The sequence below is a fragment of the Scedosporium apiospermum genome (assembly GCF_000732125.1).
Source record: "Scedosporium apiospermum strain IHEM 14462 chromosome Unknown SEQ_SAPIO_0132, whole genome shotgun sequence".
In the NCBI taxonomy this organism is placed as follows: domain Eukaryota; kingdom Fungi; phylum Ascomycota; class Sordariomycetes; order Microascales; family Microascaceae; genus Scedosporium; species Scedosporium apiospermum.
Window position 1 is genome coordinate 132 of NW_015971833.1, and position 423,863 is coordinate 423,994.

General features: G+C 51.3%; 75 protein-coding genes and 31 pseudogenes across 75 annotated transcripts; 61 read left to right on the top strand and 45 right to left on the bottom strand.

The window, feature by feature from the left end:
- Window positions 1–1,170: 1,170 nt before the first annotated feature.
- On the top strand, window positions 1,171–3,344 carry SAPIO_CDS8759 (uncharacterized protein; the record flags this gene model as incomplete). Its single annotated transcript, XM_016790328.1, has 9 exons — window positions 1,171–1,219; window positions 1,290–1,656; window positions 1,744–2,183; window positions 2,264–2,443; window positions 2,515–2,796; window positions 2,852–2,864; window positions 2,987–3,015; window positions 3,085–3,134; window positions 3,192–3,344. 9 exons carry the CDS (start codon window positions 1,171–1,173, stop codon window positions 3,342–3,344), a joined length of 1,563 nt encoding a protein of 520 aa, XP_016639631.1.
- Window positions 3,345–10,571: 7,227 nt separating this feature from the next.
- SAPIO_CDS8760 (uncharacterized protein) lies at window positions 10,572–14,645 on the top strand (the record flags this gene model as incomplete). The annotated part of the gene is made up of 7 exons (XM_016790329.1): window positions 10,572–11,004; window positions 11,159–11,305; window positions 11,371–11,813; window positions 11,913–12,458; window positions 13,606–14,106; window positions 14,179–14,437; window positions 14,506–14,645. 7 exons carry the CDS (start codon window positions 10,572–10,574, stop codon window positions 14,643–14,645), a joined length of 2,469 nt encoding a protein of 822 aa, XP_016639632.1.
- A 993-nt stretch (window positions 14,646–15,638) lies between these two features.
- Window positions 15,639–17,034, top strand: SAPIO_CDS8761 (Uncharacterized protein; the record flags this gene model as incomplete). The annotated part of the gene is made up of 3 exons (XM_016790330.1): window positions 15,639–15,830; window positions 15,891–15,962; window positions 16,024–17,034. 3 exons carry the CDS (start codon window positions 15,639–15,641, stop codon window positions 17,032–17,034), a joined length of 1,275 nt encoding a protein of 424 aa, XP_016639633.1.
- Window positions 17,035–17,851: 817 nt separating this feature from the next.
- SAPIO_CDS8762 (uncharacterized protein) lies at window positions 17,852–19,801 on the top strand (the record flags this gene model as incomplete). The annotated part of the gene is made up of 2 exons (XM_016790331.1): window positions 17,852–18,826; window positions 18,884–19,801. 2 exons carry the CDS (start codon window positions 17,852–17,854, stop codon window positions 19,799–19,801), a joined length of 1,893 nt encoding a protein of 630 aa, XP_016639634.1.
- A 2,138-nt stretch (window positions 19,802–21,939) lies between these two features.
- Window positions 21,940–22,308, top strand: SAPIO_CDS8763 (annotated as a pseudogene; the record flags this gene model as incomplete).
- Window positions 22,309–23,590: 1,282 nt separating this feature from the next.
- Window positions 23,591–25,173, bottom strand: SAPIO_CDS8764 (FAD binding domain-containing protein; the record flags this gene model as incomplete). Its single annotated transcript, XM_016790332.1, has 2 exons — window positions 23,591–24,591; window positions 24,696–25,173. 2 exons carry the CDS (start codon window positions 25,171–25,173, stop codon window positions 23,591–23,593), a joined length of 1,479 nt encoding a protein of 492 aa, XP_016639635.1.
- A 2,137-nt stretch (window positions 25,174–27,310) lies between these two features.
- On the bottom strand, window positions 27,311–27,829 carry SAPIO_CDS8765 (annotated as a pseudogene; the record flags this gene model as incomplete).
- Window positions 27,830–31,798: 3,969 nt separating this feature from the next.
- SAPIO_CDS8766 (uncharacterized protein) lies at window positions 31,799–34,558 on the top strand (the record flags this gene model as incomplete). Its single annotated transcript, XM_016790333.1, has 4 exons — window positions 31,799–32,036; window positions 32,088–32,531; window positions 33,530–33,648; window positions 33,872–34,558. 4 exons carry the CDS (start codon window positions 31,799–31,801, stop codon window positions 34,556–34,558), a joined length of 1,488 nt encoding a protein of 495 aa, XP_016639636.1.
- Window positions 34,559–34,612: 54 nt separating this feature from the next.
- On the bottom strand, window positions 34,613–35,812 carry SAPIO_CDS8767 (annotated as a pseudogene; the record flags this gene model as incomplete).
- Window positions 35,813–37,920: 2,108 nt separating this feature from the next.
- On the top strand, window positions 37,921–38,496 carry SAPIO_CDS8768 (annotated as a pseudogene; the record flags this gene model as incomplete).
- A 754-nt stretch (window positions 38,497–39,250) lies between these two features.
- Window positions 39,251–41,516, bottom strand: SAPIO_CDS8769 (Uncharacterized protein; the record flags this gene model as incomplete). Its single annotated transcript, XM_016790334.1, has 4 exons — window positions 39,251–40,360; window positions 40,417–40,813; window positions 40,902–41,262; window positions 41,510–41,516. 4 exons carry the CDS (start codon window positions 41,514–41,516, stop codon window positions 39,251–39,253), a joined length of 1,875 nt encoding a protein of 624 aa, XP_016639637.1.
- Window positions 41,517–47,582: 6,066 nt separating this feature from the next.
- SAPIO_CDS8770 (Major facilitator superfamily transporter) lies at window positions 47,583–49,745 on the bottom strand (the record flags this gene model as incomplete). The annotated part of the gene is made up of 5 exons (XM_016790335.1): window positions 47,583–48,184; window positions 48,252–48,698; window positions 48,762–48,839; window positions 48,894–49,134; window positions 49,194–49,745. The coding sequence occupies 5 exons, from the start codon at window positions 49,743–49,745 to the stop codon at window positions 47,583–47,585; spliced, it is 1,920 nt and encodes a 639-aa protein (XP_016639638.1).
- Window positions 49,746–50,438: 693 nt separating this feature from the next.
- Window positions 50,439–50,951, top strand: SAPIO_CDS8771 (annotated as a pseudogene; the record flags this gene model as incomplete).
- Window positions 50,952–55,419: 4,468 nt separating this feature from the next.
- SAPIO_CDS8772 (Uncharacterized protein) lies at window positions 55,420–56,739 on the top strand (the record flags this gene model as incomplete). The annotated part of the gene is made up of 2 exons (XM_016790336.1): window positions 55,420–56,191; window positions 56,318–56,739. The coding sequence occupies 2 exons, from the start codon at window positions 55,420–55,422 to the stop codon at window positions 56,737–56,739; spliced, it is 1,194 nt and encodes a 397-aa protein (XP_016639639.1).
- Window positions 56,740–57,075: 336 nt separating this feature from the next.
- On the bottom strand, window positions 57,076–59,882 carry SAPIO_CDS8773 (uncharacterized protein; the record flags this gene model as incomplete). Its single annotated transcript, XM_016790337.1, has 4 exons — window positions 57,076–57,796; window positions 57,856–58,141; window positions 58,823–59,168; window positions 59,241–59,882. The coding sequence occupies 4 exons, from the start codon at window positions 59,880–59,882 to the stop codon at window positions 57,076–57,078; spliced, it is 1,995 nt and encodes a 664-aa protein (XP_016639640.1).
- A 2,348-nt stretch (window positions 59,883–62,230) lies between these two features.
- On the bottom strand, window positions 62,231–64,159 carry SAPIO_CDS8774 (uncharacterized protein; the record flags this gene model as incomplete). The annotated part of the gene is made up of 2 exons (XM_016790338.1): window positions 62,231–63,602; window positions 63,684–64,159. 2 exons carry the CDS (start codon window positions 64,157–64,159, stop codon window positions 62,231–62,233), a joined length of 1,848 nt encoding a protein of 615 aa, XP_016639641.1.
- A 2,414-nt stretch (window positions 64,160–66,573) lies between these two features.
- SAPIO_CDS8775 (uncharacterized protein) lies at window positions 66,574–67,885 on the top strand (the record flags this gene model as incomplete). Its single annotated transcript, XM_016790339.1, has 3 exons — window positions 66,574–66,582; window positions 66,675–66,802; window positions 66,994–67,885. 3 exons carry the CDS (start codon window positions 66,574–66,576, stop codon window positions 67,883–67,885), a joined length of 1,029 nt encoding a protein of 342 aa, XP_016639642.1.
- Window positions 67,886–68,444: 559 nt separating this feature from the next.
- SAPIO_CDS8776 lies at window positions 68,445–69,203 on the bottom strand (annotated as a pseudogene; the record flags this gene model as incomplete).
- Window positions 69,204–69,873: 670 nt separating this feature from the next.
- On the top strand, window positions 69,874–70,431 carry SAPIO_CDS8777 (annotated as a pseudogene; the record flags this gene model as incomplete).
- A 1,789-nt stretch (window positions 70,432–72,220) lies between these two features.
- SAPIO_CDS8778 lies at window positions 72,221–72,688 on the top strand (annotated as a pseudogene; the record flags this gene model as incomplete).
- A 600-nt stretch (window positions 72,689–73,288) lies between these two features.
- On the bottom strand, window positions 73,289–75,261 carry SAPIO_CDS8779 (uncharacterized protein; the record flags this gene model as incomplete). Its single annotated transcript, XM_016790340.1, has 6 exons — window positions 73,289–73,414; window positions 73,486–73,755; window positions 73,830–74,098; window positions 74,206–74,587; window positions 74,651–74,725; window positions 75,085–75,261. 6 exons carry the CDS (start codon window positions 75,259–75,261, stop codon window positions 73,289–73,291), a joined length of 1,299 nt encoding a protein of 432 aa, XP_016639643.1.
- A 1,792-nt stretch (window positions 75,262–77,053) lies between these two features.
- Window positions 77,054–79,321, bottom strand: SAPIO_CDS8780 (annotated as a pseudogene; the record flags this gene model as incomplete).
- A 2,040-nt stretch (window positions 79,322–81,361) lies between these two features.
- On the top strand, window positions 81,362–82,423 carry SAPIO_CDS8781 (uncharacterized protein; the record flags this gene model as incomplete). Its single annotated transcript, XM_016790341.1, has 6 exons — window positions 81,362–81,783; window positions 81,841–81,870; window positions 81,962–82,043; window positions 82,132–82,245; window positions 82,301–82,348; window positions 82,412–82,423. 6 exons carry the CDS (start codon window positions 81,362–81,364, stop codon window positions 82,421–82,423), a joined length of 708 nt encoding a protein of 235 aa, XP_016639644.1.
- Window positions 82,424–84,009: 1,586 nt separating this feature from the next.
- SAPIO_CDS8782 lies at window positions 84,010–84,867 on the top strand (annotated as a pseudogene; the record flags this gene model as incomplete).
- A 793-nt stretch (window positions 84,868–85,660) lies between these two features.
- On the bottom strand, window positions 85,661–87,422 carry SAPIO_CDS8783 (uncharacterized protein; the record flags this gene model as incomplete). Its single annotated transcript, XM_016790342.1, has 3 exons — window positions 85,661–86,961; window positions 87,012–87,135; window positions 87,201–87,422. The coding sequence occupies 3 exons, from the start codon at window positions 87,420–87,422 to the stop codon at window positions 85,661–85,663; spliced, it is 1,647 nt and encodes a 548-aa protein (XP_016639645.1).
- A 670-nt stretch (window positions 87,423–88,092) lies between these two features.
- SAPIO_CDS8784 lies at window positions 88,093–89,085 on the top strand (annotated as a pseudogene; the record flags this gene model as incomplete).
- A 929-nt stretch (window positions 89,086–90,014) lies between these two features.
- SAPIO_CDS8785 (uncharacterized protein) lies at window positions 90,015–91,867 on the top strand (the record flags this gene model as incomplete). Its single annotated transcript, XM_016790343.1, has 6 exons — window positions 90,015–90,228; window positions 90,290–90,644; window positions 90,705–90,975; window positions 91,538–91,615; window positions 91,674–91,762; window positions 91,834–91,867. 6 exons carry the CDS (start codon window positions 90,015–90,017, stop codon window positions 91,865–91,867), a joined length of 1,041 nt encoding a protein of 346 aa, XP_016639646.1.
- A 5,116-nt stretch (window positions 91,868–96,983) lies between these two features.
- SAPIO_CDS8786 (Vanillyl-alcohol oxidase) lies at window positions 96,984–99,074 on the top strand (the record flags this gene model as incomplete). Its single annotated transcript, XM_016790344.1, has 4 exons — window positions 96,984–97,651; window positions 97,908–98,080; window positions 98,511–98,757; window positions 98,831–99,074. The coding sequence occupies 4 exons, from the start codon at window positions 96,984–96,986 to the stop codon at window positions 99,072–99,074; spliced, it is 1,332 nt and encodes a 443-aa protein (XP_016639647.1).
- Window positions 99,075–100,905: 1,831 nt separating this feature from the next.
- SAPIO_CDS8787 (uncharacterized protein) lies at window positions 100,906–101,811 on the bottom strand (the record flags this gene model as incomplete). The annotated part of the gene is made up of 4 exons (XM_016790345.1): window positions 100,906–101,025; window positions 101,106–101,349; window positions 101,439–101,508; window positions 101,568–101,811. 4 exons carry the CDS (start codon window positions 101,809–101,811, stop codon window positions 100,906–100,908), a joined length of 678 nt encoding a protein of 225 aa, XP_016639648.1.
- A 1,279-nt stretch (window positions 101,812–103,090) lies between these two features.
- Window positions 103,091–105,158, bottom strand: SAPIO_CDS8788 (uncharacterized protein; the record flags this gene model as incomplete). Its single annotated transcript, XM_016790346.1, has 8 exons — window positions 103,091–103,234; window positions 103,311–103,655; window positions 103,716–103,955; window positions 104,018–104,333; window positions 104,398–104,524; window positions 104,598–104,787; window positions 104,849–104,955; window positions 105,035–105,158. 8 exons carry the CDS (start codon window positions 105,156–105,158, stop codon window positions 103,091–103,093), a joined length of 1,593 nt encoding a protein of 530 aa, XP_016639649.1.
- A 1,420-nt stretch (window positions 105,159–106,578) lies between these two features.
- On the top strand, window positions 106,579–108,863 carry SAPIO_CDS8789 (uncharacterized protein; the record flags this gene model as incomplete). Its single annotated transcript, XM_016790347.1, has 2 exons — window positions 106,579–106,826; window positions 107,192–108,863. 2 exons carry the CDS (start codon window positions 106,579–106,581, stop codon window positions 108,861–108,863), a joined length of 1,920 nt encoding a protein of 639 aa, XP_016639650.1.
- Window positions 108,864–109,351: 488 nt separating this feature from the next.
- Window positions 109,352–110,483, bottom strand: SAPIO_CDS8790 (Uncharacterized protein; the record flags this gene model as incomplete). Its single annotated transcript, XM_016790348.1, has 2 exons — window positions 109,352–110,170; window positions 110,241–110,483. The coding sequence occupies 2 exons, from the start codon at window positions 110,481–110,483 to the stop codon at window positions 109,352–109,354; spliced, it is 1,062 nt and encodes a 353-aa protein (XP_016639651.1).
- Window positions 110,484–111,666: 1,183 nt separating this feature from the next.
- Window positions 111,667–112,831, top strand: SAPIO_CDS8791 (Oxidoreductase-like protein; the record flags this gene model as incomplete). Its single annotated transcript, XM_016790349.1, has 3 exons — window positions 111,667–111,715; window positions 111,769–112,251; window positions 112,317–112,831. 3 exons carry the CDS (start codon window positions 111,667–111,669, stop codon window positions 112,829–112,831), a joined length of 1,047 nt encoding a protein of 348 aa, XP_016639652.1.
- Window positions 112,832–113,747: 916 nt separating this feature from the next.
- Window positions 113,748–116,507, top strand: SAPIO_CDS8792 (Beta-mannosidase-like protein; the record flags this gene model as incomplete). The annotated part of the gene is made up of 3 exons (XM_016790350.1): window positions 113,748–114,254; window positions 114,328–115,151; window positions 115,217–116,507. The coding sequence occupies 3 exons, from the start codon at window positions 113,748–113,750 to the stop codon at window positions 116,505–116,507; spliced, it is 2,622 nt and encodes an 873-aa protein (XP_016639653.1).
- A 707-nt stretch (window positions 116,508–117,214) lies between these two features.
- SAPIO_CDS8793 lies at window positions 117,215–118,339 on the bottom strand (annotated as a pseudogene; the record flags this gene model as incomplete).
- A 3,827-nt stretch (window positions 118,340–122,166) lies between these two features.
- SAPIO_CDS8794 (Uncharacterized protein) lies at window positions 122,167–123,151 on the top strand (the record flags this gene model as incomplete). The annotated part of the gene is made up of 2 exons (XM_016790351.1): window positions 122,167–122,428; window positions 122,505–123,151. The coding sequence occupies 2 exons, from the start codon at window positions 122,167–122,169 to the stop codon at window positions 123,149–123,151; spliced, it is 909 nt and encodes a 302-aa protein (XP_016639654.1).
- Window positions 123,152–124,102: 951 nt separating this feature from the next.
- Window positions 124,103–124,903, bottom strand: SAPIO_CDS8795 (annotated as a pseudogene; the record flags this gene model as incomplete).
- A 730-nt stretch (window positions 124,904–125,633) lies between these two features.
- SAPIO_CDS8796 (uncharacterized protein) lies at window positions 125,634–127,287 on the top strand (the record flags this gene model as incomplete). The annotated part of the gene is made up of 3 exons (XM_016790352.1): window positions 125,634–125,730; window positions 125,785–126,939; window positions 127,253–127,287. 3 exons carry the CDS (start codon window positions 125,634–125,636, stop codon window positions 127,285–127,287), a joined length of 1,287 nt encoding a protein of 428 aa, XP_016639655.1.
- Window positions 127,288–130,792: 3,505 nt separating this feature from the next.
- On the bottom strand, window positions 130,793–132,228 carry SAPIO_CDS8797 (uncharacterized protein; the record flags this gene model as incomplete). Its single annotated transcript, XM_016790353.1, has 7 exons — window positions 130,793–130,884; window positions 130,941–131,105; window positions 131,179–131,276; window positions 131,331–131,464; window positions 131,523–132,018; window positions 132,072–132,129; window positions 132,186–132,228. 7 exons carry the CDS (start codon window positions 132,226–132,228, stop codon window positions 130,793–130,795), a joined length of 1,086 nt encoding a protein of 361 aa, XP_016639656.1.
- Window positions 132,229–134,326: 2,098 nt separating this feature from the next.
- On the top strand, window positions 134,327–135,019 carry SAPIO_CDS8798 (annotated as a pseudogene; the record flags this gene model as incomplete).
- A 530-nt stretch (window positions 135,020–135,549) lies between these two features.
- Window positions 135,550–137,484, top strand: SAPIO_CDS8799 (uncharacterized protein; the record flags this gene model as incomplete). Its single annotated transcript, XM_016790354.1, has 6 exons — window positions 135,550–135,596; window positions 135,653–135,742; window positions 135,919–136,134; window positions 136,248–136,717; window positions 136,806–137,059; window positions 137,164–137,484. 6 exons carry the CDS (start codon window positions 135,550–135,552, stop codon window positions 137,482–137,484), a joined length of 1,398 nt encoding a protein of 465 aa, XP_016639657.1.
- A 790-nt stretch (window positions 137,485–138,274) lies between these two features.
- Window positions 138,275–139,414, bottom strand: SAPIO_CDS8800 (annotated as a pseudogene; the record flags this gene model as incomplete).
- Window positions 139,415–142,374: 2,960 nt separating this feature from the next.
- On the top strand, window positions 142,375–148,448 carry SAPIO_CDS8801 (NFX1-type zinc finger-containing protein 1; the record flags this gene model as incomplete). Its single annotated transcript, XM_016790355.1, has 6 exons — window positions 142,375–144,416; window positions 144,502–146,286; window positions 146,624–146,794; window positions 146,870–147,071; window positions 147,125–148,252; window positions 148,326–148,448. 6 exons carry the CDS (start codon window positions 142,375–142,377, stop codon window positions 148,446–148,448), a joined length of 5,451 nt encoding a protein of 1,816 aa, XP_016639658.1.
- A 581-nt stretch (window positions 148,449–149,029) lies between these two features.
- On the top strand, window positions 149,030–154,069 carry SAPIO_CDS8802 (uncharacterized protein; the record flags this gene model as incomplete). The annotated part of the gene is made up of 7 exons (XM_016790356.1): window positions 149,030–149,128; window positions 149,351–150,378; window positions 151,300–151,391; window positions 152,288–152,375; window positions 152,689–152,744; window positions 152,811–152,834; window positions 153,525–154,069. 7 exons carry the CDS (start codon window positions 149,030–149,032, stop codon window positions 154,067–154,069), a joined length of 1,932 nt encoding a protein of 643 aa, XP_016639659.1.
- A 2,048-nt stretch (window positions 154,070–156,117) lies between these two features.
- SAPIO_CDS8803 (uncharacterized protein) lies at window positions 156,118–156,631 on the top strand (the record flags this gene model as incomplete). Its single annotated transcript, XM_016790357.1, has 2 exons — window positions 156,118–156,134; window positions 156,238–156,631. 2 exons carry the CDS (start codon window positions 156,118–156,120, stop codon window positions 156,629–156,631), a joined length of 411 nt encoding a protein of 136 aa, XP_016639660.1.
- Window positions 156,632–158,826: 2,195 nt separating this feature from the next.
- SAPIO_CDS8804 (uncharacterized protein) lies at window positions 158,827–160,783 on the top strand (the record flags this gene model as incomplete). Its single annotated transcript, XM_016790358.1, has 12 exons — window positions 158,827–158,952; window positions 159,047–159,094; window positions 159,210–159,300; window positions 159,398–159,420; window positions 159,476–159,494; window positions 159,564–159,683; window positions 159,754–159,776; window positions 159,872–159,909; window positions 159,965–160,102; window positions 160,183–160,445; window positions 160,508–160,679; window positions 160,756–160,783. The coding sequence occupies 12 exons, from the start codon at window positions 158,827–158,829 to the stop codon at window positions 160,781–160,783; spliced, it is 1,089 nt and encodes a 362-aa protein (XP_016639661.1).
- A 3,029-nt stretch (window positions 160,784–163,812) lies between these two features.
- On the top strand, window positions 163,813–166,632 carry SAPIO_CDS8805 (uncharacterized protein; the record flags this gene model as incomplete). The annotated part of the gene is made up of 7 exons (XM_016790359.1): window positions 163,813–163,856; window positions 163,921–163,990; window positions 164,056–164,083; window positions 164,157–164,169; window positions 164,255–164,344; window positions 164,433–164,775; window positions 165,556–166,632. The coding sequence occupies 7 exons, from the start codon at window positions 163,813–163,815 to the stop codon at window positions 166,630–166,632; spliced, it is 1,665 nt and encodes a 554-aa protein (XP_016639662.1).
- A 5,350-nt stretch (window positions 166,633–171,982) lies between these two features.
- Window positions 171,983–175,051, top strand: SAPIO_CDS8806 (uncharacterized protein; the record flags this gene model as incomplete). Its single annotated transcript, XM_016790360.1, has 6 exons — window positions 171,983–172,264; window positions 172,326–172,603; window positions 172,685–172,842; window positions 172,896–174,035; window positions 174,105–174,759; window positions 174,826–175,051. 6 exons carry the CDS (start codon window positions 171,983–171,985, stop codon window positions 175,049–175,051), a joined length of 2,739 nt encoding a protein of 912 aa, XP_016639663.1.
- A 3,141-nt stretch (window positions 175,052–178,192) lies between these two features.
- SAPIO_CDS8807 (Sialidase) lies at window positions 178,193–179,247 on the top strand (the record flags this gene model as incomplete). Its single annotated transcript, XM_016790361.1, has 2 exons — window positions 178,193–178,480; window positions 178,558–179,247. The coding sequence occupies 2 exons, from the start codon at window positions 178,193–178,195 to the stop codon at window positions 179,245–179,247; spliced, it is 978 nt and encodes a 325-aa protein (XP_016639664.1).
- Window positions 179,248–180,171: 924 nt separating this feature from the next.
- On the top strand, window positions 180,172–182,263 carry SAPIO_CDS8808 (uncharacterized protein; the record flags this gene model as incomplete). The annotated part of the gene is made up of 5 exons (XM_016790362.1): window positions 180,172–180,219; window positions 180,298–180,358; window positions 180,563–180,689; window positions 180,777–181,641; window positions 181,718–182,263. The coding sequence occupies 5 exons, from the start codon at window positions 180,172–180,174 to the stop codon at window positions 182,261–182,263; spliced, it is 1,647 nt and encodes a 548-aa protein (XP_016639665.1).
- A 4,457-nt stretch (window positions 182,264–186,720) lies between these two features.
- On the bottom strand, window positions 186,721–187,302 carry SAPIO_CDS8809 (annotated as a pseudogene; the record flags this gene model as incomplete).
- Window positions 187,303–188,943: 1,641 nt separating this feature from the next.
- Window positions 188,944–193,495, top strand: SAPIO_CDS8810 (uncharacterized protein; the record flags this gene model as incomplete). The annotated part of the gene is made up of 11 exons (XM_016790363.1): window positions 188,944–189,807; window positions 189,875–189,883; window positions 189,947–189,984; window positions 190,310–190,399; window positions 190,524–191,589; window positions 191,654–192,118; window positions 192,184–192,315; window positions 192,389–192,506; window positions 192,566–192,826; window positions 193,306–193,334; window positions 193,442–193,495. 11 exons carry the CDS (start codon window positions 188,944–188,946, stop codon window positions 193,493–193,495), a joined length of 3,126 nt encoding a protein of 1,041 aa, XP_016639666.1.
- A 744-nt stretch (window positions 193,496–194,239) lies between these two features.
- On the bottom strand, window positions 194,240–195,197 carry SAPIO_CDS8811 (Uncharacterized protein; the record flags this gene model as incomplete). The annotated part of the gene is made up of 2 exons (XM_016790364.1): window positions 194,240–194,722; window positions 194,775–195,197. The coding sequence occupies 2 exons, from the start codon at window positions 195,195–195,197 to the stop codon at window positions 194,240–194,242; spliced, it is 906 nt and encodes a 301-aa protein (XP_016639667.1).
- An 882-nt stretch (window positions 195,198–196,079) lies between these two features.
- On the bottom strand, window positions 196,080–196,655 carry SAPIO_CDS8812 (annotated as a pseudogene; the record flags this gene model as incomplete).
- Window positions 196,656–197,944: 1,289 nt separating this feature from the next.
- On the bottom strand, window positions 197,945–198,511 carry SAPIO_CDS8813 (annotated as a pseudogene; the record flags this gene model as incomplete).
- A 4,873-nt stretch (window positions 198,512–203,384) lies between these two features.
- On the bottom strand, window positions 203,385–204,185 carry SAPIO_CDS8814 (uncharacterized protein; the record flags this gene model as incomplete). Its single annotated transcript, XM_016790365.1, has 2 exons — window positions 203,385–203,418; window positions 203,599–204,185. The coding sequence occupies 2 exons, from the start codon at window positions 204,183–204,185 to the stop codon at window positions 203,385–203,387; spliced, it is 621 nt and encodes a 206-aa protein (XP_016639668.1).
- A 1,710-nt stretch (window positions 204,186–205,895) lies between these two features.
- On the bottom strand, window positions 205,896–206,266 carry SAPIO_CDS8815 (uncharacterized protein; the record flags this gene model as incomplete). Its single annotated transcript, XM_016790366.1, has 2 exons — window positions 205,896–205,994; window positions 206,054–206,266. The coding sequence occupies 2 exons, from the start codon at window positions 206,264–206,266 to the stop codon at window positions 205,896–205,898; spliced, it is 312 nt and encodes a 103-aa protein (XP_016639669.1).
- Window positions 206,267–209,379: 3,113 nt separating this feature from the next.
- On the bottom strand, window positions 209,380–213,915 carry SAPIO_CDS8816 (uncharacterized protein; the record flags this gene model as incomplete). The annotated part of the gene is made up of 6 exons (XM_016790367.1): window positions 209,380–210,232; window positions 210,301–210,559; window positions 210,619–210,741; window positions 210,804–211,191; window positions 212,152–212,338; window positions 212,897–213,915. The coding sequence occupies 6 exons, from the start codon at window positions 213,913–213,915 to the stop codon at window positions 209,380–209,382; spliced, it is 2,829 nt and encodes a 942-aa protein (XP_016639670.1).
- Window positions 213,916–216,533: 2,618 nt separating this feature from the next.
- Window positions 216,534–218,549, bottom strand: SAPIO_CDS8817 (Uncharacterized protein; the record flags this gene model as incomplete). The annotated part of the gene is made up of 2 exons (XM_016790368.1): window positions 216,534–217,831; window positions 217,889–218,549. 2 exons carry the CDS (start codon window positions 218,547–218,549, stop codon window positions 216,534–216,536), a joined length of 1,959 nt encoding a protein of 652 aa, XP_016639671.1.
- A 1,533-nt stretch (window positions 218,550–220,082) lies between these two features.
- Window positions 220,083–221,177, top strand: SAPIO_CDS8818 (annotated as a pseudogene; the record flags this gene model as incomplete).
- A 1,488-nt stretch (window positions 221,178–222,665) lies between these two features.
- SAPIO_CDS8819 (Peptide-transporting ATPase) lies at window positions 222,666–228,336 on the bottom strand (the record flags this gene model as incomplete). Its single annotated transcript, XM_016790369.1, has 13 exons — window positions 222,666–223,339; window positions 223,455–223,494; window positions 223,557–223,747; window positions 223,866–223,930; window positions 223,996–224,525; window positions 224,619–224,788; window positions 224,853–225,597; window positions 225,694–225,840; window positions 225,904–226,136; window positions 226,458–226,795; window positions 226,888–227,177; window positions 227,269–227,939; window positions 228,300–228,336. The coding sequence occupies 13 exons, from the start codon at window positions 228,334–228,336 to the stop codon at window positions 222,666–222,668; spliced, it is 4,131 nt and encodes a 1,376-aa protein (XP_016639672.1).
- A 1,319-nt stretch (window positions 228,337–229,655) lies between these two features.
- Window positions 229,656–232,565, bottom strand: SAPIO_CDS8820 (uncharacterized protein; the record flags this gene model as incomplete). Its single annotated transcript, XM_016790370.1, has 7 exons — window positions 229,656–230,064; window positions 230,151–230,365; window positions 230,422–230,473; window positions 230,580–231,388; window positions 232,045–232,123; window positions 232,290–232,493; window positions 232,552–232,565. 7 exons carry the CDS (start codon window positions 232,563–232,565, stop codon window positions 229,656–229,658), a joined length of 1,782 nt encoding a protein of 593 aa, XP_016639673.1.
- A 1,311-nt stretch (window positions 232,566–233,876) lies between these two features.
- On the top strand, window positions 233,877–235,290 carry SAPIO_CDS8821 (uncharacterized protein; the record flags this gene model as incomplete). Its single annotated transcript, XM_016790371.1, has 5 exons — window positions 233,877–233,951; window positions 234,040–234,294; window positions 234,352–234,477; window positions 234,560–234,810; window positions 234,894–235,290. 5 exons carry the CDS (start codon window positions 233,877–233,879, stop codon window positions 235,288–235,290), a joined length of 1,104 nt encoding a protein of 367 aa, XP_016639674.1.
- A 1,366-nt stretch (window positions 235,291–236,656) lies between these two features.
- Window positions 236,657–237,817, bottom strand: SAPIO_CDS8822 (Acid phosphatase; the record flags this gene model as incomplete). The annotated part of the gene is made up of 5 exons (XM_016790372.1): window positions 236,657–236,958; window positions 237,062–237,192; window positions 237,257–237,450; window positions 237,510–237,580; window positions 237,652–237,817. 5 exons carry the CDS (start codon window positions 237,815–237,817, stop codon window positions 236,657–236,659), a joined length of 864 nt encoding a protein of 287 aa, XP_016639675.1.
- Window positions 237,818–243,166: 5,349 nt separating this feature from the next.
- On the top strand, window positions 243,167–243,490 carry SAPIO_CDS8823 (annotated as a pseudogene; the record flags this gene model as incomplete).
- Window positions 243,491–245,846: 2,356 nt separating this feature from the next.
- On the top strand, window positions 245,847–246,470 carry SAPIO_CDS8824 (annotated as a pseudogene; the record flags this gene model as incomplete).
- A 2,840-nt stretch (window positions 246,471–249,310) lies between these two features.
- SAPIO_CDS8825 lies at window positions 249,311–251,311 on the top strand (annotated as a pseudogene; the record flags this gene model as incomplete).
- Window positions 251,312–252,334: 1,023 nt separating this feature from the next.
- On the top strand, window positions 252,335–255,778 carry SAPIO_CDS8826 (annotated as a pseudogene; the record flags this gene model as incomplete).
- An 867-nt stretch (window positions 255,779–256,645) lies between these two features.
- On the top strand, window positions 256,646–257,149 carry SAPIO_CDS8827 (annotated as a pseudogene; the record flags this gene model as incomplete).
- A 117-nt stretch (window positions 257,150–257,266) lies between these two features.
- Window positions 257,267–258,715, bottom strand: SAPIO_CDS8828 (uncharacterized protein; the record flags this gene model as incomplete). The annotated part of the gene is made up of 2 exons (XM_016790373.1): window positions 257,267–258,031; window positions 258,278–258,715. 2 exons carry the CDS (start codon window positions 258,713–258,715, stop codon window positions 257,267–257,269), a joined length of 1,203 nt encoding a protein of 400 aa, XP_016639676.1.
- A 1,722-nt stretch (window positions 258,716–260,437) lies between these two features.
- On the top strand, window positions 260,438–262,577 carry SAPIO_CDS8829 (uncharacterized protein; the record flags this gene model as incomplete). Its single annotated transcript, XM_016790374.1, has 5 exons — window positions 260,438–260,480; window positions 260,672–260,689; window positions 260,747–261,095; window positions 261,160–261,577; window positions 261,639–262,577. The coding sequence occupies 5 exons, from the start codon at window positions 260,438–260,440 to the stop codon at window positions 262,575–262,577; spliced, it is 1,767 nt and encodes a 588-aa protein (XP_016639677.1).
- A 1,233-nt stretch (window positions 262,578–263,810) lies between these two features.
- On the bottom strand, window positions 263,811–265,568 carry SAPIO_CDS8830 (uncharacterized protein; the record flags this gene model as incomplete). The annotated part of the gene is made up of 7 exons (XM_016790375.1): window positions 263,811–263,953; window positions 264,023–264,244; window positions 264,296–264,405; window positions 264,487–264,565; window positions 264,639–264,703; window positions 264,778–265,061; window positions 265,158–265,568. The coding sequence occupies 7 exons, from the start codon at window positions 265,566–265,568 to the stop codon at window positions 263,811–263,813; spliced, it is 1,314 nt and encodes a 437-aa protein (XP_016639678.1).
- Window positions 265,569–267,196: 1,628 nt separating this feature from the next.
- On the top strand, window positions 267,197–269,215 carry SAPIO_CDS8831 (Siderophore iron transporter; the record flags this gene model as incomplete). Its single annotated transcript, XM_016790376.1, has 4 exons — window positions 267,197–267,415; window positions 267,516–268,692; window positions 268,783–269,046; window positions 269,127–269,215. 4 exons carry the CDS (start codon window positions 267,197–267,199, stop codon window positions 269,213–269,215), a joined length of 1,749 nt encoding a protein of 582 aa, XP_016639679.1.
- Window positions 269,216–271,055: 1,840 nt separating this feature from the next.
- Window positions 271,056–272,656, top strand: SAPIO_CDS8832 (uncharacterized protein; the record flags this gene model as incomplete). Its single annotated transcript, XM_016790377.1, has 7 exons — window positions 271,056–271,205; window positions 271,333–271,369; window positions 271,440–271,507; window positions 271,578–271,948; window positions 272,028–272,095; window positions 272,171–272,199; window positions 272,294–272,656. 7 exons carry the CDS (start codon window positions 271,056–271,058, stop codon window positions 272,654–272,656), a joined length of 1,086 nt encoding a protein of 361 aa, XP_016639680.1.
- Window positions 272,657–273,767: 1,111 nt separating this feature from the next.
- SAPIO_CDS8833 (uncharacterized protein) lies at window positions 273,768–276,280 on the bottom strand (the record flags this gene model as incomplete). Its single annotated transcript, XM_016790378.1, has 5 exons — window positions 273,768–273,981; window positions 274,476–274,686; window positions 274,749–275,690; window positions 275,760–275,926; window positions 275,997–276,280. 5 exons carry the CDS (start codon window positions 276,278–276,280, stop codon window positions 273,768–273,770), a joined length of 1,818 nt encoding a protein of 605 aa, XP_016639681.1.
- A 1,020-nt stretch (window positions 276,281–277,300) lies between these two features.
- SAPIO_CDS8834 (Upf0075 domain protein) lies at window positions 277,301–278,697 on the top strand (the record flags this gene model as incomplete). Its single annotated transcript, XM_016790379.1, has 2 exons — window positions 277,301–277,393; window positions 277,459–278,697. 2 exons carry the CDS (start codon window positions 277,301–277,303, stop codon window positions 278,695–278,697), a joined length of 1,332 nt encoding a protein of 443 aa, XP_016639682.1.
- Window positions 278,698–279,567: 870 nt separating this feature from the next.
- Window positions 279,568–282,735, top strand: SAPIO_CDS8835 (annotated as a pseudogene; the record flags this gene model as incomplete).
- Window positions 282,736–286,737: 4,002 nt separating this feature from the next.
- Window positions 286,738–288,485, top strand: SAPIO_CDS8836 (Major facilitator superfamily transporter; the record flags this gene model as incomplete). Its single annotated transcript, XM_016790380.1, has 5 exons — window positions 286,738–286,926; window positions 286,987–287,089; window positions 287,151–287,248; window positions 287,330–287,872; window positions 287,949–288,485. The coding sequence occupies 5 exons, from the start codon at window positions 286,738–286,740 to the stop codon at window positions 288,483–288,485; spliced, it is 1,470 nt and encodes a 489-aa protein (XP_016639683.1).
- Window positions 288,486–291,694: 3,209 nt separating this feature from the next.
- SAPIO_CDS8837 (uncharacterized protein) lies at window positions 291,695–293,733 on the bottom strand (the record flags this gene model as incomplete). Its single annotated transcript, XM_016790381.1, has 2 exons — window positions 291,695–291,749; window positions 291,806–293,733. The coding sequence occupies 2 exons, from the start codon at window positions 293,731–293,733 to the stop codon at window positions 291,695–291,697; spliced, it is 1,983 nt and encodes a 660-aa protein (XP_016639684.1).
- A 485-nt stretch (window positions 293,734–294,218) lies between these two features.
- Window positions 294,219–298,190, top strand: SAPIO_CDS8838 (uncharacterized protein; the record flags this gene model as incomplete). Its single annotated transcript, XM_016790382.1, has 6 exons — window positions 294,219–294,693; window positions 294,761–295,341; window positions 295,407–296,670; window positions 296,724–297,090; window positions 297,152–298,049; window positions 298,107–298,190. The coding sequence occupies 6 exons, from the start codon at window positions 294,219–294,221 to the stop codon at window positions 298,188–298,190; spliced, it is 3,669 nt and encodes a 1,222-aa protein (XP_016639685.1).
- Window positions 298,191–300,374: 2,184 nt separating this feature from the next.
- On the top strand, window positions 300,375–302,482 carry SAPIO_CDS8839 (uncharacterized protein; the record flags this gene model as incomplete). Its single annotated transcript, XM_016790383.1, has 4 exons — window positions 300,375–301,153; window positions 301,216–301,285; window positions 301,394–301,615; window positions 301,670–302,482. 4 exons carry the CDS (start codon window positions 300,375–300,377, stop codon window positions 302,480–302,482), a joined length of 1,884 nt encoding a protein of 627 aa, XP_016639686.1.
- A 2,037-nt stretch (window positions 302,483–304,519) lies between these two features.
- On the top strand, window positions 304,520–306,403 carry SAPIO_CDS8840 (Cytochrome P450; the record flags this gene model as incomplete). The annotated part of the gene is made up of 4 exons (XM_016790384.1): window positions 304,520–304,988; window positions 305,058–305,789; window positions 305,849–305,930; window positions 305,995–306,403. 4 exons carry the CDS (start codon window positions 304,520–304,522, stop codon window positions 306,401–306,403), a joined length of 1,692 nt encoding a protein of 563 aa, XP_016639687.1.
- A 771-nt stretch (window positions 306,404–307,174) lies between these two features.
- Window positions 307,175–309,721, bottom strand: SAPIO_CDS8841 (annotated as a pseudogene; the record flags this gene model as incomplete).
- Window positions 309,722–313,227: 3,506 nt separating this feature from the next.
- SAPIO_CDS8842 (Histidine kinase) lies at window positions 313,228–314,515 on the top strand (the record flags this gene model as incomplete). The annotated part of the gene is made up of 7 exons (XM_016790385.1): window positions 313,228–313,601; window positions 313,716–313,746; window positions 313,804–313,847; window positions 313,908–313,966; window positions 314,037–314,081; window positions 314,166–314,231; window positions 314,316–314,515. The coding sequence occupies 7 exons, from the start codon at window positions 313,228–313,230 to the stop codon at window positions 314,513–314,515; spliced, it is 819 nt and encodes a 272-aa protein (XP_016639688.1).
- A 182-nt stretch (window positions 314,516–314,697) lies between these two features.
- Window positions 314,698–315,308, bottom strand: SAPIO_CDS8843 (uncharacterized protein; the record flags this gene model as incomplete). Its single annotated transcript, XM_016790386.1, has 2 exons — window positions 314,698–314,836; window positions 315,010–315,308. 2 exons carry the CDS (start codon window positions 315,306–315,308, stop codon window positions 314,698–314,700), a joined length of 438 nt encoding a protein of 145 aa, XP_016639689.1.
- Window positions 315,309–319,151: 3,843 nt separating this feature from the next.
- SAPIO_CDS8844 (uncharacterized protein) lies at window positions 319,152–319,810 on the top strand (the record flags this gene model as incomplete). Its single annotated transcript, XM_016790387.1, has 3 exons — window positions 319,152–319,485; window positions 319,624–319,687; window positions 319,768–319,810. 3 exons carry the CDS (start codon window positions 319,152–319,154, stop codon window positions 319,808–319,810), a joined length of 441 nt encoding a protein of 146 aa, XP_016639690.1.
- Window positions 319,811–320,476: 666 nt separating this feature from the next.
- SAPIO_CDS8845 lies at window positions 320,477–325,450 on the bottom strand (annotated as a pseudogene; the record flags this gene model as incomplete).
- A 2,090-nt stretch (window positions 325,451–327,540) lies between these two features.
- On the top strand, window positions 327,541–332,232 carry SAPIO_CDS8846 (Glucan 1,3-alpha-glucosidase; the record flags this gene model as incomplete). Its single annotated transcript, XM_016790388.1, has 6 exons — window positions 327,541–327,634; window positions 327,741–330,574; window positions 331,049–331,239; window positions 331,323–331,342; window positions 331,413–331,865; window positions 331,940–332,232. The coding sequence occupies 6 exons, from the start codon at window positions 327,541–327,543 to the stop codon at window positions 332,230–332,232; spliced, it is 3,885 nt and encodes a 1,294-aa protein (XP_016639691.1).
- Window positions 332,233–334,377: 2,145 nt separating this feature from the next.
- On the top strand, window positions 334,378–337,774 carry SAPIO_CDS8847 (uncharacterized protein; the record flags this gene model as incomplete). Its single annotated transcript, XM_016790389.1, has 2 exons — window positions 334,378–335,772; window positions 335,897–337,774. The coding sequence occupies 2 exons, from the start codon at window positions 334,378–334,380 to the stop codon at window positions 337,772–337,774; spliced, it is 3,273 nt and encodes a 1,090-aa protein (XP_016639692.1).
- A 493-nt stretch (window positions 337,775–338,267) lies between these two features.
- Window positions 338,268–339,385, bottom strand: SAPIO_CDS8848 (Farnesyl pyrophosphate synthase; the record flags this gene model as incomplete). The annotated part of the gene is made up of 2 exons (XM_016790390.1): window positions 338,268–339,191; window positions 339,266–339,385. 2 exons carry the CDS (start codon window positions 339,383–339,385, stop codon window positions 338,268–338,270), a joined length of 1,044 nt encoding a protein of 347 aa, XP_016639693.1.
- A 3,265-nt stretch (window positions 339,386–342,650) lies between these two features.
- Window positions 342,651–344,601, bottom strand: SAPIO_CDS8849 (uncharacterized protein; the record flags this gene model as incomplete). The annotated part of the gene is made up of 4 exons (XM_016790391.1): window positions 342,651–342,664; window positions 342,757–343,924; window positions 344,009–344,386; window positions 344,455–344,601. 4 exons carry the CDS (start codon window positions 344,599–344,601, stop codon window positions 342,651–342,653), a joined length of 1,707 nt encoding a protein of 568 aa, XP_016639694.1.
- A 2,752-nt stretch (window positions 344,602–347,353) lies between these two features.
- On the bottom strand, window positions 347,354–348,196 carry SAPIO_CDS8850 (uncharacterized protein; the record flags this gene model as incomplete). Its single annotated transcript, XM_016790392.1, has 2 exons — window positions 347,354–347,962; window positions 348,026–348,196. The coding sequence occupies 2 exons, from the start codon at window positions 348,194–348,196 to the stop codon at window positions 347,354–347,356; spliced, it is 780 nt and encodes a 259-aa protein (XP_016639695.1).
- A 1,252-nt stretch (window positions 348,197–349,448) lies between these two features.
- SAPIO_CDS8851 (Uncharacterized protein) lies at window positions 349,449–351,678 on the top strand (the record flags this gene model as incomplete). Its single annotated transcript, XM_016790393.1, has 4 exons — window positions 349,449–349,546; window positions 349,620–350,186; window positions 350,262–350,394; window positions 350,449–351,678. The coding sequence occupies 4 exons, from the start codon at window positions 349,449–349,451 to the stop codon at window positions 351,676–351,678; spliced, it is 2,028 nt and encodes a 675-aa protein (XP_016639696.1).
- A 1,095-nt stretch (window positions 351,679–352,773) lies between these two features.
- On the top strand, window positions 352,774–354,337 carry SAPIO_CDS8852 (uncharacterized protein; the record flags this gene model as incomplete). Its single annotated transcript, XM_016790394.1, has 3 exons — window positions 352,774–352,787; window positions 352,858–352,927; window positions 353,459–354,337. 3 exons carry the CDS (start codon window positions 352,774–352,776, stop codon window positions 354,335–354,337), a joined length of 963 nt encoding a protein of 320 aa, XP_016639697.1.
- Window positions 354,338–357,271: 2,934 nt separating this feature from the next.
- Window positions 357,272–358,999, bottom strand: SAPIO_CDS8853 (annotated as a pseudogene; the record flags this gene model as incomplete).
- A 7,934-nt stretch (window positions 359,000–366,933) lies between these two features.
- On the top strand, window positions 366,934–367,470 carry SAPIO_CDS8854 (annotated as a pseudogene; the record flags this gene model as incomplete).
- Window positions 367,471–370,873: 3,403 nt separating this feature from the next.
- Window positions 370,874–374,165, bottom strand: SAPIO_CDS8855 (uncharacterized protein; the record flags this gene model as incomplete). Its single annotated transcript, XM_016790395.1, has 2 exons — window positions 370,874–371,135; window positions 371,266–374,165. The coding sequence occupies 2 exons, from the start codon at window positions 374,163–374,165 to the stop codon at window positions 370,874–370,876; spliced, it is 3,162 nt and encodes a 1,053-aa protein (XP_016639698.1).
- A 1,105-nt stretch (window positions 374,166–375,270) lies between these two features.
- SAPIO_CDS8856 (DNA replication licensing factor mcm5) lies at window positions 375,271–377,646 on the top strand (the record flags this gene model as incomplete). Its single annotated transcript, XM_016790396.1, has 4 exons — window positions 375,271–375,410; window positions 375,469–375,595; window positions 375,663–377,071; window positions 377,154–377,646. 4 exons carry the CDS (start codon window positions 375,271–375,273, stop codon window positions 377,644–377,646), a joined length of 2,169 nt encoding a protein of 722 aa, XP_016639699.1.
- Window positions 377,647–380,265: 2,619 nt separating this feature from the next.
- SAPIO_CDS8857 (Nucleolar protein 16) lies at window positions 380,266–381,108 on the top strand (the record flags this gene model as incomplete). The annotated part of the gene is made up of 2 exons (XM_016790397.1): window positions 380,266–380,381; window positions 380,478–381,108. The coding sequence occupies 2 exons, from the start codon at window positions 380,266–380,268 to the stop codon at window positions 381,106–381,108; spliced, it is 747 nt and encodes a 248-aa protein (XP_016639700.1).
- A 561-nt stretch (window positions 381,109–381,669) lies between these two features.
- SAPIO_CDS8858 (uncharacterized protein) lies at window positions 381,670–382,694 on the bottom strand (the record flags this gene model as incomplete). Its single annotated transcript, XM_016790398.1, has 3 exons — window positions 381,670–382,162; window positions 382,233–382,453; window positions 382,530–382,694. The coding sequence occupies 3 exons, from the start codon at window positions 382,692–382,694 to the stop codon at window positions 381,670–381,672; spliced, it is 879 nt and encodes a 292-aa protein (XP_016639701.1).
- Window positions 382,695–386,039: 3,345 nt separating this feature from the next.
- Window positions 386,040–387,839, bottom strand: SAPIO_CDS8859 (Uncharacterized protein; the record flags this gene model as incomplete). The annotated part of the gene is made up of 3 exons (XM_016790399.1): window positions 386,040–386,109; window positions 386,196–386,436; window positions 386,516–387,839. 3 exons carry the CDS (start codon window positions 387,837–387,839, stop codon window positions 386,040–386,042), a joined length of 1,635 nt encoding a protein of 544 aa, XP_016639702.1.
- Window positions 387,840–389,157: 1,318 nt separating this feature from the next.
- Window positions 389,158–391,819, top strand: SAPIO_CDS8860 (uncharacterized protein; the record flags this gene model as incomplete). The annotated part of the gene is made up of 15 exons (XM_016790400.1): window positions 389,158–389,309; window positions 389,371–389,460; window positions 389,532–389,554; window positions 389,612–389,735; window positions 389,800–389,952; window positions 390,013–390,374; window positions 390,435–390,451; window positions 390,517–390,590; window positions 390,796–390,818; window positions 390,894–391,002; window positions 391,061–391,079; window positions 391,151–391,228; window positions 391,286–391,313; window positions 391,371–391,719; window positions 391,780–391,819. 15 exons carry the CDS (start codon window positions 389,158–389,160, stop codon window positions 391,817–391,819), a joined length of 1,641 nt encoding a protein of 546 aa, XP_016639703.1.
- A 459-nt stretch (window positions 391,820–392,278) lies between these two features.
- SAPIO_CDS8861 lies at window positions 392,279–394,210 on the bottom strand (annotated as a pseudogene; the record flags this gene model as incomplete).
- Window positions 394,211–400,879: 6,669 nt separating this feature from the next.
- On the top strand, window positions 400,880–401,866 carry SAPIO_CDS8862 (annotated as a pseudogene; the record flags this gene model as incomplete).
- A 779-nt stretch (window positions 401,867–402,645) lies between these two features.
- SAPIO_CDS8863 (Uncharacterized protein) lies at window positions 402,646–404,126 on the bottom strand (the record flags this gene model as incomplete). The annotated part of the gene is made up of 3 exons (XM_016790401.1): window positions 402,646–402,998; window positions 403,083–404,009; window positions 404,090–404,126. 3 exons carry the CDS (start codon window positions 404,124–404,126, stop codon window positions 402,646–402,648), a joined length of 1,317 nt encoding a protein of 438 aa, XP_016639704.1.
- Window positions 404,127–405,660: 1,534 nt separating this feature from the next.
- SAPIO_CDS8864 (Phospholipid-hydroperoxide glutathione peroxidase) lies at window positions 405,661–406,387 on the top strand (the record flags this gene model as incomplete). Its single annotated transcript, XM_016790402.1, has 2 exons — window positions 405,661–405,703; window positions 405,921–406,387. The coding sequence occupies 2 exons, from the start codon at window positions 405,661–405,663 to the stop codon at window positions 406,385–406,387; spliced, it is 510 nt and encodes a 169-aa protein (XP_016639705.1).
- Between the last annotated feature and the right edge of the window lie 17,476 nt (window positions 406,388–423,863).

A 423,863-nucleotide genomic window follows, 5' to 3' on the forward strand; every position in this document is an offset into this window, starting at 1 on the left:
AACATCAAAATGTATCTATCCATTGAGGGGGCTATTGAAAACTCGCCAAGTATATTATCTCGGACAGAGGATTTATTGACCCAGAAACTTTCATTCAAGTAGATGGGCCTTAGTGGCACAGTGCCGTTGGCAAAGGGACAAGTCATGAGTCCTTGACTCCCAGAGGGTTCATCATCTCTTGCAGTGGCCTCCCTATTAGTCGAGAGCGAGGCCTTTTCATCAGCTGTCTCGTATGGCCCTCAATGGCTTCCATGCGATTGCGAGATGCCCGGTATATTCTATCCAGACATCGGGTCGAGAATCCCAGGGCAACCAAACCAATAAATAACGGCACTACCAGTCCTACTCCCAAACCTTCAACGTCATGCTCAGTGTCGCATCGATGAAACCATCAGCGACTCACAACCATTTCTAGGATTGTCTATACTAGGGTCGGAGAAGCAGACACCTGACGCCACTCACATTCACAATCAATGAAGTTCTCACCCCGCAACAACCCCGCATCTCCGTAATACCGACGGCGCGGGCTTGCATTGCTCCCTCTTGATATCCCACATGTGCAGTCTGTTGAAGGCGATGTGCCTATCCCAGACAGTGGACACTGACGAACGACCTGGAATTGTTTCCTCATAAAGAGAGGGTTTTCATTTATCAAAGATGTGTGACACCACTGACCCAGAAAAGCAGGAACTATCAATGCCCCCGGGTCATCTGGCTATGCAAATTCGGGGCACGGCGTAACATAAACGAAGTACGATTGCCCGAGCTCGGTGGAGAAGACGGGCCATCCTACGGCCCTACCACGGCCTGTCCCGGCATACAACACGACATGCTGGGGTTTGTGACATGCTCTTCTCGAGAACCCAGCCAATTAACACGCAGGCTTATACATTCAATTTGATATGCCGGCTCATGTCCTGGAATCTAACTGGAGCGCGAATAGCGTTGACATTTTTTATCCGGTTGGCAGGGCGGGGATCCTTGCCGATGAAGACACCAGGATTGTAGGCTCAGGTCAAGTAATCAATGTGCAACGTTACTGTTGATGGTGGTCGATCATTTGATCGCCTCCGAGTACATTAAATGTGTGACTATGCTCTGTTCGTGAGTTCTATGCCTCTCTCGCGAATCAATGACCCCTTGAATGCCAGTCAGTTCCTTCTCGGAGACATGCTCCAGTTTAACAACGTCTACGTCATCTGTTCGATCGCCGCCATCGGTAAGTTGTCCCAGCCGGTCGACAGCAGCATACTCCGATTAACTATCGTGGTAATTAACGAGGCGTGTAGGCGGCGGTTTGTTTGGCTTCGACATCAGCTCCATGAGCGGTGTCCTAGGCACTCAAGCTTACAAGAGATATTTTGGGAACCCCAAGTCTTACACCCAGGGTGGCATTACCTGTGCCATGCCCGCTGGATCTCTCGTCGGCGCCTTGGCTAGCTCTTTCATTGCGGACAAGTTCTCGCGAAAGATAGCACTGCAAATTTCATGTGTGCTATGGATTATCGGGTCCATCATTCAGTGCGCGGCCCAAAACGTCGGCATGCTCTGTGCTGGGAGGGTAATTGCGGGTCTCTGCGTCGGGATTGCCTCTTCGATTGTGCCAGTTTACCAGTCTGAGATTGCGCCTAAAGAGATCCGCGGGCGCGTTGTGAGGTAAGGGCACCGCTAAACAAGTGCATCTCCGGCGCTCAAATTTCCCGACCTATTTTTATCCTATTTTTATTAACCGCATATGGCTAGCTTGCAACAATGGGCTATCACTTGGGGAATCTTGATACAATATTTTATCCAATATGGAGCAGCCCAGGGAATCGGCGGCGGTCCTGACGACCCTCAGCAGCCCACAGCAGCCTTTCGAATTCCCTGGGGTGTCCAAATGGTCCCAGCTCTGGTTCTCCTCATCGCCTTGTTCTTCTGTCCCTACAGTCCGCGGTGGCTTGCCTCAAAAGATCGGTGGGAAGAGGCCCTTACTGTACTAGGCCAGCTCCACGGTGGGGGAAGCACAAGTCATCCCAAAGTTCTCGCTCAATATCAGGAGATCCAAGAGGCACTTCGATTTGAGCGTGAGGATGCTGCTTCTAGCTGGAAGGCTCTGACCAATCGACGAATGCTTAAACGCGTTGTGCTAGGCATGTCCATTCAGGCCTGGAGTCAACTTTGTGGAATGAATATCATGATGTGTAAGTACCCCCCAAAGTGCTGCCAAGGTTTGGAGCTAAAACTATAGAAAGAAAATTATTAAACACTAAAACAACTCCAGATTATATCGTTTACATTATGGAAGGAGCCCAAATCGCCTCTCCTCTGTTGACAGCTTCGATTCAGTATATTATCAATGTTCTTCTCACTCTTCCTGCAATACTGTTCCTCGACAGGTGGGGCCGTCGACCACCGCTTATCATCGGCGCGTTTCTGATGATGTCGTGGCTATTCATCTCTGGTGAGTTGGTTTCCCAGAGCTCTCTTCGTTTGTCAATATTCAGCTGCAATCACTGACGAGCTCCCACGTAGGTGCTTTACAACAGCATTATGGTCAGCCAAACACCGAGGAGACTCAAACGGACCAAAACAAGGACATTAGTTGGATAGTTAATGGGAAGCCGGCAGTCTCCAAGGCGGTTGTCGCATGCTCGTACTTGTTCGTCGCCACCTTTGCCACGACATGGGGGCCAACGTCCTGGACATACCCCGCCGAGATTTTCCCAAGCAAGATCAGAGCCAAGGCTGTTTCGCTCTCGACCGCAACAAACTGGTTCTGCAACATGGTACTAGCCTTCGCTGTTCCACCTCTCCGTAAGTTCAATCTCGCACTGGAGGCAATAATCTCATCGCTGACGGTTGCCATTAGTTTGGAATATCAAGTGAGTTTTGGGATCTAGCTCTCTGATTCAGTCTTGAGTAGACTGGCGCGACGAGACTCTGCATCTTTCTCGGGGTCATCGGACTAGATGATTTTCTGCTAACCCACGTTTCCCTCATCCAGCTATAAGATGTACTATATCTTCGCGACTTGTAAGGCGAATGGATACAACCCCTTTTCAACCAAAAGCCCAGAATTGAGGCTAACAGCGTCGCTCCTAGTTAACGGGCTCGCTTTCTTCCATATGTTCTTTGCTGCATATGAGACGAAGGTAAGCTACGCTGCATCTAGGAATTGTTATGTATATGTTTTGGTTAACGTAATCTAGGGATACACCCTTGAAGAGATGGACGACGTTTTTGACTCGGGCGTTGCGGCTTGGAACACCCGCAAGAAGGCTAGTCGTCTCGAGGAGCTTACAAAGGAGATTGAGCAAGGCAATATCAAAGTTGAAGCAAATGTAGGCCCGGCCACGACTTAAGGCGTCCACAGACGGAGAGTGGACGCACGGATGGCAGGGAATCCACGGATAGATATGCCCTCATCTTATTTAACTGTACAACTGCATAACGACCGTGGGGGCCCAGCCCGAGCTGCACTGCAGGGGACGTAGAAACACATTTTAGCGTAGGCAGAGTTATCACCGCCTGAGACGAATCAACGCGGGCTTAATTCCCGGTCATGAGCATGGTCAGGAACTAAGGCAGGTTTGCCCTTAGTTGTGTGTGGATTTAGTCTTGACTCTCCGACATCACCAAATCGTTTTCTACAGGATCAAAATATTGATGCTTGTTCATTTTAGGGCGGATGGTACGTTGTTGTTACGCAGTGGGCGATTAAATGCCCAACTTCGTCATCACCAACGCCGCGATGAAGGTATCTCTGATGTCGCAAAGTTCTTCATGGACCCTCTCATCAGGGGCCTTCAGAGTCTTGATGAGGCTCCATGTTGGGTCATCTCTGTTGTAAGAAAGGGGAAGAACAAAAGACTGTCCCTCTCCAACCACCACCAGCATTACTGGTACCACCGACAACGCCTGCGTATGCGCACGTAGCAGCAAGCCCAACCACCCCAGTAAGCGTGATCTCTATGTCGGGTCTCCGGCAAGGGTGGTCCGGGAAGTGTTTACCACCCTAACAAAGGGAAAGCAGAGGCTCAACAGAGACGCCAGGACAGGAACTTTGAGGCTCGTATGCCTCGCTTGGGCCGTGGCGATGTTGGAATGAGGCAGTGACGGTAAACTAATCTGGGCAGGCCAAGCTGGATCTACACTGGCGATACTGATCCTCAGCACCCTGTCATTCGGGACAACCCATAGGTCCAAGACGCCGCACAGGTGAGTCGGGGGAGTATGACACCAGCATCGAGGATGTACCCAGGTGCCTCGTGGATTGTGGCAGGCTTCATCGCTTGCACCACCATCTCGCCGGAAGCCGAGTCTTGTTTAACCTTCGGCTGTGCTCCGTAGGCCCAATTCCTGCGATTTAGAGTATTGCCATCCATTGCGAATTGCTGAAACCAAGGGCAGTGCTGCGAAGGAAGGCCCGTAAATCTTTGAGCCACTTAGATAATTTGGCCTATTCTCCTAATTTCTTTTCCTCCTTCCCCCAATTTTCAGTTGTTTTCATCTTAATACAATTGCATGAGCCGACCTCGCGACTCATTTCAATCGACTGCGCCCTGATTTCCAAGTATTACTCTTGGGCGATTTGGCTTTAACGGGATGAGAATGGCAGGACTGCTGGGCTTCATCAGTTCGCCTCAACCGGTGTTGCGCCAGCCGGCCAATCTGGATTGAGGCCCGACATGCTGGCACTGAGGTTTGTGCCGGAGAGCATTGAGGCCCAACTCCCTCAATGCATAGCAAAGCAGCTCCATCAACCGATGCAATTGGCCGGCCTATTCACATGGTCGTAATTTCTTGCCAAAGGGTTTCGATCCAGCAGCCACAGTGACCGCGGAGTGCCTGGTCCTGCTCCCCAATAGTTATTATTATTTCCACCCGAATACCTCTTTTCTTTCTTCTTCTTCTTCTTTTTCTTCTTCTTCTCTTTCTTCTTCTTCTTCTTTACTTTCTTTTTTAATTTTTAATTTATTTTTATTTTTATTTTTATTTTTATTTTTATTTTTATTTTTATTTTTATTTTTTATTTTTTAGCCTGTTAACGCTCGACTAGCATCATGGCGTCTACTCTTCCGCAGCATCTGCAGATTATCAACCTGTCCAACCACCACGCCGAAAATGTCTCGCTCGAGCGGTTCCCAATCCTCCCGACTGAGCTTAGGCTAGGCATTTGGAAGTCATCTCTACAGCAACATCGCTTGCTAGAGGTTGCTGTCGTGCCTAACCTGACGATGCAGAGGCCTCACCGCGTTCTAAGGAGGTTCAGCCATACTCGAGAATAAACGAGCTCAATAAGTTGGTTAGTAGCAAAAACTACACCGTCACAGTCCACGGCCTCCAGCTTCATAGCAAGCTTTTACGCGTAAATGGCGAGTCATGAAATGGCGGCACACTTGTCCACCGCCCCCATCCCCGTTTTCCTCCCCGAGTATGGGAAGCTATCTGTTCTCTCCCCTCCCTCCCTTCCCACTGGGTTTTCTTGGGAGACGGCGATTGACTCATTCAACAATGTATCTTGATTGCAGAGGTAGACAGATTCGATTCGGTGTCACGGAGCTATGCAAATATTTGAGACCAACTTCATATGACAGAGCCGGTTCAAGATTCGTGGAAATCGGAGTTGGAGTTACTACTGCCCTACTATTACCAACAGAATGCAATGATGTGTTTTGGCTTTTCATCCACTGTTACTCTCCGATCGAGCAACAAATTCCGAGAGAACTTCACGGCAAGATAGAGATATAAGTGCTTAGAAAGCCCTCCTTCAGTAGGTGGAATACATCAATGAGAACCTAAAGACGTAAATAATACGATTTTCTAATCGAGTTCAAATATAAATCCAGAATATTTTCTACATCAAGGGTATAGACGGAAGTCCCTATGTCATTTGGTAGAATGCATATGAGAGACAAACCGTCCATCCTTCCAGTACGGCGATGGTGCCCTCGGTGTTTATCAACCTACGGGGGTTAGTAGGGTCGAAGTAAATCGGGGTCGTTTGCCTCACTATCTACCAGTAGTAGTTACTGTCTTAGATTGAGCATCCTAACAGGAAATAACCGCGGCGTTACAGCCACTAGGGCTACGGAATAAGTGTGCTCCGCTTTCCCATTGCAGGAGCGGTGGGTGGGCGTAGAATTAGATATCATTCGCCTTGGCAGTTGACGCTCATCGAGCTGGTTGAGCGAGGTCCCGTCCCGAGCGCCTTGGGGAGCAACGGTAGCACTGGCGGGGAATATTCATAGTAAGGCGTAAATAAGGAAGATGGGCTTTATATACCAAGTTCTATACTTGCTTCGAAAGACTGCATAGTGGGCAATGATGCAGGAGATTTGGAGGAGGTGCTAGAATTGGATCCTAGCTCTAGACCTTCATTTCTGCGACGTGCTACATCAAGCTCCCTCGGCACAGCCAACCCTGAGCAGAAGCGTCAATTTGGGAGCTGAGGGCTGAGCTAAAAGGATGCATTCTCGAAGCCGAATAGAGTGAGGCTATCTAAGTTGCCCGCCCTGAAAACGTTGCAATGGCAAACTGCAGGCGTCGTGGAATGCCATGCAAGTAGTAATAAACCCAACCTCCGCAGCAGATAAGATCTTCTACGTCCGCTTTAGCAACAGAAGGTTGAACGAACCGAGTAGTGTCTCATGGTAGGATCCTCACCAGTTTGAGAAGGCAGGACAGTTGTCTGGCGTCACAGGACCCGCGTCGACCGTCGATCCAGAACGGCATGGAAATGCCATATACCATGGAAATGCACACCTCTATGTGCTTCATTGATTGCGTTGCATGCATCCTCGTTAGAATGTCTTGTGTAGCAGTAGACGGCTGTATCAGACGCAGACTGGGCAGTACGACTTAACTCTAATAGTATAATCATCCCCACACGGCGATGTCCCTGGTTTGGACCCTGCTGCGAGAGGAACAACCCGTCGTTTACCACTGTTAGATGTACGGTTTCTCATCAAAGCGGGGCATCGGTCGTTCGATGCAAGCAACCAACAGAAACGCCAGGAACCGGCAGAATTGACTCGGGTAGTACCTCGGGATAATCCCAGGGCCGACACCCAATGTAGGAAAAGGGCAAAATCAGCCTAGCACCCATAAGGAGCAGTTTTATGGCCTGTTCGTTGTAGCATCGAGTTTATCAAATGGATTCCAACAATTGCTAAGTATGGGATGTGGAGACTTGGGAACAATAGATGATGCTTGGGCGAGGCCGGACCCAACCAACGAGGTGCTTCACGGTAAAATTGTACCCCTCAATAAACAGAAGGAGGCGTGACAAGGGGTGTGGGAAAGTCTGTGCATGACTGGTGCATTAAATATCAGATTGGATGGCATCCATGAGTGGGCATAGGCGGAAATACTTTAAAGTACGACGCTAAATAAGGTGTGGCATCCCATCTCGTGACAATTCACGGGCTGCACTTGGCGGGCACCTCCTCTGGGCGTTGGCCGCTGCAAGGTCTGTGTAGGTCTGTGCCGTTAAACCCTGAAAAAAAAAAAAAAAAAAAAAAAAAAAAAAAAAAGGCATTATGGCCAGCCGAGGTGTGATTCGATTGATGTTGGTTGTCTTTGCCTTCACCCCGCAGTTCGTACTGCTTGTAGGAATGGAGTGGCGCGTACGGAAAAGCACCAAACCACGCCGTAAATGTGGCTGCTCATTTTTTCCAGAGCCGAGACTCCTGACAATGTACATCGGAGATGGGTCCTGGGATCGATCTGATCCGTTTTTGGCAATGGTCTCCATGCTATAAATTTCTCGTTTTCATTTTTACCAGACGGCCGGATATGCTAGTCTCATGCCGACTCTCTCTGTTGCCCCATTCTCGGTCTACGGAGAAGCGTATTGTGACGTATTAATGGGCCTTGCCGTCTCGTTGACCGGGCCGGATTGGGGTAAGTGCTGGGGTTGTGCCTCTCCACGATCATGACCTCTTCGAGCCGGACGTCTCGTCCTAGAATTCTCTAGAATCTGGCACGCTCTCACTACAACGTACCTGATCCAACCTCATGACCCCATTCTACCATTGATGAATCGTCGACGTTCAGTGCGAAGTAAGAAACCACCCTTGCTTTGATTTTTACTTGTTCCGTAGGAGAGACATCAATGGAGAGGCCCATGGAACTCACCCACATCTAAAAGCCTAGAACTCCTCTCATCACCACACCGATGAGTAGCTATTGGTATTCTTGTTGCTTTCCTCACCTACAAATAACCAGAAGTTGAAGCAGGAGCTGGGTGAGTACTACGTATTACTTCCTGCTTCATGCCAGAAGAGGGAGGGGTGGCAATAATAAGCACAGGAACGGTCAAGCCGGCGTGGTACAACATTGGCTAATTCGAACGAGATTCCGGATCAATTCACCCTTAATAAGCCAATCTGTTGGTGGGCCGAAGCCTTTGAGACTTCCTGCAGCTTAGTTAAGGGGCTACTTTAACGGCGAAGCGACCCGTGTTGGCGGGGGAGCCAATCTCGGAGGAGCCAGGGTACCTCCAAAAAAACCTTGCGCTGTCTCTCCACGATGTAACGCGCTCCACGGCTTTCGGGGCCGAGCCAAGCTTAGGTAACTCGCTGTGTGTGTCCCAAAACTGCAACGCGTCCAACTGTTGTCGGAGAAGAGCTCCGTCTTCCCTTGCCCTCGCGGAAGCCTTGCAAACCAATCTCCATCAGAGCGTCGTTCGAAACATGGTTTCCGCAATTGGACGAGGGTCGGGAGAGAAGGTCAGCTGCCTTTCTTTTCTTTTTTTTTTTTTTTCCTTCTAGTCTCGCCTTGCCTCGTCGGTTCCGCCCATCCAACATTCCCTTGCTTAGTACAAGTACAAACAGCGGACACAACCGTGTTTCCAAGCCCAAAGATGCAAATTACAAAGGTAATTATGAGTAGATTGCTTGTTAAGGAGGGAGGCAAGAAAATATAGCACGCAGACTCAGCAGATCATAAAAATTACATCAGGTATTTTCGGACCCAATTAGAATTTTCATGCTTGGTAACCCTTCCAATTATCAGTTGTTCCGGGTGGAGGTAAAATAAAAATGTCTTCCGTGCAGGGGGTTTATTCCGATGACCAAGATGACGAGCACTTCATCTTGCTGACTACGAAACATTAAGTGAACAATTAATGGAATGAGCGCTGCGACCAAAGACCGCTTGGAAGATGGGTCCGACGCGCCGAGAAACAGGGAAACAGGCAAGGCCAATGGGAGCTGGATCACTTCCAGTTCCAGATGTGCTGCGAGCTGAGAGAGGGCAGACACTGGGTGTCGTCCAACTCTGAGGGTGCGGTCCGTTTTCCATTTCCCCCCTCCCTCCCTCTGTTGACTAACGGCGAAATATTGACACGGCTTCATGTCGGGCGAACTTGGGGACGGAATACGCGTGCGCTTTCGTCCTATTTGCCGCTCTCGTACCCCTGCAATCCTGCTTTTTGCCGACCCGGTTCTTGACGACTAGTTCGCCCGCACCAGCTTCACCCGGATCCCTCCTCTCCCCACAACGACTAACCCGTCGAACGGATAATAAGGCATTGGTGCGATGGGAGAGAGGGGCAGCGAGAACCAGTACGAGAAAGACTAACACTGTACTGCAAAGTGTACTTCGTACTGGGCGACATAACTAATCTACTCAGTAACCCTCTCATCCAAGTACGAAGCACGCCCAATTACGCAAGTAAACTAACATAGGAGATCAAACCACGCGGCGCGAGGCAGGCGGGAAGCATGAATGGGGCAGAGACCAGGGGATGGGGAAAAAGAGAGGCGGGGAAGGAGCCAGGGGGTGGGGGGGTGTGATCTTGTCATTTTGATGTGCATGGATGACAAACAATTGGTGGTCCGGGGGGCAGATTGCAGGCATGGAGGTGGTGTGTGCCAACGCGATTGATGGATTGATACAACTTCATTGCTGTAAGCTGCGAAGTGCGACCGGACCAGTGCCAGTGTCACCTCGAATTTTCCCCCCTGCCGCCCTCAGGTTCGTTCGGCCCATCCTTCCGTCTTCCCAGTTTGGATACCCCAATTTTCCCCACTATGGCTAGCAATGGCAGCTCATCAATGCTTAACTGTATTTCGTACCTGTCGACCCTGTCACGGAGTTGTATTTTGCGCTCCGGATCGCCCCATGTGGTACTAGGCCGTTCCGCCACATCAAATGTACCCCCAAACCCACACGACAGGGTCGATGGATGGATGGTCGAGGGTTAATGTGCGGTGCTCCTTGGGACGGGACCAGACCCAGGGTCTCATAGATCTACAACTATATATCCAGCCGCTCCCTTGGGTATATAATTCTCAATATCTTTTTTTGCTTTTATCCTCCAGCCTTCGGCCTCAGCACCGCACTGCACCCATTGCATCGAGTAACCGAGCTTACCAGGACAGCTTGGTCTGTTGGAAATTTGGGGTATATATTTCTATACCTCCCGTCCCAGAGGTCTCTGCATCCATTCTGTGCTCTTGTTCTTTTTCACCTTGTGGCCTGAGATACCTCAATTCTTTTTCTTTCATCATACCCCAAGGCATTCGGCCCTCCCCCAGGTCAACCCCCTTCTCGAGTCTCACCACCGGGAGCCATAGCCGAAGATGGTCGCCATCGCAAACGCCGGCGGTGACGCCGCCAATGCCGCTCGCGGCGACGCCCCTCAATTCGAGAGGGTGAAGTGGACCAAGGAGCCGCATCTCCGGAAGCTCTATCTCATGAGCGTCTTCCTCCTCATCGCTTCGGCCACGACGGGTTACGACGGCATGTTGATGAACGCTGCTCAGCAGATGGACAAGTTTAAGGAATACTTCGAGGAACACCACAGCGTCTTCACCCGGGATGACAAGGGCGAATGGCAGAAGGACGAGAACCTTCTCGGCATCATGGTCAACATGTTCAACATTGGGTCCATCATCTCCTTCTTCATCACCCCCTACATGGCCGATCTTCTGGGCCGTAAGCCTACTATCATGATTGGCTGCACAATCATGATTGTTGGTGCTTTTGTCTCCGCCTTCACCAACGGATACGGAAGTAAGTTGCCTCCTACGCGGACGGTCCTTCCCTGTTCCCCAGGATCGTAAACCAGGCCTCAGGATGTCCAAGCTCGACAGCAGAGACCCTGTGCGATAATAATTACAGGCACGCACGGTGACAAGAGAAACTAACGTTATTGCTTTACCTACAGTGTGGTTGGCTGGTCGTTTCTTGCTCGGCTTCGGAAATTCCCCCGCTCAGATGTGTTCGCCGCTGCTGCTCACCGAGATCTGCCATCCCCAGCACCGTGGCCCTCTCACTGCCGTATACAATTGTCTTTGGAACTTGGGCTCGCTGAGTGAGTAGACTCCGGATCAACGCAGTCATCCCAAGTATGATGCTAATCTTTTCCTTTGATGACAGTCGTCTCCGTCATCGGCTGGGGCACTGCCCAAATTTCCAACGACTGGAGCTGGAGGTCTATTACTCTTATCCAGGCCTTCCCTTCCATTTTCCAACTCTGTGGCGTCTGGTGGATTCCCGAATCCCCTCGTTTCCTCATCAGCAAGGATAAGCCTGATCAGGCCTTCAACGTCCTCGTGAGACACCATGCTGGTGGTGATGCTAGCAATTCTACTGTCCAGTTTGAGTTCCGTGAAATCAAGGAGACTATCCTTATGGAGACCCAGGCCAACCGCAACTCCAGCTATCTTGATTTCTTGCGCACCAAGGGTAACCGATGGCGACTTGCTATTGTTATCTCCCTGGGTATCATCTCGCAGTATTCCGGAAATGCTCTTTTCTCCAACTACATCGATGACATCTACTCTAATGCCGGTATTAAGCAACAGAACCAGAAGCTTGCTGTAAGTAGTTGAAACGTCTCCATTCTCTTCTTGCCTAAATACCAGACCAATCAATTGGGAGAGCCATTCAATTGCTAACATGCATACCCTCCTTCACAGCTCACCGCAGGCAAGACCATCCTGGATCTGATCGTCTCCATTGGCGCTGCTTTGACCGTTGATAAGCTCGGCCGTCGGCCCCTGTTCCTGTCTGCCATCACCGGTATGGTAGTTTCGTTTGTATGCTGGACAATTACTGGTGCTGTCTACGAGAACTCGGACGAAACCAACACTAGCTCCGGCTATGCCCAGATCGTCTTCATCTGGTTCTTCGGTATCTTCTATGATATCGGCTTTTCTGGCCTCTTGGTCGCTTACGCTTTGGAGATTCTTCCCTTCCGTCTCCGTGCTAAGGGCATGATGATTCTGAATATCACTATTCAGGCTATCCTTGCTCTTGGTAACCAGACCAACTTGTTGGCCTGGAACAACCTTCCCAACCACTGGAACTTCATGTTGTTCTACACTCTCTGGGACTTCCTTGAGCTTGTGTTCGTCTGGTTCTTCTATGTTGAGACCAAGGGCCCTACTCTGGAGGAGATTGCTCGCATTTTTGATGGTGATGACGCTGTTGCCCACATCGACCTCGAGCAAGTGGAGAAGGAGGTTCGTCTCGCTGAACACGAGGAGGATATTAACGCCAAGAATATGGAATCTGGGAAGTCTGCTGCCTAAGCGCCCACGCTCTACATTTTCCTTCTTATCCTTATAATCCTGCGCCTGCTCGCTGTTATCCATATCCTGTTCTTTTAATCGCAAACAGAAGAAAGTGGAGTTTTGAGCCGTTCTCAACTTCGTGGTAGAATAGCACCCACTCCTCCTTTTGCCTGCACACCTTTTTCTTTAGCATTTGGCTGTTAGCGGTCCGTGTAGACGGCCGCTCCAGTCAACTAATTTTCGTTTGTTTCCCACTCTTCTCCAAGATCATCAAGTAGCCGATGTGAAAAGAAATTAATTATCTCGTGCGCAGGGTTCAGTCCAGAGCCCCACTACCCTCGGCGCTTTAGGCAGTAGTGGGTATATTCAACAGTGATGTCGGAGAATGGCCCAGGCCTCCTTTATCTCAGGCCTTGTATTAAAGTTATCCAGAAGTAAAGACAAAGAAAGTATGTGTCTTGAATACCAACATAAAAAAAAAAAAAAAAAAAAAAAAAAAAAAAAACATATTTAGTTCTCAGAAATCGGTGTAACCTTTATGGAAAGCACTATGGTGATGAAGTTCGGGGCCGTGAGGCGTGACTGCGCAGACCGTCGATAGATCGATGTTCTCAAGAACTAGAGGAGGCATTTACGGGTGCCCAGAAACTCATGTTTACTCAGCTCTGACTTGATGCATGGTGAGGCACGGAGCTTTTCCTACTGGAGATGCCTGCCTGATGGTCATTCAGTGTCGCCCTCCAGGTGCCGAGTCCCCATCGCCATCCCTAAAGAGGGGTGGCGTAGAATCACGCAATTAGTAAATTGACTGATATATAAATAGCCTTCTAAACTTATGTAACGAGACTCTATCTACCGGTATGTGCCTGCCCTGCGAGCGGCACTACGGCCTGTTGAGGTATATTTCATGGCATTGTCCGGCTCCTTTTCTCTCTTCCCCCAACACCACCGAGCAAAAGACAACAGAAGGGTTCGAATTGCCGCAGGATTGAATTTGAGCCCAACATTACTGATGATGTGCGGCCTTCGTCATGGATCTATCACCCCACTCCACTGCCATGCTCCCGTGATTGAGGACCGATTCTCTGGTTTCTAGGTCAAAGCTTTATCGACACCGCAGGCGGAGTTCGGCAGCGCCATCGTCCGTATCGCCACGGCTGGCGTACTGCCATTCCATCGGGAGGTCTGCAATGGGGATCGACCCTTAATTGGCGGTTACAGCGAGATTGGCCACATAGCCACGGTTGGGCCGGATACCGCAGTGTATGTCGACTGTGTGGTCCGCTCCCGCGACGACCCGGACTCTCTTTTCTTGATGGCGATCCACGAAGGTTTCAGAGGCGGCAGCAGAAAGCTGATGCGGGATGTGTGGCGGGACTCTGGGACCTTTGCGCAATTCGCCAAGGTGCCGCTGGAGAACTGCACTCCGCTCGATGAGACTCGGTTATGCAAAGACTTGAGATACTCGCTGCACGATCTTGTGTACATGACGCATCTGCTCGCCCCATACGCTGGTCTAAGGGACATTGGGCTCGAGCCCGGTGAGACGATCTTTGTGCGCCCGGCGACAGGAGCTTACAGTGGGGCCGGTGTGCAGGTCGCCCTCGCGATGGGGCGCGAGAGTGATTGCCATGGGACGAAATGAAGAGAGGCTAGCCGATTTAAGCAGCATCTTAGAAACGGGAACCAAGGAGCCGATATCGAGATTGTAGTCATGAGTTGGGATGAAGGCAAAGATGCAGCTGCGTTGAAAGTCTTCGGCCTCGTGGATGCTGTGCTGGATTTTAATACGCTAAAGACTGCCGCCACGTCGACCCATATTCGGGGTGCTATACCAGCCCTCCTCCGTAATGGGAGGGTCAGTCTGATGGGTGCTACACCCAACATTTGGGTTAGAGAAGTCCTGAGCAATAGCATCACGCTGCAAGGTAGGTGGCCCGGAACTGTACGACGCATGATACTCCAACCTATGGTATCCTAACTAGACGTCGGATAGGTAAACTAATGGGCGAGAAGGAAGACATTATCCACTTTGTCAAAATGTTGGACCGAGGACTATTCCCCAGAGGCAAACACTTCGTCGATGTAAAGAAGTTCGAGCTAGAGCAATGGTCGCATGGCCTTGAAGTGGCTTAGGAACACACAGGTATCGGCAAGTGTGTGGTCCTTGTCCCATAAGTGATAGCGAAGCTCCATCAACATGCTGCATATTTTGATCAATCGCTTAAGCTGCCTTTTTCTCTTATAATAACCACCGGCCCGAATCCGAACCCATCGCCTTTTTGCCACCAAGTCCGAATTCATTGACCTTTTTTTTTTTTTTTTTTTTTTTTTTTTTTTTCCCTTCGAAAATGGTCTGACAATTTGAACGCTTCCGAGGCATTTTCCTTCCTTCACTCCTTTATTTGTCGAAGGCACTGATGCTTCCGTACTCTGGAGATACACATCAGGGGTACCTACCTGGGACTGCTTTTTTCCCGATGTGGGTTGGCATGGACCATCACGCCCGCCCCTCCCGAAAGGTGCCGACACGAGAAGAGCTCATCTCTGAGGTCTCAGGGATTAAAAACTCCAACGTTTATTCCTCAACATGCTAGGAGCCGGATTCCAAAAACATTGGCCATCGTAGAGTCCTTAATCTCCTCCTCTTCAGACCAATTGGAATATAAAACTTCCAAGTTCGACGATGACATGTTGGGAGGAGAAATGGCGATGCCTCTCCCTGTACATTTTACAGCTGAACCCCTGATTTGTGCTAGGTCCTTGGCGCGCATGTAACCCCGCATCTGCCCAACATCTTCCAACCCGATCATCTCGCAGGAGAGGAGATCGTGAACCAAACCTTAAAGCAGATGGTCAAATACACCGATCTCTTCCATCCTTGATAATAATATTGCTTCGGAGCGAATATTGAAGGCAGCCCAGCCCAAAATGACGTCTTTCGTAGAGTCACTTACCGCCCTAGATGGGACTGAATCCCCTGGCAAGTACACTTTTCATTGGCTTGACTTTGCCTTCCGTATGGAATGTTAATTAGCAAACACAGGGTTTTTGAACGCACTCATCGTTCAGTTATGGCCAAACATTTGTGTCGCCGGCAGCCGAATAATCAAAGACGCTGCCGAGCCAATGCTCGCCAGCATGCTGCCTCCTCCGCTCAACTCCCTCCGATTCACGAAGATCGATTTCGGCAAAGTGCCGATCCATTTCGTCAACATCGATGTTCACAAGACAGATGCCGGAGGCATCAAGTTAGTCATGGACCTTGACTGGGATGGGGTGTGTGATATTGAGCTGAATGCTGAGAAGCTTCCGAAAATTGTAAGTTTCCGTGGTTCACCTATGGCTGCGCGAACCTGAGCTAAACAGCTTTTTGTCTAGGGAGTGCAACATGTCAAACTGAATGGCAAACTCTCCATCCTCCTTTGCCCTTTGACCAATGTCATTCCTCTGGTAAGAGATTCTTTCCTTCACTCTCTCGCTGTGAGTTGAGACTGACTCGTTCCATCATCAGATCGGGGCCGCCCAAGTCGCTTTCATCAGCCCGCCACGACTTCATCTAGATTTTACTGACGCAGGTGGCATTGGGAACATCGGGCTCGTGGATCGTGCTGTGCGCAAAATAGCGCTCAGCATAATCTCCTCCATGGCCGTGCTGCCGAAACGGTTCCTTGTCAAGCTCGATTCCAATAACGACTACTTCAAAACATACCAACACCCGCTTGGTGTCCTGCGCCTGACCATCGAGAGTGGCCAAAATTTCGGCGAAGAGAAAAAGACGCGGAATATACTCAAGAAACTGGTGCACGACGTTCCTGACTGCTTCGTCAAAGTTATCGTCTCGCCACAGGACCAGTGGCAAACGTCAACGATTAAAAACGACCGCCACCCTGAGTGGAACGAGACTCACGATTTCCTGGTCAGCGATATCGAACAGGTCATTGAACTCGATGTCAAGGATGACGACACCGTCTCGGATGACAACCTTGGAGTTGGATCTACGACCGTAAAACAGCTCCTCCTTGACGGTGGCAAGCAGGAGATAAATCTGAACCACGAAGACCAGCCTACAGATGCCAAGGTTACGCTTAGTGGACAGTTTTTCCGCTTCGTACCTGATGCAACTAGCTTTTCTGAACAGGGATCCGGCATATGCGGACTCTTGACAGTCCTGGTGGCCTCAGCATTTGGTATCAAAGGGAGAAGGCAAGAACTGAAGCCGAGCGTGAAAGTTTCTTGGGGGGAACAGGTTTTCCGCACCGCGATTAAGAGCGATGCCCCTGGCTCCGACATTGAAAATCCTTCCTTTGACCAGGCTTTCAATGTTGAGATCAAGGCAGGAATGGTTCCCGGCCCTCCGGTGAGAATCGCCCTGATGGACAAGGAGGAAGAAATAGGTGCGGTTGAAGTGGGCCTTGGTGATGTGCTTGCGGCGTCAGATTTGGCCCTCCAGCAAGATTTTGATATTGCCCAGGGGACAACAGTGAGAGCTGGAATTTGGCTGAGAGGAATTAGACAGGCCTAAGGTTCATAGAGAAAGGTCTGGGGTGGCACACATATTTGATGTCCCCAAATCGATTGTAATTGCCTCGCCGAGTCCATCTCTCACAGAATCATTAGTGTGCTAGCTTACCCTCTAATCAACTTAATTTTCTTTCTAAATTCGTCAAGTGCTAAGCCCAAGGGAAGGAGCGCCCTCTGCACCTTGCTCGAGCAATTTTAGCTGAGCAGCTCAAGCACCAACACTGCGACCAATCGCCTGGCGGGTCAATTGGGGCGCTCGGAAAGTTGGGCTACGTGTCCAGGGCGATCTTTTCTCTCTCTCTCCTTTTTTTCCCCCTTCTCCCTTTTACCCTTGCTTCTAGCATCTGCCGAGAAGACAAAAGCTACTCTTCGAAGAAGAATGATTAGAATGGCAGAGCCTGGCCCGGTCTAGAGAATGTTTCTCACCTTGATGGCGACGAAAGCCCGGGTTTAATGGTATGTAACCGTGCTCTTGACATACACTGCACGACATCCTACGCTTGAGCGCCACAAAGAGAATGGTCCACTCATCAGACCCAACACCTAATTAACTTCTCGGTTATTTACTGAGGAATGGGTAGACTGCAGTGATGGAGTGGCAGCTGGCAGAATGCTTGACCGAAACTTGGGAGGAGGCATGGGAAGTTCCCCTTGGAGTGGTCCTAGCGTCACCAGTATCACATCACGCAACGCTCCGAAATCGGGCCATTTATCTGTCCATCCTCACCGCGTTTCACTGCACTGGACCCAGCGCAGACTGTTTGTTCTCAACTCTTTCACCGCCGACCGCGATCCTTCCATCTCAAACCCTTGAAGCCATGACCGGACACGACCTTTCCGTTCTCGTTCACGCCCAATCCTTGTGTCTTGAGACAGACACCTTTGGCAAAGTGAAATACAAGCGGCTACCGCTGCTGCTTCCCGAGGTCAAGGAAGGACGGCCCGTCACTTCAACTAGTCCGCTTTTCAGTCTACCGCTTGAGATCTTAGCCAGCATTATAGATTTCATTGCGGATGACAAGCCTACCCTCGCAAAACTAGCACAGGTGAGCAGGGACTGTAGGCAACTGGCTGGCTCATGCCAGTACGCCGATCTATGCCTAGACTACAGCCAAACTTCATGGCATCTTTTGCACAGTCTCGAGAGGGAGGCTCGCATTAGGCAAAGTCCGGGCATCATTCTGAACAATGTTGTGAGCCCAACATTCATCGGACCATGTATTCGCACACTCACGGTCCACTCCCACCCGAGTAAAGTCGCCGAGTTCCACCAAGACTTCTTCGACGTCCTCCGAGCTCGTGTCCCAAGCTGCCACATCACCCCTGAGCAGATTATTGAACTGGGAGAAAAGGCACTCGAAAAGTATCTCACCAAATACCGAGCTCCTCTACTAGCGGCTATAGAATACGCAATGCCCAACCTTGAGGCGGTATCATGGTACGATGGGGTGTGCCTAGAAGAGGACTTCTTCAGGATCGTCACAAATTTGTCGATACGTCACCTTAAGCTTTCCACGGCCCATATAGGAGGTGCCTACCTTCTCAGGCCGCCACTAACACCGGTCTCGGTCCCTTTGAAGTCGCTTTACTTCGACGCCGAGCTCTGCCAAAGGGGGCTCCACAAGGCTAAGCAGGCTGAAAGCGTGTCGCCTCTTCTGGCTAGTCTTCTGAAGAGGTGCAGAGCGACACTGGAGCGCCTGACCATTGGCCCTATGCTTGCCGAAAGGCTGCTTTCATTCGGTTGCGAACCAATGATGTTCGCGAATCTCGAGTACCTCGATCTCTCGGCGACTGTATGTGCATTCGATGAGATGGGATGGCGTTCTTTTTTCGCTGCCCCATTAAAACAGATCGCCTTGCCGATTGGAACAGAGGATTATTTTAAGAATGCTATCTCGACATGTCAAACCCTTCCCAACCTCGAGACGCTCGTCGTACCTCAATTTTACCGCCACCCAGACCTCGCGACTTCGCTAGAAGTCGTCAACTTCATCTCTCGGAATTCGCACGCCAAAAAGCTCTCGGTCGGCCAGGCCTCTCCAGAACTCATGAGTTCCCTTGTGGTCCCACTCCTAACGAGTGGCAGATGGTCAAACCTCACCTCCCTCTCATTGTCATGGGCTGGACCAGGGACGGACGAAGCCACAAGGCCCAACATTGCCTCTATACCTGTAGAATCGCTGGCGGTAATCGGGTCCCTTGGGGCCCTGGAGCAGCTGAGCCTAAGCGCGGGCGAGTCCCGAGGATGGCGCCACCAGTGGTTGATTGACCATGACGCGATGCGTTGGGCTCTAAGGGGATTACCAATGTTGAAAAGACTCGCCTTTTCACGGGACACGTATGTGGCTCCCGGTCTCGAAATATCTACTCATCTTGAAGCGTACTATGAGCGCTACCTTCATATAGAATTAACGCCCGCCCAACGTGAACTTGCTCTCGATCGCCTGGAGCTGGGCGGGATTAACTCTTCTTTGCTTACAACTATTCGTCATCGTCGCCGCGGTGGCCCTCCCGAGCCTGATCACCCAGAGCTCTGGGAGCGTTACCACCGCAACCGCATGCTTCACGAGGCCGAGGAGTATGCAACGGTGCTACCGAGCCTGGAGTGGGTGTACTGTGGTCAGTGGCCTATTTCTATTAAGGAGGAGCAGAAGCCGCCGAACGGTGCAGTTCGGGTTGCTCTGCCTCTCCATTACAAGAGAGATTCTTGCTGGACAGTTCTTAAACGCATGTTTGGGATGGAACCTGGGGATGACAGTGATGAATGATTTGCAGAATTTTCCGAATGCGACCACATATTGAGATGCAGCGTAAATGCACGCGATTAGGCAATGAAGATAATGGATGGGCAGATGGTGGAAAATACCGTTAAAAATGTTACAGACTCCTGATACGAGAAGAGCGAATGGTGATGCCTTCCATCTTTGCATGCGCATCCTGCATCAGACTGTTATTAGCTGTAGTCATAGTTGAAACAAAAATCCCCGACGATAATAGAACCAACAGTCTCATGTATCCGAGCAGATGGCATGGACATGCTGACGATTACTAACGCTCTCTTGCTGATTTGCTCTCTAGAGATACGCATTACGAACCTCCATCGCCGCTGCATGATGCAACTCTTCATCCTCGCCGCCAAGTGGAGTTATTTAGTAACCAGAGCAACTCGACACCCGAGAAGGTGTGCTCCAGGTCTGCAGTAAACCGACCGACTCTGCAGAGGATGAGGGAGTCAAAAACTGTCAAAATAGGTGACTAAGGGATGCAATCGAAGGAATTCGGTACGTGCATGACATGCTGAGATCCTAAAAGCCGACAGCTTCTTCAGTCTGTCACTGAGTAGGACTCTTTGCCAGGTAGGGCGGTGGGACGCCTTTCAGCGGTCCCTCCACTGCAGTGGAGTCAGGACTGACATCTGAACTAGATTTGCACCTCCTGATACCAACAGCCAGCATGTCTGGGGGACTGCATCGTGGAAGACACGAGAGGGGAAGCTTACTTTCGGGATGTAACGACTTCGGATCACATTCAAGGTGACACGAATACACTGGGTGGTGAACTGAAGCAGGAGGTTGCAGAGGATTCTGGCGTGTTGAGTATTTCCTTTCCAACAAGCTCGCCATCGGACAAGTTCCCCCTTACACACCAAAGCGGCCTCCCGGCTTGCATGTATCGATACATATGATACCCAGCTCGGAGCATAATCTCAGCGGAGCGGTGATCAGCTACATTAGAACTCTTGGGATATACACCCATCGCTCCTCAAATGGGCAATAATAACAATGCAGCGGGTTTAATTAAGAGAGAATACGAGAGAGGCCGATTGACTAATACCGTTAATGGCTGTCATATGTTCACTTCCCCGGATTTGGCCTCACCCTCACCTTTGCCGTTTACGGACAGCTGGCTTTATGAGCAGGGGTATCCTATTCTACCGCTGGCGTGAGGCGACCAGAGGTTTCAGTTTCAAAGACAGCACCCAAACGGCAGAGTGAGTGAAGAATCGATTTAGTGTCTCGCCAACCCCTATGAAATAATCGAACCCTTGTCTCCGTAGATGACGAAACTTCGTGGAAGCTCCAAAGCTAGCCTCCAGCCGTGGGCCTAAGGACGCCCCGGCAAAATGAACTCCTGTAGAGAGGCTCGTACGACTCGCATCGGGCCAACTCTAACTTTGATATAAATTTCTCGCGCACCACCCGTCCAATATATTGTGCATCCATCGCGCAACTTCCACCCCATCAATTCAAAGAAAAACTACACCTTCTTTCTGAGGCCTTGTACTTCGAAATCGTAAGCCCGGGAGAACGTTCAGCCCTTTGCAATCTCGAGCCGCCTCCATCAGTGGAAGCCTGCAGAAACGAGCGGGGAATCACCTGGTGGGCTGCAACGTAATCAATCTGGGTAGTTGACTCTCCGAGGGAAGGGATAGACATATAAAGAACGGTTAAATTCTAGAGCGTTGGTAGGCCACATCGGTTATGGTGTGTATATGATTCTTTTTATTTGTCTAATTACTTATCATCGGATACTTGAGAATCTGTTTATTTACCGGGGAAACCCGTCGATTCGTGCTTTTTTTAGGTTGAAAATATAGATTCCGTATTACCCGAACTACGCTTCTGCTCCTCAGGGGCCTGGTCGGCAGCTATGTGCGTTTCTGGCGTTCATCATACGGATGAGGGAGACCTAGGGTCATACGTATTGGCCGCCTTATAGCTCTCGTCGTTGGGAGGGGCAGTGAATCACCATGGCGAGTGGACGAGGACCGTCTATATAAAGCCATGACATTCCCCGAGCTTCAACTGTCCCCAAGGCCCTCCAACTCTCCAAGCTCCAAGTGCATCATTGTCATACAACCCTCCTCCTCAAACATCTCCTAGAGAATTCTTCCACAATTCCCACAATGAAGCTCCTCCTCGCCCTCTCTCTCCTCACCCTCGCCTCAGCCTCTGTCCTGGGTCTTGACACGGACAAAGAAACTCGCGACCTTCTCGTCCGCGAGAGGATGGCCGTCAACCCGGAGGCCCAAGTCGCCCCCCTCCAAGACCGAGACCTCGAGAAGCGAGCCTGCAAGAATAACGGCTGCAAGTGCCAAAAGGTACCCCAGGGGCAGTACTGCGGCCTTTGTTGGAGGGGAAATGATTTTGTCGTCACGAAGCTAGGAAGTGGAGGGGGCTGGAACCACGTGTACGAGTGTAACAAGAATGGAGGCTGCTGCGATTATGGATATGCCAAGGACTGCGATCTGCAGAAGGATTCAATTCGGTGCTAAGCTGGTCATGGTCAAAGGGTAGTTTGAATGTTGAATATTATTGGCCGACTGTGAGGCGAGGACAGAAAGAGTCAGTAGATCCACAATATGCATCCGAGTTCTGGTGGCAGTAACAAAAAGAGGTGTTGGTGCCCAGATTCACATTCTGTAGACTGTCACGGTGTTATGGTTCTTTTCAAGTTCAGCCGTTGACAGAGTAATGGTATTAGGATGTCTTCCACTTGACACGTACATAATTGTATGCTAATGCTACGACGAAGACGTCGCGGTCTCCCAAAAGGATGACTAAGGTTTCTAGCTTCACCACTCTCGGCACGTATTGATTGGGAATAGAAGAGGGCGGCGATCTCGAGAACATACAGGGCCACTTGAGACAGGCGGGCCTCTTCGAATAGTCAACCTAGCTTATCGAAGCTAGTGACTCTACTAGTTTTATGGCCCAATCGAATTGACGTACCTGAACGGATCGGATGATGCCGTGGTGTATTCCGGTTTCTGCAGGAGAGCTAGGTGTAACCTTTGAAAAGCCTAGCTAGAGGTGGTGTGCGGATTTAGTAGAGACTCTAGCACTCGGCTTGAGTGACGTTCAGTACTAATATCCTCGCATTGGTTGCACTTTAGGAGCACAGGACAATCTTCTCAAATACTCCTCTCAAAAGTAATAGGTCATGTAAATGCGGCAGGGATAGTGGTGACACTGGTGAAGTTGCTTCCGGGCCGGGCCAGCTTCGACGAGATTTTCTCTGGATTATATCATTATAGTCGCACCATCAATCAACGTGAGGCTAATTCCGCCCACATGCGGAATTATCGGGAGAGATCTGATGTGGGGATGATTCTATAACGGTATCCACCACAAAATGCCAACAAATGAAAGTAGAGACAAGTAGCGGAACGGCTGGAAGAGGAGACAGTGAGTACGAGACTATGTTGATCAGAATCTCGCGTGGTTCCAGAAAGTCCAACCACCCATCTTTTAAACGCCGAGACAGATGGGACTGGTCGGTTTGGGCCATCACCACTATATGAAGTAAGGCGCCATTATATCAGGTAAGGGAATACATCAGTCGATAAAGAATTATCGTCTATTTCTCCAGACATGCCGACTGATGAAGAAAAATAATGGTGGGCGCACTTATATATACGGAAGACTCAGCAGGTCTACTTGAAGCTGGTCCATTCTTGAGTGAATACCTCTGGAGAGGGTTTCTAGCGCTAGTGAAGGGATTTGTATTAAAGTGGGGTGTAGTAATTAATAGAGCATTAAAGTATTAATTTCAAATCAAGGCTTAAAACCTCCAGTTCTCTTCTTCCACATTCCTTCCGCATCAACGCTCTGGGCAACGGATTGAGCAAGTTCCCGCTGAGTCGCCCTCAACCGACCAAAGATGTCTTGTCGGTAATACCCGTCATTCATAAACAAAGGAAGGTATGCGTTGGGAAGCTTTCCGCTCGCCTGGAACCCTTGAACAAGTGTATTGATGCCCTCATACGTTCGCATCATTGCTTTGTCAATCTTGTCCCTGTTCAGCTTGAACCAGTGGCTGTAGTTCAGCTCAATAATGATGCGATCAACGTCATCGTCCAGATCCAGCAAATCGCCACCCTTGGCCCGCGCGATACGAGCCATCTTCTTGGGGAAAGGTTGGTAGGCAATGTTGGCAATCACACCCGGAACCGATTGCACGCTCCCACTAATACCACGCCAGTGGCGGTGAATGGTTTCCATGACCTCGGTTCCATGTGTTGAATTCGGGAGAGGCATCGTCTCAGTGCCGATATTGTAGATGCTCCCCTTCACAACGGCGGCGTTGTTGCCTGTCAGAAGAGCGCTGTACGCCTGGGTCTTGCACGTGTTCAGGAATGGGCCAACGGAGGTGAAGTTGGCGAAGACGTCGGAGGGAACGGTCGGTCCGTCGTAGAATGCAAACATGACCCAGATATCGAGCAGTCCGACAGCTCTCACAGAAGTTAGGATCAAGCCGGCCTTCTCGTCATCGCAATACTCGGTGAAATCACGAACAGCCTTCAGCAAAGCGGATGCCGTCTTCTCATTGTCTAGGAAGACCATCGTTCCTCCCCAAATGTCGCCTTGAGGGTAGGCTTGTAGGAGGAACGAAGTGACAATTCCGTAATTATTGCCACCCCCGCGGAGGACGGAAAATAGATCTGAATTTTGGGTGCGGGATGCCGTGACGATTGTGCCGTTGGCAAGGACAACTTCATACTCCAAGATGGAATTGGCAGCCCACCCGTATTGGGCGCTCAGAAAGCTTAAGCCACCTGCCCGTAGTTAGTATGCCTCCTATTCTGAATGACGAGAAATGCCCGAGCTGTATGGGTTGAGGTTTGGGGGCTACATCGCAGTAGCCATTGGTTCACGTTACCTCCAAGAAGGAACCCTCCAACACCGACATTCCCCACGCGGCCTCCTACCACCACGAGCCCAGTCCCGTCGAGGGCGCCGAGGACATCCTCCCAGCGATTTCCGGGGCCAACCCGAACAGTCCTCGCTTTACGATCCAGCGTTACCTCATTGAGCTGTTCAGTCGAAATAAGGGGCCCGCCGTCGACACTAGAGAAGTAATCGTTGGGGTTGTGACCGCCGGACTTAATGGCGAATACCTCGTCGTTGGTTTTTAGAATATTGACGATCTGAGCCACTTCATCCGCATTGGTTGGATATAGGACGCAGGATGGCTTCAGCGCGCTGCACGCAGTGGACCAGTACTCGCTCTGTTCGACCGTGTAGGCTAGCTCGAAACGCCTATGAATCTCGATCTCTGTTGTAGAGTCGATGATCTCACACGTATCCGCAGCTGCGAACGCCGCTAAAAGCAACGAGAAAAGGGAAATCAGCATCATCCTTGCGAGAACCTGATGAATACCAACGGGAGGCGGGAGGTGTGACCCTGAGTAGGGAAGTTCTCCTACATTATGGAGGAAGCCAGTCCATTTATGTCTCGTCGCAGGAGCGGCGCCACACCCGCATCCGGAGACGATATAGATTAATATTTTTCTTCTTCATTTGACACGTAACACCGCCCACTTCAGGTGGGTGTTTTGCTTACCCTTTCTTTTCAGGTGGACGTGTTTTTTATGATCCTTTTTTTCTTTTTTTTTTTTCTTCGTTCTTTTTTTCATCCAACTTGGAGCTGAGAGCGAGAAGGTGGGGTATAGCTAGTGTTCGTATCTGCTCGTTCCTGCGTCCTGCTCATTTCCCTTCCTGCCGATCGTGAGACCGGGGCAGTGGAATCATCATCGCTTATCGCGAGCTAAGCCTAATTTGGCTCGACTATTGGACGGGACCGCAGATCGCTCCCTTTCCTGGAACGTCTTTCTCGGCAGAACCTCCCATCACTCCCGGCCCCGGCAGTCATCGGACCGCGTCAATTTTTTGGTAGGAAAACAGACAGCCGCGCCAAGACCTCCAGGGTCTGGGCCCAGGGTCGCAGCTCTTTTCATGAAATTGAAACCACCGAGGCATTAATTGCGGTGTGACGCAGGAGTGGCGCCACTGCGATCACTCAAGCACCATCTTCTCTAAATGATACCAGCAATAGATGCTGGATGGGATAGGAAAAAGCGGAGGTAGATCAAAGATGGGATTAACCGTGACCACGGGACTGACAAGCTATCTTTAACATAAAGAAGGTTCCACTACCGGATTCAGTCCTGCTTGACGTGTTTGTTGTGACCGGACATTCGAGAAATTCCGCTCAGTGCTTGCAGGGTAAGGATACTGCGCCGTCCTTCAAAGTCGACCACATTTGACAAGCGAACTTCCGTGAACTCCTCGCTACGAAGTGGGTGAGGGAGGTTGCCATTCTCCATGCGCACTCTTTTTGAAATCGGAAAATAGGGCCCAATCCTCTGTGAGAGATAATTTCGCCGCCGCGGCTATGATTCTTGCCGAGTTATTCGAAAATGGATCAATCCACACGTTTGCAAAGTCGAAGCGATTATTATTATGTCTTATAAGCTATTTATGTTCTTGAAAATTATTTCAATAGTGAAATCGTTAATCCTTCCTACCTGTTGGTTGCAAGTACTCATAAAACGCGAACTCCCCCAACTACGGGCTTTCATCTTAGATGATTCCCAATCAGTTATAGTACATCTCCCGTTACCATCATCTTTGTTTTCACTTACGACTCTAACAATAACGACTAAGTGCTGACCGATAGGAAGCCCAAGAGCAGGGTTTATAGCTGCCGGGATAGTTCCGTAGGGAGTCATAACACAAACGGTAATAGTACTGTTGATCGACACATTGATGGCGGCAGATAATAATCTGTCTTAATTTTGGTGCGATGCGGGAAGGCATCTAGTTCTAGAACATCCATAGATCTCTTAAACAAGTTAATATTAGAAATTTTTGCTAATTCTTCATCCTCCGATTCTATGCCCTGAATCTGAAAGTATTTCGGGCATCTCGCGTCTCGGTCGGCTCGGTGTTGATACAGCATTCCCCAACGGAGCGAGAGGAAAGAAATAGCTCTGGTCCAGTCCCACTCGATGTACCTAGGATACTACCGTCGGCTGTTTTCTCGAACAAGGAGAATGCCTTTGAATATAGCTGATGATCTGGGATAAAGTTAAAGAGATGATATGGAGCATGCGAGCAGCAATGGAAAAGCAGACGGGCGCAAAATCTAATCCGGCACTGGAAGAGTGTAAGACGCCAAGAGCTCATTGCAGATCGATTGATGAAATAGACTTTTCGACCCTTTCTCGAACTCGGCAAGGGACGGCACGAACTACAATGAATAAGATTCAGCGAAGAAATCTCGGAGCTTAGGAGCGTGGGAAAGGTGAGTCGAGACGCTGTACGTTCTTGTGGTTTCTCTAGCGCGAACGGAAAAAAAAAAAAAAAAAAAAAAAAAAAAAAAATGAGAGAGAGAGAGAATGAATCATTTAGCTGCGATAACGGCTCTTTCTAAGTATTGTGGCTTGAACCTAGGTATGCGAGGAATTGTTGACAGTATGGCCGTGTCCCATTCTAATCGCGAGGTACGGGAGTAAGAGTTTCACGAGCCCTATCCACGGCTCGCTCATGAGCCAAGTGGGCGTCGAAGCCCCCGATTTGGTCCTCCCGGCGGGCCTCGAAACCCATTTCAAGGGCTGCCTTAGCCGCTTTCATATCCTCGTGATCGTCTGGAAAGATAAGATTCCCATCTAAATCCGTCTCAGTACGGCATTCCTCGAAGTCATCCGCTATAAGCTGGTAGAAATCATCAGGTTCTGGCTGCTGAACCCCCGGCTTCATCAACTCCACATGAAGCTTAGGACCGTGATTAAAGAAGCCTCGTGTGTGGAGCCGCGGCCCAACCCACTCGACGTTCGGATTGAAGCTGGATAGATTTCCTCCTCTGCAGTCGTTGAAAGAAGGGTTATACGTGGCTGGTTGCTTCTCCACGTAGCGTAGGAATTCATTAAAGTTGCAAAGTCCATCGGGAAGGCGGCCAATCATGCCAGGCGCAATTCGAGTCTTCCCAGGACCGTATAGAACGAATTGCATCTTGTAGATGTAGTAACAATGCACCATATCGTAGCCGATTACGGACTGCATGGGGGAGGAGTTAATAGAAAGATGCCCGGAATACCGTTTCTAAGGCAGAGATTGCAGATGCGATAGCTTCGAAGTATAATTTCGGGTTTGCGCAAAAACGAATTGTGTAAAGGGGAGAAGCGTTTCAGCTGATGGTGAGGTGTGTTCTTCACGTTCTCACGAGGTGGTAGTGCTGCTCTGGATGTTTGGGGTATCGTTACTGGTGAAAGAATAGAGAGGAAAAGCCTCATCGGGGAGAGGTGAGCGACGGTATTTATAATTTGGTTTCCGCAGCTGCTGAATATTCACCTGGCCAGCTATAGCGACAGCCTCGTCGTGGCGATTCACGTATCTGCCCAATTGCTGCTAGAACTGGGCAATTGGTATCCAAGTCCAGAATCAGCGTACCTTTTGCTCATGATATTGACGCTTACCTCGTCAATGGAGCAGACCAACTATGGTTCGGTCCTTAATCCTTCTCTTGATTCTTACAAAACTTACCAATTTCAAAAGCTGGGTGTTTTTGATAACAAGGAGTGTATTGAGATTTCTCGAGAGCTGAACTAAACGTCAAAATATCCAACTGGCATAAGATTTTGTATCAAGGGTTCGTCAGTTGCTTGTGTCATCCGTGACCCCACGCTCTGGCTATGAAGTGTTCCAAAATATTCAACAAGGCGAACAATACCTTTCGCGTTTTATTCTTGCTTCGAGTAAAATAACTCATTTCTCTTGAGACTTTTCCTGCCTAGGTTAATTAGAATCCCACTCATTGTGGTTTTCTGGTTGTTCATAAAGCGTTTAGTAGAAGCACGATTCTTGTAACCGCCTGGTTTAACTACATACTCCACCTTGGTTCCAATTTCGATCATCGATCATTGAAAAGAGAGATGCAAAGTCAACGCGGGGCCAGCCAAAAGTAAAGACAAGCGACTGTCGTGGACTCGTGGGCAAGCCTGAGAGAGTTCGACGCGGATGATTTAGACGACGTGGGATCCTGAGTACCCCGATTTAATGTTTTGGTAAATGTGTATTTACCAATCTCTTCCTACGGCGGCACTCCCCATGGTGTAGTGCTATAGAAAAAGGCCGGCTGGCTTTACATAGCCTTGATTACGCGTAGGGGCCTCGTTGCCAGGAATTACAGGCGAGGGAAGAGAGTCTTGAGCGGCAGTGCATTTCCCATCTAAGCGACACCCTCAAGATATTACGCTGGCCAAGCTCCGATAGGGGAGTTACAGAGACGAACTGTATCTGCTACTGGTCTGAAGAAACATATCCAAGGCCACCCTCGAACCATCAGATCTCGGCACCTTCACTTATACATGTGGAAGGTGAACACCGTTGCAGCGCAACACTCGCAGTCGGCAGCGGGATCCACAAATAACTATGAAGCGAAACTGCCTGATCCGAGTGGAGGTCTATGATGCCCCAATCACCCCTCCCATTTACATCTACGAACTGCGCGAGGAAGCTCGAAGTTACTCGCTTACGGCCTCGGAGCACTCGGCATTCTGCGAAAGAGAAATTCAACCACGATCAGTGGGACTTTGGTAAAGGAGATGGAGTCTAGAGCAGTCGTTCTCAACAACTATTAATCCTCACGGCATTTCCTCAATGTACCAACATTTTAACTTAACGGATATCATAAAGCTACCCCGCCGCTACAAGTTTACTTCCCGCCCACCTATCCTTGATCAGACAGCGGGTTAACAATTCTGCCGGGGCCATCCTGTCCCGTAATGCTGCACGAGTCCAGAATGACGAGAGTTGGGGAGCTTCCTTTTTTTTTTTTTTTTTTTTTTTTTTTTTTTCTTTTTTTTTTTTTTTTCGTGAACCCCTTCCAAAAACTACACACGGTCGCCATCCATGATCACTATCGAGATATCCTATCCTTCGGGCTCCTCATCGGAATTTCACAGAGGAAGACTTGTAGTTGCTGTGAGTGAGTGAAACTCCAAGCCACCATCCACAAGCACGTGATATTTACACAAAGGCTAATGAGTCAGCATGGAGAAATTGTGCGAGCAAAATCAACAAAGTGATTGAGCAAATCTTAGAATTTGGTGAAACGAAGGAACTGTTTGGGTAGTTATATGCCCTAACGGCATACATTACAGTTACAGAAATGAACGTGAACCCATTCAGGCTCTTTTTGAGGCCAGAAGCAGAGTGGTTTTCGGTCGGGATGGCATCCTCATTTCCCGATCTGGGCCTAGATGATGGCGATCTCTTGATGCCTCGGCCCTGCAGCGATGGTCTCAAGCCAGGGTGTAAAGTTTTCTATTCTCCTACGACGGATAGCTCGCAAAGATCACAGCTATCGGTTGCGGATGATGCTTTTCTCGCGACCGAAAAAGGAAAAGATCTGAAGGATCAAGTTCTTGTTTTCCAATACAGGGGCAAGTTCCACGCCATTGACCATGTAAGTGTATCCCTGTGTGTCAGCTGCCAAACTTCACCGGATATGTTCTGTCTATGACAGCGAATACTAATCGTCTATTGCCTAGCGCTGTCCACATTCATCGTACCCCCTCTCTCGAGGCACTCCTTTTGACATTGAAGATTTCGGAATCGCTCTAAGTGCAGGGCTAACATGTCCTAAACACGGCTGGTCTTTTGACATATTTTCAGGCATGTCTGATCGGGGACATTACAAGCTCGGTGTGTGGGAAGTACAGCTACGTGATATCCAGGACGCTGCTCCGGGGAGCACAGATAAGGAGGTGTGGGTAAGAAGAAAGCAAAGGATGGGATAGAGTTCTTTCGGAGCCAAGGACTATTGATGAGAATCACCAAACAATCCCGAGATCAGAGTGATGCTTTGAGAAGTGATATCGACGCGGCGTACGTGGTGATTCTCTGATATGTTCAGCAGCATGGGCTCCGCCCGCCGGGATGTTCTGCGAACGGCTGCAAGCGATTCTCGCTGTCGTTACCGCATCGAGCCAACCCATTTCTTAAATCATTTAATGGTACCCCATATATGACCGCTTCCTCTCAAGATTCTGTAATCTTTGCACTCATGTGTAGGGGGAAGCACCCAGCGGGCTCTTCAAGCATACGCCGGGGCAACGTGTGCTGAGCTAACTCGGAAATCTGTCGACGAGACTCCTGTAATATGACCCTCGTTTCGGTCGCTAGGACTGCCCACTCCAGTCTTCTTCTATAGAAAGTAGATCCCGACTCCATCTGGGTCGTGGGTGTTGTCGTGTTTCCGGAGCTGGTTGTCGCGTCACTGTTAAGTGTATTGCCGGCATCATCTAGCCAAGGATCCATTGCTGAAAGAGAATATCGACGAGCAGATGAAGTGTAATCAACCTTAGATCACTAGGTGCAGTAAGGAACACACGGCTGGGTGAGTGCCCACTTGGGGGCAATCATTATGGTTGATCTTTTGCTCGCTAGGACGATTGCCTGGTGGTTCGGTTCTACAGCTTTCCGGCCTATGAGAATGAGGAATTAGTTAAACTGTGACATAATTAACTGTCACTAGCAAGCAGTATTATTTGCTGATGTCGAAAGGAACACAACAGGCTCGGCTTTTGCTCTTGTTAAGTGTCGAATCAGTTTAAGATCCATAATGCAGACCAGAGTGGCGCAGTGGATGCATACAGCTTCGGCTGTGTCTTGGTGGTGAGAGGCGTGGCCAACTCGTCAGATTGTTAGAGCCGCGCCACTGCCCCGCCAACTTCCCAAAAAGGAAAAACGCAGCGCTCGATGGAAATCTCCCGTTGTGAAGGCCCCCCCCCCCCCCCCCCCTGACGACATCTATTAAAACAAGGGTCTCTTCCGCGCCGGCGAGACATTTTTGGGCATTACGTTCGTAACTACAGATACCCTCATCGGGCACCTTCTCCCATTTCCGGAATTCAAGGATTCAAAATATCAGATCTCTTGTGCATTCCCCAAGTTCAACGACATCACCAGCAACATATTATGGGCTCCTCAAACTCCAAACTCATCCTTCCTCAAATATCAGAGCACACTGCAAAAAATGGCATGCCTCCCGTGATCCGCGTCACCCAGAAAAAATCATGGAAAGAAATCATATGTTTCCTCAGCGAGCCCGGCGCTGATCCTTTATACTGCATCAACCTCCCCGATGGTTTGTGGGGAAACATGACCCTTCATGACGGACCCGACCCTACGTCTCCCCCTCTCGCCCACGCAGTAGGTGAGGGAAGGGGAAGAGTCGACTCTGGAATTACTCTGCCTGTGTTACCAGGAGCTGAAGGTGATCCTACGGCCAACAAAGAGATCCTGCGCTGGAGGGTCGGAAAGAAGGAGACCTTCTGGTTTGCCATGGATGTGGGTCAGGGCGCTGACCGGCGACTGGAGCGTTTCGAATGGCGACGTTCTCACGGAGATGAAGTCAAGAGTATCGGCGAGTCTAGCTGGGGCTGGAAACTTGTTCGGTTGGGAGCCACAAGGGCAGGTGCCGGGAGTCATGATGATAGCGATCACGGCGATGTCAATCACACGACAGGCAGAGCCAGCGATGGCAAGGAGGTGGTTGCTGTGTGGGCGGACAGTAAAAGCTGGAAGACACTCACCAAGGTGGGCGAGCTTCACCTCTGCGGGAGCGGTTCGACGGGTGAGTTGGGAACGTCCTGGGCGCTGATGGTTGTCATGAGTTGCATGTGCATCTGGCAGAAGATGGTGCAGTTAGGTAATGCGACATGATTAGTTTTGATGCTAGGGGGGGCAGTTGGGAATGAGATCACATACAAAGAAAATACTCCCGAATGGACCAACTTTGTTATATCTCTCAACCTTGCATTCATGCTTTCTTATTACTTCAGGCCTTCAGCGCCGATCGGGGCGGCCCACGCAGCTATTAGGCAAATATCTCGGGCGGCCTGGGCAGCAGGATTATTCGAGGTCTCTGCCACCCGAATCTCTGATTACCTTCCCATGGCTTCTTCCAACTATAACCTGCTGAAGCTGATCTCTACGTGGCCAAGGTTATATTATATGTCTGGCGGGATAAGGAATACTTCTTAATTCTGCGATCTCCCTCCAGAGCACTTTGAAACAAGGAACTAGGCTTTAACGTTGTTGGTAAGCAAGACACCGCTGGGAAGAGTCAGGCAGACGGTACTTCCAATGGGATTTCCAATAGATCCACCTATTTGCAGGACCCACGGCTGCCAATCCATACCGCAAAGGGGAACATTCGGTTTTATTATGTAGTAGGAAGAAGGTCCGCCTACTGCCTGGATGGAGATACTTTAACTCCGGGCCGCTGACAAGGACTGTATTGTTCGGTTAAAGCAAATCTTCATATTATAATTTTTGCTTCCGAGGATTATTTCTGAATGCAAAATAATGGGTGATATGAACTGAGCCGATTTCTATTGACATTGAAGAGCCCTTGCGTAAGTTGTTGGCTTATTAATTTGGTGATAACAAGTGCCAGCTCCAATTTCGTTGAGACAATGAATGATGCGACAACTTAAGAGACTTAGACCTTAGATAACGGCTTTGAGACTTCGTAAGCATCAACACATAATCGCGGAAGTATTCCTTTCAGTCAGGTGATTTGGCACAATTATAAATCTCCTTGCTCCCCTCCCAAACCCCAACTCCGCACTTGAGTTGAGGAGGAATACACTTTGCAGAGGTTGCCCTCCCTCAATACGATGCTGACGATTGGCATATTCCCAGCCTCTGGTGGGCTTGGCACCAGTACCTACACTCATCTCCTCAAGAATGTTCCCGGGAATAAAGTTATCTTGATCAGCCGTTTTCCTGACAAGGTTCCGAACACGTACGTCCAAGACGGAGTACGTCTTCGTCAGGCAGCGTACGAATCCGATCCTGAAGATATAGAGAAGACCTTCGCCGATATCGATGTGCTGTTTCTCATTTCTTACCCAAGCCACGTCCATGAGTACCGTTCGAAGGCAAGTTGATGTGACTTTCTCTCCTGTTCTCTCCCGCATTCTTAGATGTCACGATGAATTGGTTTGGTCCTCAAAAGAATCTAAGATCGTGTGATAATTACAGGTCCAATTGCCGGTAATAAACGCTGCAGTTCGCGCTGGGGTAAAACACATATTCTACAGCTCCCTTGGCTTCGCCGGAAACCTCACGGATCACTCTTGTGCCGTTGTGATGCAGGCTCATCTTGATTCTGAGCGGCATCTGGCGAGTCTCGCCGCCTCCCACCTCGGTTTCACCTACACCAGCATCCGGGAGGGGTTGTACTCGGAGTCCTTTCCCATATACACCGCATTCTTCGATCTTCAGAACCCGTCGGATGAGATACGCATTCCACATGACGGCTCAGGGCCGGGAATCTCTTGGGTGAAGCGTGACGAGCTGGGCGAGGCCACAGCTAAACTGATCGAGAAATATGCGTCGCAGCCGGAAGCATTTCAATATGTGAACAACAAAGTGCTATTGACCGGAAACAGGGCTTGGTCATTAACCGACACCGTCAAGTGTCTTGGCCAGGCTATCGGCAAGGATGTCAGGATCATCAAAGTGGATGTGGACGAATACGCTAGCCAACCCCAGGTCGTTGGGCGCTTTGGGTCAGTGGAGATGGGAAAATCGTGGGCGACGGCATGGGAAGCAATCCGAGATGGAGAGACAGAAGTTGTGACCCCCACACTATTGGAAATACTGGGCAGGGTGCCTGAGGAATTCGACAAAACGATCAGGGACTTGGTTACGAAGGCTCATGAATGAACTGGGCGATGGCAGTTTGCTCTAGACGAATGATTCTATTTATATTCAGAGAAGCTACGCCCACTCGATACGGAATAGAAGGTACCCACTTTCGTCCTCACGACCTATACCCTTCCGTTTCTCTAGCTCCTCTGTACGTAGAATCTTTAATCTCCGGCCTTCGCTGGTCTGGGGCGAGTCGGTGGACTCGAATGCTGTCTTGACGGTGGCACTGATTCCGTTGAAACGTCCGTTCTGACGGATAGATGCAAGGAGCCAAAATATCCCGTCTGGCGCCAGGAGGCGAAAAGCGCAATCTCGCAGTAGTGTCGCATGCTCGGGCCCATAAACAACATCGGCAGCAACCAACATGTTGGCAGGTCTATTAAGCGGCGGATCCAGCACGGGAGACGACCAGTCGAGGAGAGCCGTTTCTACCGGAAGACCGTTTTCCTCAATATTAGACCGCAGGTTTTCGAGGACTTGGGGGTTATAATCTGTTGATATCACCGTGGGGTCTACGAAGCCAAGTCGAGGGAGGGCAGAACTCAAAACCAGACTAACAAGTCCTGTTCCTGCACCCAGCTCGATAATGCGAGGGGAAGGACCTAGTCTGTCCCTGTCGAGGCCCAAGGTTAGGGACGACGAACAAATGAGATCAGAGAAGATTATTGACGCTCCCCAGATTTGCAAACCGACATCATCATGGTCGCTGGCGTTCGTACCAGCTAGTCTGTCGCGAAGCCGTATATTGAGGGGCCCCGAAGCCGTCCGCTTCGGAAGCACGATATCAAAGTTAAACTCATGGATGAAACTGTCGTCCGAATCCTCTTCCAGCGGGTCTTCAGACATGCTCATGGAAAAGAGCGACTCTAGTATGCAAGCGGCCTGGTCGACGACAAATTGGCTTGTAATCTCCTCCCCATCGCGCAGCAGTGTATCGGCACGGCCGATGAAGCCCGTTAACCACCTCTCGGCGAAACCACGTTCGAACGCATCAGCTCTTAGTTTCTTAAGCGTTTCTTCTCTACTGGCAGAAGGTTTCTTTTTATTGTCGACTTCAGAGGCGTAACCCGAATCGACGGCTGGTGCTGGGCTTCGTGAGACAAGGCGCGACGAGGAATTCCGATCCAGTGAGACAGGCACGGGCAGGGGGCAGTAGATGGCAGATAGATTCTCCAACGCTGAAAGAATCTGGTTTTTGGTAAGCGATTCCGTAGCTCGGAGGGAAGGTAAACTGCTTGATGGCAGTTGTGGGTGTTTCTCAGCTTTCATCTTTTCTTGGTTCTATCCGAAGCTGGACGTCTGGTGGTGGTGATATAGGGAGTGGCGTTACGTTGGTCGAGAACACTAGAGAACAGGGTGAGGGACCAAAGTGGGAGAGGACGAGAACATAGAACGACACCAGAGCGAAGAGCAAGAAAGAGGGGATGAAAACCACCATCGCCTAGTATTATTAGAGCACTTCAATTGGACCTTGTAAGGTTCATCCGGAAGAAGAAGTTGAAAATCATCATCGCCAAGTAATATTAAAGCTCTTGGATTGGACCCCTGCGGTATCATTTATACCCTAAGGTGAGCTAGGGCGCAGACCCGCCCGCTTAATACCCACTTAGTTTGGGTTTGATGCCATCGTGAAAAATTTGCTACATCTCGGAAAATTTTTTCAAGCTGAAGGAGAAACAGAGTGCCTTTGTGCTTGACTAGTACACCTAGGAAAGATGGACGAAGAACCAATAATAAGGCCCAGGATAAAAATAGAAAATAAAATAAAATAAAATAAAAGGGTCTACTGGAACGCTCTCCGTTGAGTCACGTCTCCGATAAGATGCTCCCCATGACCCCCTCTGGCGCAGTTGGTGGATTCTTCAATCCCCGAATCTGATCCACAAAAGTAGATTTTGTCCCTTCGCAGATTAGGTCCAATCACTGAAAACCTTATCCCCACGCCGGATGGCGACAAGGGCCTTGCGGATATGACGTATCGAGGTATACTCCGTCTGGCAGGTCAATGTTGGTCACATCTTTTGAGGCTCTGGGCTGTGTCGTTGGAGCAACGTGTTGGACTGATTGGCAATGATGTCAAAAAGGGCAAAACTAGCCTTCTAGAAACTTTCCCGGATGGACCAATTACAAAATGCCTGGAGTAATACGGATGGATTCCACTTTGTAAGCTATGGAGTACACCATATAATCTAAATACAAGGCCTTGCCGACTTCCCTTTCAGTTCATTTTAGCATCCGGTTCCCCTTGCTAATTCCTTGATCCAGCCTTTCGCGGTCCACCTGCCAAAATCAAATGCTGCGAAAGTTGAAAAGGTAAAACTAGTGAAAAGGCGCTTCAGGGCCGCCAGGGGCAATGCGCCGCGTACACAACTCTATGAACATCGGGTCCCCACTCTGTGCTGATCTAATAGTAGATTCTGATCTTGGTGGACTCAGTTCTCTAGCAAAGTCAGCACAGTGAATTTCCGATGGCCGGAATGGTAACGATCAACGAGAACTCTGAAATATTGGCAAAGAAACAATCCTACGGGCCGCCGCAATGGCTGCACACGATATGATTTGGGAATGGGAACTACAGAACCGGCTGTGATAACCAAGGCTATCATTCAATACTTCTAAGAACCTGCCTCTCGTCGAGTTTACGGTCGAAGCCTCGGCCATGCGAAAATAATGATCCTTAGGCAACATTCACACTTCACTTTATGTCCTTGAGTGTGAGCCATGATACTATCAAAATTTGAACTCGATGGTAGACCCACGAAGGCTGGATGAGATGAGCGGAACTGCCGACTCGGCATCTGGTATTCGCAGGTTCGGAATTTCAATTCCCCTGTTCTAGCGGGGGCTAAACACACTTTGACCCCTCCCCGCCTCTGCGGCATAACGCAGAGGGGCACCTAGGAGTACTTCCACCCCGCAGGCAGACGGGAAAGACCGGTACCAGTTCTTGTCTCGAATTATTTTCTCGCGTCATCGCTTAAGATATAGCTAAAACAAAGGCGTCATCGGCGAGAACCCGGATTTGTCGGGATTGCCTCTTTCACCACTGCCCCCAGCACACGGCAGTCAGATCCCGGGTGCTGGTATTGACTGCGTTCCTGGGCATCATTGGCTCCTTCAGCGGGGCTGGTGGGCACTGAGCGTCGCGGCTGGGGATCAGACGATGATTTCTTTCGGCATGCGCATCCTCCCCTTATGATGATTATGACCGGTCCGATAACTCCCCGTCTAGTCCTGGCAATGAATCCTGTCTTTTCTCCTGCGGGAGGAATAAATATAAGCTGGACGGCCATTTCTATTCCGATTTACCTGTGTGGAAAATCCAAAAGGTCTTAACTTCTTACCCAATCAAGTACCGCACAATATCACACACCAAGATGGCTCCTTCACTACATCCACTCATTGACAACGGCATTACCAAGGGGAAGGAGGATTTCCAGGGCGGGAAACTACGATGCCACTGCAGCACCAATCCTGTTGAGGTTTCGCTCAAGGGTAACGTCCTGCATAACCACGCCTGTGGATGCTCCAAATGCTGGAAGCCTAAGGGAAGCCTCTTCTCCATCATTGCCGTCACCCCTACCGACAATCTCCAGGTGACAGCAAACGGGGACAAGCTATACGTCGTCGACTCCAATGCTGCCATCCAGAGGAACGCCTGTAATGAATGCGGCGTACATCTCTTCGGCCGCATCCACAATGACCACCCGTTCAAGGGCCTAGACTTCGTTCACGTCGAACTATCCGACGATGAAGGGTGGCAGGAGCCTCAGTTCGCCGCTTTTGTCTCTTCAATCATCGAACAAGGTTTCCATCCCAAGGGTATCGACGACGTGCGTGCCAAGCTCGAATCTGTTGGCCTCAACACCTATGACAGCTTGTCCCCGCCGCTTATGGACGCCATCGCGACTTGGAATGCACAGAGGGCGGGACTCTTGCCCGCAGAGCTTTAAATTCCGCCCCGTTATGGACTCGCTGGAGTTGGGCGTTGGAAATGGTGTGGAATCGGTGAAACAGTAGCATGGCATGAGGAGGGATCCGAGGGAAAGGAGACCGAGGGGGACGGAGTTAGGATCGACGCCATCATGCGGAAGTCTATTCTTGGGGGAGTCTGTCTTAGCCGGGTGTATACTATAGAGGAAAAAAGAGTACTTTCAACTCGAAACTATCTTTGCATCGCCACTCTATGCTACCTGAAATAAAGCGGACTCATGAGGGCTCCATCGCGGAGTCCAGCTGTGGCCTTCCGACGTCTAGTTGTTGCCGAGGTATCAACCGCAAGATGGGAATTCTCTTAACGTATACTTTGCTAATGGCAACTCTCTGGAACTGGATGTGGTGGATATTGGCGGCGCTGCTTCGTTTGATTATGTTGTTATCCTTCTCCACGATCCTCTACATCGCCGAGCGGGGCCGGCTGAAGCTGTTTTAGCGGGAAGATGTATTATCGACCTGGTTGGAATTTGTTCATAGGGATCTGTGAAGTATAAGTTGGAGGGTCCCACTGATCCAATATATTGGAGAATTTCATGATATCGTTGACGAGCTATTCAGAGGTAGAAAGATTCAGGTGTGAGAGTCATTGCCGAGAGGCTTTGAGTTATAATAGGAGCGACTCGAGGAGGGTTACTGGATCACCGCCGGGTAGAGAGCCCGGTCCCGTCGTAGCCTCTGACAGTTCCTATAAATCCCTTCTAAATGTGGCCATCAAACTCTGCACAGCCTCCCATTCTGAGTCTGCACCCCGGCAATCCCATCTCGAACCTCCCAGTCTTCACTCCCCACTGCTGTTGTCGCGTAGAACACACCTCTAGGATCCCACTTCTTCTTAATTCCTAACAACCGCTGATAGATCTCTTCCCCGTAAAAGTCTGCCTGCCATTCTGGTTCCATAACATTCGCCTCGTTGAGGTACGAGCCCCCACCTTCCGTGTGAGGCGCGATTTCCCTCCACGGCCCTAAAATATCGTATGTTAGTCTCCGCGACGCAGTGCTCATTTCTTCAGAAGTCGCATCGGGGGAAACGGTCGCGGATGATATGAAGAAAGCGATAACGTTGCGCCAAGCCGGAGATACAGCGTTGTCCGCGTTGGCGCGGTTCTGCGGTGCTTGATGGTATCCTCCCCACCGTTGACCTGACTCGGATAAGGTGCGGAGTGAGGTGATGAGCTTGCTAAACTTTTCTTCAGACTCCCATACTGAGCGAGGAAAGAGCCTGTTCCCCGGCAGAGAGACAACTCCACCTGCCGAGTTGAGCCCGGCATTCTGTTGCCATGTGGACGAATAGGCTGAGTAGAAGTTTTCGTGAAATTGTGTATCGGGGGTAAATTCAACACCAAGAGCCTTCATTTCGTCAAACCAGGGTTTCACCAGGGCGTTAAAGGATTCAATTGTGTAGTTTGGAGCAAAGAAGGGCTTCATGTCGAATGTGTACGTGCCATTGGTGTTATAAACCCAGAAGAAGGAATAAGTGTGGGCGTCGGTGAAGGGGATGAACATGGCGAGATACTTCCGGACTGCAGCCCAGAAGCGTTCGTTGCTGAGCTTTTCCGACGTTGAAAATGTGAAGGTGGATGTCACGGCTGGCATCTTTGGGTGCACACGAACGATGAGAGACGTGACAATGCCGTAGGTCCCCCCTCCTCCCCCGCGAAGGGCCCAGTAAAGATCAGTATTGTTCGTAGGGCTGGCTGTAACATATTCGCCTGACGCTGTCACTACTTCAAGAGCCATGACGTGGTCGGCAGCCATGCCGTAGTAACCAGACATGGGAGTATGGCCACCTCCAGCAACGTATCCGCCAGCAAAGCCGACGCTCTAGAGGAAGTCAGGGGCGAGACAATACGTGAACAAGAAGGGGCAACAGCCCGTACCTGGCAGATACCTCCTAGCACGGTCCCTCCTACTCTATCAGCTGCCTCATACAACTCCCTAACCGTGACTCCTGCTCCAACCTTGAAAGCCGGACCTTGGTAGCCTGGACCGTCGTAGTCAGGCAGATACTCCAGGTCCTTCAGGTTGTGCGTCCAGATAGATAATGCTCCCGCTCCAGATGACTTGCCGAGATAGCAATGGCCAGTGTTCTTAATCACAAGTCGGAGATTGGCATTCCGTGCAAAGTTGACGGCTAGCTGAATCTGCGACACATCGCTAACGTTTACAGCATACTCAGGAAAGCCGCCAAGAGTACAGGTGCTCGTCTGTCCATCGTTGGGCATGCAAGTTCTGCCTTGGAAAATAGGAAAGAAAATGGAAGTAGGGTGATTTTCGCTAGGTTAATTGTCAGTATTAGCTCGTGTTCGTCTGGCAGGAGCTTTAACGGAAACTAGGCCTGCTGCTATATGGAAGGAGTTCATACTGGAAGTAACCATTCGTCCAGTTAGCTTTGATGGCAGCACACTCATCCTCACTATATAAATCCCAATCCCTGAAACAAGGGGCTCCAATGGGGACCGTAGGGATCAAGGCACCTCGAAGAGCCTGGTTGAATGCATCCCAGACCTCGCGCCCTGGCCATGAATCTTCCCCGGGGAAGCACCTGCATGACCCGCTTGCGGGAAGCGACTTTTCAGAGCCATCATCGAATCCGAAAAGAGCTGCATGTTCCCAGACGCCCTCCGATTTTGAAAGGCCTTCTAGAATCTCAGATGTCAACTGCTGCGTCTCCCACTCAAACAAAGGGGTGCTTGCACTAGACAGCGGTGCTTGCAACGCCGCGACTAGGTTAAAAGAACCCGTGAAAAGAATAATAAGGAAGGCACGAGACGAAGCTCGCCAAAGACCTGTGTAATGTGCCATCTTGTCCAAACCACGCAAGGGGTGACTGACTGCCCAAAAAAAGAAAAAGAAAAGAAGGAACCCCAGTCTTTGCACAGACTCCAGTCCCAAGTAGCCAGTGATAAAGCATGCTTATGACTGGGGGACGGCTCGAGAGCGGTTGCTCTAGTGTACATTCGCGATGCTTACCGGGCATTTTGATGGATAAAGGCGGAAATTTCGGGAACGCAGCGGTAAATGTACGATTGGCGGTTAGGTCATTTCCAGCGAGAGGGGTGATTGAAGAAGTGGTCAGAGAATGTTCTGGAGAGAAATTGAGAATAGGACGGCGATTATTAGGGGAGTGCGGAATGCAAAAGTGCTAAGAATTTCTCTAAAGATATTTATACTTATTTATAGCCAGAGCAAGTAAGTAGACTTCTCTATTTATATTTCATAAGTGGAAGCTAAGCATTGCTACTCGAGGCATGCCTTAAGCCAGCTTGAAGTAACTCTCTAAGTATGCCCTAAGCAGCTCTGAGCTATACCTGAGCCACATGTGGAGAGGGCTTGATAAGGTCAGCTAGCCAAATAAGGAAGTGCCGAGGGGAATCGATGCGACAAACAACCGATTAACCTCAAGTTAACGCCCTAAAATATAATGAGGGTCGACTAGTATCTTGGCTGAAGAATCCCAATCTCGTTGGCGAAAACGACCAGCTCCTCTTAGGGGTCTGGCTATGACATCCTTCCATATCGCTCTCCCGGAATATGATATTCCGATACAGTTCATGAAGAAGATATATGGCACCTACAGGCTACGGGAACTTCTTTAAGATCATTTCGAGCCAAGTCATGAACGTTTGCCCATCCTGCGCGGAACCGACCCTCACGGACGACGACTTCGTCGTCCAAGAAAATCCAAATCTGAGAGATTTTAATTAGATCCTATTAGCTGGGAGTAGTTCGAGTCAGTTGCCGGGCCGAATCTTGTGGACTCTAGAGAGCAAATGGGTCTAGTTGACGATAAGCCTTTCGACATGTCCGACCAGATTCAGGAGGGCAGTGCAGACGATGGGTTGTAAGTAGGAGGAGAAATTTGTATTTGAGTAGTAATGGGGAACCTTGGATTCCCATTTCCAAGACTTTTGAAGGAGATCACGAACAATACACGAGGGAGATATCACCTCCGCCTCCGAGGTTCGCTGTTCGAAGCGGCATTGCCTCTGGTAAATTCAGGACAACAAGCCCACCATCCTTTCTAGAGGCCGGCCTTTATATTTTCCGGCTGGTATATGGGATATTCTCTGCACACCGTGGTTGGGTGAAATGAGATCTATCAAGTGGTGTTGCCATGACTCTCGAAGCAGATCAGAACATACTGCGAAGGATCGATCTCCCGACAACGTACTTAACATAGCAATCTGTGTTCTCTTCTGTTTGACTCTTAGTCATCTCTCAAGAGTCCTCACATTTCAATATTTCATTCCGATTCGCCATCAACTATCGGTTTTGCGTGCTATTTTGTCCTCCTATTACTAATATATGAGGGGTCCGATGGAAAGCACTCGAATCAGAGATGTGTTCACACAATTCTCGCCCTTTTCTTTCTCCAAACAACTTACCAAACCCGAAAACAGGTACGATGACCGATGCGGGAGGCCAACAAGAGACTTGGCGATATCAGAAGGAGCTACCGGCTGATAGGACTGGCCTCGCAGAAGCATGGAAACTACTCGAGTCATATAGTGGAATTCCTTATGGCAAGATCGACGAGCACGTAGCCACAATCGTGAGCCTCACCTCGCGTTAAAGCCTCGATATAGGCAGCTAGAGGCACCTATTAACAAGGAGAGCAGCGAGACAAAGCGTTCAAAGTCTTCAATTACCCCTGCATCGGCCGCTGGCGTTTTCTGGATCTTTACATTTCATCTTCACCTGAGTATCCCGCCGTCATTGCTCGTCTGAAAAGCGGGGATACACTTCTCGATTTGGGCTGTTGCTTCGGCCAAATCTTACGCAAGCTTGCATTTGACGGCGCTCCAGCTGCCAACCTCACTGGTTCCGATCTGCGACTCGAGTTTATCGAACTAGGCTATGAACTGTTCCGCGACAAAGATACATTTAATGCACAGTTCATAACAGGTGATGTGTTAGACCCTTCTGATACGGGAATAGCACTTCTAGATGGGAAATTTGATATTGTGCACGCGGCGAGCTTCTTTCACTTATTCGGGTGGGATGACCAGGTGAAAATAGGAGAGCGGATCGTGCGATTTTTCAAGCCTGGGTCCAGGGCGCTGGTGTTGGGACGGCAAGTAGGATCCTTGAATCCCCCAACTCTTGAGGCACATCATCTCGAGCAAGGAGGGAAACCGTACCACCACAATCTCGAGACTTTGCAAAGTCTATGGGATACGATTGGCATTCGAACAGGAACAAAATGGACGGTTTCCGGCGAGCTATTCGATTTGAAAATTGATGATGTCCCAAGGGTCATCATTAGATTTGCTGTATCTAATGTGGTCTAAGATCTAGGCCGGAAACTTCAATTCCTCTCCTGTGTTTCCTCCGATAGTTCTAGTAAATTAAGAGTCTTGTTCCTCGAGCGCCACGCCCTAGCTTAGAGGCGAAGTAATAACGAGGATCACCTTCTACATTTGGTGCAATCAGCAGGCTGTTAAAGGGTTGTATTCAATTCAACGATCGGATTCTTATACCGACGCACTTTAGATCGGATATCTAACATGAAATGCCGACTAGAGTACCCCATGTGGCGTCAAGGTGTTCCCGCGCAGCAGCACACCTTCGATTGATTAAGCTTTCTTCGGCTTTTGATTCCGTCTCACCATACGAAATTGCGCCGCCTGTGCGAGAAAGGAATTCTATTTGGTCCATTTCTCGAAATTTCCCCGGCTCGGAATGGCGCTCCCGTTCGAGGACGCCCAGGTAGTGGCAGAGTGGAACCCAAAGCTTCCAAGACGCAATATTGGCCTAGCACTGCATCTTCGAAACAAACCTAACAACCTTCGATACTCTGGCTACCATAATATCTACAGGATAAGCTACTAACACGGCCCTTGTAAAATAACACCCGTAGCGCGAGAAGGCACGTGGTGGGAGGAACGATACCAACTCCACAGCCTTCGAAACGGCTTCTTATACACTTCAATCAGCTAGCCACGGTTGAAGTGCCAATTCCAAACTAAGATCGTAGGCAATATCGACACAACCGTGGCTTCTATGGTTTCCTCGATGTCGTGGTCATCAACGCCAGGATGACGGACCCCAAAGATGATAGTGGGTAGTGTCCGAATGAGAGTGAGATCTCGCCGTGTCTGGTTGGGACTTGGGAAGCAAGGAATAATAAGAATATAGAAGTGTTTAGATGTCATGAGATCTAATTCACCCAGCTCCCATATACTGCGAGCAATGGTAGTATCCTTGACATGGCCGGTGAATTGTTCGTCCTTAACGCATGGTTAGCAGGCTCGCTATGGCCGTCTCCCTTCTGGCGGTTTCCGCGCTATCCGAACCATCCGCTCCTTCCAGCATAATTTCCACGTTTTCAGGTTCCCACCCATTCCCATAGTCCAACCATTCCTTGCTGATGGCAAAGAGAAACGACTCCCGGGCGAATCTCATGTCCCCCACGTTGGCGAGGCTTGTAGACTGCTCTGGGAGTAGTTTTGCTGATCATGAGAACCAGAATTTGGAGCACAATGAGGATCTCTTGGGTCGGTGGGGGCCTAAAGAGAAGTGTAGGTTTCGGGGCGGAATGTTATGGGGACTAGGATTCGCTGCGTGGCAAGCTCGCTGCCGACTATCCGGTCATCCGATAGCCGAAAGTTTATTGTGGCAGCCACCCCAGTCACCATCCCGATTTCCTGGCGGTGAGTTTTCTCGGACCATGGCATTAGCATCGATTTGGCTGGCGTTTTGACCCTGGAAACACCAACACCAAAGAATATGTAATAGCTTATCTTTGGCACACTTACCGCCGGACCCCCAGAAGAGCGCGTGTCGTTATCGTGGCAAGCTCGGAAATTTAAACTTAAAGCTAATGTAGCCCAACGTGTCATGAAGCATTCGATTCTGCATGACGCGTGCATACTAGAATTACGTAGGTGGATATATATTACGACGCGCCACTGAGCTGAAACACATCGTCGGGTCATCGTCACGTCTGCCAAGAAGGGGTATGCCCTGGATTTGGGAAAAAGAACGTCTTGACCGGAAGAGACTGTTTTCTTTGAACCCAATCTTCCCCCATCCGTTAGCCTCTTGGCAAATATGCGGTGAAAAAGTCAACCATGTGGTCGCCGAAGCGAATCTCCTTGTGACCTTGGTTCCAAGATGCCGATACAGGCACGAGTCGATGTGTATTCACCAGACTACTACAACGAAGACAAGGGACCTCTTATAATTTATGTTACCGTACCTATGACCGGGGTTGCCATTCTCTTCATCGTTGCCCGGATGTACAGCAGGAGCTTGTCCTTGAGGAGACTACTTATCGATGACTACCTCGTTATCATTTCAGGGGTGAGACGACCGCTGCTTTATCTCATTAGAGCCTATTAAGACTTCTACTGACGTGGCCTACATATGCCGTGTGAAAAGATGTTCAGCGTTGCCTACATCGCTCTGACAGCGGTCGCTATTAGCTACGGCGGCGGCAAACATTCCATTTCACTGGAGCCTTATGAGATCAGCCAGGCCATTCTATTCGTCCTTATTGCCTTCATCCCGGGGCTGCTGTCCTTTACAATACCGAAATTCGCTGTAGTCATACTTCTTTCGAAGATTTTGAACCCCGGGCCGATGCATCGAACTATAATGTGGATTGTGTCCATCGCCTACGGACTCCTCGTTGTTGTGACACTGATTATAAACTTCGCTCAGTGCTCTCCTGCGGCGACGCAATGGGGGAAAGCGCAGGGGACCTGCTGGGACCGCAGGATTATCGTGGATTGTATGCTGGCTGTAGGAAGTGAGTTTTTCCCCCTTCCTCTCTTGTACGCTTCTTTATTATTTTCCCCCTCCTGTACCCAGGATCTTTTACGCGCGAGGATTAACCTTAGAAAGTCACCTCTGCTGCCTTCGACATTTACCTCGCCTCGTATCCCACGTTGGTGCTTTCATTCTTGCAAATGAATTGGAGGAAGAAATTGGCATTGTCGTCCTCTCTTGGTTTCGGATATTGGCAAGTATCCCAGAGGGATAAGGCTCGAGCAATAAGAACTAACTGGTCGGATCATAGTGGTGCAGCAGTTACGATTTATAAATGCACTCTTCTGCCTGATCTTGCAAACCTGGGCGACTTTCCCTGTATGGCACATCTGAAACCTCCGAAATAAAGGCCAGAAGACTGATCTTGCTTTCTTTTTGAGCTAGATTCGGTTGACGAAATTGTAACATGGACAAAGTAGGTACCTCGTGAGTTAGGTCGCCGGCAAGACCAACCATGATCTAGCATAGGATAGCTCTCCTGACTTACTATCCTTCTAGCATCGAGGCCAACTGCGTAGTGATCGGCGCTTGCATTCCGACCCTCTATCCTTGCGTCAGGAAAGTATTCGGTGACAATATCCTAGGAGACAGCTTGCGACTGAGACGGATCACGCCGGATAGAAACAATTCTGGAAGTCAGAACAATCGAAACGAGAACCCTACGTCGGCTACATTGGGAACCATGGGATCATCTGTGACGCGCGTTCAGCCATCTTCATCGTCACAAGGTCCCACGGCCTCAGGCCCAGGTGAGAAGGTTCACGACGGATTAAGACCGCCTCAAATACCAGAGACATGACAACAGGTAGAGGGCAAAGCAAAGATATGCAATTTTCACTATTATTCGTTGGAAGCGCGATTCCGGTCCGACATGGGCTAGAGTATGAGCAGATAGAGGTTTTTGATGTTGCGCCATCTGCTTCAACGTGTTTGACACATAATTCGCTTTATACTCGTGATGGCCTTCCCTTAGCACTCGAATACATACATAAATCTAATTCATATTTGATATCACCCCAATGGGCGGACTAGGCGCCGGGATCAAAGTCATGGCTGCGATTGGGAGAGCAAGTCCTCGGATGCTACTTGCTCCATGTCCCATGTATCTATCCATTTGGCTATCTCAGCTACTTATCCATCTATTGATGAGTCTATCTATCTATCAATCTGTCTATCCGGGTCTATATTGAATAACGGGAGGCCAGCCCATCATTCCTCGGTTATGTACACTCTATCGGTCTATTTTAGAATCTCAGCCACCGCGTGGGCATCAAGCCTTCTGCGCGATTTTCTTCTCCTCCTCCATCTTTTTCTGCTTCTCCAATCTGGCAGCTCTCCATCCCTGCCCCAAGAACCAGTTCACCACGGCAAGTGGTGCCACAGCTACTGTAATAAACGCTAGGCCCAAGAACGCCGCTGGCGGACCAACATCACGTATCATGGTCTCGACGAAAGCAACGCCAATAGCGCCCAATCCGCAACGAACTAGGTTATTGAGAGCCGTGCTGCTCGCGCCCTTACCCGGACACAGGTCGGACACGAGCGTCTGGTTGACTGCGAAGACAGCATTGCTAGTCGCCGCGATTAGGAACTGCAAAGCCAACGGAACGATGATCCAGCCCGGCTTGGATGTCAGGGTAGGATCAGCGAGCGAGAAGCCATAGAGGGCTGTTGAGGCTGTGAAAAGGCCTGTGACCCATCCAAGGCTGCGAAGACGAGCATGCTCGAGTGGGAAGTCCGCCGGGAGGTTCTTGTTTGGGAGCTTGTGAGTCATTTGCAAATTGTGTGTGATCTTGTACGCCACCTCGGCGGCTTTATAGTCATTCGTCATGAGTTTCCCAACGATGACAGAGCCAACAATCGTGCCGAAGCCTAGGTAGTCCAGACCAGTATTAGCTGATGTTAGGCTGGAGCTCTGGAAGATGGAAAGCCTACGTACCATTTGGCAGGAACGCTAGACCAAGGAGAAGTTCATTCAGACCAAACCGTGACTTGAAGAGGCCGGTGGTGCTGGCGGTGACCATACTCCAAATGGCGTACACGACGCCACCGAACAGTAGATTTAAGAGAATGTCCTTCTCGCCCAATAGCTTCAGCGGCTCAATAAAGGTCATGGGAGTTACCTTTTTCCTCTGGACCGTACCATCCAGTTCCTGCATGGAATCAGGCTCCTTGAGGAATCGGGCGACGAGCGGTTGATAGATACCAGTGAGCCTCACGGAGCCGTTGCCCGCAATACTACGCAGTGTCTCGGGTAGGAAAACAACAATCATGATAATTACAAGGGACGAAAGAATGACGAGGAAGATGAAGATAGATCGAAAGCCGAAGAAGTTGGCTATCAGGCCACCCAGGACAGGACCCACGGCGATACTAAAGTTGCGAACTGGAGGCGATAATCTACCAGTTAACAATAACCACTTCAGGTTCATGAAGGTCTTGTACTTACTAGCTTGGTAGAAGCCGATGTAAGCACCCCTTTCGGCTGGAGGAGAAATGTCCTGAATAACGCCGTTACCTTCTCCATCTGTCAGATACCGTAACCCTACGAACTAACTAGCAGAAGTGACGGAGTAGTTACCTATGCTGACAGTAGAAGCACTGCCCGCCGCTTGCAGGCCTCTGAAGACGAGGAGGATAGCGAAGTTTGGTGAAAAGCTAAGGGCGATGTTTGAAATAATATAGACCGTGAAGGACGCAATGTAAATCGGACGTCGCCCGACCGTATCCGACAACGAGCCCCAAAACAATGGCGATAGGCCCTGAACGATCAGGTAAGACGTGATAGTTAACGAAACGGCATCGAGGCTGACGTTGAGATCCTGTCCTGTCGTTAGCGATTGCAATAGTCTCACGCGAGAAATGGGTTTTCTTGACTTACCTTCGAAATGGCGTCTAGCGACGGGAAGTAAATGTTCGACGAAAGGCCAGAGAAGAGACCAGCCACACCAATAATGCCGACCAGTAGCCTTTTACGGCCCTTGGAGAAGACATGATACGGCTGGTCCGGCTCAGGGGCAGGGAGTCTCAGCTTTTCCTCAACACCCTCTCGTGGCACCGCGTTAGAATCGGAAAACGGGTTTTCGCTCGCCGTTGTCTCAACCCTGTAATCATCATCGAATGGATCCTCGGACATTTGTAGCTGATTTCCCTCCAGGTTACCGCTCTGCGGTATGGGGTGTAGTGACGGACTCTGAGTTTGCCCTCTTGGTCGAAAGAGTTCGGCGTTGGGGAAGTAGTTCCCCCCAGACTTGCGCGTCGGGACAGGCATGTCACTGCAATACGGCCTCGGACCGTGTTGAAGATCGATCGACAGACGGGGAGCAGTCTTTGAATCCGAACCGTTTCCGCCGCCAATCAGGCCAATGGTTGTTAGGCCACTTGCATGCGAAGTAACGGCCTCAAGAGAGCTGCGGCGGCTTTGATGTTCCATGTTGACCACTAGAGTCTGCCCGATATGAGGAACCTGCCCGAGGCAGATTCGAAGGAGCCGTGATATGAGGCCCTATGGTATCTATAAGGAAAACGACGTGTCGGCAAGCTTAAGCTCGCCGAGCATCCTCTCTGGCGTTGAGCTATCGTCCAAAGGAAGCTACTCACAATAACCTGTTTCTTTTTTTTATCACTCGGGCAATGCTAATGTATCACCCACCGATATGCTACATGTATTATGGCGCGAAACAAGATCCAAAACTCGGGGCAGCGTAGCGCTGGATATAAAAATAGATCCGCCCGAACTTTTGGCTGGCCAGAGCCCTGACACTCGAAACTTGTGGCGTCCAACTCAACATTTGAATGGCAAAAAGTTTACGATCGATCCACTCTTTACTTTTTGACTGGCCACGACACACGCTACCGGTTGACGCGCCCTATGCTCGCGGACAATGGGAGCCGCTACGAGAGCCGCACAGGGCGACTCAATGCTCATAGATAACATGCTCCGAGGCCCCTCCGAGATCGACCACAATCTACTGAGAGTTTCTGAATCACTCTCTTATTCTGCCCTCTAGTCAAACCCACTGTTCTAACAGAAAAGGCAGTAGCCACTTAAGATCCATTTGTGCCAAATAACCTTTGAAATTTGAGAACGAAAAATACATCCCAGACATTTTTATCGCAGCACAAAATGGCCGGACTCTCAAGGCTTCGGCGGAGAGAGCCTCCGCCCCCGATCGATGTTCGCGACGAAAAGAATGAAGCCGGTGTCAACGATGATGACAAGGGACGACAGCCATCGCCCACGCGGAGAGCCCCAAAATCACCCACGAAGGCGGCTCAGTCCAGCACCGGGCAGACACGTACGCTATTACCACCGACCATATCGACGACTCGGATAAGTACACCGAAGACAGGTGCTCTACTTCCGACGACGATAACGACGGCTCAGAGAAGTACAGCGGAGATGGGTGATCTTCTCGCGACCACAACAATTCGGTTCGCCACCACTGAGGGAAGTGCAGCACCGGCTGCGATAACCACAAACTCCAGTCAGATGAGCGATGCGGTAATCTCGGGACCAGGCGCTGCTTTCATTGGTAGTGTGGGATTGGCAGGTGTGTCTTCCCTCTTCCCCGAGAACGGTCCTGGTGAGAGAAAGGTTGCTGTTGACATGCGCTGGCAGCTGGATTATCGGCTCTAGGCATGACTGTGTTCATCATTTTCAGCAGAAAGAGGGAGAGGAAGAGGAAGAGGAATCAAGAGGGACGTAGCCAGTAGCCGTCAGTGGGAACTTCGGGCGATTGAAGTTAATTAACAGGGGTTATTCTTGTTGGAAAAGAGGACAGGATTTGATTCATAGCACAAGTTCCATCGCAAACAGAGAACATGATACGAAGTAAAGAGCCCCTGAAGTTTTAAGGAATCATATGAAGGCAAAGTTGAGACTGCACTGTCGTTGGTAAAGGGAAAAAAAAAAGGTTATCTTTAAACTGCATGCTTAACGTCTTGATCGGCAGTCGCAAACTTAACTTTGGAAAGGGAACCATGCGACAGCGGCGACGCGTCGTTGAAGACGGGCACCAGAATGAACCTTGTTTGGGCGGCTCGCAGCTTAAAAACCATCAAGTCTTCCTTGGTCTAGTGGTCAGGATACCTGCTTGTCATTGAGCAGCTCGCAGGTGGCCGGGGTTCGATTCCCCGAGGGAGAGCTTAATTTTTTTTTTCTTCCTCCCTCCTTGCCAGTGTTGTCAACTTTTATCTTAATCAATGTTCCTTTTCATTATGTCACTCACATTGACCTTTAATTTATCTTTCTCTTTACTTCGTAGTTTATTCTAGCCAAAGATGGCTCGGAAATGACGACCTGCTTATGAATAAGGCCATGTGTTCCATGTTGACAATAGTCGAGGGCCGACCCTATCCGAGGTCGAAAACACTGTTGCACGCTCAATGACGCCTCGGCATTTTCAGGGTATCCAAATGGTGCTCCTGCTTCATAGTCCACTATTAACCTCTTCCAACAAATAATTGTCGCCGAGCAGCCAACGACACCCCTTGACAGGTAGGCGAGCGACGGGTTCTTGCGTCACGAATCAGTTTCTTCCAGTCGCCCGGAAGGTGTACAGCCCCTTGATTCTCACGATTATTTTAGGGCAGTGGGGCATCCCCCTTTTCTACGAACAGTTTTGATCGGAACTCGGCAACCTGTCACAATTATGGGAGCCACACGACATTCTATTCTTCTTCTCGATGGCTGGTAGTATTACCGGGGGGTCCCCGATACATGTGGAATTAGTTTCAAGGAGCACGGCACGGGAGAGGGAGCTTGCGTCACCAAAACAAAACCCTTGGATGATTGTCCCTAATACTTGGGGTCCCAAGTTGGTCTGTGGTCACGGTCAATCCATCCTCGTTGCCACAATATCGGACTGGAAGCCCTCAACAGACTGGAATTCGGCACCCCTTGACCAAGTCATGGCTGGCGGCCGGGGAGAGCTTCCTCCGATCGACATCGCCCTGACCCCTGGCCCTGACCGAACCCAGCAGGCTGCGATACTTTTGTGGACCCACGCATGGCAGTTGCAGGACACGAACTGGAATATCGCGGATGGCGCGTTCCCTCCTAAGATGTACGCGATCCGGTTACAAAATAGCACCTTTCCAGTCACCGAGGGAAAAAATCATCGAGTTTGCGTTACTGGCATTCGTTTCAACTGCCCCTTGGCCGCTCGCCATACCCGCGGCTCGAAGAACGGATCCGGAAGCGACCAGTGGGTATACACGAGTGCTGGAAAAGAAAGGATATCGACAGGCAGGAAGTCGACGGGGATGCATGTGATGACACAGAGACGGGGGTTTCGGGGCGTCGGGAGATGGCGCCACTCAAGGCTTAGCTGGCGAAGAAGAGATGCTACTGACCTAGAGCGTTCTTTTAGCCTGTCGCGTTTTACGCCTTTAGTGAAAGACGATGCCGTACCTCCGAAATCATACTCTGGCACTGTCGGATTCTTTGTCGATCTGAACGATGGAAGGACGGTCCAGCCGGAGCGGAACATTCCCCTGCATCCGTGCCAGGTCAATCAAGGAGTAGCTAGGTTTAAATCGAGCACGAGGGTTTTTTCTTCTCTCCCTTTTCTAGGTTACGGGAGATGGACCAACCGACTCGCCCGATCTCAAAGGAGAACCGCCTACGCCGCAATATTATATCGAAGTATTGGCGGGCAACAGCAATCTACGTCCATGGGAGGCGTCTCAGGACTCTCCTGGTCACCTATTGGATCGCGGTAGAGACGACCTAGGTATAAAGTTTGTGTCGCCAACGGCCGGGACTGGAACGCATGAAGGCCTTTCGTCGCAGGCATGGGAGTCCCACGAGTGTTCGATGGTCTTTCCTGCGGCAGTGCTGCCTGCAAAAGAACTAGGGGAGGAGAGTAGGTCAAGTCTCGACCAAGCCGCTCCTGATGCTGTTCCAGCAGGTGGCGAGACCATGGACACCCTTGGAGACTCAGGAACACACTATCGGAGGATGCAATCGCAAACCATGTTAGGGTGGTGTAACCGCACCAGCGCTGCTCTCTCCCTATCCTATCTGCCCAATTGGGATTAAGTGCGTTTGCAATTCCGTAGCTTGTGCGTGTCGTGTCAGTGTCCGTCACCGATGTCGTTGCGAAATCTAATTGAGAGCGGATTGCTTGCATCATCGTACCGCTATCGTGCCGATCTTGGATTTGCGGGTCGTTCGGGTTGGATCCGAGCATGTCCCGCAAATCAACATGTGGAACCGGGGCACTTCCGCCTTGAGCTTCACAAAGAAGAGCAACGGTACCGTTAAGGAATATGATTGCACATCGGCTTTCCATCAGCACTCACTCCCGGGCTGGAAAGACTCGTGTGCGATAGATATACAGGCAGGTTTCCATGCGAGAAAGAACAGATTTTGTAATAACCGGGCCAGAAATCAGGTGAGCGTAACAGCTTAGTCGAATAACTCCTACGGTACCCCTGCTTAACCCTGTCCTCTTATTTGTACAAGAATGGGTAAGGGTGCCAAGACTGTAGAAAATCGAATGCTGGACGTATTTCGAAGCATCTTCCACTGAGGTGTAGCGTTGATGAGCCATTAGACAGCAGCTCCAACTGCGAGGAAGCCTCTTATTCCAGCTGTAATACACCACATGAAATAATCAGACTTGGCTAAACACTGGCACGGAACTTGCGCATTGGCGGCGTATAAACCCCCCAGGGACTGATTGTGGTGTTGAAGCGTAGCTCCGTTTAGAACCTGGGAAATCAGGAAGACCTGAGAGAGTCAAGGCTCCCAGAGGAGATAAGGAATTGGGAATAGGGGCGGAACCCAATGCCTGAGTGCCTCTCGAGACGGGGCGTACTAACCCTGCGTGGCGCTTCGTACCACTACCGGTGCCGCACCAGCTTCCTTATTCTTGGCCTCGAAGGGGATATGCCCAGGGAGATTTCCGAAACAGTTTTTCGCCAGCAGGGAACAGGTTTCGATATTACGATACATCTAATCTACCCGTGAGTTGCGCCTGAGAATACTGGCAGTGTCTTGACGAACAAGTCGGTGCTGACAGTTGTCCGATGATGTAATCCTGACCATATCTCTGGGAAGAAGTACGACAGTATTTATTCCCCTCACTGGAGCCAATTCCACTTTAAACTTGAATGAACTCATTCATCCCGAGATCAGGTAACTAAACGACCTTCATTCTTCAACCGCTTGTACTTGCCGTGGGTTGGATGGGATGATGCGGCTTTTATTTAGTTAGGCTTATCCCCTAGCAGCCCGGTAAGACGGAACAGCTTTTAACTCAAACATCGACACCACCCCTGCTCATTCTCAATTGCCGTTCTCTCGTGATGGAGCTAGGCGAGGTGTGGAGGGGCTTAGCGGGGCAAGTGGTGGGGTGGCATCAAATTTTACCCCGCGCCTGAATTAGTTCCAGAGCAGAATCTGCAAAGAAGAGAGGCTGGGCGACGGTGAAAGAGTGTGAGGGAGAGAGGGGGAGCCTGGCGGGTCTGGAGTAGAGTCTACATAAGAAGCGGTTCTGATTTTGTATTATCTCGCGGAAGTCGAGTCTCGGAGAACATATTCCTGGAGCACGGCGGTGTACTGGTACAATCTACGGGCCTCCGTTACCCCAAACAGATCAATCGAAGCTCGCAAACCCGCTCTTTGACGACGAGCTTCCAAGCTCGCCCACAGAACCAATTGGGGGGAAATGAAGCATGGGACGGTTGTTAGTGCGGGGTCTCAGCCTATGATATGGATCATACTCTCGATCCATGTCCCGCGCAACCCGTACCTCCGTGAGGCGAGATGAGCACGGGTGGGCACGTCCGCGTGTTATTGTGAGCGTGCGTGCCCCGATTAACCATAAATTGGTACGTGTTGAGCGGGCAGCGCTATGCTGCAAGTGGCCAGCTGTTTGGCACATTTGATGAAAGGTACCCGAGGCATCTCGAGCCTTCGTTTTGCTCCTTTAATCTGATTCTTCCATTGCTCTCCTCTTCCTCAATTTTCTGTTTCCTTACCATCTTAAGAGATACAGGGCTCTCTATTTCCTCCCGTGAGCCACCATTGCCCAGACTTCGTTCGCCCTCTACGCTTGATCCTCCAATTGACATCTTCTTGTCCTTTACCGTCCACCATGAGTCCCGCCAGACTTCCTTTCCACGCCGACCAGATCGGGTCGCTGATCCGCCCCGCATCACTCGCAGCTGCGCAGGAGCAGGCAGATGCCGGCCGAATTACCCAAGAGCAGCTTTGGGAGGAGCAGAGCAAGGCAGTGGCTGATATTGTCAAGAAGCAGCAGGAGCACGGAGTCCGCGCTATCTGCTCCGGCGAGTTCGATCGCAAGTGGTACTTTGGAGGCTTCTTCGAGAAGCTCGAAGGTTTCCGCCAAGTCATCCCCGTCCCCTGGGAGCTTGCTAGGTTATCCGCGCCCCCGATTGCTGCGTTGAAGAAGGCCGGCAAGCAGTACCCCATGGCGGCCATTTGCGAGGGGAAGATCAAGTACAACCAAAGTCCATACCTCGAGAACTGGAAGCTCCTTCGGTCCAATCTGCCGCTGGAGCAGTGGTCCGAGGCCAAGTTCACCATGCCCCCTCCTTGCTATTTCCACCTGCGATTGGGTCCCGGAAAGTGCTACAGCAGTGATGCGTATGCCAATGACAAGGAGTTCTTTGCCGACCTCGCCAAGGCCTACCAGCAAGAGTTCAAGACCCTCCACTCCGAGGGTCTCCGCAACATCCAGATCGATGACCCCACCCTCGCTTATTTCTGTTCCGACTCTATGCTCCAGGCGTTGAAGGACGATGGAGAGGATCCCGAGGCTCTTTTCGACACTTACCTCCAGGCGCACAATGATTGCATCGCCAACCGGCCAGAGGATCTCCACGTTGGCCTCCATATCTGCAGAGGTTAGTGTTCTAACGAATTTAAGAAACGAAATGAGGAAAGAAAAAAAAGGTTTCTCAGAGACTTGACGAAGGAGGTGTGTCTTCGAAACAATTGCAGTGCTAACAATTGCGACTCTTGTCCTGCAGGAAATTTCGCCAAGTCCATGCACTTCAGCGAGGGCTCCTACGAGAAAATCTCCGAAAAGATGTTCTCCACCCTCAACTACGATACCTTCTTCCTCGAGTACGATAACCCCCGCTCCGGCGGTTTCGAGCCCCTCCGATTTCTCCCCAAGGGCAAGAACGTCGTCCTCGGAGTCGTCACCACCAAGGATCCCGAGCTCGAGGACGCCGAGGTGATCAAGTCCCGCGTGAAGCAGGCCGCCGACATCATCGCCCAGGGCCAAGGCGTAACCATCGAGGAGGCCCTGCAGAGCATCGGCATCAGCCCCCAGTGCGGCTTCGCGAGCGTTGCCGTCGGTGCTGAAGGGATGACTGAGGAGAAGATGTTTGCTAAGCTTAAACTTGTGAAGGATGTTGCTAGGGAATTGTGGCCTGATCGGGCGTAGATGCATTTACATTGCTCCGCATGTTTCTCTTTTCTTCCTTTGCTATAGCGATGGATAGTATTGGCCTCTGATTACATATTGCTTTACGGATCAATTACCCTCGCCGACGCCGAGTCACCCACACCACCCGGTTCGGGCTGTGACAATCCTAATATGAGATCACCCCAGGTTGCTTGGGAGTAGGATCATAGGTGCTTGCTATAAATTAAGCGGGGTAGCTAAGTAGCCCATTACAGCCTTATAGATGTATATACCAGTGCTGCCTGCAGCCGTAGTTGAGCTTGGTTGTCTATGCACCTTTGAGGCAGAAGGAGAATACCGCAAGAGTTGCGCCAGCTATGGGGTTGGGGCAAGCTCATCGATAGTGAACGGACGTCGTGGCTCTTTAGGACCGCTCAGGGCATCAGTCCGCTCAGGTAGATCGTGGCCATCCTGAGGACTAGTGGTGCCTGGGCTGTCTGTTGGTTTGGGTGGCAGGGGCGGATTGTCTGGTAGCCCGTGATGAGCCATCATCAGCATCTTCTTATTCTTTTGCTCGAGGGGCGCCAACTGTAGGCCATAGTCCGGCGGTACGGGCATGATAGGGTTGAATAGCCCCCCCACTGGTTCGGCCTGCACTGGCAAAGCATTAGCCTCTTGACGGGCCATCATCAGCCTCTTCTTGTTTTCCTGCTCTAGAAGCATCAACTCCAATTGAATATCCGCCGGATCCAGGGCGGAAATTGGCCTTTTCTTGCCTGTTTTACGTGCCCGAGAAATATTTTGAGGACCTGGAGGACTACCAATGGTCTTGGCGGTGGCGCGGATTCTGCTATGTCCCTCTTGACTGTCCGTCGTTGCTCTTTCCCGACTGGTGCTGAGATCTAGGGCCGCGGCATTCTTCCCCAGCCCCTCGGTTCCTACCGACTCGGGGCGTGGAATGATTGAGGCTTCAGTAAGACACCTGTCTCTCTGGTTCTGTTCTCTCCTCGTGGACTGGTCGCTAATATCTTGTACGAGTTGATCGAGCCCCACCAAACTAGTGCTTAGCGCGAGATGATCCACCCGACCAGAGTCCCTGCATCTCCATTCGCATTAGTTGCTTTCTAGGACACATCAACTTCAGGCTCATCTTACCGCGACACCTCACCAACTAACGCCTCGATCTGCTCAATATCTCGACGTAGAGCCTTGCAGAGAGCCTCTAACCGTCCACCCGCTAAAGCAGCAGCCTTCGCCTTCTCATAAGCCGCCTTTAGGGAATACTCGCTGCGTCCTATGCTCAACTTCCCATCATTCTCCGTATGTATCTTGCTCAACTCGTCATGCAGCGTCGGGACTCTTTGGTCGGTGATCTCCTCCGTGATTGAAGCAGATTTTCCAACGAGGGTGATGGGATACGTTCTTGTGCGAGGATGACAACCTAGCATAAGAAAATGAACGCATTAACAGGCCGCCCATCGCTTGTCGTGGGGGTCAAAAAAAAATACACAAACCTTCATGAGGTGATCCGCGAATGCTCTAGCTTCCCTGCAGAGCCTGTCATATTCATTGTTACTACCACATCGACGCTCAGGAGCGTTGCTCAGCTCTCCTGCAACCTCACAGGCCCTCAAAAGCTTGGTTACATGGGGAAGGAAGGCAGCCATATTTAGCAGGAACAACAACAATTAATATGCAGGGCCGATGCGTAAGTTTCAAAGCGAAGGTGGCGCCCGGTACATTTGGCAATGCAGAGTCACCTCTTCAGTTTCTCGTGAAGGGAAAAGTTGGGTGAGGGGAAGACCAATGTGGCCCACGTGATCAAGACATTTCATCTTCCCCCTTATTCGTTCATGTTCACGAATCACGAGATCACACTCGATATAACTCTACCCTCAGTGACAGCCGACAACCTTTCATTTATTTATGTCTGCGACGACGGGAGAAAGCACGGCGGGATGAGGGAATAAGTGTCGCCACCAATAGAACACGAGGAACCCAGTCATGCCCAACCGTTCCTTATTCTATTGTAAGATGCGCCGAGAGTTGAGAGCATAATCCATCGCCTTTGCCTGTCTGTTTCGATGAGATCAGGTCTCTTGGAGCCTAGCGGCTGGCTTACGAAGAACGGTGTCTCCTTCCGTCAGACCAGCCCAGTTCCAGCAAGCCTCCCAGACTCTCCACTGGGACTCCTCGTCCAAGCTACCTTCCGACGATTGGACTGCCTTCGTCCCTACATAGTAGCCCCTCTTCCCCTGGAACTCGGGGCCAACGGTCAGCGCCACGAGATCGCGACCAGAGTCGGCGCTGGTCCGCGCTGCCTTTGTGAAATGCCTTAGAATGGGCATCATGACGTTGACCGTAGCGAGTATAGCCCTGAGAAGTAGCTTTTGCTCGACATGGCCGCGTGAGTCGACGATGCCGCCCGGGTCCATAGCCGTTACGGTGATATTGGACGGGTGTGGGTCCTAGGAGGCTTGGCATGTTAGTATTATTTCACTCGGCTAGGGATTTTTGTTCGACGTTATTTATGTACATACGGCTTGGAGTCTCTTATTGAGGTCGTGCATAAACATAACATTGGCAAGTTTGGCAGTGGCATATCTTTGGAATCCTCGGTCGTGCTCCAGGCCAGGACTATCCGCCAGAGGTTTGATAAGGGTGTTAATGTCATCGGGGATCTTGGCTCTGAGGCGTGCTACCATATTATCCTTCTCGGTATAATGAGCCTCAGAGCCGAGCATGATAATTCGACCGGACTCCTCATTTACGGATCCCAGCAGCGCCATAACCAAGAGAAAATGCGACAGGTGGCAAACCTGGAAAGCTGCGTCGCGGCCATCGACGGTAAACTTTTGGCCGCGCAGAGACCAGGAGGAAGCGTTGCAGACGATGGCATCGATACGCGGAATCTCTCCCTTCGTGACGCGTCCTGAGATCCGCGATGTGAATGAGCGCACTTCATCCAGACTGCCAAGATCGAGGCGCTCGATGATGACTTTGTCTTTTGCCTTCGGATTCAGGGAGATGAGGTTGTGAAGTCTGGCTGTGTTTGGGTCAGATGTCGAAGGGTCGCGGACTGTTGCGATGAGGGTGTGGTTGGGGTAAGAGGAGAGGAAACACTTGACGAAGCCAAGGCCAAGGGATCCATTTGCCCCGGTGAGAACAACCGTGCCAGCCATGTTTGTTTTTCAGCGGTGATATGTCACACTCGGAGTCTTTACGGTCATAGGCAGGCATCTCTATAAAATTGTGATTTTGGAACCAAGGCTATGCTCATTTATTATGCGCTATTTGCCAAACCGGATGGACCGGCAAACTCGACACAGAAACTGGGCCGAGACTTTGACGGGATTCCGTTGATTCACGCTTCCGACTTTCGGTGGTTAAGTAATCCGCCCGGTGACCTCAACAAGCCGAGTGGGGAAGGTGTCGGAATTCCGACCAACCTCAGAAAATCTGAACAGACGGGCAAGTTCCCCGTTTCAATATCGTCTTCGAACCCTCCAAGATAGCAATTCCGACAATGGAGCAATTCCAAGAGCAATACCAAAACGAAATAGGCTGCAATACTTGTGGCAGGAAATTTCCCTCATGTAAGACATTACTCCATCTTCCTACACCCCCCCGTTCACTGCCTTATTCTCCCCAAGATCCGATCATATTGTACCTCTAGACCATAAGCTAAACTCACTCCCTGCCGTGGGTCGGGATTATGGTTTTTAGCTACGACGCGAGACCGACATCGACTACGTTGCAAGTCGCGCCCCAGAAGTCGCAAGAGGGCATGCGCGCAGTGTTCCCGATCCAAGGTGCGCTGCGACAACCAGGCCCCGTGTTCTCGTTGTGCAGTACTGTCCCTGGCCTGCTCGTATCCACACAGCGAGAACGGGCCAGCCAACAGTTTGTCAAGCGGTAGGCAGCCCCCCGCGACCACCTTTTCGGCCTTTACTCCATTGTCCGACGTGCCACCTGGAGCTCCAGACCGCGATGTGGCAGACCAGGGTTCGTCATCGGATAGCCTCATCGATGTGCTCTCGCTCGATCTGAGATTCGACAACGAAGAAGATTGGCAGACTCATACTATCTCCTTTGATTTTCAACATGATTTTAGCCTCGATACTACCCCAGGCGGCAGTACAGACCCACCCGAGAAGCCGAGCCCCCAGGTCACTACCTCGATGCGTCTCCCCGAATCGGAAGGACCAAACTCGGGATACTCGAAGCTGTCCGCGTGCCTCACAAAGATCTGGCAGAGTTCCGAGCAGGGCTTTGATTTCCTCGATTCTCTCTTCAGGGGATTTCTCGATCTCATATCCAGTAGAGGCAGCAGACCTCCGTTCGTTCATTTTAGACAATGGGAAGTTTCCGTGAGACACCATACTCTTGCTGCCGTCGAACCTATCTGTCATCTGTACGCCACATGGACTCCAGAGTCACATGGGGTTATGATGGGTGCTATCGAGGGGCAACTTCAGCAAATCCAGACACAGGTAAGTGAATGGAGAGTGTGCCCGGGTACGGTAAATGACCGGCTTCCATCAATCCGACCTTTATTGAGTAAAGTAGTGCACTAGGTGTACGAGATCCGATGATGTAGCAGCGATGCAGGCCATCACGTTTTACACGGTTATGAGGACATATCATGCGTCAAATACCGACCTAGCGATGGCGGATCGCATATCATCAAGGCTATCCCAAGTATGTTAGGCTTTGGCCCCCAGTCATTTATGCTGATGCCTGCGGCGTATGCGCTGACAAAGGAACATAGCACTTCCTGAGCAAAAACGTACACAGGATAACGCCGTTGGTCTCGGTGCAACCTAGCGACTGGGAAGAGTGGATCATCAACGAGTCCATCCTTAGGTACATCCCCCATGCTCTCCTTTCCTGAAAGCTACGTTTCTTCCCCTGTCGGCACCTATCCCGTTATTACTTTCCGCTTGAAGAACCGAAGCTCACTATGGCAGGACCTTTTTTGCCATCCACACTCTTGACTATGTCCGCCATGCCCGCAAAGGCCACCCCACCATCCTCTGTGCACACTTCGGAGATGCGCCCCTTCCTTGTCTGCGCCACATATGGGAGGCTCCCACGGCAGAAGAGTGGGCCCAGAGATTCAATGAAACTCACGGCTGGGAAGGGTCGGCTCTTCTCGGCAGCGATATCTTGTCCTGGATAGAGGGGAAAGAGACAGGGCGAGAAGAGCTACTGGCGGAATGGTTTGCTGACGCCGGAGATTTTGGTAGCATGATATTCATTTGCGCGAGAGCGCAATCAACCCTATAACCCATAATAGCTCGAGGGAGGAAATTTTAGACGCTTTTGACGTTTTGCCCCGACGAGAAGAGTTTGGCCTGGAAGAAACGAGATTTCCGAAAGTAAACCCAGGGATGGACAGTAGTCCTCTCCAGATATTCCTAACGTCCCAAAATTTTCTAAATATGTACAAGTTGAAATACCAATCTCCCTATTTTCTGCAGATCAAGTTAGGCAAGCCTGAATAACTATATACAAACTCCATTCCTTCTTACTCTGGAAGGGGGGCCGCGCAAACTTCAATAGCTTCTCCAGCCTCTAGCTCGGCAATCATTTCGTCCGACGCCTTCTGGCTGATCATGAAAGTTGGTGCCGACGGGAAGATACCCGGGATCCGGGCAAACGCACTGGCATCAACAACACGCAGACCAGCGACGCCTCTGACGCGGAACTTGGAGTCCAAGACAGCCATGGGATCATCGTCGGCACCAATCTTGTTTGAGCTGGTGGGGTGGTGTCCAAAGGTCTGCTTGTGAATCCAGTCGATATCTTCTTGGCCACAGCTGCCATTCTCATCGAGCCCGGCAGTGCAGGGAGGCTCGGTAGGAGTGATACCGATGTCCTTGTAGATTCTGCGAATGCGGGCCACGGTATCCTTCATGGCGTTGAGGTCAGCCTCGGATCCTTCGGCGTAATGGTTAAAGTTGATTTCGGGCGTGTCCTGCGGGTCGGCTGATCGCAGCTTGACCCAACCCTTGTTATTGACGGAAGAGCCCTTGACCATGCTCACGCCGTAGGGCATTTGAGGTTCTCGTGGTTGAGCAACAGGGTTCATGGGCCAGAAGCCACGGAAAAGGAAACCAGGTCCGCCCATGAGGAACATGTCACGTTCGTCATGAGCTGGGAAATTGGTCTTGAACATGGCGACACCGGTAGTACCCGAACCAGCAGACCCGGTGCCAACGATCGGCATCTCCTGGTTGTCCATTAGGTGCTGGCCAACCCCGGGAAGATCGTGAATGACGGGAATATCGAATTCTTCCAAATGCTCCTTGGGACCAATGCCGCTCAGCATGAGTATTTGAGGAGAGTTGAAAGCACCGCCCGAGACAATAACCTCCCTCTTTGCCCTCACCGTCTTCTTCGTTCCTGTCGCGCCTTCTTGGCGGCGAGAATCTCCAGCATAGAGAGACTTGCCCTCGAGGTACTCAACGCCGATAGCTCGAGGCTTATCGCCGCAGTCCCCGCTGGTATCAAACAGCACTTTCGTGGCGAGCGATGTCATGGATACGGTTAAGGGTTCACCGTCTCTGACAGCCGCTTGGATATAATCGCGCGAGCTGTACCGGCCTCCGTTCGCGTACTGGTGGTTTACAAGACCGAAGATGCTGGAGATTTGATCACGGTCAGGGACCATTTCGTTGGGGTCCCTGGTCAGGAGATCAGACATGGACCAGTCGCTGACACCAAAATCCTTGGCGTACGCCTCCATGACCTTGTTGCCTTGTAAATTGCCGCCCCTGGCCTGGGCCTTGGCACCCATGTTGGTTTGGAAATAACCATTGAAGCCGTGTCCGGGGCTTCCGGGATCGGCGTAGTTGTTCTTCTCGATCTTTTCGAAAATTTTGTGCATATTCTCGGCTCTGAACCACGGTTAGAATTTGGGAAAGACTTGGCGTGAGGAGCAGAACATCCGGGCACAACTATAAGACGATACCACTTACTTCCAGCTTTCATCACCAGTCACATTGTAGTGGTGATTCCAGTCACTGTCACTCGGCAGCCAGCACACCATGGCATTAACCATAGATGATCCACCAAGAGTTGCGCCGCGAGGATAATAAACACCTAGGAGCTTAGAGCCTGCTGGCGCTCCGGTCTGACCGACCCAGTACCTGCCTTCTGGGGTAAGCCACGTAAGATGGCTATACAGTTCGTTCCTTGGATCGTCGTCAGGGTAATGCTTGACATAGAAGTCCCAGTGGACAGTTGGTGTGTAGACACCGAAGCCCTGCCCCGGGCTGTCGTCTCCGGCCTCGATCAGAAACACCGAGTATCCGGCCTTAGCTAGGTTGGCTGCGAGGGGTCCACCACCAGGGCCACTGCCAATAACGACGTAGTCGTACTCATCCGCCGCAGGTGCAGCAGGGGCCGAAAGCACCCCGCCGGCGAAGAGAAACGCGAGAGATAGCCACTTCATTATCAAAGCCGTCAAAGTCAACGAAGATGGTCGTAGCATTCACCGGGACAGCTTCTAGAGACGTTTTGCACAACAGGAGAGACATGTATATCCTAGATACGGTCTTCTGGAAGGATGAAAGTTTATGTATTGGATCCGGAAGCGAGCTGTCAAATCTCCCCCCGACAGGACCTAATAATCATAGCATGATAAAAATCCGAGCTCTTCCGCTACAATTTACGCGTGGCCTTCATGACATTCAATAAAGTAAATCAGCCGTGGAGATCCCAATATGAGTTTAAAGATATTCGATGACACTTCAACCGGGCTATAGGAGACTGCTAATTTGGAGCGGATATCACACTGGCTAACACGGGGAGCCATATTCAGTGAGTTCCCCGCAGGGTCTGGTTCCGGGTATATTACCGTTATGATTGGCAGATGGGATGAACTTTTATGAAGTTTATTTAGCGGACCATTTGACACTCGCCCGATTGAATCGGAGCCTGGCGGATAAATGATGTCTACTGTACAATAAGTCCGCATGAGGCCTCAGGGCTCCGGTGGCAAGGATAGATAGGATTTGATGGCACCAGATGGGTGACGCAGTGGCGCACTCCTACTACAAACATAAAGGCAAATCCATTGCCAAGACATTATCAGATGAAAGGAACAGGAAATCGGCAAAGGGTGGATCAAACTTCCGGCTAACCTGTGAGTGATCACAGGGCCCTTGAACTGGAGTGAGAATAAGGTCAGAGCCAGAGTTTCCAACTCGCTCTGTTTTTGCGTTGCTATAATAGGGTTGCCGACCTTTTTTTTTTTTTTTTTTTTTTGGGGGGGGGGGGGGACTGTATATATTGAGTAGAATGTGGCCCGGCTGAATGAGCTCCATGCCCTTCAGAAGGACGACTCGCGCCGCGAATACCAGCTAAAACAGGACCTCAGCAAGCGTTACCGTGAATCTCTGACGGTTGATCTTTTTTTTTTTCTTTCCTTTTTTTCCCAATCACGAATGCCATTACATTGACTCCAGATACCATGTTATGCATTGTGTAAGACCGAAACTCCACATTGGCAAGGTGTTTCCTCACTGGAGCAGGTGGCGTTCGCAACAGATCTCGGGGGGTAAAGTTCGAAAATCGACTAAATCGGTATTTGAATATAGAAAGATAGGAACCGCTTTATTAGACAGGAAGTTGGGGGGAAGGGGAACTGGGCGTGGATTCGATGATTCGGGCAAGATCTCGACCTTGGCAGTGATGCTTTGAGGTTGCGAGTCAATTTACCAACACTTTCGCATCTGGTCCACCAAGCAGAGAATCCAGCAGTGGCTCTGTCTGAAGACATAACGATGGCCTATCAAACGACTCCGGCAACAATCAACGGATCAACGAATGGTCTCTGGGATAAGCCACCGGAGGACGTAGAGACCTCCATGCTGTAAGCTATATGCTACGTGACTTGGCGAGATACTCGCCAAGAATTTGCAGAGATGATAGGGAACAAGGTGGTGAGTTGCAAAACAGACTGGCACAACCATTCCGCTGTCTCCCTCGAGGTCTGCATGAGACGTGGAACAAAACATTAGGCACTGTAGAGCGACGCTGAGCTTGTCCATGAGTTGGGCATTCCTGGAACACAGCTTGAGGTGCGACTAGAGATCTGCGGCGGACAAGTCGGCAACTTGCACGTACATTCCCGTAAGCTTGATAGGTCGTGGCTTGTCCGAAAGCCACGGCCAGAATTCCATTTTTGCTATTAGGCATGCATGAGAGGGTAACGGTGGCGACACACATCAAGGGCTTTAAGGCAGACCTGAGTGACACATCTGTTAGAAATATGCACGTCGACCCGATATGGAGACCTGACAGCCAATCGTTCTGCCCGAACAACAGTTGCCTCATTTTATCACAGTGGGAAATCACGACACCCAGTGACCCAGCTCATGAACCTGGTTTCGGGTTATGGCTGTCCATTCATGCCGAATCTACGATTCCGTCATCCCTAGTTGTGCCTGGGCGCATCTTTTTTCCCTTTGTTCATCACCCTGATCGATCATATTTTGCACCTTGAACCTCCATCTCTCAGTCAATCTATTCACGCACGGATTATTGTCACCTCTCCGAACGACGATACACAACAGTTGTCTATTCCCCGCATAGAAATGCCCATGTTCGCCCCTCAACGTTGGAGATGCCCCATTCCCGGCTGCGACTCGGCCGATAACCCCACAGCGGGAGGCCACTGCCAACGTCATGCCTGCAAACGAGCGACTTGTCCCTGGCCCAAAGTCGAAGGCAGCGGATACTGCGCGCAACATGCCTGCGACTTGATGGCATGCTCAAAATCACGCCTCGATACGAGCGCGTTTTGCAATCTTCACGCTTGTCAATATTCCGGCTGCACTGTTTGCAAACGCGGAGTTGGAACCGATGCCGGAAGTTAGTTTTCCATTTTCCATCTTCCCCGGAGGATTTTTTTTTTCTTTTCTAGTTGAGAGATTCTCTGCTCGCTAACATGACATAACTGATAGTTCTCGGCGACGCCTGCGACGAACATACCTGCCAAGCAGAAGGCTGTCCGAAATCACGACGACTCAAACGACCGTATTGCTGCGAACATTCCTGTCAGTGGTCTGGTCGACTCCCCTGCAACCAAGCCGTCGAGTCCGGAGCGATAGCCTGTCGAGATCATGTCTGCCGGTTTATAGGAGGATGTGCGAATGTCCGCAAGATAAAGAGCAACAGCGAAGCATGCGACGAGCACACATGTGCCATATCGAGATGCTATCACTCCGTCGACCTTCGAGGAAAATATTGCGTGCTTCATACATGTCTCTGGGATCCGTGCAGCAAACGGGCCGGGTTCAGGGGAAGTCCCTACTGCGAGACTCACAAATGCGGGGCCGAGACCTGCCCGGCGCCTGTCATGTCGAAGATTGACTGCTTCTGCGACCATCACAAATGTCGGTATAACGGCACCGACTGTCTAGGCGGATGGACAAAAACACCACCTTACTGCCAGGACCACACCTGTGCCCACGACGGCTGCAACGGTCCGATCCGTCGGGGTGGGAAGTACTGTATTGAGCACACATGCGCGCTACGGCTGGAGGGTCAACCCTGCACGCTGGAACGGAAACCCGGCGGCCAGTTTTGTGTTGAGCACAGCTGTTCTAAATGTACGGAACCACGGGAATCGCCGGACACGAAGAGATGTATTCGTCATCGCAAGGACGATATCCACTTCGTCTATGCCCCACGGCACTCGAAAGCGGATGTGAAGGAAGCGAAGGAAACCAAGGAACCTAAGAAAAAGCCCATGGCTGCCCGTGACGGGTCCGGACCCGAGAAAGAACACAGACATAAAGACTCTAAAACCCGCCATCTGAGTCCACGGAGAGCCAAGGCCCAGGCTCAGGCCCAGGCGTCAACGGTGGCAGCAGCAGCGACGAAAGTAAAACACATACAGCCGCCAAATATGGAACTGGGTGTCAAGGGTACTCCGTTCGCAGCACTCGCAGCAGGACCAGGAGGCAAGCACAACCTCGGGTTGATCCCACAGCAATTCCGAGACGATCCCAATCACTCTTTGGCTTACTTGTATGGTTTCCGCGACGCATGCCTCCACATGGCTGGTGTGACGACGGAGCAGATAGCCATGGTGCGGCCATTATCTCCGTCGAGGCACATTGCCGACATCGACGGTCCGAGGTTTACGAATCTAGACGACGAAAAGGAATGAGATTGTCTCGAATACGGCGCAGTGGGATAAAATTTGTCATGCATGATACGCTCAACGACTTCCAGTTTCATGTTCTAAACTTTATTTATTTTATTTTTGTTTTATCTCTTACCTTCCTTTCTTTTTCTTTTGCCATGAGGTATGGTAATATTTTGTATGGATAATGTTATGGGGATGGGTCGTTCTCTGGAGGGAACTCTGACGTTACTGCTCACGTGCTCGACGCAAGATTTACTTTTAATGTGGTTGTTCTTTTGATTTTTGTAATTAAAGAAGCTTATTATATCTTTGCATCCTGCTGGTAGACTGATTTTTGTGTTTCGATGTGCCGATAGTAATCTATCGACACCGTAGTCAACGAACAAGACCATGATTCCCGCCAAGGGGAGGCTATCTATCCCGTGCCCACATTCTGCCTTTAATGATGCTTCAACTATCGGACAAGGTATGCGTAGCCTTTGGTCCCGTTATCTGAATGGGGATCTGCATACTGGGCGATTGCCTTGGGTTTTCTTGCGAATTTGTTTTCTTCCGGCGGCCTTGCTACCGCTTCACGCACTTAGCTTTGAAGCCCTAGCCTTTGCTCTATAATCTTGACGATATCCGACCACTCTATCATGGCTCCGGAGCCAACATCCCCACACGCAAGAGCCTTCTCAACCGGCCTGAAGACTTCAAACCACCCCGTGCGAGGGACTATTTCACCGTTATCTTTCACTTGCCCCTCTGAACTCCCATCAGCCTTCACTCCCCATTCCTCTTCGAGAACTCGTACATGTCGTGCCGTCACTGGGTGTAACCACATCGCAGTATTCATGGCCAGAAAAACGAGAATCCTGGAATTCTTCCCATCGATCAAGCCCGTGGTATCCCATGCCCTGATTACGCTCACCAGCAGGGAATCCGACATGCCATTGACGACCTTGGCCAATGTGTTCGCGCTCATCGGAGCTACAACGAGGATGTCCGCCCAGCGCCTCAAGGAGATATGCAAAATCTTGGCTCCGCGGGTCCACGGCTCAGACCACTCGTCCTCGTCTTCATGAACGCCGTCAACGTTCGGCAGGGATGATAGCGACGACAGCGCTGGCTGCTCATCTGATTGTCCGGCAAGGAATTGGGACGCTGGTTTGGTGAGGATGACGCGGATGGAGACGTTGGGATACTTGGCGAAAGATGAGATGATCAGAGGAAGCTTGATGGTGGCGACGGATCCGCTGGCGGCAAGGAGGAGATGCTTCTTGTCATCGTGGAGGGCCGCCTCGACGGCTGCGGCGGACGATGCCTCCCGCGACGTGTTTTTGACGGCACCTGTCATGTCAGCTGAATCGCGACGGTTGTTACGTAGCCCAGTGAGTGTCTTGGGAAACAAGGGTTGGGTTGCATGGATAAGATGGATAAGATTGATCTGGGTCCGCAGATGGTCATGGAGTGATATTGGCTTGGGTCCGCTTTTCCTGACGCCACTTGATGAATGTGGCGTGGGGCTGGAGCTAAGTACCCATCACTTAAGTACCGGTTCAAATGTTGCAAGCAGAAAGGATACATTACAAAATACGAAATTAAGGTACCCCTCTCGCCGCCACACGGGGGGGCCGAGGCACGTCGTCGGCGCCACCAGGCAAGTAATTAGCGGCACGTGCTCCATCATAATTCCGGGGTTGGCGATGCCTAAGCTCTGGTCGCAGTTGCTCATCTCAGCCCCTGGCGTTGATCCTTGAGCCGAAATTGAGAAGGCACACTGGCACAACTTGTCGACATCGCCATCAACAACAGTGAGAAGAGGGGCCTCGACAGGCGAGAGCGACAATCACTGTTCGGATAGGTTAACAATCCTTCGGCCTGGGCCGCAGACCGCCTTTGACGACGCGTCGTGACAGGGGCACCTTAAGCCGCTAACTCGCTCACTCGACGAAAAAGCCTCGCTCCTTAGATCTCGGAGGTGAACTTAAAAGCCTGTCGCGACAGATATTTCCATCCAAACAGCCATGAAGTACTCTACACCAGATAGCCCGGAGTACTTCCGATCCAACCCCTGGTGTGCCAGCTACCTGGACAGCCCCAACATCATCATCGAGGTACCGCCTTGTCGCGAGGAAAAGCCTGGTCGTGGCGACGCCCTCTTCGCACGCACGCTCAATACCCCCGATACGGTCGCTAGCTTCATCACCTTTTACAAGAAGCCTCATCGCAAAGGAAGCCTCATCCCCCAGATCAACGCCTTTCTCAGTTTAAGGCCAGGACTCAATGGTTGGGTTGGTGTATGTCATGGTGGCATTGTCATGACCATCGTCGACGAGGTTGCAGGACAGCTTATTGACGTCAACCAACGGAACGGAGCCATTCCCCATCCTATGCTCATGACAGCATATCTCAACACTGAATTTTTGAAACCGGTGGCGGTTCCTTCGACGATATTGGTCAAGGCGACAATCACGAATCTAGATGGCCGGAAATGCTATGTCGAGGTTGTCATTGAAAGTCAGCAAGGGACTATTCTTGCGGAGAGCAAGGGGCTTTTTATTGCTGTTAAGGGGCGATTATAATGCGTCGGCACAATAGTTGGTGCTGCGAGGGCATTCAATTTTCTCTCAATTTCTTTCACTTTCATATGTATGTGTGACGGAGGAGGGAAGTTTGAGCGTGATAGAGTACTAGATAGCGGAATAGAAGGGCAGGGGAAATAAACATGGCGTGTTCTTCCAACTTTCCAGAAGAGCTTGAGATCTTCTGCTCTCCGCGGATGATCCGCCCAACTCGTTCAAACATCATCGACCTTGCATGGAATACCGCATTCCAGCGCTGATGCAACATAATAGTATGTTGCTTTTGAAGGATGGAACGGTCCATCTCGTGGTTGACTCGAGACAGCTGGTTCGCCACATTATATGCGCGAGGGCAGCTGATCAATAATGTACGCCTGGATTTTATTACATGACTCGGGAAGAGATTGGCTTCCCAAGTTTGAGACTCGCGTTTGTGCAAAAACGTGGGAGGGCTTTTCGGTCGACCATGACGATGAAGAAATCCCCCTCAATTGTGACCATGCAGTTGTCGCTTACAGAATGCAAAGGAGAGCTCTTGGCATGATAAAATCAACTTCTTCGTATTTGACTGCGCTTTCAACATTGTTCCTAGTTCGGCGAGGATGCCCATGCAGGAATCTTTGTCTGAGCCCAATCGACTGAGCAAGCCAATCTACTAATCAAGAATTCTGCAGTCTGAACCGGGGATCGTACCCACACTTATCCGGCACCATGAAGAGATTTTCGGAGAATAAAAAAGATCCCATTCCAATACGAGCTTCGTCGTAGGCCCCCCGCAAACATTTCGGGTCATCAACCCAACCTCCCCGACTGTGCCCCCGATCGGCTGCAGAGATCTGCATATCCGTCCCTCGTATTGACGTAGTGTTGCATCCTTGGTGCAGCCTACGTCATTGTCTCGCTTAGAATCTCGCCTTTGGGTGCTCAATGTCTGTGAACCCGGGTCCACCGATGCTCCACATCCCCCAACTTCTGAAGCGGAGACTGGTTCTTCCAGAAATGTGCTGGTAGCGGGAAGCTGTGATGCTAGCTTACATTCCAAGACATGAGTGCCAAGCCGTCGTTCTTCGTATTCCTCCCCAAAGCGGTAATTTTGGCGCCAAGCATGGGTCGAGATCCGAGTCCCGCTGCGGTGAGCGGATCTTCCCTCATTCTGACACCCGAGAGCAAGCCAAAGGCTGGTTTCTTTCCCCGGGGAAAAGCTGACTGTGCAGTGCTAGTACTGTTATTATTAGAAATTCGGTAGTCGGCTTGTCTTGCGCCTAGCCAGCTGACCCCATCGAGCGATCATCGTCAGCCCAGACCTCGAAGTCGAAGGCTGCTCCAAAGAAGTAAGCAGCTCGAGAGATCAGCACCGTCAATGCAGGTTGCATTTCTCCCTCCCTTCTTCTTCTGGCCCCAGCTGGAGGGAAAATCTGGGCAACGATTCTGGCTCGAGTCATGTGGTTGAGTGATATGCATCCGACCTCACATCCAAGACCCAGTATAATCGACTGATCCATGCTGACGTCGGTTTGAGCATATACGAAGCGTAATCAGATCAGGAGCGCGGGCGAATTTTCGTCCTGTGATGCGGAGTATACAGTGTGATCCCCCGGTCGAAGTCAAGCATATAAAGATGACGATGCTCTCCGCGATTCCACCTGTTGTTTCCCTTTCCGCCTCGCGGTCTCATAATCAAAGCCATCAATAGACATTAATAGCCCATAACAAGCTCACTCCAAGAGCCCTAGAAACACTTTAACTATTCCATCAGTCTCGCAAGACTAACTCCTCCCAAACCAACAACATGCGCTCTTTCGTCACCTTCGCGGCTGTCGCCCTCTCCTCTCTCACCGCCGTCTCCGCAGTCGGTTCCGCCCACGTCGTCAACAAGTGCGATTTCGCCGTCTCTGTCTGGTCTGTCGGTTCCGAGGTCGCTGGCCCATGGCGCCTTTCCGCCAAGGGCGGCTCCTACAGCGAGGGGTTCACCCGTGACCCCGTAACCGGCGGCCGCGCTCTCAAGGTGACTATCCCCGAGGATGGTCTCTGGACCGGCGCCCCCCAGACCAACTTCGCCTACAACCTTGACGGCACCAACGTCTGGTACGACCTCAGTGACGTGTTTGGCGATCCCTTCTCTGGACACAAGTTGTCCGTCGCCAGCGCCAACGGCGGATGCACCCCCATTGTTTGGAACAATGGTGTACCCCCCGCCGGCAGCCAGGTTAAGGTCTGCACAAGCAAGGATGACCTCACCTTCACTCTTTGTGCTTAAGGATATTGGCGGGAAGCGGCTGAGATGAATGACTTCGATGATTAGAAGATGGTCGCAAACTGTTGGAAGGAATCAATGGTGATCATATTTGTTTCTTGTACTTAGATATTAAGCGGGTAGATCTACAGTTGAGACGCCCCGAATAAGATGATTTTAAAGCATCGGCCCTATAATTATCGTTGACGTGATGTCCCAATACCGCCACAATCGTTCAGCCATGTGCCTTGTGTTATATAACTTCTATAATATGGCCAGCTCGTTAGAGGGATAAGGAAATTGGATCGTGACTCCGTCAACACGAGGTGCGACTTGATTCGTCGAAGAAGGGGATTTGGTGAGGAAGGATGACCACGATGATGACAGCAATATTAAGAACAAAAGAGGAAATATACGAAACTACAAATATAATGGAGATACTTTCAAAGTGTTGGGCGTTGCGTGCGACAGGAGCCATTTGCGTTCAACAGCTGTGTCGATGACGGCCCGCCGTTGACGGGCGGCTGTGAGTTGGAGCACAAATCAGAATTACCTCTCGACCTTCCATTCCATCATAAGATTACAAGATAGGTTAATAACGGATTCAACCAGATTCCCTTATACCTACCCGCTCCGCTCCTTTTCAACCACCTCCACTTCTTCGATGGAAACTTTATCCTTCTCAAGATCCGCAAGATGAGTAGTACACTTGTAACTCTCAAACTTCCGTGCAGAAACTTTGGCCAAAAACTACTCGGAGGAGAAAAATGTATGTGTTAGCTCGTTTCTTTCTTTCCCGAGGGTTTGGTTATTGGACGTACCATCTCATCGATCTCCTCCAAGGTGCGCCCCTTTGTCTCTGGGAGACAAAAGTATACCCAAATGGCTGCGATAGTGGCTGAAGGGAACCAAATGTATCCATACCGAGGACCCCAGTTGAGAGAATCGGGGTTGATGAAGTACGGTGCCGTGAAGGTGGTCAACCAGGCGAAGAAGAAGCCTACCGCAGCTGCTAGGCCAAAGGTATAACTCCTCAGACGCTGAGATGGAGCCTCGCCGCCGACTACCCATGCATAGGCAGCGACCATACCCTACGAGGAGGAATGTGATTAGTTTTGATTTCTGAACCATTTTGTCACCGGATAATAATAGGAGATGGACTTACGCAGTAGGTCATCATGTACAGACTTATCAGGGCGATTAGCACCTTTCCAGCCACCTTCGTATTTGGCACCGTGTCATAAACGACAGCGACAATGAGCTGCAAGATGCCGCAGATCGTCATTCCGTACATAAGCAAGATACGGCGCTTTCCGTACCTGACGACAATGCAGGTATTCACGATGATGGCGAAGAGGCCGACGGCGTTGACTACGCAGCTCATGGCGAACGCGTCGGGAGTTTGAGCCATTGTGAAGAAGTATGCCTTGAACGCTATTTGCCGAAGGGAGAAATAGAAGTTAAAATACTGAATTTCTTTCGCGAGCCTGACCCAACGGGCCAGAGTGGGCTTGGATATGGGAATCAGAAAGGTGTCTCACCAATGATGAACATGGACCCAGTGGCGGCCTGGAGCGTCACGGCTCCGACGGCAACAATGGTTCTGCGCCGGTCGACCGAGTTGTTGAACATGTCAACGAAGCCAACCCCTTTGCCAAGCTCCTTCTCCTTTTGGATGGCGTTCGCGATATCGTCCACTTCAGGGTCAACGTTGGTGCCTTTTGGTCGGAGCCATTGTAATGCCTTGCGACCATCTTCGACGCGGCCCTTATGGACGAGCCAACGTGGTGACTCGGGGATAAACCACAAGGCGACGGTTATGAAGAGGGGGAATACGTAAATTAAGCCTAAGGGGATAAGGTAGGCAGAGCGGTCGGGACGCTTGGCCGTGGCCCAATCGATGATTGTTCCGATCAATGATCCCTAGAGAAAGTCAGCCGTCCACTCTCAGTACGTTTATCGATTCGGCGTCTGCGTAATACTAACAAAGGAAGTCGAGAACTGGAACCCGGTGAGGAAGAGGCCGCGGTACTTTGCTGGGCTACTCTCCTGGATATAGAGCTGCGAAAAAGTCATAAAATATCCGTTTGCCAAACCGATTAACAGTCTCCCCAAATACAACGCGCCGATATTAGTCGTTGCCATCATGATGATGTTTGATATCGCACAGAGGAGACACGCGAACCATAGACACGCCTTTCGCCCAAACCAGCTCGCCGTTACTCCGGCAGTCCCAGAGCTTATGAAGGCACCGAGGGTCATTAGAGAGGCAATTAGTTGCTGGCGTGTGTGCTCGATGTTCCAGCCGCTGGGGAGATGCGGAGCTGGGTATCCAAAAATCTGCCATGGCAACTAGTTAATAAATGGCGTCCGTTGTGACAGCTTTCCATTTTAGTGAGGATGGATGGCCAGAAACTTACTTTAAGGAATCCAACCATTGCCTGAAGACCACCGATAAGACCAAAGTCGAGCCCATACTGAAATGGTGCGAGCAGCATGATACCACAGGCCACGAAGCACCGCCAGTTGTCTTGAATGGTTTCCTTCTCGGCCGCCGTCCGGGCCTCACGCTTACTCTTCCACAATCCGAAAGCCATTTTTTTTTTTTTTTTCACGAGGTCCTCCACAAGATCACAACTAGGAGTCCGGTTTGTAGGTGGCTGGTGAGATATTTCCGACCCAAGGTCCAGGCGAGCTTCGGCGCCGATGGAATGATGGGGCTTAAAAAGGGGAAATTGTCTGCTGCACAGCGCAAGAAAGCCGGGACGCAGGGTTAAGTAGCAACTGTGTCTGGCTTTTACTTACCGGCAACGAAGTATTTCGTAGCTGGGGTACAACCGTGCCAAGTTTCGTATACCTGCAGGCCCCCGAGGATGCTATGCAAGTGGTCCCAATCACTTTCAATAACTGCATATTACTGCATCTACTTGGGATCGGCGAAGTAATAATGGTATGGTATATCTGTGGCGCTGGATTTTCTCACGAGAGATCTACACACTTCGGACAGGTACCGTGAATTCTAGGGACTGTCCCTAGAGGCGAGATAATGATGAGTTGGACTACTGCGCCCAGCTGCCCGTGTATCCGGATGGTATATCGTAGATTACAACACGAGAAATAAACAGCCTACGGCATGTTTTGCATTTCAACCTCATACCTAGGCACGCTTTGGTTGGATGAAAAGCCGGCCCGTGTTTGGCTAAGCTTTCCGTGCGGAGAAATGGTGCGGGGGCTTCGGAAACCCGGGACGCCCACAGAAGTGGACGAGAGAGGTGAACCCGCCAAGATACAGATTGAGGTGTGGGTAGTCCTACTGTTACCATCGGTAGATCCTAGGTGCTTCCTATGTTGCTTTCGGTAATCTTTTATTGGGGGCTTTTTCCATCTCTCCATACTCAAGATCGAGATGCTGATATCTTTATACTCCAACAGTTGGTTTTATTAGTATTAATGAACGCCGCTCGATATCACTCCAGCCCTCGAGGGTCTCGAGGTTGAGACACCGATAACACATGAAAGTGATATAATACGGATACCATGGAAACACAAGAAAAGGGGGAGTCGGGTGTGCTTGTGCCAGAACTCGCCGCCCGGCGGTCACTCGGTCGACGGATAAAATGGTGTGAATACGTAGTGATAGTCCGCCGCGTTAAGACCCAGCTATTATAACCACACTTTTTCGGATTTAGGCATATGTGTTGTTCTTTGAGCCTGAGGTCCGGGTGACACGCTAGAGCAGAACTGAGTTCTCATTCGGGAAACGGAGGATACGGGTACCCGACCTTAGGGGACCTCCTCGCTTACACTCTGAAGGGTGTCGAAGCCAGCAACCCTTCCGATTGTTGCGAGGGGCGATCCTTCGACGGGCAAATTAGGTTCCCGAACGTTACTCAGTCATGCTGCAGGCGCCGGAAGGAATGCAGGCCTATCGCCGACAAAGGATGACCTGGAATCATCGCGTAGGAGCACCAAATCATAAAAGCAGGGCAAGGATTCTGGTTTTTTGTTAACCCCCACGACCATCATATTAGCGATGGGACTTGCATCGAAATCGTCCATCTATGTCTCGGATAATTTTGGGGAATAAATCTAGCAAGGTGTGGCACCTAGTATCCTAAAAGCTGGGATACTGCTCTGATCCGAGACAACATTGACAAGACTCAAATATCCGTCTCCTTGAGAGGAAGTACGCCAGGAGTCAATCATAGTATCCGTTCTAACAAAGCGAATTGTGCCTTGTGTTCTAAGCCCCATTCATCATCAGCCCTCTGCCTATACGCCGCGTGATCCGAATCCCCCAGAAAAGCACAAAGAATACAACGTAAGTACCACGCTGAGGAAATAGCCGTCACATCATAAAAAGAATACGCACGATTGCCACTGTCAATCTTATCCGGACCAGCCACCTTTGCGCGACAGTCGATCTCCGCCTGCAACAGGCATGTTATCCAACACTCCACTGACAAATCTCAAATGCTCATTCATACTCGCAATCATGCGGTTCAGCTCATATTTCAGTTCATCTTTGGAATCAAGGCCCTCCATCACTGCAACCGCCGGTGGTAAGGGGAGGAACGGCATCTCGGGTACGGGCTGCATCGCCATTGGAGGATCGGTAGCACGGCGCGGCAGTTTAGGCTCGGATGGAGGAAGGTTCGGTTTTGGTTGTTGATGGGGCAATTCCGTGCTTGGTATCTCAGGCAAGGATCGTGCCACTGTAGCGAGTGCATAGTTGGTGTTGTCTTGCTTTGGGTCGTCATCAAATGACACGTAGATCGAGGGCTCTCTGTTTGACGAGGGGATGAATATGGAGGCATGACGTTCAAGGTCGAAAGGAGTTTTTGCAGGGTCCGAAGACACAGACATCCGATCTGAGTCAGATGTAGAGGGTCGGGGAGGATCGACATCAGTTGCCAAACTTGCATCCAGATCGATCAAGCTAACAGTCGATACGCGGTTCGCCTGCACTGCAGGTCCCAAGAGGCCCTTCCCTAGCCGCGGTGTCGGTTCGCCACCCTCGTACATTTTGCCATTGGAGACGTCATCTTGGTCAGGTCGAAAGCGTGTGCGGTCGAAACCGGGGGAAACCGGCGACATAACAGGAAAGATCCAGTCTTGAGTTCGCCGATTACTCGTGTCCTTGGGCTTGGATTCCGCAGGGAGAGTTTGTTTACCGCCCGGCCGGATAGTTTCCAAGTCATCAAGCTGGGGCGGCTTGACGTTCCTCTTCAGTGATGATGCGTCGAGATCGATTAGAGACTCCCTGAGCTTTGATTGCTGTGTATCATCTCTCAACGGGAGGTCAGACGACGACTTTCGCATCTGCTTCTGGTAAAAGTTTTTCACGTTATCCTCGTAATTTGATATTGTGTCGGGGTCGAATATCTTCTCGAGCGGCGCCTTGACTACGCGGAGATTCGGTGGTGGTTTTCGGCGTCGGCGGTTAGGTGCCAGAGGTCCTAAGGGTTGCGCGCTCATGTCAACGCTAGTGCCGTACGCGTCATATACAGCCTGCGTATCGGAGTCGTCGAGCGTGATGGCTCCCAAATCATCGGCGATCCCAAAATTCCACTCTTCGTTTTCATAAGTGGTTGGTAACGAATAATCGCCAAGAGGCCCCTGTGCTCCCCCAGCTGCAAAGAGAGACTGCCTATTGCCTCCTTGAGATTCCCAGAGCCGGTATGCATTGACCAGTTTCGACAGAGATTGTGTCGGGTACTCGATCTCGCTATTAAATACGTAGCGATGTCGCTGAACCATTTCGATCGTAGGCCGTTGCCTCGGGTCATCTACCATACAAAATGCGACGAGGTCCTTTAATTGGGAGGAATATCGGTCTCCCTCTAAACGTGGGCAATGCTGCTTGAGGTAGTTTCCAAATTGCGACGGGTCGATGGCTGTGGTCGCGTTCGGCGGCAAGCCCGTGGCGACCTCGAAGGCCATGGATCCAAAGGCCCAGATATCCACCTCAGTTCCATAGGCTACATGAGCCTCGAAAAGTTCTGGGGCCATCCACTGCAGCGTCCCTGTCACCGTGCTTCGTTTGTCGAACTTGGTCTCGATGATGCCGGCGACTCCAAAGTCGCAAAGCTGAACCTGGCCGTCGGCCATCACCAGAACGTTCGCGCACTTGATATCACGGTGGATAATGCCGTGCTTGTGCACCCAGTAAATGGCAACCGCTACTTCACGCAAAATTGGGATGATCCATTTTTCCGGCAGCCCACCGGTTGGGCGCATTAAGGTGGCAACGCTCCCGCCGGCGCAGTACTCTGTGACCATCCACATGGTCTGTCCAAACAATACGGCATCCAGCACGACATTGACGTTCTTGGCGCCGCTCGTTCCCAATAATTTTAGGGTATTGACCTCCTTCAAAATGTCGCTAAAGGTATCTGCCCGCTTCGGATTGAGGAAGTCGCCTTCTTCGATGCTGATAATCTTAACTGCCACGGCTTGTCCGGATTTGCTTGTCGCCTTGTACACGCGCCCAAAGGTGCCCTTTCCGATGAGCTCGAGCAGCGTGTAGGGTGGAGGATCCTTTCCCGAGCTGAGGCATTCATCTTCGATGGATGCTTGGACTTTTCGGGCGTCCTCGATGGCTTTTTGACGGGTGCTGGAATAGTCCAGCGGGCCGGCTTGTAGGTAGGCCGCCATCGTAAGAGGACTATCTGCAATAAGGCATCGGGTGTGCGATTTTGCATTTAGCAAGAGTGGGAATGGGCGAAAAAACTGATTGAGGTCATGCTGGCCGGATAAGGTTTATATAACATCTCAGGGACGTGGATGATCGCCGGCTCGGATGTTACAGAAGGCCCGCCATGTGCCGCGTACGAGATACGTGTAATCTCTGTCATCTCTTCCATATGGGTAGACGGCAGAAAGCGGGAGAAGACTGGTTCACGTGATTTTATTAAGAAGAAGCTGAATCCAATATTGCCCATTGGAATAACAATCTGCATCGCTTGAACAGCCCATTTCATCGACCATTGAACGGCACTTCCTGACGGTTTATGTAATAGAATTTGCCATGGGCAAAGTTGACACAAGATTTCAATTTAAGTCGCCAGTATCGCCCTCACTAAAGTAGCCAAAAAAGGAGGAGGAAAAATTAAGGGGAAAGGGTAAACTCGCTGATTCCCAAAGTTATCGAACTAATAGTACCGTATCCGGCCTGCCTCCTATTTGAGCCCGGAACCGCATCCCGACCCCAACGGTAATCGGGGAACTTCAGCTCTAAGCCCTCTAATTGAAAGAGCTTCATTCAGTGGCTCTTGCGCCCAGAGCAGCACTGATCTTAGTGCTGATGGCAAAGCTGGTATATTGTAAACACGGCCTTCAAAGAGGACTAAGAGGGCCAAATGAGTCTGAAGAAGATGTCTGAATGGTACAGTGGATAGAACTCTTGTCAATTTCTTTTTTTTTTTTTTTTTTTTTTTTTTTTTTTTAATTTTAATTTTTTCGTGTATCTTAAAACTGGGCTATTATTGATATTATATACCTCGGTAGAGAATGGCCATTTCCCCGCAGAGATGGTGTTGTAACGTAGGAAACGGCGCGAGAAAGTCGTGGAGATGGTTCGAGATGCGACGAGCATAACCACTCCTAGTGAAGAGAGCCAAGGAATGAAGGTTTGAGACCTGCGTTTTGCTGGGAGTTCCCGAACGGTACAGAACGGACTGTAGCATACTAAGAAAGAGCTTTTGCTCAGAAAAGGTGGGTTTAGAGAGGTGACGATAGCAGAAAATCATAGTGCTTGAGATCGCTGAGATATACTACCCACTTCATCCTTGAAGTGCATACGCCTCGGAGAGGACAGTTGGTTTGAGACACTTGATTTGATATTGCCGTTGGGGTATGAATTGAATGCTACCGCTCCCATTTACGTGGCAAACTGGCTACTAGTTTGGAAATCGTGACATATTAACATCTATCGAAAAGGGAGAGGGTTGAAGTGATAATACTCTCTTCCGCTCTACGAGACTTGCTCTTCTTACATTCTTACATGTAGCCAGAAGCACTGCAAGATTGTCGATCAACGCAGAGATTTCCGCTGGCGTTAGAGCTAGTCATCATAGAAGGTCGACAGGTTGGGCTCGAGAATATGACGAAACTCGGTCATCCCCCAACAGTGCGTCCACACTAGGCCTTGCCCTGAATCTATGAGTTGACGCCGAATCGCAAAGCTCGTCAGAAAAATGTCCATCACACTTTCGAAACAAACCAAACCCTCACGTCGCATAGCGAGAACGACCGCAACATCTCCCAGTCGCAGATACAACGCACTCTAATGTGCGCATACGACCCCGCCCAAGACCGGGGACGTATTCCGTCAATGTCATCTAACATTAATACCCGAATCGGCCCTCTCCAACTTGCCCGACCAGACAAATTACGAAATGTCGCCAAACACGTCCAACTGCCGGGATGAAATAGATTGCCTTCGCAATTTCGCCTGGATTCCGGAGCCAATAAGTCTGCAGGTTTGCTTATGGACCAATTCTACTTAATTTATATGGGTCGGTCCTGCCCGATTTCCAGGTTTGCGGAGTGGGAGGGTTGAAATATCCCCAACTCCCGCGATCCCCTTTTCCGCAGAGGGCCACGTCGCACCTCGCATCACGCCCGCGTCCCGATTTTGGATCACCCACGAGAGCGAAACCCGGTTTTTGTCAACGTGACGCTTTCCTTCTAGCCATGAAGCTCCTGGCGACCCTTCTCGCACTTGGAGGGCCTGCTTCGGCCCACTACATCTTTCAGCAACTCTCCATCGGTGGCACCCAATACCCGCCCTGGACGTATATCAGGCGCAACTCGAACCCGGACTGGTTGCAGAACGGGCCCGTGACGGACCTCTCGTCGAACGACCTGCGCTGCAACGTCGGTGGTGGCGTGAGCAACGGCACCGAGACCGTCACGGTGAAGGCGGGGAGCGAGTTTACGTTCACGCTAGACACGGCCGTGTACCACGTAGGCCCTACTTCGATGTATGTCGTTTTGGAGACGAGAGGAGGAGGACCGCTCGTGGAGACTAACGAGAAGAAGATACATGTCCAAGGCTCCCGGGGCTGCTGCGGATTACGATGGCAGCGGGCCCTGGTTCAAGACCCACGACTGGGGTAAGTTAAACCGACCTGTCAGGAGTTTTCCGCGCTGGTGATAACAAGGCGCTTTAGGTCCGACAGGAACAAACTGGGTATTGAGTAGTAAGTAAAGGAAAGCCCGTTCCCCTCAGTTCCTTGCAAACGTGGCGCGAGTTCGCGCTTGCTGATGGAACGCAGACTCGTACACTCACAGTATCCCGGCGTGCATCTCCGACGGCGAATACCTCCTCCGAATCCAGCAACTCGGTATCCACAACCCCGGGGCCCCGCCGCAGGTCCGTATCTCTTTGTGTCCTTTGTCTTTATTTCTTTACTTGTATTTTTGCTTTTATTGCTTCGCCGGGTACTAACCTTACTGTGAAGTTCTACATTAGCTGCGCGCAGGTCAAGGTCGAGGGAGGGGGTAGTACGGAGCCCTCTCCAACTGTATCCATCCCAGGGGCCTTCAAGGCTAACGACCCTGGATATACGGCCAATGTGAGTTTGGTGCTTGCGGCATTGAGAAGAGAAGGGAGCTGACTCTCATTTGTAGATTTATAACGGTGGTGCGAACAACTATGTCGTTCCCGGTCCCGCAGTGGTAGGCAACTTGATTCCTCGTGCTAAGGCGGACATAACTATCAAATTTCTAACTACTCCTCAGTTCTCATGCTAAGCGACGTATTTGCCGGCGATGTCGATGTCTGTTCTTTTCCCTCCCCCGACTACAAAACCGGACGACAGTAAAGCACATGGGAGATGATCGAAAGGTATCCCAAAGGCGTGCGTGATGCTGTACTATATGTGGGAGGAGCTTGTGTCATCCCTTTACTATCTAAACATCAAAAAATTGGGCCAATTCTGCTTAGGGGTAGTGGAGACTTTTTTTCGGTTTATCCAGCAACCAGTCTGGAAAATCTTCTGTATAAACTTAGCAATTCTAGCTCGGGCCAGTGTTTCGTCATGTCTAACATGAAGTCTTCATAAGCCAGTCTTCTGCTCCCTGGAAAAGCGTCCAGTGCCTCGATCGGAAACAGCCAGAAGCCGATAGCTGGCTTCGCCGCCCGTTCAAGATCGTCGTTTAGAGGGTCGGGTTCTTGTTCCCAGTTCGCCTCCACCCATCTCTCGTCTTCCTTTTCTAGGAACGCTTTCGCGCTTTCGCGGTCGTAGATCCGACAAGATGGTATGCTCGGTCTGCTTGTGAGGGGCAGACGGTAGGAAATGCGGCTTGGAGATATGTCCAGCTTGTCGAGAAGTCGATTCCAGACGTGAAAGGGCCCTAGAGGATCGAACGTGAGCATTAAGATTCGGTTGAGATCCTGGGTTATGCCACGAGGATCTCGGCATAGACGCTCAAACGGACCCATTTCCGCCATGATGGGATAGGAGTGGTTGAAGGTGCCGCGGTCAATCAATACTCCTACACGACGAGCGACTTGGTGTAGTTCCGAACAGATATTTCTAACGGTCTCCCTAACCTACGGTCTCTCTAGCCTCAGCGTCGATGTAATTGGGAAGATTGAGCGCGTGGATCAGTAAAGTAAGCATATTCAGCCAGTCGCTAAATTACGCAGGCCGACTTGATAAGGGTCGTAGGTCGTCTTCAGGTCGTATACCGATATGACGTGAAGGAAGTCATAGTCGGGACAGAAACCCCTCCTGGGCAGTCGAAAGACTACTGCGGTCCATCCCATTCTTCAAAAACACGCGGGGTATACGGACTCGGAAGAATTTTAAGGCCACTTGCCTCGATTCCCTATTTACTCGCAGCAACTTGCTATGCAATCGACGTGTGTACGTATAAGGACATGATAGCCGTTTTTCGCCTCAGCTGAGGTGCTTCCGGCCGTTGGAGTGCTCTCAGCAGGGTGTATTCTAAGTATACGTGGGCGCTCCAGAATCTTCTCCCATACCATGCGCCGGAGCTCGGGGGGGAGTTGGGGAAAGACGTGGAAAGTCCTTCCGCCCTCCAGGTTGGGCGGGCCGGTATAAACTTGCACATGGGCGTTTGCATGTCGACTTTACTGGTGTTGGCGGACCCCGCCAATTTTTCAATGCGACCTCGCGATCTATTAATCATCGTGGTGCACTATGGTGTGATCCTCAGATCGGCGGAACTATATAAGAGGTGGAAAAAAGAAAAAAAAAAGGAATTGTTTCTCTCTTTTCTTCGAAGCGCCATTGCTCCTTGTCTACCGTCACCACTTATCGCAGAAGTTCAACCTAGTAGAATCTCACCAGTCCCGGAAAGAAATCAGCAAAATGAGCAGTTTCAATCTCAAGTCAATTCTCATTATGAGCCTCCTCTCCACCGCGTCGTCCGTCCCCCACCATAATCCGAGATACGTCGGCCCCGAAACCGGGACCCTAGTCATCGTCGGTGGGGGGGAACTCGACGACTCCATCTACCAACGCGTGATCGACCTGGCCGGTGGAGACGATGCCCCCCTCGTCGTGATCCCAACCGCCGGTGGGGCCGACAGCTACGACGACGACGCTGCCGGGGCCGGATCCTTCCGTCGTCTCGGCGCCAAGAACGTCACTGTGCTTCACACGTACGACCCGGAGGTCGCCGACACGGAGGAATTTGTCCGACCGCTGGTGGAGGCCAGGGGAGTTTGGTTCGGGGGCGGTCGTCAGTGGCGGCTGGTGGACGCGTACGCGGGTACACTCACCGAAAAGGCCTTCTGGAAGGTGCTCGCGCGGAACGGCGTCATCGGCGGATCATCAGCGGGGGCGACCATACAGGGGAGCTTCCTCACAAGAGGAGATACTGCCAATAACCAGATCGTGGTCGGTGATCACCAAGTAGGGTTTGGTTTTGTCAGAAACATTGCCATCGATCAGCACATACTTGTACGGAACCGGCAGTTCGACTTGTTTGATGTTCTAAAGGTCAGACCGGAGCTACTCGGCGTCGGCATCGACGAGAACACGGCTCTCATTGTGTCCAAGAATGATGCAGAAGTGTTTGGAGCGAGCTATGTGGCCGTGTACGATGGAACTTTCTGGTCGCGAGAGGGAAGCGACCTGAAGAATCTTCCGGATAAATCGTCTCTGTTCTACTTCCTCAGAAATGGCGAAAAGTATGACCTCGGAAAGAGACAGGTAGTAGTCTAGGTTGTCTGACGTGTTTCCCGGGTGTCTTTGATAACCTGGGCACTCAGAACCGGCTACTCCTAGGTAGCCCACCTAGTATTATTGTATAATATTTATCAATAATACTAAAGTCAAAAGACTTCTATTATAACATGACTAAATTATAAAATCTAAAATTGTAAGACAGTGCTGGAAAATGTCGCCGGTAACACGAGCATCTGGAGGAGTTCTTCCAGGAGAGTGACTGACTCCGGAACCTGTGAGAACCGGAGAAAGGATCTTCCTGGCCAGGGAGAGGGTAGAAGAGAGTGTCTTTTTCCATTATTATTAAGTTCTTTTAGTTTTTATCAGATTAAGAAGTTAGTTCCAGCAGTAAGGTTAATTTAACCACTTTAATATTTTCAAATGCAGCTCATCTCTTTGCCAGGTCTAATTCCAAGAAACTGGAATCCGTTTTTTGTCTATCAATTAGTGTGTCTTGTATCTTACAGACCTCGCATCACTTTCCCGTTCGATGTTTCCATTACATTGGAAGTACCCCCTTGGTATCCTTGCCCTTGTTTCTGGTCGACCAACTGTTTCGACGTCTGTCCAAGGGCTTGCAGCCGCTTTCTGGGAGTTCTGGCTGATGACCATCGGCCACCTATCCCAGTTCCATTTCCTGTTCAATTTTATGTGTGATGTTACGGCTAGGCTGCACTTGTCTGTCACACCATCTGTGCCATCGTAGGAAGAATACCATTGAACTACTTCGTAATAGGCAGCTATAGAATCAGATGTGGAGTTCTATTGAAAAAGACTATCACTACCAAAACTAAATACTCGGAGGTGGAGGTCGTTGTACCTGAGGCAGAACAAGCCTTCCGCCGGAGAGGAGAGTATTTTTTCCCTCGAATCTTCGAGCGACTCTATCCCCGCCGTCGTGCCTCATCGGTGGTATTGTACTAGCGGTATCTTGAGCACCAATCTCCAAAGAGATGCTCTGACCCGCCTTTAGATAAAAGGCTGCGGGATTAAAAGGAATTGTCAGGGTGTAAACCTTGCCCTTCTCAACTTTGGAACGTGGAGCGAGTGGCTGGAATGGCACGCGTTCATACTCGTTAAAGCCAGCTTCAACTTCCTCTCTGTGGGAAAGGCGAAAGTAACCCTTCGCAAAATGCTCGTTGGGTTCCCCGTGATTGCCCCCTAAAATAAAAGGCTTTCCATTTGCGTCTAAAGCTCGAAGGCTCAGGAATATGTCGGAATCTTCTGCTTCGGTACTGACTTGGATTTCAACGAAAGGTGTTCCAAGAATCTCGAACGGTTCTCTAAACGTGCTGTCAAGCTCAAATGTAACCGTGCCGGTGAGCCCCTCGTACTCAAAAGCCTGTTCTCGTCCTGCCTGACGTGCAAGGCTTAGCTTCTTATCTGGAGTTAGGTAAAATGACCGCTCCTCAGCATCTGGGGGAGGAAAAGCTGCCTCGTGCTCTCGATAGAAAGAACCTTCGCTGTGGTGCTGAATCAAACGAATTCGAGGTATATCGAGGATTCCCGAGTCTTTGATGCCGTGTAGAAAGTAATCGAGGAACTTTCTCTGTAATGCCACGTGTTCAGGATGGTGATACCACGCCAAATGATTTCCGGTATGCATCTCCAGCCATTTTTCTTTCGAGGATGATTTGTTAAAGGAGAGGATGTTTCCTGGAAGATGGACCTCGCTGTCTGTCCAATTGCCAGCAGTGTAGAGAGGAACGTCAATGTCAGAGAGCCTCCGTTGCTTGAATATTTTCCATAAATCGGAGTCGGGATACTCGTAATCCCGGATAAGTCCAACGTAGTCTGCCCGATTGGCAGCAAGTTGTGCCGCATCTAGTCTTCTGTCTGCGTTACCGCTTTGGTATGGGATGACGACGTTCTTGTACCAATGAGCGTGAAAGTTCTCTCCGCCAATCCCCCCTCTGCGCGTTGATTGATATATATCATGGCTTGCCTCATAGGCAACAACGCATGTCAAATGAGGCGGTTTCTGCATGGCAGCGATATATCCAATCATACCATAGTAGCTGATGCCACTGGTAGCGACTTTGCCGCTCGACCAAGGCTGAGTACCAGCCCATTCAATTACGTCGTACAAGTCTATGCGTGGTCAGCGATATGCAGCGATGGTCACCTCAGGACCGGCGTACCTTGGCCCTCCGCATCCGTTCCGACTCTCATCGAACGCTCCAAGCTAAAAGGATCGAGACGCCCTTGGCTGCCGCCTACACCGCGACCGTCTACCCTTAACAGGGCGTATCCGTACTCCTTCGTCTAGTTTATCATTAGCATAAGAGCATAGGGGAAAAAAAATTGTTGGGATCGTGTCGGAAACGCACCCAGATGAGCGGGTCAAGGAGTTCAAAACAGGCATGAGGTCCTAACGGCTTGATTTGCCGGTACATGTCGGCATACATCGTCGTTTGGGGGAGCCCGAACTCCAAAACGGGGATGTCTTTACCGTAGGGACCAAGGCTACAGATGACTGGCACCTTCTGACCCTGCTTCGAGGCAGACGGGGGCAGAAAAACATCCGCGCACAATTCGATCCCGTCGCGCATTGGGATGTAGGTATGTTTTACAACCGTGTAGCCATCCGCATCGACGACTTCGCTAGTATATTTGGGTAGGTTAGCTTTCGCCGCCATGTTGCCTCGAATGGTGGATCGAAGATTGTTAATGTGAACGTCTCAAAAGCGATATATCACTCAGCTATTAAACGGGAGTAGCTGGTAAGACCCGATAAAAGGAGGAAATATGCTGATATTTTATGATACCTGAACGAGAGCTGAACCAGTGCCCAGTCGAGATGCAGAAAAGCCGATCTTTACCGGGCGCCATCTGTACAATGAACCCCCCCGCAGAAATATATGCGGGGGATTATACCTCCGCCGTAGCCCGCACAAGAAAAATTGGCCGACGCGAGCTGCCGCCCAATACTGGTGGAGGGGCCGAAAGCAAATCTTTCCCACATATTAGTATTAACCGCCCGCAGAAAACCCATGTGGGAGTCCGAACCTCCGCTATACGCCCGCACAAAATAAATACATGGTCGATACGAGTAGCCGACTACCAGGGTACTATGGATACAAATATAGCTAAGCTCGATATTTTGCCTTATCCGCCCACCTTAAAAGGTACGCGAAGAGCACACAATCTGTGTGACTGATGGCCTACTCGAAACACTGTTATCGAAGCCATACGACCCGAATTGACTCTTAGACTACGACAATGGCGCAGGAACTCAAAGGCACCCTCGGCGATCAGCACGATTGCCAGTTTGCTTCTGATCCTCGCAGGAACGAAGATCTGGGGGCCAAGCTGCGAGATCGTCATGTGCTCATTGCCGGTGCTGGTCGTGGGATCGGGCGCGCGACGGCCGAGTTTTTCGCATACGCCAACGTCAAGTCACTCAGCTTAACGGCCCTGGAACTGGACGAGGTCGATGAAACTGCCCAATCATGCAAGAAGATCAACCCCAAACTCTTGACCAAGACGGCGGCATTCGATGTCAGGGACTATAATAAAGTGCAGCAATTTGTCGACGAAGTCCACGGCGAGTTCGGTCGGATTGACGTTCTTTTCATGAACGCTGGCCGGCCTCCGCAGTGGCTGCCAGTTCACGAATCGGACCCCGAAGTGTGGTGGGATACCGTGGCCATATCGCTACAAGGAGCCTTCAATTTCAGCCGGGCGGCACTACCACTACTGCGCAACCAGAAAGGCGGCCGAATCATTTTCACCGCTAGCGCAGGTGCCCATATGGATAGGGGGATGGGCAGCTATACGATTGGAAAGCTTGGACTAGTCCGACTGAGCGAGATCCTGCACCATGAGAACAAAGATTACAATGTTAAAGCCTTTGCCATCCATCCGGGCTCCGTTCGCACTCGATTCTTCACCGACTTTCAAGATGCTGTGGACGGAAAGATCAAGCCAAACAGCTATGTGCCATCAGCGATGGAGGGTGATAAGAAGTCCGCGGAGCTTGTGGTTAGCTTATTCGGAAATGCCGTATGGGATACGCCGCAAATGCCGGCAGGCCTAGTTGTTGTCCTTGCTAGTGGGGGTTTGGACTTCATGTCTGGCAGATACGTGGATGCCACCAAAAAGGTCGAGGACTATATCGCGGCGAAGGATAAAATCGCAGCTGAAGACTTGCACAGGGTAAAATTAGTCGCTGGTGATGGTGTGCTCTTGCCGTACAATCCGGAAGACCAGTAATAGGGGCCATAGTGCGCCGGTGATTGCGGCTCAATGCAAATATATTCTTTTTTAGGAGCGGGCCAGAACTTCGCCGAGGAGGCAAAGAGGAATTCAATTCATGTGAATCTCGGTAGTGCAAGTCGTAATCTGCTACAGCGCTGATGCTAAGCCGGCGCCGCCCGTTACTAGATTAGAGTCGCTTCTCACTATGGATGCCTCATGCCCCAGAGTTGCAGCTGGCCAAATCTACCTCGCCAATTTCTAGCTCTTTTAAGTCTTAAAGAATGTTATCAAATTCGTCCCTCGTCCTCCGGGAGTGCCATCTACGCCACTGAGTGATGGCAGGACAGGTATGTCTAAGGCCCATACCAGGTCCCTTGGCTTCTCTCACTCGCCTCTAGCTCACAGCCAATAAATGCAACGGCGTCAGTACGAAGTATTTACGAACGGTAAACCAGTAGGCGCACATCCTGTTCAAGCAGTAGATAGAGTTAGGAACAGTACGTCGGCTTCTTCTGTTCACTCGTATTTGGGATAGGCTGCTCTTGGGGGGGACCAGCTCCAGGTAGCTCTTTTGCCCCTTTTCCCTACCCAGTGTCTATTCACCATCAGAATCGTCGGCTTCCCTGGGATACCTCAGGAAGGCCATCGCTCCAGATGGGACACACCTTAGACGTGCTCAAGGAAGTGCCGGGGGCAATTATTCTAACACGTGCGGAGCCCCCGCAAAGTAACCTGTCCCCCGCAAAGCAACCTGTGGGAGTACCCCGGATTTTCCCCGCGCCTTCACTCAATCTACCAGCCCAGATGTAAATAAGAAGAGTGCCGCCCCCGTCAAAGGTCACGGAAGTAGAGAGAGCTCCTGTCGTCCCATCAGTTTTCGTGCACCATTCTATCTTCGAGCCTACAGCCTGATTTAGCATAAGACTATAATTAGACCTATGACAATGGCTCTTTATAAGAACAACATGTTTATAAGTCCGACCGTGGCCGATCCCAACAAAACTACCTTCCTCGCCGTTATCACGATCGTAATTATCCTCTGGTATCTCCTTACAAAGTTCGATCGACACCTATATCGGATTCCGGGGCCTACCCTAGCCGGTTTCACGTCATTATGGAAGACTTGGGACACGCTCAAAGGAGAATCCCAATACACAAGTGAGTCCTAATCGACTGTTAGTTTTCAGCGAAACAGTGGCTAATACGCGGTCAAATGTAGCAATCAATCTTCATCGAAAATACGGACCACTCGTGCGAATCGGGCCAAACCACATCTCAGTCTCAGACCCAGCAGCAGTGAAAGTCATTTACGCAGCAGGCAAAGGGTTTACCAAGACAGCCTTTTACCCGATTCAAACGACAGTCCACAATCGAAAACCGCTGTTTAACTTGTTTGCCACTCGAGACGAACAATACCATAGCCGAATCAAACGACCTATTGCTCACACTTATAGCATGGCTGCTTTGACTCAATTGGAGCACAAGATTGACTATGTGACGAGCATGTTTATGACGAAGCTAAGAGAAGACTTTGCTGAACGAGGACGTGTCATTGACCTGGGACAATGGTTGCAGTAAGTCGCTGGCGATCGGTCACATACGTAAACGATCGCCGTATGCTAACTTTCTGTTAGATGGTATGCATTCGACGTAATCGGAAATCTGACCTTCTCGAAGACTTTGGGATTCATTGAGGAATCTCGAGACGTTGACAATATCATCGCGAATATCGGATCCTTCTTTATTTATGCCGCCGTCATCGGCCAGCTCCCATTTCTTCACAACCTCTTAGCCGGCAATCCTATCCTACCTTACTTATATCCAGAGATCGAACAATTTAATCCGGCTGTCAAGTTCGCGTTGAAATGCATAGAGCAGACCGAGAGCTCAAAAGTCGACCCCCAGGTGCGAGGCGACAAAGATGGTTTCCTGTCCCGCTTTCAAAAATTAATAGATGCTGGCGTTAAGGGAGGAGCATATGGAGGCGAATTTGGACGGGTCGACGCGCTCAATCACAGCAGCACTAACATGCTTGCTGGTAGTGACACGACAGCTATTGCGTTAAGATCCATCATTCACCAGCTGATCACAAATCCTCTGGCATATCGCCGACTCCAGGAAGAGATAGATAGCTTCGACAAAAGAGGCTTGCTATCGGACATCGTCAAAGAAACTGAGGCAAGGCAAATGCCCTACCTACAAGCGGTAATCAAGGAAGGCTTGCGGATCCACCCAAGTGTCGGGATGCTCTTGGAACGCCATGTCCCGAAAGGTACGTTTACGCATTTGAACGTCGGCCGCGAAAGCTAACAGCCACCTAGAGGGTGTTACGATATGCGGAAAATTTCTCCCTGGAGGTACCGTCGTCGGAATAAACCCATGGGTTGTTGCCAGAGATCCTTCAGTGTATGGCGAGGATGTAGATTGCTTTCGGCCTGAAAGGTGGCTTGACGCTACTGAGGAACAGCTTAAAGCAATGGAAAGGAGTTCTCTTGCTTTCGGGGCTGGCTCGCGTGTCTGTATTGGCAAGAACATCTCCATGATGGTGAGTACTCAAATTCCCGCAGTAAATGCTAACATGGGTCTGATTTTGCCATCATTAGGAAATGTCTAAGGTCGTCCCTCAGCTTTTCAGGGAATTTGATGTATCCCTGGTCTCGCCCAAGAAAGACCTTCGAACAGTGAACCATTGGTGAGTACATCGGTCTGAGAGGGAATTGGCTAAGGCCGAGTGTGGACCTGTCAAGCTGTTTCACACTACAGGTTTCTCAACTATATCAACTATATCAACGCATAGCTAACAATCTACCTTTTGTAGGTTCACCGTTCAAAAAGGGTTGGAATGTCGTTTGACTGTACGGCAACGCCTCTCAGCGGAGACAGTTTGATTTCATGTTCGCCTTCATATTTTCGCTGGTAGACTAGCATTAGTTAGTTTCATAGGAAATGAGATCTGATCATCTCAAAATACGCTCAAAAACACTAAGGATACGGTCAGGGTGACTTCGTGTTAATTAAGCTGCTAATGGCCAGCATTCAAAGTATGCAGTGTATTGTCAGAGGATGGTAATGGCGAGACAAGAATTCGTGAAATGACTTGTTACAGGTTGCAATAGCGCGAGCCAGGAAGCAGGCAGCCTATGAAAGAAAGAGCCCACGACAGGGCGAGATATTGACATCCCGTCAGATTAGACGCACCAAGCTCTAGGAACGTTTCGTCGTTTTTCTCCGAAGCCGCAACCAGGTCGGAGTTAGGCTCATTGCCGGGGCAAGCGGAATATCCGCGGTGGCAACGGAGTTGGCTCCGCCCCATTCCATGGCGTTCCCTCGATGTCCACAGCGGGGAAGAAGAGCCTGAAAGATATTGAACAACACGTCAGAGGGCCGTCCTAACTGTGATTAGCGGGACCGCCGCGTCGAAAAGCGGAACATCCGCGGGTAGTTTCTGTCACATATGGTCGTGGTCGGCATCATGAATTACATATGCCTTGCATTTGACCGGGGGCTGCCTTTCCCCGTCGCATTGGAGCCCCAAACGATGTCGCCAATAGCAAACGGATCGAGGATCCCGCCTCAATAACGGTCACGCAGCATCCATAGCCTCAGACGTTCTCACTTAAGCCGAAATGTCGGCCGTGTAGACATCTGCGGGATTTACGCCTGAGTATTCAACCTCGATCAGAGCTTGCCCTCCAGAAGGTTTTGCATTTCCCCGAGAAGTCTGTGAGCTCGACATAGTTGTCGAGTCTAGTATGGAGGACCCTGTTAACTCTTACCGCGATCTGGTGACACGATGACTTATCTGCCTATGGGAAAAGTAATATTGAAGGTAAGTGAGCGGTCAGCATGGCTTCCCATTTTCTGTCGTCGCCCAGAGCTGTGGAAAGAGAACTAGGCTTGGTAAAACGACTCAGAAGTTTCAAGCTTACCGCCACCTGCAGCTATGGCGAATTTCATGGCTCGTCTCGATGGGTGGAGCTCTTATTACTAGTATTATTTATCTGATGTCTTATCTCCACACCTGATTTTTTTTTTTTTTTTTTTACGTGATTTTTACTCTTCTCGCAGTGCACTTGGCTTATAATAAGTTTTGAAACGGACTCACAACCATTCCGGGTCCATATTTCGCGGGATACGCTAAAGGTTTTGGAGGTTATGGCAGATTCTGCAGCTATTAGGATCATCTATAATCGTTCAAGTAGATTCGACAAGACGGAATTCCACCATGTCCCAAAGCCCAGTCGTCGGTGGAAAAGCACTTCCTCTAGCACTATTTAATTTGAGAGGCGAGATTCAGCATGCAAGGCTGAAGCGTGTATCAGTAAGCGCATACCCACCCAACAACCTGAAATCCATGGAGCCACTTATCGACGAGATATCGGATGTGTTCATTGAAACGACGAAGAAAAGGGTTGTCGAGCCTTGAGAAGAGGTGGACCTTGGAGAGTAGATCTGGTATGTCCCATGTTTCCCCACTGGGTTGGCACTGATTAAATTCTCTTTACTGCAGGCGATATGTTTGATGTCGTCCCACCTTGATTTGGAAAGGGACGGGACGTCATGCATTTGACGTCCTGAGCAACTTAAGGATATCGTGAATATCATCGGGCTCATTTAAGAAAGCAGCGCAAAAATGGATCCCTCTCTCGATTCGTTCGATAACCCCCCGAAAGTCCAGCTAAGGTCTGTTTCTACATCAAAGGATGGGATGCCGAGATTGATCTAACGGATTGAGGTGGTAGCTTCCCCGCATCGAACGCTCAGGCGCAGACTGCCCATGTCGCCATAGACATGGAAAACATTCGGTGCTGTACGCGAATCAGGGGGTGCTAGTTTAATAAACACTGCAACGTGTAGCCCAAGTGGAACACCGTATGTGCCCCCCAGGTGTGCGTTCCGTCGCCTGCCCCGCATTTTCTGCCGGTCACAAATGCCGAAACCCGCCTTTCCCCAGATTTCACCCATCCACTCCTGTCGACTTTCCCACAGCTTTGCACAATTTCAATGTCCCAAGGTTCAGGACATCACCACAGTCTGTCCCTGTGTTCCTTTTTTTGTAAACCACTAAATATGGCAACAACTGAGTCTCCTCATCGTCCCAATGCTTCGTCGTCTTCGGGCGCCTTCACTTGTGGAACTTGCTCACAGAACTTTCGCCGAGCGGATCACCTTCGGCGGCATGAACTCAGCCACGGATTCCCAAAGTACCTCTGCTCGCATCCCAGGTGCGGTATGCGCTTCCACCGGGACGACGTACGGAACCGACACGAATCCATTCACCGGCCTAACCCGTCCAAGCAACCCAGAAAAGCGCGACGAGGTGTCTTGCCTCGCAGTCGGACGAAGTTGATAATCTCGAGAAGCACCGGCAGTGCTTCGTCTGCAGAGACACATGTCTCACAGACACAGACCTCGGACGAAGATATGCAATCACAATCAGTGTCCGCCTCTTGGGATTGGAATATGGATGACGTCGACGCTTGGTTAGGAAGTGGTATTGATCTTGTCCCTGACGACTTTGTCGCACAGCGTTTCACGTCCCCTAACGTAGATCTTTCGGCCTCGGAGACGTCCATAATAACTTTGCAGCAGGTAGAGGCCCCGGGATCGCGGCAAAATCATCCTGGAATGCTAATTGTAACATGTAGTCAACATCTTTAGAAGACGAGGTGTTACGGATATGTATCGAACATTTCAAAAAGTCCAGTCTGCTCCGCAAACCTTTTCTACACCACGAAACAATCAATTCGCCTTCTCTGCCCCGAGAACTCAAATTAGCAATGGCAGCGCTAGGGTCCGTTGGTGTCCCCGAGTTAGTCGAACCAGCGAGGGCATTCTTTGATGAGGCTTGTAGGTATTTACAAGCTTCGACCCTCCTGGTAAGTAAATCAAGATTTAACACGAGTTTCCTAAAAGCCGTAGACTAAACTGTTCTATCAGCCAGAGCTTCGTCGATTACAATGCGAAGTCCTTCTCATTGAATTCGCTATTTGGATGCAAGACGACGATGCATTATTCCAGTGGGCGCTAAGAGAAGGACAAGCAGCGACTGCGGTTGGTAGCTGCCTTGATCCCTTTATATTAATTTGCCATCTCTTACTAACAGCTCTGAGACCGTACATACTCTATTAAAACAGCCAAGGAGCGTTGCCGTGGAGGACTGGAAAGCATGGATTTATCGAGAAGAGGTTAAACGGTAAAGCTGGAAGTTGATAAGAGATGTTCGGCAAATTGTAACTGACTGACAAGCGCAGTACGATCTTTTCATTCTACTCGGTATTTGTGACTGCTTCTCTGGTTTACGACTGCGCAATTCCGCTATCGTCCCAACACCTTACACTAGATCTTCCCGAGTCCGACGCTTTGTGGACGGCAATCAGTGAATCCGAATGGCAGCACCAACTGATGGCAAACGTGTCAGTGCCTCAGCCGGACGTGACATTTCAACTGGCGCTCTGCACTTTACTTAGCTGCGACACAGTCCACGGCGATACTCACGAGACTGCAACAGTATTTGGTCAGTATATCCTCTTGTGCGGCATCGCAGACGCTTTTAATACTGCCAGAAGATTGCCAATGAACTATTCATCGGCAGATGGATTCCGGACGGGTGCAATGTCGGCGTTCGGGCCTCGAAGCGTCTTCCTAGAGTCTCTAAATATATGGAAGACTTTATGGTGGAGCAACCTAGATTGTAATCGGGACAAGGCGTCATTCGCCTTCCCCGGGGATGAAAGCGTGTTCCTCCTGAATCATCTATATGTCGCCCTCTCTCGTAACTGCCTGGAAGTATCGCACATCGCCCGGGAAAGTGTTGCTGCTGCGATCGAAGTATTTTGCGGCGCGTCCAAAGCTGGGTTTCTCGAGGTATGTGATCCCCCATTATAGCTCTCGGAAAAGGTGTTTACTGTAGCGAAGGTAGAACAATATGCTCGGCGGGCATTTAGCGCCGGGGCTCGCAAACATGCAATGGCGTGTGCGAATTTTATGCTGGACTGGTTGAGGTTATTAGTCAAGCATGGACCCGACGAGTTCCTGTTTTCAAATCACGGTGAGCTATTATGCGCGGTGCGTCAGAGCGTGAGAAGGGGTTCAAGACAAAATGTGAATCCCGCAGGTGGTCTCGGCTCACCCGAACTTCTACGGGCACATGTACAGGACCTCTGGAATATACTGTTTGGCGGCCATGAATGGGTTTATTGTTCATCATGAAGGGAAAATGCTTGCGGATGGGTGGAAGGTGGCAGGAAGGTGGCCATGACAATGCCCGTAATAGAGACTGATACGTGGACTGTTCCAGACTGGGAGCTAACCTACTGTGTAGCAACAGTCGGTATTAATTCCAGACCTATGACTTGAGGATTCTCCTCGGCCAACTAGCTGTTAGACCTCGACGCACAAAACTTTTGTTTTGTCAGCGTAAAGGGTGTGTATACGATATCGTAACGGCCGCGATGATGATACAACTGATCTTTAGGAGTGTAAAGTGGGCTAGTGATAATCCCCTTACATGTCTGGACGGGTGCCTTCGTACCTATAGTAATCAGGAAGCATATGCGGGCAACTCACTTAACCTTCGCCCCCGCCTTTCGAACCACATAACATCTCCTCCATCTAAGAGTCGTGCGGGCCCCCGCCGACAGGAGACAGCCTATATCTTATAGCGGGGGCGGAGTCAAACAGTTGCGGACAATCTCTATTCGTTATTGCGGGGGCGGGCCGGGCGGGAGTTAAGACTTATTATGGGGAGATCAGCGACGGGCGAATCCGCCAAACTGTAGGGAAGACAATCGACATATATATCATTAGGAGCTTCAAATTCGAAGCTTTCCTTCCATCAATCAGCACTAGCAGTTCTCCAGCGCAAACGTACCTAACTTACCGAAGTCGCCTCACCACCATCGCGAAGAATCATGTCTTCAAATGCTTCCATTACTGATCCCCCGGCGTTGAAGGACGTCTATTCTGGCGTTCCTCTCCGTGTCTTTCAGGAGGCTAAAGAAATGAAAACCCGTCTCTATTCTCACCCAGGCAATACCCCTCGAGAGTCGTACTTAACCCAGGCACTTCCTCCATTCACGTCCGCTTCTCAATTCAACATCGCGATTGACAAGCTCCGAGAGATAGTTGGCGCTGCAAATGTCGAGCTTGTTGGGGGCCAAAAAGTTCAAGACGGGTGGTATATGGAGCACCCCAAAACGCACGACGCCTTTTCCATCTTTGACAGAGGTGATTTGGTGCCCTCGTCTATAGTTTCACCAGCCTCTACTGCAGAGGTCTCGGCTATTGTCAAATGGGCAAATGAGTTCAAGATCCCTATTTACCCTATATCTCTCGGCCGAAATTGGGGTTACGGCGGTGCATCTCCTCGAGTACGAGGATCCGTTGTTGTGGATTTGGGCAGAAGGATGAACAAGGTCCTGAATATCAACAAGGCCTCTGCAACCGTTCTCGTGGAGCCTGGCGTGACGTACTTCGCGCTTTACGAAAAACTCCAGGAGGTTGCGCCAGAGCTGTCAATGGATTGCACAGACATCGGCGGAGGCAGTGTTCTTGGAAATGCCTGCGACCGTGGATTAGGGTAAGTCCTTTCAGTCCTTCCCTAAAAAAACTTGATGTGGCCTCACGAAATTAATGCTGTGCTAAGGTGGACTGCCATGGCTGATCATTTCGGCTCTCATTGCGGACTAGAAGTCGTTCTCCCAAACGGGGAAATCATCAGGACAGGTATGGGTGCTATGTCGGCACCTGATGGCAAAGATTTCAGTGAAACTTGGCAAGCAAACAAGTATGTATACCCGAGTGTCGTTTGAGACCGAGCGAACTAACTCGTCTAGATATGGTTACGGGCCTTATACAGACGGTATTTTCAGCCAGGGAAACTATGGCATCGTTACGAAAATGGGGTTTTGGCTCACGCTAAAGCAGCCAGCTCAATCCTTTCTTGTCAGCTTTGAGCGAGAGGAAGATTTTCCCGAGATCAATGAGCTGGTGAAGGACCTACTGAGGCGTGGGTTGGTGCATAGTGTCCCACAGCTAAGTTCAGCGACCCAAGATATCATCGCCAATCATTATGTGAAAAGGTCAGACATCTATAACGGGGAGGGTCCTGTCCCGAAGGAGGTATGGAAAAAGGCGATGAGAGACTACTCGTTTACCGGTGAATGCGCGTGGTTATTCTTTGGTCAGTCCCTCAGCTACAGCACTTTGATGCCCGACTTAAAGTTAACAACACATAGGAACGGTTCTGGGTACCCCGGAGACTACTTCGTCCCTTATCGCTCAGGTTCGAAAGGAGGTGTCACGAATTCCGGGTACCAAATTTTATCTTTCCCAAGAGCTACCGGAAACACATTACCTCCATGACAAGAGCGGGATACATCAAGGCATACCGGCCCTTCGAGAGTTATTTTGGCTCAATTGGATTCCCAATTGCGCAGGTCTGTTCTTCTCACCCATCGTGCCAAATGGTGAGAAATACTCGAGATTGATCACGAACATCATCGATTCCATCGTCGAAAAACACGGATTCGACAACTCCAAATCGTGGTGTGCTCTTCCACGAGAGACACGCGTGGTTGTGGGGCTTTTATACAACGTCGAGGACAAGAAGCAAAAAAAGAATGCCTTTGCATGCATGCGAGAGTTGATAGAGAGCTGCAGAATTCACGGCTTCGGAGAATACAGGTACGTGCGGTTAATAATTAACGGAATGCTAGCCGCGATCTTGGTCTAACAATTATCTGTTCCTCGTTTATAGAACCCACACTCTTCTAGCGGATCAAGTCGCGCGCTCCTACAACTGGAACGACGGCGCACAGCTAAAGTTCCACGAGCTGCTGAAAGACTCCTTGGACCCTAATGGAATACTGGCCCCGGGGAGATGCGGAATCTGGCCTGCAATTTACCGCAATGATAAGGAGCATAAGTGGGCGATCACCTACGATGACGGCCCCGACGTTGAGAGCTCGGTTAGGCCAAGGATGGTCGGAAGCCAAATTTGAACTGTGGGTGTCAAAACAGGCACCTCCTTCTGCGTCCTATTGGTACCCTCTAGGTTAGATTGACATTTAGTTACGGAGCAGACTTAGTGGTTCGGGTTACGTTGAGACCATACGTTTTTCTTTTCGAAAAAAGGTTTGGACGCATATTTTTCCAGTCTTAAGGGGCTGTGACGAAATGTAAAGGCCTTCAGCCGCTCTCTATGCAATATTACGCAACACGTTCGACTTCGTTGAGATTGAAGACATTCACACAAGATTCCAATTTAAGTCAAAGCGTAAACTTGATAATTCCCGAGGTTATCAAACTAATGCCGTAACCGGCCTCCAATGGTGTGAGCCTGGAACAACATCACCAACCCAACGGTGGTTGGGGAGCTTCAGCGCTGAGGCCTCTACATAATTGAAAGAGCGGCACTCGGTGGCTCTGGTATCTAGAGCAACACCACTGATATCAGTGCTGACGGCGGAGCTGGGATATAGTAAACTCGGGCTCAAAGAGTCCAAATGAGTCCGAAGAAGATGCTTGAATGAACTTAGTGATGAGCATTGTTAATAATGCCCGCTCTGCAGCTCTAAAGGTCGTGGATTTAGTTGAAGAGCACACTCAATATTGCAAGCTATTAATGCAGGAGATCCCTTGGCTGTCTCTATCCATTTCCTTAGTATCCTGGGTTGAGGACGTGGGAAGATCCTAGAGACAGAGGAAGACGAACCTGGGAGGAAGGCACAAGCGACGACCACACTCCACGTGTCTTCCCTGCAAGGTATCTTAGGTTCAGTGTGGGGGGAGTCTCAAGATGCTGATTCCCTATTCTTTTTCAAATCGGCATGGGACCTTACCAACGGCGCCGATACGCACGTGCACATCGAGGGGGAAGTGTCTCTAGACAATTTCACCGACAAATAAGGCTCGGAACACAGTATCTCGAGTTCAGCATCGCTCTAGACGGGAATATACTGGACATCGCCGAAGCAATCAGGAGCTGTGACTACCAATCCACTGCCAATATATCCCTAGTGCTCAGGACTCCGAGTTTCAGAGTTGTTAACTTAGGGGTATATCCGGGAAGCCTTTTTCCTCGAATTAAAGCAAGCCTACATGAAATTGAACTCGTCGGGCCGTATCGAATGTTAGTCCGGCATCAGAGGCACCTTTTAATAAGGGGTGACGAAGACATCAGCCTAATTATATAGTAGTCTACCTCGGAGCCAGCTGGACACTTGCGAAATTTATTACTATAGTAATAGGGACATGCAGCCTTGGGGATCCTGTTCCTGTTTTGCTTTTATCTTAGTTTCAAGCTCATCAAGAGATCCAAGCCAGTTAGTTAGCCTTGAGCTTGACATAGTAGACCCCTTCAAATACTTCAGAAATCTGACACGCGACTTTCATGTCTCCGAAGACTGCGCCAAATTAGTACTATTCAAACTATATTCTATCAGCACAATCAGGTACTCTACTCCCAGCTTTCGATAGTCAGGGCTTATAGCTGGGGAGTTGTATATCTTCTAATTGGCTATCATTTAGTGCCCGTATTAACTACAATAGAATGAGAGAGTACGGCAAGAGCCTAGATTTCATGTGTATATTTTTTGGGTCTCCTAGGGTGATTAATTGTTACATTGATAGTGCATCTCAAACACCTCGAGGAAACTCTATCAGATGCTGTAGTCAATCTTGGCACCGGCCAAAGATTCGAGCAAAGGAGATCGTTGAAGCCCTGGCCTAGGATCATCAGATATGAAGTTTATGGGGAATCCAATCTATGAACTCATATATACATATGCAAACGCTAAGATACCTGGCTCAATACCTAGCTCAAAACATTGCTCAGGGCGCCGGTAACGCCTGCGGATTGGCGTCCTTGGCGCTGATCACCTTGGCCATGTATTTGCTACCAGATTCTTTTAGCGCATCAAGTGCGTCCTTAAGCTTATCGTGCTCCAGTGTCTAGAGCAGACGGCCCTCGTTAGTAAACGTCATTCTTTCAGGGCTCCACTGTCTTGGGACTTAGATTCTGGATAACTTACGGCGCCAACCGCTTTCGCGGCCTCAGGATCCCTAGTCCCGACAATACAGACAATCGTGTTGGCGTCCTCGCGCGAGGGCGCCACGACGAGGTATTCTAGGCCATCGAGGGCGGTTCCAGAGCTTAGGTATTCCTCAAAAGCGACGGCGGCTGCGTCTTGCTTTTTGGCGGGTATCCTTATATGGGAAGCGGATAGGAAGGGGCTAGCAGGTGTCTTCGCCGCGCCAGGAAGGATCAGGTGGTGGCTGTGATGGCATTACTTAGTTTTACATTCACGTTGAGAAAGATGAAAAGCATTAAAAAAGCCAACTAAAATATGATACGGGGCTCGTACCAAGTGAAAGAAGGGTTTGTCGTGTCGATGAGCTTGCCAAACGCGGGCTTGATGCTCTGATAGCGTTCACCTAAGTTGGGGAACACATCAGCCGTTGATACGCCATTCTTTTTAGTAGCCGTAACTTACTTGGCTCGAATATGTCCTTCTCCTCTGCCGAGGTCCAGTCTGCGATGAGAACGGCGATCTGGGGGTCCTCGATCTGAGAGGCGTAGAGGGATTGCCTTGAAATAGGGAAGGTGAGCGAGATTCCCGTCGTGTCGTAGAAGATTTCGTTCCACTCTTTGTCGGGGAGGCTACTCTTTCGGAACGTGCAGAGCTCGAGCAGGCGGCCAGGGCCGTCTTGCTTGGGGTATACGATGGGGAAAGGCATGTTTGCAGTGGAGGCTACTACACAGAAGCAATGTCAACGGGCAAGATCTGCAAGGGGCGGCAGACAAAAAACCTAAGCCTGGCTAGTGATACCCTATAGTAGTCGCGTGGATGATTGCGCTGGGAACGACTTTGTTTTGTACGCTGGGGACTACCTCAGGTCCGCGTCCTCTAGATGGTGCACTTTGAAGAGACGCCCGCAAGGATTCCGGCACCCGGTTACCCTACCCAGTTGGGCCCTTGAAGTCCCATCCGAGTCTCCTACCCAGTCCATTAGCTCGTATCCAGTGTCTTTTTTGCGCTACGAGGCAATGTCGCTCAAGATTTCTTGCACGCCACCTCCAACGCTGCGACAGGAAGCTATGGTAGATATTCTATAGCTGGCCCATGTACGAGCTCTCCCCACACTAAAGGGGGTGCTAGTTTAGTATACGCACCGAACGAAGAGCTCAAGCACCGAATTTAGTTCCAACACGCCCGTTACATTTCGCCGCAGTATCGGATCCATCGGAGTATCGGATCAACATGCGCAAAATAAGATTCCACCCCCCTTCTTCATTTACTTCCCCTACCGCTTTAGGCACGTATGGACACCCGCGGGTATTGGGTATCGGCCTCTGACGAAGCAAGGGAAAGAATGCACGCCCACCAAACGGAGGCGCCGTATTGGAATTTGTGCAGGTGACAGCGTGTCTGCCACCTTGATTTGTACCCGACTCTCAGTCCGTTGGCGCGCGTCGGCATTGACAGTTGAGACGGGAGATGTGTTATGCGTATTTTTCAAATATCTGCGGTTCATATGCTTGTTAGGCCTCAGAAATCCGGTTGGCGTCGTCGTGTTTTCGTCTTAGCCCTTTGGTAGTGGGATAGGGTGGAGCGATTAGTACTTCCACTAACCATACTTCACGAATGGAGATCCTCGCAAGAGTTGGCCCGTATATGAGCACGATAAAATTAAATGAGGTGAACGGCTGACATGGAAGACATTGGGGCAATACTGGAGCTTAGTGAATACAGCATGATGTTATAGATTATGCAAGGTGATATACATCGGAAAACCAAAGGTGCATGCTCGACATAACTTGTATTATAAAAATGGCGTCAGAGTAAAACAGCTTTATCCACCCAGAGTCGCATGTACTGTGAACCAGCTTGACTCCATGGAGTTCTTAGGATATAGTAACCGCAATTACTCAAGGCTACAAAACCGAATCGAATATAGTCCTCAAAAGGGTGCAAATTGGTATTAAGAGTCAAATATTGGCTAGTGAGTGGGTGGCCTAAGCAGCCGTCTCGACAGCCTGGATGGAGCCATCGCGCTTCTCGTTCTCACTGCTAGCGACCTCTCCGGCTTCCTGGCGGCGCCGGAGAGCCTCACGCTTGAAGTGACGGGGAGGGACCTTTTCACCGAAGAGGTGGTCCATCTAGAAAATATCATATTAGCATAAATATTCTCTCACTTCCTCTTTTCAAGTAGAAGGAACCTCGTTTAAGACTCACATCTTCGTAGGTAAGACCCATGGTCTCGGGAATGAGGAACCAGAAGGCGATGCACAATGGGACGCCCAGTCCGAAGAACACAAAGCCGACTTTGGCGCCGAGGTTTCCAGCATCCGGGTTGATCATATAAGGGGAGACGAAGCCGATGAGCCAGCCGACTGCAGCCTGCGTAAGACCGAGTGCGGAGATAGTGGTGGGGCGCAGAGGTGGAGAGGCGACCTCGGAGCCAATGGCGAAACCGACGGCCCCAATGGAGACTTGGTAAAAGATGGCCCAGAGGAAGATACAGACGAGGGTGACCCAGAGTGAGGCGGCGTTGTTGATGACACCCATGATGCCCATGATCTAGCCTTTCGTGTTAGGGTGAATACTTTTCTTCATTTTCTTCTTGAGATATGTGCTTACCAGTTCGATAACGGTCAGGGAAACGATACCCATGAGTAGTAGGGGTCGGCGACCGGCAGTCTCGATGAGTGGGAAAGCCGAGACGTTACTAGCAAGCATGCAGCAGTAAAGAGCGACGGAGACCTTGAAGTATTCCTCAATCCCGAGCAGGGACAGGAAATAGGTGATGTATCCGAGCACGAAAGCGGCACCGATTAGCTGCTGGGCGGCAGCGGGCAGAATGGCGATAATGGTACGTTTCTGGCATCCTATGGTCAGCGAATTTTCCCTTAGTGCCATCATCGGACATGTCAAAACTCTACCAAGTTTGTTCCTTTGAACATTTGGATAACCGGAGGGCCATCGACAGAGGCCAGCCTCGCCATCTCCTCGCTCACGGTGATGACGTCGCGGATACGCACGATCTCGGCGTCGATGAGAGCCTTTTCCTTCTTTCCGTGGATACGTCCTAAGCTCTTCCGTGCCTGCTCCTCACGGTTGTGCTGGAGATGCCAGTACGGAGACTCGGGGAAGAAAGGATACCCGAGGAGGATGGCGGCGACAAAGGTGAACTGGAGGACAATGAGGGTCTGGTAGGACCACTTGCCGCCGATGTTATCGGTTCCGTAGGCGACAAGGCTAACGGGCGTGACAAAGTTTAGTTTATAACATGATAGGACATGTGGAAGGGGGAATATCTTACGCGAGAACAAATTGACCGAGGACGATGGAGCCGTTCATAAGGCAGAGGAAGAAGCCACGGAGCTCAGGACGGGCGTTTTCACCGATCCAGACAGGGGAAATGATGAACACCATACCAAATCCAAGAGCTAGAGAGCTTAATTGATTAGAATTCTCTCCTTTCCTTTTCCAGTTATCGATCGACACAGGGGTTGGACTTACAGTTAACCAGACGGCCGGCGAGGAACTCCTTCCAGTTGTTGCTTCCGACTTGCACTCCAATACCCGCGGCTGTCAAGATGGAACCAATCAAGATGACCCACTTGCGGCCGATTCCATCCATGAGTTGACCAGCCACAAGAATTCCAACGGCATCGCCCGCAGTGACGACACCGGACCATGCAGCTTGGACCTGGATACCTGGCTATCAGCATTGGATAGGGGGTTGGGTCGTGAGATCGTAAAAGGCCTACATTGGCGGGAATCAGGTAACCGGAGGGCTGAGAAGGCCAAGGGATACCCATCTTCTGCTGGAAGGCAGGGAAGGCCGTGGCTGTTCCCGCAATACCGAAGTCAAAGCCTGGCAAAGGTGTTGTGGTTAGTGTCCATGTCTAAAGGCCACAACTCTCGCTCTTCTGCTGTCTCGTATGAAAACTTACCTAACATCATTGAGCCGATGGAAGTGTAAAGAGCCCATAGGAAGAACCTTTTCTGGAACTTGAGAATCTTCCATCTGTCCTCAGAACGGACCTGGGTCCAGTCGATTGTGTTGCTCGAGCCCATGATGGAATGTGTCTACCAGGTACGGGGCAGACAGAAATGGCTGAAAATAGTTCAGAAGAACTACGGGGACAAATGGATAACGGTGATTGTAGAATAGTTTGCTGCGGTCAGGTCTAAGATGCGGAGGTTCGGCATCTAATGGAAACTTTCAGATTTTTTGAGTCGACCTTATTCACGATGCGGCGTTCTTATAGACGAATACGAGTAGAAGGTCAGAGGATCTCCGCGATCAATCCAATTACACCCTCTGGGATTAAGATTATTTTAAGCCAGGACAAATCAGGAAACCGACTCGTAGCTAGCTGTCGAACATATATAGGAGCAGTAATTAGACTCGAAGTACACCTCGCGGTGTACACGACACTATACTTTCTTTCGCCTTAGCGGTCAAGGTTTTAGCACTAGTCTTGGTATACCGGGATGGTTTGGATGCATGTGCGCTTGGGTTGCAGCCTTGAGCCACGGCAGACACAATGAGAGGCGAGTAATAATCAAATCTGGGGAGCATGGGGTTCACCCAGCTAGCAAGCATAAGCCAAGCCTTGAAAAAATGCGGGGAACAGAGATCTTGGAAAGGAGTGGCTAGTATTATTGGAGACGACATGTACTTGGGATCCACACCGTTAGTGCCACAGTCCCAAGTCAGGCTGGCATCGCGATTCTGGAAAAGGTGGCTCCCTTTTTGGCAGAGTCGTCGCAATGTTAGGGCCGTGAGGAGTGATTGGGGGGGTGTGTGGGAATGGAGGATGGGTGGTGAACATTTCGGATCCATGATGGCGGAATCTGGGGAAAGAGTGGAGATGATTGTGAGGGATTGCACTAGTGTAATTGGAAAGAGGGACAAGAGAATATGATGACAATGCATTAAAAAGAGGCGTGCCTCAGTTTAGTAGATCAGTTGTATCTTTTCCAATTCAAGCTCGGACGGCCTCGAAGAGAATAGCGAGACCTTACGGCAGATGCACGTTTGCTATAGCCTATGGTTACCCTTCACCACCCACTAGTTCATTGTCAATCCCAAATGGACGACTGGATCTTCGCATCTCACGCCGTGCTCTCGCTTGCGCTTCTCCACCCACTGGAGGATTAGTGCCGAGATAGCGTCACTCGCGATGCGGAGAAGGATCCATAGGTCTCCACACCACCTTCCCTGAACTAGCGACCCCGGATTGTACCCATGCACGCACACCTCTTGGGGCGACCCGATACTCCGATAAATAGGAGACTCTCCTCCCCAGTCTCTTCTTCTCGTTCGCCAACAGTTCTGGGCCGTCACGTTATTTTTTTTTTTTTTTTTTACCTTCCGATTTCTTGGTCCGTCAGGCCCACTTATCCGCACCGCCTGATAGGGCGAAACTAGACCCTCTACCGACCGCCGCTCTTCGCGCACAATCACGCTCCCCGGACAGTTCGGTCGGCTATGTTCTCGCCGAAGACTCAGTACGCCATAGCATCGCCCATAAATGTCCGGCCAGCGGGAGGTTCGCCGCTCCTGAAGCGGAGCCGATCAGGCGCACCCAAGACAACCTACCCGAAGAAGCGGGTCAACGTGGCGTGTGAGGTGTGTCGGTCGAGGAAGACGAAGTGTGACGCTGCGAGGCCGTCGTGCTCGTTCTGTGCCGACATTGGCGCTGAGTGCGTCTACCGGCGGTCCGAGCAGAACGTTAGGTATGTGCGCCCGTGCGTGTGGAGCGAGAGCAACAGCTCTGGAACGGTCTTCCTTCACCCCCAGACCCCCTCACGCTGATTTCTGAACTTTTGGGTCCGGGGATACGCTGCCCTCGCCTCACCCCCGTCCGAGCCGCTTGGGTCTAGTCATCCGTTCTAGTCTCACCCATTTCTCCTGCATGCTAACTCCCCTCCCCCCACTACCACACTTGCCAAAGGCCGTGAATCTGAAAGAAGATGTGGAGGTGAAATCAGAGCGCAGGTAACTTGCAACACCGTATTGGTCCTCGCAAGGCGAGCTCAATTCACGATTATTCTCGTGACAAATATTTCGCTCCCTCCTTGATTCTAACATATGGGACTAGACCCGATGAGCTGCCCGACGCACGACCAAGTGTAACAAACCATCAGCCTCAGGAATTAGATGGACTCGATGTCGTTTCTCGCCTAGAACGGATCGAGAGCCTCCTCAGACAGGTCACGTCGCCGCGTGACCACGTCTCCTTCGCCACCGGGGCCCTGGGCATTTTCCACGACGAGGATCAGCACCTGATCCCGTCACCTCGGAGCTTGGACGAGTCACTCGCTCTCGCCCGCCCGGCTCACGCTCCAAATTTTACTATTGGATTTGACCTATCCGGACTATCTCGCCTCTCGAACCAGGAGAGCCCCGAGGAGCTGCTGCCACTCCGCAATGACAACTTTGAGCGCCTCCTCGATTTGCAGCTCTGCCACGACGGGGACATCTTTCGCGGGGGCTTCGTAGAGCTCGAGTCGCTTGATCTCGGACGTCGGCGGTGTTGGCAGCTCCTGCAATTCTTCTTGAAAGATGTGTTACCGTGGTGCCCCATCATCGACCAGGCCGATTGCTCGGACATCGTGTCGCGGACAGTCGAGTCCGGCTTCGACGCGCAGTCCCTCGACACTTGTCTGGTACTATTTATCCTTGCCGTCGGGTCGTTTGCCCAAGACAGCCTTCACCTCGAGGACGACCCGTCGATGTTTCCCGGGGTGGGGTACTTCCGCGCCGCCTGCCAGATCGTCGACGCCGACAGGTTGAACACCAACACTATTCGTTATGTGCAGTGTCAGATCCTTATGTCATTCTACCTATTGTACTGTCTACGCCCGTTGCTGGCCCACGAGGCCATCCAGAAGGCGTCGATGAAGGTCATCGTCCTGCTCCAGCTGCACAGCCGCCTACAAGCGGACCCCGTTTACCGCCAGCAGTGCCTCCGCGCCTACTGGACCTGCTACCTCATTGAGCACGAGCTGCAGATCTACATCCCCTGGAGCTCGCAGATCCTCCAGGGCTTCAACGAGGACATGCCGCTGCCGCTCAGCGACTACGACGAGCCCGGCATCTACTGGTTCCTCGCCGAGATCACGTTCCGCCGCATCTTCTCGCGACCCGGCGGTTGTCTGGGCTGGAACCAGATGTTCGTCATCTGCGAGCCCGTCGTCGCACGCGAGGTTTCCCAACAGTTGTCGTTCTGGCACGCCGGCCTCCCCCACCCCATCAAGTTCCATCTTGATGAGCGGCCGCACATGCGCCCGCTCCTCGACCCCCACAAGGTGTTCTTGCGGGCCCAGTACTACGCCATCCAGGCCACCATATTCTGGCCCTACGTGATCCGCATGCTCACGTCACCGCCCCCCTACGATCTGCCGATTCCTACCCCGCCTGCTACAGCCGCCGCCGGCGCCCCAGAGGAGGAGGAGGCCTACCGCATTGAGGGCCTCGCGCGCAAATCGCTTAGTTTCGCCGTCCTACACCAGTACGCCGTCGAGCCGCTCATGCAGAACCGCCACCTCTTGCTCCTCGCGGACCTCACGGGCTTGGGGTCCATCTCGATGCTGCTGCTCTGTGCGTATGGCGTCGACAGGTTGCGGAGCATTCAGCCCGAGGCCATGGACGAGGCCATCCTCATCGGGTACAAGTGCCTCAGGGTGTGGGAGGCGAACCCGGAGCTGAAGTCTAGGGTGGAGAAGATGGAGAGGTTGATGAGGGCAAAAGGTATCGGGGACTTCGTATAGCTCGATCTTTTTTTTTTTTTTTTTTCTTTTTTTGGCTGCCTTGTCTTGCTCACGGCGTTTTGTATTATGGGCCTGGGCTATGTTCATCGGGTTACGGTAATCAGGGGGTATTGGACAGTCTTTGAAGTTGGGTATGTAGGTTTTCTAGAGCATGACGCTTGGGGAGTTAGGCCGGGATCATGGTGGGAGTTTATCGGACAAGGTAGGGTCAAGTATGGAGACTAGTTGATTTGAGTCTGTAGTCAATTCAAGGGAGAATAGGCTATCTCACATCGCAGACGTCCCTTGTTGACTAAATATCTAGTCCACTACAAAGCTTGAAGACTCTCGGCGTACGGGATAATCAAACTGGAATTGAACGAATGAAGAATTACACATTGGTAAAAACACTATATGCCTGTTGTCATATAATAACATGCGAAACCCACCTAACCACGCACGCACAAAGGACAAAAAGAATCAATCTGCAAACATAAGGCTACCCAAAGCTATTCGTCGTCCGCCTTAAATACGAAGCCCATGGAGACGTCCTTGGGCAGCATGGCGAGGTAACCCTTGTTGTCGCTGCTAAAGTTGGGGTTGAACTTGATGGTCTTGTGGTCCACGTCGGCTGGGACGAAATGCGCCCAGTACTGCACAGGACTAACTTCACGGTTAGCCCACGAGTCGACGAGGCTGCTCGTGGCCTCGGGCAAGACGACCTTTGCCGGGCACTGGTACCATGAGGGGGTGTGGACGAAGGCGAGCATGATGCGCGGGTCGGGGGTGGGGTTGGCGAGTCCTGCGTGCCAGAGGCGCAGGTCGCGCAGGACGACGGAGCCCTTCTTGACGGTGGGCTGGACGGGCGGAGCGTAGGCGCGACGCTGCTCGAGGAGCTCGTCGCGGATGCCAAACTCGGACTCGAGGGTGTTGTCATAGATGCCGTGGCGGCCGTCGCCGTTGTCGGCGTCCGGGTCCACAGGATGGCCGTTGCGGTGGTCGTGGAAGCTCGTGTCGCGATGTGATCCGAGCCAGAGCTCCGTGGACCCGTTGGCGGGCGACACGTCGATGAGGTAGTAATTGGTGACGATGGCGAAGGGGAACTGGGCGTGGTTGAAGGTGAGGTCGGCGTGCACGCGTTGGCGCGCGCCGTTGAAGCCGCCTAGAGCCGTGTTGCCGTTAACGTAGTTGACGCGAGGTTTGGGACCCAGCATGAAGGAGAGGACGGTGGCGGCGGGTTGGTTGGCCCATATGTCGGTGTACATGAGGTCAGGGGTTAGAGGGGGCCCTTGAGACATGTTGCCGGTGGGAGCGCCGTCGGGGGAATTCTAGGAGTCAGTTAATGCCCGGTCCTGGTGAACACTGCCACCTAGAGAAATGGGGAAGAAGCATGCTTACATCGTTGAAATGAGTGGTGGGCAGCTCGGCCATGGCCTCAGCCTCGCTGCTGAGGATTTCGTTTAGTTTGTCACAGTGCTCCACGTCCACAGCGTTCTCGAGAACCACGAGGCCATCGCGGTGCAAGGCAGAGATAGCCTCGGCGATATGCTCCTCAGTGATGATGCCGCTAGTGCGTTCCTTGTCGGAGAGTCGCACGACATGCGGCTCCTGGAATTGGAGGGCGGCTCTGGCGGCGGGCATCGTCAAAGTAGGGGGATGAAGAGAATGGAATCTGGCAAAATAGGGGGCAAGGTGATGATATGGTTTTTGGATGCGTAGTCTTTGGCCGTATTAAAATTATTGGGGATTGTGTTGTGAAGATGATTTTGAAGACTGATTGATAAGGACCGGCAACAGATGATATATATAAAGTGACGAGAAGACTTGCGTGGGTACGGAGGACTCAAAATCAGGCCATTACTGGGCACTACTGGAAGCCGGGTGAGATCATGGGAAACCAGTTCTAGAAAGATCAAGGCACGGGGGTTTCTGCTCAATGTACGGGCTGTTCTAACAAAGTGGTTGAGCGCCGGGGTTGGCTGAACACAGAGGCTTCTTACGCCGCTTACTTAGCTTCTCCGCACTACTTAATCTAAGACTCGGTAACATCACGGAGTAAACTAGTCCAAGAGCCCGCGTGGACGGTTCTAATGATGGACCGAGCTATATGAGGTGGATATTAGAGCGGAAACTGCCATGCGGATCGATAATCTGGGGAGCCATCGAGAAATGGCAAATGATGATAAAGCTGCCGCCCGACCCGACATGGCGAGAGGGTAGGTTGCGGGGTGAAGTGGGTGTGTCAACAAGGGGATGTGCGGGGAGACCTTTACGGAATGGTTCCGATCCGAAAGGCCGACACTCCGGGGGGATAGCTTTGACAGCATGCCAAGCCCACCAAGATGAGTGGATCCGCTTGAGATGATGCAGGCGGCCTCAAGCATTGAAAGCTAAGGACTGAACATGTTAATCTCGGCTCCTTGTGAACTTACGAATGGCGATTCCAAGCTTTCTCGAGCATGAGTCTGGTGTTTCACGGCCCTTAGCAGTCAGCCCCGGGACTGGAGTTAGGGGCCGTAGCCCTTTACAGAGAAAAAGAAGAGGAAGCAGTTGAGCCGATCCGACAGAAACGGTGCTAGCAGAAGAAGCTAGATAAAGGTTAGATTTCAGGGACCCTGTTCTTGGGGAAGCCAAGCAGGCTCGCGGAGGGTGTCATTCATGTCGAAGGAACTGCTTGCATGCGGAGAAGCTCATCTCTGTGCTCTCTTCCCTTATTTACTATCTCTATTTCACGGAAAATATCTCGAGTTGTGCAAGAGAACATTTGTTCCAGAGTCAGTCAAGTTGACGCCTTGAAGTGCATTACCACGCCCAGATCTCGACAATGACAATCGGAATTGCTATCCTCGGAGCGGGCATATTCGCCCGGGAAGGTATGCAGGCATCATCTAAAAACCTCCGTTCAACTCCTGCTAATCCACCTCAGAGCACTACCCCGCCATTGAAGCGTGCGAGTTCTTCTCCCTCAAGGCCGTCTACTCGCGCTCCCAAAAGTCAGCTTCGACGCTCGCCTCTAGCGCCAAAGCCAAGGTAGACGTCTACTCGGACGACTCCTCCGCTGACAAGACGCTCGACGCACTTCTCTCCCGCAGTGATATCCATGCTGTTACCGTAGCCGTGCCAATCCCCAGCCAGCCCTCTGTGATCAAGAAGGCCATCGCTGCGGGTAAGCACGTCCTCAGCGAGAAGCCCATCGCCAAGGATCTTGCAACAGCGAGAGAGCTCATTGAATGGTACAAGGACATCAAAGCGCCGCGGCCTATATGGGGCGTCGCGGAGAATTTTAGGTTCTTAGAGTCGGTCACGTATGCGACAGAGCAGATTAGGGCCATCGGGGGCGAGATCGTGACGTTTAGCTTCAGCTTGTACGCTCTTGTCAAGGATGATGACAAGTACTTCAACACAGACTGTGCGTCTTAGGAAGGAAGAACTAGACAGATTCCCTTTGAGAAACGGTCGCTAACTGAGAACTAGGGCGCAAGATTCCTGACTACCAAGGCGGGTTCCTCCTTGATGGCGGCGTGCACTTCGTGGCAGGCATCCGCTCCTTCCTCGCTGCCGCGGGCCAGGAGGTCAAGCAGCTCTCTGCGCGGACGTCGCTGATCCAAGAGAAGCTCCCACCAGTCGACACAGTCCATGGTCTGCTGACTACAGGCAGTGGCCGAAGTGGCACGTTCTGCGTTTCTTTTGGCACCGAGTTTAAATCTGACTTCTGCATCGAGCTGGTCACCACTAAGGGCGCCGTCCGGCTCACGCCTGTCGAAGTAACCACTACGAAGCAAGGGACTGACGGTGAGAAGGCCGAGGAGAAGAAGATTTTCGAGTTTAGTGTCGGAGTCAAGCCAGAGATTGTGGCGTTTGCCAAGAGTATTCAGAAAGGCGAGGTCGACCCAAGACAGACGCCGGAGCAGGGCTACAAGGACTTGGAGATTCTACAGGGGCTCTTGGAATCGGGCGAGTGTTCTGGTGCCATTAAGACGTTTAATTAGATCAATCTCGTATACTTAGATGAGAAGAGATGGCTATGTCTGTGGATAGAATGGAATCTTGACGAATTCCTATATAAGTACTACTTACAGTTTGTTTCCCGTACCTCGAAGTTGTAAATGATGTTTGTAACGCAATTAATGCCGCCTCGACCTCAATCCCCTCCTCCCTTCCCGAATATTAAATATATTTAATCTTAGAGAATAAGAGACGGGAGAAAATGCTCAGGTAAGGCTCTCCTCCCTTCTCTTGCTTCCAGAGCCCTGCGTCGGATTTGACACCCGGCAATCTCCCGTTTTTGCCTTCGTTCACCGAAGCGACAGCTTTCTGCCAGATTCCAGGGTTTGCATATATTCAAATAGCAAGCACCCGACACTCCGATCCCCACCCTCCGGGTGTGTATGCGCCGCCAAACTAGTGTAATGCAGTGCCCGGGCCCTTTTTGTTGCTAAAGTCATGTCTCCACTTGCGATCCCCCGCCTCTCCAATTCTCAAGCTAAATTCTGCGCCAGCTCTGCGACCATGTCCCCGCGTGGTCAAGTTCAAGCTCGGGCTTGAGTTGAGGGGCGTCGGACTCTATTTCTCGTCCCGGCGAATTTCAAATGCTATCTCTGAGTTTCAAGGCTGATTCCAAGCTATCTGTAGTCTTCTTGGTTGTGACTCGGGTTCTCGACCTGCCGGAAGCCGGGCCCTCCAACCCGACGCTGCTACGACGAACAGGGAGAAACCTAGCATAAACATCACCTATTCTGTACTTTAGAGGACCCCTCCCTGCTCACGTTGTGTTTACCGCAACACGGCAGCTCTAAAATGTCCTCCCCGTTCTCTCATCTGTCTTTCGCTTCTCCTTCACCACTGTCGCTACGCTCTCGCGTTCCCTCATCTTTCACCCCGACTGCGTGACGAAATAAGCAAGCCATGGCCAGAAAGCAGCACTACCTGACGGCATGGGAATGGCGCGCCGGTGACACAAACGGTATCTGCCAGGCCGATTCGCTCAAGGAGTGGAAGGCCGTGGCCTCCTTCCCCTCCGTCGTGCAGATGGAGCTCGCCGCCCACAAACTCATCCCCGACTACAAAATTGGTGAGAATGAGCGCGCGATACAATGGGTCGGGGAGGTCGACTGGGAATACAGGACCTCGTTCGCCACGCCCGAAGTCCAGGGAAACATCGATCTCGTCTTCGAGGGCCTAGATACCGTCGCCACTGTCACGCTCAACGGCACCGAGATTCTCAAGAGCGACAACATGTTTATCCCCGCACGCGTGCCTGTGAAGGAGCATCTCAAGCCCGCCGGTGAAGCCAATGAGCTGCACATTGTGTTCGAGAGCCCCGTCAAGGCGGGAAAGGTCTTGGAGGGCAAGTACGGCGAGCGCAAGTCTATGATGCGGGACAGGAAGCGCATGCACCTCCGAAAGGCTCAGGTACGTTCAAACTTAGCCCACCTTTACCATGATAGTGAGAATCAAGACTTCTGACTTTGGACGGTGGGTACAGTGTCACTGGGGCTGGGACTGGGGCCCGGTCGTGCTTACCTCCGGGCCTTATCTGCCCGTCTACCTAGACGTCTACGAGACTAGGATCGACTCCGTGCAGGTACGAACTACCCTGAAGAGGGATCATTCGGCGAGTCTTGCCACGACCATCATTGAAGCCGTGAACGCCAAGGAAGGGACCTCGGCTAAGGTGACCGTGACCGAGGGCACCTCCGAGATAGGAACGGGTACTACCACCCTCGACGCATCGGGCAAAGGCCTCGTTTCACTCGACATCAAGTCACCTAAGCTCTGGTGGCCCAGCGGCCAAGGCGATCAGAACCTATATACCGCCCACGTCGCTCTCGTGTCATCCGATCAACAGACGGTTGATGAAACCTCGACACGCTTCGGCATCCGCACTGTTGAGCTCATCCAAACCCCTTTGAAAGATGAACCCGGCACTACCTTCATGTTCCGCGTCAATGGCCGCGACATCTTCACTCAGGGCGGCGACTGGATCCCCGCGGATAATCTGTTGCCCACCATCATGCGCGAGCGTTACTTCGACTGGATGCGCCTCGCCAAGTTCAACAACCTGAACATGATCCGCGTGTGGGGCGGCGGCATCTACGAGACCGACGACTTCTTCGACGCCTGCGACGAGAACGGACTGCTCGTGTGGCACGACTACGCCTTTGCCTGCGGGGACTGGCCCATACATGACGAGTACATTGAGAGTGTGAAGAAGGAGGCCGTGGTTCACACTAAGAGGATGCGGAATCACCCGTCCTTGGCGCTCCTTTGTGGCGGCAACGAGGATTTCATGTTGAATGACTGGGACAAGTAGGTGATCCCCACCCGAGCCTCACTCAATGCCTTGTCCTATACTAATGAGACGCTCCCCACAGGGTTGAATACGACCACGACGACCTCGTTGGACCCTTTGACAACACCAACTTCCCCCAACGCAAAATATTCCTTGATGTCCTCCCCAAGGTCGCCAAGGAACACTGTCCCGACGTTGCCTACTGGGCCAATTCGCCATGGGGCGGCCGGACGGCGAACGACACTACCGTCGGCGACATCCACCAATGGTCCGTGTGGCATCTCGAACAGCTGCCGTACCAGGAGTACAAGAACGTCAGCGGCCGCTTCGTGTCCGAGTTTGGCATGCACGGCTTCCCCATCAAGCGCACCGTCGACCACTTCACGCGCGGCGCCCGGCCCGAGGAGCGACACCCGCAATCGCGCCTCATCGACTGCCACAACAAGGGCCACGGCGCCCACACGCGTATCGCGCGCTATCTCGCCGAGAACTTTCGCTTCGACATGACGTCGCTCGACAACTTCGTATACTCGTCGCAGCTCATGCAGTCCGAGGCCTACGGCTACGCCCTGCGCTCGTGGAAGCGCCTGTTCAACGGCGAGGGCGAGCAGAAATGCGCCGGCGCCATCATCTGGCAATTCAATGACATCTACCCTGTCACCTCGTGGGCGTACGTCGACTACTTTCTCCGGCCCAAACCCGCCTTTTACACCATCCGCCGCGAGTTCGCCCCCGTCACCGTCGGCGTCGAGAGGAAACCCGCCACGCGCTGGGTCGACGAGGATAAGGCCAATGCGTCGGTCGTCCCCAGCTTCGAAATCTTCGCGCACAACACGTCGTCCGAGGAGGTCGTCTGCGATCTCGTGCTGCGGGCGTACGACTTTGCGTCGGGTCAGTATACCGAGCTCGGGGACGCCACCAAGCGCACCGTCTCGCTCAAGGCCGGGCGAAATACCGAAATCCGGACCCTGAAAAGTGTCCCCTCATGGACCGAAGACACGCTCGTCGTGCTGGAAGCCACCCTCGTTAGCGGTTCCGGCAAGGAGCTCGCTCGCTTCGTCGACTGGCCCGAGCCGTACCGCTACCTCTACTGGCCCACCGGCACCAACCTATCTGTGACTGTGACCGACGCCGCGGAGAACTCCGAGGGCTGGGAGAGTATTGTCACTGTGTCTTCTGAGCAGGCGCTCAAAGGCGTATGGTTGGAGCCCGTGTACGACGGGAGCGAGAAGGAGGAGGACCCGGAGCCTTTGTGGGAGGACAATATGGTAGATCTGCTACCGGGAAGCGAGAGGGCTCTCAGGGTCAAGGGGCTGAAGGGACGAAAAGTGCATGGGAGGTTCTTGGCGGACTGGGAGGTAAAGAGGGAGTAGATAGAAGGATGAGTTTGTGCATGGCTCCATTGTTGTAGAGTATCGCAGGCAACTTGTACGCATCCATGCATCGAATTACCCAGTCAATATTCGGGCTAACGATGGCACCAGAGATGCCAAACTCCATTCAGCCATCGCCATGAACCGGAGACTAGGTTAGAGTCCGAGAAAATAGACGAGGTTGGACATCCACAGAGCTGATCAATTCAACACGAGTCGCGTGATGCCTGAATATTTGGGTCCAAAGCCCCTGTCAAAGCAGTAGTCGTATATCTTAGAGCCGGCTGGGCGCTTGCTAAATTTATTACTGTGGTAACGAGGACATGCAGCCTTGAGAATTCTGTTCCTGTTTTGCCTTCATCTCTGTTTGAGCTTATCAAGAGATCCAAGCCAGTGGGCCTTGAGCTTGACACGGTAGACCCTTTCAAATACTTGACACACGGTTCTATTAGTATTATTCAAACTGTACTCTATTTGCGTGATTAGGTGTTCTACTCCCAGCTTTTAAATCTTAGCAGCCTTCGTTGATAGTTAGGACTACAACTGGGAGTTGCGGATCTTCTAATTTCTTGTCATGCAGGGCCCTTGTTAGTCCCAACGGAATGAGACAGCATGACGAGAGCCTAGATTTCACACATGTATTATTTTGGGTCCCCAGAGTTATTAATTGTTATATTGAGTATATCTCAACCCCCGAGGAAACTGTATCAGATGCTGTAGTCGATCTTGGCGCCGACCAAAGACTCTAGCAGAGGAGATCGTTGAAACCCGAGCCTCGGATCACCGGAAATGAAGTTCATGGGGAAGCCAATGTCGAAGTCTTGGATGTTCTCGATCTGGCTGATTTGCTCATCAGTCAACCGGATGCTCAACGCTGCAATGTTGTTCTGAAGATGTTCAACTTTCCGGCCACCAATGAGGGGGATGACGTTGACGTTCTTGGCCTTTTGTCTAACATAGGCGAGAGCAATCTGCTGGATGCTGTCGATTCCGTGCTCCTCCGCAATCTTCTCCAAAGCTGCGCTGACTTTGCGAGCTTGCTCGGTCTGCCCTGCACTGCGGCCTCCCTCGTGGTTTTTCGCACGCTCCTCGAGCTGTTTCGTGGTTTGCAGCTGAGCTCCACCAAGTACACCCCACGGGCAGAGCGCCATGCCGAAATGGCGCGCCATGGGGATGATGTCCCTTTCGAAGTCACGTTCCATCAAGCTCCAGCGACCCTGATAAACGGAGAACTGGGTTTTACCCTGAGACTTGGCGTATGTGTTTGCGGCGGATACTATCCAAGCGGGACAATCCGAGGCACCCAGGTAGAGCACTTTGCCTTGCTGGACAAGGATGTGGAGAGCGTCCATGACTTCTTCAATGGAGGTCGACCAGTCCCACCAGTGGATGTAGAGAAGGTCGATATAATCCGTTTGGAGCTTGCGAAGAGAATCATTGACGGATAAATAAAGCGACTTTCTGTGATTTCCTCCGTAGTTCACCGTCTTGCCGAAACCCAGCCGGTGCGAGACGTAATTGTTCGTGAATTTTGTCGCCAAGAACATGAGATCTCGGTTCTTCCGGCTGGCCATCCACCTGCCGATATATTCTTCTGACTGCTCGTTTTGGTAGCCATTGGCAGTGTCGATGAAATTCCCCCCCGCATCTGCGAAAGCATCGAGGAGCTTGTAAGATTGCTCCTCGTTCATGGAACCCAATAAACCCTGCCATGCCTCTCCCAGGGACATAGCCCCAAGTGCAAGCGGGGATACACGGACACCAGCGGTGCTGGAAAGAATTCGATAACGACCGAGCTCGGTCTTGGGCTCTGGCGGGGTTGGGAAAGCCATATCTGCTCGTGCGTTTTTCTTTTTGGAAGTAAAAGAGGTGATGTGAAGTGTTCAGTGGCCAGTTGGTGATGATGCAGTTGTCATGAATGTCTTAACAAAAAGGCAGTGGCTTCTTCTCCCTAATTTATACCTGAGTTCTGTGGAATATTGTCCAGTCGTGACACTCAATTAGCCGGAGATAAAAATAAACTTCGACGTCTCAATCACCTGGTTTGCGGGTTTTGGGCGAGCTTACATTCGGATTTAAGTTAAATAATAATTTTTATCTAAGGCATCGCCGTCCCATCCGAGTCGTCCGTTTGCATGTCAGCCATGTGCAGGAACCCGCTCGGTGCCCATGCGCGCGTCTATCACACAAGAGCATGGTCCTCATGCTAAGCTCAGGCATGTTCACTTTAGCAGAGAAACTTCACCGTCTGATCCACATGGGTTGTGCTCCATTAACATTAATAATCCGGCGTCAACATGTTATCTCCATTTTCAAACTCCGATAGTGCAGGGGGTCGGAGCTTGTTGCGCCACAGCATCAGAAACATGTCACCGATGACGTGGCTGATTTATTGGGTTGGTTTCAACGGGGAAAGTTTGATCTCCCGTCTGGGCGTAGGGGATTCAACCACAGCTGTCCTCCGCACGCCGTTTCTGTGGGTCGTGCTGGTCCGCACTCCACACGGTCCCCCACAAACAACACTATTCCAGAGGGTATTCATCAGCAGATGTGATTTCGATAGGTTGCTTCGATCGGGCCTAGCGCGTGGCTCAACAATTCAAGGGGACCGCTATTGCGCGTGCTTGATGAGCTTGAGAGGCCGTTCACGGCCAACAGCGTGGATTGCTTCGTCACTATCTAGTGAATGGACTACCGCAAGAGAAGCTGTACCTCAGGCCTATCGACTTTTGCTTTCAATCTATCGATTTTGTATGCAACGGAGAGATGAACCACGCCGTGCTTGCCGTTTTAGACCCAGCTGCACTCAGGACCCTCCGTCTGAAAGCGCTGAAGCGTCTCTTCGTCGATGGCAACACAGATATCCGCTTATTAGTACGAAGAGCCAGGATGTTTAGACCTTGAGTCTGGTCGGTACGGAAGCGCTTAGCTAATGGGCCGAGAGCTGATACGGAACTTGTAGAGTACGGCCAAGTCGCACCGCTTATCGACTTCCGAGAATTGAGATCGCCCCTGAACACGGCTAAAGTCGATTCCACAAGGTTCTCTGGTTACTTGGGAACTACAGTGGACATCTGTCGGAAGTCCTATCCCGTCGTCCAGAAAGCATGTTCTTCGAGAACGATTTGACCATCTCCGAAGAGGACTTTGAATCTAGCGGCAATCTCCCCTACTTTACTCCCTGCCTCGGAGGATATGGTCGAATCAGAGAAGATGGAGAGAAAAGGATGTAGTTGTCACGGAGATTTATATATGAAGCGAACCACGGTATGAAATTGACGTGGAGAGGGATTTTCGAGGCCAGTTTCGAGTCGAGGAGGGATAGCGACGCTGGACCGCATTATGCTCAGAGTCCTGGCTAGGCCTGCCCATATCGATCTGGTAGCTTGGGGAATCTCGATCTGGCCAGCCTATTTCACGGACTATTCAACAGCGCAATATAATATGATGTCGACCGAAGATCTGTTATCATACAAGTCACTAGTATTCACATGTCGAGAATTTAGTTGAAGAGCACGCATAATTTTTTCATCCGTCAGCTCTCAACGCCGGAGATGCCCTGCCCGCCCGCATGCATTTCTTTGGTATGCTGGGCTGGAGAGTGGGAAGATCCCTCAATGAACGACAATGGCTCGCTCGACCAGCCAGGCTAGGCCATGCTACCCAATGACATATCACGGCCCACTGCTTCCTGCAGATGTGAGGGAAGGAAAAAAGGGAAAGAAAAAACCACCTCCCGATGATATTATGATATGTTACTGTATTCCAATTCTTATCGTCGAGTTAGTTTATTCCCCATAGAAGGTCTAAAGACTCTGGGTTGCGAGGTACACAGACTTTTTAGGTCCACTCGCTCGAACTTTCTGGGGTAGTTACGAGGAAGTATACTCGGCTGTTGGGGCAGGAGTAGGAGCTGGTCGGTCGCTTTAGTGGCATTCAACCTTGTTGCGATGATCGCGTCGCGTTTGTCATCCATTGATTGATTTCTCTGGCTACGTCGGGACCCTGTCGGTGATACTGAGAGCTCGAAAGTGAGAGCGAAAGCATGGATGGAATTGACCGAGATTCTTTCTACGCCTCACTTTCCGTGGCCTCCATCATCTTGTGGAGAATTGGATATCTCCTAGAAAGGGCTTATTTGCGGACCGATCTTGAGGATTAAAGATGAAGAGATCTGCGGCAGACTGTACGCTCGTTGAGATCAGGTTCCGTCTTAATTCAGCTGAAATTGAAGGTTTGGGAGGCGTGGAAAGGGGGCGGTACATTGAACTCTCAGCCTTTGGCGGTGTTTAGGCAGCGAACGAAAATGCCCTCCCTGACAAACCAATTCGCCGGCTAAGAATCCCTCCAGCCCTTCATCCCAATGCTCTGCAGGGAATTGCACAATATTCTGCCTGATCTCCCAGGTTCCAATGGGGGCCTGACCAGGTCGGCTGTGCGCGGGGTGCGTCGGGGAGAAGATTTCCAGGCCCCAAAACGGTCACAAGAAGCAACCACAACGACGGGTGGCTCTCAGCGTCGTTCGAGGTACTAGTAGCCGTACCATGCGCGAGACTCCAATACACACTCTGGTTGGTGCCAGTCAAAATGCCTCAAATTCCAAAGGGTTGACATGACTATCACCTGTCCTGTCCGAGCCTATATTTGTGTAGCATTGACTCATTGTCATCCTCGTATTTGGAGAAATAGTCAAGATGCTTACAAAAGAAGATCAATTCTGTTCTCACTATCTTCGCGATTTTCAGGATAGAATTGTTCCGGTTTATCTATGGGTTAAGCAGGCAGTATTCGTAAATCCAAATGGAATGATTAATATGAGCCACAAGATACTGAAGGTGAAGAGTAGCTTCGAGCGTGAATCGATGTCAGGAGCCGCTCCGATCTTCCGATCTATGAATCATGGCACCCAATTAATTGTTCTCGTGCAGGAAACGAGAAGGGGAAATGTGCGCAGGGAGAATCCTATGAAGACTCATTCATACGCCCCTGCCAGGGGACTGTATAGAGTTTTACAGACGTAATTGACATCATCGTGTAAAAGAACATTTGAATCATCGTTACAAAGGAAGATGATGTCGACGGCTGTTGGCCCATAGCAGTCCATGTGTCTTCGTGTGAAGAATAAGTCGTCTGAGCGGAGTAAATCTGGTTTAAGAGGATTTAGAAGACTATGAACCGGTATCGGCAGGCACTTGCTTGGGCGAGCTGACGCTTGGATGCTCCGGAATTGCGGCATTTATGAGCTGTTCGATAACGGGATAAAGAAACGGAACGCACCTCGTAGAAACGCCACTTGTGACATAATCGGCTGTCTGGCTAGGCACCATCTTGCTTTTGGCTGGCCCCTTTCCCCAAAAAATACCTGAGTAACCCATTGGAGCGTAGTGTAAATTCCGTCCACTCCTGTTCCTTCCTAACGGCTAGAGTGAGGTCAATTGTGGAGCTCGCGGCCCACTGCCGTTTGTCCTTGCCACGCTTCGAAAATCTAGATTAGTTCGCAATAATGAGCGAAATCGTCCCCTCCCCTGCCTGTACCAGGATGACCCCCCGCACCCTACGCAGCAAAACCTTTTATAGACACTCATCTCCTATTGTACCTGTTGATCCTTCACGCTGCGACTTCGGAACTCCAATTCAATATACCTAGAACTAAACAGCCATGGCTCAGAACCCTCTCAAGATCGGCTATGTGCCGGAGCATTTCTCGACGCCCTTGTACTTTGCCAAGGCCCATTTCGGCCTTGATGCCGAGCTGGTCCCCTTCCCGTCCGGAACGGGTCACATGATTACTTCCATCCGCTCGGGGGAGATCGACGTCGGCATCGGGCTTACCGAGGGCTGGATTGCTGGACTGGGCAAGGAAGATGCCCCCGGAGATGGCGGCTACCGGCTCGTTGGAACCTACGTCAAGAGCCCACTGTGTGAGTTTCACTCCATATAAACCAGTCATTAAGCCCTTGGGTATTGGTGATGTGATAGCTTACAATCAGTTTACAGGCTGGGCTATCTCGACTGGTTCCTCCCGTCCTGAAATCACATCCGTTGAATCGTTGAAAGGCGGGAAGATCGGCGTCTCGAGAATAGGATCCGGCAGCTACGTCATGGGCTACGTCCTAGCCGACCAGCAGGGATGGCTTACGCCTTCCAACTCGGAACCCTTCTCCTCTACTGTCGTGCTCAACAATTTCCAGAACCTCCGCAATGCGGTCAATTCCGGAGAGGCTGACTTCTTCATGTGGGAGCACTTCACGTCCAAGAAGTACTATGACTCGGGTGAGATTCGCCGTGTCGGTGAGATTTACACGCCCTGGAGTAGCTGGAAGATCGTTGCCTCAACCAAACTTGTCAGCGACGACGGCTCAACCTTTGACCGGAGAGTGCAGGATCTGTTTGAGAAGTTGGACGAAGGTATTGCGCACTTCAGGGCCAACCAGGAGGAAGCTGTCAAGTACATCAGCACAAACTTGGACTACTCTGAGGAGGACGCTCGGGAGTGGTTGAAGACGGTGACGTTTGTGGAGAAGACTGAAGGTGTCGAGGCTAAGGTTGTGGAGGACTGTGTCTCCATTTTGCAGAAGGCTGGCGTTCTCGAAGCAGGAAAAGGAAGACAGCCTGCGGCTATGGTAGCTTCTCGTTCGTCATAGTTGACTTGCTAACTCCGTGACAATCTACTCTTGATTATTTTGTTCTGGGAAAAGAACGGTCGAGGATCAAGAAAGCTTCAATCACTCCAATAGAGATCCAAAATAGAGATAACTCTACTGTGAAGCTATATTAACTTACGTTTTGAGGGCAAGCCTTCTATTGTCGGGTTGGCATTTATAAACCGGAGGAAGGGGACCGAGAATACTCATTCCTCCCCCCATCCTAGCCCTGGATTTGCCGCCGGAGGGCAATATATGAATAAAACGGCTCACGGCTTTCATCGTATGCTCCAGCTCGTTTCAGCTCAAGATGAGGTCTCAATCTTGCACCCCCTGGCTAAAATAACCTTATGTCAGTTTCCTCATTGCGATATCGAAAGGAAAAGCATAAATGAAAACTAAGGATACGGACGCTCGTTTCGAGCTATGGTAGGTGAAGGTAAACTGAGGCAATCTTCAATGGGCTGAAGCTGGCTACATTGTAGATTTCTTTCCAAGCCTCAACAAGGCCATTAGAAGCATGGAACAAGCCTTTGGCATCCTTAGAATCATCGGTGCCAACAAGGTAAACGGCCTTTACAGCCAGTTCGTGGAACGCAGTCGGAGTAGAGTCAATTCAAGTTGCCAAGATTATACTCTGGATTATTTCCTAAGCGCATGCGAGTTCCCAAACCTATTTACTATACAATGCGTATATTGCTTTCTACGAGGCCATGTGAGATGTGTTTTTTGTCTTTGCCTGGTCGCGTTCGATCGAAGTGTCGCTTCGGCCATTTTTATTAAACTGCGGACTCGATGGTATATTGAACAAGGCGGTCGAGCTTCAAGTCCCGTTCATCCATTTCAACCCTAGCACCAATGAACTTCACCTTTATTCAAATATCCTTCTGTCTGGGGGGCCGGTCCAGAGCTCTGATATCTGCCTTTGGTGCTAGGTACAAATGTAGGTTCTTACCACTGGTTGTTCACAGTACTATTCGACCCAAAAACAATACCCTTAATCTCTTTGTTGTTTACTCCCACCACCATCCCATAGTTAGTACCTGTTGAGACAGACACGCTAGAGGCCACTTTATCCTCCTCGAGGCTCTTTGTTGCAGCCGAAGATAGTCTCGGGTCAGACTCGCCCACAACTTCAAGTAAGGTTCGTAGGCTCTCGCCCATATAGTGACAGTCATCTTGGGTAAGCTCATCCAGTTGTTGGTCTGCAGGTTTGACAAGCTGCTCCAGCTGCTCGATAAGGGCCAAAAGCTGCGCCGTCAGAGCCTCACACTGGTCCTTTTTATAGAGTGCCCACTTTGTTCCATTGTAGTGGACGCTGGCGCGGTGGAGCCTCTTTTGGGTGAGTGTGCGGAGCTTTTGATAAAGGCGCTTAAATCGCGGCGGTGATAACTCCTCCTCAGTAGTAGTCTCTTGGTCTAAGGCCTCTTCGTGCTGTAGTTTTCTTGACGCCTCTTGCGCATCTTGGAGGGCCTTTCTGATCTTGTCTATGACTTCTTCGGCAGTTTCAATCTCATCTGAGCCTGAAAACTTAGACTTTGCGGCTTCAAGCGCATCATTTGCTAGTTCTCCCTCGGCTGGGTCGTGGCCGAGTCCGACTGCCGCGGCCCATCGTGAAAGTCGGAGTTGGATGATGGTAAGACGAATCTGGTAGAGTTTTATGTCGTCCTCGAAGCCTCGAGCTACCTGGATGCCGTCGAAGGTCTGGATAACAATGGGGATGAGGGCGCTGATGCCAGATAGAGCTTCCATGGCGCTGGTGGGGGAGGGGGAGAGGGGGGGAAAGGATGTATGGTAATTTGCGGGTCTGATTTGAGGGGGAAAATCGAGAAGGCCAGGTCAAGTCGCGCCGAGCTGACCGTCTTTTTATCTCTCTTGGGCTTGAGGCCATTGAGGCTATGCTGATGCGTCGTCCGCTAGTCAGGCTCTGCCAAGGAGCGACCGAGTCGCCGAAGGGGGGCATTGTTAACGACCACCTTCTCTCTAAGTAGCTGATGTTAGGCAACACCAATCAAGATGTGCTGCGCCCCGACCACATGAATATCTCGAGGTACCTTTAGCCCTGGAACTGAGACGGTGGCACCTCGCCCAATACCATCTAGCATACTCCGCCACCAACCATGAGCAAGCCGGAACCAATCGTCATCCAGAGCCAAGGCATTCAGCAGGTTCAGCTCATGCAATATTATGCTTAGCGCTCACACAAAACATTTGATAGTTGTTACAGCAAAACGGCTGGAGTTGGGGATTTTGTTTTCCAGTGATGATTCCCGCACCCACAAAGAATCAAAGAACTGCTGTGTCCCCAACCCTTTTACCGATACCCTTTTCTGGTATTTCTATCTCTCTTTTCGTTTTCTTTTCTGCTCATTCCCCCCCCCCTCTCGACATTAGTGTCGGTACCTCAGGTCACACTGGAGCCGTTGTTAATCAGCAATTCGACCCGAAGCCCCTGAATATAGAGGCTGGGTCGACCAGAGCCATGAGTGGATTTGACATGTCGCCCTCGTCAACGAACGTTCACGCCCAGACCAACTATGGGTATATGGTTGGCAATCAGCACGGGGCTACTAATCTCAGTAGGTTGTCCTCCATGTTGAGCCTACCCACAAAACGCTAAATCATTTACATAGCCTTCATCACCGGCGGCAATACTGATGCAAGTGATGCGGCATTTATTCAAGCACTCCGGGTCAGCCCAGATGATTCGAGAACCAATGCTATCGAGTCAGTCAGCGACAGGATAGTCTCGGCTTGCTGGGACTGGATCCTCGACCACGCGACGTATGATGCGTGGCTTCACAATGATGACTCTCGCCTGCTCTGGATCTTTGGAGGTCCTGGTAAAGGAAAGACGGTCCTTGCAATTAGCCTTGTTGCCGAAATTGCAGCATCCAGCGATGCCATTGTTTGTGATTTCTTTTGCCGGCACATGGACGACAAAGCAAACTCAGCTTCGGCAATACTCCGAGGCCTCATTCGTGGGTTAGCTCAAAACCAACGCCGTCTCATTGGCGTGATACGCGACAAATACAAGGCACCGGAAGACTTGAACGGCGCCCAGCTCAGGGAACTATGGGGTCTGCTGAGAGCCATGCTTGCCAACTGCATAGGCTCCAAAGTCGTGTACCTGGTTATAGATGCAATAGATGAATGTCGTGACGATCGCCCGGTTTTGCAGCTTCTCGAATACATAAAAAAGGAGCCGTTCAAACTCCCACAGATTAAGGTCAAGTGGCTAATCACGAGCCGGCCCTCATCCGAGTTTGAGAGAATCACCGGAACCGACCCTGGAAGGTGTATTATTGACCTGGCCATGGAAGAAAAGGCTTCCCAGAGCGTCGAGGTTTTCATCGAACAATCGGTCAACGGCATGGCTAAATGGAACCAAAAAACCAAAAACGACGTACTCAGTTTCCTCCGCAAAGTTGCAGAACACACTTTCCTCTACGTCAGTATGGTCTGGAAGGAACTTTACCAGGTGCCAGAGTGGGAGATCTCGGCCCGGCTGTCAGAGTTACAAAGCAACAACCCAGGCAGCATCCTTCACGGAATGTATCGCGTCATGTTAGACCGGACTTTGGCCATGGACAAGAGATCCGGAAACACATACCGTCAGGACATACTTCGTGTTGTTTTGCTTGCCACGCGTGTTTTGAACTGGGCGGAATTGGCAATTGCCGCTGGTCTCCCTCGGCAATCTTATCCTTATGACCACAGTTCGGTTGGAATTGGACCGATCGCAGAGCTCATCCAGCAGTGTGGCCATTTTCTGCTCCTTCAGAGTGGTAAGGTGTACTTCTTTCATAAATCGGCCAGCGACTACTTGCTAGCAGTAGACGCGGAGTTGTCGTTCCTCTCGCTCTCGCATCTCTTAGACCATGCTCGAATCGCCCATCAATGTCTTGTTGAAGAATGCTCGACTCTTCATCCCCGGAGCTTTCCTGACATGGACTCCATCATCAACAGGAAGCCATCAAAGAGCGATGTCCAGAGACTATGGGATATATCATACGTCCATTGCCACTGGGTTACGCACGTCATAAAAGCCGGCGATCGTTTCACAGACTATCACTTAGTCGGCGCCTTTCTCTGTGACAGTTTGCTCCCATGGCTGGAAGCAATGGCCTACTTAAAGGAACTTCCGCGGAGCATTCAAATGATTCAGGAGTTGTTAAATGCCTCTTCAAAGGTCTGGGCCTGGGGTGGTCTCGCCGACGGAGATAAGGGAGCCAAAGCGTCACTCGAAGATCTTATGCAGGACGCCTTTCGATTCGCTGTGCGTTACCAAACTTTAATCGATGAGGATCCAACCCAAGTCTACTTCTTGGCCATGTTATTTGCGCCAAAGGGCGCACCAACTCGGCTGAACTGTCGACAACGCGTATCATCCTGTCTGCAAGTAGTTCCCGAAATATCAGAAGACTGGGGCCCATATCTCTACTCCATAAACACCCGTTGGAGGAACCCCTCGACTCTACATGGTCCGAGTCCCATGTTTACACCGGGCTTTTCGCAAGACGGGAAATTCATCTTCCGAGCATCAGAATGGAGAATTGCCAGGTGGAATATCACTGACGGCAGCTCTGCTGGTTATATTACATGGCACGAGCGGGTCATCTTGATCTCCCGAAATGGCAGTATACTCGCATCTGAAGACGCCACACGAGAGTCTATCAACATATGGGAAGTAGGAACAAAGCGTTCACTCTCTGTCATCAAAAGACGTGGACTATTGACCATGACCCCGGATGGCAAAACCATGACTATACAGATCACCGAACTACATGAATTTCAACCATTTCCATCCCTTCGCTCTAAGAAAGCCGCCAAAATATATCAATGTCAAGGCCTAACCCCGCTGCATCCTGGGGAGATTCTGCAGACTTCCTTTCTCGAGATCTACGAAACCGAAACAGGAAATCTTGTCCAACAGGTTAAGTGCAGCGACGAGGACTATATCTCCAGCCTGGACTTCTCTTCAGGTGGTCGGTTTCTGGCGATAAACAGGAGGGGGTTCAATGGCGCCCTCCTATGGGATACCAAAGCCTGCTCGATGCACTACTTGACGTTCTCCCAAAAGGAGACCCTGGCTTCTGCAATATTCTCCCCGAGTGGTGATATCCTCGTTACTTTAAGTCGTTTCACGAATGATGGAATGGACTTGGATGCTCTCACTTTCTGGAGTAGCAAGTCAATGTCGATAATGGTGCGATTGGTTGGCCATCCTGGGTTGGCCTGCGCGATCTCACCTGATGGGAGAACGGGTGCTGTCGCTTCTACATACTCCCTTTCGCTGTGGGACCTACAGGTATGAGAGGATTATTTTCGGTTGATTGAAGACTAGTGGCTAAATGCATAATTAGAAACTCTCGTCTTTGGGTGATTCCAGCCAATATCTTGTGGATGGGCCGGGCCAACAATCCTACCAATTGCCCGCTTGGCCCAGGCCTCGGAGCAACTTGAGATTCGATGCGGTTGCGTTTTCCGTCTGCGGGGGCTTTCTCGCCGCCATGATCGACGAACGTTCTTTTCGAATCTGGGGGTTAGGCCAACTCCTCGACTTCTCGCGCCACCCAAGAGACGCAGTCACCTCCCCCAACGGCAGCAAGTGCAGTGCTAATGCCGCAGATTTACCGATCTTAAGGGACACTGAAGCACGGCTCGGCTTCAGTAGTGAAGATATAGTATTTTCCCCGGATACCAAAATCTGCGCTACCCGCCTTTCAGGGCAATCGGCATTGTGGGTGACAGCCACGGGGATTTGCAAGATTCGATTAACTGGCCGAACAACCCCGATCAAATACCTAGAATCCGCACACATGTGGGCCTTTTCACCTGATAGCTCTATAGCTATCACCATTTTGGACGAGGTTCTTGTTCTCGTCAACATAGCGTCATCAGAGCCGCCCGCGCACTTCAAGATGACCGGACGGCTCGGGGGTATTTATCCAATTGTTAGGTTTGCTTTCAGTCAAGAGAGCACTTTGCTAGCAATATCGATCAATTGTACACCTGGTGTCGACCTGGTTGACGTCAAGTCTGGCTCTATCCTCCATAGCCTTCGAACTCCCGACTACAACTTTGGAGTCTTGGCGTTTTCACCTTCCGGAAGGCTTGCCGCAGGGTTGATGAAAGGCCGCGGCTTCCTCCTTTGGAATAAACCATACACGGCCAATTGTATCCCGATAATGCTTCCAGAGGAAGAGCGCGGATTTTTTGAGTCCCTCGTCTCGGCATTCGACCTATTCACCACCAAGGACACCCGTTGGAGGGTGAACAGCATTTCCTGGTCGCCTGGCGAGGAATCAATGGTCGTGGCTTGCGTCAGTTGGCACCGTACCAACCTCAGTTCCTTGAGGAAAACAGCAATAAGACACTATTTGTTCGAAATCACGGGTATCGATGATGGTATGCCAGTGTCCCGTCTCCTCTGGAGTGGCTCGTATGCCTCTGATCTGCCTGACTCTCATTATGAAGATTTGCGTGAAGATAGTGGGCCAATCGCTCTCTGCGTCTTGGATGGCCATCATTTCGCTGCCGCGTGGCCTGGGTTCTTTATCATTGGGACACCGGACGGCTGCTTCTCTCGATCATGGCTTGCTGGTAAAATTACTTCTTTTCATTTTTCTTTAGACAGGAAGCTAATTCTAATCAACGGAACTGCCTTTACATTCGACAACCCAGTCAAGCAGCAGCAGACCCCTTGCCTGGAAACACACTTTTCCCGTGTGACTTGGAAAGGTAGAGAAATCCTCCTCCTTCCGGATGATGCGTCTTGGAATATCCATGAAGGGGTTTCGATCGCAGGATGTCTTGCGCTCGGTGGTTCATCCGGGAATGTCATGATTTTCAGTGTCCAGACGCCCTCTGGCGGTAACAGGGACCCGAGGCAGGGGTAGACTAAATACAAGGAGATACTCCTCGCTATAAGTAATGCAGTTAGCGACACTATAATTACTAGCAACTTATAAAGAGTAGCCAACACCAGTACAAGAATAGGGGCTTAACTAATATCCGTAGCACGCTCCTATCTGCTCCATTCCTGATATTGAGAGGAACTCGGGCCAGCCTGACACATGGTACAACAGGAAATGAGTGGCTAATGGGCGGCATCAACCATAACTTCCTGGAAGTCGCTCCGAGCTCCCCAACAAGACGTACGGGGCCCTTAATACCTCAATATTTAGGAGGTTGCTAGTTTGAGAAATAAGACTTCCATCTTTAGTTAAAAGCGGAAGGAAAAGTCGGATAGTGCAATGCCATCACTTTCAGCTTTGCTGATGCCATTCCTTAAGTCCCAGTGGAGGGTAGGTTGTAGCAGAGAACTCCCCTTTTCAGGGGCGGGGAAAAGGCAACACTGTCATCAACTTTTCGTTTAAAGGAGTATAATCATCGCCTCCCATCGAGAGCGCGGCAGATTGCGGCCCACTCCAAAGGGTGGCCCATGCATTCCTCTCGCAACTTAACACTCCCAGTTAAGAGGAACTCGCCGGCTCTCACGAGTAACCACCTTCCTCCCATTCTCCGCGCAGTTTACTATTGTTACCTAGAATTGCCCGTCCTCTTTCAGGTGGAGGGCGTTGGCAACAAGGGACTTAACATGAGGTCGGCCAAGTAGCGAGGTAAATTTCCTCCCTCTTAGAACTGAAAACAAATAGTATCGTAGGTGGAAGCCTCCGTAAATGTGGCTATAGGAGAGTTGTTTTTGAACAACTCGACTAAACTCGTTGCTACGAACCCCCCAGAATTAGTGTGGCAACAGCCTCATACACCCCATGTAACTTACTATTTGGGTTATAGACTGGCCAACCGAAATTCTTTAGGCCATCGTGAGGATCTTTCACAAACGTGACCAGAGCTTGCTGGAAATATTTTTGGGCTTCGAGTTCGTACGGTTCCAAATCCCGTAGGTGGACACTGTTAATGGTCCCAAAGAGCAAGGGGATATCGGCTAGCGGTATATTAGCTCGCATTTCGAACGGAATAAGGTGCAAAGAAGAGGCAGAGAGAGAGAGAGAGCCTACCTCCATGGTAAGCTTTCATCCAGTCGTACACCGCCAACGAGGGAAATTCGCCAAAGTATCGGTACCTCCAAGATGGTATCCTATGAGCTGCCCATACTCTAAAGGCACGGATTAGTTAGCTGGGCCAGGTCACAGGTCTTGGTGGGCCTTACCTAGCTTCACCGGCTGCTGGACAATTAAAGGCAATTTCGGTTAGCCAGTCGGCGATGGTCTCGTTAACCAGCCCCTCTGGCGTGAACGGTGTAAGACTACGGCCTTCGTTGTTCATTATACCTCGAAGAGCAGGCTATCCTAAGGGTTAATTTCTTATTTCAAGACAGAAATTACTGCTTAGCCCGACTCACAATTTTCGCAAACTTGCCAGCGGCACCAAGGGACGGGTACGCGTCATTTCCGAAGTAGGTAACGTTATCAAGAGTCGGATGAATGTCAGCCGGAGAAGAAAGAGGGTTCAGCTCTTCGGGGCTCAGAGTTCTTTTCAACTTATAGGCGTCGACCTCTTGCATGCATCGAAGCTCTTCCTTCGAGTTACTTGATCGGCAACCGAGAGCATCCGCGAGCGCGGTCCACCGAGTACCGTCATCCGGTCGAGGATTCGTAGCCTCTCCGCTCTCTGTAATGAGCCCACGTACTATGGGATCGGTGGGATAGGCATAGGGGTACATGCTGGTGCTCATTGAACCGGCCGATTGTCCGCCGAGGACCATTCGTTTCGGATCCCCGCCAAAGGCTGCGATATTATCGCGGAGCCACTCGAGCGCAAGCCTCTGATCCCGGAACCCCACATTCTTTTCGGGCACCGCGGGCGAATTGGCAAACCCAAAGATATTGACGCGGTAGCTGTAACCTGATGGTTAGAGGATATTCGATAAAAGATGGTCCAGTTGACTTACTTAAATGTCACAACGATGATATCTGGGTGAGCGGATACTAGATGACGCCCATCATACACTACCGAGGCGTTAGTGTAGAACAAGATCACCGGCCAGGGGTATCCAGAGACATACTGGGAATAGCAGATGTCCCTTCTGCAAATGCGCCTCCATACATGAAGACAAAAACCGATTTCGCACTCCTAGGACCCCGATCGGATGTCCACACATTTATCGTCAAGCAGTCTTCCGATTCTCCTGTGGTCGGGCTGAGAGAAGTGGCTCCAGGCACTCCCGTGCGGTATTGGTAGCAGGATAAGCCAAACCGAGTCGCATCAATAACACCCTTTGCTTTCTGCTTAATTGGCAGTGGCGATCTGAATCTCAGTGATTTCACCGGAGGCTGGGCGTAGGGAATACATAAGAAGGCGCGCACATCTGGCTCAGGATAGTACCCTTGAGCCGTCCCGGATGTTGTATCGACAAGGGGGAACTTGGCGGATGCTGCTGCTGTCGCCAATAACAAAAAGAAAAGAGAACGGGTTAAGTAGATTGGTGTTGCAAACATCATGTTTTCCTTGAACTAATGCTTGTAAGGCTAGAAGGTGGTATTGAGCTGATGTCGCTATTAACGATCAGCATGATGTTGGAAGTGCTCTTCTCCCGTATTTATATTGGAGATGTTGAAGAATTCTCCAATATCCAGCCCAGAGCTCAACCACTGCTGAATTTCCCTTTCTGTAATGTTCCGCCGTATTACGGTCCGGGAAGCCCCCGCCATCGGCCTGTGTGCCTCGCCGCGTGAATTATCCCGGTTTTTTGTGCACTCGGATCAGTCGGATGGTGTACATACATACGTAACGAGGCATTGCTGGTCATTTCGCAAAAGGAAACAGCCCTACGCGATGAATACGACGGACCAGCTCAATCAAAATGGCCCAAGACTGAGGTTTGGTTTTCATTGGAGCAATCCCTAAGCTTTGTCATTATTTTGCCTGATCGGGTCAATCTTGGGCATTATGTCTTGGGTCGGACGTCGATCACTATTCCCATCGTCAGGCCGGTCTGGCCATTATTAGAGCCCGTCATCGCTGCGGTGCTGCAGAATTAAGAAGCGGACGTATTGGCACACTACCAAGCAGCAAAGGCATTTTGTTATCCCATTCCGAAATGCCCGACCTGGCATAGGCAAGGTCAATTCCACATCATCTGGCTCACCCTGGTGGCCATGCAGTCCAAATGGGAAGCACATCCATTGGAGATAACTAGTCCCCAAGATTCAACGTATAAAAGCGCCCAATTAAAGTTAACAAGTGGTATGCTATCATACGCATGCCAGTCAGTTGGCTCCCAGCTCTGACCATGGAACGGGTTGAAAAGGTGTAAGCAGCCCAGGTCGGGAACGAATTGTTGCCGTGAACCGGCATCAACAAACGACGGAATACATATCCACTGAAGATGCGTTAGCACTGCTCATGAAACCTGGTTTTTATTTGTCTCACCATCACATCTCTACTCGCCCTCATAGCGAACCCTAGTTTTCCGAGGAACTAAGACTAGCCAAGAATTCCTAAAGCCAGGGCGACCTCTCCGACGTTGAACCATAGTTCCATTGGAGCCTGAAACTAAGATTTAATGGGCTGGTAACGGGGCAACTCCAATAGTTTTCGTCATCGTCATGATCCAATACAGTGGGATCTCAAAGCGACTCGGAATATTCCAGGTCTCATCTCCTATACTTGGTAAGCATCAGTACCTGGAGTGGCCGTGCATTGAAATGGGGTAGTACCGAGTGGTGATAGGAAGGTGGCTTATATACGAAGGTATTCGTTTCAGTCACAACTAGTGTGGGTGGAGGTCCTCAGACTCCCTGAGATCGACAACATCCTGGATCAGAAAATATAGCAGATGGCCAGATTTGCATGGCTCTCGTTAGAGTGGGCATTCATCATCTCACATAAACGTACGAGTGCCAAACTGAGATGTTTTAAACTAGTTCCACTTCGGCCAGAAGATGGGAATCGGTCGAGAAACCCTCTTTAGGAGGGGAAAAACCCGTGGGGGGCTTCCTCGGTATGGACGTCTGTTGGGTCGACAGGCTCCAACGAGCAACCAACACAAAGATGATTCACTGGCGGCTCCCATATATGTTTCAGATTCCCCGTTTCATCAATACCTGCCGCTCAGCTCCCTTTCCATCTCCTCCCCCACTTATAAGATAGAATTAGGGATTTTGTTCAAAACAATTCCTAACTTTTCCTACACTCAAATCAACGATGTGGACTCTTCGGGCGGCAGATGATGAGGACCCGAGTGCCTTAGATCCCATTTTCCGCCCCATCTGTTTTGCGGACGAACAAGAAGTTGTCAGGATGACCATACTTCTCCGCGATGCCTGGAGGCAGGTCGAACCTCCAGACGTAAACGACGAGGAAACAGCGACAGCCTGGCTCCGCGATCTCAGCTCCAGGTACTCGGATGGCATCGCTGCCACAGCCACGGACGACAACGACGCAATCGACACTCCCGTTAAACTCGAGCTTATCAAATTTTGGAAGCATGTCCACAGTGAAGTCATTCGCTTCTTGGATGGTGCGACGCCGTATTGCGGCTCAATGGGAGAGCAGACTTGCCTAGTTGTGCGTTTTAACAGGGAAATCCGATCAGGGGCGGCGTTGGTCTCGAATCACGCGTTTGGTTCGAACGTTCTTCTGATTCCGGCTTTCGTGGCCCCGGGAACCCAAATCCGAATCACGCGAAATCGACAGAATCCTGAAATGGGGAGGGAGGCCGATGTTGGAACATTCGAGCCTGACAAGAATCCGTATGGAATTTACTATCTCCGGCGGGGATTCGAATTCAACTTTTATGCCAACGCTCAGGGCAATACCGGAGATAGAGAGGTTGCTGCTGTTTTCTCGATATGCACCCTTAACACCGAGGAGAGGAGGGATGGGGGTTCGACATAGAACGCGAAAGATGCGTACATAGTTAGGCTAATGATACTGATGTCGCCGAGTGAACCAGAACTACACAACGTAGAAGAATAGCTTATCCATGGTCCCGGGCCGTCGCAATCTCCACTTGCCAATCTGCAAAACGAGTGATGAGCTGGCCTTTTCTTCAGTGGATGAATTGTCACTGGTCATGTGGCATCCCTGCGACGCTATGTATCCAGTAGACGCTGCGCGGATCGCAGAGTGCCGGCGCTGGTTAGAGTGAAATTGGAGAATAACTACCGGGAAACCGGGGTAGAGCGGGGTACACATGGGTGACTGTGATGCTACCTCGCGGGGCGCAAGGATTGGTGAAGCTATTCCGAGTTTGATCTCATAAGGCGACTGGCAATGTTCGATTCCTTGAGTCAACAGGTATGAAACGATGCGACCCTCAAGAGCGAGCGGCTTCTGAATTGAACGGTAATCATTTTACCTTAGGCTATAAGAAAATGTACTCTTGATTAAATTCTAGTTCTCATGGTTTATTGCATGCAATCAAAATGAGTGGTAAACGAAACTGCATGTTCCTCTCCAGGTTTGCCAAGCCGTTCAGTTGCTTGTGACCAGTCCGATTTGGTCGCCACTCTCAGTGATACCCTCCAGATCTGCAGGCCGTGCAAACCTTCCTGTCACCTTCGTCTTACTGGACCGAATGGTGGTGACGAGAACTGCCGACACGGTTTCGGACCAAATGTACGTCCGGCAATTTCTCCCATTGCTTAAAGGATGCGGGGAGTGGTATTGAATCAGTCGTTTTCATCGGGTCCGCCAAGCGGTTCGGATCTTGCATGTTTAATTTAAATATGAAGTGAAACCTAGAGCTGCGGCTCTCTTATTTCCCATGTCCCCTCTCAATTTCCCTATACGAGTCAGAACGTCTTGACTTGGCGAAACGGAAATCCGGCCTTTACTGCTCACGGTATCGGAATTTCCACGATGGCGGTGGACGTAGAACACCGTCCAAAGATCGAGTACGACCAGAAGGAGTCGAGCGGCGACGAAGACTTCGAAGAGGATCTGGAACTTGAGAAGCGATTGAATCGAAAATTTGACCTCCACATCGTGCCTTGGCTCTTTGGAATCTGGTAAGTTGCCTGTTTTATCAACCGGCGCCTCCTATCGCCCTCCCTCATTATATCTCCAGAGCGCTTGGCTAACGCCTGGGTATGCGGCGTCATCGTGCCCTGCATGTACATAGGTTATTCTCTTTCATCGATCGGAGCAACATCGGCAACGCCAAAATCGACGGTCTGACAACTGACCTCGGTATGGATACTGGAACACAATTCAATGTGGCACTGCTCGTCTTTTATGTCCCTTACATCCTAGTGGATGTCCCAAGCAATTGGATCATCAAGAAAGTCAGGGCAGGTATCTACTTGCCAGTTCTCATTACCTGCTGGGGTCTTATATGCACATTCATGGGTTTCACCAAGTCGTTTGGCGGGCTAGTGGCTGCTCGCGTGCTTCTCGGCCTCTTCGAGGGCGGTATTCTCGGGGGAGTCATTGTGTACTTGGCCATGTTTTATCGGCGACACCAAATGATGCTACGCTGCGGACTTTTCTACTGCGCAGCACCGCTGTCTGGCGCTTTCGGTGGTCTCCTCGCCTCAGGTCTAGGGCAGATCAAGCACGGAGGTTATAACAAATGGCCATGGATCTTTTTTAGTACGTTTCCCTGCTGTTCAAATTAATCAACATTCACTCCAGCTTTGAGTGAGGAAATTCTGAAACTGACTTGCATTGGAATTAATAGTCGAGGGTGCTATTACCGTCGTATTCGGCATCGTGTGCTTCTTCTTCATGCCCAACACTCCGGCGGACTCAAAATTCCTCACCCCCGAAGAGCGCCAATACGTCCTGCGATACATGCGATTAGATGCCAGCGGAGCGACTTCGACCGATGTCCACGAAGAGCGATTTAGCTGGTACTGGGTGAAAATGTCTCTCCTTGCGCCCCAGACGTACTTTTGTGCTATCATCTGGTTCTTCCTCCTCGTGCCACTTTACGTATGAGCTTCTACTTAACCGTTCTCCTTTCTGTCACGCTCTGAACAAGGCGGCGTCTCGGATGGTTGTGGATTGTTTGCTTGCAATGCTGACCACTTGGGCAGAGCTTCTCGTTGTTTTTGCCCTCGATTATCCGCGGGATGGGCTACAAGTCGACGATAGCACAGCTCTTCACAGTACCACCAAACATCGCGGCGTTCATCACCGTCATAGCAACAACGTACTATTCCGACAAGGTCAAGCTCAGGGGACCATTCATCCTCGGTGGCACTATACTCGGGGCCGCGGGTTACGTCATGCTGCTAGCGTCCAATAGTAACCCCGTCAAATACGCTGGCACATTCTTTATTGGCATTGGCGTCTTCCAGTGCTCTCCGATTCTCATGGTATGGTCGATTTCGCGAGATGTGACGTCATTATCTTAGGGTTACCAGCTGGCTAACAGATGAATTTCCTTTTCTAGGGGTGGGTCTCGAACAATCTTGCGCCGCACTACGTCAGAGCGACTGGCGTGGGGGTCGTGATTTCCCTGGCCAATTGTTCGGCTTTCATTGGCACGTTCATCTATCTTCAGAGAGACGAGTACGCATCTCCCCGATACCCAGATACCCAGATACCCAGATATGCAGGTGGATTGTTTGGGGAGGTTGGCGCTAACAAGTCTTTCGATAAGGCCGCATTACACTCTCGGGCATTCGATCAGTCTCGCTGCTCTTCTCATCACATTCTTTCTTACCTGTCTGCAGATGGGGTATCTCAAGTGGGAGAACAAAAAACGGAAGAATGGGGAGAGGGATGTTAGGCTACAAGGGCCGGACTCTGATCGACTGGGACATCGCCATCCTTCTTTCGTCTATACCATTTGAATGGTCTTGACAGTAATCGACACTTTTTCTGATTAATGTGTGCGATTCATAACTGGGATCCGCTAGGTTGGTTGTTTACGAGGAAGGATATCCAGAAAGTAATATTAATTATCTATGATAAAATTCGGATCGTCGCGATCCGTTTACCTCCATTCCATGAATCGTAAAGTCGTAAAATCGTATCCTGATATCCATCATGCGCATGGCATATGCTTTTTAGCGCCCGCAAGAAGTGAAAATAAAAATGAAAATGATAGAAGAAAAAAAAAAAACAAAAAGACAGGAGAAGGAAATAAGAAAACAGAAGAGAATTAGAGAAGATGTGGTGAAGAGTCTATCTGGATCAATCTCAGACCTGGTGCTTGATGCCAAGACAATCTGTTGAGCAACCGCTTTCCTCGTCCACGACGCCAAGACGATGCAAATGCTTATACAATGCAGCGCTACCGTCCTTATGCGTGGTATGCCCACGGCCAATTACGGCTAGGCTATCACGCATCAAGAATTCGTAGTAGGCAGTCGCTAGAAGTGTGGCTGGGATGTTGACGAAAAGGGCGATCGGAGCATAGGACTGGTATGTAAAAGCTTCGCGGCCCCAAAAGATGGCGGCAACGATACGGGTTCCCAAGTCCCTGGCCAAATTTGTGCTGAGGCCAATGCCGCCGAAGCCCCAAATAATGACGCCGTAAGCGCCTCCGATGACGATCGGAATGCAGGCGGGAGTCATGAGGGGATTGGCAGGGTCGAGAGCAGCCCAGATAACGATGCCGATGAAGGCGTCGGCAAAGAACTCGATGATGAACAGGTAACCAATATCTCGGGATCCGTTCGCGTCAGGGAACGAACAGAGAATCGACGCCGGAGCTCCGCTCGTGACGAGAGGCTTACCGGCGTCTATAAGGGTCTGGTTAAGGTCCTGTATCTGAGGCCAAAAGGCGCCCATAATCAGCAAGCCGGCGAAAAATGCGCCGCCGATTTGGCTGATGATGTACAGCGGGACCTTCCACCACGGGAAGTCCTGCCAAAACGCCATGGCGATGGTGACGGCGGGATTGAAATGGCCGCCCGAGGTGGGTGCGCAGGTGAGAATGGCGGCAGCGATACCGAGGGCGAAGGCGCATCCGGTCTGGAAATGACTACCATAAGCGACGACGCCGATCTCGTTGTGCCTGTTGAGGATGTAGTTGGCGACGGAGGCCAGAGCGGGGAAAACGAAAAATGCGACGCCGGTGAATTCGGCGAGGCATTCCCGCAGGAGTCGGGGGCGCGAGAATTCAAAATTCAGGCGCGTCTGACTGACGGGCTTGTAGTGGGTTTCAATGCGGTCCAGATAGCGGTGGAGACCGTTGGAGACTTCATTGTCCATTACATGCTGGAGACGTGGGGTAGTGGAGCCGGAGGTGTTCGGGGAGAGCGCGGGGAGTTGGAGTGTGCTCTCGGTCCGGCTTGGGGATGGAGACCAGTTCCCGAGAATATCGCGGGGCTTCATTTTTAGTGCGAAGCGGGTTGTGGGGTTTCAAACGAGGTTTGGGTGAATGAATTGATGTTAGCAAACCATGAGGTCGATTGGTTTAAGCTTGATGATGGTGGAGCTTGAGGTTGGGGAAGAACTAAAAGTCATGATGGGGGGACAGTCTCGCGCTCTTTTATAATAACAGGTGAAGCATAAAAAAAGACGGTCGTACACAAGAATAGTCAGGGCATGGTGAGGCTCGGTCCCCAGAAACTTTACGAGGTGATGGTCTGAGGTGCTTCCAGTGTCGGTGTGGCTATGATTGAAAGAATTGAAAGTAAGAACAGACCAGAATCCAGGGGGATCATGACTGACGGCGCGTTGTCCGACAAAAGATTTTTCTTGTTCAGTGGGGCCCGGAAAGTCGGGTGGTGTGCTTTTTGGTTCGGACCCGGGCCAAGCCCAAGCTGCGAAGCGCCCTGGCGGAAATACGGACAGACCAGAGCGGCGAGCACCGAACGCTGATTTCTCCAACTCGAGTTCGTCGACTGGCGTCACTCGTATCGAGGCCTCCACTCTGACCCCCACTAAGCCCCTGTGGCACCCCACTGAACCCCTGGACCGCTGACATCCACGAAGCGAGCCCTGGCCTGGACGAATAAAACATTTGAATCCTCGGTGACGGCTTGGGCGCTGGATACGTACTCTACCGATACAATCAATGCGCCATGAATAGACTTTTACCTCAGTGCTGGGCTCGCTGGCTGGCTTCCCTCGTTCCGCTGGCCTGGTCTGGTCGTCGGATTGTTCCGATAGGGTCCTTCAGCGGTATCTAGCGCCGTGAACCCCCCCCCTTCCCCCCTCCCCCCCCCCAAGCACGGCAATAATGAATCGGTCAAGGATCAATTGAGTCGACCACCCCCCGGGCGCACCACCGAGCCCAACAATTTCACCCAAGGTCATTTCAGGTCCGCGATGACTCGCATCACCGCCGCAAAAAGTAGGCGGATTTCTCATTCTTTCATCGCCATCGGCACGAGAATAGCCTCAGACCGCCTCCGTCTATCAGGTGCTGTGTAATATTCCACGTTGCATTTCGCCGTGGATATATCGCCATCCATATCGTATCAAATTTACATGGCACCAGGGCAATTGAGAATCGCCGCTTTTTCGATAAGGATGAAATATCAGGACCTGTATTGGCGGTCGCAGGGCAGGGATTGACAAAAATCAGTGGCTTCATCGCAATCAAATGAGGGAGCCAAGTCCGAACCGGAATCAGATTGTTCGGTCGCAGAGTGGACGGCCTCCGCCAGCTGGAGCCAGAGATGGCGTGAATTGCTTCATCTTGCGTCATTGACTCACTGTCGATTTTGCCCGAAGCCCAACGGAGAGTCCGATCGAGGAGTCGGCATGGCCAGGGCTGGGCCACCCTCTATGTTCTAAGTGTTACCTCTCTTCGACTCTGCCTCTGTCACTGCCCAGTCCGCGCGAAGGCCCGAAGGCGGTGCTCGAAGCTTCTGATAACGGGATGAAACTGCCCTCCTTCTCCGACGGAATATTCGATACTCGTGCGGTCTCCTGATTCCGCCCAGCCCTGTACGTCGCTCAAACCTGCCAGCGCCAAGAGAACACGCTGCAGCGGCCCGATGCAAACAGACCAGATTACCATGCTTACCACAGATACTGTCGTCAGTCAATTCGTCCCGACTTTCCGCATATTGTAGAATGTTATCAGGAAGTATTCTCCTTCGCAACAGAGCGATGAGAGTACTTCGTGAGACCTACTGCACATTATCGCCAGTCGAAGTACTTGGCAACACACCACAAAATGCTTGTAAGATCAGGTAACCTACAGATGTCTCCATTCCCTGTTTTCCTTTTCCCTTCAATTGTCCTTATTTACGGAGGAAGCGAGATGGCTTCCCGGATATAGTTAAATATAGTTTGTTACCTAACATACATAGGCCCACGGTTCGGAACTTACAATTCCGAGAAAAAAACACCAATATACTACTGAGTGGGCTTGTGGCGCTCGCTGGACTTAATACACTTTCGGACTTCACTCGAACTCTGGTCATTGGGGGGGAAAAGCCCGCTAGCTTCTGAGCTGGACCTGATGTCGACGGCTCGGGAGACTATCGGTTGGTAGCAGGATTTATGTTCTTCTGGTTTCTGTATCCGCATAAACTCGCTTCTACTTGGCTGGTTGGTTGGCCTTTTAAAGTATTATGTCAATGCCGACGCCTGGTCTGCGGGCCTGTCGAAGTAGATGCGTATCGCAGTTGTCCGAGAAGGCTGGCGTTGGTCTTCCTGCCTCTGCGATGCTATCCGAGTCGAGGTACGGCCAGGCTCCATTGGACACTGGCTCTGGGAAAAGAAAGTGGATTAAGCTGGCATAACCGAGCCGACACTCCTTCCTGACTGGAAGACTAACTACTCGACATGGTGTTGGCTGCAAGCCCACGGACCGCCCAAGCCCCCTCAAGGCCATCCAGTTGGCCCAGGCCGAGTCTCACAGCATCTCTCCAAATGTTGGTGCCAGGCTTGGGGGATGGCATTTGGCAAATGAGAGCTTCGAAATTCTGACTTGGCGAGTGAGGAGGACTTTCTTGGTGTAGGCATCCTTTTTCGGCGTGCCTGTTTGCTCACCATGCGACAGGCCAACACTCGACGTCTGGATGCCTACAGAACAAACCGAGGAGGGGAATAGAGAGAGACCAGTTAATTGGATATGCTCCTGGCTGCCTTATTTCAAAGATCTGTGGTGGGCATTGCTTTTTTAACAGTATTTTGTTGGTCATGGCATTCTTCATTTGCGTCGTCGCCCAAAATAATAATACCGGGCCGCCTACCTCCCACTCCCCATTTTGCCCTCCATCGCCTTCCCTATATTCTCTTATGCTCCTACCTACATCTCAACTGCTACTTGTCTCAGTTCATTCTGACACCAAACCGGGCCTTTTAGTTCATTTACCAGTGCTCAACCTGCCTCGATGGCCCCCAGCGGTCGCTCTCGACGGGTTCCTCCCCATCGCCGTGGAGGGAACCGAGTCCCCGCCCCTGATAACCATCGCGGCCCTGATGGCAACCTCTCGAAGAGAAATGTGTGCCGGCAATTCCAAAGATTTGGCTCGTGTCGTTATGGCCCCGACTGCAGATTCTCCCACGCCTCGGCCACTGAGGATTCTAGGCCAGTCGATCCCGCCATGGACCTCCGGGGCGAGGATGTTCTCCAGACACAATACTACGACTTCAAACGCCTTCTCAGGACCGGCGGCACTCCACGCGGAGTGCCCTTAAGCCGTCGCATTTCCCAGCTCTGGGCCAATGCTCTCGATGTGCTTAACGGTGATAACCAAGAGTTGCATCATCGCTTGGTGAGAGACCTTGTTAGCGACGAACTGAGGGGATACGACTTCATATCTTTCACAATGAAAATGGAAGACGCTGATAATGCCGTGACTTTTCCTTCCGTGAATGACTTTCTAAAAGTCATCACCCATCCCTCGCTGCTCGACCCGATGTCTATCGATTCATTCGTCAGCACTGTTTACAGTTTTTTCGGCGGTTCGAATGGGGACCGAGCCATAGACTTTTTCAGTTGCCTCTGCAAGCGTCTGAGAGATAGCCCTCCGAACCCCGACCCATCCACCGAGGAAATGATATTGCAGATGGTACGGGCCATCTCGACACTGCAGGCTCGACAGCCGAAAAGTGGTTTCAACGATAGTTTCCCCCAATTGTTAGATATACTACAAGCCCTCATCGCCCCTTCCGAGCCGGCGGCGAACAAAACGTCCGAAGCCTCCGTGCGCATCAATTTTCTGAAACGATCGATAACACGAGGGAGGTCACGGCTCGTAACTGCCGACCCTCAACCGCCAGGTCCCTCCAATACTCAACCAGGCCGCAGCGTTTACCCGATGGACGTCGTCGTCCCTGGAGGTAGACATGACAACGACTTTGCCGATATTTCTCAAATACAGATCCTACCAACCTATGGCGAGATCACGAGCACCGCCGCTGAATGCCTACCCTCGACGAACCTTCTCCAACCCCACTACCTCGGTGACATGGTCCCACGGCACATCGACTCTGCCTTTAGACTGCTACGGCATGATATTTTCGGACCCGTGAAGGATGTTTTACGAGACCTTCTCGGCCAAGACATCTCCAATACTTCCCAAAAGCCCCATATTCGAGCCGATGCTGGCGCACGTCTCTATCGCAAGGCCGGCATTGCGCAGGTATTCGTTGAGAGGAATGGACTCGAGGTCGCCGTCTCCTTTGAGACGCCTCCTCAACTGGGTGGAAAATCTGTTGCTGAACAGCGCAGGTGGTGGCAAGACTCCTCTCGCCTCGAGGAGCAAGCTTTAGTTGCTTTCGTTTACTCACATGGAGAAGACAAGAAGCTCCTTTTCCTCGAGGTGACTGCCAAAAAGACGGAGAATACCAAGGGAGGTCGTGACAATATTTCCCTCGTCTCCAAGGACCATCCCCCCAAGATCCAAGCGAAGCTAGCCTCGTTCACTCAAGACAATGTCAGCGTCCTCCTCAAGATCCACACTGAGCATCTGAAGGGTGTTTTGGTTGAGTTTAATGGCTTGATCCCAGCCACCTTTGCACCAATCCTGGCCAATCTCAAACAAATGATGCGAGATGGCGAGATGCCTTTCCAGCAATGGATCCTTCCTACTACTGGCCCCGATGGAAGTAACACTACTAACATCATACCGCCCCCAGCCTACGCGCGTAAAAGGCAACTCGTTCTTAACTTGGACCCAATCTCCAAGGTGCCGGGCCTGACCATTACTCCATCTACCGCCAGCATCCCCGGGGAAGTTGACTTTCCCAAGCTGGAAGAAGCAACAGGTCTGGACCATGGCCAATGTAGGGGCCTTGTCGCTGCGCTTTGCCGGGAGTACGCCCTGATCCAAGGGCCACCTGGTACGGGCAAATCGTACCTGGGAGTGAAGCTCGTGAGGCTTCTCCTGCACAACAAATTAGCAGCCGGCCTAGGACCAATACTGGTAATGTAAGTTGCGCATCCAGAGGGGCTTCCCCTTATCCATGTATTGTTGTTTACTGACTCCAGAGTGCTGACTCGACTGTTCTCACAGTTGTTATACGAATCACGCATTGGACCAGTTTCTGATGCACCTCCTTGCCGAGGGCATCACTAAAATCATCCGTATCGGTGGGCGCTCCCAAGTGCAGGACCTCGAAGGCCATAACCTCCGCGTCGTAAGCAGGACGTACCCGAAAACCACGGTTGAAAATACAACCCTTGGCCAAACTTATGAACAACTTGAGAAGCTCAAGTCGAATGCTGGCTATCAGCTCCGACCTCTCCACCAACTGAAGAATGGGCCAACCTGGGAAGGATTGAAGGACTTCCTGAAGAAAGAGAGTATGCGCATATATCTCCAACTTGCGCCTAAGGATGATGAGGGGTTTGTCGTCGTTGGAGGCGACAGGGTTAAGACGTGGCTTGGCAAACGTCCACGGTCAATGCCGGAATCGGGCAGGCAAACCAACGTAAAGGATGTGGAGGGTCTCTTCCACCGGGCCGAACAAAATATCAAGTCCCTCTCCCACAGGGAACGTTGGATTCTCGTCGATGACTGGATCGCAAAGATTAACGAGGAACAGAACGAACGCCTTTTCGAGGCACTCGAACAAACCAATCGCAGTCAGGAATCTATCCAGCGCGTGTACGATGAGATCAATCGCCGGGTCCTGGTCGGTGCGGATGCTATTGGTATCACTACCACCGGCCTCGCTCGGAACATTGAGATGCTTCGCCGTGTCCGCCCGAAGGTGGTCATCTGTGAGGAAGCGGCTGAGGTGATGGAGGCTCATATTATTTCTGCATTCATGCCGGGTGTCGAACATATCATTCAGATTGGCGATCACCGTCAGCTGCGGCCCCAGATTAACAATTACTCTCTTAGTCTCGAAACAGCGACGGGTTTACAGTGGCAACTGGACCGCAGCCAGTTCGAGAGACGTGCCAAGGGCGAGCCCGGTATGCGTCCGGCTCCGGTTGCCCAACTTGACGTCCAGCGGAGAATGAGACCGGAGATCTCGCGATTGATTCGGACCGTTTACCCCAATCTCAGAGATCACGAGAAGGTCCTAGAGCACCCACCAGTTGTGGGGATGCGCCATAATCTTTTCTGGTTGCAGCACAACCATCCAGAAGAGTCTCGTGACGACGATTCCCGTGTCAAATCCCACAGCAACGACTGGGAAGTCGGGGTGGCGGCAGCCCTGGTCCGCCATCTTGTTCGGCAGGGCGCGTATTCGAATACTGATATCGCCCTCTTAACTCCCTACACTGGGCAGTTGAAAAAGCTACGGGCCGCGCTACGCAAGGATTTTGAAATTGTTGTAAGCGACCGGGATCTAGAGAAGCTCGCCCAGGACGATGAAGAAGTCACGGATGAATCTGAGGAATTTGCCAGTGGTGACGGAAAATATCACAAGCAACTGGAAAAAAAGCAGCTCCTCCAAACACTGCGCGTCGCAACTGTGGACAACTTCCAAGGCGAGGAAGCCAAAATCATCATCGTGTCCTTGGTCCGAAGCAATCAGAAGCGCAAAGTCGGGTTCCTCCGCACCGAGAACAGAATCAATGTGCTGCTGAGCCGTGCCCAACACGGCATGTACTTGATTGGGAACGCCGAGACATACTTGCACGTTGATATGTGGGCAGATGTGCATTCCCAGCTCTCCGAAGCAAATGCTGTCGGTGACGCGATCCCTCTATGCTGCCCTCGACACCGGGATACAGAGATCCTCTGTTCAACCCCCGATGATTTCGTGCGGAAGAGTCCAGAAGGCGGGTGTAACCTTCCCTGCGTTAACCGACTTGAGCCCTGCGGTCATCGGTGTCAGGCCAGGTGTCATTCCCAAGCCATGCATGATGCCTTCCTTTGCCCGCAGCCTTGCCCACGCATTCGCAAAACTTGCCAGCACGCCTGTCCCAAACTCTGCGGTGATGCGTGTGGCCCCTGTGAGGTTCCTGTTTTCGATACTGTCCTCCCGTGTGGCCATCTCAAGAAGGAGGTTCGGTGTCACCAAGCCCTGGAACCGTCTAAAATCAGGTGTACTACCCGGGTGGCCAAGACAGTTCCTGGCTGTGGACACTCTATCAAGGTTGAATGCTATAAGGACGCAGCCGCGGACTCCTTCCGCTGCCCGACGCCATGCGATGCACTCTTGACTTGTGGGCACAAGTGTCCCGGTTCGTGCGGCCGGTGCCGACGTACTGACGGTGGATCTACCGTCCCTGAACATATGGAGTGTGCGAAAATTTGTGACCGATCCTTCGGCGCCTGCAGCCATCGGTGTGCTAGGAGATGCCATCAAGAGGACTCGGAATGTGGAACTTGTGAGAACAAATGCGAGGTAAGTTGGAGTTCGAAAATGGCCTTCCCATAATGAGCGTAGTCGCACTAACAGCATTTTATTTCCTCTTCAAAGGTCCGTTGTCCTCACTCTCGTTGCGCATCCGTCTGCGGTTCACCCTGCGTTCCTTGTATCGAAAAGTGCACCTGGTCTTGCAGCCATCAAGGCTCATGCACGATGCCTTGCGCCGCTCCATGCAACCGACTCCCCTGCGACGAGCGCTGCAAAAAGCTCCTCTCATGTGGCCATCAATGCCCTACCTACTGCGGCGAAGAATGTCCTCAGGGGATCGAGTTCTGTCAAGCCTGCGGGGATCACGGCGACGCACAGGTAGACCTGCTCGAAGGCAAGGTATACTCCGAGATCGACCTGGAGGAATCTCCTGTCGTCTTCTTGTCCTGCGGCCACTTCTACACTGGCGAAAACTTGGATATGCTCATGGGCATGTCGGAGGTGTACGCCCTCGACTCGGCCGGGCGATATAGTGCGCTGCTTGACATTCCTAGTGCCTTGGCCAAACGTGTGCCATCTTGCCCGGCATGCCGACGGCCCATCCTCCAGTTCTCAACGAAGAGGTACAACCGCGCCGTCAACAAAGCCGTTATGGATGAAACCTCGAAACGGTTCGTGACTAAAGGACTGCGTGATCTCGCCGAGCTCCAAAAACAAGTTGAACCACTCAGGGACAACCTTTCATCCAGTTTCGCCATCTTCAGCTTAGTTAACTGGAGCAAAGCCCGCCTTTCAGCCAGGTATTCGGGTGCTACAAAGCTAATCCATGACGCTAGTAAAACAGGGAAGCGGATGAGTGAGGAACACCAGCCCGCCAAGAAATTACACGATGCCATCGTACTTCGCCGACGCGAGATGGACGAGACACTCTCGCTCAACGAGAGGATGGAGGGATTACGTCTCTCGCCCGGTCCACAGGAACAACCGACTGAACGTTATGTATCAGCTTTGGATAAACAACTCACTCTCAAAGCACAATTGATTCAGATCGACATCCGGGAAGTCATGATTCGTGACGTGGCGCGCTTGGTGCAAAAGTCGCCCACCCTTCAGACACTTGCCCACCAGTTCCAGCCCCCGGTCTCCGACTTTGTGAAAGACTGTAAACACCTCATTGACGAATCCAAGCTCGCCAGCCTTCCCCGGATCGTTATCTCTGTAACACTGTCGCTTGTCAGAATTTCTCTCCTGCAGCGCAGGGACGCTAAGGTGCCTCAAGAGGAGATTCGGGAGCGCTTAGACGAGGCCCTGACTCTATGCAACATGCTTCCTGACAACAGCGAGATAAAGGAGAGTATCGAGGAGTTTATCCGGCTCACGGAGGGCCCGCGGTATGAGGAAGTGACTCCCGAGGAGCTCGCTTCGATCAAGATGGCCATGGTAACTGGGCCAAGGGGAATTGCAACCCATTCAGGCCATTGGTATAACTGTGTTAACGGACATCCGGTAAGTTTTCACCTTCTGAATTGCACCTTAACTATAATCTCGTGGCATTACAAGCTAAGTGGATCTTGACTAGTTCGCCATCGGAGAATGCGGGATGCCGATGGAGCTTGCACGTTGCCCCGAGTGCAATGAACCCATTGGCGGCCGGGATCACCAGCTCGTTGATGGTGCAACTCGAGCTACGGAAATGGAGTAAATGGTAGCGAGGGTCGTTTGTCGGGGCGGTGGCATGCAGAGATGTTTCCTGGGAAGTGAAGAGTTTATATTACCTCCCATAGAATGAGGTGAATGAATGCCTAGGCTGAACGCTTATAAGAAACTTCCATTATCCCGTAGCTTTGGTGTACTGGTGCTGATAGTATCCATCATACCCCCGCCTGCTCTGTTGTGGATGCACTGGACGACACATCTACACTCGTCTCAGGCCCTCTGGAGAGATGTCTTTAGACCCAGTAGGTCAAGAATACCACCTAGCTCTCAACCGAAATGGGCGAGGGCTGGGCCCCCAACTAAGGGGGAAAAGGTGGTCTGAAAGGAATTATCTTCTTGAGATGAAACCCACGGGTGATAACGGGTGCAGTCGCTCCCTCCTAAGGGGGACTTCCTGTGCTAGTGGAGGTTATTTATTCACGTAGTGCCTGAGAATAGACTTGAAATCAAAAACATCGAAAAGTCACCACCAATTCAACCTTAGCCAACCCTTCCTCGAACATCCACTGATCCGCTGTCGCCCACATACTCGAGGGCTCGAGGTCATCCGTTTCCACGGGCGCTACTATGCCTGCTGGTATCGATTCGATCGATTCGACAGTTGCTTTGAAGGCCTCGGTGCCAAAGTCGTCGAGAGCATCCCCTCCGACTCTGAACAATATCAAGGTATGTCTGTGGCCCAGACTCCAAGCCCTGATCAGTTGACGCGTTGCATTGAAATTCGGAGAATTCCTAACAGCTGTAGGATGGCTCAAACCAATGCGAACCATGTATAAGGGGAAAGAACTCGCCCTTGAACAGGAACTCTTCGAGCTTCGTCATGGGTCTGAGCCAGACTACTCGAGGGTTGAACGGTTTCTGATATGTTCATGCTCACTACCGCGTCAGCATCAAGCCGGTGTCGAAAATCTTTATATCATTAACCTGGACAAAGAAGTCCTCACGTCGAATCACGTCATACACTGGAAGCTGGGGAACATCCCACACAAGGACAACCTCTGGGTGCGCGCTGCTGCAAATAATATCTATCTAGAGCATCCCACCATCTCCCTGGGTATCTGCCCAGATGAGCACATTGCTTCGCCAGCTATGGTACTTCTGGAGCCTAATATGTCCATCGACTACAATGTCAAGGCCGTAGCCCCGCGAACGGATATCAGAGAAGCACGAAAACTATTCCTTACGCGCGTCCTAGCAGGGGTGTTCTTGGAATATAAGATGGATATACTTCAACTTGGGGCAGAGTGGGATGTGGACTCGTTCCCTTTCCGAGAGTTGACCTTTGCCCAGATATCGATTGCTTCCGGCCAGGTCATCTTTCATTCGTTTCCCGCCCAACAGTGCAACCCTTGGACATGTTCTTCCCCCAGCTGTTGTAGGAAGCACCTGCCGAAATCTGCTGGATGGCTTGATAAACGCTGGGTCGGCGATGAGGAGCCGTTACTGCAGTTTAGATCCATGTGCCATCGATCAGGTGACCCACCGAGAGCGTCGCCGACGGAGACAATGTACTGGCACGAAGGTGTGCTCGTGAGTCTGGCGCTATTACTTGCCGATGGCGCCGCCATCATGAAAGCTGTAACTTGGGGTCTCATCCAGGTACAAAACAACTTTCAGATTGTCGTTTTATCGCTCTTTGATGTTGCATTTGCAGAGGTATCGTCGTTGGATGATGAGCCGATCGTCAAAGTCACTCGGGCTGTCGACCTCTCTCCACTACGCACAAGGTATTGCAGTACGAGCACGCACCCGCGCGAGAGGCCAGAGTGGAAGTTTGGGATACAATCGAAGTCTCACCATGGCAAGGCTATCATGGAGGCGAACTGCGCAACGTCTCCAGAGAAACTGAGAGATTGCTTCCCTGGGCTAACTGCCCTCGTCAACTTTTTCGACGTTGCCAAGAGCCGCCGCGCAAGGTTCACAAAGAGCCTATGCTGTCATTCATATTTGAGAACATGCAAGAAGGGAGGACGTTTTCGATGATACAGAACCTCAATCCGCGTCGTATACTGGAGACAAACTGGATGCCCATTATTGGCAGCAGTCGAAAAGTTACAATAAAGGATGTGTCCGTTTTCTTTGAGCTGGCGGAGGACGCTCCGGATGCGCTGTGACACAGTCACACCGGCGAGGAGCTATAGACCCAACCTATGTATCAGTTTTAGGGGTCGGTTTGAGATGTAACTGGCCCGGGGGAAGATTTATTGTCTCTCGACTACTCTATCAATTTGCCGTCCAGAAGTTGGCTGTCCTAGTTAATCTTTCCAGCACGAACCGCCCGATGTGGGACTGACTTCGCCAAACAGAAAAGGGGCCGGGATATCACGTTTGTTGCGCGCACCGGCCGGCTAATTTTCGTTGGACGACGAGATCAGCTATGGCTGTTCTAATTTATACGTATCGAGACTGGGCGCGGGGTTGAAGCATGTCAGAGGTAGATGCGAGGACCAAAAACGCAAGATTTCACCAAACAATTCTTCAAACACCAGCGGCCGTCAGAATGATAGCTCATATGCGCAGGGTGCTCTTGCCATCCTCACTCGAGGTTTTCTTGTAGAGAACTAGTAAGCGGCGTACGTGGGAGGGAAACCGAGGTTGGCATCTCCACGCGCGGGTGTCATATCATGGTAAAAGGCTTAAACTTCCACTAAAAGAGGACTATTGGCGCCGCGCTCGGTAGGCTGAATTATAATATTTCAATATAGAACCCTGGGTATCAGTTCAACACTACCTCCATCCTAATTAGTTCTAGCTCGTTTTGTAGATGATCTTGTAATATCTTAGATACAGAACCTCCTCGTTGCATAGATCCAGCCCATTATTCGACTCCGATCTAGGTTTGTCCTTCGAAGAGCCAAGGCCGTTCAGGGCAGCGCCGTCGAGGGCTTGACGGGATTGGAGGAAAACGCCACGTCGGTCAAGGAAAACCGTTCTGGTGTCCACAAAAGGGGTCAGACTCATGCCGAATCCAGGACTGAGTCATAATCATGGCCGGTGCCGTTTTGACTTCGTTACCTCCGAGAGCTCGATAGAACAATAAATCGTCAAATTCAGTGTTTTGGCCGGGATTGCTGAAATTCCCATGGACAGAAGAGGCAACAATTTTTGATCAAAGGGGCCATGCGCGATCGTACTCTGCGACTTCGCACAAAGTATTTCGCCGTCTATTAAGCCGCAGAGAGCGTATTTGGATATCGAAGAAAGGAACTGTGGTCTAATCGATGGCGGCATCCGTCGGAGCAGTCTTTCCTCTGCCAAGAGCATCGAGGTATCCCAACTGTTGAGCGCTAACCTGAATTAGGTGCTTGGAATCGACGAAGTCCACACCCTGCTCGGAGTGCCTTCGACATAAACTTGAGAAAACTTCCGATCTAGACTAGTCAGCACCTAGCCTTGTAGGGATCACCACGAACGCGATCTCGAAATGGTAAAGCCTCCGAAGTCTTGATCCATAACAACCTGGACGATGACGAAGTCAGCCCTGCAACAGTTGACTTTTAACCCCAGGAAACCTTGACCTCCAACACCTTGTTTTTCACTCCAAGCTTTGTTTTAGTTTGACCTATCTCCTCTAAATTCGAATTCATCGTCCTTCATTTCATCCAATGGCGGAGTCCCCGGTGGGCAGCACGGAGAAGCCAACGGCATCCACTAGATCCGGTACAGATGACGCTAAACTACGAACCCTTGAGATATCGATCATGCCATCTAATTAATACTTCGTAGACATCGCACAACCGCCGGCTCAATATCCTAATGCCAATGTCGACGATAATGCACCTTCTCGTCCATCAACGAGACTAATGCTAAACAGGTACCCTAAAGGCCTGGCGGCCCCCAGAATCCGACGCCGCATCGTCCTTCTCCGATCGCTCTTCCGCTGGATAATCACCCTAGCCATCATAGCTTCGGTGTACGTCGTCCTCGCGGCGTATTCAGACCGCCCAGTCCTTTCGAAGGTAGCGAAACGTTATTTTAATGCATTCACCACGGGCCTACTCATTCTCCTCGCCCTTAATGTTATGAGCGCCTTAAACGAGAGTGCGAGGAACTGTCGATGGTGGATTTTGAGCCGTCGATATCGTCCCACACATGAAGTATGTCGCAGAAATGTGTCGCCGCATTCGCCAAGGAAGAAGAAGAAAGGGGGATATTAACCAGCGAGAGTTAGGTGGAGGCGATATTTGGCGGCGATAGCATGCGCCACTTGATCAAGTTGATGGTAGGATCACGGCGGGCATCCACAATCCTAGTCGTCCTAATATGGCTGCTACTGAACATCGTACGTGGGAATTCTAATCGTCCCATTTGAGTTGTCAACAACTAACCCGTCATCACCACCCTACAGGGTTCACAAATCGGGTTTGCCTCAGTGAGTTTAACGTACTCTCTGGAAAGTAACTGGCAGACTTCACGGTTGGTACCCGGCAATGTCGCGTTGCCTTTAATGACCAACATCACAACCGAGGAACTGGTTAAATCGGCAGACAGTTGGGCTGAAGGCCAGCGGTACGCTGCTAACACGTGAGTATCAAGAAGCGGCCGAACCCAGATCTTCATTTAGGCGTTGTAATTTGACTATTCTATAGGTACGGGTTGATGTCGTAGGCGCTTAAAGTTAGGGGTATGGACGAGCTTCCAGTGCCCGGTGATCTTTGGTATTCTGGAGACCCCGCAATATTCTGCCAGGATGCGGACGCTCTGTGCCTATACGTATTCCACGAGACCTCTCCACAATCACTCGAAGACCGTGATTACCTTCCAGTCAAAACCTCGACTTCGCGAAGCATTAATGCGACATCGGTTTGCGAGAGTTGGCCAGTTATCGAAGGAGGGAACGGCACGGTTTCGAATATCACCATTCAAAAGGAATCTAGAGATATTATTGTCACTGTCCCTATCCCAGGTAGAACAGACAGGACAATCTTCATGACCGATCCAAACACAATTTGCGGAGAAGGCTGCAGCATAATCACGGTATTCGAATCATCAGAAGATTCACCATGGTTCTACACCTGCCGTATCACCGTGAAACCCGTAGCTAATGCTACCCGACCTATAGAAAGGGTAAGCCTCGACTTGAGAGATCTCGCATCAACCAGCATTGCGCTTCGAGGTTTCACGGACCCGACTACGGTAGATGGCACCGACATTTTGCACGCTGTTTACCCAGCCGAGACTTACATTGGATTCCCTCGCAAGGGATCTACATCAGACATGGCTCGCCTGCTGTCACAATTTTCAATCGGCGTTATTGCCGTCACCGCTGAATCAAACGACATGGAGATTGTTCCCGGTAACGAGCCCAAAATCGGCACGAACCTCAAAATTGAGCACTGGCGGTTAATAAATCTTATTTTCATCCTCACTGCGGCCATCCAGTTGTCGCTTGGCCTTGCCAATCTGTTCTTTGCCCACATGGTCGTCATCCCCGACAGTGGACTTGTTGACGAGGCCAGGATTTTGCGGGCCATGATGAAGGAGGAGAATTTGCAATCTGTGTCTTGCATGCGGGAGAGGAAGAAGGAGAAGGATACATCGCAATGGATATATCGAAATCAGGACATGGGTGACGGGGTCTATGACCTGTATTTCGAGGAGCGGTAGATGCATCTAAATCGAGCGCGGAATTCTGTATTATAACGAGCAGGCGTTTGACCTGCTGGGTGTCGGGTGTGCAAGATTCTTCGTCCACATCCCTTTTCCAATTTCTGTAGACTTCAACTTGCCAACGTATATATCATAAACCCCGGTCACCATCCAGGATACTAAATGTCGAGTCAGGTTCCTGGGGTATTATGAGAATGGGTCTGATCAATGCGAATTGATTCCACTTCGGCAACTCGCGTCTGTATTTCTGCTCTGATCCATTCTGAGACGTCTCTAGCAGACAATCCTCCCCTATGCACGCGTCAACGTCGCGTAACCCTCTTTCAATCCGGTTTTAAGCCTTTACCTCTTAGCCTCGGATTTCCTTTTCATGAACGGTGATGGATCGTACGTCTCCAATGAACATATTTCGAGGCAGCAAGATTGTCCCTAGCCAGCGGAGCTCGCAACCCTGTTTGCTAATTTTTTTGCAACTTGGAGAGAAGGAGAGATTGAAGGTGCCTCATCTATGGGCTCCTAATATCCGACCGGGGCTCCTGTCAGTCAAAAGTCTCTGCCTCAATGACCGGTATTGTAAACATGCATCTCGTTCCCACTCGGGTCGGCATCGCGAGGGGTGTCCATCGGACACTTAACTGAGAACGGGAGGCTAATACAGGGACGATGTAGCGCCTTAAAATAGCGAATAGCATCCGCGGATAACGTTCAAGAGGATGAGGAAGCTGAGAACGTATTAGGCAATACACCGCGGTTGGCTGCTTGACTCCGACTGTGGACCGCAGGGTTGTCCCAGAGTCATCTCCCGGTCGTAATTATCTAGCATCATTTTAGAGTCGGAAGCGTTTTCTATCCTTAGTATGCCAACAGAAATACAGACGAAAAGTGCGCACACCAAAATCCATTTTCAGATTCAATGCTGAGCTCTGGTATTGTCAGGGCTGAGCTCGGCTGATGGGGGTGAGCAACGCAAAACAGGCCCACTTTTAGGAACACAGGAGCCTAGAATAAGGCCGAGGCACTCTAAGTCATACAACGCAGGAGAGACTAGTATAGTTACAGCTGCCCTGGGGTCTATCTTTGGCTCACATAGACAACATATGCCAGGTCTACTTACCATGAAGTATGCCTTGCCAATGCGTGTGAAACTCCACTTGTCTAGATAGGACTCTAGGTAGACTTAGGTTCTCCCCTCTACAACGAGCCACACAACAAGATGGCTGAGCCCTTTATCACATGTATGATCATTACAGGCGCTATCCTGTTCCTGTAGGCTGAGGATGCTATTCGCCAAATACTGCTTCAAGATAGTATGACAGCCTATACACGTCCCCAATCTGGTTGTCAAGAATTACCATTTCCTTCTTCAGACCTGAGCAGCTCCTGCTTAAGACTAAGCAAGGGTGAGCAAGGGTGAGCAAGGTAAGTAAGGAGGTTACAGTTTTGGGCCTCCCCAGCTATAGTTGCCATGTCTACAAAAGTGTAAAAAGCATAGCAGAGTTGTAAGGATGAATTTCTAAACCTAATTTTAGGATAGCATTACACTACTATATACCTACTACTTCTAGGCCACAATGCTCACTTCATCGCTCAAAGATTCATATATCATCTCGAAACAAACGTCGGTGGCAAGTACGCATTGGAGAAATCTAGTGAGTATACTTGAATGAATGTCTAAGCATTCGCACCTGGGGCGACAAGGCCTTCGTTAACAGCGGGCTGTCGCGGGTTCATGTCCTCTCACATGATGGGACCAGCCTCTCCGTCACCCATGTTATCAACCCTTATAGCCCCTTGCCTCCGGAATTACGCGGCTTTTCGCCTTGACATTATGTCGAGCCTTCTTCGAGGTTTTCCGCGTTTCATCCAAGCCAATATCTGACCAACTTCTTTCCCCACCCCCACGACCCAGATGGGGTATTCATCGTCCTCGCCTCGTCAGTTCCTGGGTCGTTTCCGGCGTCGGTTCCCGCGACTGATCCTATGAGGATTCGCTTTTAATCTGCGAGTTCAGCGGTGCTAGGTACATTGCGACTTACACCTGTCACATGGCGGAAACTATGCGGTCGGTGATGGAGACCGTATTCGGCCGGGGCAATAGCGCGATTATAGAGATGGAGCTGGAGGCTGCGAGACGGAGTCTCAGTCACATTCAGCACCGTTACAAGGCGATGGGGGTTCCAGGGGGCGTTTATCGATGACGGCGGGGACCGGATTGGCCACGAGCAGGAGATATGGGTCCCGTGGGCTTCGATTCCGAGGAATCAGCAGTTCGTACGGGTGAACTACGACAGCTACGACTACATGGTCGGGACGCCTGTCATCACGACCGGCAACATCGACAATGGCGGCGGGGAGCAAGTGAAGACGCGCAGGACGATGGGGAAGCGTGATGATTTGTATCCCCGGAACCACGCAAATAAGGCGTGGAGCAAAAGATGCGACCGAAACATCCATCTGAAGCTTCACCACGACGGGGACTTTATGGTTTTATGGGACGCATATCAGTCGGACTGCGTCGTCTATGATTTTAGGGAGTCGGAAGAGAAGAAGCAGGAGTAGGCGAAGAGTGTCCCACATGAAATAATGCCTTGACTTGGATCGAGGGTAGGATACGGGCCACATTGGCTGTATGGCTAAGGTCTTGGCCCTGGTTGCATCATTGTCAGCGTGAACCTGCCAACTTTATCTCGACCAGTATGACATCAATTGATGGTAGCAGCTGTGGAAACCGGCTGGTCCGGTATGGTTGACAGGTACAGTGGATTCAGTGTCGTCAGGTACTCTGGTGCCATCACGGTATGCACGCTTATTTAAGTACAAGGCATTTGGCATCCAGAAACCTGTGGCACGAAGGGAAGGGACATTGGGCGATGCTGCCTCTGGGCGTCCCTTCCATGATGTGATGATGCCGCGCCGTTGTCCCTTCCCTAGTAATATGACGCTGGGCGTTCCCCATCGACATTCTCACCGAAGGATCCGAAAACCCGCACGAGCTTTCACTGGGAGGCGGAGAAAAAGAGTTACTGGAACGGTACCGCCTCGAGCTCCTTTCCGGCGAGCGGAGCGCGGACGAGGAAGAGTGGAACTATCCGTGGGAAGAGTTCGTGCGACACAGGGAGGCGGCGTTGGTGGATTGGTGTCGGTTCCAGGCGTCGTGGGGGTTTTGGGGTGATACGGGGTGGCTCGAGGCGAGAGTCAGATCAATCTTGAAGGATGAGAGTTGGCATCAATGGCTTGATAGCGTGGTCGACTGGGGTCGCCGTCAATAGATGATATCACGTCTAGCGATCGGATCTGAAACTTCTACACTTCCTTTTCCGATATTCTTGCCCAGCCCGACCTCGAGTACTCGAAAATGGACCAGGAAACACATGGCTTAGAGTCCTTAGATTGTTTTCGTTTCCGTCGCGTCTTCGGGAGAGACAGAGGTGCACACGCCGGGGAGTCTGGCGTCATAGCCACATACCCTAACGGTGTTAGGGTTAAGACGGGTCGGAAAATGGGTTGAACCCGTACTTGAGGGCGGAAGGAGCTGATAATAGCTAGTCCACATCATATTAATGCATCATGGTCATGGGTCACCAGCGAGGAGAGGGGAGTTCGTCGCACGAATTACAGAGGATGCTACACTCAAATCTCTGTACGACAATGAAATATCAAGTGTGACTGACGGAATTCCATCCGTCTTTTCCCTTCTCTGCAATACCGATACCCCGCACCTGTCTTCTCTGACGTGGACGGATCATCGACCGACCTCGTTCTTCTCTTTTGGGGGCATTCGGCATGGGCGGGCTTATGCAGGGTTGCTCCCCGACCGCCACGATGTGACGCCGAGCCCCGTTCCCGTGCATAAACGTCTCTTTTTCGCAACCTATCAACTCGCCCCCACGCGAGTTGTCGACGAAAAATATTCGTTGGTGAACTCCCCAAAAGCGGAATGTCTTCTGAGGCCCGAGACGACCAGAGAAGCACGAGACGAGTCGCCTACATGTTTCGAAATGGGTATCGAGCGTAAGGATAATAGTACGTACTACTACTACCAGTACGACGAACACGTGTGTGTCAAACATTGACGTGCAACACCCCGCTCCTCCCCCTTGTCTCTTTACTCGTGATAAATCCCCCACGGGTTGGGATCATCCGAGGTGTGGGCTCGAGTTTCTGACCGGGGTCTCATTCGCCTGAGAGAACTCTTGATGTCTTCTTGGCGTTCCTTCAGAAAGCTTCGACAGCGGTTGCGTCTGGAAATGTTCCATTGTCCAAGCTCGACAAGCTCCGCATTATCAGAGGGAACTGATATGAATCGATTTGGAAAACAGGTTCGCAAGAAGGGCAAGTCCAGATGCTTCGGACGAAGAGACCACCATGACTTCCATGGACTTCGATTGAAAGGCTCTTCGCCAAGAGTATTGGTGGCTCGGGGCGGTTCTCCCCGGCTGCGTGATCCCTGCAGCCACGATGCAGAAACCTTGTCCGCTCCCGTCCGATAAAGCGTAGACCCGTGTATGCATGTTGTATCTCTTCCTGCCCATCCACCACCTTGGATGAAAAGTCCTTCTCCCGCCCCATAGACACACATTTTCTCCTTCCGAAACCCAGGTAATCTCACAGATCACACATCCTTTCATATTCCTCCTTAGAAAAAAAGGACAAACAGCAGGAACCAACAGGACAAACAACACAAAATACTTCCACAAACAGAAAAAAAATCCGTGCTGCACGGCCGGAACACTTACTTGACACAACTCTCCATCATGGGCGACTCGGCAGTTACAGCGCAGGGCTCCACCTCCCCCAAGTCCGCCAAATCTCCCAAGAGCGCAAGCTCGCCGATCGAGCCGGGCGCCGCCACCGCTGGACAAGCGTTGGTGGCTGACGAGGTTTGCTTTATTCTCTTTATTCTCGTCGCTGCTTTCTATGCGCTGGGCGCATTCTACGAAACCAGACCCCGTGCGCTGACCGGTAATTTGACAGAACCCCGACGCTCATTTCGAAGGTGATGGAGACTCCACGTATGATACAGTAGGTTGAAGGATCCCAATCTCTTCCACGAACCCCAAGGTACGGGTCCGTCCCGGCGTTGTGGTACGGCACACGCACGCAGCCGATCAGTCGCTGACCTCTCGGGTTTCTGTAGGAGGGTGGAAGCGACACTACCTCGCTTCGCTCGAGCATTATGAAGTACAGGACGGAGAATGGGAGGACGTACCACGCCTACAAAGACGGCTGTAAGTAAACCGTGGCATCCTTCTGTGCCCACCTCAACGCATCACATCGTGACATAGACGAGCTGCGCGTGTTGACACTCTAATTCCTGCTTTGCAGCTTATGTTCTTCCGAATGACGACGTACGTATCCATTCCCCACTCTCCTGTACAACCTTATGCTAACCGCCCATTGCAGGTGGAAAACGACCGCCTCGGTATGTGACGCTCTCTGCGCCCTTCTTCATCCGGTCAGGCTAACCGGTTCCTTTTGCGCGTGACAAAAGACGTCCAACACAACATTTTCCTACTCACCTTCGGTGGACTACACGTCGCTAGTTTCGAGAAAGAACCCCAGCGGGTGTTGGACGTTGGCTGTGGCACCGGCATCTGGTCCATCGATTTCGGTAGGAAGCTTCCCGAGCAAAGACGTCCCGAGTACTGCAAGTATAATGCGCTAACCGAAATCCGCTGCAGCTGATGAGCACCCAGAGTCGCACGTAAGTCGTCATCGCGAGTGGACTCAAGCTATTGGATGAGGTGAAGACGAAGAAGTGGTAGAAGGACCAAATTTGACTTGTATTAACTTCTTTAGGTTACCGGTATCGACTTGAGTCCCATCCAACCTCCATTGTAAGAACGCTTACCGTAATCAAATAGCGACTGATGATGCTGATTCACAAATTAGCGTGCCACCAAACGTAAACTTCTACGTCGACGACCTTGAAGATGACTGGAACTTTTCTAGTCCCTTTGACTTCATCTTTGCCCGCTTCTGTACGGGATCTATCGTGAACTGGCCCAAATTCTTCAAGCAGAGCTTTGAGTAATCCGCCCCTTTCCACATACCCCATCACTTCATCGCACACGATACCTCGATAGCTAATATAAACCCGCAAATTACAGCAACCTAAACTCTGGCGGCATCATCGAGCTCCAAGATATCATATTCCCCACCTTCTGCGACGATGACACGCTACCCCCCGACGGCCCGCTGAAGCGCTGGTCCGACCTGCTCCTGGAGTGTTTTGAGAGTGTCGGACGGGGGATCACCTCGGCCTACCTCTACCCCGAGCAGCTCGCAGAAGCTGGCTTCGTGGATGTGAATGTCGTGCGTGAAAAGTGGCCGACGAATCGATGGCCCAAAGACAAGAGATATAAGCAAATCGGTAGGTTCACATGTTCTTTCCTCCTCTCCAACTTCCGGTCCCTACAACTCACGAAATGCTAGGTATCTGGAATACGGATAATATGATCAATGCGCTCCCGTCTCTCAGCCTAGCCCTTTTCACCCGTCCCAAGGAAGAGGGTGGTCTCGGATGGAGCCTCCCCGAACTCGAAGTCCTGCTCGCCGGTGTTCGGAAGGACATACGGGACCCGAGCATCCATGGTTACTGGAAGATGTAAGGCTTTCTTCTTTCTCATTTCCATCAACCCAACACTCTAAGGTGTTTGTAAAAAGGCTAACTTGTGCTTTAGTCACGCCGTCACAGCCAGGAAGCCGTAGGGAAACAAGCAATAGTTATCAAAGCGGGGAAAGGCCATTTAAAGATGGATGTCAAAGCTACCTTTATGATGATAGATCGATCAATCGAAGCGAAAATTCACCAATTGAAAACCCGGTGAACCATTTGTAGTAAGCTCTTCACATCTCCCCATCTGTGTCGCAATTCGCCAGGTATCACACCAATGCTGCACCACGTTTGATGAAGCGACGGGTAAGGGTGTGGAATCCATGTCTTCATCCCCGGCTGCTTTCCGAAGCCCTACCCTACCACCGCAGCCATGCCGGAGCAGCATTCGATCCACTTGATTAAAGGGCTATTTGCTTAGGGCTCGAGATAAACAAGGAAAAATATCTCAAAGACCACCTAGACTTCGCAGCTTCCAATGCCCGATAACCTATTGAGCATATGCATTCTTAAACCATCCACGCGGTGTTTCCTCAAGTGATTGTTTCAAAAGACTCCTTTTGGCTGATCTGACGATGTCGTTCGTTATTCTGTCGCTCTTTCTCTTTCCATTTTCTGGGCAACATCGTAGCTAGTGTAGTGCCGAAGTTTACATACCCCCAATCGGATGCCTGAAGCTCAGTGGGGAAGAGAAAAAAAAGAGGCTAAGGTTGAAGGGAAGATGATCCAATCCACGATGGTAATGCAGATAATATGTGGTTGTTCATCAATATTCTCGTACGAGGCAAGTTCTCGATACCCCCCACCCCGCCCTCTTTGACTTTCAAGCTCTTACGCATATCTGAATATCAGGAGTCATCTACTTCGACTGCCAAGAAGTGACTGAAAGTGAGCTTGAGGAGGAAAGGGGTGATCACGATACCATTCATGATTATATTCTGTCTTGGTTTTCAGAAGGACTTCACGCATCGCGGCAGGGTGAGAAGTTTCCTCCCTCCATCGTAGGAAAGCACGCGGCAAGATACTCATTGACCCCAGATTCGAGAGGATTTACTTTCACATTGGGACTCGTTGGACCCAGCAATACGACACCGTCGATCCTTTTCGCGACGAGCGCGGTAGTACCAACGTTATTGCGGTCTGGGATTTCGATCTGGATAATGATTATCTCTTGTGCAGCAAGGCGGATGGCAATTTCCGCATCCCCCTCATTCGTATCCGCAAACGACCCATGATACTCCCATCACCATAGCCGATTTCGAGCCCTACTATCCCCCCAAACCCCAGAGGCACGAAACGAAAGCCGGCGGCTATGCGCTGTGATATACCCGGCATATCCACCCTGGCCCCTCACGGCACGACACCAGAGCCTCTCTTCCATGACGACCCACAGCTCAACGACATGGCTCTCGATATCCTTCTGGCAGCAACCTACGGTAACGTCCCCACGAATAGGAACGCTCCGCTCCACAGACTTCCATCGGAACTCAAAGACCTGATTTTGGATCATGCGTCGGAGGCGCCCGTCGAAACCGCCAGGATAGGCGCTGTGCTTGAGATAGGACCAGAGTTTTCTTGGAAGTGCAAAGGGCGGGAGATGGAGAGAACAGAGGTAGTTCGCGATAGGACTCCGGATATGCCCCCGGAGTCCTGGGTTCAATTTGACGACCGTCAAGGCTGGGCCGGAATCGCGTATACATGAATGCATCTGGAAAAAAATAATGATGGGATATCTGGGTTATGTTGGTATGGCAATTAGCTAGGCGAAATAATCAAAGGATGCCAGAAATATGAGGGCAAATAAAGAAGAGTTTAAAAAAGAAAAACAAAAGGGGGTATGAAATTGAAATCGAATTGAGATAAACCCTCCACGTATCCGGGCCAGTGCTTGACCTATGATCTTGCGCTCGAATGTGATGACACTGATAATCTCTCCGGGAGCCGTGATGAACGGCCGGAAAATACGCAAGTAGTCGGTGGAATGCACCGGCCCCCGCATCTGCGTCGGATAGAACCTGGAAACGGTGCAGAAGCAAGGCGGATAGCGGACTCTTGTTTTGACGATTCGCGAGTTGGGGGTTCCGATGCGACTGGAACCACGACAGCCTATCAAACCGGTGTTGGCAGCAAGAATCGTGAACGAGCAGCAATGCGGTTTGGAGCCCCTCACAACCTGAGTTGACAGGTCATTCTGCTATAAGGATGTGGCCCATCCCACCATGATTTCCCACATCGAGCCATGTTTGCTGGCTTTTGGTGGCGTCACGACCAAGGATCGCTTGCTGGAAGCGACAAGGGTAACGGTGTCATTGGCGAGGAGCCGAGTTACATTGCAGACGCGGATGGCATCCGGCCCCCGACGGAGTGAAAAAAAAGAAAAAGTGTGACGGGAGTAACCGACAACATGGATGAGGGAAGAAAGGTCCTACAGGAAAGGGTTTCTCGACATTTGAACGGATTCCAATCCCGTTCCTTATGTTCTTTCGTTCTTTATGGCACCTAGAACTTCCCGGAGTTTGTCCTACCCAAACATCACACTTTCTCGAAAACAGTCTTGGGCGACCACATTCGAGATAGAATTCCATTTTACCATCTGCAATGGCAGGAGATAAATCCCCACAGGCTGCCAGCCCCAAGGACGCTAGCAGCCCAAGAGAGTAGGAAGCTCGAAGAACGCGAGCAGCAGCCCTAAGAGCCCGACGAGGCCCAAGAGCGACCAAAGCCACCGCGAACAACCCGGCGGAATCCTGCCCCCGGAGCACTGGGCACAACAGGTTCGCGTTTCTTTCCTGCGTGGTCGCCCTTCCAAAGTTGTTATCTTAACCTTTTTTTCCCTTGCTTCTTCTCCAGGCCCACGACGACGATGACGCGGAATCCGGCATCGGGAGCCTCGACCTTCTTCGACGGCTTCCATATCTTCCAGCATCCTGAGATTTCGGACCATAGAAGGGCGACGATACCATAGCGAGATCGGCAATGCGGAATACTGGTAAGTAGACGCAGCGATTGATGTCCGACGTAGTTTCCCTCGGATCCTTGCTTTTGATTTCTCTTCGTTCTGTTTGAATTTCACACGCTCGAAATCAGTTATAGAGTCGGACTGATCAGTGGCTAAACGCTAAATATGGGCGCGAATGATGAGCAACAAAACGAATCGATGGACATCAAGTACGTGGCGTGCCCTTGATGTTGGTGAAAACTCGGATCCCTTTCTTCTTACACTGTCGCACAGTCATCATACCCCCACCGTGGCCCTTGACGGAAAACTGTACCTAGCACCCCTAGAAAAGGAAAAGGTCAAGGTACGTTCAAGTATTTCACGTCTGGAGAAGGAAACGGAAACCCACACTGATTCCCGCCGTTGCAGAAAGCCATCGATATTGGCACCGGAACCGGTAAACGAGTCCTTTTTCCCACAATTTTGTCTTCTGTTCATTTCCCCTAAGTAAGCTTGATTCCGCGGGGCAGGAATCTGGGCAATGTAAGTTTTTCCTTTCTTTCTTTCTTTCTTCTACCTCAGTCGTCGTCACGGGAGATGTAAAGGCTGACTCTATGAACTCCGATAGCAATTTTGCCGACGAGTTTCCGGACGCCGAGATTATTGGAACGGATATTTCGCCCATCCAACCGGGTTGGGTGCCCCCAAACTTGAAGTTGTAAGTTGCAGCCTCGGACTTAGTAAACCGACACTTTTATGGGTGTACGAAACGTGGACTGACGACGATGATGATGCTTCCCCTGAAGCGAAATCGAAGACTGCACGCAGCCTTGGACGTTCGCGCCGGATTCGTTTGACTACGTCCACTTGCGGTGGCTGGTTGGCAGTATCCCTGATTGGGAGGCGTTGTACAAGGAAGCCTTCCGAGCCTGTCGACCGGGTGGTTGGGTGGAAAGCTTCGAGCCCGAATCGGATGTAGTCAGTGACGATGGCACGGTCACGGAACATACAGCGCTAGGCCAATGGGGCAAGTTCTTCGCCGAGGGCGAGAAGAAGACGGCGCGTCTCTTCACTGTCGTTAGGCGGGGCCTGCAGCGGAAATACATGGAAGAAGCGGGATTCGTTGACATCAAGGAGTTCGACTTTAAGGTGAGTTGGATAACCCTCATCTCCATTTCGGTGATTTAGAATCTTGACGAGGTCCGCTGACAAAATCCTTTCTTATGGGAAAAAGCTGCCCTTAGGTGGTTCCGGTTCCTTGTTGGAAGGACGTCCCAAGCGAGGCGCCGCCAACGAAATTGATGCGCCGGGCCCCTGGCTTGCTGCTTCTACTCCATATGCAAGTTTACTTGATTGAAACACGACAAACTCCAACTTTTCCTGCAAAATATCACTATAATTCTGTCAAAATGTTCAAGCCGGAACAGCTGATGTAGATAAGAGGCGCGAAAGAGAAGGTCAAAATTGATTGATCTCGCGTTGTCAACTCCTGGTGGGTGAACCCAATTCGGTTGTCGCTTGATGGTTGTCATGGTTGGGGCGTTGGAGTGCGGTGCAGTTGGGAAGAGGCAGTTTATACGGAGTACCTCGGTACTTCGTAAGCACTATGCCCCTGTGAAAATCACGTGATATGGCACACAACATTGGCGTGTTTGCTACGAAGTACTTCGTACTTCGGACGAAATTTGATCCACATCGGTCCCTTACCTCGTGGCTGATTATGTAATATCCGGATCGGCGGGTCCCCGGGGATTTTGGTGGGGCGTGGGTTGGAGCATGACGTGACAGTACCTGAAGTGGGCTGAACTTTGCCTCTACCCTCCTGTGTCGCATCGCCGCCCTGAAAATGCAACAACGCTCCTCCATCGAGTGTTAGTATTAATACCTATCTGAAATGCGCTGAGTAACAACGTTTCCGGGATGGCTCAGCGGAAGCAGACCATTCAGCCTTGGGGGGGCAACTTGCCCTGCTGCCACGGTCCTAAAGACGGCTGCGTGGCTCATAACTCCGCGCGGACGCCGACGTTCTGGGACTCGTCGCTGCCATCCAGCGTCAAACCTGTCACCGACTCCTTCCTCGAGACCATCTTCGGCGACAGGAGCAAGAATAAGCCAAGCCAGGGCCAAGGCCGGGCCCCAGAGCCAGAACCCGTCATTTTGTCCGTCTTACCACGCGAATCGGCAAACTTAGACAACCTCCCTCTCGTCCATCCTTCGGTACCTTACACCATCTCCTTCTACCACATCCACGCTGCCATGAGCGCCGTCGCCGACGGCGAGGACCCCTCGGCACTGCTCAACTTCCTTACCTGCCGCGGCACGAGCGGCTCCCGTCCCAAGATCGCCTGGTCCGTCACACCGCTCGTGGCCAACGGGACCTTCCTCCTCGAGCACGCCTACGAATTTCCCATCAACCTGCAGCACGAAGCCGGCGACACGAGCTATCACACCAAGAACTGGTTCGTGTCGAAGGGGTTCCGCAGCTTCGCGCCCTGCTCGCACTGCGTGTACGTTTTTCGCTCGATACGAGAGACGCGCAAGGACCGCGGCGACCGCCACGTCTGCGTCGAGTTCAGCCTCCGTAACGTGCTGGGCCAGGAGTTCCGCGACGAGTGGAGCTGCGAGGCCGGCCGCCGCCAGCCGCAAAAAATGTGCTGCGGCATGTGCTACACCGATTTCTGCCTGAGCTTCCAGCCGCAGTGGCGCGCCGTGCAGGTGCGCCTCTGGTCGCATCGCGATCTCGGTGCCGGCGTGGATCCAAGCGATCCCAAGTGGATCGCCGCCATGGGCGGCCAGGCCATCCAGAGGGTCAAGAAAGACTTTGGGAGGATTCGCTCAGCCTTCAGGTCGCCGGCTGAATTGGGCCAGCAGGAGACACAGAACGATATGAATTGGCAGAGTCCAGCGATGTCATCACAGCAGGGGTCGCAAATGGGGTCATATGCGCTACAGGACGCCTCGAATGCGCCCTCGCCTCCGCCATACAGCCCGAAGGATATCTACTGAGTTTTGCAGGGCTGTCTCTGCGATGATCTAGTCCTTTTTGCCGTCTTAGATATGTCAGAACAGCTTCGGCCTCGGCCACCATTAGTGAATTCCTCTCCTACGGCTTGTTTCCAGCTTGCTCTAATTCGTAATACCGTTAATTCGTAATAGAATACTGATAAGCATACCTTTAGGCCTGTTCACTAAGCACACGGCATCACTGAATCCAGTAGACAGCGTCGATACTGCGGTCCTCCCAGGGTTATATTCGACAACGCTCGACGTCGTGAACGAAGTTCCGTCGGAGCAGGGAATAAAATTTCACCCATGTCGCGGGTATTCATTCAGTGCAGTCTCGATTGCAACGTCCTTGGAGTGTATACGAAATACGTCGCCGCAAGTATTACGTGAGCCGAAAGCGATGACGTACTGTAGAAGAAAACTTGGGAAATTACTAGATATTTGCTATTTAATAAGTCGGAAATAGGGTTGGAAACAAGAGAACTCCTTTACTTGTCATAGATGAGATTCGGCGCCCTTTCCCGATCTATATTTGTAACCCGGAGCGAACATTTAGCTGTTACTCGTGAGTCGCGTCCCACCCTCCCTGCTGCACCTGTGCTATGTAGCTCTGAAAGATCCACTCATACTTCGCACATCGTCGCACAGCACACCTAGCATCCACGTCACAAATTCTGCAGCCACATGCAGACTCAGCCAACCAAGTCTGCCTTGGCTCTCTCAGCGGAAATCGGACGGGCTAATGAGGACGATTGAAACCCTTACCTGGAGCCAAGAAAAGTCTTGGCAGTCTTCCATCCATACCCGATTATCACATCAGGTTGTGGAAGACCAGAGTCCAGACCTCAACTTGCAGAGTAGAGTCGGGATCCCACCCCCTCCAAAAGAAGACTAAACAAGGGAAAGTGGATTAAGAGCCCTTTGTTTCTATTTTGGAGGTTGGGAAACATGCGAGCGGGGGTGCTTCGAACGACAATAAAAAGAACTACTCTTGTGCTCCACGTCCGTGGCGACAAGCGTCCCTAATTCTATGATTCTCACGATCTCACAATCTTATAATAATAACGTATATATCGGAAGTGGTTTTTGGTTCCTTTGCCTAACAATGGTGGTTCAAGAAAATATCACGGCCTATCGATTACGCCATGATAGTCTGCAAAACTTACTCCGAGAGATTTTTGGGGACGATGATATTACAGTTGATGTATGTGGCGCACCCACACTGAGGACTGGGCGAGCGAGAACATGAGATTTACCAAAGGCAGCAAGTTGGGGAGATGTACACTGTATTTCTGCCCAGATACTTGAACAGTGTAGGTGACAACCTCGCGCTCACTAACTGAAGCACGAATCCGCGTCCACAATCCTCGGTGGATGATCTGCTAACAACAAGAGAACATCCAGGAGGACCGCCAGAAAATTGAGGCGCTGAGATCCCGGCGATAGTGATATAGTGGAGATAGAGATAGTAGGGATCTTCGGGGGAGGACAGATTCCGGCGGATCACTATCGGGCGAGGGTTGCAGGCTATCGCTGTTTGCAACTTGGAACAATTTGGGCGGGACATGGCTGCCGCGCTGTGGACAGTTATTGGCAGTGAAGGCTTGACGTATTGAATGCAAAATGCACTTCATCAACGGATGGGGGGTAATCTCAGTAGACGAGCCAGGCCTATCAGGAAACTTGGTCGCACATTCTCACCGCCCAATCGGCAGCAGTTCGCCTTATAAGTCTGCCTGAGTTCGATTGGGCGCTGGTGACTACCTTGTCATTTATCCATCAATGCAGGGCTTGATAACTTCATTTTAGATCAAGTCAGGGTGAGCAGCGTCACATTTGCCAACCTTGCCTCGACCACGATCTCGCATATTTCTACATTGATGACCAGTCTCTGTTTTCTTCCGCTTTACAACTCTCGGTACCTCAGAGCACCGATTCATAAATGCTCTCAAGACCGTACAAAGGACGTGTTGCCGCCGGTTTGCACACGCGATACCTGTCGTATTATACACCATGGAACCTGATCCGCTCGATGAGCTCCGCCACAGCTGCCAGAACCACATCACGTACCCTGAAAATCTTGTCCGGTACGGCGGTCCAAGACACAAGCTAAAGACATTGAGAAAAGTGCTGGACGCTTTAACCGGCCATCCATCCGCATTCCAGGCCGGGTTCGAGTTGTTCGACACAGATGGAAGAGAAAATGGAATAGACATAGTAGACCTGTCGGATGGCCATGAAGGTATGATAGGATCCCGTTTTCCTCTTTCTTTCTTGCCGCAATTGTGGAAACTGTGGAGGCCTGACGCAAATATCTTATTAGAGCGAACTTCATTCTTTATTGAGGACCATGACCAATTGCAAGAACACTTCGAGTCAAAGCTCAAAGATCCAAAGTTTCGTTATGTGTAAATGTCCCTTAAGACTACTGCCCTATCTGTGAAGAAGCGCACGACTGCGATTTACAGCCACGGCTTGGGAGGCACCTTTCCCCCTTCCCCTCTCCCCCCACGGGCACGAGGTCTGACTTTTCTCTCTAGTTCCATCGAGGCCCCCTCATCACGGGATCCCCTGGCGTGCACCAGAAATACACTAACACTTCTCGCGTCTTATCACCAACTTCAACCTGCCTTCTTGGACGCCGTGTTTGGGTTCCGGTCCAACCACTCCTACAAGCCTTTGGACTGGTCCGTGGCAACTTTCGACTTTGATGATACCATTTCACTCTCCGATGAGAGAACGTTTCAGATACCATCATTGGGCAGAAGTGGGCGTGAGATTAGAACTACGTATCTTCTTCGTGGGGTAGAACCATCCCAATCCATCCGCGGGTGGAACTGGGGTGTACGCCAATTAGGTCTTCACCACGTATTCGATGTGGAGACCGGCAGAGCCCTATGGATATCCATCAAAGGGAACAAAGGATTCCGGGAGTCGGTTGAGGAGAGCTTGCAGGAGGGCAGGTCCGATACGGCCTCTCCACTGCATCTATCAAATCTTTGCGACTCGGTCGAGTCTTTTCCTGCTTCTATGGAGTTCCACCACATGGCTATTGACTGGTGCGATGCAAACTGGCGATGGTACATATCAGACCTGGAAGATCGCTTACGGCAAGTTATAGAAAAGGCTAGCACCGTTACCATTGATCAAATTCCCCTTTCGGAAAGCCTCCCGAAGGATGTCAAGCAGACTTACATGCGCCCCCCAGCAACAACTGCCCCGGGATTAATTCCTCTAGCACAAGAAAAAGGGATATCTCGACAGAAAACACTGTTCTCACAGTTGGCAAGTCCGAGGAGATCATTTATTCCCGTTTTTGACCACCGGGAGCAAAACGAGAGCCGGAATGATCCACTAGCGAACCAAAGGGCCGAGCAGCAGCTCATTTCACTCGACATTTGCACGGTCCGGGACCAGCAGGAACTCCAGATTCTTAGCGAGAAGGTACAGGAAGGGTTAATAGTTGTTAGAGATAACTCGGTGATTATTCGCCAGCTGAAAGAAGAGTATCTCATTGTCGTACAACGGCCGAAGTTCCCCTGCCGGCTACATAGCCGGGCACAAGAGAGTGTTTCCCGGTTTGCAAAGGCCGTTGAAGGGATCGAAGAGAGGATGTCAAGACGCACAAGTCAACTAGAACAGCTAGCTACTCTCGCCGAAAATGGCAGATCTCTTGTGAGTGTCCAAAACGAGGTTTCTGAAAGGACTGAACAGCTAACTAGCTTCATCGATAGTTTACCGCTGTACAACAACAACAAATGTTTCGGATGACCAAAATCTACTCTGATCACTCCAATACAATCACGGGTCATATGAGAGAGCTTGCGTCCCAGACAGCCAAGGATACATGGGCCATGCAAAAGATAACAGTGGTGACATTGGTCTTCCTTCCAGGAACGTTCATCGCGGTAAGAACATCCTGCAGCTGACTTCGCTTGTGCCTTGCCCAGGGTCCTACGGGTTCTAACTAGTGGCCAGACGTTTATTCAGAGCGGCGTGTTCAGCTGGGGTGATGCAGAGGATACCCAAATTGTTCCGCACTTCGCCCTGAAAACCCCAGTCCTCTTCTTCTTCATAATTTGCGTTGTTGTTCTCATCATATTCATCGTCACGCTCTTGTATTGCATAGGCCAGAGGAGGGAGAGGGGCAGGCTAGGTCGCAAACATGCCGATTCAATCGCGTAAACGGAAACCAATGAAGCTGTATGCAGGCCTATGCCATCGTTGGAAAGATTTTCAAGTCGAACACCACATCTTGTACAAGACAACCCGTGCATCGGATGTGGCACCTCTTCGCGAACACCGGCAGTAAATTATCCGGCTAAATGCGTCACAGAAAAGGGTCCTACGTGGAAGTCCCTCTCCCTCGATGTTCTTGAAAGGGTCTGGGAATCCTTCCATTTCCAGCCCCGTTTTTCAGTTCCTTATTTTAATTTTCTCTGATATTTTCCTCAACCCAATTTGGGGTCTCGGCTGGTCCGGGGAGAAGGGAGTTTCACAGTCGACAGGGGTGTTGACTGACAACTTCCTCATTCGTATAGGGGCTGGAGCCGTCTCTGTGACTTGGGAAGGTCGATCTTGTCTGGACATGACATCCGCGCTGCCCGCGTCTATTCCCTTTCTCCAACAGCCTCGGAATGTGAATAAAAGCATTTCTGGCCGCCCTTACTTCCGTGTCACTTCTCTGTGGAGGGCGTTGTCATTTGTTCGTTTCGTGTCCGCGCTTGCGCAACCCACCGCTGTTCCACAAAGCTGCAGGTCTTTAGCCTTTTCCTCAATGATAGACCGATGTTCCAAAGACGCGACTAACGCCACTCGGTAACCCGAGCATTAGTGAACATCACAGTTGGGCGAATAATTAAACTGTTCCGCTCTCCTGTCTCCCAACGCCGGGAGCCGAGCGTGGAGCCCATTACTGGTCAGGATCCACGACGTCACCAAATGATAACGCTCTCCGGCAACAAGATACGACATCTGCTCTATCATTACCCATATTCCATCCTCATATCGAGTAATCCCCACTACAGCGATGAGCTCGACCCGCCATTCGGGGACGACTGCGGTCTATACAACCGACGTGGGGTCTCGTTTCAGGCAGTTCATCGTAAGACGTTATCAACGCGGCCTCAACGGCTTTCAGACTGGGGCGCGGTACATGCGATACTCCGATCTCCGGGAATTTTGGGAAGAGGACACAATTGAGGATGTCCTTAAGAGGAGTGGATATAATTTCCCAGCCAGCTTGTCTGACCTCCGGTCCAATTACCTACTTATCTTGTCAACGCTGGCTTTCATCGGGCATGTCGATTTCCTCCAACACTTCCAAAACTGGGGCATTACCGACGCCAATATGCCTGTAACGACGATTAAAGTTGATCGCAGATTTACTCCAGACAAGTTTACGGAAGTTTGGGAACAATTCACGTCCAAGCAATGGCAGTTCTGCCCGCTCATCATCCGCTCTGGCCAGGGAAATGAGGGACATAGACGACCTCTCAGTCGATCCATAGGTGGTTCCATAGACCCCAGGCAGATTTTGCCAATCCGCCAACGGCAGACGATACCGGGAGAGAATGATAACAAGTGGGTGGAAATTGTGGAATTGGATGAGGGCTGTTCTGATGTCAAGCATGTAAGAGACTCTCCTATCCTTCAACCTCCTAAAATACTAATAATCGGTGGGGCTTTATCAGGCCGTTTTCAAAGTCTACTCTGGAAGTGACAACCCTCGGGGCTGGCAAAAAGAGGTCGAAATGTACAATGAGCTCCAAAGGAATCGCAAGATTCACGACAATATTGTCAGAATGCTCGGGTCATTTCAGCAACACAACCTCAGCTATATCGTTCTGGAATATGCTAATGGACTGACCTTGGAGGATCATTTTAAGGGTCGCCCCGAGATTCATTCCGCTCAGGATATCGAAGAATTCTTCAAGCAGCTCGTCCTTGGCTTGTATTCAGCCCTTAACAGGTTAGAGTCGTGCAAAATGTCCGTTGAATCCATGCCGCCCGTCGTAACCGTTGCTAACCTAACAATGTTTTGAGCTGCTAGTGTCCATCGCGATATAAAGCCGTCAAACATACTATTGTTCCGTAATCCAGGTGGTGGCGTCACTCTCAAGTTGTCAGACTTTGAGTGCGCATCGACATCCCACCCTCGGGACAGACTCAGTAGCGAGTATCAGTATGACGATGGAAGCAAGACCTATAGTACGAATCTCAACCAAAAGGGAAAGGAAGGACCACTTGCTGACTGTTTATAGGTGCACCTGAACGTCTAACATGCGTTCCATTGGACGAGGAGGCGCCGCAGAAACAATCGACGAAGTTTAATGTGTTTGAACTCGGCACCGTCAATAGCGAAGCCCTTGTGTGGATAAATCTTCAAGAAGGGGGCAGGAAGGGATACGAAAATGATCGCAAGGAATATATTCGGCGTCATAATCGACCTCATGCAGCGGCTGGGTACGGAAACGCCTTCCACAATGGCCGGGTCGTCTTGCCCTGCGTGAAAGAGTGGCATTCCAAGGCCGTCGCTTGCTCCCAGTCATTCGACTATATATCCGGCGTTGTGAAGGAAATACTGGAACGAGACATTTTAGTGCCGGAATCGGAGCGCCAAAGCCCCAAACAAATCGGAAATATTTACCTGTCCTGCACGGATCTAGCCAAGACACACCCAGGTGAGAGTCCACGCGCCATCTATGAAATGGCCACTTCGGCGAAGTCTAACTCGCGGCCCACCCGCTGTCATCAACCGGGAGAGGTACCTATGTGTATAATTGATGAACGACTAGCAGCTCGGGGTCCCCTCAGAATACCGCCGCAGGTCGGCCGCGATCGTCGAAGTATTAATACTAGTGGCTCCATGAGACTCAACTTTGACCACAAGGAAAGGAACGTGGCCACTACGGGCTTTGGGAATCACGAGCCTGGACTCTGCAATGAGGTGAAGGCTCCTCAGCAGCCCCTCAACTTAGCCAATTCTTCTAATTTGAAAAGGCGACAACAAAGTCATGGTGGACCATCCTCCCATCATGCTTCTACTCGTAGTTGGTGTGGTCTCCAATCACTCCATCTCTCGCAATACACCGACAGAGAGAACGACGGCGAAAGTCAGGTCGCGGGCACTCTCCCAGACACAAATTCGCGAGATGAGTATTACCCATCCGCTAGGGAGTGGTCTCGACCTAAACAGGATTCACACCCCGGTCCAGTAGTCCACAATGATACGGCATACGCACAGAATGGATACCAGGGCGGCATCGGATACGATAGGAACCGCGGAAGCCCGAAGGCGCATCGTAACTCAAGGAAGTCCACGACACAGGGAACTTTCCAGTTACGAGTACCAAGCGAGATGCGAGCCCAGTCTCTCATCGCATCAAAGTCGAGCTTGGAACGTACGCTTTCATCATCAGGACATTGCTTGAACTCGACCCACAGATCAAACCAATCTTTATATCGGATAGATAACACCACGACGAATGTCTTCGTCCAAGATATTTTAAAACACAAGAACGGCGGTATCAAGGCGCTAGATACGCTTGTCGGCAAGTGCGTCCATCGAGAGCTAGGAAGGCGCAAAATAGTCATCCTTATCGACGATTCGGCCAGTATGAGAGCATCACATGGCCGCGACGTTCTGGACACAGCGGAAGCGATGCTGTGGCTATGCAAACCCATAGATCCAAGTGGATGCGAGATTGTTTTCGCCTCTCGACCCAAAAGCCCTGTCAGACCTACGCTTTCAAGATGGATCGGTAGGACCCCATTGGGAAAGATACGCCGTCAACTTGAGACCTCTGACGCTCCCGAACTGTGCAATATGGAGAAAGCAGTCGCTGCCGTGCTTCAAAGAATCATGGGACCAACGAAGAAACACTTCCGCGAAACAACACTGTTGATATTTAGCAATGGAGTGTGGGATGAGGACTTTCCAGCAAACGGCCGTGGAGTAGAGAATCCAATCGTGAAAACTGTTAATGAAATGCTCTGCCGGGGAATTGATCGCGTTGATTTAGCCATCCAATTTGTTAGGTTTGGAAATGATCCCTACGGAATCTCACGGTTGGAACATCTGGACAACTTTCTGCGGACCCACCGTGACCCCAATCTCCATGGCATGTAAGTTATATATCGAAGCCTGATAGGGAGCTTTACCATATTTTTCTCCCCTAACCCGGAAAACAGGGACATCGTCGACCACAAGGCGCACATCAGTCCGGTCCATCTCATCCTCATTGGTCCACTACGTGCCAGCGTTGACCGCCAGCCACACACCTCCCACCCGAATGACGCTTCCCGCTCAGGACCTTCGACACCATGCCTGCCGGGATATGAGCCGGAAGCAGTAGGCATCGACCAAGTCCCCGGGTCCGATAGAGTACGGTCTCATCCTTCATTACCTACAGCCTAGGTGTATAGTTTTGGGACCAAGTGCCTCAGTTATTGGTTTTTTAGACATCGTTGACAGATACTTGACTTTTTGATAATGGCATGTAACATGCGGACTGGCATTCTATAGAACTAGACTCAAATATTTATTCGTGATCTCTGGGAAACGGAGTCAAGAGAACCCCTTAGTAGTGTATGTTATTCACCGGCAAATCTCGGAGAGGATCCGTGAGAAGGCTTATGCCTGTCAATTAATGCAAGACGAGACTTTGAAGATCACTACGGACTTTTCTTTACTTATTTATCTCTATAGAAAGACTGCCAGGCGTGGGAAGGAGTCTATAGACAATTCGACATGAAGCCCGTTTCGACCATGAACGGGAAAGTCGTCAACGGGCTTGTGGTTTGAATGGTCAGGGACTCAGGATTATACTTGGAGAAGCATACCACCTTAGATTGCAGTTGGATACACAGTAGGACCAAAGAGTCTATGATACTATGGAGATGAGTAACCATCCAGAGACGAATCGGGAGCTGCAGAAAATCTAGGATTTCGTATTTGCATCGTGGAGGTATCGTACCGTCCTGTGGAAGGAGCTGGATGTTATTGAATTGTCACGTGAACCGGCGGTTCTTCACTTCCATAGATGTAACCCAGAACCTCACTCTTCACTCTCTGCTTCACTCTTGCCGAGCACGCCTCTTTCCAATTGCATATCTAGCCCCTTGGAGAAGGATACCCATGGAGCTGGAGAGGGGAAAGGCGTATGAAACAAATGCAATACAATGGCTTCTTCACGACAAACCTGCGCCCTCCTATTCTCATCCTCCAAAGTCTGGCTGCCAGGCAACCAAGCAACCACTCAAATTCAGCTGGATCTCATATCACCAGCAGTCCTTCCCTGCCTATCCTGTCCGTTTTAATGTTATTATATCCTATTCTTCCTGTCTACTACCTTTCCCTCCTCAGTAGATAATCATGGAATCAATCTACTATCAGAAGATACAGGCAGACTTTAAGTCCCTCTAGGAGACTAGCCATGCCGCGTGCGCGACGGGGACCTCGTCAAACTCCGCGCCTATCTCGCTATCTTATCTGCATCCAATCCCCAGGAAGATCACTCGTGGGGTACCCCACTCCATGTTGCCGTCTGGTGTAGCAATCTCGAGGCAGCGCGTGTGCTTCTCGACGGGGGCGAGGATACCCTCCACGAAAAACAGGATGGCTTACACCCCTATTCGTCTCTGACACTTTCTGCCGAGCCTGGTTTCGGCGAAATGGCACGGCTGACCACAGCAGCCGTGCCACCGCACTACTGTTGCTATCAACCCCGCCAGGAGTCTACGCTCTGTTCTGAGTAAGGGTGGGTGTCAATGTACCCATCTCCCTACCCCGAATATCCTGGCTGAGCTGACTGACTCCGTAGAGGTGCAAACTCCGATACAGAAGACAAACTGGGAAGAACTCCGCTCATGGCAGGCAGCCATTCTGTTCTGTGATGGACCTCTTCGCCATTCTCCCGTAGAATCGACTCGAGGAAGGGAGAACAGCATGCTGGCGCTCAATGGATATCCGGGATGGTGGAAACAGATAATTCCATCGCTAGCCGATGATCCATCATACGGGACTGGGAGAGGATCGCGAAGAAATGACGCGGCCTGCGATCGGAGAAGAAAGGTTCTCTTATTAGCTCGTAACAGGAGGAGTTGAGATGAGCGAGTGAAGAGGTAACCAAGGGATGCTGGTGGAGATGAAGTCGCAAGAGGCGACGTGACAACTGTACTGAACGTTATTTGCGACTCTTCCAGGCGAAGCTCTCACTCGCGACGCATCGCTCCTTCCCGCTCGTGGGAAGTTTGAAGAACCCTCGTCGCATCTTCCCAGCCCTTGGATCTTTGCACCGCAGACCGCGTTAGGAAAGACACTTGCACTTGCCTAGGTAACACATGCACAGTTCAACTTCTGCTGCCATTACCTCCAGACCAAACGAGAAGGAACCGTCCACTGCGGCTAGATATGGCACCAGGCATGAGGAGAAACGTGTCTCGCTCTTAGCTTTCTCCTATTTCTATTCAATGTCCTGCGTTGCAGCACCACCAAGAGTAGAACTTTTCCAAATAATCCGTATGCATGAGTAATGTAATTCGGCATCATTCGCAACCAAGACGCGAGGAGGCCCTCCATCCAAACGCCTCCTTATGCCGGCCGCTTTGAATTGAACCTCGTGGTTGTGATTGTGGCTACCTGAGGTTGCCCCCTCCTCGCGAGATGGGCGCCGGAGGCTGACATCCATGCAGGCTGGAAACAGCGGTGAAAGATCGTGATTGCCGAACCACCACTAGCAGGAGTGCCATTGATATGACATTGCCCTTATTCAAGGAATTCAATACGATCCCTCTTCAGTCTCCTCGGAGACAGACCCACGAGTCCAGGCGGTCGATTCCGTGTAACCTTATGTCCAATATGGTGGCATTTTACATTTCTCGTGAGAATATCTGGCTCTGCGGATGTTGTAGCAGTGGCTGGAATGCGCCCCCTCCCCGTTGCTGAAAGATAATTCCGTAAGGAAGGGATATCCGTCACTGCATCCCCGAGCTGTCCATCTGCTAGCACAGGAACAGGCAAATCAACCGGCCAAGATCTGCACCATTTAGACGCCGATGGTGCAAAGGTGGATGCTTCTGCAATTCCTCACCTTTATTTGAACAAAAGCAAGTAATTCTGGGGTCTGGTCGCCGATGAGTGACCTTTAATGGTCGATGCAACCACATAAACTAAGAAGCCACGATGAAAACTTCAGCTGAATGCCACATCGTGCATCCAGCCGTTTCGGAGAGGTGTTAAAGCCGTCAGTGGCTCGCCTGCTTCGAAAAGGGGATTCGAGTTTATGGCCGGGAAAGTCCGACAATCCCCAGATCACTCGTAAGATTGTGTACAATTAGAAACCTCTTAGAATTCAGATGATACGGATGCTCCGTAGCTCAAGCCTCCTAATACCAAGAGAAGCCCAGTCTATAAAAGCCAGTCTATATCCTCGCCAGTTCAATCTAGTTCTGACCAGCTCACAATCAAGACTCCTCTTGCATAGTCCTATTTCCCTTCAACTCACTGCCATTTTCTGCACCCAAGAACAATAGAAACGTTTTATCCTCAATTTCCAACATGACTGCCCCTATTAAGCACTGGACCACCTCATCCACCCCTCACCTGCCGGTTGTGACAGCAGGCGCTCAGGACGACTTTTTCTCCATTTACCATGTCGGCTCGGATAACTTGGTCTACCAACATTACACGAGCGATCCCAAGCTGCAGGACTGGAAGCCCAAGGACAGCGTCCACAAGATCCCAGACAGCGGGCAGATCTTTAGCAACCTGACCGCTGTTAGCCTGGCAAGTGGTCGTGATCATATCTTTGGTCGTCATTTCCATGGCGGGGTGCGACATCTCTGGGTGAGTTTTGCTTTTTTGCCGAGAGAAGAGTGCACTCTGCTTGATGACTTTGCACTGGGGAATTGACCATTGAGTAGTATGACGGCCAGAAGTGGAACTCCGAGGATCTTGGCGGGCAGTTGATTGGCGATATCAGTGCTGTCAGCTGGGGTCCTAGCCGGATCGACATCTTTGGACGTGGCATGGACAACGCCGTCTGGACCAAGTTCTGGAACGGCAGCAAGTGGAGTAATTGGGCTTCTCTTGGCGGCAAGACTCCTGACTCGCCCACGGCCGTCTCTTGGGGCCCTAACCGCATTGATATTTTCGTTCGCGGCCTGGACAACGTCGTGTATCAGCAGTACTTCAACGGCACCGCCTGGTCTGGTGGATGGGGCAGTCTAGGTGGGGAGACTGTCGAGGAAGTGGTTGCCGTCTCGTCTGGACCGGAGAGACTTGAACTCTTCGTACGTGACTTTAAGAATGGAATTCAATTCCGCAGCTTCAACAGACAAGCCAGATGGAGCGGCTGGAGCCGTGAGGCTGATGCCGGATCAACCGTCTCGAAGCCTGCGGCCGTCGGTTTTGGGGGCAACAAGGTTGTGCTCGCTCGCCAGAGCCAGGACAACAAGCTATACCGTAAGGTTTGGAATGGAAGTTCTTGGGGCGTGTGGGAAAAGTTTGGGGACAAGGCCATTACTGGATCTCCAGTTCTTCATGTCAAGGGCGGGGATAAGGCTCCTGCCATCGTTGTGCTTGGCGACGCTTCCTTGGCCATTTTTGCCTAGGGCACACACTCACATTTCGATTCGAGAATCGCAGATTAGTAGCCATAGGTAGCATTCATTGTCAATCGAATATTGGTATTGTCTCGTAGCGCCGAGCACACTTGCCTGAGACACTCTCTCATCCATTCCTTTTCTTCCTTTGCTTTGGCTGGCATTTTCTCGGCCCCTTGTGTATTGCCCAAGGAGAAGTGTGAAAGGGAGTTTAATTAATATCCGCTGTACTTGGCATTGGAATGATGCTCGTCTGTGGAGCAGAGGGTCTGCCTTCCGAGTTGCTGTCGCACCAGATGCCTACCCAGTGGCAAACTAGTATTCCTTAGCCCTGGAGAACGTACATGTACGCTGTGTGGAGGAACCTCTCCCACAGGTAAGAGCAGTTTTCCATCGTTAGGCTCAGTCAGGCCGATTTACGCGCGCGGGATATACCCAGGTTTCAAGGCCCGGGTAGGAGAAAGGAAGCAGGTAGGGTTGAAGGCTAAGACCTCGACTTTATAACCAGAGCCGCATTGAGAAGGAGTATCTAGATCAAGCCAACCCGTTTAGACCTATTTATCAAATGCTCCGCCATAGTCCATATGGTCTTTCTCTCCCGGATGCTACTGTCATGCCTCTTAATCAGATAGCAAACAAAGAAAGACTTTCCAATTCCAAGCTATACAAACACCTCTCCCACGCTATGCTTGCACATTCCTCAAGCTAAAAGTCATTATCCTTGCTCCAGTGATTCCATCACACCTCTTACCCCAATTAGCTATATTATTTTCATCAGCGCACACCTTCTTTTCATATCTTTTCACATTTGGATTCATTCTTGCGGTAGACGCGCTCTCCTAAACTTTTCCCTACCATCATCTCCATCAACTCTTCCCAATCCATTATCGAGCACCATTCCAGTGTTGACTATCATCATCAGCAATCTCTATCATGCTCACACAATTTCCACTAGAGCTCGTCGAGCTCATTCTGAACAATGTTTGATCCCCATTCTTCTTCTCTTATTCTACTTGGTAGGGTACACCTACGGATGCTAATTTGTTTTCAACTTCATAGTGCGAGAAGAGCGACTTGAGCAGCCTCACTCAAGTGTCCAAGACTTACAAGAAAATCTTCAGTGCGTTCCTATGGAAAACCCTGACGATAACAACAGATAAATCCACAACAAAGGGTGGTATGCAATATACAAATTTGCCGACGAGCTGTCTGGACTATGTCAGACACCTTGGGTTTCGTAGCACTGGATCCGACGATCCATGCTGTACAAGGATCTGTAGCCACCTACACTGCAGTTACGGTTCATGGCCATTGGTCAATGAAGAGGGCGACTCTGTGGAACTCGGTGTCACTCGTTCCACGTGGACAAGAGAAACTCACATTGATGTCGTTGTGAAGAAGGCCCAGCATGTCCTCTTGCGCCTTGAGGAGGGCCAACTATCTAGTTTTAGGTATGAGATTGCTTTTCGTGTGGAATTCATACGTGTGGAATTCATGCCTTCCGTTTCGTACGGATGCCGCTAACACTCTATGCGTAGCTGGGACCTTGTCTCTTGCGTGGATTCCAAGATTCTCGGGAGAACGGGGGTTATTCCCTTGAAACAACCGCAACTGAAATCCTTAAGCCTGGTTACATGCTATACTTGCGACAGCGGTGACTTTGGCGTGGACTGCGAAATAGACCTCACGGTATTCCATGAGCTGCATCACCTGTCTTGGCGGGGACTTAACCGTTCCCATCAGCGTGCTGTCTCCACGGCTATTCAAAGGAACTCGGGTCACATGGAGACTCTGGAATTGGACTTCGGCAACTGGCGGCGACTCAGAGGCACTCTAATGAGCGATGACGCCGATGAGGAGTACAACCCGCAAGAGTATTTCTCCAGGGAAGTTCTATGCCTGAACGAGAAACCCACTCACCTCCTCTTTCCCAGAATCCGCTCCCTATCTCTTTCGCACGTGGCGCTCTCATCAACTGTCTCTCATGCCTTGAGTCTTCGCACTCTCGAGTCTCTTACCATACGAGCGTGTCCGGGATGGGATGAATTTCTAGACTGCCTTCTGCTGCAAAATGTCGGGATCCGTCTAACGCGACTCGAGATCCAAGAATCAGATGACGCAACCGTCGGAGCTTCTGAAGAAACACTATTGCGGTTTCTGAGCGCCAGCAAGGCTCTTAACGAGCTCTGTGTCCTCCTGGCAGGATCCACGAATCCTCTCCCACTATGGAATCACATTTCTCGCCACCTTGGAAGTATCGAGCGATTTGTCTACCATCAGAGGACTAAAATTGAACGCCATAGCGTTGATGTCGAGGATTTGCGCATCGAAGACCCCTCACAAAACCCTCTTGGAACACTGGATCTAGACTTCCTCGGGATTTGTTGTTCCCCCTGTACTTTGGTAAGGCATCAGCCCATGACACTTTGTCCAAAATGCTACATTTGACTAACGTTTCTCTTCACTTTCTTTGCTACAGAAGCCTCTTTTATCGCCCTTCACATCTAATGGTTCTTCTCTAACAGTACTCCACATCCGCCAATCCGCCGATGATGTGGAGAATATGCATGACCGAGCATCATGGGCGTTCGATGAATCCTCCGTCCGCAGACACCGACCTGAGGCAATGGAAACGTCAGTTAACAAAGGAAGCGTCAAAGATCACTTAGACCTCTACCCCTTGGAAACCGACTTCGTTGATTTTGCCAACTGGGCGTTTGGACCGCACGGCATACCATCACTCCGATTCCTCCTTTGCGGCGATTTCGCGTATAATGCCCGCCAGGCTGACCCCGTAATACTGAGGAGGCATAAAGGAGACGATATGCTGTTCGAAATTTTGTACGAGAACGGACCTGCTTGGAGGCAAGTCTTCGGAACGTACGGCGATGCCGTAAAAAGTTGTCGTATTGAGAAAGACTTGACCTGGACGTCTTATAACCGCATCGATAAATGGAGACTGCGTGGACTGTTCAGAGGCCAACCAAGGACCACCCGGTATGCTTTTCGGCCGATAAGAAATTAGCACCGTTCCCGGCCCCTGTCAGTACCAGCTCCGATACGGCGGAAGTCAGCAAAGAAAGTGGAATTATGCGAAGGGATAACTCGCGACCTTTTTGGAGGAGTCTGATTTGGATGGCTTGTTCAATTTGCCAGCTACAGGGACAATTAAGCTTCAAATAGGAAAACTTCGCATTGGTTCGACAATCCATTTTAGAATGTTGATTGGGAGAGGTGGTTCTACTCAGCCAAGCAGACCCACTTCCCCTCCCTTTTCCATAGATGCCTGCAACAGTATTAGCTCCTGGGTAGTGACACACCCAAGCTTGGATGCCCGAACCAGAAACAATAGTGTCTTATTCGGCCATCTCTACTTGGCCTTTAGCGTTTCTTTGGCATGTTGGTAGAACTCCAGTTTAGTTGTGAATCTCACACATTTCTCGATCCAACCATTCTACTCCCGCAAGGAAGCGTATTAGGATATGAAAATGGTATTCCCGCACTCGTAAGCCTACTACGCTCGGTCGAATCTTCGTACATGGGTTTGAACACACCCGTGGGAAATAGCCCACATTTTCAAAATCGATTAAACCCGTTGCTTCCAAGGGTGGATGGATCAACTGTGATATTGTAAGGTCCTAAGTCGCCATGGCAAAGATGAATTCTGGAACAGCAGCCGTCTTCACACCCCACAACTCTCTCCTATCCACTTCGATTACCCAAGGTGGCGGATTAACAAACCCGTTGAACCCCGTCGTGTAGGACGTTAGCTTGCTAAACTGAGGCCGGACCGTCTCCTTTACGAAGATCTTGGCGTTTGCAGCCGCTGTAGATTGGCATGCCAGGCGCTTCGTTTTTTCATGCGGGCAGGGTTGGCACCTCGCACTTATCTCCGATGTGGGCGAGCGGGATGCCATCGACGAGCTCGGTCCGTGACAAAAGGACCATCCGGTCCTTGCCCAACCGCAACGACGGCAGGAACAGGAATCGTCATGTTTCCAGACGAAATGCAATGCAGCAGCTCCGTTCAAGAACACGCTCTCGCGGCCACTTTTTAGACATGTCCACACCCCGGTAGTCCAGGATTTTGAATTGCTTGATTGCCTTCGTGATTATCCTATCTCGTCGTTATGGGTAACAACAGTTTGGCGGTTTCGACCCACGCTGTCAAGATTCTTCCGTAGAGGTGGACAGGGCCAACAAGCGGTTTGATAGAGAGGAGCGGTGGACGTTAGGACAAGTTCTGCAAGGTGGCCATTGTGTGGTGAGCGATCCGAAAGGGAAACTATCTCTCTCTCCAGCTCTGCTTGGAGAGATGGCGCCGAACGGGAGAGGAGAGGAAAAGCGTACATGTTACTTAAGCATCAACTTCTTCAAGTCTTTCCTCAAGGCAACTATGGCAGCAACTGGGACAGTTGTGTTTCCTGGTACAAAAGCAGCATAATCGTATCTTTCGTATTGTTCAAGTCGCGAAACGAATCCCCTTGCCGCAATAGATATGTGAAGTCTTCGCTATTTCATGTTCCCATGGGCGGAAGGGGGTAACCTACGATATTTCTGGGAACAGAAGCCTCGGCAAGTGCCCACGGTACGCATTATCGAACAAGCCCTCCGTCAGCTCCGTGGCCTAGCCGATGGTCTCGATAAACTGCACATCTTCTGGGGGAACAGCACCAGCCCTGAAAACGAATATGATAATGACAAAACACCGGAATTCACCGGAATTTCCAAGTGACTACACGCAGAAGACAAGCAATCAATCTAATATTCGGTATAGAGATCTAAAACCTGAAAACATCCTACACTTCACAGGTCTAGATTTTCAAGAAGAGCTAAGAATTCTTAAGATTACTAATATAGGGCTTATAAAGTAATATACTATAGTAATAGAGTATTATAATAGCCTTATAGCTACTAGGTAGGGTACTATTTAGTATAAGGCCCTAGAGGCTTAGATAGTATCTAGTAACTAACCTAGATTTCTACTTTATAATATCTAGTCTATAGGCTATATTAACTTTAAATTTATAATCTAGCTCCTCTATAGTAATAACTAGGTTAAAATATTCTATAAAAGGCTCTAAAGCTAAAGTTAATACCCTTACCTATACTTTACTCTTAATAAAATAGATAGAGGTTGATAAAAGGTTAAGCTAAGCTTTCTAGTATAGTATTAGATTAATTATATTAGGATAAAGGACTTTGAATATATATAAGAATTGGCTATTAGTGACCTTGTTGATCTGATTGATGAAAAGTTACCTATAGTTCCTATTAAAATATGTTAGCCTACTAGATGATATCTAGTAGGGGGGTGGGTTGCTGGGCAATCTAGCTAGACTGTCGATTCTGGTGATAAGGATAATGTTAGATATTGTGTAATAGTTAGAATATTCTGCGATTTGCTAGATGAGATATTAAGTAAGGTGGAATCTAGGAGGGATTATTTGCTAATTGCGAGTAGCTAAGAGAGAATTCCTCCCCTAGAGATGCAGGAGAGACCAAAGACTAGCCGAGCGGGCCATGATCTAGTTTGTAACCTCGGATCGATCTTTCGTTGCCACGCTATTGTAATGATATCTTTTCTTATGGATTTTTAATGAGGAACTACTTTTGTGTGGGCTAAAGACGTGGGTTTTTTAGAATACGTCTATCACTACGTGTGGAAAGATCCTGTTAACTCTATGTTGTTAGCTTGGGGTACATGTGTTGGAAGAGAAGCAAAGAAATAGAGACGTTAAGGAGGTAAGACGGGTAAAAAGAATACTATATACAACATCAGGGATTCGCTGGTCGTCACCGACCCAACTACTAGTCTAACACTCTGGAGCTTAACTAGGCGAGAGCGGACGGGATCGCGTGTTTTCTCCAGGTTATGGCTGTATGTGGCTTTTTTCTGTTCTAAACTTGTATTTCAATAGTAGGAATTACTGAAACATGAGACTGGGCGTAGCTTTGCCGGGGATCCGCTTGCCTTCAGTGATTGTTCCTGCCTCCACTTCGACGACATGAGCCACCAGTTCATCGGGGACATCACCATGGTGGTCTACGTACGATCGGGGACATGAAACATGAAACATCGTCCAGTGTATGCGAAGTCCCCCATCATTCTACATGTACACCCACATCTTCTTCACCGGAGGTAAAGGAAACGAGGATGCTGGAGAGGATTAAGGTGAGCGTTTAGTCGGCCTGTCCGGCAGGCCCTGTTAATACCCGACTTTGTCTTCCCATCTTTCGGAATTTTCTGCCTGATGCATCATGCACACGCAGCACTCGGTCACCACCCTCGTCAGCCACCATGACATTCATTCATGCAACCTTCAAGTAGTATGGGGAAATGGGAGTTCAAAGAGCCGACGGCCTTTGTTAATGTGGCACCATACCATAAAGGGACAGGGGTTCCGACGGGCGGTTTTGCTATCGACCTTTTCACCTAGAGATTGAAAGTCATGGGAATTATTATTATTATTTACATTATCAGGTTACTGCATCCAGGGATCTGGGTCGGCCTCTAAATTCGGTTGGAGAGACGGACCATGTGGAGGTGACAGAGGTACCATGAGCACTGGGACAGACTTCTCCGTTGTGCCAGCCAGCATATGAATCCCGCCTCTTGGAGTGATTCTCCTTCCAAGAAAAGGTCGATTTCGGTCCCTATGGACGTGTCGGAATTGCTTCCCAAGAGAAGAAAACCAACGCGTCCGATTCGACGCCATCGTTTGTATATTTGCGACTCACTGCTCGCCATCGCATGTTGGTAGAAATGACTTCTCGCTTGGCAGTGATTAGTTTTCTAGTCCAACATTTAGCCAAAGGGATCCCCGGCCATTGTCATCATTCTTCGGCCTCCCTAAAGAAGGAATACAAAACATCCTCGATCACTGCTACTCGTATTGGTGGCTTATCCAGGGGGGTGACTTCTTCCCGTTCCTGGTATTATTGGATGGGCGCACGTAATGGAGCACGCCCATAGTCAATGGTCTTATTCTCACCTGAAGAGGTGCAAATTAACGCCGTTCTTCGTAGCCGGGTTGACTACATGCCATGTGCTACGGATAAATAGAGCCACGTGGCCTTCATATGTGACACCATAACAGAGCATGCTAAGATGGAGATCCGCGTCATAGCCCTCTGTTAATATTAGTCTTGGCTGCACTTCTACGATGAATTTGGCACTCCGAGACGCCCCCACAAGGCGGGAACTGCTTCAGTTACTCACCAGCACCTAATTTTTGGGCACCCCGCTGAATAGGTCAAATAGGGACTTACTACCAGTAATAAATTATGTGAAAGGAAGAATAGATCAGGCATTGTCGTCGCAGAAAACAGCCTCATTTGATTTCAGACTACTAATAACCTATCAACATGATATTATAACCTGAAAGAAAACACCCCCCAAAGTTTCACCACCCCATTCAAGTTTTGATGTATCTACCATACAATCTTGGTGCCACAAGAAGAGCTCCAGCCCATACCGGATCAGCCCCAGAGATCAAGCGCCTGCTGGCCCAAGGACCTCTGCCCAACCGTATTGGCATGGCACGTATCCGCCACCTCTCCACTCTTCAGCCAGAATTGGCCCGGGTATGTCACATTCAAGGCTGGATCCTCGGCGGCCTGCTTCGCCAAATCATCGGTGTGTTCGGGTCCGCCGGCTCCCGCGAGGAAGCAAGTGCCTCCGTCTTCGTACAAAGGTTGGCCGGTGATGTAGATCTGGGCGTCCGGCGCGGCGTGTTCGCGGGCGTTTGCGATGAGTTTCTTCACCTCTTCGTAGTTGGCGCTGGCTTGGGCAAAGATGCAAATCATCACCCAAACTGTGTCTGGTTTGCCATTCTGGGCTGCTTGTCGATCGAAGCTTTGCCATGATGCTGAGTTGGTGTTGGTCCACGACTGGACGACGGCACCGCCAGTACCGTACGGTCCCCACATGCGGGTTCCGCCGACGGCCACGTAACCTTGGGCGACGTTCTCGGCCATGGAGCAGCCGATGAAGCCCATCGTGTGTTCCTGGGCCATTGCAAATGTGCCCAACACAAGCGGGATGGAGACGGTAAAACGCATGATGATTTTCTGTGGGGTTCAAGTATAGTGAAAAGTCTAAACAGTGATGTTTTTTTTTTTGTGCGATTGGAGGTGATCTTCTTACCATCATCATGTTTGATACCCCGGGGCATGCGTTCCATTTATAATCCCCTTACTAGTCGCCCATGATCCAGCGGATACTCTTCTTAGGATGGTCGTGGACGAGAAGCCGAGTCCAATTCCCGACGGAGAAGATATTCCATATCTTCCAGACACAACCCCAACTTATATATTAACCAAACCGCCTTCAGCCCCATCTTAACGACAGCGACAAAAGTAATGGTTAGAATTTAGCGCCTGTGATCACAGCTGATACAACAGGCACTACCAAATATAGATGCCCAGACTGGTCAAGGTCCGGATCCCGATGTACAAGTTCATTGTGATGTTCTTGGCTTTGATACAACCCTGGACAGGTAGGTTGCGCATGAAATCCATTGGCTCCATTAAACAGCCTGATCTCACCAGACTGCCGTGGTCCGGAACCAGGAAACATCATCGCGATGCATTGAACAGGCGGAGATATGCTGGAACCCCACCTCTGCCTTCAGCCCCATCTGCCGAACTTCAGTCCCGAGTTTTATCTAGCAATTCCCTCCGACGAAGCTCTGGTTTGAAGCCTCTTTCCTACCTCATATTTTCCCTTTGTTGTCACGGACCTTGCAGTGACGGTTGTCTGAGGGGTGTTGTCGTATCCGCCATCCCAACTTCATTACAAAGGGTGCCGTTAGCCGTCCGCGGAGTTCTTGGACCGCGACTGCTGCAAGTGGGCTCCCTTGACGGGCGTCTAGGCAAACCTGACGGTGCGGTTGACTGACACGAGTCACTCTTGCTAGGATCATGAGGGACGGTATACTTGCAACAATTTCCCAAGTATACTTAACACTTCGGGGCCCATCATGCAAGGTCCAATAATATGGCTTCCCCTTTTAGAGTGTCCACTCGCCGCTTGAGTAGGAAACCGTGAGCACTAGAGCAGGCTCTGCTCGTTTATGGGTACTAACCCTGCACCCTTTCAATATATGCAAGCCACAATGATGCAACGGACCAGGCTCCTCCCCACCATTGACTTCGAGTCGTGAAACTGCGACAAGGCTCGGCCATAAAGACCAATTTCTGCGGCGGGATTGGTGGGTTGTTCGTATCCACCCTTGGCAGCACCGCCCCCAAGCTGAATGTGATCGACATGCTGCATTGCAGCTCAATTGACGCACTGGATGATCATGGAAAAGACGTTAGCACAAATATGCCGCGACTGGTTGCACAGTTGTTGTTGGGGCCTGTGTTCGCTTTGTCATTTTTGACAGCAACTCCTGTTCTGTCTTGCTCCTCTCTCCAGAGCCTGGTGCTGTGATAACATGTACCAATAAATGACGAGCTGAATCCGGGGTCCTGACCGACAAAACGCCACCGGCGGTTCTGTGAGTGTTACTGATATCCGGGACGTAGAGATTGACTTAGAGCCTTGGCACGTCCTGTATGATATATAATATCTTATCTCGAGGTCGGACCTCCATTCATGGGCCCAACTCCAACACCCCATCGTCATTTTCATTTCCTTTTCAGACGCTGGAATTGTTTGGATTTTTTTCTTAGTTCTTCACTTATTAGGTGGAGAAGATGTCCCAACCGCACCACTGCATCAGTTCTGATCCTCATGACTGCATCATCAATCCTGTCATTCACTATTTTGCCTGCGTTCGGTTCACTGAGCGCGAGAATTATTTAAACTCACTGAGTCCCTCCCAGAAGGACCGCATCAATGACGAGAGGAATCGTGTTGGCCGACTCCGACAGTTCATCAAATCGTCTGCCATACCAAAATCCTCGTCGCGCTCACACGGCACAACTCCGCCCGGGGCGTGGGACGGGGAGTCGCTAGTCACGAATGTTGAGAAGAGTCTCAAGAAATGGCAAGAAGATTTCAAGAAGCGGCAGGAAGAATATCTTAAGAAGCGTCGAGAAGCTCTCAATCAGGGACAGAGAACTGTTCCCAATCACAGCCATAGAGAGTTTATATCTGAGATTCAATCGCAGGGTCATGACGGTTTCCGAAGTCTATCTGCTTCCATCTCTAGGACCCCTTTAGCAGAATCGGGAGGCTCCAACAGCGCCGGCGAATCCGGGACAGCCACCATGGATTATGACCCCGACAAAGATATAAAGGCATACCTTACGTTATTCACGAGGGTTGATGGTGAAGATCATCGGGTTGTGTACCGAGGGGTAAAGTTGGCCGACCAAGATGGCCTACAAGGAAGTATTGCGGATTCACGGGCTTCTGAAGATATTAAGCGACAGAGGAGAGCTGTTTGGAAAGGGGAGTTCCCAGCGCAGAAGGCCATGACTTACGACTTGCTCTCAAAACCAGATGTGGGGGAGGGCCGAAACTGGACGAATTACCTATCCTGCAATTTCAAGCGCAAAGAGTCTGAGCCGGCATCTTGTTTAAGATACTTCCATTTTCCAGCGAATAATATGGAGGTAAGTAGGGCTGAGCCGAATCTTGAAATTACATTATGTGCAGTCTCTGACGATGCAGTAATAATAGTGGGTTGAGGTTAGTCGGTTCCGCGGATAACATGCCCAATTATCGGTCGGTGGGTATTGACAGAATGGATAGAAAGCGATTGCGAGATTCTACGACGAGCCCGATCCTGAGTTCGTAGAGAATGGGAGAGGAAACCGGAACAGCCAGGAACAAACTCGCACCCAGATGCTTCTAAGACACGAACTTTGGAGAGGGCAACAGCATCACTCGTCGCTCGTTCACGCACGGCACCTCCGCCCTATCTGCGAGCTTGTGTCCACCGGTAAGCCCAGCTGAGATCCTATTTCCACGCCAGGTTACAACAGGCGACGCTGACAGTCATCATCACAATACAGACCCGAAGACGGCTGAGGCAACTCCAAATAACATGGTTCTATTCGCAAGTAACCTCGGCCCTCTGTTACTGAAGTTGCCAATGCTAATACAGATTATTAGATGCCAATACTTCATTGGGACACCGACCGAAAACGCCACACCTTTGCTCAAATCATTGATATCCTCACAACAGAAGAGCGCGACCGAAAGGTAAAGGTAGAAGAGGAGGCGACTAGACAACGGCGGATAAATAGGGAAACACTGACGTTAGAAAATTCCACAGTCCCAGAGGATACAGGAACGGATCGCTAATGTTTGATGATGCTACATGTAGGGAATCGCGCCCAGAGTCACCAGAGAAGCCTCCTCCCCTTTGGAACATTCAGTCGCTACCAGGAGCGGTTCTAGCTCATTCGGCTCAGAGTAAACGGAATCCATCGATAAATACGCTGAAACGGGACCCCACTGGTAGACTTAAGTTCAGAAAACCACTGGCACAACTTTTGTACGACGTCTCCCGTCTCATGGAGACCATGGAGAATTATCGAGACACCATGATGTTCGAAAAGTATCTCCATAGGCCCGCTCCGTTGCATCCACGCCGGACCCTCGACCAGGCGTACTACTGCTCCCTCAAAAACACGCGGACACGAGACAGAGACCAAGTCGTGTACCGTGAGACGACGGCCAAGGTGGATGGCTTCCACAGATGGGAGTATACTGATCAGGATGAGGTCCGCTGGACTTGCTGGGATTTACATGAAAAGGACGGCAACGCTAGGAAGCCCATCCATTCTCAGGCCGAGGATCAGAACCTCCAGTCGCGCAATAACACCAAGTTAAAGAAGCGGTGTCGCGATTGCGGTTCAGCCAGAAGACATAAAAGGCGCTGGCTGGGAAAGGAAGCATGTCCGGGAAAGCATGAAGCCACGACTGATGAGGAGCAGGTACCAAAGAAGAAACCAGAACGGCGGTGTCAAGTCTGCAGGTCCGCAGCCTTTGGATGCGGATACCAATGCAAATTGCCCGATGGCGGCGGGGAAGCACCCCTGGGCAATACTGATCCGGTCAAGAAAATAATGTGTTTCAGATGTCGGGACAACATCCGCAAACTTTCGCGACTCATTATGGTCGACCAGTTGTGGATGTGGATCCTTGATGGACACACCATTCTGACCTTCTTCCCTCGGAGATACGGTTTCAATCGTCACGATCTCTCGGGAATACACAGGTCTATCAGAAGCCGATTCGAGACCATGCGCGACGGCCAGATAAGAACCATTTATGACTTGGCCCTTATTATCCTCACAGAATGCACGAAAACGTTCTTCGATCGCACAAGCACGCTTGATCGGCAGCCGCGAGTGTTGGACCTTTTCTCCGAGGCTATCGGAAGAGTTGTAAGGATGAACCTTCAAGCCCGCAATGCGTAGATATTTTCTCACAAACTGATACGTGTTTCAGACGTACAAACAGACGCTAGCATTCCAGCATCTGTGGGATTCGGCAGAGAAACTTCGGAAAGCGACGTCGGCGCCAACCCAAGCTGACCTCTCTGAGCTTCATATACCCTTACTCAACATCGCGCCTGAGGGGATACTCCAAAAGGAAATCAAAGACATTCTTGACGAGCTGAACATGATGATTCATTTCGTCAAGCAACAGAAAAGTATGCTGGAGAAGTTCAAGAAGAACGCCTCGGAGATCATGGGCGTAGAGGTTGAGAACGAGTCGGAGAGGCTTACTGCTATTTTGGAGGGAGCCGAGGGAGCTGCAACACCGCCTAACGCTGATCGAAAGAAGATTTTGGAGAAGAAACAAAACTTGAAATGGTTCGAAAGGTCGGCGAAAGAACTCCTCTCTGAAATTGACAACCACCTCGAGGAGCTCAACAACCTGAGGGAGAGTGCTACTAGCACATCGCAGAGTGTTTGTTTTGCCCCTAAACCATTTTCCGTTTCGGGAGATAATTCTAACAATGCACATTCCTCCAGTTGGACCAACTTCTCACACTCAAACAACAACAAGCGAGTGTCATCCAGGCCTGGCAATCCATCAGACATGGGGAGGAAGCAGTTATCCAGGGGAGAGCCATCATGATCTTCACCACGATGACGATTGTCTTCGTATGTAGTAGCAGTCCAGCATGACAATATCCCCAATACGCACTCTCAGAGCCCAGGGCTAACTCCTGCCTAGTTCCCGCTCGCATTCATTTCTGCGGTATTTGGGATGAACAATCCCGAATTAGACCCAGACGTGGCCGAGAAGGAAGGGAGGGAAGCCATGTCGCTTTCGTCACAGCTAAAATGGATTTGTAAGATATCTACCCGCCCATAGCCGCAAAGTGGATGGCATCTCATGTGGTGATTATAGTTGCCGGGGCAATTTGCACGTCCGCTCTGGTCATGGTTTTCGCCTTCAGCAATCTAATGCGCGCCCTCTTTCTGTCCACACTGCACAGGTTCATGATCTGGTTCGTGACCCGCTTCTGGATCTATCGCATTTGGGTCAAATTGCGCCAGAAGTGGGCCAGCGAGAGCCAGTGGCGGCAGACAGAAGCATACATCAGCAAGCAGAAGGCTGAGGAAGGCAACGCCGCGAGGCGACGCTTCGCGATGAAGGTGGAGGAAGCACGTAGGTTGCAGGCAATGCGGAAGAAAGACAGAGATGACTGGAGAAATGGCCGGAGTCAGTCGGAGGTGCCCAAGGAAGACGCCCAGCCGCGACGTCGATGGAAAAAGTCCAAGGAAGCCGGTTCACGGGAATCAGGAACCGTGGTTGACTTGTCAGGAAGTGGAAGTGGTTCTAGGAGATGGGATCGTCTTGGGGTATTAATGGGTTATAGAGGGAAGTGGCGAGAAGGAATTTCGTTGCCGAAACCGCAAGAGGGTGACGGGGCCGTTTGAACTTGGTTAGGATGCTGGAACGAAGTTTTTACTTGCTGGGCACCGACAAAATAGGATCACGTATTATTTTGGATACGCCTCGTTTTCAATACTAGTTCATGAGTGGCCGGGCCCGCGTATGCAAATAAATTCCTGATTACATACATAGCAAACCTCCATGTCATTTTGAGGACTCTTCTCAATAGCAACATATGATAACCTCCCTAGAGCATTCCTTTGCGGTAGCGTTTGTTCATGTAAGTTCGAATTGGCTTCATCTGTCGGGCCTTCTCTACGCAGTCAGCAGCCACGGCGCTCTTCTTCGGACCTTTTGTTCAAAGCTAGCAGCCACAGCGTTCCCCAGCCCGTCGTAGAGACCGCCGCTGACGTCTATGATTATCACTTGCTGTTCAACTAGCTTTTCCATAGCAATTCAACTAGCCATAAAGAAGACCCGTGTGTCGTCTATAGTAGCTAGAAAATCAAGAGCTTCTCAACACATCTAATCAGTCTATGCCACTTGCTTGATGCTCATAACTTGATAAAAAAAAGGCCGATTACAGTTCAGCCCAGCAGCCGTTTGAGAATCTCGACTTCCCCTTTTTGGCCGGTCAAACAAGAGGAAGGAACCATCGGAACTCAAACTTGAGCTGAGTCATGGTAAGTACCAAGAGTCTCAATGTCAAGTAACTCCCTTTTTGTAGGGATTTCTAACAGAATTGTTCTAGGAAACTCGAAGCAATGCAGAATCACTCTCTCCGCTGGAGCCGCTACCTGACACGAATACCAGAAGGAGGTGGAGTCTACCTACAAGCCCTGACGACACGAGACTTTGGGTTCTGTCGCATCCTTTATTTCAAAAATATAAGTCGGATTTGGCAGAATCCATGTCTAGGATGGAAACCGAACAGAAAGAAGCTCAAAACTCGAGCCAGGGGGGACAAGCCTTTTCATCGTTTCGACAACCTCGAACATGGCTTTGTCATGACCATATACTGTCCAGCGCTTGGAACGAGTTTGTTTCCATGGAAACTGCAGCTTCCAAGCAGCCAGCAAAGTTTCTCGTGATTCCTTCCGGTCGTCTGGCGGCTCGCTTGCACCTGAGCATTTTCAGTACATATCAGCACCGCATAAAGCTGAGATCTATGTACACATGCTATCGCTAGCCTTCATTCTCGTCGCTGACCTCGTCGCTGACCTCGTCGCGGGCTTCGGTGCCAGCTAGCCGCCGCTTTGCAGCACGCTCTCTCTTCTTCTCTAGTAGCTTCTCAAGCCTCTTGGCTGAGTTGAAGACGCCGTTCGTGCCTGCACCACAGGCAGCACAGGTCGGGTCTTTCCGATATCGCTTTAGTGCACACGACTCGCAGAAGTAATGCCCGCACCTGGTGACGATAGGCTCCTTGTAAGACGCCTTGCAGATGATGCAAGCAAAGGGTATGCTCTCCAAGGAGGTTTCCTCGTCGCTATCTTCTTCCTCTTTGGCCTTTTTGCCGTCGATGCTTGCGACTACTGTGCCGGGTACCTTCTTTTTCCCCCGGGTGGCGTCCTCCCATTCACGATCAAGCTGCCAACCCTGCTTGTAGTCTTCCCTGCTGTGGAGGAATTTGCAGTTATCTCCAAAGCCACAGAAACCGGTTTGTTTGTACTGGAGATAGTCAGTATACATAATCTTAGAGGTAAGATGATCAACCACTTACGTCTTTGCAAACGTCTGGGGCGAAATCCGTTGTCACTGTGGTGCGGACGTTGGTCGGCCTCTTTACCGGCCCCACGGCTCTTGCTGAATTGGTTGCGTCATTTTTGTTTGTTATGGGAACAGTGCGATCTGCTGCAAAGAGAGTCGGGAAAAGATCCTGTGAGGATGTCGTTGTCGACCCTTGTGCACTTGGGTTTGTTTTCAATCGCTTGACACGGGTTCCTCTCGGCTTGGTGTCGTCTTGGGATGAGGGGCTGTCGTCAGAGTCGCTGGACGATGCGGTTGAGAATGCGGGCCTTCTTTTCCTCAAGTTGGCCTTGCCACTGCTCCTTTTGAACTTGATGGTGGATTCCATGACGCTTGCTAGAGGACGGGAGATGGACTGATGAGCGGTCGATGGGTTTCGGTGGCGAGAAGCCGACATGTTAAAGGTGCTGGCTGAGTAAAGCAAAGCAGGAGCCAGTCACGTGGCCCGATCTCAATGCCAGCGCTGATGGGAGCTGATAAACAACTGAGCCGAAGTTGAGCCGGTGACCAGAAAAGGGCCACCTGTGCTGAGTCACGTGTCGCTTATGTTTCGTCTCATAATATCACTTCATTTGTATAGGGTTAGGGGATCCTCCGGGCTGCGTTGATGCCTCCTTAATGCCGCCGTCGGCCAAATTAGTGATGCTCGTGAGATTTCCTTATGTCAGATCCTAACAGCCAGGCCATGACCGAGCGCCTTCTCCTAATATCGCCATTGACAAGTACGAGGCAGACAATCCATGGCGGCCCAGTTTGGATAGAAAGACACGGGATGGACCGTGAGATCCGGGTAGCAGGTGTGAGCGGTAGATGGGTCCCAGTTCTGTGCCCTTACCCTGTTTTTCTTGGGTGGGATGAGAGTCTCATGCCGCCTCAGAAGCTGAATACTTTTGGTGAGTCTACTCCTCGACACGTTGGGGCCGGGTGAGTGGTGGTGAGCGGAAGTGAGCAGAAGCAAACATTAACTGAGCCTGGCCTGAGCGGTCCTGAATTTGCCCTGAGCGGAAGCGGCGTCGACTTACATAAGCAAGAACGCTAGTTCGTGTCTTGGTTGGAGTTGGTTGTGCAACAGATATACTGAGAGTAATCAGCGATAAAGGGAGCTGGCGGGAAGGAATTTCGGCGCAGAGACGGCAAGAAGGGGATGCGGCTGTTTGATCTTGGTTAGGGACAATATCTTCGCTTGTGCGGAATGATTCTTCCTGTTACTAGTCTCATCTAAATGTCTGTTTTGGATATTTCAACGGCACACTCTAATTCAAACTCCTCGGATTCTCTACTAGGCCGTAACTTCTACTTCAACTGCATGAAGCTCCTTTTCGAGAATATCAAAGTACAAATCATCCCTCAGCGCAACACCATTAACAAGCTCTCCGTAAGGAAACGGCCTCGACTCCCCCGTCCTCTGATACCCGCGCCGCATGTACCACAAGATGAGCTCCTCACGCGTCCAAATGACACTCATCTCCACCTTGCGAACACCCCAAGTCCGACGACAGTACTCCTCGGCGTGCGCGAGCACCTGGCGGCCGAGGCCGCGACCCTGGCGAAGCGGGTCCACGGCAAACATGCCGAAGTAGGCGAGGTCAGAACTCCGCTTGAGGACTTCGCAGCACGCAACGAGGACGCCCGCGTTTTCTCCATCTCCGTCGGTGGCTATTAGAATTGCGCTGTCCGGAGTGTTGATTTTGGCTATTATCCCATCGACGTTGATGCGGTCGTCGGCGACGAGGTCGGCCTCTGTCGTCCAGCCTTGCCTGCTCGTGTCGCCTCGGTATGCTGATTTGACAAAGGCTTGGAGTGGCGCTGCATCGTCTGGGGTTGCAACGCGGAACTGCAGGGTGTTTTGGGCCATTGTGTCGTTCGACTGACTGACTCTACTTCGTAGTGGACGTTGGGTGCGTTGCACGTGAGTTCGGGCAGGGGAAAGGGACCTCCTGGACAGGTCTAAACAGGCAAGAATCTGGCGTCCTGCAAGTCAAAATGGTTCGATGATGATTGGGCCCGATATATATGTGAGCTTCAACTAAGAGAGTTGAAGACGACAATGGAGTTCAGAAGAGTTGTTATCCTGTCATCTTCGATGGAAAAAGACGGGAACCTCGTCTCTCGTCTCGGGAAAAATATGCGACACTAGTCCAGGTCTTATGTTCCGAATCTACGAAGTAGAAGCCGAAAATTCCCATTAAGTTCAATGTTACGTATTATGTAATATCATTACCTCAAATCTGGCCGAAGCGGCCACGAAGTACGAAGTAGCGGCGAGCACCGATAACACTGGTGACTGATTGAATTGATCGACTAGGATCAAGGTTGGTTTGACAGAAAAGGGGCTTCAAATTTGGGCGTCAACCAGCCAAGCATCCTGGCGAGATCCTCGCAGCTTCCTGAGAACGTCGAGGAACGCCTTCAGACGACGTTCAAGACCCCGCAAGATCCATTCGACCTGTGATTGGTGCAACGAAATGCCAGAACTGAAACCGTGGTCCAGACTGCTGCAAGGGCGGAGCATAAAATCTCGCGAGTTGGCAACAGAACAACAATCCGCCCTGGTCCGTCTACATGTAGCTATTACCATCGTCTACACCTTTCTAATCTTAAGTATGAGGCTCACCGAGAGCTTCTCGCGCATTTCCGAATTCGAAGAAAGCGTGCCCCAATGCTGCCCTACCAACAGAAATCGTGGGTCTGAGTCGAGTCTGCTCAGGAATGTTTCGGAACTGAAAATCGGAAGGATCGCCATCTTACTGGTCAGTTCGCATTCGATTTCCGAATTAGGAAACTCACTCGCCCAACAAAGATTTAGACCAGACAATTGATGACTCTTGCGCCATGGAATGGAGCCCCTGATGGAACGGAGCCATCCATGACGAAAGTAGTAGCGTTCTCGAGGCGTCTACAATATAATTATTTTTTTTTTTTTTTTTAAGAATTTCTTTCATTAAAGACTTTTGTGAATAAGGAAAAAGCAAGAGGAAAATAGCAGGAATACGCACGACATTCAACCACGTCAAGAGCACTACTATATATGTGAGGACTCCCTTCCGGGTGAGGACTTGCTCATCTAAGCTGGCTACTCCGAGGAACGGGGTAGCATGCTTTCACTTCTTCAGTGTGTCCTCTTCGCATTATTTCTCTTCTGTGTCATCTCGACATCATTTCTTTTTTCCCTTCGCCACTGTGATCGTTCTTCTTCCGTTTACTTGTATTCCACTCAATCCCATCAGGCCTCCCAATTAGTCGAAGCCTCCTGGCTTTGAACTCATCGATCAGAGCCTTCTCCTTATCCGCCACCCTCTTCTCCAAGGCGTGTTCTCTGGCCTTGATCCTCCGACCTATCACAAACCCTTCGATGCTGTGGATAACCTTCGCGGCATCCAAGGAGGATCTCCCTGCATACCACTTTGACCCCTTCACCAGCGCTTTCGCCATGGCGATATCCCTCTGCTCACTCTTGAACGCTTCCCTAATCGTCTCGATTTCCTTCCTCTCCCTCTCTTCCTCAGTCCTGAGGGCGTTGACCTTGGGGACGAGCTCGAGGAAGAGATCCGTAAGAATTTGGCGGTTTTCCGAACCGACGTCCTCGAGGTATTTTTGGCCTTGGACGTGCGCTAGGATGGCGTTGTATCGCTTCTTGTCGATATCGATATCGGTTGGTATTTGGAACTTCGAATCCCGGGTAGTGTTTGATTCATCTTGAGACTTTTCCATGGTGTTTGATTTATTTTTCTTCCTCTTACCAAACTTCATTGGTCGACGCGATGTTGGTGTATTGGGGATCGCCAATATGATGGGGACGGCGGCAAACATGCCCGCAGCGAAGGTCAGTCGGTCTTTCAGCTTTCGATTCGCGTGTGCTACTCTCTTTTCGGGGAAGTGAACGATTTCCGGGAGTCTTCATATGTGAACATGGACGGGTCTGGGCATGGTAATGTTTAGCAAACCTCCTTTCTCGGGGCCGTCACGAGATATATATAGCCACGATCGATGTCAAACTTAAAACGGGAATGAGGCCAAACACCGTCCCTTACTGAGTTTACTAAATCACGACGGAGAGCAAATTATTTCATACTAGTCAAGGCTCGCGTTTCCCTCGTAAAGAATTTTGGAGAGCATTAGCATTAAAATAGGCACATGTGACTGGTATGTCGCCTCATACACGTAAAGTTTGAGATTAATCAATTAATATTTACATACATGCTCCGATGATCCGAATGGAATGCGTGATCAAAACCAGGGAACCGTTAGTAACGAAAGTGTAAAAGTAGAATCCCCGGAACAGCTCGCAACACATACTGACTTCGACATGCCTACTAGGAACCAGGTGCCGCGGGAACATTTGGGGAGAGACAAAGCCCTAATTGATTAATACCAGGGGAGAAACAAGTATCCACTGACAAGGTAGGATGGTAAATGTGAGGCTGGAAGTGCCATAGGTGCCGTGCCGTCAGGATGGATGAAGTCGTTGATGCAGCTGGTGCCGCTGGTACAGCTGGCTCATTTGCTCCTTGCCAACGGGGGAACGCGAGCTTGGCGAGCGATCAATTGTTATGCAGAGGGGCACATGGATTATGTGTCGTCGGAGGTTTGTTGGTCTTTCAACCCAGGTCTTTCGCACGATGAGCTCGAGCCGGGTTGGGATTGTACGGCAGTGATGAAGTTTTCGAGATCCGCTGGGGGAAATCACTCCGGTGTGGCACCGATTCGAGAAACCGAAATGTGTCCTCTGTGCCCCAGAAAAGAAAGCATTAGGCGAGTAGTCGTACTTCGAGCGTGTGGGAGGAGAGTTGGTCTTACCAGAGAATATTTGACGGAAGGGTTGGAATATCAGATGACTTGGTTTCCGCTCGCCGAGCATTTCTGGGACCCGAAGAGTCTCTCAGTGGAATCCCAAAGCTTCCCAGCGCCATCACCAACGGCGGACACCAGCGCAAAACCGGACAGGAACATGAAGAAGAGAGACCATGCGAAGGCTACGCCGATCAGAGCAAGTCAATAATCTCGAGTCCTTGTAACTTGGTTGGGGGGCGGAGGTAGACGAACACATTAGCCATTTTGTCGATGGTTGGAGAGTCTCCTTCGCTCAATGGACACCCCCGGCTGCTCGAGCCGCGGCATCAGGGATCAGTGTGAGCTGGTATACAAGTCTCAGCACCGGAGAGAAACACCGGATTAGATCGTAGTAGGACCGCGGCTGCTGAGACGACAAGAGGAGCGTAGCGATACGAGATAGGATAATACCTTGCATGAAGAGAAGGTGGGTGGCGAGGTCTCGGAAGAGAGCGGTCTGTTGCCGTTCGAGGGAAAATAGCGAGCCAAACAGGTCGGTAAGTCTCGCCAAGTGGTCCTGGCTACCATTGCCAGAGGCCCACAGTCCAACTGGGCAACTTGGCCGTTGTTGGCAGCGTCAGAGCCGGGAACCATCACAGCTCACCGACGCGAGGGGGAACAGAAGAGGAAGCAAAAAAAGGTGCTTTCTTCAATACGAGTCGTAATAGCGGCGTGGCTCCCAAGGGCTCCGACCGTTACAGCATTGCGTTGATCTGGGGGAAGATAGGCAAAGAGGGAACGAAGACGAGATATCGAAGCGGTATGGTTGGTGCCAATTCCGTCCATGGCACTCCCCACACTCGTTCCTTCTTCTTCTCCAGAAAGCTCTTGCCGGCTACAGCGAAACTTGGTACATTCCCAATCGTCGCACGATTCGCCCCCGCCTCGTACGGAAACTTGACGTCATTGCACATGTAAAATTGTATGCAACCGCTTCGTGGGACACCCCAAGCCTTTTACGGGTAGGTGCATTTGGTCGAATTTGCCAAACGGGAAGGGGTGTCCAATATCGTAGGTTGTAAAGTGTCGCTAATTAATGCGGAAGGAGGGCTCGGCAGAGAGTATGGGGAATTTAAGGAGGCTTTTAAGGAGTCCATGAGTGATGACGGCTCGGCAAACGTGGTGCGAGGGGCCCCTTGCGTATGGAGTGAGAGTGGTGGTAGTGAAGCAAAAAAACGGATCTTTGATTCAGGCTCCCTTCGATGCGTGGAAAGCGTGTTCTTCAGATTTGGAGAAACAGATCCCAAAGGCGTGGGAAAGTGGCATCTCTTGGAGGAAATGGCAATATCAACACTGTCATTTATCTGGCTGTCAATATAATTAAAACACCTCGGATCTTCTCCTTTCCGCACTGGCGTAGAATGGCAAGAGCACAGGAAGATGTCGATTTAGAGTTTAGGCGGCTGGCCGGCATGCACCCCTCAACTGGCGAAACTGATGCATCACAACATCATCCCCTCTCATAGCGTAAAGGCCCATTCAACACTTGGTCAGTTCCTCATAACACTCCTGCAATCCTTCCTGGATTACCTTACCTTTCTCTTAAAATTGTATTATAGATGTTCTGGAGAGTTTGGTTCTCCTCATGTAAACACCCAAGGCAAAGAACTGCATTGTCCCTATCCTCACTCGCTGTCCCGTCGGGGTAATGTTCCTCCGAAAACCAGTGTCCTAGCACCTCAAAGCGAGCCGATTTGGAAGGTCCTTCAGCCAAATGTGGTATTGGATGTTTGCCTCGACTTTGAAAATGAGGCGGGCACTTCACTTCCCCGCACCCCGGGTCCCTATCGCCGGGTTCATTATTAATCCAGAGCTCTACGCGGCAAGACACGTTTCCTCGCTTCACGGTTTGGAGCTCTTTTGACTTGGAAATGCTCTTTCATTGTGTTGTTGCGTTTGCCGCTTTTCATATCCTCCAAGCATTTGCTGGGGCAATTGTAACACCACCTGCAGCTACAAGCACAGTAGCTGTGGAGAAGAGAGACCAGCCGCTAACCGATCGGCCAGATCTGATTGGATATTTCGCCGGTTCCGACGTGACTTGTAAGTTATGTGATTGGGGCGGTCTTATGGCACTCCCTGTTAGCTGAATGGTTTTCAGGTGCTGAACTGGTTCTTACGAACAGATACACCGGCGTTCTGCGGGTCAGACTCCACCGTAACGACCCTCAGCGAGTCGCTATTCGCTTGCTGTTCCAGTGGCCAACCTTGCGAATTCCCAACATCGTGTGGAACGAGCGGCTACCTCTTGGGAACATGGATCGGGACCCCTAATCCGACGTGGACATATGACTGGTGGGTAGGCTTTAGCTTCAAATCCATGCGTAGAGGCTGAAGAGTGGCTAGCAACTACCAAATACTGCCCATGAGCTGTGGGCGGGGCTACGTATACGAGCACTTATCCAATACGGAGACAACGCCACTTACTCGGCACGTCTGTCAATTTTTTGATCCATTGGCGAAGGCTCCTGTGTACTACAGGACGTTGACAGAGGGAGTTAATAGTATGGTGCCAAACCCACCTTGTTCCTGCCAGATCGAAGACCTTGCTAAATATCATCTGCAGTTAACAATACGTTGCCTAATTACCTTCCGCCGGAGACTACGACTTCTCGTAAAACAAGCCAAGCATCCTCCACGAGTCGAACGACTGGCCCTTCCCAGACGAGTGGGGCGCCTCAATCAGAGGGTCTTGGTGGATCGAACTCCGAGGACGGAGAAGGAGCGGGAGGAACGAAAAATGAGGAGTCGGGAAATGGGAAGGAGTCGGAGGGTCTCAACGCGTCGGATAGAATTGCAATCGGCGTGGGTTTGGGCGTCGGCATCCCAACCGTGGCGATTGGTCTCCTAGCGTGGTTCTGCCCAAATCCATTCCGTCATCCCGGGCATGTAAGGGCAAGGGAGTAGCAGCCTTATATCTACATAGAGTTCACCGCCGACAGTAATTTATAGATATCCATCTGAATTTCGTTGTTGCTAGCGGGCCCGAGCTGCAATTTGATTCGACTTCAAAGACACAAGCGCAAATCCAGCTCTGAAGCTAGTCGCCAAGCACGACCTTGTCACATTTTTATTATAAGCCCACGGTGTGGCGTCGCCCCAATCACGTCTTGATGGGCGACAATGACCTCTACATTTCTGTGTTCGCGACGGCCTCGTAAATCCTGCAACTTGACGAGTCTCCGGGATGATCTAGCGCTCCAGATGTGTGGTACAGCGATGATTCATGCCTCAGCTTTGCAATCATCGACATCACGATATCCACTCGTACTCGACTGTCCGTAACGTGGGAGTCTTCCATACTCAGTAGACCCTCGTAGGAATCATGTGCCCCGTTTATTCGTACACGCTAGGTGAAGTTCAACTAGACTAAAGCCCGTCCGCCCCTCTTACAGCCCACTGAGTTGGCGTTCAATGTTACTAAGACGACCTGCTGGAAAGGCTGGTTGGGCAGTGGGGAGAGAAAGATGTCACAGGGATCAGGAGTAGCTTATGAAGTAACGGTGAGGAACACCATCGCGGACGTCACATAAAGGGTCGGAAGAGCAGTGTAGATATCTGTTTGCTCTGCAAGTGCTGATCAGGTGCCTTTGACTGTAAGAACTGTTTCCAGCAGTACCGTTCATGGCCCATCGAAACCCCACCCCAACCCCAAGCCAGCCGGTCCATGGTGAATCTCACTCATTATTCAAGGTTGGCCGCTTTCACACAGCAACTCTCTCATGATCATGTAGCCAAGAATCCTTTCGGCAGGTCAAGCTCCTTTGCAAGCGCAAATTTCCTTCTCACTATGAAACGTTAGACATCCACCGACAGATGCACGGCCAAGAATAATGATCTCCTTACCTCCATCCATGCCGGTGAAAAGTGGTTCTTGGTGTTCTGCAGAATATTGCCATAGCCGGCAACACCACAAGGCCACAAGTGCATCCAAAACTTCCCGGCGCAAAGTGGCTGTCACTACGAACCGATATTGATCTTCGCCCTCATCCTCCACGGCAATAGCGTTGCCTTCGGGATCCACCCATTCATACCTCCCACGTTTGTGGCGAAGTTCAAATACGGGCTTAGCATCTTTGAAAAAGGCCGGTTGGCCGTACTTGCTGCTCTTGCCTGAGACATCAACAGGCAACACCTTCCAATGCGATCTCATGTGGGACTTCTTCAGGCCCAAGTGCCCAACAGAGTTCTTCTTCGAGGTTGCCTGGATAAAGATCGGCGGGGATTTCGACTCCAGCGAACTTAGCGTGCCATAAACTCCTTTGATATGCTTGATATCGTAAATGTGCCTCGTTCGCGGCTTGATCGTCGGCTCGTCGTTGGCATCCTGCATGACCAACCTATCAACCCGCATAAACTCCACCTCTGACGTGGCGTACGACAGAGTTGCGATGCCCCGGTCTAGCAGGTAGAGCGGAGCGCCATGAGCGGACTCGGTGTGGATAGACTGTCCTGCGAGGACGTGGATGGTTGGTGAGACCAAGGCATTGACGTCATTACTCGCTCCGTCATCGTAGGACGGGGGCTGGTCATGGGCGTCAATGTCGGCGGTCATAGTGGTCTTTCAATTCAAGGCGGTTTCTTTTGTTTCTTTAGTTTTCTTTTTTCCTCCAAGGTCCCGTACCGAAGAGGTTTGTCAAGGCAAAGCTACAGAGTCTGGCATTCATCACTTTACCTCATAGATTCAACTGTTCTTGTTGAGAACCGTGTCCATGATCATTCCAAGAATTCCTCCGTTTCCACCCCCTCTTCCACATCCAAATATTACTAATGATTCCCCAATTGCCTGCCTGATAATTTAGGTTCCACTGAAGCGACGGTCCAACATCGAGGACAGTGAGTCACGTGAGGGGTCTACCTTGTCTGAATTGGAGACATTCGATCTTTGATTTCTCGCACGGATTGAATACATCGATGCCTCGAACAACGGCTTCAGTGAATAGAATCTCTTTCACTCTTTCATTTCGTAGGCGAGTCCGCGGTCCCGTTGCACCCTGCCTCAGCCGCTCTTTTATCCACCACTTAATGTTGTCCTACGTGTGTGCATTAGCAACGGAAAGCCATGTGGCTTCATCTGGAGCCGAGAATCATCGGCCGGACGGGCCTATCAATCATATTGATGGTAACTCATCGTTGCCGCAGCCGTTGTAGCAACTCCTAGAGCACCGAACGGCAAATTTCGACGCTGGAATTCTGTGAGCCAAGCCAATCTTTCTTTCCACGTACGGCGATAGAATCACATTAGGGAACCCACCTTCAACGGTGAACGTCTGCCCAAGGCGATCGGCGACTACCCGCAACTCCTCGGCTGCGGATCTCCTTTCCTCTTCTAGAGATGACAGAGGTGCGAGTAAATCTACTTATGCAATACTGGTTTCTACTTGCTGTTCAACATGGCGCGGCTAGCGCCGACTCAATGAACGACCGAACAAATAGTGGATGAAGAGAATCATGCCCCTGTGACCGCAATTCCTACTTTGAAAGATCCTCTCGAAATCGTGCTCCCCCATCTTGCAAGTACAGACACCTTTAAACCAACTGCTATAAATAGCGGTCAACGTTCCTAGCTTATCGTCTCGAGCAAGTCAAACGTCCTTGTCGAGCCGAATACTCGGGAGAAAGAAGATTGTAAAGTGACCATCAACCCTAATAAGTCCCCGCAGCCTAGGAATTTTACTACGCTCCTTGATTAATGGTCCGAGATTGACAGAGACAAGTAAGCAGTTAAAGGCTTCAAAGTTCTCCAGGGGATTTCAGGAACCCCGCAGGGTGGCTATTATTAGAGATGCGTTATAATTTAAGTTGTCTTAAGTGCTTTCTCACTCAGCACAGCTCATTATTATTCCTGCACTTCGTATTCCTCGGTCTCTCACTCAGAGACCGAGCCCGGCTTAGGTGCAGTAGCGTAATCTGCTGAAGGTTCGTCCCTAGCTCTATAGGGCTGGCCTTTACCGCAAAGAGTTAGAACGAGCTGGGGGTTGCCGAACATCCTTGACTTTTGGGCCAGGAGCACTAGAAAAGGCCCAAATGGCTTCTGATAGGACAGAGGACAGAGTTAAATCGAAGGTCATCGTTTCTACATCATGCACTGAAATCAACTAAGAGTGGTCGGAATGCAGACTAGAAGGAGAAATTTGAGTATATATAAAATTCGGTCTCTTAAGCAAGTGTCTTGTAAATTCAATTACACCACGAAGAGTAACTCTGAGTTGTCCGTCCAATGAACCATATGCTTGCCTAAGCCGGGAACAAGAAGTAGTGGTATTTAGCAGTTGAGGACAGCCGATCCGCAACCAGTCACAACCTTGTTGACGCCAGCGCTGGAGACAGGCTTCCTGGCACTTCCGCAGTATCGGCCAACGTTCTTTAAGAAGACATACGGTCAGTTTCTTCTTCATGTTGCGGAATAGATGCTAAACTTACGGTGCTGCCCTTGCAGAAAGCAACGCAGCAGCCATCCCCAAGAGAGGACTCCCAGATCCAAGACTTCACGGTGAAGCCAACGCTATGAGAGCCGTTGCTGGACCACGACTTCTGAGTGCCCTGGTAGTTGTCCTTGCTGTAGACGCTGATCTTGTAGGCGGAAGAGGTACCCACGAGGGCAGTAGCGGCGAGAAGGACGGTGGAGAGCTTCATCTTGAATGTGAGATGTACGTAAGGGACGGAGATGAAAGGCTGTCAACGGTGCTGGACTTTGAGGCAATGGTGTTTGGTGAGCTGAGCTTGGTGATCAAGGTAAATCAGAGACTCTCGATGAGGGATTCAAGGGTCCTTTTATAGACGAACTTCACGAAGCATCTCGCCTGAGGCGGCGTTGAATCTTGCCGACTTACTTCCGTTTTGAGGCCTCAGTGACGACGCATGAAGGAGGAGCAATTTATCGAGAGGCTGCATTGAATCTGCAATCAATCTCTCAAGATGTCGCGTTGAATCTCACGAGAGGCCGAGTTGAATCTCATGAGGGACGGCGCTGGATCTCCCCGGCTTACTTCTGCTTTGAAGCAACCGTGACGGTGTAGAAAGGCAGGAACAGCTAACCGAGATGCGAGGATGGATGATTTTCATCCAAAGTAGAATTACAGCGTTGCGGTGCATCCGGGCTGGACGACTTGGCGTGGCTGATAGGTTGGCGATTTCTCCATCCCCTTGCTCAAGTGTATCATGCAAACGGGTGCATCTTGTCTCGTCATGCCAAGGCACTGGTCTGGTATTGGACGGGAAAATACGAGAGTGTGCTCCGGACCTGATCTGTTGAGGGGAAATGCGACGTCTTGGGGCCGAAAATCGCAGGTCAACCGTGAGATATGCACAGCTGAGGAGAGAAATTGCCGCCCCAAGGTTGGGGTGACTGGGGTGACTGGGGCCGTGAAGAAACACACTCTTCACGGACATCCATCGATTGGTTCTGGATCATCTAAACACCTGCCTACTCTGGTGACCACCGCAGAACGCCACTCTTCAATGTTCCCACTTCCCGCTCCCCAACACCCACAACCCGTTCTTGATCTGCAGCTAACATGACACATGAAAGACCCGATTCGACGCCTCGTTTTGTCAATCTTAGAGATTCGTAAACTAATCAGACAAGGCGCTGCGGCTCGTGCATGCAGGGTAGGACCTCAAAACACTGTGCTCATCAGCTTTTTGAACATTCCCTCCTTGGAAGAGTGGACCACGTACCATCTTGGCTTATGGAGTGAGATTTTTTTTTTTTTTAGTTTCACTAACCACAGCTCCTTCTCCTTTGAGGGTGCATCGCAGCTATTCTGTAGCCCTCTAATGCACGACCCCTCCTTGATGACTCGTGCCTCACTTTATTTCAACGTAACCTTTCAGCTCGCAAATACCCCTCGCGTAGTTCCTTCGTATTCATCGTAATAGCGATTCCTGAGTCTGATTCTCCAGCTCAAAAAAGGAATGGAAGTCCAGGTCCAGGCCAATTGAAGATCGACTACGACTCCGCTTTGTGGCGAGTGTAGCCACTGTAATTTTCAAATTTAGGAACAGAGGGCCACTCTCCGGGTATTCGGCTCAAGTTCCGTCGAGCCCCATCGGTAAGAGAGTGTCTCAGTCCGCAGGTGGCCCCACGAAAATCTGCTTGGCGTTGAGCAGCCGCCACCGGAGTAGCTGTGCGTGCTCGCTAGCACTCCTGCAGAACACCTCCATCATTGATACCACCTCGTCCGAAGTACAAGTAGACAGCAGTTTCGAAGACGCTAGTATTCGGGACCCCATCTACCCCTACTGATCCCTGTGCATTAGCCTGGCGGGGTCACCGAGATCATGCTTTGCCACCCACACCCAGACGTTTCAAGAAACCGAAAGTTGTGAGATCCAGAAGAAATACAGTAGCTGCACAAATCTTAATGGTAGTGTCGGATTGATGAGATCAATCGTCAAGTAAGAGATCCCTCCCAGCAGTGAGCAGTCCCATTGACACGAAAGTGCCTATTCCACAGGACTGCCTAGCTCTGGCCTGAGATGCGGACGTTTACCCTACCAAAGTGTACCTCTCAGTAGCTCCCGACGGGAAAGAACTAGTGCTCCACCATGATCTGATAGTTTTGATCTAATCTACATATGCATGGCACCTTTGGGTGTATTGTGAGAAGAATGAATCTGCGGGAGGCCTATCGGCTATCATGGCGCTGGTGAGCCGAGGGACATTCTGGGCTTGAGAGCCGGCAACGAGCCTCTTTTAGAGACTATGCCCGCTGATGTGGTTTCCTCAATTCTTGCCGGGATTGTACGGTGAGTAGTAATCCGCGTAGTTGTGCCGTGATTGGCCCCTTACGTGTTTGACTGCTCAGGGCTCTCTGATGACTCGGTCCATGGCGGGCTTCGTGTCGGTTTCGAACTCATAACTCGAGCCCAATAGGATTGTTGGAAGCAACACCGAGATGCGTAAAGGTATGTCGGCCTTGATTCCGGGAGTAATCGAATTACACTTCTTAATATTTCTTCCTAGTATTGGCTCTGAAGACGCCCGTATTTATATTTCCACCTCAAGTCCTACGTCAGCTGGAAGCATTTAGAAGCTACTTCATTTCCTGCGTCCGAAATTGCGTCCGAATATAGATTGAGTTTGCATCGGACAGCTGAAGGCCCCGTATGCTCGGAGAAGTGGAGCTTTACCATGCAAGCTTTAGGGACCCGATGATGTCGCCAAATGACTAGACCGTAAGGCCGTTTCGGTTAAGTTGTTATGCACACAATATATATCTTGAAGAACGCTAGAGTTGCGCTTCTCACTAACGCTATTTAGACCTTCACGAAGCATAAGCACAACCAGGGAATGTTTATTGAGGACTCGGGGGGCTCTGCGGTCGTTCGTGTAGTACTGGCCATGCCATGGTTCAAGGGAAGCACAGGCTCCTGAGAGAGTTCCCGAATGGGGATCTATCTTCAGACCTCCCTATTGTTTTCCGTGTCCTTGGCTCTTCCTTCACCAATTAATCGTGATCTTAGAGCCATCAATGCTCACTATGCATAATACTCACGTCGCCTCTCGAACAATTACACAAGGACGGCCATATGCCTTAGTAGGTATTAATGCAACGATCGGAACTAAAGAATCATATCCTTCTGCTGCCCTGCCATGCTGGTAGCCTCCAAGTCTACCAGTCATTCCCAACCTTCTAAAACTTCACACCCGGGAGATACGCATGATCGCAGGTTTCCCGGCCGGTGTCTCTATCGATCAGAGAGACCGGGGAACTTGTCCGAGAGTCACCGGAATCTAGAAGCCATTACAACACCCTATGGAAAGTCTCCCTGAGAACACGTGGTTCGATCGCAGTTGCAAAGCCTTGATGATCCAGGTAGAAGACAAAGTCATCAGCAGCCACCTCGCCGTACATAAGAGAGTCTATCGTGGACCATTGATGAGCATCAGGATCAAAGATGCGGGGTCCAGTGTGTGCAACGTCGGGATTGTGGGTTTCAAATATAGCCCGATATGTAGAAACTCGAGTGTTCCGGGCGTGGTGTCTCTTTTTGCCCCAGGACGTAGACTCGAGATTGGTGTGCTGAAGGCGAATTGCAGTGAGTTGACCACCGCCAGTCTCATCCGCAAAGGCTTGCGCTGTTGCGTATAGATCAACGCCATGACTTATCCAGCGCCTGATTAGAAGACCAGGATTCTTGTCGTCGGCAACAATTACCAGCGACGAGTTCTGCTTCGGGTCGGCGGCTGTGTAGGTCCCGCAGAGTTTCTTACATGCTTGATGGAGGCTCGTCATTTCCAAAGCAGGAAGCAACTTTTGCATGACCAACTCCGCAGCAATCGTAATGGGGGAGCCACTACTCGAGCCAGCCGTGAGAATAGATACCGTCACTCCGTAGTCGGGGACAAGAATTAAAAGAGAGTTGTAGTTCCCAATGCTTCCGGACTTGACGTAGAGATCGACAACGCGGCCTTCGGTGATGTTCGTTTTCGCGCGCCATATTTCCCAAGGACTTCCAACTGAGAAAACCAGAGAGCTGGTGTGCGAGTTAGGTTTCATCCACCTTCTTGTATCGAGTGCTGAGAGTTGCTTGCTGGCCAAGATAGCGCGACCGAAAGCCGCTAAATCGCGAGAAGAAGAGAACATCCCAGCAGTCCTGATTTTCACCTGTCAGTCTACCTTCTCTGAAGTCTTGGGGAGTTAGATTGCTAGATATGCACTCACGGGGCCTCATCGCCGGCATCTTGGAACCAGCCACTATCGCCATTTGGAATAACCCAGGGTCCCTTGCCCTCCGGTCGATGTGAGCTTGACTGGCTAAGATTGAGGGGCTCCAGAACCGACGACCTCAAAAGCGACGAGTATGACGTGCCACTGAGTGCTTCAAGAACGTATCCCAGGATTCTAAATGCAGCATTTGAATATACGGGAGTCGTATCGGGAGGAAAAACAGCCTGTCTCTGGGTGAACCCTTGGAAATACTCTAATATACCAGAGTATGAGTACTTAAAGCAACCAAGTTGGTTTGAGGCAGAAACCCACCTTGGCGATTGCACGGCGGTAGACTCGCGTTGCCCGCACAGGAAGGGATATCTTCCATGGGCAGACTGGGTAGCCCCGCCTGCTCCCAGGGGAAGTTCTGGCTAGCCAAGTCACCATTGGCATCTCGTAAATTGTCAGCATATACTTCAGCACAAATAGGTAAGGAAATGATGGCAATTACACACAATCTCGCCCAATTCCGGAAAGTTGTGATGCCATAGCCCCGAGAGTTATGCTTTCCCAGTCAACAAGATCAACGGGATTTTCCATCCCCGGCTGGGCCGCTTCGCGCAACTCAGGAATGTAGTCCGTCACAGGATTATCCCAATGCTTCCTTCCGAAGTTCAACAGCAGCGCGTATACCGTGAAGAGCTTGGATATACTGCCAATGCGATACACCGAATCCTCCGTGATATTCGTCGTGCTTCCAGCCGTCTCATTGAGAAATGGTGAAGTGAAGTGGAAGTTGAAGAAAGGGATTTCCTCGCTATCCTCAGTCGACATGGTGGTGATTGACACCGAGGACGTGTTGCCCACGAAGTCACCGAAGTCGCTATGGCCCAGATGAAAGGTCTGATGTAGCGTGGTTGATAGGTCGATCAAGACAGGATTCATTATTCCTGTCCCCAACCCGGATGGGCGAGGCAAAACAGGACCGAGAAGCAGCGAACTCATTCTGGCAGGTAGGTAGAAACAGACTTGAAAGTATGTCTGGGTAGTTTGCAGGAGGCGTTATCACTCTTCATTGATTGTTTCCAAAGCTCGAGGTGGTTCATGTTTTTATACCTTGAAGCATCAGTTACCTGTAGGCTGTACAGGCGCATTTACGCCGAGAGGTGGTCATGGTGCGTACAAGTGCCAGTTGCCTTGCGGTCAGAAAAGGGACGACGACGGGACTTTTGCGGCGATTTACCTAGCGCTCCGTTTGTGACAATGTCCTAGTCTTCCAGCTAAGATCCTGGCAAGTCTGCGATTCCAATATGAATCCAACTACGGGAGATCCACAATCAATAGCGAGTGATTTGCTTTTGCTCGTGTATCCAGTGCGGCCATTCGCCGATTCCCTTGGGTCGCAATCTTAAGTTACACACAAACCCCCCGTGAGCTTATGTACGAATCCTTCACACATTCGATGAACGGCATTCCAAACGTTTTCTTACTTCTGTTATTGGTTCAGTTCAAGGTGACAAACGTCCTACTTCTCAGAGTCATACTTCTTCGGAAATAACGCGGCCTGGCGAGCCTTAATTAATCAGGTGTGCGGATGCCTTCATCCAGCAAAGCGATGTACTTATCTATCCGTGCAAGGACCCGTTCTGTGTCCTTGTGTGATATTGCTGTCGCTGCTGCCTCTCGTAGCAGTTTCGCTGCCCTCAAGTAGTTTTCAATCGTCGTCTTTCTTGGGTTCACATCTTCCCCGCTTCTTTGCCCTGGCGTTGTATCGAACTGGATTACATTCAATACCTCTCCATCGAACGTAGCTTTCCCGCGTAGGCAGATCCAAGTGCATGCCCCGGCACAAATGTTACGCACCACCTGCGGCGCGAGATCAACCAGAGATTTCTGCCCGAGTTCGGCGCCCTGGTTCCTATCCTGCTTGGCCCATACCGAGATATCAACAATGTCGTAAACCGCGCGGAGTGTCTCGTATCCAACACGGCAAGTGATCATTTCGCCCTCAATCGTGAATCGATCTTGGATGCCATACTGCGTGACGCAGCTTTCAATTTGCATATAGCAGTTGAGTTCCAGCAGCCATAAGACTACAGCATGCAGTAGCGCATGTTTATCTGCCCTCTTCTCGCCACTCATAAACACACGATTTGACCCTTTTGCTCTCTGTCGCCGTAAATGTGGTGGGCAGCTGTTGTTGCGCCAGTGATCAAGTTGGGAATAGAGACATTGGATATCGTCTATTTTAACTCCTCTTCGCCTAGTAGAGGCACAGCAAAGATTCTGCAGTGTTTTCCGTGCGATGATCGACAAGGCGAGCATAGCATCGAGGTAGCTTGCTGCCTCATGTCGCGGCAGACTTTCAGTGAGGTCAACATCATCGTCTTGGATACGTGATATGCTTTTATGGTCAAGATTGTGGAAGGCATCAAGACCATATACATGCCAGAATAGTAACGTACGCCGTTCATCAGCCCGCGCCAATGCGGTTGCGGTTGCCGAGGCGGAAGCGTGGGAACAGTGACTTTGGATCCTTGACCGCAATGTCATCAACACCAGAGAGTCATGCGTTAGAAATAGATGTCCAAGGTGAGTTTGAGCCGACGAATTTTGTGCATTGTCGTACTCAAAATTAACCATCAGTGCCAATGCTTCGAGATCATCAAGGCGTATTGACCCTTGGTTCGTCGCTGAATTCTGGGTCTCAAAGAACGCCTCTCTAAACTGGTGGGCAAGTTGTTGCTGCACGTCCCATTTGTTTACAACCGTGGTGAACGGTATCCCACGGCAGGCAATGGCGAATAATAGCGCAAAGCTGCACCTGCCAGCGCGATAGTCTTCCCAGAATGCATCCTCAAGAAGGACGGGTAGACACAGGGCAGCAAAGTCAAAGTAGGCATGCAATGCTGCCTCAAAAGTATCCGAGTCAAGATTTAAATTCAACCGCCGTGCCTCATGCATTCCGTGGTCAAACTGAGAGGCGCTTGTTGGTGTTGCCTGTGATGGATCGACGGCATAGCGCTCTGTCGCACCGCTCGACTGGTTCTGGTCAACTACTCGTGGCAGTTGATTGTCTTCCAGTGGCAACTCGTAGTCTCTCATGAAGATCTGATCGAGGAATGAGACACTATCTGCGCTAAGCCCTAAGGTAGAATCAAGGAAAAGAAAGTCGGGACCCTCATCCTGGAGGGAAATTGAACCATTAATCACCTCCGACGGCGAAGTAAATGAGGATCCAAAATCCACAGAGAACTGAGGGGGGGATTGTGAGGATGAATCAACAGTCTGTCTACCGCCTGGCGTGTTATGAGAAGTGTCGTTCTCGTTCTCCACAGCTATGGCACCCGGTGTTTGTGTTTGCTGTTCGCCCCTTCGCACTTGGCGCCTCTGACTGGGGCGTGATTTTGGCGAGCCCGAAGCCAAGGCCATGTCTGTTGTTCCGATTCGCCTGCGTCTCTGAATCCGAATATCATCGGAGTCATCGAGGAGGCACGCCGCCTGGCGAAGAGCGCATTGCGAACAGGTCATAATGCCCTCAGCCGCACGGGAGGCGCGGTCACATTTGATTTTCCGCCGATGGCAAAAGTCGCATGATGCACGCTCTATCCCCCGCTTTAGACGCATTGCAGATTTGGCGGAAATAGGTAGCGTGTAAACGAAAGCTCCGTCACTGCCGAAAGGTGATCGATTGCCGTTCTGAGAGAAAATCGCCCGCTGTCAGTGGACCAGTTGCGACGGAGCTTTGGCGGCGGAGGATTGTATAGATGTAAATTAATTTGCTGAGGCTAGGCAGCAGTTTTGTCGGTGCTTCGGCAAGATGAGCGGACGGGACTTAAGCGGCGAAATCGCGGAGATATTCCCCGCCGCAGAGGAAGTCCGCGTCAGCGACCAAACGGATTAAAATCAGGGATGTGGGGGGTTTTGTCTCATGATGTATGAAAAGCTCTGCCCTTATGTCAGTTCAGTTACGTTCTAGTGATCTATGCCGCTCTTCTTTCATTATGATCGCGACGAGCAACATGCCAACATCCCGCCCAACAAGGCTGGAGCACTCCTCTTTACGCTACTATTTTCTGTAAATGCCATTTTTCTCTTGGCGCTTCTACGGCTATACGACAAGATGTGGAGGACAGGCCGCGGGAGAGAACTTTCCCTCAACACGCGTACTACTGTTCTTACGACCGACATTGCCCCAGACCCAAGGTCTTCCGGGCCGAACAGAACCTGTCAGAACACCGATGCCTCTAGAAGTCACAGTCCGAACTTGTTAGCCACGTGCCTGGGTGCCCACTGAACCGCCATGAACCTCCAAGTCATCGAGGACAAGGGTCGACCCACCCCCCTTTGTCGACAGGCCGGTATAACCTCTTCCGCCGACTAGCTTGTTGAACTCCACATTGGGCGTGTGTCTTGAAGCCGTAAAATGTGTTATGCGGAGTGCCAGTAGTCTGATCAGATTGTAGGGTTTGCCCTCCTTCTCGACTTCTTTCTCGCCCCTCTCTCCCTATAGCTATGTGAAAAGATGGGTTATGTCACGGGGGTGAAAGACTATCCGTTCAGGATCAATTGCAATACAAATTAAGAAAGAACACCTCCTTCTCCCACAAAGTCGGTCTGAAGCACCGAGAAGGTGGCAAGAGCGAGATCATTCATCAAGAGGGAAAACAGGAACGCAAGTGTGGAACTCGAAGTACACAACTTCCTAAATCTCTCTTCCAGAACCATGTCACACCCCATTTCTCACTAAGCCTCGAAATTGCCGCTACCAAGGCCTCTTCTCGCCACCTCACTACCATGTGCATGCTACTTTGGCACTTGGTGTAAGAATGAAGGGGGCGCAAGGGAGTCCTTGGCATGAGCACCTGCCCAGATCCCGCTGAACAATTTTGAAACACGACTTCTGACCATTGATGAACCGATGAGCTCTCTTCTTAGAATAGTCGACACACATGCTCCATTCTTGACCACAAAAGTTGAAACTCTTGCATCCATCACTCGACACCTCCCAGGCGCCGCATTTGTTGCAGCCATCAGCGCGGTGGTTGACACGGAGGTAGTGTGCGTAGTAATACCCCTGGGCCGTAAGCATGTCGAATGAAGCATCGAAATCGGGGCAGGTCCCTTGGGAGCATCCGGATTGTATGCTAATATCTCCCGCGAGTGCTGAGACGTCCGAGGTGTTTGCATTTGTGATATCGAATGAGGTGACTTGACCGTCTGGTACAGAAAGGCTTTGGTCGACTGGGCTACCGTAGGCTCCTTGCATGGAGCATGACAGTATGATAGCCAAGACGATACGCTTGATACTGAACATTGTGTTGGACGGGGACTTGATGGGTCAATCAATGAATGGCCTGGCTTTGAGCCGATAGATGATAGTTTGAATGAGGATGGAGCGAAAGTCTCTTCGAAAAGCACTCGAGGAAAGCGGAAGAGAGATCACCTATATTCACCTTTTTTCTTTTTCCAAAAGGATGGCTCCTTCTCAGTTTACCTTACATATCATAAGGTCAATCCATGAGTCTACACCGCTCTCAATCGCGACCGAGTTTCTCTTTGCAGCAAATACAGTCGTTAGGGACCTGGCAGTTGAGATCTTCAACGACTCCCCAGAAGGATTCTTATTGTATTCCGAATAAGTCGAGTTTTCCCGCTCTGTCTCTGGTGTAGGAGTCTACCCCGCTTCCTGTGTCAGCAATACGAAGTAGTTCAAGTGCAACTTCGCGATAATTACATTATATACCTCAGTAATGGGCTGACGTTGAGGCTTTCCTTTAACGATCAGTAATCGGAAGGATTGCCATGCTATTTCGAATAGGGGCTAATGTCCGAAATCCTTCATCCTCGCAGCGCTCCATACTTCCTCATGGGATCTTGGATGGATACTGTCCTCTCACCTGCGTTTGCCAAGCTCTCTTTTGCAGGTTTTCCCCTCCTTGCCGTCGTATCTCTCCTCGGAACGATGCCGGTTCTCCCGCTCCGCGAACGGCACGGGCCGTCAACTGCCCCGTGGTCCCGATGTAGACCACAGTCATTGACTGCATGAAGGTCTCTGCACGCGGGGCCTCGGTATCTCACCGACATTGGCGTACCACAACCCCGCGTCGTGGCATCGAACACCACGCTCTCCCCAAAAACTATCACAACCTGTCGAATTCACAAAACGAAGGTGAAATGATTCTAGGATATGTAATTGGGAGAATAGGTATAGAATGGAGATATATGCTGGAAAGGCGACACCATCATCTACTCCTCTTTTTCTCAACTCTCTTAATAGCAGCAGCCGTTAGCTTCTGCCGGTCTATTAGCGCAACGACATCTTTCTTCCTCGTCTTCCGATCACCCATGCTGATCATCAATCCCGCCGTAATATTGCAGATGATGCTGACGCACAAGATGACTGTCGTAATGGCGACCGGGCGTGTGTGATAGTCAATGCCCCACGTAGTTGCCCCGAGGGATATTTGCAGGCACGAGTGGCAGTCAAGTAGAACGACAATGGCAATGAGATAGCTGAGGGGGAAGGCGTAATGTGTGAATGTCTCCTCCGGCTTGTAGAAGCTATGTGACTTGGCCAGCTTCTTTTGATGGTGACAAAAGCTCTTTTGCTGTTTGGGCGTCAATGCCAGTGCTTCGCCTTCATAATCCCGGCCGGTTTTCTTGGCACAATCTCCGCTCTCTGGATCTGCCGTGTCGCTGTTGACATTGGTGGAGGATCGATTCGCAGCGGTAATAGGGCTTGTCGATCGAGGGCTCACTGATGTAGGGCTAATCGATCGTTGTGGTTCTGTTTGCACATTGCCGTTATTGTTAATGTCGATATCTGGCTTTGCTTCCTTTCCGTCTGGTGATTCGAGGGGTGTCATCGCCATCTCTAGATCCGAGGCTTTGGATTTTCTCGCCTTCTCGATCATACGCGAGTAGCGCACAACGAAAATCAAATGGTAGGTATCTATGGCTCGAAGAGGGGCCATCCCGTCACCTACGATGGCGAAGAGGGCGACGAGCACGCTGTCGATAATGTGAATCGTGTAAACCTGTTTGTCACCCACGTAGATCCATCCGATGAGGAAAAGCACCCACGCCAGGCCGAAAAGGGTAATGAGAACGGCATATAGTGTAACGAAGAAACCGAGTGGCGTGCGGACATACTGGCCGAATCCTTTCAGACCGCGCTTGAAACGTGACCGGCGGGAGTGTAACATGTGGCGCACGCGATCTTCCAGCTCGAGTTTCTGGGCCTCGGTCCACCCGTCGAGAGTGGTGCCGTGCGGTAGTGCGGCATAGTGCGATTCCGTTAGGCGGGAGCTTATAGAGCTGAGGCGTTCTAGACGTGGACGTTCCTCCTCCTCTTTTACCTCCTCCTCCTCCTTTACGCGCTCAGCTTCCGGTCCCGGGGGGGCAGCGCCCGGCCGTCGGGGTCCTCCTTCGTAGTCTGAAAGCACGTAGGTAGGTCGGCGGTTGATGAGGTTTCCTAGATCGGGAACGAAAAGGGAGTTCTGGACATTTGTTAAAGTTGATAGTGTCTGAATTTCGGGGTCTGTGTTTTCAATTAGCATGACGATTGCTGACGCGGGGCAATAGATGGAGGACAAACCAAAAACATCTAGCCAGTCGATGAGGCTATCGTTGAACTCTTTGTCCTCGTTTCCATTCTGACTTCTCCTCTGCGTATCAAGGTTACCGACGCTCTGTCCCGGGCGCAGGAATCTGCTCAGCCTTCGCATTCCCGGGAATGGACGACGCAGGGCATGTCCATCCGGCTCTTCCGGAGTCATCGAAAATCGCCCGGCGGGCGGCTGCGTGGCCGGTAGAGAGCTTGATGATAGAGTTCGAGTAATCTCCGCCATACTGGGTCGGGGCCCTTCCTCTGTCAGACGCGGCATGGCCATTGGCGTTTGTGCCACTGTCGAATGGCGAGCCTGCTGGGGCCGACCGAACTCCCGCATGGCCACTTCCGGCACCGAGACGGCACGCGGACGCCCTCGAAGCGTTTCATCGTTGGCTGCGGTAATACCCGTCTGCTGGGAGTCGGGTAGGCTGGGTCCAACGGAGCCGGGTATGGTGGCCGAGCCGCGTCGCAGCCGAATGCTTGGGACACGACGTATTTGCCCCGCAACGTCCTCGTAGACCGATGTATTGAGCGAAGCGGTCGAGGGTGCGCGTGAGGTGCGTGGAGTAGAAGTCGCTAATGGAGGACGGACTGGTTGGGTGTTATCATCGGGAGCAACGTCGTCCGTATGTTCCGGTCGCGCCATTGTCGAGGGATCGGCCGATGGTCGGGAGGGCGATGTTGATAGTCTACCGGTCCGGTGTCGCAGTCGCGGGGCTGCAGCCAGCTGCAGGTAACCGAGCAGCCAAATCCTTTAGGGGTCGTCTCGTCGCCTGGCTGCGCTTCGACTGCCAGGAGTGTGTGCACCGTCTGAGCAAAGGCGATGGTGAGAACTGAGTGTCATGATGAGCCTGGTTGTCGAGCAACGCAGAGGGAAAAAAAAAAGGAGGATTAGTCAACTGGTGATAAATCTCGATTTTTTAGTCCATGATAACGTTAACCTCCTCGATGGATCGATCGGAACTTTAATATTACAGAAGTGGCCGAAAAGGGTTTAATAGGTTTCCGAACTGGGAGAAGATCGCGATTTGGTGTATTTCGTACCCAAATTTTGTCTTTGAGTAATTCTTACAAACGAAGCGATGACATCAGATGAAGATTAACTCCGAGACCGAGAACAGAATCAGAGAGACAAAATATCTTCTGTCTACGGAGTAGATAATCTAATCTACTATACGCAGGAGTACCGAGCTGGGTGAGGACTTCCAAATCGCCACCTCCCAACCAAAGAAATCTGTCCCTTCATCCCTTCATCCCTTCATTCCCCACTATAACATCGCCGCGGGCCCGGATAAATGGTGCGTCAAAGAAGCTGTGAGGATGTCGCCACCATCGCCGACAATTCCGTAGATGGCAAAAATGCTAAGACCTTCGTCGATAGAAATCAAGTACTTGTCCCTGTTTACAAGGAAGCGTCCAAATAGAAGTCACCTCCCTAGTTCTTGTTACCTTGGCCTGTAATTTCATTATTTTTGTTCTCCATCCTTCTGCCAACGGGATTGCGATCCCAATTTATTACCCATCCAGAAGGCGGTCCACCACGGCAAGATGCCAGAGTGGTTAATGGGTGTGACTAGAAATCACATGGCTTCGGCCGCACAGGTTCGAATCCTGTTCTTGTCGTTCGTTTTTTGCTCTCTCTTTCTTTGGTTCCTTTTTGTCTGTCAATCCTAAGATGATCAGGATGGAATTATATATGAAACTAGAAACAGTATGAGTAAGTAGAGTTAGAAACCTTGACTACTGACCACACGAAACTACTGGTGATGATTGCGTCTGCAGATTAAGTCAGACTTTTATGTTATTACTACGTGCATTACACTCAGTTTCTCAAGCCAGGAGACGCAATACCACCCCCTTTCCAACCGTTCCCATCGCGTATGATCTCTGGCTCAAGCTACAAGCCAGTGAGATTTCTCTCGAAAGTAGAAAGAAAAAAAAAAATAGCCACTGTCAGTAAAAATTATCTAAGGCAAAGACGAAGGATAAGACCGTCATGAGACGAAGAAGGATCTATTGAAGGTGAGGCGCAGCAGGCAACAATTTGAAGGCAAGGGCCGACCAACATTGTGGGGCTCAACTTAATTTCCTTCAAGATTGGTCGCTGTAACATTCATTTTGATCCTTGACTCTGTTCTCTTTCACCCTCCCGATGATTGCGGGCGAAACGATATACAAAATGAAGGCAACGTCCCCAAAATCCATTGCGCTGGCCACATCTCTTCTTGTCGGCTCGGCTCTCGCCGGGCATTTGTTGCAAGTCATTGGTATTCCCGAGTTTGTCGACCGGCGGTTATCTCAAGGCGAAGACGCTGTTTCATGGCTCAGGCTGGATTCCGAATCACAGAAACACGTCGAGTACTGGAGAAATCGACTTCTCGATGAATCTCTGCAAGTTGTTGGGCCGTGCCGCCTTCCCGAAGATGCGGCGCACGAATGCAAAGCACCGACCTTCCCCTTGTTTCCATTGCCCGATTACTACCGCAACGCGCTTCTGGGACGACCTCCTCCGGACATTGTACGCGCCAATATTGAACAGGCTACGAAGCGCGAGCTATCAAGTGTCGACGAGCTTATTGAAGCAGTTAACGCGAATCTTCACAACTTAGATGTCCTTGGTGATGATTCGCTGGCTCTCCTGGCGACAAACTTCCGCGAGCCTGAAGCTGGGCTGGCCGTTAGGGTGGGATGCGGCCCCATAAATTACGGTGAATGGCCAGAGGACCTACTGGTATCACAAGACGAGCAAAGGGCGCTTACGGCGGGATTTCTATATGCTCTGAGTGATCCCGGGTATCTTGGGCGACGAGATGCAGAATTGCAACAATACATCAAGCATCATGTTAAACCGAGGCAAGAGGAGCAATGTCAAGCTGACGTGCGAGGAGGTGCAAATCAATTCAGAGAAAGGGTAAAACAACTCGATACCGAGGTACTCATTCCGGAGGCGGAGTGGCTGGCACGGTACAATGAATATGTCGCAGCTCTGAGGGCAGAGTTATATGGGATGGTATCTGGCTCAAAACAAGGATGGGATCACTTCATACCCAAGATCGAAGATATCGTCTCTGTCTCCGAGGATATCGTGGGTGAAATGGTAGAGGAAGGTATACCCATGGCAGAGATGGGGTTTATTCGGTTCCTGGACGAAAATTATGATGAGATTCGACGTGAATTCCAGGAGCTTCACCCGGGAATTGTGCGGAGGGTTGCATATCGCCGATGGAAGACTTTGCCCCAGGAGAGTCAGGCAGCTTATTTACAACCTAGGTAGAAAGGAGACTTCTAAATTCCAGGGCCTATCCAAAATTGGAACAATGCCTTGAAGAAACTCAAACCCCCTTCTGCCATCGCAGAGAACGAATGATTGGCGATCAGAGCAACTAATTATCCTACAAAACATCAACCACCTGATAACTTATAAGTAGCTGACCCGGGTCGTTAGCGCCCATTTGACTGCCCAGCCCTCAGATGATCCCGTGGCTTCAATCCAGCAAGAAGTGCGACGAGCTCCCAAATGAACTAGGCTTCTTAGGCGTGATGGAGTAATTAGCCTTCGTGGGGCCTCCGTCCATCCAGTACTTCAGCCTAGTTATAAACGGCTCGTGGGGAATCCGATGATGATGAGTGTCCAAAAACTTTAGAACGCCGCGGTTAGCCCTGCTCGTATTCTCGCCCTCCTGACATACACTGGCTCAGTATTAACGGATCGTCAATAAATGGGTCACGGATCAGTCCCCACGGTTAAAGGAAACACTGCGTTCGTCCGATATTCCTTATGAGCAGGTAAAGGGCAGGCAAGGGACTACTGGTTGGTAATGGCTTTCTGCAAAACCTGCCGAGAATCATACTAAACAGTGTAGGACTACGGGCGTCAAGGGACTTCTGGCGGGTGCTGGCTATAGTTACAACCAAATATGTTTAAGAGCTCTCACAGCACTCTCCTTTTCATCAATGCCACCATAAATGCTGTGGAATTAGTTGACCATAGGACCCAAATATATAAGCCTCCGATCCCAGATGCTAGGGTGTGTCTGGTGAAATCGAATTAGTGGCGCCCTTCTTTTTGGGGCGTGGTAGAGTTATCGGCGCTGAGTACAAACCAGGGCAACTGAACGATAACATGGAAACATGTGGCGGTGTATTTCATACTTGTAGAAGATTCCTTTTCCTTTATTTTTTGCACAATTTCGTGGGATCTTTTCAGCTTTCCTGCACCCAGCTCGAGTACATAACAGCCCGGCGCCACGGCGGGACAAGGACAAATACCCGTGATTAAACCTGAGCCTTGAGGCCCATGGAGTGTGGCGTTGGTAGGCGCCGTAGGCCCATGTTATCTTCTTTAAGTTTGCGCACATCTGCACATTCGAGTACTGCAGCGTTTCCTGAGTGAGCTGATTCTCCTCTCGCCGTGTTTTTCCCTGGTATACCATCGCTGAAGTCAGTCGACACGCCACTCAACCGAATAAGTAGTCCTATTACTGTTTTCTGTCATCCGCTGGTCGGCCGCTTACTGCCGTCCTGCCATCATCCTCTGCCGTGTCCTACCGCCTTCGGGCCTGCATAAAGGTCAGCCCGTGATACTGAGAAGTTTGCTCTAGGATATCTATTCTATTATTTTAGTTGTCTATGACTAGAGACTGATATATCGAGTCGATAGTACAAATGTATGTTATAGTAAATGATATTTATCTGAGATGACACAAAGGTATGAGAGCAAACGCTGGGAACAGAGGTAGGTCTACCTAGACGATCGTAATGTCTACGCAGCCCTGTCCAGACTCTGCGCCTCACACATTTCCTTGTACATACCACCTTGGTTGATGAGCTCTTTATGCGAACCGGCCTCGACGATGCGACCCCCATAGAAAACAAAAATACAATTGGCCTCGCGCACAGTCGACAGCCGATGAGCCACGACAATAGTGATCCGCTCTCCAGAGCCGGAGGCTTCCATGAGCGCTGCTTGGACGACTCTCTCCGAGTCCGTGTCCAGTGCACTAGTCGCCTCGTCAAGGAGCAAGACACTAGGGTTGCGGATCAACGCCCGCGCAATGGCGATACGCTGCTTCTGTCCGCCAGACATCTGGCTGCCGGTGGTGCCACATGGGGTATCTAGCCCCTGAGGCAGAGAACTAACGAAGTCCCATGCGTTGGCAGCACGGAGTGCCCCCTCAAGGGCAGCATCTTCGGCTGTCGGTAGGCCGTAGGTGCCGGTCGTGTTTTCTCCCTTCAAATCGAAATCGACTCCCATAGAAACGTTAGCCCTGATAGTACTAGGGAACAGCGTCGGCTCCTGTTGCACCAAGGCGACTTTGTTTCGGTATAGCCAAGGGTTGAGAGTCTTCAGGTCGTGTGTGCCGTCTATGATAATTTGGCCACTCGTTGGATCGTAAAACCGCTGCAGCAATGATATCATTGTGCTCTTCCCACACCCTGTTACCTTGGTCAGCCCATAGTTTTAGTTAATTTATTTTTTTCTTTTTTTGCTGGGGGCTTTTTGGGAAGGAGGGATGGGGGGGGATTAAAGGGACCTTCGGGTTTGACAAACCTGAAGCGCCCACAAATGCAACGAATTGACCGTGAGAGATCTAGGCGCAGCACAACATTAGCCATGTATTCTGTTTGCCATCGCTCACAAGTTATTACTTACCTTTAGAGAAATTCCCTTCAGCACGCGATTGTCAGGAGCCAGCGGATATGAGAATTGAACGTTCTCGAAGTCGTATTGGCTGCATCTAGCCCCGAGGCCACGCTCCTGGTTCCCCTTAGTTTCTCGGACTGTCGGTTGAAGATTCGAAATCCAGAAGTAGTAACCGGCGGCGGCAGTGGCCTTGGTAAAGCCTGGAGATAAAGTAAGCATTAGACAGGAAGTTCCAATATTCCCGGTGAAGAATGGGGTTATTCTTACTACTTGCAAAGCTGAAGAGCTAGCCGTTTGCTTGGCCGGAGAAATAGACACCCATGAGGGAGACAATAAATTGATAGAAGTTGAGCTCTCCTTGGGAGAGCAATTTGGAACCCCACCTATTCATGCCATGTCAGTAATTCCGCGATAAATTCGTGTATGGGAATCTTGAGTCCAGTCTCACCAGAATCCCAAGGCAGGAATGAAGTACTCGATAGATTGAGTCAAAGAAAAGTAAACCATCATATGGAATAGAGGAGCCTTGGATTTCGAGATGGCTGTATCGAGTTCCTCGGTGTATCGGTTTAGAACAGTGGGTTCAATGGCGAGTGACGATACTGTGCGGATGGCCAAAATATTCTCTGATGCAATGGAAGCACTCTGGGAGAACCTCTTATCGGCATCGTTGTCCATTTTAGTCTCAACACGGTTACGGGTGTACCCGGCAAGTAGCATGGGTGACAAACCAGCAAAGACACCAACGAGGCCAAGCTTCCATGAGGTTACAATACCGAGGATACTTGAAGCTACGACGTTGATGAGTGCCATCACGATCAAGGCAATATTGAAGCCCATAAGCTCGTAAATAGACTCTAGGTAAGAGGACAAGCGACTGTTGAGAGCGCCAACTGTGTTTTCGGGTCTGTCAAAGAAACGGAGGTCTTGCCGGAGAGTGTGGTCAAGAATCTCGTTTCGGAGTCGTTGGTTGAGAGTCTGCCCCATGCGGGTTAGCTACGTCAGGGAAACCAACAAGAACGTGAACATTGTCGAGCGTCATAAGTGCTATTACATGGGCGTGTTCCTCACCTGAGTGATGACGTTGGTTGCCCAGCCCATGACAAAATAGGCCAAAAGACAGTCGAGGGACATAACAAAAAACATCAGTGAGATAAAGTTGCTGCGCTTCAACATATCAGGGGCGGAGAAAATGTCAAGAACATTTCCTAAGAGCACGGCCTGACTTGGGTAGACAGCAGCTGAGAAACATCATGTCAGTGGTCCGCTAGTTTCTTGTGTTCAGGCCTACTCTATGACACTCACCTCCAACAAAGCAAGACATAAGGACGATAAGATACCAGTACCGCAAATCCCAAGTGATTTTGATCAGCTTGAGAACAGACACTATGAGGCCTGGACCCTTGTAGAGCGAAAAGTCCTCTCGATCCTTAAGGGAGTCAAGATTGCGCGCCTCACTGGTATTATACCTCGCCAAGGACTGCATATTTTCCGCCTCTTGTCGAGGCTCGTCTTCCTGGCCGTCTTTAGTGGCATCATCTGGCGCGGATGTAGAGAGGTCCTGCGCTTTGACGAGGTGAGAATAGATGTTGCCAGCGGCCACAAGTTCGTCATGGCTGCCCTGCTCCACGATCTTGTCCTTGGACAGGACGACGATGTTATCAGCATCGCGGATGGTCTTGAGCTTGTGTGCGTTTACGATTGTTGTCCTGTCCTTGGATGCACGGTCCAGGGCCTGTTGAACGATTGCTTCGGCATGCGGGTCGAGGGCACTGGTCGCTTCGTCAAGAAGGAGGATCTTGGGCTGAGAGATGATGCTTCGGGCGATAGCAATCCTCTGCTTTTGGCCCCCCGATAAAAGACCGCCCCTTTCGCCGATCCGCGTGTTGTAGCCAAGAGGGAGCTGCTGGATAAAGCCATGGGCAAACGCCGTTTTTGCAGCCTCTTCGACCAACCGAAGCTTTACTTCTCTGGTGGAAAAATCCCATTGCGTACCCACAAGACCGTCGGAAATATTTTCAAACACCGTTCCATTGAAGAGGACCGGTTCCTAGGGAGAAGTTAGCCGCTGGACGGTAAGAGGAATTGTGAGGGAAGCCTGTGCCGGAATGCGACTTCGTGGTAATAAAGGCTCCAAAACACTTACTTGCTGCACAAGGCGCATGTTCGTTCTTAGCCACCGCAAATTCAAAGCGCCGATTTCCGTTCCGTCGAGCTTGATGCTTCCTGAGACCGGATTGTACCATCTCTCCAACAGCCCGATGATGGTGCTCTTTCCTGATCCGCTGGGGCCCTGTTCCGTCAACAGTCAGAGCACAACAACGACTCAAGTCAATCTACACCAGGAACAACGTACAACGAGCGCTGTAACTTTGCCAGCGGGTATGTGGAGCGTGAAGTCCTCCAGTACAGGAATGTTGGGTCTTGTCGGATAAGCGAAGTTGACCCCTTGCAAGTCGATGGCCCCATCGGTCTTTTCGGGCTTGCTACCACAATCGGAAAAAGGGTCGATTTTCGATTGCTGATCGATGAGGAGAAAGAGCTCGTTCGCCGCAGTTGATGCTCGGCTAAAGGCAAGCAAATGCGGAGCTAGAGAGTTGATAGAAGTGGCAGCAATGATTACGAAAAATAGGACTCTAGGCGTTTTTTTTTTTTTGGGTTCATGTCAGTATATATCTTCCCGGAGACCTCTGATCCGTCCAACAATCTCCAACAGGCAATCCCATATTCTCTCCCGATTCTGCAACCCCTTCAACTTTCCCCAATTCTCAGTGATCTCTCTATACAAAACATACCAGTTCGTCCCCGCAGCGGGCAGAGGCACAGGCCGCAGCCTCTCCATCTCCCTCTCTTCCTCCGAGGTCTCCGGCTCCTGCTACCTAAGTCCGCTGTGGTCTGCCCGCCGCTCACGGGATATGTCCGGCATGTCCTGGCGGATAACGTCTGCCCGGGAATGAAGGCTCAGCGAATATTCCCTCGACGCTTTCCACTGGGCTTCTTCGCGTTCGACTTGCTCCACGCCGTCCTTCGTCACCCACGGATACGGCGTCACGGCATTCGACCATGCTTCGTACAGCCAGGGCATCTCCTCGATTACGAGCCTGTGCCAAAGCGAGATGGGGAGATGCGTAAAAGCGCGTGAGGCGAGCCGCAGTGACGCAATGTCCGTAGAACCGAGATAGCCGACAACTTCGTAGATGAGCTCCTTCGGAAGCTTGAGAAATACGTCCACGCCTGAGGTGCTGCCGCTGGCTCGGATATTAGTAGCCCCACTCTCGCCCTCTTCACTACCCCTTTTGGACGGAAAAGGGCTGCTATCCATAGTGAAAGACCCATGAACCGTTGAGAGCGTAGCGGCGGCAACGATGGGCTCCAGGGCTGGATCAAGATCGGGTTGGCAGCGAGATATTCGGCGCCTTCGATGCACTGCCACACCTGCTCTGCTGCCTCGTGGACATCGGGTTGGTTTCTCTCTAGTATATTCTCCCTCTTTTTGTTGGCCGTGAGATCACGCAGGAGCATCAGGCCATCCACGTCGACTCTTCCTAGGATTATTAGCGAGGCCTGGCGGAAGAGTTCGAAATAGCTGGGGTGGAAGGGGAAGGCGATCTCTTCGATCTCTGCCGCGTCCTACGTAATGCTTCTCAGTTAAGGCGGTCTCGTAGATCCTGAAGAATACATATACAAAAAGGAGAGGACGGCGAATGAGGACAAGCCTTACAGCTATAGTGAATGCCGAAATATCTGCGTCCCGGTGCTCGACTCCATGTCTCCTAGGCCCGAAAATCAACCCCCAACCACCACTCGGCATGTGGGACGCGAGCCCGGTCAAATGGTAAGCAGAGTCAGCCTCAAAGTCACAGTCACCATCTTCCGGCTCCCAGTCGTCTGTCTTGGGAATAAGGCATTGAACAGTCGTGCAGCCGCGCATTTCCTCGGCCGAGATTCGGTGGCCAGAGTATTCCATTGGAGACTTGCACCCCGGGTCGGCAATGTGCTCGTAAACATCGCGTCGAGGAATCGCGGCCATTCCGTACAGGGGCGTACCTGCAGTAATGGGAGGGCCTTTTACTTCACTTAGAGGTAGGAAGTCGGTGTCGTGGGTGGGAAGGACAGGGCCGGATACCGTGAAAGTCCACTGTCGCTCATCACCAGCCTCAATTTCGCCGCCTCCATCGGAGTCAGCATCTAGGGAAGAAGAGCAGTCGCCTGATGCGTCCGAATCATACTCTAGCGGGTCACCATCACCCTCTGAGCCTGAAGGTGGTTGGTAGGTTTTATCTTCGGAGTCCTCAACAGTGTCTGGGTCATCCTCGTAGAGCAGTTGATTGAGGAAAGGATTGCGTGCACCGCGGTAGACGAGCGAGCAGCCAGTCGTTTCGTCGCAAGTTTCTTGTAATTAATAAATCATCAATCTTGATTAGTCTGGCATTGTGGCTTCAATTTTTTTTTTTCTTCTCGAGGTGTCAATCGGATGGCCGTACCAGAGTCAATTGGAAATGTGTCAGGACCCTGTCCGTCCCAGGCAGCCGAACGGGGTTCATCAGGCCTTCGATGGCGTCCGATGTTGAAACTGACGCCGCAAAGTTGGCAGAGAATCTGTAGGTTACGGTGAGTCTTAAAAAGCAATGGAGACACTAGGCAACGACCCGGATTTTTCTCACTTCGTAGTAACCTGGGAAGTGAACGCCAAGGCGGTGAGTGAGAACCCGAGAACGCAAGAGGTGGTGAAGATTTGGGGACTGGACTTACCCATTATATCCGCTTCAGTCTTCGTTCGTAATACCATAGCTGCTGGGAATATGTAATAGTGAGACTGCTCTTTTTAAAGGTTAAGGGAAGGCAAGAATGCGAAGTGTCAGAAGGACGAATTAATATGCAGACAGGCAGCCCACCTTACCAAATTTTGGTCGCCTTAGCCTGTCCTGCCCCTTGTCTGCACCTCCATCCACCCCGCACACAGGTTCAGCTACTATGATATTCAGCTTTGTGACATGGCAAGTAGAATCCCACAAACGCCAAAATTGCAGGCCTAAACTTGACCGCCACGATTCCTTGCCGACGTTAACCAATCAGGAACATCTTCCTTGGTCCAGTGGTCAGGATACCTGCTTGTCATTGAACAGGTCGCAGGTGGCCGGGGTTCGATTCCCCGAGGGAGAGTATAATTTTTTTTCCAACTTTTTGAGTCGTCCTCTTCCATATTATCTATAGTTTCAAATCGTCCCTATAGAGCTCTATCAATAGGGCTAATAGGGACAATAGGGGGTGTGCCTGGGGTGTCTGTACTGTAGCTTCCTAATAGATAAATTTTTGCACGTAAGCACCTTGTGGTCTCCAGGTGTTATTGGTAGCAAAACAAGGTTAAATCACCTCCTACTAAAGACCTATTTCATCTAGCTGAAAGAAGTCTTTGTAGAATTGGGGCTAACTTTAAAGTTCTGATATAAGGGACTATATAGCTGAGAGTGGGTTTATTAACACCACCTAGCAACAGGTTAACATCCTAGCCAGATTAAAGGGCAAAGGTCTTAAGTGCGAGGAGATTGACTAATGTGTATATCCCTTTGTGAGCTAGCTGGTCTAGGGGATTGTCTTCCTTGTCCTAATGCACACTATGGGCTGTAAATATGAAGAATGCTAGGCCCTAACTGCAAAGATGAAAGACGAGATCAAAAAGCGTAGGGAGTCTCATCCTTGCTATGGGGTGTAAGTTACTCTATAGTGCACCTGGTCTACTGTCTCTTCCTCCCCATTTATGGCAGACCGCCTGTCTATGGGCGGAAGCTTGAGGAGTAGCCTAGGACTTATAATAGAAAGTGTGCTGCTAGCAGCTTAGGTCGAGCAGTTCTGCTGGAGACTGAATTGTAATGTAGGCTTATGACTAGTCTATTTCAGGAGCATACGAGAACTTAAACTGAGACATATTAACACGGTAAAGGCGCGCACCAGGTCTCGTGTCATCTGGTGGCTGCCTTGTACACGACTGCCGTGATGAGTTAGCTCCCGGCCACAAATGATAAACAACCCCGGCGGACCTCTCCATTTCCACGCCTCATTCCTGATATGATTCTAATACGAGCAAAGGTAGAGATATCGTAGAAAACGCTAAAACAAGGCACGGATTTTCATTCGGACAGGCCCACGGGGGCTTGCAGTGACGCTCATCGTCTGGTAAGCATGGATCCCCAGTATTGCCTCCAGGTCAGACTGCAGAAACTTGGATCCCTCAGCCACCTGATGGTCGGTCAGTTCGAAATCGAACCAGCGCGCCGTCATCAACAAGGCAATCTTCATCTCCTCCATGGCGAGATTCTGGCCCAAGCACGACCGTAGACCTCTCTCGAATGGCCTGTAGGCATGGCGAGAGTAGGAAGGGTTGGAGTCCGTGAAACGGTCGGGGTTGAACCTTGTCGGCTCGGGGAAGATTTCGGGATTGAAGTGCATGGTGTGGGCGCAGATTCCAATCGCCTGGCCCTTTATGGGATATTTCTTATTATTGTGCTCAAAATATTTCCTGGTGGGGATGTTAGAAACGCAGGCACGGGTCGCGCGGCCTAAGGGCTAGCAAAACCGCAGTCTCCACGACAAGAGTACACTTACATATCGGGAGGTGGATCCCGGACGACGAAGCCGATTGGGAAGAGCCTCAAAGTCTCGTGAATGACGGCAGCGGTATACTTCATATCTTTTAGCAGAGCCGGGTTCTCCCGGACAAGTTCGAGTGTTTTGTCGAAAGACCTGTCGAAGACGCGATCGTGTTCCTCCCGGAGTTTCGCAAGGGTCTCGGGAAATGCGCCAAGCAACATGTAGGCGTACTGTTTCCCTCGTAAGCACTATCTTGCAAGAATCATTGGGGAGGGCCTGTAGTTACGCTTATCGTGTCTGAGGTAGTTCCGAATCCCGCTGCCATGAATCCGAGAGCACTAAGGATGGTTTGTTAGCAAAAAAAGAAGAAGAAAAAAAAAAAAAGACAGGGTCGTCCAGCAGAAGCAGGGGTATATATGACATCAGTGACTAGCATAGACGCACTTGTGAACTATTGGGGTTATGGCGGAATTGCTAAGTGGCTGGCTATTTTGTGCGTGGGGAGCGAGCATTCGATCCACGAGGTTCGTTGCGGTGGTGCGATTAGGAATGACTTTTTCTTGGTGGAGCGCCTCGAAGCGGCGCTCGATATAAGGCAAGATATCCCTCCACAGGTGTCGGATAACCTTCCATTCTTGAAATCGAATTCGGAGGGCCGTGAAAGGGTCCTTAGGGCCACTCTTCCGGCCAAGGATGTCGGCGAGAGATCTCACGCGGGCGTACAGCCCCGGGTTGTCATGTTGGGTGCCGATTCTCTCGCCGAAAAAGACTCGGGCGACGACTTCGAACGGGAATTTACCGAATTCAAGACCGAAGTCGATTACCTTTTCTGATGTTGCGAGTCTTCGAAATCGGTTGCGGAGTGCCACGGCCTCTTCGATAATGATATCGTGATAGGACCGAACAGCGGCAGGCGTGAGCCCTGGGGCGAGCATGTGGTGGAGATCCTTCCATTCCTTCCCGTTCGTGACCTCGATAAAAGATTCGCCGAGACTGGTGGAGAAATGATTCTTGACCAGGCGGCATTGCGGGAAGGCGGTGACTGTAGTTGGGATCGCGGCAGCGTCTGGTGAAGTAACGATGATAAATTCCGGACCCATGGGCCAGAGATCTAGGTACCAGATGTCGGGGAGGTTGTGCTCTTCCTTAAGCTGCGTGAGAACGGCTTGGAGATACATATTCGGCGGGAACTTTGCTAACGTCTCGCCCATGAGCCGAAGGTGGCCCCATAGTAGGGAGTGAGGCGGGCAGGGCTAAGGAACCAATAATTATTAGTAGAGTTGTCTCAAGTGTGATTGTTGAGTCGATCAAGGCCAGGCGCGCAGTGTCGCTCGTACCTTGTCTCGATAAAATCGACGGTGCGCCAGGAGTTTAACAATAGAGTATCCTAGCAGGGCCACGAAGCCGCAGCCTGCTATCCAAGGCGTACCAATGCTGCCAAAAGCCATTGGGAGAGTTTATCAAGCTAGGAAATGTTTCGTCGAAGTCAGCTCGTTTCTTGGAGACAGGGGCCAACGGCTTTATAATAAGTACCTGTTTCAAAGAGGAAGAGCAGGGATCGGCCGGGTCAGGAATCCTAGGATGCCACTTATGGTTCACCTAAGCCCCGAAGGAGCTTAGTGCTGACAGTTGCATACGCACTACGTAAGCAAACAGAGACAAACATTCTTTTCAAAGCCAAAGCAGCAAGATGTTGAAGTGCCTGCCTATGATGAAGGTACCGATAAAGGCGGACCAATTAGCTAGAGTGAGCACAACTCCAACTCCAGTTGCCCTGACATAGTGAGGCGCAAGGTTATTCGAAATCCACCCCTGGAAACATCACGTTAGCATGGCTGATCGTTGATAAATATGAATGCCATCTCTCTCCGTCTCTCTCTCTGTCTCAAGATGATGATATTGAACCTACCATGATAATCGGAGAAGCCTGGAAAACACCAACGGCGATAAAGAACGTTCCGGCATACGTGATGTTGTAGGAAACCCAACTGAACATGGTTGAGTAGATGTACGTTAAGGCGAATTGTGGCGATGGCAATGTAGACATAGTACAACCTAGTGGATTTTCCAAATTAGTCTCGCGATCGAATTCTAGAACCGCACCGCACCAGAGCCAGAGATTTGGGGCCCGTCAGGACATGATATTCAACTTACGAATACTTTGTGACCTCGGACATGAAATTCGGTGGTACCCCCTCGCTTAGGCTTGCGCCGGAGAGCACATTCATGAACTGGCCCATGACTAGGTTAACCAAGGCCAGGGCGACACCAGAGGCAATGGCGGCTGAGACTCCGACTGCCTCAAGAACATAGTCGGCATGTTGGCCATACTTGAAGACCCTCTGGCAGCAACAATATCTATGTCAATATTCAATTCGCAATATCAGAACTTCAGACAGAAGTCGGGACGACGTACGAGAAACCCCCCATGGTCTTCCACCTTGTCCGGTGCCTCTTTCTTGGACAGCTGTTCAACAGACCGCTCGTCTCTCAATTTCTCTATCTCTATTGGGTGGTCCGCCGGAGAGCCTGGGGTTTGCCATCTCGCCGCTGGTGTAAGCCGCGGGGTGGTACGGTTGATGATGGCCTTGGCAAGTGCCGGCAGTGCGACCGATAAAACGTCGAATGCTATTCGTAGGAAACTAGATAGACAAAGAAATAAAGAACGTGTAACGAGGGGCGAGAATGCGAGGGAAAGAGGAATGGTTAAACTTCTAAAGTAGAAAAAAAAATGGATGCACCACGACTGCTCCAAGGTTGAATAACAAAGAAGAATCGGCCCTCCTCTTATATTGGGAAAATTTCATCATCAGCCAAGAAATTCCATGTGTCCGGCAGGGGGAGGAGACGCGTATCTCCTTAGCAATCTATGCCTCGATGTTTGCGAATCAAGGCTATGCTGTAGGTTGTCGAGGCCATTTCTCTCCCTCCCTGTATCTGGCCTTGCCGAGTATTGACAGCAGACGGACAGACCCAGCGACGACAAAATGGACGAGATTTGCAAAAGGCTTGGCACGATATGCAAGTTTATCAACAATGACCGTCCTCTTCTGACCCCTCAAAGTTCACCCGCCAACCTTCAATCGGCATATGACGCGATGGAGGCGACGCCTGTTTCCTCTTTGACAGCCTCGGCATTGAGAGATGGCAAATCACCCGAGCCGGAGTATGAAGGGGAATCAACTCTATCAGCTCATACTGCCTTCGCGACCAGATTCCTTCAGACGGCTGTCAATATAGATCGTTCAGTGCCCATTCCTCCCAAGGCCGCCACAGCCTTGTGCAATCTGCAACGGAATGTAGAGACTCCCCCCCGCGAGGCAGAGTCACCCCGTGATCAGCTGCCCAATGCGGGCCTCTCGAACCGGCATACAGGGGTTTCAGCGCTTTCTATGCCCCCTGCACAAATTGGGCTCGCCTGTCTACGAATGGCCAACGGTTCGGATGGCACCCTAGAATAAGGAATTGCTTCCTAAATCAAGCATCACCACAACGTTCTAACGCGGGTATCATGCAGAACACTCTCGAATCCGATATGTCTGGGCGATGGAGTTCGAGTCCATGGAACACTTCCAGGGCTACTTTTTCAATGTCTATTCTTCGAGTTATCCTACCACTGCCGAACAAATCATTTTTTTTTCTCAGGGCTGTACATTCTCTTTTTAGAATGTGCTCCTGTAGCTGAAAACCAAGCGATGAGGGCTGAGTGCAAAATACAGGGGGAAGTGTGCCGGAAAAAACATGGAAACGCTGCTTGCCGGGCTTCCTTTCCACATGCCATGCACTTATGACTATGTCTTGGCGCTGGCGTTAGCGGTGAGTGAGCATGATTGCCCGGAGTGCATCCTATCTGAAGACACATAAACTGTGCATCTGCTGACGACGTTCCTTTCTAATATATTAGGCCGAGTATTACGTTGAAACGTGCAGGCCGACCCTGGCTTGGAACTTCAACTGCACGGCTGCCCGTATGAGCCAGGCTCTTGGGTTCCACAAGACCACTATGCAAGACCTCGAAAGCTTAGACGCGGCGCGGAGAAGGGTTCGACTCTTCGCCGTCATTTACGTGAACGATAAGATGCTCTCCCTCCGCCTCGGTTGCGCTTCCATGAGACGGGATAAAGAGATGCCTCCGGACCATAAAGCCATGATGAGGAGGGTAAACTCCGCACCCAATAAGTTACCGCCCTATTAGATAAGCTTTGCAAGAATACAGGGCTTAGTCTACGACAAGCTATACAGCTCGGCAGCCCTCCGGCAAACGCCAGAAGCCAGGCATGATACTGCTGTTGGTTTAGCCCAAGAACTTGATGCTCTCCTGAATGACGGCTGCGATATCAAAGTACGTACACCCCTTTTTGCCTGCATGGAATCCCTAGCTTTCTTGGAGAAGACTGAAGCTGACGAATAGGCTGTTCCTGCAGCCTGACTTCGACAAGGATGTAAGGAATGCCTCTGGGGATGAGATTTTCGGCCTGTTATTGCAAGGCGATCGAGTTTCGCAGCTTGCACTCAAGTGCTTGATTTATCGCACTCTTCTGCTCACAGCTGGATCTGCGTCTACATTTTCTGCTGAGTGCATCTCCGTCGCCAGGCGAGCCCTACTAGAACACCAAGTGGTTACGAACGGGTTGGTCCAGCACGAGAGCAGATTCCTGGAGCTGCACTACAATTGGTGAGTGGTGCACATAGCTTATCCAACTGTACCTTGATCGTCCAGCTAGTGAACTAATATTGTATCACTTCTGTTGTTGTCAGGGCCCTCCTTATGTCTCCCTTTGCGCCATTCATTGTGCTCCTATGCAACGTGGTCGAGACGTATAACCTCGCGGATCTTGAGTTGCTCGGCGTCGTGATTGAGTCGATAGAGGCGATTCGCCAGTCCATGCCTACCATCTCGCAACATCTCAGGCTTTTCAAACCCCTGTTCGAGGTGGCCAGTAAGTTTGTCGAGGTAAAAACCGCCCCGGTTCCGCGGACCGAGAACTTCAACGCGTTCTTGCTGGAAGCCAATATGGATCTTTCGTTTGAGCCGGCTCTGCTGTCGACGTTTAGTCAAGGCCACCAACCCGACGTGGTTTCGGGACAACCAGGCCATAGAGGCACCTCGTTTCTTGATGTCTGGAGTTATCTCGATTCGTCTCCACCATGTTGAGAGGCAGATGGCACGATGTAGTTTGGGCTTTTAGGATACCTATAACGATGGGCAAAATATTGCTTAAAAATGAATCCCGGATCTCGGGATGGGTGATTTTACACGGGCGGGTCGTGGCTTGCGTATGTAGACCTTTGTCATGCAGGACCCAGAGGCATGGAATGTTGACAATGGCCGGCGCCAGGCATTCGACTCCCTTTTAATTTCGGAGTTAGAACTAGACCCAAAAATCAAATTGAGATGCAGGTTCTTATGCCACGGAGACTCTGGAGTTGCTGGCGCACAAATTGTGGTGAGGTAATTTAACATCGATACTTGCGGAATGGATACGGCCTGATTCGAACGCCGGGCTGAGAAAGGGAGGGGACTTTTCCTTGCCATGAGTCTCAACACACCACATAGATCCGACCGTTGTCGCTTCTCAATTCATTTCCAAGTGCAAGCTCCCCCAAGCCACCCTCTAATGGCGGCGACTGCAAAGGCCGAGGTTTCCAAATTGACGACGGGTCGCTCCCCTTGGTGGACACAGAAATACAGTTAGTGATGGAGCTGACTGCCATTCCCCGGAATGTCATGGCAAGAAGTTGTTATGGAGTAACTTGACACATGAGCCCAAAATAAGGGGTCATGTGCAAGGAAGGCCATGAATACAGAGGGATCCCGGAATAGAGTGGGGACAGGCTATTCAGGCCCTCACGAACTTTGGGGAACTTTATCTTAGGCCTTCTTTGTCAAAGGACATCTTTCAGATCATGTATGTGCACCGTGATTGAACTTCACACCTTTCAGTCCAGCCCCCTCTCATATAGCACTGGGCCCCATCAATCTCCTAGTTGCCCCGCCCCGCGCCATCGTCCCTCTTAAACCAGAGAGCAGGCCGTTTTCTGCCGTATTAATGTCGCCGCTTTGGGATGAACAAGCCCATAACAGCGAACGACAGGTAAGTAGTTCCGAGTGGCCTAAACCTCCAAGTATTGCAATTGAGAATAATTAAAGACACATATAAAGGCTTTCTACGGCGGATACAGGCATCTTAATATCCTATTATTGTAAATTGAAAGTCCCGATATACTAATCCCGGCGCACACGGAGGCAACCACGGAGAAACCAATTTCGTAATTTTAATTAACATGTACCAGAAAAACAAGGCTGCAAAGACAGAGTAAGGACTTCAAGGAGCTCTGCCAGAAACTAAAGTAGTGCTAGAGAAGATGTAGTAAATCGAAGGGAAGTAGCAGGCAGTCTAGGTTTCCACATTCTTGCTGACGTTTTATACCCCTGGACCTCGAGTCTTTTGTCCCATCATATGCAAAAGCTCGGGTGTCTACAACAGCTCTTACGTTTCCCCGCATCTCGACCTCTGGCACTAGAAGAAGGCCGTGGCACTGACGTCGCCTTTACCGAGGTTGCCAAGGCCCCAGTTCTCCTCGACGGTCTTGATGAGACTGTAGTGGTTGTACTTCGTGTTGTCAACCGAGGGAATCTTCTTCGAGGACAGGGCACCTCCGAGGAGAACGGCATAAACCGTGTTACCTAGGACACCTTCATCGTAGGTCAGGATGATGAGAGTGCGGTCGGTATTGAATTTGGGATTGTCGAGCAGAGGGGTGATCCAGTTGCGAGCCCATTTAGCACCGTAGGCAAGGCCAGTATCGTGGCCATCGTTGTCTACAATTGAGAGAACGTTGGATTAGCGAATTAAATCTCTTCAAATAGTAGAAAAGAAAGAAAAAAAAAGCTGATGAAAACAGAGTGTTTTAGTATTACATACTCATATCAGGGGTAATAAATATCCACTGAGGGAGCACATCGTTATTGAGATCATCGAAGAACGAAGTAAAGTTCTTAGACTTTTCGAGGCGGCTAGGATTACCCGTGATTGATTGGTAGCACATAACAGGGCTACAGAACGGAACATGTTAGGATATACACACTAAATAACCAAATTGTAAGTAGTCTGACGTACTTATGTTTGCGGCGATATTGTTCGTGGCTCGATCCAGTGAATCCCGAGTAAGGCAGATCTTCCTGGTACGTGGCCCAGCTGATCCCGCCGGCCTCAAGGAGATCGATCACCGTTTTGACACTAGGGTCAAGGTTGTACTCGTCGTTGGAGTTCACACCATTGGTGCTTCCTCCGATGGCAGCAACATAGTTGGGCTAAATACATTTAGGCGATTTAGTTTTAATCTGCTAATCGAGGGCTCCGAAAATCTTACCTGGGATGGATGGGTAATCGCCTTGTAGTTGGTCAAGAGTCGCCCTTTAGTGGCAAGGTGGATCAGGTCCGCTATTGGGTTTGCGGAGTCAGCCATTCGTCTTCTACCATAGTGTCTGCAGCCCGAGCAGGATATTACTTACAGTTGAGAATAGCCAACAAGAAGTCTTGATTCTCAAGCCAAATCTGAACAAATCTGTCGAAAGTTTTCCCAGGAACGAAACTTCTGGGAGTGAGCGCCTCAGAGGGCAGAGCCATAGCATTCACCACAGCAAAGCTCCCCAACAACGCAACGAGGGAGGGACGCATCGTGATGGTTGACTCTTCGAGATTAAAATGCAACTATAGTACGGGCCAATTGCAGAGACATCAAGTAGTCTATGAGATAGGCGTCTCAGGAATGAGTGAGGCCAGGTTCGAGTGGGTCTATATATACAGGGTTATGGAGACATCATAGTATTACCACCAGCCTACCGAAAAGTTACTCCAACTTGCATCCTCCCCGCGTCTTAGAGAACTGCAATCCATTTGTCCGCAGAGGCATTTTCGACTCGACAGTTGTCGGTCATTTCCAAGTTTATTCGGCGGTTTTTGGGGGGGTCGATCACATGGCTCCTCGGGGCCTTTTGGAATGGGAAGGAATTCGGACCCCGAGGGCAGCGTTGCAGTATCAATATTGGAACTTTCCTATCATCATCTTGGCGACCATTACGAGCATTTGGGGAGCAAGTCCTGCAGAGCTCAAGCATAACCCACTCTTTATCTGGGTGGTTATGGAATTCATGGGACTGCGAGCAGCGGCCAGTCAGAGTGAAATGCTCAACATCGTGGTCAATGAGAGTTGAATCTGGATGCTTGGAGCCTGACACTTTTGTCAAGACTCTTTCGTCAACCTGCAAACGGCGTCGTATTGTCATTGTGGATGGCACACGCAGTTAACATTATCAAGAGTGGCAACGAAAAAGTCTGGAACATCGAAGAAATACGGATACGACGCTATGGCTGACAAGCCAAGGGCTGAGGTTAAGGACAGGAACAAGGGTCTCAAATCGGTCACCGAGAGGAACGCGGCAGAAGGGGGAGTTAATCCGTTCTTAGCTCCTCAGCGTCAAAGATGCTTCCCAGAGATCGATGCATCTCATCCAATCATTCAGTCTCGACATCATTCCATGCAGGCTGGCAGCCGCCAAGCCGCCCAGATTCCACCCTCGCGTCGGTGAAGCGAAAAAGAGCTTGGCCGGACTCTTCGGCTCCCCGTGGGGTCGCATTCTTGCCGATCAAGCTACCCAACGTGGGCCAAGCTCAACCGCAGTTGGCTTGAATGGGCTTGAGTGTTTCAATCACTTGCAGATGCATGACTGAGTCTGAAATGACGCCTGTCCAAGAGCGGTGCACGCATTCATCACAGGACTGGTCAGTCTCTGGGTTCGAATTGATCAATCACAGCCGAGGTATTGTAAACATTTCAAGCTCGCTCGTCAAACGTCCTGGATAGGAAATATTTCCACCTGCAGCCCTCAAAGCAGGGTACTGACGATAATGTGCGGTGCTATTCTCTCTTTCTAATAAAAAAAAAAAAAAAAAAAAAAAAAAAAAAAAACAAACACTATCTTATATACATCTCGTATATCTTAAGCCGGTCCCCCAGACGCTCCATTACCGTATCTCAATATTCTCCACCAAAAGGAAAAGAAGAAAGAAAGAAAATACAAAAATTAAGTTCCCAAATTCAACTGTAGGAGCCTATCTTTAATACACCTTTCCTAAATCAATTCTATTCTAATTATTCCTCCATAGGTCTTGACCAACCACACTGTCACTTCGCCATGGCATATTCACGCAGTCGCTTCCTGGCCGACCTTACACTGGGGTTCGCAGATGGTCTCACTGTGCCCTTTGCCCTCACAGCAGGTGTATCCTCTCTCGGCAAGACAGAGGTAGTCATCTATACTGGACTTGCAGAAGTCTGTGCTGGGTGTCTTAGCATGGGTGTAGGAGGATACCTTGCATCAAGGGGAGAGGCCCTTGATGCTAAAGACAAACTTACACAATATGCCGAGCTCACCCAAGATGACACTGATGTGGAGGATCTTGAAAAAGGTCTTCTCTCAGATGACGACAATAATGACGTTGCAAGGTCAGGGAAGCTTTTCAACAACCTCTCTTCACCTATTGCCCTCAGAGCACTCCAGGAGTACCTCGAACCTTTAAAACTCCCCAACCCAGTCCAGGATGCTGTCACAACCCATATTTTAAGCCATCCTCCTATACTCTCCAGGATCCTCTTATTAGGAATCGATGAGGTTGATCAATATCCTTGGTCGCCTGTCTTGACTGGCTTGTCGATTGCTTTGGGATATATTCTGGGTGGGTTATTACCACTTATCCCATACTTTTTTGTTGAACATGTTGGGCAGGGCCTCTTGTGGAGTACACTCCTGTGTATGCTAGCTCTATTCTTGTTTGGCTTTGGGAAGAGGTTGTTATCAACTGGCTTGAGGCGGGATAGGGTTGGCCGCTGCTTGTGGGAAGGGACTCAGATGGCGGCCCTTGGAGGGTTGGCAGCTGGGGCAGCTGTAGTATGCGTGAAGCTTCTTGAGAGAGGATATGATGAATGAGGGGGTTTCTCTTTGTAGTAGTGTCGTCGGTACGGTTGTCCCTAGTGAGGATGTGGCTGACGAAGGCTGGAAATTGCAACTGGCAATGGGAAACATGTAACAACAACTTCTTCGCTTGATAATTGATCTTCTTTATACGAGCGTCGAGCTTGTCATGCCTAATATATCTCCTCTAAATGATATCGATTACATCAGTACATTATAGTCGACCTTCTTAGTCTTCCCCTTAGATTTGATTAAGGAGAGCATTTCTAGTATCTTCATTGGAGTGTTCCGGCTTGATCGGGCGATACCGCGTAAACCACAGAGTAGAGCGTGGTTCCGTAAAGGGGCCGCATAACGATATGCCCTTTTCTACTTAACCAGCCACTCCTTCCACCACCCAAAGTCATCCCTATCTTCGACAGTGCAATCTGCATCACAAAGATCAATGAAGGGAGCTCAGGTAAGGTGCCAAGGACAGCAACTCATGACATGGACGAGGAAAAGGAGCCTACGTGATGATTAAGGCTTAGAGACCAAACTACCTTCTTGCAACAGTTGGGAAAACACTAGGATCCGGCAAACCACTTCGGGACCCAGAAACAGCGATCTGCATCTCATCGGCGCGGACTCGAATCAAGACGGTGACTTCATACAACTAAACATCCACAGTGATCCTTATGGCGGACGGATGCGGTCTAACTTGAATCCCGGACTGGCCATAAACCTGCGGACGTCGCAATGTATAGTAGCCCAGGCTGTCAGTTAATAGTCGCGATCATTAGTTTTATCATAGGGCTGTCGTCACCCGAGTGCATGCGTAGCATGCCCACTTGGGCAGCGAGCAAGAGACGGAGTACTTGGCTTTCGTAATATGATCTACTACTCTGAATAAAAGACAGTAAAAGTCGGACAAAGCCACCTGAAAATTTGTTTCGGTGGTGGCGGAGATTGGCGCTTCCTGCAGTGGTATCCTGCCTAGCTACCATAACATAAAGGGCTCTCTGGATAAGGGTAATGGGTCGATCTGCTGTGTAAATAGGGAATGCAAGAAGCAGCCCGGGTATTAATGGCATCGACCCAATTCCCTTATAAGCTGAAAATCAAAGTGATATTCCGAATCATCCTTTTTCTTGGACTATGCTCTCCGGCCCAAGGGCGGTTTACCTTTTCCTTGCCAAAATACACAAAGGACTTCTTTGTGAGTTCATGTCTTCTTCATCTGACTAGAAAAAAAAGGGTCCCATGCCTGTCTTTCTGGATCCTCCGCCGAAGCTCCAAGTGAGATGCATCCCGCATCCAACTTCTCCTTTGTCGCCAAGAATCGATCAGTTGCCCAATTTCGCTCCTTTAGTTCTACTATGAGAGCCTAAAAAGCGGCAACTTCACTCGCACCTGGCGGCGTGATGCCTGGGGCCAGATCGCCTTTCTCTGCCATCTTTCTCCACTCGAAACAAGAGAGTGGGGAGCGGTTCTCATTATTTAGTAGGCCCGGATCTACATTTTCGAGCCTATTTCCCAGATACCGAATCTGTTTTAAGGTCCCGTAAAGGGCAAGATAGTGTAGGATCGAGTTACCGTCAGAGTCAACGACGTCGACTTTCGCGCCCCTGGAGTACAAAAACTTGAAGAGAGAGAAACCCCTCGGTGATCTTAATGCGTGGAGGATTGGTGGGCGTTTCAATCGATAGGCGAGGTTCACGTCGGCGCCATCTGCTAGCAACATACGAACACAAGTCTCGGGTTTGTTTGGTATGCCTCTATAAGTAGCCGACTTGACGAGTATGTTTAACGGCTGCTCCCCTTCGCATGTTCGAGCATTTACGTCATCGCCTCCCTTGAGAAGAGACTCTACCGACCACTCGTAGAGGCGAGTCGTAACTACGAAAAGAAGAGGAGTCAACCTTGCAGCAGTGCGAGCGTTTGGATCGGCGTCGTGCTCGATAAGAAACTTAATGACGCTTCCCGAGGCTGATATAGCGGCCAAGAGCAACGAAGCTATCTTGGCTGATTGTGTCCACTTTGGCACCCCCATTGAGAAGCATTCGGGCGGCCTTGATGTCGCCTCTTAACGCAGCCCAGTGAAGAGGGGTGTGTCCAAGCTCATCCAGGGAGTCCACGTTGAAAGGTTGTTGTGCGATGGCCAGCTCTAACTGATAACTGCTGAACCCAAGGATGATATCGCGAATCAGGGTCAATTTTCGCGAAATGTGATCCTCTCGACCCTGTGAAGCTTTGTGTGGCATGGAATGAAGGTCTGGGTGGTGAGTTTGGCTGCCCAGAATGCTTAGAGGTCGACAGTTGATAATGAGGCTTGGAGTTAAACTTAAGTGTTCACTCTATGTATTGTTCTAACTCATGACCCTCATGAAATCACTGACGGGGTAAGGATTCGCAAATAATTTTTTTTTCCTTTTTTTAAATAGAAACGCTGTTTTCGACATGAGGTCAAGCAGGATGATCTACATTTCTCAAGGCTATAGTAAAACCAAAATCACTGCCTTGACGACACGATCGGCGTCGAGACATGTGAATGCGAGTACCGGGTTCCTCAAAACTGAACTAAGACGTTTTACGCAACCGGTTGACACACTGGGCCTACAGTATCCTAACCTCGGGTGATCCAGAATCTGGATCAGCAGGTCGTCAATGCGACTGTAATGTAGGTCCAGAATCGTCCCTAGTAGTGGAGGGCACCAGGATAGAGCGTATCGGAGCACAGGCGGGAGTTGCCCAATAGCGAGTCGCGGGTGACAATTTACCGCAGCATGTTCAGCCTAGCTATTACAGAGGATCGGCAGCACGTATATCCATGTTATTTTCACAAGATTCTACCTCTGTAAATGTCATCATATTCACCCATCCGCTAGTCCTGTATGGGCAGCAATGGCGCCTATTACATCTGAATCACTCATCGTGCAAACAACATGTTCCGAGTCAGCATTATTTTGGATTTCTGATGACTGCGGTAAGGCTGACGGCAGTGTCCATCAGAGGCGATATGTACAAATAACAATGCCGCCATGGCCACCTTTTGATTTCGGTCTAGAAAACGAAAATGCCGGTTACAACTATTCGTCGATTGACCATGCGGATCATCATTGTTGGAGCTGGCCCTGCGGGGTTAGTTCTCGCTCATGCTCTTGTGCTTGCAGGTATCGATGATTTTGTCGTTATTGAGCGCAGAAAGGCGGTTGTCGAAGCCTCGGGTGCTTGTCTTGGTCTCTGGCCGCATAGCGTTCGGGTTCTCGACCAGCTGGGAAACGGCTTGCTCGCCTCGGCGCGGCAGATGGCGCCCAAGATGAAACGGAGTGTACGACTCGGGAAGGACAGTGAACTCCTCCTTGCCGTGGATTTATTCAAACAGGTTGAGGAGAAGTAAGTCCCGTCCCGAGTGAGGGAATGCTGCAAATGGCGAAATCTGCGGGTCAGCCTAGATATTGCAGTACTAATAAGTGAATGTATCAGCCACGGACATCCCTTCATGCTTTTCGAACGCATGCAGTTGATTGAGCTCTTATATTCACGCTTGCCGCACGCTTCAGAGTATATTCTCACTGGAAAGACTATTACGTCCCTCTCACAAACCCCATCATCTATCCGAGTCGCTTGCGATGACGGGTCCGAATATTCAGGGGACATCCTTATCGGTGCAGACGGGGTCCACAGTATAACACGCAGGTTACTGTTCGGCGACCCTCATGATACCCTGGCGACGCTGCCGGAGGGCTTCTCCACCACTTTTAGGTGCATATTCGGTTGGGGACGTTTAATTTCCGGATTGGTTCCCGGAGAGATGACTGAACGAACAAAGGGCGCAAACTCATCCCAGCTGCTAACGTCGGATGATACAGTGTGTTGGTTCCTTTACCAACGTCTACCGAGAACGACAAGAGAACGAAATAGTTATACGAATGCCGACATAGCAGAGCTTGCCAAGGCATGTGAAGATTTCTCGGTGGTCGAGGATGACAAAGTTCGGTTTGGAGACCTTTGGAAATCCAGGACCAGAGCGACACTCGTCGACCTAGAGGAAGGAGTAATGGAGAAGTGGTTTAATGGTCGTGTGGTCTTAGTCGGCGACGCAGCGCATAAAATGCTACCGAACGTCGGCCTTGGCTGCAATAACGCCATCGAATCGGTCGCCTCACTTGTTAATCGTTTAAAAGCCCTCGTCTTAGCGAATCCGACTCCGAGCACTGATGAACTGGTGAATGTGTTTGCAGCCTATCAGCAAGAACGGCAGTCCCGTGCAATCCGGTGCACAAGGATATCGGGGTTTCTGTTGCGCTATGCTTGGTTCCTAACGATTGTCCTGAAGTTTCTGAGCAATTTCATATCATTGGACAACACTCGGTTTATAGCCGACGTTTTATATCCTTGGATTCCTAGGGACGCGATTGTATTGGATTTTGCACCAGAGTCATGTCCAAAGACTGGCAGGATACCATGGAGGTCGAACACGGTGTCTACTAAGGAGTGAAACTTCGGAGTGGAGTGAGGGTTATATCCAGTCATAGAGTGAAAGCCGAAGTTAATAGGGGCATTTATTATGCTGATAACTGTACCGCTTTTAAGGGGATCGTTTCTGAAATTGGATGTACTACCTAGGAGAGGGACTATAAAAGATTAGTATTCAACAGACTTTTCTTTTTTTTTTTTTTACAAGTCTTGAGAAATTCAGCACACCATATATAAGCGACGTATAATAAATCTCCTTGAATTGGCTCGAAACGAGCCATTCCAGATACAGGGGAGGTAAATCAAGTAGCTTTGGTCGGCCGCCCGCTGCTTACCTTTGCCTTGTCCATTACGATACTGACCTCGATGTTGAGGAAGAGGCTGAAAAGAGCGTGCCCCGACCCACCGACTGCACTGTAAACGATATGGACGGATGAGGTGAACGAAACTTGGCGCTTTGGTGGAGCAGTGTGGACACATCTTAGGATTCAAGACGGCTGGATAGGTTATTGGTCCTTATTACTCTGTGGTTTACATTTTCCGCTACGCCTGACCGCCTCGGGTCCGGAAAGCGGTCAGCCCGTGACATGTGGAGTGGAGTAGTGCTAGATTCGGCCAGATTAACGACTTTGTTGTGCGACCAGGAGAAGAACCAATCCCCTTCTTCGCTAGTCATACGAGTAGCCATTCCTGTGTCATGGGAAGAAGTTCTTGCGAGGAAGTAGCCAGAGACAGACACGTGTCGACCAGCCCCAATACCAAGATTAAAACCGATCCTACTTGCAAAGGGGGCCACTACCCGACGGCGAAGCGAGAGAGCTAATTCGGAATGGAGCGGGATTGGGCTGTTCAACCTCTCGCCTGCATTGGGGAACTTTGTCTTCGGTCCGCTTTGTAGAAGCACCTTTTGGATCATCGCTGTTTGGTGGGTGTGTCGTCGTTGAGCTTCGCGCCTTTGGGCCCCTCTCATCTGGCGCTAGCCTTCATCGGGCTCTTGGTTGCCTGACTGCCACTAGTGAAGGCCCACTGCGACCATGCATGCGACCGTGCATGCGGCGACCACCCGAATGCGATGACTGCGTCTTTGATGCGATGTGCGACCCGACATGCGACTTTGCAGGACGACGAAGTAATAGTGCACATCAGCTCCCACCGGGAGTATCGGAGGATAGGAGGATGCCAAATATAAAAGGAAGCAGTGGAAATATCAATCCTCCTCGCAATTCATATTATCTTAATCCTCAGCTCATCCAAGTGTTTCGCATACCCTCTCCATCATGTCGCATATTAAGAAGCTTGCCATCATTTCGGGGTCCACGAGGCCGAACCGCGTCGGACCCTCCATTGCTAAATGGGTCCTGGACCTCATCAAATCGGACCAATCCCTCCAAAATTTCGAAGTTGCCACTGTCGATATCGCATCGTTTCCCCTTCCTCCTTTTGATGAGCCTACTCATCCCATGATGGTGCGAGACTTGAACCAATTCACCAATCCAGCGGCCAGGGCCTGGAACCAAGAGATTTCCAAGTACGACGCTTACATCCTCACCTCTCCCGAGTACCTGTCCGGTGTACCTGGCGCATTGAAAAATGCCATCGACTTCCTCTTCCATGCATGGACTGGAAAGCCAGTCATGATCGTGACCTACGGAATCTTCGGCGGCGTTCAGGCAAGCTCGCAGCTACGTCAGATTCTCGGAGCGGGGAGCCGCATGAGGGTTGTCGATGTGAGCCCAAGGCTCGAATTTCCCGGGCGCGACGAGAAAAAGGATAATACGAGCCCGGCGCTATTCCAAGCTCTGTCCGGGGCGATCAGCGTTGAGACTTTCGAATTCTGGGGGAAGAAGAGCGAAGAGGTTCTGGCGGGGTGTCGCGAGTTGCTGCGCTCGGTGGAGACTTGAGTTGATATCGGCGGGGGTCTAAATGTGGTATTTAATTATGTGGCGGATGGAGTATCATATCGTGGATTGATTTTCAATCCTAAATAGCGAGTGTAGTACCGAACAGAACAAGCTCTCTATTGAAGCTTCATGAGTAGATTGCCTACAGAAGTATACGTCAATGATCAGTTACTTGAATATCCCCTTTTGTTTGCGCCTATTACCTGCAGTTTTCCAGCAGACGCTGTAGTCTTGAAGTGTCGTCATTATTACTCCTAAGCCGTGATGTGCAATTTCGCTGTCGATAAGCTGCTCGAGATTCTCTCTCGACTCTCGGTACGTCCTTGCGGCAAGGTAAAAGCAATGAAGCTCCCACAGAGAGATGATCCTCGAGAATTCGTACTGGAAGGCCGGCACAATATTGAGTCTGTCGAACACCATCCTCAACCCTGCGGCGACATGATCCCAGTTGACGGGGGCATCAACCGAGTTAGGGCAGCTATGCAAGATCAGGATGCAGCTGGATGGTCCGTTTAGCATCTTTTAGTCCTTAGCATTCGAAGTCGTATGGAAGCTGACCCTACCTCACGCAAAGTCCTAGGACAGAACAGTTTACCTGGGCCCCTCGACAGCGGTCGGCATGTAAATCAGAAGCCAGCTTACTGATTTCTGTCTCCAGAAGAGGTTGATCCCTGGGCGTTTCTGTCTTCGAAGACCGGGGAGATTTCTCCATGGCTATCTCGAGAAGCAATGCGGCTTGGACCAAGCGGACCAGCAAAGACGGATAGCCCGAGTTCAGAGAAACCGGAGTAGCCTGGTTGTCGTCATCACACTCCGCGCACTTGGCAGAAACTAGTCTCGTCAGTCCCCCTTTCTCGTCGGATAGCATTCGATTAAGGCAGGGTCTTGGACAAGACAAGCCGACGGGTGTCTTCTCATTTCCATTTTCATGATAGGCTGCGCGAATGATCCTAAATATCCGAATATAGTTAGAGATCAGCTCAGCCTGACACAGGTCGAGACTCGAGGGGTTGTTATCTTTACCTTTCCAACACATAGAGACAACAGACTACTCTGTATTCTGCTGTATCAATAGATATCGCCTCCGGCTTTGTCCGGCAATGCCAACGAAAAAGGCCCATATCTTCTGCCATGGCAGCAGCTGATGCCAATGTTCCAAGAACGGCTATACGATTATCCTGCAAATGCTCGTATAAGGCCAATAAGATCTTGGACTGGAGGAGGCATAGGCTTGTAACTTCTCCTCGAGAGAGAAGAGATGTATGTGAGGTTGTCAGCATCAAATAAAGTTGATGAATTCCGTGCGTATCGATGTCATCTGGATTCAGTGTTGAAACTCGAGATAAAAGAACGCAGGCCAGTACCAAAGTGGGAAGTGTCTCATCTCCGGAAGGGTCGGCATTTCGACAACGTGCTTCTAAGTCTGAGGCGTCAACGACTGGAAGCCATTTGTTGAATCCTTCAAGGTATGGCCCAATGCTATCGGCTAAATTGTCGACCGCAGAGCGTGCAAAGGTTATAATGGATCGGCCATCGAAATGGAACACGGACTGCGCGGTGAACCGGCGATCTTGGGGCCGGACAGCCGCCAACGTACTCCGTGGTGCCTGCCTTTCGTTTATTGATGGCAATAGCTCGAAACTGCACTTTAACCCGACCCTTTTCTAGAGTAAGTATCCGTTGTTGTGGATCTTATGAAGGGCATTTATTAATACCGATTGCAACGACCGCACTTGGGTGCTGTCAGATCACATTTCTTCTTGCGTGTGATGCATTGCTGGCATCGCTTTGCCTTGGCGCCGCTGCGTGTTTGCGGGGTGTCAAGCGAAGGCATCGGCATAGGAAAAGACTTCTAACTTGACTTTAATCCGGGAGTAGTGAGTAGTAGTCCTTGTTCAAGTTTGAGATGTTTGAAGCTGAGTTTGCGATCAAAGCACACCTCTTTTCTCGCCATCTCACCGCTCACGGGGCGGGATTATTAATCCAGTCCAGGTGGACAAAATTACATGTAATGTAAAAATCAGCAAGACTCAATGTATTCTGAGACTCGGAAGTCACTATGAGGATACTCGGTGGACCGGGGCTGGATTTCCTCCAAAAGAGGTTCAATTTTTTTACCATCTCAGTAATAATCGTGCCCCCCGAAGGTGGCGTTCCTAGCTGGTGGACTCCGATATGAATCATGGCAGCTTCGAGAATGCCGTCTGCATCATCCGGACGGAGAAGAACCAAAACTTTTCGGAGATGCACCGGTCACCCCGCCCTCCTTCAGCAGCGCCACCATGACATTGTTACCGCAGCTGGTAGAATCATACAGATGTGTTGGGGGAAACTCTTCGGGAGGGAGGGGTCCTTCGATAGTAACCGGCAACTGGAGCCCTCATGTTTCGCCAAGAACGAAGATTTTTCAGTGCCGCTAAGGGCTTTTCTGCGGTTACGTCGGTCTTGGCCTCCGTAGCGTTTCCGCCGGCGTTTCTCAACCGGCCGGAACGCAGCCGTATCCGGATCGCGTACCATCACGTGATGAATATGATTGACACAAACACGCCCAATCAAGGGGTGTAAATGGGAAACTTAGCCCTATTCTGCAAGTCAGCCCTCGAGATGAAGATGACTCGGGAAGCTTGACGTAAGCGTCCTGGGGGGAGGGTTTCGATGTCCCGCTTACCGTCCAGTCTCCCTCCCCCACCAGATTTGGCTTTGGTCTGGTAAAACTGCGTTTCTTCACTCTCTTCAGACTGAAAGCACCAACCCCGACACGGAACGTCAGAAAACAAGCGCTGTACTGGCTTGACTCGTGATGCATCACGGTCAGAACATAAAGAACTTCGCGCAGGACAATGGCATCTCGGACCGATGGAAACACAGTCTTTTTCACCAAACAGGAGGCAGAGCGCATCAGGAACACCGTCAAGGATAGACTGAAGAGATGTTCGGAGCTTGCGGGCCATGCGCGCGAGCCACCCGAAGATGCGCAAGGTGCCATCAGCGAGGCCAATGGAGCGTCTCTCTTGGCAGAGATGAGCATCATGGGTGGACTGGCGGGGAAACCTCAGGGCGATAAACTGCCGGCCCTTGGCGTAGGGCAGGTGTACGCCCCTAGTATCGTCCCGCTGCGAGAACTCCGGCCAATGAAACTCGCGGATCTCCAGATGGATACCCATCACCGTGGTCGTCGGCTCACCATAAAGAGGGTGAGTCTGGTGGTCACGCACGCGGCCAGGTCATGGACCGTTGTACAGGACGTAGAGGGTGAGGAAACGGAGCGCCTGGAGATATACCTACACAAGATGAAAGACGGCAAGGAGGTGCTTGAATCATCGTCGACTTTCCTCATCAAGGAACCTTACTTCACTCTGTCTGATCAGGGCCAAGCCACTCTTCGCATCGACCATCCATCGGATCTGATCGTTTGTAGGGACGGAATAGTTCCCAACCAAGTGAACGGCCATAGCGAAGAGGCGGATACGGAAGCATCCGCTGCTGAGAAGTTGGCAATAACATGCAAAGATGAGGGCAACGCTGCGCTCAGAAAACAGGATTTGGGCCTGTCCCATGCAAAATACACCCAAGGTCTGAAGATCGCCAAGCAACTTCTCGTGTCCGAAAGAAATCCCGACCTCGCCCGGGACATTTCCCGCAACCGAGCTCTCGTCAACCTCCTCCTGAACCGACTGGACGAAGCAAAGGCCGACGCAAAAGCGTCCCTTATTGGAGGAGATGACGAGAAGTCCAGAGAACTCGACAGCAAGGCCTACTCCCGCGCCGGTACTGCCGCGTACAACCTCGGCGAGTACCAAGAGGCCAAGGGCCTCTTTGAGGCGCAGTTGAAGCTCACTCCGGATGAGAAAAATGCAAGTGTCAATCTGCGAAGGGTTGCCATGCGTATCCACGAGCAAGAGACTGGGGTATATAACCTGGACAAGATCAGGGCGGGCCTCTCTCGGAGTCGTCCCGGCGCTGACGCTGCGACTTTCACGCGCAACACCGAGGTCAAGGATAGCCCCGGTCGGGGCCGTGGGCTGTTTGCAACCCATGATATCGCTCCCGGAGACATAGTCCTGTGTGAGAAAGCCTTCTGCGTGGCTTGGGGTCATGAAAGCGAAGCTTTATCAGCAATGACATACGACGTGCGCGATGACAGAATCAGGCTGTCACCCGTCGGTCTGACTCGAATGCTCGTGCAAAAGCTTCTCAACAATCCTTCCCAGGTCGAAAGGGTGATGGATCTCTACGGGGATTATCGAGGCCACAGCAAATGTGTGCTTGAGACTGAAGATGGCCCAGTCGTCGATGCTTTCCGAGCACACGATATCGTGTCTCGCAATGCTTTCAGTCTAGGCAGTGGTCTATATGGCGCTGCCAACGGCCCGGGAGGCGTGAGCACCGGTCTCTGGGTCTGGGCCGCTTACATCAATCACTCCTGCCTCCCCAACGCTACGAGGGAATTCGTCGGCGACCTAATGATCATCCGCGCCACTAAACCCATCGCCGCCGGCCAGGAAATCTTCCATAGCTACCACTTATCGAGCGATTACGACGCGAGGCGGGCGGCCTTGATGGACACTTGGGGCTTCGAATGCAGGGATTGCGCGCTCTGCAAGGCGGAGAGGGCCGATGATCCTGCTATTCGGAAGAAGAGGCGGGAGCTGGCTAGCGAGGCAGATGCGTTTGTGGAACAGGTACATTGGGCTGGCGCTAAGAGGATCATGATTGCTAAGGCCCAGCGTCTCGCGCGGGCCGTAGAGGAAACGTACAATGCGGAGAGATATAAGAATGTGCCGCACGTGGCAGCGAAAGGGATTCAGGAGTGGCTAGCCAAAGCGACTGCTCGACCATAGCTTCAACGTTCTTGTAGCAGGAGGAGAGAGCGGAGGAGACGGTGTGTGCGATTGTAAAAGCAAATACATACAGGATTTATTGGATATCACTGTACCGTCCGCTACCATCGTCGCCGAAGACACGCCGCGGTTTTCAAGGGACACGGATGAGAAATTAAAGCACAATCTCATGTCACAGCCGGTGGTATCCAGCCATACCAAATGCATGTACACGTTGACCATGAGACTAGCTCTGTGTGACGGTCGTGTGTAGTGGCAGAATTTGACAGGGGTTTATCGACATGAAGCCATGTTACGGAGCTGCACTGATCCAGCCGCTTGAGGGAATTCTGCGACCAGCGCACTGGATCATATGCAGGATAGGGAGAGTCCTAATGGGGTGAACGAGATGATGGACATATTGTGGCAGGAGGAGACTTAGGTGGAAGGTACTCAAGACAAGAAAACTACTGCACGTCTCGCGTATTGGTGATGCGAGATTGACTACGTCGTACAACTAGTCGTATTCCACAGCCCTCCCGTCTTGGCTCCCGGCTTGGGAGGGGTGTTCTCCCCCCGAACGGAAAATAACAACCTCGTATTTCTTCTCGCGATCGATTGAAAAGGAAATCCATCCTAGGGTTTCATACCACCAAATTTGAATGTTAGGAGCATTCCAGTAACTCCAGCCGACTTTACATATCTTTCAGTGCCGGCCCGATAGTCTTGTCAGGTCCATCGACGTGAAGGTGGCTAGATTTGAAGAACGCTGGGTTGCTATCGAAACTGTAGAAGAGATGCCCTCTATTATTGCGTAATTATTACAGAAATATCGGAAAGGTCACTAACCGCTGTTTGCTGCAACTTTGCTTTTTCCCTGGGGGCAACGACTCCTCGATGCTTCTACCCACCAACAGCAAATCAGATACGCGGTGCCGATATGCAGCAGGCCAACTCCATTCCCATGCCCGGCCATCTACATAAGCATTGTCGCTACACCAAACGCAATGCTCCCTCTCTCTCGCTCTTTCACGCCGAACTAAAATGGCCACCCTAGACTCCCTCAAGTGTGCCCTCAGGCAGATCGTCACAGCGACAGGGCCATCCATCCAGCAGCCCTTGTCTGATATGCAATATAGCGCTGGCTTTGACATCTTGGTGCGGGGTTCCGTGTACGAAGGCTTCATCACATCTCAGCTCTCTGGGCTGTTTGCCCTTCTTCTCAAGTCGCAAATCTCCGCACTCGAAATCGGACCTGGTCCCAAGAGTGTACTTGGACATTTACCTCATCACCTGAGACAAAAAGTCAAGAGATACACTGCGTTCGAGCCTAATGGCTTGTTTGCGACGAGATTGGAAGAATCGTTCTCTTCTACCTCCGAAACGGAATCCCCACTGCCTTGTCTTGAAATCCCCCCCAACATCCGTCGAACTCCCTTCGATCTGGACAACAGCGGTTCCAACGCATGTTTAAGTGATGATGATGAAAAGTACAACGTCATCCTCTTCTGCCACAGCATGTACGGTATGAAGCCCAAACGCAAGTTCATCGAACGCGCGTTGGAAATGCTTGTTGAACAGCCACAAGGCGGGATAGTGGTGGTTTTCCATCGTGGTGGGACCCTAAACCTCGAGGGCTTGGTCTGCCATCGAACAGCTTCTTTCCCTACCGGAGTTCTTCGCGTGCGAGATCAAGATGACGTACTGGACAGTTTTGCTCCTTTCATCGCGGGGTTCTCCGTGCAGGATGAGGACGAGGGCAACGCTATCCGAGCCAAGTGGCGCAAGGTGTGCCGCACCTTGGGCCGCCGCGAGGAAGCCAACCCAGACCGTCTCTTTTTCAGCTCGCCCGACATCATGGTCGCGTTCACGCGAGATGCGACTGCGTTGCCGAAGCTGGCAGCGCGGGTTCCATTCGCGAACGGAGACAGGGCGATTAAAAACCGGGAGGCTCGCCTCCACCGCCCCGCCTCGATTATTCGACCCTCAGAGATCGGACATGTCCAGCAGTGCGTTCAGTGGGCTCTGAAGCACGGGTTTGGCCTGACTGTCATTGGCGGGGGTCACAGCGGCCACTGCCTCTGGCCCAACGTGACCGCGATCGACATGGAAGTCTTTGACAAAGTACATATTCTCACAGCAGATGAGGTAGACGGAGGAGATTCTGCTGCTTGGGTCGTTGCTGAGGCCGGCTGCAAAACTGGGGATATCATCCGCAAGGCCATGGAGGCTAACTTGACGGTGCCTTTGGGGGCTCGCCCAAGTGTCGGCGCCGGACTGTATTTGCAAGGCGGTATCGGCCATCTCGCTAGGCAACATGGACTCGCTTGTGATGCCGTCGTTGGCGCTGTTATGGTCAGCGTAAAGTCCGGCCAGGTCCTCTGCATTGGCCAAGTACCAAGCCAATACCAGCCGGCCGGCTCCTTTCGCCCAGAAAACGAAGAAGATTTCCTCTGGGCGATGAAAGGAGCCGGCACCAACTTCGGCATCGTGATTAGCGTCACTTTCAGGGCCTACCCGGTTCCGTCTTATTTGACTCGAAATTGGGTTGTCCCATTGAGTGGACACCTCGAGGCGCGGCTCAAGCTTCGCGACTTTTCCGAACGCTTCGCTCGGAGGCTCCCTCGCAACTGTTCTGCAGATGCGTATCTATACTGGGAGGCTGGCCAGCTGCAGCTTGGCGTGACCATGTTCGAATCGTCCACGACCAACCAGACCTTCGCAGCTCCCACGTCTATAGACGCCGCAATTTTGGGTCCAGAACACGACTCTAAGATTGTGGACAGTATCGGTGTATTCGAGGCCGAGATGTATGTGTCCGGAATGCACGGCGGTCATGCTGGCGGTAAAACCTCCTCGTTTAAGCGATGTTTATTCCTGAAGAACATCGGAGGGGTTGGCGTCGCGGATCGATTGGTGGCAGCCGTCGAGTCTCGCCCTTCACCGCTCTGTTACCTCCACCTCCTACATGGTGGCGGAGCCATCGGCGACGTTGTAGCCGATGCCACTGCCTTTGGCTGTCGAGATTGGGAGTTTGCCTGTGTGATAACTGGCGTCTGGCCCCGCGACAGAGATGGTACCGAAACCGCACGCGCCGCTGTCCAGTGGGTTTACGATGTTGTCGCGAAGTTGTTACCCTTAAGTACCGGGGCTTACGGCGCCGATCTTGGGCCCGACCCGAGGGACACTGTGCTGGCGACCAAGGCTTTCGGACCCAATTTGCCACGGCTTTCCTATCTTAAACAAAGCTTGGATCCGTGCAATGTGCTGGCTTATGCCTGCCCGCTGACAAAAAGGGCGACGGAACACAAACTCATCGTTCTCGTTACGGGGGATAGCGGCGTTGGCAAGGACTACTCTGCCGATATCTGGGTCTCCGAGTTTACCAACCACAACCTCGCGGCACGTTCAGTCAGAATTAGCGATGTGGCCAAGCGAGAATACGCAGCGGCCACTGGCGCCGACTTCAACCGTCTGATTTGGGATCGCGCCTACAAGGAGCAGCACCGGCCAGCATTGACAACATTTTTCCAGAACCAGGTGAAACAGCGACCTCGGCTGCCCGAGGAGCACTTTTTGAAGGTTGTGTCTAGCGCCGAAGATGTGGATGTTCTGTTCATCACTGGGATGAGGGACGAGGCACCGATCGCAACCTTGTCGCCTTCAGTGCCGGCCTTCAGGTTACTCGAGGTTCGCGTCCAAGCAAGCGAAGGTACACTGCGGGTTCGCCGAGGATGCCCCAGCGGCGGTGTCCACGGAGATGATGGCAACAAGGAGAGCAACAATGGCAAGACGGACTCAACCGATTTTGACTACCGTCCCAGCCTCGTCTTCAATAACGATACGACCGGAAATGAAGCAGCCAAAAAATTCGCTGAACACCATCTGCTTCCCTTCTGCCACGAAGACCTGCAGCAACTTGCCAACATGGCGCGCCGCGTATCCGACTTCCCACGCCAAGGCGTCGAGTTCCGCCACGTACTCGGCATCTCCCAGCAGCCGGGCGGGTTGGACCTATGCACGTCTCTCCTGCAAAAGCATTTCATCGGTAACTGGGCCAAAGTCAGCGCAATACCATGTCCCGAGACTGGCGGCCTTGTCTATGCGTCCGCGTTGTCCCTGAAAGTCGGTGTGCCCTTGGCGATAATTCGCGAAGCCGGCAAGCTCCCCCCACCCACCATTTCTGTCGGAAAATCACCGTCGTATATCTCATCCTTGACATTAAACGGTGCGGGAGAGAAGCGGATCGAGATCGAGCAGGATTTGCTCCATGGGGGTGATTCGGTGGTCGTGGTGGACGATGTCCTTTCTACAGGGGAGACTCTGTGCGGGGTTCTGGAGCTCCTCAAAAAGGCCGGCGTCCGTGCCGCAGATATCAGCGTCATGGTCGTAGCCGAGTTCCCTGCTCACCGTGGCCGGGAATTGCTACGCCAGCGAGGGTTTGGTGGAATCAGCATTCAAAGCCTCTTGGTCTTCAGCGGTGCTTAGGGGAAAGGAAAGAAAGGCGCTTAGAATCTGGTCTGCCTTCTTCTAGATCTTAGAAGATGTCACCACGAGCGTATAGTTTGAGATTGACAGGATGATATTAAACAGGTAAAAATAGAGTTTAAGTTATGTTGCACCAATGCAGTTTACTGGATATTCCCATCATGCCCTCAAACTACATTGTATCTGCCTTCAAGGAGCTACTCACCAACGGCATAAGATGATAAACACTGTCGAAGCACCTGGACAGTGCTCAGTGGAATTTCGAAGAATGACTCTGACGACTCAAGGCCTACATAGCAAGGTATGGTAGGAGAGTTTTTGGAGCGTCCAGATGCGTCTGAACCGGAGCCGTTAACGGAGTGCTTCGAGACCAGTCCATTTATGTTGAGACCGAACGGGATAGAGTGGACATTGGTAGTTATGACGCTCCGCCCCAAGACCGAAACCATTGACAGTCTGCAATACAACATCGTGCAAGTTTCCATTTTTAGTTAGTGGCGCGAGACTCTGACACGCAGGACTGGCATGCCGTGTCTGACTGGATTGGGATTTGAGAAGCCCCCACCCCGATGCTTCGTCCAAGTTTCCCGATTCAGATGACACCGCGACCTTCGCCATGAAATCTCCTTTCGGTAGGTTGCGCGAGCTGCGGATTTCTTATTGCATAGATTCAGTTTTCGTGTATATAAGGGTGATTAAATTCTCGATGGAGAGATGATGATTTCCACTCAGGAAAACTAACAACTCTCACAGAAAGTCATCATCATCCTCTTCAAGCACTTCTACCACTGCCTTATTAAGTCTTTACGCCCGGCTTCTTGAATGCCTTCCAACACCCCTAACACTGTCGTTCCTACCACTCTCGCCATGCCCTCACCCAATTCCAACCCGCGTGTAGTTGTCACGACACACAACGCAGCTGGAACAGCCATCTTCGCCTCTGACAGCGAAGTACCACTGTTCCACCCCATGGGCCCAACAGGCTCGTCCTTCGCGGTATTCGACAGGCGCAACATGGTACCAGTCAACAACACCGAGCGTGCGCAGAACTACCCGAACACGATACCCCGTTGCCCGCCTAATGGCATCACCTTCTGCATCAGCAACATCGCACCCAACTTCACCGTCCCTATGCACCGGACGCTGAGTCTGGACTACGCCATCGTGATCAGCGGCGAGATCGTCATAAAACTAGATAGCGGTGAGGAGAAGACGGTCAAAGCAGGCGAGTTCATCGTCCAGGGCGGTGTGAATCATCAGTGGATTAACAGGACGGATGAGACATGCCGGATCGGGTTTGTAACGGTTGGTGCGGAGAAGGTTAAGCTGGCGGACGGCACGAAGCTGGATGAAATTGCACCGAGAAGATAGGATAGGATGATCTGCGCAGAACCGTTCATTTCCGATCTTGTCTTCTGGACCCAGATATGCACGTTTCAATGTTTGAACAATTACTTCTGCGTATTTCTCTCTCTCTCTCTCACTCTCTCAGATAGCGCTCTTGTCGCCTAGAAGGTCTTTCATTCCAGTATATTCGCGAATCCTTTCAAACACCCTCTGCGCGCGTTCCTTTTGTTCCATACTTGTAGCAGACTTTTCATCCTTGGCGGTACGAGTTGGCCAGAGAAGCAAGTATCCCCCAATGGCGCGGCAACGAGGCGGGCCGTCTTTGCCATCATGGGGTTGACCTATGTGATTGACATCGCCAAAAGACTGAGGAACGGTTGCCAGGAACTCGTCGGCTAACCATTGAATCGTTAAAATACACTCGGTCACTGTATTATTTAGCGTCTGCTTTTCGACCTCGGCTAAGTCTAGGGTCTCTAGAGCGGCTTTTGAGCATTGAAGGAGTTGCTGAAGGAAGATGATACGCGCTGTCCTATGGTAGTTCCACTCGTAGGCCATCCACACATCCGAGTGAAGCTGGATCCTATCCGTAATACCCCGTGCAGCCGGCGAAAGATCCTGTCGTTCCGAAACCTCCAAGGTGGTGAAAGACCACTGAGATGTCTGCCGCCAACTCACGGCTGCCTGGTCCAAGGAATGCAATTCCTTGATCATGTCCACAAGGATTGATGTTGGCAGCCCTCCTGCACTGACAAGCGCCAGCAAGGACCTCGCACGCTTGCACGTCTCACTAATGTCGTGGGTATTCTTTTCAAGGCGGACATAAGCCTCGCTATCATTTAACTGACCGAGCCAGTCTGATGTCTCATCGGTTTGCGGTAGATTAAACGCTAGACGTTGCTTTTGCTTCACGATGTTAGTACGAGGTGACAGGTAAATAGGAAAGTTTGAGTTCTTACGATTCTGTGATGTGCAAGCCGAAATAGACTCCACCCGCGAGAGCTGTAGAATAAATCACTGCCCCGCAAACGCAGTATCTGAACCATTCCTTGTACGTGGGATCCTTTTCTGATATCTTCGGGTGCATATAATGTCTGAAGAATGTATCAGTGTGAACGAGTCATGGAAGTATCTCGAATCGTAGACACTGACCTCGAAAATATCTAGCACAACCACCGTCATGAGATCGTAATCATCTGGCACTTTACCCGGTGCCGAGAGCGACTCTCCTAAGGCGCTGAGTGCCCTCCCATAACATTGCAGTGCCTTGCACGCAACTGCATTGCCGTCTTGATCTCTCGACACGTCTGCATACGCCGCAGCCAGGACTGCCCAGCGTAAAGCACATCGGCCCTCAACATTGACCTCCTTAAACATGGAAGGCAGATGCTCAAGGAAACCAGGAGAGGGCGCCTGATTACGAGGGTAGATGATATACTTTTCCATGAATTGTTCTACGCACTGCTCTTCCACTGGCGGTTGGAATCGCACCGGTAGCCGCCCTTTTAGCCAGGGATGGCAATTCCTTAGCTTAATTTCTGAAGCTTCCCCAAGACCTAGAGGAGGATGGTGGTTCGCGCTTGGCTTCATGATGGAAGACAGCTCCCCTCGAGGAGCCCGGCTCTCACCGACAGATTTGCTGCGCTTCCGAACTGAAGGATGCGAGGAATCCGGCGAACTTGAAAGAGTGACCGCCGTCGTGTTTGTTGCTTCCCAATGCTCGACCACCTTGGCCGTCTCATGGCGGAAGATGAGGGACGATTCGTCGCGATACCCCTCACAGACCTCGTTACGGTGGATGCAGCGGCGACAGGATGGCCGTCCCTCATCGCAGCGAACACGGCGCTGCCGGCAACGCAAACATCCACGGCTAAGGCGCCCCATATGCTCAGAATCCTTGGGCCCGTCGCGTAAAAATGCAGTGTGGGTTGACGTCGTGCAGGTCAAAGACATGACCACGACGGTGCCGTCTGACATCGCCCAAATCGCTGTTACTTTTCGTGCCCAATATGTAAGGCAGAAAGGCTTGTAAGCTCATTCCAGACACTGGCGGCTAAGAGGGTCCTGCGGAAGTCCTTCATACGAAGGTGGAAATAACTCGCTCAGATATCTTATTTTGTTTTTTCCCCATTTTTCCCCTCCTCCAAGCTCCTAGTTACTTAGGCTCATGATTTCAATCTCGATATATATTCCGGGCGTTTTGCGGTAATCTGCCCAGGAAGGGTGATGTTGCACACACCTCAAGAGCCAATGCTAAAACCTTCAAAATCTTGGTCGCTGTTTTCCCTAGCCTTAATAGAGCAGATCCAGAACTCACACTAATACATACGACCATAGCTCGCAGAATATTGAGGGTCCCGTCCGCTCCCCTATACACAAGCTGCGAAGCGCCAGACTAGTAGTTGGGTCGGTGACGACCAGCGAATCCCTGGTGTTGTATGTTTTTTTTTCTTTTCCTTCTTTTCTTTTTTCCCTGTCTTGATAGGTCTCTCTCGATGTTGACTGATTTTCTTCTCTAGCCTGTCTTCGCGTGTCAATTCTTCCGAAGGAGGTTAATTGTTTGATGAAATGACCTGATGCGATGTTCACGCATTCGGAAGCTCGGCGGAGTCCAGCTACAGTGGGTTAGTTAACTACATGCGCCCGATTTAATATATCTATATGTTCGATGAGGGTGACAAAAAATGGGTGGTGAAGTACGATGTCCATTCCGTCCGTCATCACTCGAATCTAGTAGAACTTCATCAACTTGTGTCGACACTCGGCAGGGACATCCTCTAACTTGCAGCGTTGGCAATTTTACCCATTTCCATCCATCTCCTAGAGGGGAGTATTACCCATGCCCTATAATATTCTGCCTCGTCATCTGTGGTCATTTTTTAGGCTTACAAGTTAGGGTTCGGAGAGTTAGCTTTCGGATATGATTTCTCAAATCTAGCCCATTCTTCCCGAATTGGAAATTGGCCAGCCCCATGACAGACAGAGCGAATATGGAAGCCTTCGAAGTGAATGGGTGTGGGAACTGAGGAGCAGACTGCTGGGCCGCGATTCCCGCGAACCTAGCGATGTTGCGGGTCTGCCGAGACCGGAAATACTCAGGAAAAATATCTCATAACGCTATCCCTCATTCTGCCCTAGTTTAGTCGAGTGACTGTTTCATTTGGGTTGCTTCTCGGCTCCTCGCCAACAGCGGACACCCTGGAAAATGGAATGACTCGATATTGCTGGCAAACATCAGACTTGTCCATCTTCAGAGTCCGGCCGGGCCACGATTGGAGGTGACGCCGGCGAAGTACCCTTGTCCGCTGCCCCATGTCCGGTTCCCGCCCCCGTCGTCTCCGAGCCTCCCGGGCTTGTATGTATCCCCCACATCTGTTCCTGACTCCCGACCCGCTCGGTACCGTGTAGCCACTTAAAATGTTGCTCATCCGGCATCCCCTTCCCCTTCCCCGCTCACCTGCATGTCGCGTTCCACCCTGTCCATTCTTCTCCCGCCTTATGTAGTGGCCTGGTCCATAGTGCTAACTATTCCGCCTTGCCTTGCAGGTGACTACTGCCACAAGCGTAGGATAAAGTGCCGGCCGAGCGATCGGGAGCCTGATAGGTGTCAAAACTGCGTAGATTTCGACCTGGCCTGCGTCTATGAGCGACCATTAAGACGCGGCCGTACCTTGGCTGGCCAATCAGTTTCACGTCTTGGCTTATCGAGGAGCTCCCATGTTTGGCCTGGACACCACCAGCAACCCAGCACCGCCAACCATTCTAGCCTCCCATCTACCAACAATGATGTGCCCAGGCCAACCCCTGCCGCCATCCCACCCGTCCAGTCCCGTCGTGGAAGCTTCGGTGGTGTGTGGAACGGTGCAGACAACACCCTTTCATTAGGTCGTGGGTGGAAGTCCTTTGCGAGGGCATCAACACCTTTGCTGGCGCCCGTCTTGAGTGTATATTTCGAAACAGTGTATCCAATGTTAGTTATTGTAACTCTATCCGTGAACCCTTTTATCCTTTTCAACCCTAACTCAGGTTTCTAGATTTCCCTTATTCGATCGAGAATCCCTCGAATTAGCCGTGGCCGCCGGCGAACACACACGTAATCGCGCCTTTTTCTGCTCGGTCATGGCCGCGTGCGCCCTCGCATCCTCCCGTGTGAGGGATGGTGCCCTCGTCTCCCCCGGTCGCCACTCCCCCGATCTGCTCGTTCTTCCTTCTGAAGATTTCTTTGCGGCGGCGGAGGAAGCTCTTCCCAGCGATCCTATCGATGCCCATGACTTCAACTACGTGCGCGGTGCCGCGTTGCTAGCTTTGACGAGTATCCAGGATGGGAAGATTGACCAAATGCGCAAGTATATTGGTACTTACTTCACAATCATGGCTATTCGACAGTGGCATGATGAGACACATTGGCCCGAGGGCCTTTCTGCCCTGGCTATGGAGGAAATGAGGCGATTGGTAGGTAATCTCCCTATTGTATGGAGCTCTTTTTGTTGACTCACGCTTTTCTCGGGTGCAGTACTGGTCCATATACACGCTTGACATTTACTTGTCTACTGTTTGGGGAGGGTGCTTCCATTTCCAAGAAGCTCACGCTCACGTGGACTATCCCCAAGGTATCTCCAGCACTCCCCAGACTGGAGACTCTGACTGGATTGTCGGTTGGAACTTTACTACAGACCTGTATCGAATCCTAGAGCACGCTCTAACCCGATTACGCACGCGGAATTCCAAGTTTAACCTATTTTGTGTTCGAGATGGTATTAGTGGAAGCTCCCCTGCTGGAATCGTAGGTTCAGGCAATGGGAATATTCTTGAAAGGGTCGATGGCCTCTACCTATCTCTGCCATCGATATTTAAGGAACTCCGACCGGCCACGGGGAATATAAGCACAGACATCTACGGCTTTCAAGCTGCTAATATCCAAGCGACACTTGCACTGCTCCGCATGGTCCTATTTTCTCTCGAAATAGATGCCGACATGGAAAAGAAGTGCGCCGTTGCCGAAGACATCCTGACCATCTTTCACCATGTGCCCAAGTCATTCCAGCGGGCTATCAGCACCCCACTTATCTACCATATTGCCAGTATCGGCAATATTCTCGGCTCGGTCATGGAAGGCCCCCTCTCTGAAACATCCTATCAACGGGTCCGTGGTATTCTCCTCTCCATGGCCTCGCTCCTTGAAAGCCTGGAAGCGTTCCTTCGAAGACGCACAGGAGCGGGGAAACATCTGAGGGAGCTTGTTGAGAGAATCGACGTGTATATGGCATCCCGAAGAGAGATTCCAACCTCGGCCACCACGCAGGAAGCCGACCCTGGAGAGCTTCCGGCTGCCAACGTTGATGGAGACGTCATTGACAATTTATCTCCACTGTTCCAGCTGCCGGACGAGCTCTTGCAGGACTGGAACTGGCCTTTAATGATACTGGCTGACACGGAACAGCCATTTATTTGACGGGAAGCGGATCTCGCACACCACAACTCAACTAAGATGTGCCAACCAGCATGGTGAAGTTTTTGAGGAGAGAGCAAGAAGAGAGCCAGAGAGCTCATGTTTCGGCCTGCTGATGCGAATTTGTCATGGTCACACATGTCCCCAAACTTCTTCTGGCAACGATCCCGATATAAGGTAGATACGAGGAGGAAAGAGGAGAAAGATATAGGCGCTCCTCCGTCAGAACGGCTGCCCCCTTCTTTCCCGTTTGTGATAGCCAGTAGGCTCGCTGCCAGTCGACAGGCTACTCTCAGCTCCAATTCAACATCGATAGAGCCATCAGAAGATCGACCATGGTTAAGGATTTAAAGGGTAGGGGTTCTTCGTCAGGATGTCTTAGGTTGACGAAAGGCCCTTCATGCGGCTATACCTTGAGGCTAATCAAGTCTATTTAGTTGATGGTGTTTACAGAGAACCGAACATTACGTGAGCCAGGATACTTCAACCGTTACAGTATTATCTAGCACAGCTTAGTTACTGCCTTGACCCAGTCATGAACAGCATGGGCGGCCAAGCAAAGAACCTTACAGTACTTGGCGCCCTTGGAGCCCCATTTGTAGTTCTGGATGTGATGACGATCCCAATAACGCAATGGTATTCAACCCATGGAGACATCGCGTCTTAATGTCCGGCCCTTTCTAGGCTAACTCCACTAAAACGCTCCCACTGGACGGTATCATAGATATCGATATTAGCATCCGCCTTCCGTTTTTGTCTGTCGTTTTGGGCTTGGCGGTGTCTCTAGTTTTCCACTTTTCGTAGTCGGCACACTCGATCAGCATAATATGGTCGTAGGCAGCGACTAGAAACTCTAGCTGTAGGATGGTCAAGCAGGTCATCCCGGATCTTGGCCCAAATCTCACATTTTAAAAAGATTTATTATAACAAACGCTCACCCATGCCTCCCCTATCTTAATTACAGGAGTGCACATGCAACTGCAGCGCCAGAATCTGGACCGCCACGGCCATGTCCCAAACGGTAGACACGTACCCATGAATATACAGGTTTCTGCTTCGTGGCCACATTTGCAAATATCCCAGCCGTTCGGGAGTGCCCCAGCGTGCGTGTGGCCGTTCTCACTGGCGGGCATTCCGTCCATGTTCGCCATCGAATTCGGAAATACTCGCGTTACGCACAGCAACTAAACGGCCCTGCCAAAACTCTGAAGAAGCGAGACTACTTGAAGAATGGACCTAAGGGTACATGCCCCTTCCCGGCTTCTTTTGAAAGAACATCTCAGGTAGTTCGAACGATGGGTCGAGATCTTTCAGATGGTTGAGAGTGTCCTGGACCACATCGTATCCGAAATTGTGATTGAAATATTCTTCGGGGTTTGCTTGAATTGGCATTAGTAAAGAGCGCAATGCCATGTTCGGGTTTATCCGTCTTTCTGGCCTCGACTTACTTGGGACCTTTTCGATGGGCATAAATCTAGATGCGTCTTTCCGGATCAACTCAGGCTCGTCCTGTCCAGCATTGCTGAAAATCTGCATGAGGCTAGCTCTGTTCTTTCTGATCTTCTCGTAGAGCTTCAGCCTCTCGGCCACGTTCTCACGGCTGGCGCCCACGAGAACCATGCCAAGAACGACCCCATCTTCAATGCCTTGAGCACCACCTTGCCCCTGATCTGCGCGAGGTTAGATCGTGTCCGGAAACGACTTTATCAACGAGTACTCACGAGGAAGCATAGGATGTGCCGCGTCGCCGGCCAGCGCCAAATTACCCTTCGTCCAGCTAGGGATCGGCTGCCGGAACAGAAGCGCCCACTGCTTCACTTCAGTTGCCTTGCTGTAAAAAACCGGTAAGATGCCTGCAGCGCGCAAGAGAAGAGGGTTGAAGAAAGATGAAGGCTGGTGGTGTCTTGCCTACCTAATGACGGCAAAAAGGTCAGGGTGGACGTCTGAATATCTCTCCAGAAGCTTCGACTTGTCCACTGAAGCTTGCCAGTCTACAAAGAGGTCAACATTAGAACCATATGCACGTACAGCCCGGCTATGTACGCGTGAGCCTGCATCACCAACCCTCTTTCTTCATCATTTCCACATCTTCCTGGTGGAATATGGCGACAAAATTGTGTACCTCGTTGCTGGGTCTACGTCAGTACGTTCTTATGGGATCCCCCCGCTCCGAGGGTGAAGAGGGAGGCAGAGCAGGACTCACTTCCGGCAAGGGTAGGACACTATCCTCTTCAAATCGCCGACGAAGAATTTCATACGACCGTCGTCTCCTTCGTTGAAGAACCTGGTTGAGGGGTCCGACTCGACATCTGAGACCGGGATGAGGAACCGGTAGCAGAAGTTGTACATGTCCTTGGACGGCTCTGGGGGGTTCGGTCTTCCCAATACCGCCTCAACGGCGACGGTATGGACGCCATCTGCCGCGATGACGATATCGCCCTTTATATTGTCGCCATTTGCGAGTGTTATCGAAGGTTCATCAGGATTCTAAAATCCAATTCCAACAAGTTAGCTGTTAATCGACTGGTTCTTTATTTTATATTTAATTCTTTTTTTATTTCTTGTGCTACTTCTTTCACTGACATATTTCACCACCTCGGACTTTAGGAGCACGGTAACAGGGCTACCTTGTCCGTCGGGCTCGGTTGCCAGCCGTTTGAGCTCTTCATGAAGATCGACACGGTGTGCCAAATACCAAGGGGCACCGCACTGGATAGGAATCTCAGCTTCAGTCGTGCCCTCGTGGAATCGCTCCAAAGTCTTTGCGTAGGCGCGGTAGCTCGACTTGGTCGTGACGAACTTTGCGCCCACAGGGTCCAAGCCCCAGGCCAAGAGGGCCCGTGATGCATTCGGGGGAACGTGGATGGCGGCCCCGACTTCGTTGTTCAGAGAAGACCGTTCGTAAACCCGAACGGCGTGACCGGCGCGGCGCAGTGCAATCGCCGCCGAAAAGCCTGCGATACCTCCGCCGGCTATCAAGATATTCAACGCCATGGGTGTGTGTTGCCGCGATGTAGGTTTGCTTGTTTCGTTAGTACAGTGGCAACAATGATTAGGTGAAGGAAAGTGTGTGTGGATGCGTGGAAGGATTCCGAGACCGCGAAACGGAGAAAGAGGGGACGAAATTTCGGACTGGGTGTAGGAGCCAAAACGGGTGTTGCGAATTCACCTCGTCCAACCATACCTACTTCCTTCTTGTAACTACTTATGCACCCCCATCAGGGTATTCTTTGTTAACCGTTCATCAGAGAGATCACAACTTCTCAAGGTATGTCAAGGGTATTGCTACTTCTGTTAAAGTTGGTGATATAAACAGAGAATACGGAGACCCAATCAGGTATTGTAATGCTCAAAGCATGGTATTCCCAACCCTTGACAGACCAACAAAAATTTCTCTCTGGAAGTGGACGTGGACTGACAAGCTACAGAGATGGCTGAATCCTCCGTTCCTCTCGTGGTACCAAGGTAAATATTGCAAAATACGACATTGCTCGGGGGCTTATTCCGGGAAGTGGTTAGAAACCCCTGGCCATGTTGCGTAAGTACGAAGCACTCTGTGAAGCGATTCGCTGAGTGCGACTGTGAGCCAATATCGCTCCAGGGGCAAATGCAGGTCGAGGGAACTATTGACGCCACCGGCGTCCGCTGCGACCTGACGTTTGAAGTTGATGCATGGAGGTCGCGGACGCTAAGTAATAGCCCCACCGCCCCGGTCGAGTTAAAGCTGTCACTGGATAACGCCCTGGTTGGTGAAATCGTATGCGAAGAAGGCAGGAATACTTTCACATGGACGCGCATTAAGCCGTCAGTGGGTGAACGGCCTTCTCGAACCACGTTGCAGACTGTACAAACTACTTCGCACGGGTCGGGAAGTGGGTGGTACTCGCCAAGGGACTAAATCAACAAAGTTTGGAGGGCTCGGCCCGGGGGACGTATGCCGGAGGAAGGAGGGGAAGAAGTAGTGTACGTGTATACCCTGGCAGTGGTCTAGATCCAACTAGGAAGCAGGGGCTGTCATCGCTTGGCGCTGCCACAACTGCCAGGGTGATAAGAAGAGGGGGCTTCAAGCACGGGGAGAAATCTTGCTTTTACGCGGAAACCAGGGTTGTAGGGTAGGATCGAGCTGGTCTCCATAACAGCCGCGGCCCCCACCTACCTTTTATTTCTTTTCTGCGCCTGCCTGGGGTTGGTACCGGTTGCGACCCGTTGGCTAGCAACTTGGGACTGACAGAAGCGGATGCTTTCAGGATTCTACAAGTGCATAGTATTACCGCCTGCAGGGATGGGTCCGAAGAGGAGAACGTCCGGGGCTCCCCTGACGGAGCCTAAGATTGCACATTTACTCAGGATCATTCGGGCGACCATGGACGCATCAGCTACCAGTACTTCGTGCATCGACTCTAATCGTCCCTAGACTAGGCCTGGATGGCCTGAGGACAGGATAGCCACTGTGCGTCCAACCAGCCTCTTGACTACCACCCTAGCAGCAACTGAGAGGTTCAAATTTGCTGGTCTGGCTTACTTTCCTTCCTTCGTTACCTTGCTGTAGTGTGTTTGTCTCTGGAGATAGTCCTTCACATATCACCATCACCATTGACGCTGCACATTCGGCCATCGACAACATGGGATCTGTTGGAATGCCTCGATCAGATGAGGAGAAAGTTGTAGACGCGACCAAGCCTATAACATCATCCGCGAGCGATGAGGGAAACAACAAGCAGGCAACCGACTCGATCGATGACGAGCCAGTCCCCCATCTACACGCCAAGACGTTCCTGACTGTCTTTGCGGTGTGCTTCATCTACTTCGCTCAGCTTGTCAATGTCGTCGGCGCCGGTGCTGTAAGTGATAATCACTGTCCCAATATACTACTGTTACTGCTACATCCTCGGATTTGGGGGCACTCTTCTCGGGACTAACGCGTGGTGGGATACGATACAGCAAACACAGAATATTATTGCCGCCATAGGGGGCAGCTCCGAGAGCGTATGGCTGACATCGACCATCGCCATTCTGACCGTAGTCCTATCACCAATCGTGTCGCAGGCTGCCGACTACTGGGGTCGCAGATGGTTCCTGATCCTGCTCACCCAATGCGGCGTTATCGGGTCCATAGTGGTGGCACGCGCCAATAGCATCGGTATGGCCATCGCTGGCTTCACCGTCACGGGCATCTCGTACGGCGCCCAACCGCTCCTCCATGCCGTCGCGTCTGAGGTCCTGCCTCGAAGGTACCGCCCATGGGCGCAGGCCGTGACCAATCTGTCGGCAGCCCTTGGCGGTCTCGTTGGTCTCCTCGTCGGTGGCGCCATGACCAGAAACCACAATGTTTCGGGCTTCAGGAACTACTGGTACATGACGACGGCCATCTATTTCGTCGCCACCGCATTCACCACCATTCTGTACAACCCCCCAAAGACGCCCAATCAACTCAACTTTAGCAACGCCGAGAAGCTAGCCAAGCTGGACTGGGCCGGCTACTTTTTGCTTTCCTCCGGTCTCGTGCTCTTTTGCATGGGTCTTTCGTGGTCGCAAAACCCGTACTCGTGGTCAGACCCGCACCCATCCGCCACCTTCGCGATCGGCGTAGCCCTGATAGTTGGCTTGATCGTCTACGAGACTTGGTTCAAGCGCGATGGCATGCTCCACCACGGCTTGTTCGGCAACCGCAACTTTCCGCTAGCGCTGCTGTGCGTCTTCGTCGAGGGGCTCGTCTTCTTCGCCGCCAACAACTACTTCGCTTTCGAGGTTAGCGTCCTCTATGAAACCGACTCGCTGCGCACCGGCCTGCGCTATGGCATCAACATGATCGTCTACGGCCTAAGCGCCGTCCTCGCAGGTCTATACTGTTCCACCACCAAGAACGTACGCTGGCCCACCGTTGTCGCCTTCGTCTCGATGATCATATTTTTCGTCTTGATGGCCACCGCTACGCCGTCCGCAACCAGCTCTCGGAATGTCTGGGGCTACCCCGTCTTCCTCGGTCTCGGGCTTGGTATCTGTCTCTGCGCGCTAGTTACGGTGGCGCAGCTTTCCACCCCGCGCGAGCTTATCGCCATCACCAGCGGATTGATGATCGGCATGCGGTCGCTTGGCGGTTCCGTCGGTCTCGCCATCTGTAAGATATCACTCCTTTTATTATTTTCTCTCCCCTAAATATTATGTTGGCTAACCTTGCACGCGTATCTGCCTGTGGCAATAATAATAGATAATGCTATCCTTACGGGCGAGTTGAGCAACCATCTGGGACCTAACATCGCCTCGGCTGTAGTTCCACTTGGTCTGCCCGAATCCTCTCTCGGATCGTTTATAGCGGCCCTCTCGACTCAGGACAACACCGCCCTGATGGCTGTCCCCGGTGTCTCACCGTCCATCATCCAGGCTGGAGCTGGAGCTCTTCTACAAACGTACAGCGTCGCCTTCCGATGGGTGTGGACGGCTGCGGGAGCGTTTACGGTCGTTGCAGCCGTTGGTAAGGAGCATTATCAGATCCATCTCTCTCGTGTCTGGCAGCGAGGCTAACCTTTTGTTCTCCGTTGCCTTCCATATTAGGTGCCGTGTTCTTAGTCGACCCCAAAAAGGAGTTCAACAACCACATCGACGCCCCCGCCGAGAAAGAGGAGGAGCTGTACAGGAACTAAGCTGGGAATTATAGCAGTCAGGCTGGCCATCATCTTGCGGAGCTCTCGTCGAGTGCATACATACATAGACAACCGAGTTAATACTCAACCAATCTACGAGTAGCATAAGCATGAATGGTAGCATAGGAGGTCATAATTATCCGTCAATTATTGGCTCTAATTACTCCTTGCACCTTTTATTCGACGTAATTTCGATCTTAATTTTGACATCAGTTTTTTCTTTCTTTTTCTTTTTTGTTCTTCTTTATTTAGACGAAGTACGAAGTACGAGAAACGTACGAAGTACAATTAAATCTTTTTCCAACCTATTTTGACATGGGTGGTGTGTGGGCAAATCGGACTAGTGGCATCATCCGAGGGTACATCGCAAACTTGGCGCACATTCCAAGGTGCCGGAGCCCGCGCTCGCCGCTTGTACATACCCCTTAACCCACCAGACGGGTAGGTGTCAAAAAGACTGCTATTTTCTCAGATTAATGCTACTCTGTTGGGGAACGTGTTACTGGCAATAGTAAACTTTCTCAATCCGGGGAAGAGGATACAAGTATTGTACTTCGTAGTGTACCTCGGTAGAATCGGAAGGATCCCGGTGGTGTAACCTAGATGAGAGTAGGCATGCTGGTGGGTTGGTGGCGGCTCTGTGTTGATCCTTCGGCCGGCTCCCCTTGTCTGGAACCCCGGGTTTTGTTCAGCCGCATGCACTTAGTACTTGTAGGTTGGATGAGGACATTATTATGCGATACGTCCAGACCATGGGTCTTGCATACACGTATCGTACTTGTACTAGTACAGAAACCCGGAAAATAAACCATTTCCCCCGTGCGTTATCATTGGCCGATCGACGATGGCATTTCGGCAAGGACTTTGTAGTTATTTCTCTGGCGTGTCGGGAGCCTGTAAATTGTCTCCGAGCATCGGGATTCGGGATGGGTGGACAGTACCACGCAGACGAACATCCCAACGTGGGGACTAAATGAGGAATATGCTATTGGTAATGTGACATTATGAATACGAGTGAGCTTACGAAGTTGGCTGTGGCTAGTTTGTATTGATCCTATGTATCAGTAGGACTGGCTTCCTCTGTCCAGTTGGTTCCCCAGCGACTGAGCCAAAATCTTTGCACTGACGTGCGCGCCGCTTGCCACAGGGGGTGTCGTGCCGGGGTTGGCCCTGGCAATGAGAATTATACATTGCTGTGCTCGAAGCTCAAGATTGCCCTTCAGTGGGGGTTCCTGCAGGTTGCGTGGAATGAATATGAAAAAGGGGAGGAAAGAAATCAAGGAGGGTAGCGCAGATGCCACCGATTTCCCCCCACACGGTCGTTCAGCTTGGTTTGGCGTACCCAGCCTCCAGGGTATCCTCAGCCGTGACCCAGAACATCTTGCGACGGTAGGGGGCCTCATGGAAACTTTCTTAGTCGTAACTGAGAGGTTGATCGACCACATCGGGTCCGAAAGAACCCCTTGAAAAACGAATTTAATAGGAACCTTTTACATAGCATGAATTGCATTGGGCTCCGTTCCAGAGCTTCGGGACCTCCTTTTTCGGCTACTTTTCCGGTAAGCACTGAGCGTGATGGAGCGCGACCTTTTGTCGCAACCCAGTCCAGTGGCTTGTTTTACTTGTGCAGGGTTGAATTCCTTTTCCGCACAATGTCCCGTTTAGTAGGTTTCTATCACGTCCTCCAAGCTTTTTCGATTTGATATCATAGGCCCATGGCTCGTTACACGTCAATCTGTTCTGTGAAGAAGAGAATCGGGCTCGAACTGTCCTCTCCCAGAACTTATTACTTCATCCTGCGGAACCAACCGACTGAGCACGGCGACAAATTCAAGGCATCATGTTCGGCCCCCCGGAAGTCCAGCTCGTGCTCGTCTTGAGCAGCTTTTTCGTGGGCCTCGCTTTCCTCACGGTGATAGCACGGCTTTGCGCGAGAATCATGATCGTTCGAATCATCGGCGCTGAGGATTACCTGATCATTGGCTCAATGGTATGTCCGGGAGAGGTTAAGATAAGACTGTGAAACCTTTTACCTCCAGGATGTTGCTGCCCTAAAGCGTCCAGAATTGGCAAGTTTTGATGACGATCGACAAGGTTAACATAGCTTATTTTGACAGGCAGCTTCGATCGGATTTCTAATCGTCGAGATGCTTCGTACGAAGTCCCCGAACGACACCCGCTTGGAAGGTATTCTTGCTGACGACGGCATCTAACTGGCGCGCAGAAATTAAGTACGGTTTGGGATTGCACCTTGCAGATATCGCCCCTGAGTTCCAGGTCAAGTTCTTCCAGGTATTGACCACGCCGCCGAAGACAAACATCGAGATCGAGTCAACGAACTAATAATAGAACGTCGTTCCAGTGTCTTTGGGCGACAATCCCGGTGTACAACTTATCGTTGGTGTTGTGCAAATTGTCCATCGTCTTCCAGTACAAGCGAGTATTCGACGTGCCCACGGTCAAGAAGATTTGCAGGGTCTTGCTACCTGTTTTGGTCGTGTACGGAATGTGGACCGTCTTAGGCTCTGTATTCATGTGTGTGCCCGTCAAGTTCTTTTGGGGAGAAGGAGAGGGTTCGTGCATGAATAGGCTGGCCTTCTGGTTTTCCAACGCCGCGCTAAACATCACCACCGACATCATTATCATTGCAATACCCATGCCTCTCATCAAGAGGCTCCAGATCCCACTTCGACAAAAGATCATACTCATGGTTGTTTTCGCATTTGGCGCCTTGTATGCCTAGGCTATTGCCTTATTCCACCATCAAGATTTAATTTCTCTTAAAGAGCATTGGCTAATGGTCTGCGTCTAGCGTCTGCATTACCTCGATCGTCCGGCTGCGCTCGCTACTCGATATTTCAACGTCGCCAGATACCTCCTGTATGTTAGTCCGTAGCGGTTCTCCCCGTTTAAGTGTCTTTCGCCGTGCCAGGCTGACCATAATGTATCGAATAGTTGACGGAGTCGATATCGCCCTATGGAGTGTGAGTTTCCTTTCCTTCTGACAAGAGGCTCACCCAATCTTGGATTTGTGCCCCGCGCGCGCGTGTGCGTATGTTTTCTGACGGGTGGTTCCAGAACATCGAGATCAATCTCGCTATTATCTGCGCATCTGTTCCGGCCCTGAAGCCGCTCGTGTCTAAGATCTTCCCTAAGCTACTTGGCTTAACTGGCCGTTCTGGTAACCGATCCGGCACTGGATATGCCCAGCATCAAGATAGCCACGCCCTGGAGTCGTTCAAACGACATGCCAATACCGCGACGCATGCATCAGCAGTCACCAGCTCGGCAATCCGAGGTAACAAGGGTATTTACGTGGAGCACACCTTCGAGGTCAGGGAGGACAACGACGGAAAGAATATCAATAGCCGTGAAGGAAGTGAACGAAACCTCGTACCTTCAGACAACGAACCCTACGCGAAGAGTAGGGAGATTGTGTAAACCATAAGTCTCTGGCCAGCGAGGTCCGGCTAGATTATCTCTCTTCTAGTTGTAGAGGTTGGCAGGTGTCAGAGTCTCTTGGGATGTATTATAATAGTAAAAGAATGTAAGCTATGTCTCACATTACTCTGTACTGAGAGTAAATCTGGGTATTATCGCGATCTCTTTATATAAAGGTGGGATGCAGTTGATATTCCATTTCTTTCTACACCCTCGTCGCGGCCCGGATCACGCCGTCCCTAGTCGTGTGTGACATGAAGGCTCTCCGTCTCTCATCCGGCTCTGACGGGTCATGCAGTTTGACATGAACAATCCCGCCATCCATGTGTGTCTTGCTCTTCTCCAACAAGTTCTAATCATAGGAGCAAGGCCCTCTCACTTTTCATCTACGTCTGCGTGGAGGCTAAACCTTAGCCCTCGGGGTGGTGTTACTGGACACCGCAGAACATCCGCTCGACCCGGCGTTCTGATGGGTGGTATTCCCAAATTATATGAATGAAGGATTAGCCTGGGGAACCTTGGATAGTTCCTCTTGTCGCTGACTTGATAAAAAGGAGATCAATGTGACGACATCTGAAGCCCGAGATCAACATGAATGAATAAATGGATGCAATCTCTCGCGTCTAAGCGGCCCTGACAACGACCTACGACAGACAGCTTTACTCCTTGACAACTCCCTCCTGAGTTTTCTTAGTCTTGCTTAACCCTAGACTCTAGCACGCTTCGTTAAACTCTCAATCTTCTCCAGCTATCCCCATACGTCTGGTAACAATGTAGAGCAGAAGAAGAAGGAACAAAAAAGAAGGACTAAAGGAGCTAAAAGAAAACATACAACACCAGGGATTCGCTGGTCGTCACCGACCCAACTACTAGTCTGGCGCTTCGCAGCTTGTGTACAGGGGAGCGGACGGGACCCTCAATATTCTGCGAGCTATGGTCGTATGTATCAGTGCGGGTTCTAAATCTGCTCTATAAAGGGCAGGCCATATGTTGGAACGTATCTCACAGCTGTTTTTAAAGAGGGTTGTGATATGTGCATTGATTATGCTGAGATTAGTACTCGGCGGTGGCATATTGGTTCGTGGTAACATTGATGGATAGAAAGTTCGGTCTAGGTTATGTTGGCAAGTCCTTCCCTTGAACTACGGTTGGATTTATTTGCATCGTCTTCCTGGTCCGCTGCAACGATGGTATCGACAAAATCCATCAAAGCCGTTCCGAGAGCTGACTCTGTGAAGGAGGCCGCTGGTGAGGCGGCAGATGGCTGGAGCTCTCTTGTGTCGACGCGGACCGACGTGGGAGGCGAGATGTCCCTGGCGTCGAGGCTAGTTTCTATATCAGCAGGGTTAGGCTCGATAGATTGGAGAGCCTATTCGCCCCGAACCATGAGCATGAATTAATCGAAGCAATTGCAGTTTACGTGCTGTCAGGGTTGGCCGGCGTACGGCCGGGTGATCCGGCAGCAAAAGATGCGTTAAGTGCCGCGACCAGCGGTACTTGATTACTTGATTGAAGCCATGACGGGAGGTTCTTATCCTATTATCTAGTGTTCTAGTTTACGAGACTACGAGGAACCGTCGTAGGCAGATATAGTATATACATATATATTCCATGGAGCGGTTCGAGCTACTCTTCGCTCAGATCATTGGAAGAAGGGTATTAACTGTTATTATATTGCGTATGTGGCTGGCATACATCGATACCCGAGGTGGTATCAACTGGCTCCAGCGCGCGTGTCGCAGGACTGCTGCTTAATTAGCAGCTATCAATCGATCATACCCTGCAGCTTCTGCGAAGTGGATTGTAATCTCAGACTGACAACTTTTCGGACTGCGTAGGAAAGGCACCCTGGTTAGAAATGTCGTCGCTAGACGACACCTTCGGAGCCACGCCCATCTGGCTATGCGCATGCTCAGCCAAAACATCACCGTGCTCCCTGTAGTTGTGCTCCATGTTCCAGTTGAAGAAGCTGTTGGCGCTAAACAGGGCATCGATGGACTCGAGGGAACGGTTTGCGGTTTCGGGATAGACTAATATCCAAATTGGTTAGAGTGCTGCTATACGCGGTGAGCGTTGAAAGGTATTAACTTACACAAAAACACGACAGGAATCCAGAGCAGGTTTAGGCCGGCAAAGAGGAAGTACGTTCGGTTCTCCAGCACATCAAACATGATGGGGTTAACCAGCACTGTCATACCTACACCGATGGCCCACCCGGTGATACCGAAGCCATTTCCCTGGGCACGCATCTCCGACGACCAAATCTCGGTAGGAATCAAAAAGGCGACCGTTCCCCATGTAGCTGCGTAGCAAATGTTGAATAGGAAGAGCATGGTGACCGCGGCAGGAGCATACTGTGTGGCCTTCTCCGGCTGACTGCGGGATGCCTCGTAAACGGCACCAGCAATCAGGTTGACCGCAAAAAGAGCCAGCGATCCGCCCATCAAGCACTTGCGACGACCGAGCCGGTCGACGATCTGAGCACTGATAATGGTTCCAATGATTCCTACGGTGTTGAGACCGCCGGCCAAACCGTTTTGGGTAAGCGCGGGATACCCTGCAGCAGAGAGGAGAACAGGCGAGTATGCAGTGACGGCGGTAATTCCGGTCCAGGAAGCCATAATCTGAAGGAAAAGGCAGAGCCAGGCACGCTGGCCCAAGTTCTCCCCCGCCTTACCACCGCGACCGATCAGGATCTTGACGAACTCGAGAGGGCTACTGAGGCTACTATTCTCGGCGACAGCCTTGATTTCGAGGAACTCGCGCTCGACTTCCTCATCGTAGCGGCCTCGGACATGCTCAAGGACCTCGCGGGCCTCGTCGTACCTACCGACAGAGGCGAGGTAGCGAGGGGTATCGGGAAGCATCTTGATGCCAAGGAAGAGGAGGATAGCAGGGAAACACTGGAAAGCGAGGAGGAACCGCCACCTCACATCGGAGTATCCGTTGTTAACGAAGGCAAGGCCGAATGAGAGCCAGTAGGCGACGGAAATACCGAGGTAGTTGGCGATGAAGACGTAACCCAGATAGCCACCTGAAGATTTGAGGTTAGCTCTAGATATAAACCGAGTCGATGTGAGTGGGAAAAATTCTATGCACATACCTCGATGATTCGCTGTAGACGTTTCCGAGATTAGAACAGGTGTGATACCTGTCAACGCACCAGTACCAATACCGGTCACAACACGAGCGACAATGATGAAGTCACTAGACTGAGCAGCAGCCTGGAGAGCACCACCAACCATTGCGAACAGAGTTCCGATGAAGAGACTGGGTAGTAAGGCGGGTTAGAAGAAGTGGTCATTTCTAGGTGGACAGGACGTAGGGCGAGAAGACCCACCCATTGACACGACCGATTCTGTCAGCGGCCCAACCGCCAGCAAAGGATCCGAATATACATCCAAGATAGTAGACGGAGACAATACCTCCTTGATGGACTGTATCGGTCACAGTACCATCAGGGTCGCCAATGCCTACTTCGGTGACATAGTAAGGAGCGGCGTTGACACCCCCCATGACACCCTGGTCGTAACCTTCGAAGAAGATACTAACAAGGGAAAAGATCTGGATCGCAAGATTGAGTTGTTTGGGCGACCAGCCCTTCCAGATCGTGGTATACCCCATTGCATATTACGCGCCGCCGTCGCGGAGGGGATTGGCGTTAAACCGAGGGACTTCCTCTAAGGACTAAAGCCAATGAAATTTGTGAGAGAGAAACGTATAACGAGGAATATGATGATTGCTTCGGACGAGGGACGATGAGCCAACTCTTCATGAAGTTGAGACGAAGTGAGACATCGGAGACTCGAGCTTTTTGAGGCGTGAGAGGGTGGAAGAATCCTCAATATATAGCCGGCTCACACCACCAGCCGATGAAGATCTTGCATCCGTGTCAAGCCTGTGGTCGTCAAGCCTTGTTCTAGAGACATGCATGAAATCCCAGAGCGGGATATGAGCCCACCCCCGGATTTTCTCGCTGCCGAAAAGATGTTTCTGAAATGGAGCTGGGGTATGGGGTACTCCACTTCCCAATGGGGTTCGGTGGCTGCATTTTTTGGTAATCCTCAGGAGAAAGAAGTTTGTTCGGTGTGTTCCATGTTAAGCCGTGATTGGGCCATGGGCCGATCCCCGTCCCCATTCGGAGATTCGAAGTGGGTATTGCCACCCTAGCATAACCGCGTAGCCGCTTAGGCTTTCTGCAAGTCACCGAATAACCGTGTAAGCGTTTATCCTCAACGTCGACACCGAGGCAATGGTTTTCCGTCCCTCATATGGAAATGGATACGGCGGAAAGGAACGCGGAGCAGTAAGCGGTTTGCCTTGGTAGCCTATCCCATGCCACTGGTTGTGCCTCGTGTGACGCGGATGCCAAGAGACCGGTTACCCATGTTAAAATGGGCTGGAACACTCCAGCGGGGCGAGAGGAAGTCATGAATTCGTGCATATAAGACGGTCGCCCAAAAGACGGCCTGGATTCCCGATCCGCAGAGGAACCAGGGATATGTTCCACCGTGCTGTCAAAAATCATAGATACAACTTTCTTTAACTTCCCTCATTCTACCCTACTTACTCTACTTAATTCCGAACGACCCCTAATCGCGATATTGATTTGATTATCATCTGTACAATACTCAGACGTTGATCATGACATTAAACGGAGCTGCCATCTCCAATGGCACCGGCCACGGGAAACCCCTCGATATTTTGGCACTAGGCATGAACAGTGGTACATCAATGGTAAGTTCTACTCCGTAAACGTGTTCAATTCTATAGCTATGGTTTTTCTAAACTTGGGGAAACAGGACGGAGTAGACATTGTGCTTTGCCGTTTCCGCCAGGAGGCTCCAGAGGCTCCTATGCACTTTGAACTTCTCAAGTACGGCGAAGTGCCCATGGACCTCGAACTCAAAAAGAGAGTGCTCAACATCATTTACCATGACAAGACATCGGCGTCCGAGCTTTCGGAGGTCAACGTATTGCTGGGCGAGATCTTTGCAGACGCCGCCATCAAGTTCTGCAAACAGCATGGGGTTGACGTCAAAACCATCGATGTAATCGGTTCCCATGGTCAGACCATTTGGTTGGAGAGCATGCCCGCTCCGGGAATTCCCAGGTCAGCTTTGACCATGGCCGAGGGTACCATCATTGCCGCCCGGACGGGAGTCACAACCGTCACTGACTTCAGGGTCTCCGATCAGTCGGCCGGTCGGCAGGGCGCCCCCCTCATTGCCTTCTTCGATGCTCTCCTTCTCCACGACCCCACAAAGCTTAGAGCCTGCCAGAATATTGGCGGCATCGCCAATGTGTGCTTCATCCCCCCGGAGGGGCCGGAGTTTGCCTACGACTTTGACACCGGCCCCGGGAACTGCCTGATCGATGCGGTGGTACGTCACTACACGAATGGGGAGCAAGAATACGACAAAGACGGCGTCATGGGCAAGCGCGGAAAGGTCAACCAAGAACTTGTCGACAAGTTCATTGCCTCGGTCCCTTACTTCTCCTGGGATCCTCCCAAGACGACCGGTAGAGAGGTCTTCCGCGACACACTCGCAGACAAGCTTATCTCTGAAGCTGAGGCTCTGGGCATGTCTGCTGACGATGTTGTCGCCACGGTCACCCGGATTACTTCGCAGGCCATTGTCGATCATTGGCGTCGGTATGGCCCCAAGGGCAAGCAGGTCGAGGAGGTCTTCATGTGCGGCGGGGGGGCGTTTAACCCCAATATTACGGACTACATGCGTGAGAACCTTCCCGGTGTGAAGATCCGCATGCTTGATGAGGCTGGGATCCCGGCGGGTGCTAAGGAGGCCGTTACCTTCGCCTGGCAGGGTATGGAGGCCGTAGTTGGCCGTAGTATCCCAGTTCCGGATAGAGTGGAAACAAGGAGGCCCTGGGTCCTTGGAAAGGTAAATCCTGGCGATAATTACCGGGAGGTCCTTACAAAGGGCATGTCATTTGGGCAGGGCAGAACCAAGCTGGACTGGGTCAAGAAGATGATAAACTACGTTGATGGCGAGGTATTTGATAGCAGACTCATATAATCTAAGGGGCATCATCGATGTGTATCCACATGGCGAATAATGTCGTTGTTGTTTTCTCACATGTGTGCTCTCCATTCTGTTTGCACGCGTCTTCAATACTACCTTGTAATGTAAATGGTAGGAGGCGATATTCGAGTGCCTCGGTCCGGGCTCTCCCGAGTCGATACAAAGAACAACTATGCAGTCATTTAGGGACCTAAAATGACCCGAGAAACTAGTACCGTCCGTCGACATCGTCGGCGTGCATCGGCAAAGCCATCCTTCGACTCAGCATCCGTTGCAAGCTGCAACCATTCGCGTGAATATTGATATGAAGGGACAATGACAGGATAAGAATAATCGGCCGTTGCGTCGCTTGCAATTCTGCCTCCCCTCTTCTCTTTTCTTTAGCAGGAAGTAATATTTGTCCGTGCCCTCCGATTCTGCCTTATCATCTGATGTTTTTCCGCAGAGTGTGGCTCAAAGAGTTAGCCTTTGAGCTATGGTCTCTCTGGTCGACGAAGTAGCCTATTATGTATTAATTGGAAATTTGGAAGTGGATTGACTGCTGTCACCTGCGTTATCGATGGAACAAAAATGGAAGTCTTCGAAGCGAGGGGTTACACCGATCCCACGGGGCCTATCACGGACGAGCAGACTATTTGTAGCTTGCATTAACGGTCTTCAGCCGCACGCCCTCAGCTCGCGACGTTATCCCAAAAGGTACAAGCGCGATCGAGATCAGGGGTTAGGGGTCCAACTTACAAGTAGAAAGGGGGGTCGAACCCCAGATCTGCCAAGTGACACTTCTTGGGTGTTTTAACTCTAAAGTTTAAGCTGCCGATGAGTGTCGTTTTTGTCTTTGAGAAATCCTGGCCCCCCAAGGTAAAAATGTATGCCCAATCAAGTTCCGACCGTGACGGGACTGGAAACTCGCAGACGCATCCTCCGCCGCCCACGACTTCGCAGTATGGAGGGACTCCAGGCTCTCAATACAGCACTGGGGCAGCATATCCCGCTCCTCAATATGGGACTCAGTCAGCACCTCCTGCCCCTCAGTATGGCTCGGTGCCAGTGCAACAGCCTCAATATTCTCCATACACTCCTTATGCAACGTCTCAGAAATACCCGCCCCCAGCCCCAGTGCCTCAGTATGGGCCAGCCACGGGATACCAATCCTCTCAACCCGGAGCCAGTACTGGGTATTACCAAGTCCCCCAAGCCCCCCAGAGCACACCGGCCGCAGGATACCAGCCTGCCCAATATGCCTCCACTGGTGGATATCAGAATGCCCCAGCTCCAAACTACCAACCACCGCCTGCCCCAGGATACTATGCCCCTCACCCCGCACCCGTTGCTGTAAATGAGCCACCGCAGAATGGCCCGGTGTCAACCTATCAGGAAACTCAATACACGGCCCATCCAACAACGTCCTATACATCTACTTATTTAACGCCCGGATATCCACAGCCAGGATATCACCAGGTAGGGCAGCAACTGGCTCCTCCCCAACCCAAGCAAGCTGTACCTAGCTCTTCTCCATATGCCGGACAGTCTCCATCATTGCCTGCTACTTATACTGCGTATACCTATCCCTCAACGCCAGAAACGCCGCAGCCTAATCAGGTACAACCGCCGCCTCAAGGTATCCCTCAACCGGTGCAGGCAGTCCCAGTCCAGGCAGTCCCAGTCCATGCAGTTCCCGTACAGGCGGTCCCACAGCCGCCTCCACCACCTAAAATGGCTGCCACGACGGGTGGAGATCTATTGTCATCTGTAGTCTCCAAACTTGGTAGCCTCGCCATCGCTGGCCAGGCGGCACTGTCCAAACATTCCCACACCGCATCTTCACAACCAACGCAGACGCACCAGGCGCATCAAGCGTATCAGACACATCAAACAGCATCGTCTCAACCAACGCAGACATATCAGACGTATCAGGCGGCACTGCCGCAATCAATGCAGACGCATCAGGCGTATCAGGCACATCAGACAGCATCGTCTCAACCAACGGAAAAGTATCAGACGCATCAGGCAGCACCGTCTCAGCCAACGCAAACGTATCAGACGCATCAGACTGCACCGTCGCAACCATCGCAGACGCATCAGGAGTATCAGACAGTGTCGTCACAACCAATGCAGACGTATCCGGCGTATGACAGTCAAGCGAGCGCGTCGGCTCGCCCTTCGGCGACAAAGTCCGATGCCAGTCCAGTTGGGACATCTGTGGGCCCATCTGCAATGCAGCCCACCCCGAGTACTGAAACTCCGTCCATCGAGCCTTCAGCATCGCAATCCAGCGATGCTCCTGCAACTCCCGCCGTCAGGTCCTTGGAAGGACCCCCAAGCGAGATTCCGCCATGGTGTCCAGTCGCCACCATGTACGAGACGGTCTGGTACCAGGACCGAACCGAGAAGTGGCTCACTGCGTGCGGCAGATGCTATGTCGATCACGTGCAAAATTCGCCGCTCGCCCACGAGTTTGAAAAAGTTACGATGCCGCGTGGAATCGAAACTAAATGCCGTTTCGCTCTCCCGCGAATTATTGATGTCTTCTGGCCCCAGGTCTTGAGAGAAGGAACCATTGAGCCCCTGAGGGCGTTCGTGAGGTCCCGAGCTCTAATCCCGGAGTGTGTGGGATATGAATCAGACAAAGTGGGGAAGCAGCACCAGTGGTACGCTGCTTCCGACGGGTTGATACCAGATGGTCGCTTCTGCGGCGCATGCTACGAAGACTATCTACTGGCTTCCAAGTTCACTGTCAAGTTCGAGGTTAGCACCGCACCTCCCTCATCCTGTAGCCCAATGTGCACCCTCGGAGACGACGGTCGCCGCGACACCCTAAAGCACTTCTCCTCCGACCCTAATGGCTGGCCCGGCTTTGCCTCGTCCATGAACCGCCGCGGAGAACTCCCACCCTGCAAGAGAGACTGGGAATATCCCGAATCCCCGCCACGCATGTTCACCACGGTCTGCCCGATCGAAAACTTCACCATATGCGAATCATGCTACGTGGGCTGGGTGGCGCACCAATCCTTCGGCTCGCAGTTTAAGGAGGTGAGCCTCCCACCTCCCCAGTTCGGTGACAAATGGACGTGCTACTTTACCCGGCACAATGCAACCTTTTTCGCCCTCAACGCCGCAAAGTACACCAGCGAAGGATTCCCCGTATTCTTGACCGCCGCGCGGAAGTTGACCAATGAACCGCCCTGCATGCTCTTCGACGTGCCTAATTCGACATGGTACACGCTTCGCGGCGATGCCAACGACTTTGCCGTATGCGGCGCCTGCTATGCCGGCATTATCGAGACGTGGGGTATGGGCGGGTACTTCCAGAGTATCGACCAGCCGCCCAAGACGGAGGCGCGGCAGTACTGCAGCTTGTACGCCGTCGGGAGGAACCGGCGCTATATCGCGCTAGTTAATAAGTTGTTCGAGGCGCTTGAGAAAGGAAGTTTTAGCATGTTTGACGAGTTTGCAAGAAATGTGGCAAGTCTTCCCGAATGCCCGGGAATGGCAGGGAGGCCGGATGGGGCCTGGTATGGATGGGACGACTGTACAATCTGCCCTACGTGCTGGCATGGGGATGTCGTGGGCACATCTTTGGCAAGTCAGGGCGTGCTCCATGGCGAGACGCGGACTGAACCGATACCGTGCCACCTGGGCACTAACCGCACGTGTGACGAGTGGGCGAAGGCATCTCAGAAGGGTGATCTTGCAAGTTTCCTCGACTTTGCGAAGTCCAGAAGAGCCATCTACGATCAGTACGGGGCGCCGCTGCAGGCCCTGTCGCAAAAACACAAGAATCTACTGGCCGAAGCGCAGAATGTTATGATGTGGCAGTCGGTTTGGAGGATAAGGGACAACGGCAACAACATCCAGTTCGATAGTTGGTCTACCCCGACGAAATACTGGGATAGTGCGACCGGGACATACGGAACCGCTGAGCAGATTAAGGTGAATGAGCTGGAGAGGAAGTATCAGAGCATAATGAGGGAGGCTCAGCAGCTCACTCTGATGATGGCTGAACTTGAACCTAGTTGGAAGGCGGTAGAGTAGATATTACAGGGATTTCACGTGCCCTACCTTGTTTTATTGGAGTCAAATTTAATACCGGTTAACAGCGCGATAACATGGAGCATATCTCGGTCAAAACTTACTCTCTTGCGCTCCCGGTCCGTTCTACCTTTCACTTACACACTCGAATTGCGGTGGCGGAACTGGACAGACAAAGACAGATACCGACGATTTTATTAGAGCGAGATGGGTGTGTCCATATGTGTCTGCTTTATCCTACCCAAACTTTTCACCCAACCTCCCGAGCAAAACCAGCTCACAATAGAGATGTTAGAGACCTCGGAGTACTCCACCAAGGAGGGACGTAAGACATAAGAATACCCTAGAGGCCCACGTGTATCCCACGGTACAGATAGGATGTCCGAGAATGAAGTTTGATGCGGAGCCCCATGCCATGTGCGGCCGCAGTAGTGCGGCCATATCTGTGCTACCCTCAAACATTCGCACCCTCCTTCCCCCCCCTTTTGGGCGCCATGAACACAGAAATGCTCAAGCACCTGGTTTCCTGCTCTTCCGCCGGTCCGATAACAGTACTGCTGTGGCGATAAGCTTCCTGAGGAGGCCTCTCGCTCCTCTAATGAGGACATTCCTGAGGGGTGGCATGTTTGTGCCATGCTCAGAAGCAGCGCGGAGGCCGGGGCCTGAGGCGTAGGATGATCTACATACGTGACTGACAGAAAACAACAGACTGGGACTTTACAGCATCACGAAATATCCCGAGCTTCATTCTGTACAAAGACGAGCTTACGAAAGTCTCGACCTAAGGGCCCGACATCATCCGAGATGTGTAGGGACAGTGAGCACGATGTGACACTGTTGCAGGACGCCCAGCTAATGGCAATATTAAGATTCGGACACGACGGACAGGGTAACTCCGATGCCGTCCTAGTTGAAGACCAATGTCGAATCCCTCGGGCGGGGGCGTTATATTAGGCGTTGCTGGGGATGTTGTGCCCCGCGCCGATGAACCCACATTATTGGAGAAGGTCTCATCAATGTTGTCTTGGCACTAGTAAACATCACCAGCCGGTGGAGGTCTCATGTCTTGTGAAATGATGGATGGGGCACATGGGCATGACTGAGGCAGCTTATAATACGGGTCTACTAAGACGACTACTGCAGGCCCCGTTGAGGGGATCTACGCCCGGGGGCGGTGGTACTCCCCCACATGCCGAACACCTCTTGATATTGCAATATTTGGGAGGCTCCTAGATCAGGTATCTAGGACTCTTCGAATACTATCGGATCCTTCCATTTCACGTCCTTCCAGTTCTTTGTTACGTTGATATTATTGCCTGGTGAGACACCAGCACCGAAGATTCGCGCGAGAGATATGCTTAATAACATTCCTACCTGTCTTCTTGTTCTTACTCTGAAACAGCCAGAAGAACCCTCCAGAGGAGATTCAGCCTTGAAAGCATCTCGTCTCAGACCGAGCACCTGCGAGAGGAAGAATCGAACGGAAATGTATTGGAAGCTTTTTTAACATTATATTTCAGGGTCATCAGAAGGTGGGACTACCAAGGGTGTAATAAAGCTAAGCCTTAAGACATGGTTCGAGCACGTCGCACGCGTAGTGCGAAGTATTTGCCGGCCTACAAATTGGAGAGCCGCCCCAATCTTCCTCCTCAACTCCCGAAAGTTGGAGACGATGTCCCATCGCACGGTAAAGTTACGGGATGGCGTTTTTCTGCCAGGGATACACTGACATTATTGAAGCTCTATCAAACCACTACCGAAATCAGATTTGATCCGATTTCCTCCGCACGCATGTCCTTGTTGCGGCCAAGACTGTCTTGTTGGCCCTCGCCTTTGTGCAGAAACGAGGATCAGTACCACTTGTAGGGCTTGGCAAATGGTGGAAAATGCAACATCAAGGCTGGGAATGAACCTGTCATAAGTGGATAGAAATGCCTCTCTTGTTCTCCTTCCTTCTAGGGACTGGCTAGCATAGATCCCGATCCCACCTCTAGAAAGTGACCTTGCAATTCTGCGGAGATGAGGGCATTATCCCCAGCTCCCAGTATCAATCAGACTAGAATTCAGATAAAAGAGTCGTTGATCGTAAGACATGAGCCCATGCGGCATATACAATCAACACGGAAGTGACTGAGCATCGGACAGCAAACACCTTTGACCGAGTTGCCATCCAAAATCTACTATATATTCGGTATGAGGCACGGCACGAACTGATGCTTCTAGAACATTGGAGTACCCGGTAGTGGGAAATTAGTGCGCAAGGGGATTTTCTCCGAAATCTCACTTAAACTACATACTACATGCATGCCACGCACTGATATAAGTTTAGTAGAGATCGTACGTAGTAAACAAAAGATCCAAACTCCACGATCAAGATGCGGGGTAGGACCACGAGGTACGAATGCCGCTGGTGTTGCTGCCTCCTTTGTTATTGAGGAATTTTTCAAGGTGCCAATACCTAGTGGTACGTCCTCCCTCTTCCCCACGGGAGTTCTTGAGTCCAGGCCTGAAAACCAAGAAAAAAGACCCGGAGCTTGTCGGGGGAGGATCCCGGGATTACCTCGTCCCACTTGGGTTTACGAAGTACGGTGGTAATAAGAGCAGACTTCCAGATGTCGGTCAGGGAAGTTTACCACTCCCCCTGTCAAGCGGAGGTTTGATCCTGATATGGAATGTGGCTGGTCCAGGTGCACAACGTCCGAAAGGATCGACCAGGAAGAGCTGGTCTGGCGGCTCAGGTTTCGTGGGGTACGAATACCAGGGCACTACCATGGTCCACCGCATGTAACGCCACTAGGCTCTTGTTGGCAATCCTAACCCAATGAATACCCAAAGAATACCCACCACGAAAAGGATCGTCGGTCAACTGCAGAGCTAGAAAATCTTCCCCCAAAAGCAAAGTATCACGCCCTGTGCAGGATGGCAGCAAGCTTGGAATTTTTGTTAGCCCATCATGTGTTTATTTTTTTTTTTTCCTCTCACCCGAGGAATATGGCAAAATTAGTGATAAGACGTAATTCCCTGGTCCTAAAAGTAGCTGTGGTTGGGCACAAAAGCAACAATGAGAGAACAAACTGCCCAGCACGTTCGCCGACATTACATCCTGAAGTCTCCCGGTGCCAGACAAGTCTGGGACAAAGTACGTCGATTACTCCCTCTTTCATTACTCCGAACTTTCTCCGCAATTTACTGTCTAATGTTACCGTTGCCCTTCGGCCCCTGTAATTTTTTTCTTTTCTCCTTTCTTTTTTTTACAGAGTTTGCCCACATCTTCTCACCCGGAGATACTGCTTATGCGCTGTATGTATCATTGTATGGCTCCAACGGTACCGTTCTGAAATATACACCAGAGAAGCTGGGGAAAATTCTCGCAGGATCTCTCACTTCTGCGGGCAGCGTTAATGGCAAAAGCCCAACGTTATTCGTTTTGGCATCAAGGGGGCAGAGCGAGATTCTACTCCAAGTAAAGCAATGTTCTCGATATCCTGGTCAATTCGCAATCCTGTTGCATTGCATGAGCCTCTCGGCGCTATTATACTTCTTCCTTGTCTTACTTGTACCAATTGGGCTGATTCTGTACCATGCAAGTGCGGGTAGTACCCCGATGGTATGTATGAGGTGGGATGCGGGGAAAGGTCTCACTGGCCTTGGCATCAGCTAAACGCAAGGCTGGTTTCCTGGTCTTGGGCCAATCACGGCGGAAAGGAAGCAAATGAGCTGCCTCTTCCGGAGTACATGAGCTCACCGCAACGGAGGTATGAGACTGTACGGCAGATGCGTATGACCGATCTCGCTGATCGACAAATTCACCGACGTGAGACATTATACTGAGATTAGATTTAGTAGATATATAATTACCAGCATCGGCCCAGCGAAAGAGACCGACAGAACGCCCTGTCTTGCATAGTGTCTAGACCGCATTTTACATATCAGTGGCACTTGGCCGTTTCACCAACTCCCCAACAGCCAGATTGTGTTTAATCCCTCCTCCGGGGCTTGCCCATCATGTCCAACCAGGTAGAACCTAAAGCCGTCGAGGCGAGACAGGACCCGCAGATCTTCAGAACGGAAACTGTCCATGACGAGCCGGAGAAGGCAGTTCCTACGGTTGACAAGGTCGACTATTCAGGTGCTCATGCTAAAACAGACCCCAAGGAAATTGCCCTTGTGAAGAAGCTAGATAGATGGATTATGGTAAGCCCTCTTCCTCGTGCCAACTGTCCCACAATCGGTTCGGCTAACCAGAGATTCCAGCCAATGCTCTGGAGCATGTATTGGCTCAACTACCTTGACCGCAATGCTATTGCTCTTGCTCGCCTCGACGATCTAGAAAAAGACTTGAATTTAACCAGCACCCGTATGACTCCTTACAATGAAACACTTGAGTGTCCGAAAGTATGTGTCTAACGCCAAATCAGAGTACCAAACATGTGTCTCGATTCTGTTCGTCGGTTATATTCTTGGTCAAATTCCGTCCAATATGTTCCTCACTCGAACTCGACCGAGCAGATACATGGTATGTCGACAATTCTACCCTCATAGCATCATTGAGCATGTCGTGGATGAGGACACACTCTGACATGTATTCCAACACAAGGGCATTATGATGATGTTGTGGGCAACGGTTAGCGCACTGACAGCCTTGGCCCATAACTACACCACTCTCCTTGTCACTCGATTTTTCCTTGGCGTGACCGAAGCGCCGTATTACCCCGGTGCCGTCTACATTCTCTCCATCTTCTACAACCGGAAGGAGGTTGCCACCCGCATCGCCATCCTCTACACTGGCAATGTCCTCGCCACAGCTTTCGCCGGGTTGATAGCCGCTGGCGTTTTCCACGGCATGGATGATCATCTAGGCCTTGCTGGCTGGCAGTGGCTGTTCATACTCCAAGGCACCGTCACCTTTGGCATTGCCCTTATCGGATACTTTGTGCTTCCTGATTTCCCTTTGACTACCAAGTGGCTTACCCAGGAGGAAAGGGATCTCGCTTACAATCGAATCGAGCTTGATACCGTCGCCAACCAGGGCCAGACTAGTACCAAGGCTGGTCTCATGCAAGCCGTTCAAGACCCGATGGTGTGGATCTTCGCTTTGATGGCCCACATGCATCTTGCCGCAAATGGGTTCAAGAACTTTGTAAGTGCTTCATACCGTAATTTCCCCTCCTTTTTTTTTTGTTGCGAGATTAGATGCTAAGACGATGCCTCTCTAGTTCCCCACCGTCGTCGAGACTCTTGGCCTCTCGCAAACCATAACTCTGGTTCTTACATGCCCGCCTTACCTTATCGCAGGAGCCATTACCATCGCGGTGTCTTGGTCTTCCGGATACTTCAACGAACGGACGTGGCACATCACGATATCCAAGGCCGTAGCGATCATCGGATTCATCGCCGCCCCGCTGGCCCCGAACCTGCCGGGCCGCTACGTCGCCATGGTGATTTTCACCATTGGGACGTACGGAGTGAACAGCCTTATCCTCGGATGGTGCGGCAGCGTGTGTGGGCAGACGAAGGAGAAAAAGGCCGTCGCTATCAGTATAGTGACAACCGTCATGAACGTCAGTTTCGTGTGGACACCTTACTTGTGGCCCAAGAGCGACGGGCCGAGGTACATGATTGCCATGATGAGCAGTGCTGCGTTTAGCGCTGCGACTGCTGCTTTGGCGTGGTTGGCTAAGGCGATTATGATTAGGCGGAATAGGAAGCTTCGCCAGAGCGATGATGAGACGGCTGTGTTCTACGTTTACTAAGAACGTTGTGCAGGTGAAAAGCCCGTTGCGGTTTTGGGCTGGGCTTCTAAGATGAGACTATTCTCGAGAATAAGAGTTTACTCGTGCCGCCGGCGGAGTTTAGGACGCCAAATAAACAATAAACGTTCGAAGGGTTTACATTCTTTCTACCATGACCACTCCGTTCTTTACCCCGAGTCTATTTCCATGAAAAGGCATTATAATGTATCCCTTCACTTACTTCTGGTCGAGAGCCTACCAGTTGGTTCTCCAACCATCGTTTGCCATCTTGACTTTCATCAACAACGAGGCTACACTGATCCATTTCAGTCGGGAAGGAGAGCAGTAATTAGTAATCAAGATATTCTTCGCCCCGTCTCTCTCCTCTCACAAGTGTTTGGGTCCTAGACTTCGCCCCTCTCAGCCACCAGCCACAGCTCGATGCTTCGGGGAGGTGATAGACACGTCTGTGGGTATCGACGCAGGTATTATATGGTATCTATTGCCTTTGATGAGGCAAACTGGCCATACAACTTACGTGAAGCTAGATGTGAATTCGTCGGATATAAAAAGAGGACGAGTACAAATCCTCTACTCCCGTCGCTAAATATCATGATAAATATGATCACCGTCAGCCTGAGATAGGCGTATCAAGAATACACCTACGAGTTCAGCTATTGGCAATCGGTACTAAGGACCACTTTCAAACTTATTGCACGGCAATTGAAAGCCTCTGGATACCTTATCCGCTCTTGGTTTGTCTATTGGCTCGTTCTAACCATCAACCGGACCAGGGCTCTCTTCCAAAGCCTCTATAAAGCCATCAGGTAAGACGCTGGCAAGACACGTACAAGGTAGTAGCTCACAGAAGACTAGCCATTAGCGTGCATCCACCGCTCAAACTCTAGATCGCCCAGCTTTGTCGAATAACGTTCCTTCAAGAAACACCATCCAGATTCCAGCTCTTCTGTGCCTCGTGATGGGGGGCTTGATCAAAATGCTTCAGCCGCCAAGGTTAACGGTGACAATATTGGAGTCGATGAACCGCTGGAGAACCACGATACAGGCGCCCTTACGCCTATTAGGACAACTCTGGGAGACGATAATACCAAAGTGGATGAATCCGAGGAGAGCCATGACACAAGTGCTCTTACCCCCATCAGGTCAAGTTTTGGTAGATGAGAAGTAGCTTGAATGATGTTAAGAGGTTTCATCCGGCAGGCTCCTTTCCGGCCACCGAGGTCGCAGCTTAGTTACGGCACTCCTAATTTGTGCATTCGATAATCTTATGGATTTGAAGAAGAATGGAGAGTCCAATTTGATGAGTATTGGAATCTCAATTGTCCTGGTGCTAGGTATATATAGCACGTTATGACGTTTTCATTATAAGAGAACCTCTCCGGCATCCAAGTTAAAGTAGCGATTTTGGCAATCCCAATCGGAATATTTCCAGATTCTCCCCCTGTAGCCAATTTCAACCAGAGGTTGGTATGTTACCCTTTACAACTGCTCCAGCCCATCGATCTTAGGTGAATTTGTCTACCAAGAAGGAATATAAAAGCTTGCGCAGTAGAGATCTTTGTTAGTTTCCGACTTAAGATGGCCCAAGATACTTGCCTCTGCATTAAAGTATCCCTAAAAGAAGCGATAGTGTACACCGCCTTCGTTGAACAGCCACCCCCCAACCTTTTCAATGTGAACACACCAATACACTTCTCCCTACTGTAGTCTTAATGCCCTCGGCTGGCTTCTTGAAGTTTTCGAAGTCGTCACCCCACGGCTTTCCCCCCCCCCCCAAAAAAAAAAAAAAAAGTATCCCGGGAATATCCCCCAGCCGCCTTATATCATGATATCAATTTTCTTCGGCCGACGCCCCTCTCAGCGGGGAGTTTGCTGACGACGACGACCCCAGCACCGTAAAATGTAACAGCGTGTTAAAGGACAAAGCCAAGCAATTCACGACTATGCCCCATACGGGCGAACAGTGCTCATGCTTCCCATCTCGCCCATCTCGCCGATGTTGCCGCCCAATCCGTGCAGCTACCGCGCAACAGGTACTTGGGACAGGACATCACCGGCTCCTCTCCCACCGGCGTCTCACAGCCATATCAGGAGAAAATAGAGTACTACCAGTATGACAGCTCGTTTGTGAGTGAGGTGAATCCCGGCCCGCGCGTCCTCTATAGCATCAAGAACATTGATACGTCCCAGGCGTCGAGATGGATCCAGTGTTGCACGGCCCGCACTCACGAGCCTCGGGCCGGCACATCGGCACCTGAAACTCCGGAATTTATTATGCGGCCTCGTAGCTTGTGAGTTATGCGTATCCAATCTACGACTATACTAAATCACATCAATGTGAAGATCGACCACGGGACTCTTGGGGGGACGATAGCTCCGATCGGTAGCAACGAAGAAGAATTGTTCAATCATGTGTCGAACGTGAATTAGCCACCTTGGGATGTAATTTTAGGATGGCTGGCAGTCGAAGTGATATCAACTATTCTATGATAGACCATGGAAGGTTTCGTTACATCGAGCGCTAAAGCAACAACCTGACCGAGGACCATTCTCCCTATCCAGTGTCTGTTAATTAGATCCTTTGCTGCATGGCTAGTATCAAGTGTTCTAATGTAGCCAGTGTCCCACTTTTCAGTCCAGGGTTGAACGAACCGGTTGTGATCTAACCCTCCTGTGCCAAGCCCAGAGCCTGGTACCGCGCAAGTCTCAGGCTTGCGTAGAAACCTCGGCTCCAGCATTGATCCACGAAGGCATTGAGGTGCTACAGAACGCCCCAATCCTCCCAGTAGTATGTCGCACTCAAGAGCATCCTCTGGTCCCCTAGCCAGCGCAGGAGGGCATTCCTAGGGACAGATAGCCAATAGACGAACTCTCAAGATAGTAGAAACCTGAGGGATTCGTCTTAACATTCAATAAAAACAAGTCAAGTGCCCCGTTCGGTGGAGAGAGGCGTTCATTCCAAACCCGGTTGGATCCGTCCGGGTCCCCGTTGTCATTGCTGGCCGTTTACCATTCGTGCAATCATTAATTAGCCTCCTAGAATAACACAAGAAGGCTCGGGTCTCATTCGGACGGCGCAAGAGATGCAGGAATGCATTTGGAGTATTACCGATCTTCTCTGTCTTCGAAGGTACAGGCCTAAAGTACCGCATTGAATAAGCTGCTGCAAACGATTGCCTGTTAGAGGGAAAATCATGATCCCGGAGTCATTAGCGGGCCCGTAGCTGAATGGTGATATCAAGTGTTGTGGCGACTGGCCGGTATCTGATTGATGTTGGGAATGGGGAACCCGATACGGCTGGGACTTCGGGTGTTCACACCTCGGCACGACGATGTATTTCATAGACTCGGCGCACCTCACTAGAGATATTCGCGTGCTCTGTTCGCTATGCCCCAGAAAGGCACCAACGAGAATTCCCTCATCAATGACTCCAGTCTCTATCCATACCCGAAGGCGCCCGGGGTAGTAGTGTGGTTCAATTAAAGAGCCATGGGCAAGGAGGGACGGCGTATCTTCGCTACTGCTGCTGAAACCGATCTTTCTCTCAATAAGGTAATTCCTGAACAGACCGTCGACTGTAGCCCGCCCCGAGGTGATCGTGAGCAGGCGTCCATGATCATCGAAAGCTTCGTCACCGAGGAGAGCTGTGTAAGTAATGGTATGAGCGTCCGCACTGACGCCAAGAACAAGGTTGTCCCCTTGGGAAGATCGTTCGATCGTGCCGTCAACGTCAGAGAGGCTCCAGGTTACAAGTTGGCCTAGGTGCCCGATAAGGTCATGTATCACGCTCGCACTTAGAAGGAGTTCTCGCGACCATTCAGTTATGACCGACCCGTTAAGAACATCGGCACGGAGCCGCAGATCCTTGACATCAGCCACGCACTGACCCAACGCTATAATCGTGGAAGCAAAGCCGCCAATAATGTGACCGACGCGAGCACAAAGACAGCCAGCTACTTCCAATGATCCCACCAAGTGGATGCAGGCGGCGCTGGGGCAGACTGATTTTAACCAAGATTTCTGGTCCGAATCCAGATAGTAAAGTCCGTTGGCTCCAGAGTCATCTTCATAATCCCAGTTTCTAGACTCGTATGTTCTGAAATCCTTCTTCCCTATCTCGATGAGTTGGTCAGGGATGCCAAAGACAGAGAGAAGCCTAATTGTGGGCTGTGAGCTCAGGAGCCTATTCCTGGTTGATGGTAGGGTAGAAGACTGCGTAGAATCTAGTCCAGGGGTAGGCTTCGCGACGCACAGCTTCTCGAGCACGGCAAGACACAGTCGTGCAATTGCTGTCTGGATTCCTGCATAACGGGAGGCTGGGATTTCAGGAATCTGGCTCAGCTCAGCGTCAAGAGCCATCGCCGGGTCATAGTATATAACCAGAGGCGTCCTTCCAGCCGGGTCCGATGGTTCTGGAACAAGAGTCAGGGTATGGCGGCCGTGCAGCTGTACCGCACCGGAGCTCGTGAAGCCAGGAGCGAGCTGTAGTGATACTTTCCCGCTGCTCCCCGCTGACGCCCACAGCACGGTGTCTTCCAGGAGAACTTCAACTGATAGTCCTAAGAGGTAACTTGCGAAACTTGCAATCCATGCTCCCCTTTGTCTGACGATGAGATATATCGACTCCTCTCTCTTCGCAGTGAGGCAAAGTTGATGGATTACTCCGGCCAGGACAGGGCTATCGCCACAGGCAACGAGGCCTGCCTCGTCCTTGTTGGACTGGAGAATCTGTTTCTGGCACGTCGTAGTAACATGGTCGAGCACTTTGCAAAATCCAAGTTCTTGGACAAAGGGTGCTAGGTATGTAATCATGTTCTTCAGGACATCGATATTGGGAACGCTCCCGGGCTCGCACCCCGAGAGAGTCAGCAACTCGGATAAGCAGTGAGCGGCGGAGAAGGCGTTAGAGCCGGTAGCAAGTGCTCCGACCAGGAGTAGCAATGATGTACCGGCCTTAGTCCGAGACATCTCGCATGGGATAAGCGAATGGCCCCAGCCAATACTCAGTGCCTTGGCCACAATACCCTGGCAGCTCTTGAGCGACCTGATATGTTGAAAAACAGCACTCTCGAGGGATGGCTGGATGGGAATGAGATTACCCAGGCACATCGATACCGTGACAGCGTACACGTCTACCCCACCGTCGCTCATGGCCTTCAGGACACGGCCGGTAAGAAGATGGGCCAACGAAGCTGTATTCACGACATCGGCTTGGAACGAAAAGCCCACCGCTCTGGAGTCGGGCATTCTTGAAGCTTAGTTTTTCGACAGCGTAATGCGTTTGTTGGTTGTGCGAAGGTACTTCTCAGCGGTGAGTGTATAGCTCAACTGTAGATATAACGTCATGCGTTCGGAATAGCTGCAAGGTCCGCGGCTCGCTTATAAATATGCGTGTCGAAGTATCCAGAGTCTGCGGATGCCTCGCAGGATGACTGATTGTCGTTTTACTACAGTCTGGCGCATGAGATTATCAACTACGTTCGGACGTGATGAGAAACGAGGAGTTCATGGAATGTAGCCCAACGGGCGCCGTGTGTAACCTTGGGCACCCTTGCATACCTTGGTATTGAAAAACTCTATATCGTAAGAAAAACCATCGTAAGAACAACCGGCTGCCCCTCATCCCCGGCTTGTGCCACTCCTGACACCAGCACGTTGCCGTACACCGGAATAACCTTGCCTCCAAAAACTACTCAGAGGTTGCGGCCAGATTGCCGGAGGAAACGCGAAGTATGAGCGACTCCTGCTTATTGTGTAACGCCTCCGGCGTCCATCCGAAATGTGCGTGCGGGAAGGTCTTCTGCGCGGAGTGTCTCGTGGCTCACCGGAAGAAAGCCCACGGCGAGAACCCCAACAAGGAGTGGTCGCCAATAGCCTGGATACGAGGCGAGTATCCCAGCCTAATTGCCAACTGGAAGGCTGCTTTTGCCACGGACGAAAGCGCCAAATGGTTCGGGTTCTACTTTGAGCGCAAGGGAAGCGATGCTAGCGCGGAATACGACGACCCACGGGATACCCATGGAAGAGGGAGACATGGTGAAGGGAAGATGGCACTGGAGGCGAAAAATTTCCGACACATTATCGAGACTCCTAGGTTCTCGCTTCTAGTCGACCAGTCGCGGCATCTCCGCGAGGATAGCCCCAGGAGACAATTCCCAAGGATTGTTACTTTCGTGGGCAAGACGGGATCCGGGAAGTCAACAATGAGTGTGTCTAGCTTGTCGATCCCCTAGTGATATGTTTGGCCGCTATTTTCTAACTCGACCGGATGCAGTTAGAGCTCTTATCTCATTGACAGCCAAAGGCGACCTGGAACGGACACAAGCCCCGACACCTGCAGACCCCAAAGAGCCCGCAAGGCCCACAACAGGGGAAGTCAATCTTTACCCGGATCCTGGCACTTTTGGGACGGAGTCTCCACTGTTCTACGCCGACTGTGAAGGCTTCGGTGGTGGTCAGCCGCTTGCGGCCGACTACCAGAGTCTCTGGCAACAATCCAAAGGGTCTAGACTCTACACCTTTCAAGGACAGCATGCACAGTCTGTAGACCGCAAGCATGCGGTGGAAGACGTCTACCCCCGGTTTCTCTACATAGTCAGCGACGTCATCTGCATGGTAGTCAAGAACACCAAAACCCTGCCAAGCGTGGTCGCCCGGCTGCTCGAGTGGAGCCAGATAGGCGCAGGGAACACAGTCAACCGATACGCCCGACCTGCCGCACTTATAGTGATAAACATGGACAGCACCATGCTGGAATGGGCCAGGAGTAAGGGAAAAAACTTGACAGAGGCCTTCCTGATGATAGGAGAGAATGAACTATTCAGCGACAGAAGGATGAAGATACTAGCAGAAAACGTGAGTTTTGCAGGGGTGGCATCCTCGGCAACACGAACAAGACGCAGCTAACGACGGTGCAACAGTGTGGTGCCAAGACTATGCGAGAGCTCCTTAACGTCCACTTCTCCGAGTTTCATATATACTCCATGCCACAGACCGACGACGGCGGCAAAAGGCTAACAACAGCGTCAGACGTGTGGAGCAAGGTCGGCGAAATTTCACGTTGTCTCCAGCAGGCATCGTGGAATGTTCATCGCCGCCGGGAGCATAATTGGATCCGACTGGACTCTCATCAGATGAGCATAGTCTTTGATCGTGCCTTTCAGCACCTCGTAACCAGCAGGAGTGGTCCGTTCAATTTTAATCACACTCAGCAGGAGGTGCCGACTCCGCCGACCTTCAGACACTACCTCGTGCGATTTTGCAGGATCACATTTTCTGGAGGGATGCAGGAAGGCTTTGCCTATTGTGCGTCCCTCATCGCACAGTCGTTGGTAATCGAGAGACTGAGAAGTAACGGCTATGGTAGGTGGGCTGCACTGGTGGACAGATGCGATGTGCATGCGTTGACAGGAAGCAAAGATATAGCACCGACCCCAGATGCCGTTTTCACCAAGGCCATTCGGGAGGACTGCACAGTCGCGGCGAGAGCGCTCTTCTACAGGTACCTCACATGCGCGTATAGAGACCCTCTGACCGGGGCCCGCTGCTTGAACACGAGGTCGGGGCACGAGGGCGGCCACCAACTGGACCGAGGTCCTAGCAACACGACGCTGATTCGGCCTGGCATGTTTGAGTTCGGAGATTACACGCCAGGAGAGTTCGTCAGGGCCATCGAAAAAAGCACGCGCGAGTTCACGTCTTCCTGTAATCAATTCGCTTCCACAGGCGACCGCAAAGTCTGGGCCATGCAGAGGCATAAAGAGACCCTTCAGACGGCGCCGCGGCCAGACTTCTGGGCTACAGCCTCCGACAGGGACAGGCCCTACGTCGACAACCTGCCATGCATCCCGTGCTTGTTCAGGAGGCCAGAATATCGCATGCCCTGTGGCCACTACCTGTGCCATGTCTGTATTGAGCAACTCCAGGACCCCCAACTCTCAGCGGAACCGTCCGCCGTCGCAATGCACTGGAGCTGCCCTATCTGCGGCATGAACGAGCCGGAAGATGCGTGGCCCGTTGTGATTCAGCAGGTGCCCCCATTGGCGGGCATTCGGATCTTATCGCTAGATGGAGGCGGGGTGCGCGGGATCCTTGAGGTACTTATACTCCAGCGACTCGAGAAAACGATAGGTCTGGAGATTCCTATCAGACACTTCTTCGATCTCATTGTCGGCACTAGCGCAGGTAAGTAGACTCCATGCAGCGAAGAGGGGTTAGGATGTTCATGGTTCGATTAGGTGGCCTCATCGCCCTCGGTCTGGGCGTGCATGGCTGGGACATCGATACTGCGGTCTCGAAAGTTGACGACCTCAGCCAGAAGAGTTTCATGAAGAGGAGTGGGATTGACAGCTTCTTTTTCGGCTGGTACTACAGGCGGAAACTTCAATCCATATACGAGCCTGAGCCACTCGAAGAGGCATTGAAGCGAGCGTTTCCGGCCACCACGACCCTCTTTGGCCTTCGTCCGCGGGAATCTGGATGCCTGTCGCACCTCCCACGGGTCGCCGTCACGACTAACCGGAACGGAGTAACCCACTACATTGCCAATTACGACGCTGGCGATGGGAAGCGTCATCTTGAATCACGTCGACCCACCTGGGAGGCGTAAGTACTGACCCCAATTACGTCCCACCTTCGACTAACACTAACACCATAATCTGAACAGCGCCAGGGCTACTTCCGCGGCACCCTACTACTTCACACCATTCCGCAGTGCGCAGGACGGAGACCTACTCATCGACGGCGGCCTGCAGGATAATAACCCGGTTGACATCGCCAGGCTGGAAGCCCGCAACTTGTGGTCCGAAAATGTGCGGGTCGACACGCTCCTCTCGATTGGGTCGGGTCAGTCTTACCGCGATAACACCATCCCCAACATCTCTTACGTACCTGGCTGGGTGGGCAAGCTCGCCAAGAACTACTTCAGCTCGGTGAATGGGGAGCAGAGGTTTTGGCAGTGCTGGAATTCGTGGGACGAGAGGCAGAGGCAGAAGGCTCGGCGCCTGAACGTCCATTTAGGCCAGGAGCGCTACGATCTGGACGACAACTCCACGAATACCATCAATGCGCTGAAGGAGTGGGCACGCACTTACAGCTTTACCCCGGATTGGAGGACTTTGCGTTTCCATGAAGCGGTCATGGGAGTTGAGAACAAGGACTCGCTGTTAGAGGTCGCTACGAGGCTCAAGGCTTCCTTGTTCTATTTCCGGCTCAGCAACATTGAGTACTCCACAGCTAACCGTACAGCCGTGTTTATTAGCGGGTCAATAGGTTGCCGCATTCGGACGACGGAAGACGGCGATGCGCAGGCCGTGGGGCTTGATGGGGCGAGATCCTGGAGTTTGTTGGAGGAACAGACGAAAATATTCGTCGTCAGGGTTGGCGGTGAAATCACTATCAATGTCACTCCCTGTTGGAAGCGATCGACTTCAGGCAACCCCGAAACTGTGGTGGCTTTCGAGTGCGCGGAGCCGAAAACGAAATCGATCTCGTTCGAAGTGGGGTTCGAGAGGGATGATGAGACGCAACAAGCACCCATCAGCGGATGTCCCTATGTATTCGAGGTAAGTGCGGTTTCGATATTGTGGGCGATGCGGGTTTTAGTTAACAAGGCGGTATAGGACCTGGAAGCATTCTGGAAGAGTCACCTTTCCGGTGCCACCCCATGGAAGGCGTCCGTTGGTAACGACGATCATGACGAGTAGCTGGAGTAGCCTAGCGCCCTGGTTTTGCTGTGCGCTAGGAGGTAGTCACGGAAACGGTCAAGGAAGTGTGTTTATGCAGTAATAAAGTTAGCAACTGCCGCTTCAGACTGCAGGAAGTCCATGAGGATTACTTATTATCATCTGTACGAGTTCGTAGTATTGCATCACTGGGCCGGGATTGCGGGGTTGATGTCGCACACACTTGTGAAGTTTCTCGGTCGTGATAATGATTCCCCCGCCTCATAGCCCTGTCCCAGTCTCCCGTCAGCCCAGCCAGCCAGCGCCTGCTCGGGATTCCCTGACTGTGGGTGATAACATCATAAGGCGGCTTAGAGCCTATTTGGGGATCTCTCAGTCTTTATAGCTCGGTTTGTTTTACGTATCACTCCTTTCAATGCCAGAATCAGCCATGTAATGCTTCCGGAAGGGAAAACACGAAACGGGTCCGAGAACTATATAGTGTTTAATACTATTATCTAGGCTGCCGAAGCAACGGAATGAACGCAGGCTAGGATGACCGGAAGGCGTGGAAAAGAGATAAGAAATCAGAGAAAGCAACTATATGGCATGAATTCCCTGAGCCGCCGGTCGCGAGACGGAGCCATAATCCCGCTCTTTTGCATCTCTGCATCTCAAGTTGTCTCCAACTATGAGTTGGGTTCACATGTGAGAGGCGGGCGGGTGGTTAGTTGCTGATGGAGGGGACGCGTAGCTAATGAATTATGGTGTTCGTGCAAATCAATTCAGGGGTCCAGGTTCAAGCAGGCAATATTTCGTTAATCAGCGTCTCAACTCACATTGACCATCCACTACTTCACCGCTTCACCGAGGCATCATGGGCACGTGAATCATAGCCACAACAAATCCCAGGAGACCTTAAACTACGGTCGCAAACCATAGCAAACCTAGTTTGGCAGCGTATATGGAGTAGGAACCTCGATAATACCCAGGACCGGATCCAGTCTTGAGGGCGGTTCGACTGCGATGGAGTCCGATGGTTTTTTCTCGTGGACACTGGCCCACCTGATTCTCGAGAGGTTAAGACACCGACGTATAACTGGGATGGTTCATGCTTCTTAGTTCCCCTTGCTTCTAAGTTGAGCTTTGCCGTATGTGATCTGTCCCTAAGCTATAATTATTTCAGGACCGAAGTATCAGTCAGTCCGATAATCGAAGTCCACTTGCCGCAATATCCTTTCAACCCGGCCAGCAGGGAACGAGGGTATACCAACGAAGAGAAGTTTGGGGAAGAGGAATTTAAATATATGATGGCTGAAAGGATCCGGCAAAAGAGAAGGCACAACCTTAAGCTGTTCCCCACTGAGGAGGCGTTCGTACAGACCTATCCAGGACTTGTCGGCGAGGTGTGATGAGGCTGTGTGAGGACCCAGAGGCGGAACTGCGTGTTGGCGAGAATGGATTGCCGAAGAAGACAGGGCGAATTTCAGTCTAGACCCCAAATATCATCGACCCATGTTGAAACCTATACACTAGTTGGGAGTGTTCTCTAAGACTCCACACGCGATCGGCATCTCTTTTCTAGCCGTCCCGTAATATTTAACATGAAAGCCCAGTTCGGGATCAAAATTGACTTAGCCCAGGGCCGGGGGCCAGCCTGTGATCTTGCCAAGCAAACGGATCCCCGAACCACCCGGTATTCTAGCATTCAATAAACCAAGCCAAGTGCACCTGTGTGTTGAAACATTCATTCGAAAGCCCATTCAATCCACCCGTCACTCTCCCGTTCGCAGTTATTGTAATTCATTATTTACCATCTTTCACGACGGACGGATATGGAGCACTCCCACTCGTTTTGGTCCAGATATGGACCTTCAGCTGATTTCAACGCGATATGACGGCAACCCAACGTTTAGACCTTCATCCTCTTAATGGGGCTCGGGACATTGACGCACTTCGGCGCACGTAGTTGATATGGATACGAGCTGAGGCGTTCCACGAAAAGATTGTGATGAGGATCCGTAAACTATCTACTGGATCCTTCGTACTAGAAAACAAAATCTTAAAGTGCTGCTCATCGTATATAAAATGGATCTTGACCTCGACATTGTCCAACTCCTTTTGATATTCTTCCCAAACATCTCGTAACACTATCCTTTTTAGCCTTACTCTCGCTCGTAAACGGCTCATACAAATATTCTTTCAGCTTCACGCTTGCTCGGCAAGATGCAGCCTAATGGCCCAGTTACCCTCCTGGTCATGATCCTCCCTCTTCTGGGAAACGCAGAGCTCGCCGGCCACGATTCTGCGAAGAACCGACGAGGAGAAATCACTCCCGCCCTAGTCGACCACCCGCGCCGGGAAACGCCTCGGGCCGGGATGGCAGCGGCTATTTGGAACAGCACTTTTGCGATATGCCCAGGAGACGAGTCTTTCTCGTTCAGCTTCACGTGCCGAGGGGAAGGCTGTGACCTACTCTATGATTTCCCGACCACCACTTGTGTCATGAACGGCGACACCTTGTCATGCTCCAACGGCGTGGAATGCAAAGGCACCCCAGATATCGTCTCTACAGCAGAATGGATTATCAGCGATGAGAATGTGTCTTTCAGAGAGCACACCACCTCTGAAGACTGTGAAATATCAATGTCCTCTGCAGATGCCAGTTCTCCTGTTATGGTTGATAAAGATACTTGCGGAGTCTTGGCGGACGGAAATACAGGTGGGCAGACCGATTCTTCTACACCCACTGGTCAGACTATAACCGACTCAACTGGTACCTCAACGGCTGGGCCATCGCAACCCGCTACCATCAGCAGTGCCAGACAGCTGCGTGTCAGTCCGGTTTCAGTCTTTCTGATCGCGTTCATTGTCTTTACGGACCTTGTCTCTGGAACACATGCTATTGATCAATCTACAACCCCAGCCCGGGGAGAACCAGTCTCGATCCCGCGCCCGGAAAAACGCGCTGTTGCGGCGGAAATCGACTGGGCGAAACCATTAAAGTTAAAGACACCATCAACCTGATGGACATTATTTACGAGCTACAAAAGATGTACACCCGCAGAGCCGCCGAGCACATTGACAAGGATAGTCCTATGTGGATCCAAAGGGAAAGCTTCGTCGAAGAACTCAAGGTTAACATCTTTCGATGACGCGCTCTGCAAAGCTGCCGTCGGTAAGCTGCAGAGCCTTACTTGGAAGGACCGTCTTTTCGGTGCGGTCAAGAAAAGGACGAACGACAGGATAGTGGCGGCCCTCATGCAGGGCTCAAAATCCGCAAGACTTACAACCCTGGCAACATTTTTCGCGACGTTTGCGGTCGACCTGCTACTCTACTCGAACTGGGACTTAAGCCGGCGCCTGGACTGAATAAGATCTCGTCCTTGTTTTGCCCGCCCTCGTGTGCTGACAACAGTGATTTCCGGCTAACCGATCCTGGCAATTGCGGCAAATGCGGGATCAAGGTAAAATATCAAGCTCGGAATACTTGAAATGCTAGGGCTGACACACCTTTATAGTGCAAGTCCGGGACATGTATCCACGGGAGCTGCGTCGCCGATGCGTGTGATGCGACTGGCTTATTTCCATACTTCCAGAAATGCGGCGTCGGCATTAACGCAGGAAGCTGTACAGGCGCCAGCGGCAATATGTTCTCCGGGTTCTGTGTCCAATATCAATCTTCTGCGCTTGGACCAAACGGCGAATACTACGAGTCTCATCGGGACTGTGACGTTGGATACGCTTGCGCCAAGCTCCCAACGGGCGAGAGATCTGTGTGTATGGATGCAAGTTCTTGCCTCATCAACAGAGTACCAGATAGCCCTTCCGAGAACGTTCCGCACTTCGATCTAGATGAGAATGGCGATCGGCTGGGACCCCCGCCTCATAGAGTTTGGGTATTTCGCTCTCGGACACCACTCTCCGGCGTTGCCGAAGGCGGGGACCTTGTGTACACTCAGCATGCCGTTACTCTTCACGCCAGGAGTCCAAACTATCTTGTCGTGGATAATGGAGGCAAGATGACGGCCAACACAGGCTGCGTGAAAGTGGTGGATACCTCTCAACCGCTGGATACCGTTGGTGTGGTGAATACTGCTGTGATCGACAAACTGCCCGAAGGCTATAGCTTCTACTTTGGCTATACCTCTGAGGAGTACCTGAACGACGAGGCAAGCGACAGCTGCTGTCTCACCTTCTACAACGATGACGAATGTTCTCCAGGCTCGGCTATTGGAGACGTGAGCGGCTGCGGTATACAGGCCAACGACTTTACAGAAGATGTTCTGAGTTGGAAGGTTGATAAGTGCGAGATGCTGTACAGTGAGATTTAGTCTGAGGTGGATTGGTTATGGCTTTTCGTATGGCAGGACCACGCAGGTATGAGGGTGAAATTAGCCAGGGCAACTTTATTTAATTGGCCTAGGTGAATCTCGCGTCGACTTCTTTCCGCCGCCAGTGGCACCTCAAATCAACCTACAAACCAGTTGGCAGCATCTTTTAAGACACCACTCTCATTCCCGCGCTCTGTAGTGCTATGAAGTAGCTTAATTTCCCGAAATCTAAGTAAAGAGAACCATCAATGTCCTCAGCATGTACCCTAAGGACTGGCTAGATCACAGTATTCCTGGGTTCCTGGGTTAGAACCGCGATCCAAATTCGCGGCGCAGCGAGCTATTTGATTTAGTGTTACCGGATTCTCGGCCATTTCTTCGGAAAGTGAGAGGCCGATCCCCGAGAGCATCCAATGCCCGTGGGGTGTGGGTCCAAACAACGCAATCCAGACGGATCAACGCTACCGCGATTGTCGGACCCGAGCGTCCCAGAGCCACGGATCCCAACGTCAATATGATCTTTGCTATTTCGAACCCCGAGCGGAACCACCTACCCTGCCAACTTAATATTTATCCTCTATCATAAATGACTATATACTCAGTCCTCGTTCTTAAGTTTGCAAAATCCCTTTAGGCCAGTCTTAAACTCCCCATCCACGCCCCATTCCGTGGGACGACATCGAGATGCATTTGAGTCATGCTGTCTCAGTTCCCTAATTAATTCATCTCAATATCCGCAAGACACACAATCCAATAATATCCTTCTCATCTCTACATGCACAATAAGCATTATTGCAGTCCAAGACAGCAATCCCTGTATCTCACCGGACATCCCCACGGGCCACGTCCGTGGTGGCGGCTCCCCAGTCCGCGTCGGGGGATTTCCGCAGAAAATACTCGGGTTGTACATTACGGGCAAGCCATACTTGTGCGCTGTTCAGAGGTGCACATTTGTACTTTATTCCTTGTTTCATTGTTCCCTTTCGATGCAGTATGATTCCAAAAATAGGGATGTGTGCCACCGGAAGGCACCATTCAGCCCTGCTCTGTTTGTGTCCGCCGGCCGGACAACAGGAATTCTCTCACCTTGGACCTTTCGACATTTCATTCCATGCATCAGTTTACTGGCTCGATTTATGTAGTTGAATGAAGACAGAGTGGATCGATTCGTGGCGACTGCGCCGGACAAGATGGGTTCATTCGAGTGAGAGTGGAGGAATTGTCGCATTTTCTATGTGCACACCCAAATCTGTGGAGCAAAACATGCAGAGACGTTCAAACCTGGCAGCAACCTTGGGTCTTGGGTCTCGCAATTTGCCTTTCCAGCAACCCTCCGCTGTGACATCTCGGTCTCGCGATTATACCATCTCCGTCTAGAAGAGTTACAGGAAATCCATCACAGGCGGTATTAATCCCGATGCTTTGCCCTCTGCCTGTATCACTCAGGTAGTAGGAAGTACTACTCGGTCAAGCACCGCACGATTGACTAAAACAACAATCGACTTCTGCCAGAAAAAGCAACGAAACCCGCCGTGGCTCTCGCACGATAAATACCAGACATCATCCCAGAGTGCCGAGGAGATACATCTTCCCCCTTTTGGATGTGTAGTTGGGGAACTTGCGGCCCCTTTCCGTTCTCTCACACAAAGAACGCCAGGTTTGCAGCAGTCAGCTGGGGCTCAGTTCAAGGCTCGGCTTTGAAAACGGACATCCAACCCCGACCTGGACCCCAGAGAACAGAAAACTTTCTCCCTGGAGTAATAATAGATACTCCGTGTCGACTCGTACGATTCGGATCTTTATTTCTTGAGGTACCTGTCTCCGGTCCTCAGCGTCAGGTACTACCCTCGGTACATCTAGCTCGTACATATCTCTCCCGTCCCCGTTCCTAAACCCAGACCTGTTCCCTCCTCTCTTTCTCTTCCCCTTGTAGCTATTCCATTCCATGCATTGCCTGTCAAGTGTCCTCCCTGGCTCCTAAAAACACTTTTTTCGTTCAAGAAAAAGTAAAGGGCTCATCCCCTACCCGCATCCAAAATGGAGGCCTTCACAGAACAACAATCCCCTGTCATCCACCCAAAAAACACCACAGCGGAGGAGGTCCCAACCTCCCAAGGTCTTCCCCTAATCCTCATCTACATCGGCCTCCTCGTCATACCAGGCATCGTCTTCGGCGCCCTCAAGCGTTTCTCCAAACTCGACCGCGGAGACGCAAAGTCCATCAAGGATGGCAAGTTTCCCGGGCCTAAGCAGTATCCCATCATTGGCCGAGTCCACGATCTTCCTCGCTTCGGACTATGGCTCAAGTTTAAGGAGTGGGCCGATGAGTTCGGTCCCATTTACCAAACGAGTATGCTGGGGCAAAAGTTCGTCATCATCTCTGATGAGCAGATGGCGACGGAGCTCCTTGTCAAGAAGGGGAACAACTTTGCTGGGCGACCGCAGATCCGAGCTTTGATCAACCACAAGGCTGGGCCCGTCTACTCGGCCCTCATGGACCGACATGGTAAGTTCAATTGAATCCTACTCCTAAGTAGATCCACGAACTGACGGGGTAACCACTTTCTTCTTCAAGACATGTGGAAGTACCAACGCAAATGGGTGCACTCCGCCATGATCAACGCCCACAGCAACCACTTCTACGGCCACATCGAAAAAGAAGTAAAACGCTTCCTCACCACCCTCGTCCTCGACCCCGAAAAATTCCACACCAACGTCCGCGAGCTCACCGGCCGCATCATGAGCCGCCTCGCCTGGGACGACGCCAGCCAGGGCAAGACCAACGGCGACCAGGCCATCGAGACCCTCACGCAGATGTCCGTGTCGGGCCCCGTCGTCAACACCGTCACGCCGCTGTGGCACATCAGTGACTTTGTGCGGTATAACCCCTGGCGCAAGTTCGAGGTTCAGCGCGAGAGGAATCTCAAGGCTTGGTGGCTTTCGCTGCTGAGAAGTGCTAGGGCTAGGTATTTGCGCGGTGAGCTGCCGGAGGATACTTGGACTTATCGGTACTTTGAGCAGTTGAAGGAGGCTGGGAATACGGAGATCGAAATGAGTCCTACGGACGAGGAGACGGCGAGCTGCATGCTTGGGTTCCAGTGCCTGGTTGGCGTCGTTACCATCTCTGGCCCGATGCAGTTCTTCCTCATGTGTATGGCTCTGCATCCCGAGTGGCTCAAGAAGTGTCAGGAGGAGATTGACCGCGTCTGCGGGGATAGGATTCCCAACATCAACGACTTCCCAGATTTACCCACTGTTCGAGCTTGCCTCAAGGAGACTCTCCGCTGGCGATCCGGTGTCCCTCTCGGTACGTAAAACTTTTCAGCCGAACGACCCTCGTTCCAACAAGCTAACATCATTTTCTAGGTGTCCCCCATCAATGCGAAAAGGACTCCGAATTCATGGGCGTCAAAATCGAAAAAGGCACCATCGTCCTCGCCTGCGAATGGTAACATTCTCCTTCCGTTCACTCACTCACTCCTGTCTCACGCTAATATTTAATCCCGCCCTAGGAACATCAACCGCGTCCCCTCCCAATACCCCGACCCCGAAACCTACCGCCCCGAACGCTGGCTCTCCCCCTCCTGGCCAACCTACCAAGAACCCCTCACCAAATACCCCAACTTCCGCGACGGCAAAGCCATGCACACCTTCGGCTGGGGCCGCCGCACCTGCCTCGGCCAGACCCTCGTCGACGACGAGCTCTTCGTCGCCGGCGCCGGTGTCTGCTGGGGCTTCGACCTCGGACGCAAGGTGTGCGCCTGCACGGGTAAAGTCGTCGAGTTCGATACCCAGGCTACGAATTCGAATGTTATTCTGGAGCCGTTGCCGTTTCCTATTGATATTAGGCCGAGGAGCAATGAGCGGGCCGCGAGGATTTTGGACGAGTATAAGGAGGTTAGGTCTTCCCTCAAGGTCTAGGCTTAGGCTTCGCCTGGAAGCGAGAAGGGCTCCGATTTCGCTCCTTGGCTTGGGATGTCCGTCCCATTGTGGATGGCGGGAGAGTTCTCTGTCATAGTTTTGCCAAATCACATTCATTTAACTGGGCGCTCCTTTTTGGAGATAAGAGAAGGAATATATAATGGGATAGGAGTCTGGAGTTGGTGGGCTTCTGGTGGACTCCTCGGTAGTATCAAGGATCTATCTCGATCACCCTCGAATACACTGACACACCATCTGCGGTGGGGAGCTGCCTGACTTGAGGTTTTCTGTTGATTATTAGACAGCAACTGGTTACCAGGATATAAATTGTTAGAACTTGCACCAGTCCAACACATGTTCTCAATAGGTAACATCGCATGCTCCGGAGCTAGATCGAGGGATAGGTGTCTGTCACACTTTTCGCCAGCTGCCGCTCTGCAGCGACACTTCGCCGCCTCCATCGACTTACTTGCCTACAGAACCACGACAGGTCACGCGCAAACCGACTTGTAGTGTGGCGTGGTTTCTTTTCCTCGCACGAAACACAAAATGCTTCTTCGTTAACAATAATCTATCTATTCGGTCATTACAATCCATGCGCCCCCAGCCCCCCTTTTATCATTGCCGGGGCTGGACTGAAGAAAAACAGTCAAAACCTGCCTAACGCCTAATCCTTGGTTCTATCCATGTTCAAGCGCAAATAACGATGCAAGAGTCTAGACAGAAGAAAAATAAACTCGAAAGAGAAAAAAAAAAAAAATCCGAAAAGTCCTAGACAATCTCGGAAGTCGACCCTGGGGGTGGCGGCGGAGGTGGCCTTGACCCCTGCCTGTGGCGTCCCCACAATCGCCTTCCGGTGCCGTTGCTGTGGACCGTGCCCGTCCGATCTAACGTCGGGCTTGCCAACGAGTTGATGTCGTTGCTGCGTCTTTCGTGGACGCTATCGCGAAGCGAACGGCCTCGGTTCACATTGGACTCTCTGCGGTTGGAATAAACGTCTTGGAAGTCGGTATACGGCTCCTCCGACAGTTCTGCCACCCGTGGTCCGGTGCGCAGCCGTGTAAGCCCCGTCGCCGTCGACATCTTTCGCCCAAGCTCCTCCATTCCCAATCCGCCGTACGGATGTGGTTGGTGGGAAGGTTGGTGGTCTGCGGTGTCAATGCGGCCATTGGTGTTGGTGTGATTGTCATGTCCGCTGTAAGCGGGCGGGGCCATACCCTGCCAGTACATGGGGTACTCGCGGCTACCACCAGGCTCGTTCCTGTACGGTCCCTGGATGCCAACCTCCAGCATCTGTCGCATCAATTCCGTCGCGAACCTATTGTGTCGCGACAATCGCAACAGCTCGTTCTGGTAACTACTCTTGTGGAAGAAGATGAAGTTCATCGTCGCCGACCGCAACTCATCGAGTGTCCTAACCTCGGTCAATATGCGCGCGTGATAATCTCTCTTGTTCTCCAGGCAGAACTCCAGCATCCTCGCCTTGAGATCTTCGATTTGCTCCTCCGTCGTTCCGAACCGAATCTTGAGCTCGATCGGGTCAGCCAATCCATTGCTCCGGCGATGGTTGAGAATGAAGAGAGCATTAAGGGTCGAGTTCGGTGCCTGCACAATGTGGCCCTCCATCTTCTTGAATTCCGTGTAGAGGAGCGAAATAGCAGTGACGTAGTAGTCGTCGCCGCGACCCAGAGCTCCAGTGTTGCCGTACACGGTAACGCGGTCTCCAACATCGAAGGGATGCTTGACGAAAACGAAAATGATGGACTGGAGGAACTCTTGTGCCGTAGCCTGGAGCATCCACGCGAGACCGAGAAGTGTGGCGCCGGCCGAACCCAATGCGGCGGCAGCCGAGCCCGAAATTATCGAGATAAAGACAATGGCGGCAATCACAAAGCTGATAAACATGAAGACATTATCCAGCTTCTTAATGACGGAGTCCAGATCCTTTATCGACGCGGCGATAGCCTTGCGCTCGAGGTGGATCTCGTTGCAGACTCCCTCAAATTCGTCCATCGAAATATCCCCATTCAAGTCCCTATCAAAGATGGCGAAGGCATTATCGGCTTCCTCGGGATCGGGAAACACGAGCTGCATGTCCTCGAGCAAGACATTTTCCCGGTGTTCGGCTCGCAAGGCGCGGTAGATGATTCGCGCAAGGACGTGTGCTGACTTGGATTCGCGGAGGAGCTCTTGAACTACTTTCCGAGGGTGGTTGACATGGACCTTTCTGCCGATGAAGTCTCTGCCCAGCTTGTTGGCGAAGACTCCAACCTTGAACCAAGCTTGCCGGGCATTCGCCGAAAAGGCCTGCATCGGAGTTCGAGCACCGCTACCCGGCTCTGTATCCTCCAGATCGGGCATCTTGTTCTTCGAATACTCATACAGCCTCGCGAGCACTTGAATGGCTGCCTTGTTGTTTTCTTGGCGGTTCGCGTAGGTTCGCTGATGGAAGGAAGTGGCAATCCATTGAATGAGGATTTTCTCGACAAAGTTGAGAGCGGCAAGCACGAAGAGAGCGATGATGATCTTGTTGACGACCTTAACCCATACGAGATCGGGTAGCGGGCTACCGTCCGGCATCGGGACCCTGTGCTTATTCAGGGTTGGTTGGAAGGAGACGAGGACAGCCAGCATCCATAAGAACAGGGACGTGTGCAGCTCGAGGCGGCGTCCAATGTCCTTCCACTTCTTAGGAGTGTTGGACGCGAACATGACGGCGAAGCCGTTGAAGAGCCATGGCATGATGCTTGTAATCATGCGTGTGACCCACAGCGTGCACCAGACTATTTCCAACCAGATTCCGAACCACATTAGATACACGCCGCCCTCTCCGCCGACGGCATTCGAACCTGGCGATACAAAATGGCCGATGAGGACGGGGGTGAGGAGGATCGCGGCGCCTGGAAGAAGGTAAAGGAAGTAACGAACGAAGCGAGGAAACTTCTTAAGGGACAGCCAGAAACGGTAGACGGGCGAATCGCCCTTCTTAGGCTCGTTTCGTGTCCGAGTCTCGGGAGGCGCGAAGCTATCGTCAACATCATCGGATTCCTGAGTTCGAAGCTTGGTTCCGAGCTTGGATCCGAGCTTGGTTCCTTTAATCGTCAATTCGTGTTCGCGGGTGGAGACTAGTCTCTCTGCTCGCTGAAGCTCTACTTCATCGAAAAGCAGGGTATCTTGATCGCGGGTACCGACAGGCGAGACCGGCCCATTCCCGTTCTGGGGAGGGAGAAAGGTTGTGGCGGGTGTCGATGGGTACTTTTCGTTGAAGGGATTTTCAGGAATATCGGATGGGTGATGGTGGTGCCCTGGCGGATGCATATTGAAACGAGACGGGTTGGCACAGCCCGGCGCGGCACGGACGAAGGCGTGATAATAGTCGGATTTCGAGTCGGCTGCCGTTCAAGGGGTTCCGGGTGAGGATATGTGCAACCTCGCGGGTAACAAAGCAATGGAAGCTATCCAGTAGCCGGCCTCTTCTTGGGAATTGTTTAAGCCATCAGGGGAATGATACAAAGGCTGGGGATTTGGAGACCGGGTGTCTGCAACTTCTCGAGGCAGAAGACTAATTGCCCAGTATTGGTCGGAATGGACGGGACAAGCCTTGCTCGAGACTGATGGGATAGAGCCGGAGAATGGAAAAGAGGGCAGAAAGCCTCAAAAGATATGCAGATGGCTATCGGTACCAGAGACGAATGTCGGAGCGATGCTGTTCGATTAATGATTTGATGATGCGGAATGCAATGATGCTCGGTGTTCGTTCAGAATACGATACAGTCTCCTTTCGATTAGGGTGGATTGGTTTGGTATCGAAGCGAGGTCAGAGAGAAGGGAATCAGGAGAGAACACGACTTGGCGTGACTCGACTCGGCGGCAGGGAGAGGCCAGGAATGAGTGGTCTTGACGGAAGTAACAACTGGGGAGTGAGTTAAAAGTTTGAGGGTAATGGAAGGAGAGACTTTTCCAGGGACCTGGCCTCGAAGGAGGAAGGAAGGAAGGTTAAAAAGGTACAGGTACGTAGACAATGCTTTAATAATCCCAAGGAGCGGACCTGTCTGTTGCTCCTTCCTGGTCTTATTTGAGGGATATCAAAGACGCTTCTCCAATTCAAATGTCTAATAGCAACAGCGGAACTCTGTAGAGTGGGGGCGTTCCTGGATTCGATTCGAGGAGGGGGTGAGAGGAGCACTGCAGAATGTTCGCCGAACCGGTTAGATAAGAACGGGCGGCGGCATCCCGGGTTGACTGCTTCTTTTACCACGGGCGTAACGGTGGGGCTTTACGGCTCGGGACAGGGACAGGTACGTCAAGGATTCTACTAGTAGTTTACACTATATCTACAAGATACGTGTCTAGGGACCTAGAGCTTGATGAGCATGGCAAGTAACCCGTTGTGTCGATGGTGCGATGTGACGCACCAAAACCTGGACACGGAGGTAGTTCGGGTTGATAAAAACAGATGGTGCAGTCCTCGTCTGCAATTGGCTACTGCGTGGGCCCGCTGGTGGAGGGGAGAGGGACGGTAAGAAGGTCTGGGAAAGCTCTGGCGGTACGGAGCAATGATTGATGGAGTCATTGATAGGAGGTGGGAAGCAGGGGACCTGGCGTTAACGGGTGTGCTCACAATTGCAACATTTGGTCCATTGTTGTTCACATGTAGCTAGGATACATGCACAATTGATCCTCACGAGTCGCCCAGGGCCCACGGCCTTGAGACGCTCTAGTGGATGATGGTTGCGTGGATAATGGTGGGCAGCAGCAGTCGACGGCTCCACCGAACCACTCGATTGCAACGAGTAAGAGGACTCGGAGGTGGTCGAAGTACCTCAACGTCGGAGAATCCATGTGGATGAGAATCCGAACGGAGGCAAGGGCAGTGGCGATAACAGAATTTTTTGTCATGTCCAACTGGGAAGGTACCTCGTACTGGCATGTTAGTTACAGTAGTCACGGATTCTCGTGGATTCTCATCATGCAACTCAGAGATCCCTGCCAAATTGAATTCCTGAAAACCTTATTTACACTTTTGTTTTAACGTTTTTAAGTTTGAGAAGATTTTTGCCCAACGGAAGAATTCTCCTTCCTTTCCACGAGTTTTCTCTTTTTTTCCTCGCCTTCCCTTGGGTCTAACTTGATACGTACTTTGCCGTGCATAATTGTTGGAAGGTCAATTGCGCAAGAAACAGTGCTCGTGCGTGTCCACGAACAATGTTCGACTTAGAGCTTCGAGCCATTGACGTCATGACTCACCTGGTTCACCCGTACCTGACTGCACCGTGCCTGGATATCTGCTGATTGTACCTCAGTATGTCCATGGTGTACCACAGTTCTCTTACCCTTACTTACACCTTCACTTTCAAAGGAGAAAGAGAGGGGGTGAGAAAATACTGTCCAGAAATGTAGGGATAGCCTGGAGGCAAGTTTAGCGGTGGTGGCCGCGACTAACTGACGTTTCTTTTGCATGTCCTGTGCTCTTTCCCATGGCGCCGAACATGATGGATTGTTGCCGCCCCTGTTCAAGCAATGTAGACAACAGACTACGTCCCCCCACTACCAGGTACATAGTTGGCATTTGATGCCCACCATGTTCATCCACATGCAAACAGTTCATGTCTCGGTCGAGGATCCTCAATGTCGGGCTCGACCACGAGGGTCAGAAACGTGCTAATGCTGCTAACCTAACGCACTAAAAAAGCTCCCATGCTCGGCGGACCCAATTGATCGGCTGGGATCCATCACTGCACTGAAAAGGAGAAGTCCAGGGGTAGATAGAGGTGGATCCCCTAAAATGGAATCCTCAACACCATCAATTGATACTCGCTCCGTCTTGGACCTTATCTTTTGGGTATTGCTCACCGCTGTGGCGAGGTGCGCAAGGCCTGCCGTCTATTTATAGATGTCAACGGTGCCTCTGATGCCCTTCCGATGTGTCGAAAAATTTTCTTCTTCTTCTCTTGGTTTGCCTTAATTGAGGCCATGGCTGGGATCAGGGTTTGCAAATGGAGCTGTCATTCCGAACAAGGTGCCCGAGGCGTTCTCGGAACATTAACCCTCGCTCGCCTAAGTCTATTTCAGTCGACACGATGAGTCTCAGCCCTACAGAGCTGCCATTGGGTGTGTGGTCCAGAAATAGCTAGCTGTGGCGCTTGAGAACGATCTGATCATCACCCGATCGAGATTCCTCGGCGGGACTGGTTTCTTTGGAAGTCAACAAGATGAGATGGGCTGCACTTTGCTCAATCACGCATGTGCATGAGGATGCGAATCTGGACTTGTCTGTAGAAGGGGCGCTCAGGAAGCTGAAATATTTACGCATCCGGGCCCAATCCATGCCAAGCAGCGAAGGTTGAGTGTCCAGGATGGCTGACATTGACGTCCGGCGTTGCCTGGGTCGTTTCGGCAGGAGGGACAAGAAACGAGAAATCGAACCCTACACAGATTGAGTGTGAAATACATAATTCGCACTGTAACAGTCTCATTTATTCCGAGGGGTCACTTGAATCCAGAACTTGTCCCTCGATACCTGATGATGGGGATGGAGTTGCAGCCCTTCAGTGAACCCCAGCTTACGGATTATCCCTAATATCAGGATCTCTGACAATTCTAAATCGCGGAGAGGAGTCTACGAGAGAGTTTACGACAACTACCTTCAGGGGGAGGGTGACGAGTGAGAGTCATTCTCAACGTGTTCAGAGTCGAAGTGTCTACAGCTGGTTACAGTGGCGTCACACCCGTTGACACTCCATTGTCCTCAACTCCCAGTGTGGCCACACCTTGAGGGTCAAGCCACGACCGCCCCTCACTCAATTGCAGAGACTGATTCGATAATGGCTGAGCTGGACCAGTCAAGCTCCCAGGAGCAGCCCACGCCAATGCCCAACAAGGTCGAAGCCCAAAGCGATAAGCAGCACAAGCAAGAGGACCCCACCAAAACACGAACCCCGCCAGCTGCACAGCAAGCAAGGACTGGCAGCAGCCCCGAGCAACCACTCCACACGACCTTTCAAAATTTGACCCCGCCAATTTTCGTCGTCTCCCTTGCTATTGTCTTCCTCCTCCTTGGACTTTTACTTTCCCCTCTTGTTTCTTCTCGGTCAAGCCCATCACCTCCCATCCATACCGTCACCACAACAGTCACCTCTTTTCAAACTCCTACCCTTTCTCCAAAACCACCCGCAAACATGTCTTCCGCCGAGCAGACGTGAGTAGTTCCGAAGCTTTTACTTTTTTTTTTTTTTCTTGCTTTCGGTTACCCCGCGTTGGGCGAGTCCGGTGTCAATGGGCCGATCTAATGCTCCTTTTTTTTTTTTCACAGCTTCATTGCCATCAAGCCCGATGGTGTCCAGGTATGTTATCTGAAATATCCATTGATCCATTGACTCCGTCGATACTAATTGGTGCAGCGTGGACTCATTGGCCCCATCATCTCCCGCTTCGAGAACCGAGGGTAAGCTATCTACAACAGGCCATCTCGATCCACCGAAGCAAGACACTGACAGACTCCCAGCTTCAAGCTCGTCGCCATCAAGCTTGTGAGCCCCTCCAAGGAGCACCTTGAGACCCACTGTGAGTAGATCAAACCCTCCCCTCCGTCAACAGCAAGGAACATCTGGCTTGCTAACCAATCTATTTCCAGACGCCGACCTCAAGGAGAAGCCCTTCTTCCCCGGTCTCGTTCAGTGTACGCATCCGATATAACCCGAATCCCTAATACTCGTCGATAATCTCTTCGAACATTTCGAACATATCAGCTGACACGCACTAGACATGCTTAGCGGCCCCATCTGCGCCATGGTCTGGGAGGGCCGTGATGCCGTCAAGACCGGCCGAAGTAAGGAGACAATTCCTTCCATAACACCAGGAATACCTTTTCCAGGTACTGTGAAACGCTAACCAAGTCCTTTCTCTACCACAGCCATCCTCGGTGCCACCAACCCCCTCGCCTCCGCCCCCGGCACCATCCGTGGTGACTTCGCCATCGACGTCGGCCGCAACGTCTGCCACGGCTCCGACAGCGTCGAGAACGCCAAGAAGGAGATTGCTCTCTGGTTCAAGGAGGGTGAGCTCGTCAGCTGGAAGACTGCCCAGTTCGACTGGATCTACGAGAAGGCCTAAATTGCACCATTGTGTGCCATTGGAGCCATGTCTTGATGATTTGGGAAAAGTAATATGAACAATAAAGTACAGAGCACGCAAGGTAGACCACCAAAAGAAAAGTGTCTTTGGAATGTCATGCTACACCGACATCATGAAGATGGGTGAATCTCTAGTAAGGTCGAACTGGTATTCGCTTATTCTTAGAATTTGGCAGAAGTTATATTTTCCTCGTAAATATTCTTCGGCCACGGACGAGAACGCCCGCAAACCACGGCGTCGCCCACAAACTCGCCAATATCCTCAGCGGCAGGATCGCCTTCGTAATAGCCCACGCCAACGCTACATCAGCCAGTAACTTGTATCTCCCATCCGCATTCTCCCAATCCGTGATAAGCTTCTTCGTATCCCCCCTCGATTCCGAGCCACTTGCATCGACCGCTTCATCCCCAAACCCAAACCACCCTTTCCTCTTAAAATATCTCTCGAACCGAGCCACGCCATCATTCACATACCCACCCCAGTGATCTGTAATATACCCCACCGGCGCATACTGAGTATAGTGGAACACGCCGAACAAGCCGAAGAGTGGGACGATGGCCGTGATCTCGTGCAGGATGAGAAAGGCGACGACGTGGGATACGGGCGCGTTCCGGAGGCGGGTCGTGTATTTTTGTAGAGAGGGAGGGAGCTTCGAGAGGATTTTCGAGGCACGTGTGTTTGGCGTTGTCGAGGAGGGCCGGGAGGTTCTGAAGGGTGCTGACGGGAGATGGAGGCGTGGACGGAGGGCGCGGGTGATACGGCAGAAGAGCATGGTGGGTGGTTGGATTGCTGTCGCTACAGCTCTTTTGATGCCGATTTCATGGTCGAGCAATTAGCGTTTGTTAATGAAGAGAGCTTCTGAGATCTTACGACTTGACGAGGAGAGGCGCGACAAGAAGGATTGCTGACCGCGGCGAATCTTCGGCAGATTCGTGAACGACGACTCAGTTGCGACTTAGGATGACGACGAAGCGAGCTCCGCTGAACCGGTCGAGACTTTTGTCAATCCGTTTTAGAATCGGATAATATTATTGATGCCAGGGGATTTCCGATCATTTTGAAGGCAGGATATGAACCTAGAGAGCCCGGGGGTACGGGCCGGGTGTTTGAATAGAGTGTCCTACACGATCCTCAAGCCCAGGAGGCAGGAATCATGCCCTGGATGGTTCAAGCTACGCATGGCCATGCTCAGTTGATTATGTCCTCATGCGGCCCTCAATTATATGCAAGACGAGTCTATCCCTCAAGGTATAGCTGACCGTCTCTCTGTTGCAAGCCTAAAATATCTGTCGGCTTTCAGCGAGGAAGCCGTCAGGTCAGAATGCCAGCCAGGGCGTGGTAGAAGTTCATCCTAAATTGTGTGTTGATCAGTGAAATCAAAGGACGTAACCTCCTTGCAGAAAGGAGGGTCCTATTGCATATATTGAATATAAGATGCGACGTTGGTCCCTCCATGCTTATCTGAACAACTATCCACATCTCTCGGCCCGTTCAAGCCCTCGGATTTTCTTGAAGTCATCGGATTCCGTTTCGGCGTGGAATTTGGTGTCCTTTCTTGGCCAAGTCAACAATACTCGGCTCCTCTATCTGTCTCTCTCTCTTTGCTAGTACCATCTGAGAAACCAGTCGTCCGCGATGTACATTCTCACCTGCCTCCTGTTAGGCCTGATGGCCCCTGCCAACAATTTCCATCCACCTCTTCTCAGTCGCCGGAGCCCCCTGTCCTCCAAATCGATCAGTCCAGCAACGCCTATAACCATGTGAAACTTTTCACGGCCTACTCAGCAACTGATGCCCCCGCTCAAAGGAGTCCGTCCGTGGTAGGGTATGGCGAATTAAACTTTTCGGATGCGGAATGTTGTGAGTTGTTGGCGCAGACGCACGGCAGGCTGCCGTTCATAGTGGATATCCCACAGCGGTGTATGGCATGTCCAGACCGAGCGAGAATAAGCTTGCTCTCTAGGGAAGTGCAGCTCCCGGAGTGGTGTTGCATAATGTCCTAGTCGGGTGTAAAGACGGAATTACAAGGGTTAGCTACCTACGTAAAACATCGAATATACTCGACTGGGGCCAATGTATTTAGCACGCAGTCACGCGGTTATGGAGGACTAGGCGTGTGTCTTGTCGATATATTGAGACAGCCGGGCAGTGTCACAGGACTTTCATTGTTCCTTGAGGTGACAAGTAACTTAGAACTGAAAAGAGGCGCGACACATGGTAGCCATGGTTAGAAACGAGGAATGTAATATTCAACGAACCCACCAACAAGAAAATAAGTCGGGGAATATATCGTATCTATCTCTGTCTGCATTACATGGCTATGAAATATCCGATCCCTAGGACTCAATAATCTTAAGGCCAAATAGTATCCCCGCTCAATAGAAACCACGTAAAGTCGACTTCGGTAGTACAAGCTCAGATCACCCCAGACACGGCTGAAGATTGTACGATTAATATTGCCTTTGACCAAGAGTTGATTTAACACAGGGCATGGGCTTGAGAGGTGCACGTAGCCGGCCCCGCCATGGCGAGCATTGTGTTTGTGATTTGAGTTCCTTAACTGCTCCCTACCAAATACCCGGGCAGTATCTGGAAGTGTGTCGCGAGACTTTGGGTTTCCACTTTGACCAGATAAAACTCAGGGCGCTACTCTTCTCAAAACAGCAACAGCAGAAGAGACCAACATTAAAGTGACAGCACAGCGCGAAGATATCGACATTGAGCTGTATCTCTAGAACGTGTCTATGCTTGGTTTTTTAGACTTCGGGAACAAATAAAAGGCCACTGCTAGTGATCTCGGTCCAGAATGGGTTCCCATCTCGTAGCCGAAGTTGCTATTCTTTGAGGACGATGAAGAGCCCGGCATACTATAGAGTTCATTTACATGATTTCCCCCGAATTTGAAATATAATTAGATGAGACACACGAGCTATTCATTTAATTCAACGTGAAAATGTACCCTTTCATTAGCTACATACGGAGAGTTGAGAGACTGGCTTGCTATAGTTGAATGATCCACTTGTTTCTCACCATTTATACCCTCGTTTAAGAACCCATATTTTCTCATGTCGCCCCCGTTGACCGGTTGGAAATATATTTTCCATAAGAAAAGGCGATGCGATAGTAATTTTGAGTATCTCAACGACACCTCACTTTCTCCGGCGCACAGGAATAACTATAGGCATATCAATCGCGAGGCCCTTTACGACCCAAGTTACTATATAGGTGTGTCTAGTCCTGGCCATTCATAAGACTGTGGTGTTCCGACATCTCGATCTTACGAGCACCATTGGCCCTGACTTAATAGAGCTATGCTTCTCCCAAGTCCTAGATATAGGGACATTGGTGTGAGTGTGCCGGATGACGCTTTGGCTCTCGCTAGACTAAATTCCGAGGAAGAACTGTGTTTGAAGCCGCTAAGACGAAGCCGTCTTCCACAGGGAATTTGAATTCAGCGCCCTCGCGGCAGGTTCCCCTCCCATCCCGGTTCGTCGACATATACACGGGCGACGGGTGGGAAATCCGCCTCGTGGAATCCCGACCTGGAACCGAGCTGTATTTTAGGCTTTGTGAATAGCGTTTGACGTGCTGCTTGACATGCGCGTCTTTAAGTCACCATTATCATGCGACTCGGTCGTGATATTCTCCGCGAACAGCTCTTGTTGCAATCAATGGGATATAAGAAAGTTGGAAAATGCAGAAAGTAAATTTGTTTACATGTCGTCAGACTTCCCGGCCCATTTCCTTCCTCCCCCACCCCCTTTTCTAAGGGGCCTGTCAAGCGGGTGTCAAGTGCCCGGTGCAAAGTTTGACATTGACAGGTCTCATGATTTTAGAACCCATATCATTTGGCAGTACTTTTGAGCACCGGTTTCCGATATGAAACATCTTCACTGGTACTTGCTTCCGCCTAAGCCTCACGTTGATATCTAGGGCGAGGAGAACGCGTACACATCTCGGCTACAGTCTGTCGACCCAGACGCAAGAGTATAACACATACGGGACATAGCTCCTTTGCAACGGGATATTCTTAAAGCTAAAAGCCGCAGCCATAAGCAAGCTCGAAGGAGGTGTATATTGCTAGGTATTTTCACAAAATGCTTCTCGATATTACTGTATAGAACGGAACAAGGTTTACGCGACTCTCACTAACCTCCGGAGGCAAGCCATGTCGATCGAGAAAATTATATGTTTTCGCGGCGAAAGTTCACGTCATACTTCGAAGGGTGAAGATGGGAAATCATGAATTTCGTGAGGATGGTCCTGAGCAGGAGTATCTATTAGAGTAGAGGTGACGGCCTTTGTTCGTTTCCCACTCGACAAAGCCCTTATATGCAGGGAAGCTTTGCCGAAGCTTCAGACTTATAAACCCTGGACTTCAGGGACATTCCCTTCTGGTTCGAAGAATTGTTCTCTCCTCCTTCCCTTGAGTCTCAATAACGAAAATCACACGTCGATGCCTCGCCTCACGGCGTAAATTTGTTGAACTCACAACCCAAACCGCAACAGATAACAAATCACCGAGGTCCTTGCCCCAAGGCAACCATTCCCAACGGAAGTAGGACAGAAAGAAAAGAAAAAGGAGTCAAGGAAAGACGGAAAGAAAAGCGTCAACATGGGTCTCTTCAGCGGTGCCGCCCGAATCCTCTCCTTCCTCGCCCGTCTAGGAGCCTTCATCTCCTCCGTCATTGTCCTAGGTATTCTAGGACGCATGTTCTGGAGGCTCCACCGCCTCCACAGACACTATGGCAGAAAGCTCATCTACGTCATTTCCCTGGCGACTCTCAGCATACCCCTGGCTCTCCTCCTGTTGCTGCCGTTCATGTTCACATTCTGGGCGTTCCCGCTGGACTTTGCCTTCTTCGTCATGTGGATGGTGGCCTTTGCTCTGTTGACAAACGTACGACTGATCTCTCACTTCCCCATGGGCTTCTTGGCAGACAGAAAGTGTACTGGAACTAACGCAAGAGCATAATAGTTGAGTCGTGGCTGTAGAGGTACCTGGCACCGGACTTTCTGGGGCGCTGCTTGGCACGGTTTTCGGTGCAACCTATGGCGTACTCTTCTTGCTTTCACCTTCATTGCAGGCATCTGTTTCCTCATCAACTTCCTTCTTGGCATGTACAAGACCTTTACCCGCAAAAAGGAGAAGTAAGTCCGAAATATGTCCCTTTTCAAAGCGAAAAGTAATGGGAGGTTTGTGGCTGACAAGGAGGTCAATCTTGAAATAGACGCCACGGGACCGAGCAAGCCATGGCGCAGACTGCGGCATAAGAAATGTGGCCGAGGGGGTTCCTGTGCACGTTTGAGTGACCGAAGTTCCGGGGATTTCATAACAGCGGCAACAACCTTACCCTTTAACCCTGTTGGCGATGAAGAAAAAAACAGAATCGACAATTGGGACTTGAAGGGCGCGTGGGAAGCTTAAGAGGGTGAAAAAATGCGGAGGGTTGACTGGGTATCTGCGGTTTCTGTGGTTGGAAAGAGGTTATCTCTGGTGAAGTGTGGACTCCAACATGATAGAGGATATTTCGATGATATTCGTCTCGTTTGAGGGGAGACGTGAAAGCTGACGGTACTGCGCTCCGGTTCGGTTACGGTCCTTTTGTATAACCTGCGTCTAGGTGAAGCATCATTAATGTCTTGCAGTTCAGCTCTTCAACCTGCGCAAAGAGGGTTATTCTTATCACAGGAGTTCTGGTTTTCTAAATAAATGGAGCTACATCCTATGGACGAAGCCTTAGGATGGACGTCTCGAATATCGAGTAAAAGGAATTATTCAAGGCTTATCTGATCTAAGAAATGGGTATAATATGTAGAGTGAAAACAGATCATGAACCGACCCGAAACGGTCGAGGGTGCCAAGACGTCATGAATAAGAGGAGAAAGAAAAGAATGTTAAGAAGGAAGTGAAAGATCATCAGAAAGCCCGCAAGCTGATCAACTCCAGCTCTGATCTCCCCATCCGCCTCCAGAATAATCCGCAACAGGCTTCTTCGCCATCTTAGCCCTAAACTCCGCGTTCCTCTGCGCGGCTGCGCCCGCCGGGCCTGATGAAGTCGAAAGTACGCTCACGCGCCGGCTGTCTGTCGAGTCTGCCGAGCTAATCTCGGAGACCATACTTTCCCGTACCGAGGGTGAGGGTAACGCGCTGGTGGGAGGGCTCGCAGATCTACGGCCCGCGAATAGTGGTGCTGGTCGTAGGCTATCGTGTCTGTTCACGGCAACAGCCGGAGCAGGAGCTCCGGGAGCGCTGGAGGCTGGCGCCGTTTGGTTTGGAGGAGCTTGGGTGCTGACGACTGGTGCCGCGGGATTCTGCACTAGGACCTGAGGCGGGCGTGGATCTGAATCTTTGGGCAGAGGTTGAGGCGCACTGGGACCCGGCTGGTGCAGGCTCGGTGCTTGTTGACTCTGCGCAACCGGCACTCTAGACACCTGGACAATCTGCGGCTTCATGACAGGCTGTGCCTGAGCTTCGGAGACGTCCATGGTCGAGATTGACCCTCTGTCGGATTCGGTATTTTGCCTCTGGGGTTGGACCTGGGCGGTATGGGTCGTGGCGGACCCAACGGAGTTCGACGTAGAATGCGCCCTCTGTCGTACAGAGTCCGGAGATGGAGGGGCTATCTGAGCACTTTGCGGGCTCCCAGGGGGTGCAGGCGCAGCGGGCGGTCCGGCATTTACAGCACCGCCGGGAGCTCCAGCCTGAGGGCCCTGATTTCCAGCGGGTATTCCTGGGTACGGTAATGCAGAAGGTATCTGCACCATCTGGCCTGGAACGGGGCCGGGAACATACATGAACTGTTGGGGCGGCATCTGCTGGAACCCTGGACCAGGAACCAGCTGGGGCAAGCCCGCGGATTTAGCGAACTGCTGAGGATGTCTTGGTGGTTGGTACATGAATGCCTGGGGGCCCATACTACTCTGCATCCATCCCGTGGGCTGGGGAGGAGGCATCTGCGGCTGCGGTGGCGGCGTCTTCTGCAAGGTCTTACCAGACTTTAGGAACTTCGAGTACCACTTCGACTTTTCCTTGCCCTGTGGTCCTGGAACTGTCGGTGTTGCTGGGGGGCTGGCCATACTCTGGGGCATTGCGTTAGGGAACAGTGCAGGGGGTTGGGCGAACATTCCTGGTCCACCGGTTTGTTGCCCGTGCTGTAGGGCTCCGTGCTGGCCTTGAGGCAGTGGTTGCTGGAACTGTCCCGGGATCTGCTGAGCTGGGTGAGGTTGTCCAGGTTGCGTTGGCGCTTGCGGTACTGCCTGGAAAGAAGGTTGGAGCACTCCTTGGGCCGTAGCCTGGGACGGCCCTTGCAGCCCTACTTGAGGGTGCACTTGAGGCAGTCCTTGAGCTTGAGGCGCCGTTCCAGCTGGGCGAGCTTGTCCGTCAGGAGTAGCAGGACCACGCAACTGCACAGGTAACGACAACCGGTGGTTTCCGGACGGCTGTGACAAAGGAGACGCAGCTCTTAGCTTTCCGCGGGCATCTTCCTGCTCAGGATGTTCCCGAATAGAATGAAGCTGGTGACCTAGGGGTGAATCCTGGCCTGGCGTTCCTTGAGTAGGAGCGGCTTGAACAGGGCCAACTTGAGCGGAGGCAGGTTGCGAAGATTGCGCGGGACCGTTCTGGGCAGGTGGGGTTGGGGCAGCAACAGCGGGGATCTTCCGTTCTATCGGCTCCTTAGCAGGTCGGGGAGGGCTTGCCTGATGCTGCTGTGGGGTCACAGGCTGCACTGGAGTCGGACCCCGCGGTGGGGTTTGAGTAGCTCGATACGCTTGGGCGGCTCCCACGGACACGGATTGTGATCGCCGAGGAATGTTCTGAGCTGGTGGCAGAGTACCAGAAACCGTCCTACCAGTTAGCGGCTGGGGACCGGGCTGGAGAGGTTGGCCCTGATTACCCTGGCCCCTTAACAACTGCATCATCTGCTCCGGCGGCAACGATCGTCGTCTGTCAGTGCTATCCTGTACCGCTAAGCGCTGCTGGAACGGTCCACGAGGCCCGGGATTGGGCTGTGGTTGCGGTGGAAAGTAAGAGTCCGTTTGGGGCGCCCCTTGCTGATTAGTTATGGGTGTTCCGTTAGGACCCGCGGGACTCCCATTCTTAGGCGCCTGGATACCCGGGGCTACTCTAGAAGCCAATTGGCCCTGACCTTGGGCTTCGAAGTGTGGCGAGGGAGACGATCCGGCGGACAACGTAGCTGGTGTTAGAGCCCGTTGTGCAGAGCTAGGTGACACGCCGGTTAGGGAGGGCGGGCTCGGCGTCGGAAGGGGATGTCCAGGATACGCACCGCCAGAAGCCTGAGTCGGCGGGATTCCGCTTCCGGGGGTTACAGCCCTGGGGGCTTGTTGTAAATGCGGTGGGAAGGCAGGAGGAGTGATAATAGTGGAGGGTATCTGGGCCTGACTGCCCGCAGGAGCACCTTGTTGGTTCACCTGTTGCTGAAGGACAGGCGCAGTCCGTATTTGTGGGCCAGCCGCGGTTTGAACAGGAGGGCGTCCGGGAGCCAAAGTCGTGGGGACTGATGGGCTTTGTTGCGCACCAGGGACAGGCGGATGAGGGTGAGCTATCATTGCATGCTGATTTGCAAGCACGTGGGCAGGTAGCGAGGGAATACATCCGCCCTGCTGAGCTACCATGTGGGGAGTTACTCCCCGGGGTAGAAGCTGAGGAGATCCGGGCCCGGGTTGGCCAGAAGGTGGGTGGGAGCTCGGCAGCGAATTGGAGTGAGGACGTTGCTGGAGCCTCTGGGCGTGGCCGATTGGTATGCCTTGTCCAGGTGCTTGTCCTAGCGCTGGACCATGTGCGAGCTGGAGCTGTTGCTGTTGGTTATTATTCAAAACCGGCCCGCTTTTGAAAGCAGGTGCACCCTGGGGTTGTTGTGTAAATGCCTGGTGCTGCGCATGCCCTTCAATTTGAGGTGCTTGGGCGGGCATCGTCTCCGCTCGCTGTATTCCTGTACGTGGGTCCACGGGTGGACTTAGACCTCGTCCAAACCCTCCTGGCGGCTGTATCTGGCCAATTTGCATCGGGTGGTGTAGGTGAGAGTGTCCCTGAGGACCCTGCCCTGTCATTACAAGCTGCTGAGGACTAACACCCCGGTGGAAAGACATCGGGCGCTGGCCGGGTGTCTGGCGAGGGTCGACTTGACGCGGCGCAGGTTGTCTGCCAGGTCGAAGAACCGAGGGCATGCCCGCGATGGCGGGAGGTCGAGGAAGGGCGGCTGTAGTTGGGGGAGCTGGGACATTGTCTTTCGCTGGCACGGGCGGTGCTCCACCGACTGATTCTCTCGGCGGGTTAGGAGGCTGCAGGACAGACTGTCGAACAAGATGTTGGTTGCCCTGAGGCGTGTCTTGGTCAGCGTCGAGAGGCACCTTTGGCGGAGCTACAGGAGGGGTTAGAACGGCAGGTGCGTCCGCTTGAGTGACTGGTTGCGATGGCTGCGAGGTCATCACAATTGGTACTTCATCCTGGCTGCTAGTGACCGGGATCCTATGTGTCGTTACTTGGGTCGTTGCTTGGGCCTCCATCGGCGTTCCTACCCGGGAGGTAGGTGGTGTCATACCAGGAGCCCAGGGCTTAAATTTCGGAGGTTGAGATCCCGCATTAGTGGGCTTGCGACTGATTTTAAACTGCTGCTGTGGAACACCGGATTGGGTGGCGGTAACAATAGTAGCTTGGGGTTGAGCAGAAGGTCTAGGAGTCGGAACAGTCGGCGGCGGATTTCCCTGGACTACCGATGAAGGTACTGGGGGACTGGGCGTCTGAACGGGAGCCGGGGATGAGAGGTGGAAAGGCGTAAATGCACGCGGTTGATCAGCGCCTTGTTGGATTGGGGGTTGCGAGGTTGATCCTTGAACGGGAGCCGAAGGCCGTAGCGGCGTTGGTGGTCTATTCGGGTCATCATCGTCTCTTGGCTGGAAGGGATAGACTCTCTGGACAGGTGCGGTCTCTACCCGCCTCGGACGGGGCGGTTCAGGAGCGGCGTTCCTCGCAGCCGTTGGGCTTTGGGCGGGAAGCTCTGCAACGCCAGCCTGGGCCAAGAAAGTTTCAATCGGTGCAAGGACAGTATTATCGGCCATCTCAACGGGATCAGGATGGAGCTCAATGTGGGCCATGGCGGTCATCTCGGTAGGCATTTCCGCTAGTTTGCCAACAGGGTCGAACGGAGTGGTCTCAGGAAGCTCGTGTGGGAGGTCGCGGTTGTCGGGCGGGGGGATGTCGGCGGATGCTGGGTCCTGCTCCTTCGGTTGAACATCGTGGGTGGTGGTAGGAGGGAGAACGATGTCAGCGTCGACGATAAAGACGGCGTGGGTTGTCGGGACTTCGGGCTTTTCGGGCGGTGACGGCGTTGAAGCTTCGGACGGTTCGATAACGGGGGTGCCCTTAGAAACAGATGGCGTCGCGACAGAGCTCACCGGAGGAGACGCCGCAAGTCCCTTGTCAGCTTCAGGCGTGGCCTTCTCTTGTGGTTTCTTCCCCTTAAGCACAGATGCCTCGGCCTCCTCTTCGTCTACCAACGGGCTAATATCAGTATATGTTCCCGGACCTAGGTACATGAGGCTCTCGGGCTGGAAGTACGCCGTGCCGTCGTCATCGTCGTCGTCGAAATTATCATCCCAAGCGGTGCTCACTGGCCCGCCAGTGGCGCTCATTACTGGTGCCCGATTATTTCCATATGAGCTCCCAGCGACACCGGTCGCGCCTTGCGTCGTCGCTTTTCTCCTTATTTGCTGTTGACTTTCGAGCCTCTCTTCGGGCGCAAGGGTGGGTGCTGGGGCGGCGGCATCGATATACTGGGGGAACTCGTCGCCTTCCTTGGGGAAGGTAAACTGGACCAACCCGGTGGGCTTGTAACGATAGAACCAGCGGTTGCCATCGTAGTCGATATCCCAGCCTGGGGGGAGGTTGGACATGGCCGGAGAGACGTCGGTCGAAGTTGGGAGATCGGTCGGGCGAGGATCTAGATCGAGTAGGACAAACACACTATGAAGTATACATGTGCGACAAAGAGCTCGAGGTGGAGAGCACCAGGATCAATGGCAGCACGGGAGGCAATCAAAGGAGAGCATCCGCCATACAAACGAGACGATCGAGGTCAAGAAGACAGCACATAAAAATTAACCCGACGAGAGGAGAAATGGAAACGTGGGTAGATTACAAAAATCGTGACAGCATTGAAGAAAGGTCTGGCGGGGCCAGAGGTCGGTGTTCGAGTTCCGAGTTCAGGTTAGAATGGACAAGGCGCAGCAACACACCCCTGCAACGAGAATGCACGAAGCTGCAAGACCAATGCTACAAACGGATAGCCTCTGCGCAGCCTTGCCTCGATCCAAGCTAATATTTGACGCATGGTGCGCCCAACCGTTCCGTCCAAGGAAGAACGTGGCCCACACCATCCGAGGCCATGTCTTCAGTCGGAGATGAAATAGATGAGATGACACGGTTTTAGCCCGTCTGGCCATTGTGCCGGGGGCCTTCTTGCACGCCAGGCTAATACTAACGTCGAAGATCAAGTCTGGGGAAGCGGTACGGGGTTGGCACAGGAGCTGCTGGATCGCCAGCCAGCCAGGCGGGTCTGGCTAACCCTTTGACCCATTGAAAAAAGTAGCCTAAGTAGGCAGACTTGAAGGGTTGATTGGGGCGCCATGATCGGGTAATGTTGCATCTGAAGTTGGGGGCCTGTCTGATATTGGCGTGATTCCATTGGTTTTGTGCAGCCAATTTTGTCTGTTCGACTGTGTGATATTTATAGATGGAAAGAACTTGGAAGAACTCCGCCGCTGTCAAATACCACGATACAAAGGTACTTCGAACTTGTCACAGTCAAGCTGCACTACACTGCTTTGTATACTACTGTACACTATTGAACGCCTGTCCGAACGTGCAGATTATAGAACGGGGCCAGGAAATTAGTGGGCTTCAATTGTGTCGACCAACTGGCAGGGCCCACTGAGCTCCATCGACCGGCTGCAACCAAAATGCAGGATTCTGGAGATTCTGGGCAGACACCACGATGAACAGCACCAACATCAATGATCGGTTTTATGAGGGCAATTAATCCATTTCGGTTCCACCTCTTCGGCGTCGAAGACGGATGGCCTTGATCGTAGAACCGCCGTTCAGCCGCAGGTTTCCTAGATCAGGCTGTCCTCAAGCTGACGGGATCAACTGATCGTCAGGGCAAGTTGTTGGTTAACTTTATGTTAAGTGTCAATCATCGCCCGCAGCACTCAGTCTGCTTTCAGTTAGCTCCATGATGAACTGGGGAGTGGTCTTTTCAGTGGACAACGCAGGTTGGCTTCGTACTTCGTATTACTTGTCGAGCGTTAGGGGTCTTGTCCCGACCAGCGTCAGTGGAATGAGACAAGACATTTCGTAAGACGGGCAAACTACACTGTCAAATTATCCTCTATTCTTGGAACGACCAAGGTAAGCTAGTCTACTTTTTGTCTTTCTTGGACTCCGCTGCAATAACACCGCCCGAGCACCTCTTCTCCCTGCATTCCTTGCGTCTTCGAGTTCCTTCCTTGCCTGAGAGACGTCATCATCATCTTGACTCCCTGTTTACTTCGTATGCATCAAAACAGGACTAGAATAGCCCCGGAATAGCGATGGGTACCCATTTATCGAGTGTATTGCCTAATTGCGGTGCCCCTCCCCGGGAGACTTTACCCGACACCCACAATTAGATTGTGCCGATACGCTAAACCCAATTGAGAGCTTTCCCAAGGGGCCAGCTCAGCCTTTCCCAGATCTAGATCCATCTCGAAGCATCAAAACATTGACTTGGATTTGGTGTCCTGTCTTCCTGCAAGACCTCTCATTCAGCCCATCTGCGACGGATTGAGCCCCCTCTGACGATTCCTGAGAAGGCCGGGTCTTCGTACATCCTCCGATGTCTTTTGCATCCTGGTGATTCTTTTTCTAAGTGTTTATTCCTTTCCTTTCGTCTTTGGACAGCCAGCGTGTCCTGTCTCTCGCCTACTGGAGGCGCCTCCTGACCATGTGGTCTTCCCCTCGTGCCCGTGCCATGCCACGGACATGGACAAGCCTTGTCTATCTTTTAGTCGCATTCAGTTGCTTGTTCATTCCCGTCTGTAAGTTGCCTTTTCCCATCTCCCTCCATCCTCTCTATCCCCGTGAGCTTCCTAGGCGCAAGAGCGTCGTCGTACTGACAGCACCCCCCCGCCCTCTGATATGCAGTAACCGTCAAGGAGAACGACTTCAAGAAATGCCATCAATCCGGCTTCTGTAAACGAAACAGAGAATACGCAGACTCCGCCGCTGCTGCGGGCTCGACCTGGGCCGCGCCCTACAACCTCAATGCTGATTCCGTCTCCTTCAAGGACGGCCAGCTCCAGGGCACCATTCTCAAGTCCCTCGCCGACGGCGCCGAATCCATCCGCCTACCGCTTACCGTTTCCTTCCTCGAGTCCGGTGTCGCTCGTGTCGTAGTCGATGAAGAGAAGCGCCAGAAGAATGACATTGTGCTTCGCCATGACAGCCAAGCTCGCAAGGAGCGGTTCAATGAGGTCGAGAAGCTTGCCATTGTCGGTGGTTTGACCCTCGACAAGGACGCCAAGGTAACTTCCCAAGATTCGAATGGCATGGTCATTCAATACGGAGGGTCAAAACACGAGGCGCACGTCAACTTCTCGCCCTTTTCCATCGACTTTAAGCGCGACGGCGTCTCCCACATCAAATTCAATGACAAGGGCTGGATGAACGTCGAGCACTGGCGACCAAAGGTTGACAAGCCTGAGCCGGAGAAGAAGGAAGGCGAGGAGAACAAGGACGCGGAACCTGAGAGCGACGAAGAAAGCACCTGGTGGGAAGAGACATTTGGTGGAAATACCGATTCCAAGGCCAAGGGACCCGAGAGCGTAGCCCTCGACATTACCTTTTTAGGCTACAGCCATGTCTTCGGCATCCCTTCTCATGCCACTTCCCTGTCCCTCAAGGAGACCCGCGGCCGCGAGGATGGCCATTATTCTGAGCCGTACAGGATGTACAACCTCGATGTGTTCGAGTACATTCTCGACAGCCCCATGACCCTCTACGGATCGATCCCGCTGATGCACGCCCACAACATGGACTCCACCGTCGCCGTGTTTTGGCTAAACGCCGCCGAGACCTGGGTCGATGTCACCAAGTCCAAGGACGCGACGAACCCCAACGCTCTGGGTGCGGAGGCCAAGACCAATACCAACACCCACTGGATCTCCGAGAGCGGGCTCTTGGACGTCTTTGTCTTCCTCGGCCCCACTCCCAAGGACATTTCCAAGGTCTACAGCGAGCTGACGGGTACTACTGCCATGCCTCAGGAGTTTGCCCTCGGCTATCATCAGTGTCGATGGAACTACGTCTCCGACGACGATGTCAAGGACGTCAATCGCAAGATGGACAAGGCTCGCATGCCCTACGACGTTATCTGGCTCGATATCGAGTACACTGATGACAAGAAATACTTTACATTCGACAAGGACAGGTTTGTCGATCCAATTGGCATGGGCGAGACGCTTGAAAAGCAGGGTCGCAAGCTCGTGACCATTATCGACCCCCATATCAAGAACACCAACGACTATCACGTCGTGTCGGAGCTCAAAGACAAGGATCTTGCCGTCAAGAACAAGGAGGGCAATATTTTCGACGGATGGTGCTGGCCCGGCTCCTCGCACTGGATCGACAGTTTCAACCCCAAGGCAATTGACTGGTGGAAGAGCCTGTTCAAGTACGACAAGTTCAAGGGCACCCGCGAGAACACTTTCATCTGGAACGACATGAACGAGCCGTCCGTATTTAACGGACCCGAGACGACCATGCCCAAGGATAACCTTCACCACGGCAACTGGGAGCACCGCGACGTGCACAATCTCATGGGAATGACGCTTCACAACGCTACCTACCAAGCCCTTCTTTCGCGCAAGTCCGGCGAGCTCCGCCGACCCTTCGTCCTCACGCGCTCTTTCTACGCCGGCTCTCAGCGATTCGGCGCCATGTGGACGGGCGACAACCAGGCCTCCTGGGAACATCTCGGCGCGGCCATTCCCATGATTCTCAGCCAAGGTATCGCGGGCTTCCCCTTCTCTGGTGCTGATGTCGGCGGCTTCTTCGGCAACCCTGATAAGGATCTCCTCACGCGATGGTACCAGTCGGGCGCCTTCTACCCCTTCTTCCGCGCGCACGCCCACATCGACTCTCGCCGCCGCGAGCCGTACTTGACCGGAGAGCACTACAACACCATCATTTCTTCCGCTCTCCGACTCCGCTACAGCCTTCTGCCCGCGTGGTACACGGCCTTCTTCCACGCCCACCGCGACGGAAGCCCCATCGTGCGTCCCATGTATTGGACCCACCCCACCGAGGAAGGCGGCTTCGCCATCGACGACCAGATCTTCCTCGGCAGCACGGGTCTGCTCGTCAAGCCCGTCGTCGAGAAGGATAAGGTCACGGCCGACGTCTACATCCCCGACGACGAGGTCTACTACGACTACTTCACCTACGACGTCATTCCCACGCAGAAGGGCAAGACCGTCACCGTTGACGCGCCGCTGGAGAGTATTCCTCTTTTCATGAGGGGCGGACACATCTTCCCGCGCCGCGACCGGCCTCGACGGTCCAGCTCCCTCATGAGGTTCGACGACTACACGCTCGTTGTGTCCGTTTCCAAGGCGGGCGCCGCTGAGGGAGAGCTCTACGTCGACGATGGAGATTCGTTCGACTACGAGAAGGGTCAGTACATCTATCGCAAGTTCGCGCTCGACGGAACATCCATCACCTCCGTCGACGGTGACGGCGAGGCCAAGAGCACCGTTAAGCCGGGTACCTGGATGAAGCAAATGAAGGACGTCGCCGTCGACAAGATTGTCATCGTCGGCGCCCCGGCCTCGTGGGATAAGAAGGAGGTCGAGGTCGAGTCGCGCGGCAAGACTTGGAAGGCGCCCGTACAGTATTTCAAGGGGAAGGGGGGTAAGGCGTCGTTTGCAATTGTGGGTAGGGTTGGTGCGGCGATTGGGGAGGACTTTACTGTGAGGGTTGTATAGAAAGCGTTGCGCTGTTCTTGCTGCCTGTGTTCTTCATTTAGCTGAAGCATTTTGACCTAGCTAGGGGTCATATAGAATTGAATTATGTTACGTCAATCTTTTCGAATTGCCCCTTGAAGTGGCAGTGTCAGAGATGTGTTGCCCCCATCAAGCCGACCAAGTCCAAAGCTTGTTCCAGTGCGAGGAACATCATGAGGTTTCGTATGCATGTAACGAGGGTATCTCATAATGGGGAAACCACCCCTCAAACTGGGTCCGTCAACTTGGCGCGGGGCATTCAATCCGTCCATGACGACACAAGGAACACCAGAGGGGATCAGCGTTGCAAGCTTTGAGCGACACTAACATCAAGCTCGAATAAGCGTACCTCTCCGTACCCATCATCGAATTCGCCCCGTTCGAAACATTGTAACTCTCACTCCAGCTTGAGTGCAACGGGATTCTCATCTGAGCTGGTCACAGTTTCAGGCCATGACGCGGACGGCTTTCGTGACAGGCGCTACTGGCCTGCTAGGGAGGCAGCTTGTCCGGGGGTTTGAGGACCCGGGTAGGAATTGGAGTGTCAAGGGGACTGGGCTGAGTCGTGCAGATGGGGTTTCTGTGTTGCGCGTTGATCTTCAGAAGGTGGGCGAGGTTGAGGCAGCTCTCGATGAAGTAAAGTACGAGGCCCTCCTTCTTTTCTTTTTCCCATCAGACCAAGCAACCGCACAAGGTGCTAAATTCTATTTTCTTCTTATATCAGGCCGCAAGTCATTGTCCACAGTATGCTACTCACGACCTTGGACCCCCTCCGTTCTTGCTCCAGAAAATGAAGCTCACAAACTCCCCTCAGGCGCAGCAAATCGCTTCCCCGACAAAGTCGACAAAGATCCCGAGGGGACAAAAGCCCTCAACATCACCGCCACACGCACCCTCGCCCGCCTCTGCGCCGCCCGCTCCATCCTCATGATCTACATCTCGACCGACTACGTCTTCCCCGGCCGCCCCGGCGAGGCCCCATACGATGTCGACGCGGAGCCCTCACCGACGAACCTCTACGGCGAAACCAAGCTCGGCGGAGAACGGGCCATGTTGGAGGAGTTCGAGAGGGCGGGGAAGCGGGGGTGGGGCGTGGTGCTGAGGGTGCCGGTGTTGTACGGGGAGGCGGAGGTGCCGGAGGAGAGTGCGGTGAATGTTTTGCTGAATGCGGTTTGGGGGGCGGCGAGAGGGGGTGAGAAGGTGAGGATGGATAATTGGGCGGTGAGGTATCCGACCAATACGGAGGATGTGGCGCGGGTTGTGGCCGGTAGGTTTATTTCTTCACTCTTCTCTCAGGACCGCCGTGTCTTTCAGAAGAGTGGGCTTACCTTTGATGAACAGACGTTGCGACGAAATACCTCGATACGCAGGACAAGTCGACATTACCGCGCATCCTCCACTTCTCGAGCGAGGATAAAACGACGAAATATGGCATGTGCCAACTCTTCGGACGCATCATGGGGATCTCGACGGAAAACGTGATACGGAACGACGAGGGGAATGATTCGTCGGCGAGCGTTCAGCGGCCGTACGATTGCCATTTGAACACGAGGGCGTTGAAGGAGTTGGGGATTGATGTGCGGACGGTGGAGTTTGAGCATTGGTGGAGGAGGGAGTTGACGTTTAGGAAGTAGAGATGATGTTGATGCTGGGGGAGGAAAGGTGTTCCAGATCCAGATCCAAATGACGAAAGGGATGGTCTGTTGCCTGCGTTGTCGATGACGATGGGATCCATATTAGTCCATTGTCTAGGCCACAGCACGTGGCGATGTCTCAGAGGTGACAAAACTGAAGGAGAGAGTTCAATCTTGGATGTCGTGTTTGTTCATGATGATGGAACAGATATCACCAAGACAACATCTCAGTTTTCACACACACACACAGTCTCTCAAAGACAATTTTCAGCGACGTCGGACCCTTAGTCCTTCGATCCTATTAATGAATCCATTGATCAATGAAATTTCTAAATTCAAGGATGTCCTGCCAAACCACTAGACCCCAGCCCCATATTCGTGGAACCAGACCAGGAGGAATGGCAGCCAACCATGGTTTCGAAGAGAGACAGCAATCTAAGCGTTGTTTATGCGCATTCTGTTTCGTCGCATCAATCTCTTTTTTTCTCGGAGACGAGGGAACACACGCGGCATTGTGATTAGCAGAAGGGGGACAAGTAAAAGTGGCAATTATTGAAATTATCGGTACTCGAATATATATGTGCGGATTGTTTGTCGCGTGCGCATATCCAAGTCATTACTTTACCTCATACTTCGTCTCATTCTTCGAGGCAAAGCGAGATGTGATGAGACACGAGCCTCCTGAAGAAAAAAACAAGCTGCGAAACATTGAATAAAAAGAAAGCCGTCTTCCGTCTTCGCTCTTCTCCTCACGTCGAGGTGGACAATTGCTATGCAAGCCTAGAACCGGAGACGCCAAAAATATCGTCGTCATCATCGAGTCCGCAGCTGAAAAATAAAGAAGCTCCCTGTCCTGGAACGAACAACGAGGCCTCTGGAACACTGTTTGCATAGGCCAGAATATCCTCAAGTCACTACCTTCGGTATGAGAAGCCAGTGAGCAGCCAGAGCCTCCGTGCCGTGTTAGCCAGCGGTTCGTCCCCGTGCTGGATTCGACAAAAGGCTACAAGTATCACGGCGGCGCCGAGGAGAATCATCGTGCTTTCGCCGATTTGATGCGCAACTGCAGCATTGCAGCGCACTACTCTTCACTAGATCGCCACCGACAGCTAGCGACGTCGAGATTCCCTCTTCTTAGTGGCGGACGATACAGATTGATCCGATTCAATCTGCTTCGGGTTTCCCTATCCAGTATCTCCCGCCCGCCTTGGCAAGCCTATTGATCCTGTTCGATTGTTCTTTTTTGTTTTTTCTTTAATAGAAAAGGTCTTAAGAGCGGCTCTATTCTCCTCTTTCTTCATCCGTCCAATCTCGATAGATCCAAGACATACCATCTACCAAATCTCCGCGCGAGCTTGTTATTGTCTCGGAAGATATCTCCAAGTCAACGCATCGCGTTGTCCCGTCTCCGATCGCCGCCGTCCAAAAAGGGCACAAAGAGAAGAGAGAGAGAGAGAGAGAGAGAGAGAGAGAGAAAACAAAATCGCAGATCAGATCTCTTCGTCAACTTTTGCCTGTCCAGCTGAAGTCTATGCAGGCCATACGTGTTGTGCTGCTGTGCGATTGCATCAATCGTCCATCTCCGTGCTGTGCCCGAACCAATCGAGACATCGCCTTCGCCCACCTGAACTCGGCGCCAGCAAACCACAGCCAAAGCGCAAAGAAATTCAAAGTTCAGGGTCCGTCCGATCTTTCTTAGCTCGCTGACGTCAGTTTGACGGCTTTCGATTTCGATTTCAGCTTCGACTTCGGCTTCGACTTCGATCGATGACGATCCTCGATCATTGATCGTGGTTCTATTCCTGTTCCTCCCTTGAAACCTTACTTTGAACCTTAGCGCAAATCCTCCCCAAGCCTCCCAGTCCATTTCTTCCGATCTTCTCATTCTCCCATCGTCCTCGCTAAACCCGAAAAAGGAGTCGAGTCCCAAGGACCCAGCGGTGGCGCCATCATTCCGGCATCTTGATGGGGGATTGTGGATTCTGGAAGATCCTGCTGCAAGTTTTAATCTTAACAGCGTCACATCGTCGAACTAAAATAATCGACATTCGAATTCAATCAATCAATTCGATTCCTTTTGTTACAGGGCTTGTGAAGGAGGGAATAAAATAGCGGGGGGATAACGGCTGGATGGAATTTGCGAAAATGGAAGACGCAGGTACGAGAAGTAATTCCGAGCTGACGGCGACGGCGGCAGCGACAGCGACGACAAACATGGGCACGACTGCGACTGCGACTGCGATCGCACCAGCGCCGGGCTCCATCGCCCCTGCCGCTTCAGCTCCCGCCTATTTCTCTCGATACCGATCACGTCGCCACCAGAATAAGAATGCCAATTCCAATACCAGTTCCAGCGCCAACACCAATGCCAACGCCAATGCCAACGCCAACATCCATGCCAATGCCGCTCCATCTCATTTCAGCGATGCCCAGAGTCCAACTCTGACCCACGGCCCCATGCATGCAATGGTTCCACAAGCACAAGCACAAGCACAAACACGAGCACAAACGCAAGAAATCGTCCCGTCTTCAGACTCTTCTGTGCCCGTCTCCTCCACCGCCGCCTCTTCTTATTCTTCGCCCACCGCCGCCAACGCCGACCCTAGCGCCGCCCACACCGACACCGCTCGCATCACTCCCAGCTTGCAAAAGGCGCCATCGCGATACAGACGGCGGTCAGCCAGCTTCGCGGGCACGGATTCCAGCGGAGAAACCAGCGTCGTCGACACGTCCAGTAATATTAATCCCAACCACCTGAAGCCAAGGCCAAGGCATGCCGATGCGCTGGGGTCAGGATCGGCACCATCGACGCGAGATCCATCCCACGCAGGAGAACCACTACTCCCGCCCCCTGTTCCACCACTGCCTTTCCCAGCGTCAGCGTCGTCAGCTTTATTACCCCTTGGTCCGCGATCCGCCAATTTAAACTCCTTCGTCACGCGATCTGCAGAACCTCTCTATTACAGAAATGGAAACGAAAACATTGTCGCAAAAAATCATCACCACTTTTATGAGATTGACCCCAGCAATCACGACGACCACGATAACGACAACGACAACGACGACAACGAGGAGCTAAAGAGGACTCTAACCGTGCGCACTAGAGATTCGGGCAAGTCCTTTCGCGAACGGACGACGGAAACCATCCGCTCCAATTATCCCTCCCAGAGCACGAGCACGAGCACGAGCAAGCCAGCCACCGTCGCTGTCGCCGACAACAAGATGACCACCTCGACCACGCGCTGGGTCGATGCTCCCACGAGCTTTGGCGGATCGCAGCCAGAGATTCGGAGGTATCACAACAACCACCATCACCAGGAACACACCACATCACCGCTCGCATCGCCCAAGTCGAAAACGAGGAGTCCCATTTTTGCTTTTCTTTCGAGAAGTCGGAAGGCTGATCAGAATTCGGCTTCGAGCCTGCCGCCTTCTCCTGCTTCTTTGCCTACATCGCCCCAGGCGAGTCGGACGAATATGGCTCCTGCGAATTATATCGCCGCTGGTGGGAAAGGCATCGTCCCCCAGATTGATGCCCCTGTGAGCGCAAGCAATGCCGGCGAAAGAGTTTGTCCTCCCTTGCATTCCCCTCTCTCCTTCTGCTTGTTTTCTCTTTAGAGCAGAATAGTTTCGTAGTTTTGTATTCGTTGCTAATCCTTCCCAGCGTGTCGTCGTCCGTTGCATGAACTCCTCCATCACCCTCCCCGTAAAAACGGACACCACACCCGTCGACATCCTCCACTCCGCCGCCAACCTCATCACCCACAAAATCCGCCCAGACACCAGCATCGTCGTCGAATCCTACCTCCAATACGGCCTAGAGCGACGACTCCGCCGCTACGAGCTCGTCCGCGATGTGATGAACTCGTGGGACCGCGACAACCTCAACGCCCTTGTCGTTCTCCCCGCTGGCATCACAAACACCACCAATTCCAAAAATCCCGATCCCGTTCCCGATAACGATGAGCAGCTCGAGATCGACGCCGTGCCGAGGACTTACGACGCACCCTACGCCTTCACGCTGCAGTTATACTGTTGTCCGCGCGTAGGGAAGTGGGTGAAGCGCATTGTCACGCTCCTCGACAGCGGACAGATGTACGCGGCGAAGAAGCCCGGCGCGAAGCCCTCGGACAAGGACTCGGTGTCTCTGTGCCACCTGTCCGATTTCGACCTGTACACTCCCACGGAGCACCAGCTTCGGAAAGTGCTCAAGCCGCCCAAGAAATACTGCTACGCCGTCAAGAGCCAGCAAAAGTCCAACGTCTTCCCCACGGGGGAGAATTTTGTGCATTTCTTCTGCACCGATGACGAGAGGACGGCGCGGTTGTTCAAGGAGCAGGTCCACGGGTGGAGGAGTTGGTATCTCGTCAATCGCAAGATTGATACGGGGCGACCGCCCACGAGGGATGCGAGCGGCGGAGGGGGTCTTGCGAGGAAGGCGTCGACGGGCAGGCCGAGACAGTCGATGGATAACTCGCCGTATGCTATTGGTTCGTTCAAGCCGCTCATGGATATGGATATCTTCGATAAAGCGTATGACGATCCTACGCAGCCCACGCAGCAGCAGCAGCAGCAGCAGCAGCAGCAAACCCCCAATTCACCTTCCAGGGAACGAAAGCGTTTGTCCAAAGGAAGCGTACGCGGCCGGTCCGCGTCAAACTACTCAGGGCCCAACGCCAACGCCAACGCAAACGGACTCGTCAACCTCGATCAGGAGCCCGACTTCGACTCCAAGGGTCTCCTAGGCGAAAAGTACGAAGAGCGGAAGCTCGAAAGCCTGCGCCGCACCGAAACTCAACGCCGTCGCAAATCCTCCGAGGGCCCCTTCACCGAAGGACCCAGTCTCCTCAACAGCATTCCCTCCGCCCAGGAACAACACTCCGATCCCTTGCGCCGATCCGACTCGCGGTACCGCCCTTCGACCGCGCGGTCTACGGCGGCGGCGGAAATTCATCGTCAACGTAGTCTGCGGCGGCCAGGCAGCCCCACATCCATCCGCACGACGAACCGCGCGCCCTCCGACCACCACTATCAACAGCAGCAACCACCCATGCCGAAACCGCTCCTTGATTTCAGCGAAAATGGGGAAGAACCAGCGACGTCTTGGAGGACCCAACGAGGAGGCCAAGGCGTCCGCGCCCCCGTCGGCGTGCCTCTCGTGGACCTAGCCACGGGCCGTCCGGCGAACAAGTACGACGTCCCATCTTCGCCTCGTTCCTCCACGCGCGCGCGAGCCCCTTCATCGAGCGCATCTTCTTCCCATAACGCCGCGGGACAACACCATCAGCACCAACAACAACAACAACAGCAACAGTTCCATCACTATGCAAGATCGCCGCAGGGAAACGAGACGTTACTGGGCGCCCTGGCGAGGAGCCAGTCCGTTGCTTCGACCTCGTCGAGGTATCACGGCAGGTATAATCGGTACGAGGAGGAGCCGGCGGTGCCACCTTTGCCGGGGATGGTGGGAGGTACGTTGGTCGGGAAGATTGAGGCGAGGCAGGCGGGGACGAGTAGGGGGCGGAGTGGGACTGTGAGATAAAGAGGAAGAGAGGCACTTGTTTGTTGCTTTTTTTTTTTTTCTTCTTTTCCCTTTTGGAGTAGAGTGAGGATCGGGTCGGCAAGGGTCGGTTTCGGATTTTAAGATGAACGGAAAGGATAGAGAATTATCTCACGAGGAAGGGAAATATGGTTTTGGTGGGTGATGAGCAAGCATAAGACATGGCTGGCTTAGAGAGCCGGTGGTGGTTTGGCTCATGACTTTTCCATCTCGCATGTCTACGACATCTTCACTTCGCATACGCCATATTCGGCACCTTTTTTTTCCCTCTTCAATTTCTTCATTATCTCATACTAGACAGTTGCCCTCCGATAGCTGTGGGCCACTTATCTTATTAAACTACTTCCTTTACATTTTGTACCATTCCCTCCCTTCAACGTTGCTCGAATCGAATGCCCTGGTCGTATGCCAAACAAAAAGCAAGTTTCCCCCCTCCCCTCAAAACGAAACAATTTCTTTTCAGTTTCCGCAATAATTACTTCGACCTCTTGTAAATCTTGTCCAGGAACGCCGTAAACACTGACTTCTTCAGGCCCTCACTCTCATCCACACGATCAATCAACTCCCTAATCTCCTTGGCCCTCTTCTCCTCAAACTCCTCGTACCTCTGCTTCAGGTTCAGGTCATCGAACAACTTCTTCACGACAGCCTCCTTCTCGACATCCTTGCGGCCGTAGTTCTCCTCGAGGATGCGGCGCTGCTCGGGGGTGGCGATCTCGAGGGCGACGTTGACGAGCCACGAGCACTTGTTATCCATGATGTCGGTGCCGATCTTGCCAATGTGCTCGGGGAGGCCGAAGTTGTCGAGGTAGTCGTCCTGGACCTGGAAGTATTCGCCCAGGGGGATCAGGATGTCCTCGGCCTGCTTGAGGTTCTTGGGGGTGGCGATGTCGAGGAGGTACAGGGCCAGCGCGACGGGGAGGTAGAACGAGTACCACGCCGTCTTGTAGATGACGATGAACGAGTGCTTCTCGAGCGAGAAGTTGTCGAGGTTGACGTTATCCTCGGGGGCGGTGAGCAGGTCCGCCAGCTGGCCCATCTCCGTCTTGAAGGTAATGTCGTGGAACAGCTCGACGAGCTCAATGTACCGCGGGTGCTGGCGGAAATACTTCTTCAGGAGCGAGTAGATGGCGGTCTCGAGCATGAAGGCGTCGTTGATGGCGATGAGGCCGACGCCCTCTTGGCGGTACCAGCAGGGCTTGCCGCGGCGGGTGATGGAGCTGTCCATGATGTCGTCGGACACGAGGAAGAAGGCCTGCAGGAGCTCAGTCATCCAGCCTAGAGTGGCGGCTTGGAAGTATTGGTCTTCGGTGAGGGGCTTTTCGAGGAGGAGGGAGGTCGAGTCGGGGACGGACATGCCGCGGTTGCATTTGCCGCCGACGGTGTTGGTTTGGAGGGACTGAGGGAGAGGGGGGGAGGGTGTTAGCTTTTTTTTCGTCTCTCGGGTTCAATTGGGAGGAATTGGTGGTTTACCTTTTGATACCATTCTAGGTGCGCCTTGGGGAGGTTGTAGCTCGCAGCCTGCTCGAGGAGGACCTTCTCCAGCTTGGGGAACACGTCCTCGAATTCCTTGAGATTCGTCTTGCGCGCCATTTTGTCTTTCCGGGGATCTGGATCGGGGCTGGTGGTGGGTTTACTTTCGTCGGTGTGGTGACAACAGAAGAGAGCACGTCAACTGGACTGGGGAGGAGGCTCAAGATGGACGTTGAGAGGGGTGGAGAATGGCGAAATTGGACCCTTGAATTTCCTTGTTGAATTGCCTCGACAATTTCTCGGGGAGCGCAGGGTCCGATTTGGGAAGATTGGGAAGATTGGGAAGCGGGGCAGGAGCAAGGGACGACGAGGAATTGAGAAGGAGGGGCAATCATCGGGACCAAAAAACGGTCGCCATCGCGTTAGTTCGCTCAGGGGCAGCGTTGCAGTTCAAGCGGTGTGGCGGGGCACCTTGATTCGTCCATTTCGTCCATTAGGAAAATATTCGTCTCGCTTGGGAGGCAGACTGAAACGGTATATGGCTCAATTCACTCTCTTGTCCCACCAGAAAACAGCGTTGAGGTACTTCGTAAAGCTCCCTCCATAATATCTACTTCTCAGGTCTGAGGTCAATTGTCACATCTCACGGCGCAGTCGTTCCCATCCGGCCCCAACGTCTGGCGGCTGGCTAGCTTCCGTTGGCCTGGCTGGTATATCACGTGATGGAACTCGAAGAACCAAAATTACTGGTTCGGATGTGGTTACAATAGAAGAAATTCTGTAAATAGGAGCTCTCTAGCTTCTAGATAGATATGTAAGACTTTCCGGAAGATGGATTTGAAATTGAAGATCTAGAGAGAGGCTATAGGATGTTGGTATAGATTCGCCAGCGGTCTCCTTCTAACGATCCAGATTACTACACTTTGGGCGATCTAGAACAAGTCAACTGTTGAAATAATAGATTTATGACTAATCACTATAGAGTGGCATGTCGCTCATTTTTGGTGTAGTGGTCTAAATCTAACATCAACTCTACCCATTCCCTCTTCTTACTGCCTCCTGGTATAGGTATGCTGACCTGACCCTAGAGTTAGCTGTTACTATCATCACTATGCTGTACTGCTGGCCTTTTTACCGGATCTTGGGTTGATCCATTCATCAGTACTGAACCTTGGTGACAATATGTGGCGCTCCAAACCTCGATCAATACTGTCATAGCCAGCACCAGTAAGCAGCCTGTAACCACTAATCTGGAACCACTAGTACAGGAAAGGAACCCACGAGATTTGCGCTATACATCTCATCCAGAGCAATCACCTCTTTTGACGTTACAGCAGATAGGGTTATATTGCGACATTATGGAGAAGAGGTATAATGGCGACCTTTCCCTGCATTTGCGTAAGCCGAGACAAGACAAGTTTATATTTTAGTGGTCGCACGGCGGCTAAATGATGTCAATATCTACGAGATTCGCTTGATCATCCCACTGCTGACCCTCCATCAATCCATAAAAATAACCGTATCCTGTGAGTGTCCACCTCCCGTTCCCCGCTTCTCGTAGAATAACTGGGATTTCCATACCAGATATCAGTGTTATTTTGTCACCTTCCTCTATATCACCCATTACAAGCCCAATCTGATTGTCGCTGTCCATGACCAGGCTATGTTCCGCGGCGATTGGCCAGGATACTCCTCCTAGAGGTGTGATCTCTACGTGATCCTTAGCCAAAAGCTCTCCAAGATAAGGGTTGAAGGGCACAGAAGACTCATGAAGTTCGACCAATAGCTGGTGGAGTCCTGTCACCAGACCGTATCTTTGTGACCGAGAAATACGATCATGCTTCGCCCATTCATGGACGACCCGTTGGTACCTGTACAATACCCCGCGCCATGGCATTCCTGTGGAGTCGATCATGAGAGCCCATTGAAGTAGTGTATGGTTAACAGCGTTTCCAAACAAAAGCCTTGCGGCACCATCATCGTGATCCCTTGGCGGCGCAGCCCATCCTACCGCCTTAATGCTTCGGACAAACTTGCCTGATAATCTGAGGATTTTTTGGTCAAGCGCTATGTGGCAGCATGGAGACGAAGTACCGCTCGCGCTGAAGTGAAACTTAGAACCACCCTCTCCGGGGAAATCGAACCCCTCCGGTTTCGGGGCATTTCTGTCGGTGCGGTGAGCATACACGGATGGCTGGCTAAAGTCAGGTACCCATGATGGGAGTCCATCGATTCGCTGACCATAGGCCGATCTTGGGGCAGCATAGAGGAGATCCAAGTTTTTGGCCTTTTCTCGATCAACATTCAAGCAGAAAGCCGCCGCTTCGGTATAGACGTCAACAACGGACTTTTTGTAGTTGGGTTTCGGAAAGTCCGGGAAGTGGTCTCGGAGTGTTCCGTAGAGGGCGAATATCCTATCACGAGGTTCTAGGCATTCTCTCCACCGGGGACCGAGAAGTAGGGGGGATAGGCGTAGCTGAAAATCATCCTCTTTACCCAACATGGACTGGATCCAAATCGGATACATAGCTGCTTGATATGGTATCTTCAGAGCTGCAAGTCTGAATTTAGTTCCAAGGCTCCATACGACATAAGCAAATACAGTAAAATAACAGCATGTGATGGAATCGCCTCCAGACATGACTATGAATTGCCTTCCCAGACCCGACAGGACGATCTCTTGAATCGTCCACGTTCGGGTGAACCAAGACTTGGACAGAAAATTTCCGAGAAGCCTAGTAACTTGACTTCGGTAGATTCGGTCATTTGACGACAACCTCTTCTGCTCGCCAAAGACATGGTCGGCGAATTCCTTTGTCCAGGGTATTTGAGACATTGATGAACATTCCTCGTCGGTCATTTCTACTACCATACTGCTTAGCCAGTCGTTTCCCAACAAGTTATGCCCTGTAACTTACCATTCGACGATGAGGTGGAATCTTCACCGAGAATTTCACCATCAAAACACTTCATTTTGCTATGTGGGTCTTCACGACCTGGGATCCTACTAAGTTGATGAACGAGTCTCCGAGTTGGTAGGTCGCATTGTCCAGGGTCGACGAGCACCTTTCCCGCCCGCTTGTAGATTTTGTCCATGATAGAGACTTGTCGGCTCTTCTCCTCTTTCGAAGTCTGGTCAATGCAAATTTGGTCGATCCATACGCGCCAAGTGACAGGGTCTTGAGATTCGCGTGTGGAGACACTATGGAGCCGGTGAAAATTGTGAAGAAGCCTTTGGCAGTTCTTGGTGACGAATAACAGCTTTCCGTCGCAAAATACGGGAACAGAAGGTTTCTGATCCCCCCATGAGTATGAAAAGGCGAGATATTCCGGCGCAGATGAACCGTCTGACAAGTCAATTTCCTCAGTCGTCAGTTGCATCAGGCTAGGAGTCCACACCTGATGGTCATGCTCCATAATCAGCACTCTCGTCGAGAGTGGCAATTTTAGAGGCCTATGGCTATGAATGCATGCCTCTGGTACAAACGCACGGGCAACAATGGGGTGAGGCAGCGAAAACTGATCGCTAGCCGGGACGTTGGGGTGATTTACCACCCGCCGATTATCCACAGCCTCGAGACGTTGGTTCCAGTCCCCCGGCCCAAAAATATTGATGAAATCCCTACCGTCTGCCGCAGTCATACCGTCGCCGTCTACAGCTATGACTAGCCCTATAACATTGTGTTTGGCCGCATCGGGTTGTGTGGCATCTGCCGACAAGGCAGCCGGCCCTCCCCGACAAGGGCTGTTAACTTCCGTCGTCACTGAAGTGTCCTTAATGACGGGGTCTAGAGTGTATGCCATTGACGTTCTTTCTCTGATATAGATCCGGAAGTATTCCCGCACCGCTTGCTTGCCTTGCGGCAGCAGACTTTGGAGCAGTGTTTCAGTGATCTCAGCAATCTCAGCACTGATCTCCGTTGAGGCGTAGTGCTGCTGTATCTGGCGCAATAAACTCTCGAGGCCGATGATGTTGGCAGCCACCCTTAAGCACGTTGTAGTAATGACCGATGTTGGTGGTCTCAGCCTCCTGGAGCTGGAAAAGCTCCAGTGTATCTCGAAGAGGGTCTTGTCCATTGCCGGAGGATGAGAGCTTATGAACTGTTCGACAAACTCTGAGAGAGCGTCTATAAACGTTGAATCGGTTGCCTTTGTGTCATCGTCATTGCCACCGCCTTGGCTTAAATGTAGGTGAGCGGTCCGTACCCCCAACGTTAAGATAGCCAACAGCAACAGTTCGCGGATTTTGTCGCAAATTCCGCAAACCCCGACAGCAGCAAGTCCAACAGAATGGGGCAGCAAGTCGCGCTGGCCATGGGTTAGGCTTTCCCTCGCGAGGGCTACTGGACCCCAATCCGCGGATATATTGCCGAGGTCTGCGAGTTGGAATCCGCTTGTCCGGTAGCAAGAGTAGAGGAGCTGGATTTGGAATAACAAGATTGCCCGGTATTGATTTAGAATCAACTCGCGGATATCTGTTCTCAGCGCCTGGGAGAAGCGGTCGTTATATTCCGCCAAGCCATTTTGAAGAAGAACTTTAGGCAAATCGCAAAAGAAGTTCATGGTAGAGCAGAGGTCTAGCATTTGAGAGGCACCTCTGCGTTGGTCAGGGTTTCTCGTCCACTCCGTCCACCCTCGCCGTGGTAACTCCTGCTTGAGCTTAGCAATTAATTATCAAGAATTTTCCAACACACAAACACCCACGTTTAAGACCAAGACACATCCAACCCATGGAATGGCGACCTCAGGCGTATCCTGTATCGCAGAGCGGATGTCATCCTTCATTCGGGCGATGAATTTGCCGTGGTTGGTTTCTAGAGCCGTTTTTAGAGTTTCTTCCAATTTCTGTATTCCTAGCCTTATAACATCGATCATCTGTTGCCGTCTTCTATCGTTATCAGTGCGGTCGATCAAGTTGATCGGTTGCTCTCCTCTAGCATCATCTTCTGGACCCCGTAGCCTAGAGGACAAGATCTTTTCATATTCATTCAAGAGTAGTGGGTGTGACTCTTGGAGAGCATCGTATGCCACGTCCCATAGGTCTCTCGAAATTGACAGGTCAGGTCTGGTAAGCCGAGTTTGTAGCGTCGAGGCTCGATTCGTTTCCGAGTCAGGATTGGACTGTAAAGCGTTCTACGAGTCAGTTCGACCCCAGCCCAGGAGCAGAAGAGCTTTTGGGATTTACTTACAATCGCAGTTTGCCCCTGGGATCCGTCGCCTATGATAGAAGAAAGGGGAATCTGTGAACCAGTCGGCTCCTGAACAACCCCAGAAGCTTGTCCGGGGGGAGCGGAAGGCTTATTGGACTGGAACTCTATGGGATCGGCGCGCTCCATTGAGATGAGGGTAACTTCTAGCAAGAGGGGGGTATTCGGGATGGTGGATGATGGGTAAAGGGTAAATGATGATCGAAAGTGAAGAAGACCCCACGGAATACGGAATCAAAAAGAAATGAGTCCAGGCCTTTGAGCCGTCGGTGCCTTATCTCGCCCACCATGATTTTCAGGCCAATTATGTCCCGCCCCGTGATCCCCCCTCAGCGGTGATGGTGTGGCGAGCGACACCAGACCTCCCGCCGACTCCCTTTTTTCCATTTCAAGTTAAACTACAGCGGTGGTGCTTGCACCAGAGCGTTTATATGTTTCCTTCGTAGAGAAAAACGGACACAGTCATAAGGCGTGTCTTATTATATTTTAAGCAACTAGACCCAAGAAAGGTACAAAGGATAAGCAGAACTCACGAGGAAGAGGAGTCCGTATAACACAGGTGCGTTCACGGCTTACCTTCTACGACGGATCCCGTAGAACATCAACATCTAAGAGAGCCTTGTCACAGTGCTAATTACAGAATGAGCACTGCGATGGGGAAAAGGTGGTCACAGACTTACAGCGCAAAAGGTGCAGTCCTCCTTTGGGGACTGAACCAGCAGAGACGGGGAAACATTATTGTTCCTTGACGCGGCACAGTAGGGCGACACGAGATTTCACCTTCTCAATCCATTTCTTCTTTCCTTCCCAAGTTTTCTCCATGTATGCCCACTTGAGTGAGGGATTTAAAACTGTCCATCTTGAAGTAGTGCCTTGGCAATATGGCGGGTAATCTTGCATCGCACACGGCGACTTGGATTCATGCATTCAATGCCGGACCGAGTCCCTCAGCGCATTGGCTCATTGCCTATAAAACATCTACTCGTCTTTATTGCGAAACTGCAAAACTGCGAAACTTAGGACGAGCTTAAAATAGGAATGGGATGGGATGGATGGACCAAGTGTCGAATCTGGTCCGGCCCTATTTCCGGACAGTTCTTCTATTATTTTACATATAGATATGTCTCCTATTTAACACTAGTATGATCTTTGGCTTCTCCCTATTTGGAAGCCTCCTTTGGTTGTGATACGGCCCTATTTCCGTTGATCAACCATTTCCGACGTCCTACTTCCATTCCTACAGGCGGAATTGCAGCAGCTTCTTGCAGGAACCATTCTTGACTATCTGACCACCATTTGTTCCTTGTTTCCTTTCTTGTTTCTTGTAGTGTTTCGGGCAGGCTGCACTGCTCCGTCTTAATAGCTAAGGATTTTATAAATTATTAATATAAAAAAAAAATAAAAAAACTTAATTAATATTTTAATAATTTAAAATAAGTAATTTAGTAATATATTAAATAATAACTTATTTAAATTAAGTAAATAGTTTAGTAGTTAAATATTAATATAGCTACTAAAGCACCAGCTTAATTGTTCTCGAAATGCGTGTTGAGAGATAAGCTTGGGAACACAACTGGGGGATTATTTGAAATAAGAGTTCCTGGGAAAGATCATGGGGCAGCAGACGGAGCCACCTGCACGGAATTCTGGCCGCAGTTTTTTGGTGACTTCTTACGATGTATGGAACCGCCCTCAAAAACAGGGGGATTATTCACGTGATTAGAGTTGATGCCCCCTTCAAATATCACCATGTAACTGCCCTGGCCTTCGGCAGTGTTATTTTTATTTTTCCATAGCTCTCCTTTTGAGTATTTGAACAACCTATACACGATATACCAGCCCGAGAATAGCTCGAGAATAGCTCGAGTTTTTTTTTTTTTTTTTTTTTTTTTTTTTTTTTTCAGTTTTTCGTATATACTTTGTTACCGAGGTCCTCCTCGGACTTATATCACGGTTCTTCACGCAACGTCTGCGGCTTTACACCCCAGCAGGATCGCAATCTTGCATCAAACCAGTGCTCCAGACATTTTGACCAGGGTACTTTAGAGAGGCCTAAAACATACTTAGAAGGTCCCTAAAATTAACGTAGAGGACTGAGAACACCCTAAGCGGTCAATTGTGAGGGGCAACGAAATGTCCCCACACATGTTGGCATGATGGGGATTCTCCCCACTGCTAATCCCGTGGGAATACCCCTCTCTCCTCCCTCGGAAGGGCAGAACCTGCCGCAGGTGGTTTTCCACCTTTCGCGGTGGGTTAACAGTCGCCAAAACAACCATCTCGATGGTTGGATTAGGAACATACACTGAAAATACTACTCCTAGCAATAATAATAAACTTAGAGAGAATCAAAAACTCCAGATCAGGACCTTAAGACGAGCGGAGCTGATGAAGTGGAACTCAGCGCTTTATAATGCTACTGCATTATAGTGAGTATCAGACCCCTTGCTCACTTCTTCTAAGAATGCCACGCCTCAGAAAACTAGATAAACTTAATCCTTCTACCTTGACATACTTGATTACTCTCTCTTCGACAAATGATGATAATGTGCAGGAGTGCTGTATCCAACCTGAGCCGAAAGGATTCCTCCTACCCCACTCAGGAGATTGAAACTGGCGCACCATGTTGATCGTGTCTGCAAGGCTACGTTCCGTAGCGCTAACAGATCCAAAAACTGGTGGGAGACCATTCGCGTGCATCTCCTTCGTAAGAGCGCCTAGAAGTATAGATGAACATTCAAACGAGCACCCCATGTGGTTATCACGAAAATGCAACAAAAGGGAGCGAAGCTGGGTGAGGATCCGGTCGGTTAATTCAATGCGACGACAATTGAGTTCCTCTGTTAAAGGTTAGTCTCTGTACCGAAAAGTCTCTGCTAGATTACTTGCCGATGACGGATGGAATTGGAAGACTCAGGGATGAAACTTCTCCTGGACTCTGCTCTATCGCTGTTCTAGTCACCTCCTTGAAGATATCGTCTTGGATGAAGACATAGGAGATGAAAACCCAGAGAACGAGATCTCTATCAAAGTGCGCCGGAAGTTGGTTCCTGAGTTTCTGGATCCACATATCGGAGAAGACTTCAATAACTTCATGGCACTTGTAATAGTCGACTAGAAGGGCAATCTTCGCCAGCATCTCAAGGCTGACAGTTCTAGGCACACTTCGAGTTTGGCCATGGACGACGTGCATGAGGATCGTAAGGGCTTCCTCGTCCCAGTGTTCAAAGTATATGTATCGGCAGCCATCTGCACTGGTAGTCGCTTCCTTCCAGGCGCAGGTGAGAAGGTTTCTAAAGTAGGCTGAGGCCAAGGTCAAGTGCCGTGATGAGACGCGTAGTCGTACCTCTCCGATGGCTACGCCAGTGTCTTCTTCGAGTGTATCTTCTGTGGCTGGCGTTTCTATAGGCCGGTCGAGCGCCTCTTTCGGTGACGGTTCTTCCACGTCTACCGGATCGGGGAGCGGATCGGGGAGCGGATCGGAGAGCGGCTCAACGACAGCATTTCAGCCTCGGCGTAACAAATAGTGGTGGCAGCTTAAGAAATGTCATACCTGCGCCTTGCCTCTCTTGCCCTTCCTGCTCTTCTTCCTTTTTCCTAAGCCAAAAGAGGGTGTAAAACTAAGTTTCTCCTGCTCGCTCCAGTCGGCAAAGGGTGCATTCGGATTCCGTAAAATTAGAAGGACATCACCGTCAGGATCAAACTCGCGATGAGATCCGTCCATTAGGCTATTTTGCTAAACACCAGGGGCTGCTTAATGTTCTGCAGCCCAGATGTATTTGGAGGATGTCGGGCCGCGAATCTGATGTGAATTGCCAGTGTACCAGCTTGGATATGTCGGAACTGTTCAGGGGGGTGGAAGAACGATTCAGATTATGGTTGAGCAGTCGAGGATGTATTTCGCTTCTATCAAGAGTCATCCATCAGCTACACTGCAAAAGGCGGTCCATAGATTAGACTGTCCGGTAGGTTAGCTTTGCAAGCGGTTGCTGGGATCGAGGTTGACGTTGGGAACAATCTCTGATCACGGATCGCGCAGTGGCGCTGTCGGCGGTCGGCAATGTGGACAATGTTTTATTATCAGGCTGCTCGCTCGAGCTCTAAAAAAGCTAGGGATGACATCAACCACTCAAAGGATGCCTGCAGAGCGGCTTGGCGCGTTTACTTGGGCAAGGAAGATCGGGCCGTAATAGTTAACTGCCCAAAAATGTGGATCGCGAATGTCTTTCCGCTATTTACGTTGATCATTCCAAGGGATGCAAAACGCCACGAAAGGAATCTGCCAATCCATCAGTCTGCCGATGCAAGCGGGATGCCCACTCTCGCCCGGATTGGTGGTGGCCCGGAGGGGTTAGACGCGGGAGGCCCACCAACCCCGTATGCTCCGTGTTCATCCTGCCTGCTCGGAGCATCCCGTCGCACCCTAGTGGGTTCTCAGTGTAAGGTTGGATCCTCTCACCAGGCGCCTTTTCCGTGGATGTAGGCCATGTGATAGATAGGATTACTCCCCCACATGATTTTGGTCTGCCTACTGCCTGGAGTGAAAATGTCGCCGTGCCAGCTTGCGGAAACTGTAAGTTCTTAGTTCTCCTGGAGTGTTAAAGGCGTGTAGTATGTAGGGTTGAGATCACGTGACATAGCACTCCGGAGCACGTGCTGTGCCCCTCCACTGCCCGCCCTAGTGGCATCGTACCTGTGTACCTATGTACCTATGTACTTGTATTACTGTACTGAGGTACGAAGTACAAAGGTATTGATTGAGATCTTGAGCTCCCAAGAATTCACAACCGCCGCGTCGACGCGACTGAAGAGCTTCACAACCACAGCTCACAATCATCAGCACGGCTTCTCCGCCAACCACCGTGGCTGCATCTCTTCTCAAGAACCATAACTTCGGAAGAGGCTCCCACATACCACTCAACAGTATCCCAACCCAATCTCTAGACACACCAGAAGGTCACCCACATGCCTGAGCCATGTCCCTCAGCGACAATGAAGTCTTCCAATTGCGGGCAGCTCTGCAGGACGCTGTAGTCAAATGTTTCGAGCGCTGTCTCTACCAATCCGCGAAATGGTGCGTCCAGGTTCATTTCAATAACCCCAATCGACTGTCGCTCCCCAAGCTCCTAATGCTAAGCTTCTTGCAGGGCTGCTGAGCTCCTCAACTCCATCCCCGAATCCACAGGCCAACAACCCTCCTCCCAAGACACAATAACCGCCCAGTCCGCCTCCATATCCGGCCCGAATCCCGACCCCGAAGAAGCACGTCTAGAAGCGCAAGAATTCAACAAATACCTCTTCGCAAAATCTCTATTCGACTGCCGCGAATACGACCGATGCGCCGCCGTCTTCCTTCCCGAGTCCATGCTCTCGGGCATCGTGGAATCCAAAGCCGAACCAGCATCGGGAACTCCCAAGGGAAAGGGCAAGCTAAAACCGAGTGCGACGGCGGCGACGGCAGCAGCTGAGTCGAGCAAGACTGCGGCGCTGCCGAAGATAAGCCAGAAGAGTCTGTTCCTTGCGCTCTATGCCAAGGTGATATCGGGCGAGAAGAGGAAAGATGAGGATGCGGAGATGGTGATGGGGCCGCATGATGTGGGGACAGTGGGGAATAAGCAGTTGCTTCTTGTGAGCAAGTGTCTTAATGCGTGGTTTGAGGAGAGGAGTGTGGGCGATGAGGAGGCGGTGGGAAGTCAGGGCTGGCTCGAATATCTGTAAGTGATGCCGACGCACTCTGCTACTCCTGTCACCCATAAACCAACCCGCTGACGTATGGCCCTGAGGTCTAGCTACGGAATGGTGCTTGCAAAGGAAAAGAACAACGAAAAGGCTATGGAGTATCTGGTACGGAGCGTGCACCTCTTCCCCATGAACTGGGGCTGCTGGCTCGAGATGGCCTCATTAATATCTCGAGTGGAAGATGTAAGTCTACGAACCGATTCCTCTACATCACCATCAGCGACTGACCACCTGCAGCTCAACCGCATCGCCAAGCACCTCCCACACAACATCGTCTCCTTCATGTTCCACCTCCACACCTCCCTCGAACTCTTCCAACAAGGCCCCTCCCTCGCCAACTCCCTCGACCAACTCCTCAGCATCTTCCCCACCTCCTCCTTCCTCCTCACCTGCAACGCCCTCCTCTCCTACCACGCCAAAGACTTCGTCGCCGCCGAGCAGCACTTCAGCCGCCTCCTCTCTCTCCACCCTTACCGCCTCGACTCCCTCGACCACTACTCCAACATCCTCTACGTAATGAACATGCGACCAAAACTCGCCTTCCTGGCCCACCTCTGTTCCAACGTCGACAAGTTCCGGCCCGAATCGTGCGTCGTCATCGGGAACTACTACAGCCTTTTATCTATGCACGAAAAGGCCGTGCAGTACTTCCGCCGTGCCCTCACGCTCGATCGTACGTGCTTGTCAGCCTGGACGCTCATGGGCCATGAGTACGTCGAGTTGAAGAATACGCACGCCGCGATCGAGTCGTATCGCCGAGCCGTGGACGTCAACCGTCGGGATTATCGGGCCTGGTACGGTCTTGGTCAGACATACGAGATGCTCGAAATGCACACCTACGCTCTATGGTACTACAAGAAGGCGGCAGGCTTACGGCCCTGGGACGGCAAGATGTGGTTGGCCGTCGGCTCGTGTCTTGAGAAGATGGATCGCGACCGAGATGGTATCAAGGCGCTTAAGCGCGCGCTGCTGGCCGATGCATACTACGACGTGGGGAGCAGCTTTGGCAGCGGCGGCGAGTTGCTAGGTGGACGGAATACGACGGGACACATGGATCCCGAGACGTTGCTGCAGATTGCCAACATGTATAATCGGCTCGGCGAAATCGACGAGGCCAAGTCTTACATGGAGCTCTGCCTCGCACAGGAAGATGGCGGAGTCCAATCCTCCGACGACATGCGTTTCCAAGAGTCGATCACCATACACAACGACTCGCCTCCTCCTTCGGACGACGGCAGAGGGGGCGAGAGCGCCGCTGTTGGGGCCGGGGATCACGAGGGCGGCACGGGTGTCACGGCGGCGACGAGTAAGGCGAGGATGTGGCTGGCGAGATATGCGCTTGATATGGAGGATTATGTTACGGCGAATCGGTTGGCGACGGAGTTGTGTGAGGACGGGGTGGAGGTGGAGGAGGCGAAGGCGTTGTTGAGGGAGGTGAGGGCGAGGATGGATGTTGAAGGGGTGTGATGGGGGTTGGGAGAGTCGGTGTATCATATGGAGTTATTACCGGAGATTGCATTATGGGTTTCGAGTGTTATGAGGATTAGACATGAGGAATGAATATGACACTGGTCTTGACTTAGTGGGCAGGCAAACTGTGGTCAGTCCTTGGTGCTCAAGTCTCAAACTGGCGCTTTTCTACTGCTTTTTTCCGCCGCCGCGTTTTCTACGACCCATCCAGTTCCATCTGCGACCTATTAAGAATATCGGAATTACATCTTGGGCAGGCGAGACGAAATTCGGCTCCGATGGTACATTTGTCGACTTTCACGACGATCGAGTGCCAGGTCGGGTCGCTCAATATGGTACACGGACGAATCCAGTTTGCCCGCAATGTTGAATCATGTCCGAACACCAGTGCTAGTCGCATTCCATTCCCTGAAAAATTATTTGTTGATCTTTCTCAATTCTGGTCCTCCAGGCAGACAACGCGGAAAGACGGTTCGACGCAAATGAAGTGGAAGAAAACCAATTCTCATCACCAACCACTCATCAACCGAGTGTTGGTGCCCACGCAGCTGCTGCCTATCCCGTATCCCCCCCTTTCCTCGAAGCAGTAGATGAGATTGGTCACCCACGTTAACAACTCGCAGCAGCGCAACATTATGCATTCACTCGATGCGTTGGACTCGCCCTACGGAGAGAGTCCAGTCGAGACATGCTGAAAGGAGCAGACAGCCAGTCCAGCATCCACCCTGGAAAATACCAAAACATCATAGATGTTTACCGACTTCCCCGCACGATTGTGCCCCAAAAAACACAGGGCTGCTAGGTGCGCGTTATATATATTGATAGCTCTCGATATTGTGAGGAGGCTACTTCAGTCTTTCAAAGCACAGCGCTGGCAACATTTCCGGCCTCACTTACTCCCAGGAACCTTTTCCAAGAATGTGCAGCCTCCCTTTAGACCAAGCTTGTCTGTACCGATGTGATCGTTCCCTCTGTTTGCCCGCGCGCGCGCCCAAACATAAACTGATACGATAAGGCAGAACCACACCTGCCGGCCTGCCAACCTACTGCCTGCCAGGCCGTCTTCAAACTCCGGAAAAAAACTTCGCAATTATGTCCGAGACATGGTATGTAATTCTCGTAATCTTCCAAGGACAACCTCACGGTCCTTACGTCTCCACTGATACCACACTGCAGCGAGGACGGGTGCACCGAGTGGGGTGCCGGCAAGCGATACTTTCTTTGCGGCCATGAGGAAATAATCGAGGTGGAGATCCGCAAGACCCATTGCTCTGCGGCGGAGGCCTCGCCTGATAAGTCCTGTGGGAAAAGGCCCCGTCAGGCTGTCTTGGGATCTACGAGGAAAAGGGCGCCTTGCGAGGATTGTAAGGATTCTGGAAACTGGCGGCAGGATGATAACGGAGTCTGGATAGACGTCTCATAGACAGCATTATTAGTATGAGCATGGAATATCCACATGCTTTTCTTCAATTCACCGCATGCTCCAAGCTGTTTTAATTGCTGTCCTTCGTCTCCAGTGATGAGAACGATAACAACGGATAAAGGAAGCTGTGATGGTTTGATGGTTTGACGGCGGCCTGGTAGGCTGACCTAAGCAGCTTGCTGACTTGGTTTACTGGTAAACCAACCAAGACAAGACAATTGAACAAGGACGGAAGCCTACCAAGGCGCCAGCATTGAGAGCGTCGATTCCCTATCAATTGCTAAGCATAACTTACTTTCCACTACCTGTTTCATACTTCATTCTGACCTCCTTGGAATGCCAATACCGACGCAGACCAATTCGGACGCCATTATTCCGTTGAATGGTCATGTCTTCAAGGCAAGATTACTCGGCATGGGTGCCTACGGCCTCATCTATAAACTGAGCGACCTGGTCGTCGTCAAGATACCTCGCCGCAAGATCGAAGACGCCGAAGAGGAATTCGCTAATGAGCAAAAGATGTTCAAGATTCTCGATCGAAAGAGTCCGTACATAATCCCGTGCATATATCAAACTCCTTCGGCAACGTTCATGCTGCGTGCGGTTCGGGACCTCCGCGACGTGATCAGTTCAAAGATCTATAGTTACGTCCAACGAAAGACAGTACGTTGGATGGGCCAGCTATGTGGAGGAGCGGCCTTTATGGAAAAGCAGGGCTACGCCCACGGGGACCTTCGCCCGGACAATCTACTCATTGACCAGAACGGTAACCTAAGAATTCACGATTTGGGCTCATCGCTCCCAGTGGGCAACCAACTGCCCGTGGCGACCGAGCCGTTTGGCCGGCTCCTGAGCAAGGAAGAAGGGAAAGGGAGAGGATACGGTTTGGCCGGCCCTTATACCGAGAACTTCGCAATCGGCTCGATCTTTTACAGCCTCACACGTGGGCACTATCCGTATGCCCGGGAAGAATACGATGTTCCGACGTTGATGAAGATGTTTCAACGGAAGGAGTTTCCTCGATTATCTGATTCGACCGAGGACGGAATCATCTCCCGATGTTGGAACGGGGAGTACGGAACTGTTGCCGAGCTTGAACAGGTGTTTAAGGACATGGAGGGCGGAGGGGAGTGGTATCTGTTCCCCGCTGAGTCGGAAGAGTGGGTTGCGGAGCGTCGGAGGGAGTGCGAGAGGTGGGCTGCTGCGGGTGGTGTTGACGAGTTGATTGAATAGGACGATCGTGATCACTCTGGTGGGGATCGTAATAGATTAGAAACGATAGTAATCTAAGAAGTATGGAGTAAATTGTTTTATCTGCTTGTTATGGGAGCAGGAGATTGATCGGAAAGGGCCGGTAGGTGCAAGGAACAATAGACGATGAGAGGAGAGGGGAAAGAGCATGTCGAGACCACCAGACCAGAAGGGTCTCCCCGCATCATCGCCATCAGGCCCTCGGACTGCTTTCTCTCAGGTCGAGATGGAAAACCCAGTACGGAGTACTCGATCGCCTATCACGAGAAGAGAAGTTGAGGACCCGGCCAGTTGTGGTGTGCCGATATCCCGACTTATTGAGAGCTGCAGAGGATTGCAGGAAAGAGGAGTACGAGTACACTATGCGTACGCATACTCCGCTCTGTACATGGGCTGGTCATGCCTCTCACTCCTCTCGGTTCAACGCTGGGCTCCAGACCGGGGAAATACGAGGTTTGGCTCATCTGCCCACACCCAACCCCAATCCTATCCTCCCTCGAGCAAGCAGGGAAGCGCGGAGTGACCGAGGGTAAGAGGGAGGTATCGGGTGCTTGTCTGGGCTGGGCATAGCTAAACTAGGACGAAGTAAACTAATAAGACGAAATAAAATGAATCCTGTGAAAAGGGCAACTCTTTGCAGTCTCGAGCCACTACCAGATCACCAAGTCCGGACACTAGCTAGGAAGATCCCTTGGCAACGGAAGAAAACATTTCAAAGGAAAATATTAAAAAATTTAAAAGAGGACCTAGATCTCGATTGAGACCCGCGTCCCGCTCAGTTCTGATCTGCGTTTAATAGGTTATTGTCGTTTTAAGAAGCTGAAGATGCCGAGAGCCATGATGAACCAAAAAAGATGGGCGGTGTAAGTGGAAGAGTAGTGAGCACTGCTAACTTATGTTCTACGTGAGCATTTGAGACACTTGCAGGATCTCGATAATGTGATTACTCTCACTCCACGGCGATAGGATTATCAAATGACGCCGCAAACCGGGGATTCCCTGCCAAACAATGACGATAATGGGCACCGTAACTCTCCTTGTCCGTCTTGATGTTTCTAATCTATCTTCAACTTAGTGAGTCTATCATGACGTATCATGACCGTGGCGTTCCCGATTCCCGATTCGGAGCCAGGCGCGGAGACCCCATCCGGACGCTACCCAATCAGCCCAAACCTCGAGCTCAGCAATACGAAGTCAGAAAATGCACCTTGCAGCGACGCTAACCCGCATCGAGCAGCAAAGGTCAACAGTCGAGAGGTTGGCAGAGAGATGTCTGCGGGTCTCGACGCTGCATTGTGTTGGTCCTGGGCTGCTGGCGATCGCTCTTGCCGATTGTTGGAAAGTGACGTTATCTCGACATGATGGTCTTATCTCGATGAGCTTCACCACGGCTACGACGTAGCACGAACCCAACCTCCCGAGCTCAATCCAGCTGGATCGTCGACGAGCCACTGCACAAAGCAGGGCGTAGCTACCAGCTAGCATGAGAACCTAGTGAACCTTCTTCCTAGTCAAAACTCAATTCAAGCCGCAGCCGAGCAAAAGCTGGCCAAGGGACTTCCCCCTCCTTCAAGCCTACAAGCTTTCAAGCCCACTGGCTGATTTGTGAACTGGAGCTGCATCGAGCCCATTTCTGCCCCCAAACCAATGCAGGACCGCCGCTCTAGCCCAAAGGTTGACTCCACGAAGACAGAATATCGGGGATCAATGACATAGTGTATGCATGTACCTCCTTCGCCAGCAAACACCTTGCAGATGCGTCCTCATGCTTATCCTCGCCTCCAAGATAATGCCTCGTCGATTCCCACACAGCAGCAACAGGAACTGGTCGAGAGAGAAATGCCATGCGAAAACAGTAAAATATTCCATTCCATGCCATTCCGAGTACTCCACCGCACAAACGACCCTTGCGTATCGATCCCACGCCCGCTCACCAACCTCGTCTTCCCACGTTCCTATCGATCAGGGTTCCCCAATCTTTTGTGCTCGTGCTGCTTTCTCGTATCCGATGTCCCTGGCAACCAAACCCTCACCAACCACACGTGCCTGCTACATTCCCCAGGCTTCTAACTCGCTAATAGAGCCAAGTCCATTGTGCGTTGGGTGCAGATGAGCATGCAGCCCTGACCATGTAGACCATGTATTGTAATCCTTCCAAGCACAGCATCAATGATCGGGCAATCTTTGATCAGAAAACCGAGAGGAACGGAGCCGAACTCGTCCCGCACACTCAACTCACACCCCCCCTCCCCCCTGGCATCGTTACATTGCGTCTCTCCCAACCTTGGGCTTGCTACGACGCCACCTCATGATCGCCGCCAAGCTTTAGGGCCGAACCGGGTAACGATGACTCGAGAATGAGCAAATGCCTCAAATCATTCTCGTATTATTGCTCGCAGCAGTGAAAATCCCAATATCCATCATCACCAGGGGTCACAAAAGAGTTCTGGAGAAAGTAAAAAATGTAAAAACTAAACAATAAATATACTATTGATTACTATTCTACCTGTATCCATCCAAATAAATCCTTCCATATTCCCTATCCCGACCGACTTCTCATCGTAACAAAAATATGCTGGTCTCCAAACTGCTCATCCCCGAAGAAGTAGAAAATAATGCCAAAAAGGGTGAATAGAAGGGCGTCTCTAAAGGAAAGTCGTGAATCCTGTAAAAATATGTTCTTCTTCCAGTCATGCCAACCCAGTTATTTTTCCCGGTCCAAAAAAAGCAAAAAAATTAAAACCCGAAAAGTGGTCATATCCAAAAAATGCCCAGTCTATAAACCCTTGACACCAATGCAAAATAGCCTAGCCCTAGTTTGTGCCTCAACTCACCCGCTAGTATGTGATGCGGGTGAGGATGACAGTCTTCGGAATTCCGTAGGAGATATCTCTGTACCTCTTGCTGCTGCTCCACTTACATGAGGAAGAGGGCAGCGAGGGCGACGGCAGCAGCGGCGAAACCGCTGACAGCGTTGTTGGCACCAGCCGCCGTGGGAGGGACGGTGGTGGGCTGCTCTGGAGTCGGCTCGGGAGGCGTGGGCACCTTGGTTGTGGGCTTGAGAGTGGTCTCAGCGGGAGGGGGAACCTCAGTTCCCGGAGGGGGAGGGACCTTGGAAGTCTCGGCGGGAGGAGGAGGAACTTCGGTGGTTTCTTCACAGGGAGTGGACTCCGGAGGGGGAGGAACTTCGGAAGTCTCTTCACAAGGAGTAGATTCGGGAGGAGGGGGAACCTCAGAAGTCTCTTCGCAGGGAGTAGATTCGGGAGGAGGAGGAACTTCCGAAGTCTCCTCACAAGGAGTCGACTCAGGGGGAGGGGGAACCTCGCTAGTCTCTTCGCAGGGGGTGGACTCAGGAGGGGGAGGAACCTCGCTAGACTCTTCACAAGGAGTGCTCTCCGGGGGAGGGGCCTCGGTGGTAGTCTCTTCACAGGGCGTGGTCTCGGGAGGGGGCACCTCAGTAGTAGTTTCCTCACAGGGGGTAGTCTCGGGAGGAGGAACTTCAGTGGTGGTCTCCTCGCAAGGCGTAGTCTCAGGAGGAGGGACCTCAGTGGTGGTCTCCTCGCAAGGCGTGGTCTCAGGAGGAGGCACCTCAGTCGTGCTCTCTTCTTCACAGGGAGTAGTCTCGGGAGGAGGAACTTCAGTTGTCGATTCTTCTTCACAGGGTGTGGTTTCAGGGGGAGGGACTTCAGTAGTGGACTCTTCCTCACATGGGGTAGTTTCGGGAGGGGGAACTTCAGTGGTCGATTCTTCTTCACAAGGAGTCGTCTCAGGAGGGGGTACTTCGGTGGTGGACTCCTCCTCACATGGGGTAGTTTCGGGAGGAGGAACTTCAGTCGTCGACTCTTCCTCACAGGGGGTAGTCTCAGGGGGAGGAACCTCGGTGGTGGACTCTTCCTCGCAAGGAGTGGTCTCAGGAGGGGGCACCTCAGTAGTGCTCTCTTCCTCACAAGGAGTAGTTTCGGGAGGAGGGACCTCTGTGGTGCTCTCCTCTTCGCAGGGTGTGGTCTCAGGAGGAGGAACTTCAGTAGTAGACTCTTCTTCACAGGGAGTAGTCTCGGGAGGAGGAACTTCAGTAGTGGACTCTTCTTCGCAGGGTGTAGTCTCGGGAGGGGGAACTTCAGTGGTCGATTCTTCTTCACAAGGTGTGGTTTCGGGGGGAGGAACCTCGGCGGTGGACTCTTCCTCGCAAGGAGTGGTCTCGGGAGGGGGAACCTCAGTGGTAGTTTCCTCGCAGGGGGTCGTCTCCGGGGGCGGAACCTCGGTGGTGGATTCCTCCTCACAAGGTGTGGTCTCGGGAGGGGGGACTTCAGTCGTCTCCTCGCAAGGAGTCGTCTCGGGGGGAGGGACCTCAGTGGTCTCCTCCTCACAGGGGGTGGTTTCCGGGGGAGGAACCTCGCTAGTCTCACAAGGCTCCTCGGGCTCGGGCTCATGGTGGCCGCCGCCGCCATGGCCACCACCACCGTGACCACCCTTTCCGCCGCCGTTACCCCAGCCGTCGTCTCCGCCGTGGCCGCCGTAGCCGAATCCTCCGGGGCCGTCACCGTAGCCGCCACGAGGACGGACGGCCCTCACGTTGACGGGGGTGTCGATGCTGAGGCCGGCCGCGATGAGGCCGGCGACAGGAAGCAAATGAGCGAGCCTCATTGTGAACGAATGTGTGGTTTCAGTATCTGCTAACGAAAGTCGAAGGTCGAAAGCATATAAAAAGGGGGGGAAAGCGAGAGATGTAAGTCCCTAGAGGGATGAAACGATTGGTTCTCGTTGATGATAAAGATGGTTAGGAAGGAAAGAAGGGATAAGGTTGGAGGGAGTCCATGAGCCTTTTTATATAATGAAGACGGAAGGAAGACGGAGGGGATGTGAGCTACATAGTGTATAAGCGGCGATAGGGAAGGCAAAACGACCGAGCAGCTGGGACCCTCGTTCCGCGGTGCCCAGAGCTCTCATCCATGCACTCAGCGACCAGCGTTGCTAACGCAGTCCCTACACTAGTCCTTAATGATCAGCAGAGAGGTTGGAAGTGTGAGAAGAGGGGGGGAGTGTGCAGAAGGATGCTGTTGTGGTGCAATGACAGCACACACGCCCCCCACATCCACATGGAGCATCCACATCTAAATCCACATCACCACACTTCGTATGCCTTGACCATGTCCACCATTTCCCCATTTAGACCAGCGTTTGGTTTACTCATCCTCTTGACGTCTTGTCTTTCCAGGGCCCTTTGTTCCCTGCCGATTCACTCCGTTATCAGACGGTTTCTTTTTACTCCACAAGCGAAAAAAACAGGAAGAAGGAAAAACCGGAGCCGACGAAAGGGACCCCCGAGAACCCCCCTCACGCCATGTTCCTTGTGTAGATCTTCCCCGGTTTGTCCCCTTCGAGTCCCAGCCCGAGGGTGGAATGGGACGAGCATCAGTTCTCTTCTCCACTGTCAACAAGCAATTCCCTGAGCTCTACTGAGTACGTGAGGATAGACTGCGTTTTTCACTGATATGAGAGTACCGTATTATTATCTAGTTGGAGAAGATGATGGGAGAGACAGACACGCACGACACCTCTACCTGAAGGACAAGGATGTACCTACTAACATGCCGGTCTTGGACCATGTCCCGCTTGGCTACTTTTAGCACCTCTTTTTTTACTCCTCGTATCAAGTACACTACGAAATACGGGAATGTAAACGAACAAGAAAAGGGAAAATGCCTGGTCATGCTGGGGAGGGGGGAGCAGTGACGGTGAAAGCGAGACCCGCAGTTCTAGCCTCTCTAGCCAGGGCATGGTGTGGGATGATGGTGGGTAGTGATGGGGATCAATACGAGAGGGAAAACATCCACAGCTTACCATGTTGGTGCATGTGTGCACTTTGACAGCCGGAAATTCCGTGGAGAAAACGGGCCAGTGCATGACTGTCCGCAGTTTAGCAGTGGTGGACACTGCGCTAGATCAGAACGTTCCTAGCGCCGATGTCATCGGGGTTTTGAGAAGTTCAGCGGCACCATCAGAAGAGAAACTAATCTACGAAGTAGTCGAACCCAAGATCAAATACGACCTGGATCTCTCGGTTGAGACGGAGACGTAAAATGCTAGCCTGGCAACCTGAGCATGGCTTGCTCGGGCCTTGTGTGATGTCATTGAAAACGACCAGACCCTGATTGGATGGGTTCGAGGAGAGAGAACCAACCAACTCAATTTGGTGCTGGCGAGCAGAGGTTCTGTCTTTTTCTTTTTTCCATGATGAAATCATCATCATGCCAAAGAATGTGAAGAGTGGACCCAGCCATTTCAATAGAGTCCGTCGGAGGGGGAATTCTTGATTTTTCTCTTCTTCTCTGTCCCAATCGCATGGATGGGATGCCACGTTCCTCGCGGATGGACGAGTGATCTATTTCCGTCTCGGTCGATAATCCATCATGGTGATGTTTGGCTTTGGTCAATTGGTCAGGCACAACCCACAACCCGACCAACCATTCCAAAAAATGTGATGCCCACCACACCTTCTCACGCACCTTCCCACACTTTTCCCCCAACCTTCCCAAATACCGCACAAACGTCACCAGTCGGCTGCGGCTGCGGCTCTAAACAATTTCATTTGGTAGTTTACGCGACCCTCCAAATTCCGCGATTCCGGGTTTCTGGTGACATTGTTCGTATCAATAATCGTCAAGCGAGCGATGGGAGAGCCTCACCTCAAACCACATAGCGCACAAAGTCTTGTCATGTTGAAGCAACGGGGCATTACTTGTAAATCATGGGATCGGAATAGCATCCACACACGCACACACACCGAAGCGTCTCGTATCTTGTCGTACGAAGTAATAATAGTGATGAGACAAGGATTGGGCTGAGCCGACCACACGCCCTGAGCTATGGAGGCCAGGCAGGCCCGGACAGTAATTGTAAGTCCACGACTTCGTATGTCATCCAGCCTGTTAACTGAACCATACGTCTTTCGGGCCAAGCGCAGATTAAGAGAGCAGAAGTGTTATTGAAAGTGCAACGCTGGGCCCGGATTCGGCGTAGCCTTGTTTTTCGGATGGTTGGTCGGTTCCTCGGCGCTCCCAAAAATAGGCTCACTGTTCGTGTCGGGGTGGCATCCGGTAGTATCGTTGTACGAGAAACCAGGAAACCTGGCTCGGGATCAGATGAGAAATCAACGAACTGGGACTGGCCCTCCCGTCGTATTCTTCCTTGCAGCTGAGATACGGTCCGGGTGTCGGCACGATAATTCTCCCCGTTCAGGGCTCATGGGATGAAGGTAACCAAAAAGGTCCTGGCACCGTCAGGCCCAGCCCCCCGCGCTGCGCGCAATGTGTGCGTGTGTCCATGGAAACCAGATTGTTCATTCCTCCATATTCCCAAATGGGAATTTGCTCCAGAGTTCGCTGTTTGGCAGCGAAAGTTTGTGACCACGAAATTGCAAACCTGCAGATTTAAAAAAAGGGTCTCCTTTGGCTGTCAAAAAAAGGGAGAAGCCAATCGCAGACAAGGTTTCTTCTGACCGAGGTTATTGGGCTTGGGGAAACAAAACATGCGGGCTGGGCACCAGCTGCTTTTCTCCCATGGCGCTTGCCTTTGAGGTGCCTTGGGGAGCCCCTCCGACGTCAAGTACACCGCTTAGCCTTTACCCTCAGTAGGTACAGCAGGCAGATGTGACGTCCGATGCTCCCTCTTGTTCATTTGCTGGTCCAATTCTCGTGTGAGTGTACTGAGTACCTGTGTATGAGTACCTGTGTACTGCGAAGTAAGTCCAAGTCTCATCGATGATGTAAGTGACTAAAACACGAAGAACCAGGAAAGAACCAAAGAACTGCGATTGTTGAAAAAGGAAGGTTCCAGGTGCTCAACGACCATGTGCTTGTCATGTGAGAGCCGCTGATTGAGCCCGCCTCATGCGTGAGCAAGATCGATCAGAGGTACTTCGTACTTCGTACTGCGCACACTCTATCGACACTAAACCACTTCGTCCATCGTCGCTAGCTACTGCGGAAGTGTTTGCTCAAGCTTGGTTTTGCCACAGATCCAACCCCGAGCGATGGGCCCACAGCCAGGCGACGGCGGGGGACGAGATGCACCAAGGACCCACGGCGCTGGCAGGACAATCCCATTCGTCTTGCAAACATCACGAAGTCTTGTTAGACCGATCTGTTCCTGGCCCAAGTGGGTGCATTGTTCGGCTAGTGTTGTGGAGTGCACAGCTCGCCGTCACCAATTCGATGCCCCGCCAGGTCTGCCCAACCCTCTCATTTCTCCTTTTCCGGGACGGGTGCGTGTGAAGGATTCCGAGGAGGAGCTTGGGGCAGACGGAGCTCGACGGAGGGGGCCTCTGGCGAAGCGGAACCGCCCGACCAAGAATTGCTGGAGATATTCCCCTTGTCTGATCTTGATTTTCTTTTCTTCCTTCCGACTGAACTTTGGATGGATCTGTTCGTGGGTAGAAAACTGGATCGCACTAGCTTACACGAACTAAGCTAGGATTGATCTTTGGGATAGAATTGACATCTTGGTTGGCAGCCCTTCGAAGTCAAGACCACGATCGCCGAGCCGCCAGAGCTATGACGCAGTTTCATGCTGATCAGTGGAACATCCCTGGCACCGCTCCAGCCCTGTGAGGTGACAGTGGTTCGTGAGCTTTTGCTCTCCCATTGTCTCGCCTTGCTGGGCGAGGACCAACGGTGATTACATTGCCGACCGCATTCGGAGAATTGAAAGCCATCTTCAAGGATGATTATCTCCATCCTTTAGGCTGATTGATGTCGATCCCCGTTTTGTTTCCGGGTTCACATTGATTTTTGCATGGGCTCTGTCTACCTGGTGGTGATCCTTGCAGTGTCTGAAACAACTTTATTCGCATTAAGCGTATCCAGCCGTCTGGTGATCAACCGACCCCGGCACAGCCTCGGCGAACGCGTGCAGGGGTTCGCGTTTGAGGGACAGTTATCAAGCCGCCGCGAGCAGCCTAAATCCAACTGCTCATTTCCCAAAAAACGCTGTCCACGATACTTATTTGCGCCAGGTTGCGCGGGTAGGGCAGTGTTGTATGCTCTAGGTGGGAAATTTGGGTCTTGCCTAGTCGGGCACAGCTCAGTCGAGCTGCCGGGGACCGAAGATGAGAGAGCCTTTCAAGCAGACGGATGTGCGATCGGAGATGCCCCAGACCACGGACGAGACCCGGGGCCGGTGTGCATCACGGAGTTCTGCGATGTAGATCCGTGTCAATCAAGGTGATCCAGGTCATGACAGGCCATAACATGCCACGTCGTTCGATGAATCGGACAAACTATTCTCGAATTTCTACTGGGTCTAACCTTCAATCGCCAACTTATAGAGTGATGCCCATCTTCAAGTTTGGATGCTTCCGTTGAAATGACCCGGGGGGTGCGAAAATTCTCAACGAAGTAAACTCCATCATAGGCTCTAAGCCTTGCTACTGTCTCAGCTCGGTGAGGTGTCTCTAAAAGTGAGACAAACACACGTCTTGTCTTCATCCTGCAGATAACGCGTCTTCACTCTCTATGAGTAAGATGGCGCCGGACAAAAATAAAAGCGGTGTCAAACTCGGAACAAACGGCTCTGGGCTACAGGAAGGAGATTGATCGGAAAGGGCCGGTAGGTGCAAGGAACAATAGACGATGAGAGGAGAGGGGAAAGAGCATGTCGAGACCACCAGACCAGAAGGGTCTCCCCGCATCATAACTGCCTGACTTCCACGTGTGATCCAGGAAAGACATGCACGATCCAATGGTGAGGCTTCAGCCTGGAATCTATTTTTGCTTGGTTCAGGACGTAATTATGTCTTGTTGGTACTTACGCTTGTCTTCCACAGTTAGTGGCCCTCTCGTCCGCGTTCCCATGTTGAGTGATGAGCTTATCATCTCGCGTGGTTGAACAAAGCCGTTGACAATTATAGATAATTACAGTCGGTCTTGTCCCGGTAAAGAACCGTCCAATTGATCCATACACCGGGGAAGGACTCCAGGGACGGTTCATAATACCATGCAATAACAGGCTTTCTGTATAGATTGAGGCGTGCCTGATGACCGCACCCAACTTATTGTAATTGATTGCAAGCGTTGAGATCCGATGCGGTACCTGCATGCGCTCAAGACGGCAATCGGCAGTCATTGTCTCAACGGCCTCATCTGACCTTGCGGAGGGCGGAAAAGAAGCAAACCGAACATAACCCACTCCGCTCTCTCGCCCGTTCGTCCCCTCCACCGATTTGCGGTTTGCTCCAAAAAGCTTGGATGCGTTAGGCTCTAACGCCAGAGCCTCCAGGGAACGTGTCAAGCCCCCATCAAGAAGGGGGTTTGAACGCCTCGCTCTTCGCCCGACTTCAAGAGGGCGCCTACTATTCGCCTGTTCGCCTTGGAGAGACTCGGACCGGCCGGAGAGAAAATGGGGAAGATGGGATGAAAATTTTTCGCATGCAGCCACAACCCTCACACATGCCGACACGTGGAAAGGTGCGAGTTGCCACAAAGCACCATCATCTAGGAGGGTGGGATGTTCACAACATGCTGCCCAGAATTTCCGAAGAGGGGGAGAGCCTTCAGCATGGAGGGGTAGAAAGCTGCGTAGTCCCTGGATCAGTCAAATGGGTCAAATCAGTCAATGTCCATGCGAAACAACATAGTTTTGGCTGTCACCACTTCGTCGCAAGCCGGCGTGGATTGGCTTCTTCCTCGTCCTCTTCTCTTCTTCCATTCTTTTTTCTCTACATTTTTTTTTCTTTTCATCATTTCCTTTTTCATCCCCCCCCAGCAGCGTTAGGCCACTCCCGGTGTCGAAGGGATGAAAGCTTCGTTTTCAAAGTTCCTCCGACGGGATGATTTGAAAACAAGACCCAGCATTCCAGAGGAAGAAGCATTGTCAACGGACTGAAAATGCTCGCATTGGGTCCTGCGCAAGCGTCGTTCAGGATCCACAGTGGAAACTGTGGCGATGTCCACGTAGTGTACATATGTTGAGGAGAAGGGGAAGAGCGCCTTTTCCTCTCCACATTCCTCAATCCAGACGTTCCTATTCGCAGGGTCGGAGCAAGGACAATGGTGTAGGCCCCGTCTGCCTCGCTAGAACCCTGTATTGATTATCGGTGCCTGTGTTGTCTATTTTATCCAGATGTACGGAGTACCCAACGGAAACGGGATAGGGCTTCACACCCTCTTTGATCGGAGCGAAAAGGCGTCTGGCCCGAGGTGGTGGAGGGTTGGAAGTGGTATGTCCTACTTCGACTTCAAGCATGTTGGACAGAGTTGGGGGATCGTCCCGGGAGAACTGGCCTAGATCAGATGGCAGTGTAACATCGCTTGTGAGGAGAGGGGCCGGCAGAGCTTCTCGAGGAAATTCTCCTCCCGAAATTGCTCGCCATTACCCAAGTCCGGTGGTTTTCCTCTTTTGCACAAGTCCAACTCTTCCGCTCCCAGAAACAATTCCTCTCCCCATTTCTCATCTTCAGTATGGACGAAAGTACATGACTGTGGACTTGGACAGGCAATCCTTTCCGAACCCTCACAAATGGTGTTCACCGTGTTCGACCCCTCCTTCTTGCCGGGCTGCTGTTGCCAATTAGCGATCGATTCGCCCCTGGTTCCTGGCATGGCTGGCGTGGCCCGCGGTGCTGGCATGGTTTCATTTACCTTTCCGGGCATAGCGTGGCCAACCGGTCTCCTTTAATGGCCTCAACCATGCCTGATCTGGGCAGATTCCAGCTGGTTGGGAGTTCGCCCTGACCAGATCCCCGTTTCCAGAACCGCTCAGCTGAGGCCCCTGGTTCTTTTTTCTTTTTGATGGAAAACTAACCGACGTGATTTTTTTCTTTTTTTCCTCCAGCACGGCTTGGCCGGGATGGATGCTAGATGAGTCCGTCTGGCCCGACGTGCGATATAGTGTATTTCTTGGGTTAAGGGTCTGCTCACTAGCAAACCCTGCAAACCCTTCACGAAGGAGGCTACGGAGTATGTGAGCACATTTCTTCTTCGTCCGCAGAGACGGAGCCAATCTTCGGTCAGGAAGAGAAACAGCGCGGCCCTGTTCTGGAAGGGAGCCAATCACTTCAACGACGGGGGACCGGAGTGGGCACACAGGGTCTGCACCAGTTGGACTCCGATGGGTTCCCGGCTTCAGGGACGGGGTCCTATTTGTCCAAAGCTTGCATAGGACTCCTCTCCTCTCCTCTCCTCTCCTTACCGCCCTCATGCCCTTGCATGTATCACCACCTGCCCCACCCTCCAAGATGGCTTCTTTGTGACCCGCTTCTTGTATAAAGGTCCTGAGTGGGTTTCTCCCTCTTTTCTCGGGATTTCTTGCTTTTCCACCCAAACACCCTCAAACATCCCAAACGTTCCTTTTTTTCGTTGGAGATCTCCGCGATCCTCTCCCTCCATTCCCACTGTCCTTTCCTTTCGACAAGCTGCCCCGCTCCTTCTAAGTAGCAGCCACAACATTCCCCGACTGAGTCGGCCTTTTACATTCCTTGAACAAAGTACATATCAACGCAGCCGAGAGCTTCCAAATTCCTTCTATATATAAGAAGAACCATAGAAAAGACAAGAGCCCCACAAGCCCAAAGTCCCATCAAAATGCAGTTCTCCAGCGTCATCCTCGGCATGTTCGCCTCGGCCGTCGCCGTCGCCGCCAACACCGTCACCTTCATCTCCCAAGACAGCACCCACCGCACCATCGTCTTCACCCCCAATGCCGGCTGCCCGACCCTTCCCGACGTCAACGTCGAGGGCCACGCCACCGTGACGGCCGAGTTCCCTCAAGGCTGGATCGGCAACTGGTACTCCGTTTCCGACGGCTCCTCTCGCATCCCCGGTATGCTCGGCGAGGTGGCCTTCCAGGGCTGGAACGGTCTTACCTACTTTGACGTTTCTGCCATCGTCAACGCCAACGACCACGTCGGTGTCAAGGAGCTGTGGCCCAAGAGCTCCAACTCGCCTACCTCGGGTTGCAAGGTCTTCCCTTGCAATAATGCTTATTACCTCCCTGATGATGTCCAGACTAAGACGACTCCCGAGACGGACCTCGTCTGCACTCTCGGCGGGTCTGGATATAGCAAGCGTGAGGAGGAGGAAGGCAATGTTGAGCGCAGATTCGTGCTTGGCAAGTGGTAAACGATGAACCAAGACCTGCCAATCAACAAACACTTGATACCAAAATCGAAGATCAACAACACAAGTAGGATCTCTTGGACATGACTTGGACCTAGGATTCCGCAGCACGGCGCCAACGGATGGGAAAAAACACTGATGAGTTTTACACTTTACGATCCTTACATGACTTCTGCCAAGGATGCAGACAACACTCTTTAGACATGCGTTGCTTTCGATGGAAGCTCGTCCCGTCCTTCTGCCACTACTTCTTTATTCTCTTCTTTGGGATGATGCTTGGATTATTTGAGCATGCGTTTTTGGGCGTTTGTTACATACCCCTTCTGTTCTTTGTATATATAAATTTGGATATGCCCATCCAAACTGTATCTTGCGGCAATACAATTCCTATCTTCAGGGAAGCTGGCATCGAATATCTTGGTGAACATTAACTCCTCGAATAGAACAAGCATCCGGGCTCTCCGGCTCCAAGATCCCGACTCGCCAGATGTTCATATTGTAAATAAATTCGTCCAAGACATAAGAATTGCACATGATAACGATCCCAATATGCACCGCTTTCATCCCATCTTCTACTTGATTAATCCCATATTATCCATATCAGTCCTGTTCACCGCTCGTCACACAAGAAGCCCGTGCCGTGTCTAATTTTTACACCCGTACACCGGGAAAACAAGGTCAATATCAACCTATCTCCCAAAAAAGGCACAGGGGAATAGTAGAAGTCTACTTTATCCCGGAAACCGGAAAAAAATTGCCTCGAAGCGAGATCGTTCCGGACCCTGGATTGTCCCTACCTTTTCCGAACCTCACCTCCTCAGTAGATTCTCTTCTACTAAAACGAGGGAGAAAATCAAGACGGAAAAAAGCCAAGCGCTAAGATGGTTTTAGCGCTGTGTTCCTGGTCTAGCAAAGCTTGCCTCCTCCCACGCAGGGGAAAGGGGCAAGTGGTCCTAGGGAAAAAAGCCCTGTTGCCACTGGTTCCACTGTTTCCACTGTCCAAAGGCGGTTTAATCCAGTGCTGCCCCCCAGCGCCGGGCCTACAGGAACACCGCGGAGAACCTCCGTTTTTTCAGGAATAAGGATCTCGGAACTGATGTCATGTAGACCGAGGCCGCTGGGCTCGGGGGACTTATCTAAACAAGGAAAGAAATCCCGTAAAAATGTCCGAGAAGGCTACTGTCCACTGGTGTCATCGAAGCCCGATTCCTTGCCGTCTCCGTCTCTCCATGCCTGGACTTGAGTCAAAGATGCCGAAGACGGAAGCTTGAGAAAATGGGATGCTCGCCTTTCTAGCAGCCACAGGGCGGGATAGAACAAGCATTGATCCCGACACCAGGTGACGGAGTTATCCTCGATGCTGGATCTGGGCCTTGCTGACCCTAGGTGGAGTTGATCCCAGATCTAGGATGGAGTTGCCCGTGACCCCGGATCTGGCCAGACGCTCCGCGCAGTTGGGCCGTGCCTCCTAGTATGAAGTTTGCGATTTGCTAACACGCATTTCTCTAGTCATAAAAAATCTAGAGAAAGTGCAAAGCGGGGGGAAAGGGGGGATACGGGGCCGGTGTTGGCAGCTTCTTTTTCCGGGTCACTGTTCCTTGAAGAGACGGAGAGGAGTACTACACAGTTTAACACAACTTCGTACATTATCTCGCTGGTTATTTTGAGGGCAAGACAAGGCCATAGTGCCCTTCTTCTTTCTCTCTCTCTACTCCGTACATTCATTAGCTCCCAACGGGAACTAGAGCAATCTCAATATGCTCGAACCACTTCTCCATACAGCTCCTGCTTCAGGGCATGTGTGTACTCCCAAGCCTTAGATGCGCTAGCTCCACCTAAAGCCTTGCGGTCCTGTAGGATGATATGATGGTAACGCCGTATCAACTCGTGCGTGATGACCCAGTCAGGTGTAAATGGCTCTCCCTTGGGCAGAGCATCTCGAGCAGAGCTAACCATCATACTCCAAGCCTGTTGAATATAGTTGGATGGAGCGTAGCCTGGCACTTAATCGAGTTTCTCTATTACAGCGTTCGCATCATCATTATCTGGCTTCCCCCTTGTCCTGCTTTCGTAGCATTTGTCTTCGAGGCGAATTAAGGCTAGTCTTTGAATAGCAGCAACAGCTCGAGCGAACTCCTCATCATCATCATAGGAGGTGCGGACGATAGTCCAGCCCCAGCACTTATCATGCTGGTACTCTTCTGATGTACAGCAAAAATGGCAGAGGGATTAGGTATAATGCCATGCTTGCCAGAATTGACGCTCTGGGCTTCCTGGGCGTAAGTGTTTTGGTATGAGGTGGGAAAAGTCTGTGAGGGAGCAACCTAAGATAGCTGGAGGGTGTGGGCTGAGGGCGAACATGGCTGCCGTTGTGGCCACTCGTCTTGGATTGTTGTGAAAAGGGGAAAAACAAAGTATGGACTGGATGGACGGGTTGTGTTAGAAGACATGTCCGGACATGGTTCGGTTTTACGAGTGATCACGGAGACGAATAAACATTGGTCCGAACTCCTATTCCTATACACTACAAGAACTAAATTTGCCCACATTACAGAACATATATAGAATATACAAGACTGCAATCCGACAGGTTGTTGTGTCCCATCAATGGAAATAGTTGTGCAGGACTAAAGGCACCCGGCCGGCGACGAAAGTTACCGGGGGTCATGGGGAAGAGCCGCGGAGCTAAGAACCCAGTGTCATTTACACATATAAAAGATAAAAGGGGAGGGCCCATCTCTAGCTGGGATTGAGGGAGGGAAAGAAAAAGAAATATATATCATCAATGAATGTTTTGACAGGTTCAGGGAGCGTATTCGGCTTTTGGCGATCAGTCGTCTTCCTTACTCAGACAAGTCATTTTCTAGTACGAGTTATCGTATTCTTTATCTCAATTTTATCTTTCGCTTTTCACTTATATGGGTAGGAAAGACAGTCCAACACTAGCGATGAGATTAGGGGCGTTCAAACGGAGATCCTTCGAGATACAACTCCGATTCTAAGCCGGCGTTCGGAAAGGGACTTGTATTACCCTCTCACTCCGCTCAACAGGGGATTGTAAGTTGATGTGGAAAGGGAAGCAAAGGGAGGTTGGTTGTGCATCCGACTATTTGGGGGCAGTTCTGGAGGCTCTCACCTTTTGAAGTTCGTGGACACACACACAGACACACACACTCTCTCTCTCCCTCTCTCCCCATGTCCAGGGGATCAATAGAAGCTTGACCAGGAAAAGGGGGCTCCCCATATGCTTCGTAGGTAGCCATCGACGTCTTTCGCTTCATTCCTAAAAACACGCCCTTTCTAAGATATCTCAAAACTCCCCCCAATGGAAAACGAACGAACGAACAAAAAAGTACCCTCTTCCCAATCGTAAACGTTCGTGTATTCCCCGTTTACATCTTCGAACCTAAGCTGGCTTTGGATCCTCCGACTTTCCCTCGTCCCTCTTTTCGCTATCATTCTTCTCTTCCGACACCTTACTGTTTCCGTTATTCGCACTCTCGCCGTTCTTCTCGCCGCTCTTCCTCTCTTCGACCTTTGGTGCCTCTGGCTTCACTTCCACCTTGATATCCTTGCCCTTCACAATCTTGGTGAGATACGTGTCCAAGTCCCCGAAGCCCTCGAGCTTATTGAGTCTCGCGGATAGGTGCTCGATATCACGAAGCATACTAGATAAAGCGTTAGTATCATACCTCCGTAAGAGACTTAGACCACCAAAATGTGAAGAAAACCAAAGGGAAGAGAGACGTGCAAGGCGGAAAAAGAAAGAGAGGAAAACTGGGAACGTCGACATCTTACCTCTCACGACCAGCTTCCGTCTTGGGATCCGCTCCCTGAAACGCCTTCCCAAACTGGTCTTTATAGCTCGTAAACACCGGCACCATAACCAACCGAATCGACTGCTCAGGCAAATGCTTCGTCAACGCCCGATGCAGCGTCGCCGTCTCCTTCGTCACCGTCTCAGCGTACGCGTGCACCGGCGTGCTCGCCGTCGACGACCCCCAGTCCATCGCCCTTATCGACTTGCAGTGCGCCACGGCCCGGCTGTTCATGATGTCCACGAGCTTCTGGTAGATGCTATCCTGGTGCTCCTGCAGCAGCCTACGCACCTTGTCGAACTCGCCCATGAGGTTCGCCGCGCTGGGGCCCGACCCGGCGTGTCGCCTGACGAACTCGCGGATGTACGGGATGAGCGTCGCGAGAAAGGATAGAGATTGTGATGCGAGTGAAAGATGCTTCGCCGTGATGTTCTTGAGGCCGGCCGACTTGGTGGCGCCCGCTCCGAGGATGAGCTGCGTGCACCGCGAGTTGAACATGTGAAGGTAGGCGATGAGAGACGTCGCGATGTCCGCCGTCATGGACGGGATGCCACTCATAAGGCGGAGGAAGTGGGAGATGCCGTCGAGACAGAGTAGCGCCGAGTTGGGGAGTAGGAACGTCTCCGAGTCGATAGTGGCGCTGCGCGCCTTCTCCTTGGTCCCGTTCGTATCGGATGGCTTATCATCTGCGCCGTTAAGTTCCTCATCCACCGTAGGAGGCAACCATATCCTGCTCGGCTTTCCCCATGACTCGGGATCGCGCGTGCTCGACTGCAAGATCTCTTCTAATATCCTGTTCTCCTTGTCGCCAAAGTCCTTGGCGTTCCAGGTATCAGGCCCCATACCTTCCGCGAGGATTTGGATCTCCCTGGCACCATGCGCTTTGACAAACTCCTTGATTTGGTTGTTGACCAGTGTTTTAAGCGCGGTACCGCTCCGCCCAGAAATGGACTCACACTCGTTTGCGAAAAAGAGATTAAGCGTAAAGTACCGCAGGAATTGCGTAAGCTCGAGGTTGACGCTCTGCTCCGACCGCACCCGTAGAATCCGGATAATCTTGTCGTGTCCGCCATCGACCGCCTGCCCAAGCAAGTTACCCAGATCCAGCGCCTTGTGAAGCTCTTCCTGGATTTCGAAGCCTGAGAGGTCTTGCTGAATGCGGCCGAGATTCGGGCTGGCGATTGGCGACCGCACCGATGGCGACTTGGCATTCGCGGTACCCTGGGGATCGCCAACTTCGCTCGCAATGTCGAGCAGAACCTTGGTTTGCGTCGTCACTCTCCTAAGGGTCTCCGAGACGCCCACGTAAATCCTAGCTAGGAGCTCCTCTCCGTCTTCAGCGTCGAGGGCGCGTAGATTCCTCGCCAAAATGGCCGACTTCTCCTGGTTGGTCCGACTCCGACCCCCGCCACTCATAGTAGAAGCCGACATCATGGAGTCCGCATCATCATCATTGGAGCTTGGAAGTGGCCGTCGGACAATGGTGCGGATCTCTCGCAAGACTGATTCGCGGTATGCTGTGATGGCCGTCGCGATATGGTTCGCTCGGTGTAAGCCGATAATGTTTGGCAAAAGAGCGGCGCGTAGCTGATCCGTCGACCCGAGATAGGCAGGGAACACTGAAGGCTCTTTGACATGCCCGCCTCGCGCCCTCACAGCTGCACTTCCCCACCTTTGTAGGACCTCCCGAATAGACACGGTATCGACATGCTTACGTAGGTCGTTCATGAGCAGTTCCTGCAGCTTCAATCCGAAGACCTTTCCAATCCTGAACCTGAGCGTGTCTAAGTCGTTGTGTACCCCTTGAAGTGCACTCGCCCCTGTCAGGTCGCGCAGCTGAATATGCGCAATAGGCGAATTCTTCATAGTGGGTATTGAATCGTCTCGTTCCCCGATCATTAGTTTTTCTAGGCCGTCAATCTCGGTGAGTGCTTCCTCGACATCGCCCTGCTCTACCAACGCCTCACATCGCCCGACGCCATCGACAATGTATTTCAGCTGTAGTATCGCGTCGCTCAATTGCTGCAGGTTCTCGCGCTTTCGACGCTTCTTCGATAACTCGAGTCCCTTGGTAACGATTTCTTCGTCGAGAGCCACAAGGTCTTTGCGCAAGGTTTTAATCCTTTCGACAGAGTCGGCGGCTTCGGTGTGTAGTTCTCTGAGGGAGCCAAGGGCCGTGAAAAAGGTGGTAGACGCCGTTGATATCGAGCTAATTAGATGGACTTCGACAGTGTCCATGTACCAGGAGAGCTTCTCTTGTAATATAGCATTCGTCGCAAGGGCCTTTCGAGGAGCTGGCGCCGCACCATTCCCGACGTCCTTGTCTGAGTTCTTCTGCGTTTGGGGCACAACTTCAGACCTTTCACTAACAACATCAAAGGTTCTTGGATTCTCTAGGTGGAAGTCCTCTTCAAAGTATACCGTGGGGATAGTAGAGAGAGGCGGTGGGTTGTGCCCCGTCTTGCGACTGGATCCTCCCCGCCTTGTATGAGTGCCGCTCGAATCGATAGATCCTAAACTCGCAATAGAAGATATAGAGGATTTGCGCGACGCCGGGGCCCTAGAACCCCCAGGTTTGAAACGAGGGTCGTTATTGAAGTCGATGCCATCATCCGGTCTGGAACCTTTATGGGCGCTTCGGGTATCATCTTCGCTCTCCTTCGCTCTCTGAAGCTGCTCGTATAGCGCACCCATTTGCGTCAAGTACGGCTTGAATTCGCTCACATCGATTTGCTGTATATTCGTCAAAGTCACTGGAGGAATATCCTTGGCGGTCGGAGGCTTGTGCCCGCTGGACGGAGGTGGGGTGAGATGCGCTCGCAGGCCAGTTCGTACGATCGGGGGTTGTAGAAGAGTTGATATGGCTGATTGGGGAAGCATGGTCAGTAATGCGACGGCCCGCTTAGGGGCGCGTTCCGAGAGTGTGTTGAAGACATACCATTTTGCCCGAGCTCGAGGACAGGATGGGACCATGAGCCGGACGATGGGTCCAACAGGCCCCCTATGGATCCGGCCGTGGAATGGATGGAACTAGCATTCGAACCCCGTCTGGGTTTTGGTGTATGGGTTTGGCCATGTCTGCTGATCATAGTTAGCGGTTAGTCCATATCTAACAGTTCAAGCTCTATCTCCCACCTTGGAAAGGAGCTATCAGAACGGCTGTGTCCCGGGTTCGATGATCGATCTGTGGGCCGCTGCCCCGATCCGGAGGAAGCCATAGTCCGGTATGGCAAGGTCGAGCGAAGGAGGTGGCGGGAGGAAGAGGAAGCCGACAACGGTTAGATTGACGGCTGGGTCGAAAGCGGCTATCGTGGAGACATCTCTCGGGGGGGTGCACGGAAAGGGCGAGGCGGATGCGCTGGGAAGGGTTATTGAACGGTTTCAGCGACTTATGAGTTCGTAGGTCGTTCAATGCCCTCGTCCGCAAAACTTCGAGGATCTGGAATCGCTGTTTCGTTGGGATATTTCGATGCTAGTCAGCACTCCAGACTAGGTACACGTCGTCCTCAGCCCAGCCAAGCCTCCCTTCAATCTCAGAACCCTGCGAAGATGCTGTGGCGCCTTCGCAATGCAATGCAACTAGCTGCAATTGTGCTACACTCGAGGCTTGCTTGCGTAGTTCCGCCAGTAATTATCCGAAAGCACGTGATGATAAGCTTATCGATCGGTACTTGGGGACTTTGGATGTGACAATGGAAGCTTCAGGGGAATTTGACGCTTGGACCGGGAGCGTGGATCTGCAACCACTTAAACTCGTGTGCGGGAAGGCGCGTCCTTTTTTTTGCAATCTAGACGCGTTTTCGCGTTGGGCTTTTCCTTTCCCCTCCAGCAGCCATTTTCATCGCAGCGTTGTCACTCCCACCCCACATTAACACCTGGCCAACTTTCGATCTTCGCAGTCAACGTCCTCATTAGACCTCTGTATTTCCTCTCCCAGTTAAAGGATATCGACGAGCGCCCTTATATTAGTGGCCAAATCTTCACCATGGATCGCCAGTCGGTCTTCTCGACCCACGTCTTCGCCGCCAATTTCAACGAGAGTACTGAAGACACCCCTCTCCAGATCCAGGCACAGCTCGAAAATTTCATCCTCAACTTCAGACTCGACAACCGGTTCATATACAGGTAGGAACCTCTTCGATATACAGCGTCGCCGGACCGACGGGTGCTAATAGCGGTGTAGAGATCAATTGCGCGAGAATGCCCTATTGAAGCGGTACTACTGCGACGTCGACATCAATGACCTCATCAACTACAATGAAGAGCTTGCGCACAAGCTCACCAATGAACCGGGCGATATTATTCCTCTGGTATGTCCTTCAGAATAGAGATTTTCGTGGGAGTATTCCCCTCTTCTTTCTAACACGCAATTTCCAGTTCGAGGCGGCGCTTAAGAAGTGCTCGATGCGCATCATCTTCCCCCTCGAGGGCAAGGTTGAGCTTCCCGAACATCAACTCCTCCTTCACTCCGACGCAGACAATACCTCAATTCGAAATCTCGACTCTATGACCATCTCGAGGCTAGTCAGAGTACCAGGAATCGTCATCGGCGCATCTGTCATGTCCTCCAAGGCAACCCTTATCGTCGCCCAGTGCCGGACTTGCCAACACTCGCAAACAATACCAGTCCTCGGCGGCTTTACCGGTGTGACTCTACCGAGACTTTGCGAGAGAAAACGCGTTCCAAACGACCCAACCCCTAAATGCCCCATGGACCCTTACTTCGTCATCCACGAGCGGTCTCAATTCGTCGATCAGCAAATTATCAAACTCCAGGAGGCCCCCGACCAAGTCCCCGTGGGAGAGCTCCCCAGACACGTCCTCATCTCCGCCGACAGGTACCTTACCAACCGCGTCGTACCTGGCTCCCGCTGCACCATCACTGGCATCTTCTCGATCTACCAGAACAAGGGATCCAAGACCAACGCGACCAGTGGCGCCGTCGCCATTCGGACACCATACCTTAGGGCAGTCGGCATCCAGACCGATCTCGATCAGACTGCCAAGGGAAGCGCTGTGTTTTCCGAGGAGGAGGAACAGGAATTCTTGGAGCTCAGCCGGCGGAAGGATATCTACGAAGTTCTCACGGACTGCATTGCGCCGTCGATCTATGGAAACCGGGACATCAAGAAGGCCATCCTATGCCTTCTCATGGGTGGCTCGAAGAAGATTTTGCCAGATGGCATGAAGCTCAGAGGCGACATCAACGTTCTTCTCCTCGGTGACCCCGGTACAGCAAAGTCCCAACTCCTCAAGTTCGTCGAGCGGGTGGCGCCCATTTCCATCTACACGTCCGGCAAGGGTTCGTCAGCGGCCGGTTTGACGGCTTCCGTCCAGCGTGACCAATCCACGCGAGAATTCTATCTCGAAGGCGGAGCCATGGTTCTCGCTGACGGCGGAGTCGTCTGTATCGACGAGTTCGACAAGATGCGAGACGAAGATCGTGTGGCCATCCACGAGGCTATGGAACAACAGACCATTTCCATCGCGAAGGCTGGTATCACGACTATTCTCAACGCGAGGACGTCGGTGCTCGCGGCGGCTAATCCAATTTTCGGCCGGTACGACGACATGAAGTCTCCTGGAGAGAATATCGATTTCCAGACGACGATCTTGTCTCGTTTTGATATGATCTTTATCGTCAAGGATGAGCACACACGAGCGAGGGACGAGAAGATTGCCAAGCACGTCATGGGTATTCAGATGGGCGGCCAGCGCGTCGAAGAGACTGCTGAAGCGGAGATTCCTGTTGACAAGATGAAGCGCTACGTGAGCTACTGCAAGTCGTAAGTTTATTATATCCCACTTAGCCGACCTCTACATTTCCCCACGACTCAAACTTAGAACTAACCCAATGGCTCCCTTTAGACGTTGTGCACCTCGTCTCAGCGCCGAAGCCGCCGAGAAGCTCTCATCCCACTTCGTCTCCATCCGGCGCCAAGTCAAGTCCGCCGAAAAAGAAACCAACCTCCGCTCCTCCATCCCCATCACCGTCCGTCAGCTCGAAGCCATCGTGCGCATCACCGAAGCCCTCGCCAAACTCACCCTCTCCCCCATCGCGACAGAAGCCCACGTCGACGAAGCCATCCGGCTCTTCCTCTGCTCGACCATGGACGCCGTCAACCAGGGCAGCAACCAGGGCAGCAAGGAGCTCAATGAGGAGGTGCACAGGCTCGAGGGGGAGCTGAAGAGGAGGTTGCCGATCGGGTGGAGCACGAGCTTGGCGACGCTGAGGAGGGAGATGGTGGAGGGGAAGGGGTTTAGTGAGCAGGCGCTTAATAGGACATTGTTGATTATGCAGAGGAAGGATACGATTATGTTTAGGAATCAGGGGCAACAGGTTTATAGGAATGCTGTCTAGATGATTGTAATGATTGGGATTGGGAGGTGATTGGGAGGGAACGGATTCCATGTAATGAGCAGCTGGAAATGACGGTAGTGGGAGTGGGATGGCGTTGTTATCGTTGATTATGATCGGTAGTTCAGAATAAAAGGATAAGAAATGACACATTGACGTGGACCGTCTCTGCCTCTTTCTCCCCCACACTCTAAAAACGCGCAGTTACCATGGGCTTGTCAACCTAGAGAGCAGCCCATATAAAATCAGTCCTCAGAATCCCTCGATGGCGGTACTTCACGCCTCAGCGCAAAAAGCTACTATCATAAGGTCGATTGAAGAGACAGATATCCTTTCGTCCATTGCTGTGTCGCAGCGAGATCTCTACCTACGGAAGCCTGTAGCGAATTTGTAACCCTCGAAAATTTTCGACCTCGACCCCTCCATACGCACACACTATCCGTACAGATACTTACACTTCTAGTTAAATAAACTTCAGTATTATTCAATACTGAGAAATATCATTCAATACCGCGAATACTGCGAATACTGCGAATACTGCGAATACTGCGAATACTAGGAATAGGAATACTAGGAATACCGGGAATACTACGAATAATGGGAATACTACGAATACTGGGAATACTACGAATACTGGGAATACTAGGAATACTGGGAATACTACGAATACTGGGAATACAGTGGAAGGCGAAATGGGCGTCGCCGATTTTTAGTTAACTTTTTTAAGGATTGTGGGGTATACCTGTGGCTTGGGTGGCTTTGCGGGATACAACTGTAGCGGGGAGGTACTGACGGAGCAATACCTAACAAAGCCATAAACTTGCTGTTTACAGAGGCTTAACGTCCACATTTTAGTGAGTAAAGTTTTCTGCAGGGGGGCTAATTTTTACTCCGTGTAGCTAAATCAGTGTTTTGCAGACGGGGACTATGTTCTCGCCATTCAGTCACGAAAGCAATCAAGGTGCTGTGGATGGCAATTCGTCGCCAGAATGCAACAAGCCTGAAATCAGGCAGCAAGGCACCACTGGGAGCCCAACCCAAGTTATGTCAGGTCCATAACGGTCCAAAATCATCTTCGTGGACGGCCTGCGCGGGAAGAGCGAGTCGACACAACCACCAGGCAGGCGGCGATTGCCTCTACCACAGCCACTGCACCTGTCGGTTTAAATCCCAAAGGTCTGGAAAGTGTTGCAGAGGGTGCGACCCGTAGTCTAGTAAGTTGACGCTCCGAAGATCTTGGACGTCAGACTGACCTGCTCCCCGCCCAGCATCGTCGCCGTCGGCAATACACTTAACGCCAACTTCACCTACGGTAGCAATATCAAGTACCTACTCGCCATGGAGGACAGCCCGCTCTCCATCACCGCCAGTATTACTGGAATTCTCACATTTATCGCGGCGATCATTGCATCCGTGTACGTTCGGTATAAGGTCCTTAAAAACGGATACGACGAAATTTCGACGATTATGAACTCCACTATTGGTACCGCTGAAGAAACAATGGGAAATATTTTGGTCGAAGGAGACAATCGTCCTGAAGTCGCGCGGATGAGGAAGCACCTTATGGATTTGTATCGAATCGAGATTACCATTATGAGTAAATGTGCTAAAGCCAGCGGTTTTAAAATCCCGCCTGTAGCAAGAGCCATGGATCTGGAGCATGATAATAACGAGACACAATTTAATCGACGACGCGAAGGCGGTCTCCTACGAAAGTTGTCCAGCTGCCAGTCTATCTTTGACATCTGGATAAGCTCTGCTCCTGAGTTAATGGCGCTCGTATGGGCGATCAAGTTTGTAGTACTAGCTGGTGTTACCCCTACGTTGTTTCGCTGGTATAGGGTTCGTAATGAGGTGATGGACATGGTTCAACAACGAAACTTACTACGCTCTCAAATCCTATATCAGCAGATGATTTTGCTCCACATGTGAGTTTTTGAACCTCTTGTGCGTTCCTAGGTTAACTAACCAGTGACTGGCGAGTAATTAGGGAAATACGTGATCTAAAATCCACATTGTCGAACTTGACTCCCGAGACTTAAGTCCAGTTGAACCAGGACCTGTGGGAGAAGTTAGGGGAAGTAGGAGCGACGGAGCAAACGCCCTATCCGGTTCATTCTGGTTCCCAAGAGACAGAACGCGTCGCTATAGATAGTGAAGCAACATCCCGAGTCCACCATGGCGAAGACTCCGAGAATGCTCTAGAAGATGGAAGGGAAAAAGGAAAAATAATAGTAAAAGAAATATTATTTTATTGAAGCTATGCTAAATGTTCTAAATCTGTACGGGTTGGGGTAGTTCTAGTAAAAATTTGAGGGGTCGAGGTCGAAAGTTTTTAAAAGTTACAAATTCGCTCTGGGCTTCCGTATCTACACCAGCATTCTCATTCTCTGGAGAGTGTTTCACCATATCTCACAGCCTTGCGCTAGAGCACAAAACCGATCCAATTACGAAATGCCCCACCAAGCCAAGGCTGGCTAATTCCCGTTTTGAAATTTTTTTTTTTTTTGTCCCACCGCCTAACTTTTTCTGCCCTCATCAAAACCAATCCACCTCGAACATCAATCCTGCACTCTCCGATCGAATCCAGACAGAGAGCGAAAGGGGGAAACAAAAACCAAAATGGGTCGAGATTTACAAAAGAAGAAGAACCGCTCAGGGAAGCAACCCATCAGACAGCCCCAGCGGAAAAAGAAGCTGCTGAACCCGCTAGGGAACAGTATCATTGCGAAGAACTGGTATGCAAAACTCACCTCCCGGCCCTCAAATCACCCTCTCCCAAGATTCGGAAACGCTAACGTTATTTTCCTTTCTTTTTTTTTTTTTGTAAACAGGAACAAGAAGGAAACACTCTCCCAAAACTACCGCCGCCTCGGCCTCGTCGCCCGCTTAAAGGGTCCCACCGGCGGCACCGAGCTCTCCCTCTCCGAAGCCACCCGCCTCCGCGAAGCCCGCACCTCCACATCCTCCTCCCTCGTCCCGTCCACCGCCTCCCAACCCCCGCGCCAGCCCAAGACACCGCTAGCGATCCAATCCATCGAAGCCGCCGTGATCAGCGAGGTCAAAGTCGAGCGAGATGCCACCGGCAGGATCATCCGCGTAATCGGATCATCGGCCAAGAAAAATCCGCTCAATGACCCGCTGAACGAATTCGACGACGACTCCGAGGAAGACGAAGAAGAAGATGGCGATGAATGGGGCGGCATCGAGGATACGGAGGAGGAGAAGCGAGAGATGAAGAAGACGCAGGTTGTGAGGGAGCTGGAGGAACTCGCTGCGCAGCCTGTCGTTAAGAAGCCGAGGCACCAGAGTGAGAGGGAGAGGGAGTGGATCGAGAGGTTGGTGGAGAGGTATGGGGAGGAGAATACGGGGGCGATGGCGAGGGATAGGAGGTTGAATCCTATGCAGCAGACGGAGGCGGATATCAGGCGGCGGATACGGATATGGAAGGAGGGGAGGGATTGAAGGGCATGGTTCGCGAGGGAAAGGAGGGCGCCCGGTTATTATGTTTGTGAGCAAGAATTGTCGAGGTTATGAAGCAAATATGCATTTTCGGTTTGGAATTTCTTTCTGTTCTTTTTCACTGGACTTACCTTGGAATCATGGAAGGGGGAAGGGGGAAAAAGTCACTATGCTTTTAGGAGTTATTACAAAAAGCTGGGATGGGAAACCTCGAAGAGCTGGTGAAAACTATTTATCCTTTATTTGGTATCTTATGACTGATTGTTCGCCTCTCTTTTAAACACGGAAACAGAAAATATAAACTTGACGCCCCAACACCAGAATCCAACAATCGAAGCCCTATCAAAGCAAAAAGACGAGGCAGATAAACACAAACAGAGCATGATGCGTGACTCCTCTACAGACCTCTCGCCTCTCCATTCTATACCATATACACTTGCTTTCCAACCGTAAAAATAGAAGCAACCCTAATGGGGCTGCAGTTCCATCGTCGACGATGATCTCCGACAGCAGCGAAGGGAGGGGAAAGCAAAAACAAAAACCTAGAGTTTTATGCTACCTCCCTCAGTGAACCCGATCGTAGTTACCGGCCGGGAACTTAACAGGCCCAGTCTGCTGCTCGTACGGATCAGGCGTAGGCGTACCATAGCCGCCAATGCTCGACGACGGATGGTGAGGCGAAGCATAACTCGTGTCCGCCTCGAAAAGCGCGCTCGGCCTCGCAGAATGACGACCGCTCATGCTCCCGACGTTGGACCCATCGTACCGCGTCTCGTCATCGTCGTAAGGATCGGTGCGGCCGCCGACGTTGGATCCGTAGGGGGCGCCTCCGTACGCGCCACTAGCGTAGTCGTCGTTGCGGCCGGGGTCGCGCTCGTCCATGTTGACGGGGGCGTAGGCTTCCTCGTCGTGGGGGGCCATGGAGAAGGCGGCCTTATCGGGGTCGATGTTGTTGGAGTTGGGGAGCTTACGGTGGTCGTAGCCGGGGAGGTAGCCGTCGAGTTTCCAGTGGTGGTAGGTGAAGAAGCTGATGACGACGGCGAGGATCCAGAGGAGGCTGTTGAGAGGGAGAATGTTAACTTGATATAATTTACATGAATATGGATGGGATGGGAAGGTTTGCGTACGTGACGATGACGCCAAGACCAACGATGGCCTTGCTAGGACCGCAGGCGCCGCCGCAGCGACCGGCGCCATTGTAGGCAGCTTGGGCGGCGAAAGCGGAGAGCCAGATGATGGTGAAGAGGACGTCGATCATGAGCATGGCTCGGGGATCGGCGAGGTGGCGGGTTCGTTCCCATCGGGGGGTCATGAGGAGGAATACCCAGGCAGGGATGCTGAGGAAGCACTGTAGACAAGACAGTTAGAGCGGGCGTTTTCTGGATAAGACTCCCGAGGGGGGGCGGGTCGGGCCCAAGACGTACTACACCGAAGACCCATCCATTTTGGCCGTTAATGTTAGCATCTTTGTCGCGGAAGACAGCAATTTCGAGACACCAGGCGACGAAGACGAGGAGAATCTGGAGGCCGTGGACGGCCAGTTTTGCCGATGGGACCCTGTCGGGGTTGAAGTTGCTTAGGGACACCATGATAGGCGGAGTGAGGAAGCCGGCGTTACGTCTCTTTCTCGAAACTAGATTGCTGTTGCGACGTGGGTGATGATGATATTTTTCTCCCTGTCTCTATCTCTGATTTTGGTCCCCTAGACGATTTCGCGGGAGATTTGTTCGTGTCAGAATTCCGATCGAGGGTGACAGAAGATGCGCTCGATTTGTCGTATTCGGGGATGGATGGGGTTTGGCGTGGTCGAAAAAAACGGAACCAATTCGATACACGAAAAAAAGATTAAAGGAGAAGGGAAACGAAAGCCAGCAATGCCACGCGCCAAGCTCGATGAGGTCAAAGTGAAAGAAGAAATTGATTGCTTTGTGGGACGAGGAAGGAGAGGAAAAAGAACGAAGTCGCGCTGGCTAAACAATGAGGAAGGAAGGAAGAGAGAAAAGAAACAAAGACCAAACGTGGGCAGGAAAGCGGCTGATGAGGTCGGGTGGATTTGGTGATGATGGGGAAAGGGAACGAACTAGGAACTGGGACCGGGCAACCAGAGCGAGAGAGGCTTGCGGGATACTTCGTACAACTTTGTAGTTTACTTCAGGTTCGTAATGCTCGATTCGGACTGGACAGACAGACACGAGGCGAGCCTTAAAACAGGAAAGCCCCCAGCGACGGTGCAACGGCGGGGATGGGATCGTGGTCCCAATTCCGATGTGGTTTGGGTATCTTTTGTATGAGCCTGATATGAATTGGGTACCTGAGACACCAGGTTCCCAATTCCAGCGCTGGCCCCCTTGTCCATCCTCTACTTCGTAGTTTACCAGTATTACCCGCCCAGGCTGCGCTGCGGCTCCTCTGGATTTTCGGGTTTGGTTGCTGGGGCGTGTCTGAGCCCCCTTATTCGTCTGCAGTTTGCCCGCCCATGTCTCGACTACAGTAACATAAGCCTGTCCCCCTTGGTACATTTTTTTTTTCTTCTGCCAATGGCGGACTGTGACGTTCAATATTCATTGTTGTTATCCCCAGTCTCTCCTATCAATATTCATCCTGGGTCAGATTGATATGCTCTCAGTATTCTCTGTATTGCCGTATCGATCCACCAACTTGCGCGGAAAACAGACATCCCGGACGCCCTTAGTGCACAGCCAGCCCCAGGCAACCTCATTACCCACAAAAGGTTATGCGGATTAGAGTAATGATCACCAGGCCAAGTGACGAAGTGGCTGTTTAGCGTGTCCAAGCCACGCGAGCTGCTAAAGCCTGGCCGTTCCGGAAACCCGCTGCATTTTTCTTGGAATGTCCACTGTACACTATCCCGCGTATCGCCCTGGGAGACTCGATTTTGTGCCTTGGGATTGGCAACCGTCGACTGCACGTAATTGTCATTGATCCTCCCTCATGTATCTGCACCGGGCTACACTATAAAGAGGCAATGCTCGCGTGTGTACCGAGTACATGGACCTTATTCCTCTCTCTTCATGGAGGCAGCAGCAAATCGAGGCACAGCACCATAGCTGACTCGACGAGATTCCATCTCCAAGTCTTTCCAGTGGGTCGAAACAAGCTGCGCCACCTCAGGCACGGCGCTCTCCAAAGAGCTGAGGCCTGACCTGGCCATTGACTTTTCTGTTCATCTTAGTTTAGACCAGAGTCAATATTGCCTTTCATGTCAAAACGCTTCAATAAACAGAGCCGTACTTGTACAGGTACTGCTAGGCATATCAAATTCCCCAGTCTGCCCAATTTACAGTAGGCCCATTTTATGCCTGTCAAGACTTCAACTCTCTGTTTTACCCAGGCTGAGGCAGTCCTGCCCTTGACGCCTCGCCTTTGCCCCTCTTTCGGCTTGCGTGTGTTTTTCACGAATCCCTCGGGGGAGAATTCAGAAAAATTACGTGGACATGGCGGCCGTTTGTGGATGCTGTGCAGAGAGGATGACGATAAAAAATTCATTTGCGGCCATCCCCGTCCAAGAAACATGCAGTTTCATGCAGCAGCACAGCCATCCCGTCCACGTACTGCGTACGACGACGACGTAACTGGCTCCTCATTCAGCCAAACGGCTGAAATGGCTTTGCTCGATACTAATCTTTTCGCCCGTTTTTGGGCACATCAATAATATTTGATTTCAACGTACAAAATGGGTCAAAACCTCTGCCTTGTCGCCTCAGCGGAACCTCCCAGAACAATGTGGTAGACATCCTTAGTCCATGAGCGATCGCATTGTTAGATCGAGCACTTTTCCATTATTCAACGTTCAGGAATACTACACACAGAGAGAGATTATTTGAAGGTGTAACCAGGGGATCACCCCAAGACTTTCCCACACGACAAGACTAGTATTAAGTGGATGCGGTGCAAGGGCAGCAATATTCAGAAACCGGGAAAGATAGAAAGCAAGCTCTGAATAGCATCGACAATCACCCAAGGATACATAAGGCATCCCTAGGAAGTAAGGAAGTTATGGCTCTGGGCTAGGGCTATCACCCTCTAAATGTGAACCCATGAAGAAAGTAGGGTTAGGGTTAATGGGTGAAGTGTGGTTCGGGGGGTGATAGTAGGATTTTTGGACGAGTGACCTGACTTCTGATTTTATAATCCAGACGGCCAAGTTCTCTCTGCTCCGGTTAGATCTTTCCGAGTCTCGACGTATCACCGGAACTTGATGTTGAGTGCTAGAGGTTAAGGATATCGGGTCAGACCTATCGTATATAAGATGGGGTTGATAGTAAAAGATAATCTGTCATTAAAGTTCTGTCTCGATATTCGTTGTGTTGCCGATTTGCTAACATGACGTATAGTACCGCCTGTGCGGTTTCTCTTCTACCGACGATGCGGTTGGACCGTTTGTGCTGTATGTTTTTCTCAAAAGCATGAACGAACGCGGGCTGCGTCCAAGGTTTGGGCTTTCTAAGATGAAGAGGTGAATCCGTTGAAAAGCATACATATGTTCAATTTTTTAAGCTCCTATAAACTATTCCGAGATATCTAAGTATAAAATCTATCCCTAGTCTTTTCTTATCGTGCACACATTGTATATTCTAGCGAGATGTATCGCAGGAACGAGAAACAATGGCGGGACTAAGGCGAGGGTCTCCTCAAGTCAAATCTCCCCAGAAACACATTTTCATGGTCCTAGGGAGAAAAGGGGGACCCCCAGGGACGGCCCGTCTCTCCAACTATGTTCGGTTGAAGAGTGTATATATATTTCTATACGCAGTAAACAGCTCGTATCTCATCATTCATTAATGCCACTACGCGCAACAAATGAAGACAGACAGAGGCAATTCTTTTGGGGACCAGCTCGATAGTGAAATGGGTTCGCGCATCAACGATCCATTTCACCTCAGCTCCTTTGTGGAGTTAACTGGCGAAGACGGTCAAGATCGCGAGAGGGTCGAGTGAAGCGTATACTGTTTCATCAGAGATACGCTTATCAGGCCCACAATTCTAATACAAATATCAGCATGATTCCATAAAAACTAACCGATGGGGGGAAAAAGGGAGGAGTTTCTGAAAAATTGTCTATGACTTACGCAAGAGCCAACATCGCAAGCCACACCCCCCGAAAGGCCTCCATAAATGACCTTATCACCCCTTCATACCATCCCGGTGGAAGCTTGCCGATTTCGCCGAGATCATCGCGGATCCGCCCGATTATATCCTCTGCGCCCGGCCTGTCACCGAAGCGTTCCCAGAGCCGCTCCTTGAGGATGTTTTGGTAGATGGCTGAGGCGATGGTCACGCCTATGGTGCTGCCCAGGCTTCGTGCGAGGTCTTGGTTTTGACTTGTTGTTAGCTTCTCATGTCATACGTAGACCGTATATAAAGGCACGGTTGGAAAATGTGGACTTACAGGTAGCAGACGTAATCACGGCTTGTTGAGAGTGATCCACCGCCGCGATGCAAGCGAGCAACGTAATCGTTAACATGCCTCCGTAGCTCCCTCCCGTAAAGAAAAAGGTGGTCGGAACGAGTCTCAGGGGAGAGTTCTCATCGAGGGTGGTGAGCACAGCCATACCCGCTGTAAATATGGATAGGACGATAATGGCCAACTTTTGGTATTTCCCCGTCCGCTTCATGATGAGACCCGATGAGATGGAAAAGACGGACGTGCCCACGGGGGAAGCGAGGAGGGCGAGTCCGGCATCGGTGGCGGTGTAGCCCCGAACTTGCAGGTAGAGCGGCACATAGAAAAGAGCCATGTACAGCGCCATGGAGCAGACGAGGTTGGCGACGCAGGCCGCCAGCACGGTTCTATTGAGGAGGAGGCGCACGGGGATGATGGGCTGGCGGGCGCGGCTTTCCCAGAACCAGAAGCCGGCGAAGAGAACGACTGAGACGGAGATGGCTGTAATGGGTAAGGGGTGACGCCAAGAAACGTAGTTCCCCCCCGCATTGAGACCGAGGAGAAGGGACACAAGGAAGCCGACAGTTAGGAAGGCACCGGTGAAATCGATGCGGGAAATATATGACTTGTTGGACACCTTAGGGGGTACCTTGACGAGGATGCCCACGAGAACGGCCGAGACGACGGCGGGTGGGACGAGGGAGAAGAAGGCGAGTCGCCAACCCAGGGAGGTGTGGTCATTCACGAATCCGCCGTAGACACCGCCCAACATGGCACCGGAACCGTAGCAGATGTTCCCAATCCCCTGAACAACACCCCTCTTCCTCAGAGGCACGAGATCCGAGCCGATAAAGGTAGAAATGGACATGAGCCCTCCGCCCCCGATGCCCGCAATAACCCTCCCGAAAATCATGGAGTACTTATCCCGTGCAAGCCCACAGATCAAATTCCCCGCCGCGAAGAAGATATTGCTAAAAACCAAACCCGGTCCGCGTCCGAAAATGTCCGTCAACCTTCCCGAAATGGGCTGGCACGCCGCATTGGCGATGAGATACGCAGTCGCCAGCCAGGAAAATACCGAGAGGCTCTTGAATTCGCTGGAGATGGGGCCCGATAGCGTGGCGAAGATGGTGGAATCGATGGCGCCGACGAATACGCCTATCCACACGGTGCCCATGATGACGGCTAGACGCGCCGTGGGCAGCTCGTCGGCGACGATGGTGATTTCATCTTCTGTCACGGTTTTGGGCTGGTCCGGGTCCGCGAGGAGAGGGGTGGTTTCGGTGGCGGCGGGGAGGGGTGAAGACCCGGTGTTTTCCGGCACCGTCATGTTTTTGACGGTGACTTTTGTCTACGAATTGAGAGCGTTGGGGAGATCAATTGGGGATAAATTAACTCCAGGGCTCTATGGAGGGTATCTCTCCCCTCGAGAAGCGTAAATGTTTTCTCGTCCGAGGAGAGATGTTGCGTCCTTTGTTGTCCTGCAGATGTGATGTAGAACAAAGGGCGTGAATGTGATCGAAATCGGCTTCATCGGTGTGTGTAAATTTATAAGTCGGATGGCGAAATCGGCCCAGATGCTTACAGGTGTCGACGTTTGTTCCGGCGTCCGCCCCACTCGGAGCCGTTCCTGGCCGCCGCGAGCCATCTTAACGGCAACAAACGTCCTTGAGATGAGACTCACTTACACGCGGCAACCCGTCCCTCCCCAGTCCAATCGGCCAAGACTCCTTTCCAACAGTGTTAAAATAAACAGCTTGCTTTATTCGAGCGGAGGGTGGACGGAGAGAGAGGGTAGTAGCTAACTGAGTCAGATTCAATGTCTGACAGTCTGACGTCGAGGTTTTAAAGCTTGCGAAAGTGAAGTCTGACTGTCTCTGACTGTTCTAATCAATTAAGTCATTATTTTTGACATTCTCCAAAAAGCATGAACGCGAGTCATTACCCCATGAGCGATAATGGGTCTCGGTCGAGTCTTCATTATTAGCTCACGAGCTTATTGGTCACCTCTGAATCATCCGCGGCCTCACAATCAAAGCAGCCGGGACATTTAACTTAGGTCTTTGGCGTCTCCATCTCTTGACAGAGTCCTCATTTCTTCACAAAATACCGCGGGGCAGCTGACATTCGGTTACATCACAGGCGGGGTCGGGGATTAGTTCCAACGATTTGAATTAAGTCCGACTGGATTTGGTGGGGCACTTGACAATAATTTTCATCGCGGGATTAAATTTTGGCGGGGGAGTATAGTCACATGACCTTCGATCACCGCCGAAGTGCCAATCGCTCATTGTTGCAACTTTTTTTTCTTTTTTTTTTTTTTCTTTTGCCGCAGGAACTGCGCGCATTGGGATTCGATTGACCGACAAGAACGAAACGTATTCATTCCTCGAGCCGCTCGTACTCGACACGGCACCGACCGAAGCTCACAATGTGTGGCATTACCGCTCTTATTGTCCGTCCCTCCTGCCCCGCGACCCACGATTTCGGAAGACTGCTGCTGACAATAGCACCCTCGATATAGCTCGGCGATCAAAAGGCCACCACGGCCGCCATCGACATGTCGGTTTAGTTTTGGTATAACCCTGTGATAGGCAGTTCTCTAATATATCTTTATAACAGCCATGAGTCGTTGTATTACCTTCAACATGTCCGTACCACCGCACCGCAGCTGTACCACAATACATACCCCCGGCTTTAGCGCGCTAACAATCGAGCAGCGTGGTCAGGATGCCGCGGGCATCACTGTATCCCAGGGCGGACGAGTATACCAGGCGAAAGGAAACGGTTTAGTCTCGAAGTGCGTAACGACCTCCGAAATAACCATCGAATCCGCAGCTAACGAACCCGGCCGAGTTTAGAGTCATGAGCGATGGAGCCCGCCTTCAACGCTTGCCCGGAAACCTCGGTATCGGCCACCTCAGATACCCGACTGCCGGAACCTCCTCTGCGTATGTACCACCTGGAGAGCTCAGGACCATCAAAACCTCGCGCATTCGCTGACTATGCCCGCGCATCACAGATCCGAGGCGCAACCCTTTTACGGTACACCGACGAACGAGCCCCATTGAACCGTTTGGCAAATTCAGCTGACCCTCGAAGTGAACACACCATTTGGCATCTGCATGAGCGTCAATGGAAACCTTATCAATATCGAGGAACTCCGCGAGTTTCTCGACGTCGAGGCGCACCGACACATTAATTCCGATTCCGACTCAGAGCTTCTGTGGGTTTCCGAGTGACTGTGATCTAACAATAAGCAAGCGCATTTCCTGACCTCGATCTTTTAGACTCAACATATATGCCCATGCGCTCACCGAACTCGGCAAGTCTCGCGCTAATACCGAAGACATCTTCACCGCCCTCCGAGCCGTATACGAGAAGTGCAAGGGAGCCTTTGCTTGCACTGCGATGATTGCTGGTTTTGGTATTCTCGGGTTCCGGTGAGTCCGATGGGGGTGAGGGTGTGGGGCCCGTGGCGGCTCTGTCTAACTGTCTGCCAGAGATGCGAACGGCATTCGACCTCTTTGCATCGGATCCCGGCCCTCTCTTACATTAGAAGGAGCCACCGACTACTTTATGGCCTCCGAGTCCGTTGCTCTGAAGCAGCTCGGCTTTAAAAATATCCGCAACATCAAGCCGGGCGAGGCCGTCTTTATCCAAAAGGGATGCGCACCCATCTTCCGGCAAGTCGTCGAGCAGAGGACCTATAGCCCTGACCTTCTGGAATATGTTTACTTCGCTAGGGAGGACTCGGTCATGGATGGCATTTCCGTGTATCGTAGCCGACAGAACATGGGAATCGAGCTAGCGAAGCAGATGAGGCAGGTTTTGGGCGACAAGGTTATCGACGAGATTGATGTTGGTATGTCATAAATATTTTTCGTGCCGTATGCTGAGATTGTACTAACTTCATTATTTTTAGTTGTTCCGGTCCCTGAGGTATACTATTACCTGCATCCCGAGATTTGCGATGGTTGGCTGACGGAGGAACCTGATGAAAACAGACGAGCAACACTTCAGCGGCGGCTCTCGCTGCGCAACTGAAGAAGCCGTACTCGAATGCATTTGTGAAAAATCGGTGAGTAATTTTTCGAATCTAACCTCCCTGCGCCTTGTTTGTCCCAGGCCAAACGCAGCCTATTGGGCGGCGTCACTCCGACCCTGGTCCTGGGGTGAACCCCTGGAGCTTGGGCGTTTTCTACCCCACTGAGCTTCGTCACTCGCCGCACACAGCATGTCCTATCACATGCATCTGGGCTTCTGCAGCTAACAACATGTGATAGATACGTTTTCCGGACGTTTATCCGTGAGTCTCTTTGAATTCCCCTCGCGTGCCGGCCTGGAGTTCGACGGAGGGCTAACTGAACATTTTGCGCCCTAGTTCCTAACCAAGGACTGCGGAAAAAGAGCGTCCGCAGGAAGCTCTCGCCCATCGAGTGCGAATTTGAAGGGCGTAATGTTTTGGTTGTTGATGACAGCCTTGTTCGAGGGTTCGTGCAAAACGAAAATTCATAGTGGAAGTGCTCATTGCTAACAATGTCTTATTAGCACCACTTCTCGAGAAATCGTGCGTCCTCTTGTGTCACTGTCCTTGGGGTCTAACACCAGGCAAATTTTAACCGTATTTGGATTGTGTAGGTGCAAATGGTCCGAGAGTGCAAGGCAAAAAAGGTCATTTTCGCCAGCTGCTCACCAGAGATTGCGAATCGGCATATTGTAAGTGGACTCTCCGCATTGTATATTTTCAGTATTACATTATACTAACTTGAGTAGTACGGCATTGATCTGGCTGATCCGCAGGGTGAGATACCCTCATTTTAGTCTAAATAGCAGGACTTCCTATTCTAACTTACTACAGAACTTGCCGCCTATGGCCGGACAACAGACGAAATCGCGGACTACATCCAAGTCGACCATCTCGTCTACCTGAGCCTAGACGGCCTAAAGACGGCCTGTCTGGATGCGGCCGAGAAGGACAGCGGGGTGGACGACTTCGAGGTCGGCGTGTTTAATGGCAAGTACGTGACGGGCGTGCCAGAGGGCTACTTCGAGCGCCTGAGCGCGCTGCGGCAAGGAGGAAAGAAGCGGAAAGCCGCCGCGGCCGGCTTGACGATAGTTGGCGCGACGGAGCCGGCGGAGGACTCGGCGGTGGTGGCGAACAGCGGGCCTGTGAACACTGCTAGCCCAGATTACCGAGAGGATATCAGGTTTGTCGACAATGATTAATATGCTGGAGTTGTTTATACTAATGTGCCGCCCCATCTTAGCATCTACAACTTTGCAAACGAACTTCCCGAGGAGCGGTAATCTCTTATTTGAGCAAGGATATCCTTTTTTTTGTTTTAGAGCTTTAGAAAACCTCGACTATTATGATTAGGTTGAATGATAGAATTGGAAAACAACTTTTAGAGATGTATAGTACTCCTGTATCGTTACCTCTTGAGAGTATTTAAACACTAATCTATCTTATAATGAAATTTATATATTTTAAAAAGCTCTTATATCCTATGTAGTATTAACGAAGAAGGCGAGGCTGGTGGAGTGGACAGCACGCCGCTCGAAGATGAGGGGCGACCGAAGACTCGCTTACCCTGGAGCAGTTAGGGGTAGACCCGAAAGCACTGAAGAAAAACAAAGGACTACGCAAAGACGAGAGAGCGCGACACTTATAGCTCTTCGGGCGATATCACAACCGGAGACTCGTCGCCCTGCAGGTTTCTGGTTATTGGGGCAGTGGCAATGACTTCGGTGGAGAGACGCATGTGCCTACACCAAGTGTATGATCCGTTCCTCGGCTGCTACATATGTCGACGGGTTCGCCTGGTAATGCGTCGCAATGCCAACTCTCCGGTACACTTCCCCCTCCCCCTCCACAGGCGCGAGTAAGAGGCAACAGTCCAAAGCCTGCTGAATCGACGTCACGTATAAACACAGAAATTCCGCACCATCCTCCCACTTCTCTTCTCCCTCAATGTCAAAACTCGCGTCAAAATCCGGGTCCGGCTCAGGCAGGTACGCCCGCTGTGCCTCCGTGGGGACCGGCTGGCCTCGCTCTACGGCCACGCGTTCCAGCCACTCGTCGAACCTCTTGCCCTTCGTGCCCTCGCGAGGGACCAGCCGCCTGCGCCCCCTCTGGAACACGCGCGGGAGCACCCTGCCGCGGATCATCAGACACGCCTCGACCAGTTGCGACGTATATGGCTCGCCGACCCAGACGACGCTCACGTGCTCCAGACGGGGACCCCAGAGGCCGACCGCTCGGTTGCCCAAGTCCCCGAGGTCAAACGTGAGCGTGTACGCTTCTGCATCTACGGCCAGCCAGGACCAACTCGGCAATCCCTTCCGCCGCGCCCGTCTCGTCGACTCATCCGAGATGCCCCACATTAGAAATGGCACGGCGTGTCGCCGCCACAGACCCACCAGCGGCTCATCCCCAGTCCGTGCCGCGAAGTACCGTACCAGACCCGCTAGCGCCGGTAACCTGTCCGACGGATTCGTCAGCTGTCTATTAGAGTATTCGTTCATCCACGTCAGCCAAGTGACGACTTCGTTGAGCGGGGTACGGATAGGGGCTCGCAGCTTGAGAAAGCCCGTTGAGACGCCCCCAGGGCCGTCTACCTCCCGTTCCGCCCTCTCCATGGCGACTCCAGGCTCTGACGCAGGGGCTTCGGCACGACCCCGCGCGTCCAGCGTCCCGTCCTCGGACTGGTATAGACTACGGCACTGCCAGTACATCTGGTCCGTTTTGGATAGGTACACGACGCGCCGCGAGAGGATCATCTCCTGCAGGATCCAGCCGCGGGAGCTTAGGACCGAGTGCGCGACGTAGTCGTGGTCCACCGATGGGCGGTCCAGGGGGCGGGCGAAGGCGAGGCAAGTACCTCCGCTTTCTTCCGGCGTCGTGGGATCTAGGGCTTCAAAGCGGGTAGATGGAGCCAGCGGCTCGGGCACGCATCCTTCCGTGCTGTCCTCTGCCGAAGCAGCGGCGAGAGTGATGTAGGCATTCGCGTAGATGGCTGCCATTTGTGCGGCTTCGTGCTGCCAGTCCTTCGGGTCGTCTTGGATGATGCAGATGGAGTCGATCCAGAGGTAGGGGATGTTGAGTTTTTGGCTGATGAGGACGGCGTCCCGGAACGTCTGTGGTAGGGAATCGATCGGCAGCAGTTGTAAATGGTCGTTGACGTTTTCCTTGAGCGTTCGGAGGGGCATATATGTTGTTCCCCATCGATGGCTCAAAGCAGTATATTGAACCTGGGTAGTATTACCCGACGACAGAAGGTCGGATGATAGAACTAGGCGGGGACGATGGCTACCATCTGCGGTACCAACATCGATCAGCCGTGTTGGCAGAATAGTGGAGTCTATCTGAAAAGAGCATTCCTGGTGACCTTCTTCACATTCTCGAATCCACTGCTTTATCGTTGGAAGTCTCCTGTCGAAATCGAGCTGTCCCTCGCCCATCCAGATAGCCCTGTCAGAGTAGGGTGTCTTCTCCGTTGTGACCATAAATGATTTAGAGCTGAACACCCGAGCCTTGGATGTGATCTCGGCCGAATAGACTGCGGCGTTCTCCCTCAGGTGCCAGGGGACTCCGTCACCAACAAGGAGCAGTTTGCTATAAGATCCGCTTCTCGCGAGAGCTGTAGCTTCGGCGAGGCCATCAACACCGTCATATTGGCGCACGATGAATCCGCACATGGCACATCGCTTCGCTGATCCTATCAGGGACAGGACGTCTGGATGGTGGTAGAGACGCCCAGTAACGGTGAGCTGGCGACAATAGGAGCACGTCGATGCCATTTCCAACCGCAGGCCGAGCCTATCGAAGTCATATTGCGGAACCCTGGCAATTAAAGTGGGTAGAGAATAGAAAAGAATTCTCCATCCTCGCGCAGTTTCCCACTCAAGCCTTCGAGGATGAAGCAAAGCCGATCCTATTGGAGAATCACGAGTGAGGGTTTCTAGCACTCCGACCCCGCAGCTCGCGGGCACCTTGTTGTTTGGAGCTTCGACGCGCCAATGATGTACTGCGGAATGGAGACAGGACCTCTAGTCACCCTAGATACGATCGGCCATTTTGATTTACATCAAGCAGATCCTCGGGAGTGAAACCTTGATTCACTGCCCGTGTTCGGTCATTGTCGAGAAGCTCCGGAGCTTCAAGCTCGCTGCCTCCCATGACTCGTTCCTCTACGAAGTAAATGGCCTCAACATCGTTCCAGCCTTGCAGGGTGGCCGATCCTTGACAGCGCCCTATACCATACCTTTCGTTGAATGACATCTCTTAACAAGAAACGTTTTAACATTACCTGGCGCCATGCTACAAACTGGGTCAGTAATGACTACTTGTTGATTTTAATTTCCGCCTTGGATTTAGTAGAAACTTGGCCAGCGAAGGTCGTAGCGGTGCGTTTCCAGCTTGTCAATTCCTCCTTCAGGCCGTCAGCGTAGACGAGGCCATTATCTCCCCGAACAAAAACTGGTAACAATAACTTCGCAGCAGGGAGGTATGCCCCGCGATTTCGGCTTCGGCAGCAAATCGGACGACGCCGGCATGCCCGCTTCACCCCGCCGGCGGTGGCGATGGCGGCGTCCAACACTCGAGGGCTGGCGTTCACCACGTCGCTTTTTTTTCTTTTACCTTCGAAAATAACCATGCCATCCAATCTTTGTCACTGGTCGCTAACACCGCTGCTCGCATTCACGGGTGCGCCATCCAACACGAGAAAGGAAATGCTCCTCGGACTTGATTATTCTGGCCACGTGCTCGCTATTTAGGCGAGTTAGACGTTGGGAAGATAAAATAGGCCTGGTTACATTCCAACGCCCGAAAAACTCAATGATCGACGTATTGGGTCTCGCCCCAGAGTATTTCAGACCTTCTAGTCAGCCACAGCAGGGCGTCTTCAACTTCAGTCAGCCGGGTTTGTATCTAGTGTGACGTAGGGCACACGACTTAGCATTCGGCCTGAATGATACTGGAGCATAGCAATCCCAGAGAACCAGGCTTCCAATGTGAATCAATCCACGTTCACATTTTTGGATCACCTCTCGGCCAGTCGTAGCGCACACTTGCTGGCATCGCAGAGTCGATGCTAGTCCCTGATGCAGCTTCCCGAGTTGACCTGCATAACACCTGAACCAGGGCCCAGAACTACACTTCGTTGATAGGACGAGTGGTGGTCAGATGATTCCAGGCCTTTCATCGACTCGCACCAGTCTCCGGAGATGTCCCTCCATAGGTAATCGGGGCAGCGGACAGAGGAATCTTGTCTGGATGTTTTGTGGTGTTTGACAGTTGGTCTTTCAAGTTCGATGTCGCCGCTTACATTACTAGGATCCTCATTCTTGTGAAGACTTTGAAAGTTAAGGCCGATATATATAATCGGCTCAAGTTCGAAGGCTTGCAGGATGTGGGCTTCGTAGGAGACAGCAATGGGCGATGCCAAGTCTGTCACAAGTTGTCATGGCCGTGGGGAACATAGTTAATTTTTTGGGGGCAAGTAGCCTGTAAACATCAAAGTGTATTCGAATTGGTAATGGGTGAATAATCAATGGCTGGGCAATATCTCGCTCCGCATAGCAGATGCAACATGGAGGATTGTCTGTGAGACTGCCAACACTCGGAGCGTTCCTTCACCCAGAGGGCAGGCCGGGCAAGAGCCAGATTCACGAAGAGTCCTGCTGACGGCTAAAAGGGCCGGCCATCAGACAATGGCATTGCTAATTGGGCTGAGGTCGGTTCGCGGGGATGAGGAACAAAGAGCCTGCAGATCGGGGAATAAGTAAACTACATTGGACGATGTAAGAACCCCGCTACTTCTTGGGGTTTCGTGCTGAAAGATTGGCCGAATCCCAACCAAATACGGAGTACATGATCCAACACAGCACGCTTGAGGCGTTTTGGCGGCAACCCCGCCCCCACGTTACTTAGCCAAAATGTCAGTACCCCGCTACACGCCTGCAGTTGATTTAGCGTGTTCTGCTCCAGGTCAACGCCTCAGCAGGTATCACCAAATATTGAATTGGGGTGGTTTCCGTCTTATTGTGGACAACCTCGGTCGTCTCGAGGACATCCCACTCTCGGCTCCAATGATCCAAAAAAAAATTATGACAAGGATCCCCGAGCTTTGGTCTGTCGGTCATGTGTGTCTGGATCTAATCGAGTGAGGAAGGTCAGCCCCAGGACGGGAGCGTCTGATTACAGACCGAATACCGAATGGGAAAGACGGAGGATCCGCGGGAGAATAGCCCGTCGGATCTCAGCGACGACACAAGAACAATGAACAGTTGGAGCGCCGAGGTTCAGGATCCGCACCTTCGCCCCTTCCGTGCACGGCGACACAAAAACGAAACATCCATGGATCAAATCCTATATTATCTCTTCCTTCCCGTCTGGACGATGAATCCCATGTTGGAAGGTCAACGCGAGCCGTGAGAATCGGGATATATTGCGCCTGGTCTTCCCCGCGTGGACCCCTCTAGACCCCATACAGAGTACAGTATATTGACCAGGATTTCGATGGCTCCTGCTGTTCTTATTAAGGAGTGAACAGGCTAAATTGAAAAGGGGCGCCGACCTTGATGCAGGCAGGAGCTTCCACTACCGTTGGCTCCCTTGGCTTGCCGTGCGTGTGTTAGATCTACAACTCTGTTGAGTACTTCACCTCTCAGCGGGTTCGCCTCAGACAGCAGCCGCAGGCACTCCAAGGTATCTACGGATGGATACATGCACTAATTAAAACCGCGGGCGAATGCCCTGCCCGCCTGTACTGCATCGCAGATCCTCACTTGGAATCGACAAGAAAGCCGTAGCGGAACAGATTGATGGCCTGTCCTGAGGGGCTCGAATTGCCGTCTAGCCAATGCAGCGCTACTACCTTTTCTTCAGCCTTTTCGTCGTTGGCCTTCCGAGGCCAGATACCTCACCGAGCAGAGGCAGCTGCGCTCTTTCCTCCGGAGGAAGTTGCGTACGTAATTATTACTATAATCTCGAAGGGTCAAGTACCTCTGAGGTGATCTTTCTTTCGATTGGAGGAAAAATAATTCTCCTTCGAATCGCGACTGCCTGTTGTTCTGCAAGGACGTCCAGACTTCGATCAGACGTCCAGTAATTTGATCCAACTGAGCAGGCATGATCCGTCGACTGCATGGAAATATGGGTGGTGGCGCACGGAATGTAGCGTCTCGGCGCCATGGCTGTGGTTCCCCACGCTAAAACCTAAACTAGTGGCACATTGACGTCGATTGACCCTCGTGCTGTCTAGCGTTCGAGGCTGCACCTGTTATCTTGACGAGGAATGAAATGGGCATATGAAGCACGAAGTAGTGAAGCCGCCAGAAGTGCGGATGCTGGCTTCCTTATGAGAAAGGAGCATTGAAGCCAGTACGTGGCACACCCTCTCGAAAGGACCCCAGACCCGCTATTGTGGTCTTCGGTACTTCGATAGTGGCAAGATCGGGATCCACCTCGAGGATACTCAATGTCAGTTTTAAAGATCAGATGCAAGAGCGGCCAGAAAAGATTTGACTTCCTTCGAGACAGGAGCACTCCAATAGAGGGAATTGATCCTCGTACTGTCGCTGTCTAGCTCGTAGAAATATATTCTGTAGCTCTCAATCTCGTCAATGCGTACAGTAAGAGACTTGGACATTTGCTCATCCTGCCTCTGTGCCTTTGTGCCTTTGTGCTCCATCGATCTTGAACCACGAATCCGGCGATCCTGTCCGCACCTCTCCCCGGATTTCAAGCTTCCATGTTCCTTCCACATCAATGGGTTTCACCATCCCCAATACCCTCAGCCGTATGCAGCTCTCCGGGAGGTCTCAAAAAACCCGTGATTATCGATCATTTGATCATGAAGCCCATCGACGCTACTACCCGTGTGCATCCACGAACTTCAAATATTGCCTCCAACTTCGCCGACTCGAAGCATGCCAATGCTGCTTCCTCCCGGAGGTAGTTGCCCGACATCAGTCTATCTTCTGTCGTTACAAAATCAGAAACATGTAATTATTTCTCTGCCGACATCCTGAGAGCGCGCCACAACCCACCAAGGTAATATTTTGCCTCATGCCGCCTGAATCTGGTTAGCAGGGTCAAAACGAGCGGGTGATTTGCATAGGATTCGGTCGGCCCACGGACATGATCCACACAACGTCAACCACGACACAGACGACATGACCGGCGGTCTCACATTCATCCTAAGCACAACTTGACAATATGATATTTCTAGGCTGGTGCTTGGCCTGTTTCCCCTCAGCCCCGCACCCGGCAGCCCAGGCCCTCGTGTAAGTGGCACACATTATCTGACCTGTTCTTAGTTCCTTACTCTTCATAGCCCGATACACAGCGGCCCGGCTTAGAGTAGATGCTACACCAGACTTGTGTACTGCGTACCTCTCAGATCGCGGATGACAGAAACAACTGATGGCGCAGCTAAAGTCGAGTCCGACTTCCTCTCGAGTGGCTTGGGCGACTTGTATTCTGCCGTCTCATCGTGTTCGCCTGGCTAATACGACCTCGAAACTGCAATGGCTTGGATGCTACGTCGAACCCGTCCTACCCCAAACGTCTGCCTCGCGCTCACTTCTCACATCCAGCTCCGGTCATTCACAGTCTGCAGCCAACCCCATCTTCCCACCCCGGAATCCGAGCCAGCCTTTATACCACCCCCATTTTCGGGGTCCCCGCCCAAACCCGACCCAAGCTCGGTGGAGAGAGGACACAGACGTTTTTCCTTCCTTTGATTTTTTTTTTTTTATTCTTTTTATTATTATTATGTTTGCCCTTTGGCGTACTGCATGCAATTCACCTCATCCCACTTGACATCAGGTAAAAGATGGCACAGCGTGGGGGAATGTTGTGACAAACACATCGCCTAATTCCTCCCTGAACCCTGGCCGACAAACGCCTGTCCCCAGAAATCCATCCCAAATACCTGTCCTCCAAGTTTCCCACATGCATTGATGTTGGTCCCGTCCCGACCTTGCCTACATACCTCTACAGCCGGCATCTACAAGTGTGTATTGCACAGCAAATTGAAGAGAAAAGAGACCCCCCTCCCTACCCTTCACACCACCACGACCATGTGGCCAGTCCAATTTCTTGTAAGCCACAAAGAAAAAAAAAAAAAAAAAAAAAAAAAAGCTCTGGTATCCATCCCGGCACATATGGAACTTTCTGGCTTTGGTTCTGCCGGGTTATTTGCCCGTCGCTAGTTACCTCATTCTCCCTTTTTGCCCATTTACACCCGCGGCTCGTACTTGTATCCCCCATCCCCACCTAGATGGAGGCCAAGTACTTGATGAACCCCAAGGGCTGATGAACCAAGGTCTATTCTTCATCACATTACTGATGTAGGAAGAAGGGATGTCCCAGATTCAAATCGCCATGCTGCCATGAAAGCTGCCAGCCCTGCGGCTCCACCCTTCCCTTTTCCTAATTCTACTCCCCAAGACGAGAACTCTCAACCTTCTCCCTTGTTTCTCTAAGGAGGAAGATGTCTAACTGCTTTCTCACTCCCTACTTCTGGCCCAGGCGAAACTCGACGGAACAGGCACTCCGTAGCATCTCGGTGGTCCACAACTAATGGATCACCACCGCCACCTTCCTAACATGCCCTTCCCCTTACTTGTGGGTGCGTGATTTCTTCGCTCCGGCTGTACTATATATTAGCCCGTTATATGACAAGAAATCCAATTACAGCCTGCCGCAGGTGCCGTCATGACATGCCAGCAGGAAGGTTGATCCTGGTCAAGCACACACCCTACCATCCACGTCGCTTCTAAATGTAGCGACTGGCTCGCGGTACGGCTACTTGTCTTAGCTCTGAGACTACCGTAAGTTGACGACGTACATGTCTTTCGCTTATATTCGAACCGACCCCAAAACTGGTTGGCTCTCGAGCTAGCTGCTCTTGCAACGGATCCAAGCTTCTTCCCCATGCCTCTTCCGCGCCCTTGCACTCGGTCCCGTTTCCGATGGCAGAAAGCTTCCAGGCCCCGGAGTATATATTGCTCGAGTGCTCCCGCCGCCTAGCTCATGCTCTTCACCTCCCAACTCTTCTGAGTTTTACGATCTACTCTGGGCCCCCATAAACAGATCATTGGTATTGTTTAAACATAGCAAAGTGTTACCTATTTGCTCGTAACGTTTCTTTCGGACGTGATTATCTTGCTGTCGTATGACATTTGCCTGCCATCGAACAGTTGTAAGCTAGTTTTCTGTTTTCTTTTGTCTCTCCTCTACCTATCCTCCGTCCAAGGCGAACATTGCGTCTGTTATCCGTATCTTTTTACCTTTAGGCTCATTCTCTCTCCCTCCAACAGTCCCCCACCGGAACTGAAGCAAGCATACCTATGACGATGACTGCTGGCAATGGTTCCTCCTCCAATGGCCACACAACGGCCCGTCGCCCGCTTCCGTGCGGCATCTACGCACCTACCATGACCTTCTTTGACCCAGAGACCGAAGAGGTTGATATCCCCACAGTCAAGAGGCACGCTGTTCGCCTTGTAACCGACGGCTTAGCTGGCCTGGTTACCATGGGATCCAACGGAGAGGCCATACACTGCACACGCGAGGAGAAGGTTTTAGTCACGAAGGCCACGCGCGAGGCTCTCGATGAGGCCGGATTCGAGTCGACGCCCATCATCGTAGGCGCCACAGAGGGAAGCGTCAAGGGCACCATTGAGCTCTGCAAGGTGACGCATGCCGCCGGCGCCGACTACTGCCTCCTGCTCCCACCCAGCTACTTCCGCGCCCTGATGGACGAGACGGCGGTCTACGACTACTTCACGGGCGTCGCCGACGAGAGCCCGCTGCCGCTTATCCTCTATAACTACCCCGGCGCAGTGGCAGGCATCGACATGGACAGCGACCTCCTCATCAAGCTCGCAAAGCACCCCAACATCATCGGTACCAAGTTTACCTGCGGCAACACGGGCAAGCTATCCCGTGTGGCTCTTGCGACCGATGCCAAAACGCCGACGTCCGAAGGCTCCGGTTACATGGCCTTCGGTGGCATGTGCGACTTCACCGTCCAGACACTCGTGAGCGGCGGAAGCGGCATCATCGCCGGCGGCGCCAACGTCATGCCCAAAGTGTGCGTTCGCGTTTGGAATCTCTATGTTGAGGGTAAGACAGACGAGGCCATTGCGCTCCAAAAGATCCTCAGTCGCGGAGACTACGTCCTCACCAAGTCGGCCATTGCGGGGACCAAGCAGGCCATCCAGAGCTATTTTGGGTACGGCGGGTTTCCGCGTCGGCCGCTTAAGAGGCTTGAGGCTGCGCGGGTGGCTGCTATTGAGGAGGGTGTGAAGGAGGTTTTGGCTATCGAGAAGTCGTTATAACGCCTGAAAATTAAGGAGGTGTTTTGAGTAGAAAGGATTTTTAACTCCGTCGGCTGGGGGTATAAGTTGGAGAAGTATCAGAAGATGTGGAGGAAGATGGTGTCTTCGCTCTCTTACACACACCCACCCACACTCGCTCCTTTTAGCCAGATTTTGGCTCCTTCATAAATGCTCAAGGTGCTTCTTCAGGTTCTTTCTTGCACAACTTTTTATGCATTTTTCCATCTTCTCGATTTATTTCTTTTCTTCTCGGTGGTATTTTGTTATTTTCTAAAGCATTGTTTTGTTTCTCAGACTTGCTCGCAGAAGGATCCTCCTTGGGGGTGGACTCAAAATCGCTCATTATGCCCTTTGTTTTGGTAAATTTCGAAAACGGGGAGCTACCAGATTGTCGTCGATCCATCAAGTGTTCTTCTCTTTTCTTTTTTCTTTTCCGTCTGTCATTCGATTCCTGGAAGGGCTAGATATGAACCAAATGCACATTATAGTTTAGATGATGATGGTCGAGGAGAAACACGTCTTTAAGGTATGTATATCTGGATTTAACGCTTTTCGGGGCCTCGATGTGTCACTTCATTGTGCTATTGTAAGTACGACGTACATGCAAGGTGGAAAATAACTCCTCACCCGACCAGGGGGGCGGAATTTGGTCGTAGGTGGTAGGTGGTAGATGGTACGAGAAATCAATTTTACACTCTATATATCATCATCATTATTATCGAGACGTAACTCATTACAAAGTCTCACTCACCACACTCCCCCAAGAAAAACCCCCTCAATCAAACCTTAAACGTCCTCGGATCCAACTTCACAACATCAGCACTCCTCACCCTCCCCTCCAGAATCCACTCGGCCATCAAGCACCCCGTCGCGGGACCGTTCTGTATCCCCCAACACGTATGGCCCGCGGCGACCCATAACCCCTTCATGGAGGTAGGACCGACGAGGGGACCCCGCTCGTCTCCGAAGCGCATGTGACGGGGGATGTAGCAGGCCTGTCGGGCCTTGATGGGGGCGGCGCGGAGGGCGGGGCTGATTGTCGAGAGGTATGAGATGAGGTCATCGCATTGGGATGGGTCCGTTTGGACGAGGTCGGCAGTTTCGGGGAGGGGGATGGTGGTGTCGGGCTCGCCTGGAACAGGACACGCTGTGGTATTAGTTAATGGGGCCTTGAACGGGAGGAAGAGGGGAGCGGGAAGAGAGAGATTCGATTTACCGCATGCGTAGACTTCGTTGTTGGGTCGTGCATAGACTTCGGGGTCTACGCTGCCCTTGTGTCTTCGCTTTTGACCCTTCCTTGCTCTGTGGGGTGGTACGTAGTCGGAGGGCAGCACAATGTCGGTGAAGACGGCGTAGGGCGTGACATCTGCTTCGAAGACGACGCTATGGGCGCGTAGGCCCTCAACTCTCGTCTTCGGTAGGAGCTTCCCCGTCCACGGTCCCGCGCAAACCACGACGTCTGTGAAGTCCTCAATCGTATGTGTCTCGCCCGTTTTCCTATCGATATACTCTATCCTCTCGACAGCCGTCTTGGTGGTCTTGATCAGCGTGACCAAGGCCCCAGTCCGGATTTCCACTCCTTTCTCGGCAGCCAATTCGGCCATCGCCGTTGTAAACTCCAACGGATGCACCTGCGCCGTGTCCGTCGTCCCCGGCCCGCCCATCTCGGCATAGCCCTCCAAGGTTTCGGGGTCAACCCAGTTCAAATCCGGTGGAACGCCCGCTTCCTCCAACAACCGCGCCGCATGCTCATCCTGCTTCGGTAGCTTTTGCCAATCCTTCTCGTCTCCTGTCCCGGCCCCAATTGCGGTCGCTTCCGTCGAGACACTTCCGCGAGGACTCTTATCTGTGAAGCTAGCGATCTTCTCGGACGACACGGTCGCGGATATGGAACCACACTTGAGGCGGCGGTAACCCCATCTGCGAGGGCCGTCGTAGCGGGCGGCGAGCTCGGCGTGGAGACGGAAGGAGAGGGGCACGAGGGAGTCCGGATAGGCCCATAGAGCGAGGAGGCCACCGGCTTTTCCCGAAGCGGCGGAGGCGATGTCGGTAGCTTCGAGGAGGGTGATGCGGTGGGTTGTCGGGGAGTAGAGGGGATGGTGGGAGAGGAAGTAGGCGGTTGTGCAGCCGATGATGCCACCTCCTGGGCGAGTGGATTGTTTTCGGATTAATATCCGGTAGAGAGACTGGGATTTCAGGGTGGAATTCGGGTTCTGGGTGTACCTATTATGATGATGTTACGCTTCTCTTGGGCGGTCATTGCTTCGGCTGGGGAGAGCTGACGATGTCGCGAAGAATTGCGGGGTCGAGGACCTTGGTTGGAAGCTGGCAATCAAAATCGAACTTGTCGCTAGAGAGCAAGCCAAGCAAACAATTGACATACGGATGGGGCTGAACTACGGCGGTTGAGCAAGATGAAAGGTCGCAAACGAAGCCATCCGTGACAATCAATTGTCAATTGTCAATTGTCCAAACCATCCAGGATTGAACGACAATGTTCCTTCTTGGCCAAGCTTCGAGTGCGTCTGTGTACGGGGTACCTGTGCTTAGCTACGCAAGGGGAAATGACAATCAAGAGGGGTAATAGTACATCCATGTGTCGTGGAAGCCTCCAAGTAGCAAAGTACCTCTATACACTTTGCTCGTTGGACATGGTACCAATTCCTAGAATCCCAAAACATCAAACCTACGGAGTACACCGTTTTGTACAAGTCTGCAGATAGTAATGGGAAAGAGCGACTCGCACCGGGTCAAAAGCAACGTTTGGCTCGTACTGAGCGCCTCAATGAGGAAAGAGCGGTGCGTGGTGACTTGGATGGACTGGACCTGCTTCAGTTGTTTGCGTGATGGGATGACGTCGCCATCTATGATCCCAAGTCCCAATGACGCATTGAAAAGTACCTTGGTACAAGTGCAGCTTACAGGTTGATGTACCGAGGCGTAATTGACAATTTGTCACTGGCTGCGACAAGCTGCATTGTGCAATGTGCAACAAGCATCGGCGTGGTTGAGTAACAAGAAACTGTTTCGGCCCTGTTCCTGAACGGACCACAGGTCAGCCAGGATCACGCAGATCCTCACCAGCTGAGGCCATCGACAAAATTTGGGCAAGGAGACATCAAGCACGACTTAGAGTCCGACTGTCTTCCCCGTCGACCGAGGAAACAAAAACCACTTCGAACGGTATTTGTCACGGCAGCTCTCCACCTCGGGAGAATCTCCCCAGAAGGGCTTCCTAGCTCCGCGTGTTATCTCCTTGATCCAGCCCTCGGACGAATTCGTCATTTCTTTTGGACTGACTCGGACCCCGCAGTGCTTCCAAATCGAATCGGGGGAACCCAGCAGTCCGAAGGAAAGAGAAGTTGGAGGGGGACATTTGAGTATCAAGTGTCAAGTGGTCAAGCTCTCCGCGTCGGATGCTCGCTGTGCCGAGCTTCTGAAGCTCTGTCCCACCTTAATGGTTGTATCCGGCGTGCTCGATCAATTAGCTTCATCAATCGCTTAAAACGGGCGGGGATCCCTCCTCGTCTCGCCTCATGCCATCCCGACAAATGCTCTTGCGACGTCAGCACCGACAGCTTTTCCCCCTCACCAGACTTCAACCTACTACTCCAACTTGGCCCAGCCGTATACCCCCTCTTCTATCAAACCACCCGCTTTATCGACACCACTCTTGTTCACCTCAGATCAGAAATTGCCCCGCGATCAAGAAGCGACGCATTCCGACGTCTAGCGCTTCGCCATCTGCTCCGTTTCGACTAGTAACAAGATCTCCAAGCCACCCGCTTAGCACCATGGCTTCCGCGACGGCTTTCTACGACTTTAAACCCTTGGACAGTTAGTCCTCCTTTCCTCCCTGTATCCTTGACTGCACTACGCAACGTTGCCCCTCTCTTTCCACCCCTGCACCCCGTTTTGTACGAAGTATGACGGCGGTAGTGGCGCATTTCTGTGCACTGCAATGCCCGATTGCAGAAGAAGACAACAAAAAAGCAAATAAAAATGCAGACAAATTAAAACAATTAAGTTAGCAGCTAACTAACCAATTACGTAGAACGCGGCCAAGAAGTCCCTCTCGCCGACTACAAAGGCAAAGTCGTCCTCGTCGTCAACACCGCCTCCAAATGCGGCTTCACACCCCAGTACGCCGGACTCGAAAAAGTCTGGAACGAGATCAAGCAAAAGAACCCCGACGACTTCGTCATCCTCGGCTTCCCCTGCAACCAGTTCGGCGGCCAGGAGCCCGGAACCGACGACGAGATCCAAAGCTTCTGCCAGGTCAACTACGGCGTGACCTTTCCCATCATGAAGAAGATCGACGTCAACGGTGACCACGCCGACCCCCTGTACAAGTGGCTCACGAACGAGAAGCCCGGGCTCATGGGCATCAAGAGGGTCAAGTGGAACTTTGAGAAGTTCCTTATTGGGAGGGACGGGACGATTAAGGGACGGTGGGCGTCGACGACGAAGCCTGAGTCGTTGGAGCAGCCGATTCTTGATGCGCTTGCGGAGAAGGCGTGAGGGTACGGGAGGGAGGACGCCGGGGGTGCAGGGAGTGGTGCCAGATTGTGATAGTAATGCGAGTGTATGAGAATATGTTTACTTTTCTCCCCTGTAGAAGAATTGACAGAGTTCCTCCCGACGAGGCAGATGAAATTTCAGAAGAGAGGGTTTGAACTTGAGAGGACGGAGATAGCATCGGGCCTCCCCCGTCCGTTCTCTCCCCGACCAGTGTTGGGTCGCCTGCGGTGAAACTTACCACCTTGGCAGGTTCATGTCCACGTCACCCAGACCTTTATCGGCTCTGCCTAGTCTTCGATCACGACCTCTGAATGCCGTCGGAGAGCAGTTCCATCTACCCACTCTGGTCCCGAGCAGGAGGAGTGAATCTCAGCGAGAGTGAGATTAGAAGATCCCACTCCGCTTCGATCCTATCAGCACCGCACTTTCACACGGCATCGCGCTCGATGAAGCCCAGACCAGAACAGCCTCGGACATCATCACAGCGACGACCTTCCCACGCTCCGGTCGCAATCCCCGTCGCTGACATGCGTGTAGACCTCTTCACAATCTCACCCTCATCTCCAAAGATCCTTAAGCGTAAGCTTACACATTGTACCTTATATGGACTCCCCTTGGTCTGCAACATTCGATTCAAATCGTCCTTCTAGTCCCCGTGACGTTCCCTCCCGTTTTTCGCGCTCCCGTGTCCGATCCGCGCCGGCCGCCTCCAATTCTCCGGGCCTCGTCCAAGCTCCGTCGACTGGGCACAATATTCTGTATATCCCAAACACCATTCTTCCTTTGCTATTCTTTCTCGCCCCCCCAATCTCCACGAGATCATCTCGGTTTAGCTCGTTCATAGAGAATGCACACTCGATAATTTACACGCTCGGCACATGAGCGGGTTCTTTCTACGCCTCGGTACTTGTGCAGCTCGCTTCGGCAGATGACCATTTTCTGTCAAGTTGAGCGCACAAAGCCACAAAGCCATCGTCCACTTTTGATTGAATACCCTCCTCTCTCAACCCTGTACATTCTCCGATATTCCCACACATGTATGTAACTTCTGTATGGAGATCTTGAGAGCTAGGTGGGAGGACATGGCGAGTCACACGAGGAGCTTGAAGTGGATGCATATGTCCGAGCTCGCTTATCCTGCGGACATGCGGATCACGAGAAGCGTTGTTTGTAAGATTAGGAGGAGGGCGTGTGTTATGTTTCCCCCTTTTTCTCTCTCTCTCTCTCTTTGTCGTTATTCTGCACCGCCATCACGATGGATCGATACACCTTCTCTATCTTCCACAACCTCCTCTCCTTCTAGCACGCAAGATCATCAGATCGTAGTGTCAAAGCACCTTGCGAGATTACGTCGTTCTCTTTCGCATGCATTTCGCGGACCATTCTTTCCCTTTCATCGATTACCCAAAACCAGTAATTGAGCAGGAGGGTGGGCGCCCCATATCCCAGTCCGAGAGCATATTCCTCATGAGCCAAATCGCCATAGACGAAAGAAACAGCGTGCTCACCAAAGGAAAAATGAGGAAAGAAAATATGTTTGAGCTGGTGTGGCGCTTCATATAAAACAATATCGCTTCTGCAGTGTAAGCGCCCCCCCTCTCCGCTTCCATCAACCATCAACTCTCTTATCCTGGGCCCCCCACTGAACTGAAAATAGGATCAGACCTGCTGGGTTCGGTTAGTAAAGAAAATGGAACGAGGCTTGTGTGGCTTTGGGGCAGTCTCCCTCTCTTTTGACTTGACTTTTTGGGCGATGGCGAGCTGGTTCGTGATTTCAACGTCGAGGCAGGGTTTTCGATATGATGCCATCATGAGACGCGCTGACGAGGCTGTCTGTCCTGCCTTTGCCTTCCTCTCGCAGGTCATGAGGGTCAGATTGAAGGGAGAAAAGATATGTTCAAGTTCTAGAACTTTCATCTGCATCGGGGCTGTGAAGTATGGTATCTCTACATGCTCGCCGACCTAAACTCTTTGAAACCGGGTTACGATAAGTCGGACGCTATATTGCCCACCCTCGCTCAGATATCTCGATGCAGATGATGTGGAGAGTATAATCTCTCTAATCCCACGCCTACCTAGGTCTGGTGACTATTCATAGCACATTTCTGCATCGGATATTGAATCCTCTGCATCATGTAGACAAACGCGTCGTGGCCCCCATGGTCCATGGTTATCACCATCGCGCTGGGAAAGTGACAGCGAAGTTGTGTGGATTTCCATCCTCTCTGACGAAGAGCCACCGCGTCCGGGACGGTCGGCGGCCATCCAATCTAAGCAGTTGGACGTCTGTTCTGTATTGCCTTGCACAGATTCAAGATAGCAAAGCTCTCGGATCCGTTGGCCAAGACGGCTAACGCGGCCAGGCTCCGATAATGGTGAACAGTGGACGGTCAATGGCAAGATGAATACTATCATCGCCAGTTTCCACTCTGGGGTTCTTCCACAATCTCTCTAGAGGGGACACTCTCCCCCTCCAGCCGGCTAGGATAAGCTCCGGTGGAATAACCCGAATATGCATAGCTAGGCAGCGAGAGACGTCTGAACAATGAACCTTAGGTAACCAGCCTTTGAGGCACAGCCTCATCGACGAACCAACAAACTCACCATAAGTCATAAGAATGATGACGGTGTCTTGACTCGTAGCCACGCCGTGGAAACAGAATTTTCCAGTAGAAGAGAAGCCCCTGCACGTCCCATGACCATATAGATTCCTCCTCTCGCGTCAGGATAATCCAAGAAATCCCCATTCCCATATAGCCTCGCTCGCCAATGCGCCCAGGGATCCAGCGAGGGAGATGCAAACACCACCGCTTGAACTCTTGCACAACAGCAGCCAACCTCCGGACGCGGAGCACGCTCAGGGCCCAAGCCACGAAAGGCGCAGCAAATCCATCGCGTTGAATAAATTGAGGCACAGACTGCTGACCCAAAGGACCCAAAGGCTCTAAGATGTCCGAGAACTCGGACTGTATTCCTCGAAGACCGTCATGCCCTGGTGAAGCAATATCGACCTCCGAAAGGGGGTATCATACGCCATTCCCAACAGGACAAGCCGTGACGAAGATACGTAGAGGGGGTGGAAAGAGAGTATACTACATATCCAGGTCACGCCATCGCGCTCGTATGCTGGAACGTACGGAGTACGCTTCACAGGCTCACACCCAAGAACCAACAGCTGCCGAGTCCCGGCTCCTAGGATCTTCACCGTGCAACCCAAAGAGGTGCCACCTTCCGAGCCGTCTCCGAATCCCACGGAACCAAAGAAGGGGGACCTCAGAGCCTCTCTGTTCCTCTCCCTGAACCAACAAAGTTGAAAAAAGAGACCCGCTATCTCATTTCAACCCCATCCTTAACTTTCCGCGCGGAAATAGGGGAGGGGGGTGCCAGAAACTCCCAGCATCTTAGACTTCTCCGGAGACCAGTCTCCCACCCCGCAAAGGCCCCTCCTAGCCCTCCTAGCGCCGCCCCAGAAACGCTCGGCGGATTTCCCTTGTCTATGGGTCAGGTAGCAATCATCGTCTCACAGGTAGAGAATCAAATGCCAGAGTTGTACTTCTCCGTTGAAATTAGTCTCCAGTTCCCCCTTCTTTCTCCTGGGCTGTGAGCTAGTTCCGTTAGTACTGCTACTTTGTACCTTTTTTTTTTTTTTCCATTTTTCTTCTTTCTTTTTATGAGTATTAATTTTTTCCTTTTCTTTTTCTTTTGCCCCACGGCACTACCGATTAGACGGCGTGCCTGTGCAAGTTCAAAGGAGGGGTATGGGCGGAAGAATTGGCGGAAGCACGATCTCGGTGTAATAAGCTCACAATGGGACTTGCCGGCATATGCGCTAAGACGCCGGATTCCACTTGGACTCGGCACGATGTCCGTGTTGCGTGTGTGGTTACGTGTGTGGCCTCGAGGTTTACTCGGGTTCACTCTTATTACCACGGACCCAATAGGACGAAGGAGCATAAACTCAACGTTTAGGGGTCTTAGCTGGTGCGTATGCTATGCGTCCTCGTAGATCAATGATTATCGAAGTGGCGTCTTGCATCTGCCTGGCTACCATGTCCAGGCAAAGAGGAGGTACGGAGAATTCTACTTCGCAGGAAGTAAGTCTAGGGTAGAGGCTACAGCTACTCAACATGACCTATACTTGCGCTTGTCTACGACTGTGACAAGGCAGAATACCGCCGAACGGCCGCCTTTCGGTCTTCTGCATCTTGATTCCCCCAATCTTTTGAAGATGATGTGATGGGCGTGTGCGGGCAGACCGAGTGAGCATCATCATTGATCGAGGAACCAGGAGCAAACGGCAAAGGCATCGATGCCAAGCCACTGATCCATGAGTGATGATTGATTACCTAAGGCCCAAGGCGGGGAGCCTCGATGCCCTCTTAAAACACTGGCGTGTCTGGATGGTTGCATCGATGTCAATGATTTCTTGGTTCGGCGAGAATGACACCGCCGTCGGATAGTTTGACTCTGCAACAGCGCGCCATTGGCTCCGGGGTCAGGGGACAGCCGAGGCAAGGGTATCCATTGCTGGACGAGTTGCCATTGATGGCGACGAAGCACCGATGTGGATCGAGAGAAAGGCGACGCCTGCCATTGAATTGGGATGGGAGGGGAGATTATTGACGAGAATCAAACGACGATGCAGTCAACAGTACCTTTAGCCAGCTCCTCAATTAACTCTTGTGCGGGGCTAGGCTAGCGTAGCCTACACTACACTATGCTAGGGAGTAGCCAGGTGAGCCTGGAGAGGGGAGCTGGTGGGAAGCCCAGAGTTTTGCAATTGGCAGGTCATTTGGCGATTGCGACCTGGAGATGCTGGGGATGCTGGAGACGTTGAGTTTAGAGAAGCGGGAAATGCGATGGGATGGGAATAGCGTCAAGTGGATGGGGACTTAGCGTCATGAGAGAGAGAGGCATCAATCAGATTGATGCTGGTTCGATCAATTCGATCGATGGAGCTAGCCCTGGGCGAGCGCCACTGGGAGATAAAATTAGCGCCTTGGCTGGACCAAGCCAGGCCCAGGCCCTGTTGCGAGTGCTGGAAGGCAGCGCTGTGAGTGGCTCAAAGCTGCACGCCCAGGGCTGCTGGAACGTCTGTGTCCCTGAGGCTAGGCCTGCCCATGCGGGTGCGGAGGATGAGATCAATGTAGTTTACGCATACGAAGTACACTACACGATACTGATGCGTACGAAGTAAAGCACAAGCAACCCCAGTCTCACCCTCCAGCGACATCCGGCTCAGAACGAGTCTAACCGGGTTGGCCAGGCCAATTCGGCTCTCGACCAGTATCAAACATGGCACATCAGTGCCCCAACGTCCAAAAACAGTGCAGAAATCCTCAGTGCTCTGCTGATGCACCGCACGCTCCATTCAGAAGCTCCGTAGTCCTCCCGCGAAGCGACAAGGTACGGCCGAGACCTCGCAGATAAATCCAAGCTGCAACGTTCCATAAACCTCCAACGCCCCGATTTTGTCTCGCCACCGTGGGTGGAGCAGCTCACTTTGTTTGTAATCCTCATTAACCAAGGAGGAGTAAGAGACAGCCCTGCTTTTACGATGCAGACTTAACGTGCAATTGACGCTCGGTCAGCCTTCTTCTATTCCTCCCCTGCGCGGCGCAGCGCGGCGCATCTACTTGCAGAGTTTCGGCGATATTCAGCTTCTGCGAAACACAGGCCGCCTGGACGAGCTCCAGGCGTACATCTTGAATGTTTGTCGTTTGAGCGCTGGCCGTTTCGCACTCGCCTCATTTCGGCAGTCGTAAACGCTCACCGAGTCCTTGGTCCTGCCCTTCCCTTTCCTTTTTCGTTTTCTTCTTTCTTGTTGTTTTTTGTCCTCATCTCCTTCTCGGAACAATCAGCTCTCTCTGTGACTCGGCCCTTTAGCCCAGTGTATACTTCGGAGTACTCAGCTCTTACACTGGAGTCTACGTCCGTCTAGGCTCCGTTTCACGGGGAATGCTCACAGTGGCCTGCGCCTGGTCTAAAGAAACGCTGAAGCGGAAAAGCAGCGCGCGGAAAGCTGAGATCTAGAGCTTTGATCGGTCCCTGCACATAGATTGACGGAATTGCCCTTCTGCCCCGGACCTCGAGAAGGGGATCGTCGGCGGGCAGGTATCTCACAGGGTGTCGTTAGCTCCTTGGTGAACAATTTATCAACGGCTAGATTCTAATATGCCTTATCTGAGCCCTCCTCAGAACCTAACTAAGCCCCCAGCTAGCCTCGCCTCGCCTGGCTAGTGCTCAATGGCGAAACCCGGAAATCGGACCCTCGAACTGGATGATTCTACTGGTCCAAGTCCGAGAAATACTCATGATGCGTGACGCTCGGCCCGAAGAAGAGGGCGGAAATGAAAAGAAAAACTTAAATCAGAAAATAAAATAAAAGAAAATATACAAAACTTAAATCAGAAATAAGATAAATGAAAATATACAACACAAAACAAACAAAAAGAAGAGAACAATCTTCTCGAGGCTCAGAGGCACTGCAAACAGGGGGGGGAATTGCCGTGAAGGTAGAAAAGCAATTCTTGCATCAAGGCTTTGAATATTCTGGGGTAAGCGGGCCTGAGGCAGCCCGCATAATCAATCCTCCCTCGCATCAGACAACAAACAATTGAAGGACAACACAGGATATTACTAAACCAGAACCCCACAACTCTATTATTCATCGGATCCACACAAGCCCAAGTCGCCTCCCAGTCAAGAGTATCGCGGTGAGACCTCCCGCTTCCGGTGGAAGCTCAACTCTCAACTCACAGAAAAGAAACACGACAGGAAACCACCAATGCACTAATTAACTTGGCAGTACTCACTCAGTACACGTACCGTACCACAATATCCAGACACCATCCTTCGTAAGATTACCATCGCGAACGTGGAGACGTGGGCCTCACCTCCCATGCACCATGCCGGCTCCGCAAAAAACAACATTGAACTCCATCTCCCATCCTCCTCTCCCCCGCCTTTTTGTCTGAAATCCTTCCGCGAAAAAAGCGGAGTGCTTAGTCCGAGAGAAGAAGGAGGTTTTCCCCCTCGAGACACTTGGCGAAGCGGGCTTGGCATGGCTAGCCCGTCCGTCTGGGATCGGCTGCTTTTGACTAAAAATGTGCGATTCGCATCGTAAACTAGAACTGGGGAAAGGAGAGGGAAAGGGGGGAGGAAATAAGGGCCTCGAAAGCGTACAGTGCGCGTGATGGTCTTCCCACGCCCGTACCCCCCATGCGAAGCTGTCTTGTTGTCACTTTAAACAGAATAACTCGTGCTTTTTCTGGCACGATCCTATGCCCGAAATCGAACGGACTGCCTTCTAGGGCTGTGTCGCTTTCTTTGGTCTTTACGAAGTTAAAAACTCTGGTGGCAAATGAGCGTTTGCCGCACTTGCCCGTGAATCGGCTGTTTGTTTGGTAGTTTGGGAGATCGAGATGGAATATGGTTTGACATGCTGGGGCGCTAAAAGGAACTCGGAAACTAGAAGAATCTGGGGAAAAGAAGGCTATGCGACGGCACTATTGATCGTGATTGAGTGCAGCTTGGGTGCCACGTCGGTACAGCAGGAAGCCGTGTTCGCGCGAATTACACACTTAGTGCATTCAAACTGTTCCTGGTATGCCTCTTGCGTATTTCGTGTCAAGAGTTCTACAACTCTAGCCGCTCCTTCAGACTCGGTAATAGTGCGCTAATGTGTGTGTGAAGATGCGCTCAGACGGAGCTCCATGTCTGTGAAAAACAAATACTACATACCCCCAGATTGACCGTGATTAGTATACGCCAAAATCTCTTCTTGTCTCGGTGGCTTTCCCGCATCAGCCCGGCCGGAACTCGCAGCATACTTCGGAAGTGTTCCGAGGGGTAAGATGAGCCTCTCTGAACCGAAAAACACGCCCGCATAGCACCCTGCTTGGACTAGGCACAGAATACCTCATACATGCTAGATTAGTAGTATGATGTAGGACAAGGAGTACAACTGGCACGACTGGAGAAGCCAAGGATTTGTCAAGCCTATTTCCTATTCCGAGGTCGAGATCGACATCAATTCAATCTTCATTCCGCTTCGCTGAAACCCCCGCCTCTAAACCCTTTCCACGAAAAGGGAAAAAATAAGAGGGTAATGAACAGGGCAAATTTAGAAGAATGCTTCGTGGGTAAGATGATTGGAGGGCTACATTCTACTCCATCTTTAGGAGAAGAAGGATGAAATTACCTCAGGAGCTAGAAGACGAAAAGAAGAAGCTAATCTTGCTCGCCCGCAAGTAAAGTTCTACACTACGAAGGAGGCTTGTCCGGCATGAGGAATAATGGAGGGGGGTGGGGGGAAAGTAAAAAAGAAAAAGAAAAAGGCTAGGTTGTTCTTCACAAGGCATCGTGACACCGAATATACCTTGGCTGGACTAGCAGAAAATGCATGACGCCACTTCGATCAACTAGATCAGATCTTGGGCTCGTCAGTGCCGGGCCTTTCCAAGATTAAATCTTGACTTTGGCGACTTCTGGCGACTTTGGCATGACACAACAGGCGTTGAGTTAATCCCTTTCAGTGGTATTGACATCCAACAGTCCATTAGCGCAATCCTTCTTCGAGGCATCAAATTCGACAAGTAAATCTGTCGACTCGGAGCCGGAAGAGCCGCTACATCGATTGACCCGCATCGCGTATCGGATATTCGGCCGTCTTATACACGGTACGTCCCTGCTCATCGTGTACTTCGTAGACTCAGGCCATCATCCACTCGCACTCGAACCACAGCAACAAACGAAATGAGGGCATTCGCACAACAAAAGATAAGACTAGTAGATTTACTATTACCCCAGAATTGACAACCCCCCCAGTCTTCCCGGCAGAAAAAAACAAGTTCCCCATTGACTGGCAGACACGACATCAACTCATCATCACCATACTCCTCACATCGCACCAGATCTGAGTGGAAGACCTGCGAATCCGCCAACCCCAACCCCAGCCCCCCAGCTCCAAACCCCGACCCCAACTCCCATATCCCTGCTCCACCTCTCCTCACCACTCCCATCCCAAGTCCCGTTACAATCCGGCCCCCTGTCTCGTAGAAAACGTCCAGAAGGTCCATAAACCGCTACTTACCGCCCCTCCTCGTCCCAAGAACAGACTAGCGGCCCATCTCGAGTACCACCCCACCCTCTTTCAGATTCCTTTCCCTCTTCCTTCGTAATCTGCATCCTTGTTGTACTCCGCGGTGTAGTGGCCTTGTACACGCCAGAGAGGTACGAAGGAAGCGAAAGAACCTTCTTAGCCGTTTTCCACCTTGCTTCTGCAGTCTGCAGAAGGAAAAGAAGCCGAAAGTCTTTCGACTCCCGTACAGAGTAGCAATCTTGGCTCCTACTCTTATGGGGGACCCCTACCGGGTTTCCCTCCCCCCCTCTCCTCGATACAACCCAGATGGTCTCATTTTACAGGGTAAACTTTCCCTGTCTTGCATAATCATTGAGGCTTAGACCTGTTTATCGTCTCTCCCGCGTTTTCTTTTCTGCGAAAAGAAGAAAAGAAAAAGGTTAAAGAGAGGAGATCAAGAAAAAGAAGGAAAAAAAAAAAGGCCCTAAAAAAGGTCCTGCAGGGAAGGGCGATACTACCCGTTCGATGGGGGTCTGATGTATATGCCACACTGCACTCCATCTCACCACGAAGTACTTTCACACTAAACTTGGACAGCTCGATTGGAATTATAGTCGAGGGGAAATAGTAATATCCCCCAGGTTCAAATCCGGAAAGAGAAGGTTTCTATGCAGGTTCTCCATGTTCGATGCCCAATGGCACTGCGTCCCTTTCTCCGGGAGCCGGCCGGTTTGGATGGAGGGTAGGAGCGGAATTTTGATGCGATTTGCTTTTTTCCCTCTTTCCTTCTTTCCCTCTTTCTCTTCTTTCCTTCTGTTTACTAGCCCTGGTGAGCTGCACGACTCATACTTTTACACTACTTCATACTTCGTCGATAGGGTCTAAGGTCCATCTCGACCCAGTAGCTCTGTGGGGATGCGCAAGAGTGGATCGCATTCTCCATAGTGTAGTCTCCAAGGTCAAGGGCCATGGCAGAAAGGCAAGGTGACGGCGATGATGATAGTCCATGACGCTAGCAGGTGAGAGGAGCCACTTAAGATCCACAAAAAGAAAAGAGAAGAGAAGAATACTCGATTCTACTCGGGCGCTAGAAGCCGAAAAACAAGACGTGCCGTAGATCAAAGTAACTCAAAGCGGACGACCCCACAAAAAGGACTGCTCGAGAGTCGAAGAGAAGGTAGTGCAGTACGAAGTAGGTACCAAATCCGAAGTACGAAGTAAGTGGGAGGAGGAAAGAGCATCCTCTAATGTACACTATTCCTTCGCATGAAGCCATCCCCATCTTACGAAGTTGGTGTAAGCCCTTCTAAGCCAGGCACAAGCCCAATACTGAAACACAATGGGCGTTCTCAGAGAGCCTTGCTATCAATCTTTAGTAGTTTACAACATAAAAATAGTGTTGTTAGAGTGTGGCATGTAGCTTCGACAGGCAGGCAAGGCCAAACACTTCGATGGCGCGATCTGCCCGAAGCGTAAGCGGTGCCACCATTATCGTTCCAAAACTGCCCCAGCCTTATGCTTATCACGCAGAGGATCTTCGATAGAGCACTGAGGCTGCATTAGAAACGGGGAGAGAAAAGAAAAAAGCAAAAAAAAAAAACTTGCAGAATCTCCACTGCTGGGAACCACATCGTCCCCACTCATATCAGCGGTTTTGATACAAGTATGTGAAAGGGCCGACCAAAAAGATAGAGTAATTCTTACTTCCCAAAAGATAATCAATCTTCTTTTCCAGACCAATCGATCTTCAATATCGAAAAAGAATCCACTCTTCTTATCAAAATTCCAGTTTTGGGTTGGTTGCAAAAGAATAACACACAGATCACCAGTCAGCATCACGAAACAATCGGCGTTATCCCCACGACCCACGTGAGGCTCACTCGCCATGCAAAGGCAATATATTTTGCCTCTGCATAGGGCGTCCTGACCAAACAGTGTGTTATAGAAATCCCAGAGTCTGCCTTGGTTTATTCTTAGTAGCCGAGTGTGGGTGGATCGTCTCTGCGCCGTCGGTGAGGAAGATGCAATTAATCGAGCTGCATATGCGTTCCAGCTTCGAGGGGAGGGGAGGAGTGTATCTAAAGGCGAGAGAGTCCTTTCATTTCCCGGTTTCTCTCCTCGTCTTCGTGAAACAGAAGAAAATCGAAATAAGAAGGAAAGAAGAGAGATAGAAAAGAAAAAAGTTGAGCAAAGTGCAAAGCAAGAAGATGGTGTCCAAGTAATCTGAGAGACAGACTGCACGGCCATTGTGAGATATGCCTCGAGAAGCACGCACTTCTCGACCTCCTGCCCAAACGGAGACGTTGTTATTTTCTCTCTCAAAGACGCTCAGCCTTTCCTGACCTACATCTCGACATCGAGACGTAATCCTAGGTGGGTGTTGTTGGCACCTCATCCAGGTGAACTCTCACGATTCGTCCGATAACTCTCAAAAACCGCCCGCAAGACGGGCAACTCGCGACCTCTTCGATATTAAAATCGCCTGCATGCACGCATCTCAACCAACCGTAGCTGAATCTCGCCCCAGGGAAACATTGAACACAAATCTTAATATATTAAATCCTCCTTCCACGCAGACACGGCACGGGACCCTTCCTCGCTACCCAGTTTTGACTCCTGTGCCCGGGTGACAGCGCTTTCTTTAGCCACAAGAAGGAGTGTTAATATCTGCTATCTGCACCATCAGTTGGCGCAAACGGAAAAAGAAAAAAAAAAAATATACGCAAACATCTCTCTACCTCGTAGTGGGCATATAGGAGAGATAGAGGAATGAAAGGCTGGATACAAGCTCGTCCAAAAGATAGGAGGCCAACTCGTTGAGGTTGGTGATGTGATGATGCTGCCATTTTCCGAGATAACCGCATCGCAATTGTTAGTGCTCGGCGCTCACTCGGCATGTGCTGGCATCTTTGCTGGCTCTAGCTCGAAAGGATCCGAGTGCGGGTTGGGCCAAACCACCCCCTCCCCCCGTTCCGCCGCCCCTGGCAAATCACCGCCCCGGTCGGTGATGAAAAGGGAGATTCTAAACTTGGCTTTGTCGATCTGATCCTCTTTGGAATAACAGCCCGAGCGGCACATTTTCTCGAATCATTTGTGCTACAAGATTCGGTGGTTTTTTTTCTCGCCTGCATAGATCATCGGCTTCCACGAAGAAAATATCCTTGGTTTAGAGGGGGGAGAAAAATTCTTTGCTGTGCTGTGCTGAGAGAAAAAATACTGCCTGCACGGCTTCTTGATGGGGGAGGAGGCGTCGCCGAAGCCCAGTAACACAACCACGGATGCGCCGCAGGCTAATACGGACGCCACCCATTTCAACGCAGTGTAATCTAGATAATCATTGGATTCTTCGTAGTCGTTTAGCTGCACGACTCTTGACAGCTTCTGCCGACTAGGAGTAGGAGTAGCATCGTGTAGCGACCTGCAGGTGATTTTTTGAACTTGGTGTGTAAGTGGGGGTCAAGGTTGTCAAGAGCGTGTGGATGTCGGTCCGTACCACTTCGTACTCACCACATCTTTGCGACGCCAACATGCACCAACCCAGGCAAAGAGCTTGTCCTGCGCCGGCCCCGCATGGAACCAGGACTAAACCTGCAGACGACTTGCAGCGGGGCCACCGAGAAGAGCAGGTCCCCTCGGTGTGTGAGTTGAGAAGAGGGTTTGATGATTGATCCCATCCATGCTTACGAAATTCCCACACGCCCCAAGAGTTGGCAAGATTGAAATTGCACGATTTGATCAATATCTGATCCTTCGTCGGTCCCAGGTTGTTGGCCTGTCCCCTCCATCTTCGTCTCGCAGCTGCGGCGCCACACAGAGAGAGGTCTGGCCAGGTCCTGCTGCTGAAAGTGCGCCAGGCGGACCATCTTCTGACCGCCCCGCCAGCCCCCAAATCCCCCACTGAAACTCTGTTCGTTTAGATTCCGCAGCCTCCGTGCTCTATTCCACGTCGCCCTGTGGCTTGCAGCAACTTCAAACCCGGGGTTGTGTAATTGTACAAGGGGACATTTCTACGTGAGAGGAAAATAAAATCGATGGCTTGGGGTGTGTCGAGAAGAGAAGACAAGAAAAATGTCCGACACAGCGAGGGTGGGAAAATGTCTCACGGCTCATCTTCCTCCTCTGCCTCGGTCGATTGGAGTCGTGGACGTGGGCAGTCGTCTCATTCGTGCACCATGGAAGGAGACAAATTGTCATCAGGCCCTAGTCGCCCGTTAAAGAACCTGGATGGAAAAGTTCGATGAAAACCCTTGTTTTGGTTAGCGGGAGCGAAAATCACCTGGCCCTGACAAGGGAGGTTCTTCGAGATGGCGGAACCCGCCGCCATGCGTTGTTCATGCTGGCGATAAGAAAAACTAAACTAGCACTGATAGAATGGAATTTTTTTTTTTTTTTTTTCTCTCTCGAATCTCGAAGATCAAAGTCAATTGCCAAGATGATCTCGGTGGAAAAGCCTCGTAATACCGCCGGACAGTCTAGGCGCTGCCTTACCCAGCGACCGACTCAACGCCACCATCAGGCTCTGCACGCGCCCACGCAGCTGGCAATCTCTAGGCAGACCCATCATGAAGGTTGCCTTGCCATGCTGCCATGCTGAACGATGTTCTCTCTTGCCGTAGACGACCCGGTTTCAGAACAGTGTCCAGGTGTTCAGGACTCTCCCAAGATACCGAGTACTCAATGAGGACATTCGTTTTGAAATTGCGAGTTCGTCTAGATTTAGAAACCTATGGTGTTCTCAAGATTGGACGAAGGTTCAGAAATAGCAACCCCAAGGCCGGTTAATTTGGAGATAGTGCATCCAAACCAAAATTCCGAACCACCCAGCCCGACACTGTAATGACTGCAGGCTTATTTCCGGGCTCCTTCGTGCGGGCGATTTATGTCATCCTTCGCGAGTCCTTGGCTTATCGTAAACAGTGTCGCTTCACGATCCTTAACGGGAACAGGGCGGTTGACATCGATGCAATTCTTAGATCGTACTTACAAGTTAGCTTCGCATGCACTAGGCGCTAGTGATCAAGCGCAGTGCAAAGAAGAGAAGGATAAAAAAAAAATCAGCTTGGCCGGGCTCATGTCGGAGCACACAAAATCGGTCCGCTGCGTCCTCGATAAGTCCATCCGCCTCGCAGAATAAAATATTCCAGGCTTCCTAGTCTGCCCACCACGATAGTCAGGCCTTGTCGGAGGGCCCGAATGGAGGAGCTGAGATGGATGGCTGGCGTGTGGTGGGATTGGGCGGCGGGGGTTGGATGGAAGGAGTGGGAAGGGGGCGGGGGAGCAATGGAAACCTTGTGGAAGGCTGCATGGAAGCCGCTTGTCGACATTCTAGTGGCCAGCCACAGCGGAGAGCTTGGTTGAGAATGACGCTACTTCGCAGGGATGGGCCGTTTTATGGTTGGAGCGGAGGGAGAAGGCAAGGGGGAAAAGGGTTTCGCCGAGATCGACATACCGGCAGATTGAGGCAGAGGAGGGACTCTGGCTTGCTGGGTTTATTCGGTAGCCATTCACACGACTCGACTGTTCGTAAAGGGAAGCAAAAAAAGCAAAGGGAAGAGAAAATAAAAAGCGACTTCCGAAACGTGTAGCCGTTTTGGTGGCCAGGTTCGACAAATGAGGCAAACCGCATCGATTGGTCGCGACAAGCCCCCCCGTCCCAGCCTTGAGGGTTGCTCCCCCCCAAATGCGAGGAATTGCGTGGGGTGTTAGCAGTTGGCACTCCCATAAGCCTCTTGTGTCGGTTAAGATCAAAGCTTCATCGGGGCCGACAGGCGACAGATCTGGTGGGCTGGCTTGTTTGCTGGCAGTGCAGGATTTCAATCAAATCCGCCGCATTTGATATTGTTTGCCAACTCTGCTTCGTAATTGCACCCCTTGTATCAAGCGAAGTGGGATGGATATCGGAGTGGAGTGGCTAGTTGGAAGAAAAAAATGGACAGGGACCGCTTGATGGAAGCAAAGGATTGGTGAAAGACGGATTGTGGCTGAACCCGCTCGGGGATTTTGGAGATTGGAGATGATGACAATGGAACTTCACGAACTTGGCGACTTCCCTTTCCCGACGAAATATCTCGGTCGGGTTTTGCATGTGATAAGCTGCTCTGTCGGCCTGTCAACTTCGTAATCATGGCATGTCTTTCGCGCCTACCCTTCGGAGTTTCGATAACCTCGCAGAGAAGGCAGGAACGTTTGTTCGATGGGGAGGCTTAGACTTGCGGACATTTGAATCTCTGGCAGCTAATTACCGTGCATCTTGACAACAGAAGTCAAAAAGTCTCGCCTTGGACTACTGCTGCAAGTATCGATTGGAGAGAGTCTACATCTGGCTGCAACAGATATCCCGCGTGATGATGGCGTATCCTGCCGTTGTCGAGTACAACGGGATCTTAAACTCAATTGGGAACCGGGGTTCTCCAAAGTCGGGGTCTTTTTGTTTGACTATTGCTTTCCCGTGTTGTCAAGGCACATCAAGGCACCCACAGCACAAGTTACGGATGACCCCCTCCAATGACCCTTCCTAATGTCGTTGTCGTTGTAGTGACTGCAGGTGCATGCAGTCGGGATGCGACTTGGTGCAGGTCAGCGTGGATAGCATTTACACTACAATACGCGCGAGTGTCACCTCACCTCGATCGCACATTGAGTCCGAACATCGAAGTAGGGATGGGTGGGATAAGAAAAGGTCCCCCAGGCTGGTTCCAGGGAACAGAATGAACAGTGACCGGGGTTTTTTTCCTTCTTCTTTCTTATCCCCCCACAAAATTGAAGATTCAGTCAGAGGAGGGTCCGTAGGACCAAATCATGTCGACCCGATAGATTAAATCAACACCTGCAGGAGAGCAGCATGCAGTGAAATCCCGCCAAGCGGTGGTACTAAGAGGCGAACTTGGCAGGAGCGGAGACGAGAGACAAGCACGACATGAGAGCATCTGGGCGGAGAGCTTGCTCAGATACTGATGTTCCCACAGCACCCCATCTACTTACACTGTAGGACGTACCGAGTATTACAGACAGTTACCACACCACACACTCCCGTAGAGTTGAGATCATTTTTGTATACATTTTGATCAAGGAAATAAGAGCTCTATACTTGTTATCATTCGGAAGTCGGGTCATCTTATTCATACCCTACCCTCCTCCCATCTTGTGAAGCCCCAGGAAGAGGAGGTAACCACGTCTCCCTTAGTGGGTGCTTGTGCCACAGAGGGTAATATATTTTGCGTCCGAAAATAACTCGACAGAGCAGTGATTCGGTCAGCCAACGGCCACTACTGGCTGCGATGTCTCACATGAGCTCTCTCTCGCAGCCACCGGCGCATCCCAGTGAATCTGAGCGTGGGAGGTCCCGAGGCAGCACGTGCGACACGAACTAGTTTATGTGTGTCTCTCGTCGGATGGTAAACTAGAAGTTGATTCTTAATAGGTCGTGGGGTGAGGAAAAAGAAACCCGACGACCAATACATGTAAACTAGATGTCGGATGAGGTGAACGAAATCACGGCATGGCGGGTGGCTGAAATGACGGGGATTTTTGGAGTCCCCCCCACCATTGTTCGCCTACACCACTTACTCACTGTAGTAAGATTACCATCCGATTAAAGTCTAGAGATTCTATTCCCCATTCGAATTCAAATCATTCGGTTTCTTACTCGACAGAGGGTATCGGGTCCCCGCAGGTCGAGTCAGGGATTCCATCATTATCTCGTCTCAAAGGGAGTGCGGATGCGGGCAACTCGATCGAAATGTCCAGGACCCTTTGTTCCAGGTCGCACCAAGCCCGACCGAGCACTGAACAGGGCCATGGGACGAGACGGGACAGGGCACAATCTCGCAAGAAGTTGACTTTAGGGTTGTACTTCGTATCTCTCGAGACACTAAACCTGGTATGTGGGTTTTTGTTAGGGATAAGCAGGAACGGAAAAGAAAGAGAAGCCTGGAGATTCGGACTTGCAGAGTCTGAGGACTCCACCCAGGAACGAGCGGTTACAATTGTGCTAGTATGCCAGTAGCTCTGGGCTGGCCTGGGCTGGCCAAGTCAGCAAAATGCGGGTACTTCATGGTTCCTACGTCCTGCTCGTCGCCCAAAGAAGGCGGGCAAGCTCGCACTAACGCCGTCTGGTGATTGACAGAAGGACCGTCCCGAATGTTCAGAGTGTATTGATATTGGCAAAGGAGTATTTGCGCCTGATCCGATCCGATCCCCGCCTCCTCCTCTCCCGCTCTCTCCCACTCTCGCAACAGGATTTGATGGATGAGGAGAAAGACAGGCGGATGATCCATGAAATTATGGTTGGGTTAACATAGCCACCAAGAACCACCACCAGTGATGAGGGGTGTAACATTGCATCGATGGTTCGGTTCAAGGGCAAAAAGTCCCACACATCGATACTGGAATGGC